The sequence below is a fragment of the Nyctereutes procyonoides genome, unplaced genomic scaffold (assembly GCF_905146905.1).
Source record: "Nyctereutes procyonoides isolate TBG_1078 unplaced genomic scaffold, NYPRO_anot_genome, whole genome shotgun sequence".
NCBI lineage: Eukaryota > Metazoa > Chordata > Mammalia > Carnivora > Canidae > Nyctereutes > Nyctereutes procyonoides.
Genome location: NW_026575040.1, coordinates 13,050,987 through 13,627,702, shown reverse-complemented (window position 1 = coordinate 13,627,702; position 576,716 = coordinate 13,050,987). Strand labels below are relative to the sequence as shown.

Here is a 576,716-nt window from a genome sequence, read left to right as displayed (position 1 = left end):
TCATTACAAGGCATAAGGACTGAAACAAAGGTTTTGGCCTCAAAGAATTCCCTGTCCGGTGGAGCAACTAACTTTACTCTCTAATAGGGTAAGGGATTTTGGCCTTAGAGTTCACCTGTGGAGCCCGTTCCTTGATCTTTAGGGGGGAAGAAAGGAAACTTTGTTAGTCCTTCTAGGAGCTGGCCGTCAAAAGCACACTCACACTCCGTACAGTGCCCAGACTGAACAGACCCTTAGGGATCTAAGGAAAGGTCAGGAAAAGTTTCAGACCCAGCCAACTTGAAAGGAGCTATTAACCGATCAGAAAAGAGCCCCATGTGCAGCCCGGCCCCAGTGTCTCCCCTTGCTCTGGGGTTCAGGGCCAAAGAGCATAATGACTGAAGACTATTGGAGTCTCTTCAAAATAGAAGCAACTATGAAGAGGATGGAAATGCAGAAGGCGCTGAAATTCCAATAACAAATGACAAGAGCTAAGCCACAAGAGTCTGGGAGTGGAAACTGAAGAGATAGTTGCGTCATTCCACCCTATGTCTGTGGGTGCTGTGGGACCCCCCTGCAAGTCAGTAGAACCAATGTGTGACAATGTAAACAACAGTGCGAGAAGTAAACCCACAAACATCATTTCAGTTGGAAACAAAGCTACTCAGATGTCTCCTTAAGAGCTGGGAAAATGCTGAACTGTCAACTCTTTTCATGGGGTTAGAGCCTGAGCAGCAAGAGTCATGGGCTGAGGGTAAATAATATCAGGTAGGTGGTGACTCTTGGTGGCATTTTTCCTATCTGTTGAGATCCTCTTCCCAGGTACACATCCAGGGTTCTGAAAGGGAAAAAGACCTCTTTGTGCACCTTCCTCCACGTCATTGGAACCCAGACTCATAGGTGTCACCGGCGACCACTGATGGCAGTCTGAAAATCTGTCATTGGAGCCTCTAGATAAAGCCATGCCTTTACCTCCATCTGGGACTAGTAGCCACTGTCCCTGCCTTCCCCTACCTCATTCTGTATTATAATGCTTCAGAAAATGAACTTTAAATGTTAATACCTTTTGGGAAATTGTATTATTATTCTTAGAGAATTTAGCGTGGCGAGGAACTCCCCAGTGAGGCTGGGATTCAAAGATGAACAAGACATAGCCATTACTCGTCTGGGGTCTTCCAAGCCAGTGTTGCTATCTCAGGGGGAAGCTGGACTTGGAAGCTGGAACTCAGAGTCACCCCCTGGGGGTAGGTAGCCTCTGCGCAAGTCTGACAAAGTTGCCTAGAAACTTCTGAACCAAACAAAGTTAGACGTGGGGATGTGAAGTTCTCAGATGTCAGTTTCTGGGGAAGAAGACTGGAAAAAACAGGGAGCTCTCTTGGCTTTTGTGGGATATGGGTCCTCGCGCTGCTCAGAAACAGGGCAAGGGGCTGCCTCCCCGAGGCGGTGCAGCAGAAGCCGGAAGGCCAGGTTGTTGTGGCTGGAAGGGTTAGCTCCCTGTTGATGGTAACTGGTGGATCCCAAGGGCAGCCACACAGAGCCCAGACGGAGATGGAGGTGGGACAAGCCTTGAATGGTCCTTTCTGATTCAACAGGACGAGACAGGGGGAGAAGGATGAACTGGCTTTGCATCTTTGGGAAATGATTAGATGATGCCCTTTCTCTGAGCCTTTCTTTTCCCCTCCTTCACTCTCCTGGGACCCTGCCGCTGCTATTTAAAAGAGAGGGGGGAAAAAGTCACCAGATGATAAGGTAAAAGCTCAAAGAGAAAAAAATTCAGAGAAACAGACAAGATATGTGGAGAATAAAAAAGAGCAAAGTAGGGATCCCTGGGTGGCTCAGCGGTTTAGCACCTGCCTTTAACCCAGGGCGCCACGAGTCCCACATCGGCCTCCTGCATGGAGCCTGCTTCTCCCTCTGCCTGTGTCTCTGCCTCTCTCTCTCTCTCTCTCTCTCTCTCTCTCTCTCGTAAATAAATACAATCTTAAAAAAAAGTAGAACTATCTAGAATGCAAATAGGGGTAGAAATAAAGCAAACACAGGAAGAGATTAAGCAACATGGAAAGTTAAGAGAATTTGTCACTGGAAGAAGGATAAGGGTGAGAAAGAAAGAAAAAGGAGGCACCGAGTCAAAGAGGGGAAGAGAAGGGGAAAGCACACTTAGCTGAACCCTCCCTCCCTTTGTCATTTAGATGTCTCTGTCTGTCCTCTGCCCTCCCAGCTCTTCCTTCTTCCCTTTATTCCTTAATAAATATCAGAGCCCAAATATGCCCTGCTAGAAACAAGGGAGGGAAAGATGATGAAACCATCTCCTTGTTCTTAAATTCCCCGCTAGGGAATTACATGGTACCCTGCAAAAGGCAGGGGATAACGCTGGTGTACTTGGAGTTGCACTGGCTGAGGAGCGGGGGGCAAGGCTTGGTGGGAGCAGGGCATTCTGTGTGTATATTAGAGAGAGATTGATTTTGATCACCCCAAACTGCCTTGTTGGTTGAGACTGTGCTGCAGACTGGGGAACCCAGTGATGTGGGTGGTAGCTAAAGATTCAGACCCTTCAGACCCTTCAAGTTTCCAGCTCCCCTCAAAGTGTTAGGTTAATTGAGTATTTTAGGAGCACTGGGCAGGTAGCTGTGGCCTCCTCACAAACATAACGTTGTGGGAGAAATTAAGAGATTTCCTCCACTTCTCCTGAATCAGTATCTAGTAAGAGGAGTAACCCCCCCCCCACACACACACACAGCCCTGTGTGCTGTCACTGTCATTTGATAGGACATTTCAACACCAAATTGTGGTGTACACCCCCATGTTCTTTGGAGCTCGCCTGCTCTGCTCTGCTCTGAGTGGGTTCCCTAGGGCGTACATTGGAAGCTTTTCCCAGAGGGCCCTGGTGTCTATGAGGTTGGGTGTTGCATTCCAGCTCCTGCTCTGCCTCTGTTATGCAGTCGGCATTCTCTTCTCCACAGCAGGCCCCTCTGTGGAGCCCTTTCCTTGATCTTTATAGAATCCCTCCTACCTCTCCTTGGCCAGAGGCCACATAACTCACAGTAAATGAGATTTTTAAAAAAAAAACCAACCCCAAAACCCTTCCTTGTTGCTGCCTTTTCAAGCCACTGTCCCATGGGAGCGCAGGGCCAAAGATGGAGGTGTAGGCCTCACAAGGACGCGGCTTCCCCTGCTCAGGAGACGGGCAGCTAACGTCACTTTGAATCACTGTCTTATGAAGTGTTCACATTCTGCCTGCGTTTGGATGTGCCGCCTCCTGCTGTTGACATCTTGGGGCCAGTTACGCATATAGAGGGTCTTTTTGTCTTGAGCTTGTGCGAAGTGTGGCTGGTTATTACTTGCTAGTTCTCTCGGGTAGCTTTTGAATGCTGGAACGTTCTTCAAGTCTTCCTTTTAGTCAGCAAGTGCCTTCACAGTCTGTCTCCTGCTCCCCTATCAAAGCCAAAGGTCGGGTATCTTTTGCAAGGGACCGGGTACATCATCACACCAAGGGGAAGAAGACCTACAGTCACTCCTCTGACATTGAGCCTAGGGCCCGAAGGACGGCTCTGTGGCCAGGAGGAATGTTGCCTGGGTTTATAGGGATCCACACATTTCCCCTTCCCGGAGAGACGGGACAGAAGCATTTTTGAAATCTCTGAAACACAGATGGACTGTTCTTATCACGCCTGCTTTGTGATATGCGGTCTCATATCCATAGAGTATGGTTAGATCTTTCCCCCAGGACTTTCCCTAAATCTCTTTCAGGAATGTGCAAGGCTGTTTTCTTGCTCTTTCTCCTTCCCTCTGACCTCTCTTTTCCATCTTCTTAGCAGCTTCCTCCTTCACGCCCAGTGTCTCGATGTCCTCCAGAGCTCCAAATTGTCAAAATCTACTGTACACCTTTTCAGTAAGAGGCTAGATAATTAGCACGAGGGTCAGAGAGACCCACCAGGCTTCCATTTTTGCTCACAACCTGTTTCCCAGGGGAAGAGTTCCCTGGGAATTAGGAATGTCACCAGACGTTTATGGGGATCCCCATGTTTTCCCTTTTCCTAGAGAGGAGTAACTGTCACTTCCAAAACCATTGACTTATGGGTGGATTATGGGTTCTCATCCTTTCTGCTTTGACCCCTGTCCTCTGTGGCAGATGGCACCTCTCACGGCTATGTCTGGAGCATTTCCCAGGGTCAGCTGTAGACCTCCATGAAGTTTGGGTGTTTGTCTTCTGGCTTCTCCTCTCCCTGCCCCTCAGAGGATCTTGCTGAGATCCTCTCAGGTGTCCAGAGCTTTTGTGTTCTGTCTCTGCCCTTACTCACACCAGCCCTTGGTCATCCTCTGGGATGCAGTCATATCACTCTTAGAAAAAAAGTTAAAAAAAAAAAAAAAAGGAATACAGCTTCCTTTTCTTCTTCTTTTGTTATTTTTTTGTTTGTTTTTTGACCAAGATTGTGGCTGGATGCCCACCCCACCCCCCATCTCAGGAAAGGGGCAATGTATTATTTCTGTAATCTTTGGCTTTTGGATGGCTTCAGGCTAAATTGAGAATAAGAATGTGGTAGAGGGAGGGGCCTCTTCCAAGATGGCCTCTTTTGTGTGTGTGCGTCAGAGGTGGAAGAAGGACTACGGGTTAACCACATACTAGAATGAAGCCTGTGTTTATCTTCTTAGGTGATAGAAGAGTATGGGCAGGATGGCAAGTGATATAGGTGTTAGTTGAAAGGTCAGACCTCTAAAGGTGTTGATGTTCCCCTTGGGGTGACTTTTCAGGCTGTTGTGTTAGGGGCCTGTGTGGGGGACAGGGTGATGGTTGTCTCCTGCTCTCACTTCCAAATCTAAAGACTGAGATGGAGGCCGGAGGGTGCTATGCTGTTTCAACTGTATTTCTTTCCTAGGGGGCCTGCAAAGCTCTACTTCTCCTCTGGTCCTTTCTCTTTTGGCCATTCTACTGTCTGGTCTTTCCTGAATGAAGGAGAATAGGGGAGGGAAATTTTGGAAAACCTGGTGAATACAAAAAAAAAAAAAGAAGAAAATAAAGATTAGTTGAACCCAAAGTCATAGAAAGTAGTACTCTAAAGATAAAAAGAAGAAACTACGGATTTATACTTGGAGCCCTATTCCCAGGCCCCTAACCTAATATATGGACCCTTGTTCAAGAATCTTTGCTCTCACAGGGTCTTGTATGGGGTTACAAATACTCTTATTAGGGTGAAACATGTGGTGGGCAGGCAGTTATCCTTGATTTCACCCCTCCAAGAGAAGGATTTGGGGGTATGGGAATGTTATTGTGAGTCTCCCTTGTAGACATCCATGCAATTTCATGGATGGGTTGGGACTCTGTGAAGGTGTTCAAACAAGTCAGTCTCCTGAGAGATTCAAATTTTGTGTTACATTTTGGCTTGAAGCAGATACAGACCACAGTCAGGGACTGGGGTTGGGGGGGGCGGTGCCTAAAGAGGCACTTTTGAGAAATAAAGTTGTAAAGTCAGGCAGTCACATCAGTAACTCCTTCCTTAGCAAACTCTTGATGTTATCTGCTCCCATTGACAGTATTTGAAGGCACCTCAATGCTCTGAGCCTGGCCTGCACCCCAGCACAGCTGGATGTAGTTCACTCTCTGGATGAGCCCTTCAAACCCGGGGAGCAAGTCCAGGGAGGGAAGGAATGGGCTCCACAAGGCATCAGGGAACTATTCTTGCAGGTAGTTGGTGCTTCTCCTCCCTTTGGTTCCTGTTTCTTTTTATCTCAATCTCCAAATTGTCCCATTGTCCCTGTGAAAAGAGAAAAAATATTAAGCAGCATCCATCTACATATGAACTGTAGAGAGAGCAATGACGACAGGGCAGGTTCAGGAGAATAATTTGGAAACGCAGTACAGTTTGTTGTGGCAAGGGAGGGGAGGGGTGGGGTGAGTCCATGCCTGGGTGGCACCCCGGGTGTCTGAAGGACCAGCAGACACTTCCAAACCAGTCCTGGGCTCACGAACCCATTCCCTACAGAAGGGGAAAAACAAAGGGAACGGCAGACGCATGTTGATATGGGAGAAGTTGTCAAATGTTCCCTGATCCCCACAACCCTTGTCCTGATGTGATGTTAAAATTCCGCTGAAAATGCTGTGAATTAGCTCAGTTGGTCTCAGAGTTCGTGGACAAACAAAACATAAAAAAAAAAAAAAATAGAACGACTGTGGGCCTGACAACTTTTTATCCAGGAAGAAAACTGTAACAAAAATTGATGAGGCAAAGCCACTTTGCCTTATCGGGTCATTTGGTTTACAAAAAAAAAAAAAAGTTTGATAATAAAAAAAAAAGAGGAAGGCCTGTCCAAATTCAGGAAAAGCCTTCTTTTCTCCTTTGCTTGCACCAAGGGAAAATGCTTTCCTGGGTCCTCTTCACTCTTTGGATGGGGATGGCCTCCGCTCCACTCATCCAGCTCTAGCCCCTGGGAGCCACCTGGGTGTCACACAGCTCTCTCTGCCTCCCGCCAGAGAAATCCACGTTCAAGTTCACAATAGGCTTACACAGATCCAGGGTTTCTCCTCTGTGGGTGCAAGGTAGGGGGCACCCCTTCAAAAAACCTGACTGACATAACAGATGTCCTGTGTCCCCCTCCCCACCTGCTTTGGAACACACCACCCTCTCCCCTGTGGGAGGTATTTCTGGGGTGCTGGAATCTTCGGTCCCATGACTCTCTCTGGACTTTGCTAGGAAACACAGGAGCCTAGCCGCTTGCTCTCCCAGCTACTGCCTACGCGCCCCCTGCCACCTTCTTGGCAGTCACCCCCTCGGTGTAGTCATCCAGTCCCTTGATATTCTCTCTCTCCTACCTGTGCAAAATCAACTCCCCAGTTGTTTTTTCTAAGAGGCCAGAGGATTCACTAAGGTGAAGACTGTAACTCCCTCCCTGACCACTCATGATTTGTTGAGCTGGTTCCCAACGGAGAGATGGATGGATGGATGACAAGCATATAGCCTGAGGCTCTTGAGGGGGTCTGCGTTTAATCCCATTCTTGAGGAGGGGGTCATTTTTGAGACAACCTGACTTATTCATGGATTATAGGATCCTGTCCTGCAAACTTAACGCTTTGCCATATTCTTTGTAGGGGGCATTTCTAGAATTCTGGGTGGGGCCTTCCTGTGGCCTGCCCTAGACCTATTGAGGAGGTTTGACTAATGGCTTTCCAGCTTCTCCACCTCCCATTTTGATGCTGCATTACTCTTCACAGCCCTCTTCCGGGGGCCCAGAGCCTTCACGTCTGCCTCCTCCGCCCCTATAAAAACCAATTCTCGTCCCTTTTCAGAGAAGGGACAAGATAACTAAAGTGAAAAACACTGTCAAAGTCCCCCCATCCCTGTTCTTTCTCCCTTTCCAGGCTGTTGCCAATGGAGAGTGCAATCACCGAGAATCCCGCCTGAAGTATACAGGCATCTGTGCTTTCCCCCTTTACCGGATACAACCAATGTATCACTTCTGAAATTGCTCACTCTGGGTAAACTTTCTGGGTCCTCGCCCTCTCTACTTTGGGACTTGCCACCCTGTGCAGGAAGGGGAATCTCTAAGCACAGAATCTTTATTGAGGCACCACCCTTGATCTCTTTCCCAAATAAGGAAGCTTTGCATCTTCCACCTCCCCATAGAGTGCTGCTTTCCATTCTCCTAACAAGAGCTTTACAGTAATTTAGTCTGCTGGCTTCTTCCTGATAAAACTCTCAGCTGTCCTTTGGCATAAGGCCAGAATAATTCACACTAAGGTGAAAAAGGCATATAGCTCCCCATTTTGTCTATTCAAGTTATTGTACAAGTGATAGGTCCAATGATTATAACTTGGACAAACCTTTGAGACCTGAACTTTACAAAGGACTTGAACTTTCCCCACTTGCCTGGGGTGGGTGAGCAGTATTCTAGAAAAGGTCATTGGTACCACTTTTGAAATCTCTGACTTAATACATGGACTTCTATGTTGTCCCACTATCCTATTTTAGACTCCTTTCCCTCTATGAAATAATTCAAATTTATATTCTTGTTCTCCTGCCTCACCTTCTCTAAGATTGTGGTAGGTGTTCTATCTCCTCTCCACTTTTAAGCCCATCTCTCATTTTTCCTTTGGAGAAAAGAATGAGATAACTCAGAATATGATAGAAAAGTTCTGACTTTTTTCTTTCGAAGCAATGACAGTTCTTTGGACCACAGTAACAAAGTTCTAATGATTGCCTGTCAGACACCACTGCTTGGGATAACTCTTGAGGAAGTGTAATTGTGAGTTGGATCCTCAGTCACTCTCCTTGGTGGAATCTGCCCTGGTGATCATGAGAACTCATCCTGAGTCATAGACAATCTGTTCTGGGAACTGCCCCAGCGTCTTAGAGAAAGATAGCCCAGAGGGTAGCCACAGGTTTATTGTCTGTGGGTTGTTTTATAAGCCTCTTTCTGATACTGCTCTTCCAAGGATTTTTAAAATAAGACTCTAAAGAGATCTGTATCTAAAAACAGTTGGTATACAATTGTTCAGGAAGGGACTGGAGACAAAACTGCAAGTAGTATAGCTGAGAAAGTGCTAGATTGGGACAAAGATCTGTTTTGTTTCTGGTTCTGCCATTTTCCAGCAAAAGGGAACAGTTCCCTGAACTTTTTGATCCTCTTTCCTCATAGACAAAATTGGTATACTACTACCCACCACACGGTGGTGGGAGGTTAGAAGTTAAAAGGCTCATTGTGGGGTGGGAAGCAAGTAAGGTTACTTGTTGGTGTAGTACATACGGCTTGAGTGCTGCCAGCTGCCGCTTGCACACCCTTGTCTCTTCCATTCTTCCCAATCATTAGCTCAATGTCTACTTGTAGGATCAGACGTTCTGAACCTGTACTTTGTAGACTGGCATATAAAACCCTTGAAATTGTATGCAAAAGTGCATTTGCATGTGTGAGTAGGATTTTTCTAGGAAGAAGATTCATAGGTGTATTCAGATTCCCCATGAGATTCTAACATCTACAAAGTTTCAGATTATGAATTTGAGAGTTAAGCCTTTGACTTCATCATCACCCTCGTATAGTGGGTCTAAGGTTCTAGCAAATTTAACAGTGTTGGGGCTGATGGTAAGATAGAGTTTTTGAAAATGAAAACATTAGAGAAAATCAGTGACGTGCTCACTGGCAAAAATTAACTGGTTGCCTACAAGGTGAAGGAAGACAGAGCGGCAGCTCGGCCAAAATTATATTATTGTCAGCTGTTTGACACTGAGAAAGCCCCTTCCCCTCACTGACCTTCAGTGACCTCATCTGTAAAATGAGAAGATGAACTATGGTTTCCCAAAGTTCCTCAACAACGCTAACATAATTCTCTTAGGAAGCAAGATGACGGTAGATCTAGATCTCTTGAGTAAATGAAAAAGGATTGGAAGAAAAAGGTTCTTTGTGCCTATGACTTCTAGATTCCAGGGACTTCATCCCTGATAATGTTCTGAGAGTGAGTCTGCTGCTCAGAAAGTTCCAAAGGGAAGGAAATAGAAGAACTGCTCCAAGAAACTCCACTAAACCAGACTGGACTGCCCTCCATTCCGAGGTCCACGATCAAATTGTCAGGATTACATCTCTACAAGGCATGGCCTTTCATGCCCTGACTCTCCTCATACATCACCATGCAATTGGTGCCAGAACCACAAGAGATGCCTGCTTGTGTCCTCAGACTCACACGAACAGTAGAGCAGCTGTGGAGCATCAGTAAAACCCTGCAAACACTTCAATACTCATGTAAGTCTACATCCAAGAGCACTACTCAACATAGCGGGATGAGAGACTGGGGAAAGAAAGCAGAGCTTGTGCCTTTGCAGGATCTGCCACGCATCTTAACTCCCCAGGCTGGAGTAAAAGGGATGCAGAAACCTCTGAGAAATGTTCATTCATACTGAGTTGGGTCAGTTGAATTTTCTAAGAGTAGCAATAAGTTACCTAGCTTATTTCATTATTTACCTTTTCACAAAATATTCATGGATTATTACTATTTCTGAAAAGCTTCAAGGTAGTCTTTGGTATATATTAGTACCTATCATTACTTAATAAGACATAAATTTTAGGGGAATAGAATAAGGGAGGATAAACTCTACTAGAAGAGGTAGTGGTGGATCTTACCCTCACTAATAGGACATCAAAATCAATGATTTTTGGATGCCAAAGACAATTGAGAAGAGTAGTATGTTGGCCACAACTTTTCTGAAAGGGAATAATATGCAAAAGAAGTTGGAAGGTCTTTTGAAGAAAGGAGAAAGGAGAATGTCTACTCCATATTGTTGCCATATGTGCTATACCTAGAGGTAGGAAACACCTTTATCCTCCACTTTTGAAGGCCTGGCCATTTTTTTAAATAACAAAGAACAGTATTTGTGTGGTTTCATATAAACATCCAAGAAAATAGGAAGGATTTAGAGTAGCAAAATGTCCCATTTATCACCCACCTGTCTTTTCGAAGTAGCAATTGCCAAAACCTTTTGTTCATCTTTCAATTCTTTTGTCTTTACATACATGCATGAATGTACACGTTTCATTTTCACTCATATTTTTGGGATGACTATGTTTGTATATATGGGTCTTTCTCCTTCTTTCTTGGGAGATGCATGCTATTCCATAAGCATGCTGATGGTTTGTTAGGTTGTCACTCTATTACAATCAACACAATGGCCATCCTCCTATGTAGTCTATTTTTTTTTGCACATGTACAAGTCTATTATGTCTTAAGAAGGAGTGGGAAGCTATGTGAGTTTTATTTTTTTTAAGATTTTATTTATGTGAGCTAGAGAATGCATGAGCTGAGGGAGAAGGGCGGAAGGAAAGGGAGAAGCAGACTCCTCACTGAGCAGAAAGCCTAACATGGAGCTTGATCCCAGGACCCCAGGATAATGACCTAAGCCAAAGGCAAACACTTAACCTCTGAGCCACCCAGGCACCCGAGATGCTCTGTGAATTTAAACCAACTGCTCAATACATACTTTTCCCTTATAAAGGAAGAACTCTATAAACTATTCCACTCAACACGTGCCCTTTGAATTAAGAACATAGAACTTTCCTTATTTTCAGTCGTTGAAATAATTTTAAAAATAGAATTAATTTTCTGGGGATCCCTCAGTGGCTTGGCAGTTTAGCGCCTACCTTCGGCCCAGGGCGTGATCCTGGAGTCCCGGGATCAAGTCCCACATCAGGCTCCCTGCACGGAGCCTGCTTCTCCCTCCACCTATGTCTCTGCCCACCCCTTCTCTCTGTGTCTCTCATGAATAAATAAATAAAATATTTAATAAAAACATAGAATTAATTTTCTTATTTCACATAAGGTGGACAGAAGATAAATGAGAGAGGAAAACAGTCAAGTGGGGGAAAAACAGATAAGACCTTTCTAGATTTCTAAAGATCTGTGAGGCAAAAGTCTAGTATTACTACTAATCACAAAAATATCTTCTCAACTTTTAAATTTAAAGATAGGTAGATTTTAATAGATATACAGTAACTCTGTTCATTGAAAAACGAGAGAGACCACACCACTTTGTCCTTGAAACACTAACAAAATTGACCATCTATAATACCATAAAGAAAACCTCAGTAAATTGGGACGCCTGGGTGGCTCAATGGTTAAGAGTATGCCTTTGGGCTCAGGGTGTAATCCCCGGGTCCTGGGATCAAGTTCCACATCAGGCTCCCTGCAGGAGCCTGCTTCTCCCTCTGCCTATGTCTCTACCTATTTCTCTGTCTCTAATGAATAAATAAATAAAATCTTAAAAAAAAAAGAAAATCTCAATAAATTCCCAAAAGTAGAAATGTTATATTGAAAATTTTATAGACAGTATTCACTGGGTGTGATTAACAAAACTAAAACTTAAGAGACTAAAAAAGACTATTGGAATAAAATTGAACTTTCTTACCTCTTGAGCACAACAGGAAATGAATACTAAAATTGCAGCATATCCATAAAATAATAATCATGAAAACATCAAATATCATAACTTATGGGGTTCAGCAAAAACCTTTTTCAGAATAAAATTCCTAGCCTTAAATTTTTCTATTAAATAAAAATAAAATTATCTAGTGCATTCAGCTCAAAAATCTGGAAAGCAGAAAGAGATAACTCATTAATAAAGATTAAAATGGGAAAGCATTGGGCCTTGCTGGCTAAATTGGTGGAGCATGTGACTCTTGATCTTAGGGCTATGGGTTTTAGTCCTATGTTGAGCATAGAGCCTACTAAAATAAGGCCACCTGGGGGGCTCAGTCAGTGAAGGGTGTGTCTGCCTTGGGCTCAGGTCATGGTCTCAGGGTCCTGGGATTGAGCCCCACGTTGGGCTCTGCTGAGCATAGAGTCTGCTTCTTCTAAAATAAATATGGTCTTTAAAAAATAAAAACAGGGCAGCCCAGGTGGCTCAGCAGTTTAGCAGTGCCTTCAGCCCAGGGCGTGATCCTGGAGACCCGGGATCCAGTCTGGCATGGGGCTCCCTGCATGGAGCCTGCTTCTCCCTCTGCCTGTGTCTCTGCCTCTCTCTCTCTCTGTGTGTGTCTCTCATGAATAAATAAATAAAATCTTAAAAATAAATAAATAAATACAATAAAAAAGCATTATATTAAAACAGGAAAAGGATAAATATAAAAGCTGGTTATTTGAAAAGTAGAGTAACTCTTAGAAAATTAAATTCTATAACCTGGTCAAGAAAAAGGAGGGGCACAAATATCCAAAATAATAAAATCAACCACCAATGTAAAAAAATGATAATAACTAGAATTACAAGTGATTCTTCTTGCCTGTAGGCAAACATATTTGAAAATGTGGGCAAAATGAACAATTTTCCAGGAAATTGTCAGAAAGCAACTACTATCTTCCAAAATCACACTGGGTCTAGAAGGTTTCATGGAGAAATTCTGTGCAAACTGTAGAAAACTGTTTTAATAGGTCCACAACTTAGAAAAAGAACAGTTACCATTTTTTTAAAAGAAGCATCATTTTAATGGCAGAGAATCTAGGATGGCTAAAATTATTTTTCAAATGAAGGATAAAATTGGAGGACTTCCTCTGCTGGATTTCAAGATCTAGTGTAAAGTATAGTGATCAAGACAGTGTGGTACTTACAGATCAATGGAATACAAAAAAAAAATATTGACGTAGTTTCACATATATGTGGCTGTTTGTCAACAGATTTCCCAAGGTAGTCTAATAGGGAAAGGAAAATGTTTTCAACAAACGGTGCTGAAACAACTAGACATCTATGTGGATAAAGAAAAAAAACCTCTTATATCACATCATACACAAAAATTAATTCCAAATATATCACAAAACTCTAAGAGCTAAAACTGTAACACTTCTGAAACCCACAAGAAAACATAGGAAAAATTTCTTGTGACCTTGGACTAGGCAAAGATTCCTTAGATACGTCACAAAGAATACTAACAATACATGAACATTCTTGACAAACTAGACTTCATCAAAATTTCAAACTTGAACTTCTCCAAAGATACCACTAACAAAGCAAAGGTAAGTCACCAACTGGGAAATATTATTAGGGAAATCTAACATCCAACAAAGGACTTGTGTATAGAATACATAACATACTTTTACAACTCGATAAGACAACCCGATTTTAAAAGTGGGCAAAAGATAGTGATATATGGAAGTGTTGAATCCCCATATTGTACACCTGAAACTAATATAACACTTATGTTAACTAGCTGGAATTAAAACTTAAAAAAATAAAATAAAAGCAGGCAAAAGATATAAGCAGACACTTCATCAAAGAAGATACATAAGTGGTAAATAAGCATAGGGGAGCAGCTGCTTGGCCATGGCATCTTGCTAACCCCACAGAGGCTTGAACCACAACCTGAATCTTGACAAAATGCCTCATGGTCCTCCCAGAAAAGGAGAGGGTGAGAGGCTTGCGAGGGGCTCAAGGCAGTCTCCCCTGAGAGGCTTTCATGAGATGGCTTCTCCTCTCCTCCTGGGATCTGATCTGGCTCTCTTCCCCCCACCCCACCCCGAACCCCCCAGGATAGAGCTGCAGAATATAAAGCTTCCTAGCTGGAGTCTGGACTTGGCTCCTCAGCAAGGTTTCCCACAACTCGCGTTGTAGTCATCTGGCCCCTTTTGTTTCCATGTTATCCTTTCTGCTGTGTGGGGCAAGAACCATAGGGAGCTAGTGTCTTTGGCTTATTTTTGTATTCATTGTATGAGAACTGGTCTAAACTGAAAAGTGGCTCATTGTATCTTTATAAGCTGAATCATCCAGGTCTGGGCTTTGTCGCCTGTGTGTGAGCTTGACAATAGCACATGCAAAGATGCTCAACACCATTAGTTATCAGGAAAATGCAAATTAAGACCAGAGGTGAGATACCACTACCTAGCTATTAGTAAGTCTAGAATGAAAAAGATTGGCCATACTATACTCACTGCTGGGGAACAGATGGAGCAACTGAAAAGCTCAGACACTTCTGGTGGGAAGGTAAAATAGTACAACTAGTTGGGGGAAATATTTTGGTAATTCTTTAAATTTAAACATATACCAACAATATGACCCTGCCATTCATTCCACTGTCCAGTATTTACTGAAAAGATATAAAAGCACATGCCCACACAGGTCTTCTACATGAGTGCTATAGCAGTTTTGTGTGTAGTAGCTAAGAACTGGAAATAACCCAAATGTCTGTCAAAAAATAAATGAATAAACACAGTGTGGTATGTCCATATAAAGGGACACTAATCAGCAATTAAAAGGAGCAACTATTGATAGCAGAATGATATTGTTAAACCCTACCAGATAGTACATATTATGCGATTTCCCTAGAATTTTATGTAATTAAATTTTATGTAATAAAATTCTAGAAAATGCAAACAAGTCTATTAGCCACAGAAAGCAGATTAGGGATTACCTGCACATGGGACGTGAGGGAAGTTTAGAGTGCAAAGGGTCATGAGGCAATTTTGGGAGGATATTATATGTTCATTATCTTCATCATAGTGATGGCTTTCTGAGTAGGTCCATAGGTCAATACTCATCAAAGTTTACACTTGAAAATGTGCAGTTTATTGTATGCCAACTGTAATCCAATAAAGACATATAAAAATGCAACCCGATCTAATTTCATGTGTTTTTCTTGTGCAGTCTAGCTGCTGTGAGAAGGGACTGGGGGGGGGATAAGAGGAGAAAGGGGGGGTCATTAGGATCCTGAGGCAGTCATCTGGGTAAGAGATGCTGGTGGCTGTGGTGACAGTGGAAATAGAAAGGAGTGGATAGATTTGAGATATATTTTATGACCTAAACAATAATAGTTGCTGGCAGTTTCAGGTCTCCTCTTGAGGAAATTCTTCCTTGGGTCTCTGGTCTAGGTCATACAAATGTGTGATATAATTTCTCTGGCTCCCTGTACACATCAATGTTCACAATTGTGTACTTATTTGTAATATTCTCTTAGTATTTATCTTCACCACTAGACCTAAGTACCACCAGGGCAGGGTCTGTGGGACTCCGCATTCTGTCCCAAGTGCCTTGTCCAGTGCCTGGCATGCAGAAGGGTTATATGGTAGTTTTAAAAACATGCCTGCATATTTTTTTCATTTTCTGCCCTCAAGAAGTGTCATGTATCTTCCAAAGCCAGGTCTTCAGAGGTAATAGAACTTCTACCCAGCTTTGTTTCCTGGGATACTCAACTTCCTAAACCAGTCACCTGGCTGCGAGGAGCCCTTTGCTACGTGAGTGGTTCGAGCTAACAACCCCAGCCAAGGTTCTAGCTGATGATATCAGCCGCTGGCCATCAATCACATCACGCTAGGTCTTCGAGACAACTCCAGCCACTGTGTGACTGCAACCACAAGAAAAATCCTAGGTGAAAACCATCTAGCTAAGCCCTGTCACCAGCAGAACCACGAGAGATAAAAATAATTGTTCTGGTTTTAAGTGATTATGTTTGGGGGCAGTTTGCTATGCAGCAAGTTTAGTAAATAATAATTAGAACAATTTTAGCAAAAATTTTTTTAATGAGCAACAAGCTCTGTTTTGCTTCAGCTCTGTGTGAGTCTTTAGCCAGCAAACCTGTTTTCCATTCTCTATCAGGTCTTAAAGATCCTGGAAGTTCTGATCCAGAAACAAAAGTCTGTGCTCTTCAGACCTATCAAAAGGAGATGTGAAAACTCTCTGCGCTCACCCCACAGAGAACACGGCAAGGCTGTGGAAAGGTGGCCCTGGCAGGCATCTCCGAGAACAGCTGGCTCCTGAGTTCTTAACCTTGAATCAAGGGAACACATGTGCACACGCTGTATGGGGGGAGTGGGGGGTGCATATTTTCCTGGAAGGAGAGTCAATCCCAGACCCAACTTCTTTCAAATTTTCAAGAGTCTATCCCCAAAACGTTAGGAACTTCTTTTCCAGTCCATGGACCTCAACTTCTAGATAAGAAGCTGAGCATACCAGGTACCCTGAATAAGCTTCCTTCTGAAAACAAATTCTGAATAAAATTTTTAAATTCTCTTAAATACACTGATGAGCTGGGAAGAAAAGAAGAAAGACTCCGGCCCCAAACCCAAGAATCTGGAGACACAAGCTAAGCCTCGAAATTGCTTTTAAGGATTTTATCAAGTCAGCCAAACGGTGATAGAGCTCCCAGTCTTGAAGGTGAACTTGAACTTCAGTCTTCACAGCTTCATGGAGATGAGGTGGTAGGAAAGAAACCAGGGCACTCAAGGTGGAAAGTCTAACATGAAACCCCAACCCCTCCCCTCATAAGATAGGAACCCAAATGGACTATACCTACCCTCGGCAAGTGGATGAACTGCCCAGAAGCACTGCTCTTCCCAAAAAGACGGCAAAGGAAAGGACGTACCTTAAATTGTCTATTTCTAAGGGGAAATAAAATATCCCTTGGGGGTTCATAACCACAAGGTTGGAAGCCCCTCCTAAGAGTCGGGAGCTCCTACTCAACGCCCCCCATCTGCCTCCTCCCCCCCCCCCAGGCCGGAGCCGGGCACACCAGGCCGCGAGTGCCCCCCAGAAGTACCGCTCCTCGGGGTGGGGGGTGCCTGAGGTGAGGCCGCCGCTGCTCCCCGGGGACTCAGGGTCCCCCCCCCCCCCGCGCCAGGCCCGGTGCAGAGCATCCGGCCTGGGGCGCTCAGGGCTCTGGCCTCCGCGGGGGGCCTGGCGGGGCTGCGCTGCGGGCTGGAGGGAACCGGTCCGCCCCTCGATGGGGCCTGGGCGGCGGGGGAGCCCGGGGCACGGCGAGGGGGCGCCCTGCCCAGCGCCCGGCTCTCGGGGCGCCCTCCCCGGGCCTCGGGAGGGAAGCAGGGGCGCCCTCCGCCCCCGCCATCGGCCCTGCCCGACTCGCGGAGGGGGGCTCCGGCTCGCTGCCCGCCCTCGGGGTCGGGGTCGGGGTCGGGGTCGGGGTCGGGTCGGGGCCCGGGCCGGGCGGGGAGGCCGCCGATGCACCGCCAGGGGGCCCCGGGAGGACCGAGGGCGGGGCGGGCAGCCCGGGGCGCACCTGCCTTTTCAGCGCGCTCCCCCGCACCTGGCCGGGGGGGGGGGGGGGTCCTGGTGCGCGCCCCGGCCTGTCGGGGAGCAGGTGCAGCGGCGCCGGGAGCCGCTGCCCGGGGCTTGGAAACGCGGACCCCGCGCGCCGGGTCACGGCGGCGTCTGGGACCCCCGCGGGGCGCACCCAGGCCCCGCCAGCGCCCCGGCAGACGGCGGCGTCCTCCCCTGCCGAGGGCCGCGCCCGTGGGAGGTCACGGCAGGTGCCCCTGCTCGGCGGAGGCCGGTCCCTCGGCCGGGAACTCGCTCCTCCCACCTCGGAGCCCAGGCCGCGCGGCCACCCCGCTCCCAGCCCCGTCCCCTCCCTGCAAAGGCGCGCCCTTCGGGGAGGGCAGGATGCATTTTTGAGGTGCAACGTCGTAGGACGGCCAGGAGTGGAAAATATTAAAAGCCCACTGGCGCCAACAAGGTTCACTCGAGGGCCAGAAAGTCCAGAAAAGAGGAAGTGTACCGTCAGTGGAGGCCCCGGGGGGCCCCCCTGCCCTGCGTCCCGGGCTGTCCCCCATCTTCAGGGTTACCGAGAGCCTGGCCTGGGCCAGGGGAAGGCCCCGGCCCGTGGCCCCAAGGGAGGGCTGCCGGATGTCCTGAATATGAAGATATTTCCCTGTATTTAATGATTTCATCTCCTATGTTGACCTTGTCATAATGCCCTAAATGTCTTGTATTCAGTTTTTTCAATTAATTATAAAATTTCAGCAAAGCTTTTTTTCTCTGCCAGTTATTGTTGCATACAACCCCCAAGTGGTAACACTAGCTGAAATCATAACCCCCTCACCCCCAAATGAGCATATGGACAATACCCTACAGTTCTCCGGCAACTTTGGCGAAAGGAAGACCAAAAGAGGAGAACAATGAGTAAAGAACTTATTTTTCATATTCACAAGTGGGAAAAACTATTCTTTTTATTAAAATGCTTTTTTAAATGTTAGTATAGTTGACACACGCTGTTACTACATTAGCTTCAGGTGTACAGCATAGTGATTCGACTTCTCTATACGTGCGCTGTGTTCGCAAGTGTAGTCACCCTCTATCACTGTACATACAATGCTATTATAATATCATTGACTGTATTCTCTGTGTGGTGCCTTTTATTCTCATAACTTATTCATTGGGGAAACTATCCTTTAACCAAACTCCGAGGTCTAGAAAGTAATCGCTAATTAGAAATGACTCCGGATCAATAGGCAAGGAAAGTCTGAAAGGACACTTTCAGTTAAGAAGGGCTATAGAGATGGAGACATGACAGCTAAATGTAATGCATCTTGGATGAGATCCTTGAACAGAAAAGGGACATTATTTAAAAATTAAGGTAAATTTGAATAAAGTATATGTTAATAAGAGTGTGCCAGGCGCAGCCCGGTGGTTCAGCGGTTTAGCTCCACCTTTGGCCCAGGGCATAGTCCTGGAGTCCCAGGATAGAGTCCCCATATTGGGCTCCCTGCACGGAGCCTGCTTCTCCCTTTGCCTGTGTCTCTGCCTCTCTCTCTCTGTCTGTGTTTCTTATGAATAAATAAATAAATAAAATATTTAAAAAAAAGAGTGTGTCAGTATTGGTTCATTAATTGTGACAAATTTACCAACCTAGGGTAAGATGTTAATAAAGAATAGGTATGTGGAGAGTCTCTATTATCTTCATAATTTTTCTGTAAATCTAAAGTTATTCTAAAATTTAAAATTTACTTAAAAAAAAAGAAACCCATTGTGCACTGGGACACCAATGGCCTTCCCTGGACAAAGATGTTGCATTTGTGTAGGTAGGGGAAGGGTATATACTCTGTGTGGCCCTCAAAAAAGGAAGAGAGGCTAAGGAAGTCTGTGTGTGGATCCTTCCAGCCTCTATTGGTGTCTTTTTTGCCGTATGATCTGGCTATGTCTCCTCCGTATGTCACTATATGTCTTAGTAATGAATACAACTGTATGTGGAGTCCCAGGAGTTCTGTGAGCAAGTTTCTGAGAGTAGGGGTGGTCTTGCATACCCCTGACACACTTGTCATTCAGTGTTCTTCAGTTGTCCAGGATTCAAAACCCCATTGACTCTCCTAAAAAATGTAGTTGTGAAGACACCAGTTTATTTAAAGCACTGAAATAATAGTTAAGTGCTAAAGAAAAGGCTCCAAAAATCCCGAGCCTACTTTTTTCTTGCTCATAATTTTCAATATCTCTTTAGCAATAGAATTATGCATGTTGAAAGAAGAGCAAACAGCTTTATTATAAAACTCCATTGCTGAATGCATTGTTGAATGCATTGAATAAAATATTGGCAAAATATCAATCCGTTTAAATGTCAGTGCTGCTCTCAGAAGGAACAAAAGTGTATATGAATAGGTAAAGAAATTCCTACTCGAAGCGGATAATTATGTGAGTTGCCACAACTCTTTTAAAAAATGATTTCATCTCTTGAAAAATTGTATTCTTTTTCATAGAGCCACTGAATACTCTTTCAGTATGGGAGCAAGTAAAATTTTCATGTGTAGTGTTGAAGAAGAATGGAATACAATTTGATGACAATGCTCTTTTTTTTGGTCAGTGAACATTTTTGTTTAAGTCTTATTTATTTGAGAGAGAGAAACAGCAGAGTGAGACAGCACGAGGTGAGGGGGAGCAGTAGAGTGAGAGGGAGAAGCAGACTTCCCACTGAGCAGGGAGTCCGACATGGGGCTCAATCCCAGGACCCCGGGATTATGACCTGAGCCGAAGGCAGACATTTAACTAACTGAGCCACCCAGGTGCCCCTGGGTCACAGATCAAAAGGTGTGATGCAATCCTGAAGAATGGAAAAGCAATTTATGGCAGAAAGGATGGTATTATGTGTTTCACCAAAATAAATTTGGAGGGCAGTTCACAGTTATTAGTAACTCTATATGCTAATATCTGCTCAGTAAACTGGCTCATAACACATACAGAGTGGATTTGCTCTTTAATGTTCAGTAATGTTCAGAAGACAAAAGAATGACAGGAGTTAACTGTGACCACTGAGGAAGCTATGTTATAATGCAGTGGACTTAGACTGTGCTTGTAAGGAATTTTTTTAAGATTTTATTTATATATTTGAGACAGTACAAGTTGGGGGAAGAGCAGAGGGAGAGGGAGAAGCAGGCTCCCCACCAAGCCAGAGCAGGGAGCTCAAGGCAGAGCTTGATTCCAGGACTCCAGGATCACCACGTGACCTTGAAGGCAGCTGCTTACCAACTGAGCCACCCAGGTATCCCCCTGTAAGGAATCTTATAAGCAAATTCTACAAAAAAAAAAAAAAAAAAAAAGAAAAGAAAAGAAAGAAAGAAAGAAAAAAGAAAAAAAAAAAAAGATCCACCAGAGAACAGTCAAATCATCAGGAAAATATAAAGAGGTATATAATTCAGATACTTCATATACTTCAGGTAGATTAAAAAATTTTTGAGTTTCAATATGCTCCGTGCAATATTTTTCTTTTATCTGAGTATACACTGCATAGGCAATTAGAAATGATTTACATGTAACTAGGCATCCTGCATTTTTATTTGTTAAATCTTGGAACCTTTGACACATGGTGTTCTCGTCTAGAGACACAGCTGATTAATGACTGAGCCAGGATTTGAACCTTGAAAATCTCACTTCAGAGTCTGTCTGAACTACTACACTCTACTGATGAAAATTTTCAGCCTAGAATTATAGAGCTGACTAAACTCTCGTTAAAGTTTGAGAATAAAATAAAGATGACTTTAGACGTGCAATGAATCCTTTGGCTACAATTTACAGAGACACTGATTCAGGCTAGATTAATCAAAAATCACTTTTCAAAAAGATTATCCTGTATAAAGAAAGTGTAGAAGTAAGGTTGGCTCCAGCATTCATGAATTCACTAGTTCAACATGACATCAGGGACACAGGTTCTTTCCATCTCTCCGCTCATATCCTTGTTATTGATTTTATCTTCCATCTAGAAGCAAGATAAACACAGGTGCTCCAGGCACATTAGTATCCAGAGGAAGTTGGTACTCTGTCTCTTCTTGTGATTCTCTATTAGAAGCAAGAAAACTTTCACCAGAATCACCCCGGAAGACTTCTCATTACATCTTATTTACCTAGCTTGGGTCCCATGTTCATTTTTGACCCAGTCACTGACACAAGGGTAGAATTTGCACTACTGGCTTGGACTAATTATCCAGAGTAGAATGGATGTTTGTCTAGTCAACCGCAATATCCATAACGCCTAAAAATTTTTATTTCTCACACTCCCACTTTTTCTCAGGAAGCTACTCATGTAAAGTTCCACCAGATGAGGGTGTGAGCCAATGAAGCACTCAGGATCCAGGCAGGAGGCAGACTGTACACTCACACCAAGCAATTTGAATAGAATTTAATGAACTACTTGCAAACGTGATTGCTGAGTTTAAAGAAATTTGCAAGGTACAGTGCTGTAGCCCTGGAGAGTTATTACTCTTGGATCTGAAAGAACAAAGCAAAGGAACAGGTCTTGGGATCTTGAGAGAGAATCGTTATGGAGAGGGCCACCGGATAGGAGCCGCGACCTTGGTGGAGAGATGCAGCCAGTCCACAGCAATCCATACCCTACTTCACTCTCCTCCTGCCTACAGTCTCCTACCAGAGCTTCCCACTGGCTGAATCCAACTAGAATCTGGAGGTTGAGGAGGCATGTAGTCACCATTCTATTTCCTGTATTGATGAGTGTGACTACCTTACCTACCTCATGTTAGTGGGATCTTTCTGTAACTAGTTTATTCCACTTAGCATAATGCCCTCAAAATTCATTCATGGTGGGGCACCTGGGTGACTCAGTTCATTAAACATCTGCCTTGGGCTCAGGTCTTGATTCTACGATGCTTGGTCCCTGGGTCCTGGCTCCTTGTTCAGCAGGGAGCCTGCTTCTCCCTCTCCTTCTGCTGCTCCCCCTGCTTGTGCTCTCTCTCTCCCCGCATTAAGTAAATAAATAAAATCTCTAAAAAAAAACTCATCCATGTTATACCACATGACAAAATTTCTTCCTTTAAAAAGCTAAACACATTTCATTGTGTGTGTGTGTGTGTGTGTGTGTGTGTGCGCGCATTACGTTCTGTTTATCCATTCATCCACTGATAGACATTTGGGTTGCTTCCACTGTTTAGCCATGGTGAATAATGCCGCTATAAACATCTATAAATATCTCCTTAAGATTCCACTTTAAATTCAGAATAAGATTCCACTTTAAATCTAGATTGCTAGATCATCATGGTTCTACTTATTTTTATTTTTTGAGGAACTGCAGTAGTTTATTATCTTTTATTGCTGAATAATACTCCATTGTCTGGGTATACCAAATTTTGTTTATCCACCCATCAGTTGATGGACATTTGGGTTCTACTTTTTGACCATTATGTGTAATGCAGCAGTGAACAATCTTTGTGTGGACCTGTGCTTTATTTCTCTTGAGTAGATACTTAGGACTAGAATTTCTGGGTTATATGTGTGTTTATGCTTAACACTTTAAGAAACAAACTGTTTTCCAAAGTGGCACCATTTTACAAACCCCGCAGCAATGTATCAGGGTTTCCCTTTCTCCACATCCTTGCCAACACTTGCTGTTTTGTCTTTTCCATTAGTGGCTAAAAAGTCTTTAAGGTGTAGCAAAATCCCAGACTCCCTTTGCTAACCAGACAGAAGACGGAAGGACCAAAGATGAATGCTCCAGAAAATGTAAGCCAGAGAGAATACATGCAGAGCCACCTTTACACCTAACTTTGAAATTTCTAGGAAATAGGGATCCCTGGGTGGCGCAGCGGTTTGGCGCCTGCCTTTGGCCCAGGGCGCGATCCTGGAGACCCGGGATTGAATCCCACATCGGGCTCCCGGTGCATGGAGCCTGCTTCTCCCTCTGCCTATGTCTCTGCGCCTCTCTCTCTCTCTCTCTCTGTGACTATCATAAATAAATAAAAAAAATTTAAAAAAAAAAAAAAAGAAATTTCTAGGAAATACAGGAAAACAGTGGAGCAAGTCTTAGAACATCAACAGGATACCATAAGATGAATCTAGAAGTCAGGACATTCCTAATCTGTAAAACAACTGGTGTGTTCTCTTCAAAAACTCATTTGTTGTTGTTGTTGTTGTTGTTGTTAAAAAGGGAGACTCTCCTTGCTTAAAAGAGACTAAAGGGACATAAGCAAATGCAATGCATGAGATTTAATTGGATCCTAGTTTGATGGGAAGCATCTTTAAAAGACATTTTGGAAATATACACAGAGATAAAGCTAATATGGTAAAATGTTAGCAAATGTTGGAGCTTGGTATTGAGATACATATTCATTGTACTATTCTTATATGTTTAAAAAAATTTTGCTAACAAAAACTGGAATGAAAATGCCATTTGGAAAAAGGCAACATATTTCTATATCAAACATCCTGTCCTGCTGGACAATAATACCAAGAAAACGTCTCTGATCAACCAAAATAGCAGCCTACACTTCTGTCACTTACATTTGCTAAGTCCTCTTGTAGATATTATTAGCTTTTTGTCAGTAATATCCTTCTTGGAACCCTGAGGATCTACAGTGACACAAGCCCTGATCCTCCTGTCCCTCTCTATTTGAGAACTTGTAGACAATGTAAAAAGGTAAATGGTGACTGAGCACAAATAATCCTGTGGGAGTGGATTTTAGAGAAATCTCTTCCACATCAGGATGCAGGATTCTAGTTTAGAATTTATAGGCTGAAAGTTCCATATTCAGCATCTATGTTCTGTCCTCTTGGACCTTCAGCTCATAACTTGCTCCCTCTTACCTATCTCACCCCTCCCAGCCTCCATGTCAAGGGACTTCATCTTCAAATATCCTATAGCACTTAGTGTATGTGCTGCACAAGGAGTATGGGCTAAATATTTTGAATAAATGAATGAATGCAATCCTGAAAGTAAGAGAGGACTTGAAAGAAAGGACAGAGTGGGCAACACAGAAAAAAAAAAACTGATACGAAAAGATAGATTTTTCTGGAGCTATGTGAGGTTATCATTCACAAACACAAGACCTTAGAATTAGCAACCACAGGATACTGAGAGCCCTTGAAAATCATTCACCCTTCTTGCCCACCAACAGCACAGCCCACAGAGGATCTTTCAACCCAGTGAGAAATATCCCTTTCTTAGCCTTGAGGACAATTATTTCTTCCATTCATTAGAAATGCATACACCTGCAAAAATCAATTCTTCAAAAACGGTGCAATCAGGATCGGAGCACCATTCATTTGCTCCTGCTGCTGCTAATTAAAATGAATTCATCAGGATGGAGAGTTAAGCCGGAGGTTATGATGCAAAAGAGCTCAGTGCCAACAGCTCTGGCTTCCTGCTTCAACATCTCTTTGTTCTCAAATATCTGAAGGGAAATGAAAATATGCTTAGTTGGAAACAGTTATTTTCTCAGGAAAAATCTCTTGCCAGATTGCAGGTGCTTCGCTGTTCACTGACCTAGAAGAAGAGTCCCATTAGTGAACTCCATGGAAATTTATCCTCAAAACAAAAACTAGGACAGAGAATTCCAGCTCTTACGACATTCTTCTGCAAACTACCCATCTGAGTCGGATGTCGATATTTCTAACTTAACCTGCGTATGCAACTAACACCCCAATTTTCTGGGTCTCAGCCCCCTTTGTAGTTCAGACTCAAACCCTTCCAATACAAGACCCTTGCGTGGCAGAGGCTGGGAAGTTGCTTGCAGGCTTCTTTTTGTAAGACAAGCAGAGACACCTTGTGGTTGGTTTAGAAAATTATGTTTGCGGCTGCAGTCTCCACGTTAAATGAGAATGACCCCCACAGGAGGAGACAGAAAAACAAGGAAAGCAGGCAGCATGATCAAGGAAGATGAGATACTTATTTGGCTAAAAAATGTAGTGTTCCATTAGCAAATAAGTTTAGGAAATTCTGAATTCAAGTTAAAACAACTTTCTTCTCACATCCTCTAATATGTTCTGTATGATTGTGAATTTCTCAGAGTACTTATATGAGGCAATATTTTAGAAATTAATTTGATCAGGGATCCCTTTTTACATAAGCATCTTAAGGATTGGCATTCTGTGATCTAGATTTTTTTTTTTTTAGATTTTATTTATTCATTAGAGACACAGAGAGAGAGAGAGGCAGAGACACAGGCAGAGGGAGAAGCAGGCTCCATGCAGGGAACCTGACACGGGACTCGATCCTGGGACTCCAGGATCAGGCCCTGGGCTGAAAGCGGTGCTAAACCGCTGAGCCACCCAGGGATCCCTGTGATCTAGATTTGATACAGAGTTGAGAGCCACAAAGTGACATGGTTACACATAGTGACACCTATCGATATTGGAAATATTCCTCCAATCTTAGAGGAATCTAATGATTACAAAACACCAATAATAATCTTTAATGATGACACTGACTCAGAGGATCAGGGTATGGAATCTTTTAGATGGACAGTTCCTTCAAGCACATTTGTAATAACTCAAAGCAGGGCATGCCCCGCTAGCTTTCCTAAAAGATAATCACAGCCAGTGTTGGGTGATGTCCTGGACCTCACCATCTTTGCACCTCACAAATTTGAGAGAACTCATTCCCTTCCTGTTCAAGCCTATAAGAAAGTGCTTTTTTAAAGTGGGCTAAAGTGAGCCTCTATACCTTCCATGAACTGGTGTTAGTTCTGCTCTTTGGAAGTCCTCAGAGTGACTCAGCTTTTTCCTCCAAGTCTTTCACAAATTTGATGAGTTGTTATTTCATCTTAAAATCTTCTCCAGTAACTTCCACCACCTTGTACCGTGATATGGTTTTCAGACCCTTCAGGCTCATCATGGTCATCCTCCTAAAAACCCTTCCTTTGTATCAATGTCCTGTTTTAAAAGTGTGTCACTTAGAATTGCATCTAGCACTTACGGATCAGCTGGCCAGGGCAATGGGCATCGGGACTATCTGGATATTGTACAAGTATAACAAGGTCTAAAAATTTATCAGGGTGGGGCCCCTGGCTGGCTCAGCGGTTGAGCCAGCAGTCTTTGGCTCAGGGTATGATCCTGGGGTCTTGGGATCAAGTCCCATATCAGGTTCCCCCGCAGGGAGCCTGCTTCTCCCTCTCCCTATGTCTCTGCCTCTCTCTGTGTCTCTCGTGAATAAACAAATAAAATCTTTTTAAAAAAATTTATCAGGGTTTTGAGCTTTTTTGAGCATTAATAGCCTCAGGCTGTTTACATTGCTGTTAAGCCAGGAATCCCATATTCTACACATTTGTACATGTGTTGTTTTTCTCTTGTAAAACATAAGTATCACACTTCATTCAGTCCTAATAAATTTAAATTATTTGGAGCAAGCACATTATTTTAGTTTGTTGAGATAGTCTTTCCTTCTACTCAGCTGTTTGTTCATCTCTCCATTCATATGGCAAAAATTTACTGAACAACTTTTATGTGTCTATCATTTGTTAGGTTCTGGGAATTCAGAGACATTGTCCATGTTCCAAAGAAGTTTACCATTTAATGAGAGGGAACTGATAACTATTTTCATAATGTCACAGGGTCCTATGGTTGTCACTAGAAACCTTCCTCTAAAATTACATTAACCCAGATACCAGGTTGGCTCAGTGGTTGAGCGTCTGCCTTTGGCCCAGGGTGTGATCCTGGAGTCTCCAGATCGAGTCCCACATCAGGCTTCCGGCATGGAGCCTACTTCTCCCTCTGTCTAGGTCTCTGCCTCTCTTTCTCTCAATCTCTCATGAATAAATAAAAATATTTTAAAAATAAAATAAAATTACATTAACCTACACTCCAACATTATTTGGTTGCAATGGCCCTATAGATGAAACTTTCTCTGGGGCACCTGGGTGGCTCATATGGTTAAGTGGCTGCCTTAGGTTCAGGTCAGGATCTTGGGTCCTGGGACTAAGCCCTGCTTCTATCAGACTCCCTGCTCAGCGGGGAGTCTGTTTCTCCTCTGCCCTTCCCCCTCCTCTTGCTCCTGCAGGCACATGTGCTCTCCCTCTCTCTCAAATAAATGAATAAAATCTTTACAAAAAATTGTCTCTGAAGTTATCAAGAAAAATTTAGCAGCTGTTATATTGAAAACAAGGCCTATATTATTAAACCAAGACAATGTCTTTCCACATTCAAAAATAAAATTTAAAAGAACAAACGAATCAAACTCTAAAATTAAATTTAGACACAAATCAATTTAACTGTATATCAAATTGCTAGCATAATGCTAGAGAAAAAGTAATTCAAATGATTTTTGAAAACAATATAATCTGACTGAGTTGAAAACATCCTGAGGGCAACAGAATTGCAAAAAAAAAAAAAAAAGAAAGTCACGAATTTACTTAATAACTTTGTTGTTAGTGAAACAATCAGTGTGAGAATTGTGAAACTATTTTGTGTATAACTGTAGGATAGAAAAATAAGTAAATCTGTTGATATTTTTGGGAACCATAATTCTCACTGTGGGAGAATTAGAAATGCAAGAACGTGAAAAAAGACCCCTATGGTATTAGATTTGAATTAGAGGTATCAATGTATACTCAATATTATTACTATTTATAAAGGTTTTATTTATTTATTTATTTATTTATTTATTTATTTATTTATTTATTTAAGAGAGAGAGGGAGAAAAAAAAAAGAGAGAGAGAGGGAGAGAGAAAGTGAGGAGAGGGCCAGAGGGAGAGAATCCCAAGCAGACTCTGTGCTGAGCATGGAGTCAGACATGGGGCTCCATCTCAGGACTCCAAGATCATGACTTGAGCTGAAATCAGAGTCCAGTGCTTACCTGACTGAATCACCTGGGTGGCCCTGTTTTTTAAAATACAGTATATATTCCACAGACCTGTCCACTGAACAGCCTTAGAAACAATGATACTTCCATAACTAGGATATCCAGAATTTTTTTAAATAGGATTCCTCACTAAAAGAAACCAGGGCTCCTTAGAGAAATAGCTAGTTCCAGGAAAGAAGATGAGTCTGGAAGGCTTATTGTTCTAGAAAGGAAGGGCATGCTCAAAAATTGGATGGAGACATGTCAAAAGGACACAGGAGCCAATCTGAAGAGGCTCTTATGGTCAAATCCAGGACAATGTGGGCATCAAAATAGCATCAGTAATGAATTAAAATGGACTACATAACAAAGAATCTGTGTGTAGATACTGAAACTTAAGGGGTGGGAGGAAAAGGGGTGAAAATCTTTCTTCCAAAGAGGGTCAGCTAATATAGAAAAACAATAAATTTTTAAGTCATTATTTTGCAATTACCATCGTAAAATTTATTCAAGAAAATTTTATCACTAGATGCCAAAACAATCGAAGGAAAGAAAATACATGCAAGAACTCAAAGCATCATGTAAAAATCACGTATTCATGACAGAGAAACCAAAAAGAATATTTACAATGGACAGATGTGATGGGCGCTGTCTTACTACATAATTACACCTAGAGTCACCCTATCATGAGATTTTACTATACATCGACTAGAACAGCTAAAATTACAAAGACTGACAATATTAAGTGCTTCCCATATGTAATGCAACTAGAATTCTTATACATTGTTGGCAGACGTACAAAATGATATAGTCACTTTGGAAAACAATTTGAGAGATTCATATAAAGTTAAGCATATACTTAACCATATAATCCAGCAGTCCCATTCCTGGGTATTTACTGGAGAGAATTATAAACAAGTCCACAAGAATGTTCACAGCAGCTTTATGCATAATGGCTAAAAGCTAGAAATAACCTAATGTCCATAACAGCTTTTGTTATATCCATACAATGAAAAGCTAATCAACAATAAAAAGAAATGAACTATTGATACATGCAACAACAGGGTTAAGGGGATCCCTGGGTAGCTCAGCAGTTTAGAGCCTGCCCAGGATCAAGTCCCATATCGGGCTCCCTGCATGGAGCCTGCTTCTCCCTCTGCCTGTGTCTCTGCCCCTCTTTCTCTCTCTCTCTCTCTCTCTCTCTCTCTCTCTCTCTCTGTGTGTGTGTCTCATGAATAAATAAATAAAACCTTTTAAAAAATTATTTTAAAAAACAGGGTTAAACCCTAAAAGCATTACACTAAATGAATGAGGCCAAACACAAAAGGCTATAGAGTGTATGATTCCATTTCTATTACATTAATGAAAAGGCAAAACTATAGGAACAGAAATCAGATCTGTGGCTCCCAGGATTTTGGGGGTAGGGAAAGAGACGGAGGACAAAAAGGCATAAGGCAACTTTGGAAAATGATGGAAATATTCTATCTAGATTGAAATGGTGATTATATAACTGTACACATTTATCCAGAACTCTTGTAACTATGTACACTAAGATGTAAATTTACCTTAATAAGCCTAATCAAAGAATTAGCATCGCCAATAATGGCAGAAAAAGACATCATGTGCTCCCAAATATCAAATATGGGAAGTATTACCTCTGTGGTATTCTTGCTAAAAATATCCTACATCTAGCATGGAGAAACATTCTGACAAATCCAGCCAATAGGACATGCTATAAGATTCTTAAAATATTGGGATCCCTGGGTGGTGCAGCGGTTTGGCACCTGCCTTTAGCCCAGGGCACGATCCTGGAGACCCGGGATCGAATCCCTTGTCGGGCTCCCGGTGCATGGATCCTGCTTCTCCCTCTGCCTATGTCTCTGCCTCTCTCTCTCTCTCTGTGTGTGACTATCATAAATAAATTTTAAAAAAGATTCTTAAAATGTTGATGTCTTGAAAGACCAAAAAGAGGGTTGGAGAAGGGAGCTGTCTTAATCAGAGGAGACCAAGGAAATATGGCAACCAAATGCATTGAGGACTTTAACTAAATACTCAGGTTTTCAAAATAAAAACTAAGTACAAATGTCATTTGGGGGTTTAATTTGAGAAATGTGAATATGACTATATATTAGATGATTCAATTGATTATATTAAAATTTTAGATGTCATATGGTATTGTGGTTCTTTAGGAGAATATCTTTGTTCTTGGGAGACACATGCAAAATATATAGAGGTGAAGAGTTATGAGGTCTGCAATTTAATTTCTAATGGCTCAACTCAAAGAATAAATGTGGGGTGAGGGGGAGGCAGATATGACAAAACATTAATAACTGGTGAATTTAGAAGAAGGGTGTACATGCTTTATGTGCTTTCATTATGCTGGGTTTTCAAATTTACATAGATTTGAAATTTTTCAAGATGAAAAGATGGGGAGGGAAAATAATGAATTTTTCAGGAGGTTTAGACATTTAATTGGCCCGAACTTCAGTTCTGTGGAAACTCCAGATATTCATATAGAACAACTTATTACAGACAAATGAAGTTTTCCTTACCTGTTCACCCATTACTTTCTTTAAAAAGAAGTAGCTCATCAGAAAGGATAACCTATCATTTGCATCAATGTGGATGAAACTGGAAGGTATTATGCTGAGTGAAACAAGTCAGGAAAGACAATTATCATATGGCTTCACTCATATGTGGAATATAAGAAACAGTACAGAGGATCATAGGGGAAGAGAGGGAAAATTGAATGGGAAGTCAGCAGAGAGGGAGAAAAATCATGAGAGACTCTTAACTACAGGAAACAAACTGAGGGTTGCTGGAGGGGAGGGGCGTGGGGATGGGGTAACTGGGTGATGGGCATTAAGGAGGGCATGCGATGTGATGAACACTGGGTGTGATATGCAACTGATAAATTGTTGAACACTAAACAAAACAAAACAAAACAAAAAAAAACCAACTAGCTCAGCCAGGTTTACCCTGTTCTGTCCTGTTCAAACAGCCTAGGAGAATTTGAAAATCCGAAGCAGTCATTTTCTTGACCTCCACTACATTCTTTAGACCTGACTAATCTTTCCTGACTGTATAAAGCAAAAATACATATAGCAAAAATTTGCTGCCCAAGAAAAAATGACAAACTTGCCACTATAGTAGGAGACATTAACATCCTTCTCCCCTAATTGAAAGAATAGCCATACAGAAAAACCATCAGCAAGTATACAGAAGATTTAGAAAGAACAATAACATAGAACACTGAAAAAACGAAACTGAAGAAATGGTTTTAAGTACCAGTGAAACACTTATAAAAATTAACCCCGCAGTGAGCCATAAAGCAAGTCTCAATAAACTTCAAAGAATCAATGTCTAACAGAATAGTTCCGTTAAAACACAATGTGCCTAAGCTAGAGATTAATAACAAAAAGATAACTTTTTAAACTGTACAACTGAAAATATAAAGACACGTTTATAAATAATTCACAGGTCAATGACAAAATCATAGTGAAAACTGGGGAAGTCTTAGAATTCCCTTGTTCATCTGAAAAAGATCTGCATATTAAAATATGTTGAAGGGCACCTGGGTAGTTCAGTAGGTTAAGTGCCCGACTCTTGGTTTCCACTCAGGGCAGATCTCAGGGTGACAAGGGGCTCTGCAATCACAGGCAGAGTCTGCTAGGGATCCTCCCTCCCCCTCTGTTCCTCCCTTAGCATAAGTGTGTCCTCTCTTTCTCCCTCTATCTCTCAAAAAAAAAAAAAAAAAACCCAAAAGACAAAAAACCCCAAAACATGTTGAGATCCAACTAATGAAGGTACTCAGAAGAAAATTTATAGCTGTAAAAGTTTATAGTGGAATAAAAGTGTCTTAGCCTGGGTTTCCCAGAGAATACGGGTTGCTTAAACAAAGCATTCAATGGAGAGGGTGGTGGGGGTTGGGGAGGGGGAGAGGGAGGGGGGGTAAAGGAAGCAGGAAAGGAGTTAGAATGGGTAAGGATACATTCTCTGGGTGCTCTGGGTCCTCACTGGAAAAGCCGTATGAAATGTATCTCTGATTATATAGGTGAAGAGAAAGGAGGAAGCATTTTTCCATTGGCTTCAGCCACCAGCAGAAGTCGGATGGCTTGCCCCAGAAGGTGGTGCCTCCCCCACATTTCCAAGGGAAGCATCCAAGATAGGAGGTAAGAGGTAGTGCCACAGTCCTGAGGCTCACACTGTCTGTTTCACTCGTCATAAGCTGGCTGGAACCCACATATCGTCTATAAAGATGTACACACCTGGGACCCAGTATTTCTACTCCTATGTGTCCCTAGAGAAGCTAAAAGTGTGCACCAGGAAAATTCATAAGAGCCAATTTTACGATTTCACTAAATTGGAAACAATGAAAATCTGTCAAGAGTAGGATGAATTAAAATTGATGGTATAATCACAATGGAATAAAAGAATGCACTACAATGAAAATGAATGAACTGCAGCTAACATATCTCAAAGGCAACGAGGAAAGAAAACAAAAGCTGGTAACAGGAAAACACTGTGATGCCATTTATAATGAAGGTCTACAACATGCAAAGCTTAACGTATTATTGAAGTTTCCATGCCTATTTGTAAAGCTGTAAAGGAAAACAAAGGAATGACTGATACAAATTTTAGGATGCCTATTATGTCTTAAAGGAAAAGATGCAGTGGAGGAGAGGGGAGGATTCACGGAGTCTTCGAAAGTGTTAGTACATCCCATCGCTAACGCTGAAGGCAGTGTACACAGTGCACACAGGGTGTACGGGTCATTAATTCTTCGCACTGAACACATGCATCACCTTCTCTGCTCTACTATACTTCACAACGACAATTGTAGAATATAGTTTCTACAAAGATTTCACATACTGTTAACACCCATGTTCTTTCCCAGCCTCCTATTAAGCAAAAAAGTGTGAGTAATCATGTACCTTTAGGACTTTCAGATAAACTGAGGCTAGATTTCCTCATATTAAAAAAAAAAAAAAAAAAAAAAAAACCCGGGCAGCCCAGGTGGCTCAGCGGTTTATCACTGCCTTCAGCCAAGGACCTGATCCTGGGGACCCAGGGTCGAGTTCCACGTCGGGCTCCCTGCGTGGAGCCTGCTTCTCTCCCTCTGCCTATCTCTCTCTCTCTCTCTCTCTCTCTCTCTCTCTCTCTGTGTGTGTTTCTCATGAATAAATAAATTTTTAAAAAATTTTTTTAAAAAAAAAAACCTATATTTTCAGCCCTAAGAACTTAATGCCACGTTCTTGGTGCATTGGTCCCAGATTATTTAACATAAATGTAAATTGATTCCATTTATTTAAACTTTTCAATTCTATCATATTTTCTCATTTATGCCTGAAGGTACATATTGTTTACATTTCCTGTCCTGCTCCGTCAAATTGTTCCTCTCTATATCCAGTAAATCGTATCTGTGTACACATAGCTTTTCAATATATGTAATGCAGCAATATATATAGTTAAGAACTGAGTACCTGTATGGCTAGAGGAAAAGATCATTTGAAAGGATTTTTTGAAAGATTTTTAAAAATTTATTTAGTCATGAGAGACACAGAGAGAGAGGTAGAGACAGAGGCAGAGGGAGAAGCAGGATCCCTGCAGGGAGCCCAATGCGGGATTCGATCCCAGGACCCTGGGATCATGACCTGAGCCAAAGGCAGACGCTCAACCACTGAGCCACCCAGGTGCACCTGAAAGGAATTTTTTCATTATTGCTATAGGCTATGCTTTTCAGATAATGGAAAACATTGCTAAAATCATTAATACAGCCTCGATTTTTTCTCCTAATCTGCCTTCTCATTAGATAGAGAATTGGAGTACTGCTAAAAAGTTGCCAGAAATATAGGTAGCAAATGTTGCTTTGAAATCCTAGCCTATGGGGCAGCCCGGGTGGCTGAGCGGTTTAGTGCTGCCTTCGGCCCAAGGCCTGATCCTGGAGACCCGGGATCGAGTCCCACGTCGGGCTCCGTACCTGGAGCCTGCTTCTCCCTCTGCCTGTGTCTCTGCCTCTCTCTCTCTCTCTGTTTCTCATGAATAAATAAATAAAATCTTAAAAAGAAAGAAAGAAAGATATCCTAGCCTAGAAGCCTGACTGGCCAGCCTAGTTATCCCCAGATTGCTGCTGAGCCCCTCCCCTGCGTCAGGACCCCTGCACAGAGTTCAACACCCCCCTGGGCAGAGGCAGCCCTAGGCAAAGGTCTTCTTTTGGCCTCCAATCGACAAACGCAGGAGAGCCATTGGCTATTCCTGGACTATCCCCCTACCCTAAGACTTTTTCCAGAGGGTGAAAGAAAGCTGCAACTTAACTGTGTCAAGCTCAGTTTTGCCAAAGGCAGCTCTTCAGTGGGACTGCTCTTACTAAACCACCAGAGCCAGCCCACTCAGGCCTTAAAACCACTACTCCTCAAAGCACTCCTCCTCTCGGGAACGCCTGGATTTTACACAGTGCGTGGTTTGAGTTGGTTTCTCCAGAAGCAGACACGGAGAGGAGACATCGGGTGCAGACGAATTAGTAACAAAGTGCCTCCAGGGGGTACTGGGAAGAAGAGGGGGAGGCAGGTAGAGAAAGGTGTGATGAAGTTCAGAACACGTACCCCAAATATGGCACTTCGGCATCCTGCGTATCTTAAGCAGGAGTTGGAGAAACTGGCAGAAACAGGAAAATGCTTCTGCCCTTGCACCCCTGGGAGCAGGAGATAAATCTCTGATGCGAAAGGCATCCCCCTGGGCCAAGAGGGAGGGAGACTTCGCTATTACCAGAGACAGGAAATTTAGGCCCAAAAGATTATACAAACTAACCTTGTTTTTTTTTACCCCGTTACTATCCCTGCCCTAAACCCCCTTTGCCTTGTCAATTGTTCACAAATGTATTGTTCTACCCACTAGAAGGTACAAGTTTCCTGCTCTGGTCATTTCTTTGAGTCTCACATCTTTGAGGGCCTCCCGGAAATATACACGTGGATACCCAACTAAAATTGCTCTTTTCCTGATCTGCCGTTTATCACAGGGGGTCCCCGCCAAGAATCTAGAATGATAGAGGGGAAATTACTCTTGGCCCCCACCCCCCACCCCCACAGGAGTGATCTCAGTTCGCTTCGATCTGATACCGACTGCAGGACAGCCCTGGAGGGTAAGTTGTGCCTCTGAGTCTGGCCTGAGCGTGGCAAGGGAACCGGGGCCCCGAGGCTGGCTAAGGGCACGGGAACCTCCCAGGCCTTCTGGGCTCTCTGCGCAGGTAGCCGAGCGTGTCCAGTAGCCCAGGGCAGTCCCCCCAAGAGGAGTCCCACATCCCTGAAGTGCCAGCTCACCCGAGCTGGGCTGCGTGGTGGCAGGTGGCATAAACTGATCACGGTGAGCTCCAGAGTGTTCCATCCTGCCTGGCGCTTCGGGAACCAGAGTCTGCTGGGACTGTCCCTTACTTCTGCCGCCCCGGCTCTCGGGGTCCCCCCACCCCCAGGAGGCCCAGAGCCTGCTGGGCGGTTGGGCCTTCTGCACACGGTGCCCAGAGGGAGCTCGCCCCGAGCCGGGCAGTGCCTTGCTGTCTGCCTCTTGCTGGAGTCCGCAGAGCTGACGGGTTCAAACTCCGCTCTGGACTGCGGGAGCAGAGGATTCAACAAAACTGCCTCGCTGGCCTTATTTTTCGACGAGAATTGTTGATTCACAGATGCTAAGTGATGCCAGCAAATCCCCGGGGGCAGCCAAGCCCTGAACACCGACGCCTCTAACCCCTCCAGCTCTGTGCCCCCTCCCCTCATCCCCGGGTTTGCCTTTTGGCCCCACTGCCCTTCTCCTGACCCGGTGGCCAGTTGTGGGAGCTGGCACCACTCTTCCGGTGGGGCCACCTGTCCCTGCCAGGCCTTCCTGCCCTCTGGCAGCTGTCACTCAGCGGGCATCTCGGAGGCCAAGCAAACGGAGGGACGCAGGACCCGAGAGAGCGGGCTTTGCCAGGCCAGGCCTGAGTGCTGGCCAGCAGCCGTCGTTGGCCTGTCCTGGACACCAGCAGCAGCTGTCGTTGGCCTGTCCTGGACAACCAAATTGGGAATTCTCAGCCCAATCCACATCACGGATCTTATTAGGAACCATCCAGATTTAAATCCTAACTTGTGTTTACATCTCTGGAGCCACAGGACGTACTGAAGTTTGTTTGTACGTGAGCACATTTGAAAAATCTACTTTCCAACACTTGATTTACTTTAACATAAAAAGAAGACCCCTTTGCCCTGTGGTTGGTGCTGCTGCAGTGGTTCTGTACCTTGACCTGGAAACCTGACAGCTTCCCGCAATCTGAACGGGATCTGGTTCAGGTTTGCTCCAAACATGGGAGGCCAGTTGGCACACAGGATGTTGTACTACTCTGATTATTATCCTGCAGCTTAAAGCACAAAGATGTTAAGCTGTGCTTTTCTCTTATTCCCTTGAGGACTTTATTTTTATTTATCACGTTAAGAAGAGTGTTACATTTAAACAGGAATGTGGAAACCACCAAAGAAATCTTTATGCCTACATCATTCTCTGACTAAATCCCAGGATATTTTGTGAAGAAATCGTCAATCATATTATGCTGCCAGCTTTGACTAAAGGAAATAATATATTTGCTATGTGTGCAATTTATATTGAACAAGACAATGTTTATAATTAAAATACCAAGAAGTCAAATTCACTATGAAGTAAAATATATAAGGAGATAAGCATAATATGTGATGAAATCTTTATCTTTTAACCTAACATTTCCTTTGATCTAAGAACCATCAACAGATTATTCAGAGACCGTGACAAAATTGTGTGTGTGCACACACATACAGTCAACTAATATTTGGCCAGGGAGCCAGGAAACCTCAGTAGAGAAAGGATAGTCTCTTCAATAAATGGCATCAGGAAAACTGGATGATCACCTGCAAAATAATGGAATTGGACCCCTACCTTACACTACTCACAAAAATGAACTCAAAATTGGCTAGACTTAAATGTAAGACCTAAAACTGTCTTGGAATAAGAAAACATAGGGGTAAGCTTCCTTGACTTAGATATTTACAATGATTTTTTTAAAATATGGCACCAGAGCACAAGCAACAAAAGCAAAACTACAAGAGTGAGGCTGTGTCAAACTGGAAAGCTTCTGTACAGAAAAAGAAACAATTAACAGAATGAGAAGGCATTCGACAGAGCAGGGGGGAAAGTATTGGCAAACCTGATATACAAGGAGCTCATACAACTCAAGAACAACAGCAACAAAACAATAATCTGATTCACAAATAAATGGTCCGAAGACCTGAATAGACATTTTTTCAAAAGAAGACATCCAAATGGTGAGCAGGTAGTTGCTCAACATCACTCATCATCAGAAAAATGCAAATCAAGGGCAGCCTGGGTGGCTCAGCGGTTTAGCGCCACCTTCGACCCAGGGCCTGATCCTGCAGACCTGGGATCGAGTCCCACATCGGGCTTCCTGCAGGGAGCCTGCTTCTCCCTCTGCCTGCGTCTCTGCCTCTCTCTCTCTCTCTCTCTCTCTCTCTGTCTCTCATGAATAAATAAGTAAAATCTTAAAAAAAAAAGAAAAATGCAAATCAAAACCATGAGGAGATATCACCTCACACCAATTAGAATGACGATTATCAAAAAAGGCAAGACATAACTACTGATGTTGGTAAGGATGTGCAGAAAAGAGAACCCCGTACACTGTTGATGGGAACGTAAATTAGTGCAGCCACTGTGGAAGACAATAGACAGGTTCCTCAAAAAAACTAGACATAGAACTACCATATAAATCCACAGTAGGGCAGCCCCGGTGGCGCAGCGGTTTAACGCCGCCTGCAGCCTGGGGTGTGATCCTGGAGACCCGGGATCGAGTCCCATGTTGGGCTCTCTGCATGGAGCTTGCTTCTCCCTCTGCCTGTGTCTCTGCCTCTCTCTCTCCCTCTCTCTCTGAATAAATAAATAAATAAATCTTTAAAAAAAATAAATAAATCCAGCAGTATCACTTTTGGGTATTTATCCAAAGGAAATGAAATCCTTATCTCAAAGAGGTATCTGTACTCCCATGTTCAGGGCACCATAATTCACAATAGCCAAGACATGGAAACAGCCTAAGTGTCCATAAGTGGATGAATGGATAAAGAAAATGTATTATATGTATGCAAGGGGATATTATTTGGCCATGAGAAAGAAGGAAATCCTGCCATTTGCGACAACGCAAATGAAACTTGAAGGCATTATGCTAAGTAAAATTAGTCAGACAGTGAAAGACAAATATGATCTCACTTGTACATGAAGTCTAAAAAAATGGAAATCAGAGTAGAACGATGGTTGCTGAGGACTGGGAGGTGGGGATGTGGGAAAGAGTTGGTCAAAGGGTACAAACTTTTAAAGATGAATGAATTCTGGGGATCTGATGGACAGCATGGTGATTTTAACAATACTGTATTATATGCTTGAAAGTTGCTAAGAGAGTAAATCTTAAATGCACTTGCCACTAAAAGAGAAAAAAGATAATTACATGTGGTGATGGAGATGTTAACTAAGCCTACTGTGGTAATCATTTTGTAATATAGATCAAATCTTCATGTCGTACACCTTAAACAATGTTATATGTCAATTATATTTCAATTTTTAAAAATTGTGCATGGTGTATGCATGTGTGCATGCATGTATGTGTGTATGTGTGTGTTTGAAGCAGTGGAAGAATTATTAAAATAATTTTTATTTGATTTTGTTTGAGAGAAAAAGAGAGAGAGTGGGGGAGGAGCAGAGGAAGAGGAACAAGCAGACTCTGTGCTGAGGATGAAGCCAGATGCAGGGCTTGATCTCAGGACCCTGAGATCATGACTCCAGACAAAATCAAGAGTTGGACACTTGACTGACTGAGTCACCCAGGCTCCCCTAAAGAAAATAATTCTTGCAAAATGCCTGGCCCATCGTAAGTTCTAAAATATGGTAGTTTACTATTGATAAATAGAAAAAACTGCCATGGTCAATTAAACTTTGAAAAATTTTATGGAAACAAACCTAAGCAAGTATTTTTTTTAAGATTTTTTTAAAATTTATTTATTCATGAGAGACACAGAGTGAGAGAGAGAGAGAGAGAGAGAGAGAGAGGCAGACAGGCAGAGAGAGAAGCAGGCTCCATGCATGGAGCCTGTCCCCGGGCCTCCAGGATCACTCTCTGGACTGAAGGCGGCGCTAACCCACTGAGCCACCTGAGCTGCCCTAAGCAAGCATTTTTATTGCAGGATGTCTCAGAGCTATTTATACATGAATTGCTATGGTCTGAATGTCTGTATCCTCCCCAAATGCACATGCTGGAATCCTAGTGCCCGATGTGATAATGTTAGGAGATGGGGTCTTCGGGAGGTGATTGGGTCATGAGGTTGCTGCCCTCATGCATGAGATTAGTGTTCTTACAAAAGAAGCCCAGCAGAGCTCCCTAGCCCTTTCTGCCCAGTGAGGACACATTGAGAAGTTGGCAGGCTGCGACCCAGCAGGGGGCCTTAGCCAGAATGCAACCCTGCTGGCACCTTCCTATTGGACTTCCAGCCTCCAGAACTGTGAAAGGGAATTTCTACTGTTTATAAACTAGCCAGTGATACTTTATATAGCATCCCAGAGAGATTAAAGCACTAATACACATTGCAAATCTTGGAAAGGAGAAGTTTAATATGCTCTCAATCCCAGACTTACATTAACCTAGAATGCCTTCTTTTTTCTACATAAAGACCAGGAAACTATTATCCAACCCATTCAGAACTGAAACTATAGGGAAAGATATTAAGTAATATATTTTAAAAGTTAATATCTGTTGGGACGCCTGGATGGCTTAGCATTTGAGCATCTGCCTCCGGCTCAGGGCGTGATCCTGGGGTGCAAGAGTCCCACATCAGGGTCTTGGCAGGGAGCCTGCCTATGTCTCTCTGTCTCTCATAAATAAATAATCTTTTTTTTAAGTTAGTATCTGTTCTATACATTCTATGAAATTCAGATTTTCACTCCCATTCAATATTAGCTATCTTTATTCTATCTATTTCATTAGTTTATCATCAACTGCAGTTTTGTACAATTTTTGGTAGAGGGATTTTAAGATATATTTTCAAGGACAGTCTATTGGATAATTAAACATAATATGTGTGTATATATAGATAATGCATTATACTGTTTAATTATTATACATATGTATACATTTATATGTATATATACACACTCTGTATCCATATGTAAATAGGGTGCCAATATCATCTGTTCTTTATAATGGTTTTCTGATGAGCAACTTGCTAGATATTTCAGAGACGATTTAATAAGGGCAACTGGTTGCTAAATGCTTGAAAGTGCTGAACAGGGAATCCCTGGGTGACTCAGCGGTTTAGCACCTGCCTTTGGCCCAGGGCGCGATCCTGGAGTCCCGGGATCGAGTCCCGCGTGGGGCTCCCGGTTCATGGAGCCTGCTTCTCCCTCTGCCTGTGTCTCTGTCTCTCTCTCTCTCTCTCTCTCTCTCTCTCTCTGTCTATCATAAATAAATAATCTTTTTTAAAAAGTGCTGAACAACTAAGGAAAGGGAAAGACGACATAGGGCAAGTGTCAGGAGCTCCGTGTGCAGGGGAATCAAAGCCCCAGGAGGGATTATCAGCGGTGCTGGGGGGTAGGGGGGCTGGAGCGTGGGGGCCACCAGGGAGGGATCCAGGGGGGAAAACGGAACTGCCAAGTCCAGGATGCTCCGGGCAGGTGCTAAAAGCTTACAGGACGTGGCCCGAGGGCTGAGCTTGAGGGTCGGGGTCCCCGCCGCAGAAACCAGGGCCCAGGACCAGAAGCCCGGGAGGGGGGAGCGGCTCCCCTCGCCCTCTGGCCTCCGGGCCTCTCTTCGGGGGACAGGGCCCTACCGAGAGCCACCCGAGGGGACAGTTTGGGAAATGAACCTCCCCAGAGGCACAGCAGTAACCGCAGAGGACTGGAGCTGGAGACTGCGAAGGACCAGCCCACTGACCGAGGCATTTAGAAAGCAATCATGTGGGTGTATTTTTAAATAAAGCCCTTCCTTCTCCTCATGATCAACAGAGAAACTGGGTTCTTTTAACTCTGCAAATTTGAATTAATAATGAAGAGATGAAATTAGCACTAAAGTCAGGTGATGTGGGAGGAAATAAGGACTTTTTTTTTAAGATTTTATTTATTATTCATGAGAGAGACAGAGAGAGGCAGAGACAGAGGCAGAGGGAGAAGCAGGCTACCTGCAGGGAGCCCGACGTGGGATTCGATCCTGGCACCCCAGGATCACGCCCTAGGCCGAAGGCAGACCGAAGGCAGACACTCAGCCGCTGAGCCGCCCAGGCGTCCCTTATGGACGTTTTTTTTGTTTTGTTTTGTTTTTGTTTTGTTTTTTTATGATAAACACACACAGAGAGAAAGAGGCAGAGACACAGGAGGAGGGAGAAGCAGGCTCCACGCAGGGAGCCCGACGTGGGACTCGATACTGGGACTCCAGGATCATGCCCTGGGCCAAAGGCAGGCGCTGAACCGCTGAGCCACCCAGGGATCCCAAGGACACACACACACACACACACACAGAGAGAGAGAGAGAGAGAGAGAGAGAGAGAGAGAGAGAGAGAGAGAGGCAGAGACACAGGCAGAGGGAGAAGCAGGCTCCATGCAGGGAGCCCGACGTGGGATTCGATCCCGGGTCTCCAGGATCGCGCCCTGGGCCAAAGGCAGGCGCCAAACCGCTGCGCCACCCAGGGATCCCCCAAGGACGTTTTTAAAAAAGAAAATCCTTTCGACTCAGATTTAAAGGAATGATAAATAAAAATTTCATAACTTATATTACAATCTTAAATTTCTTTAAAATATGAGTACTCGATTTGACTAAGCATGAAATTTTAATTGGCACTAAGTACTTCACGTTTCTCTTTTTCGAAGTGTTTTTGCTTTCTTTTTTCTTCTTTTTTTTTTTTTTTTTTTTTTTGCAAATTTTCTCTGTTGTTCATGCTGTCAGAGACTGTCTCTGACATTAGTATGCACCAGAGGCTGGCTCTTCACACAGCAAACACTTAGCCTGGTTGCCTGTGTGGTGTATGTGTTAGGAATTGAGGTTACAACTCAACTGTACATAACAGTAAAAATTGTTGATCTGGATAAGGAATTTGAGATGCTCGAAATCCTGAAGTGCTTTTGAAATGATTAAAGATCGAATTAGGTCTGGTTAAATTTTTGCATAACATTTCTCAAAATACACTGTGCAAGGGGTGCATGGGTAGTTCAGTTAACTAGCTGCCTTCTGCTCAGGTCATGATCTCAGGGTCCTGGGATCTAGCCCCATGTCAGGCTCCCCGCTCACAGGGAACCTGCTTTTCCCTCTCCCTCCCTGCTTGTGCTCTCTCTCTCTCAAATACATACATAAATAAATAAATAAATAAATAAATAAATAAATAAATAAATAAATAAATAAATTTTAAAAACTTACAGTGTGCAAAACTCTAATTCTTTAAGCTATTTAACAGGGTAGCCTATATTAGGGTTTCTTTGGTCAAATAGATCTAGAAGAATTAATGAAAGTCAAGGCTTCTCAAACTCTCCGTGATGAAGGACCAATTTTTCTTTGATTTCCAATTTGTCTCAGACCATTTTTTTAATAAAATACAAGAAAAACAAATTACCAAGTAAATGAAATAAAAAGGCACACAAAAAGACACTCTTTAATAATTAGAGTCAACAAGTATTACATTACTCTGTCAAATTTCTCTAAAGTTTCTAAATGCTTACTCGGTTCATTTCAGTATTTATTATAGGCCAGTAAGAAAACAACCCAACAAGCAGCAGACCAACTCTATAGACCCTGTTCAAGTTTAAACAAAATTTAAAGTTTTGTTACTGAAGTACTTCTCAGAGATTTTAATATATTAATGAGCATTGTCAATATCTAAGAGGTAGATTCCAAGTGCAACATTTAGGACATTTCCCCCCATTAAATAAGAGTGTAGAACTTCTTCCTTTAAAAAAAAAAAAAAAGAACTTCTTCCTTTGGTTAGTGGTTTTACCAGTCTATTCTATGAAAGCAGTGTTCCATGGGACATACTTTGAGAAAAGCTGTTTTGTTAAATTTTAATCCTTAGAGCACCTGGGTGGCCCAGTCGATTAAGTGTCTGACTCTTGATTTCGGCTCAGGTCATGATCTCAGGGCTGTGAGATGGAGCCCGGGGTCAGGCTCTGGGCTCAGTGTGGAGTCTGTGTGAGATTCTCCCTCTCCATCTGCCCCTCCAGCTTAGGGGTTCTCTCTCTCTCAATTAAACAAATCTTTTTTTTTTTTTTTCAAATAAACAAATCTTTAAAAAAAATTCTGAGTCTCTAAAAATTATAGCGCCATGCAAGTTATATAGGTTAATGTTCACTATATAGCATAGTTGTATTTCCAGACAATTCCAAATTTCCTAGAGATAGACAGATGGGTGGATGGGTAGATGGGAAAGAAGGAAGAAAGGAAGGAAGGCATGGTATTTATCTTGTATACTGTAGTTGCTTAATTATGTAACTGATAGTAACAGCGTAAGGGCTAAAAAATTTTTGGAGGTTGCTTCTATCTTAAGGCAATTTGCTTTCATCTTCTTGTGACTTCGAAAACCAGCAAGGACTCCTTTCATAAAATAAAATGATATTGCACAATTGTTTGCTGAGGCCTCAAGCTCCTTTCCCAGAGCACAGTGCTCTCATCTCACAGAGCTCAGGATGGAGCTGACGATATGGTGAAATGCCTGAAATACAGTGTTCCTAAGGTTTTGTTGTAGGACCTAGCTCAGAAAAGTTAACACAGTATTCATCTAAACTCAGCACTCAGTAGGTCAACCAAGAACCAACAGCATCAGCCTCTCCTGGGAGCTTGGGGGAAATGCAGACTGTCAGGCCCCACCCCAGACTTACTACTGACTCAGGCTCCACTTTCACCAGATTCATGGGAGATTTTTTTGCACCTTAAAGTTCAAAGAGCCTGGATCTAACTGTGTGCTTTGCACATACAATTGTGAATAAATATTCATTACTCAGTCTTAAGGGATTCTGTTAAATCAAATTGAGGCTGGTTAGGGTGCAAGCCAGTGAATTTAGAGAGGGGGAGGGAAATGCAGAAAGAGACCCTGAGGGTGAGCAGAGATAATTCATCTGTTCCTTCTATGCAGAATTGGATTACTCTTTATGATTTTTCTTCAATTTGATTTTTAAATGGAACCATTATGACTCTGATCTAAGGGGCTCCGAGTCATCAACCAAAGTGTGCTAAGAACTAAGAAGGCACCTCTCCTTTAACATTTTTCTTGGGGTTTTTTTTGGGGGGAAGAGGGAGATGGACAAAGAAATTTCCAAATTTCCCAGGTCAGGGGTCCTCAGCTGGTGGTCTGTGACCTGGATGTGGTGTATCAGGAGATGTCAGGTCTTCAGCATCCAAGTAGCCTGGGTTCTATTCTAGATTCTGCAGTTTCCAGCTGTGTGGTTTTAGACACGTAATGGTTTTAATCTCTGAAAGTCCTCATTTCCTCTTTCATAAAATGAGAGCACTGATACTTATAATATCCTCTGGAGTAGTTGAGAGACATTAAGACTTGAAAGCACCTCCTTTGGGGGAGCCAATGTGATTACCTTTCTCAGGCCTAGTGTTCCAGGGAGTCTCAGCCCAATCAGTCCTCCACATCCCCGCGATCCTACCCTATTCCCTCCCTACCTCCCCAGCTTGGTGACCAGCAGCTTGACAAATATACATTGAGCACCTTGGGTAAGCCAGGCAAATAAATGAGTGACAGAGCCTTCCCTGGGATGGCTTCATCCAATAAGAGATTCCTACTGAGTTCAGTGATTCTGAGAGTTCTAGATTTCACAGGTCATTAAAATTTCAAAAATAATTTAGGACATTGATAAAGGATTGCCAACTTTTTTTTTTTTTGCTATTTTTAAGAAAATGACTCTCTCCGTTTCCTAAAAAAAAAAAATCTATTTTAATACCATAAAGTAGGACATTATGAAAGATAATCCTTTTATATTGAATAAATTTGACTCTTTGAAAATATTGCAGTGTCTTTTTTTTTTTTTTTTTTTTACTTCAGTATGACTAGATAAAACCTCTTCACAGACCTGTGCTATTTGGTAACCACTCTCTCTCAAAACCCTAGAAGGCTAAGGAAATAGGTTTTGTCTAGAAGTTGCTTAAAGTTGCCAGAAAGTCCTGAGGTTTACTGACCAGACCCAAAGCCCCACCTCCATTCCCTGACCTCCTCTGGCTGATGGAAATGTTAGTTGAGAAGCTGTAATAGGATATGACAGCAGAAAGGTTGGATTTACTACCCCAGGCGTCCCCAATGCAAATATTGTTTTATTTGTGTGAAACAAAGCCTTCTTGGGCCTTGGCTACTGCTGGGCTTTAAGAGGAGGCTGAAGGGGCTAGCAGATGGGAATAGAAATGCAATTAGTTAATGCAATTGTGTTATTTAATGCACTTAGCAAATATATGTGTTTTTAAAAGAACTGAAAGGAGCTACATCCAAATGTAGGCAGATGTTATCGCTAGTTGGCTGGGATTATGGTTTATTTTTGTACGCTTTGGATTTTTCAATATTTTCCACACTTTCCCTAAGAAGATACATCATTTATATAATAAGAAAAAAGTTTATCTTGAAAATATAAATATATACAAATTTTGAACCATGAGAATGGGGTTTCATACCCAGATGTAATGTGCCTGAATGAAATAAACTAAACACCACTGTATACCCTTTTGTACCTTTTGAATTTTGTGTCTCAAGCACGTGTTATCTATTAAAATAATAATTGATTTAGAAAGAGTTCAGAAGGCTGGAGGAGTTCCTACACATAAGGCTTACATAATTTTCTATGCTTTCCACCTTAATGCAACCCCATCCCACCCCCATCCCATCTTTGGCCTTGGGGGTGGGGGCTTCTCCTATGGCCACCCGACTGGTTAGCAGATGCTATCTAATTAGGTATGAAAGAAGATGTGGTCATTGCCCGGCTTGATTGCTACAATAAGGATCGCAAATCATGAATCCAAACAAAGACCACTTCATAAATCCAGTGCCTACCAAAAACATGGTGCCATATGAGAAACTGAGATGAAAAAGAAAAAAATAAAGATGAGCTGTGTGAAATCAGACTTTGGGTGGACAGAATTCTGTGGTCTTCTGGGACCTGTCTCAGGTCTTTGAGGTAGGATGAACATCTTACTCATTAGTAAATATTTGAGATGAAAGCCTTTTTCACTCACCTCCTAATTATCATTTTTCCAAAGCATCTGCTTCTGGGAGAAGATTAATTAGTTGGCTATTCCTAAAGGATGGATTTGGCGAGATCAAAGGACCTCAAAATGTAATGGAGAGAGAACTAAACTGTGGAAATTTTCTCTTTGGAGGAATGAAGATCAAAATTCATTTGGGGAGTGTCACAGTGAACAAGATTTGCTCTGTTCTTCTTTCTTTTCTTTCAGAAAATAAAAGCTCCTGCCAGGATGCAAATATTTAACTTATACTACATTTTATTAGCCTTCTCTTTGTAGGGCTGCCACTTAAAATTTTTCTCTTTCCCTCATTGGGTAAACACATCAAAGAGGTGTTTATCTAAGACTATGTACAGAGACCTATGAAGTACTCTGCATGGAAAATGAAGGAAAAAACTCAAGGATGGTTTCCTTATGTTCACTCAGACATCTCCCCATTTGATTTTTTTCTTGTAGATTTAAACAAGTCAACCAACAAATTGATGTTGATAAATTGTACAAATTTATGTCTGTACAAAGACACCTTGGCTTGCCAATATCCTTGTCTCTCACCTGCCATGAAACTCTACTTCTCTACAGTTTTTCACTTCTTTTTAGAAAGGTCACTGCTCTAGGCTGTGCCATCCCATATATGCCTGAATATCTCTGCCATCCCCAGAATTCATACAGCAAAACCTAGTCCCCAAAGGTAGTGGTGTTAGGAGGTGGAAGTTGATGAGATCATAAAGACAGAGCCCTCAGAAAGGAAGCGTCCTCATAAAACAGACTCCAGAGAGTTCCCTTACCCCTTCCACTGTGTGAGGACACGGTGAGAAGACAGCCATCTATGAACCAGAAAGCTGACTCTCAACAGGCACCGAATCTTCCAGCACCTTGATTTTGGACTTCCTGGCCTCAAGAACCATGAAAAATAAACGTCTGTTGTTTATAAGCCATGCAGGCTGCAGTATTGTTACAGTGCTCCAATAGGACTAAGACAGTCCTTGTACCTTTGAGTTTTAATTTGATGACTAAATATATTTGGTAGAAACTTTAGAAAATGTAGATTAGCAAAGAGGAAATTTTAAATTATTCATAAGTCTCACACTCAAAGAAACTGCTATCAGCATTTCATTATTTAATCTACCCTTCCAGCCTTTTCCTTGCCACATACTTTTCTACACAGTCAACTCTTACAGTTCGCACTCTTTTCTATTTTGTTTCTTCCCCCTCTTTGCTTTTCCACAACACCGCTCTGTAGGATGAGAAGAAAACAACTCTGTTCTGACTGAGGTGGGTGTTGAGATGGTTCTGATAACACTTGCCAATCATATTTCATCCAAGAATTGCTCTACACTTAGCTATGTGTGTTCATAGACGTTGCCTTTCGAAAAGGCTAATGGCTAATGGTTGCTCTGCTCTACACCCCAGACATGTACCTAGAGGTGATCTGGACGCTGCAGACGGGCCTCTGCCTGGGCCCCTGGGACCAACTAATGGATCTGCAGCAGCTTCTGGCCTTGGAATTGGCCCTGATTTCGTTCACCGGCTCACTTCAGGAAACACTGCTTTTCATACCATCCCCCCAGCAGTGAATAAAGACACATGGGATATTGGCCTCTTGGACTCAGAATCAAAGGGCAAGGGCTACCTCATCCTTCCCCTCCTCAGCCTTACCTCCCTGGCTCCCCCTCCACACACCCACACTGGGTCATTTCCAAGACTGCACTGTTGATTGTTCAACTTACCAGCACTTGCAGTTGGGGAGAAATTGGGTCCCCCAGGGGCTGAAATCTGCCCTAACTGCTTCAGCCTCAGGTTATGGGGGGAAAAGCCACCACAGAAATGTTTCCCTTAGTGAAGTGTGCAGAGCCTGCAATGGCAAAAAGTCAGAGGGACATTGGGACAGCCCGGGAACGATGTGCTACAAAGACGCAGGGTGTGTAGAGATGTATTCGAATGAAGCCCGAATGCAACACCACGATCCGTTAAGCCAAGACTGATACTAATATCAAGAGGAATGTTTAAAAAGTTAGGAACTGTGCTTTCCCTGCAACGTTTCCCACTCTGGCTGACCACCAGAATCACCTGACGTACTTTTTTAAAACTCCAGCCATATTGTTAAGATTCTACAGACCTGGGAATAGATTTGGGAAAGGGCATTTAGTATTTACTTTTTCTCATTTTGAACTGCTTTAGGGAGGTGTTGCATGCTTTTTCTTCCATTTTTCTTTCTTTTTCTTAAGTTAAGCAAAACTGACCATTACCAATGATTTCTTTATTAAACTGACCATTTTTTAAAAATTGGGTATTAACTCAGACAACACCAGTTCAAATTGATTTGTTTGCTTAGAGCAGCAGTTCTCAGACCTGGTTGCACCTCAGAATCACCTGGAAGGCTTTTAGAAATCCTGACGCCCGGCTCTACCTACCTCCCTTCAATTCTATCAGAATTTCTGGGGCAGGTGCTGGGGCTGAGTGTCAGCTTCTCAAAGGTCCCTGGACAATTCCAAGGTCAGACCAGGCTGAGGATCGCTGGGTGAGACCCAGCTGAAAGGATGCTGGCCCACCAGTGTGCTAGGTGTGCTCACTGCCAAGCTCTTGGGGTACGCTGGAGATCCAAACACTGATACCCCTAGTCAGCCCACTCAAAGAAGAAAGCCCACGCATGGCCTCTGCTCACCGCCAGGTAATCAGTGTACCCAAAGTAGGCACATGGGGAAGCATCACTGCTTCCAGACTTCTGGCAGGTTTTCCTGCTCTCCTCTCCCCTCCCATCACTCCTCACCCTACAACTGACTACCAACCACCTCCCACATGTGAGTAAACAATCTGCATGCAAGAGGAATGCCTCTCAGCTATTCTCTGACACGGGTTTCACTGGCATATGTCTTGACCTTCATGTGATTTACCAACAGTACGCCACCAAAAATGGAGTGCTTTAGAGTAATTATCTCTTTGTCTTCCCACAAGTTTTTGAGGTAAGTACTCTAATCATTTCTAATCTATTGGGGTTTTTTAAAAAGATTTTATTTTATTTATTCATGAGAGACACACACAGAGAGAGGCAGAGGGAGAAGCAGGCTCCATGCAGGGAGACCAACGCGGGACTCGATCCCGGGTCTCCAGGATCACACCTCCGGCTGAAGGTGGTGCTAAACCGCGGAGCCACCTGGGCTGCCCAAGTTTCTAATCTATTGTTGAGGAAGCAGAAGCTTAGAGAAGGTGCAGGCCACATGCCCATCCTTTGCCCCGCTTCCTTGACTCTGGGGCTAGGACCCTGCAAAGTTCATTTCTGCTTTGCCCTGACAGGCTCTGCCTGGGGGTGCCTGGAGGAGGGAGAAGGCACTCACCCCTTCTTGTTGCCTCCAGCCTTGTCAGCATCCTCCAGGCAATGGCCCTTCACTTCAGGAATCTGGGTTCCTGCTCTGCGAGTTCCTTCCTTCCAGCTTCTAGATCCTGAGAACTGCAGCTCCCTCTCTCCCTAGCCCAATGCAAAGGTGGGGATGGGGGTGAGGAGAGGGGGTGTGGGGGGAAGTAGCTGCCCTTGCACTTCTACTCTGGGGTTATTCTGCATTGCCTTCTGGCATTTACCATCCTCCCACACTGATGCAGCCAATTCCCTGTCTTAAATTCTCTCTGCTAAGATAGCCAGTGGGTTTCTATTTTCCTGACAGATAAATTAAATAATTACTCAAGGACATGCCGCAGGAAGTGGCAGACTTGGGACCCAAACCTAACTCCGTCTGACTCTGGAAGGCCCACTTTCCCTACCTCCTAAGAGCTTCGTGGTAGCAGGTATAGGCCTCTGAGAGAAGAGAGACTTACCTGGCCTGAATTTTAAGAACTCCTCTTTCAAAAAGTGAAAAATGTCTTTGTACCCATGAAAAACAAATAACTTTAAGGACAAAATGACTACTGGTGTGTGAAATGGAAAAATTTATGGTACATTCCAAAAGTGCCTGAGGGTGATTACTTTTAGTGCTAATTAAAGTCCTGGATCCTTGAAATAAGAGTACTTTATCTAGGCTAGCACCATCAACAGAATGAAGTTGAATTTCCATATTTTAAGGGATAATTCATAATTTCATATGAACGAATGTATCTGTAGAATATTCCAGGTTGTAATTAGTAGTCTACAGGGGAAATATCTTTGTGAAATATGTAATGCATATCATGCAGCTTATCTAGTCCACACCCAGTTCATATAGTCTAGAATATGGGGAATCTGGTAGAGCTCAAGCTTTGTATCATCTGGATCCGGCCTGGGAGCTCAATTCCATCCTCCCAGAGAGTGTTTCTTCCTTTATAAACACTTCATAGTATTACAAGTGAGACCTATGAATAAACAGTGGCTAACACAGAGAAGTCACTGGATGTATTTAATCACACACACACACACACACACACACACACACACACACACACCAGGATAACCAAATGCTAGTGGAAAGTACAAAAAGGAACATTGAATAGATGAAGCATTCTGTGTACAGGAAGAGGAGATAAATTATTCTAGAGATGACAACTCTTGATCAAATTAATGTAGACATTTAATGCAACCCGAATCAAAATTTCAAGGGGTTCCTACAGTATGCGGTAATACCGTATTTTTTATGATTAAAAGCAGTGTAAGAATTTTAAAAAGCATTAGCCAAGATGGAAATATACAAAGTAGAAAGAAAAAGTCCTCTCTAATTCCATGTGCCAGAGGTAACCACTGTTAAGAGAATGGCACATGCTCTTTTAGACTTTTTTCTGTCTATACAAATATGCCCATAAACTCCGTCTTGTGACTAGTATCGTGAGAGGGGTTTGTTTAGTCTGTAGCCATAGGCTTAGTGCTGGGCATTAAGCACATATGCAGCATCCAGAACTATGTGTGAGAGCCCTGGGTGTGAGGAGGGAACCCATAAACCTAGGAGACTCTGCACACACATACACACATATCACACACACACCATGTCTGGCAAGTGAGCATGCCTGGATACTGGGAGGAAAGCCATCAGTCACCAACGTGGGGCCAGGTTTGGGCTTTCCTGTTCCACTAATAAAAGCCAATGCTCACTAAATATACAGGTTCATTTGTCTGCAGAGTCCCAAGGAGGAAGTTTGGGGATAATATTTTCCTCTAAATATATTGGGTGCCAGTGTCACATATGCTCCCAATAAGTCTTACCACTGTCTAGATCAAGGTCCTGGTGAGGAAGAAAAGGCATGTGCCACAGGTAAATAAATGTGTTTAGCGAAAGAGCTGTCTTCAAAGGTGTGGCCAGGCTACAGGGAGAATGGTGAGGGTATTGGTGGTGGTGCAGGACTTTATTTTATTTTTCTTTCATACTGCTTCTTGCTCTCATTCTCCTTTCTTTCTACTCCTCTTTCTCCCTCAGCCCTCTCCTGCAGCCTTTTGCACAGGGACTGAATTTGTTGAGTCAAATACTTACCTGATGTAACTCCAAGGCACCTTAGAGGTACCTTATTGGTATCCTTTTCAACTCTCCCTCTACTCCTTGGTTCTGGAGAAGCTCTGGATTTTAAGCTGTGTAGACCTGATTCTCTGACTCCTCCCTACCAGGTTTGTTGGAGATCTGAAGCTGCCTGTCTGAGCCTCCTGGAGCCTAGTGCACAAGCACGCCTGACTCAGGTTATGAATGTTATGCGATAGTGCTCTCGGGCTGCTGGATCCAGTGACAAGCTAACACTTGGGTAACCTTGCACGCTTGGCTGCGGGGGAGAGCCCAGAGCTGCCTCTCAGGGTTTGAACCTACTGGTGCCTGTGGACCCCAGACTCTTTCCCCACCAGTGCCCTGCAGACCTGCATCTCCCCCAGCACCACAGAGGCTTTTATCGGAAGGCAGCCATGGACTGTCACCTGCTTATCCTGCTCACATTCACACAGAAGGTTAAAGAAGCCTGTGAGTTTGGCCTGGATCTTCATGAGCCCTGCTGCCTTAGCATATGGCCAATACTTTGTCTGATTACAGCTTCTTCTGCTTGGCTTTAGGTATGTGATTCAGGTCCAAGAGCAGCTAGAATGAATTTTATCATCCTCCATCTTAACTAGCTGCCTTGACAAAGAAGATTCCATTGGAAGGGATGCCACTGAGTTACTGGACAGGCCTCCTGCCAATGCTGTGTACACCACAACCAGTTTCCACTCTAAGATCCCCTTGTTCCTTGATTGTTCAAATCTCATTAAATGAGTAGAAATTGCTTCACCCACTACTCGTCAACTGGTCAAGAACTTGGGACACTGTTTCTCTCTTTATGCTCTGAAAAATGCCATCCAAAGTCAACCCCAGACACACACTAAGTCAATGAACTCACTCACCATTTCAGCAGAATCCTGTGAATTTTCCAGAGTCCTCAGACACATTCTGTCTCTGTAACTTTTCCTTAAATGAATCTAACTCCTGCCACATCCTCACTCCACTCCCCATGCCACCTCTGCATCCCACAAAAGCTTCTCTTTCCTGGAAGCATCTGATGTGCCCATCACCTGCTCTGACTCTCATCTTAGCACCTCAGAAGTGGCTGCCACTGTAGCTTTTGTCCATTTTGGTTCTCCTATCGGTTCCATCACCTTGCTTGTGGATCTGCCTCCCCCGCTAAAACTAATCCAACTTTCCCATATGCCCTTTGCCTAGAGTCACCAATTGCTAAAATTTTGTCTCATTCTGCTTTCTACATGTATATAAACATTTTGCTGAACCACTTGAGAGTCAAAGACATCTTACACTTTTACTTTGTAATACACCAGAGAGTATCTTAACAAGGATGTTTTCTTATTATAAGCATAATATAATTAACAAATTGAAGAAATTTATTATCAATATAAATACCATTGCTTAACATATGGAGGATATTCAAATGTTATTGTCTCAGTAATGTCCTTTGTAGCATTTTTTCCTGATCCTGGTTGATTCCAATTTAACGTCCTCATCACATTTATATGTTGTGCCTTTCTGAGTCTTCTATATTCCAGAGCAGTTCTTGGTCTTTTTCTTTCATGACAGTAACATTTTTTGAAGAGCACAGGCAGTTGTTTTGTAGACTGCTCAATTTGTGTTTGTCTGATTCTTTACGGTTAGATTCAGCTTAGGGCAAGTTGGCAGGAATTCTCCAGAAGTGACGGAGCTTCTCAACGTGCTTAACACTGACAGGAGTAGTTTTGGAGAAATTATATTTTCTTCCTATAGTTCCTCTTCCCCCATTTGAACAGGTAGGAGACTCTGAGCCTTACTGCAGGGAGATGTGAGGCAGGGCAGGAAGTGGTAGTAATCTCTAGGCACCCCTTCCCACTTTTTATTTCCAAAATCATGTGTTTATTGAGAAGAAATGGGGAAATTTGAAGGAAGAGGCAAAAAAGACAGAAGGACTTGCCTTAGACTCTTAGAAAACTCAGGATAGAAGGGTTTGAGATTCCCAATAAAGAGATAGGACCAGTGTCCCACTCCCTGGAAGATTCTAGAGCATGGCAGGAGCTCAGAGGGAAGCATTGCATGGTGCCCAAGGAGGCTGACTCCCAGGCCTGTGCCCTGGGCTTGTCAAGGACTCCCCACATCCAAGTAGGGTAGGGACCGGCAGGGCAGACAGACCTGAAGACATGATACAGACTAGAACAGCAGGAGCCTGCTGACTATACCTGGTGGAGGCGGAGTGGGGAGGACCTCACCCCAAGAATGACCCAGAACCTTCGTCCTACCCTGGAAAAATGGCACAGCCCTAGGAACGACTGGCCAGCAGGAAGTAGACTTTGAAGTAGAAGTAAGTTTATTTAAGAAAAGCAAAGGATTTTAATATTTCTCCTACGCCTGAGTTTGTAGCTGAGATTCAGGCCTGGTGAACACTCACTCCCTACCCCAGCTCCTCTAACAGATGTGAGCCTAGCTCTCTGCTCTCAAGGACCTTTTCTCTTGAAACCACTCCCCTACCTTCTCCTCCCTCCCCTACAGCTTCCTCTTGGTTTATTTATCTCCTGTGCTCCTCCTCCTTTCAAAGAATCCTGCTTCTCCTTAGGGTCAGTCTCTGGGTGGGTCATTGGTCGTCTATCTCTGTCCATCCATTGCTGAATGGAGCCCATGATCTGGATCTGCAGACAAAGTAGAAGGGGAAAGAAGCCCTCAAGGTGTCTGTATTGGCTATCTATGCTGTGTAACAAATTACCCCCAAACTCAGAGGCTTACAATACCTATTATTTCACAGTTTGTATATACATCAGGAATTCAAGTGTGCCTTAGCTCGGTCTTCTATAATCAAGGGATCAACCAAAGCAGCAGATGTCTCAAAACTCAGCTGGGAAGGTGTCTGCTCCAAAGCTCACTCATAATAAGGCTGTTGGCAAGATTCAGTTACTCGTGAGCTATTGGCCAGTGGCCAGATTTAGTTTCCTGCCACACAGACCATAGGGCAGATCACAAATGGTAGCTAGTGTCATCATAGCCAGCAAGTGAGATGAGCCAGACAGAGAGGGCACTAGCAAGACGGAAGTCATCGCCTTTTGTAACCTATCCTTGGAAGAGGCATCTTTATAGCATGCTAGTTGTGAGAAGTAAGCCCAGCTTCATGACAAAAATAAAGAAAGTAATTTCTATTCAGGTAACACCAAACTTCTAGTCCAAACAAAATTTGAATTTTTAAAACTTATCAAATTCATCTTATCAAGTTAGAGTGCATTATCGAATCTACCTCGACTCCAGTGTGTGTTCTCTTAAGCTATAGCATGAAATCCGATTTTCTCATGACTGTGCTACAAGGCCAGTCCTATGCCATGGAGTGAAATGGCAAATGTGTTTGATAATCCGGCCACCACTTTTCTTCCTTAGCTGGCCTCTCTCTTCCACTCCTTGCCTCTGTATCCCATCCATGCCTCCGTTCTCCTTCTGAAAGTCTTCTTGAGATAGGCTCTGAGGTGCACTGGGGTGACCTGACACCCAGCTGGGCCCCTCGTTGGCCCTCAGGCCCTCACCCATTGGTCTGTGAACAGCAGAGGAAGCTTCCCACAGGTGGCCATCCTCCTGGCCTGATATTTCTTCCACCCTGCACTTCCTCACTTTGCTGCCCAGGTTGATGCTATACCTGGGCCCTCTGTCCTACCCACAGCATCCAGCTTTTGGACAGTTTAACTTGCATCCATGTTAGTAGAGTCCAGTCAAGAAGTCAGCACCTCGTCCACATGTTTTGTGCAGAGAGGAATTTCATGCAGCCATCCGATGGCGACGGTCTTGAGGGGAATGGGGGATACCAGGGAAAGGGGATGGCCCAGCCGTCAGGATGCTGGAGCCCACATGCCCTGGCTGCTGGACTGCTGGAAGCTTCGCTGCTGCCGCTGACAGGGCTGCAGGTCATGCAGCCTACACTCCTGCAGCTGCTGTTGCTTCCAGAGGCCCTCGCATGGGCAGGAGACGGTGTGGGCTGCTTGCTTCTGCTCTGGGCTCCACTGTGACTCTCAGAGACAGACTCTCACCAGAAGCAGCTTGCAGGAGAGTCTGGGAAATGTAGTCTGGACACTAGCCTCCCCATCCGGATGGCTGGCGTCCCCAGCTCTGCCAGGCGGGGGGCTCCAGGAAGGGCAGGACTGGAGCTGAGGGCCCCACGCAGAGCCACGCTGGACCCCTCCAGATGTAGGACCTGCCATCTGGGCCCCGGCCTCTTGCCTGGGCGGCTAAGAGAACAGTCAGGCAGCCTGCCACCTGCAGAGGGTGTAAATGTTAACAGAAGCCACACCTGCAGGTTAACAGAGCCTGCACAATGTGGGCAGGCTCTGGCCCCGTCGGTGCTCTGCACATGGAAAGGCTGGCCTTGCTCTGGACGTGTCATCTGTAGGCATCCACAGCCGGGAAAAGCTAGGCTTTCGTTTCATTTCTGTAGCAGCCATTCAGTGTGGCTTCCTTCCATTTTTTTTTCTTCCTTTTTGCTTCCTTCCATTTTTTCAATTTTGAGTCACTCTATATTTCCTAGGAGATATGGTAGAAATGTTTCACTCTGGCATTACATAAAACAGGAAATTGCATTTCACAGCGTTTTATTATCTCTGGTTCCCATTTGCTCCTGGTGCTCTTCTAAGTCAAATGTGTGTCTTCGAACAAGTGGCAAATTTAGCAATGATTCAGAGATATTTATTGGAAGTCTGCTACTGGCCTGACACTGGATAAGGAATTAAAGAATCAAGAATTTAAAAAGAAAAGGAAAGAAAAAATGACCTCATGTTTAGTTGTATTACAGTTTTGTTAAAACATGAGGCTACGTACCTACAACTTCAGAAAACAAATAGATGGGGGGAAAAAGAAAGAAAGCAAATTGATGGAGTCTATTCCACAGTGTGATACTCTGTGGTCCACACTGAGGATCCCAGGTCAGGAAAGTTTCTCTCTAAAGAAGGGATGGTATTATGGAAGGCAAGGAAGAGGAAGAGGTGAGTGCTGAGAGCTGTGAAAGCAAAGGAAAGAAAGGCACAGACACACTGGTGGGTGGGCAGTGAGATTGCTTCACTGCAGCGGAAAATACAAGTCCTATTACTGAGGATCTTGAACATCAGCTTGAGGAAATTGAACTTGATTCTAGAGTTGCCAAAACGTGGCCGTGGAAACAACGAAGATTATAAATCATATCATCATTCTGATTTTATAGAACAAAACATACAAGCAGCCTGAAAGTTGTAATATTTCAATAAATGCAGCTCTAAAGTACTAATTGTAGTCCTATAAGCCTAATAATTACATCTCTATAAAATGAGGTATTCGATTAGAAGTATTTTGGGTGCCTGGGTGGCTCATTGGGTAAACGTCTGCCTTTGGCTCAGGTCATGATCTCAGAGCTGTTTGATCAAGCCCCACATCAGGCTCCCTGCTCAGCGAGGAGCCTGCTTCTCTCTCTCCCTCTGCCTGCTGCTCCCCCTGCCTATGCTCACTCTCTCATATAAATAAAGAAGATCTTTAAAAACTATATTTTATCTTACATCTCAATATGTTTTTTCCTTCTAAAATATAAGGTATAACTACCCCTACATTCTCATCCATTTGATCCCTGAGTCTGAATGTGAGTTTAGATGGAGAGGCATGCTATGATAGCTAAATCTATTTAATTCCTGCATTTCTGAGTTAGAATAGCAAAGAATTTGAGCCCAATGCAAAAGATAAGCCTAGTCAGTCCCTGAATTTATACAGAGTGTTAGGAGAGCAAGGGAGCTCTGGACCAGATTTTCCAGAGTTCCCTCTTCCATTTCCACCCCTATTCTCCTGCTGTTTCCGCAGGCCTGATCCAAGCTGCCTGAATAAACACCCAAGGCCGCAATCCAGGTCAGCATCTCCTACCACCTGCTCTCTGCTCATCAAGCCTTGAAACCTCCTCCCACCCTCGTTCTAGTATTTAACTTTGAGAACGCATCCTCTAGTGGCTGACCTCTGCAGTACCCCGAGTGCAAACAGGATGCCCCTGGAAGGCTGACTTTTGGAGGCACCTTGCCACGGCTGCACTTGGTTTTCTGAGAGAGGTAGGAGATGAAATGAAGAAGTTGGCTTCAGCCACATTGCAAAGGAGTTTGTGGCTAGTCTAAGGACATTGATCTTTGTTGCTCAGATCAGATATTTGTTCGGTTAACAAATATTTTCGAGTAGTGGAGGAAATGACCAGTTCTCAATTTTATAGACAAGGCTCGCCTTCAGTATTTGGGTAACTATTGTAAGATAAATGATGCTGATAATGCAAGTAGCTAGCTTAAGAAATAAAAATAAAAAACCAGTGAAAACTTCTCCATATGTGCCAGGCTCAGGGCGAAACTGAAGGAAGGTATTGCATCATTCTTGGCCAAGCTGAGGGACACAAGACCAGAAACTGCATGCCTGTGCTCCTCGCAGTCCGCTCAGCACACAGCTTCCCCCACACGTTGATACAGGGAAAATCTATTAAAGTGAAGGTCAAGGACAACCAGAAAGGAAAGAAAACAGGAAGTTATCACTGAAACACATCTCCAGAAGAGAAGTGTATTGGTTAGGATTAAGTCTGGCTTAGAATGAGAATTCCAACACAACAGTGGCTTCAACTGACAGAAGGGTTTCCTGTGTTTGTTTTCTTTTTTCTTTTTTTTTTTAAGATTTTATTTATTTATTCATGAGAGACGCAGAGAGAGGCAGAAACATAGGCAGAGGGAGAAGCAGACTCCCTGCGGGGGGCCTAATGCGGGACTTGATCCCAGGACCCCAGGATCATGACCTGAGCCAGAGGCAGATGTTCAGGCGCCCCCTGTTTTTTCTTTCTTACACTAATGTCCGGAGGTAAGCAATTTAGGCCAAGAGTGGTGGCTCCTTTCCTCAAAGTCCTAGGGATCCAGCCTACTTGCAGATCACTGTTTGCCAACCCTAGGAAGTGGTTCATATCTTCATGATCCAAAATAGGTTCTAGAACTCCAGCTATCTCCCAGGCACAGGGGAGAGTAGAGAGCCAAGGCGGGGTGAAGAACACCTGCTACGTGTTTTTAAGGAAGCATTCTGGAAGCTGGTCCTGCTCTTTGGCTTATAGGTCCTTGTCCAGGACTTAATGACATCATCTCATTAGATGGAAGGCAGGCTGGGAAGTTTTGGAATGAAGTGATGAAGTGTGTTTGCTGGGAGAAGATGGCGGGTCTCTTGGAGTCCCAGCTGATAACTTTATCTTATTTTTTCTGCCCCAACTCCCTCCGTCAGCTGCTTCATTGTGTCCAAAAGCTACATTGTCCAATACTCCGCAACCTACCCCTTCCATTGTGGTCTGCAGCTCCATGGAAGCCTTGCCAGTCTTCATGTACTGTCAGGGGCTCAGGGTCAGAGGGTTCCTCCTTACTGACAGCCCTGGCCCTTATGCTCCGCCCCCCAACAAGGATTGGCAAACATGTCCTGTAAAGGATCAGATAGTAAATATTTTTGGTTTTGCTGCCATATATTCTCCATTACAGCTGTAAGTCTGCACTGTAGAGCGAAAGTAACCACAGGCCGTATGTAAACGAGTGAGCATGGTACATTTCAATAAGACCTTGTTTTTGGACACTGAAATTTATTTTTTAGTTATTTTTTTAAAAAGATTTACTTATTTATTTTAGAGAGAGCAAGAGCATGGGAGCCAGGGGATAGGCAGAGGGAGAGGGAGTGGGAGAGAATCTCAAGCTGAGTCCCCGTTGAATATGAAGCCAGATGCAGAACCCAGGACTCTGAGATCATGACCTGAGATGAAATCAAGAGTCAGCCGCTTAACCAACTGAGCCACCCAGGTGCCCTGACACTGAAATTTAAATTACATAATGTTGTCACATGTCATGAAACATTATTATTCTTTTTTTTTTTTTTTAAATCATGAGAGACACCCAGAGAGAGAGGGAGGCAGAGACATAGGCAGAGGGAGAAGCAGGCTCCATGCAGGGAGCCCGATGCAGGACTCGATCCCAGGTCTCCTGGATCACGCCCTGGGCTAAAGGCGGCACTAAACCACAGACCCACCCGGGCCCTCCACATTATTATTCTTTTGATTGTTTTTCAACCATTTAAAAATGTGAAAACTGTTCCTATCTCACAGGCCATAATGCAAACATGAGGGGTTCAATTTGGCCCACTGACTGTGGTTTATCAACCTCTGCCTTAAAAGATGAAGATGTAGGATAGTTATAAATGACTACACATATAAGTGATATTATTTATACCTAGTGCTGGCACGGAGCTAAACCAGATACACAATCCTCATGGTAGCCCCATGATAACCTGTCTTATGAATCTGATTTTATAGAGGAAGAAACTGAGGCCCAGAGAGGCTAACTAACTTGCCCAAGGTCACCCAGCTAGCAAGAGATTCAGGCCCACCCAGAGGCTGTGTCAAACCATGGTGCTTTGTGTAACCGACAAGCCTGTGGTGCCTCTGTGAGGTGACGGGAAAGGATGGAAAGTACAAGCAAGGGGACCCCCGGGTGGCTCATCTGGCGTGATCCCCAGATGTGGGATCAGGTCCCGCATCAGGCTCCCTCTGAAGAGCCTGCATCTCTTCTGCCTGTGTCTCTGCCTCTCTCTCTGTCTGTCTCTCATGAATAAGTAAATAAATAAATATTTTTAAAAAAAGAAAGTACAAGCAGGGAACATCCTGCAGCATCGCTCATTGGCCACATGCTGCAAGGGGACACAGAGGCAAATGCCTGCCAGGCAGACTGTAGTGGGTAAGAGTAGATTCTAGGGTCAGAGACCTGGGTTCAAATCCTCCCCCAACCTCTGTTAGCTGTGTGGACTTAGGCAAAAGGGACAGGACTTCACAAAACCTTAGTTCTCTTGGCTAAAAAACAGGCATAATGACATTACCTGTTTCGTGGAGTTGCTGGGTAAGTCATATATGAAGGGCTTAGCCTGTTGTAGGCACAGGGTCACCACCATATGGTCAAACACAGGTCTGGGGAGTTTACTGTAGGATAAAGCAAGCACAAGCTGTGTCTCCACCAGGAGGAGGTAGGAGCACAGGAGCTTTGGGGTTGGTGTTGCTATTTCAGGAAGTATTCAAATTCCAGGGGAGGCATGTTTTGGCCTGAGCTGGCTGGGAGGAGAAGGCCAGGGCTACTGAGCTAGCTCTCTTATGTTCCATCATTCTCCTGTGTCCTCTGCTAGGGGTCAAAGGGCTGGACAGGAGCAGAGCAAGACCCTGCCAGGGGGGCTGCCCATGGGTGGGAAGAAAAAATATGTAGTTTTGAAAACTTAAAGATACAGGTAAAGCAGGATTTTTCACCACCTTCTGTTTCCAGCCCAGCTCAGCCACAATCACAAAGACCCTGTTCGAGGAAATGAAACCCCCTAATCACAGCCGGCAGGACCCTGAGAGCTCCCACTTTACCAGCTGAGGCCTTGAGAATTACTTTATAAAGCATCTGTTGCCTAAAGGCAGTGTTTTAGGAGAGATTTGCACACATTTCTTTGTTCATTCCTTACAACAATCCCTCGCAGAAGTTCTATCAGCCCCAATTTAAGATGAGAAAACTGGAGCACAGAGTGGTTAAGTAACTCTCCCAAAGTCACTCAGCAAAGGCAGGCCCACAGCCTCAGCCTCTCACCCAGAGCCCACGTTCTATTATAGGTCACTGGTTTGAGCTTGTTTGTTTGTTTGTTTTTTAAGATTTTATTTATTTATTCATGAGAGACACAGAGAAAGAGAGAGGCAGAGACACAGAGAGGGAGAAGCAGGCTCCATGCAGGGAGCCCGATGTAGGACTGGATCCCAGGATCCCGGGATCATGACCTGAACCAAAGGCAGACACTCAACCACTGAGCCACCCAGGTGCCCTTGAGCTTGTTTTACAACAGAACCCCCTGGGCAGCTTGTTAAAAATATATATATATACCCACTTCCTACCCGGAGATTTTGATTCAGTAGGTGTGGGGAGCAGCCCAGGTATACACATGTTCAATAAATACCCCGGGTGATTCTGGTGCCTGCCAAAGAAAACACTGGGGTGGCGGAGACCCTATAACTGTGCTGCAAATGGGAGCCAGCTGCAGAGGCTTATACCGTGAGCGGGCTTCAGAAAAATCACAAAACAGATGGTGACTTTGTTTTTAAATATCCAATCCTCGGTTAAATTCAACAAAACTGAGAACAAAAGTGTTTCTAACAGAAAGAAAACCTGGCCTAAACAGGCTGGTGAGGAGGGAACAAGGAGGGGACGCAGCAGGACAGCTGTTTGGGCTGGAAGAGGTGCTATTCAATCCCTGCTGGGGCTGCCCTGAAGCTCTGAGCTGTCAACTGTCCTACCAGCAGGGGAGAGGGGGAGCCAGGGGTGAGGCGGGCCCTGGCAGCCCTGCCTCTGCAGGTGGGGAGTAAACCTGAGCCTGGGGAAGTCTCCTCACCCCCTGCTGTGAAGACCTGGGATTTCTCTACACCCGCGCATCTGGCCACAGATGTGCTCACCGCAGGAATGGAACTCTAAAGGGTCACCAAGGATTCCACTGGATTCTTTGCCTCCCTCAGAAACAGCCCCTTGCACCTCCAGAGTGGGCTCTGGGTCCAGGCTGAGAGAATGAAATTTTGCTCCAACCCACCTGCCTCATTTCTTAGCATCATCCTCCACCCCCTATTCTTTACTTCGTTTGCGCTTAGAGATTTTTTTTTTTTTTGCGCTTAGAGATTTTTTTAAAGACTTTTTAAAATTTGTTTTTATTTTTTATTGATTTTTTATTTTATGATAGTCACAGAGAGAGAGAGAGAGAGAGGCAGAGACATAGGGAGAGAGAGAAGCAGGCTCCATGCACTGGGAGCCCGATGTGGGATTCGATCCCGGGTCTCCAGGATCGCGCCCTGGGCCAAAGGCAGGCGCCAAACCGCTGCGCCACCCAGGGATCCCCGTGCTTAGAGATGTTTTAAGAAAAAAAACATTTTATAAAGTTAGCACCGGGGAACCTGGGTGGCTCATTCGGTTAAGTGTCTGCTTTTGGCTCAGGCTGATCCCCATGGTCCTGGGATCGAGGCCCATGTCGGGCTCCCTGCTCGGCAGGATATCTGCTTGTCCCTCTCCCTCTGCCCCTCTCTCTGCTCATGCTCTCTCAAATAAATAAATAAGATCTTAAAAAAAAAAGCACCATAAAGAAAGTCAGCTTCCTTCTGAAAAAGATCAGAGTGAAGCCAGCTATCAGGGTACCCCATTGTCCAGTGAGAAGGGGTGCGGAGGGCTGGGGCCATCCTTATATTCTTGGGAACAGAGTGGGGATGGAGAAAGGGGTGTGCTGGCTGAGGGGCCCCAAAGAGTCGATGGTCCAGGACAGAGGTCCTTCTGGCTGGTTTCAGGAGCGGGACAGAGCTGCCTCAGGAAAACGGGGAGAGCAGGGATTCAGGTGATGTCCCTCTGGGGTGAGGAGGAAGACTCCTGAGGACGAAGGGGAATGGCGAGCCTGAGGACTGGCAGACGCAGCTCTAGGGGGGAGCACTGCTTGCTTCTCCCAAGACAGACAAGGACAAGTAGCAGGTGTCATCTGCCTGCAGTGGAGGACCTGATGGTGACCTTCGCCTCCTGCCTCTTCTCTGGGACCCCAAGGAAGCAAGGGGGCACTCAGATGTGCCCCCGAGAAGAGGAACAGAGACACAAATGGGAAAAGATGGAGGAAGAAAGACTGTAAAGCAGAGATGCCAGGAAATAGGAGCAGAAGAGGGGAGGGGAGCCCAAAGAAAGGGAGGAGCAAACAGATACAGAGAAAGACAAGAGAGGAGGCTAGCCAGGGCCACAGTCCCAGAGAGACCCGGGATCACAATGTGACTTCCCAGTCAGTGTGGCCTTGCCCTGGGCTCTCTGACCTTGCAGGGGCTTCCTCAGGTCCCAGAGGTGGGAGGTGGGCTTGCAGCGAGGCAGTGTTCCACACAAGGTTGGGGGATGTGGGAAGGCCTTGGGAGTGTAGGAAAGAGAAAGCAAGGAGAGGGAGTCCTGGGGGGGCAATGGAGAGGGGGGCTGGGGAATTCATCCTGTCTCACGGTGGGGTGGGAACTGGGGAGCACAGGTTCACTCGGGATAACAGCACCGACCGACCCCTATGGGCACTGCAGTAGATCTCTCCACAGCGGTGCCCAGGGACTGCGGCATCAGGGGAGCCACAGGGACTATAAGGAGGAGCCCATCCTGGGGGCATTTATGAGGTGCAATCCTTGCCACTTGTTTGACCAGCTGTAGAGGGAAGGGGAAGAACCAAAGTCTGTTCCTAGGTTGCTGTTTTGAGTAATTGGTGAATGATCATGCCATCAACTTGCAGGCAATAAAGGAAATGCAGATTTTTGTCAGAGAAATCAGTTCTGTTTTGTACTACTGTTGTTTATATCTGCGTGGAAAACTGTAACTGGCCAATGAACATGAGATTATGCACAAACTCACCATTAACGAAAGACTAGAAGTTAAAACAAGATCACTTACTTAATCAAAAGGACAAAGATACTGGATTAAAAATTTCACTATTGGCAAGGACACCGGCCAACAGGTGCTCTCACACATCACTGATGGGGGTGTAATTTGTACAATCATTTTTGTAGGTAATTTGGAAAAAGTTATTAAAATGTTTAATGCGCTTTCTTTTTTTCCCCTTTATATTACTTATTTTATCCCAGTGATTTTTTTTGTATCTCTTTATAGATGAAGATTATGAACAGTTTGGTAGTAATATATGTGGCAACATTTGTTTTCAGTTTCTTATTCTGTCTGACCCCATCATTCATTCCACTTCAAAGAATTTATTCAACAGCTTGCAAAAATAAAAGCACAAGGCTGTGCGCTGGAGCATTGTTGGTATTCACAAGAACACCCAATTTCCTCCACTTTCCAACTATGTGATTTGGGGCAAATTACTTCATGGGCTGTGCATGTTTCCTCCCTTGTAAAAGTGGTAATACTGGCACTGACGTTATTAGTTTATTAGGAGGATTAAATGAGATAACTGAAGCCAAGCATTTAGCATGGTGCCGGAGCTATGGTCAGTGCCCAGCTAACGTTAGCAAGCGTACTCCTGACAGGGAGGCTTCTGATGGCATGTTAGGGGAAGGTCTCCTGGCATGGAAGGGAGTGTCTGGGCATTGGGAGGACACTGCTAGATGAAGCTGAAAGTTGGGGCAGACAGGAAAGAAGATGAACCTGTTGTCAAGTGTATACTTTCAGTTCACATGAGGAAAGGAAGCAGGAGGCTCAGACCTAATCTGGAAAGACACATAGTAGTGGTTGGTGGAGAGGAAATGGGGTCTGGGGACTTAGTTTTGTGCTTAGGGGAATATGTAAACCAATGAGATCCAAGATTCCTGCTGAGAAGTTAGAAGCCTGGCAGGAGCCCCAGAGTCTCAGAGCAGATCCTCTAGTGCTACCTTGCTGCAGAAGAGTTGCTGGGTTTCCAGAACAAGCAGGGCAAGGGAGTGAGGGCAACAGAGGACAGGAGCGGAGCCTCACCATCTTGGTTGGCACAGTGCTAGGAATGTGGTCGAATGGTTCTAGAATGACTCAGACGTGTACAGAGCCTCAGCCCAGCAGTTGGACCCAGTGCCATGCACTTGACTTTGGTGTCAGCAGCTGGGGCTCGCACGTCAATTCGTTGTCCACACTTGCATTGGATATAGATCTTTTGCATCCTATCTACTTCCAGGGTTGTCATTGCTCATGGGCTCAGAACTTAAATGATGTCCTGGCCCGAAGAATCTCTTCTTTCCAGGTCCAACCAGGCATTCATGTGGTGGGGTGTCCAGAATGGAGTTTAAGAGGTAAGCAGACACCTTACAATGTATTCTGTGTGCCCAGAAATAGCTCTTGAAATTCTGCCCTTTGAGACGCTTATTATGGTTGGGGATTCCAAAGTATCTCTGACAAGTACATTAAATAATGATTTATTAATTCATATCTATCGACAAATGCATTTCATCCCTTTGCTTTCTCCTTGGAGTGGTGATCTGTTTCAAAAGTCAGGGGGATTTGATTAGGTGGAGGGAGAAGAGGGCAATTTCAGAACTTGGGCCTTTCGGTACGGGAAGATGGGTTTTAGCTTGATGACCAGGTCAGGGTTTCCTGGCTGACTGTTGAAGTGTACTGGATCACCAAAAGGGAGGAGAGCGTCTCGGAGCCAACTCTACAGGGTGGTCTATAGATGACAAAACCCAGAGATCACAGGGCCTGATGCCAGGAGATCTGCATTCCTGTCTCAACTTTGCAACTTAATAGCTCCACTAAATGGGCTTCCATCCCTGACCCTCCCTTCTCTCTGCCATAAAGGAGGGCCAGTCATATAAAATCTTAAAATAAATAAATAAATAAAAATGGGCAGCCTGGCTGGCTCAGTGGTTTAGCACTGTCTTCAGCCCAGGGCCTGGTCCTAGAGACCCGGGATCGAGTCCCACGTCAGGCTCCCTGCATGGGGCCTGCTTCCTTCTGCCTGTGCCTCTCTCTCTCTCTCTCTCTCTCTCATGAATAAATAAATAAAATCTATAAAAAAAAAAAAGGGAGGGCCAGTCATGCCAGCCCCAACCCCTTCCATTCGGCTGAGTGTGGCTTGACTTTGGAGAATATGCCCACCACCATAATAAAATAAATAAATGCAACAGCACATAATATTATTATTACTATTGGAAATGTCCCGAGGGGACTGGCCTCAGCTCGGTCACTATAGAGCTCATCTCAGACAACCGAGGTGACAAGCTGGCCCTGCAGGCCCCCCCCCCCGTCACCCCCGCTGCATGCCTTTCAGAACCATACACAGAAGCACATGAAATGCCCCATTCAGCTTTGCTGAGATCAAAACCTTAAAGAGAACAAGTTCAGCTGATAACAAGTCTTCTTCAGGGAGTTTCAATGGAACAGTTCAGGGTCTGCTGATGCTGGGATAAGATGGACAAAGCATCTGCTTCCGGCCTGGGGAAGAGAGCCACCAGGGCAGGTGCCAGGGCCTCAGGGAACAGGAGAGCAGGAGCATGTTTTCACTGCTTACTCTTAGGCCTGTCCAGAGACCTCTGATCATCCAAGAGCAGCCCTGCGGGCCAGCCAATCCTATGTGGGACATGGCCTGTCCCGGAGCGGCCCAGGTGTCTGCTGCATGTGGACAGGGTGTTGTGGGTACAATAAAGCAAACTCAAAGGACTGGCCCTGCCCACGCGGGAAGGAGGAAAGCCTCAGATGCTTAGCAGGGACAGCATGCAATCGCCTTGCATAAGTGCAGTGGTGGTGTGAGCAGATAGAGTCACCTGGGGTCACACCGGGTTTCAGTCCCTGTTCTACAGGTACAGCTTTTATACCTGTGAAAATAGAAATGAGATTAGCAGTGCTCTCGGACCTACTGTTGTGTGACGAGTTCTTGTATTTTGGAGCCCTGTATAAGTAGCACATCATAATTCATGATACCTTGTTAGTATTAGAGATACATTGCTAATGATTCAAGTGTGGGAGGGAGCATCTTTGAGGGGATGGAGCTTATGCAGCCATTCCATCATCAGGAAGGCCACTGATGATCTCTGAAGAGTTTCTGGTTGCAAATTACTGCCTGGTTTTACTTCAACATCACAGGAATCACAGAACTCAGAGCTTGAAAAAGATGGATTAACCATCTAGTTCAAGCACCTTATTTTAGAGACAAGCTACGATGCAGAAACTCCATCTGACTTCTCTTTGCTTTGTGCAAGGCTCCTGGCACAGACTAGGTGATCCGTAAGTACATGTGAGACAGAACTGAGTTCATTTCCCTGCTGAAAATTTAGTCAGTGCAAGGCAGGGACCCTATTGCACTGCATTGTGAGATGGAAGGAGAAAAACAAAGGACCTGGGATTAAAGTGTGCAGGGGCTTTGCAGCAGTGCCTTTTAGATAGCATAGTTCAATTGCATTATTCTACATGTAAAATAATACATATTTGTATATGTGTGTGTGTGAAGTATGAGTGTGTGTGTGTATTTTAGCAAGAGGTTAGTGGTGAGGAACAAATAAGGCAGTCCTAATTCTTGCTGGTTACGCATCCTAACTGTGACTTTTCAGCTATTTTGGTTTAGAGGCACAGTAATTCTTTAAAAAAAAAATCCCTCAGTTGAAAGTTAAATAATTTTTTACCGAAATATGACATTATATGTATTATGTATGCATGCATGCATATATATATCTATCCCATATAATTTGCATTTTTATGGTAAAAGACTGGCCTCACTAGCTGCAAAATTAACATTGAATTTTATTCCAGTGCTTCAACATCCTCTTGCCTAGCTACTTCCTCAAATGACCTAGATACATTTTGATCCCTGGATGGGGATAGCATGCTGCCCTGGGGAGGATTCGGTATTAGAAATTATTCAGGAGGTCTGGGCTGCTTGTCAAGAGTCTGCTGTTCTTTACTTATGCACTTTGGTTTTCTCATTGGCGTTGGGGCAGGCAGGAGATATGTGCACTAGAGTTATTTTATAAATACATATGTAGGTCTTGTTATCTGGCAAAAACTTTTCTAAGTGCTTGTGAATATTAACGTATTTAATCCTCACAACCACCCTATGAGTTACTAGTACTATCCCTATTTTATAGATGAAGCTAAATAATTTGTTCAAATTCTACAGCACTTGAGGAACTCCTAGAAGAGCCCTCTGCCAAGATCAGAATCACTCTGAAACAAAATAAAACTTACCTGGTGGCCTTTCTCTGTTGGTGGGTGCTCTTAACTTTTAGGGGTCATACATTCCTTTCAGAATTTGATGACGGCTATAGATCCTTTCCTTGGAAAATAAACATGTGTTGATGAATTAATCTACATCCCAAAGTCATCCATGGAACCCAGGTTAAAAACACCTAATATAGGGGCCCCTGTGTGGCTCAATTGGTTAAGTGCCTGGCTCTTGATTTTGGCTTGGATCATGATCTCAGGGTGGTGAGATAGAACCCCATATGGGGCTCTGTGCTCAGCAGGGAGCCTGCTCAAGATTCTCCCTCTGCCCCTTCCTCTGCTCGTGCGCTCTCTCTCTCTCTCTCAAATAAATAAATAAAAAAGATTTTTTTAAAGCCTTAATATAGTAGAGGAATGCATCAGCACTTTCTTCGGCAACTTATTTCCCATGGGAGCCCCAAACCATAGAGACATATGTTCCAGAATCTACTATCTACTTTTTGTGCCACATGTCCCGTCTTTTTCAATGACTCTAGATTAGAAATCATCTAGGCAGAGGTAATCTAGTGGTTATTTATGGAGGCCGGGATTCTTGGGTACTTTCACATTCTGCATGATGTATTTCTGCAATATTTAAATATTTCCCTAGAAGCATGTATCACTTTTATAATCAGAAATGGTATGAAATATTTTTAAATTTTTATTTATTTATTTATGATAGTCACAGAGAGAGAGAGAGAGACACAGGCAGAGGGAGAAGCAGGCTCCATGCACCGGGAGCCCGATGTGGGACTTGATCCCGGGTCTCCAGGATCGCGCCCTGGGCCAAAGGCAGGCGCCAAACCACTGCGCCACCCAGGGATCCCGTATGAAATATTTTTAATAAAAAATCACAAAATTTTCATTATGGATATAATAAAAATATGCAAAATTGTGTACATAGAAGAATATTCATCACTGTGTTGCCTACAATCCTCCTAAAGGAGAGACTAAATAAACAATGGGGCTTTCTTCAATGCATTGCTGTGTGGCTTCCAAAAAAATCCTGTAAGGTAGCTCTAAATGTACTGTATGAACCTCAAGACCTACCATCTGGAGAATAAAGCAAGATGTAGAATGGTGTACAGTGTGCTACAATTTCATGGAGGCAAGAGAAAGGAATGCTGTTCGATGCATCTAATGCTTCCGGAAGGATCAGAAAAACCTGGTGAATTCACTGTCTCTGGAAAGTCAGAGCAGAAATGAAGACTTCCTTTCACTCCATGCCCTTTCCTGGTTTTTAACTTTGTTCCATTTATGTATTACCCATTCAGTAAAATACTGTAAAAAAGAATGTGAAAGGTCATGGAGATGCCACTACCTAAGAGGTGTCTTCCCACCATAGGACATGGCACTGTCTGTCATTCTGCCTGGAATGACCCTTTCTATTCCCTCTCCCCCTTTGGATGTGAGTTTAGTTGAAAGTTTCTCATTAAAGTCTTCCCTGACCTTCCCAACAAGGTCAAACATCCATCTGTCTGCTTTTGTAATACCATGTGCCTTTCTATCCAAACACTTCTCGGTTGCAGTTTTCCATATATTTCTGTGATTATTTGATCCATGTTTGTCTCTTCCTTCTAGGCTTAAGCTCCTTAAGAGAAGCGTTTTGGGTTTTTCTCGCCAGTATATCCATAAAATTTGGGACATAGTAGTGGACCTGATGTACTGGTACATAGTAGGGTAAATAGTGAATGAGTAGGTGAGCATACATCCCCATCACCAAGTCCACCACCCCTACTTTCCTGTCAAGAGGTCAAAGGTCTTCTTAAACACCTAAGAATCTGGACCTCACAATTTCTTCAAGCTGTTCATTATACATTTAGATACCTCTCACTCTTGGAAATTTCAATCCCATTTGTTCATATTGAGCTAAAATGAATCTTTGTGGCTTCTACCCACTGTATTTAATTCTACCCTTAGCAACACATAGAATGGAACTAATTCCTCTATATGATGATTTTTCAAATATTTGAGCACTTACAGTCTTCTTCTTACCTAAACTACACATTTTCAGATTTTTAAAAGATTTTATTTATTTATTCATGAGAGACCCATAGAGAGAGGCAGAGACACAGATAGAGGGAGAAGCAGACTCCTTGCAGGGAGCCCGACGTGGAACTCAATCCCGCACTCCAGGATCATGCCCTGGGCCCAAGGCAGGTGCCAAACTGCTGAGCCACCCAGGGATCCCCAACTGTCACTTTTTTTCAGCCATTCCTAGCTATAAATTCCTTGAGGGCAGGGAGGGTTTCATATTCATCTCTGTATCTCTAGCCCTCAGCTCAGCTATGTTATTTTAACAGAGTCAATTTTTTTTATAAGCATCGCTTACATTACTCACCTCTGAACATGCTGTACTTTGCCTATGTCCCTCTTACGGTACTGACCAAAATTCTGGACAAATATCGCAGCTTTGGTCTTGCTAGCATACTTCCTTTCTTTAATGGTTTATATCTCTAGTAATGCTGAGATCCCATAAGTTTTGGGGGCAGCCATTGATGACACATAATGAGTCCTGTTTATGAGGGTTTCTTTTTTCCTTCTTTGCAGAGCTCCTGTCTGTACCTTAGAGCATTGCTGTGTGTGTGACCTTATGTATTAAAACACTGTACTCGAGCTCAGGCGACAGCTGGACTATGCAGCGGCCCAGGCGCTCGGCATGGCTCGCCTGGTGCTGGAAATTTACCGTCGAGCTATTCAAAAAAGTTCCATTTGGAATCTTCCAGATACTATCTACAAAACATGTAAATGTGACTGTGATGATGCACACACACTGCCTTAGAACACAGGGCAGTTTCACAGTTTATTGTATCGATAGATAAAAAGAAATACGATCATCTTCGTAGATGCTAAAAAGGAAGTAACAGGTCTCATGAGCTGCACCTTCTTCTGAGCAGCAAACAGTCTTTAGTCCTCCAGTGACGATGTGATTGAACTAACACCATCAAATTTCAAACGGGAAGTTACTAGTAGAATTCTAGGCTCCGGGGGGGATCCCTGGGTGGCGCAGCGGTTTGGCGCCTGCCTTTGGCCCAGGGCGCGATTCTGGCGACCCGGGATCGAATCCCACGTCGGGCTCCCGATGCATGGAGCCTGCTTCTCTCTCTGTCTCTCTCTCTCTCTCTCTGACTATCATAAATAAATTTAAAAAATTAAAAAAAAAAGAAAGAATTCTAGGCTCCGTGGTGGCCACTGCCAGAGGTTGACACCAGAATGGAAGTAGCAACGGCATTAAAAGATGTTGTCAAAGTCGGTGCAGTGGAGGCAGATAAACGCCAGTCTCTGGGAGGTCAATATGGCATTCAGGGATTTCCTGCCATTAAGATTTTTGGATCCAAGGAAAACAGACCAGAAAATCTTCTGGGGAGCAGACCTGGAGAAGCCGCTGTCGAAGCTGCTCTTGGGCTCTGCGCCAGCTGGTGAGGGACCGCCTTGCAGGGAGGGGTGGGGGGTGCAGCTCTGGAAAACCAGGTAGGAGTGAAAGTTCTAATAAGAAGGATGTGATCGAGCTGCAGTAAGAACGTCCTCGATAATGACGATGTTTGGATGGTTGAATTCTACGCTCCTTGGGGTGGACACTGCAGAAGCCTCGGCCCGAATGGGCTGCTGCAGCCACAGAGGTGAAGAGCAGATTGGGGGGGTGGGGGGGCTCGCCGCTGCGGAGGCCACGGCGGGTAACCAGCCTCCAGCCAGCCGATGCGGGCTCAGGGCATTCCCTACAATCGAGATATTTCAGAAGGGACAGTCTCCCGTGGACTATGATGGGGGACCCACACGATCCGACCTCACGTCCCCCGCCCCGGATTCGTTGTCTGAGACCACCTGAGATACGCTGCCTGAGATGTCAATGAGAACATCTCTGAGACCCGCAAGGAGCATCAGGGTGTCGTGGCCGTGGGGCCCCACATTCTGGACACCCGAGCTGCTGGCAGAAATTCTTACTTAGAAGTTCTTTTGAAGCTGGCAGGCAAATACAAAAAGAAAATGTGGGGGTGGCTGTGGGCAGAAGCTGGAGCCCAGGAGGAACTTGAAAATGCACTGGGGATCGGAGGGCTTGGATACCCTGCCACGGAGTCATTAATGCCCGCAAGATGAAAGTTGCTCTTCTAAAAGGATCTTTCAGCGAGCAAGGCACTAACGAGTTTCTCTTTTGGGTGTGGATCTACAGCTCCCGTCGGAAGTGGGGCTTTCACCTGCCATCAGCACCCAGAGCCTTGGGACTGCAAGGATGGAGAGCTTCCCGTGGAAGACCACACTGACCTCAGGGACGTGGAGCTGGACAATCTGGAAAGAGATGAGCTGTGAGAGGCTTGGCACAGACTTCAGTTTTCTTTTCTTGGGAGCGGATCTCCCCAGCGATGAAGGAACATTCTTCACACTCAGATAAGTCTACCAGTGGCCTTTTGAACCAAGAAGTAGCATTTGATTGGTCCTGTGAAAACACTGCAACAGTGAACTTTGCAGCTCAAGAAAACAATGAAAAATTCTATGAATTGTTGTAGCCGGCGAATTGGGTTGTATTCTATCAAGTAATATTTTGAGGAAAACTCGTGGGCTGTTGACATACTTTTCCCTCCCTCTGACTGCAGCTTGAATGTTCTTGGAGGATGTTTCTTATATTATTAAGTTTTTTAGTGTGATTCTTTCATTTGAATATTAATGCCTTTTTTTTCATTAAAAAATAAAATAATATTTTGGATAATGAAAAAAAAAAACCACTGCACTCAACTGTTAATATTATATTGTTGGTTTGTTTCTCAGACTTTCCAAAGCCAGACCAGCAGCTTGGTGAAACACTATGAGTTCCACGCCAAGAAGGGTAATGCACTTTGAAAATATATCTGCTTGGTGTACCTGGGTGGCAAAGTTGGTCAAGCGCCTAACTCTTGATTTCAGCTCAAGTCTTGATCTCAGGGTCATGAGCTTAAGCCCCACACTAGTGGAGTCTACTTAAAAAAAAAAAAAAAAAGATACTTCCACCTGGCGTGGCAAATACTACCCGAGGCTGACTCATGATATTTCCCTCTACCCCATCTTTACCCAATGAGAAGAAAGAGAGTGTGTTTGAGTTGCAAGTGAGAATTTTTTAAAAGGCCAACCTCTTTAATTCTTAACTGTCACTAGATCCACTCTCGAGGGCTCTCATAATGCTGAATCTAAGCTCTTAGAACTAGAGGCTCCTGGGTAAATGTGAGCATGGGCACATCATTGCTAATGTGCACAATGTTTGGCAGAATGCCATCAGGCCAATACATTGAATGTAGCTTCTCTGTCTTTTAGCCAAGAACAAGAGGAGAACCAGTCAATCTCCAACATCATAATAATTCCTCTATGGGGAACATGTCCTGACCTGGTAAAGGGATGCATGCAATGATTTAGTTTCTTTTTCCCATATTCAGCTTTCATGAGCTATATGACAAATGGGTAAAGGATCAGAGCATGCTGAGAACTAATGAACCAGAGGGAGAAATTCATTTAATGACTTAAGTGTGCTTTATCTAATGTGAAATGTAGGTCAATTCACTGTAAATTTATTCATGGGGATTATTTGTCCTTAGCCTGATTACATGGCATGTATTATAAGATTTTGGCCTTGTGTGAAACAGAACAGACCCTGCTTGTCCCTCCCCATCCTTCTCCACCCTTCCCCCTCCCACCCTTTCTCCCTCCCCACAGGTGGCAGGCATCTAGCCACATCCGTCAGTCAGTGCTTGTCTCAGGAGAAAAGACTGCATTTCAAACTATTCAAAAAATTGATTTGGGGCTCTTTATTACATTTTTTGAGACACTGGAAAAATATAAAGCCTGAACACCTACACAGAAATTCAGATCTATTGCTGAGTTAGCAGCCAATATAAAGATCAAGCAAAAAGAGGGGTATTTCAGCACTATGTGGGGCTAGCTGGCTATGTGTTACAGACAAATTCATCAAACACAGCAATCAGGGAACACATTTTATGAAGTTTAGCTAGCAACTCTTTCTTAATTCTAGTTTTAGAAAGCCAAGACAGCAATCTTATGGGGCTTATTGTCATTATCATCACCAGCATCATCATCATCATTATTTTATAAACTGAAAATTAGTAACTTGAACAGGCCAGTTTGTATTAGTGTGCCGTTAGCTTCACTAGTTCCTTTACCTCTGAGAATCAAAAAGAATGTTCAGCCCTTGGTCCTAAAAGACAGTCCAGTAAAGCAATTTCATTAAAGATTTGAACAAAGGCTTAAGACATTTATTCGTTCAAAATAGATGTCCACAAGATCCACCTTTTGAAAGGAAGAAATTTGTGGGGCTTAGTTCACATTAATATAATTTGTGGTTTAGTGCAGCAATGTGAAAATCCCGTAGCTGTCAAAAAAAGAATCACTTTTCCGCCTTGAGAAAGAGAAAAATGGAATTTAAACTTTTTTTCCTTTTCTAATTTAAGCTTAGGGTTAATTTGACAAGGATGATGCAGGGAAATACTAAGAAACGTTAACTTGGCATTGTGCACTTAGCAAGTAAAGCCAAAAATTTCATACTTTTCCCCAAACCAATTTCATCTCCAAGATAAAGAGTGATGCCTTTTTATGATTCCATAAATTTCAATGAGTTTTACAGAAAAGAATATTACTTTTTTTTTGTCTCTCTAGTAAAAGAATAAAACTGTGAACTGAGGTTAAATGAGCTCTCCTTGTCTTCCCTGTGGAGTATTTGTATAAAGCCATGGAGAACTCTAGCAAAGTCTCCAAAGTTACGCCTTAAGTCCCATAAAAAGATGATACCAAATCGGATTGTTCCTGGAAGACTTGGCCTTGGAATATAAGTAATAGTAATGCCCTATATTTGTTTGAAACTTCACAGTTCATAAGGTACTCTCACTCATACTGTTTCATCTGATCCTCATACTCTTGTGGTGATTTTCAGCAGCGTTTTGTCTTCTAAGGGGGTTAAAGTTCTGTAACCACCTGGAAAGATCAAATCACACACATCTACTTGACATTTCCTGACTATAAAATACAGAACGAGTGGTTTGGGGTCTATGTAAATAAGTTAACTTATCTTTAGAGAGCTGGGTATAACAAAACATTCCCTGACTTTAAGCCCAATAATGGGTACTAAGCCTGGGGGTCTCGTGTCTCCCACCCCACCTCACTTGGGGGCATGGATTTATGGAGCGGAATGGTTAGCAAAGTTGCCAACCATGTTCAGATGCTTATTCTTTCCCTCTCCATTCCACCAAGCATCTGTTGCAGCAGGCAGGGTCCAGGCAGGAAAACAGAAACCACGCTAGGTATTTAAATAGAGGGGCTTCAGTATAGGAAATTGTTTACATAAGTGATAGAAATGTTTAGAAGAAGAAAGTTGAGAAGCCAAACAAAAGATAGTGAAGCGAACTAGAGGTTCCCAATTTCTGGAAGCCTCTACCACTCCTTGACTAAAGGAAAACAGAAACCGGAGGTATCACCAGAACCCAGGGGCTGGGATCATTGGAGTTAAACTGGGATGAGGTGGGCCAGTTCATCAGGAAATGGAGCCATAAAGATGCCACCCAAGAGAAAAAGGAGAGGAAGAAATACCCTACCCTGTCCTTCCTGCCCTCTGGTCTCCAGTAGCACCTCACATTGGTGGAACACACTTGAAAGATGCAGCCTGTGGGGTTCGGCCCCACTGCCCAAGGCAGAGAGCCCAAGGTTGAGGGGTGAGAAATGGAGCTGAGGGCAAACAGAATCAGGGCCAATGTAATAACAAAATTTCTCTTTGTGCCAAGTGTAGCCTTGAATTCCTGTTAAATGTGCATATGTTGTGACATCATTGTATGTATTACCATGATTCAAGTCAAATAATTTGCCCAAGATCACACAAGTCAAGTGTTGCAGCCAGATCTTTTGATTCTTAGGTCCAGTGCTTTTGCCACTACCCCTGCCTGTTTCCTTCTATATAACTATACTGGAAGGGGCTAGGATAATCCGAGGGTTTAAAAACACTTTCATAGGGACGCTTAGTGGCTCAGTGGTTGAGTGTCTGCCCCTGCCTTTGGCTCAGGTCATGATCCCAGGGTCCTGGGGTAGAGTTCCATATCAGGTTCCTGGCAGGGAGCCTGCCTCTCTCTGCCTGTGTCTCTGCCTCTTTCTTTGTGTCTCTCATGAATAAATAAATAAAATCTTTAAAAAATAATTAAAAAATAAAAACACTTTCATAGACTCTTAGGTTGGAACTAGCTCAGGGCATTTCAAACTATGTGCTCCAGAGCTCGGAGCTCCACAGAAGCCCAAACTTCACCCCTCACTTCAAACTGTTTATCAATTTAATGTTATGCATGAGGGTTCCACTAAGATTTTTTTAAGATTTATTTATTTATTTATTTATTTATTTATTTATTTATTTATTTATTTATTTATTAGAGAGAGAGAGAGAGAGAAGGCAGAGACACTGGAGGAGGGAGAAGCAGGCTCCATGCTGGGAGCCCGATGTGGGACTCAATCCTGGGACTCCAGGATCGTGCCCTGGGCCAAAGGCAGGCACTAAACCACTGAGCCACCCAGGGATCCCCAATTCCTCTAAGATTTAAAGAAAGTGATACTGCCCAAAGAAAAACATAAAATTGTTCTAGCCTATCTCCCTCAAATGAAGTAACTGAGGGAGTTAAATGAAATCACAGAGGGTCTTGCTAACAGTAGACTTGAACCCAAACTTACACACAGGTTTTCTGGCTTGTCACTTATCATTCTTGTCAGTGAACCATGCTGGGTGTGCTATAACCAGCTGCTAAGAGAGAGTGACAGTGGAGTGAGGGAAAAGGGAGGAGTGATAGGGAAAGGAGAAGAAATATAGAGACTACTCAGAAGAAGATGATCCAAGGCAAAAACAAAATGAAATCCACTTGAGAATGATGCTTAAAGGATTTAAAGCCATTGTGTTTTGCACATGGGGCAAAACCAAGGATATTCTGTTGAAAATGAGATCCGTTCACAGAAGGGCTAAGAGAAATCAAGGATAGTTGCCAGAAAGTGGAAACAATCCAAATGTGCATCAGCTGGGGTGAATGGCTAACTTGAAGAATACCCATACAATAGAATACCAATCAGCAGTAAAGGTGCAGGTGCATATTGCGACATGGATGCATCTCATCTACATTACGCCTAGTGAAGGAAGCCAGACATGAACGACCACATATTGTTGATTCCGTTTACATGAAATGTCCAAAACACACAAATCTATCAAGACAGAAAACAGATTAGTTGTTGTCTGGGAGTGGGGGTGAGTACAGGGAATGGCTGCAAATGCGCATGAGGTTTCTTTCAGGGGTGAATGGAAAATGTTCTCAAACTAGATTGTGGTGACGGTTGCACAACTTCGTAAATCTACTAAAAAATCATTGAATTGCACATTTAAAATGAGTGAATTTTATGGTATGCTAATTTTACTTCAATAAACTGTTATTGTTTTTTAAAAAGATAAAGCAAGGGCTGACTCTAATCTGTTGTCTTGAAGGTACAAAAACTAACCTCCAAAAATCTCATAAGGAAAGAAAAAAATTTTTTGCAGATTTTATTTATTTATTCACGGGAGACACACAGAGAGAGGCAGAGGGCAAAGCAGGCTCCCCGCTGAGCAGGGAGCCCTTATGTGGGACTCCATTCCAGGACCCCAGGATCACGACCTGAGCGAAAAGCAGACGCTCAACCACTAAGCCACCCAGGCACCCAAGGGAAGAAAAGCTTTCATCAGCTGCTCAGGTAAATGAGGCATGGCTGTTCTTACATTCCTGGGTTGGGTCATAGAGGGCACCAACCATTATTCTGAGCCTCAGAATGGCTCTGTCAGGTAGCACAGTCCTTCCCTGAGATTGCCCAGCACTGCCATTTCCTGGGCTTACAGGTTCTCAGAGCCACATCGCTGCAGATTTGGGGTGAATACAACATGAGCAGTAAAAAAAATTCTTCTCACACCAGAGCACTTGGCACCCCTCATTGTAACGATCTGATTAGGAGCCTATGTTCCTCTCGAGACTGTCAACTTCATGAGAAAAAGGACAGCAAGCATCTTGTTCACTACTTTCTCCCACCACAGAACACGGGCTTCTCATGGTTCGTTCTAAATAACTATTTGTGAAAAGAATTTAAAAAGTATTGGGAACGCTCTAAATAAATAGAGAAACTGGTTCAATGGCCATGGATTAATCCAACAAACATGTAATGGGAACACGACTATATTTAATTCCCACAATATCCCTGTTAGGTAGGTGTTAGGACACCATTCCTTACTGAGGAGCTGAAGTTCAGGAAAGTTAGGTTACTGGTTCAAGGTGGCCAAGAGTGATTTCAAACCAAAGTCTCCTGAAGCTAGATGCAGGGCAGTTTCTTTACACTTGAGTTTCATAAGAGCAGAATTAGGCTCCTGTTTTTCCATCATATAATGCTTTACATTTCTTTGATGATTTGTATCAGATGTACCCAAAAGGACCATTTGTTTAAAGTTTGATACTTTTTTTTATAAAATATTTTATTTATTTATTCATGAGAGACACAGAGAGAGGCAGAGACACAGGCAGAGGGAGAAGCAGGCTCCACGCAGGGAGCCCGATGTGGGACTCAATCCGGGGTCTCCAGGATCAGGCCCTGGGCTGAAGGCTAAACACTACACAGTGCTAAACCACTGAGCCAACCCGGGCTACCCTAAAGTTTGATACTTTTAATCAAGATATGCCCATAGCTGCTCAGTGATTTAAAAAAAAAGTATTTATAAATAGAACCAAAAGGTGGACTGTACCACAAAGGTATCAGTTAAGACTCAATGAAAGAGTTTTTATATGTCAGTAATATGTCCCAGAAATGGGTTGAACTAAAAATGACTGCATATGAAAGCCTGAGCTTTGCTTAATACCTCTAAAAATTTATTAAATTCTCCAATGGGAAGAAAATTATCTACTCTGGATACTTGACTGACCAACTTTTAGTAAAAGTATATGACAAACCTTACACAGATCACAGACATGGGTGAATAAATTCAGGCTTCCAAAGGGAGTTATTACAACTTTGGAGATTATTCCTTCTGACTGTCCCCTCTTGGTGCATGGTCATCAGCATGCTGCAGAGGGGAATCATTCTCTCCTTGACTCCATATTCTCACCTCCCAGGGTTAGCTGCTTACTCACAGGTAGTGACTGATATATTTCTAGAATCTTCTCTTACTCTCCTCCCTTCTACCTCCTTCTCTTTATCTGTTGATTATCTCCAGAGCCCATTCTTTAGTCTTTAGGTAAGTTGTCCAGGAATAATGAGACTCTTTGATATTACTACTCTTACTTGATACAGAAGACGAAAAGCATAATCAACCATGTATTCCTACAGGAAGAATGAGGCCCCCGGTGTCACATATAGTGTCAGAGGCCACACCAGAGTTGGTCCCTAGTCTTCAGAGTGCTGGTTCCAGCTTTCCTTTCCTCCTATGCTCTTTCTTAGCAAAAGTAAATAGTTGATTAAAGGCCTAAATGCCAGGGTGCTTGGGTGGCTCATTTGGTTAAGCGTCTGCCTTCAGCTCAGGTCCTGATCCCAGGGTCCTGGGATCAAGCCCCACATCAGGCTCCCTCCTCAGTGGGGAGCCTGCTTCTCCCTCTTCCTCTGCCTCTCCCCACCACTCGTTTTTTCTCTGTGTAAAAGAAATAAATATGATATTAAAAACAAGGAAAAATGCCTAGCTGCTCAGGGCTCAGGAAGACTTATAAATATAGTTCTGACCCATTTCAAAATGTATTTCCAATAAGATTATCCCTATTTTTTGTGTCTCCAAAAAAAAAAAAAGACCAGAAAAAATGGTCTTATGACCAGTCCACTTTGGACCTCAAAACATTTAGGCAAGCCTAGATTATTAATCCAAACCCAGATATATCATATTGCGTTTTTATATGTAATCCATGTTTCTTTGGAGAATTCAAAAATTGTACTTTCCTTCTTCACCATCAGTCTTGTCACAAGGGCCAACATTTTTTTTTAAATATTCCCAATCATTTTTCTAGTGTGATCATTGGTAAAAGGTTTTAAAAATCACCATAAATGATCTCAGACCTAGAAATGGAAAGTAAGGGTCTGAGAAAACCTCCCAAAGCCATTCCATGTCTCTGATGCTCCTGTGGTCCTTCTCTGAATGGCTCTTCCACCTTGCCACCTGTCCCAGCACTAACCCCACACAACAAAGGAGTCTTTCCCTTCTGATTCTTTGATTTCTGGCATTCATATCCTTTCCATGCTAAAGAGGGAATTGCAAGAATGATGGGGGTCTGCCTTCGAAGGCAATGTTCTTAAAAGGCACTGTGGCTTCTGTCTTACTCTCTTGCATGGCTTCCTCTGGGGGAAGACTGCTGCCACATTGCGAGGACACTCAAGCAGTCCTGTGGAGAGGTCCACATGGCAAGGAACTAAGGCTTCCTGCCAACAACCAGCACTAACCTGTCAGGCACGTGAAGGAGCCCCTTTGGAAGTTGCATCAAGCCCTCAGAAGACTCAGCTCTGGCAGACCTCTTGACTGCCACCTCATGAAAGCCCCTGAGCCAGACCACCCAGCTAAGCTTCTCTGGATTCCTGACCCACAGAAACTGTGAGATAATAGCTATTTACTGTTTTAAGCCACAAGTCATCTGAATATGTGACTAATAATATGATAGATTTTTTCAGAAAATTAACCACTAGATTCTACTGTCTGAACATGCTCTCAGGTTAGGGAGATGGGAGGTTGCCGTGAGAAAGACAAGACCAGTACATTTTATGTCGCTGATCAGCTTTTTAAGAGTGTAAATCTGTTCTTTCATTTTAGGGGCTTAGTCTTTGCTCTCTTCTACTTTCTTTCCATGAGCAGGATCTAAGCAGGCTGATGTTCTTTGAGGGGGGGCACACCTTACCCGGATGTAGAGCTACTCAAGTATCACTGGAAAAGTACTTGAGTGGGAATGAGGGGCAGAGTCATTTTCTTTCTTTTGCTAAAAAAAAAAAAAAGACTCTAATTCCAGAACCTACCATAAAATAAAATCAACTTTGTCTTCATTAAGGACCCTAGTGTCTAAAAAAAAAAAATAGGTCCAAATAGTAACAGTGGTGAGAAATGAGATCCTGTCATGGGATCTTTGTGGATAAAACTAGACGTACACACAAACACACTCAGGAAATTAATAGCCAATTTTCCAAGAGGAAAGGTTAATTGTGGAGACTATTTCAAGGACCAGTCCTGGGAATTGTGATATATTGGACAAAAGGAAAATGGGATTGCAAGTGAGCAGATAAAATATTTGAGTGTAGCTAATTTTAATTATAAAATTAAAAAGTTCAAGGATTTCCAAGTTTTAGTGCGCATAAGAATCACTTGGCAGGTGCAGGGGGCAGGGAGGCTTGTGTACAATTCAGACCATAGTTCCTCATCCACAGAGATTCTGATTTAGATTCTGAATCTCCACAGAGATTCTGATTTAGTAGAGATTCTGATTTAGATTCTGATTGAGTCCAGGAATCTGTGATTTTTTTTAATAGGTTCTACGCTGGGTCTGAGATCAAGAACTGAGCTGAGATCAAGAATTGGAAGCTTAACCAACTGACCCACCCAGGCACCCCCAGGTAGGTGGTTTTAATAGGCATAGTGAGCTGTCTCTACTTGTGAAAGATCTGCAGACTAAACATTTAGAAAAATTGAGGTAATATACCTAAAATGCTACAATCAAATATTGTATTGGTTAAGACCACGAAAGTTCAAGAAGTCAGAAATACTAGGCAAGGGTTGGAGAGCAAATAAGCCAGTGAAATGTCACACAGACAAGTGCCCATCAGACATTTCCAGCAGATATTTCAATTGTTTTCAACTCCTAGGTCCTATCTTCTAAAATGGAACCATGTTTGATTTTTATTTTTTTATTTATTTTTATTTTTTTTTGCCCCTCCGCCCCCCTCCCCCATGTTTGATTTTTAAAGTCTAATCATTGTACAGTGACAATCAGAAAGGGTGTTTTAAAATAAGTTTACCTTAAGGGAAGTTAATAAATGTTTCCATAGATTTCAATGAAATAGCTTTTATTTTGAAATAGCATTTGACTTGCTAGTTCTAAAATAAAAAGGAGAAATTTTATTTATTTTTTTTAAAAAGGAGAAATTTTAAAACCTACTTTAAGTAGAAAATTAACTTTATAAGTAAACATCTTTAATAGGAAGAGGATGTGGAATATAATTACAAAAATCCTGTTTTGCATGTGATTGGCAGAAATAGCTTTACTAGTTATTAGTAACACATGCAGTTTGGAGAAGAAAACCCCAAGGACATACGGGTATGGCACAGCTTCACTGTTCTCAGCATGGGCAATCAAGTATTTCCAGTCATTTCCACAGGTGACACATTGACAATTGGATTTGTGGAGCAGTGACCCAATTCAGTCATTCAGAGAGTTAAAAAACACAAACATGCCACAACACAGGCAAAAAATAGAAAAATGACAGTCTGTGGGATACAAGCATGAGAAAAGGAATAAGTTTTAGGACTGAAGGGAATCACAGGGGACCCTATAATCAGCTTGGGAGCCCCAAGTCCAGCACCTTCATTTTATGGTGGGAAATGGAGTCATGAACAGATGGAAGCTTGTCTTTGACCTCATGATGTCCTAGTGGAACTCAGACCTCCCAGCTTCCAGCTCAGTGGTCCAAGGATTACTTGGTTTATAATGATGATGGAGTCAGCTCTCACCTGCCCAAGTAGGCAGCCTCTGGGCATCATTATTGCCTCCCAGGGTGCAACTGCTGCTCTGTTGACGGGGTGCTGCCTAGAGTAGTTATTTATAAAAATCATATCTGTTATTTTATACTTATAGGAACACCTTTGCTATTTTTTGATTTTTTGAGTGACTTTCTATGATTATAAATCTAAAAATAAAATATTATATTTTGTAATTATACTACTTTTTAGCAATCATCATATTATGAGGGTTCTCAATGCACCAGGTCCATTGGTTCACTGTTTTCCAGGATGAGATATTGCCTATTTTGATCCTCTTTATGTCCCCAGCCTTTAGCACTGTGCAGCAGGAACTAAATAAGTTTGTGTTGAGGGATCCCTGGGTGGTTCAGCGATTTAGTGCCTGCCTTTGGCCCAGGGTGTGATCCTGGAGTCCTAGGATCAAGTCCCACATTGGGCTCCCTACATGGAGCCTGCTTCTCTCTCTGTCTCTCATGAATAAATAAATAAAATCTTTAAAAAAAAACAATAAATTTGTGTTGAATAAATTAATTAGTAAAATATATCATAGTTCTACTTATTCTTCATTGTGGCACATTGAGACTGAGTCCAGTTTTTTTTGCAATTATAAATAATGCTGCAGTGAACGTTCTTTGATGGATCTTTGCATCTACTCCTTGTTATTACCTTATGATAAATTCCTGGAGGTGGAACTACTAGATCAAAGGCTTTGGATATGTATTACCAAATTGCCCTTCAGAAAAATGGGTCATTCCTCCATCCTGCCATCAACTTCTTCTTTTCTTTTTTTAACAATGAAAATTTTTCTTCTATTTCACACATTTTTAAACATTTTAATTCCAGTATAGTTAACACATAGTGTTATATTAGTTTCAGATGTACAATACAGTGATTCAACAATTCTGTGCATTACTCAGTGCTGGTCAAGCTGAGTGTATTCTTAATCCCCTTCACCTGTTTCACCTACTCCCACCCCCACATAACCATCTGTTTGTTTGTTATAGTTAAGAGTCCGTTTCTTAGTTTGTCTTTCTCTTTTTTAGTCTGTTTTTTCTCTTATTTTTATTAATTAAATTCCACATATGAGTGAAATCACAAGGTATTTGTCTTTCTCCAATTGGCTTATTTTGCTTAGCATAATACTTTTTAGATTTATCCATGTTGTTGTGAATGGCAAGATTTCATTCTTTTTGTGGCTGAATAATATTCATAAATACATGTATATATATATACACACACATATATATCATATCTTCTTTATCCATTCATCTATCAGTGGACACCTAGGTTGCTTCCATAATTCAGCTGTTTTAAATAATGCTGCAATAAACATAGGGGTGCATGTATCCCTTTGAGTTAGTGTTTTTGTATTGAGTAAATATTCAGTAGTGTGATCACTGGATCATAGGGCAGTTCCATTTAAAAAATGTTTTAAAGATTTATTTATTTATTTATCTGAGGGAGGGAGGAGCAGAAGGAGAGAGAAAATCTCAAGCAAACTCCCTGCTGAGTGCAGAGCCAGATGCAGGAGCCTAATCTCACAACCCATGAGATCATGACCTGAGGTGAAATCACAAGTCAGATGTTTAACTGCTGAGCCATGCAGGCATCCCTATTTTTAATTTTTTAAGGAACCTCCATATTGTCTTCCATAATGGCTGAATCAGTTTGCATTCTCACCAACAATGCACAGGGTTCCCTTTTCTCCACGTCCTCTCCAACACTTGTTGTTTCTTGTGTATTTTGGTTTTCGCCATTCTGACAGGTGTGAGGTGATATTTCATTGTAGTTTTGATTTGCATTTCCCTGATGCGAGTGATGTTGAGCATCTTTTCATGCATCTGTTGGCTGGCCATCTGGTTGTCTTCTTTGGAGAACTGTCTTGTCTTCTGCCCATTTTTAAATTGGATTATTTGTGTTTTTTGGTGTTGATTTGTGTAAGTTCTTTATATGTTTTGGATACTAATCCTTTATCAGTTATGTCACTTAAAAGTATCTTTTCCTGTTGAGTAGCTTGCCTTTTAGTTTTTTTGAGTGTTTCCTTTGCTGTGCAGAAGCTTTTTATTTTGATGTAGTCTCATTAGATTATTTTTGCTTTTGTTTCCCTTGCCTCAGGAGACTTATTTAGGAAAATGTTGGTAGGACTGATGTTGGAAAAATTACTGTCTGTGCTCTCTTCTAGAATTTTTAAGGTTTCAGATCTCACATTTAGTCCTTACTCCATTTTGAGTTTATTTTGTGTATGGTATAGGAAAGGGGTCAAGTTTCATTCTTTTGCATGTAGCTCTCCAGTTTTCCCAGCACCATTTACTGAAGAGACTGTCTTTTTTCCATTGTTATGTTTTTGCCTCCTTTGTTAAAGATTAATTAGCCATAAATATTGTGGGTTTGTTTCTGGACTTTCTATTTGGTTTTTATTGATCTATGGGTCTATTTTTCTGCCAGTACCGTACTATTTTACTTATTACAGGTATGTAATATAACTTGAAATCTGGAATTCTGATACTTCCAGCTTTGTTTTTCTTTTTTCAAGATTGCATTGGGTATTTGGGGTCCTTTTTGCCTCCATACAAATTTAGGATTGCTTGTTCTAGTTCTGTGAAAAATCCTGTTGGTATTTTCGGTGGGATTGCTTTAAATCTGTAGATTGCTTTGGATAATATAGTATAGTAGAGTAGATATTTTGTATAGTATAGTATAGACAGTATAGACATTTTGTATAGACATTTTGAAAGTATAGACATTTTGACGATATTTTTCCTTCTAATCCATAAGTATGGAATGTTTTTCCATTTCTTTGTGTCATCTTCAATATTTTTTATTAGTTTTTAGTTTTCAGAGTATAGGTCTTTCACCTTCTTGGTTAAGTTTATTCCTAGGTATTTTATTATTTTTGGTGCAATTGTAAATGGGATTATTTTTTAATTTCTCTTTTTGCTCCTTCATTATTAATATATAGAAGTGCAATGGACTTCTGTACATTGATTTTTGTATCCTGTGAGCTTACTGAATTCATTTATCAATTCTAGCAGTTTTTTGGTGGACTCTTTAGGGTTTTCTGCATATAGTACCACGTTGTATGCAAATAGTTAAAGTTTTATTTCTTTCCTATCAACTTGGATACCTTTTATTTCTTTTTGTTGTCTGATTACTGTGGCTAGCACGTCTAATATTATGTTGAATAAAAGTGGGAAGAGTGAGCATCTTTGTCTTGTTCCTGAGCATAGGGGAAACTCTCAGTTTTTCCCCATTGAATATGATGTTAGCCGTGGGTTTTTCATATATGGCCTTTATTATGTTGAGGTGTGTTCTCTCTAAGCCTACTTTGTTGAGGTTTTTTTTTTTTTTTAACATGAATGGATGTTTTACTTTGTCAAATGCTTTTTCTGCATCAATTGAAATGATCATATGGTTTTTATCTTTTCTCTTATTGAGTGATGTATCATGTTGATTGATTTGTGAATATTGAACCACCCTTGCATCCCAGGAATAAATCCCACTTGATTATGGTTAATGATTTTTTTAATGTATTGTTGGATTCAGTTTGCTAGTATTTTGTTGAAGATTTTTGCATCTATGTTCATCAGAGATATGAAAAAAGGTAGTTACCTTTTTTGTAGTGCCTTTATCTGGTTTTAGTATCATGGCCTCATAGAATGAATTTGGAAGCTCTCCTTCCTTTTCTATTTTTTGGAGTAGTTGAGAAAGACTAGGTATTAATTCCACCAATGAAGATTTTTTTTCTTAAGAATCAAAGTTAGTGATGGCAAAACACTTTTAAGCACTCTGCTCATTGTGATCGAATAAAAATAGTTTTTGAACACTTTCTGTCTGTAATGTATTAAATCATACCAGAAATTTATCTAGAGGTGAAAGTGTGCTGAAGGCATTGCTAAATTGCTTATATTCCTTGGATTTGTTCTGCCTTGTAAGTTTAATAAGGGGGAAAATGTGGTTTTTGCTAGAGAGAGAGCAAGTAAGTCAACATTGGCTATTGCAGACCACTGTAGGATGAAGTGATGCAAGACGGGAGGCTTGGGGGGGAAAGCTGTGGCCTGGGAGAACTCTGCAGTGGTCCCATGTACATACATGTATCAACATGGGACGATCTTGAAGTATAATATCAAGATGGGGAGGGGGAAATATCTATTTTTTGAGATGCATAAAAATGGAAACAATGCACATTAAGCACATCAGAATGGTTGCCTAAATGGAAGGAAGGAAGTTGTCCACGGGATCAAATGTGAGAGGAACCATGCCCAGACCAACAACGCTGCTAACATGTCACAAACTGAGTTCATGCAGAGAGAAGTAAGAAAGAAGGTAGGATGATGAATCACTAAATTCTACACCTGAAACTAATATCACACTGTACATTACCTAACTGGAATTTCAATAAAAACTTGAAAAACACAGAAAAAGAAAGATGGAAGGAAGTGGAGGGAGGGAGGGAGAGAGAGAGGGAATGAGGGCTGTGATACCCTCTGAGCTCTGATTCTGTCAGTAACTCAGGATGAACTGCCCTCAAGTTCCCCACCCCTTCTGGGCCTCTGATGTGCCATTCTGTGGAAGGAGTAGATGTTTACCAAGGTTTTGGCCATATCATGCTGTGGTTCAAAGCCCATGCAGGACACCGAAGCTGTGGCCTAGACTGTCACAGGTAAATGCAGGTGTAGCGTTTTCCTATACATCCTGACAAATCCTACAAACAGAAAGCATTGATTGATTTGTAAAATAAACCATGTGCTTTACATAATACTTCTAGCACAGACTTCCATAATATTATAAGCAGATGTGAGCCGTTTATTAAATTTACAAACAGCAAAGTCCCATAATGACGGACCTCCCCAAGACGGCCAGCTCTGCCTTGGCAGAGTTCCAGCAGGAAATTTTCTGGTGTCGACCGTTCTTCTTTCCTCTTGGAGCCACACAGTATCAGACAATGTTTGAATTATTTAAATATGCTCGAAGTCTGCAGTTCATTGTCTTATCATTTCAAAGGACTATGCTTCTATAAATCATATATTGAATGTCTGAGATTCTAACAAAAAAAATGAAGGAAAATTAGGCACACATATTTCTGGCTATCCAAGGATAGTGTATAGCAGAAAGGAAATGGTATTGCATAACAAATGCAAGTATTTGTTTGAAAGGTTTATGTGAATGCAAGATGATATAATGCAGTCAGTTGGCTCCAAAGGTAAAGCTGTGTGTGTGGCTGTGTGTGTGTAGATTCTAAATTAATCTAGTTAAAATGATACAACATCCTCATAAGAGCAAGGACAAAGTAAATGTATTAGAACATGTGGGAAACCAGGGGTTGCCTAAAGCAATTTTCCCCTTTATTATAGAAGGGAACAGCAAGCTTTACTGAGAGCCTTGACACCATCTATGCTGATGGATCCCAGACCATCACTGTGTGATCACTCTCCTCCTGGTTTCCATTTGAAAGAGGAAGCAGTTTGAAATCCAAGGTTTTTTTCTCTGGCTTTAGAAACACCAGGAGACCAGCCAACTTTTAAATTTTCTGTTAGTCTTAGTCAAGTTATGTAGGACCCAGTCTCTCCACTGTGGCGCTGCCAGGAATTAGGCATTCATATGAAAAGAGATGAGCAGGAACAAAACACTCCTGGTGCCTGACCGATGGAGAACATTTTCTCTGTTCTTGGCATTGCCAGTGGAGATTTGGAACCCAGAAGAAACACTGTCAGTTTCAGTATTTGTGGAGACAAAGAACAGGGCTTCTCCTGGAATGGGCTTCTCTCCCACCTTGGTTGCTGTGGGCCCTGTGGACTTCAGTTTATTTCAGCCCACCTTGCATGGGGGTGTTATGGGTACATGAGGCTGAATAGAACATAGTTATGACCCCCAGAAAGACTCCAAGACTCTGAGATTCACATGCAGGAGGTTCTGGAGGATGGTGTCAGGCACCACACCTGTGAAGGAGTGGGGAAAGCAGGATACACAGAGGAAGAAGCTCATCTGTGATGTAGTGACAAAAGGACCTTGGATATCCCAAGGGAAGCTCTGCTGCTGGGGCAGTACTTCAGAGTTGTCCCCCCTTGGCCTTTATCACACACCCCCCATCAACCATCTAGTCATCAGATACTAGCTGTGTCCATCTCCTTGAGTCACATACTTCCTTCAAACCAGGAGGGGTGGAGAGAGACTCAGATGAGAGGCCTCAGTCACCAAAGCTCTCAGCAGCTGGGAGAAGTGCCTCCGTGGATCCACCGCAGCAATCACTACAAAGTACAGGATGCATTTCAGCCATTAAGATGCTCATGCTCTAGTTGAGGGAACAAGGATATGTGTGTTAACTACAGTACAAGGCAGCGAATTATAAGTGTCACATGTATGTCACTCATACATTTTACAGATGCATAGAGAAATGATAGGAAGCCAGAAGTGGAATTATGGATTATTTGACTCAAAGTGCTCAATTTGTAAATGAGAGTACTCCGATATTAAAAGCAAAAGGACATGTCCAAGGTCATGTTTCTACTGGGAAGTCACTGGGCTTCCTGATTCCCATTTCAATCTTCACTGTCCTCCTCAGTAAACAGTTCCTTTTGGAACCTAGTTACTTTTAACAGGGCTTATCTGTGTAATCTTGAATAGAACCAGGTAAGGTAGAAAACAGAACCCTTGAAATAGGTCCTCTGATGCACTAAGAATTGAATTCAAACAAATATCTTTGATTATAATCTGAAAAAATGGCCAGTCAAGACACAGGCCTAGAAAGATTCCCCTCAGATTATAAGTAATTTCACATTTCATCACTTTTCTGTCCATTTGTGGTGATGTGGGAGGCCACTATCATTCCTGAAGGAAAGACCAGTCCTGGCTATGCTTATTTTGTGGAAATTAGACATGGTTTCTGAGTCTTTTCCCTCAAAATACCAAAGAGCATATGGGTAAGAAACCACCAGAGTCAACACCAGACCACACTGGTGATATTTTGCCTCTGTTAGGGTAAACCATAACTGCAGTCTTTTATAGTGTTCACTGTTTTCCTAAGACAGCATGGCCTGCTAAAGGTCTCCTTTTATTCTAGAACCTTCCAGTTCTTACCTCTTCATATAATCATCAGACATGTAGAGTGCATTGTGGGGTGGAGAGGACAGAAGGGCAGCTTAGATAACACTGAACTGGGTTAATTTTAAAGATCTGGGTTCCTTCATAAGTGACTAGTTGTTCATTTCTTTGGATCATTCCTTCAATAGCTCAGCACCTACTTTGTACTAAGTATGATTGTAAGAACTGAAGACTTGGAGTTGAGGAAGACATGATTTCTCAGGAACCAAGCCACCAGGAAGCTTGATCTGGTGGACAAGACATCTATAAAAATGAACCAAGAACAAATGCGATGATTTCAAACACAGTGGAAGCATCACTAGTGGGATGGCGCTAGAGATGTCTGTGTTGCAAAGGGTTCCAGTCGTTTATTTTGCTTAGTGTAACATATCTTGTAGTTTGGACTCCACCCATTATTTGTTTATTCATGCTGGAAATTTACTGGAAGCTTTCCATGTGCTTCACACAGTGCTAGACACTAAAAATATAACTACTAGGAATGACCCAGCACTATTTGCTAGGAAGTTCTTAACATTGAAGAGTTTTTTTTTTTATTATTTATGATAGTCACAGAGAGAGAGAGAGAGGCAGAGACACAGGCAGAGGGAGAAGCAGGCTCCATGCACCAGGAGCCCGACATGGGATTCGATCCCGGGTCTCCAGGATCACGCCCTGGGCCAAAGGGAGGCGCCAAACTGCTGCGCCACCCAGGGATCCCCCATTGAAGAGTTTTAATTAATTAAAACATTAATCTGGTTTGTCTTGCTTTGTTTTCTGAAGCACACACATGTCAAGGGAACCCAAGCGTCCCATCCATTTCATACTACGTCCCAGTCCAGTCACTTGGGTAGATCAGAGCTTGGCTTCTCCCTAATTCCAAGTTCCTGCATCTCTTGTTCCAACATCTCATCTACTTTTGACTCTACTGACTTGGGACATGCTCCCAGTTCTTTGCTACTGAGTCATTCTAGTGGTCATTCTAGTCTTCTTACTTCCCTAGAATCTGAGTTCCTCAATACAGTGTGGAAATAAACAAAAATATTCCATTCCTAGACAGTTTTTCCCTCTAGCCCTCTTCCATGGTTTAGTCACAAGTCTCCTTTCCCTAACCCATCCTGGGGGAAACTCCTGGTCCCAGCCCCCTTCAGTGTCTCTGCCTCTTTCCTGGTCCCCACCAAGAGCATGGAGGGAGCATACCCAAACTCACCTTTAATACTTTGGAGCTTTTCCCTTCATAAATGGCTCATTATCCAGCCTAAAGCCAATGCAGTAATTTTGTGAGGCCTTGAGGGTGAACTGGGGTAAAGCTGCCACCCTGACTTAGACTGTGGTTGTTATCCAGGTGTGCCTGTGGAGGTAGATGTTCCCAGCTGCATGTGCTGGTGGCCCTCCTCACTTCCCTTCCAATCTCCTCTTGGTGCCTTGGGGCTCCCTTCCTATTTCTTGTTGGGTCATCCACACTGCTGCTACACCCCTCAATACGGTTCATCCTCTGGAAAGTCTCTCTCCACCAATCGATTATTGCCCATTGCTACTTACCCTTTTCCTCAGCCACTTCTCAGGAGGCCTAGAGCCCTGTACAACATGCATTCTCTCTCCCACACTGGCTCTGCTTTTGCTCCTGCATGATGGATCGCACTCTCACTGGCACATCTTGTCAGCCATCATGGGTCACAACTTTGCCAGAACACAAAAAGAATGGCTGAAGCAGGGCATGGTGGGGTATAAGGCAGTTGTAGCTGGACACACTCGACTCAACAGCAAGTAGAGTGCTGTTTGGCAAGGACAGCCCCTCCTGCAAAGTGTGCTGATGCTCATTGTCAAGAGGGCGAGGGCTCTCCCTGTGATTTGCAAGCCAAGTATGGAGAGATGCGTACGTCCTCATAGTATAGTGTAATGGACTGCAGTTCTTAAGGAAGCACTTCAGAGACAAACTGCTATAATGAAGCAGCTCTGCTAGACCATGTTCAATGGGCACAGATGTGAGACTCAGAATCCTCCATACTTAGGATAGGGGTTCCCCAAATGTGGTCTCTGGACCAACTGCATCATTATCATCTGGGATACTTTTAAAGGAAAAGACTTAACATATCTGAATCTCTCAGAGCAGGGCATTTGAATGAGCTGCCTGGTGAGTCTAAGTTTGAGACTTAGAGGCACACTTCCTTTTTGAGAAATACCCAATATTTAGAAAGCCACACAGTGGTTCTCTGCTTGATCTCATCTGCAATTCTGAGGATTTTCATCTCCCTGGAGATTTCCTCTCCAGAGCGGACTGTTTCTATCTTTCTAACATTCTATAAATGGAATAATTCTATATTTAATTTCAGATTGGGTGAGAATATTTCTTCCTGAAGATATGAATGGGCCTATCATGCAAATGAGGAAAGTTCCCAATACATTATATTTAGGACATTGTATAACTGTAGAACTGCCTTCCTCCAAGTGACAGTATTAGCTGCTCGTAAATGGACCTAGACTTTTAAAATCGTTTTTTAAAAGATCTTATTTATTTATTTATTTGAGAAAGAGAAAGAGAGAGAGAGAGAGAGAGCTCGAGTGGGGAGACGGGCAGAGGGAGAGGAAGAAGCAGACTCCCCATTGAGCTAGAGTGCCCAACCCAGGGCTTGAGCCTAGGACCCTGAGATCATGACCTGAGCAGAAGGCAGACACTTAACCATGCTGCTTAAGGGACTGACCACCTAGGCGCCCCTAGACTTTTTAAATCTTAAAAAGAAACAAGCAAAAACCTTTTGAAAGAATGGGCTTTCAATTTTCATATGAAAGGAACTTAGAGTGATTTGGAACCTTTTTAATGCTGATTCTTGTGATGATGTTATTTCCATGAGCTTCATTGGAAATATCCCAGTTCAGTGAATTCTAAGATCTCATGAACTTTTCCACGGAAAGAAGGTATTTCTCACCAAGTGTATAGTTTCACACAGTAATGCTAGAACTAGAAAATCCCCATTTGGTAGTGCTTAATGAGTCATTGATCCAGGCAACATTCATCAGTAAAGGAAACAATTGATAAAAGGCTGACGGGAACTTCATGACATTGGAATCAGGTTGGCACCATTGGTCAATTTCAGCTTCACTGAAATGTGGGCAACCTGACATTATGTGCCCCTTGATGTAATGTAGTAGGAGACACACAGTACTAGCTATGAAGTATGCTTCTCCAAAAGTTAAACCAGAGTCTCATTTAGTTGATAGAAATAATTTCCAGGAAACATCTTCCAAGTTTACAAGAAATAGGGGATAGAGGACCAAGTTAAATAATGCCACAACGGAGCAACAGATAGATCCAGAGTATAGAACATTCCAAAGGACAATTGAGCAGTTTTCTTCAAGTCAGTGCCATGGAAAACATAAAGATGGGGCAACTCTAAAAGTCTACATGAAATGAAACATGGGGGGAAAAATCTGATGTTTGGCATTTTTAAGACATTAGAGAAATCTGAGTATAGAGTGGGCACTAGATGGTACCATGGAATTATTATTATCGCTAATTCTATTAGGCATTATTGTTAATTCTTTTAGGCATCTATCAGGCTATTATTAACTCTATAATTGCAGTGTGCTTATATAAGAAAATGTCCATAAGATTTAAAGAGTAGAATGTTTTCAGTGGTTAGGGATGAAATGACATGATGTCTGAAATTTGTTTTACAATACGCAAAAAAAAAAAAAAGGATAGCTAAAGCAAGCAGTAATATTTTGGGATTGTTGAAAAGGGGATATCGGGTACATGGGGTTCATTATGCAATTCTACTTTTGCTATATTTTTAAATATTTTCATGATAGCATATTAGAATAAAAAACTCCACCACCCAAGAACAAAGAAAGTAAGCAGCAGTATGCCACTATTTGTGGACAGAAGTGAACATATGTCTGTGCTATAGACATAGAATACCTTGGAAGGATACCCAGGAAACTGGCAAAAGTGATTGCCTCTGGAGAGAACTGGGTGACTGAGGACAGGGATGGAAGAGAGACTATTCAAATAACTTTTTGAAGAGAGGATGGAGAATTACATACAGAGAGAAACTGGTTTTATGAACTTGGCCCTTGTAAGTCTGGTTTTATTCCTCCTAACATCCTAGTCATCTATTGGTTGTAAACTGGGCATTTATACTCTGTGGGCCATATTCTCCTTAAAAAGTTAATTTATGTCAATGACGGAGAAATTTATTTAATAAACATTTGTTCAGTGCCTGCTGCATTGGGTGCTGGGTCCTAGGGGACAAAAAGATGAGTCAGACACGGACGGCATCATCAAAATGATAGGGTTTAACATCAATTCACTAATGCTTTTTTATTTTAGGCATAAAAAGAAGGAACCTCAGAACAGCCAATTCTTTTATTTTGACAGTCTTTCTGACTCATTAAGAAATCTATTTAGCTGTGCCAAGTTCTAAGGATAATGAAGAAAGATTTGCATCAGTCAGTAATGTGGCTGAAATCCAGTGAAATGCAGAAAGTTGATGTGTTGGGTACTCTGTATTTAGGTACTATAGTAATAAGGGTCATTAAACAAAAGTTAGAATGTCATGGAGTAGAATTAGAAAGTTAAGTGATATTAAAATACTCCTTTATCCCACTGATTATGTAGAGTCCTTTTTTTCCATAGTAGCCTGTGGTTCTGAACTACACATGAATAGATTAAAAAAGATAAAAACCCTTTAATTTCATAGGAGGCCAAAACGATCTTTTTGCAAATAATCTTTGTGATATTAGGGAAGATGTTATTCCCTTGTTCCTATTTTATCTTTAGGTAGAAAAATTAAGCTAATTGAGTTGGTGCTGGAGGTTTTTGTTTTTTTAAATTTTATTCAAATTGTACTGGGGCAAATATTTAAAGAATAGTCCTAAGTGCTGATGTATTACAAATCATCTGAATGGTTATTTCCTTCCTTTTCCATCTCTTCCAGTTCCCTTCCAACTTAGTTACCTCTTGCATGGCTCTGTACCATGCCAGCTTTACAGTTTTGGTAATTATGGTTCTGACTATGCTGAAAAATCTGAGTTTATTAATATAAAAATAGAAAAATGTGATAGTGCCAAAAGTCTGACAAATCTCAATAGAATCACCTTTTGGGGCAAAGTGAGGACAATAAATCTTCCTAACCTGAAGGAGATAGATCCAGCAGGAAGTAAAAGTATATTCAAAATAGTGAGACAAATAATGTATAAGCCAGTTCACCAGAACTCCTGCTTTGTAGTTGACCTTATAAAGGTTTAGTTGGCTACCAGATGATCCCAGCTTGACATCCTAAGACATCTGCTTCAGGCTGCTCTGGGCAACAGAACATAGGACTACAGGATCACAGCTACTTCTCGGTGCCTAGGACTGGTCTCGTCAGGAAAAAAACATCTTTTTGGGGTATATTCTAAATGTCTGGAACTTTATTTCTGAGGAAAGTGACTGGATGAAAGAAGACCTTTAAAGACCTCTTATCAACAGAATCAGTTTGAATATCTTGTGTACCCTGTCTCATCATTCCAACCCTTCTGAAAGGCAAGGGTTGTATTTTATTCAGGTGGATTCTGCACAGCTGAGAAGAGTGTTTTGGTCATAATGGGTCCAGACCCTAGTTCAAGGAATATTTGTTAAATTGATTTAAAGAAATAAGCAAGGGCAGCCCTGGTGGCGCAGTGGTTTAGCGCCGCCTGCAGCCCAGGGTGTAATCCCTGGAGACCTGGGATCGAGTCCCACATCGGGCTCCCTGCATGGAGCCTGCTTCTCCCTCTGCCTGTGTCTCTGCCTCTCTCTCTCTCTGTGTCTTTCAGGAATAAATAAATAAAATCTTTAAAAAAAATAAAGAAATAAGCAAGTAAAAATTGTGGTGTATTTATTTTTTTTAAATTTATTTATCTTTGATGTAGACACAAAGTCATTGCTTATCTCTCTGAAGTCACATTAAAATTATGTAAGTTATTTCTATGTGTACTCACTATATTTCAATACATTCAATTCTGTAATAAAAAACAATGACTTAGATACAATTTAATCATTTTATTTGTTTAAAGCAAGCCTATTCCATTTGATTTAGGATGATATCCTAAATGTAGGAACATGATGATAAATATGTTATTTTTATTTAAAAAATGCTTTAGGTAAACTCTACACCAAAGTAGAGCTTGAACTTAGCACCCCAAGATCAAGAGTCGTGTGCTGTACTGACTGAGATGGCCAAGTGCCCCAATATATTATTTTTAAATTAACACTGGTCTGATGCCTAAACAAAATATTTTGAAAGAGTTATACTAATACATCTGCAGAGACAAGGAAGCCAATTTTATTGAACATGTTTCAGTGGTAGAGGGGCAATTTGTTATGAACACAGATTAAATTTTTTTAATTTAAAAGTCTATAATACCTTGATATTGTGGAATATTTCATGAAAACATGTTTATATAACTTTTTAAAAAACCCCAAATGGCCAGAGACCTAAAAGTTATATATTTACCAAAAAGTCTTGATGATCCACAATAAAAATATTGTTAACCACAGCATAACCTTAAACATGTTTTCTCCAATCTATGAGCAAGCAAGCAAAAGAGAAACATCCTGCCTCACATGTTTATACTATTTTATTTAAAGGTAAATCCAAGTTAGTACAATAATAATAATTATTGGTATTCTTCTAAATAGTGCATTTCTTCAGGGACATTAAAAAAAATTTTATCTATCCAGTCTAGAAAAAGAGAGCTAGAGCAGGAGGATGGGCAGAGGGAGAGGAGAGAGAGAGAGAGAGAGAGAGAGAGAGAGAGAGAGAGAGAGAGAGAGAATCACTAAGCAGACTCTCTGCTAAGCACAGAACCCATCCCAAAACCCCAAGACAACGAGCCCAGCTGAAACCAAGAGTCGATCGCTCAAATGATTGTGCAGGCGCCCCTTCAGGGACATTTAAAGAACCTTTCATAGAGTGTTCTATATACCATGGGAAAAGAAAAGTTATTATCAAGCATATCCTAATGGGTATACTAATAACAATATTTTCCTGAGTCTATGTAAGCAAATTCCTCTAAAAAAAAAAAAAGAGTTTTGGGGAATGCCTGAGTGGCTCAGTCAGTTAAGCATCTCCCTTGGCTCAGATCATGATTCAAGATCCTGAGATCGAGCCCCACATTGGGCTCCCTGCTCAGGAGTCTGCTCTTCCTCTGCCCTCCTCCCATCCACCACCCCCAGCTTATGCTCTCTCTCTCTCAAATAAATAAAATCTTTTTTTAAAAAAAGATATTTAGAAAAATGGAAAAAAGGAAGAAAAAATAAAAAGAAGAAAAAGAGAGGGAAAAAGGACATTTGAATCTGCATTTTATCACTCCATACTGAATAGTGAAGAATGAGGTGAGACCCTATGCTTACAGGTAACTAAAAAATGGAAACATGAATTCTTGCAAAGGGTCAAACATCTGCCTCTCAAATAAAATGAAAATAACTTTATTGATTATATGCTATATTGAAACTGAGATAATATTCCCTGAATTATTATTGGGTAATAGACTATCCTAGAACTTATAATAAGAAAAGAAATGGAGAGATTTCTGTAAACCTGAAGATGTCAAATGAGAATAGAAGCTTGAGTGTCTTGTTTTCATCTCTGATTCTGAGTAACAGGCAATTTTTAGAAAATATAGTTCCCATACCCACCTTGCTCCTGAGAATGGATACAATTTTGAGAAAGGGAAAAATTTTGTGAACTGTTGATGTATGTATGTATCAAGAATGCCCTAGAAGATATCTTAACATAGCACAAATTTTGATCATATAAACAACAGTGGAAAACAATATTAAGTGAAATTTCTTTTAGCTCTTCAATATAGACACAGTTGGTATGCACATGTGCAGATAGGTTGTCAGGAGGTTAAGGCAAATTGTGCAATGAGAGGAGGGTAATAATTTCTTAGCGTTTGGCTCTGTAGCTCCGAGTGATGCTTGGTTTGGGATTTACGGTTCTAGCTTTGGGAAAAAATGGATTTTAGTTCCAGATGTATTTGTAAGTCAGTTGGAAGCTTTCTCTTTGATTTACTTTCCCAAATGCTGAACTCTATTCACAGAAAATGAATATTTTTTCAGTTCCTAATTATTTGCTTGGCAGAAAGTGGGACATTATGAAGGCTTGGTAAATTGCATAGATGGAATGAGTTTTACCTTGGGTCCTAGATAACTCTAAGATAACTGCCACCATGTTTCCCTCTGCTGGGTGGAGACAAAGCCCGAGAATGCAAACTCGTTAAAAGAAGTATTAGTCTTCTCTATACTGAACTATGATCGCTGTGACTGGTATAGACAGAGACTACTAGTAGCTGACTCTAAATTTAGAAATAACTGTCTTTTCAGGTCTAGGGTGGGGGAGTCTCAATTTTAAAGCACTTACTGTAGGTTACTGGTAAAGTAAATTTTACCTCTACTGGGGAATCTGTTGAAAAACAATGCTAGGCAATAGACTGGTTAGAGTTGGTTTTTCTAAAGAAATAGTACATGGCTTTGAGATCATAAGAGAGGCTAGAGAAAATGAGAAATTATAGAGATAAGTGAAGTATCCAAAGTCATTTGGTTAGAAGCCAGGACTAACTAAGGCAAAGAATTCTAGGATTGATGTTCCTTCTCACTGGGAGATGGGGTTTCAGTGATCTTAGCCACAAATTAGTACTAATTGGATTAGTAATGACAGATATTCAGACACCTGCACCTCACTGCTTGAAATGTAGATTTGGCTGTCATTTTGAAGAGTAAGATTACTGAATTAAACCAGGGTTATGACTCTACAAGCTCTTAGCATCCCAGGATTATCCTGGCAGTCTAATAGCAGAGATAACTTTTCAAACATCTTAGGAACTAGCTAAGTAGACACTGAACAAACATGCCATTTTCATAAAATGAGAATTTATTGAGCACCCACTCTGAGCCAGGCCCTCTTTTAGGCACAGAGATGCAGGTAAGCTCTGCATCTGATGGAACTTAACTTCTAATATTAAATGGCATTTCATTTGCAGGCAGTGGAAGGACACAGGATACTCTGAGAAGGATGAATTGAGCCATGTAAAAAATTCAAATCTAAGTTGGGGGAAGAAGACTGATTTTGAGACGCTTGATGGCATACCATTGGGTGCTATCACCAAGGACTAAGTGGACGGGAAACGTAACTTTAGTTGCAAACAATTTTCCTTTCAGTGTTGATGAGCTTGTGCAAACCTGGCCTTTGAACTATAAAAATCTGGTTGCTTCTTGTCAGTGAACCAAGGGACAATTTAGGTGGCATTAACTCAATGAGCTTATTATTGCTAATCTCTTGCAGGAATCAATAAACATTTACTTTTTAGCCATCCCGAGTGACTTGCTATTATCACCAGTTATTGCTAGACTGGTGACCATTGAGAAGGTGTGAACAGAAACATTTTACCTGCGTGATTAGAAAGTCTGGGCCCTGCAACTTTTAGGGCTTTCTCAAGTTGCCAAGTCAGTGGTTCTGATTGTGCTTTTTGATTTTAAAGTTTGTTCTCTGCAAGACGTTACAAAGCTGTACTCTGATAATACATAATCAGCATATTATGTGTTATTCTCTGTGGTCATAATAAAACCAAACTCCTCAGCCCAGACAAGAACACACTGTTGTTCTTATGGGATATCCAGCCTTATCCAATGTCCCAACAGACTTCCGTACGATAGTTTCAATTTACAAAATCAACTCGCTTTCCAGTTCATAGCAACACCAGTTTCATGCTCTGAGAAAACGTTCAGAAGTGGCTGTAGTTTCATTTGTGACTAATCTGGAGAAACTTGCTAGCTATTTCTCGGGCAGAGGGGACCATCCTAGTTATTTTGTATTGAGCTGGAAAAAACTTCAAGGTCTTTTACTTAAAAAATTTTTTTTTTAAAAAACTACAAAAATCCTGTGTTCCTGACAGAAAAATCAGAAACTACAACTAAGCAGGAAAAGAAAAATCACCCACACTGCCACCCATCAGAGAGATCTAGTTACCATCTGTCCAGTCTTTTCACCTGTCTCCATCACAGTTTAAAAGATGAGGTCGTAGGGCACACAGTACTCTGTGATTTGTCACCTTGTCCCCCAAATAGCCATCATGTTGTTCAACGTCAACGTCATCCTACATGTCCTAACGCCTGCATATATGCAACAGGCGTGTAATTGACTTTATTCAAGGGCAAGGTAAGCAGGAGAAAATTTTTCCTTATTGATTGAATAATTAATTAATTAATTGAATAGAGGGCCCCCGCTGCCCTTTCCTTAGTGACCCCAAAACCCTAAGTGACCTCTGACCACCAATTTCAGGGTCGCGGGGCAACGCGCGCGGAGCGGGGCAGGGGGCGATGGCACCGCCGCTCGAGCGCACGGCCCCCCACGGTCCTCGAGCTACGCCGCTCGCTTCGGGGTGGCCAGGGGTCTGCGGGCGGCGCGCTGCGGCTCCGGGGACCCCAATCCAGGGACGCCGCGCCCCCCCCTCCACTCTCCCTCGCATCTGAGCCCGAGTTCGGGGGAGCCGCGGTCACTCGGCGCCCCCTCGCCCCCACGACAGCGCGGCCGGCGGGTCGCCTGCCCCCGCGGACCCTCTCGGCTCAGGGCCGCGGGACAGAGACCCAGAGGGGCCCGGGCAGGCGCAGCCCGGGTGCCGCACGGCGCCGCTGCTGGACCGGAGCCGCGCGGGGCCGCGCCGTCCCCGAGTGATGACGCGCTTCCTGCCCTCCCGGCGCTCGCGGGCCGTGCGCTCGCGCTCGCCCTCGGCTCTTGTTCCGCGCCCGGAGCCAGCGGCGGCGGCAGCGGCTGAGGCGGCTGCGGGAGCGGAGCGGTCGCCGGGCGCGCGGGGGGACGCCGGCTGCACTCCGGGGCAGGCGCTCTGCAATGAGACAGTAAATGCATCCCCCGGTAAGGCGCACGGCTCACTCGGGTTTCCCTCTTCCTCCAGCTGCATGCACGTTGCATGAATTTCTCGTGTCTTTTCCCTCCCCTGTACAGAAGGAAAATGTGGGTGGTTTTTTTTCCCTCCCTTTTGCATCTCGTGAGTGATGCCAATGCAGAAAAAAACCCGCAAAGCTCCCAGATTTGATATCCTAGGAGGGCTTTTTGCAAAAAAAAAAAAAAATAATAATAATGCTAATAAAAATAAAATAAAATTAATGCACCTGTCTATTGCACATGTATGTTTCACTGCACTCGACCTGGGCGCAGCGGTTTGCAAGCAGGCTGGCAGCCGGCGCCCGAGAGCGGATTCCTGGCGGCGGGCAGCCCGTCCCCTCCGGGGCTCCCGCCGGGTTTCCGGTAACTGGGCTTTGAAAAGCGGCCCCGCCTGCACGGAGTGTCCCCTCGGCCCCGGCCGGGCCCCCGCGCCGGCACAGTTGGCGCGGGCGGAGCGGCTTCATTCCAACACTGGCCGCCCCGACTCCAGCGCCACTTTGCAAACAAGTCTCCGGCCGCGGCTCGCGGCGACGACAGCCCGCGGGTGCGGGGCTCGTGCGGCCGCGGACCCTCGGACCTGCCGACTCCGCGACTCCCCCTCGGCGGCCTCGCCACCGGCAAAGCTGCTGGCTGCTGAGGGGCCCGGGCAGCGCCCGCCCCAGAGCGGAGCAGGCTTCGGCTTCAGCGGCGCTGGCCTCGCGCTGGGCGAGCGCTGCCCTTTCCTTCCTCGGCTCCGCCAGCTCCAGTTCCGCGCCCCCGGGGAGCCGGGGCGCCCGGACGCCGAGCGTTTCGGGGTTCCCCGAGGGGCCCGAGGAGCGACGTTGGAGGGCGCCATATTTTCCGTGGGTCTTGGCTGCCGGGGCTCCGGGCACAGCGCGGGGGCCCCGGCCGCGGAGGCGGAGGGGGCTCGGCCGGGAAAGTTTGCGCGCCGAGGAGGCGCGGAGGCGGCCGCGCAGGGCGCACGCGGAGCCGGCCCCGGAGGGGCGCGCGGCGGCAGCGCGTGGCAGGTCGGCGCGGCCCGCGGCGGGGGGGGGGGGGGCGAGCCGCCGTCAGGGGCTCCGGGTCCCGCCGGGACGCAGCGCGCGGGCTCCCGGGCGCACGGAACACGCCCCTCGCCCGCTCCGCCCGGGCCGTGCGCTCGGCGGCGGCGTCCCCGGGCCGGCTCCGCCCGCGCGCCCCGCCGGAGCCGATCCCCGCGGGAGGGGAGGCGGGAGCGGCCCGAGGCTCCCGCCGCCGCCTCTGCTGTCGCCGCGACGCCCGCTCGTGGAGGCCAGGTAAGGGGCGGCGGGCGGGGGCGTTTCCCGAAGTTGGGGCTCGGGTGAGGCGTGGGGAAACTTGACCTGCTGCCGTCCGCGACGAGTCGAGGGGACGAGGGGCACGGAGGCCGGGCCCCTGCGCCTCGAGGTGGCGGCTAGCCGCCGAGGATGCCCGGGGAGCGGGCGCGCGAGCGCCTGGCGGGGCCGAGACGCAGGGGCAGGAGGGAGCAGCGGGCCCCGAGCGCGCGGACACGCGGGCGCCCCGCCCCCTGCTCGGCTCTCACGGCGGCCGCGCGTGCCGGGCTGAGGCGTTCGTCCGGCTGCTGCGCGCCCTCCCCGCGGCGGGCGGCTCCCCGGGACGCGGCTGCGGGCTTGCTCTTGCGACTTACGGTAGCTGGGAGCTCGCGGTCTCTGCCCGGTGAGGGGGCCGAGGAAGGGCGTGTTTGCCGACCCACCACCCCCCGAGCGCGGAGACCTGCCGGCCTGGCTCCTTGGCGTCTCGCTGAGGCGATGCCGCCCTGTCGAGGTCACGTCAGCACCGGGGGCTTCGTCGCCGGAGAGGCTGCGGGGATCACAGGGAGAGGGGGGCTCGGAGGCCTTCCTCTGAGGGGCGCCCTGTGAGGTCCGGGACCGGGCCGCTCCTTCGCCAGCCGCCTTCAGCAGGTGCCTCCGGGGCCGGGGCCGAGGTCCCCCACTGCGCGTCGGAGGTTTGTCTTCCGTGATTGCTGATTGGGGTGTCGGCGCCACCCCTGGGGGTGCAGGTGGATGTCCCAAGGGGCCTTGGCGGTTACCTGCGTGAATGCTAGTTCTTTTTTCTTTTCTTTTCCCATTGAGCCCTGGAATAGTGGAAAACACCCCAGAGCCCAAGGTGACATTTATCCAGAATTAACATAACTAATTTAGGAGAGAATCAAATCAGTTGCAGAAAAGCATTTATTTTATAAAGTTCCTAGTCTTTAGCGGTGGTGGTACCTTGAATCGCAAGAAACACCGGGTTCTTCAGATTGGGGAAGTCACTGAATTTTCTCTGCCTTGGTACTTGGTACCCACTTAGGTTATTAAGGATATACAAAATAGTGTTAATTAAAGTGTCTCCTTTTGACATTAATGTTGTGCTTCTACTTCAAACAGCAGATTTTTAAGACTTAACTCTGTTAAATGAGTTAGGCGAATAGGTGTGCCTTGAATTCACTAGTGCTGAACCTATTGTTTAGGGTTTTTCAAACCAAACACTGTTTCTTTTCCTAAAGTATTTTTGTGGGAAGTTGGGTTTTACAAAGAGTGTGTGTGTGTGTGTGTGTGTGTGTGTGTGAGAGAGAGAGAGAGAGAGAGAGAGAGAGAGAGAGAGAGAGAGACTGACTGTGATGGGTAGAGATAGAGATTTCTAATCCAGGTTCTGTGTTTTGTACCTCAGAATTACACTGATTCCCATCTTCCTGCACCCCTCACTCACAGCAGATAATTAGTTCCCAAGAGCAGTTAAGGGAGGTTACAGATGGTGAACCATCTAAATTTTTACCAACTATACTCAGAAAAAAAAAGTCTATACATCTAAAAATGTATTTATTCGTTTAGCATTATGCTTTGTGTGCATGTACTACATGTTGTATGATAAAAATTAAATTAAAAAAATCGCTGTCTTAATAAATCTGAAATTAAAACTTAAGAGAAGTTGCAGACCCTTCAACCTTCATTCCCAAGTTTACAGCTTTCATATTTATGATTTCTTATGCCTCTCTTAACAAGGTGTTACAAATTGTGCTTTGTGGACTCTTGCCTGATTCATATTACAACTTCGTGACTTGATCAAAGGTCTTGCATTTTTGTTGTTGTTGTTGTTAAGAAGGTTTTATAACTTCAAAAGATTAGGAAAGGTTGGTGCTTTTTGGAGAGAGTTGCCTGTCAGTTTACCCCACTGTGTGGTGTGTATGTTGTGGTGTGTGTGTGGCCTGTCCAAACTCTTGGGACAGTGTCTGAAACTTATGATCCATGACAGACATTATTGATTCAGAACTTTTGAGTCATGATGTTTTCTAGGAGATTTTAGGTGGAGTTTGGCCAATACAGGAAGTACTAAAAAAGAGTTAAATAATTCAAAGTCAGTTTTATTGGGTACAAAAAATTTTAAAGACAAGAAGGAAAACTTAATAAGCAGGGCCAGAATTACAGCTTAACTTACGAAACTGGTGCCTTTTTAATTACAGTACTTTCCCCCAGAACTTCTTAATCCTATTATTTTTATATTTAATAAGGAGACTAGTTAAAACATAAGCCAAACAGAACTATTACAAATAATGGGGATAAGTGGTGGGTTCAACCAGATGTTTTGCCTGAAGTTAAAAGAGTTAAGGAATCTGAACTGTCAAACTCCCCCTGCAAGCCCTCTCTACAGGCCCCTCCTCAGTAAGCAGGGGATTTTAAGGAGCAAAAAATCTTGAAGGGGGTGGAGACAAAACCAAAAAAGAAATGACGAGATGGCTTAAGGTAGGCTTCTCCTGACATCACCATCCTGACAACCTTTGGCTCTGTGGCAGGTGCCATTTGAATGACAACTGGTAAACAAGGCTGGGTACAAAATGCTTTGGTTGTAAGAGCCTTTCTTTATTGTCAGCCGGAACTCTGAATTAAGACTGGGCTCATTTGCCACCCATTTCACAGTGGATTTTCAGAGTCAATGCCAAGAACATGATTTTTTCCCTTAACCAACAATGTAATTTCAGCTAAAGTGATGCCTTTCTGAATATGTAGGAAAAATAATGAATATTTGTATTTCCTTTTTACTCTTCTAGCTTCAATCTTTTTTTTTTTTTTAAGATTTTTATTTATTTATTCATGAGAGACACACAGAGAGAGGTAGAGATATAGGCAGAGAGAGAAACCGGCTCCCCAGCTGGGAACCTGATGTGGGACTCCATCCCGGGAACCCGGGATCATACCCTGAGCTGAAGGCAGACGCTCAACCTCAACCGCTGAGCCACCCAGGTGTCCCAACTTCTAGTTTCAATCTTAACAAAATTCTCTAAGTCTCCTATTCACTTAGCAATTGTTTTGAGGACTTACCATGCACTTCATGCTAAGAAGACATCCCCTGTCCTAACCTCACATGCTGAGTTCCTAGGGGGTGATATTCATTTGTACTTTACATATCTAATAGATGGGGGGGGGGTGGTATGTGATTAAATAGTATTTGAAGGACAACATAATAAGCAAAGGATATGAACAGTCAGTTCCCAAAAGAAGAGAGATAAATGGTCAATAAACATGTGAAAAGTTTCTTAACCTCCACAATGGTCAGGGTAATGCAAATTTAAAACACATTACTTTTCTGTCCATTCAGTTAACCCACTTTTTAAAAAATCGGTAACATCTTCTGTTAGATGTGTATGGGGGCAACTCATAGACTCTGGGGAGTTTGAATTGCTATAAAACTTAGGGAAAGCAGACAATTTCTCTTTAAGTTTGGAATGAACTATATACCCCAGCAATCCCATATTTGGAGGCCTGGTTTACAGAAAGAAAAACATCAACATACAAAGATCTGTGTGTAAAGATGTTTATTGTGGGGTCATTCAAGTAAATAAGCAATACGAAATGTCCATCAGTAGGATAAATAAATAGGGTTTATTTTGGATTATTTTGCAGAGGATATCCATGATGTATTAAATGTAAATAAAATCAAGTTATAGAGTATCAGATGTAGTATGATCCTATTTCTGATTTGAAAAAAAAAAGCCCTATTATAGAACACTGGAGAAAGATATGGAAGGACACGACACATAAAGCTTGAGATTGTTTAAAATTGGCAGTGGGAAAGGGGGAAGGGTGATTCATGTGTTTCATATACACCTTGATTGGTTTACTTAAACACAAAAACTTTTCTATATGGAAACACTTTAAAATAGTATTTGGTTCATGGATATGAAACTTTATTGAGACCCTTTTGGAAACAACACCACACCTGCTTTCTCTGAGGCTTTCTGCAGCAATCTTTAATCTCTTTGGAAACTTTCAGTTAATTATCTTTTGACATTCTGAGATTTCTCAGTTTTGAGTCAGTGCTTTCATTGTAAAGGATGGCTTTAGAAAAAGTTGTTTACCTTTATCCCCCAGGAGAGAAGTGAGAATAAGAGATCAAGAAAGCTCTTAGCAAGCACTTTCCTTTTCCTTGACTTTCTCTGATTCCGGCTCAGGGAAGGTCTGGCCAATGGCACAGTCTTCTCAAATAGCAGCAGCCTCTCCTCAAGCTTGGTTTTCCTGTCTGAGGCTCAGAGAGGTACTGTCTAACGGCTCTGCTGGCATTTGAACTCCCGTCTCCTTCTACAAGATCCCTAGCTTGCTGACTGCTCTGTACCATTTATAATCTTACCTTCTAGTGTGATTTTTGAAACTTGATAGAATTTATGAATTCTTGGCAGTTAGCACTAAAATCAAACTTCGAAAAACAGTGGAAACTCCATCCACGTTTTAGGAAGTCCGTGCTACGTGACCTTGTGAGTCCTAGTGGGAGACTCAGAGTCTCAACCCACTGCAAGCCAGGGCTCTGCTGCACAATTTGAAAATCATGGTTTTAGATACCACCAGTGGTTCCCCAGCTAGAATGCATCAGAATCACTTCCAGGGCTTGTTAAAAGCCAGATTGTTGGGCCAGGGTTTTAGACTCTGTAAGTCTTGGGTGGAGTTTGATAATTTGCATTTTTAATAAGTTCCTGGGTAATGCTGATCTTGGTGATCATGGACCATACTTTGAGAATTGCTGGTTTTGAGAAACCAGCTTCCTGTTCTACAGATCTTGTGTTCTTGTCCAGCCAGGGGATTAAAGTTAGAATGCCAGTTAGGGCAAGTTAACTCACTCTTATCAATTTTACCAAGCAGAGAGAAATAAATATTTGGGGTATGTTATTTGAATGTTGTCTACATCTCTTGTACGTGTTTGGGGATTTAATGATGGATAGATGCATGTTTACGCCACAGTGAAAGTCAGAGTTCATTAGTATTGTTTTAATATTCTGTAATGGAGTCTCAAGCGAGAATGAAGAGGACTGTTAGCGATTGTTTCATTTTTGGGTTTTGGTTTTCAGCATGCATGCATGCATATGGAAGATTTGAAGTCATTGATTTCTTTTGACAAAAGTTGGCTACATGTCAAGGGCATTGTGAAGAAAATGGTGACCAGATGATAAATGTTGCTTAAATTGCATTGTAATCTGGTCATTAGTGCATTTTTTTTTTTTGGAGGAAATTAAGTGCAGTAGCCATTAATTTCAACAAGTGTTTATTTCACTGTTTCCAGAGGGGACATATTTCTAACAGTGGTTATCAGTGGCACATACATACTGTGCTGTCCTCAGGGACCCTTACTTTTGTATAAGTTCTTAGAGGCTCAGATGACCCAAAGCTCAAGAAGAAGTTTCACTGAAAGGCTCCCTTCTCCACCCATCCCCTAATTCTAAAATTCTTTAGCAGATAAACATTTGTTCTGTTTTTAGCCCCTTAATTTTAATGCTTTTTATTCTCTAATGATTTCACATGTAAGTTATAATAAGCAAAGCAAAATTGGTAGTAGAGTGTATGAAAAAAAGTGAAATGAGAGGGAACTTTTCATGAAACAGACCTTGACCTTAAGCTTATAGAATGAATCTCTTTTGTAGGATTTTCCACCCTGACTCTGCGTTGGGATCCCTTGGGGATTCTGATGCTTTGGTTTGGGTGGGGAGTTGGCATTTATGGGTGAGTTCTCCAGGTAATTCTGATATGTAGCTAAGGTAGAGAGCCTGTATCTATAGTCCTCTGCCTCATGTTGCTTCATTTTTTGAAGACTGTTCATCTGGCCCACCTAGTTCTTCCTCCCTTTGACTGTCTGTCCTTCCTTCCCTCCCTTTTTCTCTGTCTGCATTCCCTGAATGGAACAAACCAAATGACTTTTTCTGGGTGGTGGGATTATAAATGTTTAAAATTCCTAAAAATTACTTTTTTTTGGTATTTTCCAAATTTTCTCTATATTTCTTTTATAATCAGAAAACTTTAATTAAAATCGTATTAGTGGTTGGATTTGGGTTTTATACATATGAATTTACATTCCTCTATAATGATCAAATAACAAAGCTGTAACATCTCCGTATATACAGCAGTGAATGCAGTGTGCTTCCCCTTCTGTAATCCTTAGCTTGCTTTTGTTCAGATATTTTGGGATTATAGGTTTGACTTAATTCAGTTTTATATTATATAGCTTAATTTACAGGAAAGACTTAGAATTGAATTTTATAAGCCTGTTTTAAAACATTTTTTTTGCTTAATTTTAGATGCTTTATTAGTTTTTCTGATAATCAGAATTTTTAAACAGTGAGTCCTGTGGTACCATCAGCATTTTGGGTGACTTGAAATCTATACAGATTGTCCACTCAACTCAGTCCCTTGGCCACCTCTCATTGTTACCTTTTCCTCTACCCTACGTCAGCCATCTCTTCCATGGTTATTTCTAGACAGAGGGTATTTAGCATCTTCTAGAGACATTTTTGTGTAGCATAGGTTGAAGGGAGGAAGGGGCGCTACTGGCATTTAATGGGTAGAGGCCAAGGATGCTGCTATATGTCTTACAATGTATAGGACTGCCCCCACAACAAATAATTCTCCAGCCTAGAAGATCAGCCATGCCAGTGTTAAGAAACCCTTAGTGTCCTTGTTTTTTTGTTTTTGTTTTTGTTTGTATTTTAAAACACCTGTCCACGAGGGAGAGAGATTTGGTGTGATGATCCAGCATGAAAATATGCACACACAGCTGGAACAAGTTTCCTCAAACATTATTTACCCTTACTAGGTATAATGTACTCTTAGACTTTTTATTTTGTTCAATTAAAAAATGCTCATCATAACCCACTAAATTGATTTCACTTCCCACTAGCCCTTGGTTTGAAAAACACGGTTTTAGACTTTGTCATTACCAGTAACTGTACCTCCAGCAAAATCTTCACAGGCAGTCCAGTGTGACCCTCCCTTGTTTTTCATCTTACTCCCTTTAGTACCCAGTTCCACCTAGCCTTCACCCTACAAGGGCCTCTGACCTGGTGACCCTTCCACTTTTCATTGACCATATCCCTCTCTCCTCCCCTGAGGCCCCCCCCCCCACAGCTCAGGTGCTCTAATACACCCTCAACTCCCTTGACCCTTTCTCCTTTAATCTAACTCTCTTGGGAAAACCCCTCCGTCCACCTATCATGCTCCTGCCTGAGGCCTAGGAACCGGCTAGAGAAAACACCTGGCCATCTGTGTCGTATCTCTCTTTTGATTTATAACTATAGATCTCAACGGGGACTGTTGGTACACTGGAATGCACTATTGTACCCCACCATATTTCTGTCCCCACCCCCCCCCCCCTTTCAGCTGATGACTTGGCTTATTTCAGGGAGAAAAACAAGCAATTACGAGTTTCATCCTCCTCCTTCCTATTAAATCTGCTAGCCTATCTAGCAGACTGTAGCCACACAGCATTGTATCCACAGAGCTTTTTAACCACATGTGCAATGGATCCTGTACTCATGCATGTATCTCCTTTCCCTTCTGCATAATCGTCTTTCCTTCTCGGATGGATAATCCCTCCTGAGAGAGATGCTGTAGTAGTAGTCCTCATGTTAAGGAAAAAAGCAACAACACAGCACACTCATGACCCCGTCTCCCCAATCAGCGACTCTTGCAGCTGCGGAGGTGACATTGGAGTCAACTGGTAAATGAAATGCACCCTACTCTCCTTAATAGTAAACCTTTCTGAAAGAATTGGCATACATTCTGCCCCATTTCCTCCCTGCTCATTCTGTCTTGAACCCACTCCAATTTGGCTTTTGCCCCATCCTTCACTGAAGCCACGCTTCTTCAGGTACCAGTGGTATCTGGTGGCCAGCTCTTCCCTATCACCTTCTGCAGCCTCTCAGCAGCGGTTAACCAGCTGATTGCTCTCTAGGACCTTTCTTCACCTGGCTTCCGTGCCACCATCCTCATCAGGTTCTCCTGATGCCCTGGCTGCTCCACCTCCAGCTCTCCTGCTGGATCTCCTCATCCTGGCTCCTGAAAGTTGGGGGCACTCCCTCACACTTCATTTCATTTACCAGTTGGCTCCAATGTCACCTCCGCAGAGGTCTCCCTGGCATCTCCTAGCCCCTGCTCTCAAGCCTCGTCCTTTTTTGGTTTTCATATCATTTATCATTCCCTGATATTACATACGTGATTCATTTGTTGTCTACCCTGCGGCTCTAGAATATAAGCCCCATGAGAGAAACTATCTGGCACCGTGTCCCCATGTGTCTGAAGCAATGGCTGGCACGTAGGAGTTACAAAAAAAATGTTAATGAGTAATTGATGAAGAAAACTTGCTGGTTATGGAGGTTAGCCTTAGATGAGGAAAAAGAAATCTCTTTCAGATTTGAGCTAAGGAAGAGAGTAATATAGATGTGGAAAAACAGTGTCTCTTGGGACCAGTATTTTTTTTTTAGGTCAAGTGTTAAGAGTTAGAGGTTCCAGGAATGAGTGAATGCAGCCCATCCTTGCTAACTACTTGTTGAGTGATAGAAGGCGAGGATAGCTAGCTGCAGACAAATGGTTGCCTCTCATTTTTATCTCTGAAGGAGGGGCACTTAAGCAGTCAGCTTGGTAACTTTTGTCACTGAGTTGGACACAGCAAATTCACTTGTCTCAAGTACTTATTGACCTCGATGTTCTGGTGGATTGCTTTGGTGCATCACTCATCCCCAGAGTCCACTTGACTGCATGGAGAGAGGTCTCCTTTCTCTCCTGCTGTGTTTGAGCCCCTGGCAGACTGAATTTTCCTGCAGATCGGTGGCGATATTCCCTGGTTCCCTCAATGCTGCTCTCTCAAGCACCCAGTTTAGGGAGTCCCAAAGCTTCGTGTGCTTAAATGACAATCCCTGTCTTCTCTATTTGCATTGCTGCAAGACCACCCATAATTATGTCATACTTGGGCTAGGACCTAGGTTGTTGTAAGTAAAGATACTTCCTGAGTATGGCCCGAGGTCATGCCTGGCAAATCTTCCCAGAGGAGTGTGGATTATTCCTGGGTTTGAGAGATTACATCAAGGGCACTTTAAGAGGCTTAATTTTCTCCTTGAAGGGTTTTCTGTGGGACTCCGCACCTGTCATTCCCGGGCCCTCCCCAGCAGGGTTAAAGGGTAAGGCATCAGCCAGGGCAGCCTGAAGAGCAAGCACAAAGCAGGTGGGTTTAGTACATCCAAGAAGGAAGGGCAGATGACTTCATGGGAGATCTTAGAGTCATTCCAGAGAAGTTAATTGCTTAAAAACTGGGAGGCCTGAATGGTTCTAGGTCAGCCTCTCCCTTTGACATGGAAAGAACTGAAGCCCAGAAGGATGAGAATTACTGGGGCCGCTTTGCAAAGCTGGCACTGAAATCCCATGTTCCTGACCACCACCAGGTGCTTTTCCTTTTCTTGGGATATCTGGTGGGACCCTGACCATAATTGGTGGCTGTGGTTCTCAGTCGTGTGTGTGCTTCCAAATCACCAGGGAAGCTCTTAAAAATGCTATTCCTTAAAAGGTATAATGCTAAGTGAAGCCAGTCATTCAGAGAAAAACCAATGCCATATGATTTCGCTCACATGTGGAATTTAAGAAACAAAACAGACAACAAAGAGGCCAACAAAAAACTCTACTCTTAACTCTAGAGATTGGTCTGGTGGTGACCAGCGGGACAGATGGGTGGGGGTAGAGGATGGGTGAACTAGGTGATGGGCATTAAGAGCACACTTATCCTGACCGAGCACCGAGTAATGTATAAAATTTTTGAATTGCTATATTGTACACCTGAAACTAATATAACTCTGTGTTCATTATACTAGAATTAACACTATTCCTAAACCCACCCAACTCACTGAATTGGAATCCCTGAGAGCGAGACCTAGGGGGACCTATGGTTTTTTAAAAATTACTCTAGGGAGGCACCTACCTAAGAGAGGTTGCCCAAGAGGGTGTGTAGGAGGTAGTCCCCCCGTAGGCCTTGCACACTGGATAGACACAGCTCCCTTTTGGTGCAGGACAACCATCCCAACAGGATCAGGCTGCTGCTAACTCTCCCACACCCCCTCTGGTTACTGGGAAAGACCCTTTCGGGTTCCAGGTTTTTTTTTTTTTTTTTAAGATATTATTTATTAATGAGACACACACAGGCAGAGACCTAGGAAGAGAGAGAGAAGCAGGCTTCCTGCGGGGAGCCCGATGTGAGACTCCATCCCAGGACTGTAGGATCATGAGCTGAGCTGAAGGCAGACAGATGCTCAACCACTGAGCCACCCAGGCGCCCCTAGGGTTCCAGTTTTAATGCACATAAAAAAGGTCTTTTATTTTCTTTGAGGGCATCTCTGCAATGCGTTAGGTCCTACTAACAGGGAGAAAGAAAGATGCATTCAGTTTGAGGAACTCACCTCCTTGAGGGCCATTAGGGTCCTCTTGATCCGGATCCCCAGGTGCCTGAGTGCCAAGGGCGGCTTGCCAGCTCTCAGACCAGCTGGTGCCTGATGCGGACGGTGGGTGCCCCTCTGACAGAAGGAAGAGGGGAGTATGAGTCTGCTGAGCAGGGATGGGTTTGGACAGTTTTACGAGGATGTTAAATGATTTGCTGGTTCTTGCTGGTAAACTTGCAGATGTTTTGGAGCTCTAATTTTGTGAGGGTTGCTACAGGCTCAAGACTCCACAGCAGAGCCTGCACTGATTGCCACCTCCCACCCTCCCCACCCCCCCACCCCCACCCCTGAGCTGGCTCTCTCACTAAGTTGACAAGTAGTTCACATGGAACTTTATGAATGTACTTGGTGATACTAGAGCAAATCCTGTGGAATCTGAAACGATACATCGGGGGCCTGAGTGTCCCCCACAGAAGGAACAGCAGAAGGGCACTTTCCTCTTGAATTGCAAGCTGACAGATTGAGTTTGTTGGGGCTGCTGTAACGCAGTACCACAGATCCGCAGCTTCTACAACAGAAATTTATTGTCTCAGTTCTGGAAGCTAGAAGTCCAAGATCCAGATGTGGGCAGGGTTGGTTTCTTTCGAGGGCTATCAAGGAAGCTCATCTGTGCCAGGCCTTTATCCTTGGCTCGTGGATGTCTTCTTCTTGTGCCTGTTTTCTGTGTCCATGTTTCTCCTTCTTAGAAGGACATCAGTCATAACGGATTAGGCACTGCCCCCCCCCCCCTTTTAATGTCTTCATTTTAACTCAACTACCTCTGTAAAGGTACTGTTTCTACAGAAGATCACATTCGGAGGTCCTGGGGAGTTAGGACTCCAACATATCATTTTTGAGGGGACACGAGTCCATGCACATCACAGGTTGTCAAACTGACCTGTGTCTTAATTCAAATCTGATGTGGAATGCTTCTTATTGAAGCTACCTTTTTAGGTGAAGGGGACCCTTGTTGGTAATCGTTGTAGAAGTCTGTATCTACCAGTTTTACTGGGTAGTAAAACTTGTTTGTGTGGTCCAAGGTAACAGCCCTGTGAAGTGGGTGCTGTTTCTACTTTGAGGAAGCTGAGGTGTTCCAAGGTTTACATGCCAAATACTGGGTAAGTTTGACTTAAGCTCAGATTTTCTACTGAGGATAGGTTTCTCCCATAACATCTGTGATTCTCAAACCTTGCTCTGTATGAGACTCTTCTGGGAAGCTTGCTAAAAATACAGGGTTAGGAGACCCTCTGAAACACTACTGAATCAGAAGCTGAGGTTGCAACCAAGAAATCTCTATTTTTATTAAGTTTCCCGTGGAGATTTTGATGCATTCCAAAATGGGAGAATGAGTGCTACCCTACAATAGACATAATATTTTAGGGAGGAATAACCCACCGTCACCATCAAGTGCCCATTTGAGTTTTCGGCAGCTGACTTTCATGGGAGACCCTAGGAGGCATCATGGAAAGGTACTCCTTGGACCAGGGGACGCTGAGAGCCCCAGAGGATGTCCTTTCATAATTACCCCTGCCACCATACGGATGTGTATGGTTGGAGCACTTTGGTTGTCTAGGCCATGCTAGTTGTCCCTCAGCTAATGGGAAATAAAGCTAGCTCAGAACTTTCCGTGCCACATAAACCACAGTGGGGAAAGGGTGGGAGATAAGTTGAGAACATGCATCCCTTTAGCAGAGCAAATATAAAACTGGCAGTAGGACAAGGCAAGAAAAAGTTGTGATTATTAAGTATTTGTGATTATAAAACGTATTCGTGTTAACTAAAAACATGCTGGAGCATGTGGGTGAATCACCTGAAGAGATGTTAAAACATGGATTCCTAGACCTCAGCCCCAGAGATTTGTTTCTAATTCTGAACTGCTGGTCTGTGGACCACACTTAGAGCAGGCAACTGCTCATTAATGAAAGACTGTCACTGTGTGGTTTCATCTGCTGCTACTACAATGACCAGCCTCTCTGCATAGTGAGAACATTTAGAAGCCTGGGCCATTGCCTGCATATTATAACCCATACTCAGGATCAATGTCCAAGTTACGTTACCATCTTAACTTCATTTTAGTGATTACACAACAAGACACACGCTCCCTTTGCTAGGGCTATATCTCTTAGGATATCCTTAGCCACCACCCTCAGAATTACCTGGGACTAAGTTTAAACACTTAGTCCCCAGAGATTCTAATTTGGTAGGTTCGTGTGGTGTCCAAGAATGTGGAGTTTTTATAATCAGAAGGTTGTTAGACATACTGAAGTTTTGAGTGCCATTGAGCTAAGGCTTGGAAATCAGCTCTGCTTTATACCAGCCCAGCAGTAAAGGTGTAAACACTGTTTGATTGCATTGTTCCCATTTTCTGGCTGGGAATGCTGTTGTTTGGTCTCAAGTTACAAGGACCTAATTCTGCAGTGGAGATGTAATTTGAATAGATTGTTAGAGTTCTGTTTGAATAATCACCCCCTCCCTTTTTGACATAAGCTCACGCAGTTCATTTTAAGGTAAGTCTTAAAACAAAAGTCGTGTTCTTTGTCCAGGTAAATTCCTTTGGAACATTGATAGTATGTGAAATTTATTACAGATTTTTGGAGTTAATTCAAGGGGGCTTTGTGGTTTTAAACTGCTCAGTTAAGGATGACCTTTGGTAGAAATAGGTTTATGTTCTTAGGCTCTGTGTGCATATTAAAAATTTTTTTTGGTACACTTGAAGGCGAGAGTTGGGAGAAGGAAAACTCTTTTATTAGTAAAGGAGATTCAATTGCATGGACTAATAGATCTTGGTACTCGATGCTCCCTGCAAATTGATCCACCCCCCCCCAACAAGATTCTCAATTCTTCTTTCTGGAAGAATGGCAACCTTGATTGACTTTTAGAAAGAGGAGCTAAAATTAATTTTGTTTCATTGGACCATGCATGCTAGTCACTTTCTGTAATGTATTCTTGAAAAGTTAGAAATAAACTGTTTTGAAAACCACAGCAGGAATTGCATGTATTTGTTAAAATCAATACAGCTGTACACCTAAAAAGGATGACATTGACTATGGGTAACCTGACTCAAAAAATGTACCAGGGGAACTTGTCATGCTAGCCTCCTTTTTGTGAATTAGTTTGCTAAGTAAAGATTTCTTTTGTGATGCAAATGATTCCCGTAGGACCCTCCTTTGTTTCTTAGTTGTTTGAAAACTATTCTGTGTGCTTTCTCTCTGTTGGTGTTCAGTGGGGTGGGAGGAGTTGAATTGGCGCAGGGCTGCTGAGGAATGGATTTGGTCTCTCATTCATTCCTCCAGATTGTTTTCTTCTTAGCTCCACAGCCAGTACGTGGTAGGAGTTCACAGAAGTTTGGGGGATGGATTAAACCATCACGTTGATGGAGAAACTGAAGTGCAGAGAGAATGGGGTCAAGTGGCTTGTCCACATTGGAGAGCAAGGTGGCAGGAACCGAAGAATCCTTCATGCCTTCTGTGATCCCCTTTTCACTATCTTTAATCCAACTTATGTCTTTTTTTTATAAATTAATTTTTATTGGTGTTCAATTTACCAACATACAGAATAACACCCAGTGCTCATCCCGTCAAGTGTACCCCTCAGTGCCCGTCACCCATTCACCCCCACCCCCCACCCTCTTCCCCCTCCACCACCCCTAGTTCATTTCCCAGAGTTAGAAGTCTTTATGTTCTGTCTCCCTTTCTGATATTTCTCACACATTTCTTCTCCCTTCCCTTATATTCCCTTTCGCTATTATTCATATTCCCCAAATGAATGAGAACATACACTGTTTGTCCTTCTCCGGTTACTGTGGCCAAGTTCAAAAAGGGTGTTGCCTGAGTTCTTCTCTGGGATTTTGATGGAATCTTGTCTCACATTTAGATCTTTCATCTATTTTGAGTTTATCTTTGTGTATGGTGCAAGAGAGTGGTCCAGTTTCATTCTCCTGCATGTGGATGTCCAATTTTCCCAGCACCATTTATTGAAGAGACTGTCTTTCTTCTAGTGGATCGTCTTTCCTCCTTTATCGTATATTAGTTGAGCATAAAGTTCAGGGTCCACTTCTGGGTTCTCTGTTCTGTTCCATTGATCTATATGTCTGTTTTTGTGCCAGTACCACACTGTCTTGATGAACACTAATCCAACTTATGTCTTAAAAATTCATAATTTATTAGTTGAGAGTCTTTTAAACCAGGGAGCGCCTGCTTGTTACGGTTTTGGAGGCAGCCTGTTATCAAGGATAAGCCCTGGCTTTGAAGACATTCATCAACTTGGCAAATGTTTTTCTGAGTGTCTATGAGCTGCATGGTTGATACAGCCTGGAACAAAACAGACCTGGGCCCTGTCCTCACGGAAAGCAGGATCTGGCAGGGTATATATGTCAGCAGGAGGCATTAAAACAAACCAGAACGGGGTTGAGTGTTGCGAAGGGTCATTGATAGTGTGACCTTGGGCAAGTCACCCAATCTGTGTAAACGTTGGTGTCCTCAGTAAAACAAACAAATCAAGGATTTGGTGCAAGGATTCAGTGAGCTGATGAGTGTAAAGCAGACTGTGTGTTTCTGGTCCCATGGTAATTATCTGTCATTTAAATTGTTAAAGAGGTTGAGTACGGATGTACGGATGTACGTTTTTTTTTTTTTTTTTTGCCTCTCTGCCGCATTGGCCCTTATAGACGACCTCAAGACAGGAATTGGATGTATTTATTTTTCTTTCTGTTTTGGATCATCTTCACAACAACGGGGAGATGTATTGGAGGGCTGTGCTGGTTGGTTTTGCCCATTGACTGATAAAGTTGAGGTCCAACCAGGGAGCTGAGTTATGATTTAGAGGTGTGCTGCTAGTGTGCCCTCAGGCTTTCTTTGGTCCCTGGGGGGCCTTACAAAGTCCTTTTCTAAGTGTACCAGGACTTGGGAGAGTTTGGGAGAACTGTCACCTCTCTCAGTGTATCTATAGGACCCCCAGAAGCAGGAGTTAGTTTAGTGGATTTTAAGGAGCCTTAACAGAACAAAGGAAAAGGAAGCAAGGGCTCCAACAGGCTGTGAAAGCTTTAAATGAGAGATGCAGATGAGCTAGACCAGGCTCCCCCGAATTTCTCTGATAATAAAACTCACCGGAATGCTTGTTACATTTCCAGTTCACCAGGCCTGCACTCATCTGGGCTGGGGCTCTGGAATCTGTGCATTTAATAGTTACCCATCTGATTCTTAGCGGGGATGTTTGGGAAACACCCGCTTAGATCGTAAATTTCCTTGTGCTTGCTATTTAAAGTTGGTTCATGGACCAGCAACATCCGTTCCACCTGGGAACTTGATACTCTCCGGCTCTACCCAGATCTGCTGACTCAGAATCGGCATATTAATAAGACCCCAGGGTGAGTGTGCACACACAATAAATTTGAGGAAAATAAGGGCTTGTGTAGAAGGGCAGGGACACCTGTTAACATTTTAAACCAGAGAGGTGGTGGTGGGCCAGAGATTTGAGTTCGTTTTCTGATTCCAGTTTGAATGCTCACCCCACAGCCTCTGGACTCAGTTCTTACTGACTCAGGGCCTGTCTCCAGCCTGCTGTCAGGAGCCCTCACTGTCCTGCTAATATTGCATCTGGGAAGAATGATGCCTGGGGACAGGAGAGCACTGCTGGGACTTCCCAAGTGTGTCATAATTCTTGGCATCCATTAACTCTGTCAGGATACCTTCTTAGGGCCCCAGGGAGAAGACTGAGGTCCAAATGTAAAAGTCCGTGATTTTAAGTTTGGAGACCTGTCGGGTTTTGCATCATACCAGTGGTGGGTGCCTGCAAAAGTTGTTTTATCTCCATCCAAGGAAGGATCAGCTGGAGTGCAATTTTTCTAATGCTCCTCCAGACTCTTAAATCCTCCCTCTCCAAGCACAATGTCAGAGCAAATACCCTCCGAGGCACTTGCCAAATGGCTTGAAATAAGCGTCCACGCACATTTCCGAAAAGACAATTAGAAGCTTATTTGAGGAACTAAAGTCCTGCTGTGCTAGACATTATAGTCAGAGAAAGCTCAGTGCCAGTTGGGGAAACTCTCCTGGGGGCTCTTTCTCATCCCAGCCCTGCTCTGAGAAGCTGAGTTTGGGAATTGGACAGGACTCCAGGCTTGGGAGAGGAGGATAGGGAGGAGGCAAAGGAGGATGGACAGGCCCCATAGAGGAACAGTGGCCGTGTCTCCTCCCTGGAGAATTGGAATTCTTACATATACAATGGAGTGGAAAAGTGAAGGTCGTCATGAATTCATCCACACTTGAATCCTATTACTAGTTAGTACTGGTGTTGTGGCCTGGAAGACTCTTTAGGAAACTGAGCTCTGGAGAGATCAGGAACTCTGCCCAAATTCACACATTGGGCTTGTGGCAAAGCCTGGGTCAGGATCCAGGGATCTTGGTTTGTCCTCTACGCTGTCTCTGTGCTCTGCTGCCTTCCCTCTGGGAGGGAAGATGGGAAGGCTATGAAACTTTACAATAATTGGATCCAGATGTGGTGGCCCTGCCCCTCCTTTAAAACTAGCATAATGCGGGTAGCCCGGGTGGCTCATTGGCTTAGCACTGCAGTCAGCCCAGGGCATGATCCTGGAGACCTGGAATCGAGTCTCATGTCGGGCTCCCTGCATGGAGCCTGCTTCTCCTTCTGCCTGTGTCTCTGCCTCTCTGTGTGTGTCTCTCATGAATAAATAAATAAAAAGATTTTTAAAAACCTAGCATAATGCTTGTTTTGTTTTTTAATGGAATAGTCTATTTTAATCTGCTGGTTTCACTTGCTAGCCTACCTTCCTCATAAAGGTCAGGAAAGAAGAATCACAAGCTGGTAAATATCCCCGTCGTCAGGGATGCTACACCAGGTCGTTTCTCTTGGCATGAGGCATCAGCTCACATGATTTACAGCACCCAGGATGAGGGAAACCTCCTTACTGGACATGGGTAGAATGTTTCTGTTCAAAGTCGGGGCATGGATTTATATGCTCTTGTCAACGTCCACAGGGACAGATGCATACTAAATTTTTAAAATTAAATTGTGAGAAGTCTGAAACTTTACCAGGACTTTTTAGCTTGAGTCAGGGACCCTAAATGGTCTCAGTGCAGAGGCAGGGGGAGGATGTAGCTGTTTCTGTGATGCCTCACTGCTTGTGTGGAAAAATCTGAAGCCTGTAATCATTTATGCCACATGGTATAGCAATCCATTACACATTGCCTTGGTTTAAGATAGTTTAATGTGTGTGCCCATTTTATTTTGTCCAGTAGATTGAGTTTTGAGGTCAACCCAGCCATTTTTTGGTCCACCAGCCCAGGAGCACGTTATTAGGTGATCAGGGCATCTGGGTGTAGTGGTCAAAGGAGGTGCCTTGTGAAGGTCAGACTTGATGTAGAGGCTGAGGGCTCTGAATTTTGGCGTTCCTCCATGTTGTGTTGGCTGTGTCAGCCAGGCCATTACAAGTGCTTCTTACTAATATGTCATATTGGTTGAGCTCAGTGAAGTCTTAACAAAAGACATAATTTGTCGAGAAATTAAATACTTTTGGATTATAATAGAAGCAAGCAGTCAGTGGTGTCAGAGGTTTAATTTGCCTTGAAAACTGGAGAGAAATCCCATGCTTTAATATCAGTGATAGAATAACAGTGTTTCACGGGAATTGGGTTTGAGAACCATTGGGCTTGGCCTTGCCACAGTCAGTCCAATAAGAAGCCAGGGCCTGGCTCTCTTCTTCAACTGGTGGCTAAGGTGCTGTCTTCATCAGGTTACCCAAAGTGTTCTCGGGACCAGCAGCCTCAGCATCACCTGAGAACTTAAAAGAAAGGCAGCCCCATCTTCCACTCACTGAATCATAACTCTGGGGTAAGGGAATACAGAATCGAGCAAGTTCTCCAGAGTATTCTAATGTACACCAAAGTTTGAGAACCAGTACTGTACAGTTCATAAGCACCAAAAGCTGTGCATTCTGGTGGGTCATTTCCCAAAGTATTTCATGTTGGGTTGGCTTCTTGTTCTGGTGACTCAGGCCAAGTGGATGGGGTAAATAAAGTTGGATTTCCATTAGTGCTCAGTAATAATTAACAACAGCCAGCCCTACTGTCTGGTTGGATAGGACAGTCCAGCTCACCTCAGACTGGGCTCTGCAAAAAGCACTTTCTGGTTGTGACTTGAGAAGGAGTCCATTTAAGAACACTTACTCTCCAAAAAAAAAAAAAAAAAAAAAAAAAGAAAATTTTCTCAAGGATGCCTTTGACAGTCACGTTCCTGTCAGGGATAGACAGAGATGGACAGATCTCAGGGAGGAAAAGGTGGAAGAGATGCCAAAACTGGCTGAGGGCCTTGCAAAGAGGCGGGTTTCCTGCTGAGGGAATATCATAGCAAAGTGGCAGGGCTAAAACAGCCGATGTTTTTCACCTGTGTTTCTGTTGGCTGTGTGATAGCAGAAATGTTTGATGAGCATTCTCTTGAAAGGACTTTTTTATCCTAACAGTTGAAACACAGCTCTTTGAGAAACATTTCCTCCATTAGGAAATGTTTCCACCTGAAACAAAATGAATGTGGAGATAGTACTGACTTTGAGGTAGAAGAGCAGAGCTAAAGGTTTCCATTCATTCATGCCTTGCTCTGTGCTAGGGAATGTACAGAGCAGAGTAAGACAGGATTCCACTCCGATGGGGGTCACGCAGAGGGAGAAGGAGGGGTGGCTGCTAGGCTTTCCTGGCAGAGGGCACAGTAGGTACTGAGGGCTAGAGCCAGCCAGTTAAGGGGCTCTGTGACCTGCTGGGAGTGTGTCCCTGGAATTTGTGGTACTTGGGGATGTGTGGAGGCTGATCTAAGAGACTGTCCCCAGGCCACATTCAGAGGACCAAGTTCCATCTTTTCTTTTAGTATCTTAGTGAGTTGTGGGCGCCCCTTCCCTGCCCATAGGATAAATCACATCCTAAAACCATAATTATACCCCTTTTAGTTGAAAACAGCTTAAAAATAACTTTAGGGAGGTCAGGTCTGCATGGAGGTTGGGGTGATTCTTTGAGGAATATTGGGGAAATATAATTAAAAGCAAAATCTTTTCCCAGCCCAGAACACTTCTCCACAAAGACAAAAGAAAAAGAAAACAATTTATTATTGAATACGCATTAAACCAGAATCTGATGAATATCACAGGCAGCCTGCTGCAAGGATTGCAAAGCTATAGATTGTAAAGATGGAAAGAAATCTCATTCTTTTATATAGCTCAGTGGATAACAGTGCATTATATTCATGTCTTGGAGATCAAATTGCTAAATTTATCCTGTTTTTACTAACTGGAGGTAGGGCTTGCAATTTAGAATAATGTGACTGCTGAAGCTAGGCCCTGGCCCTCGCAGGAAACTGGGGGATAGAGCCTTATCTTCCTTGATGATTGCATTTCAAAGAGGTGCTTCTTAGGTAGTTGCAAAAGAGGCTTATTTGATTTGCATTTGACCTTCCAGCAACAGCCCTGTTCCTGTGCCCTAGTGAGAGTGGCTTAATTATCCTGGAATCTGAGTTTGCCCTTAGCTGGTAGGGGTTCCTAGCTTTGGCTGTAGACATAGCCCTTAGACCATTGTCGTTCCCCTCTGGCCTCAAAATTCTCATCTGAAAATAGAAGTTGTTGGACTCTGATGACGTGACTTGGAGGCTTTGCCTCTCTTCCCGTTTCCCAAGCTACCATTTCTTCTGTCCCCATGCCCAGAGCATCCTGGCCAGGCAGCAGCTGCAGCCTGGCTCAGAAATCTAACCAGCCTCTCTATATGCTAATTATCAAGTTACAAAACGACTTTTGGAGCTCAGGGTGGGGAATGAATTGGAGATGGCATCAGGTCTAGGGGTGTCTGTTGGCAAGGCCACCTGCTTCTCCTCCCAGGCGGGAAGGTCTCAGGATAATTCTGCACCTGACAGTTGCTATCTGATTTCTCGCTCTTTGTATTGGACTCACCCTTGCCTCTATGAATTAAACTCGCTCACTTTGTCTCCCTCCCTCCCACCTGCCCTACTAGCTTCCTTCCACACCTTTGTCTCTTCTCTCCATCTCCAATCAGAATCAGGAAGAACTTTTGTTTCTCATCAGTTTAGTGCATGGGCTTTCTGTAAAGTGGCAAAGCTTTATATGCTTTGCACACCAGGCATGTTATACTTCCTCTAATGTCTGAAGAAGCTTAGAAAATTGCTTTAGCATGGCCTTAATAAGGGCTCTCCAAGAAACTGAGTTAAATGACAATATTCGTGTATAGAAATTTCCTCTTGGATGTTGTTAAAGTTACTTGATAACTCTTCAATTTCTGGATCAGAAAATTGTTTTCCCTGTTTATTCAGCCCTACTGTGGGAACCTCAGACTTGGCATCTGGGTTGTGGAAGAACTGAATCCAGTCTAGATGGACATTTGTGAATTTAGAACTAAGGAAAGCTTCTGCGTTGGCCAAAGAAACTGAGTCTTGGCCACAACGGTGCCAGTGGGCAGTGAGGTGGCACCACTGTTTAATGGGACAAAAATATAAAAACTAGGATTATCAGACTTTTCCATCTACTTTCATTTTCAGACCAATGTGTGGTGGTTCTTGTGCCTTGGCTTTGTCATCTCTGGTTACCTACATTCTGGCCTTCTTGGATTCTACTTGGTATTCAGCATAGAGAGGACACAGCATGACTACCGTTCTATCCTTGGATCTTGATGATATGGTCTGGTGAGAAAGGAATGGTCTCCCAAGAAGTTGCGAGGCCTTGGAGCAAGTTCCCCATGGTGGCCAATCTTGAATTCTTTAGATTTTAAGTCCACTTAATGTTATGTCCCCCTCAAGATGATGGCAACCAAATGAGACAGTGGCTATTCTATATTCAGTGTAGTGCCTGGCCTCAGTAGGTGCTCTGCAAATTTGCTACCGTACCCTTTTTCTTGGAGAGCCCACCCCTATCCTGGTTGTACCTGGCAGACTCATTCATCTTTGAGAAAGGACATTACAGTGATACGCTCTTCTAGAATCAGCCCATCAGCATTCACAGCAGCAGCAGGAACAGATCCCTCATGCTTTTGTCCTTTGAAAGCCTTCATATCTCCTGATGATTAAGGAAAGAAAGATTTTGGTGTTGGAGTAGTTTGGAAAGACGTATTAAATCTGATTGTCGTAGCCACTGGCCGCAAAGGGGTGTTGAACACTTGAAATGTGGCTATTACAGCTAAGGAACTGCATCTCTGATTTTTAAAAATTCATTTAAATTTAAATTTAAAACCAGGTTTGGTTATTGGGAAACTTTTAAGTGTGTTTGAAATAACTTGGGTACAGCTTTTTCAGCTGTAAATGTTATGAAATCGAAATACAGCTCAAGCATTTCCAGTGAAGATTAAACATCCAAATTGAGATGTGTGCTGTAAATATAAGAGGCAAACCAGATTTCAAAGCCTTGCCATAAGAAGAATGTGAAATACTTCACTAATGACTTTATTTTTTAGTTTTTTTTTACTTCACTAATGACTTTAAAAATTTTTTAAAATATGTATTTTTAAAGATTTCTTTATTTCAGTTTGTGTGTGTGTGTGTGTGTGTGTGTGTGTGTGTGTGTCACGCACGCGTGCACAGGGGAAGGAGTAGAGGAGGGGGGGGGAAGTAGACTCTTCATTGTACCCGGAGTCTCCATGCAGTGCTCTATCTCCCCACCTGGAGATCATGACCTGAGCTGAAAACAAGAATCAGACACTTAACTGACTGAGCCATCCAGGTGCCCCTCATTAATAATTTTTATACAGATTCAATTTCATTTGAAATGATATTTTGAACATATTGGATCAAATAATATATATTTCTAAAAAGCAAGATCACTTTTTTCCTAAGAAGTAAAAGAATGTGGCTACTAGAAAATTTTAAATTGCCTATATGAGTCATGTTATGTTTGTATTGGATGGTGCTATCTTAGGTTTTAGCATATCTGAAATTGGCTTGAAGGGCCCCAGGAAGCTGCTGTGTCTCAAGTTCCTGGAGAGAGTGATGCTTTCTGGAGCCTTCTTCCGTGGCTTGCTTACATAAGGAGCAGAGCTGGCCACTTACAGATACAGACCGTTGGACATCCTCCCCATCTTAATTTAGTGCCCTCCTGGGGCCAAGTTGAAGAGAACATTCTTTTCTATAAAGGTTGGACCATTCTAGGAGGAAGCCTAAATTCTTTATTTCCTCACAGTTCCAGGGGCTCCTCTTTTCCCATCAGCTCTCTTTCCCAAAAGATGGGCCTACATCAGGGCTCTTTGAGGTCCTTGTTGATCTAATTTAGTTTCATTTTGTTTTTTTGTTAGGCCCTCAGTTGAGGAACAACAGTAAAAGCGATGAGCTTGATAAAAGTGGGAAATTTAAATGCTGACTCACTCTATGCCAGACATGCTCAAAGTCATGTGGTCCAGACTTCCACCCATTCACAGGGAAGTCATGGGCCAGGGGAGGTATTCTGGCAACTAGCTGAATTGTATTTAAAAGGTTTTTAAATGCTTATTTTAAAAGGTCCTGAAGTTTGAATTGATTAATATTTTCTTTTCTCTTTTTTTAAAGATTTATTTATGACAGGCACATAGAGGCAGAGACACAGGCAGAGGGAGAAGCAGGCTCCCTGCAGGGAGCCTGATATACGGTACTCGATCCCAGGACCCTGGGATCACAACCTGAGCTGAAGGGAGACACTCAACTGCTGAGCCACCCAGGTGCCCTTGATTACATATTTTCAATCGAATTTCGTATCACTTCTGATGAAATTGGTTAACCAGTCTTGATTTTTAAAAATTAGTTGTCATTCAGACACATTCTTTGAGCACCCTGTGTAGGGGGTGGAGAAGGGTGTAAAATGCCATTTCCTGGAGGGGGAGATTACAACTATACCTATACCTGCATATGGAGGAAAACAAGTTAAGCTTGCATGTGAAACTGACAGTGAATGTTAGTCATTCTAAAGATTAGAAGAAGGAGTGATTGCCGTCTGTGATCAGGGAAGGTTTTGGGGATTCATTCTTTGCATCAGACTTAGCTATTAGGGGTTTTCTGAAAGTAGAGTCCATGCATCACCTGCATTAGAGATAATTGTTAAAAGTGTAGATGTCTGAGATGGAGGTGAGGCCTATGGTTGTGAATTTTAACTCCTCCCCAGTTGGATGCACTTACAGGAGCATGGTTCAGATTATTTCTAGTCCAAAAGATTAAAAGCAGTTAGTTGCTATTAATTTAAAATGGTAGTTTTGAGGGTGCCTGCATGACTCAGTGGGTTAAGTGGCGTCTGACTCTTGATTTCAGTTCAGGTCAGAGGTCTCAGGGTCATGAGATCAAGTGTGCCTGCATAGTTGGGCTCTGTGCTCAGCAGGGAGTCTGCTTGAGATTCTCTTTCCCTCTGCTCCTCCCCCCTTCAAATAAATAAATAAATAAATAAATAAATAAATAAATAAATAAATAAATAAATAAATAAATAAATAAATAAAATATTAAAAAAAAAAAGCAATGTTTGTCTTCTCTCAAATGATCTGAGCAGTAGGTCATTGACCCTGCAGCTTTTCAGAGCATGATAATGAGTTAGGAGGCATCTTGGAGGTCTCCAAATGGAAGGTACCAGGAATTCCTTCTCTTGAGAGTTGTTGTCGTCTTCTTACTATTGTCTGTCCTTGGCGATCCTGTCCCTGCTACCTCACAGCAATAGAGAAATGCCTGCCACAGAGAAGCCCCATGTCCCACTCCCATCCTCCATGCCATCTTTCATCCAGGCTACATACAGATAGTTGCTTTTATTCAATCGTCTTCAACAACTCGTGGTTTCTGGACGTTTTTCCTTTTTATCTGTGGGCCACTGGTTTTCAACCCTGGCTGAGAAAGCAGTTCTCAAGTCAGCTGTAGAAACTTGTAAACTGGCAGTGCCTGGACCCACTCCTAGAGACTGATTTAGAGGGTCCAGAGTAGAGTGTGGGCACTGTTCTCAAAACCAGTATCAAATCACCACCCAGCCAGTCATACAAGCCCACAGTCAGCTGTCCTCAGAGGGCTTCTGGTTGTCTGCCCAGTGCAGAGCAGCATGGGCTGGACCTCTTTCACCAGCAAGAGGAGGAGGTTGTCCTAAGGCAGCCCAGGGTCACATTAGCTCTTAGAAAGTCACCCAGAGGGAATGGCTTATATCTCCTTGTCACCAGCACCCAGTCCAGCTCCTGACCTGTACTAGGTGCCCTGCAAATGTGTATGAGTACATAGATGGTCCCTGAAACCGCAAATCTTCTCCACATGAACTGTTAGTAAAAATCAGGTTTTTCTTCATATACACTGTAAAATTGATTTTTCTAAGACCTCAAACTCAGACCTTTCGCTTGGTAATGGTCCCCCTCTGTCACAGCTGAACTTGCTGTTAATTATAACAAGATGTTATCTTAGTAGCAGAATGGGTAGAAAAAAAGAGAGCACTACCAGCTGGATCTGAGTCCCGGTTCTACTGACGCTATTTTGAGACGTTGGATAAAATTCTTAACTGGCCATGCCTGGCTTTGCTCATCTGTAAAATGGGGATAACAGCTGTAACAGCCTCAGTGGGTTATGGTGGGATTAAAGGAGATGATGCATGCAAGGCGCTCAGCTTGGCCTAGAGTACATGCTCAAGGACTGTTTCCCATAAGCCTAAAGATGGTGGAGACTGGGAGTTGTGGGAGCCCACTTATGGGCTTCTGTCCTGGTTTGCTCTGCCCTCCTCACTTCCCTCCTGATGGCCTGGATCAGGCTTCTTCTCGGAGGTGGCTGGAATTGTGTGTGTGGCTCTAGGGAGGGGAGATGGGTGGGAAGTTGGGGGTTGAAGGCCTTAGATGGGCTTAGTCCTGTCCTTGAGTGAGGCCTGTAGGGTGTGGACTCATGCTGGCAGCAGATGACAGGGGACTGCCCCTGAACCAGCCACACTGGTGGTCGTGATCCACCCCTGTGCTTCTCTAGCTGTATAGCTGGCTTCTTCCTGAGGACCAGCCACTGAGTCTCAGCTGTGACTGTGTATTAGGCTCACCTGGGACCTTCTAAACCACATCAGTACCCAGCCCTGCCTGAGGCCAATTAATCAGTAACTTCTGCAGCCCAGACATCCCTATTTATCTTAAAAGATGCCGTGGTCATTTCTAATGTGCAGGTGGGGACATGGCGCTGTAGGGCAGAGTGAATGCTAAAGACTCCTGGCGGTCTTGAGCCTTTGGGTGGGATGTGTGTCTGCTGGGGCGCTGGTGAGTCCCCTCACAGCGGTGGTAAGTGGCATTGACTTTAGTCTCATTCCCGTCACGAGACAAACCCTTCTATGCATCCCTGGGACTGAGTGGATATTCATAGGGAAGGGTTGGATTTCACAGGGGATGTTCCCCAGGAGAACTGGGGGAGACCAGCATACAGGTCTCTCAGCCCATTAGTGGTTTAGGAAGGAAAGGTGTTTAATTTGATATGTGTCTTCTTCCATGGATAGGACAACATACTCGTGCTTTGTTGCAAAAGGGTGGGAGTTTTGCACAGGATATGTCCCCTTTTGGGCTTAATTAAGCCTCACGAAAATGCTCCATGCACCAGGGTCAGGTGCTCCGCCAGCTTTCCTTGTGCTGCTCTCACTTAGTATGTAGCATTTGCATCATTGTTTGTAGTAACAGCTGTTGGAGTTAATTTGGCCTCACAGTTTTGGGGAGAACTTACTCATCACCCCCATCTGATAAAGTATAGTTTGTGGAGAGCCTTCAGCCCCGATGGGTGTTAGAACTCTGGGGAGGTCTGAGCAACCCCCAGCCTTTTGTTTGTATCTTCGGGTTCCCCTCAGGTCTCTTGACCTGTTAACTACCTCTTCCCTGGGTGAGGGTGGGGAGGATTTGTTACAGGAACTGGTTTTCTCCAGCGCTTGGAAAGGCTTTATAAAAACACAGTCCAGCAATGCACATTTATATGGATATGCCTGTTGTAGTAGGACCCTGCTTGGTGAAGGCTCTGGAGACACTGTGCTGTGGTGTCTTACAAGTGCCTCCTGCTGTCACTTGCATGCTCTTTCATGCTTTCTATGGGGCTGCCAAAGACCCATGCCTGCATGATGGCTTCAAGTGGGGAAAAGGTACAACCTGAAATGGTTCACATTTCCTTCTCCACCCACCCTACCCCATTTCATTTTACTTTTTAGTAAACACTAACTTATTAGGTCCTGAGGTAGATAGCTTGGGAGGTATAGAGGAATAAAGCTTTTGCTACCTTCCTGGGGCCCTGAGCTCATCTGGGAGCTGGGCATGGACCTCAGCACTGGAGCTTTGGAAGGGGAGGTGAGTCAGGTCTGGGAGAGCGAGGGACACGAGCTGTGGGCTGGGATTGGGATGGAAGGAGACGAGGGAATGTGGACAATAACCTTTAAGACCTGGATACACCAAAAAAAAAAAAAAAAAAAAAAAAAAACCAAACCTGGATACACCTCAGACAGGCTGGAGAATTTTGTGATAATGGGGACTAAGCCTCAAATGTAGAAATTTGCCTAAAGTCACTGCTAGTGAGATTGTTGGCATTACTGGTCAGTGGACGCTAGAGGCAAGCTGGCCATTCAGTTCTTTCTTCTGTGATTTCCAGTTGGTATACAGCTTCATGTTGGTGTTTGTTAGTTCCCCCCGCCCCGGCACCCCCGTACTAGCAAATGCTTTTCTGGAAGGCCCTGCGTTGGGGTGAGGGTTGGGGACACAGAACTGACCACAGTGCCAACTATCTAGGGGCTGGGAATCCAAAGTTTGCTGGGCCCACTGGGGTCTGGGAGCATGTGGGTCAGAACCATTTTGTGTGCTTGGTAAAATGGCAGATTCTTTACCTCACCCTGAGCTACTAAATCTGTTTTTGCATCAAGCCTCTCAGACACTGCCTCTTTGTAGCTTAGCATGAATGCTTGAAAAGCGTTGCTCTGGAGGTGTTGCCACCACATTGGTGAGAAATGGCAGGGACTCAGATTATCAGTAGCAAAAAGGCTAGAAGGGGGTGTGGGGGCTGGTTTGTAGGTTTTTTTATGAGGCAGGGTCCAGAGCACTTGTGAGTGGAGGTGGTCCTCAAGCCACAGCTGTTGGCTTAGATACTTCCGAGGGCAGAACCTGGAAAGACAGGGGAAAGGTCTGTGTCTGCTAGCCTGCTGTAGTCCGTGAGTGCCAGGAATTAGAGGTCTGAAGAGAAAGGCTGGGATAATGTGTCTCCTTGGAACTGTGAGGGTGGAAGCCATTTGTAGGCTCTGCTAGGTTTATGACCAAGCTCATCAAGAAGCTCTGGCCAAGGATGCTTGAGTGGCTCAGTGGTTGAGCATCTGCCTTCAGCTCAGGGCATGATCCTGGGGTCCTGGGATTGAGTCCTGCATCGAGCTCCCTGTGAGGAGCCTGCTTCTCCCTCTGCCTATGTCTCTGCCTTTCTGTATTTCTCATGAATAAATACTTAAAAAAAAGTTCTGTCCATATGCAGTTCCCTTGCTTTCATCCTCCTTGTTCAAGCTTCTGCTACCTTGACCTTGCTGTAGTCCCCATTCTGAGATACCACTTATTGAATGACTTCGGGTGTGCCTCTCAAGTGGGAGTTGATGGTGGCAGGAAGAGGTTGCAGAAGGGAAAGTCGGGGTCGGAGTTGGACAGATCTTGGACAGGAGGTCAGGGCACAGGTAGGTGCGATCAGCCTGACATTCTTGCCTCCCTCCCGTTGGCAGTGGGTCCAGTCCTACGGGTGCCAAGACTGTGTTCCTCATTTGTCCAGAAGTGTCTGTCCCATTGCTCACTGAGCTAGCTGCTGCCACTGTTATTAAATTGATTTAACTTGGGGTTTCTCAACCTTGGTACAATTGTCATCTTGTGTTGATAAATTTCATCTGGTGGAGAGTCAAGTCCTGTGCACTTGTGAGATGTTGAGCAGCATCCACATCTGGCCTCCACTCACTAGTAGGTAGTAGCACCCTCCACCATATGAGGCAATCATGTGACTTCAGGCTTTGCAAAACCACCTCAGTTGAGAACTTTCTTTTCTTTCTTAATTTTTTTTTTAAGATTTTATTTATACATGAGAGAGACACAGATAGAGGCACAGACACAGGCAGAGGGAGAAGCAGACTCCATCCAGGGAGCCTGATGTGAGACTCGATCCGGGGTCTCCAGGGTCAGGCCCTCGGCTGAAGGTGGCGTTAAACCGCTGAGCCACCCGGGCTGCCCTAGTTGAAAACTTTGAATTAAATTAACCATGACTGTCCTTTATCTGTTCTGAGCACAGTGAACATACTCAGCCCCACTCCCTTTCTAGTAGAAACTGCAAGTCTGGTCTGCAGAGACATGTCAGCAAGGTAAATCGTACACTTCTTGGAGAGCTGTAATAGTTTGGGGAATCTTGGTATAACAGGTGTGAGTCTGGCAACAGGTGTTCACTCTACTCCTTATCCTGGAATCCGATTCATGGTGTTGCTGTTGAACTTGAGTTTTATTATTGCTTATGCTAACTGTTCAGAGGACAACATCCTGCTGCATCTAGAAAACAAGTCTTAAGTCTTGCTTCCCTTCCTCACTTTTGCGTCTTACATGGTTTCTTTTTTTTTTTTTTTTTGTAATGTAATACCAAATTAAAAGTGCACCAAGCATTTGGAGCTCTTTTCCAGTAGGAGCTCTCCATCGTTGCTCCCTTAGCACAGTATTCATGTACCTCAGAAACCCTGCCTCTTCCCTCGGCCACCCTGCTTTATTCTCCGGGCCAAAGTCAGGAGGACTTGCTCGGACTTGCAGGTCAAGTCAGACTGGCCCTTCGAGATTTCTGGCCTTTCCTTTGCTTCCGGACAACACCCTTGGGATCCGGATCCCTGGTGAGCCCTGCCCTGCCTCTGTGCCCACACTCTGGCAACTTCCTTTCCCCGCCCACTGGAACTGGCCAGATATTGTGTAGATCAGATCTTGGCTTTGGGGCTTCTTCCTTGGAAAGTCTCCCTGGCTCCCTGTAATGTTGCCCCCCCCCATCTGCATTCATTGTCCTTCCAACAATTAAAATGGCCAGTTCCTTGCCTTTGAAGCTCCCTAATGGTTTTTTCTAGACCCTCGCCCTGTGGTGGATTCTTGGGAGGTAATAATGAACCTCTGTAGGAGGACTGACAGGTGTTGTCTCTCACTGCAGCATGAGCTTGCCTTTTGGAAGAGAGGACCCACAGGACCCAGAAGTGGGAGAGCTATCAGGACCCTCAGCCTCCTTTTCTTGTGTATTCATCTCCGCCCCTCCCTTTTGCTCCAGTTCCATTCTAATGGTCTCTAGTTTCTTCAGAGTATTTTCACAGCCTGTTACCAAGAAAGGATGGGGCATTCATTGCTTACTTAAAAGACAAAGTTTAATTCATCAATGTTACCCTTCCTGGGTGGATGGGCATTTTTATAGATTTCAGGAATTAGGTGGAGGGGAATGGATGGAATCCCATTAGACCATGGTGGCTTTAACTCCAGACAATTTGCAACTCAAATATGATTAATGGGCACAATGAAGTGTTATAGCCAGAAAATGCCTTCTGTTTGTTTGTCTTCATGGTTGCAAAGACCTTTCCTTCTTTACTTGGTTTCTGTGGTCTGTGTTTAGTGTGGGCCTAATGTTTGTGCTTTAGAATTGAGGAACAGGAGAAGCAGAATTGTAAACACGGTTCAAGGAAGAAAAAGCACAAGAGGCCAACCTCCCTTGGCTGCTGGCCATTTCAAGGGCAGTTGCACCCCTTGCCCTCTATACTGGAGTAGTTAAGCTTGGCTTTCCATATTCACAGGAGAATCTCTTGAGGTTCTTTCCAACTTCTGAATATGGGAATACTTTTGAGAAGAGTTAAAACTCTATTAAAAAGTCAACGTGTACTCATTCCTCTAAAAGGATAGCATTTGAAACCTGGCAAGTACCTCTGGGAAAGGTGGTGATCTATTGATGAATGTGCCAGGTGTCCTATGTCCTGTGTTAAGCTGCAAGTATAAGAGTTCTGAGTGCACCTGTCCTGGAGGTAATGTTCTAATGTGTCCTTTGAATTATTAGTAATAGGAATTTGGTATGCATGGATTCCTGATCCTGGCTAATCTTCAAGAATCACCTTGGAGAGCTCCGAAAATGCAGACTTCTGAAACACACCTGGAGTCACTGAACCAAAGCCTTTGGAGTGTGATCTGGAACCCTGTTTTTATTTTTACCTCCTAAATGTATTAAGTTTTTTCTTTTTATACCCCTAACTACTTCCTGGGATACTTGAGACTCCCTAGCATGATTCTTAAATAATGTGAAATTGGATGCCAGTCTTTTTTATTTTTTTATTTTTTTAAACTTGAAGTATAATTGACATAACATGATTAGTTTCAGGGATAAAACCTAATGATTCGATATTTGTATTGTGAAATGAACACAAGTAGTTAACATCTATTGCTATAGTATTTTTTTCTCTTACCAAAACTTTTAAGATCTATTCTTAGCAACTGTCGAATATATAATAAGGATTATTAACTATAGTCACCATACTGTATGTTCCATCCCCATGACTTAATTATAGTTAGAGGTTTGTACTTTTTGACTTTCACCCATTTCACTCACCTCCTCACACTTTTGCCTCTGGCAATGGAAATCTGTTTTCTGTATCTGAGTTCTATGGGGGGCGTTGTGTGTGTTTAAGATTCCACATATAAGTGAGATCATACAGTATTTGTCTTTCTCTGACTTAGTTCACTTGGCATGATGCCCTCAAAGGTCCATCCCTGTAGTGAAAATTGGCAAGGTTTCCTTTTTGATGAATAATATTCCTCTATGTATAGTATTTTATTTATTCCTTCTTTCACAGGACCCTCCTCTTTTATTTATTTTTTTGAGAATCTGTGCATGCAAGTGGGGTGGGAATGGGGGCACCAGGAGCAGAGGGAGAGAGAAAATCTTAAGCGGGCCCCACAGTCAGTGTAGAGCTTAACACAGGGCTGAGTCACCTGACCCTGAGATCATGACCTGCGCCGAAATTGAGTTGGATGCTTAACCCTCTGAGCCACCCAGGCACCACCTCCCTTTTTTTCCCCTTAAAGCTTCTCAGCGGAGACTTGTGTCTTATGGTTGGCACTGTGATAGCTTGTTAATTTTTGACAGGTTGCCAGTCTGCCCTTGATACTCTGACCTGGGGATTGAGGTAGTCCTAAGCATCTATTCTGGGGCCTGGTGATCTGTGATGGGACTGTTTTAGGGATGGGGTGGAGAAGGTGCCTGATAGTGGCGAACGGGGGAGGGCTGTGTGGGCATGATAGTCTCACGTGGCGTATCTGAACGGACTGTACTAGGCAGCCAGGAAGCCAGACTAATCCACTGGTTTGTGAAAATGCCTGAACCCTTCCCTTTAGGTGCTTGAAAGATCAAAAGTCTTAAAGTTTATAAGAACCACATGTGTTATGACAGCTTATAGCTAATGTTGTGTTGTGGTTTCTGGCAAGTGTGACTTAATTAAGAATGCCACTCCCCACCCCCACCCCACATCATACTCAAGAACTATCTGGACTGTCTAGTGTTCAGTTAATTTTTTTGGCTATGCCAGATCCCTAGTTCATTGGGGGAACTGCTTTGTGGCTAGTATCTTTACACTAACCACAAACCCAGAGAAAGAAAGTAACTTCATTTGTATTTTAACTGTGAATTCCTAAATTCTTGCACACAGCAATATCAAAAATACCAAAAACATTCTAGAAGCAAATATAACTAGATGGTGGAGTGTTTGCCCCTATGTTCAACTTCCTTGGCAGGATGATTCCAGCCCATAATTTGGATATTTCTCCTGAGAAATAGTTTATTTTACAAGTGAATCATTTAAGGTTATGGTTAAGATTTTTACAAAATTAATATAAATGCAGAAATTTCCTGAAACCTGGCACCAACTGATAAGAAAAAATAGGTTTTGATTTTAGGATTACTTAAACTTAATGATTCTGAAAAGCTAACTTGCTCTAGCTATGTTTGAGCTCTTTAGAAGGATGCAGGTTAAACAGGTCTTAGGGACTATGTTTACATATTCTGAACACTTTCATTAGACTTGTAGTATAAGCACAGATTTATACTGTTGGTGTGTTTCAAAGAGAATCCTGTTACAGTTGGAATTTGGAAGTTTAAACAACTATTATTTCTTCCATTTCTTAAATGGAAAGCAAATTTCTAAGAGTCTGAATATACTATATTGTTTTATATCTATTTTACTGGGTCATTCACAGTTCATTTTTGAATTTTATTTATCTATCATTTATTTATGATAGTCAGAGAGAGAGAGAGAGAGAGAGAGAGAGAGAGAGGCAGAGACACAGGCAGAGGGAGAAGCAGGCTCCATGCACCGGGAGCCCGACGTGGGACTCGATCCCGGGACTCCAGGATCGTGCCCTGGGCCAAAGGCAGGCGCCAAACCGCTGCGCCACCCAGGGATCCCCACAGTTCAATTCAAAGCATAGAAAGTAACTAGCAAAACCAACTCAGCTGCTGTTTCCTATATCCAAACTCTCCCTACTTAGAGAATGTTAGCCCCAATATAGTACTTTAGCTGTTATTTCTTTCCTAATACATCTGTCTTTTAAATGGCACTTAATCGGGATTACTTGGAAGTAGCAATCTGTATGGGGAAGTAAGTTTGAGTTAATGATTTACACCCACATTTTAGGACATGATGGCTTTACTTCTGCAGGAATTTCTATGTATACAAAAGAGTACCCATCCTCATTGTTTGAGATATAGCTGAACTAGGAGGGATCTATTGAGCATCTCCCGGTGCCCTGTGTTATATTTAATCCTAAGTGGATCCTGAACAAAATAGAAAACATGGCTCTATACTTAAAGTCAACCAGTGAGACTGTTAGAAGGAACAATTTTGAGATCATGTAGGAGCATGAATAATTCAGGTTAAGTTGCTTGGAACAGTTAGTGAGTGATAATCCATTTTAATCATTGGAGAACTCAGTTTGGTCTGGAAGTCTCAAAGGCTTCCTGGAAGAGACCAAGTTGTAAAGCAGGGGGAACCAAAAAAATTTTTTTAACAACAATGATTTGGATAATCATGAAGGAGGAACTGAGAGATTGGATACCTTTCTCTTGGATTTTGTGGAGAAGTAGTACCTTAAGCAGCATGTTGACCCTGAAGGCCCATGGAGTAAGGCCTGAGGGAAAACCGATCCTTCCTCTGTGGGGTTACTTGGGTTTAGCAGAGGACAGTGTCTACCCAGAGTCTCCTGGATTCCTGTTCACAAGCCTGAGGGGGACACAGGGCAGTGTATGTGCAGCTTTCTCCCTTGGAAGAGGGAAGTTGGCTTACGTGTGTGTGTGTGTGTGTGTGTGTGTGTGTGTGTATGTATATATACATACATACATATATATGTGTGTGTGTGTGTGTGTGTGTGTATAAGACCTAGTTCAATAGCATTAGGGTATGCATCTGAGATCAGAATAGCACAGCCCTAGGGGTAAACACCTAATTAAGCCCAACACTCTCCTCTACATATTTGTGGATATAATTTGACTGCACACTGATGACATATTAAACCCGAAGCTAGATAATTACATAATTAGACAATTGAAACATGTGACTTATCCCCAGGATACCAGAATAACCCCTCTGGGGTTGAATAACCATGATTCTGACTATACTGCTCGTGTTTGGCTTCCCAGTGTTTGTGCCCAGAAGGACCCCATGTGGTCTCAGACTCTGGAATTTTGAAACCAAACATTGACAAGTGGCTGGAGTCTGGTTTAAGGTTGGATGCTGAAGGAGTGTATAGAAGTCGGCAAATGCAGATTTATGCAGCTTTTTAAAGCTTTCCCTGTTGGGGAAATGTTCCAAGGGGAGAACAGGAAAATTGCATCAGATGGTCCTTAAATATATAAGTAAATTATTTGACCTGAAAGACCTGAAGCTTAAGCATATGCAGTTCTATGGCTCCTTGGTTGTTTTAATGTTACTGTTTGCTAGATTTCATCTCCGATGAACAAAATGTCAGAGATAAAAGTGCACAGTAGGTAAACTCCCCTGGGCATTGGTTCTTGGGTGTGACCCCAGACCCATCCCTTGCTATGGGGGGACACTTAGGGAACACACACAGGAGGCGACACAACATAATCACTTGTTGATTTTTTTTTTTTAATTTTTAAAATTTATTCATGAAAGACACAGGCAGAGACATAGGCAGAGGGAGAAACAGGCTCCCTCTGGGGAGGCTGATGTAGGACTCAATCTGAGGACCTGGGATCACGACATGAGCTAAAGGTAGACACAACCACTGAGCCACCCAGGTATCCCTCACTAATTGATTCTGAATACTGGCAGGTCTCCTTCTGGTGTTCTGTCAGCTGGGCCATGTGCATTCAATGTTTACGTACAGTTAAATTTTTTTAATAGTGTCATTACTTTTTAATAGTGTCATTAATAACTTACCATAAGACAATATTTGGAAAAGTACAATCAGCATGATGGGGAAGATTATCCTCCATTTGAAGAGAAAATGACTCAGTGTGACGGGAGGGGGGGAAAACCCTAAAGGACTCTTAGGAGCTGTGGAAGGCTACAATCCACTGTGAAACTGAGTGCATTTTATAAATTGAACCATCCTGCACAAAAATGGGAATGAGCTACTTGTCTTCTGTCTCCTATTTCTGGAAAACTGGTGTTTTCTACAGAGATCAACTAGTTTGTCTCCTTTCCCCACCATTTACTGAGCACCTACTATGTACCATGTACCACCGTGCTTCAGTCACACTTCTTTTGGGCTGGAAGTCTGAATCTCACATATGTACACTATATATACATGTGTGAGAGCACTTTGAAAACAGTCCTGCTGATGTGTGTTACAAGTCTTTGTTTTACTTTCAAATATCTTGTGGCTTAGGTTCTAAGAGGCTGGGAGAGTGCAGGAGGTGTTCTAGTGAGCTTTTACTATGTTGCTGGCAACTTACTAGACATAGTTTAGTGCCTTCAAATACTTGTATTTAAAACTAGTACTTGGCTAATGTAACGAAATGAGTAAGTTCCTTTGGCTTGTTCATTAGAATGTGTATCTCGAACTCTTGGACTCCTTAGGAGACATGCTGACTCCAGGAATCACTCGCACAACTGGCCGGGGGAGGAAAGTGTCTGGGTTCTGTTTTACTCAGAACCAAGGAGAAGCTTTGCTGGGCAGGCATTTGGGAGTTCTCGTCCAGATGTGTGTGACATAATTTCTGAAATAGACCACAGCTTATGTCACTTGGTTTCTATTTTCAGATTGTTATGTCGAAAGAGGCATGGGGAAACAGGCCCCAAATAAATTAGAGGGACAGAAGTGGTGAGCTGTGTACTCCTAGGCTGAGGAACTCTGTGTCCCCACCTGGTCCTGTAGGTTTAAACTTCAGAGATTGAATGGTGTTTTTTGGAGAAAAAGACTTCAGTTCTCACAAGGCTGTGGCCTGGACAGTTTGTTCAGAGGCTGTCACCTGTAGCTGTCGGCCACAGAGACCCAGGGGGTAATCTTGACACAGAAGCCAAAGGCTTTTTGCTATGTAACTTCTTGTTATATATCTTTATTAAATTGACTCCAAGGCTGTAATAACTCTTGGGACTGATTTTTCTCTGTGCTCCAGGAGGACTGACTCCTCCCAAGTCTAGAACTTAAAAGGGCCTGAGTACCAAAGGACAAATGTTCTGTGCCAGTGACTGTCACCTATGCAGTTCTCTGGGGGCACAGCCTCCTTTTCTAGTCTTGATATTACCAACCTGAACTATTTTTTGGAATTTATGCTCAAGCTCTCTTGTTTAGAGACTCCGTGTTAGCTGCTTGCTTGAGGGTCCACTCCCAGGGTGAGTTGTGTGTTCTGCTTTTGAGTCAAAGTTGCCATTTGCTCAGCAATGGCCTCTGTACCTGAGGGCCCCAGGTCTGGTAGGAGGGATATTTTCTCTTCCTCATAGCTCTAGCCCTGGTTACTTGAAGCTTGAGTGACGCTGGTCTCCTGGTATCTCTTCCCTCCTCAATAACTTGTACTTCAGGTTCATCTGTCCTTCCCAGTTCTTAATACAACTTTAATTTTTGCATAGGTAAATTATGCATGGGGTGAAAACTTTAAACAGTAGAAAGGGGTATGCAGTGGGAAGTCTCTGTCCAACCTCTGTCTCTTAGAAATCAAGGTTTCTTCCTGAAGACTATCTGTGTTAGCAGTGTCTTAGACTGCTTCTGAAAAAATATCATGAATATTCCCTCCCCTTTACCTTCACTACCTTTTTCCATCCTCAACATGAGTGAGGTGCTCATTATACTCTAATAAAATTCTTTTAAACTTGTAAAGTTTTTGTATTGGTATAGATCAAATTCATTCTTGAACTGCAGTGTTAGATTCCATTGGATTTCTTAACCAGCTTCCTTCCTATCAACTGACCTTGACTTCTTGGTCTCTCATTTTGCTCAGTGCTGTAGATAGAAATGCATGTATTTGTTCATAAGTGTGTCTATACCTGTGGGATAAATTCCTGGAATTGCCATGGTTGAGTCTGAGGTTACATTCGTCCTTAATTTGATATTGCCAAACTTCCTCCAAAGAAGTATCAATTGTCTCATCAGCAGGGTGTGAGATTACTGGTTTCCTGACTTCTTACCAGTGTGTTTTATTAGCACACTTTTTAATATTGGCTCATCTGCTAGATAATGATGATTCCTCAAGTGACTGTGCATGAGGTTGAACCTATTTTCACATGATTAAAGTCCTTTTGTATTTTTTCCTAATCTCTCAGTTGTTTGCCCATTTGTCAGTGTTGTTGGGTCTGTCTTGCTGGTTTCCATTTGCTTTTTTATATTGTTTGGAAGTCAGTGTTCTGTTACATGTGTAAAGACTTCCTCCATTTGACTGTTAGCCTTTTCCCTGCAGAAAACTTAATTTTTATATGTAGCTAAGTTTACTTTATGGCATTGGGGTTTTGTATCCTACTTCATGGTATTTTTGTCTGCCTTCTCCACTCTGTGAGGATGTTTCTTGTGCCTAATGGCTTCAACTTATAGATACACATCTCTTCTGACTTCCCAGCATGCTTTACATCACAAATCTGCCAAACTCTTTGACCTTCAGTTCTAATTAAATTGTCTGCCTCATCAATAGATGAATAAATGATCTTTGAATTTATTGAATCGGTGTTCCCTGCAGGTTCCAGGCACTGTGATACGTGTTGAATACTCGGTGAACACACTGGACATCTGAAAGCCTAGTGAAGATGTGAGATTCACTCTAAGTCCTTGCAAAACCGGGATGAAGGATGACAGTCCTATAGGACTGGGAGTCCTACTTTGATCTGAGATGGTCACGAAAGTGATCAGGGAAGGCTTTCTTGAGAGAAGGCATCTAAATGGTAAACCTACAGCTTAAGTGGGAGTTGTCCAGAATTTAGGGGTAGGTAACAGAGTGTCCATGAAGAGGAACCAGAGAGCCTTCCATGTTGAGGGAGCTGCGAAATAAGGCTCTGGGGTAGATGATGGAGTGGCAAGGAGCTTACAGTGTTAGAGAAACCTGCAAAAGTCAGTTTTGCTGGATCAGATCCCTGGGAGGAGGCTCGAGGGACTTCAAGGAGTCAGGTTATTGGCGGGGAGGGTGTTTTAGGTTGTATGTGGATTTGGTCATTTGCTCCACAATTCTTAGACTCTGTGACATCTCTTTCATGTAATATTCTCTAACATTTCGATAGAATCCTCAACACATTTGTTCAATGAACTTGTATCAAGTTGGCTTTTTAATGTTTGCATGGTTCTGTTTCATCTTTTATTGATCATAAATTGCTAAGAAAAATGCTATAATTTTTCCATCATATTCCTAACAGAACATCTCCTCTTAGATGTAGTAGTATTTTCTGGTGAGCAAGTTCATCAACAGCAGCATTAGGAATTAAGCAGATACTTGAGTGGGTTTCATTTGGAGTTTTACTACCTAGCCATCAGATTGGCTGTTGAGAGCCCTGAGGTGAGCAGCTGAGGCCAAATCCCAGGTGGGCTTATGTGCTCAGGGGTAGAGTGATGATTAGTAATGTACCAGGAGGGAAGGTTCTTGTCATGGTGCTATTTGATCTAGAACAGTGTAAAGAAAGGTGCTCTTCTGTCTTGCTCCTAGATGTGTTGGTACAGTACCCATGGGTGAGGGTCATAGACTTAGACTGTTGGCTTGGGAGCATGGGAGCCATCTACTTATTGACATGTGCTTTTAATCCCAGTCTCTGCCTAAGGATACTAAAGCCTCTGTTTTAGGTCAGGTTTACTCACCCCGCCCTCCCCGTATAACTACATATTTTGAAAAAGTATGAGGATTTGTGTGTGTTTGGGTCCAACAGCTTGACACAGTAACTGCCCCCCACCCCCACCCCCAGGCATCCTAAACTATAATTTCTTCTTGAAGTTATCAGAGTTAATAGCATCTGCAAACGTGTCGATTAACACAGTTAAATCATTTATGCTACAGCTGGCAGTGCTGGCATTGACTTATAGGTGTGCTGGTGTAAGAGGAGCACCAGACCTCTGTAGTTTACCTGCTTTGCCACCCCTGTCTCTGGTGGGAGCTGCCTGGGTGCCAATAGCTAATGAGGAAGGCAGGCATAGGAGAGGATGTAGTAGGATGAGCTCAGGGCCAGAAAGGATTCTGAGAACCATTGCAGGCCAGTCTTGGTCAGAAAGTCAAACTTAGTTCCAGGATGTTGGCAGTGAGCCATTGTTGGCTACTCTAGAATTAATCAACTACATGACTTAATCTAGTACTAGTTATAATTAATTCATGGAAAAAAGGGGGCTCTGGTGGGAGGCAACCAGACCTCCTTGCTTTTTATACATTGAGCAGGATATTTAAATGAAAGTTATCCCATTTTACCCTCTGGAATTGTGTATGTTCTTAGAGGTGAAAGACCACCTTTTTCTGTAAAGCAAAGTCTAAGAGCTCTTCCTATAATAATTTCCTTTGGCCTTACTTCTGTCCGGAGAGAGAAGCATAGTTTTATGTACTAAAGTTTGGCTCTAAACTCATACCATATTTTGAAACATTGATCTCCTCACTTCTGGGCCCTTGCATTTATTATTTGTTCTACACAGTTTGGTACATAATTGATCAGCCCTGTTTTACCATATAGTGGGAACAGGAGAGAAATGGGTAGGGAGCCAGCTTTCACCTTCTTTAGTTCCAAGCCTGGGAGTGGGGATGATTGCAAGGGTAGTAAGACCTTTTATAAAGCCATAAGAACAGTGCCTTGAGGAGTACATGGAAGTTTCACAAGGTATAGTTGTACTGTTCTTGAGTTCCCCTGTGAAAGGTACTCACTCCAGTGATCCCAAGAGCTTCAGAAAGAGTGTGCCTCCCTGGAGAATCTCTTCTTCATAATGGGACTTCCCCCTCTGGGGAGGGAGGATCCCCTGAGTGGTCAGGCCTGAATAGTCAAGTTCTCCCAACAGCTGTGCCAGCACATGTTGGATGTGGTTGAAGTCCTGCTTGCTACTCTAAATTTTTCTTTTGTGTTGAGAGGACTTAAAACAGCATGGTTGCAATTTAGATGAGGCTGTTTATAATACAGCTTTTATTTTTTAAAGTTAATCAGAAATCATATATGGTATGTATTAGATATGTGTATTTATGTATAACATATATAATCTATTTAAGTTAGGATCAGGGATCGTAAATCCTCTGGCCATGTGGTGTCACTTTGTCTTGTGCCCGCACTCAACAGTGCTAGAAGATGAGGACCCTTTGCTACTGATCCAAGTGACAGGCAGCCATTGCCAGTCAATGGGAGTTACTGTGTGTGACAAAAACATTTTTCATCCTGGATCCAGATTGATCTTGAGGCGCAGGATACTTGACCTGTTACCCAGTTTTTACTGGTTGGATACACATGCCACCAGCCTTTGGAAGCCTCAGTAGGAACACAAAGATACATTTCTGGTGAATGACCAAAGTCCATGAAATCTCATTGTAAAAACAGAAACCTCTTGCTCATGTTGGTCTTTTACCCTTTGGGAGTAAGTTGTCCTGTAGAAACACTGAGATATTTTGGCTTTCATTCCAGTGAACTTGGAATCAAGAAAAGTTGCCTTTGAGATGAAGTCAGAGGCCATTAGTTAGGGGACAGTGAGGTGTTTTGTCTGTTTCTCTTCCAGCTCTCTGAAGGCTAACCATGATCAAGGCTCTTCTAGGGATGGGAGCTCCTTGTGCTACAGTGGGAGCTCTGAAACCATGCAAGGCAGGACTCTTAGGTGCAGGACTTCTGGATTTGAAATCTGGGCAGGATAACCTTGTTGGTCCCTTCATTTACCTAGTTCTGACAAGTTCATGTGACTTTCGCAATAGAAAATCCTAAAGAACCCACCATGTGCCAGACATTGTGCTGTCTGTCCTAGGTTGATTCTTGATGTTATGCCTTTTTCTCACCTATCTCCTTCATCTCCGGGCCTTCCTGTTCTGCACGTCTCCATTTAGGCCCCTCATGAGCTTGATTTTCCTGGTCTGTGAGTGGTAGTATGTATCTTAGGCTTTAGCATCTAATGCTGAAACAAAACATTACATTTATGGTACATTTTGCAGTTAAACTTGAGATAGGGACCAAGTTGTCCCTGATTCTTTAGTATTTTCCCTTCTGGCTTCTCAGAGGCCTGACCATATGGGTAGGTTGTGCTCCTTGGGTGAAGTGCACCTTGAACTTGGTAAGAGCAGCATTCTGTCCATAGGTCCATAAATACAACTGATAGGCAAGCATTTTTTCTGTAAGTAGACCCTTAGCCTAGGGTCTAGTAGACTGGCCCTAATGCCCAAGAATGAGAACGACAGTGCTGGCTATCCTTCTCTGAGGAGTGTTTCCACGGTAACTTCTAGTTTCTCCCAGACCCCATCCCCTCCGCCATCCCTGGCTTGCCCTTGGTTATGGCCTCCTGGATCACCATGTCAAGAATTATTGACCACCTTGCTTCTACTTATGTTGATCCTTCCCTTCTAAAATGGAGCTGTCCTGCAAAGCAGTGTATGATATTGGAGGACGTCTCCTAGTCCTTCATCAGTTCAGCTTCTTGAGGCTGTTTAAATCCTTTCTAGATTCTCCCCATGTGGTGCTCAGCAAATGTTGAAAGCACAAATGAATGACTCTTAGAGCAAATAAAGCAGTCTATGAAACAAGGCTATTTCTATCTTCTGGAAAATGGCCCATGGAAACAAAGCCAGGTTCTGACTGTAGTCACGTTGGTGTATAATAGGTAGCTTGTTAGAGTACTTTCTCTTATCCTGTCCATTTCATATTCATGCTCTGTGACCATGTTTCCTGATGTATGCTCTGTTGGACTAGTCATGTGTCAGACGTTGGTAAGTACAAAAGGGTTCTAATACAAGCAGGAATGGATGTGTCACAAGCTTTGAAGTTGAAGCCTCATGGACCTCTCTTATGAAGTCTACTTCCAGTGACCTCCACCTTTTTTTTTTTTTTTTTTTTTTTTTTTGCATAGAGCTTTCTTGTAGACACACTGTTGTTGAGTTTCAAGTAGACACACTTATGAATACAAGTATTAAACACTGAGCTAAATTATAATTAGGCTTTAAAAAACGCTGCAGAGCTTGTTGTCACTCTTAATGTGTGAATATCTGAGGACTATACAGTTTCCTGAACTTGGATTTATAGAATTCTTTTTTTGCAGGACTCCTAGTGTTCCCTCACTTCTCAGAATGAGGCATATATTAAGTACTCTGTGAATCAGAAAATTAGGGAATTAACTTCTCAGCTGACTCATACCAGCTCATGTGAGCTGACTGTATCTATTCTAAACTGGGTATTTAGTGACATGATTTTTGATACCTTGAGTTGGTACGGTGAAAGCTTTTATACCACAGAAATTTGTCAACTTGCCTATAGTCAGGAGCTGACTTTGAGGTGAATTTTTTTTTTTTTCTGGTCCTTGGGCCAGTTCATCAAGAGGTGATACATGTTCACACTAGGAACATGTGTGACTTTAGAAATCTTTAAACAACTATTTGTGTGAAAGGCTGCTAAGATAGAATCGACCTACTGAAGTACTTCTGTTCTTCTGAAAAATGGGTATGAGATTTCTTACTTTACAGAAACAAAGTGTTCCTCATTGAAAATGAGCTTAGGGGCAGCCCCTGTGGCACAGCGGTTTAGTGCTGCATTCAGCACAGGGCCTGATCCTGGAGACCTGGGATTGAGTCCTATGTCTGGCTCCTTGCAGGGAGCCTGTTTCTCCCTCTGCCTGTGTCTCTGCCTCTGTGTCTCTCATGAATAAAATCTTAAAAAAAAAAAAAGAGCTTAAATATTTGAAAGACATGTACGTAAGCTTTGAGATCAAAATAAAACCTTTGCTACTAAAAAATTACCATGGACTCAAGGAGCTTAAAGTAACACATTTATTTTCTTAAGGTTCTGGAGGTCCAAAGTCTTGAAATCAAGGTGTCCATATGGCTGTGCTCCTTCTGGAGACTTGAGGAAATTCTTCTGGAGGTCCAAAGTCTTGAAATCAAGGTGTCCAGATGGCTGTGCTCCTTCTGGAGACTGGAGGAAATTCTATTTCCTCACCCTAAGTAGCTTTCAGGAATGCCACTGGCATTCCTTGGCTTGTGGCTCCATCTTCTGAGCTAGCAGCATAGCGTTCTCTGAGCTTACTCTGACCTCTGCTTGCAGTGTCACATGCCCCTCCTTCTGACCTTGACTTTTCTTTCAAGGCCCTTAATTCTACAGAGTCCCTTTTGACACGTAAGGTAAAATATTCAGTGGTTCCATTGGGTGGTGGGGCTGATATCTTTGAGGGGCTGAAACTCAGCCTATCACAGTTAATTAATAACAAATTTTTTATATTCTCTAAAAAGCCAGTTTAATAAATGCCTTCTAGAGTGGGGGGTGGGGGTAACTGGGTGAAGGGCACTGAGGGGGGCACTTGATGGGATGAGCACTGAGTGTTAGTCTATATGTTGGCAAATTGAACACCAATAAAAAAATAAATTTATTAAAAAAATAATAATAAATAAATAAATAAATAAATAAATAAATAAATAAATAAATAAGTGCCTTCTAGTATTTCTTCTGCTTGCAGTGTTGGGTTTCTTTCCATGCCCTTCCTGCTTCTTTAACTGGTTCTACTATTTTGTCATTAAAATTTCTGTTGGAAAGTGACTTTATTAGTAAAAGTTTCACATCCTTTGTCAAAATGTTAAAACTTAGGCAAAGGAAGATATGTTGGGCTAGGAACGAGCTTTAACAGAGGGTTTTTTTGTTCAGTCTTTATTCTCCCCTACCTCAAAAGATATCTGAACAGAATCCACTAACATTCCTAACTCCCAAACCCCAAAGTTATGGGGCGTTGGGAAGAAAAGATACTTGGGTTTGATTGCACTGTCCTCATTTTTCCTAGATTCATTTGCTGGTTGGAGAGTCTGGGGATCAGTTTATAGGGTGCCTGTAAAGTGGGAATCCAGTCTCTAGCAGTTTATCTATAGGTGTCAACAAAGCTCACCATTCACTTAAGAAACCTTTGAGAGGCTATTGATGTGAGTCTTGGATCTTAATAGCGAATGGTGTGATGGAGCAAGATGAAGGAGAGACTGAGCTGGCATGGCCAAAGAGGGATGAGGATGAAGGTGGGGGGTGGGGGTACATGGAGAAGTGGATGAGGTTAGAAAAATTGTAGGTGCTACTGAGACGAGAAGATGAGGTAGTCTGAGAAGTGGCCTTTGCCTTGAATGACAGAAGGTCTTGGATTCCCTTGCTGTGTCTGAACCTAAAACAGAAAAAAACCGCACATGAACCACGTCTTCAGATGGCCTTGCCCCATGGATGGTATGGTTCTTGGGAAAGGTTAAGTTTCATAAAGACATAGTAATAGTAGTCTTTTTTTTAAAAGATTTTATTTATTCATGAGAGACAGAAAGAGAGGCAGAGACACAGGCAGAGGGAGAAGCAAGCTCCATGCAAGGAGCCCAACATGGGACCCGATCCCAGGTCCCTAGGATTACACCCTGGGCCGAAGGCGGGCACTAAACCACTGAGCCACCCAGACTGCCCAGTCTTCTGGTTTTATAAGGCCTTTTTCTAGGAGCTTTTGTCAGTTCTCAAATTTCTGAACATACCAATCATAATTTACTCCATAAAATGCAGTAATGCAGACTTGGGAGATTTTTATTCCATTGATACTTCTACTTGACAAAGGACCATCATTTCTTAATCACCTTTATTTTGTATCCATTACCAACACCAGCATAAGGCTATCAGTAACTAGTTAAGTCAACAGTTCTTAACAGCGGTGTCCTGACTAATGTGGCACAACCAATTGTGCAGTGATTTGCTACTAATGACTGATTAAAGAGACTAAACTTATTGATGACCTACTGGAAAATCGGAAGCAAGGTGATTGCTATGAGATTGTCTTTCTCTAGTATGGCTTTGGATATGCTTTGAGTGGGGCAGAAGGTGTAGAATCAGAACTAGCTGCTGCTCGGAGTGTACTTGGTGCCAGATCTGTGCATGGGGACAGGGACAGGGGGCTGTGCATCGTTGCCTGGCATCTGCAGTGTATGTGTTTTGGTGTGTGGGCTGAGAACACACTGGGGCTAAGTGAGGAACTACAAAGTACAAGGAACTGTAGTTTGGGCTTCAACAAATTTCTAGTTACCAGTGTCATGTCAGTGGTCACAGTTACCAGGAGAATGCTTGGTGTTGGCTGTATAGGTCAACAGCTGAAGGAGTTCTGGGATGGAGAGTGCATGCCAGGCTTAGGGAAGCCAGGGTCAGGGAGGCCTTATTGGAGAAACTGACCTTTAGCAGTAAAACTAGATGTGTTAAAATGCACAGGAGGCAGTGCCTGCCAGTGGGACTTAGCTGATGACCCTGGCAAACAGTTCTCATCCCCACCCTGTGGATTGGAACCACCTGTGAGCTTTCCAAAAGCGCAGAGACCTACAGCTCTACCTTTTGGAGGTCTTGATTGTGCATCGGCAAATAACTTCTTCTTTTCCCACTGCAGGTGATTCTGGTGTTTATGCTGGAGTTGATTCCATGTTACTTTGAGGCTAGGGGAGGAATAGAAAGTGATCACAGTTTGATCACTGGACTTCCTGTGGAACAAGCAGAATTTGTCATGTACATGCACATGTGCACAGACACACACCCTTATGTAGCATTTGTTTGAATATAATCAGGTCTTACACATATAAATGTAGCCCTCTAAGAAGTAAATGCTCAGATATTTAATGTAATAGTTGAGTGGTCAAGTGTCTTATTGAGTTCTGCAAACAACAGGTGTCCTGGTCTTTACCTGTTCAGGATGCTTAGCTGTGAAGCCTGAAACTCTTAATAGGCACTGGGGAGTCTTTTAAAGAGTGCTTAACTTGTCTCCAGCAGGCTCAGGTATTTCTTGGATCTTCTTGTGTTTCTTTTTTTTTTTTTTTTTGTGCTTTGATGAATACCTTGTATTCTTGAACCTGCTGGAAAACCAGCTGGAGCTTGGAAGGAAAAACCTTGCTTAATCTATAGAAGGAACACTAACTGAGGAGTAGCAAGAGCTGGGTTCTAATCACGGTTGATAATACATTTTACATTTCTGGGCTTCATTTTTCCTGATGATCCCTAAGATTTTTAAAGCTATATTTTCAGACCCATGAGTTTATATCATTAGATCTAACCACTGTCCAATTATTCTCTCTATTACATAGAAGTTGCACTAGGGGCTATTGAGCCTTCAAAGACTTATAAGACCTCCTAGTTTCAAAGGATATTCTACAGAAGATAATAAGCCAGTGATAGTTAAATAACTTAAGACTAGCCCTTAAAGTCCATTAAAGAGCAAACTAAAATAATTAGATGAATGGGGTTGATTAGGGTTTCTCAGATTCTTCTCTCCATTCTGCAAGATGGTAATAGGTTTTTCTTCACAAACTGTTCTAGATCAGTTGAGTCCAGAAAATGTTGAGTAAAGCAAAATTAAACAGTTTACTGAATACCTTCTCAGAATCTTTAGTCTCTATAATGAATGCACATCTGCATAATCTTTGGTTTCCTAGACTTTTTGTACAAGAACCGCTTAATTTTTTTTTTTTTAAATATCCTAGACTACTCACTTATTCAGTTGAATGCAATTTGGGAAGTTGGTATCAATGATAAGTGTCTTAGGAATTTAAAGTGGGGAGAGGTGGCTTCAAGCTGGATAGCCAGGGAGGGTTTTAAGGAGATGGGGAGATTTGGGCAGAGTCTGGAGCACTGGGCTGGATTTGCATAGCTGCTGAGGATGGATGCATATCTGGCAACAGCCAGTGGCGGTGTTGGCCAGACAAGTAAGTGCATGGACACCTGAGACTTTCTCTTCAGTGGATCAGTCTCTCTTCTCAGAAGTGTTCCTCTGGCAGATTCTCCAGTTCTCTAGTGCCAGATCCCCTGAGGGCTTTAGGGGAACTTGGTTCCTACTACCTCTCATTACAATGCTTTTCTACTTTTGCCTCTGCTGTATCCAATAGAAATGAGCTGATTTCTAGCCTCACAATTTTCTAACATGCTACCATGAGGGGCTCATGGCCCCAGTATAGAACTTGGCTACTCCTTACAGTGGGCCAGGGCTGAGCTGCTAAGGCTGGCCCAGGCACAAGCTGCCCCAAGTTGCCTGGGGGTGCTCTTCCCCAGAGCCACTAAAGCAGAAAACCTTGGAGAGGGGCCCGAGGAATCTGTATTTTTAATAAGCCCCAAGACTGTGGATTTAGGACATGAAACTGCAGCTAACCCAGCCTCGCTCTGCTTGGGTCCAGGAAGCCTGCATAGACTCTCGCACTGTACGTTATTAGATTCCATCAGACCCCTTGAATCTAGGGTTACCCTGGGGAAAGCTTGGAAAATCAGGGTGCTGTGGACTCTAGGCCCTCAGCAGTGTAAGCTAGAGTTCCCATTAGGCCCAAATTTCTTGAAACGACTATATCCCCTCTTTGTAGAATTAGCTAGCAGTTACTGAATTGAATCACCAATTGAATCACAAATGGGATTCTAGAAATGCATGATCTTGATAGAGCCATCTGGGGAGGGAAAAATCAGGCTTGCACAGGGCAGAGTCCAAGGGGCCTGGTCTCCTCATTCGGTTTATTCTGTGGGTGTTCGTTCTTCCCTTCAGTTCCCTTCAGTTTCCTCAATCACGTAGTTCTTACAAAACCCAGGTGGAAAAATGCCTTCCAGAGAGCTGACAGGTTGATTATTCATGATGAAGGGCTAGAGCACTTGAAATGCATGGCAGGAAAAGACATTTGTTTCAGTCACGTGGTACAGGTTATTTTTAATCAGAGATGCTTTTTATTTTTTAAAGGAAAGCATGGGTATTTAATGGAGAGAAAAATAATAGTTATTTCTGTTATTTGCTTTGGTTGTTAGGAAGAATAATTCAGGAAGAGGTCTTGAGACTTACCACTCCTGTATCCCAAATCTGAAACAAGGAAGTACTTTAAAAGCCCAACACCAGAACCCAGTTTCTGACCTCACTTAAAATATCAAAATGCAGTGTGTCCTATTAGCAGATGAGAAAGAGAATGCTCCATCTTACAATTCTTTTTATTTGTCTATGGGGCTGCTTTTTCCCCCCAGGGGGAAAGGGCATTCTTCATCTAGTTTTACAGGGCAACTGGCTTCTTATTCTTTTTATATTCCTTGGTGGTATCTCAGCTTTGCAGTTTTAGGGGAAATTGGCTTTTGATGTGTAGCAAAAATGATAACCAATTTTAATATAAAATACTGAATGCTGGGTATTAAACTGTATGGCAATAGGAAAAAGAGTGTCACAGAGCATTAGTTTTCAAGGCTTGAAATGAAGTGGCTTACCTTATCAAGAGAAGCCTTAGAGGGATGCCTGAGTGGCTCAGCAATTGAGCCTCTTCCTTCAGCTCAAGGTGTGATCCTGGAGTCCCGGTATAGAGTCCCACATGGGGCTCCCTGTGGGGAGCCTACTTCTCCCTCTGCCTATGACTCTACCTCTCTGTCTCTCATCAGTAAATAAATTCTTTTTTTTTTTTTTTAAATAAAGAAGCCTGAGAGAGAGACCACCTCTTAAAGGAGGGGCCCAGATAGATGGTGGGAGATGAATGCAGAGGTGCCTGGTGCAGTGGTTTCTCATAAGGAATCTAAGGAAGTCTTACCTATAATTGAATCCTTTGCTTCTGAAAGATGGTCTGCGCCAGCCTTCTCCTTGCTGCCACCCCTGCCAGGAGCCTAGAACTTGAAGGAGGTGCTTGATCAGCCAGAAGGAAGGTGAGCTGGCCAGAGGCAAGGGAGTTGATAAATCACAGCACCTGCTGTATCGGGACCAGTCCAGTGCCAAAAGCCACTGACTCTGGAGTACCAAATTTTCTTTAAAAACAAAAACAACAGAACCTTGGCCCAAACTGTGCATAGAAAGGACAAGAGAAAGTAATAAAGTGGCTGTATTTTCTAGGTTTAGTATTCACAATCCAGTGTGTGTTGTTCCTTAAATTTCTGTCTTTATTTTCTTTTTCTTTCTCTTTTCTTTTCTCTTTTTTAAAAGACTTTATTTATTCATGAGAAACAGAGAGAGAGGCAGATACACAGGCAGAGGGAGAAGCAGGCTCCATGCAAGGAGCCCGATGTGGGACTCGATCCCAGGACCCCATGATCATGCCCTGAGTTGAAGGCAGACGCTCAACCACTGAGCGACCCAGGTGTCCCTGTCTTTATTTTCTTTACACAACACTCGCACCTTGGCTTCTTACTTGCAGTTTCGTCTTTCCTGATGGTAAAAAGGTTGGGGTTCCCTGTCAAGGTCTGCCACACAGTTACATTGTGTGCTGCTGCTCATGAACCTTTCAGTGGCCCCAGCTACTTCTGTAACTGGATCTCGAGTCCCCTTGCTAACTGTCGTCTTCCATTGTGTCTAGTAGAATCTTTGCTCAGGCCAGCCCAGCTGACCTCCCATTGTATCTTGGGAGTCCTTGCCTTTCGGATTTTACTCTGAAAACTCCCCTTGACTGGAATGTTCTTCTTACCAACCAGATTCTACTCTCAGCCAGAGTGGAGACAGGTAACTGGCATCACTTGGGTATACCACAGCTGATGGAACAGGCCATCCAGAAGCTGGTAGTATGCAAATCACTGTGTATGCAAGACAGGTTTCATGGTGAACTTGGGAGCAAGTTCAATTTGTGTATAAATAGCATAGATAGATCCCTACAGAATATGTAGTTGGGAATTCAGCTTTTGCTCCACCTAACCTTATTTTGTGAGCAATCCCCTACATCATTATAAAGTCTTCATGACACTTGATATTTTTAGGCTCAAATCTTGCTTCTCACTGTTGTATGTGGTGTGAGGATCCCTTCCTTGAGCATGGCCTGGGATTCTTGCCAAACCCAAGGATGGCTGCACCCCAATGCAGGCCAAGAGTAGAATCAGGATAGGAATGGGAATCCCTGGTACGATAATGAGGCACTGAAGGTTAGAAGTCTTTCAGACTATCCTTTTTGATACCCCAAGCCTGCTGCACCCCACTCTGCATCTGCCCACTGGCTGTGAGGGGCAACTGTGCTCATTTAGCCATCTGGTCAGGCCAGGGGCAGGGTGGGCAAATAAGAGCTGAGGAGAATCTGGGTTCTTGTTTGTTGGTTTGTTTCTAAAGATTTTATTTCTTCATTTGAGAGCGAGCACAAGAGCTGCCATGTGAGCACAAGCTATGGGGAGAGGGAGAGGGAAAGGGAAAAGCAGGCTCCCTGCTGAGAGCAAGGCTGGATCCTAGGATGTAGACATGATGACCTGAGCTGAAGGCAGATGCTTAACCAACTGAACCACTCAGGTGCCCTAGATTCTGGGTTCTCTTTTTTTTTTTTTAATTTTTATTTATTTATGATAGAGAGAGAGAGAGAGAGAGAGAGAGAGAGAGAGAGAGAGAGGCAGAGACACAGGCAGAGGGAGAAGCAGGCTCCGTGCACCGGGAGCCCGCCGTGGGACCCGATTCCGGGTCTCCAGGATCGCGCCCTGGGCCAAAGGCAGGCGCCAAACCGCTGCGCCACCCAGGGATCCCCCAGATTCTGGGTTCTTAAGAGGAATGGTCTACACAGTGCTGATAGTCCAGGGACTGACCAATGCTGAGCCAGGGAATCTTTGCTGCTGCCTCCAGCCAGTCCTAGAACCCTTTCAAAGGTTCGTGGGCTTCCACAATACTTTCTAGCCTTTGATGCTGCCTGTATTTCTCTTTCTACTTGGACATGCCAGAACAATATACGAAGTTCTCAAGTCTTGTTTTGGATCAACACCTTCCCCCAACCCCCTGGCCAAGGCTGGTGACCGGCAACTTGAGGTCTGATATCTATATGACGTGATCCCTGGTCTGGGTTCCCCAGAGTCACTGTGTGTGTGTGTGTGCTTGCACGTGCGCGCATGTGCCCAGGGGTCTCTGTGGGAATGAGTGAGGAAGAGCTCAATCTTGGTTTCGGAGACCTTAAACTTTTTTCTCTTTGTCTTTCATTCTTTCATCCATGGTTGTGCTTTTTTTTCTTTGAAGGCCACTTCTGGGTCCTAAGGCCTGGTCGCTGTTTTGTTCCAATGTAAAAAGATGGTGTGGGGCTGCGAGCCTTAGCCTCTACCAGTCCCAGAGACCTCCCTGAGGCCTGTGGAGGTGAGCTCTCTGTGCTCTTTGGGCTCTGTTCCGGGAAGATTTCGAGGGGATGTTGAAGCCTGGGCCTAGGATGGTGACAAGTCCTTAGAACACACAGGGGGAGAAGGAAAAGTGTGGAAAGGGGGGTGCTTCTGCAGGACACCCTGAGGCCTGGGTGGGTAGGACCGGGTGGGCACAAGAACCAGCCTCCAAGCAGCAAGTGTGCTTCTTCCTGGTCTGTCTTTTCATCTGTGTCTTGCTGATCTGCTTTCCTCAGAAACAGGGAGATTGTTAGCAGCAGGTACCTCCTCCATGAAGGTAGAGATGAATCAGATCTGTGAGAAGGAAAAACCTAGCTAAACTGCAAATGGGAAGAAAATTGGCTAGTGGGGAAAAGAAGAAAAAAGGTGGTAAAATACACATAACCTAAAACATAGCTCTTGAGCCATCAAGTACATTCCCCAGGTTGGGCACCACTATCCATCTCAAGAACTTTCTCCTCCCAAACTGAAACACCGTACCTGGTACATGCTAAGTCCTTATTCCCACTGTCCCTTTGCCCCTGGCAACCACCATTCTACTCTCCGTTGCTATGAATTTGTGTATTTATTCTGTACCTCATTAGGAGGAATTATAAAATATTTGTCCTTTTTGTGTCTGTTAAGTTGACATTTTTCTTGGTATTTTAAGTAAGCACTCCCGAGTAGAGGAGAGGAGAATGGGCTTTTCTCTCCTGTGGAGCCAGTCCTCCCCCTCCCTCTTGCCCATCCTTGTCCAAAGTGGCAAGGCCAGTGTTCTTCCTTAGCTAATCCTCTGTGTGGAATGAGCTGACAGCTGGGGGCTCCCAAAATTTGCTTCCAGCTGTTCTCAGGCTTCAGCGTTTTCTCTAGAATGTTGAACTGAGGTTGCCAGATTAAATACAGTCTTCTCGGCTGAATTTAAATCTGGATAACAGCACACACAAAAAAATTCAGTATAAATATGTCCCATATATTGCATGGAGCATACTTAGAAATTACTTGTGGCTTCTCTGCAATTGAAATTGAACTGGATATCTTGTATTTTTATCTGTCCCAATCTGGGCAACCCAGTGAACACAAAATAGAATGACTCATCAGTGAAAGGCCATATCGTTGGCTACAAAGATCTCAGAAGATGGGTGGATTTGATGGCAGGTTAAGAGATAAAGATGATTTGATCTGTGATAGAATGTAAAGAAAAAAACTAGGATCCCAAAAGTTGTATTTTAAACTCTATAGACTTTATCAGTTACATCTGCAGACAGGCACTACTTACCTGCTGGTCAAAATATGGTCTGTATCTGGTGGTACCAGAAGTAGGAGCCTTCATGTAAGGGCAGTTATTCCTGGGCAGATGCCAGGATACCTGCTAGCATGGATCCAGGGGGAGTATTTGAAGGGTTCCCCAGAGCCAAGCTGTGTGTCTGCCCTGGCCATGGTTTCTCTTGCTGACTGATGGAGCCAGCTGTTTTATGTTGTGTGAAAAATCGAAACTTGATGCCTAGTTTCCCTCTTGTCCTTTGCTGTTCAGCAGCGAAGGGTCCTCAGATTTATTCTTGTGGTACTTTGAATCAGCTTTCCAAGTGTGGATTCAACAAAAATGCAACTGATGATGAGTGTTTGCCTTGAGTAAGTCAGGCTGACGCTGAATCATTCCTTTTCTGTTTTCTGCATGGCTGTTTTTGCTTGCCCTCCCCCTCGGATTTGGGTTCCTGGGGCTGGATGGCTTTTTTCCTTGGTGTTTTGGAGCAGAGAAAATAATCGTCTTCAGGGTTTGCAAACAGTGTGAGACCTTCCTGTAGTTGCTGGTGGGGAGGTGGAGAAAATCAGCGTTTGGCTCTGTTCTCCAGAGGCCAGGCCCATCTGCAGATGGGGGGGTCCCTGGTCCCTGGCAGTTGGCAGCCTGTGGGCAGGTGGAGGGGGCTGCCAGCTGAAGAGGTCTCCTGAGGCTCAAGGGATGCGGGTGTACCCTTACTGGGTTCACAGCAAAGACCTACATGATTTATTTTGGGGTTTTGAAGCCCTAGCAGTTTGTGGCTCATTTTGGCCTCTTTCTTCCCCCAAGGGACTACGTGATATTTAATGACTCAACTCTGATTGTACTCCGGACGTTTCCTTTCCACTGAGGTCAGTTTATAGAGCTGTCCTCAAGCAAACATTTGTGCAAGGGGAGGCAGAAATAGAAGAAAGAAGAGAAGCTCTGGGGCCCCAAAAGTGGGCTTCAACTGCTGACCCCATGTGCTGGGGATGCCCTGACATTTTAATATACAGTGTACTGCCAGCTTCAGGCTTCCTGGAGGAATCTGGTTGGCAATGCTGACTGGTACTTGGGGGCCTGCTGTCTTCAGGGCTGCTTGTTCTCTGGCTAGGTGCCCCAGCAAGGACTTGGGGACCCCGCTGGGGGACACCTTCATATAGGGTATGGGATCATTCTTAGGTCTGGTTAGGGGTGAGGTGTCAGGCAGGAGCCTCAGAGTGAATATTTTAGAAGTTGCTGGGTCTGTACCACTACCTCCATTGATCTCCTCCTGCTTTCCCTCTGTAGGGCTTGAGCTTGACACTGGGAGACCAGGGCTGGGGTAGGAGCACATGTTGAGTTCTGAGCACTGAGGCCCAGCTCCTTAGTTTGGCTCAGATCCTGGAAGGCTGATTTCCTTTATTCAGCACTTTAGAGGAACAAGTAGCCTAGTAAAGACCAAATTCCTTGGGATAAAGGTGTGAGGAGATGGCTTGTAGAGCATTCTTCCCAGGGCCCTGCCTTCCTCTGACCATGTGAGATGGAGGTGGGGGGCGGGGGGGAGAAGAGATGGGTGCTAGCATCTTGTTTTCTCCCTCTCCCCCCCAGACAGATTGATTTGCTGCCTCTGCTCTTCCTGAGGGGCTGACAGCATCAAACATGCTGGGAAATTGTTGACATTGGGGGTAATGTGTAGGCAGTTAAGTCTGTTACTAAGCACAAAGAATTTGAGCAAAGGAGAGAGACAAATAACTGGTATTAAAGAAAACAGTCGTATTTGCTGCTTTTCTTTGAGGGTCTGTCATGGGCAAAGGGATGTGGCACCTGCTGAGAGAAATAGGGAAGCATTGAGACGGTGAGTCTGCCCGCAGGAGTCTGTGAGGAGATGAGGAAACCAAATCCCTGCAATTTGCAGGTCAGGGAAGAGTCCCCAGCAGGGAGGGGGAGTGAGAGAGGCCTGAGGAGCTCAGAGGGGTTCATGGAAGTGTGGCTTCAACTGAGCCTGGAGTTGTGTCAAATGTCTGAAAGCAGATGAGGGCATTCCTGGGGTGCCTGGGTGGCTCAGTTGGTTAAGCGTCTGCCTGCAGCTCAGGTCAGGATCCTGGGATTGAGCACTGCATTGTGCTCCGTGCTTGGTGGGGAAGTCAGCTGCTCCCTCTACCCCTCTTCCTGCTTATGCTCTCTCTCCCCCAATCCCCTCCCTTTCTCTCCAATAAATACATAAAAAAATCTTAAAAGGATGTTCTGGGTGGCAGAGACTGAAGGAACAAGGGCCAGAAGGTGGGAGGGCACAGGGGTAGAACACTGGGTAGCCCAGAGGTTGTTAAAGGACTGGGACCCACTGTGAACTGATGGTGTGGGATTTTTTTATTTCACTTGTACGACTTGACTAATGCCAGGTTGGATGTTGGTTGGTAACTTCAAAAAAGGTAAATCTCTACCTCTTACTTCTTGCCTCCACTCTTCAACCTCTGCAGTTAACACTGCAGGAGAATACCTGCCCGGAAGGCCTCCAGCAACCCTTTAGTGGCCAAATCTCACTACTTAATCTCCGGCTGCCCTGCAGGTTTTGCTGTTCATCCTTTTAACACCCTCTCCTTTTTGCCTCTAGAACACCTAACTCCTGTGACCTGCCTTTTTCTGGGACCTTTCCTTCTTGGCCATCATGCCTGTCTCCTGCATGTGTCTGCAGTTCCCCAGGCTCTGTCCTCCAAGCCACCTCTCTACCTCTCCCTGCTCCCTGCACCGAGGGCTTTACCCCACATCCAGGTTCATGGGGGATCCTTGTTGACTGACTGCTCTTTGGCAAGCTCCCGGAGCCATACCAGTGTCACCAACCCAGCTCCTGGAAGTTAGGGTTCTGCAGTTGTGAACCTCTGAGATGCAAAGAACTGAAGATAGTTCCACAAATATCTAAGTAAACACCCTCTGGATATAAGCTCCAAGGGAGACCAGTAACAGCCTGGGATCATCTATTCCATCTATCTGCTTCCCCTCCAGCCTTCTGTTTCCAAGAGCCTCTTCCCTTGAAAACTCTGAATGAGCTCTAAATATCCAGGAAGGCTGACACCCTACTGTCCTTTTTGGTAACTTGAAATTGACAACATTCTAGAGCATCATACTTCCTAGCCATGTGATGAGAGGCCAATGAGCATCTGCTGGATTTCCAGAGCTGCAGTGGGAGCAGCCTCTACCACACAGGAGGCAGATGTGCTCCTGAGTGGATCCTCCCCACGGCTTAGAATGTGGGGCTGGGCCCCAGGGATTTGAGTGTTCTCTGGGTCCACATTTTGCATAGGCGACTTTGAATTTGACACCTCTGTCACATAGCCAGTGCCTGGAAACCCTGAAACTATTCCTGGTATTCATAATTCACATCGGGTAGGCTTAGGTGGTATTTATAGCACTCCCCAAGACAAGTTACTGCCAGAGGAGGTAGTGACACTTATCAGGTGCAGCGTAGGAGACACAAGGCTGAATACATGCTTTTTCTGGCTAATTTTAGATTCCCAGTGGTTGGGGATGGGAACAAGGGCTTATCGCATAGTCCGTATGCTTTGAGGCTCTGATTGCCCTGAGAGACTGGAGGTCCAGATACTTGTGGCCATTTCTGTTCCTAGGGCTAGCTGTCTTTTCTGTGTGTGCCTCCCTGTTCAGGTTCTCCCTGGCTCTGCCCTTTCTTGCTCTGCTACAGGGAAGTATGTGTACGGGGCTTGAAGGGCTAGCATTAGGCCACAAAACTGTGGGATGGGGACTCAGAGTGGGACAGAACTTTAACCAGTAGGACATTGTGCCTTATAAACTGTTGTACAACCTGTGAATGTTGGATAAACTATTGAGCTTGCCTATGTACCGTAGTAAAGGGGATCTCCTTGTTTCCTGGAGATTTTTGAGCTGCCTATACTTTTAAGGCAGAAGCGAGTGGCTGCAGAGGTGCTGGACCCCGTCTTCCTTGGGGGTCAGCCCTTGATGGCAGAAGAGCCTCTTCAAATGAACTGCCTCTATGGGGGGTGTGGCTCCAACAGAGGGAGAGATTTTGCTGCGAGCAGGGTGTACCAGAATATGGAGGGTCAGGAGGCCGCCTGGTGTGTGTTGGTGCTTTCTACCATCCGTCCCTCTGTTACAAAGTCCTGACAAGCTGAGGTCCTCCACTGGCCAAGTGCTTTCGTGAATGTTTGTGTGGACCAGCTGCCAGGTGGAGGAACCCAGGGAGAGTGGCCAAGTTTTGTTTTGCCTCCTCCCCTGCTTTCTATAGGTGGGCCTCTCGTTTGCCATCTCCCGCTTTGGGCACCCAGGACAGATTTTCTGGGGTAGTTTTCTTTTGTGTGGCTTGTAATGACTTGAACTACCTGTCTTGGTATAAATAGCCATAACTTGGAAGCAGGTCTGTGAGAAAAAGCTGGGGGGGAAAAAACCCTCTCCTCAAAGGATGGCGATGGGACAGTCAGATCTGATTCACTCTTCCTCACCAACAGTTGTTGGGCCTTGGCTTTCCCTCCTTGGGATTTGGAGAGATTCAGAGGAGGGAACAATGGAACCTTTATTGGCTGCCGGCTCCCAGAGCAGCCCCTGCTGTGGCCGTGCTGGCATCGCCCTTGGAGCAAGGGCTTGCGTAGGGATGGTGAGTGGGGACAAAGCTTGCTTTTGTGCCTGGGCCTTTCTCCGGTTTCTCTGCGCTCTGAGAATCAGGCAGTGTCCTCTTCCCGCCTCTCCCCTGATTCCTTGAGATGGGTGTTGGAAACGGTAAGTTCGCAGTCTTTCAGGTCGGGGTCCTTCTGTGCTTGTTATTTCTCCTTGTGGGTTGGGTATAATGAGAAGGGACACATTGGTCATCAAGAGACGTGTCTGGTTGGTCCTGGTTTTTCTCTACCACTTGTGGGATGCCTCTGAAACTTCTGGTGGGGAAGGGTTGTACACGGGTAAGTGTGGAGTTGAGGGGCGCCTGGGTAGCTCAGTTGGTTAAGCATCTGACTCTTGATTTTTGGCTCAGCTTATAATCTCAGGGCCCTGGGATCGAGCCCCATGTTGGGCTCTGTGATCAGTGGGAAGTCTAATGAAGGTTCTCCCTCTCTCTCTGCCAAATGCCCCTTCTGTGCCCCCCCTGCCTGTGTTCTCTCTCTCCAATCTTAAAAAAAAAAAAAAAAAAAAAAAGAGACATGGGATTGATGGAGAGTCGATTGGTCCTCTCAGGCATCCAGACCTGCTCAGCCTGGGGCATTTCTTCTTTCTTGTTCTCTTCTCTCCTGCCCCCTTGCCTGGTGACAGGGGATGTGATGAGAGGCTATGGTGGCTAAACCACCGAAGAAGAGTCTAACTCAAATGGTCACCTGGCACAGCTACTTTGGCAAGCAGTGGGTCTGGCTTCAAAAAAACAAAACAGTTTAATTGCTCTTTCTACCTTACAGGGCAGAAAAATAATAGGATAACAAAATACGAATGTGTGCTATTCAAAAAAGGCGAAGTATTTTTTTTTTAAATCAGTAACTTGACCTTCCCACTATTCCTTAAGCCTTGACTCTTGTTTGAAATTGATTTACCACAGAGGGACCTCTTCTAGAGTTTGTTAGAAGCTCTGGTGGAGATTGCTGGCCCACGAGTGGCCTGGTCAGCACAGAAAAGGGAAAATACAAGTGTTGGCTAGACCCTCTCTGGGTTAATGAAGTAAGGGTATAGGATACCTTGCTTGGTAGGAGTCAGGAAGGAGAGTTGATGCGTATTGTTAAGACTAAATCACGGAAGGAGCACTGTTGAGTATGGTTTCACAGAAGCCCTCGGGAGAGAGCCAGGTGGCAGGTACTGCTGGTAGGCTCTGTGCCGTCCACAGCAGATCCTCCCTTGGCTTCTCTCTCCTGAGAGGCCTGTGGGCGGTCCAGTTAAGGGAAGCCATGGAGTTGGCTGGTTGCTCCATGTGTTAGGGGTGTCTGCTTTAGAATCTACCCCTGCCAGTGTCTTCCAGGTGTTGAGCCAGTGACTCTCCTTCCTGGGACCCTGTGGGTGGAGCTTCCTAGTCTGGGCTTTTGCAGGCATGGATGTTGGAGAGGTATCACACCTTAGGGATACAGGGAAGTCTGCTGAGCCACAGGGGCTGCTGTTTTTTAGGAGGAGGGTGGGGTAGTGCTGTAGGCTGAATAATGAGAGAGTGGGAGGGAATGGCCCTGAGCTGGGGGTGTGGCCCCTGCCAGCTGGTCTTGGCCTCCCTGGTAGGACTGTAAAACACAAAGCTAGCTTGGTGCAAGGCTTCGGTGGGAATGGGAACCACATGGAGGCTGCAGGCTGGACTGCATCCTCTGGTTTCTCTTTCCCCTTTGCATTGCTTTGTGTCTCATCTTTAATTGAAATGCCCTTGTTAGGAAATCTAGCTCTGGTAAAAAGCTATCCTGACCGCAGAGCAGCCACCCCCATAGTAAGGAGGAGGATGTGGAAGGAGACACTAAAACAACTTGAGACTCCCAAGAATTGCCTTTTTGTTGTATAGTTGGGCTGTTGGCTATGGCCATGGGCTCTGTGGCTGGTTGGGAGTATTTATTCCCCTTCAGAATAGGGGTGCCTCTTGCCTCTCCCCCAGCCCCGTAGCTCTGGTAACCCTTTTCTGTATTTCCATTGATGTTTTTGTATCCTCTTAACACCCTCCAATGTTAAGTGAGTAAAAAAGATAAAAGACTCTGCTAATATTTAATAAACTACTTAAAACTGTCCCTCTTAGAAAGCGGGCTAAAGCCAACTATTGACTTCCCTTCTTTCTCACCCCGCCTCTGGTGGCTGAGGGATAATGAGATGCTCACTGGCGTATCCCTCTGAATCCTTTCTTTCCTTCATCTCCTCTTTCCTTCCGAACAAATTACAGCTCTCTTTTTTCAGATATGGATGCTGAGAACTAGTGCTAGTGATTTACCAATCCTGTGAGTATAGGCAGTGGCCTTCCTGGGATTTTCCTGCCATCGCGTTCTAGCACCCAGTGCTTCTCCTGGTTGACACGCAACCCGTAGTGGCTAAACAAGAAGTGTTGAACATCTCAATAGCTGTCTTCTGAGTTCTTAGAACAATTCTTCATTTCCTGATACTACTTTCCTTGTAAATGTGTAACTATACATAAAGTTAACTTCATGGAGAGTTTTGTGATCAGGAAGTTAGTTACATTTCATCCTTACTTTGGTCAGTGTGATTGGACTTAAGTTCTCTCTGACTTGAAAGATGTGTTTAGCTGCAAGCGTTCCTCAGTCTATGAGGGAACCCAGATATTTGGCTGTGAGTAAATAATTAGAAACTGGGTATTGTGGAGGATTACTTTTATTCTTGTTAGCAGCCAAATATCAGGCATTCTTGGAAGGTCTGATGAAATGCTCATTTTAAATGCAAATTGTTTGCACAGTTAGAAGGAAAATGGAATCATTCTGGCTCCCAGCCCTCAGCATTTTTGCCATTCCTTCTGATGGCTGAGGGCAGGGCTTGTGACTAAGTCCTTCAGCATTTTTATTATGATTTCGGATTTGTGCTTGCTGAGAGGAAGCCTTGCTCTGGAACATTAACCTTCTTTTGCCATCGTGGTGTTTGTACTGGTCTCTCTCTCCCCCTCCACGATCTCTGGATTACCTTTCTCATTTGGTTTATGGATGAATGTTGGATGTACTAGGAAATTCATAGTGGTGTTTGTTCTTTTGTTCGAGGTGAATGAAATGTGTTCAATACTTTAGCTCCTGGGCTGTGTGCCTTTTAGTCTTACAAGTTTGGCTTCCCTCTTGTTTCTTCTTCTGGATGCCTTCTCCCATTTTTCCGGTTAGCCCACTACTCTGTCCTCACTTGAGATCTGGAGAACCCTTGGCCTTGTGCATATTGGAGGCAGGAGGATGCCTATGCAGCATGGCTGGGTGGATGGTTCATTGTTCTGGACTGTGTGAGGAACACATGCACAGTGCTGAGCTTTGAGAGTCCATTAAAGATGTTAATCCTCTCCCCACATCAGACAGGTTAAATTCCTTTTTCTGAAAGGGAAACTTTTACTTGGAAAACAACTTCTGTGTTCTTGAGTTCTAGAAGCCATTGGGCTTCTATATGGAGAGGCCCAGCCTCTGAGATAATTCCATGGGAGGTGTGTGCCTTCAGCTAGAGCCAGTGGACAGGTTTTGGGAATGGCAAGGTAGTAGCATGTTTTCTCCATCCATAAAACAGTGACTTGATACTGAGTCTACTTCTTAAGCTGGGGTGGCAGGCTGATTTGTGGTTGCTAAGAATTATGAAAATGCAAAAACCATATACATCATTGAATGCAGTTGCACCCCATGTGATTTCTTTTTAATTTTATTGTAAAACTGTCTCACTTTGTTGCTCACACATTTTTGCAAAGCAGAAGATAGAATGTGAAATGCAGTTTCCATATTAGTCCTCAGTTTGTTGACTGCAACGAATCATTTTAGAATTAGAAGGAGCTCTTCAGGTCCAGGAGCTCTCTGCTTTTCATTTCTGTGAACTGGGAGATCACCAGAGACTTTTTTTGGTGGGTGGTGATAAAGAGAAGCCAGTTGTTTTAAACAGCATTGCTCCTCCTCTCAGTGGAAGTGAGATAGGGCTGAGAGAAGACTGGTGGGGAAATGTCCCTGATCAAAGGTTATACAGTAAGAGACAGTGAATAGCTCCAGGCTTGAACTGCCATACTTACTGGAAGGCTTTGAGAAGTAATAGTTGAATCCAGTTTAGAAGTTGCAAAATCTGGGATCCCTGGGTGGCTCAGCGATTTGGTGCCTGCCTTTGGCCCAGGGCACTTCTCCCTCCTCCTGTGTCTCTGCCTCTCTCTCTCTCTCTATCATAAATAAATAAATAAATCTTTAAAAAAAAAAAGTTGCAAAATCTCTGCAATGGGCCAACATTGTCATTGTTGAGTCACCATGAGCTGGAGACCTAGGAATTCAGGTGCTATGTCCAGACCAAGCAGCCTACTAGGGGAAGAATTAGGACTTAGGACTTTGCCCAAGTATTTTTCCTGCTTCCTGTATTTGAATAAGGGTTCTGAGCTTCCATGCCATTGGCATTTGGGTTGGGTGATTCTGTTATGGAGGCTGCCTTGTGTGTCCTAGAACGTTTAGCACCATGGCCTCTACCCACTAGATGCCAGTAGCATACATTGCTGCCTTCCCCTCCGTGGCCCCCCGATTCGGTTGTGACAGCCAAAAATGTCTCCAGACATTGCCAAATATCCCCCATTGATGGAGAATTCTTCCTGGTTGAAAGCAGTGTTTTAGTTGTAGATGATGACCCTGGGAATTCATAAACACAACTCTTAGATAGCTTGAACCCCATCGTTTTTTGCTTGGAAATGTGAAATATACAGCTAAAATACTGTTTACTAGGGCTCTTACAGTAGATAAAACTGACTCAAAGGCCATTTACAGGAAAGTGGTAAACAGTTCTGAACTGAAATGCATTGTGTTTGGGATGACTGCTTTCCCTCAAGCAGATTTGATTGTGGTTTTCTCTTCAGGTTTTGGATTTGAAGGACTTGTCTTTACTAAGCAGCCTGTACTTTTGATTGGAGCTAATGGTTGTGCTTAGGAAAATGTGTATAGTGAGTAGGGGAGAAAGCAAAATGCTTTGAGGCCAAGAAGATTTTGGCAATCTGAAGATGGTGATGGATTGGTCTCCCACTTTGCAGACCTTGGGGGTAAGCTTGGAAGAGTGCCCTTAACAACCTTAACCTCTCTAAATATAGAGCAGGTGTGAGGGGCAGATGTTGAAGTAGACCATGACTTTATGAAGTTAGGAGTTGCTGTGAATCAATAGATGCAAAGAGCTAGAGAGCCCATTGAGAGCCCAGAGACTTGGGTACTATACCTGGGGCCTACCTTCCGCTTTTTTGGTCAAGATACCGAACAATTGGGCAGTAGGTTCCTCAGCCTTAAAAGGAATGGCAGAGTCAAGATTCCTGCTTCCTGGAGTGCCTGGGTGGCTCAGTTCATTAGGCATCTGCCTTCAGCTCAGGTCATGACCCAGAGTCCTGGAATCAAGTCCTTCATTGGACTCCCTGTTAAGTGAGAAACCTGCTTCTCCCTCTATCACTCTCCCTGGTTGTGTGTGTGTGTGTGTGTGTGTGTGTGTGTGCGTGCGCGTGCGCGCGCATGCTTACAGGCTTGCAGGCAGCCTGCGCACGGGCAGGCTTGCTCTCTGTCAAATCTTTAAAAAAAAGAGAGATTGCTGCTTCCTGGATGGGGGTGAACTTCTGAATGGTGAAGCAGAGTATAGGAGACCACAGAATAAACCTAATACTCTACTAGAGCCCTTGTTTTGCTCAGGAAACTTGGAAGAAGCAAGAAACAAGGTTACTTTTGAATGAAAGCAAGCATACACTATTGAATGAGTGCAAAATTTTCACAATCTGAATTTAAGCTGGATCATTGAACTTAATAAATGAAGGCAATTTCATGCTTATTGTGAGTCCCTTCTCAATGCCAGGTGATCCCCCTTCCCCTCCTGTTTTGGTGAAATTCTGGCAGAGTTTGCTAAGTCATGGGCCCAGGAATCTCCAAGATTACTTTTGCATCTAAAATTTCTAGAGGGAACAAAAGAAATCTTTGGTGAAGAATCCGGGATAAATTCACATGCTCAACAACAGAGGACTTTAGGGAAAAGGGACCATGATAATAAAAGTTGTCTAACCTTTAAGAATTCAGGTACTTCAAAGTTGTTGACTTTCCTATGTTTTGGCTTAATGGAAAAGCTTTTTGGCTTGCATTTTGGAGTGTGAACCTGTAACCAACACAGCAAAGGGGATGGACCTAGTGCTGTTGTGGGACGCTGAGGATTTAAACACACTACTTGAAAGTTGACCTAATCTACAAAATGTGCCGGAAGAGATAGCCTGCTGTTATAAGCATATTTGAAATGCCTCAAACTGAATGGTGACAACAAGTTTGGCCTGTGGAGTCAATGTCAAAAGTTAAAACTACTGACTGGGGGAATTACCTAGCTAGGGGAAGTTAGAAGAGTAAGACACTCCATTCAGTCAATTTTTGTTTCTGAAGTTATTTAATGTTACAAAGGAGGCTTTTTCTTTTTTCTTTTTTTTTTATGTTGATGTTCGAGACCATTCTTTAGAAATTTAATGTCAAAGGCTTCACACACAGCCCACATCCCCAAGCTGTTGGGTTTCTGGAGAGCAATAAGGCGGCTGCCTGGCAGACACCAAGGAATGAAGAACACCTACGAATAAAGCAGTTGTTGAGTAAAACTGCTCCTGTAACCATTTGTCAGCATTACCTTATGTGAGGCAACTCTACTTATATGACGTAATAATGATAATTTATAATGTCTTCATGAAGGCAGGAGTGGGTGGTAGTGGGGTTTTTCTTTGTCTTGTCTTGGCATGTAATTGAAACAGCCTGGACCAAATGAGAAACACTTGTGTTCGGCGGGGGAAAAGATTCCAGAGGCTTCTTGACCGGGATCCTACATTGCTTCCTTATTTTACTTGGAGCATGTGAGCAGACTTCTCATCTGGGATGACAATGAACAACATTGCCATTTCTGTCTGTTCATAACTAAATGCATTTTAGGACCAAGGGAACGGTCTAAATTCGAGACCCATGTGACACACCCAGTGAATCAGAAAAACTGTGGAGGTTGAGCTGTCTCAAGAAATCCATGGCTACGGAGGGAATTTATAAATGCCATTGGTTTAACAATGCTACTTACCCAGGAGCTGGGTCCTTCATAAAGAAGTGTGCCTGTGCATTCCAAAGTCACATGCTTTCTCAGTATGTCCCAGAGGAACACGGGGACAGGGTTTGCAGAAGTGCTGTTCAGCCCGTGGGGAAATAGAGCCTGAACAGGATGGACTGATGGGATTGAATACTTGTGTTGGTGTAGAGGGGGGTAGGGGGAGAGGAATCTAAACAAACAAATATCCTCTTGTTCAGATTGTCAGCGTGCTTGGTTTGATTCTAAAATTGGCTCCCTGAGATCCACCCATAAGAACCCTTGAAACACTAAGGCATAGTCATTTAATAAGCATCTGAGTCCTCATTGTTGGCCAAGATTTATGTTGGATGCTTTTAGAGTACAGAGGTAAAGGTGGTGGCATCCTGACCTGCCAGGAACTCACTCAGGGAGGTGAAAGGCACACAGAAGCTAGCTGTCCAGTGTAAGATCTCCCACAGTGAGACAGAAGCCTAGGACATGTAGGGGAAGGAAAGACTAATTTTGATGGGGAGCATCAGAGGGGTTCTTGTAGAGGCTAGGGGTGGGGAATGTGAGCTGGATTTTGGGGGGGAAGGTAGATTTATATCCAGTGATTCTGGTTGGGCTTTCCTGGACAGAGGGACTTGGGCCTACCCCCCAAAATGGGTGAGTGGAAGGAGGACATGGTCAGATGGGGAGGATTCCAGATATACTCTAGAGACTGTTTTGTGGTTCATGGAGGTGTGTCTGTGTGTGTCTATGGGAAGGGCCTGAGTCCAGGGAAATCAGGTAGGGGTTTGATTGTGCAGGATCTTCTATCCTAGGGTGAGAAAATTGAACTGTATCCTGAATGTGGTGGGGAACATACTCAGGGGAGAAGGGAGAAAGGAGGTCGAAAAGGCAGTGCTACAGGCAGACCGAAGGTACAGGAAAGAAGAAAATGAACACCTTCGAGTATACATTTGGGTCTTCTGCTGTCAGACTGATTTTGGGGAAAGCCAGGCTGCTCACATAGGCTGGACCTTTGGGAAGACGGACTGTTGGATTTTTTTTTTTCTTGTATCTTTATTATAGTTGTAAGTTTTCAAACCTGAATGTGGAATCACCCAAGTTAAACTGTACTCAGAAGAGGTCCAGTCCTATTCTTCTTCCTCCCAAACTCTTTCTCTTCTTGTCTGTGAAGTCCTCCATACAGAATCCTTGCTCCCTCTTTTTACTATTCCCTCGCTCTGAGCTTGACTGGGTGCACCATGTAAGGTGCTAGGGATGCTTCTAGGAAAGGGCAGTCCTTATTCTATGGGAGCTCCAGGTGAGACAGGAAAGAAGCAGGGGTTCTGGAACAGTATGAAGGGTGCCCTGGTGGGGATTTCCCAAAACCTGCACAAGAAATTACAGGAGAGTATATGAGGGGGTGATGGTTGGGATGGGGTGCTGGAGAAGACCACCAGCTGTGGGAGATGATGCAGATTGTGGCTTATTTAAAAAATCTTTTTTACTTTTACATGGGGCCTAAAGTTTCCTTCTAATAGCTTAGCCTTGGAGTATGGCCAGTGTTTTGGGGCTTTTGGGGGGTCATTTTTTTAATCCCTCAACTACTACCCCAGCCCTAGATTGGGGCAGAACATAGGCTATTGTGTTGTGGGAGTTATTCTAAGGATCATAATCCATATATGTCAAGTATTGCCTATGGAATAAAATTGTCCTGGAATTGCTTTGCTATTTTAAAAATGTATGTAGGAGATAGTGGGATTAATTAAAAATTTATTTTAGAGCATTTTTGCCTTACTCTTCTATCTCCAAGGATACCAGAAGTACAGCTTCGTGTGTGTGTGTGTGTGTGTGTGTGTGTGTGTACACGCACGCGTGTGTGTGCATTTGCAAGGAAGAATCTTCAAAACTTTTTAACCTTAAAAGGAACTACTGCCTTCTAGCACTGAGCACAGTGCCTGTCCTCTGGGTGGGTCATAAAAGGGACAAACACGAGGGCTATAGGAACAGAGCTACGTTCATGCATCCTGCCCACCCTTTGGGGACTCTGTACCATCCCATCAGCTGGGGCATGTAGGGAGAGGCAACATGTGGCCTTTTCCTGCTTGTGTTCTTGAAGGCATTTGGAAATCACTAGGAATAACAGTTGATCCCAGTCCGATGCCCTTGCAGAAATGCAGGGCTGTCATTGGAGGGTCTACTTGCAGTCCTGGCCCAGGCCTTGATTTAAAGGAACTAGCTGTTAGATGTAGTGACTAACCCCAGGGTCATGCTTCTTACCGTGAATGTCGGCCCCCCTCTTGGCTGAGGAGGCTTGTTCTGCAGATTGTCTGGGTTAAACATCAAAAAGCTACCTCTGGATCTGTTTCCTGGTTTGGCTATACTCCCACATGGATCCCATTGGGTGGAAACAGTGACTGTGCCTGTAAGTGAGCCCTCTGAATTTGAGAAAGATCCCACTTTATAGTCTCAGTGGGAAAGGGCCATGAGATCATTTTGTTCCCTTGTTAGTTGCTGAAACCCTTTGTCCTTCTGGAATTGGCAGGCCTTTACTTTTCCTGAACTCTCAGCAATGGTTTCCCTGGAAGCTATTGTTTTGAATCCATCAAGAAGAATGTTGGGCTTGTATGGATGTGTGTCCACACACACATATACAGATTCGCATCTATGCATATGCATACACAGGAAAGCCATGCCTGTCTTGTGTTCGAGAGATGGCAGGTACCAGTGGAATGTTTTACTTTGAAGAAAGTGACCTATTAAAGAGTGAGTTCTGTAGTCTTTGGCTTTTGCTTTGCTTTTTAAAACTACAGATGTGAGGGATCCCTGGGTGGCTCAGTCGTTTAACGCTTGCCTTCGGCCCAGGGCATGATCCTGGAACCTGAGACTGAGTCCCACACCGGGCCCCCTGCATTGGAGCCTGCTTCTCCCTCTGCCTGTATCTCTGTCCCACCCCCCTCTCTGTCTCTCATGAATAAGTAAATAAAATCTTAAAAAAAAAAACAAACTACAGATGTGAGCGAGAAGAGACTCCTAATGGGGGTGAGAGACTACAGCACTTCCTTTATTAAATGCAAGCTACAGTGCCATCTGCCCAGGGTATATGTTCAAGTGGTCCAAAACTAGTTAAAATGTTGGATGTCACAATGCCAATGTTTGGCTATTTTTATTTTTTTAAGATTTTATTTATTCATGAGAGACACAGAGAGAGAGAGAGAGAGAGAGAGAGAGAGAGAGAGAGGCAGAGACACAGGCAGAGGGAGAAGCAGGCTTCACGCAGGGAGCCCAATGTGGGACTCGATCCCGCACTCCAGGATCATGCCCAGGGCCCAAGGCAGGTGCTAAACCTCTGAGCCACCCAGGGATCCCCAATGTTTGGCTATTATAACCAAAAAATAAAAGTGACAGCTTTATCTGCTGGGGAGATGACAAAACAGGGCTCGTTTTTGAATTGCATGCTCTCCTTATTTGGCCAAGATGATATTGGTGTGTCGAAAGGGCTAAGATTTGAGACCCTGCTGTTCATGTCTCCAAACCCTTCATCTATTTTTGTAATGAGTGGGTGACTTGACCACTTCTTGAATGAGCAGAATTCTCCCGAGGAAGGTAATATATTGATGAGACACCTGGAGGAGAACACGTAAGAACCCTGGCCTTTGTATCCAGCTGAGGAGGGAGTAGTCAAGTGTTCCTCTAAACTTGCCCATGCCTCTGGGCCTTCACTCCCTTCTCAGCTGGAGCTGGTTCATGGTGACAGAATGTGCCACGGGAAATTGGCTTGCAGAGCCTAAAAGAGGAAAGACCACTGGGCTTGCAGAAACCCAACACCAGCTTTTCCCAGAGTGACAGGCAGCACTGGAGGTCAGCGTGGCCTCAGCCCCAGAACTCAGGACTGTCCCAGGGCGTGGACATTTAAAAATGAAAATGTATTTATAGACGGTGTCCCCGGGGCCAGAATTTTAACTGTTCCTGTGTGAGCCCCACCCTTTCACAAGAACAGACCTCATTTCACAGGCCTAGTGGCCTGTCTCAAATGGGGGTTGGAAGTCCTTGTCATTGACCTGACCCCAACTCCCCTACCCCCCAAAAAGAAAAAAGGAAGAATTGCTTTGTGACCTACACATAGAAGAGCACATAAAATGTCGAGGTACAACTTGAAGAGTAAAATGAAATGAACATCTGTGAAGCCAACAACCGGGTTAAGAAATCAATGTTACAAATACAGCCCAGGATCCCCTATCACCTCAGATGTGACAAGTGTCTTAACTTTTTATTTTGACCTATTTGCTTTCTTTACTGTTAGTACCTATATATGTATTCCTAAATAATGTGTATTTTTGTTCCCTGATGTTCATTCTTGGTTTTGAAAACTCAACCACCAAATCAATCAGGAACATAGCTTTGGAAGCTTCCAGGTGAAACTGCTCGGCAAAGCATCCCTAGAGGAGCAGAGCCTCTGAGTGTTGTGAGCATTGCTCGCTGTGGGTCTTTCTCCACGAAAGTGCTACTAGAAACCAACTTCCTCAGTTGTCCCTGCTCTTGTGTATTTCTTTGTAAATGGGGTTGTCATTCACACCCCGGTTTACAAAGGAGTGGTAGAAAGTTCGGAGAGAATTACAAAACATTTTAATTCAGCAGGGGTCCTCAGCTAGATGTACATAGAGAAACTTATGAACTCCTTGAAACTGTATGCATTATCCTCCCTTGGGTGAAAGAGTCCGTGGTCCTACTAGAGAAGTTTGTGGATTCTTCTCCTCTGTAAGGATAAGGAATAACGTAGCAATTGCGTTAAGTTTGTGTTTTTTGTTTTTTAAATGGATGCTGGAGCTGTTGAAGATTCTTGAAATATATTGGGTTGGCTTGTGTGTCTGCATTGACTTTTTACATCTGAGCGTGCCTGAGTGTTGAAAGGAAAATGAGCGGTTCGTTATACCGTGGATTGTCCGGGGTGGAATTCTTAACCATGCTGCCGGTGGCCTCGCAGGCTTTACATTCTCTCTGAAACCTGCATCTCTTTTTCTTGACCCAGAGTAACTAACTAGAATGCCAAAATGGGGGAAAAATTGGGATGGTTGCTGTAGTTTCAAAACAAATGACCTCACTGCCTAAGTTCCAATTGATGCAAGAGAAACCCTAACTTTTGCCTTATAAATAATGGACTCTGGGGAAATACATCCAAAATACCCATTTAGTGAGGGTGGGGGCACATGTGTCACTGCTCAAGCTCACTCCCTAGAAACAGAATACAACTATTGTTATTACCAACTTCCTAGTTATTTCCTTAAGAGATACGGCAATTTAAACTTACAATGACTGACATTCACGTCTTCAAAGTAGGGGGGTAATTAGGCTTTGTGTGAGCTAACTTGTGTGAGGTACTTTCAGCTTTGTTTCAGCACTTCAGCTGAGGGACACAGGAGTTTTACTCCATTCATTTTCTTTTTTATGGACGAGTTGACTGCTGGTCTGCAAAGTTAGGTGTGATGTGTCCATGTATACATTGACTTGTCAGGGTCTGCTGGAACTAAAACCCCAGGGAAAGAGCTATTTAGATGATTACGGTTTAATATATAATTAGATGAAGGTTGATTTTTAAAAATGTAATCAGGAGACTCATTTCCTAGAGAATTAGCAGTTTGATCATATTTTAACAAAATGACCATTGGCAACAGTCTTAGCCCACCCATTTTTGAAATGCCCTGCTTAGGGCAGTCTGGGTGGCTCAGTGTTTTAAGCGCCTGCCTTTGGTCCAGGGCGTGATCCTGGAGTCCTGGGATGGAGTCCCATGTTGGGCTCCCTGCATGGAGCCTGCTTCTCCCTCTGCCTGTGTCTCTGTCTCTGTCTCTCTCTATCATGAATAAATAAATAAAATCTTAAAAAAAAAATCTGCTTAGAGTCTCAGCATTTCCTGGGTGGTTTCTGGTCTCTTGGGTCTGTAAACCTGATGTATGGGAAAGGAGCTTTGGTTTTGGCCTTGTGTTCCTTATGTCTCATAAATTGAGACTTTTTAGGTGTTAAGTTTTTTGTTTTTTTTTAAACCCAAGTTTTTAGACTTCTCATACTCCAGTGTGAAAGCTTTTAAGTTTTGTTTTTGAAGAAAACCAGGAGTTTCACTTTGGCTGTTGGAAATCTTTGGGGAGTATGGGGGGAGAATTTAGGGGAGGGGTTAACATTTGGAAATGCAGGCTGCTCTGTCTGGTTTCATCCATTAAGAGCCAGACAGAGTAAGAGTAACATTTAGAAACTGAGTTTTATTAAGGAAAGTAATTTACAGGTAAATTTAAGCTTTATAGACTTGGGTCTGCAATTCCATTCCTAGGGTTGCCATTACTTGCTGCTAATTTTGGGCAAGGCAGCTCCTCTCTGAGTCTTGATTTTTTTCCTCCTCTGTAAAGACAGGAAAGGTCCAGTGACCTCCAAGGACTCTGGACAGTCGTCTGCCAGGGCCCCCCATATTGGGGGGATTTGCAGAGAGGCTGCTGTAGAGCTGCTGGAAGTAGAATGGTGCCCCTCCCCAGACTGAGGGCAGAGCAGTTACCAGCTGTACAACTGCACAGTGCCTGGAGACCACTTGCCTCAGGTTTTCCTTTTCTAACCACTTTCTCATCTGAACCCCACTGGTGTCCTTCAGTGTTGGGAGAATATTGCGCACCCACTAATGTGGCCATCTGCATTGACACATGTCCTTTGTCTCCTCTTTGCCAGCGCACTGCTGTAGGGTAACACCTGGATTGGGTTCCCAGACCCTTGGATGTCTTGCTGCCCACAAATTCCTGGATCAACTTGTTGAAAACTGTAAGTAATCTGCATGTTTCTACTTTGCAAGCAACTGTAGATGTGTGGATCTGAGGGCTGGAGGGCTGTGGTCAGTAATCCCAACATCCAGCCAGATCCGCCTGAGGGACTGCCTTTTTCCCATCCAGCTCCAGGAGCCTTCGAAATGGCAGCTGTGACCACAGACATGACCTTTCTGCCCCCAGCAGTCATAAAGGTAGAGGGGCCTTCTGATTCTGCCTCCTTGGAGCTGTTTTGTTTTACCACCAGCACCAAATATTGATTCTCCGTCTTTACTAACCTACAGGAACAGATTCTTTATGGGGGCAAATGCAGGTGCTGTTTCTCTGCCTGACCTCTTCTCCCCTGTGTTCTTCCTCATTCATGTCTTATTCTCGTATTACCCTCCCTTTTAGAGAGGCCGTAGCTGACTCATTTAAAGACAACTCCTCCCCACTATTCTCTCTCTCTTTCTTTCTTTTTTTTTTTTTTTTTCTCTCTTTCTTTCTTTTAGATCCTTGCCTACGTTTGTCTTGGCACTTAAAAGAGGATTGGTCTCTTCAGTTATTTGATAGACTATACATTCATTCTTGAAACGAATCTTCAGTTATTTGATAGACTATACATTCATTCTTGAAACGAATATTTGAGTTTCTCATATGGGCACCAGTGATAAGTTTCTTCTGTTTTCTGCATTTGTTTCCTCAACAGCAAAAGGAGGGAGAGGACTGTCACCTAGCACACGGAGTGGTTGTGGATACGATGCCCATGGAGTATGATGTGCACATCCCAGCTGCTCGTTGGAGGGCTATCTGAAGTGTCCTTTTCTACCTGTTTCTGGCTGCATCCCCTCTAGCTGGGCTCTTTTCTTTTGTTTGAGGCCAATTTCTTTGTAGAAATGAACCTCTCGAGGACAGGGATTATGCTTCATCTATCTTTGTATTCCCAGGGTGCAGCTCTCAGCTTTGAGCTCAAAAAACATTTGTTAAATGAACCTCACAAAGTAATTTTTTCTTCCATTTGCTTATCTAGAGTAACCTATCTGAAGAGCCATGAATTGATAGGCACTGCTGACAAATCCCAGAGCAAACACTAGAGTGGTAACAGTGGTCATATTGGTCTCTGGTAATTAGAAGCCTTCACAAGTAAATACAATGGTAGGCGTTTCCTGGCCTTTTGTGGACTTGAGAAGATCTTCTCTCTGGGGTCTGCAATTATTTGTGGTAATGGGAGAGAGCAAATGGGGGCGGAAGATGTTGGATAAGTATCTTAAAAAAACATTCTTTGCTCCAACAGGTTTTTATTTCTTAAAATATTTTTTTACTTGACAAAGTTCTAATAGTAATTTACAATCTGTTATTTTACTAGAAGAGGAGGGGGCAGCCCTGGTGGCGCAGCGGTTTAGTGCCGCCTGCAGCCTAGGGCGTGATCCTGGAGACCTGGCATCGAGTCCCACATCGGGCTCCCTGCATGGAGCCTGCTTCTCCCTCTGTGTCTCTGCCCCGCACCGCCCCCCCAAATAAATAAATAAATCTTTAAAAAAAAATAAAAGAAGAGGAGGAAGGGGAAGATACCTAAACAGGGACCTGCTGATCCTTTGTTTTGATAGTCCTCATATTGGCCACATCTGCCATGGACTGTAGCCTTCTGCGCCTGTGTTGTATTCCAGATTTGAGCCGTGTCCCCCTCTTTGTACCAGACTGTACTTTTTTTTTAAAATCACAATGTGACAAATCTTAGGATGCTAGGGGACAGAGCTACAGCTTTTTCCTCCCTTCAAATGTAGTATTAAACAGTACTCGGGTATTTACTTGCCATCCTTCCTGCCTCAAGACACAGGATCCTGTCATGTCTGCCATTCAGAATTTCCCAACCCTAAAGCCAACAGGGCAGTTGGGGTTTGGGGGCGAGCAATTATTTTCCCTGCAGCCTATGGTTGAGTGCCCGTAGGTACTCTTATTCTAGCAAACAGATTTTATTTTCTAAATGGAATTTAGAAAAATACCATTTTATTACCTTGTCTGAAATTGTGGATCCATGATGACATCCGATCACAATTCTTGTTTACATTTGGGATCCTCCAAGGCATATTTTTTTATTAAAAAAAAATTAAAGGAATGACTAATTAGGAATCTGCCAGCTTTTACTTCTTTCTCCTTTCTCTTTACTGGCTTAAAAAACAAATGATATTGTTAGCCCTCTTTGCTCCTTGAGAGAAGAAAAACATTTTTCAAGGTGGTATCAGGAATCTACATAAAATCCTCATTGTGCTCCTTTGTGGGAAAGCAGTTTAGTTAACAAAAACAATGTTCTGCACAATGCTTTAAAAATGAATGTATTATAGACATTGATTCCATGCTAATAAAAATCTATCCTGTATTTAACAAGTGAATGTTTCTTTGTTAACATCTTATCTTTAAAAAAAAAATTTTTTTTTAAAGATTTTTGACATAGAGCACCAATGGGGAAGCTAGAGGGAAAAGGGAGGAGGAGACTCCTCGGTGAGCAGGCAGCCCAATGTGGGGCTCAATCCCAGGACCCCAAGATCACGACCTGAGCCAAAGACAGGTGCTTAACTGACTAAGCCACTCAGGTTCCCCTTGTAAAAAGAATTTTTATGTGACCTTTCATTCTCCAGTTGCTGGCTGGGCTTCTTGCCCTCTGTCTCCCCATTTAATTTTTTACTTGGTAATATTGCAATGAGCATTTTTATAATACATCCTTGAAGACCAGAGAGGAGGCATTGTTACAGGATTTCAAGGTCAAAAGATAGACACCTTTTTCTTTTTTTTTTTTTAATTTATATTCCTAATGATTGTGTAGAGGTCCTCATGAACACAGAATGTGGATCCTAAACAATTTTGTCATTTTGAAAGCTAAATAAATACAAAAAGCCTTCCAAAATATGCCCATGCCAGATCTGGGCATTCATAGGGCTTTGAACAAAGTCTCTAACCAGCTGGGATTTATCAAGATGTCTTTGCTGATTCTGCAGTTCAGCCTTCAAGGGCTTATTACAGAGGCCCTCTAAGCTTGCCTGGTGTCCCCTCTGATGGTTCCTTTTCTCTGCATCCTACCTGTTCTTGTTTATACCCATTGGTGCTGAGTATTGATAAATGGTCAGGGGTGACTACTTACGCTCCCACATGTTTGAGAGGGAAAATATGGCTCAGGCTGGAGGTTGCTCCTTGCTGCCCACAATGACCTTGGCCGATTCCTTCCCCTCTGACTTTGCTCCAGAGGGAAATTCCTTGACATGTTTGCTGTGGCCACCCTGGGAAGCCTCTGTCTGGGGTCTCCTGAGACCCAGAATTACTGACATTTGTCAAAAGCACAGTTTTCCATGGCAAAGTCATGGTCCCGCTTTGTCAGGCAGCAGGCATCCATGGTAGATCTCTTTAACACAGGTGGATGATGACAAGGAGAGAAGGCTGAGACAATTCCCTGGGGGATGGGTTTTGCTGACTGGGCCACCCTAAAACAGGCTTTTTCCCTCTGTATAGCAGCCGGTTCCCTGTCCATTCCTGCACTTAGACCTCTTTGGGGCCAGCACCACTTCTTGTGTGCAAGTCCCCGATGTATATATACTCTTGCCTTTAAAAAGTGTTATTCTCTATCTCTAGATGAATCTTCTGGGAGGCTTACTTGGTGGGCTTCTGTTTTGAGTAGATGCAGTGAAGATCATCAAAAGCAATTCTTTGCTCCTGGATCTGCCTTGACCTTGTTCCCTGGGAACTGCTCTCCCTGAGGGTATACCTTCTGCAGCTGATAGTAAGAATGAAGAAGTGGAAGCTCAGTCTGTGCTCTAAGAAAACCATCTTGACAATGGCCACAAGGCTTGGCACCAGCCTTACTAATGAGACTTCATTGTTGTCAGGACAGTAGCTGCCTCCCCCAGATGTTTTGCTCAATAGAAATATTTCCATGATAACAAATGCCCTCAAACGCCCTTTTGAGAGTAGAGTCAATCAGTTAAGTAGCTGCGGCTCTGTAGCCAGAGCACATCACTGCACCCATGGATTACATTTGGCAGCATGTCGTTTGGCCAGCTGCATGGCTCCCACGAGACGAACGGGTGGTTGAATGGAGAAGATGTTAGGGAAAGTAATGAGGTGGGAGGACAGAGGGCCGGTGACCTCTGTGCTGCAGCTGAATTTCCAGGGCTGGGTTTGAGCTTTGCTGTTTTGAGTTTGCAGGCCAGCTGCTGCTGCTTGGACCTGCAGTGGTGAGGATGACTCAGAAATCTGGAAGGAGGCCATGGTGATTTCACTACAGGATCAGAGGCAGCCCTATAGCCCTCCGGGGTGGGCGTGGTTGCTGGGGGGAAAGCTTCTGACCGAGGAGTAATTTGGATGCTAGTGCTCTAGGTCACTGGGATCTGTCAATTAGTAACTTGGGACATACTCTATTTTTATTACGGAAAAAAGAACTCTGGTGGCAAAATATTATATAAAACAATAGCAGATGATATCGAGTAAGTTCATTCATTTGGTGAATTAATTACCTTTAGAAATCCTTTGTTTAAAGGGCCAAGTTTTCCCGCAGGGGTGCCTTGGGGCTTCTGGGAAGTCAAGAGGTAGTTTTTAGGCTACACTAGTTACATTTCTGAGAAAAGATGAAAACTCGCTCATGTCCAGATGAGGGAATAAGGTCTGGATCAGTTTTCCACTGCTGCTGTCAGAGGACCACACAGACTTAGTGATTTAAGACATCACTGATAAATTACCAGATTTCTAATCTGCAGAATTATGTGTCTCACTGGGCTAAAATTAAGATGTGGGCACAGCTGTCCTTCTGGAGGCTGTAGGGGAGAATCCATTCCTTTGCCTCTTCTAGCTTCTGCAGGCCACATGCTTTACTTGGCTGGTGACCTCCTTGCTCCAACTTCAAATCCAGCTATGTAATATCTCCCTCTGACCACAGCTGAGAGATGTTCTCTGGAATTTACTGATTCCATTGAGACCACCTGGATAATCCAGGAAACTCACCAGCTCCAGGTCCTCAAGCATATCTGTGAAGTCCATTTTGCCATGGAATGTAACATTGTTACAGGCCCTGCAGATGAGGGTATAGACATCTTTGGGGGGCCTTTCTGTCTTCCACAGGTATCTGTCACAGGGTCAAACAAATGTGGTTTCTTGGGCTTGCCGGGGAGGTTAGTGGCAGAGGTCGGTTCAAAGACATAGGTGTTCTGATGGGGATCAGGGTCCAAGTCTTGTCCTTCCTGCTGTTTGCTGCACTGTGTGATGCCCTGTGGAGGTGGAATGGTTTCTCTCACAGGCTGTACTGTTCATTACAGCATTTTGTCCCTAGGTAAGAGGCTGTGGGGCTGAGGAGAACAAAAAGAGCCATCCTTTCCTAATGAGGATAAAAAGGGTAGAAGCATGAGAGTTGGAGGTGGGGGGCTACCGTTTGAGTTCTGCACCGCTTACAGAAGAGAGTAGGGTGTTGCATTGATGGAACAGACACAAATGAGCTGTCTTAAATGAAACGGGTGGGGTTTGTGGGGTTCAGTGTAGTTGCTTATTGCAGCTAACCTTTATTGAGTGTTGTATACCTGGGAGAGCATACCAGGGACCCCCCAGGCCGTGCTCACTTGTGCTTCCTCTTCGAAAAGCAGCTCTGGGGGATATTTCTTTATGGTTCCAGCACTTCTCTGCGTATCAAAACCGGACCAGCTCTTTGCTTACACTTTCTGTGGAGACCTCACACTGGAAGCTCTGGTTTGCTCACAGCCCCACAGCTTCCTGGCTCAGTCCTTATATCTCAATTTCTAATTCCTAGGAGGTGACTCTAAATGGCTGAGCTTGAGCCAGTTGGCTTGGAGGGTGGAAGAGGAGCACAGTCATTTGGTTCTGTTGATGAGTAAATAGTGATAGAAAAGTGTAGTATGGGGAAGGGTCCTTGCCTTATTTGATAGATGTTACCGTAGAAACACTTTGTGATATGAATGTGTTGTTTTGAAGGATTTGCTTTTGAAATAACTTCAAACTGAGAGAAAAGTTGCAAGAATACAGAGAATTCTCATGTAGCCTAAACATAGATGATCAATTACAAATATTTTGCTGCATTTATCATTCCTTTATCACTTGTATTTCCTGAGTCATTTGAAAGTTACATCATCCTACTTCATTCCTAAATACTTCATGTTTTCCCTGTTAACAAGAACCTTTCTTTTTATTACCAGTTCAGTTTGTAAAAACAGGACTTTAACATTGATCTACTGTTACCAGATATACAGTCCATATCTAAATTTTGCCAGTTAACACAATAATGTCCCCTACAGCAATTATTCCCCTCAACCTAGGGTTCAACCCAGGATTCTGCAAACTGTGTGCAGTTGTAATCTCTCTTTGTCTGTTCACTGGGAAGTTCCTCTGCCTTTTTTTTTTTTCCTTTCATGACATTGACATTTTTGAAGATTGTGGGCAGATTATTTTATAGCTGTTTGGATTTGTATAATTCCTCACTTGATTTCTCATGATGAAATGTATTTTTGTCAGGAGGGCTGTGTAAATCACACTTTGCCTCTTAGTACATCACATTGGGAGGCATGTAATATCCTTTTGTCCCGATATTGGTCACATTAGCTTTGCTCCTGTGGTTAATGTGGTATTGAACTTGTGTAATTCAGTCTGTGTTCTAGAGCAGTTGAGCGTTTGAATCTGGGCATTTAAAGAGGACCTTCTTTAAATACATCTAGTTTGCAAGTGCTTTTAGTTCTTTAGTGGGGTTTTCCTGCAGTGGGGAACCTTTTTCCTTGTAAGGTGTGCACTTGAATATAGTTAGAAGAGCTGATGTCTTCAGAGCCCACAGCTTGTTGTGAGGAAACAATTGCCCGAGGTTATAACATTATCTATGCTCCTGTGGCAAGAGTGAGGTCCATCGCAGAAGTAGAAGCACAATTGTGGTGCTTCTCTTTTGACTGCATCTGACTGTCTTGGCTGTCTCTGAATTACCTAGGAGCAGAAGAACGATTTGGACACAGAACTCTTCCTCTTGCATACTTGACAGGCCTATATTGCTAAAGATGACGGTCCAGGTGCTGCCACTCTTTCTTTCCTGTAGATCTCTTACCTTGAAATGCTGATGGCAGGCTGGCCTAATGTGGTTTGATCAGCTTGCATGTTGCTCCCATTTCAGCCGGTAAGACCCATGATGGTTGCTTTTACACTGATGATGCGTTCCCTTTATGAATGTGACTTCTCAGGACTCTGGAAGCTGCTGTGTGGGAAGGATGTGTGCTTCTCAGAGCTCTGAAAACTTTGTTTGATTTTGGAAAGTTTTATCCTGGATCGGTGCTTCTCAAACTTCTTCCAGTTTCACTGTTTGATGTTGGACATTTATTGGACCAACATCTGTTGGACATTCAACCTTGTTGACCTCTAGAGCTGTTGTTTCCACTTGTTGCTATAGAAACAAACAAAATGACTTGCATGCAATCCACTTTAAGATTAATAGGGAAAATGGTACTTTTTATAAATAAAGGATCAAAAATACTCAAGAGCCACAGTGTATTCATGTACTACTAAAAAAAAAAAAAAAGGAAAAAAGAACATAGGGGAGTAGGACTTGAGCAATATCCTTGAGGTCAGGGCTTTAAATTAAAGGGACAATTACTAAGGGACCATTACTAAGATTTAATGGATTTGTGGGTTCATTTGTTTCTCAAGTTTTGTTTTGTTTTGTTTTGTTTTTTGCTTTGTTTTTTAGATATGAACAGTTTTAATGCCTGTAGTTTTTCATGGGGGTTATCTCTGCGTGACTTGGGGCTGGTTTGTCAGTGTCCTCAGCAGAATCAGTGGTGACAGCGGGCCTTCAGCACATACCAAAGACAGCTGCTTGGAGAATTAAAGAGGCCTGGGCATATATTCCCAGAGTTTGTGCTTGTGCTTGAATTGGAGTAAGAATTACAGGCAGCCTTAGAAAAACTGGATGTGGAAGCATTCTATCTTCCCCAAAAAGATGTTAATAATTTAATTCCTTATCTTGTGCCTTGGTATCTACAAGTGCTTCTCATACACAGCAAGGGCTGTTTATGTTCTTAATTATTAAAGATGCTGGTATGTCATCTGCTTTTCTACCTTTGGAGTTTTTGCATGAGGAGGGGACCTAGGTCAAGTGTGTATTACTTTATAAATTTTTTTTAATGTTAAGTCTTCTGTGTGGAATACAGAAATACTGAATAGAGTTTGGTGCTGGTACTGGATGAGGGGGAGTGGCTGTTCGGGAGGATGTGGGGAGGGAAGTGGAGGTTGATGGAATATGAGTAAGATGTTCAGGAAATGCAAAAAAAAAAAAAAAGAATTGAGAGGAGCTAGGCTAAACAAAAAGTAACCTGATGATAATGGAGTGGTACCTCTTTTACTTCAGTGTCTTCTGACAAGGAGGAATTCAGAATTGAGTGAATGTTCCAAATAATTGAGGTTTCCCCCGATATAGGCAAAACCATTTTTCTTATAAAATGTCTGAAATCTGTTCTATATTTTCCCACCTTGAAAAGTAGGAGATAAGTATGATTTACCTTTTCCTTATGACTCAGAATTCTCTGCCTGGCCAAAATAGTAGCTATCTCTCAGACACTGGGCATGGGTTGCTGCCCTCTGATGTGTCCTATCTCGTTTGACCATCTGAGTCTGCTTTTTGGAAGCCTTATAGTTGTGCTGTTCAGAGAGGACCATGGTTTCAGGCAGGATATAAAGTTGCCAGGATATATCTGATAACCAAGTTGATTCTGCACTCAGAGAGATTGCCCTCTTGTGACTTCACACACATAGGGCTAGTATTGGGTGTTGACTTAGTGCTTAAGATTGTTTTCTGGTTGCTCAGGGCTGGTGGCTTTTATTTGCCCTGGTCATAAACCATAGAAAAATGACAAAACGGAGAGGCCCATTCATTGAAGGATGCTTATTACTTACATCCCCAAGAATGGGGATAAGCACACCATTTAGGAAGCATTAGCATGGTCAGGAGGCAGAAGAAAAGAGTGCGGAGAAAGCAGTGCCTTTACTGGGGTTTCCATAAGAAAGGCAGGGCAGGGGACTTTCTGGGTGGCTCAGTTGGTTAAGCATCTGCCTAATGCTCAGGTCTGGTCCTAGGGTTCCTGGGATCAAGCTCCACATCAGGCTCCCTGCTCATTGGGAAGTCTGCTTCTCCCTCTGCCCCTCCCCCCAGGCTTGTGCTCTCTTGCTCTCTCACTCACTCTCTCAAATAAATAATAATAAAATAAATAAATAATATCTATCTAAAAAGAAAAAGGCAGGGCAAGGGAAGAATTTAAAGATTGGCTAGTTTGAATAATCCTAGTGGGGTTTGGGCTAAATAGGGGTTGTGTCTTGGTGCCTTATGCCTGGTCCTGGACAACTTAGGACAGGGGAAGTGGGGCTTGGTGCCTGAGAGTTGGATAAAGGGGATGCCAGGGATTGGGGACTAGACTCTGGAATGGTTGCTTTTTTTCTGGCTAAGCCCTTTGCTGTCTCTAAGAATTGCTTTGCCCTGGGAGGGACAGGCCTTCCCTGAGTCTAGAAGGCGGTGTCCAAATGCCAGAGTATTAAGAATATAGAAAAGAGAGTTAATATAATTGGCTCTATAATGAATGGATGCCACATTCCTGAATCCAGGAGGTAAGGAAGCATGGTGAGAGAACAGTGAGTGGCCTTGTAACAGATGGGTTGAGGTTGATGACTGTCTTAACTTGCAGATTGTCAGATTCCTTAGGGGGCCTTAACATCCTCTGATCTAACTCTGTGGTGCTTGGAGGCTTAAGGACAGTGGGAACCACACTTCGCTACTCCTTTCTGATAGAAAGAAGTATTTTCATCAGTGAAGGGATTTCCTCCATTCTTTGCCTTATTGAGTAATGAATTTGAGTTGAATGAAGCCTCATTTCGTTAAAGAAAAGTAAGCAAATAACTGGTCTTTGAGTATTGAGGGAAAAGGGAGGCTGTGCTGGTGGGGAATTTGTTTTTCCTCTCAATTGTTAGGTATGTGTATGTTTCAGTAACGTACCAAATGTCTAGGTCATTTTATGAGTAGGCTATTATTCAGATGTACCTTACAACTTTTGTTTAACATGTAATACATGGTATTACAGATAAAATAGAAAATTCATATTGATAAAAGAAAATAAAACTATCCCATAATCCTACCATCTGGAGAGATCTTCTGTTTTAAAAATAATTCCTCAATATGTACGTTCTTTTTGTGATTTTTTTAAGAACCTCCCCCTCCCAGCCCCCACCTTATAGCTTAAAACTTTCCAAACACTGAGGTTATTTTATTTTACATTAATTTAAATAATTGCCTTCTGTTACGGTGGAATTCTTATAATTAGGGAACTTTATAGATGCTGACAGCTCTAATGACCTAAGGGAAGGTGTTTGAGGTGGTGCTTTGAAACAAGTGTAAGAGTCGAAGACGAAGTCCTGGCCACCTTCCCACTATATTATGGTGGAGAACTTGGGATGTTCGTGAGGCCTTCTTGTAAGGGATTGGGAGGATTGGAAATCTGGAAATAACTTACTAGCATTTGATTTGTGCTCCCTTCTGCCTTCTTTGGGACGTGGAGTAGGATGTTGTAGTTTATAGCTTAAAGGGCAGATAATGGGTATAAATCATGATCTGGGAAGTATAGTCCACGAGCAGCTGTTGGCCAGCTGCTGCACTGGTAACTCAGCAAACAGTAAACTTTCATCTTAGAACCTTAAATTGTGTCAGAAGCCATGCTGCCACACAGTTGTCATGCAGATCTGGGTTCACATCTTTCCTATATCCTCTAATGGCTTTGTGAGGACAGGCCAGTTACAAAACTCCTGAATTTGTTTCCTCACCTATAAAATGCTGGTAACTTACCTACCTTATAGGATTGTTGTGAGAAGGGCATTATACAAAATAATGCAAGTGAAACACCTCGTACCATACCTAGCTCCTAATACTCATGTAGTAAGTTACTGTCTTCCCCTCTCCCACACCTTCCCTTACTGATTTTTAGGATGGTAGCAGGGTTCGAGCAGGTTATTGTCAGGAGTGAATTTCTTCTAGGCATGCCTTACAAAAAGGTAACCCAAATCTACACAACCACTGCCCCTTTTATTTTCCATACAATAAGCTGGTCCAACACAGGCCAGGCAAAAAAGTCTAAGTAAACACTGAACCTCCATGTCTAAAAGAAGGGGAGGACCCTGGTGAAGAAGGTAGTTTTCTCTCTATCTGAATCAGGGATGCAGCCTTTCTGCTCTCTGGGTGATACTGGGATTCCTTTATTTCAAAGAAAAAATGAGGCCAAAGGACAGGAGACGTACCAAGAGGTTTCATGTGCCGTTTCATATTTAGTGCTTTTAGCATCTTGAATTGTTCCAAGGATTCCAAGTGCCCTGAGCTGGTATGTTCCCTTGGAGTGGGCACCGCCAAGGGGGCACTGTAGTCTTTTGCTCCCGTCTGACTTTGCCCCGGGCTGAGGTCCTGCGTGGCCCTTGGTGAAATTCAGTTACACCGTCTGCTTGAAGCTGGACCTCAGCTGGCAGGGTCTTGGGGGGGTTTAAACAAAAGCACGAGCCCCTCCAGAAGTAGATTAGGTAGGTGTCCATTCGAGCAGGGGATTTGTGCATGTTAATTCTCAGAGCAGATATCTGGCTGAGAAAGGACTGGGTGACCTTATTTAGGAAAAAGGCTACACTTTGCTAACCTTTATTCCCTGGAAAAGGAAAAAAATCATTACATGGCAGAGGTTCAGGCCCCATGGGGGATTTTATGGACGATTCTCCATTTCAAGAGTCTTATTTCCATAGATGTGATAAAATTATCAGGAACTTCTGCTTGTCCCCACTGTATACGCTTTCAGTCAGAAAAAAGAAAACTCTTCATATTTCTTGCATAGTCTAGGCTTTTGTCCCTTTCCAGCTGTAGCACTTAAGGATATTTTTTGTAAAAGGAAGAGGGAAAAAAAGACAATTATTTGAAAAGACCTTGCCCTGTACGCCCTTCCCACTCCCACGCTTAATACCGGTAAGTGGGGAGTAGCTTCTAAGCAGATGCTCTTAGACAGCTGCACAAGTGACACAGGGCCCCTTAGAGCCTGTCAGTTCAGCTCCTCCTCCAAGTGTGGCTCTGATGCTGCCCCCTCCTGATGCTGCTGTCCCAGGCCACCCCACCCCCAGCTTAGCCCTGTCTCTCTCTATTCCCGTAAGCTGTTCACTTCTAATGCCAAGAAGCAAGCAGAGTAAGGGAGAGCGTGCTCTTGTGGACTCAGAAGACCTTAGTCCAAAGGCCGGCTTTACCACCTTCCAGCTGTGCAACTGGGCTGAGCTGAATTTCTTTCACTGAATTTGGGATTATGCTTTGTGATGCCTTCTCCATCTCGTCTCGCAGCTAGACAACTAAACTGGAAGACAGGATGTTGTTCATCCTGTTATTTCCAGTCATTTATCTAGTCATTCATTTCTTTATACGATTACCCTCCTAGGACCTAAGAATAGAGATGAACATGATACGTTGTGGCACGTGGTAGGAATTACAAGCTATTCCTTTTTTTTCCCCCCTATATCTCCTGCTATACAAATAGGTAGTTAAGAAAGCTTTGGATATTTCTCCCCAGACATTCAGAAACAAGGAGCAGTGCATGGCTCTGGCTGTTGACTTGAAGTGTAACACTTCTGAAACCAGTGTTAGGAAAGCATTTTACTGGGAAAAGGTTATTTCCAAGTTTAGGGGTCAAGAGAGAACTCTCTGTTTAAAATTTTCCTGCCCTCTGCTAGCTAAGACCAGGATAAACAAGGACTAGAAGGGCATCGGGGCATATAACTTTTAGTAAGATGGGTAGAAACTGAGAGCAAGAGTCTGAATACGTGGAAAAGTACTTGAAATACTTTGATAAATGGAAAGTGGATATAGACAATTTCAGAGTGATGGTATTTCAAATGGGCTCAGTTTTATCACCTTATTCCACCTGGAGAGGGTAAACTGTTATTACTCTTCATTTTCCAGAAGAAACTTTGTGTGGGAAAGCCCTGAAGGACCACATTCCACTTGATCCCTTTTATTAACAAAATTGTATTTCGCAGTCAGGTGGGGTGTGGCTGGGGAGCCCTTTCAAGATTGGAGCCTGGAGGCTTTGGGCTGGTTAATTGCATGTTTGCTTTTTGGCTTCTTTCCAGTCTTTCATCATAGATAACCCCTTATCTATAATTTTTAGACAAAAAAACAAAACAAAACAAAAAAAAACCACCCAAATCTGCCTTTCCTCTTTGTGTTTTATGAAGCTAAACGGATGGTGATAATAATCTAAGCACTGGGTTTGGGAAGTAATTATGGTGGATGAAAAGGGTCAGGATGGATTCTCCTACAGAGGTCAGCCTGTGGAGGCTGCATCCAGGCATCACCATGGTTGAGCAGTCTGGCCAGCTTAGCTGGCTGTCCACATCCTGACTCCTCTCCCCCCAGATATCTTCCAAGGCTGCTGGCTTTACCTGTCTACAGAGAGGATAGGCCTGTTTGTTGGAATTGGAGATATGCTGGGTGGCCTAATCTGAGAATGCCGGATTGACTATGGCTCATCACACCTGGATGCACCTTGCGACCACCTATATATAGCTGAAATGAAATGACAAGGATGAAAAAAAAATGACAAGGATGGCGTTTAAGAGGAGTATTGGAATTTGTGTCACTCAGAGCCCCGTGCATGACTAGGGTGGTCATTCCGGACTGAGCACTAGTGGCTCCTGACCCTCACTACTCAGAGTGGAGGCCCTGGGTCCAGCAGCATGTGTATCACCTGGGAGCTCATTTAAAATGCAGGCTTTTGGGGCAGCCCTGGTGGCTCAGCGGTTTAGCGCTGCCTTCAGCCCAGGGCTCCATCCTGGAGACCCAGGATCGAGTCCCACGTCGGGCTCCCTGCATGGAGTCTGCAGTCCCTCTGCTGGTATCTCTGCCTCTCTCTCTCCTCTCTGTTTCTGTCATAAATAAATAAATAAAAATCTTTTTTAAAAAAAATGCAGGCTTTCTGGCTCCACCCGAGCTTCCTACATTAGAACCTGCCATTTAACAGGGCTGCAGGGGATGTGTGTGTACATTAAGGTTTGATAACCTCTGCTCCCATACGGTATTGTGGTAGGATTAGTGTTTGATTGTTCCTGGAAGCGTGGTGCTGACTATATGCACTTTGCTCTTCTACCACTACTTTCCCTCCTAAGGATTGGGCTGTAATTTGCATAGGTCAGTTTTAAAAAATTAACATTAGTGAATCCTCTCTTCTGGATTAGGACTTTTAGTTGCTTTGCCTTCTATTTTCTGGCACATGCACATAATGTGTTTCAGTTAAACATACGTAAGCTGTAAAACAAACTGTGTTCTACAGCCAAATAGAGAGGATTGTACTCTATCTTCATGATCTCTTTGAGATGGCCTTTGGCTGTGTCTCCCTCTCCCCAGATGATGATTTGCCCTTTTTTTGGGGGAGAGGGAGTTAGGAGTCCCCTCACGTGTGTGTGTGTCACTGCATTTGCCTCAGTGTGTTGAAATTCTTGTTTACATTTCTGACCTCTCTGGAGATGAGGCTCTTCTATTATTTACAATACCTTGTGTCTAGGGCATCCTTGAAGCATAGTAGGGATTTAACTAAATGTTTACTAGTGAAATGAGTGGCATCAATGATTAAGATCTCCCCATATACTTTTTTTTTTTTTTTTTTTTTTTTTAAGAGAGAAGGGGAGAGAGGCAGTGAAGAGAGGATCTCAGGCCGATTCCCCACTGAGCAAGGAGCCATGACATGGGCCTTGATCCCACAGTGCTGATATCATGACCCGAGCCTAAACCAAGAGTCAGATGCTTAACCAATTGAGACATCCGGGTGCCCCTAAGGCTTCCCAGTATGGGAGTGTAGATTATATCTGTGTATTTGCATATTCTCTATTGTTCCCTCCCGCAAGAAATCTAGGGGTAGAGAGTGAGGGTTACTTTCTGTTGGAAACTGTAGTACTTGATTCAAGAAGTTTAAATTTATGAAGGGGAAACAAGATTAGGCTAAATGGATGGATTTTCTGTTAGATGGTAAAAATGGCTATTTAAGACCTCTCTGGGTGACTTGCATGCCTGTTGATATTTTTCTCCACGACCTGTGGAACTTGCCATCTTATGGATGCAGAGTTCCTGCTTCCCTTAAAATGAAAGCAGTTTCCAGGTCCAGCAGTTTCTCTGATTGATGACCTTAGGAAAAGGTTCCTTAGAGTTCTGTTCTTATGTTGCAGTCACTCAAAACTCAGCTAGCTATGGGTCATTCAGAGATAACTAGAGTTCCATGATAATGATTTTTTTTTTCCTGAGCATGATTTTATGTGAAGAGATTCCACTCTGTTTAATATAACGTTAAGCAATTTATAATTGAAAATACTGATTTATCGAAAATTGTAAAACAAAACCAAATAAACGTGTTCCATTGCCTGAAAGTTCTTTCCTTGGTGATGGGGTTGTGGGTACATTTCTGTGTTAGACAGCATTCTGGCTCCTCAGTGCTGATCTCTGAGCACTGAAGGTCTTTTACAACTGTTTGAGGACTAAGGAAAGGCCCAAGTTCCTGTCTTGAGAGCTCCATCTAGAATTACATGGCAGTTATATTTAAGAATGAAATTTCGGTTTTTAAGGTAAATGTTCTGATACTTCAGTCTAACCTGAATGGGTTTTTCTAAATATCTGTTTTTAGGCTTAGGATATGTTTGCATTTCTTGTGCACAGTGGGGGCAGCCCCTAGCATCACCCACTGACGCAGTCTGTGAGGTTGTTAAGACTTGGTGTCTTTGAGGTCATGAAAAGGCTCATAGGCCTTTTTATACTTGGAGTAACTATTTGAAATGGCTTAGAAGCTTATAAACCCTGTGTGGTGGAAGTGAAAGGCCTCTTTGGGTTTCCAAGGTGCTGGGATACTGTGAAGCAGTATCAGTGATAGCAAATAAGACTATGGTGGAGAATGAGAAGTTGAAACCACAAAGCTGCCAGTATCATTGTGGAGTGAGATGTTTCACATTGACCGAACTTTCTAAATAACAGGTTCTTAACGTTGAAAGCTCTTAAACTAATTTTATTTAAAAGCTTTAGAGGGGATCCCTGGGTGGTGCAGCGGTTTGGCGCCTGCCTTTGGCCCAGGGCGGGATCCTGGAGACCCAGGATCGAGTCCCACGTCGGGCTCCCGGTGCATGGAGCCTGCTTCTCCCTCTGCCTGTGTCTCTGCCTCTCTCTCTCTCCTCTCTGTGTATTCTCATGAATAAATAAATAAAATCTTTAAAAAAAAAATAAAAGCTTTAGAAATCTATCTAAATATTTCTTGAGCTTCTTTGAAAAATTGTGCTAGACAGTGCTTTTCCTGATGATTCAGAATCCTTATCACTTCATGCTAATGTGATGTACCCAGTAAGTGATTGGAGTACAATTCTTTGATCCTACAAAGCATGCCCCCCGAGCCTTTTACGTAGTTGGAGTGCTAACTCTTGGAGCTCTCTTAAGCTCCCTGGTTGTTACTGGTCTGTTCACCCACTGTCAACTTGTCTTTCTTTTCTTGTCTTCTTAGTGACTACTTGTTTGGCAGTCAGGCCACTTGGCAGGTTTGTGGGAATTAGGCATATGTAATGATCAAAAGTTATGAATTTAGCCAAGAGGGACAGGTTTACATTAGAAAGTGTAGGGCTGTCAGGTGATCTCTTCATATGCCAGAAGAAATTTTTAAAACCAGGTTCTGGGTTGGTGAATGTGTCCCAGAGAACTGGGATAGCCACCATTCTCACCTATATTCAAGCATCTATCACCTGGAGTGTGAAGTAATCTGGGTGTCAGATGACCCTTAAAATAGATGACATGTTGTCCACAAAACCTTCTGACTAGTAGGATTTTTTTCCCCTTAAATATGAGTTCTTTTTATGGATAAATATTACTCCTCAGGGATGCCTGAGTGACTTAGTGGTTGAAAGTCTGCCTTTGGCCCAGGTCATGATCCTGGGGTCCTGGGATTGAGTCCTGCATCAGGCCCTGCTTCCCCCTCTGCCTATGTCTCTGCCACTGTGTGTCTCTCATGCATAAATAAAATCTTAAGAAAAATTACTAATCCATTACATTTTAGGAAGGGTGGGGAGGGCAGTATACAGAGGGCATGAAAAATTGTTAAAAGAAGTTTGGCAAAACTTTGAAAGGAATGGATCTACTCAGGAGAGCTGTGTAAGGGTTATTGTTAAGCAGAGCAGAGATCTGTTGATGGGATGTAGTGGAGTCTGAAGCCATTAATGATTAAGTGACCAGCGTAAGACAGAGGATTTGATTTTTGCCATTTGAAACATTGTAGAAATAACTTGACCAGTTTTTTGTTTTTTGTTTTTTTTTTTTCCCCTCCTGGGCCTGCAATCTGTCTTTATGCTTCCTGGGACATTATTTTACTTACTACCAAAAAAAGGGAAGAGAAATAGCCTGGATAGGACTTGAAACCAGGGCTCCTTTAAGCAAACATATTTTGCAATTGAGAAGAAGGTGGTACAAAAATGTCAACTAATTAGGTGTAGTTGGCCAGAATTTGCCATTCCTTACACATTCTTTCTCAAATTTTTTTGGAAATGACAATTCCAGTGAGAATCAGAAGGAATGTTCAAAATGGATGGTGGCCATTGGTGGGTTGTTTTCGTTTTTGTTCTTTAATGTCTAAAATGAATGCAACAGAATCTTCCTGGCCAAAATGGCTCTACAGACCACATGGGGGAACAAGTATTCATTGTCTCTCATGTGCTCAGTGTATAGGCACTGAGCCTATATGAGGTATGTCCTCCATACCATAAAACAAGGAGACCCTGTTGTCAAGGATTAAGCAGGGGTCCAGTTGGGCAGGGCAGTATGATGTACCTTTGGACTGGTGGTGCTCAAACAGGCAGGCTCATAGTGGTAAACCCTAAAGTGAGGCAAGAAGAAAAAGGTTTTTGTTGACTAAAATGCCCTTGAAATGGCCAGGAAAGACCAGGGATGTCTGCTCTGCCCATCTGAAGCCCCATCAGTACTGACTTGGAGTTTGAGGCACAACATGAAATTCCTTATTGAGGAAGTACTTTTAGTAAAGAGTTTGTGAGTTAAAAATAGACCTGCCCTACGACCCAGCAATTACACTGCTGGGGATTTACCCCAAAGATACAGATGCAATGAAATGCCGGGACACCTGCACCCCGATGTTTCTAGCAGCAATGTCCACAGTGGCCAAACTGTGGAAGGAGCCTCGGTGTCCATCGAAAGATGAATGGATAAAGAAGATGTGGTTTATGCATACAATGGAATATTACTTAGCCATTGGAAACGACAAATACCCACCATTTGCTTCGACGTGGATGGAACTGGAGGGTATTAAGCTGAGTGAAGTAAGTCAATCGGAGAAGGACGAACATTATATGGTCTCATTCATTTGGGGAATATAAATAATAGTGAAAGGGAATAGAGAGGAAGGGAGAAGAAATGAGTAGGAAATATCAGAAAGGGAGACAGAACATGGAAGACTCCTAACTCTGGGAAACGAACTAGGGGTGGTGGAAGGGGAGGAGGGCGGGGGGTCGGGGTGACTGGGTGGCAGGCACTGAGGGGGGTACTTGATGGGATGAGCACTGGGTGTTCTGTATGTTGGCAAATTGAACACCAATAAAAAATAAATTTATTATTAAAAAAATAATAAAGGAGTTTGTGCCTCAATGGAGTACCTTTCCCCTGCTATTTAATATGCATGCTCTTCTTGAGCAGTTAAAGATGCAGAAGATAGACACCATTTTTTAAAAATTTTTTCACAGGCTGCTCTTGGCCATCTTTTCTGAACACATAGGCCCTGCCACAATCCATATGTCAGCACGATTTTGATGGTGAGATTTTTGGTTACCTGAGGGGGCTTGCAGGCTTGCCAGAGCACTTCTATCCCTGACTAACCAGTGTCACTGAAAAAGGGAGGTCATGCAAGTTTGGAGGTTAGAAATAGTCTGCTTAAAGGTGCAGTATGCTGTGGGGCATGTTATAGACCCTTCCAATGAGCATAAGACAAATGACCTTGTTGAAAAGGCTAAATGAGGTTGGGACAGGTAAGCCTCCCTCAGTGCACTGTTTAAATAACGGAGGAGGTTTTGTCTCTGCTCCTTGCTTTGATTTGGCTGAAGGAAATGGGTTGGGCCATCTGGGCACAATCAGAGTTTATATATACATCCCTTCTGTTCTCCTTTGTCCTGAGCAAGTTGCATGTGTCACTCTTGGCCTGGGTTTGTCAAGCCTCCCCTGAAGACTTGGGTGGATGGACACCCATGACTGACCATTGGGAACTTCCATGAATTACGTCCCTGCTGGGCCTGTACTGAAGGGGCTACCCTCCCACGAGGTTGCTGGATACCACCCTTAGTTTGGTTGGCTGTTGCAGAAATGAAGCTTGTACTTCCATTGCCCCAGAAAAGCCTTAATTATTGATCGGAGCTTTTCATGATTCAGGATCGTAAGGCCACCTGCTATGGCAGAAGTGACTTTAAGTGATTCCTGGGAAGGTAAAAACAGTTTAGAGGGATACATTTACACTGATGGGAGTGAACCTCTGGAAAGTGGTTGTTTCTTTAATTGGATGTAGTTAAACCAGCAGGATTTTACAGTAGAAATGATTTTATGCTATACCTAATGAAGGCTCACTGATCTTTAAATATTTTTGATTTTGAAGGTCTGTTTTGAAGGAATTTTTTTTTGAGTCTCATAAAGGTTTATGACTGGATTTTTTTTTTTTTGAGATTATTTCTCAGAGGGCTTATGAGTGGGCATTATTTTCGTAGAGGGTCAAGTATTAAGACACTAACAGAAAACCAACTAAGCATAGTTTGGGCATAATAGGGCCAGTTGAAACAGCATGACACAGGGCATGCCTTTGTGATCTTTATTGCTTGGTTTTGTCCTCTGCCTACAGTGGGCCTGGCCCAGGGACAGGTTCTTAAAGAAAATGCTTGTCTAATGCATGAATTAAAGACCTTGCCACCACTTTCTTCAGCTGAATGAAGCTTTACAGAATCTGGGGACCTTACTCCTGATGACCAAGTGGCTACTTCCTTCTTACTTTTTAAAACAAAATAGGCATTGTTTTTCTAGGAAAAGGCATTATAGCTTGAAGTTACCAAATTTGACAGCTTTTCTTAAATTCCTTCAAAACACGGAGTTGCCAAAACAAATGCTTCCTCTTCTGAGGATATGGATTTAATTTTTAGGCTTTGAAGTTTCTGAGGAGGAAGGCTGTCTTTGACAGTAAGGGAAAAGCCATGGTTAAGGAGTTAGCTAGGATGGCAATCTTGTGCCAGCACCTCGTGTCTGACCTTGAACGAGTTGCTCTAGGCTCTGACCTTTGGGTTCATTGCCAGATGTACCAGGCTTGGGGAGATACAGGTTTACCTTAAACCATGGATTTCAAGAAGGAATCCACTGTACTTAGGACTCTAAAATTGGTTACCACTACTGTATCAAACTATAAAGACTTAAGTTGCACATATGTTGCTTGGCTTCTGGCCCGTCTGGAGGAGGAGAGAGGGATGTGGCTGTGGATCTAGTTTGGAGATGGAATTTGGAGACATGAACACACAGGCACATAGGCATGCCATGAGAACTGCCACTTGAACAAATGCAAGTCAGTGTGAAATATAGAAGCTGGGTGATAAATGGTCTTGGACTTCTGTTTGCATGTCATCTCTGTCTCCCTTCTTACTTTTGAATATTTGGTAACAATTTTGAGACTAATTCTTTCATTTTAGTTGTCATGGAGTTCAGAGATGGGCCAAAGGAAAATAATTTTGTCAAGTCCAGAAGGTTTTGACTTTACAGCTCTGTTGGCTGTGTTACTAAATACGACTTAATGAGCTGGACACTTGGATCTGTACTGCCTCGATTTGTGTGGCCAGTTTTTGAACTCTGCTGCAGTAGAGTTAACAAACACCCTCCATTGTAATTTTTTTAAAAAATGTTACTTTTTAAATTTCAGAAGTAATGGGTATTTACTAAAGATATAATTTATGAGATGGACATAAAAATCCCCCCCTAAGAGTGAAACAGGATGGCCCTCCTCAGAATTGACCCTGAATTCTAATCTCTAGCACTAAGATCTGAGCTAACCATCCAGACACCTGACCTCAACAAGGTCTTACCACATATCTTGATGTGGTTTATAGTTGTTCCACACTGAGCTTGAATCTTGCACTTAATGAAACTTGTGGCACTGACTTCCCTATTTAATCCAAATGTGCTTTTTATACATTGAGAGGCTTCTTAAGTGATTAGTGGATTCACTCAATACTGCCGCCTTCTAAAGCTCCTTAGGAAAGTGATTTTCTTTCTGTGGGGTGAAAAGGAAATTACAATGGCCACCCTCCTATTTAGCCTTTCCCTTCTTGGAAATTCCCAAGCACCCTGGTGGCCATGAGTGTACTCTTGGCTGCATTCTGTGGAGTTCCCGTGGTATGCCTTGCTCTGTTTCCTCTCCTGGCTCTTCTCCAGCTGAGGCCTTTCTAGAAAGATTTTTTTTCCCTTTCTTTGAGTTTATTTTCATCTCCTTTTATTGGTTCCTTCACTGTCTTGTGAGCTTGTCCAAGAACAAGGAAGAATAAGGAAGACTTCTAGGAGCCAAATGGTCCTCCTGTAGCAGAGCTGACACTGTTTTCCCAGTTATTCTTGTCTCTTGACAACCTCCTTCTGATTAATGGTTTTCAGTAAGCTATATGTATCAAAGATATCAAAGACTGCAGAATCCAGGGATGCCTGGATGGCTCAGTGGTTAGGCTCTGCTTTCGGCTCAGGGCCTAATCCTGGAGTTCAGGGATCGAGTCCCACATCGGGCTCCCTGAGGGTAGTCTGCTTCTCCCTCTGCCTGTGTCTCTGCCTCTCTCTCTTTCTGTGTCTCATCAATGAATAAATGAATGAATAAATAAATAAAACAAACCCAGGATCTGAACTGGGGAAAAGAATACCTGGTTTGGGTTCCACATTTGCCTATTTCTTAATGTTCTTTTTTTTTTTGGAGGGAGTCAATGGTGGGACTGGGCGGGGGGGAGACAGAATCTCAAGCAGACCTTGTACCGAGCATGGACCCTGACCTGGGGCTCAATCTCACAACCCTGAGATCATGACCTGAGCTGAAACCAAGAGTTGAATGCTTGACTGACTGAGTCACCCAGGCACCCCTTGATCTATTGTTCATTTTTGAACCTTTTATCCATCAGTAGAATCCACTGTATGTATATATAACTCATGAGATAACTGTACGTTGTAAATTAATTTGCAGAGATTTAGTGCTTACCAATTTTTCTTTGTTGGCATATAAGGTAGTAGCTCTAGTTTCATTTGTTATATTCTGATAGGTCCTTCAAGTAAATGGAGTTAGATATTTGTGGATTGGAAGACTTAAGATTGTCAAGATATCCTTCATCCAAAGTGACCTAAAGGGTCAGTGCACTCTAAATCAAAATCCCAAAGGGGATTTTAAAATTTTTACTGAGACTTCAATGAGCTGATGCTAAAATTTACAGGGAAAAGCAAAGGACTCAAAGTAGCAAAAATAAATTTAGAAAGAAAACCTAGCTGGAGAGCTTATTCTACCTTATTTCAAGGTTTGCTCTAAAGCAACAGGAATCAGGACTGTGGCATGGTATCAGGGCAGATATCTTAGATTCGTGGAACAGGCCAGAGAGGTCCAGAAATGGATCCACACATACAAGGTCACAGATTTAAATTAAAGGGGCCACAGTAATTAAGTGGCGAATGGTTGCGCTTTTGAACATGTGATGCTGGAACACTTGGGCATCCATATGGAAGAAAGGCGCCTTGATCCTTAGATTATAGGATATTAAAAAATTAACTCCAGATAGATCGTAGACTTAAAAATTATGATAGTTCTTCCTCGCTATTTGATGTAATCATCATGAGGAAGGAATAGTGTGCTAAGTGCTGAGAGGTTAATGAAGGAAGGCATGTTTTTCTTTTTCTCTTCTCCTCTCTCTTCTCCTCTTCTCCTCCTCTCCTCCTCTCCTCCTCTCCTCCTCTCCTCCTCTCCTCCTCTCCTCCTCTCCTCCTCTCCTCCTCTCCTCCTTTCCTCCTCCTCCTCTCCTCCTCTTCTTTTTCTCTGGACCATTGTTAACCCGGCCCTCTTTTGATCAATAACCTAACAAAACCAAAAAGCCATGTTTCTTGGTGACCCCTTCAGAAGATAGATTTTCCTTTTCCCACTTCTTTGTCTCTTCCTCTTATTTTGCTGGTGAATCTTACTTTAGCTTATGCATAATGTTCAGGAAAATGCTAATGTGCTAATGTCATTTTATCACATAAGTGAAATGAATGACTCCTTTTATTACTTTTTTTTTAAGTAGGCTCCATGCCTAGCACAGAGTCAATCCTGGGGCTTGAACTCATAACCGTGAGATTGAGACCTGAGCTGAGAACACGAGGCAGATGCTTAACCAACTGAGCCACCCAGGTGCCCCTCAGGAAAAGTTATCTTAAACCTGTATTAAAATGAACTAGGAAATCCTGTCATTTAAACAATCCTGTGGCATCATGTTAATAAGCAAGGAATCCTTTTGTTTAGCCAGTGTTTTTCCAGCTGTTCTGTCCCAAGGTTGTACTTGCTGGAACCCTCCTGCCCTCTAACTATGGAACAGGGAGCATGTTGGTGGGCAAGTCTTGACTTAGATCTCAGTTTCTCTGGTCAGTTTCCCTGGTGGCCTTAAGCTGCAGCACTTCCTGGACTTCTGATGACTACAGTGTAAATGGTAGCTGAAACTTCACACCTGTATCTGTCTTCCACGTGCTGAGTTAGAGATTGCTTTGTGACATCAGTAGGGAGCCAAAGTAAGGAATTCATGACCATTAGCTGAGGAAGGGTGAAAGAATCCCCCCCCCCCAAATCCAGTCTGGTCTGTGCCCTGCAGTGTGGAGCACCATCTGCCTCTGGAGTGGGGGAGAGCTCAATGCTTTGGGTAGTCTGAACTCGGTTCTGAGGTTAACTAAAGGTCATTGAATGCCTTGAAGCCAATTACATGATAGCTAAGTCAGTGACAGACCAAGGATCATTATTTTGTTCTTCTAATTGAACATATATCCAGAGAACATTTCTTTTTTGCCAGACATTGTTCTAGGCTTGGAGAAAGCACTGTTTCAAGCAAGACCTGTGAAGATTGGACTCTAATGGAGTCCACGTTCCAGGAGTAAAAAGGCTTCCTGGTACTCTCCTCACTTGTTTCTTGAAGCACTCAGCTCAAATCCAATCAAACATGGTCTCTCCAGGAGGAAGGGACCTCTCTGTCCTCTGAAGTCATTTGTGTTTACTGTAGGTGCTAAGAGTATGAAAATTGTTAAAGCACCTCTTCTAGTGGCCACCTGCAAAAGGGCTTATGATACCCTCCAGGAAACTGGACGTGTCATACTGCTTTTTAAGGGTGTTAGAAGTACAGGCCTCCCCAGGGGTGCCATATGACTTAGGAAATATCCCACAAATATTGGGTAAAGGTACATTTGCATGGTATAATCACATGAATCCCACTACAAACATCCAGCCGATATACCCAGCTCTTCAGAGTAACGTTGAATTCCTAATAACTGTGCTGAACCTAAGTAAAATGAGGGCCCTCCTGCCAGCAGACCTTTTTGTTTATTTCTGGAGTGTTTTTTTTTTTTTTTTAAGATTTTATTTATTTATTCATGAGAGAGACAGAGAGGGAGAAAGACAGAGACACAGGCAGAGGGAGGAGCAGGCTCCATGCAGGGAGCCTAACGTGGGACTCGATGATTTCCGGGTCTCCAGGATCAGGCCCTGGGCTGAAGGCGGCGCTAAACTGCTGAGCCGCCTGGCTGCCCCTCTGGAGTGTTTTTAATGAGAAAGCTCTCCCAAAGATTGGGGGAATTTTATATTGGCAATGTATTTGAAACAGGTGACATTGTCTCCTGAGCTCTCTCTGGGGTCTTGGATGCTTTGATAGGCAGAAGCAGACCTTTCTCTATAGTTGTAAATACTTACCTACATAGCTTGGGGTGACAGTCTGGAGCTCCCAGTTAAAGAAGCTGATTCTACTCCCATTGTAGAACAGAAAAACATCCTTTGGAAATCCTGTGTGAGTAGAATGGCATTTCAGTTAGGATATTAATCTTCCTAGAAATTATACCGGGAAAGTAGAATGCTTCCTCTTAGGCTTCTCCCTCTCTCGTCCCTGGCTTTTGGCTTGTGTAAGGATCTGTCATTTTAGCACATAAGTGAAACGTTTGAACTACAAATTATTTTTTGTATTTACTGATGACAAATGCTTAAATCTTGCCACTTGTTTTTAGCTTAAAAATACTTGCTGAGCTGTGCTTAAGTGACTTAAGGGTTAGGAGGGAACTTAAAACTGTTGAATTCAGTGTTTCCTAAGTAACTGATGCATGAATTGGTCTAAAAGTCAACCTGGGAAAAAAATACATTTTCTTTTAAGATAAATTTATTCAAATAATTGCCCTTTATTGAAAAATGTTATCCTTCCTATTCTTTAGGTTTTAAAATGGCTGTTTTTGATGAAATGGTGGCATAAGGTGGTTTTTTCAGGGAAGGACCTCAAAGACAAAATTCAATCAGTCCAGTTTGGGAAGGAGTGGGGATTTCCTGCCCTGGAATACCAAAGTCTGGTAATCACTCATCGAGTTGAAAACCTTATTTGACCTTTGAGTTGTCCTCTTATTACCAAGTCCCCATTGAATAGGGATGTTGGCCACCCCAAGGCTGGTCCTCCTCTCCCCAGCTATAGCTTCGGTTGTAGAATTGGTGTTCTGTGGAACTTTCATAATCTTAACTCAGGCAAATTCTTGGGAGCCAGAGCACAGGCAGGTGAGGAAATGCAGGGTGGGCTTTGGGTCAGCTGTTTGATTCCCATGGCCAAAGCACAAATCGCCCGTGAGCTTGAGTTAGTGCCACCACTTAATTGCATGGTAATTAAATGCTAACATGGTTGATCAGAGGAACTGTGTAATTGAAGCATAATGAAATGTGGCACGCTTAGTAAGCAATTGAGTTGTCTTCCTAAGGATGTAGCCTGCACTAGGCAAGAGAAGCACGGATGTCTTTAATAAGTTGTGTGTTTTTTTGTTTTAATTTTTTTTTGGAGTTCTGCCCTTTTGTCTCCTAAGGAAGATAAATAAGGTATTTGTTTAAAGTAAGGAACTCAAACCTTTATCTATCATACCTGAAAACCAGATTAATAATTTTTTTAAATTTTTTAAAGGATTTTTTCTACTTATTCATGAGAGACCCTGAGAGAGGCAGAGACATAGGCAGAGGGAGAAGCAGGCTCCATGCAGGGAGCCCGATGTGGGACTTGATCAGGACTCTAGGATCACGCCCTGAGCTGAAGGCAGGTGCCCAACCGCTGAGCCACCCAGGCATCCCCAGATTCATAATTTTATATGAAATTTATGTTTCATAAAAAATTGAGGCCTTTCCCATGCATCATTGACCATAGGACCCCTGGCATGTGTGGGGGTGTTGGGGGATTGGGTTGCTGGGCCTGGGATACCCTCCCTCTACTCTGCCTTTAATTGCTTGAGGTCCCTTGAGAGAGAGAGAGAGAGAGAGAGAGAGAGAGAGAGAGAGAGAGAGAGAGACCAGTGGCTTTGGATGGATTGTCCACATCCTGTTGTTCCTTAACCAGAAAAGGAAATGTTAAGGCTAGGGTTTGATTAGAGGCATTAGTTTCAAATTAATTCTGTGTTTAAAAATCTTATTTTTGTAAGCCATGTGAAAAAAACTATTCTTAACACATAGGAAAAAATTTTAAGATTGGAATCCTCCCAGTAGTCTATACTTCCATTCTTCTTGATATAGTCACTGGCAGCTTTAGTTGAGCAATGTCCAAAATGAGCTGGTAAGATGTGGTCCTAGAGCCCCATATGGCCTGTTTGAGTGTCCTGCTCTTGGATAGGTGCAGCCTGTTTGTTGGGGTCAACCCTCGAGATCCACCAGAGCACGTTCTCTACTGAGGATCTCTGGGGAGTGGGTTCAGAAGTACCGGCCCCAGAGCTTCAGGTTCAGTTAGATTTGGGTGCTCCTTAGTGGCTTTGTCTTTGGGCAAATCAGGTTTGATTTCTTAAGCTGTAAAATGGGTATTAATGCTTTCCTTAGGCAAGAGTTGAGATAATTAAGTTAATGAGATGATCTGAAAAGGAGTCTGTGATGATTACATAGGGATAATATATGGCTCTTGCCTGTCACATAGTGAGACACTTTGCATTGGGCCCAGGACCTAGCATTTCACTTAAGTTGTAAATTTTGCTTGTTGTAATCTGGGGTTCCACTTGAAACCTCTGTTCCTTTTTCTCCTTAACCTGTGCCTGGTGGTCATTTGCTTATTCTAGACTGATGCTGTGGAATGGTGACTTGCAGCTTGCTGCTGTAAAGGTAGACCATGAGTACTAGGGGTCACCAAGAAAGGCCTCTCTCTCCTCCACTGGATGCCTCCAGGCCCTTGAACAACAATAGAATGTATATTCTGGACACAAAAGAAAATATATATAGAATCCAAGTACATGGTATAAAGTGACACCATGTGCTCTGTGTAAGTCCTGAAAAAGATAAGGGGTAAAAGTCAAAAGTGCATGGCTTGTCCCTGGGCTTCTTGGCTCCAGATACATTGTATTTACAATTGTATTTACATTGTATTTACAAGTATGTGATAAATGCCAGTTCTTTGCCTAGTGCCCAATCTAAATAGGACTTAGAAGAAACTCTGTGAAATTGGTGCTCAGTAAATACTGAGGAGCAAACCCTCCTAGAGCCTCGATGGTGTTTTGCACCTACAGATTCAAGTGGCATAGAAGCCTGTATCTAGCCTGTTGGAACTATGACTGGCTCTCTTTCCCTGATGTTTGTCTTTCCAGATCTCTCACATGTTAAATCCGCCACCCCCCCACCACCACAACTGAAGCAAAAGAAAGAAGGACAACCCCTTCTTAGAGAGTGGGCAGAAATTCCAATTTCAATTTACCTGTGATTTGGAGAATGTAACTTTCCATTTTCTAATTCAGTCTATATGCACAGCACACGCAATGACTTGCCCCTGTTCCTCTTGTCATAAGTCTCTTGAAGGGTATTAGCCTACTATGTACACAGCTCCAACTTTTTCTCACTTCGTTTAAGTAATTCATTCCCCAGAGGCTCTTTTGAGAGCAAAACTTTTTGAATAGATGGAGTGAGGTTTTGCCCCATTCCATTATTTAGGTAGTGTTAGGAAAAAAATAACTAAAACTTCATCCATTGTGTCAGTGAAATATAATTCTTTTAAAACGGTCAAAGGTGTGATGCCTTCAAGAAAGCTTCCCCGTGATCTCTCTTGGGAAATACATATATGTTTGGAACAAAGTTTTAAGGTGGCATTTCTTTTTCTCAAAGATCTTTGATAACTTGTGTTAGATGAAGTTAAGAGTGCTAGTGAAGGGCACCTGGGTGGCTCAGTGGTTGAGTGTCTGCCTTTGGCTCAGGGCAGGATCCCAGGGTCCTGGAATTGAGCCCCACATCAGGCCCCCAGCGGGGAACCTGCTTCTTCCTTTGTCTATGTCTGCCTCTCTCTCTCTATCTCTCATGAATAAATACATCTTAAAAAATAAAAAGTGGTAATGAATTCAGGGTAGTCACTAGCCTGTAAATGCAATCTGACCTTGAGGTACTTTGAAGAGATTGTAGTGGTTCCTAGGCATTTGTCAGAAGGAAGAAGACTGAGATTGTACCAGTCGTCTTGGTGGATTACTTTAAATCAGGGAAGTAAATTTTGTGTCAGGTTGTGATTATCACTGAAGTGTTAAAGACTTGGAGAGGAGTATGTTGTCTTTAATCTATCAGCAGCCCCTAAAGTGAGTATTTGACAGATACCGTCACTAAATAACTGGCATAACTACTGAGTAGAGTTAAGTCAGTTGCTATCTTTATCCTGTTGGGATACAGAATTACCAAACTGGGGAGGCACCAACTTTACCTAAAGAAAGTGAATCAGCAATGTGCATTTTTCTTAAAGACCTCATTTTCTGGGGAACAGAAAAAAGTAAGGTTGGAATGTTGTGCTATTGTGCAGGTTGGAGCTGGTGTGGTGCACAGGTGTGGATCTGGTAATGTAATAGCATGTGTGGTTTTTGAAACTCCACCCCCCCACCCCCACCACGTGTTGCCTCATCTGCCCAATGAAATGAACTCCAGGTCTGAGGCCCATCCTAATGCTAATATTTTATCATGGGGGGCTTCTCTGATTTTTGTGACCTTCTATTTAAATCAGTATGGTAGATGGCTGTTCCCAGCCATGTCCTCCAATATAATTTTAATCCCTGACAAAAGGGAATTGATTGCATTAGTTAGCTGTTGCAAACTTTAGTTGAGCAATGTCTTTGAGATTCATCCATGTCTATGTTACTATCAAAAGTTTGTTCATCTTTGTTGCAGGAGAGCAGTTCATTGTGTGCATATGCTGCGATCGATGCATTTTACTGCGGGTGGAAATTCTTGTAGTTATCAGATTGCATACCTGTGTACATGAATTTGTTCTTTTCCCTTTTCTTGGAGAGGTGACTACTGCAAAGGTCCTATTTGTCCAGTTTAGTTTACTTTCTGATAAATAATCTCACTTAAAGAAGGGATGCTGGAGGTTTGTAAGATTGTTAAGTATGTAGACGTTATACTTAGGCCTACTACCTGTGTAGACATGCTACCAATGACTAATCAATATTACAGAGAAAACAGCCATATGGTTTCTGTTTTTTAATTTTATCTAATTTTAACTGCCTTGTATACACATCTGTGTTCTTCTATCAGGCTCTGAATTCTTTGGCAGTGGATAGATGGTAAAAGAGAAGCAAATCCAGGAGGACACAGCTGCATTCCACCTGCAGGCCCTCTTTGCCTTTTCTTCATGTGTGTTGGTTCTGCCTCATACCAGCTACACTTGCCCTCTGTCCGTCCCATGCAGTGCCTGCCTGAAACCCTTGCTGGTAACCTGCAAGGGTCCTGAGCTGGGGAACAGAGCTCTGCCATGACAGGACTGTGGCTCAGAGGTCACCGACAGTCGAATAGGAGAATCCCCAAACTGAAGACATATGAATTCAACTATGGAAACAGAGGTTTAGAAAGGTAAAGTGACTTACCCAAGGAGAGCCCATGTCTTAGTCTGTTTCACTTGTACCTGTCTTTTATTACTTATTGACTAAAGATAAGGCTGTATTGAAAGAGGGCTTTAAAAAGAAAAAAAGGGCTTTATGTGCTCATAATTGATTCTTGGTTTTACCAAATGAAAGCTTTTATTGTTGTCTTGCTGAAAAATCTACTTTAACTGTATAGCTAACATATGGTATTATATTAGTTTCAGGTGTCCAGTATAGTGATTCAACAATTCTGTACCTTAGTGCTCATCATAAGTGTATTCTTAATCCCTTTCACCTGTTTCACACCCCACCCACCTTCCCTGTGGTACCCATCAGGTCTCTGGAGTTAGTCTGTTTCTAGGTTTCTCTCTCTCTCTCTGTTTTCCTTTGCTCATTTGTTTCTAAAATTCCACATATGAGTGAAGTCATATGGTATTTGTCTTTCTCTGATTGGCATATTTCGCTTAGCATAATACTCTAGCTCTGTGCATGTCTCTGCAAATGACAAGATTTCCTTCTTTTTTATGGCTAATACTCCTGTGTGTATGTGTGTGCACGCGTGTGTGTATACCACATTTTCATTATCCAGTCATCTTTTAATGAACACTTAGGTTGTTTCCATATCTTGGCTGTTGTAAATAATGCTGCAATAAACATAGGGGGTGTACCTATCCCTTTGAATTCGTTTTCTTGTATTCTTTAGGTAAATAACCCAGTAGTGCAATTACTGGATCAAAGGGTAGTTCCATTTTTTTCTTGAGGAACCTCCATACTGTGAAGAGAACCTCCACAGTGCCTACACCAGTTTACATTCCCACCAACAGTGCATGAGGGTTCTTTTTTCACCGTATCCTCGCCAACACCTGTTGGTTTTTGTTTTTGTTTTTAACCATTCTGACAGGTGTGATACCTCTTTGTAGTTTTGATGTATATTTCCCTGACAATGAGTGATGCTGAGACGCTTTTCATGGTCTGTTGACCATCTGTAATGAGAGCTTTTAAATTGGGTTTGGAATAATGAGTGATTTTTCTGTTTTCTCCTCTGGGCAAATGACACACAGCATCCTGCCCTCTTGGGTTTATGTTCTCAGTGTTTTCCTGTGGGCTGTCCATTTATTTTGATCTTGCTCACATAATATGAACATCTAGTGAGGAGTTGTGCTGCTCTTCCTGAAGAATTCTAAATTTCACTTGAGATTGGCTTTGACTCCCAACAAGGTAAAATTTGCCTGTTGGAGGAGGGAAGATGTTCACTGAACAGAGCTGTTGATGACCTATGGTTCTCTCTGTTCCTTTGATTTCAACTTTGAGTGCTTGCTTGCTTGTAGACAGCTGCCCCAGTCTGCCTTTCTCTTTTTGCCTCTTATTTCTTGCTCTGATTGAAGGCTGGGTGTCCTTCTGCCTTTCATGCCATCAGTCCCTGCCTGCCTGGCTAATTGGACAGGAGCTGTGGCAGGCAGGTGATCAATCCTGTTACTACTCATTTGCCTTACACTATGCATTCATTCTGATCAGCTTGCCTAACATCCTTTTGATAGAAAGTTTTTGAGCTTTTTGTTTGGAATTGAAGATAGGTGAGGTAAGCAATTAGTGATAATGAAGAAGAATTTTATTTCCAGAAACTTGGTCCTGAGTTGTATTGCAAAGATGTGGAATAAAGAGGAAGGGTACTGTGGGTTTCATGTAGACCATCAAGTGATGGTATTGCTCTGGGATGCTGGAGTTTGGAAGATAGTGTGAAACCACCCTTCCCATTCACCATGTGGATAGCTTCTCACTGGTACTATTTCACTAGAGATCGGTGACGGCGGATGAGTGAACTAGTCAGATTTTGATGGAGGGGGATGTTTCTGCAGCCAAGAGCATCTAGAAGTTATGTTACCAATTTGGAGTATAGTGACCTCCCTCTTTCTCAGATTCTTTACCTTCAGTGTCTCCCATCCCCCACCCCCATTGTTGTGTCTGTGCCTAAACCGCTTCAAATTTGTTTAGCTTTACTGCTCAGAAAGCTCAGCCCTCTCCATTTGTCCTGTTTTTGTTTTGTTTTTAACATCCTGAGCTGTGCTCAGTGGGAAATGATGGTAAAATTTGAAGTATTCTATTTGAAATAAAAGGTTCATGTTTTTATTTGAAAGATGATTGTTGAGTCCATATAGAAACAAAGCTACCGCAAACAAAAATATTGTTTCCCTTTGTCAATTTGTAGGGGTTTTGGTTGTTTACCCCTACCCCCTTTCATAGGGCGGGAGAAAAATGAGAAAAATGAGGTGGTTGTGGGTGTTTTGTAATGAATCTAATTATTCCCTACTCCAACATTTTAATTTGGGGCCTATTTACTTTTTAGCAAAAAACAACTCTGCCCTGGAGGTTGTTGGGATATTCTACTTACATTCTAATTTGGTTGGAAAGTCAAACATATTGTTAGTGTTATTATGAGAAAAGTAAGAGCTTCCTGTCTTAGTAAATTTCCCACTGTGAAAAACAAACACACATGTTAACTCTTCTTTGGGACCTACTGATTTGATGGTAAAAAGATTGACTGGATATGTTGAGCAAATTGCTGAAACCATTACAAGAGACTCCACAGCCTTCTCCCTGGTCTCCTACATATGTACTTCATTTTCCTGCACATAGTACTTGAGCTTGAGCCATTGAAGCTTCTGTTTCCAGCCTCATCTGGAAAATGGGAGTGATGATTTTCCCTCTTGATGAGGTTGCTGTGTAAGTGAGAGTGGTACACAGAACACTTAAATTGGTCCAGAACATAGTGAATATTCATTGTCTTCTGAGTTGCTTGTACCTGAGGCACGAGGTTGGATATAGGGCTGGGGAGGTAGGAAGAGCATGGCTTTTGAAGACAAACGTACTTGTGTTCAGATTTCAGGTCACTAGCTAACATGTTGAGTAAGATATTGAGTAAGAGCTGAAGCTTGTTTGAGCCTCAGGTTCTTAACATTATTACATTCCTATCTACCTCATGAGAGTGTTCTGAGGACCAGTTGGGATAATTCAGGCAGAAGTATAGTGCACAGTGCAGAGGTGCTGTGAGTGTTGCCTTTTTAGTGTGGGATAGAAGTATAGGGATAAAAGAATAAATACTGGTTAAGATTTATTGAGCACTTTTGCCACACAAAGTTCTAAGTGGGGTTAGAAATATTAAGTTTCATAGAGATTTTCAGAGGTATTTTTCCTAGTAATCCCATCTTACAGATAAACTGAGACATTAAATGGTGAAGCAACTTGGCCAAGTTCATAGAGCTGTTAGTGTCCAGGCCTGGTGAGCTCAGCCTGCAGGCTCCAGAGCCCCCAGTATTGACCACAGCCTGTATAACCCTGTTAAACCCTAGTCTCCTGACTTTGCTTTTTATATAAACAGAAGACATCACTGCAACACTTGAGTTAGCTGGCCTAGCACCCTTGGGTGGGGGGAAAGTATTTCTCACTTAAATTTGTAAATATCTCATAAATATTAACAGGAACCAAGTGAAGGAGGTCTTGGTCTGACCCCGGTTGGTTTTTCTCTTATTGCTCACACCCTTAGTTTAAGCTCCTTTCCCTAGTGGCTCATTAAGTGAGACACTGAGGGAATTTGCTTCTTGTGCTTTTTCAATTTAAATCATTAGCAAGAGATGATGATAGCATATGAAATAAGCTTAACCTTGGAAGTTCTGCCTCTCTGCAAATCAAGGAAAATTGGAAATCGAGGACTCCAGCATTCTTCTATCGTCATAGGCTGACTGATGGATGGTACACCAGCTGCTAGTATCAGGCCAGAAAGCAAAAGTGATGGGGAGAAAAAGGAAAAGTGGGTCCAGTCGGACTATAATTTATTGCAGCTAATTTGTTTGATGGTTGAAAACTATAAAACTGGCTATATAATTTTTAATAAAGTATTTCTGGAAGAGAATGTATTATGCATATGTGAAATTAAAATAGTACTTCCAAGAAAATATTCCTAAAGTTCCTAAAGTCTTTTAGTTACTCTCTAAAAAAGGAGGAAACAAAGTTTGAGCTGAGAACTGAGGAATATATGCCATCTTTTTTGGGGCGGGGGGGGGGGAATCTGAAATCTTTACCATAGTAGAGTTGTAGGTCTCCCAAAATTATGTTCATTAATGGTCCCTTCTGGAGAGGAATGGGAATGTCTAGCTCCTGGCTTTTTGGAAGAACCTGAAATTTCCCTCTGAAGTTTGTTGAAGGCACAAGACCTGAGTAGGTAATGTGTGTACAAGTGTTATGTGTATATATAGCACTCACACCAACTTACTGAAGTGGCTAAAAAAAAAACAAAAAAAAAAAACCCTCAAAGCTTCCACCTTGAATAAAAAGGGAACAGAATTGTGTATCGCTTTAGTCCTATCCCTTTGTTGGCAGTGGGATAATAAAATCTTTCTCTGAAACATGAATGAATTATAGCCATAGTGCAGGGACCAAGGGGGTAGATGGAAAGCTGACCATATATGTTAAGTGGGAAAAGGAACATTTAAGAAGTTTGGTATTTAGTAGTTTATTTAAAAGTCCATCAATTTTAGAAGTTGCTCTTACTAGTGGATATGTGGCATGGAATTGGACGACATCACAGCCTGCCATTCTGAGCCTGTCTTTGTTCATAACAAAATTGTTAGAAATACCCACCTCATAGAGAAGGTGTGCAGAAGCCGCTGGGTTGATACGGGAGAAGAGTTCAAATTGTACCTGACATACACAGGTATTCAGTTAGTAGCAGTAGCCATTGTCATGGAAAATGCTTGAAGTCACGTTGGTCAGATTGTTTACTGGAGTTGCTTTGATAGAGGTGGGGAGCAGGAGCAGGATTCTGTTTGAATTTTTTTCACCAGCAAATTATACCTAAATTAGCTGGAAAATTAGAAAGATTAAAAAGAATCTGAGGGGGGCGGGTAGAGGGTGATGGCTTTTTTTCACTCCTGCTAGGTGAATTTGTTGTCAAACTGTCTGACCTCTGTGCTCCGGAGCCAAAATACATTACATGATGATCATGTAAAGTTTGGGATAAAGAGGAACTGTGGCTTTATTGCTTTGCTGGGCAAAGGAGGCTGGGCCAGGCTAAGGCCTTCAGAACAAGCCCACCCCAGGAAGGGGCTGGGGCTGGGGGGTGATTAGAGGGAAAAACAGGATTTGGCTGATTTTGACATCAATTGTGTATGTTCTGTCAACCTTGTTTGTCATGTTTTCAGGATGGTACTAGGTTCCTTTAAAACAAAACAGTAAAAAACTGAGAGGAGGGGGGAGGTTGGCAGAAGAGCAGAAAAAGGTCTAAAATTGAGCTTTGCTGAAGCATTAGTGCAGCCATTTTGATTTTTTTGTTTGGCTTTATATGCTTTTAAGCAGTTTCAATTTTGCTGGAGGAGATTTTAATTTTGTATGGAGTTGATTCTTGAGAGCAGTGTATGTGTTTAATTCTTTACCTACTTTGTCCTCACCAGGTTGAAGGATTAAATTAGATTCCTTGCCTTGGTGGCCTGGTTGGGAGGAAGGAGAGAGAGCATTGCTCTTGAAGTCCTCACCTTCTTTTTGCTGTCATTCCTTTGTGCCTGACACAAGTTGAGAGTGAAGTATGTCTGGTTCTTTGAAATCTGGGCCAAGGGTGTAGGAACAGCACACCTGAAGCTCAAAGGGAGAGGTGGCCATAAGTGGTTTTTCTGTGCCCTGTAGATGATATCCCACCTTTGTTTCCCTGTGGCCGACTTTTTCATGTCTGTACAGGAGATTTGAGGAGAGTAAAGAACTGGGGCCCCAGGAGCGAGGTAAGTGTGGCCCCTTATGGACATGTCACTCACGGGTTGACATTGGGCTCTAAGCCAAATGGTGAGACTCTTATGGATTAAAGAAAGGGCATCTGAGTGTCTGACTTCTCTGTTTTATGAGAAGAAAGATATCAAGAATTAGAGAACCTATGTCGGTAAATCCTGGGAGAAAATTTTTTGGGGGAGACAAACTATACACCTGGTTGGTTTCTGTATTTCATCAAGAGGTTAGTTACCTAATAAAGTTTTAGGTTGTGGTGGTTGCTTACCAACTTCTCATAAATGAGAAATGGGGTCAGCATGCCATGGAGTTGCCCAGCCAGTTGTGTGGTCAGGTCTGTACCGATTCCTAGCAGCTAGACCCAGCACCCTCCTTCATGCTCCATGGGCTTCCTGTAGTTATCTGTTTCTGATGCAACTGGGGGTGAAAAGCTTTTTTGCAGTTTTGTTTTGCAGGAGTGGGATTTTTTTTTTCCTTTTTAAAATTACTTATTTTAAAGCAAATCATGACTTGTTAACCTCTGGGGCTTTCTAAGAATGTTCTTCTGTTTGGCAGGTTTTCTTGCTAGTTTATTCTGCCTTTTTTTGTTGTTGTATTTTCCTGCAGCTGACATTTTCAGGACAGAATGCCTCCCCAACGTCAATTTCAGAGTTCAAAAGCCAGAGAAGAAAATTGCATCTTCTTCCTCTGATGTGCAATTAACTTTGACTTTGACAAAGATTCCCTCCACCCTGCTGGGATGTGGGAGAATGTTATAAAGGATTTGGAAACTGTTAACAAAATGAATGGTCGCCCTGAAATTGCTTTCACACACACATAATCCCTGCCCACCCGCCTCCAAAAAACACACACAGACACACAATTCCATGGATCCCAGGGCTGGGATAAGCCTTCAGAAGTTATCTACAGTTTAGGTCTTACCTTCTTTATGCCAGTTTCTCAGAACCAGAAATTTATAAAGTGTATCATTGTGCAGCTGTTTCAGTAGAGCCCTCAAGCCAGCAACAAGGGGCAGTCTGTCTCAGAATAAACTAGACTGGTCCATTGCAATGCAGTTGGGAGAGATTGAGTGTTCAGCTGACACGTGTCTTAACATTCTCAGTGAGGTATGGACAAGGGTATATGTTATCCTGTACTTCTGTAACTATGAAGCCCTGAAATAAACATTTTAGATACCTCTGCCTCTTCCCACACCTTATCCTGCCACCTGATGGAGAGGTTAGAGTGTTCTACTTCCATACTGGCAAATAGCTGCATGATCTTAAGTCATAGTCTGTTTTATTAGCAGCCAGCATTTTGAGACCAGGGTGCTATGCTAAGTGTACTACATGAACTGTCTCAGTGGATACTCAAGAACTCTGAGGTTCAAGGTTATACCTTGTTTTTAGGGATGAGCAAACTGGGACTTAGAGCAGGTTATGGCATTGGAACCTCACACCCCAGTCTACAGATTCTGAAGCTGTTTGTAAAATAGAAATCTGCAACACTGTTAATGTGGGACATGTAATAATTCTAAACTTGGTTGCCCTTAATAATTTCTCAGATATAGAGAAAGTAACTGAATGTCAGAGGGAGAAATGGACAACACTATGGCATGATGGGAGAATTTCACACACCTTTCTTAGTAATTGAAGTATCAGACGAAATAGTAAAGACATAGAAACTTAAGTAGCAGCATGTGTAGAACACACCTCCTATAAATGGAGCATACTTCTTAAAGCACACATGGAAAGCGACCATGTGTACCCTAAAATTAATTTTAAAGAGTATATATAGACTTTAAAAAATTAAAACCAGTTACAAATTAAAGATAAAAGGCAAGTTATCTAGTGCTCTAGGATTGTGAGATAACCTTCAGTTCCTTTGCCATATTGAGCATAGCTGCAGATCTCAGCTGGGAAGAGCTCACAGTCTTGGGGGGTGACCTGGAGGCATAGCAGTAGGTGAGTGAGACCACCATGCAAACCCCAACCCCTGCCATCCATGGTTACTGGGGATTAGACGCTGTTCCTATTTCCTTTCTGATGGTGTAGGGTTGTTTGACACAGAGACCACTCTTTGCTTCCCAGTTAGGCATTTTGTAAATATATATCCTACCTTGGCAGTCCCTTAAGAGGGAAAGTCCTTAAAACCACTTGAGACACCTTATTAGAATTTGGGGCGATTCCAGCATTCCTGTGCCCTGATAACATAGCCTTTTCAATGTGGGGGGATTAAAGTGTCTTATTGGTACATAAATTAAAATCCTTGCCTTAAAAAAAAAAACTGAATAGGAGCTTTGTAAATGGAGGATTTTATACTTCACAAATTTTTAACATAAAAGTTCTCACCCTCACAGGGATGCGTGTAGGAAGTGGTTTTGACTTCCTCACTGGATCTCAGTGGTGATGAAGCAGAGTGGCATAGAGGCGACCCCAGGCTAGAGAGCCAAGGAGAGCTGTTCTTCTGGGATAAAAGCCAGTTGATTTTCTCTGAACCTCAGACAGGACTTAAGACACATACCTCAAAATAAACTCATAAGAATAGATAAAATGATGTAACTTAGCTCCGTGCCTGGCATAAAGTGTCAAGCTGATACCTGTTGACATTATAGTCCCCTATGCTTTTATTCAGACTTCCGGCTTTAGAACTGGCAATCTGTTGGGTTGCTTTCATACATGTGTTCTTTGTTTGCTTTTATCCATTTTTACATATGTTTGAAACTCTGATAAGATTTGGAAATTCTAGTCCATTTCCACTGCTCAGGAGTCTCCAAGCAGGTGAATAGAGTGGAGTTTAGAATCAAAATGTGTTAAGTTAGAAAGGGTTTTTCATTTTGTACTCAAGGAGGAAAAGAGGCCCTCAATGCAAATGATTGACCTCAAGTCATAAAGTTAGCTAATAAAGAGTAATGATGTTGTAGCCCTCACTCTTGTTGCCACTGGTATTTGTGTGCATTAGTTCAAGCAGATCTTTACAAGATTGCTGTTGCTCTTTCAGTTTTACATGTAAGGCAGCTGAGGCTTAGGGAATGTAAGGCGCTTCCTCAAGGTAGTATGGCTCTGTTCAGTCTGGCTGTAGATCTTGCCCTCTTAGCCAGAGCCGTGTACTGCCCTGCATACCAAAGGATATGTTTGATTTGCTTCTTGAAACTAAATTGCTGAAGCCAGCCCTGGTGACAGATCTTCTGGCGCAAAATGAGGGTGATGTGTAAAACGTTCTGAGGACTTCCTGAAATGTTTACCAGTCTTTTAGAGGTGATTTAAAAGCAGCATGGGATTAGCTTGTGCATATGAATTAATGTGACTTGGTTCTACTAGAATTGATGGAATATATCCCCATGTTCACTTCGGTAATGGTAGTGGGGTCATTGACTAGATGCTTAGGGATGTCCCCAGCCTCCCTCCCTAGTGATATTTTCTCAGGTCATTGCAAGGTTAGTACCATTTCTTTGCTGTGGTAATATCAGAGTTCAGTTTGATCTTTTACTCGGGTATCTGAAATCTGAAAATTGGCTGCAATCAGCTTTCTCTTGTCAGTTTTAACTTGCTGTACTTTGCTTGTATTATACATTTAGTAACAGTGTTTCACTTGTGCCCGTGGAATTGGTTTGCAGCAGAACGGAGACTGACTGGATGCCCCCCTCCTGCATTAGCTCCCCACGCCGCTCCCTCTAGTTCTGGCCACCTTTGTCAGTATCCTTCCCCTGCCATCCTGCTTCTCCTTCTCACTCTGCCTACTTGTGTGCATGCATTCACTTTCTCTCTGCTAATAAATAAATTAAATCTTAAAAAGAAAAAAAACATTGGCTTGTATTGTGGGTGCTAAAACAAACCTTACTTAATGAAAAGCCCACCTGGCTTATCACCTGTTCTAAGTACAGGTGTTTGAGCACAGCAGGAGGGTCACTGGACTCTTATATTAGTAAAAACAACATATCCATCACTGACAAAAATGACCTCACATCCTTGGGGAAAGAGTGGTGAGTCAGTCCCAAAGATGAACACATAGTTTGGGAACTTTGCAGAAAACTTCTTCCATCTTATTCCCACAGTTGAGATAGGAAGATTCTAACAGATTTTATTTTCACCTGGAGTTCATGGAGATTTATAGCTGAATACAGTAAGGCTTTAACTCAGTTTCTGGGCTGATTTTTAGGTGGTGGTTTTTAACCACTGCCAGCCTCTTTTTCTCAAAGAGAAATACATGGTTTTTGTTAGGTTTGTCTTTGTAAAAGTAGAAGATTATTATTACTAAAGTAATATGAAAGTGGAAGAATAAAATAATTACTCCAAAACCCACAGTGGTTTGCCATTTTGACAGATCTCCTTCTAGTCTTTTTCTCTGCAATTTAAAAAATTTATAATTTTTCTAGATTATAAGAGCGTGTATAAGATATAACATATTTTAGACATGATGTGTGTATTTACTTTGGAGTAATACATGCTTCTAATGCTTTTCATTAAGTTATTTTTTTAAAGGTTTATTTATTCATTTATTTATGATAGAGAGGGAGAGGAAGGAGACACAGGAGGAAGGAGAAGCAGGCTCCATGCCGGGAGCCCAACGTGGGACTCGATCCCAGGACTCCAGGATACGCCCTGGGCCAAAGGCAGGCACTAAACCGCTGAGCCACCCAGGGATCCCTCCTTAAGTTATTTTTATTTTATTTTTTATTTTTATCTTTTTTAAGTTTAATCTGTATACCCAGTGGGCTTGAACTCATGACCCTGAGATCAGGAGTCGCATTCTAACTTGATTGAGCCAGCCAGGAGCCCTCCTGAGTTTTTTTTTTTTTTTTTTTTTAAGTAGATATTTGTATACTTGGAGTAAAATTGTAAATTTAAAATATAGTTTACGTTTTTATATTTTATTTTACAAATAGTATTGGCAATGCTTATGTTACTTCAAATCCTGTAAATGTGGTTTAAATTGATACATAATTTAAATGGATATATCAAAATTGACCTCATCTTTTCTATATTTGTAGTAGTGGGAAATTATCTTGATGCTGTGGTAGCTTTCAAAGATAATATCCTAGAAGTAAAAAACTGGCCCTCAAACCAGATTAAGGTGTTTAAATTATTCAGGTTGAGTCCATTTAAATAGATAGTAAGAAGCAAGGGGAAGGATTAGGTTAATATACATAGGTCCAGCAGAAGAGGTAGGCCACATTATTTGTATCCTGGCTTGGCAGTGTTCATATATCCTGTTTATTGGCCACCATACCTTTCTCTGCTGATGATGTAATTATAAGGATGAGATCTCAGAATAAGGGGACCCAGGAGACAGAAGGTATCTGGAGCCTATACACTTGATCTGTTTCAGAAATGCAGCAGCGGGCGCAGCCCTGGTGGCTCAACGGTTTAGCACCGCCTTCAGCCCAGGGCGGAATCCTGGAGTCCTGGGATGGAGTCCCATGTCGGGCTCCCTGCATGGAGCCTGCTTCTACCTCTGCCAATGTCTCTGCGCGGCCCAACCCCCCCCCCCCATGAATAAATAAAATCTTAAAAAAAAATGCAGGAGCAAATGTTCTGGCCACAGGTGTCTCTTATCAAAGCTCCTCTTGAACATTAAAGAGCTTTTCTTTTTCGTAATGGATGATTTGGGCCAGAATGGGTATCAACAGTGGGTGGCCAACTTTGGGTGCTAATGAGTACTGGGTGACCAATTGCTTATTCTGTGCCTTTATAGCTACCTCCTTTATAGCTACCATGTGTCACAAGCTTTGTGCTGGTTTAGGCTCAGTAAGTTATGTATCTTGTAAGTTTCATCCATTCATTCTCTTCTGCTTAGCAGAACTGAAAAGCCTGGCCAACACACATTGTACTTGTTTCCATTTTTTTCATGATTATAGATAATACTTCGACAGACCCCTTTGTACATAAAATTTTTTCAGTGTTCTGGGACAGATAACTAAAAGTGGAATTACGTGGGCTGAAGGAATATTTTTAGGCCTTTTAATAGGTACTGTCAGATTACTACTGGAGAGAGATGTAAGGGAGAATGGGCTACAATTTAACACATAAATTGGTTTCTTTATGTCATCCCATCTCCAATCTCTGCTTTTCTCGTTATTTTGTAATTTTATACTTTTAGAGGAAATGCTAGAGGGGTGGGACGGTGAGGGGAGGGCAGAGAAGGGGCAGGGAGAGAGAGAATCTTAAGCAGACTCTGTGCCCAGTGCAGAGCCCGAGGCTGGGCTCCATCTCACAACTCTGAGATCATGATCTGAGCCAGATTCAAGGGTCTGACGCTTAACTGACTGAGCTACCCAGGTGCCTCTCTCTTGGTTGTTGTTAAGTTTTTTTTTATCTGAATAAGCAAGCAGTACGTGCATGGAGGGGGAGATATTTGGGGCCAGTAATTATCCTTCCTACCTCTGTCAGGCACCTTATGTGTCCCTCTAGAGACCATCTATGTGTAGACAATCATGCATGTGTGTATATGTGTATATATACAACTGTATGTATTTTAAAGCACAAGTGATAGCATTTTCTGCTTACTTTTTAGTGTTTTGCTCTGTATTTTGTGGCTCTTTGCATAGAAGTACTTGTGGAACTGTTAGGTGTTGCTGTAGTTGTTTTATGGTTGCTTATTCTTTTTCTTGGATGCATCATAACTTCCCTCATTCCCTGTTGATACATTTTAAGGTCTCTAATATTTATTTTGTGATTCTTAATATCCATGAACAAGTAGGATTTGGCATACCTGAGAACTTTTCTATACAATAAAATCCTTAAAGTAGGATTGTAAATTTTACAGCTTGATAGACACTGCCAAATTTCTCTCCTTGGAGGAAAGATGTAAGAGAAGTCTGATTTCCCCAATCCTGTATCCATAGTGTTGGACATTTTGATCTTTGTCTTTTCAACAGATTAAAAAATTAAAAATAATAAAACTACAGCAAGACACTTTTTCAAGATTTTATTTATTTGATAGAGAGGCAGAGACACAGGTGGAGGGAGGAGCAGGCTCCATGCAGGGAGCCCGATGTGAGACTCTATCCCAGGTCTCTAGGATCATGCCCTGGGCTGAAGGCAGCGCTAAACCTTTAAGCCACCAGGGCTGCCCTTGCTGTAGTTTTAATTTGAATTTCTCTCATAAATGGGGTTGACTATCTTTTTATTTCTTGAAGAACTCCTTTTCTGACCTTTCTTGTTCATACTTCTGTGCCTTTTTTTTGTTAGGTAGTTGGTCTATTTCTTGTCCGTTTGTTAGAGGTCTTAATAAAAAAGTCCTTTTTTAGAGTAGCAAGTAACTTTTTCTAGTTTATCATTGGTCTTTGAACTAATGTATATTGTGTATTGCCATGCATATTTTTTGGACATACTTATTAGAGCAGGAGCCAGGGGGAGGGGCAGAGGGAGAAGCAGACTCCCCACTGAGCAGGGAGCCTGATGCAGGGCTTGTTCCAGGAACCCTGTGATCATGACCTAAGCCAAAGGCAGATGCTTAACTGACTCAGCCACCCAGGCCCCCCAACCATGTATATTTTTTTAAATAAGAGATTCAGCTGAATTTATCCATCTTATATGGCTTCTGGTTTTTGTATTTTACTGGGCCTTCCCCACTTACTTGTAAGCATGAGAGGTCCCCCAGTGCTATTATGGATTTGCTTTTCATCACTGAATCATTATCTCCACCAGCTTGAAGGGGTTCAGGAGTCTATTTTGGGTGGAGCTTCAGAGGAGTTCCCTGAAGCCAGTCCATTTGGGTATCTGTTGTCTGAGAGTAAGTGTGGATGTTTCCCAGATGATGAATGACCCAACTTATATAATAGAAAGAAGGATCTAAGCTACTTAGAATAGTATTTACTGGTAATAGTTTGAATTTGAAGCTAAATGAACTATAATCAGGCTATTGGGATGATAGATGGTGGTCATGCACAGCTCCAGCAGCTCAACACAGCCCTTACAATGTGATATGTGATTGTCCCTATTGGCAGGTGTGGTCTGATCCTGGGAAGTAAGACACAGAACAGCCCCTGAAATACGCTACAAAAAAGGACCAAATCTTTTCTTTTCTCTTCTTTTCTTTTCTTTCTTTCTTTCTTTCTTTTCGTTCTTTCGTTTTTTTCTTTTTTTGAAAAATATTACTCTTGGGCAGCCCCAGTGGCGCAGTGGTTTGGCGCCGCCTGCAGCCCTGGGTGTGATCCTGGAGACCCTGGATCGAGTCTCAGGTCAGGCTCTCTGCATGGTGCCTGCTTCTCCCTCTGCCTGTGTCTCTGCCTCTCTCTCTCTTTGTGTCTCTATGAATAAATAAAATAATAATAATAAAACAAACTTCTTAAAAAAAAGAAAAGAAAAATATTACTCTTGCTTCACATAACAAATAGTGATTTGGCAACAGGACCATGCTTCCCTCTTCTTTGGTTTGTGTGAATTTGATGCCTTGATTGAGTTGAAGAAGCCTAAATATGAAGTCATCGTTGCTTACCTGCTGTATGACCTTGGGCAAACACACTCCACTTCCCTGATGGGTTCTTCCTCAGAAAATTGGAAATTTTGATGTTTCATTGTTGTGAAGATAAGATTAATGAGTCTGATGGTTCTCCTTAAACTGTACCTGGGCCAGGTGGGCAGTTGGCCTCAAATATTTATGTGTGCGGAGACCCATAGGGAAGGGATTATTAACCATGTGACTTGAGCCCAGGAACGTGCATTTTTAATATTGGTGTGATTCTGAAGCAGATGATCTGTGACCCACACTTTGAGAAATTCCAGATTTGAGTCAGGGAAAGCTGATGGGGTTGTATTCCTTTGGTGATATCTGCTATCCCTTCCCTTGTTCCTGACAGTGATCTATTTGGAGCCAGCTTTCACGTAATTATAGGAGCCCTAATTCAAATTTCTAGACTCTAAGGATCATTTTATTATATATATATATATATATATATATATATATATATATATAATTTTATATATATAATGCATATATATATTTAGAGAGACTAAGATAATTATCTGATTTTTTTTCTGAGAATATTCTTCTCTCTCCCCTTATTATTTTACAAAAAAGTTTGCCTCCTGTGGGCAATGCTTGGAGGATTTGTATCATGACCGTATTTGTTTTTATGGGTGTTTGCTGGTACTAGCACCAGGATTATCGACTATCCTGGCACTCTGCCCAGGGAGCGAAGTTGGTCTTTATGTCCTGCAATCTGTGGTCAGTGGTTAAGAAAGACCCCATCAGCAAGACCTGTGAATTACTACGAGTTAGTGATAGGACAAACATCCCATTCTGGTGGCTTTGGGGCTTAGGTGATTGACTCCTGTCTGCTCATGTCATGAACCAAAGAGGTTTGCTGTTGGTTTTAATTAATAGGAGCTGGGTCATTTGGCTTTGGGATAGTGGATGCAGGGCTTCCCAGATGTTAGTGTGGACATTAATCACCAGGGATTAAAATGCAGGCTTTGATTTAGCAGGTCCAGGCTAAATCAGGGGTCTGCATTTCTAAGCTGCTCCAGCTCCAGGTGGGAGATCCAAGGACCTCACTTTGAATAATAGGAATTAGGAGTCAGAGCTAGACTTAAAGCCTGGCTCTGCCTACTTGGCTGTGCTACCTATATGCTTTTTTTCCCCCCTTCCTTGTATGTTAGGAACAATGAAATTAAGTAGGATAATCTATATAAAACAGGTAGACAAATGTTAGTGCTCCTCCAACTGGACAATAGTTTAGGGAGAAAAAAACACTAATAATTGGGTCATTACTGAAATGTATCACAGCATTACATTTTAGGAAGATGATTAGGAAGAAGTAAGAAAGACCAATAATTGGGTCATTACCAAAAGGTATCATAACAGTAAATTTTGACATAACAGTCGAATCGGGAAGTAAACTCTCTGAATAGATTTAAATAACCACAAGAAATATCTTGAGTATTAGGTGATGCCTGTGGTCAAGATATTTTTCCACTTAACACCTGTTTGTTTATCCTGTTCTGAGATCTGAGAAAAAATTAGCTGCATAAATAAAAACACCCTGAATCGGCCAGTGTAATCTAGCCATGCTTGTTTGGTCAGAGTAGACATTAATGAGGATTAGGAATATGAGATATCCTGACTTGGTATGAAGAAACTGACTTGTGATTTATTTTTTGATACCCTCTTTTCTTGGAATTGTTTGCAATTTTGATAGAGTCAATCTTTTCTACTACTATACAGGGTTTAGGAGACATGAGTTCTAAACCTATCTCTACCACATTGGCTCTGTGGCCTTGGCAAGTCCCACAGCTCTGGGCTTCAGTTTTATCTTTTACTCCATAGATGCTCCAGGAAGGCAGAAGCTTGTTGGCTGGCCGATTTGGTTGGTATTGTGCAGAGTGGGAACTCAGCAACTGTCTGTGGTGTGAGTGAGGGAATTGGTCAAACCAATTTAATGTGCATTTAATCCCCCTGGAATCCTATTCAGTGTCTGAACCAGTAAGGTTTGGGGTAAGGCCTTAGATGCTGCATTTGTAACCAGTACTAGGTGATGCCAATGTTGGTTTGTGCATCACCCTTTGAGTAGCAAGTTGTTTCTAGCTGAAATAATCTATTCTGTGGTACATGCAGATCTTCATAATGTCTTCCTGAAAGTCAGTATCTAAATACAACTTGTTCACTGAAACTGACCAATAAGTTGTGCTCTCTGGCTGTCCTGGCTGGAGAACTGTCTGGTTCAGCTTCAGCCCTGGCTTTCATGTCTCTGACCATTTTTTTTAGTTCATATTTCTTTAGAACATGGTGCTCCCAACAGCAGCACCTGGAAACTTGTTAGAGATGCAGATTCTCTGACCCTACCCCAACCTTACCGAATCAGAAAACTCAGAGTGGGGTCAGCAATCGGTATATTGGAACCTCCTTTCCAGGGGATTTTAATGTTTGAGAACTACTTTCTTGCCTAAAAACCTATCAGCAAGTTTTGTGGCACTGTCGTGTGCTAATATTGGGTATCAAGGCACTTCTTTTGTTTGGCTTGTTGGGGCATGGCAGTATTTTGAAACCCAACAAAAGTTGATAGAAAAAAAGATTTTAGTTAGTGAACTTCCCTGGATGAGTGGAAGGTACCCAAATATGTACCCAAAGATGGCTCTTAGAAGCCACACAGCTATGCATACATTGTTAACATGACTTTGGCCTGATTTTCCCTGCCATTCTGGGAATTAGGAAACATGGCTGCCCATTGGAATCACCTGTGGAGTTTTTAAAAGGATGCTCAGGTCCTACCAGAGGTTCTGGGGTGCAGCCCAGGCAGCAGAATTTTTAAAAGCTTGCTGGGTGATTCTAATATTTAGCAAAGATTGAGGATTACTGGAATAAATGAGTACATCACTTGACTCCCCCCCCCCCGTAGGCTTTTAATTTATTTTTAATTTACACACAATAAATCTGTTGTGTATATGTATGGGTTTTGACAAATATATAAAGTCATGAAACCACCACCATGATCGATTCCTAGTATTTGGTTTTTGTAAATGTGCTTATGGACTTTTCCTCCTTAAAATGACAAACTGAATACACATGACCTTCCCTTGGTTTCTATTATTGTTACTGTTTTCTTGTTGTTGATTGCTGTTTCTTTGGGGAATCCCGCATCTTAAAATTCATGTTAAGTTTCAAAACTTTCTTTCTTTTCTTTCTTTTTTTTTTTTAAGATTTTTATTTATTTATTCATGAGACATAGAGAGAGGCAGAGACACAGGCAGAGGGAGAAGCAGGCTCCATGCAGGGAGCCCGATGTGGGACTCAATCCCAAGTCTCCAGGACCATGCCCTGGGCCGAAGGCGGCACTAAACCGCTGAGCCACCCGGGCTGCCCGTTTCAAAACTTTCTTAATGCTCATTTGCTCTGTAGTTTGAAGACCCTCTTTTTTTTTTTTTAATTATTTATGAGAGAGAGAGAGAGAGAGAGAGAGAGAGAGAGGCAGGCAGGCAGAGACACAGGTAAAGGGAGAAACAGGCTCCCTGTGGGGAGCCTGATGTGAGGAGCAATCGTGGACCCTGGGATCATGCCCTGAGCCGAAGGCAGATGCTCAACCACTTGCTGAGCCACCCAGGTGTCCCCCCCCCCCCAAAAGATTTTATTTGACAGAGCATAAGTGGAGACAGAAGGAGAGGGAGAAGCAGGTTCCCCACTAAGCAGGGAGGCCCATTGTGGGGCTTAATTCCAGGATCCTGGGATCATGATCTGACCCCAAGACACATGCTTTACCAACTGAGCCCTCCCAGACGTCCCTTGAGAATACTCTTAATTAGTGGTTTGCAGTGTTGGGAAGCATGTATAACTACAAGTGCCCAGGCAACAATCCATACCAGTTAAACCACAATATGTAGGGTGGGGCCCAGGCATTGGCCTTTTTAAAGTTGCCCAGGTGTTGCTAATGGACAGGAGGCCTGGAACCACTTTTCTGTGATTCTCCCTTAAAATACCTATGTGTCAAAGATCATGGGTTCTTGTTAAGATAGCCTTTTCTCAGCCATGGGTGCTTCTGATACTTCATTTTTATTCTTATGGGGCACCCTATTTGGGTGCCTTTTAGAAAAGAATTCAAGGAAAATGACTTACTGATTATAGAGGCTACTTGAATACTCAAAAATTTTGTATTTTTGCCTCCTTGTGGTGAATGACCATTGGCCTGTACGGTACATTTGTTATCTTCCGTCTGGGCCATCTGAGCAGTGTAACAGTCATGTGGATGTCTGAGCAGCAGTGGTATGGAGGTGGCCTCAGTGCTGTCATTATGGGGGAGGAGGGAAGTGATGGATGGATACTCTCTTGCTAGCGCTTTATCAAGTCTGTAGAATGCTTTCCTGACCAATCTATTTCCAATAATAGATGCCTGTGATGTTGCTTTTAAAAGATATTTTCTAAATAAGCAGTATTGAAGGAACCCCCTTCATCTCTAGGACTGACAGCTCCTTGATTTTCAAGGGGTGGGGGGTTCATCTTCATACAATGCTTACTTAATCAATCCATAGGTTGAACTAGTTTACCTGAGTTGAGAAGGCCTCAACTCCTGGAAGGTAGAGTAATAATGCCATGCTTTATATAAACTTCTGAAAGATTATCATCTCACTGGAGGCTTGAAACTAACCCATTTCCTAGATGAAGCAACTGAGCCTCAAAAAAACTGAGCTGATTGACTTGCTCAGTCCCTCAGCTGGGCCTCACTCCTAGCCCACAGTCCTGGATGGTTTACCCGGTGGTGAGGCTCATCCAAGTGGCTAGCTGCTGCAACAGAAGGGCCCAAAGGGGAGTTTTAAAGGGGTAGTTCTAACCACTTCAAGCCTGATAGATGGCCCGGCTCTTGTGCTTTGGGGATTTTTTTGGTCTTAAGAACCCAGTTCAGATGTTCAATCAGGGCACCCTTTCCTTAGAATGGTGTTCGGGAGGCTACTTAAATGTCTTCACTTTCTCTCTCTACTGCAACTCTGCTTTTCCCAGGCCTTGAAGAACACCAGCCTTGTTTTGGTTGTTACCCTTTGAAGACTACCTCCCTACTTTTACCAAGAGTTTAAGGATAACAATAATGAGTGGCCTTGTGGTATTGAGCAGTGATAACATTTCTACTCCACTAGCCTTAACTATTTGTAGTTTCCCACTGCAAGGTATCATTTTCTGTATTTTGCATTAGATGTAACAATTCATCCAGAGCCTCAGAAGTGTGAGATTGGAGTTCGTCTTTGTCAGAAGAATAAACTGGTGGCAAATTTTGCAATAGAAAAGTCTCTTCAGGAACATGAACATCCAGAAGCAAATTCTGTCTCTTGTGGCTTGAGGGGCCTTGAGAAGGTCCTTCCTCCTTGGTTTTAGATTTGGGGTCTTAGTTTGTACATGTGGAACTGTGTAGATGTAGAAATCAATCTCTAAGAGACAAAGAGAGCTGAGTTGTACCTGTAAATGAAAAGATTAAATCCTACCCTCTGACCCCTGTGTGAAGTAAAATATCCCTACTTGACAGACTTAGGCCATTTGTGAATCAATAAACCTAGGGCTGTCACTCTAAGAGATATTAGAACTTCTGAGAACTAATGGAATGCTTAAAAAAAATCTAGGGAAGATCTCTCTGGTTTGATTTACTCTGGAGAGAAGGTGAGTGCTTTGTAACGTGCTGATTACCATAATAAAACATTTTTATTTTTTAGGAGAACATAAATGACAATAGGCCTTAAAGTACAGCATCCTGTCACTTGCCTCCAGTGGGGAATTAAGGATGGTTTAGTCATGATTTGCAAAGAGAATGCCAGTGGAATCTAAATTTTAAGGCTAACCTCATAGTAGAAACTATAGCTTACTTGCAGGGAAAGATTGGATTTCCTCTTCGTGGTACCCTGCCACTCCTCCACCACAACCTGAGTCAAATGGCAAGTAGACTACTTCCCAGGCAGTACTGGCAGACGAACTTTCTCATTTGCATGTTTCTACAGGTGTAGGATTTTGAACATGAACAGGGTTGTCCTTTTCTATATGTGCCAAGAATTGGTGGGATTTGTACCTGGACCAGCACACTGTGCTTTGAATAATCGTGGTAACAGTGGTGTTTCTACCACATGTACTGCTGAGTCAGTGCAGGTGTGGAAAAGGACTGTGCATGTGTGTGGGCTGATAGTTCACCTTTAGTAGGGAGGGACAGCTGGAGGGGTTAGAAGTCTGCAGTTCATTTCAGACAAGGCCTTGGCGGACAATGTGATAAAAGTCAGCATTTCACGGTGGAAGGCAGGAGCAGGGTGAGTACAAGCCTGTCTATCAATCCTGTGAACCACCTGTGGAACTGGAAGGAGGGAGATCTAGTGGATCTCCAGGGGTTCCTTCTCTCAGTGGGTGACATCTCAGCACCGACTGGCCATGAAACTGTTCGGAGATTTTTAAAAGTTGAAGGTATGCTCCCTGCTATCCATCTGGCCATCATCTCAACGTTTCACTGGCTTGTTTTTATTCCATAAACCTTACATGAAGACCTATGTGTCAGGCCCATTGTTAGACATGGGACACTAAAAAAAATGAGCAAAAGTAAATATTCAGACTTAACTACTAGACCTTCAACTGCTTACTGTGCAGATACATACCAATGGGCATGCTCACACTCAGTCCAAATGAACTTATAGTGCCCTGGATTTCCACTAAATGTAAACAACAGCAAAAAATTAAAAAGTGAGTAAATGTTTCTCAAGGATCACTCTATAATGGTGGGAGTGGGGTACCTAAGAACCAACGACTATAAAATGATGTGGTGAGTGTGAGAGAAAGATACATACAAGGCATCATGGGACTGCAAAGGCATGGTATCTGACCCTTTCTAGGATGGGATAGGTTATCACAAGGGTTTTCAGAGTGAGATAAGGAAAGGAATGTTAGCCAGGCTGCTTGGGATGCTGGCGGGTGGTGGTAAGGAGGGAAGACCTTTCAGTCAAAGGATAGGAGGTAGGAGAACATGTGCAGAAGGCTGAGAGGTAACTGTAGAACCTCAAGATGTTCCATGTCCATGGAGAGTTAGGATGCTGACAAACCAGAGAGCTAAGCAAAACCCAGAGTGTGGCAGGCCTTTCTGCCTGGGGGAAGCACTTTGGATTTGATCGTGAAAGGGTTTAGACAGTGACTTCACAGGGGCACAGTGCATGATCTAGTTGGACAGACAAAATTCACATACCCCTAGGGAAAATCGCCAGTGAGTTCAATACCAAGATACATTCGCTTGTCCCTAATGGGATGTATGGAGGAAGAGAGGGATTCAGAGATCTTTCGGTGATCTCTGGGATGTGGAAACTCTGGATGTTTGCTGTGGTCACTGTTGATGATGGAGACAGATGCTGTTCTTATTCAGGTGAGGGGAGATTGGCAGGTTTCAGGAACCAAGCCATAAACTGATGAAGTCAGAATTATTAGGTTGACTCACATTTTTGCCCAAGCTTGTTGACATAATTTGATGATACTTTTTTAGTGCTGGAGGCCAGGGGCACCAGTGAGAAGTAGGTAGAGAGAGTACAGATACATTAAGAATCTACCTGCACAGAAGACTTTCATAGCTATGTTATAGTGATGTTTTATTGAATTGTTATCCATGCTTTTGTGGATGTTTAAAATTTTCCATAATTGAAAAAATGGGAAAAATAATAGCTTCACTGGTTTTGGTGAGGATTCGGTAAGAGCTAATGGGAGTGAAGGTCTGGCATAGTGCTGTGCTTGCAAAGTGTTGACCGTTGCTATTACTGGCCACTATCTTGGCCAAATTCCACTTTTCCTTCCCCACTCTGTTATTTCTTGCTCTTGACTTTCTTGGCCCTTTCTCTTGTTTCTGGCCTGGAATTTGCCCCATGGATTTTAGACAGTTGGGCTTTTTTGGTTTTGTCGTGGATGGTTCTCGCAAGGACATGCTTGTATCTCTTTTTCTCTGCCTCATCTTGCTCAGGGAGACATGTCTGCGGACCACCCCAGTGCTAGGGTCCACCCAGGGGGCCTGCTTGACTGGTACCTTGCCCAGATACCTCCTTGTGTATCATGTGCGTGAGGAGTGGGGGAGGGGCCGTGCTGGGAAGAGAATGAGCCAGACACAGCACAACAGATAATACCCCCCTTTATACATTGGTTGTCATCTTGAAATGTTGGGTTAAAAATGAGACTTTATTATAGTGTCATGTTTTTGTTTATACATGTCTATAAAGTCTGTGACTCTGTGGCTGTAGACATGATTATATAAATATTTCTTGTAACTTAAGGGATGCTTGTTTCCATTTTGTATTGAACCTTTATCAGTGACTTTCAACCTTCTTAAGCCTTTACTGCTGGCTATTCTAACTGCTTTGATAAGTCGCAGATTATTCATAAACAATTTGTTTACTACACTAAGTGAAAAGATTATTTAGAGGAACTGGGTGATGAATTTTTCCATAACAAACAGAATACTTAAGACTTGTGAAGTACCAGACATTGTGGTAGGCTCTTTTCACTCGTTGATCTGTAAGATCCTTTGGGGTTTAAAAAATTATTTTATTTTTTAGAGAGCAAGAGTGTGTGGGGAAAGGGGCAGAGGGAGAATCCTATGCAGGCTTCCTTCTCCACTCGGGGCTTGATGCAGGCTCGATCTCATGACTCTGAGATCATGACCTGAGCTGAAATCAAGAGTTGGGTGCTCAACTGACTGAGCCATCCAGGCACTCCTGTAAGATGTCCTTTTGAAGTAAATGTTCTGTTTTTACTTTTTCAGTGTCATGCATCAAACATATTCTAGGATTCTTTTGGTTGTCAGAAAAAGAAAACCTACCCCAAACTGGTTTAAACAATAAAGGGAATTTAGTGGTTCTCGTGATTAAGAAACCCAGCTGTGGGATGGGCTTCAGGTATGGTTTGATCCAGAGATGCATGTTAGTATTATATCTAGTTCCATGTCTCTAGCATTTTCTTGGCTCTACTTTCTGCTATATTTTGGCCTCACCTGCAAACAAGCTGTCTACAACTCATGGAAGCAAAAATACCCTCAAGAGTTCTAGGTCTTAGGAATGAATGCTACATCAGCCCTGGAAGAGCCCACCAACTTTGAAACAGTAGAAGTCTTGAAATGTATTAAACTTGGATGTTGAAGTTGTGTGTTTGCCCTCTACCAACTATTGTGCCGAGGGGAATGGACGTCACTGCTGGGCTTGACCCTAGGATGTGTATTCTGAAGCTGAGGAAGTAAAGTCAGCATTCTGAAGAAGCACAAATATAAGCAGGGACTGTGAAGAGGAAATGAGTACTTGGAGACCATTCATAGGTGTCCACTGCTTTCCCCAAAGCAGTATTTGATAAACTTCACCCTCAATGTTCCTGAGGAAGCTTTGGGTTGTGGTCTTTTGCACGTTACTGTCTAGGAGCATGACTTTGTCCCCATCATCTCGTTGTTCAGGAACTCCCTATACTCTGTAGTAACGTGGTTGGACTATATTTATCCAATATTTATCAAATGCCTCTTCTTTCTGGCTTTATATCAGGGGCTGTGGTTATCATTCTATACAGTATGGACATGGCCTCTGCCCTTATGGGGCCTATTGACTAGTGGGATGGTCAGGCATTAGTTACATGATGGAAAATGGAACCTCTGATACATGCCTGGACCTTAGGAAATAGTTACTGAACCAATGAAGCAGTTATACAAATGCATAATGTTCAGTGCTTCTATGAGCAACCATGAGGACCGTACTGAATGAGAAGAGAACCCAGGATGGGGTTTTGGGAATGTGTGTGTGCAGAGGCTGGGGCTGATATAAAGGGCAGTGTGGACTTTGAGTTTGTCTAGCCCTGAAGGACTCTGATGTCCTGCCAGCCCTAACATTCTCAGAGTAATGAGGGATCATTTCAGGCCCCTCTATGATCCTTGTCTCTTAAAAAAAAAAAAATCAAACCCTGAGGGGAAGTTACCTGTAGTGTTCTGTGTAGTTGTTAGAGTTGATTATGCCCCACTTGAACCCTCTCTTAATTCCTTAAATACTCTAGGTTTTAAATTCCTTAACAATGTTTCTTGAAGAGTGGATAAAGATGCGGTGTGGATATGTATACACTGGCACATTATTTTAGTCATGAGAAAGAAGGAAATCTTGCTCTTAGTGCTAATATGGATGAGTCTTGGGGGCATTATGCTAAGTAAAATAAGTCAGAGAAAGACACATACTGTGCAATCTCACTTATGTGCAGAATCTAATAAAGGTGAACTAGAAACAAAGTAGAATGGTGGTCACCAGGGACTGGGAGGTAGAAGAAGTGGGGAGATGTTGGTCATAGGATACCTTATAAGAGGAATGAGTTTTGGACATCTAACGTACAACATAGTGATTAGAGATAACACTGCTATAATGAATTTTGAAAAAATATTCTTGTTTTTCTAGATCATCTAAAAATATGGAAAAGTTGTAGAAGGTGGAAAGTTCTGCCCAGGGAAGGTATGTACTAGGTGCCCCAAGCCCAGCTTGGTGTGGCTTCTCTAGTCCCCACTTCTCTAGTCCCCACTGTGTCCTTGAGCTTATGGCACCTTGTGCTTCCTGCCTTCCCTGGGGCATCTGTGTTCTAAGCATCTTTCATGGTCTGTCCACCTATTGTAAGCAGTGAGAACTGGGAAAGAAGACTTCTGGTTTACCATGTAAGTCCCATAGCCTTACAAGTATTCTAGGCTCTTACATGCTTTGGGACATTTTTCATTTCCTGGAGCCATCTTTCCTAAGTTAACCTTCCACCCTCTGCTCGTAGATTTTTTTGGGGGACAAAAACCTTTAAAAAGCAAGTTTCAGTAGAGTTACCAAAAAACCAAACCAAAACAAAACAAAAAACCTCAGTGGAGATTTAGAGGTGACTGTAGGGAGTGGCTCACTATGCGTGTTATGGCTTTTCTTTTATTGGCTGATGCATATGGGAAAATTGTGGGGTAAAGAACAGTATAGTACATTTCTTTACCCTTCCTTCCATAAATTGCTTGCTGAAATAATGATTGAGGTACTGGAAAAAGTCCACATTCTTGTGTGGAGGAGGAAAAGGGGAAAAAGGCAGATGAACAGAGTTAGAGATATTTCTAGTGGAGCAACGTCTTTGTAACCTTGTATTGGCATAGCAGAGGTTGCAAATATTTGGCAAATTGGCAATTTTTTTTTCAAGTAACTCAATAAGGGATGGTGGTGTGGTCTATTCCTGGACGTTGGCCTTCATGAAATCCATATTGCTGTGTGCACCTCACCTGGTTTGGTGTATTGACAGTGCCTTGTTTTGACTAGGTGCTCAAATACTTGTTGGAGTTACCCAGAATATCAGCTTGAAGCTATGAGTGTTTGTGCCCTAGATTGATCCTGTAGCTCTCAACATGCTTTGGAAAGAACACTCCAGAGGCATGACTGTATCTGTGAATTCCAGGTCTGTGGATTTTGTTTCCTTTCTATATTCTGCTGATCCTGTGAAGTAACAGAGCCAGATATGCAGGACATTGGGTGGGGTGGAACATACTGGAAGCTTGATGAAGGGGTTTGTAGGGGGAAGGAGGGTAGCTGGGCAGCTGTTTCTGCTTTTGGCGGAAGAGCAAGTCCCCTGATAGGTGTGGCCAGTCTGACTGGCAGACAGTGTGAGGAGACAGGTAGGCACTGAGTTCAGTCCTCACCAGCATTGAAGGGAGTGCTTGTCTGACCTTTCGTGGCCAAAAGAAGCAGTTGCTGCAAACCACATGGCTTTATTGAAATATTCTTACTGGAGACTGCTCTTACAGTTGACCTACCTCTGTCATGGAATGGATTGGAGTCATGGAATGGATTTCAAAATGTGGACAGCTTTAGGGGTGGTTGATATGTGTTTCCCTTGATGGAATAGAGTTCACCCCTCTGCTTTTGTCCTATTAATTTTGGTTCTTTGCTGTCTCCCCGGCTCACGTCTGTAGGACAAGAAATTTTTGAAAGGAGAAATAGGGAGGTAGTGGCTAGACTGTTTTGTCAGGAGACAGTCTTTCTGACATCACTTTGTCCTAAGGTTTGCTCTTTCCGTCCAAGCACAAGGATAGGATAGAGAGCCCCTCGGCACTCAGCTAGGGAGAGTTGGAGCCAGAGATGGCCAGTGTGGATGGAAGAGCAAAGCCAGGTCCCTGGCACAGGGCCAGGGCAGAGTCCCTTAGAGCAGGGGCGGTACTTTGGCAGCCGTCTCTCATGGCCACATGGCTAACAACAAAGCACAATTTTTAGAGCATTTACAGACATGAGCATCTAGAACTAAATTCCTTGTAGTAATATATGCAGAGATCATGAGAAGACCTACAACACTTCAATGGACAAGCTTTTGATCTGTTGTATCACAATTCCTTTACCAGCCCCTGCAGACAGTCTGTGAACCTCTTCAGAATTTATTTAGGGCCTAGGAAGAGGACAGTGTTATCCAGGAAGAGAGAAGATAAAGAAACAGTTATAGAAAGAATGACTCTGGCTCTTTATCACAGAAACCACGGGTTGCTCAGGGGACCACTGACAAAGTCTCAATCATTGTAGATATGTGTACTTATAAGGTAAGGCTTTACAGATCATAGTCATCCAAATTTTGTTAGGTAGCCCTTCCATTTCTATAACCTGTTGAAAAATATGTTCGGATGCTATTAATATAGCTCCCAACTGGGACGTCAGAACCTGTGTACAGGTAGAGCTGTCATGCCACACACAGCAGGGTTGGACTTTGAATGGCCAGAGTAACATCAATTCTGCGGCTGTATTGACATCTTTGTTGTTTGTGTGTGAAGACCCACACACATACCCCAATGCTCCCACTAACTTGACCTTTTCCCATATTCCTTTTGTCATCCTCAATGAAAATGGCACTTGGTCCTGACATCATTTTTCAATTTACTCATTGTCTCCTAACCATTTTTGTGATGGGGATAAATCTCAATCTGTTTATTTCATGTTCCTCATTTGAATCTTATTGATGTATCCTGAGGCCCTATAAAGGGACCTGCAGTACAAATATTAAAAGGGGACATAAAGACTTGAGATGATCAGAGCCTGTTGTTTGTCAGTGCCTTGGGTTGTGTCTCCATGTCTCTTACTCTGATGTTGCCCCTAAAATGATTTTATACACATTCTGAAAGGTACAAGACTCTATTTCTTAAAACTCAGAGTCAGTCTGCAGCTTCTTTGGAAGGACTTCAGTTATCTGTAGATGGGAATACTGCCTGATAAATTTCTGATCTTCATCCAGCTGTTACTGCCAGTCTGGTTGTGAAATGTGACAGGACCATGGCCAACTGTGTAATGTTGAAATATGTTCCATTTGAAATTCCTTTCTATCCTCTGCATTGCTATGTGAATTAAGAGAGTATGACTGGCAGTGATCAGAGGCTTAAATCACATTTTGAATTTGCCTAAAGAGGATTTGTTGGGTTTTTCTACTAGTCACAAGACATTGGGCGAAGGGCCATTTACAAGGGATTGCAACTGTATGGAGAGCTTACAATCCAGTGCAAGACTTTGTGAAAGGATACTTAAAGTATAAGGTAGAATGTGGATGACAACTAGTATCGATAATGTACTCTACATGGTAACTCAGAGGAGACAAGAAAGCTATGGTCCTCAGTGTCTGCCTTCAGAGAGACTAAGGATTCCCGCCTGGATCTAGAACCAGATAAAATATGAGCAGCACAGTGCAAGGGAAGAACATTTTAGGCAGGATAAATGACACATGTAGTGTGGAGGTGGGAGTGGTTGAGGTATGTTTGGGGACCCTGTATAGACTCTTGAAACAGTGGATTTATGTGATAAGAGAAAAGGGGAAGATGAATTTGAAAGGTAGAAGTGGGCATGTATCCTGCTGCTTGGGACAATAGAAAACCCAGTTTAGCTTAAACAGTGAGAGAGAACATGTTGGTTCATTAACAGAGAAATGGCTCTCTTTTCAGGTTGCAGGCATGGTTGTCTGAGGTCTGTTTTCCTCTCCGTAGGTGCCTGGATGTTCATAAGCTGGCTGCCAGCAGCAACCAAGGTGATATGCTTCTTTGTTCACATCCATAACAATCAAAAGACCTGAGCTTTGCTCTGGCTGGTCCAGTCTTAACCATCATGGCAGCCAGGGAATGCTATGTACTTAGGTCTGGGTTTCTGCTTATCCCACAATGAGGTTGTGCTGATTGGTTTATGCCAGGAAGGGTCAACCTCTAGAGCTCAGTTTTGGGCCAACACCACCAAGGACTGACTGCAAGTCAGTCCTATGGCTGCAATGTAGTGATTTCTCAAAAGACAATCTGGAAAGGAAGAAGAGGCTGGAGGAAAGGTTGACAATGAAAAAAATGTCAATTCCAGCTTTAAATTATGGGCAACTTTGAATTCTAGGATAAATGATCTCTAGTTGAATCTAGGCTTTATTCTATACACAGATCCTCTTGGGCTGATGCCAGTATTTGTCTTGGTTCTTGATGAGTAGAATGTTTAATTATAATCTGCTCATGCCCAGAAAATTTGGTAACCAATTTTTCTTCTTGTTCCCATCATCTGTTTTTGCTCCTCGCAAGGACTGTGGGTGCTCAGTGAGCTGACTTGTTTGTTTGAAACTCTATAGAGTGCCAGACTTAAAGGTCTCTGCAGAAGTATGTCTCTCTATAGTAGGCTCTCTAAGAGAGCTACTCCACTCACTTAAGATGGCTCTTTTGGAAGTTATTCAGTTGAGTCTATCTGTTCACTTTAACATGAATCACAAATTAGGTAGAATTGCTGAAGTTTACAAGTGCCCTTCAGAACTGAGTATACCTATTATGTGTCAGGAATGTGCAGGTCACTGGGAGTGAACCCAGGTATGGCACATAGTCCCTACCCTTAATCTTCCAATCTGGTTGGTTAAACCAGTAAATCCAGAATTCTCATTTTATATGGTGCATGTCCAATGCAGCATGCTATGGAAGTTGAGAGAAAGAATGTTTCTCTCATTTGGAGGCAAAGCAGATGACATTTCCTAGCTTAACTAGGATGTTTAAAATGGGTTTCAAAGTTAGGGTTAGGCAATGGTTAGGTGTTTAGAACAGAGGGAGGGGATTATGATAGATAAAGGATATGTTGATGTATTGTCAGAGAGTCCTAGGTGGTGTGTTTGGTGGCTGGGGATATAATTCTTAAAAAAACAAAAAAACAACCAGGAGGAGGAAAGAAAATGCAGACTCTCGACTCCTCCATCCAAGATTCTAATCTGCAAGTCAGGAAGTGGTCTGGGAATCCCGTTTTCATTTCCAACTCCTTGGGTGGTTCTGATCCTGGTGGTCTGAAGAGTACTGGTCTAGAGTGTATTGTGGGGGTGCAGGGCTGCAAATGTAGGCTGGGGAAGGGGAAGAGCAGGAGTCCCAAGTGGACAGAGAGAATGGAGGAGAATTTCTAGGTCTGAGTGTTTAATAGGATCCTGGAGGAAGTTGAAGGCATTTGGGAATAGAGCATATTTAGAGCAGGAAATAATATCTTGGGCATATCTTTGCACAATTGAGCTAAAACATCTTGCCAGAATGAAGACTAGTGAAATAATTATTTGGCTGTAAAATGCCACTGAGAATTCAGGTTCCAAATTTTAAGTGCAAATTCTTGGTCTGCTATAGCAGTCTGTGTCCCAGTTGGGAATTACTTATCCTTGTTCTGTTAGCACAATGATTTTGTAATGCTCTTGAGTAACCTTGGAGGCCATTCTACAGATTATTTGATTTATTACTTAAAAATAAGATTGACTCAAGACTGAGTAAATGTGTGGTACTGATTCCACATGGGGGGAAGCAGTTGAGGGAGATGTGTAGCATTTATATAGTTAAAGTGTTTGCAGTCCACATAAATTGGGTGAATCTCTTCTTAGAATCATTGAGACTTAGTAAGACATTTATTTTTTTTAGGACTTATTTGGGAGAGAAGAGAGAGCTTGAGCATGCTGGGGGAGGGGCAGAGAGAGGAGGAGAGAAAATCTCAAGCAGACTCCCTGTAGAGTGGGAAGCCTGACATGGAGCTCATAGAGGGGAAGTCCTATGACCCTGAGATCATGACCTGAGCTGAAATCAAGAGTAGGACACTCAATCAACTGAGCCACCCCTTAGTAAGATGTTTTACTTGTCTTTCTCGGTAGCTTCAAGAACCTTCTCATGGGTTCCTGACTTACCCTGAAAGCTTGCAGGGAGTGAGCTGGGTCCTTCATCTCTTGGGCACTGGATTTCTAGATGGCTTATTTCCTGTGCCATGATGATTTTTACTTGGCGTTAAAACAGAAACAAGATTTTAGACTGGCTCTGTGCTTTACATTATTGTTGGAATTAACCCAGTTCCCATTCTAAGCTCCGTGGGAATGGAAGTCCCACTTCTCAGTATAACTTAAAACTATTTGGTTTCCTCAGTTGTGTTTAATAAGAATTCATTAGTTAAATTGGAACTTAAAGGCCACCAAGAAACAAAGTATGAGGTACTCCCTCCTTGGCAATTATTTGTCTTAAGCATGAAAGTATACCTTGAGAGAAGGTGGAGGAAGTTATATGTAAAAACATGTATGTTGATAGCAGTTCCTCACAGGACTTCTCAATGCTGGCACTGTTGACACTTGGGGCGAGATCATTCTTTGTGGTTAGAGGCTGTCTTGTATATTATTGGGTGTTTTGCAGCATCTCTGGCCTCAACCCACTAGACCCAGTTGTGACAGTCCACATTTGTCTGCAGATATTGCTAAATGTGCCCCGGAAGCAAAATCGCTGCTGGTCAAGAACCACCAAGTTAACAGACAAGAAAACTTTCCTGGATATCTCTCTACTTGGCTCTTAATCAAATTTTTGAGAATTTTGTTGTAACTATTAAGCCATATATAGTTGATTATCAATATACACAGATTCTATACTTGCAGATTTGTATACTTGCTAAAATTGATCGGTAAGCATAAAATCATTACTCCAGGCACTTTTACAGCCTTGGACACACATGTGTGCAGAGAAGCAAAAAATATAGAGTCAGCTCATGCACCTATTCCCAGCTGAAGTCAAACAAAGTGATGCTTCTTATTGCAGCTGTCTTGACTGTTCTTTCCATGGCCTATTGAGTGCCACATTTTTCAGATTTTTTGTGCTTTTTATTAGTGGTTTTGCTTTTAAAAATGGCCCCCTAGTATACTGCTGTGTAGTGTTCATAAGTGTAAGAAACTATTACATGCTTTGCAGAGAAAATACATGTGTTGGATAACTTCCTTCAGGCCTGAGTTATAGTGCTGTTGGCCATGAGTTCCATATTAATGATAGATCTTTCTAGCTGTCTTTAAACAGAAATACACACCAGACGACAAGACTGTTTCTTAATCAGTATTTTGCCTTGAAGGAACCTGACCCTATATTTCGCCTTGAAGGAACAGTCCAGTATTCGCCAATTTAGTTAGTGGTAACTCCGTAAGAATGTAACTAACCACCGCAAATAACGATAGTCGAACCTATCCTAGTATTTACCTACCCTACATTGCCAAAGCCTACATTTTAAGGATGAAATGTGTGAACGTATTAAGCTGTGTTGCTTTTTTTTTTTTTTTTTGTAAAACTGACAGCTGCATTATGAAAAACTTACAAAATAAATAATTGCTAAGCCAGTGGCTATCAGTATTTTTAAAACTATTGCATACCTTGTGGAAAAAGGTTGTACCAATTTATTGTGCCACAAGAAATTTACTTTTCTATCCAATGTCCTTTTCAGTACATCTTTTCCAGCGTTATTTCTGCATTTGTCTTATTTTAAAAATGACAGAATTGTTGAAAACTCAAATCCTACAGATACTTTAAAAAAGAAAGTAAAAGTCTCATTGTTACTTTTCCCACTTTTTCCTCAAGAATGTTAAGAATTTGGTAAGTCATTTCAAGCCTTTTAAGAAAATTCTCATAAAAAGAAATACTTATATATCCATAATTTAACATGGAAGAGGCTGAGTATTTGCTTTCTGTATACTGTTTACATTATGCTTTGGTTAACTTCATATAATTTAGGCACAAAAATATTTTCTTGCTATTTTTAACACTTAAGTTGTCGGCAGGAAAAACAGCACAAATGATGCTTCCCAATAGCTGTTGTTTAATTTTTGAGCTAAGTGACTATTAGCTTGTGATAAATATCTTTTACTCTAATTTTTGTTTTTGCCCATAACCTAAGTGACAGAACACAAACCAGATGCCATCTTGCAATTTTATTTTCTCTCACTAGGCTTGACAGAGGATTTAAAAGAATTCAGCTTCCTGATAGAAAAGTGGTTAATATAATGAATGCATACAGGTAAACATTATCCACGATCAGTCAAGATGCTTAGTAAAATTTACTGCAGCAGATGTTCCTGGAATGATTTCAGTGTGAAGAACACATTTGTGATAGTGAGTCTGGAACCCTTGTCCTCACCAGGGCTGGAGGACATGTGAGAGATGTGCTGTTGATCCCTCTTGTGTCAGTCACAAAGGGACTGTTTGGAGTGAGGAAGGATCCTATGGATGAGTTGATCTGGGGTGGGGAAGTGAGACCTCCTTGTGCCAGCTTTTGATAGTAGATAGAGGATTTTGTGGGAATTTCTTTGTTTTTGTTTTTAAAAGATTTTGTTTATTCGTGAGAGAGAGAGAGAGGCAGAGACACAGGCAGAGGGAGAGCAGGCTCCCTCTGGGGAGCCTGATGTGGGACTAGATCCCAGGACCTCTGGGATCACGACCTGAGCCCATGGCAGATGCTCCACCACTGAGCCACCCAGGCGCCCCTAGATAGGGAATTTTGATTGCATTTTAAAACCCTGTTTCTGTTAGAAAGACATAGTTCTCACTTAGGATGATTTAAAGAGGTACACAGTAAAAATGCTCCTGGAAAAGAAAGACTAAAACATGAGTAGCTTTGATTGATGGAAAAACTCAGCAAAATTGCAGACCTTCGAAATCGGAGGCATATTCTATTTCCAGGATGGTGGGACATAAGAAATTGTACAGTTTTTGGGTTACTTGTTAAATATTTAGAAAAAAAAAGATAAAATAAGACGTATGACTTTACTAAGTTCGGGAAGGATTATTTTCTGGGAAGAAAGGAAAAGATGTCGATTATACCTGAGTGTCAGTTTCTTAACCTAACAGTGAGACACGCCTAGGTCCATAGGATTCTTTTCCAATAAGGAAGTATCCCTTACGTGATAATTTTGCATCTCAATTCCAAATTCCACACTCCAGCAAGATTACAGTAGGTCTCCTTAGAAATACGGAAAAAGCTTAAGGGTTTAGCAGACGTGGATTTTTTTTAAAAAACTCTTTCATAAAGCATTAGTGATGAAAAATTCACAGAATTTAAATGCTGTTCCCATTTAAAAGAAAAAAAAACAAAAAAACAAAAACAAACCCCCAAAAGCCCTTCCTATATATTGGAAATTACAAGGTCTTTTCCCTGTGAGATTCTTAGTTTACCCTTGGGATGATATTTTTTGTTGACTGTTGCAGGCATTCAGATAATCATCAAAAGCCTAGAGGCACACCCTTTGAAGTGCATAGTTTCTCTTTCAGAATGTCTATGGGAGAGCCACTAAGAATGTTTAAAGTAAAATATTTCAGATAATTATCCACATTGCTCAGACTTTTATTCCTGAAAAATAGCAAGTAAACTTTATTGCTTAACTCTAATTTGAATGTTTATGGAAGGACTGAGTTGAAGTGTTCTTTTTAAATTAACCTTTCTTGGGTAAACTTCTATAAAAAATGTCATTAACAATATTTGGATTAACTTGTGATGACAAATTTAAATATTATACAAAACTTTAGAGTAAAAAGTAGTGAAGTTAATCGAATTCCCCCCTCAAAAAACCCTTTGTAAATAGTGTCTCTGTAGCCTGTCTTTGTGTTTAGAAAACCGAAGGTGTGACTTCGGTGTTGCTCTATCTGTGAACTTGTGTCTTCTGGGCTTTGTAAATATAAATTATCTTTTTCATATTTTCTGGTTTAATAGTTTGTTGTTTTAACTTTTCTCTCTCTTATCCACCTGACATTTGTTTTTGTGTCTCACAGAGGTAAAGCGGTAACTTCATTTTTGTTTTTTGTGGATATTCACTTTTGTGCATACTTACTTTTCCTATTATAATGGATCAAATAGTTGGCTCTTTCCGTACTGATTTAAAATCTAGGCGCAGCCTGGATGGCTCAGCGGTTTAGTGCTGCCTTCAGCCCAGGGTGCGATCCTGGAGACCCCACGTCCAGCTCCCTGAATGGAGCCTGCTTCTCCCTCTGCCTGTGTCTCTGCCTCTCTCTCTCTCTGTGCGTCTCTCATAAATAAATAAAATCTTAAAAAAATAAAAATACTGTTTGCTCTACAGTAGTCTAAATGATACATTGATTGTATCCTAAATATCTATATGTTCGTTACTGCACTCTTTATCCTATTAAATGATCTATTTCTGTGATGACAACAGTTTTTCGTTACTGTAGCTTTACAATATTTAGCCTTGTTTGGATAGATTTCCCTTAATTGTTCTTCTTTATTTTTTATTTATTTATTTTTTGGTTTTTAAAAGATTTTATTTACTCAGAGACACAGAGAGAGGCAGAGACATAGGCAGAGGAGAAGCAGGCTCCTTTCAGGGAGCCTGAGGGTGGGACTCGATTCCAGGACCCTGGGGTCACGACTTGAGCCAAAGGCAGACATTCAACCACTGAGCCACCCAGGTGCCCCTCATTGTTCTTTTTTAAAAACATTTTTCAGTCATGTTGAAGCTTTCTCTTCCAGCTCAACTTTAGAATCAGATTTGTAAGTTCTACAGAATATCCTGTTGCAACGTGGGTTGCGTTGTGTTGATTTTATAAACTGTAATGGAAGAATTGCCATCTTAAAATGTTGTGTCTTCCTGTCTGGGCAATGGTAGTGCTGTTACTTGGATCTTCTGTGTTCTTCAGTAAAACTTAAGACTGATTTGACATATTTATGTTTAGGTTTATTTCTAGATATTACTTTTTCTCCATCACCCCCTTCCTTACCCCTTTTTGGGATTTTTAGATTTTTAAGTAATCTCTATACCTAACATGGGGCTCTAACTCCCAACCCTGAGATCAGGAGTAACGTGGTCTATGGACTGAGCCAGCCAGGTGCCTCTGGAATTTTTTTTTAATGACATTTTTGAGCATTTTCCAGTTTACTCTTTCTGACCATCTGCAATCCACTGAAATTCTAGACAAATTGACATTTCCTTTTCCAAAAAAAAAAAAAAAAAAAGGAAAAATTATACTGCCTTTTCCTAACATTTTAACATTTTCTTAGATTTCCCTGGGTTAGAGGATGAAGTAAAATGTTCAATAGTAATAGGCATCCTTGTTACCATCCTGACTTTAATGGAACTTATAATTCGCTATTTATTCATTCATACATTCCTGATTTACTTTTCTATGTAAGAAAATATTTGCTTTTTATAAGAAAGTGTTAAATATAATGGGGGGGGTCATATACAAAAGTGTTAATGATTCCTTAAGGTTCTACTTGTTTTTTTTCCTCACCTTTATGAGGTAGGAGTATGTTGAGGCATTTGGGGACTCCCTAGAACACAGGACCTCTGCAGAAATCCTAGGAGTACACTTTGGACAAGACTTACTTACTTACTTACTTACTTATTTATTATATTAATTTATTTTTTATTGGTGTTCAATTTGCCAACATACAGAATAACACCCAGTGCTCATCCCGTCAAGTGCCCCCCCTCAGTGACCGTCACCCAGTCACCCCCCCCCACCTCCCCTTCCACCACCCCTAGTTCGTTTCCCAGAGTTAGGAGTCTCTCATGTTCTGTCTCCGTTTCTGATATTTCCCACTCATTTTTTTTTCCTTTCCCCTTTATTCCCTTTCACTATTTTTTATATTCCCCAAATGAATGAGACCATATAATGTTTGTCCTCCGATTGACTTATTTCACTCAGCTTAATACCCTCCAGTTCCATCCATGTCGAAGCAAATGGTGGGTATTTGTCGTTTCCAATGGCTGAGTAATATTCCATTGTATACATAAACCACATCTTCTTTATCCATTCATCTTTTGATGGACACCGAGGCTCCTTCCACAGTTTGGCTATTGTGGACATTGCTGCTATGAACATCAGGGTGCAGGTGTCCCAGCGTTTCATTGCATCTGTATCTTTGGGGTAAATCCCTAACAGTGCAATTGCTGGGTCGTAGGGCAGGTCTATTTTTAACTCTTTGAGGAACCTCCACACAGTTTTCCAGAGTGACTGCACCAGTTCACATTCCCACCAACAGTGTAAGAGGGCTTCCCTTTCTCCACATCCTCTCCAACATTTGTTGGTTCCTGTCTTGTTAATTTTCCCCATTCTCACTGATTTAAATGAACCTGTTGGCCTGCTGAAGCAGACTGTGGGTGGAATACAGTGATTTAGCCAGTGGTGATAACCCAGATTGGGATGGAGTCTTGGGCTCTGGAAGTTCTGTTTTCCTTAGGGCAGATGGAGTCACATTCTAGATGTGCTCTGAGAACACATTAGTAGGGTTGGAATTCAGAAAACTCTCACTTAGTAGTCAGATGTAAAAGGACTTTGGGGGTTTCTCAGGAGCAGGGTATATAGAGATGGAAAAGGAGAAAAGAATAGCATACAAGGTGTGAGATGTGATGCCCCAGGGCTCTGACACTTTCAGGTGGTGGTGGAAGGGGGGCAGAGGAGTCCATATCTTTGTTGCCTGGAGATCCGCTGGCAGAGTTAAAGCTCATAATGTAAGCTCTGGCCCTTTCTTGTTAGTAGAGTCTACCTGTAAATACTTCCATTAGGTACACTTCAAATTACCCTGTGTGCCTGAAAGCCATAAGTCCTTAATAAATTTAAAAGAAGGGTTTTCCAGCTGTGATTCCTGGAGCTTTTTGTGTGTTGGGCGGAGGCCCCTCAGGAGCCGGCAGGACCCTGGGATTCCCCTTCCCCCCATTTAAACCAGAGCAGCTCTGCTTTCATGATCCTGCATGGTTTATCAGGTTTCTGAGTAAAATAACATTAGAAGACAACACTTAGCTGCTTAAAAAAATAATAATAATAAATTGAAAGCCATCATTATAATTCATCTTAGTAATTAAAACCATGTTTGTATACTACTTTTGATCTTGCCTATGTTAACTACTGGCCTTTTATGTTTTCAATTGCATTTTCTTTTTTTTTATAACTTATTTTTATTGGTGTTCATTTACACGTACAGAATAACACCCAGTGCTCATCCCGTTCAAGTGTCCCCCTCGTGCCCGTCACCCATTCACCCCCTCTCCCGCCCTCTCCCCTTCCACCACCCTAGTTCATTTCCCAGAGTTAGACAGTCTTTTGTTCTGTTCCCTTCTGATATCTCCACACATTTCTTCTCCTTCCCTTATATTCCCCTTCACTATTATTTCATATTCCCCAAATGAATAGAGAAATACACTGTTTGTCTTCTCAGATTGACTTACTTCACTCAGACATAATACCTCCAGTTCCATCCACGATTGAAGCAAATGGTGGCGTATTTGTCGTTTTATAAATTGGTTGAGTAATATTCCATTGTTTAAATAAACCACATCTTCTTTATCATTATCTTTCGATGGGCACCGTGGCTCCTTCCACAGTTGGCTATTGTGGACATGCTGCTAGAAACAATCGGGGTGCAGTGCCCCGGCGTTTCATTGCATCTGAATATTTGGGGTAAATCCCTAACAGTTGCAATTGATGGTCTGGCAGGTTATTTTAATTCTTTGAGGAACCTCCACACAGTTTTCCAGAGTGGCTGCACCAGTTCACAATTCCCACCAACAGTGTAAGAGGGTTCCCTTTTCTCACATCCTCTCATCATTTGTTGTTCTGCCTTATTAATTTTCCCCATTCTCACTGGTGTGAGGTGGTATCTCATTGTGGTTTTGATTGTATTTCCCTGACTGGCAAGTGATGCAGTGCATTTTCTCATGTGCAATGTTGCCATGTCTTGTCTTCCTTGTGAGATTTCTCTTCATGTCTTTTGCCATTTCATTTGATTGGATTGTTTGTTTCTTTGGTGTAGAGTTTAGACAGTTTCCATTATATTCTAATTGGCAAAGAAGAAGTCAGACTCTCCTCTTGCGCCGATCGACATGATACTCTACATAGAAAACCCAAAAGCCTCCACCCAGATTGCTAGAACTATACAGCAATTGGTTTAGCGTGGGCAGGATACAAAATCATGCCCAGAAAATCAATGGCAATTCCTATACCTAACAAAGAGACTGGAAGAAAGAGAAATTAAGGAGTCAGTCCCATTTACCATTTGCACCCAAAAGCATAAGATACCTAGGAATAACCTAACCAAAGGAGGTTAAAGGATCTATACCCTCAAAAAAACTATTAGAACAATTCTGAAAGAAATTGAGGAAGACACAAAGAGATGAAAAATATTCATGCTCATGGATTGGCAGATTAACTTTGTGAAAATGTCAATGCTACCCAGGGCAATTTAACGTTCAATGCAATCCCTATCAAAATACCATGGACTTACTTCAGAGACTTAGAAAAATTATTTTAAGCTTTGTGTGGAATCAGAAAAGACCCCGAATAGCCAGGGGGAATTTAAAAGAAAAACCATAGCTGGGGGCATCACAATGCCAGATTGCAGGTTGTACTACAAAGCCTGGTGGTCATCAAGGACAGTGTGGTACTGGAACAAACAAACAGACATATAGACCAATGGAACAGAATAGAGAACCCAGAAATGGACCTGAACTTTATGGTCAAACTAATATTCGACAAAGGAGGAAAGACGATCCACTGGAAGGAAGACAGTATCTTCAATAAATGGTGCTGGGAAAATTGGTCATCCCATGCAGAGAATTGAACTAGAACTTCTTGCACCATACACACGGATAAAACTCAAAATGGATGAAAGATTTAAATGTGAGACACGACTCCATCAAAATTACTAGAGGAGAAACAGGCAACACCCTTTTTGAACTTGGCACAGTAACTTCTGACAAGATACTTTCCCACGAAAACAAAAGAAACAAAAGCAAAAATGAATATTGGGACTTTCCTCAAGATAAGAAGCTTATGCACAGGCAAAGGATACCAGTCAACAAAACTCCAAAGACACCTACAGAATGGGAGAGTTATTTGCAAATAACATATCAGATGTAAAAGGGCTGTTTCCAAAATCAATTGCATTTCTTAAGGAAGATTTCCTTGCAGATGCAATTTAGAAATGATTTCTCTTTACATGGACTTCATAGTGATTAGGATGTGCAGGTGTGATTGGGTCAGTTGTGTACATGTCATATTTCCTCTGATAATGGTAAACTTCTTAAGGACCTGCTTATATTGTATTTATGTTTTTCATCCCACCCATCCCACCCCAGTCTCTGACAGCCTATCATACTGGTTCAGGATGTAGCTCCGGATTGCATGCAGACTGTTGTGGGTAGACAATTCCCTTTCTCTTCTACTAATGATGTGAGAGCAACAAGGAGACTAGGAGAAGCTCAGAGGCAGGACTTTTCCAGCAGCCTGATTTGGCTCTTGTCTTTGAGAGTGCAGGCAAGTTAAGAGAGCTCTAAGCAGCCTCCTTTGGGGATTGCTGTATTTTACTCGGATCACCAAAAATCGAAACAGGCTGGCTTGCCAGCAGAGCCTCTCCCAGTTTTGCGTGGGCTAGAGTTGAAGGAATTGAGGCCAGCGGATATGGACTGAGCCCAGAGGAATTGTGGTAATGAAGCCTGGCTTCACAGGGAGATTAGTAATGTGGTCCTCACTGTTGACCTACGCCCTTCCTGCTCCTCGTGGGCAAAGTGGAGGCCTTTCTCTTCTAAGGAGCTCTCTCTGGCAAATCTGGTCCAAAGCGAGCTTTGCTGTCTGTTCTTCAGAAAGACCGTGTGTATTCTTTCATGAGCAGTCATGCTACCATATTTTGCAGTTACCCACCAAGGATTTTTACCTGTTATACCAGCTCTGAGAAGGCACTATTACCACAGTGCCAGACCTATATCAGGTGCTTATTTTAGGCAAGGAGGTTTGGTTGTGATAGAAACCTATTCACCAATTTGATAAACAGGGAAGGTGTTAGTATGTCTTGAAGATCTCCCAGGATGGGAAATGAAGAGCACAAGGGTTCATGGGAATTGGGCTGGGAGACCATCAAGGTGCTCTCCTGGGCTCCTGCATCCCTGGTTCCTGTGTTGAGGTATCCTTCATCTCCTTGACACCCATATGAACTTGTGGGGTCATGATGGTCGGTTTGCCCCCTATGGTTCCCCAGCCCCAGGCTTTCTGACATCATCATCTTCCATCCTCCCAGCTAGAGTTCCCACCACCTAGAGTGGCTTAGAGTTACTGGAGAATCCCATTGGCCAAAATTGGCCCCTTTGAACCAAGCCACAAGAGCATGAGGTCCCTGTCCTGACCAAAATTGCTTCCTTAGGGTCAGAGCTCCAGCCCTGCCCAGACAGCTTTGGTGGAGGCAAGATGAGAGGTGGGTCCCATAGCACCTACGGCTTCCCCTTCAAGTTACACACATCACAAAACAGGTTTCATTCTACTTGCTAAATAATAAGTGATTCATTCTTTTTCCCAATTCTAATCTCACTACTTTGAGATGAAATTTTCCTGTACCTGTCTCTCATTGTGTGAGTGAATCATTCTGGATTATGTTTACCAGCAGTCTGGCAGGTGACCCCTACTCTGCTCCTCAGCCCTTCTTTGGGGTTGGTGGACTGTATAACAAAGGCCAAATAGCATCACAATGTTGCCATTCCTGCTGGGAGGCAGAGTAAGGAGCAGCAGTCCCACCAGGAGCAGCATTTTCAAAGATCGGAGGGATGGGGATTGGAGGCCTCCTTCACCCCTTCCAGCTAGCTGAGTGTGTGGAGCTGCAGCCTGGACCTCAGGGCCAGGAGGCAGTGAGATGCTGTGTGCACAGCCTGGGGAGCAGTCCCTTGGGCTTGCATGGCTCTTTCAGAGAGTAAATATGATTTGCTTTTCCATTTATATAAAATGTCCCTGCTTCCCACTCTTCTATAGAGCAGGAAATGAAAAAATCATTCTAAAACGAGAGAAGAAAAGAACTAGCAAGCCTGATTCACAAAACTCTGTTTCTCACTGTGCCGTGCACTGTAGCTTCAGCAGACCCATGTGTTATTTTTGAGTGGCGGGAATAATAGGGCTTACACCTAATCAAGGAAGAGAATTCCAAACAAAAGCTTGGGTGGGGTTTCCTGGGCAGGAGTATGATATTGTAATAAATGGGCCACAGTTGTGCAGTCCAATCTCTGGTCTGATTATACAAATTATAGCAGGGGCCCTGTTTTCAAAGGAATGTAACACACCCCATGGAGGCCCCTCCTCAGTGGGTGTGTCCACATTTCCTCAAGGGCTCTCCTTCACAGTAATGCTTTCACCAGAGGAGCCCAGAGCCTCTTGTGGAATAATTAGGATGCCTTCATTAGGGTCTCTGCCATGGGACCATTTTACAGGTGAGTTTGCCTTATGTTAAAGTCCTTTAGGGAGTCCTGTGGCCAAATTCTCCACTCCTGTCTTACTGAACAAAAAGTGCATACAGGGCTCTGACATTCCAGGAACAATTGCCAACATTTCCAAGCGCTAATGAGCCAGGCACTTGATACGGGGTAGAAGAAAATGTTGAGATCAAAAGTCTCTTTTCTTGCAAAAGGGGGTATCCATTTCTGTGACTGTGTCCGGAGGCCTGCTGCTGTCCTCTGTCTTCAGATCGCCACTCCTGGCTCATGTTCTGGAATATTCCTGACCCCCTGGGCTGGCTCAGCCTTGGTGAGCTGCTTTGAGAGTTCCCTCAAGTGCCAAGTTCCTGTTCCTTCAGGAACCCTGTCCTGGTTGATCTCCCTGGCAGCCCTTCCCCCTTTTCTCTTGCCTCTCAGTCTTCAGAAAGAAACATTCTTTCCCTTGAGAAAGCTTTCCTGGCTGTCCCTCCTCTCCTGAGTCCTAGTCTGTTAGATGCCCCAGGTTTACCTTTCTTTTTTTTTTTTAAAAAGATTTTATTTTTTTGATAGCACAAGCAGGGGGGAGCAGCAGGCAGAGGGAGAGGGAGAAGCAGACTTCCTGCTGAGCAAGGAGCTAAATGTGGGGCTCCATCCCAGGACCCCAGGTACATGACCTGAGCCAAAGGCAGACACCGGTGGGTTTATCTTTTTTAGCTCTTACCACTCACTGTTGGATGAAGGCTTTGCTACTTTTTCTTCTTGAATTTCAACCCTCCTGGAGGCCAAGGCCGTGTCTTACTCTGATGCAAATTCATGATACCTGGCATATAGTAGGTACACCTGAATGGTTTGAAGTTGTCTTTTCTTAAACTAGCTGTGTGCTCTAATTTTATTTTTATCTATAGCCAATTTATGCCTCCTATCATGTAAATACCTTGCCATTACAGGCTTGTCTACTTAGAATCTTAAATCGTTTTACTCTAAACCATTTTGGTTTGCTCTTTCTTACCCATGTGTCTTCCTGCCTTATCTGATTAACTTCATGCTGGGAGCAGAGTGATTATGCTGCAAGGCATGGCTGAGATTGGCCTCTCTGTCTAGGTTGTAGCCCTCTTTTTTAACATGGGAATTCTTAGGGTCACAGAAGAATAGTGAGGGCAAAATGCAATTAACCCAGGTGGTGGTGCTTGCCCCCGAGTGCCATGCTGACTGCGCCTTCACGCCACCTCTTGCACATCATGCCCCATTTCCGTTGACCCTCTGCTGAGTTAGGCATCTGTCATCCTTTCAGAGTCCAGCCCTCCTGGCCTCCTATGGGAAGCCTTCTGTGGTTCCTTCAGGGTACCCCACCAGTGTCCCGGCCAGGATCCCTGCAGAGGAACACTTTGGATGAACACTGCAATGTGCATCACATCTTATTGACCTCATTTGTTGGTGGGTCTCCCCTCTCCTGTCACTGAGAGACTTGTTCTATGGCAAAGCCCTAGGCTTACTCCTTTTTTTTTTTTTTTTTAGATTTTATTTATTTATTCATGATAGACACAGAGAAAGAGAGAGAGGCAAAGACACAGGCAGAGAGAGAAGCAGGCTCCGTGCTGGGAGCCCGATGTGGGACTCAATCCCGGGACTCCAGGATCGCGCCCTGGGCCAAAGGCAGGTGCCAAACCGCTGAGCCACCCAGGGATCCCCCCTAGGCTTACTCTTTTTCTTATTTTCCAGTGCCTAGCTGATGCCATACATGTAATTCCTGCTTGCCCAGCCATTGTAAGAGTCCCTAAGCAGCTTTTAATTAAAAACGAACAAACAAAGAAAAATGCATCGCCTCATTGGTGGTGTTTCAACTTTCAGAATTATTGCCCATGTCCCCATGGGGCTTTAAACAATGTGTGTCAGATTTTACAGGTGAGGGATGGAGACTAAGGGCTCAGAAGCTGGAGCTACATGTTTTGTATGAGGCAAGATGATGACAGACTTGGTCCTTCAGAGGCCTTGTCTGGGCTTTTCTCTGTATAAGATGGACCTCTGGATACTTGCTGTGTCATAGAGTGGTAGGGGTCAGCCAGCTCAGGCTTTTGGTTTCCACATGGGGTTGGGGTGCTGGTCTTGCAGGCAGTGGGAGGGACCCTCAGAACCTTCTTTGGGAAGGGCCGAATGGGCCTTTGCCTGTGGTGGCAGCAATGCTCATTTCAGTCTGGAAACCAAGATTTTATACGTGGATAAAGAAGTTCTGCACGTTAGCCCCTGCTGCACTCTATACCTTATACCTTTCCTTACAAATCATTCTTCTGGGTGGTTTTTCCTGACCACATTAGATTTATCATGCTGTGGAAGATGCTACATGCCTCCCCATCGACGCACATGTTCTCCAAAACGCTTACGATACTTGTTTGTTGCCTGTGCAAATAGCCCCAAGGAGGGGAGAGGTGCAGCCAGGGCTCTACGAACATGTGTGTCTACTTGCTGGAGACTGGCTAGCAGTGATCTCAGACAAGCTGTTAATAAGCGTGGAAACCCTGCAGGGCCACATGCTGCCCTGCTAACCACTCAGGTGCACACTTTCCCTTGACTTGCCAGGGTGAGCAAAGTTCATGACTAATTTGAGAAGCATTAACAATACTCACTTGGATAGTGAAAGATTAGTTTGGAATAATGGAAAGTTCACCTGATTTAGAGAATTCTAGGGAAAGTGTGAAAACATTGAAGCATTTACATAATGAATTGCATCAGATGACAGATGATGTGCCTAAAAGAGCTTTTTGAAATACAGTCTGTGACAGAAATTTGACATTATTGCCCGATAGTGGGTTTTGGGGGGATCTATGTTAATGGATATTTGAGAACAATTAACATAGCACTTCTAAATAGTGCTTCTGATAGTACTTCTGATTGATTGTTTGGGGTGAGGGGCACTGTCTGGCAACAGTTGCACCCTTAAATTCTTCCCATAGCCATGTGTTAATCTGAATGAATTTGAACTTGTTTTTATTACTCTTGTTTGCCAGGCAGACCACACCAGACTTGGTGTGGCTGCTGCTGCTAATGTGGCAAAGAGATGACTAAACGTTGAATACCCTCACATATTCATATTCACATAATGAATCAGCCCACACTAAAACTGCCTTGCGGCTCAAAGCTGCGAGAATTGGAATGTCTATGTGCAGCAATATCAGCCACCTTTCAAGAACAGCAACATGTAGTTCCTGCCCACAAGAAGTTGACAGTCCACTGCAGAGGACAAAAACACTGATTTTTGGGCTCAGCAGAGCATCGTCAAGTCCTGGGCTTCACAGTGAGACAGACTTATTTTTTCCTGCTGTGGGAGTGAGGTTGCTACTTGACATACTTAAGCCTCAGTTTCCTTGGTGAAAGATTGATGATGACTGGAGCCACCACCTCTGGGTTATTGTGAGGGAAGGGGAGATGACATTTACAAACTCTCAGATGTAAGTGGTCATTGTTGACTTGGTGTGGCTGCTGCTGCCTGTGTGACAAAGAGATGACTAAAATAGAGCACAGCAGATGTTTGAGGAGGCCAGGTAAGTGTTCCATGAAAAGAGAGGTGGGAACCCATAGCTCCTGGTAGGGCGTTAAGAGCCAAGAAGGCCAGGCCACCAGGGAAAGGGTTAGCAAGGAGCCTCCAGGTAGTGAGGTGCTCAAGGCTTCTCTATTCATGCCTTCTGCAGACACTGATGGAACCCCAGGATGTGCCAGAAACTTTGTTAGGCTCTGGGGTTACAGTAGTGACTCATGAAGAGATGAAATCCCATGCCCTCTTGGAACCCACATTGTAGTGGGAGAGAGAAGTGAAACACACACCCAGTGTATGTAGAAGCACTGACGGGAAGGGTGTAAGGCAGATGCTGGGAGCATGATGGAATTATATGGGCCAGAAGGGTAGTACATGGGGGATGGGGAAGTAGCCATGGAGGCAGAGGAGGGAAGTCAATGAACTTTGGCCAAGGGCTCAATGCCAGTCATTCTGGACAAGTCAGCAGCCATAGGAATTTTTTTTTTTCCCCTAAGTTCATTTTGTTCTCAACTCTAATTGTGATGCATATTCATTACAGAAGATGCATGAAAGAATTCAAAGTAAAAGAGAGAAAAACCCTTGGCTCCACCATTCAGATTTGTATTTTGATTAACTTCCTGTCCTGTTTTTCCTGGTGAGAGAGGTTGGTTGGTTTATTTCTTGGGTTGACATAGCCAGGATCATGCTGTAAGTACAATTTTGCTTTCTGTTTTCTCCACTTATTATGGAGTAAGCAGTTTCTCAAGTTCTCATAAACAGTATTTTTCTGGCCATGTAATACCCAGTCAAGAAAATAAAACACCATTAACTTATTAGCTCTTTCTTTGGATCATGAAATTGTTTTCAAGTTCTTAGTAGCATAAAGAGTGAATGTTTAGCATCTTTGTATTTGAAAACATTTCTGCATCTAAGGTGATTGTGTGAGGATAGATCTCCGACCTTGTTCTTACTGGTTCAGTGGACTTGGCATTTTTAAGATGTTTGAAACACATTGTCAAAGTATTTTCCTTAAAGGTAGCCCTTAGGGGAAAGGTTCTAAATCTTTGTCCTAGAGACTCAATGGAACTGTGGAGGGGAGGGTGGATTTGGGCTGGAAGAGGTTGGAGTCCTAGTGGTTAGCAGATAATGCCTCCCCTGGGGTGGTGGTATTTCTGACAAAGAGTGTCAGGACCTTTCTTGAATACTCTGTGACTTTATAGGGGGATCATAAACTCTGGCAAGAGTCTGAGCTGGTTTGTAGCTGAAGAGGACACGTTTGCTTTAAGACTTCTGGAACTCCCTCTTGTCCCATGTAGTTCTTATGATGTGACTACACAGTTGTCACTGTTGTCTATTGACTTGAGTTCTCTGAGACCTTGATCTAGGACGTGAGCATTTATATATACCTAGTTACTGTTTAATTAAACTCTGTAAGGTATAGGGGCCAAGGGAAAGGGGGCTGGCAGTGCCTAAGGCACGGGGCCCTTGCTGTTGTGGGGCTGGGGCAGGCCTGGTAGCGCTGCGTGGTGGTAAGGAGTGGGCTGGAGGGGAAGGGACATCCTTCATGGCCCATAGGGAGGCAGAGTAGAGTGTGGGCATGGGGCTGAAGACCTGGGCTTCAGAGTTAGCTTAGTTAATGGTACTGGCTCTTCCACTTACTGGCCAAGTGACTTGGTGCAAATAACGCAAGCTACTCTATGCCCCAGTTTCCTCAGGAGCCATACCAACCAGAGCATTTTCTTCTTAGGAGCTACACTGAGCAAGTGTTTTCAGGCCTATCTATGTAAGAGGTGGCAATTTATTTATTTATTTTTTAATTTTTATTTATTTATTTATGATAGTCACAGAGAGAGGAAGAGGCAGAGACACAGGCAGAGGGAGAAGCAGGCTCCATGCACCGGGAGCCCGACGTGGGATTCGATCCCAGGTCTCCAGGATCGTGCCCTGGGCCAAAGGCAGGCGCCAAACCGCTGCGCCACCCAGGGATCCCCAGAGGTGGCAATTTAAAGAAAATGCAGAGAATGATGAAATCAAAACTCAGACCAAGTAGTTACTTCCTAATGGTGTTGAAAGCATTTAATGAAGCCCATGGGAGATCCGTAGTAAATGACAGGAAAGGTGGTTGATGATGACTGTCTCTTATCAGAGAACCCACAAGGTGTTGGGGTTGTTCTCACAGACCCTTTGAGAAGAGTTGTTTCTTTGGGTGGTGGTTCTGCCCTATGAAAGACCAAAACACTCTCTATACCATGCCCCAGAGCTAGTTGTCTGGAAAAAATCCATGGCCTTCAAGGCTGAACACCTGTCCCCAGCTCCATCTTCCTCAGCTCTTCAGGGACAAGGAAGACCTAGCCATTCTGAGATGCTGGGGCTGGATAAGCCCAGTGTTAGACCATGTAATAGTTCCCTACAGTTGACTTAACAAGTTACCACAAACTGGATGACTCGTGTGTGTGGGATAGTATTTTTTCCTCTGCCCTTGTGATTTGTTAGTGGAGACCCCCTGTAATAAAAGATTAAAAAGAGAAAAACAAGTTTATTAGCCTGTATACCTCATTTATATGTGAGAGATACATAAGGGGTAAAATTGAATAAACTATAAGAGGTAGTTTAGAATTCAGGCTTAAACATCATGTTAATAAGGAAAGGGAGGGGGATGTAGGCCTTTTAGAAGAATAAGTGATTTTTAGGAAAGAGGAATGGGCCCTTTGAAGAATAGATGGGACTTTTTGTCAGAATTTGGGTGTGGTGTTGACTTCTAGTCTCTTTTCTTGAGTAAGCCAACCTTCCCTGGTTGATAAAACTCCTGGGGAGGGGATTTATATAATTGAATTTCTTTAGGATAATTTGTTTATTTAGGGAGATAAGAGGAGTTGACAGAAAGCTTCTCCTTGTATTTACTGTTTTTCACTTGCCTATTGCCCAAGTGCATATTTTGGGGTGGCATATTTTGCTACATTTCAGTTACAACAACAGAAATTTATTCTCTCACAGTTCTGGGGAGTCAGAAGTCCAAAATCAGGGTATTGGCAGAGCCATGCTCCCGCCAAAGGCTCTAGTGGAGAATCATTCCTGATTTCTCCTCTAACTTCTTGTGGGCCCCTCGATCCAAAACTATACCTCTGTCTTCATATGGACTGACCTTCACCTTGTCTTTTGTAGTTCTTGCAAGGACACTTCTCATTGGATTTCAGACTTACTCATGTAATCTAGGATGATCTATTCTCATATCTTCAATATCAAGATGTAAATGTACAAACTTTTTCCAAATCTGGTCACATTCATAGGTTTCAGAGATTATGACATGGCCATATCTTTTGGCGGCAGTGGGTGTGTGTGTGTGGGGGGGCACTATTCAACCATTACAGGCTAGAGATTGAGTCTGTGTCCTTATGGGAGGACCAGAAAGTCTGCTCTAACATTGTCCTGTGTATCCCAAAGTCATGGACACTTGGAGCCAGGCACCTCTGGCCTGAGCTTTTTGGTTCTAGAGCCTCAACTCCTTTCTAGGAGAAGCCAGGAGATTGAGAAAGTTTTCTCTAGAGGCAGGAACATTTGTCCAAGCATTTGGTCCCCAGGATTGCTAGGACATTAGGATTGTTGTCTCAGGCACACTATAGTGCCTAGACTTTCTTGAAGGGATAGCATCTGGAGTTGATATGTGAAGTTGGTACAGTCTTTAGAAATCATTGCTACTTATGGAAGCAGGTGAACTTCATGGTAGTTACTGTAGCTACAGTTCAATTTTTATGGTAAAGGGCAATGACTGTGAATTACAAAGTCTGTGGCACATGAGAAATCCGGTGATTATGAGGGTTAGGTACAGCTGAATTTCTGTTACCACAATTCCTTAGGTAAACACACTACATAAGTAGATGTAAACAGTAGAATTCAAATGAGAAGGTGTTATTGGTCATTGTGGAGGTCAGTTTTGGGTTATATCTCAGAGTTAACAAGCTAAAGCTAGTCCTCCTGGCTTTAAAGTTACAGTGGATGGAATGATAATTGTGACTTTTCCTTTCTGCTTTCTTCAGGTCAAAACACTGTTAAATTCTTCGGTGATAATTGTTCTTTCTTTCTTCTTCCCCACATTCCTTCTTCCTGTGGTCTCCCCCTTGTCTTTCCTCTTTTCAAGACTCCAGAGCTATTGAAAATGTTAACAGGATTCCACTCTTGATAGGAGGTTGTTTCCAGAGTGATTTCAGGGTGGTTCATCTAAAACCTTAGGTGGTTTTTCCAGATTGATCTTCTTGGACCACACTCCTCCTTTGCCTCCCATGGGGAAGGGTGCCAGACTATTCCCTGGCTCTTTACCAAGTGTGTCAACAGTTGGTTTCTAGTTCACCAAGAACAGAATAATCTTGGGTAAACATGGCTGTTGGAAAAAAGCAAATATTAGTCTTGGCAATTGTAGTCTCTCGAGTGTTTGTCCCCTCATGTTAGTGGACAAAAGAGAGTTATACTAGAGAATGTGGCATCAAATATCACATCTGTTTAAAGGATATTGGTAGAAATATATAAAAGACTTGAAAAAGACCATGTCAGTTCTTTATCTTTTTCTCTTTCATTGTCTCTCCTTGTCTCCCTTTCTTCCCTTCCCTCCCTCTCTACAATATTTGAAAATACCTTTAACACTTAATTCTACTTGCTTAAACCAGGCCTTCTACTTTAACTTACTGACATTGTTTTAGGCCAGATAATTCTTTATTGTGTGGTGCTCTTCTTATATTGCAGCCTATTGAACAATGGCCTTGATCTCTAACCATCTGACGCCAGTTAGCACCCCTCCCTAGATGTGACCACCAAAATTTTTTCCGAACAATGGCAGCAATTTTCCCCAGAGCCTAATTACTCAAGGGTGAAAAACACTGGCCTACAACCATTCTCCCCAGAGCGGTAGCATAAGATGCCCTGAGTTTGGGGACAGAGGGTGTCTGTCTGTCTGGAGGGGTGTTGTTTGGGTCCATTGCTGTTACTTCTTGAGAGTTTACCTTCTAACCCAGCTCAATGGGTCATGATGTGGGTCTCAAAAGTGAGGGCTATTGGTGATTAGCAAGTCAACATTGTTTGCTATTAACTTTTAGAGTAGATAGTCTGTATTTTTTCCCCTGGATTATTGCCATTTTTCTGGTGGTTTTAAAATGGGGATGCCAATCACAGTGGTAGTGCTCCAGAGATGGGCCTGACACTTGGCACCTTTCTATTGCTTGATTCCTTAACTGAACATCAAAGCATGACAAGTTTATTGTCCATCATGCCTGCGAATCAGTCAAACTTAGTTCGTGTCATCAGAGGGGAAGGTGCCAAATTTTGATGTCAAGGTGACACCCTGTTTGGGAAGGTGTAATCCCTGGACCTTCTCAAGTATGACTGCATGTACGTACAGTCAGCAAGTCTTGCTTCTTGAGAAAACTTGAAATACTTTATCCCAGTGCAACTCTTAGAAGAACTGCCTTTAAAGCCTGAAGCATCTTCATCAGACTTTCAGAGTTAGGAGTTTGTGCAGAAATGTCATTGTCCTAACACAATTAGGTTAAAAACAATGTGTTCACATGTTGAACACATGTTTGCTCATGTGTTGCTTCCAATTTGTTTTCTAATTGGAAATGGTGGTCATCTGCAGAAGTAGGAAAAACAGCAGGCACCCCCATGTGCCCATCATCTAGCTCCTGTGGTTAATACAGGATCCATTTTGTTTTGTTGAGAACCCCTCCTTCTCCACTCAATTATCTTTTAAAATATTTATTTGAGAGAGATATCGAGAGGGAGAGAGATCACAGAGGCAGAGGGAGAAGCAGACTTAGCACTGAGCAGGGAGCTTGATGTAGGGCATGATCCCAGGAACCTGGGATGGTGACCTGAGCCTAAGGTAGCTGTTTAACTGACTGAGCCACCCAGGCGCCCCATCCACTGGATTATTTATTTTTTTAAAAGATTTTATTTATTTATTCACGAGAGACATAGAGGCAGGGACATAGGCAGAGGGGAGGAGCAGGCTCCACGCAGGGAGCCCGACGCAGGACTCGATCCCGGGTTTCCAGGGTCACCCCCTGGGCTGAAGACGGTGCCAAACCGCTGAGCCACCCGGGCTGCCCTCCACTGGATTATTTTGAAGTAAATCCTCAACCTAGCATTTTGTCTGTGTGTGCATGTATATATGTTTCAGTATGCAGCTCTAAGAGGTTGAGGTTCTTTTCTAAAGTGTAATTATGATCCTTAAAAATAAATGAACCAGTATTAAGCCTAACAAATGCTTCATACTAAATCTCTCTTCCACTTGGTTGATAAGTTGCTCAGCTCTCTCTTAGTCTACTCTCTCTCTCTCTCTCCATTGAGTCACAATATCCCAGGGTGGGACAGACTGGGCTGCCTTTCATTCTTTTTGTGTCCTCATCTACTAAGGTGTGTGGTTGCTGCTTCTGTTGCCTAGCACTTGATAGGAACATAACAGGTACCTGTTTTTCTTCTAGTTCTGTAAGTTCAGTTCCTCTTCCTGGGTTCTCAGGCACAGCCCTTTTCTCAAAGGAAATACTCAGGTGGCAGGTGCCTTCTATTGCCTGGAAGCTTATCCCCACATATGTGCCCTTAGCTGGGCTACTGACAGCCCCCTCCCCTCCCGAAAATGAAGCCTTTGTAACCCACTCTCTGCCAGACTTTTCATGCCAGTCTATGTGGTACCAGTCATAGGTCTGGGAAGTCCCTGAAAAGTTAGTATCTGATGACTGCATTCTCTCAGTGACAAAGTTGTGCCCAAATGCTGCTTGCCAGTGCTTTCATTGCAAGCTCCTTTGACAGCCCCAGGCTTTCCTGCCCTGTGGCCCCCCGACTCCCCAGTGTCACCTCACAGCTGCCCTCCTGTTGTGTCCATCTATTCCTTCTAGCTACGTGTGTCTCTCCTGGCCAGCCCTGGCTTCACCAAGAAGCTGCTCTGTGCCCTCCTCAGTCTCTTTCTCTCTCTTTCCTCAAAGCTATTGTTCATTCTGTACAAGATTCCACTGTACATTAGACATTCTTCTCCTCCTGCTTATACCGTCAACAAGTGCACACCAGCCTTTGGCTCGAGTTCACAGGGCTTTCTGTGCCCCAGTGTGTCTTTTTTGGATGCCTCCTCCTGGGAATATTGGCAAGCTTCACATCTCGGCCCAGCTGGGCAGATGCATAGGGCTCTGGTGCCTTGCTGCTGGAACAGCTTTACTCTCTGGGACAGCACAGAGTTTTGTCCACCTGCTCAAGGGCAAAATCATGCCCATGGGCAAGAATCCTACAGCTGAGGCAGGATATCCCCAGACACCCAGGCTGCAGTAGTGCTCTTGCCCCTGTACCCATTAACATCCCAGCTCCTAAAGTGACTCTTGACTGGCTCTCTGTTCCTGCCTTACCTTCCAGTTTTCACAGCCCCTCCCCCCAATGAGGTGTGGTTTGTCCAGAAATTGTGCCCCTTGATGTGGTTTCTCAACCTGATGGTACCCCAGTTTACATGTCCCTTGCCTATTCTTGGACCTCACTGTAACCTCCTTATTGAAACTCCATCTGCCTTGTCTTTGGACTCTGTTAGGCTCTCCTGCTTTCACTTCTTTCTCTACTAGGCCTGTGAGGAGCTCAAGCTCCCTGATGCCCTGAGCCTTGGAGAATGAAGGCTGCACGGCCACCTCTGGGGACCCACAGAGATGCACATGCTATGACCACCACCTCTGCTCCACCCTCTTGCCATGTGGTGTCCTTTCAGGGGCCTCTGGTTCATGGATGCTTGGGGGCTTCCAGGATGTTTGCAGACTTATCTCTTTGCTTTAAGCCCCTTTATGCTAACCCCTCCCATCTCTCCTGGAAAATATAGGTCCCCTGGTTGCCACCTGTTAGGTTTCCCTCCTCTGTCGCTGCCAATGTCCAGGCTTGGGGAAGTGGTCTCAGGTGTGAGTGTCTCCCCCTTACCATCTCTATAAGGTTCCCTTTCTCCAAGAATCCCCCTTCTCTTCTGGGCTGTGGTTTCCTGGCCTTTCAGTCTACAGCTTGCTGGAATTCCCACATCTTATAACAACAAAACTGTCCCTAAACTCCGAGGGGTATTCATTACTCACCTTGTGTCCAGATGAGGAGGCTTTGAGGGGAAGTAGCTGCCCAGGCTCCTAGACTGCTGGTTAGTGCCGGCACTGGGGATGGAGCGCAGCTGCCTACCTGCCTGGCTCCCTGCTCAGGTCCTCAGCTTCCAGTCAGAGCTACCAGAAGGACACAGTCTTGCTAGGATCTTCTGTTGGCTGGAGCCAGGGCTAAGGAGCGAGTGTTGAGACCAAATGTAACTTAAGTGACTGCCTGTCTGAGAGTGATTCCACACTTAAGCTCTTGACTCCCTGGTACTTCGGGGCTCCACTGTGACTTCTTCAGAGGCTGCCTCTCCATTTTTCTGTCGCTCAGAACACTCTATATGTGGTTGGTGCCTACTGATCGGCTCCTTACCTAGGAATTTTTAGCTTCTAACTTCCACTTGGCTTTTGAAAAACACTTTGATTTCCATCCATGGATAATGAACACTTGACATTTGTGCTTCGTTGAGGTGTAATCATTCCACATATGAACTTGACTTTGTATATAATTTAGTATTTTTGAAATTAGGACCTATCACCACTGGATTATAGAACCATGTAGTATATCATCCATGGCATTATATATTTGCAGAAAGAGGGTATTATAATTGTAGTTGTACAAATATGACTATATTATGGATCCTCATCCTAGCTATGTCATGGAAATTGTTTTAATCCCCTCTTTTTTTTTAAGATTTTATTTATTCATGAAAGACACAGGCAGAGGGAGAAACAACAGGCTCCCTGTGGGGAGCTTGATGTAGGATTTGATCCCAGGACCCCAGGATCACGAGCTGAGCTGAAGACAGACGCTCAACCACTGAGCCACCCAGGCATCCCTCACCCTCTTCTAACTGGTAGTTTTCTTTCCTAAAAACACAGTCCTAGCTCCCTTTCTACATGTGTTCCCTTCTGCCCCCAACTCTTAAAATTATAGAATGATATGACCAGAAAATTGAGGATTCAGGTGAGTTGGTTTAGTGTTTCTGAAATGAAGGGTCATCCAGTGTATAATTTGTGTTGGGCTGGCTTACTTCTGTAAAACTCAAAAATATTTGAGAAAAACATATGAAATAAAAGCATTGTTATTTTTATTACATTCAGCCAACATAAATTGTTAAATTGCTATAAAAGTTCCCAAATGTGTATTTTCCATTTCTGTACTTCAGACCAGTCACATACTGGTGGGCAGACCATCCTTTGGGTACCACTGGGCTAAATAATGGAGGTTTTGCTTTAGTTCATCTATTTCCATGGAGTCACGGAGAAAAGAAAAAAGATCCAACTTACTTTGATCACTGCTGACAATTAGGGAAACATAGTTGGGAGGCACTGTAAATTCTGACCTTCAGAGGTGAGGCATAATGTTTGATTTTTCATAAAAAAAAAAAAATCAGAGGTGGCCCAGGTGGTGTAGTCAGTTAAGCATTCAACTCTTGGTCTCAGCTCAGGGGTCCTGGGATCAAGCTCAAATCAGGCTCTGTGCTCAATGTGGAGTCTACTTGGGATTCTCTATCCCTCTTCCTCTGTCCTCACACTCATGCATGCATGCTCTCTCTCAGATAAGTAAAACTTAAAAAAAAGTTCAATCCTCAGGTAAGTCAGATGTTCATGATTTTATCCACTGGAAATCAGTAGAAGGCAGGTGAGTGGCTCTCCTCCTGATTGATGAAGAATGCCCAGCCCACCCATGTCTTAAAGTAGAAATGTGGGTCTGTATAGAGTGTAATTCTAATACCCAATGTCTTAACAGCCAAAAGAAATGTTATCATATTCTGATTGTGAGATAAAAAATAGGGACTAGGAATTACTTTTTTAAATAGCACAGCATTTAAATGTTTTGATTCACATTTTGAAGGGGTCTATATGATGATTACATGGTGTTTTATGCTCAAGGTAGCCGGAACGGTCTTACTGGAATACTTAAATATTTAAATCTTAATAGGAATTGGTAAGAACCATTAGGAGAAGTATACAAGATAATTAAAAACAAGTCTAAGTGAATTAAACTTAGCTTTAGGGCTATGTTCAAACACTAGTTGTGCTAGGTTAACCTGAAACATATTTACACCATTATGGAAAGAAATTAGAGCCTAGAGAAACACTCTATTAGAAAGGTGACTTAAAATTTTAAATTTTCTAATAGCCACATTTTAAAAAGGTGAAATTAAATTTATTTTACCCATTACATCAAAATGTTAAGATTTCAGAAGACCTAAAAATTATTAATGAAGTATTTTACTTCTTTGTACTAAGACTTAAGAATCTCTGGATTTTTTTTTTTTTAAGATTACTTACTCATGAGAGACACAGAGTGAGAGAGAGGCAGACACACAGGCAGAGGGAGGGAGAAGCAGGCTCCATGCAGGGAGCCCGATGAGGGACTCGATCCTGGGACTCCAGGATCACACCCTAGGCCAAAGGCAGGCACCAAACCGCTGAGCCACCCAGGGATCCCCAAATCCCTGGACTTTATACTCACTGCACATACTGATATGGAGTAGGTATACTGCCAGTACTCTTCAGCTTTGTGTGTCTAATAGCTATAATACTGGGTAGTACAGATACAGAGAATGAGAGTCCACAGTGAGGTAGACCAGAGGTACAATGCCCTGAGTAGTTTTATATTTGAATTATGAGTTGGTTCCAAGTAACTTTATTAAATATTTTTATTCATGAGAGACACAGAGAGAGAGGCAGAGACATAGGCAGAGAGAGAAGCAGGCTCCCTGTAAGGAGCCTGATGCAGGATTCGATCCCAGGACCTGGGGATCACAACCTGAGCCAAAGACAGACGCTCAACCCCTGAGCTACCCAGGTGTCCCCAAAGTAATTTTTTTAATGAGTTTAGTTACCTTAGAGGGGGATGTCAGTGGACCCCTCTGGGGAGTCATCCTTCCACAGAGGCCTTGTTCTTTCACCCCAGGGAAGGAGAGAGAGCATGAGAATTGCTTTTACTGATTCTGTAAGAACAGAGACAAGAGACTCAAGCAGGATTCTACTTTGTTTTTTTTTTTCCCCCAAGAGATTGAGGAAGAATAAGGAGGTTTGTTTTTTTGTTTTAAATATAAGGGTAATATGGAAGAAACCTGGACTTTGTGAAAAAGAACAAATATATATTCTAGTAGCAAAGAGCAAGGAAAGGCTAAGTTACTCTGGTTAATGAAGCCAGTCCTGGGAATGACAGAGAAACACGTAAGAGTAGAAAGTCCTAGTTGTGTCCATGCAGATGATGTGGAAACGGCAGAGGCCTCATGTCCTGGTTTCCTCCTTGGGAGCAGTGATCTCTGGGCAGAGAGGGGTGGGGCATGATGTCCTGCCCACACTCAGCCAGCCAGCTCCTGTGCTGCCAGCAATCCTAACTCAGGCCAGCTGAGTCCCTATTAGGTCATCTGTGTCTTGCTATGTGCAACTGGGAATGAGGTGGCCTGTAACTTCCATAGGCATAACTGGAATTTTTTTCTAAGTGACAATAGCTTTATTCATTTTCTGTTTAAAAGTACTAGTTTTATAAAACCAAGAAGTTGAAATGGTATGGTGCTTGGTATTTGCTTCAAATGATTGGCCAGTGAGGGTGATTGGCACAGAGAGGGGAAAGGCTCTGAATGAAATGAGTGCCTTTCAGTTACTGTGGAATCAGGGGGATGTGTTCTTAGAGATTTGTTATAATACTCTGTATTTCGTGGGTGTTCAGACTTTTTAGCAGGAAGTTTTCAGTATTTAGATGGTGTGTGAAGTTGGAAAGAAAAGATCTGAAACTCCATTACTCAAAAATCACCACATTTAATTTGAAGGCATTATTTTAAAACCACATACTATAATTCTGAATGGTGAAAATGTCCTGAGAGGAATACAGGAAGGCTATGAGTCTTTGTTTTCTTTTATTTTATGTTTTTAAGAGTTTATTTATTTATTCATGAGAGAGAGATTGAGGGGGGGGGGCAGACACAGGCAGAGGGAGAAGCAGGCCCCATGCAGGGAGCCCAATGCAGGACTCGATCCTGGGTCTTCAGGATCACTCCCTGGACTGAAGGTGATGCTAAACCACTGAGCCACCCGGGATTCCCTCTTGATTTTATTTTTAAATAATCTCTACACTCAGTGGAGGGCTTGAATTTACAACTCGAGGTCAAGAGTTGCATGCTACATCAACTGAGCCAGTCAGATACCCCCTGAGCCTTGATTCTTGATCTCCGAGATTTTATGCCAGTTAGAGAGCCAGGAGGTGTCACGGGAAGGCAAAGAAAGTTGGCATTTACTGCAGGAATGTCTGTCCCCAGCCTTATGCGTCTCTTGGCTTGTGAGGGAAGTTCTCCACTCTGCCTTTTGCACAGGAGTGAGGTAAGGCTCAGAGGATGCACACTGCCCATGTTCATGCCACATGAGTATAAGGGAACTGGGACGCCACTGGCCGTGGGTGACCCAGCACCAGGCTCTGTACTGAGCATTGGAGTATACCTTATCTTTCACAGTGGTAGAACCCTGTAGAACCTGTAGAACCCTGTATTAGAGTGAATCCAACCTGACATAATGAATTCCCAAATGACACAGAGAAATCTACAAGATTCATGGAAATTGAGAGGAAAAGCAAGAGTAGGGGGAGGCTCTGGGGAAGGAAGGTCTTTTGGGACAGGAAGGAGACCTGGCTAAGGAGAATTTGGATACGTTCTGAGAAGAGGAGGAAATTTAAATGACCAAAGAACTGTTTGTTGGGGGGAAGGGAGAGTGTTTGGGTTTTGAATGAAATGTACCATAACGAATATGTAAAGAATCTCTGGCCAGATGAGGAATGATAAGGATTTAATTTTTTGAAAAATAGGTCAGGTGGCAATTCATGGAGACCCGAGTGCACGTAGTAAGAGATGTTAGGGGAGCAGAAGTGCTTTTGAAAGATGAAGTTTGAGGGCTACAACAGCTACTAATCAGAGGCAAGTGATGATAGGTTCTTACTTATTTAAAAAAAAAGTGTCTCTGATTTTCACATTGTGTATACCTGAGTAGCTAATTTGCTCTTGATGAACCAAAACATCCACCCAAATGACCTGATGTTCTTCTTTGTGGTCCTTATTTTATGTTGCCCAGAGGCTGATGAAATTTCACAGCGCACCTTGATTCTTGCCATTGCTTTTATGTTGTCATATGTTGGCTCACAGCACCCAGGCAACCAGGCTTTGAGGGCTGGAGGAATGAGCCATTCTGCATGTTCATAGGAGTTCAGCATGTCTCCTAAATAGGATGCCTATTCCTTCTCCTGGCTACAGCCTTGGGATATTCTATTACACTTGATGGGTTTTCCACTGCAGAGGAAAACCAGATGGCTTAGGGAAGTCACATTTTCTCTTTGTGTCCTTTAGTTGATTGTTACGCTATAGAAGCAGTCCTTAAGGTGCTAGTATGATGAAATAACCCTCAAATTACAGACTGAGGTGGCAGTGGTAATAAAAGGAGGGAGAATCCAACTTCTTAGGATCAGTTCTTACAGGTTAGAACGCTACATAGGCAGCCCCTGCTCAACCTCACTACTCTGATACCTACAAGTAATGTATAGGTGACCTCAGGTTCTTTATCACTGTTTCTAACACCTGACCCCCCTTTGTCCCACCCTGAGTCTGTCCCTGGGCTCTTCCCTAAAGTGTTGAGGGCCTCTGTAGGGATTTCCCTGGCTTTGGTGCTGGATTGGGGGAGGGGGAGGTGCAGGTGGTGTATAGAGAACCAACACTCACCTTCTGTCTTGCCTTTAAAAAAATTTTTTTTAATTTGTTTTTTCATAAACTTTTTTTTTTCTAGAGCCCTTTTAGGTTCATAGCAAAATGGAGCAGAAAGTATGCAGTTCCCATATATCTACCCTCCACACACATAACACAGCCTCCCCAACTACCAGGATCCCTTACCAAAGGGTACATCTGTCAGAATCAGTGAACCTGCATGGATACATCCTAAAGTCCGTACTTCACATTAGGGTTCACTGTTGTACATTGAACATGTATTGTACATTCTGTGAGCTCTGACAAATGTATAATCACATGTATCCACTATTAGAGTATCATACAGAGGAATTTCACTGCCCTAAAAACTCTGTGCTCCATCTGTTCATCCCTCCCTATTTCCCAGTCTCTGGCAACCACAGGTCTTTTTACTGTCTCCATAGTTGTACCTTTTCTAGAATGTCCTATGGTTGGAATCCTATAGTATGTAGCTTATTCACATTGGCTTTCCACTTGGTAATATGCATTTAAGTTTCCTCCGAGTCTTTTTCATGGCTTGATAGCCCATTTCTCTTTAATGTGGAATAATATTCCACTGTATGGTTTCCTCTTCTTGATATCTTCACTATAGCTTTTTGCCCCACCCTTCTAAGAAATGTTCAGATAGCTGATTACTTTGGCCTCTTGTACATCTGGTTCTGCTGTTGGTACTCTGCATGGTTTCATGCTCTCCTACAGGGTCCAAGTTGGAGTGACTGAGAAAACAAATTTGTTTTAGGGGTTAGGGATGGGATTGTAGCTTGTAGAGGGTTATCCTCATTCTCTGATTGTTAAACCTCATAATTGTTAAATTATTGTTAAATTCTCTGATTGTTAAACCTTACCTTTGTTTGGTTTTGGGATAGGAAAAAGGGAATAACTACAAAATGGTACAGTTCCCTGATTGACACCAGGTCAAACAGGAGAGAGGCTTACTCAAAGGTTTGTGGCATAAGAGTGAGTCCTCGGCCAATCTCTGGTATTAAAAAAAGGAAAAAGGGTCTTTATCTGGGACCTTGACTTTGAGGTGTAGGCATGGAGGGTGATCCCAGAACAAGGCAGCCCCTTCTCTTCTGTACATGTATGAATATACACATATACAGGCACACACATGTGCAGACCCCTGACTCTACCCTGACTGCATGGATGTACCTCAGCCTTTTAAAGCCCAGTGTCTTGGGGTTATTAATCCTATAAGATGTATTTGTTGATTCAGGTGTTAGGAGCTCTGCTGTAGCCAAAGTCAGGACCATGGGGGAAGCCACAGTTCTTGCCTCTAAGAGGTCACAATATAATGATTTCAGTATAACATGGATAAGTACAGAGGGAGAGAGAGTTGTGGTTGATGAAGTCTCCCCAGAGTAGGTGGAACTTGAGGGGCAGCCAGGTGAGTAGCGGGTGTAGAGAGCACATTTTAGGCTTGGGATACTAGAGGTCAAAGGCCACTTGAGGGGAAGCAGCTCAGAGGGTGCAGGCTTCTAGAAGGAGCGCTTACTTTTAGGACAGGTGAGGTAGGAGGTGAGGAAGTGGGCCCTGAAGGTTTCTGCAGCCTGAGAGCTGAGGATACAACTCTAGGGCTTGTCCCAGCTGGTTTACTTTGGGGCAGGGAGAGAGCTGGCATACGGGGGTAGGGGCAGTCGGGGAGACACTGGGCAGGCCCCCTACAAAAGCATAGCCCAGCTGAGATGAAGAACTGCCAGAACAACACCTGGCCATGTAGCAGAAGTGGGAGTAGGGAAGGGTCCAATCAGTTTGACTTTTAACAGTGACCGAGGAGGAATTAGGTCAGTATTTCCCTATTCTTTTTTTCTTCCCTCTTCCTTAAAGAGAAAACACAGTTGTTAGACATTTTTCTAAAGTACCTTGACCGATTTTGTCATAGTGCATTGAGCTTGGCAAAAACATTGAAGTATTTATTTGTTCATTTGAAGATACTGTAACATCTCTGGATTATTTTCAATCACATTCAGACCCTTGAAATTCATAACATAGGATATTTCTTGATGTCTGTATTCCATGCTCAGTTGCTTTTTTCCAGCAAATTGGTGATAAAAGCTTTTTGGTGTGTGGTTGCAGCCTTCTGGAAGATAAATGTGTTTGTTCTTCCTTTCCCCAAAGGAGACTCTCTTCATAGCTTTGATTAATTGGAATTTGTAGTCATTTGAATGTTAGTTAATTGGGCTTTTATTGAAAACAATTGGCTGTAACCATATACTGAATGAGGTAGTCTAGAGACAAAAATTTCCTTCTAATCCAAAAGTCATTTGGAAAAATACATTTTTGGGGGGTGAGGTGGGGTGCAGGAGATGATGGTGGAAATGAAATGGGGGAAAATAAAACTTTCTGAGAAAAAGAAATAGGAAGTTTGAGCATTTTAAAGTCAATCTCAAGTGGAAAACTGTACAGTGCATATCTTGGCCAGTTGATAAAATGGTGAGTTCATGGTACACTTACATAAGCTCTCTTACTCCTCTCTTCACATAGTCCAATATTGGTGGGACACCTTTGTACTCAACCTGCTTACTACATTCTAGTTACTCATATTATTCATTTTGTCTGATTCTAAGTGTCTTTAAATTTTTGAGAGAAGAACAGTGAATGATAGAACAAGAAGGAATTCATGGCATCAGGTTTTTCTATGTGTGATAAACGTATAGACGGAGTGAGGCAACGTAGTATAATCCTAGCACTTCTCCGGCCCTTATAGTAAACGCATGTTTTCCTGTGCTTTGCGTTAACACCATTTGCATCAATAACTGATCTTTTAAGGGCATCATGCTTAGTCATGCAATTGTGAATGTAGTAGAGCAGAGTAAGCCTTCAATAATCATTTGCATAAAAATCTAATTATAACATTTTCCTAACTGTTGTGTGAGGTACTTATCCCAGGACACACAGACCGTGGGAGTAAAGGAATCTGTACAGATAAGGTTGAAGCTACTTATTCACAGTCAATATTAACACATCGAAGGGTCCCAAATGTTCTGCATTGGAGAAACTAATGTTTAAACCAACCTTTCTCATATTTATATTGAGAAGCTCTTTTTGCATGTAACATCCCTGACTTCCTACTTTGCTGGAATACTGCTTTGGGAGGAATACAAAGAGATTTCTGGAGCTTTTCTCTTTGCACAGAGCAAGGTAGCTTATCATTTCTCATCTCTGAATGCCTTGGGCATTGATGCTTTGAGCTTGTGCTTTGTTGAGTGTCTTTTGATGCCAGCACCCAGCCTCTGCTGGAAAGTCAGCAGGGAGGAGGCCAGGAAAACAGAATTGGACACTTCCCTTTAGAGTCACATACCTCCTGACAGAGATGACTCTAACATGGAGATGTACTTAGACTGGAAAAGTTCTCATGGTTTCAGAAAAAAGGCAGGACTAATCCTTGGCAAGTGGTAGGTGTTGTAGGAAATGGGGAGAATTTTGTTTTCAGAATTTCTCTTTACTTGTTTTTTTCTTGTCTGTATTTTAGGGCTCCTGAAGAACTTTTTGTTTTATTTGCTTCTTGGATTTTGATTTGAGGAATTACTAATCAATGTGTCCAGTGTTAGTATAACTTCAAGCTAAAAGTAATACAGTTACCTTATGAACAGTACCTGGGTTAGGGTTGCCACCCCTACCTCCAGTCAAAAATCTGCATGTGATTTTTGCCTCCCCCCAGATTTAACCATGGACAGCCTACTGTTGACTAGAGGCGTCACTGATATCATAAACAGTCAATTGATACATAGTCTATATGTTACATGTATTACATACTACATCCTTACAATAAAGTGAGAGAAAAAAATCATAAGAGCAAATATATTTAGAGTACTGTATTGCATCTATAAAAAAGAAAATACACATATGTGGACCCACATAGTTCAAACCCATGTTCTTCAAGGGTCAACTGTATACTTTTCTCATAGCACTTTTATTAACTTTGAGATGTGTTCATATGAACCTATTTCCTGATTTTCATGCTCATGTAGATGGTGTTAAGGGAAAGCTTAGGTTGTTACACTATTCCCTGTCTTTGTTGTTGTTGTTTTAAGATTTAATTATTTGAGAAAGAGAGCATGAGCAGTAGGGGGAGAGGAAGAGAATATTCAAGCAGACTCCATGCTGAATGCAGAACTGGATGTGGGACTCACTCTCAGGACCCTGAGATCTCAACCTGAACTGAAACTGAGAGTTGGATGCTCAATCAACTGAGCCACCCAGGCACCCCCCTATTCTCTGTCTTTTAATGAAATGTTAGGATGGGAATTATCTTAGCTGCTTCAGATCTATACCACATAGTAAGATTTCAGCCATAAGCTTTGTGAGGGCTCTTCACAGGAGGCAGCTTTGCCTCGGCAGATCCCCTTCACCTCAACCCTACATTCCTGTGTACATTATGCTGAGTAAAATGTGGAAAACAAGTGGTCCTAAAACCCTCATAGTGAAAAAAGTACCTTGAATGGGCTCGATTAGATTACTTAATATACGTTTTATTTCTTTAATGCTGTTAAGAGGGTAATCAATATTGGATATACCATTTTTGGGGCACTTTGCTCTAGGCACTGAGTTAAGAACTTTATCTGTACATGCTCATTTCATTTCTACATTTGAAATATCTAAGAAGTAGTATCTCTGCTCTGGTGATGAGTGACCAAGGACTCCCAAGAGGTGTGTTTAAGCTTCTTGGAGCAAGTAGCAAGTGGTCTGTGATACAGAATCAGTTAAGTCCAGCCCTAGAGTCCTGCTGTTGGTGACAAGTCAGTAGCTTTTGCTGCCTTTTGGTCGCATCTACTTACGCCCCTCTCAGAATACTCAGAAAAGGTACAATGTGGGAGCTGCCATATGATGTATCAGATGATGATTCAAAGACTATTTTAAGGCAGAGGTCCTTAAATAATATGCTTCTGCTACCTTTAAAATAAGTTTCTATTTAATTTGAAGGGTCTTATTCATGTTAAAAATCACTTTAATAGGTAAGTATCCTATGTAGATACATATTATGTTTCCAAGTTCTTTTAGGCACCTTATTGTGATCAGGCAACAGACAATGAGTTTCTTCTTTTTTTTTTATATAAATTAATTTTTATTGGTGTTCAATTTACCAACATACAGAATAACACCCAGTGCTCATCCCGTCAAGTGTCCCCCTCCATGCCCGTCACCCATTCACCCCCACCCCCCGCCCTCCTCCCCTTCCACCACCCCTAGTTCATTTCCCAGAGTTAGAAGTCTTTATGTTCTGTGTCCCTTTCTGATATCTCCCACACATTTCTTCTCCCAGACAATGAGTTTCTACCATGGACCATTCCCATTACTGCTCCCACTGAATTGGAGCTCAAGCAAGCAAGACTATGTTTTATTCTTGAGCATTGTTGGATTGCTTTAGATACACTATCTTTAATCCTCGCAATGGCTCTTGTGCTGGGCATTATTACAGAGCAGGAAATGGAGGCACAGAGAGGTTAAGGCACATCAAAGCCAAATGACTAGTAAATGACAGATCCAGAATCACTCACCCAAGCCATTGTGCTCCTTTATTTTTTTTTTAAAGATTTTATTTATTTATTCATGAGAGACACAGAGAGAGGCAGAGACACAGACAGAGGGAGAAGCAGGCCCCATGCAGGGACTCGATCTCGGGTCTCTAAGATCACACCCTGGGCTGAAGGTGGCGCTAAACCGCTGAGCCACCAGAGCTGCCCACATTGTGCTCCTTTAAATGCAGGAGGAGGAGCACAAATTTTGTCTCAAATCCTGATGTGTCTCAGCCTCAGATGTGAACTTGTCTGGCTCCCCACCCCCCTGCCCCCAACCATCCTTTTAGAAAGATGCCCTGGGACTGAGGAGGGGGTAAGGAGAGTGGATGGCACTGTGTGGCTTGTATGTTTGTCTGAGTTATGCCCTGGAGACACAAATACTTAAGTATCATGATAACTCATTTCTGAGATTGGATAGAGATTCTTGTCCTTTTGTGTACTTTCTAGGGACATTGTTTTTGGGAGAGAGGGAGCCTCTAGGAGATGGAGGAGGATTAATTAGATTTGTACTTTACATCCAATGCACCTGTAAAGGGATTTGTATGTCTACAAGGGATTATAGCTTTTTAACCAGGTTTATAATTATGGTATTAGGAGGATTCATGCATTATATGGAACTTCTCAACCTTTAAAAATAGGGCAATGAGAAGAATAAATTTGTTTGCTGAAGATAAATTGAACATAATGGTTCCATAATGGGAAGACATTACTGTATTTTATAGTCTAAATAGAAAAGAAGGCTTTTCATAGATAAACTAATCCAATAAAAATAAATCAATGATATGGTTAAAACATTATAGTGGAGCATAGTTTAACCATAGATATGGCCCATCTGGACAAGCATGTCCCATTTGTTTTTATTCTTATTCAAATATTCTTTTCATCAGTTCTCTTATTAGGAATGAATCTGCCTGTCTCTTGAAATAGTTTTTTGCCTTTGTTATACTAGCTTTGAGTCTGTTGCTTCAGTTACTTCAGCTGTAGGTCATAAACATTACATGACATTGTGTGTGATAAATCATCATTCATGTGATTACAGGGTTTACTCTTCTGTTTTCAAATGGAATGGGATGATTGAAAAGATAAAAAATAAAAAGCAGCACTGTATTATGTGGAACTAGTTTGGTCACAAGAAACCAACTGAATTGAGTTGCGACCTTAAAGCTGGTGTGTGTGTGCGCGCGGGGCGGGGGGGGGGGGAGCATTTATAATAAAGATGCAGGTGTGTCTTAGAACACAAATGCAAGGTCAAAATGGCTCTAGGAAATGAACAGGAGCTGGAGATGAAGAAGGGAACTCTCATCAGTGTTCATTACAAGCACATTTGTGATACAAATGTCAGTAAGATGAGAGGAAAGCTGGCAAAAGGGAAGTAGAAACTGTAATACTTGAGCATGGGATTAGAATACAGCTCCATTCTTTGGAAAAATCATGCTCTTTATAAGAAATTGAACAGTATAAGAAGTCAAAATCTTTTAAAATTCTGATAATCAGGGGTGATCATAATTATTTTGATAAACATCCCTCTGAGTCTTAGGACATCTGGGAAAACACACACACAAATGAAATCATACTGTGCATGGTCCTTTACCTATTTTATTCTTGTGGCATCTTATCAGTAAGTACAAATCTCCATCAGTATTTCCAGTGTCTGTATTGTTTATTTCACGTCTCAATTTGTGAACTTTGAGGGCACTGATTCATTTTCCCCTCATAATTACAAATACTATGAAAAAAAATTACAAATACTATGTATGTCCATTTTTCTGCTTACACAATTAACTATGTAGGGTAAATTCTTAGAGTTATTAGCATTGCTGTATCAAAGAATGTGTCATTTTACATGTAGACAAAGTAACATAAGTGGTATGCTACATCATGAGCTACATCTGAAATATTGGTTATTGTCAGTCTTTGACATCTTTATCAGTCTGATAGGTTAAAAAAATCTCCATTTTCTAAAGGTGTTCTTTAAGTTGTATTTTTTGTTAGTGTAGTTGATTATCTTTTCATATGTTTATTGCTATTATAATTCTTAAATTTGTTTTTTAAAGATTTTATTTATTTATTCATGAGAGACACACAGAGAGAAGCAGAGACACAGGCAAAGGGAGAAGCAGGCTCCTTGCAGGGAGCCCGATGTGGGACTCGATCCCGGGTCTCCAGGATCACGCCCTGGGCCAAAGGCAGGTGCTCAACCGCTGAGCCACCCAGGGATCCCCTGCTATTAAAATTCTTATGGAAGTTTTATTGACTGTCCGTCTCAAGGAGAGTATTTTCTTACTGCTTGATTTTTTTTGGCTAAATAAGGATAATAACCTTTATGTCTGCTGTACAAATATTTTACCTAATTTCTTATTTCACCTTTTATTGGAGCTGTCACCTTTTGTTCTTTTATTTTTGACTTAATTTTGCCATTCATAAATTTGAGATTTTTTTTTCATAATTTGGAGATTTTAAAAAGGTAGCCAAAGGGACACCTGGGTGGCTCAGTGGTTGAGCATCTGCCTGTGGCTCAGGGTGTGATCCTGGAGTCCCGGGATTGAGTCCCACATTGGGCTCTTTGCATGGAGCCTGTTTCTCCTCTCTCTGCCTGTGTCTCTTTCTGTGTCTCTCATGAATAAATAAATAAAATCTTTAAAAAAAAAAAAAGGTAGCCAAATGTCTCAGTCCTTCATGGTTTCAGAGTTTTGTTTTGTTTTTAAGATTGTATTTATTTGAGATAGAGAGTGAGAAGAGAGCACAAGAAGGGGGCAGAGGGAGAGAGGGAAGCAGACTGCCCACTGAGCAGGGAGCCCAACGTGGGGGCTTGATCCCAGGACCCTGGGATCATGACCCGAGCTGAAGGCAGAAGCTCAACTGACTGAGCCACCCAGGTGCCCCATGGTTTCAGTTTTTGATGTCCAGTTCATTTTTTATTTATTCTTTAAAAGATTTTATTTTTAAGCAATTTCTATGCCCAATGTGGGGCTTGAACAACCCCAAGATTAAGAATCATGAAACTTTACCGACTAAACCAGCATGTTTAGAAAGCCTTTTTCTGTGTATTATAAAATTAATGGTATATTCTTTTAGTACTCATCTGATTCTATTCTGAGTTTATTTTTTCATAGGTAGAGATCTAGATTTTTCCTTCCTCATTAGCTAAACATTTATGAACCGGTCTCACACACTTACCCAGACAGAGGATTCCATGTCCTTGGTCTATTCATGTGAATACTTGGTTCTATATATGGGTATTCTGTTTCATGGATATGTATGTTGTCACTGAGATATCTGTTAACTGTGGCTGAGACATTTTTGCGGTTGATGGTGGTGCTTCTGTTTTAAATTGGGTTTCCAAGTGCTAATAATAATGGTCAGTTGTGAATGGCTCAGAGAACTGGGAATGAGATGAGATCAGTTGAAGCAAGAAGGGGCTGCTTCGCAGACACATTAGAGGAACTAAGTAGGAAAAGGGTGAATGAGATAAGAAGAGCTCATATAAGCTAATTTATAAAGACTGAGAGTGCCTTGTTTTTGTTTTAAACACTGGGGGGTGGGGGCAAGTGGGTGGGGAAATGTATCTTTGTTTAAATTCTAAGCCATTAAGCATTTCTACCACAGGGAAGGGAAAAAATGTGTTGCCTCTTTGCCAAAAGTAACATAATTTTGGTCTTTGAAATAACTGTCTTGGGACCTCAATTCCCTGTTGGTAAAGAGAATTCCCAGCCCATGTGTTGTAGCGGAAATTCATTGTTTCCTGAGTTACTTCCTTTCATGCTTAGTATGGAGGGAAATGGCCAAATGTATAGATGAACATTTTTTATTCTCCTAAAACTGACATCTATAACATTACTTGATCCTGATAATTTTTATTATTGTTTTAGGTATTGCTGCTGAAGGCTTCTCAGATGCTTTAGGATATCTTCAGGGAAATCAACTCTTTAAGTGAACTGAGAATTCAGGTGAGTCCTTGAAAAAAATGTATCTTAGCAATTAGCCACTCCCTGCATTGATAAAATGTAAGTGTTGAAACATTGTCACTTATACTGTCTCATCTGACATATTCTGAGGCAGGCATGTAGCCACCTAGTCTTGCCACTTACATTGCTACTTATTTTTTCCACCTAGTCATTGGGTGGGTGAATACAGGGGCCAGCAAGACAGGATGAGAAGCTGTCTTTTAGCCTTACTGCATAAATTCATATTTAGTCACACTATTTTATTTATAAACTTTTCATTTTTGAGGTGTTGGATAAGGAATTAATGTAGAAAATTTTAGTAGTCTTTGCCTCGTGAAACTGCTTGGTGGTTCTTGGAGACCTCCATGGATGGCACACAATTGCTCTACCATGAGATAAACTTTGGTTTATAGGTTTGGGTTTCTCCCTTTGATTGTCCTGGGTGGGGCTGCATGATGCCAAGTAGCGTGTGTGACGTACTGTCGGCAGGGAACAGAGGTGATCTTCTGCAGGTCCTTAGTATGCCTGGATTGACATTTGACAGGTTAAGGGTTGGTTTATGCCGCTATACTCAACAACTCTATTGTGGCTCACCAGGCTTCCCATTTCTGTTCCTGACCAGCTGCACAACTGGGGACAGGTTGATCTTTGCCAATTTTGTACAGTCATCTGTGAAACGTATGCTGACCCAACCTACTCGTTTCCTTTTAGATTTTATAAAACAGGAAAAAAATGTCACGATCAATTTTTAATACATAATTTTGGCTATGTGTATGCAAAGTTGATGATTACTCAAGCTGGATGAGTGCATGAAACTTCACTATATTTATATCCTATTCTTTCTATTTTGTGTTTAGAATTTTTCATAATTAAAGATTTAAAAAAATAACTATCATCTAACATTTCATGAAAGAAGTATTTTAATACTGGAAGAGTAGGAATGTCATAAATTTAGATTACACGTTTTTAGCATTATGAAAATGCTCTTCCTTTGCCACCTCTTTCTCATTTCTCTGCTGACCAGGGACTGTTGGCCATGAACTAGCCAGACTGGCCTGATGACTGACATTTGGGACAGATTGGCATGTATGACTGACTGCTAAGGGTTCCTCTGCCTCTGAAATTGTATCATTCCTTTGCAGCAGGATAGAAATGTACTCTGGTTATACATCAGCTATCTCTAGAAAATGCTGACAACTAGTCTAGTTGAAATGAGAGGTCAGAGGTCGAACAGATGAGAAGGAATTGTTCTGTTGGGAAACCCCCCAAAAAGTGGCTTATTTACGTGAACAGGAGATTGAACTGTGAGCCACCTTGTAGCCAATGTAGAAATAAACATGATAGTGTTTTAAGATGTTGAGTAAAAGGGTATAGAATCCTCCCTTCACACCAGTATGGGCAGTCTCTGGCCAGGTGGTATTTTTTTTTTTTTTTAGGTGGTATCTAATAGATAAGCATGCACCTGCGATGTGAAGACACTGGGAGCTAAGGATGGGGTGGGTGGATGCCTGACTCCAGGGAGGCCCGTGTAAACATTGTGTGTGAGGAGCATAGAGCTGGGTGGGAGTGGAGGGGTATGGCTGAAAGTTCTGAGCTGAGAGCAAGGGGATGACATGTACACAGGGTAGGGAAGAGGAAGGGATCTGTCTGGCCCAGGAACCATTTGGTTGTCTTGGTGTGCCTATTATCCTATGAGGAATTACAGGGGGCACTAGGTGGTCCTGTTTGACTAAAGGGCCTGGGCACAGTGGGCAGGAAGCATTTCAGATCCAAAAACAGTGTGCCAAGTGCATTCTTATGCCATGGGTCCATACAGAATGGGAAACTATACTTTGCACTTATATCTCCATGGGGTGTAGGGATGTGTATGGGGGCAGCACGGGTGGAAGACTGAATTACTAGGACAGGAAAATAATGTGGGGAAGGAGCAACAATAACGCCTATGTCAAGAGGCCCACATAATCCTGGCTGCTTTGGAAAGTTCTGTGAAATTATACTGTGGCTTACATTGTTTGGAACACGGTGGTTCAGTCCTTTGGAATTGCTCCTCCAGTGATTTCTGGCTTTCCTTTAACGTTCCTATTTTCTGAAAACTTGAATGAAATTTGACAGACTTACCTTGTATTCCCTTCTGTCAACCCCACTTTCGGTTTACTGCTTGATTTGTATGGTTTAATTGGGTTGCTTCCTGGGGATATTTACTTCACTGCCCTTTTTAGGAAAAAATTAAAACAACAACAAAAGAAACATTTGTCTTATATGTATAATAATATGAAAAATTACGTGAAATCTTGACACTTCTGCAAGTGTCTACAGTCAATGAATAAATGCAAGCAGGATCTTTTATTTTGATATAAGCCAGAGAGAAGAGAATTGCTTTAAGGGACACGAGCCTGGCTGAGTCTAAATACAACTTAATGAATCAAAAATACAATCAATCAATCATGTTCTGAGTATTTCAGAAGGCCAGGCACTGCTGGTTGAGATCTTGTAGGAATGAACAATTAAGAATTGTTTCATAGGAATAAACATGTGCTTTTTTAGAGGGTTGTTTGCACAAGAGAGAAGAGATTGATAAAGTATAGAGAAAGAGGGACATATATGATAAATGAGTTGTTGAATGTGTTACTTAATGACTTGTGATATATTCCGGATTTAAGAATAAGTATAATACTCTGAATTTACCTCCATTTTCCCTTCAGGCTTGTAAGAAAAATATTTAAAAACTATTTTTAAATGAAAAACATTGTCTTTTACTCTCTGAGAATTTTGAATTCCCAGTGCTGTTTTAGGGGGATGGCCTTGAATCTATAAAATTCAAAGCAGGATCTATCTATATAGCTATTTGTCATTCTGTATCAGTTCCTTAAAAGCTATGACATAAGGGAAGGTGCGTTCTTATGCTTATTTTTCTTCATTAAAAATGTAATCTGTTAGGCACTTGTGTCTTCCTGCCATCCTCCATTAGCCAGATTCTCTGCTTGTTTTTTTTTTATATATATTAAAACAGCATTTATTTGTTAATGTAACATAGGAAATTAAAGCAAGTTACACTACCTTTAAAAACACAGCTAATGCGTTTTAAGAGAAACCCATCCCTCCCACCCCCCAGCCCCACATGAATTAAGAATCTAAGAGAAGGAATAACCATAAAACAAAGTGTTGTGGAATCCTTCATTCAAGAATGCATAATGATTAGGTTAATATTGCCTTCTTGCAAAATTTCTCTTTTCTATTAAAATGTTTTTGTAGCCTTGACTGTTTATTACAAAAAAATTTCAGTACAAAAGTTGGTGCTATGAGGGGATTACTCTGCTTGTTGATGGAAGGTACAGGCACTTGCTCTCCCCCCATGGGGCCCCTGAGTGGCTGGGAGTCCTAATTAGCATCATCCTAATTAGCATCACATCCTTGATCAGGATTCCCTGACATGTACTAGGCTCCTCATTCTACTGTCTGTGCTTAGTAAATGTTTCAGAACAACAACAATTTCCAGATTGTTTTTCATAATTAAACTTAGGAATACATGGGTATAATAGAATGAGCTGTTTCCTTACACTTTTTGGCTAATTATGCTCATCAGTTAATTTCTTTCAAAGTTAGCCCTGTGGAGAGCTCAAGATTTGAGCCCTTTCTCAGAATTGATTGGATTTCATGGACTTAAGGGCTCTGGAATATTTGTGTCTGTATTTAAATACTCTCCTATAGAACACAAACCTTTAAAAATTCCGTATTTTTGCTGCAACGTCTCATATTCTGAAGACCTATAATGATCATCAAAGCTGCTGTTTACAACAAATTAGAATTAGACAGCTTTCAAGAACCATAAAATGACTAGTTGACTTGCAGAGTTTACACATGACTTTAAAACAAAGCAAGCACACTGTAAGGCCAGCTGCCATGGTCTGAACACAGCATAGTAAGGCCTGGTATGAACAGAGAAAAACCCTACTGCTGTGATCTAAGTAATAGTCTTAGGATCTTTCATTTAAAACAATGTAAGTGGGCAGCCCGGGTGGCTCAGTGGTTTAGCGCCGCCTTCAGCCCAGGACCTGATCCTGGAGTCCTGGGATCGAGTCCCACGTCAGGCTCCCTGCATGGAGCCTGCTTCTCCCTCTGCCTGTGTCTCTGCCTCTCTCTCTCTCTCTCTCTCTCATTCTGTGTCTCTCATGAATAAATAAATCTTTTTAAAAAAAAAAAAACAATGTAAGTCAAAGTAATGCATGCAAAGAGTTAAAAAATAGAAAATACTACAGAACAGCTCCAAATGAAAAGCAGCAAGGGTTTTACCCCACCTCTTCCTTCATTTAGTCTTTCTTTTCAGAGGCAACCACCTCCTCCCTTAGATCATTTTCACCTTTGTGACTTGCACATGTATGAATATTAGGCTTGCAGTGCCATTTCCCATGTTATCAGTTTTAAGAGCTGTTTATGGTGTCTTGTTGTGATTGCTGATGAGCTCACCCTGACCGGCCCGTTTCCCTTCCTCCCTGTAGCCGATTCACATTTTCAGTCCTAAAGCTGCTGCTTCTCTGCACCTCAGTTGGCCTCCTTCGTTGTTGTTCTGTCTCTTACATAGGCTGTTTCTTGTTTACCCCCCACACCTCTCAAAGGCAGCTGTACCTTTGATTTTCTTATTTTTTTTAAAGATCCATTTACTTGCTTTAGAGGGAGAGAGAGCATGCAAGCAAAAGGGAGGGGCAGAGGGAGAGTGAGAGAGAGGGGCAGAAATGCAGACTCTGTGCTGAGTGTAGAGCCTGAAGTGGGGCTCCATCCCACCACCTCCATCGTGACCTGAGCAGACACCAAGAGACTGAGGCTTAACCTGACTGAACCACCCAGGCTCCCATGTACCTTTTGATTTTCTAATGCTCAGGGTTGGTAATACTTAGTATTCTGTTGTTAAGTGAGGGCTTCTGTAATTTACCTATGACTTGATTCTGAATGTGAAATTCAAGAAGCAGCATTTATGCTCTTGCAATCAGGGTAGTGCTGTTGCCGTCACAACCCAGTATGTGGTGAGATTATAGCTTTTCCTCTCTAAGCCTAATGACCCGCACCTCAGCACCTCTGTGGAGCGTGTTTGAATGGATTCTCCATTTTATGTGGTGGCATTGGCTGTCTTGGGCTCAGCCTCAACTTTTCCTAGCCTCTCGGTCTTCCCATTCTTCCTGGAAACCTGCTTTAGGTTTGGAGGTCTTAGGCCCACAGCCCCCTGCCTTCCAATTTCCATCAGAACCATCTGATCTCAAGGTATGCTTCCTGCTTCTAAGCAAATGTTCATGGCCCAGGGAAGCTTACCACTGTTAATTAATACTGTTGGAAAAATAGCTTCAGGCTCTGATGTCTTTGAAGGGTCAGTAACCTGGTGTTTAAAATTAGCCATCCTTAAAAAAAATAAAAAAAAATATAAAATTAAATAAAATAAAATTAGCCATCCTTTATGGAGGACCTGATATGTTAGACACCTAACAGGTATCAGAGGCCTGGAGTCTGATGAAATCCTCACACCAGCCCTGTGGGAGAGATAGGGCTGTTGACAGGGCCTCTATAAAGAAGTTGAAATCTGGATCAGAGACTCCTTGAAGGCCTCCACTGGGAAGTGGTTCTTAGATCCTGGGGTGAGTTGGGGGCATGGTACCAGCTGTGGTTTCATCGATGAGAAAAACCTTGTCCTTTTCTGCAACCTCTTCCACTTTCCCCTGACCCCCCTCTGGAGACCATTGCTGCTGCTCTAAGGAAAATCAGCTCTGCTTAATTCTGACCAAGAACTCATTAGCAGAATTCTGGAATTAGAAATGGGGCTATCCTTACCTACTCAGGTGTTCTGTTTGTGACTCTGAAATGAGAAATGGGGCTTCATACTCAACTCTGTTGTTAGGAAGGGAAAAGGAGCTTTGATCCTTTGAGTTGGTCATCTGCTTTCTAGGCAGATAGCCCTTGAATGAGTTGGGTGGAGTTACTCTTTGTTACCTCTGTTAGGTCCTGGTGGTGACGTTAACGCCCGCTGCCTAAGTGCAAATAGTGCTTATTTTCCAAACCATCTTGACCTATGAAGTTAATGCTCCCAAGTAAGTAGTGAATGTAAGGAAAATCTTTAGAGTGGTGGTGCCTAGTTTACTTATGGACGAGATAGTTGGCCTTAATGAAGCCGAATCTTAATGTATAGATTGGAGTCAACATGGACTTTGTGACTGTGGTTACCAGGATCAATTTCCTACATTAAAAGTTAGTAGTGATAAGCAGTCCAGGGTTACCCTGCTGAGGACTTGGAACAACCTAATTCTGTGTTCGATATTTGTAATTTTTATATTTATTGATTATTAGAACTGTGATGTGGGTAATCAAGCAAGGTTGTAATAAGTAGGAGACATTTTGGTTCCCTTAAACAAAGATCACTAATCTTCAGTTGTATCGGTCCTGTGACACTTGTGTAAAAATGATTTGGCGGGGCAGGGGCACCGGGGTGGCTCACTTGGTTAAGCATCTGCCTTTGACTCAGGATCCTGAGAATGAGCCCTGTATTGGGCTCCCTGCTCAGCTGGGAGGCTGCTTTTCCCTCTCCCTCTGCAGCTACCCTCTCTTTTGTGTTCTCGCTCTCTCTCAAATGAATAAATAAAATATCTTTTTTTAAAAGAAGTGATTTAGGGGGCTAAATCTGCTTGGGCAATTTAAATCTTGATCAAAATTTTCTCCCATGGTTAGGAATGCAGCTTCTAGAACAGTGGGACAGAACCCAACCCTTTAGTAAGAGAAGGGAATAAGATTTAAAATGCTTTTTAAAATTACTTGATGCCAAATATTCCCCAGACTAGTTGCATATTCTTCCATTTACTTACCTCTAAGTAGTGAAAATGACTCCCACCTCCCCTATAGAAGAACTTTGGCTCCAGGCACTGGGGTCATGCAGGATGCTCAATTCATTTTGCTGGCTCTTTGGAAAGTTTGATGCAGGCCAGGGCATGAACTGTGTGAAAGTGAGGCCCTGGTCCCCTCCACTGGCCACTCTTCTCAGAAGTTTGTATTCAGAGGAAGCATATTTAATACTTTGAACTAGGAAGGACAGAAATACAAATCAGCACCAGAGCATATATAATGAGGCCTTGTTGTGTTGGGTCTACACATTTCATGGATGCAGCATCTGACCTATGAGCAGAAGAAGAGTAAGTTTAGAGGACGGAGATATTTCTAAGGGGGTAGAATAGATTTCCAAGAGAAAGTAGCATTTATTTCTGGGTTAATTGGTTTTAGCTTTGCTACTTCTAACAGAATAGACTATTAACCACAGTGGGTTATATAAGATAGAAGTTGGTGTTTTCTTGCTTAGAATGAGGTCCTAAGGTGGGGTTTGTGTGAACTTGGACTCCTTGCAGGGTGAGTAAAATTTCACATTTCACTTGGGGTAAACTTTGTTTTTTTTTTTTGTTTTGTTTTGTTTTTCATTTTAACAATACGAAAAGTAAGGGCAAACTTTTAAAATCAGTGCTTAAAGCAAAAATCCCTTATAGACAAAATTGATCTGAAACATCCCTTGGGAAGATGTCACATGAGGGACTAGTATTCTCTCTCCTAGTTATTCCAACAGAATGGGCTTCTCTCTCTCTGTAAGAGCTTGCTGCTAAGTAGTTGGCACCTGTATTTAAGGGCCATGTTAAAAACTATAGAATGACCTTCAGTATCCAGATAGGACCCTTCTTCCCCAGGCTTACTCAGTTTCTGAAAAATTCTTATGCCCCTCCCATGGTCTTTCTGGGGCTTGCTTGCTCACTGAGAAGAGTGGGAGTGGAACTGCCTGCCAGATTGATTATTCATACCTTTTCTCATGGAAGCTTTCAAAACACATTCAGAGGTGAAGAGAATTTGATAGTCAAATATGTGTCCACCACCAAAGTTCAACAAGGATTAATCTTAGTTTTGTTTCGTCTCTGCCCTTCTTTCTTCCCACTCATTTTGAAGCATATCTTTGCTATTTTTTCTTCTATCAGTATTTTAGTATAGGATTTAAAAGATAGGACTTACTCTGTATCACTATAAAAATATAAGAATTGTCAGTATTTCCTTAATATAATTAAATAGCAAATTACTGTTTGTGTTTTCACAGATGTCCTACATACTTTTGTTTCTTTGAATCATGATTCAAATACGGCTTATACATAGCAACTGACAGGTCTTTAATCTCCTTTTAATCTGTACTGACCCCTCCCCCCTCTCCATGATTTGTTTCTTTAAGAAACTGGATTATTTGTCCTTTAGAGCAGAGAATCTCAAATGGGAGTCATCTCCCTCCCCTATCTAGGGACATTTGACAATGTTGGGAAATACTTTAAGTTGTTACAACATAGAGAGTTGGCATCTAGTGGGTAGAAGGTGAGAATGCTGCTAAAATCCTACCATATGCAGGTCAGGCTCCCCACAGCAAAGAAATAACTGGTCTAAAATGTTGATAGTGCTGAGATTGAGAAACTATGCCGTAGAATTTCCCATAGTGTGAATTTTAATGATTTCTTCCCCCTGGTGCCATTAAACGTGTTTCTCTGTTAACTTTCATTTTCTATGATGTGTTAAAAGCTTGAGTTTTGGTCAGATTCAGATCTGGATTTTTTTTTTTTTCTTTTTAGTCAAGGCTACTTCATATGCAGGCAGTGTCTTTCCATTAAATACAAAATCACTGCTGGTCTCTCTTTTTGTGATATTGGTCTTTGATCATTGCCTATATCTTTTTGTTCGTTAGTGATTGTAGAGTAGTGATTGGCAGTTCTGTTATTCCTTCCTTTTCTTTCTTTCTTTCTTTCTTTCTTTCTTTCTTTCTTTCTTTCTTTCTTTCTTTCTTTCCTTCCTTCCTTCCTTCCTTCCTTCCTTCCTTCCTTCCTTCCTTCCTTCCTTCCTTCCTTCCTTCCTTCCTTCCTTCAAGATTTTTATTTATTTTTTTATGAGAGACACACAGAGGCAGAGACACAGGCAGAAGGAGAAGCAGGCTCCATGCAGGGAGTCTGACATGGGACTCGATCCCGGGTCTCCAGTATCAACGCCCTGGGCTGAAGGGGGTGCTAAACTGCTGAGCCACCCGGGCTGCCCCTCCTTCCTCATTTCTATATGAGAATACTTAAATAAACAGAAGTTTAATGTTAATTATTTGTTAACCTTGAGGTTCATATAGGAAAGGATAAATACTTGATGTTTTTCCTGTTTTCAAAACAATGGGTTCCCTGGTGGGAACTTTCCCATTGAAAGTGATCACTGAAGTTTTATTTTTTTGTTTTTTCTTTTTTTTGTGTGTAAATACAATTGGTGCATTTCAAATCTTATTGGTACTCAAATTGTTCCATATTTGGTCAATAGAAACTAATTCAAGATGGCTCCCAAGTCCTTTGGACAAGATGTTTTTGGAGGAGGTGGGTATTCTTTTTGTTGTGACACAATGTCACAGACTTGTCTTAACCCATTTCTTATTTCAGACTTAGATCTACTACTTCTCCAGGGAACCCTGGTTCCTTTGAGTATTTAGAAGGCTCAGTGCGAAACTAGGAATGTTTATTGTCATTGGATTCATCATTGTTTCTAGATCTTTTCAGTGGACCAAACTAGGGAATATGTGTGTGTGTGTGTGTGTGTATATATATATATATATATATATAATATATATATATATATATACACGCATTTGTGTTTATGTGTATGTTATATATAAAGACAAAACCAATTATTAGTGCATATGGATACTTCTAAGTAACATTCAGATATATAGGGTTTTACTTAATCAATTTTATAGCAGTGTTCTTTGTTTCACCCCAGTTCTCACTGATATCATATTTTTTCATTTGCTTTATCTCATGCTGTATACACAATAGACCTAGTTGTAAAGATGTATAGAATAGTTATGTGTGATTGTGCCACCAACTAGATATATAAGTTAGGCTCATTGGTTTTAGTTTTGGTTTTTAGAGATTCCCTTTTTCAGTTGAATATTGTGCAATATTGTCATGGTTTCTAAGTCTCATCTATAATATGAGGCATATTCAGAGGTGTTTTGTTTTACCCCTGTTGTCTTGCCATCCCATTTTCTCTCTTCCCATATGTAGCATTTGAAAAAAAAATCTGGTTTATCCTTGTATTGGTTTTTGATATCAGGAAATATGTGTGTGCTTTCATATTTACATATCCCTCCCTTTTCTAGTACACCATAGTATTATGTACACTTTTATTTACTTTTTTTTTCCACTTAATCTTCCCTGGTTCTTGTCCATGGTGATGCACAAAGATCATGGATTCACACTCCTTTGCACAGCTGCATAGCCTGCCATTGTGTGGGTTTACTCTGACATACTCAGCCTGCCCTATTGGTGGACATGCTTTTTTTCATCTTTTACTTATTACTAGGAATAGTGCTGTGTGGAATAGCTTTGGGAACTCTTTTTCTTTTCTTTTTTCTTTCTTTCAGATGTTATTAATTTATTAGAGAAAGAGAGCATGAGCAAGCAGAGCAGCAGGCAGAGGGAGAGGGAGAAGCAGGCTCCTCGTGGAGCAGGGAGCCCAATGTGGGGCTAGATCCCAGGACCCTGGGATCATGACCTGAGATGAAGGCAGACATTTAACCAACTGATCCACCTAGACACCCCACCTCAAGCACTCTTAAAAATCATTTGTCTTTTCCAATGTTATGGAAGTTAAATGGATGTATAGTATGACTCTTCTAATGAAGAAAATAAAGGATGTCTGCAACCGTTGGGATGAGCTGAGCTTTGGGATAGGAAAGGGAAGTTAGGTTTGGGACAAATGGAGAAGAACTTTTGAGTGGAGTAGACTTTCTGTTTTCATATAGAAGAAAATCAGTCTTAGGAAGGTTGATGGAATGCAGATTTCCACACATTGCATTGCCAGGCCAAGGACTTTCAATCTTCTACTTCAGGGCAGGAGTTGGCAATCTTTTCCAGCAAAGGACCCGGGCTATAAATATTTTAAGTTACCATCGATGTTGCAACTACTGAAGTCTGCTGTTGGAGTGTGAAAAACAGACATAGACAATTCATAAATAAATGAGTGTGACTGTGTTCCAATCAAACTAGATTTATGGGCACTGAAATTTGGATTTTATGCTGTTAATCATATATTATGAAGTAGAATTCTTAATCTTTCCCCTCAACTATTTAAACATGTAAAAATCAATCAGAACTTATTGGCCATGATTTGTCAAGCTTTGCTCTGGGCATTGGGGAGCCATAGAACATTCTTGAGCACAAGAAGGACCTACTCAAAAGGATTATTACCAGTGGATTAAAGAGGGCTCCATCAGAGGCAACGAGTCCAGGCTGCTCAGGGAGGCTGTAGTTGTTCTCAATGTGTATGTAATTGGAATGTGTCTATGGGAGCAGATTTCTTTTCTATTACCTGAAATTAAAGAGTTATTGAGAAGTGATGATCTCATTATATGGTTTGATAGGAAACTTGCATTTATTTATAAAATCTGTATTCTCCAATCTTCCATTGGTTATATACAAATAGAGTACCAAACTCACCATTCCACATTGTGAGGGCTTAGGGCAGAATTGTCTCATTCCTATCCCCATTTTCCACCCTCACTCTGTTGAGAAACCTGATTCAGCCCATTTACCAACGAGCCTTTTGTGTCAGCTGTCTTGCACCTCTCGTTTCCTACGACATTTGGCAGCTAACTATTGAGAAAACAGCCTTTAGTTTGTGGGAGGAAAATCAAAGATGATATAAATGAAAAAATGCATTTTCATATAATGGAAATTATTAGAGCAACTTTTAAAATGTCACTGAAGATTAATGCAGACAAGAAGGAGCTGAATATATTAGAAAGTAGGTCAAGTTATCTCATGTTTATGAATGAGGTGAATTAGAGTGCAGGTTTAGGTTTATAAAATTGTGTGATACTATGGTTTATATGAATTACCCTAGCCCAAATGATATTATAGCAAAATATTAAAATAAATTGAGTTTGTTTCTTTATCCTTTGTGGCTAAGTATTTTATACCTAATATTTTATGAATTTAATAAACTAGTAAAAGTGATGAGCTTCTTGTTATTGCTCACATTTCCTGTACTAGACACAGAGTCTACTCTAGGGAGTTACTGCTGAAGTAGATGTAATCCAGGGGATGAGTGCTTCCAGAATCACTGGAAGGTGTGGAGGAAGAATGGCTCTAGGGTAAGCCTCTAGGATACCCATACCCAGAACCATTTTCTCTTACCAGAATCGAGAAAACTGCCATGGCTGCTGTTGTAGGAAACTGTTGAATTAGAAACCCACTATTTGAGCTACTAGCTCCTGCACTATGCCTCCTCTGCCAAGAGACCTTGCTTTTTTTGTGGATACCCTTACATTCTACCTTTTTGCCCCGTGACTCAGTTCCAAATCAAGGTTCCCATGAGCCCATCTCATCAGTGGAGAGTCTGTCCCATTGGATTCCATAGCAGCAAAGGAGTCTGGGCAATATGTAGTATTTAGCTGTCCAGCCTCTCCATGCTACAGGCCAGCCAATCTCCTGTATTTGCCTCGATTTTCAGTTTCAGAAAATGTCACTTCAGATCGGCATGCTACCACACTTAGTAATTTGAAGGACAGAATATCAGAATCTCCCTTACTTGGATACATAGGACACATTTCGATAGACTTGCATAGTGATAATAATAATGGGAATCACAAGTGCCACACCAGTGTTACTAGATCTTTAATTTGTATCCTTTAACAGTGTTAATGATGACAGAGAATTTGGTAAGGAGACATTTGCTGAGTTGGAAAGATCTTCTGGGGGGTTGGAATTACTGTAATACTGGGAAGGGAGAACCTGTGGATTACCAGTAAAAAATTCAGTGATGGTGGAATCCAGGCCTAGAACACATATTGTCTCCATGAATGATAAGTAAGTAGGTCAAAATAGTATCCTGATCATCCCTTACTTGAGCGTTGGTTGCACTAACCCAAGCATGAAGTCAGTGGTTAGGCTTTTTTTGACCACAGTGTTGGCCAGTGTTGGATGCTGAGCTGTGGCTCGGTGTGAAGGCATCACCACACTGCCCTCTGCTACCTTCTCATCTCCTGTTGCATTTTCCATGTGGTTAGGCTACCTCTGTTTCCGCACAGCTATAATTTTGTCATCCTTGTCTGAGTGTCCTTTGGATGTTGCTTTTCTTTTTGTGTTTGTAGGGTTTCTTCTGCCCTTTGAGCACCCTGGGATTTCTCTCAAGATTCTCTTTTCTCTGGGGACTAGATCTTTCTTAGTGCTTGATAGTCATCAGAGCCATTGTGGGGTCACAGAAGTCTTGGTGGCTTTTTATTTGTCACTCAGACATCTAGGGCTCCTCCTGAGACTTGAAAGGCTGATGGCAGGGCAGCCCATCTGCGTGACTCCTCCTCCTTAATGAGATTACCTTAATGAGATGCTATTTCAGTGATGGTTTTCCCCTAAGTGGCCTTAATTCCATTGCCTGCGCATGTTTTTTTTCTTGACTCTATCTCTCCTTTGACTTCTCCATAGGACCTAATGTAAAGTGGGTAGCAGTAATTGGGAGCATATTGGCCTCATCCAGCAAGCCTCCAGAGCGGTCACATATTAGTGGAGTTTTAGGAAAACATGGGGAATAATAAAAGGTACAAAAATATCCTTCTACACCATTGTGTACTAAGTGAGTGTCCATAAGTGTTTCTCATTTGATTTTTTTACCTCTAATTTGGTTTTCATGCCTTTGGATTTATTTGACCTGTTGGTGGAACTAACCTGACTCCCTCTGGGCCCTGAGTGCACGAGTGTGCATATGTCTCTCCCTGTCCCTGGGTGGGCCCACTGCCCCTTCTTCCTGAGTTTACTATCAGCACTCCATAGGCACTGGTCCTTAAATAGTAAGTAAAGTGGAATTGCATCTTGCTATGACATGTGACCACAAGAACCACTATCTGAACAGCTGTGAGCAAGTATGCTTTCTTCTTCCTCTGTAAAGTCTAGCCTCAAGGACCTTGATCTTGAGCTGCTCATAATTTTGTGCAAACCCTGTCTGACATTTTTGTTGAGCCCTAGCCCAGGATTTGAGTGACCTGTAATACTTTTATATATTTGAAGATTGGTGGTTTCTTAAAAAAATATATTTTATTGATTTGAGAGAGAGAGAGAGAACGTAAATGGTGGTGTGGGGGTGCAGAAGGATGAGGGAGAAGCAGGCTCCCCATTGAGCAGGGAGCCTGATGTGAGACTCAATTCCAGGACTCCAGGATCATGACCTGAGCCAAAAGCAGATGCTCAACCCAGTGAACCACCCAGGTGCCCCATGAAAATTGGTGTTTTGTGTTAAAAATTAGTTTGAGCTATCCTCCCCCCATCTAACCAACTCATCCAACAAGCATTTATTGAACCTCTACAAAATGCCAGGCATTCTGCTGAATGTTGGGGCATTGTTGCCAGAAGGTAGAGATGGAAAATACTGAATATAGTTGGTGCAGAGGGTTTAAGATAGAGTTGAAAGTAGATCTTGTAATACCTTGTAAGGGATGTGGACTTTTTCTAAGGACAGTCCGAATCCTTTAAATGGCCATAGCTGAGTAGGATATTGTCTGATAACTTTAGGAAAGGCTGCCAAGTGAGATGTGGAATGTGTATTCAAGAGCAGTAAGAGGAAAAGTGGGGGGCCCAGTGGGAAGCTATTGCAGTAATTTGAGCAGGAATGATGGTATTCTGGGGTGTAGGAGACGAGGACAGATTTGAGAGATTCTTAGAAGGTAGTGATCAGGAATTGGTGATTGTCCATTGTGGGAGTGTAGGAGAGGCTCATGTCAAGCATGACTCTTCTTTGCTGTGGCTTTGGCAGTTGGATGGATGTTGGTTCTGTTGAGATCGGGAACACAGGAAGGAGGAGCAAGTTTGGGAGGGGTGGTGGCAGGGAAGAAGAGATGAGTTGATTTTTGAATAAGATGAAATTAATATATGCTCGTGAAAGGGCTTGAAGACATGATAGACTTGAATAAAGAGCACAGGAAGCAGATCTGTAGATCTGGTGGATGCAAGTCCTAGAGCAGATGAGATCCACCAGGTGAGGGTGCACAGGAGAAGGGGCTAGGAGAGAACTCACAGGCCATGAGATTAAAGCAAGGATGAGAGCTTGTGGAGGACACTGAGCCAGGAGTGAGTCAGACAGATTGGGAGAATCTGCTAGAGTGGCCACTGTTGTCCAGGGTGGTGCACTCAGATAAGAACCGGAGAAGGAATGCCTGAAGCCCCGTGGCAGGGCTCAGCAGAAGTCAGATGAGGAATGCAGTGAGTAATTAGAGGTCTGTCAGTGTAGAGAACTCTTGCAGGAAGGGTGGCTGTGTGGGAGAGGATGAGGCAGTGCAGTAAGCCTGCAGGGCTTGAGGGCATGTGGCTTTAGGAGTGAATAGTTAAAGAAGAATGCCCCTCATGTGCTTCATTCTTGTCATGCTTACTGCTCTGTTACATATCTTTTTCTTTTTAATACTTGGAAAGCTCCTTTAAATAGTCCCAAAGTTGCAGAAATGCTGGAAGTACAGCACAAAGAATAGTCCCTCGAACCATCCGATTGGAAGTTACTGACCTAATGCACCATCACTTCCAATTATTTTTACTATAAAAGGACATCTTTGAACCTGACCATAGTACAATCATCAAAATTGCTACCATGTAATCTTGGGCACCCTTCACTTTTCCCAAACATCCCTTGCACATTCCTTATAGCTGGAGGATCACATTCAGAATCATTTGCTGCAGTTACTTGTCTCACGTCTTTTGTCTTCATTAGTCAGGACAGTCCATGAGTCTTTTCTTGGTTTTCATGACCTAGATCCTTTTGAAGATGAAAGCCCAGTTATTTTGTAGTGTATCCCTACATTTGGGTTGTGTCTTGACTCATGATTAAATTCATGTTTTAACTCTTTGGCAAGAGAATCATAACAATGAGGCTGTATGGTTTTTGCATCCTCTCATGTGTGCAATCTAGATGTGTCTCATGATGGATTATGATCACATCACCCCATGATTCAGGTGCTGTTGGCCAGGTTTCCTCTCTGAAGAGGTTTATCCCCCCTGTTTTCAGGAGATACTTTGGAACTAACAATGTAGCTTTCTCATTCCTTATCTAACTTTGATTTTATTTATGCATGGATTTATATTGGTATGGGCTCATGTTTTCATATTGCATTCATCAAATCATGACTATCATTTTGGTGTTTAAATTTTTCTTGATTTAGCCAATAGGAGCCCCCTCAAACTGGTTTCTGTGTCCTTCTGACCCATCCCCATCATTCTTTGGGCAATTCTGGACTTAATAGGAGGTGCCACACTTATCTTTCCTCATCACTGTATTCAGGCCTTTCTTGATGGAACCTGAGTAGTTTTTATTAGAGAAGGGTACTTTGAAGCCAAGATCTAGGCTCTAAGTGTGTTCCTTGATATTGGGATATCCTCAATCCCAGGCCACCTCAGTGGATAGAGCTATAGAATGCATTAGGTTCTTGTTATTCACAGTAATTATGTCCTACAGTGTCTCATGGAACCCTGAATTAGCGAGCATGGACCCATTGCTCCTAGGGGAAATACAGGCTTGCCAGCCTCTGGTCACAATATTACCTTGTTTTAGATGTGTTTTCTTTCTTTCTTTCTTTCTTTCTTTCTTTCTTTCTTTCTTTCTTTCTTTCTTTCTTTCTTTCTTTCTTTCGTCTTTCTTGTCTTTCTTGTCTTTCTTTCTTTCCTTTCTTTCTTTCAAGATTTATTTATTTATTCATGGTAGAAAAAGAGAGGGGTGGGGAGACACAGGCAGAGGGAGAGGAGAAGCAGGCTCCATGTTGGGAGCCCAACATGGGACTCGATCTCGGGACTCCAGGATTGTGCCCTGGGCTGAAGGCAGGCGCCAAACCGCTGAGCCACCGAGGGATCCCCAGATGTGTTTCCTTTTAAAGATACCATATTTAGTATATATTGGTGATTCACTAACATTGAACTCAGTGGTCAACAGCACCTAGGCCTGAATGAAGCTTATCTAACATACACATTTTTTCCAGAAGGCACATCATAGCCTCTCTGGGTTTAGGAACACTACAAGACAGTGCTCCACTATGTTTGGGCCATTTTAAACAGCTAAGTCATCAACAAGACTGCAAAAGTCATGACATTAAATACACTGCAAAAAAAGGATATTTGTTAGGCTGACAGCCGAAATGGCAATAATGTCCTCTTATTAGACCTCAGCTGGAACTTGTACACAAGATGACTTCATTTTTGCCACTTTCTTGTGTCCACAAATAACCAGGAGAGTGCTGTTGGGATTACAAATAGACTTTAGCAAGTAGGTGAATTTGCAGATACAGAATCTGCAAATAATGGGGATTCACTGTGTACCTGTCTTTGCATGCACCACTAACCACACACAGCTATGTCTCTGTGTCGTCTGCATGTGTGTCTGTTCGTCTGTTTGTCTTGAAAACCATGAATTCACGCCAATACTTGAAATCCCAGTATAACTCCATGGGTTCCCTTGAAGTTTTTCTCTGTTCTAGGCTACCATGGCACCCCCATCCCCACACCCCCACAAGCTCCTTTGCTGCCACCTACCTTATTCTTTCCCACATAATGACTTTAAAGCTGATTTCTTCTGGACAGGAAGGCTGGGAGCAAGAAGGGGAGTGGATGTAATTATATCTTATTATTTCCATTTATAGTCTACATGCCAATTTAAGGTAGGCTGATATTAAAATATTTATGAGGCCTCCTTTTCATCTTCCAAGTAGAAATAATGCAAATAACAGCAAATTTAGGGGAAAATTATTTTAAAGCTAATGAGTGGTAAAAGAACCCAAAACTGACTTTATGTATTGACTTAAAGCAGTGCCATCTCCTCTGGTGCAGAGAAACACCTCTTGACATTCTAGGCTCAGGTATGAATGGTGGGGGTAGCTACTCCAGAGCTTCAGGAGTATGTCCTGCCTGAGAGATCCACTCTCTCAAGCCACTTGGAGGTGTCTGCCTCCCTCAAAATACCATGAGTCCCTGGAGGGCAGGGACCATATGTGAGTTATTGCTGTGTCACTAAAGCCTGGCATACAAAATGAGTGGTATATGTTGGTGACATTGTTTGCCTACATCCCACCAAGTGGTTGCCCAGTCTTTGAAGGCCTCTCCTTGTCTTACAATGTTCTTGATTCTTTCCCTTGAGTTTTTCTCGAAGCTCATCTCCCTCCTCCCTGTGGGAGCCTTCCAGGCTCTCACTAACCACAGAGGGATCATTCTTGAAAGAGCATCTGAAGGGTTGGTAGAGTCTTTGTAATTTAGTACCTAGCATCAACTTTGGAGCTGAATAAAGTGGCTTTGGATTTCCAGCTATACCACTTTCTGGCTGCATGGTCAGGAACAATTCTTGGACCTTATCCCAGTTTAATTGTGAAATGGAAATAAGCAATGCCTATCTCACATGATTTTGGGAGGATTAAATGAGGTGTGTTTTGAAAGAACTTAGCACAGGGGCTGTACTTAGTCAACGTTAGCAAAGATGTTGATGGTGGATCATTATTGTTCTGGTACTGGGTATGTCATCATCTTTTCTGGAGTATAGGCCTTTTCTCCAGCTTGGTGATGAACTCCTCATTGGGTTAGCAATCTGGTCTCCTACTTAGTGCATATATCTAACCATCTGCCCCGTGTGTCACCTACTCCCCTCCAATCTAGCACAGTGCTATGCACCTGGTAGGCTGTAGCTAACTTTTGATTGGTCATTGAACAATCCTTCTTCATGCTCAAAGCTCTCTACCTGACCTAGTCTTGCTAGTAGAGCAATTTGCTTCCCTTTTATCAGAGTGCTGGGAGATGCTGATTATTTTTTCCAACCTTCTTTTTTTTTTTTTTTTTTTATTAAGAATCAATACTTTGTATGATGTGGTCAATGTCATGGTCTGCTGCTGGCAAGAAGTGGTGTTTTCCAGGCTTTCTCTTTAACATAAGCGCTGTCTTCATCCCTGTTGGACTCTCAGGCTCTATTTACACAAAGAAGTAGCTGCACAATTACTGTCTGTTTTTACCCTTGAGAAACGATGGCAACCAATGCCAAGAAGTTCTTAACCAGGTCAGCAGTGTGTTGTGTTTTATCTTCCAGCCCTGGGTCTTTATGGCAAATCTGGATTGGGTTTTGTAAAACTGCAGCAGCCTGAGATGTAGTGGGCAATGAATCTCCCTGCTCCTGAGACTTTTCCCCCCTCCTTTCCACCGGAAAAAGCACTTTGTTAAAAATAAGTATGCTCTTTGAAACGTCTTCTCACTCTTTAGGACAGACTTACATGCTTAATAGGTGGTATCTACTGGGTTGATTTTTTTTTTTTAATCAATATCTATTCTGTCTTGCTGGGATGATTTTCTATTATGTAGAAATGTCGGTAGAGGAAGGAGCCAGCATCTGCTTTGATTGTTTAGCTCAAAATGATATTGTAAGGCTTATTACCCACTTTCTTTCTTGAAGATTTGAAATCTATTGTCTGAGGTAGAACTGGAAAGAAATGTATAGCTTTGGAAGAGAAATGACCAGTATTCAGGACTGTGTAGGTGGTAGCAGGGAATACAGATAATAGTAAAGAGCCAAAGCTCAGGGCTCAGATTTCTGAGTTTATGTCCTGCCTCTGCCAATTCATTAGTTCTATGACCCTGGGTAATGAATTTGTTCTCTCTTTCCCTCAGTTTATTCACATATAAAATGGATTTGATGGTTTTATTTTAGTACTTCATAGGGTTGTTGTAGGAAAATTATATGATGAAACACATAAAATGAAGAATATGATAATAAATATATATCATTGTTCCTATCAACGTACTTTGGTGCTTTTCCTTATGGTCTGTGCTACAAGGAAAGGGCAGAAATTAAAATTTCACCTTCATGAATATTTATAATGGTCAACTTATGCTCCAGTTCTTTTAAAGTAAGGAAAGTAAGTGTGGTATGGACAAGGGGTCCTGTGTCCTACAAAACTACTTGGAGCTGACATGGAATTCACACATTGCTGGCAGGAATGTAAAATGGTACAATCTATTGGGAAAAGGGGTGAGCAGTTTTTTCTGTTATTCATGTCCTGTACTCAGATTTTAAAAATCTCTTAATTTATGACTTTCATCATAAATGTGATGGTATGAGGTGTGATATAACTTAATTGCTTTTCAGAGGAACAATTTGCCCAGCACCACTTTTGAAGAAACCTAACACCTATCTTATGTCCCAGATATTCAACCCTTGGTATTTACCCAAGAGAAATGTAAGCTATGTCCTTACAAAAGACTGGTATGCAGATTTCAAAGGCAAGACATTGGGCACATGCACCTGTTACTATGAACTTTATTGATAATAGTCCCAAATTGGAAACCTCAAATGTTCATCTACATGTGACAGGATCAGTAAATTGTGCTATATCCCTTCAAGGAAATATGATTCCATGACAAAAAGAAATGAACTATTGACATGGATGGCTGAAAATAATGACGCTGTGTGAATAAAGTCAGACCAAAAAAGTACATGCTACATTCATGTAAGATCCTAGTTACTGCAAGCTAATGTATGATGAGAGAAAACAGATTCCTAGTTGCCGGAGTATAGCAGAAAGGGACAGTTGGGACTGAGGGCTTACCAGGGGGGTACAGGAAAACTTTGTAAAAGTTATGGATATATTCATTATCTTGATTGTCCCGATCATCTCATAAGTGTATACCTCCATAAAAATTCATATCCTTTAAATATGTATGTTTTATTGCCAATAATGCTTTAATAAAAATGTTTTTAAGAATTGGGCCTAATATATGGAATAACCAATACATTTGCTCAGCTCCCATAGCATGACATTTATTGGCTAGCTTAAAGAAAATTTGCTAAATTGGGGCATGTGGCTGGCTCAGTTGGTGGAGCATGTGACTCTTGATCTCAGGGTGTTGAGTTTGAACCCCATGTTGGGTGTGGAAAGTAAAAAAAAAGGGGGGAATGCCTGGGTTTAGTTGGTTAAGTATCTGACTCTTGATTTTGATTTTAGCTCAGGTCATGATCTCAGGGTCATAAGATTAAGCCCCAAGTCAGGCTTTATGCTTGGGCAGGGAGCCTCCTTGACGTTTTCCCTTTCTCTCTGCCCTCTTTGTTTTTTCTCTCTACAAAAACAAAATAAAACAAACAAAACAAAAAAAAAAAACAAAACAAAACAGAGGTTTAAAAAAAGATCATTTGCTAAATTGTTCATAAGCTGTTTTGTTTTCTTTGGAATTTATAATGCTTTATTAGAATTTTTTGGAACAATATGCCAAAAAATTTGAATTGATAATTTTGCTGTCTTTTGATCAAATCCCGTGCCAGGTAAAAACATTTGCATTACTGCATTGACCTTATAATTAGCCATTACAGCATCTAAATGTTGTAAAATTTCTGCACAGGCTTTTGGTTTTGCTGCTTAGAATTCTAAAATACCTTCTCTTTCTGGCTTTTTTTTTTTTCCTCTTCTCTCCACCCCACCACCCTATCACCTTGCTACTCAAATTGAAGAGCATTTCCTCCTCCAATGTACAAAGGGATGCAAAGGAAACCACCTTATTTACTTCATATGACCAGACTTAAAATTTAGCTTGTCAAAATTAGTTTAATTACACTTGTAATTAAGTTGGCAAAAGTCTGTTGTTAAAGGTGAGGATCATAAAATGTTTTAACGTTTAAATGTGGTTTTAAAAAAATACGTGTCTTTTTTCTTTTTTTTTAAGATTTTATTTATTCATGAGAGACACAGAGAAAGAGGCAGAGACCTAGGCAGAGAGAGAAGTGGGCTCCATGAAGGGAGCCCGATGTGGGACTCCATCCTGGGACTCCAGGATCACGCCCTGAGCCATGCAGATGGTCAACCACTGAGCCACCCAGGCCTCCCACAAATACATGTCTTTAAGAAACTTCTCGGGACACTTGGGTGGCTCAGCAGTTGAGTGTCTGCCTTTGGCTCAGGGCGTGATCCCGGGTTCGGGGATCGAGTCCCCACATCGGGCTCCCTGCAAGGAGCCTGCTTTTCCCTCTATGTCTCTGTCTCTCTGTGTCTGTCTCTGTCTCTCTCTCAAATAAATAAATAAATAAATCTTAAAAATAAAACTTTTCTGATGTGTGTATAACTGGAGTTCTGTAGCATCTTTCCATCATGAGCCACTCCCACACTATGGAGTTCATCATCTGCAATTTGGGATTCTTTATTATTATTTTGTTATTGGAGAATGATTGACCTACAATGTTAGTTTCAAGTGTACAGCATATTATGTCTATCTCCTAATTCACTTTATTTATTTTGCCCATCCCCAAACTCACTTCCCCTCTGGCTGTCATTAGTTTGTTGGTCTCTGTATTTAAGTCTGTTGGATTTTTTGCCGCCTTGTCTTTGTTTTTAGATTCCACATGTAAGTGAAGTCCTGTGGTATTTGTCTTTCTATGACTTACTTCACTTAGCATAATAATCCTATAGGTCCATCCATGTTGTATATGGCAAGATTTCTTTATATTTTGGCTGAGTAATATTCTTTGTGTGTGTGTGTGTGTGTGTGTGTGTGCATATATATAAGGATTCTTTTTTTAAAAAAGAGAGTGATTGAGAATTGTTAGAGATGTAAGAAGAGTATAGATTGCTTTTGTATTTGAGAACATTCTCTCAATTTGTTGAGAATTGTCTGGCGCTCGCCTCCTCTGGCAGCATTGGTCTTTTTTAGCAATTCACCAAACATTTTATTGAATTTTTATTCAAACAGCAATTCTTTCCTTTAGTGCTCATATTTCATTGGTCCATATAATATTTAGATTATAAATAAATAATAAAAATTGGCTTGAACATATTTAAAAACATTCTGTATAGGCCTACCCCTCAATGATAGATAAAGCATACCCCTCTTAGAGCTGCTTTAATTTGGCATGTTTTTTAAATTGACCGGGAGACTGTCCACTGCATATACACATGATAGCAAACTGTAGATCACTTCTAAAGCCAGAATTTAAAGACAGTAAAATTCTATAACATTTCGGTGGATTTTCTTTCAGTTTCTTATGCATATGTGCATCTTTGTATGCAGCTTATTACATTATTTTGTTTAGTTCCTGAAATCAGTGATGAATGTCCTAAAAATAAATACTTGTCTTATCTCTATTTCATTTCAGTAGACTCCTAGAAATGAAAGTATCAGTTTAAACAGTGTGACCATATTGAAAACCCTTAAAGAAGCTCGTCATACTGACTGCCAAACAAAACAAAACAAAACAAAACTATATATATATATATATATATATATATATATACACACACACATACATATACCTCCTATGGAAGGAAATGTGTATTTCACTGTTTCTTTCCAAAATGATGAGTGTTCATATCCTGGCTAACATGGTAGAGAATATTTTGTTTGGATGTATATTTTGAAGCTATTATTGAAGATGAATCCCCCCGCTTTATTTTCTTGCCACTTGTGGTCTTCTGTGAAAAATCTGTCAGTGTCCTTTAACCGTTTTATATTAGGATATTTCATTTTCTGAGCTTTTTAAAGGCTCTAGCCAATATCTCTCTGGTAGATAGTAACTTTTTGTCAAGCTATAGATATGTTTTCAAAGTTCATTGTCTCTCTTTGTACTTAGCAATGTTTTTACTTTTTATATTGTATAAAATAATTTTGTGATTTCTTCTCTTGCATTATTTTTAATGTTTAGACCTTTCCTAGTCTGACTCAGGTAAATGATGTAAATCTTACTGTTTTATGCTTTTATTTTTGAAAATACAGCTCTCAATTCATATAAATCTTTATTGTAGTGTAAAATATGAAGCATGATTTAACTTTTTTTTCCAGATCAATTTGCCCAGCACCACTTTTTGATGATCCTCATTTCTTGATAGGGTTCTGATGAAGGTTTTTTTCACCTAGGAACATAGTATATGCAGTAGACATTGTGTCTGTTTTATTTATCTATTTGTCTTATACCAGCACAAGAATGTATTCAATTTATGTTTTTATTTTATTTCTTGAGGATGTAATAATTTTAGGTTTATTGTTGGTATTACTATTGGGTGACCAAGGTAACATTTTTTTTGCAACATTTTTGTTACTATTTTCAGTATAGTTTCTTTGGAAGTAACTATTTCTAGATAGGTAGTAGCCCAGACTTTGGGTGATTTGTAGGTTTTTCCCACATTTTCATCTCCTTGGGTAATATCACTGGGAATCTTGTGTAAGTTTGAGGGCCTTTGCTGTCCCATCTCCCACCTGAACTTCTGTCGATTATGTTCTTAACATCCTTAAACTCAACCTTTACTCAAAAAGATGCTTTTTGCTATTGCTCTTTGGTCTAGCCTGAGTTGCCTCATTAATCTTATTTTCATAGAAAGCACTTGATGAATAATAATTACTTTGTCAGAAGACAGTGTTGAGATTGCAGGTTCCTATGGCCTTGCCATCTGGACTAGTTGTGGCAGAGTAGAATTGTCACTCAACTGGGTGTCTTCACATGGTATTTGTAACTTCTCAGAAAAGGAGACTTGACCATGTAGTACACTATATGCCTGTAAAATGTCTCTGTCGAGGGGCAGAGTTGAAAGTAAGGCTTCATGAAGCTCTGATTGTTTAGACTATCGATTTATAAATCACATTGCACAGGTATTATCAGGAGCGGGGTCAGCTGCTTTCTTTCCAGACTGTCAGCGTCATGCATTTGGAGAAAATTGTACAGGAGCTGAAATATGTCAGAGTAGAAGGCAGAAGTTAGCCAGGACAAGTGCTTTTGCCACCTCTGTGTTATGGGTGAGATTGGAGGATCTGCCTGAAGGTGACTCCAGTAACTTGCAGCCCATCCTTGGCATGTTCTCCCTCTGGAACATCCCCTGAATTCCTTTTGGGGATCACTTCCAGGTTTTGACTTCTCAGTCTACCCTCTCCAACAGTTAAATGATACAGAAATTTCACCTCCCTAATCCATTATGTAGAGGTACCCACTTATCATTGACTTCACGTTTATAGAGAGCTGATGGAAGGCTTGAAGAAAGAAGAAATAGAACTCTACCACAAGCAGGGAGATGCACTGGCTTCTCTCCCCTTCGTCATGCCTCTGCGAGCAGCCCTGTGTGGGCTGTCACACCTGGATCAGAGAGGCCGCCTGCCATAGCCACAGCCCTGGCTGCCACGTGGCACCTCTGACTGCTGAACTGCCTGCCTGTTTGAAGTGTCTGTCACACTGAGCGGCTCTCCATTGGGGTTTCCTTTCATTTTAGTTTGCTAGAACTTGGAAATCAAATGCGTCGGGGGAGTGGAGTAGATTTTAGTGCTGAAGATATAAAGGAAGAAACTGATTCCTTCTATTTAGAGGAAGCATACTCTAGCATTTCCATACGACACTAGGAACAGAGTTGGTAGTCTTACGGATAAAAAATCTTCTCTGAAAAGGCAGGAGAAACTTTGAGGAGGTCAGCTAATCCAGGCTGATTGTCTCCAGTGATTCTTCTTCAGATAGGCATCTCCCTCTTCAGTAACAACAAAATGGATCATAGTTGCCCAATACTTTGAGAAACATTTTTGCAGACTTATATTTAACTTGAAACTTAACTTGAAAGATTCCTCTCCACATTTTGTTTAGATATTCTGACTTAATCCAACCTCACGGACTACTTTCTGGTACAAGATTTGAAAAATGCTTACAGTTCATTCATTTCTCTTCCCACTCCCTAGCCTTCCCCACTGCCCCCATGGCCTAAAGACAGGCCCGTGGACACGGGCACCTTTTACTGTGAGTTTTTGATGGAGACCGTGGATCCCCAGCATTGAGAGAAGACTCAGTAGGAGCCTCCTGTTCAGAGGGCTGGGATGTGACCTTTGTGAACTGGTTCTGTGTTACAGTGCTGTGTATGCATATTGAGGGGCAGGGTTCTCATGGAGGCAGAAACTTCCCCTGAAGTCTAGGGTGCTGGTGCTGCTTATGTTGAGGGGGTTTGAGTCTCCACCTGCCACTGGAGGAACAGCAGAGTGCAGTGAGGTGGGTGAGTGAGACATTGAGCAGTTCCCTTCTTGCAAACACTGTATGTAACGATCAAGGTGGTGGTTGGTTAAGCCCAGAGAACTTGCAGATGTGAAAGGGTTTTCTGAAACTTTTTGGTTGATTATTCTCCTGATGTGTTTAGTTTTCAGAGTGAAACATCATGCTGAAGACACTGAAAACCTTTCCCAGCTTTTTATGTGTAGAGAAGGAAGGTTTCAGTTAGAAAATGTGCATGAAAATGGCTTCCCTGGACTTGCTATGAAATCTGAGTTAAACCCTCAGCATATAAACTAGTTGACAGTATTAAACAGTCGAACTTTTAATTTTTGCAGAAGAACCCAGAAAAGCAAATGAGCTGTGGCTTATACTATGACCTGCTCCCTGTTCTCAGTTTGGATTGTAATGTTGCCTGAATGCTGAAATGTTTGATTTTTAAACTGCACAGCATAGCAACGAGTCTAGGTAAACATGTAGTATGTGTTGCCAGTGAATCTTCGTTGGGTTAAAGGTGTGAGGAGGGAGGCGGTGCTGTGTGTTTTTCCTGATATCATTTAATTTCCATATTTGGCTCCAGCAACACACCTCTGTTACGTTAGAGAAGAGTGAGAGAGAAATGGACACCGCTGGTGTTGCTTTACTCATAGTTGTGGCTTTTCTTAGCTCATCCTTAGTTTTCTTAAGATGAGGTCACTCACATGCCACACTATTCATTTATCATGGATATGTATATAATATTTTGTATTTTCATATTTCTGCCAAAAGTATTTTTATATCAAAATGGGAGTTGTCCTAAGACTTCAACTTGACTGTTCATTAATTACTGTAGTGGGTTGAATAGTGTCCCCTCCAAATTCATATCTACCTGAAAACACAAAATGTAACCTTAATGGCAAACATTCTTTGTAGATGGAGTTACTTAAGGTTGGAGATGAGGTCATACTCGATTAATCCAGTGATTGGTGTCCTTATAAAAAGAGGCAGGACACAGAAGAATGCCACGTGAAGATAGCTCAGAGACAAGGAGTGGTTCTCCTTAGAGTCTTCAGGACACCCCCACCCGACCCCAGCAGCTCTTGATTCCAGATCTAGCTTCTGTAGTTATGGAAGAATAAACTATTGTTTTAAAATACACATTAAGTGGTAATTTTTTTTTTTTATGGCAGCTCTAGGGAACTAATACAGCAACCAATGCAGAATGACTGAGACTGAAGACCCTGCCACTTACTGAGCTTTTAGCTAAAGGTGCTCTGATTTGAGCAAGGTTTTAAACTACAGTGTGTATAATCAAGGCAGGAAAATTTTCCATATGCTAGAAGCTCGTTTGGTGTACCTTCCATTTTCATGTGGTCAACATAGTATAAAAGGTAATTTACTGGAATCTCTGTTGAAGGAACTTCCATGGTCTTGTTAATCATGACCTTTGGAATTTGTGGGGAGGGATGCCTGTTACCAGTGTTCTATCAAAATGAATTTTCAGTTCCTTAAACCTGCTTCATGGAGCACCGTAGGATTTCAGGAATTGATTGGGTCTCTATGAAGTACTGGTTTATTCACATGATCAGTGCTTGAGGACTCTGGTTAGAGGGTCAACAAATTGCAAACCCTGCAAAAGGTGCAGGTTGATGCTGTGGAGTGATGTCCTTTTTGAGTCTTCAGTGAGAAAGACAACATCTGAGGCACAGTTTGCTGCCCCACACTAGTAGGCGAGGAAAAAGGAAAGTCAATACGCAGTTACTGAGAGCAAGGGTAACAGTGTCTTTAAAAGAAGAAAGGACTCATCTGGTCAGTAGAGATAAAAATGCGGTATCTTGCTGACACTGATTCAACCACCCTGTATGCCCCCAGCCCCATATTCTCAAATGTATTTTGGAAGCTTAAATTGTCATAGGTTAGGTTCTTCTGCTGTGAAACTCAGCTACGCAGCTGCTGTATGTTCACCTGAAGTGGTTGTGGAGGTACTTAAATAATGGCAAAGTGTTAGTGAGATGATGCAGTCTTGTACTTCAACATGATCTACTTTGGTTGCATTCATTGGGACAATAGCCTTCTTATTTTCTGTGAAGATCACCCTGACCACAGAGGAATTGGCTCAATATAACAAAACCTCATGCTTCCATTATTAGGCGTTCGAAAGGAATGACTACATCTGGAAACTTCAGCACATAAAATTTCTAGCTAATTCTATAAGGCAGCCTCTCACCAATGAGAGAATGTAAAGCCAGTTTGGAATGGAGAATTGCTCTCTGCTTAGTTTCATATAGCATGTCTGCACGTTCAGGAAAAGCTTACTGTTGTCTAGAATAAAACCTCCTCTGTCATCCTTCCTAGGAGGCACCACATATGAGCCAGGCTTTTCTTGGTCTGTTTAGGGTAACCTCTGGAGTGTTAATGTCCTTCCTCTGCTCCCCTCTGTCCTTTAGATGTAAACCCTACCAGGCATTAATGACTTTATTTAATCTAGTGTCCTGGGTGTTCCCGTGATTTGAAGGTATTAGTATTCTGAATTCAGAAATGATGATTAGTCTTAATTTGGAAACTGAGAATCAGAAAGTTAAAAAAAATTACTTCAGCTTATACAATTAAAATGAATAAGGACTTATTAAGCAGCACAGAAGGAAAGAAATAGAAGAGTGTGTGAGTGAATGTGTGTATGTGTGTGTGTGTGTGTGTCTGTAAATATAGGGGAATTTTTCTCTGACGGTTTCTGATTTCAACCATTGGCAACTTTTAGAGGACTCTTCTAGGTCCAGAGGGATTGGGGTTAGGAGATAGCTAGCAGCCAGTCTCCGTTCATTCTGGCCTGTCAGGATGAGGGCTGAAGAGTGATATGTTTTTCCTTCTCTGTTAAACAGGTGCGCCTTCATATGCACAAAGGGAATGCAGAGAAAGTCATGGCTCCTTTCTTCTTTTCAGCAATATAATTAATAAAAAACACAGATTAAATAGTGTAAAATTAGGTAATTTGTTTACTCACGAATTTTATGTATTTTGTTCTTAAAGTGCAGACAAGTAGTGTTTTGTAATCCCCATCTAACACATACACTCACTGAGTTGTCTTATTTAATATATACATTGATTTTTTTTCTGCATGTCAGTGATAAAAGAGACAAAAGCTTCCTTAGTTCTGCACTGTATCATGACTAATCTAACTTTATCTTAATAAAACGAGATGTAGTTTGGGTTTCTCTTGGGCCAGTTCTGTATCCTTAATAACCCCATAAGCTGTCCACATAGCATCCATCACTGCCCAGACCAATTCCTGGGAGACCTTCGATGTTGCCCATTGCCTCTGTGTACCCTGCACAGCTGGCCCTGAGTGCCAGCAAGCCTTCTTCCAGCTGACAGGGCTAATCAGGATGATCAATACGGCCTTACCTCCTCATGGCACAATCACTAAGTGGATTTGCTTTACTTAGTATCCATATGGAGTGACTGTTTGAATGGGCATTGGAGATTTTAACTGAGCCCTCTGCTGATAAACCCATGCCAGGATGGGAAAGAATGAAACATTACCATGCCAATGGAAGCACAGCTCTTGGAGACAGAGTATCCCAAATCAGGTGAGTGTAGGTAAATAGTACAGCGCTGTAGAATGTTTTCCAGAGAGTTTTTCATGACTACAGATGAAGGGGGCTATTGGTTTGAACACATGGGGAAAATAATTTGTTTTCATTGAAAATCTCATAGCTTGTAAACCCAAAGAAAGCCTCTTTTCCATGGTTCACCCAGTGATTGACTAATAGTCCCATTTACCAAAACCAAGTGTAAATTTGTAAATGAATTTTTGCTGGCTGTGTTGTTTTAAGAAAGTGGTTGTAAGTCCACTCTGTGGTTCATACATGAAATACTAGATGTGGAATGTAAATGTATCTTAAGTGTAAGTCATAGCCAATCCACACCAATACCGTTAAGTTTAGACAGTTAGCTGTGAGGTTACTGCTAATACTGATGTGGAAAAAAATTCAGAATACATTTTCTTCTAGTCCTTTGTTGCTTAAAAAGTTGACTGTCATCATTAGGTAGCTTTTCATTAGATTTAGAACCTTTAGTTTTTGCTTTTGAGTTCATATGTTTCATTTGGGGGTGAGAAGATAGCTGGTAAGAGAGTAAAATAGGGAAGGGAAATATGGACTCTAATTTTTGGAAGTACTGTTGATTTGTCATTCCCTCAAAGAGTTGACCCATTAAGTTCATTGCTAATGTTAGATCTGCCCTTAGTTCATCTTTATTGGGGATATTATTATAATTTTCCTGTCAACTGTATAATGGCTGAGATTCTGGATTTCCACTGTTGCCCTAACCACAGCAGCGAGTAAGGAATATGATATCTCAACAGGAGCCTGAGGATATATCTTAAGGGCCCTACTCCAAGTGGTTTTATAATAGAACTACATGAGAATTTTGTATTCTACTTGGATATAATATATTGGTGTTGGTTTTAAATGGCTAGTTTAACCTTCCTTAGATCCAGGAAGATTGACCCTGTTGGGCCTACAATTTTGTATACTCTTTGCAAAGGGTTTTATGTTTATTTATTTGTTCCCAGATATGAAAAAAGTAGTCTTCGATGGCTTGCAATATTACTTCTCTGATGTATTTAAAAGTTACTGTGGCGGGATCCCTGGGTGGTTCAGTGGTTTGGCTCCTGCCTTCGGCCCAGGGTGTGATCCTGGAGTCCGGGGATCGAGCCCCATATTGGGCTCCCTGCATGGAGCCTGCTTCTTCCTCTACCTGTGTCTCTGCTTCTCTCTCTATGTGTCATTCATAATAAATAAATAAAATCTTAAAAAAAAAAAAGGTACTGTGACGCTATAGGAAGTTTGTTGCTTCTCACCTCATAAAATAAGCTATCTTGAATGAATTGTCCTTTTTGTGCACAGAAGGATGGAATGTTTTGGCCTGGGAAGGGCTAGAAGTAGGAAGGTCTCAAATGTGGTAGGCTATGTCAGGGTGGTGTTGTGTTGCTTTGTCTCAGACGCTGGTCTCTTGAAAAGCATAAGGTTTTTCTCTTGGGGGGTGGTGAGAGAGGAGATAAAATACCACAGTTAAGAAGGAAGAACAGAAATGGAAGAAATGAGTAAGCTTTGACAGTTTCCCTCTGCTGCTTTGTCAAGCTGTCTTAGAGCACCAGAGTGCTGACAATTCCTCAGCAGTCCTATGTGTAATGTCAAAAGTGTGTGTGTGCATGGGCAGTTATATACATAAACACGTGATGAGAGGAAAGGCAAGAAGAGGACTGACTTCAAAAAAAAAGTTGGAGACTAGAAATATACCACGTTAATGTGACATGTACTGACCAAATAGGATAAAAACAAAAACAAAAAACAAAAACCACACAGCACAGCTAAGAAAGATGAAGCCCATTTCAGAGGCTGTTGCCTTGAACTGCTGGAGCAGTGACCAGAAAGTTCCTGGTTCCAATAACACTCCAGATTTCCCCTTTTTTGGCTGCCTAAGGGGGATTATTGTCAGGTTTGGGGAATAATTAGAAAATGCAGGGGTGTGTATTGTCCTTGTGCTGGTAGTCAAGGTTGATGTGGGGGTACCAGTGAGGCAATATTGGGAAAACCCATCTGCAGATGTCATTGCTTACATCTTGCAAACCATGTAAAGCCCCTGGGACTTAGCTTTTGACTAGCAGATGTGCATATTGGCCTTCAGACTGACTCAGGCCCCTGACCTACTTTTCTGGTTACACAGGCCTAAATGAACGTGTTAGGAAAGCTTTTCCAAGTTGGAGTCATCCTAATCACAACTGGAACTCTTCAAAGTGCTGACTGTGGTGGCGCCCCTTTCAGTGAGGTATGGCCGGGCTTTGGTGGCTGCCTTGTAAGCTGAGGACTTCTCACTATGAGAGACCTAATTATACATTATTCATCCGTGTAATTGAATTAAAGGTGAAGAGGGCATAGGCTGTGGTTAGGACAAGGACTGGGAGGAAATGCCTTTTGCCATGAGCTGATTTTAGAGATTTCAGCATCCATTCCATTAGAGTGCAGTGTGCTGGAGAGCCAGGAGGAAGCCGAGCAGCTACGCTCCTGTGCCCTGGCAAGGGCAGGGAGAGGACAGGAACTCCCACAGCATATGTTTTAGGGGTGGTTGGGAGGAACTTGGGCTAAAGCTGATGGGCAGGGAGGAATTTTAAATACAGCCACCTGTCTTCTCAAAGCTTAGGACTCTTTCAATTCTAGCCAATCTGGGTTTCCGTGTCACCAGCCTGGCTTTCAGGCTGTGCTCTGCTGAAGTCATTTTGCTGGAAAGATGCAGAGATCCAAGTGTGTGCAGATGGGAATGGATGCTGGAGGAAAGATGGTAGGCCACTCATCTATGAATGTACAATAGAGGGAGGCCAAGGACATGGAAGCTATAGGGAGGGTAGACCTGCATCCCCCATGAAATCCATTTACATTTGGTGCTGGACAATGGGCAGATACCATATTTTTTTCACAGCCAGAGGGTGAGTTTGAGAGTACATGTCATCCTACAGCCCTTGCCTTCAAATCATTCATTCTCATGGTCTTCAAGCATTTGGAATAATAGTTTATATAAATGTACAAGGGAGGCAATTAGCACATAAAAGACCTTTTAACAGGAGCTGGTCAAGCATTGTGTCAGTTATTCGATACACATAGTTTTTCAGAGTAACAATTCAGTGTAATATCTGATAGAATTGTGTCTTCTGTGGCTTAGGAAAATACAATTAATTTTGTTACTTTTCATCCATTTGAATGGACAATTTAAAAAAGGGTGCTTAAAGTCCACTTTGCTGGGATGATAATATAGTTTGACATTTACCAACACCTCCCCTATGGAAGTTAACAGTCAAAAGCCTGGGCAGGCCAAAGCACTGTGGACTGCAGTGTGGAAAATACATGAACATAATCACGACTACCCTTTTTTATTTTCTTCTCTAATTCTAAAATCTGAGTCCTTTGAGACAACTGAACACAAGTACCTGAGGCCAAAGTCCACTTTCTCCCTGCTACTAGCAAGCTTGACAGCAAGGTTTTGTACCTCCACGTAAGCACTGGGTGTTGGCAGTCCATTCTGAGATCACCTTGTCCTTACACAGGAGGAGAGGGATACTTGGATGATAAATGTCTTGTCCAAGGACACACAGTTCTTAGCGGCGCATGTCCTGCGAAGTCAGATGAGAGCTTTTAGTTGGATCAGGTATCTGTGACTACTGGCATGAAGTTGGCATAGAGAGGAAACTAAAGATGTCATGAATTGTGTTTGGTACTGAATGGCAGACACATAGGGGAAAGGCTTCAGGAGTGTGGGATTTAGTTTCAGCACAAGGACAAATACCAATGTTTTTCTTCTTGGCAGATACTCAATTTTATTAAAAGTATTTTAAACTCTGCCCTACTAAAATAAGATTGCGGGCTTGTTTTTTGAGGGTTGAAAGGAAGGACTAAGGTGAGTGCTGGTGGTAAAAGAAGCAAAGAATGTCTCATTTTATGAGATGCTTATGCCAGCCACGCCTTTAATACACATGCCTTTTAAAATTTCATTATCACCAAAGGCTAATGCAGTTCTGGTAGTTAGATCATTTTGTTTCTTGGCAAAAGAGAATTCTTAAGGGGATGATCCATCGTCTGGATGTGCAAGAAGAAAGGTTATATGTTAAACTCTCTATATCATTCTGCCCTTTGGTAGGATGCAGTTGTACGCCAGATACTTCAGTTGCTCTCATCATGAGAATTTATAGGTATGCCATTTCTGTCTGGATTTCTCTTTGTCCCTCCTGATAGAGGGAGTTGATGAATTTTGGGAGCCAGCCAAGCAGGGAGTTAGGTAAGCAAAGTCTTTATTTCTGCTTTTACCTTTTATTCATAGAATAGTAACGTTTGATAGTTGCAATTATACTTGAGATAAGTGAAGAGGCTTGCCACATACAGAATCATATTGTAAAACATTGATTTTGCTGTTTAGAGGGTAGCAGAAATTGAACTGCTGTTGCACCAGAGACCTTATTTTATCTTATTATTATTTTTTTAGAGACCTTATTTTAAAAATAGAGCCATACTGAACACATGCAAAGGGTTTTGTCTCTTAGCTATGTCAGAATTACCTCTGTTTATTTGAATTTTAAAAATGGGTTATTTTGCCACTGTAGTATCGCCAAGTACATTAATTTTCTTTGCCTTTTCCAATTTCTCTAAGGTTTTATTTATTTACTTTTAAGAAAGCATCTTGTTAAAACTTCCAGAATGAATTATTTTTATTAGGCAGTTTTCGGCTTGCTTATTTGCCCCTCTCAATTCTCTCCATGTAGAGATGGCATTTTTTTCTGTGGCTTATGTCCAGTGAAGCTTGGAAGTGTTTAGCAATGGATTTAATCCATTAAGATTCTGACTGTATTGTGACTTTAGTTTTCCATAGAGTAAATTACAAAAAGGATGAAATCATACATGAGCTATCAACATGGAAAGTGAGCATTCTTCTTTTCTATAGTCCTGATGTAGAAGTCAGCATTTCACATTTGTTCCATAATACTAAGTCTCTTTCTACTGAGAAATTTAACAAAGATGCTAATTGATAGTCATTGTTCTATTTAAGTCTCATGTTGCAGATACTTAGTCTTGGTAACAAGGTGAGAACTGTAATTTTTCACGCTTATACTGATAATTCACTGTATACTTCTGGGGTAAGAGGAAAATGATTGTAGTTTTCAAACTGTTCACATACCCACTGAGGCATCCTTGGCCTTTGAAAGCAACACATTGGGGTTTGACTGCATTGTCATTCTGGAGTAGCTTATATAAGTAAAATACCAAATAGACAATGCTGTTGAAACAGGAACAAAAGTTGAAATAATACTTAGCATATCATGTACAGTAAGCTTTCAATAAGTATTTGTTGAATTAAATGTAATTATTATAAGTATGTACGAATTATTGTAGAGGTCATATGCTGTCTCCAAGTCTGTCCTGAAAGATTTTTCTAAGAAAGTTCTGGATATTAAGTAAAGTCTTGCTGTTTATTGTAGTTAAGATCCAGGATTAGAAGAAGGGTTGGATGTTTCTGTGCTCTAAATATGAGGAAAGAGCAAATGGGAAATTGACCTCCCACTCATAAACCCTTGTTCAGTGAGGCTAAGTAGACATTAAGTGACCCGGGTATAAGAGGTGTTTGGTATTTTAGAGCTCTTCAGAGGAGTTTTTATTTGGTAACCTCTTAGAGGGCCAGTCAACTGGTAAGACCAAAGTTCTTATAGAATCAGAGCAGAGGGGATCCCTGGGTGGCGCAGCGGTTTGGCGCCTGCCTTTGGCCCAGGGCGCGATCCTGGAGACCCGGGATCGAATCCCACGTCGGGCTCCCGGTGCATGGAGCCTGATTCTCCCTCTGCCTGTGTCTCTGCCTCTCTCTCTCTCTCTGTGACTATCATAAATAAAAAATAAAAAATTAAAAAAAAAAAGAATCAGAGCAGAGTCCTGGGTGTCCTAAGGAGAATTAGTCATAAAATAATCGGATTCCATGGTACCATCTTCTCTCTGGAATTCCATGTCTTGATGACCTGCATAGTTTCCTCCAGACGATCCTGGTTACCTAACTCTAGTATTATGTAACCTTCAGTTTTACATTTTCCAGATTTGATAGTGGACCAAAATTTAGGTAGACTTCATCTAGACTCTACTGCTTCCTTGGCGTCACCAACTGTTTGTGGTCCCTGGATGGCATAAATGAGATAAACATTATATGCCCAACACATCATGGATGATTAGTACATAGTGTTTCTCTCTCTGTGTGAGATGGTGCTTCTCCTTGACCACATGTGACTCTTGCTGAGATTATACCAATTTTAAGGGCTGGCTTCTTCTTAGAAAAGAACCCCGAACCTGAGCTTCAGGACTGGTGTTACCAGTCATGACTTTTGTTTTTAAAGTTTCCTTTTTTTTTTTTTTTTGGCCTGTCTTCCTATATTGATATCTACTAGTTTTGTGGAGTTTCTATTTTTCCCAAACGAGGCATTTTCTGAAGTTTTCCTGAAATTCTGAGAGATCAGCATGAGGCTAAGCTATAAGCTGAGGGCCACAGTTTTATTTGGATTGCAAGATCGTGGCTCAGAGCAGATCTTCTCAAAATGTTGTTTCCCCTAAGAATAAGGGATATATTGATTTTGTATATTTTCTGCTCACCCTCTCACATCTTTCCAAATATGTTTTTGAGTACATTGTGCTTTCCTTCACTTTCGTAGTGTTTGGAGAACACAATAAAAGGTAAATATTAAGCTATTAAAAAATAAAGATCCAGGCAGCTGATAAAACAGAGTTCTAACCCATGGAAGCCTTGGAAAAGTCCCTTAGAAAACACATGAACATTCCTACTGAGGATGCATAGGCCGTTTTAACACCTCCTTATTCTTAATTCAGAGATCTCTTCTTTCTGTATCTTTGAGGAAATTTACTATTTATTTGGTGAGGTGATAGTCCTTTGTATGACACACATGAAGATTTGTCAGGATGGTCAAAATTAAATCTAGTGTCACAGAAGTGGCCCTGTTGGAATATTTTATTAGCTCTGTTGGCTCCAGCATATTTGACTTTTTTTTTTTTTTAAAGGACTTATGTCATTGAACTGCTTAACTCCTAGAGATTGAAACACTTTCTGGGAAACCATCCTTACTTCTAAGCTAGTTGATTAGCTCTTAGGGTTAGGTATTTATATATTAGGGTTAGCAGAGTGCAGGCTGTATTACTGGTATTCAGTACTGTTTATTTCATTGATGTTGATAGTTTTAAGGTGGTATTCCTTAATAGCTGAAATCTTCTTTCTACTTGGCAAGTCATTTGAAAATCCCAGAGCACTGAACTCCATCCCAGTGCTCAAAACACTGAATTTCTGTAATTACTGAAGGGAATTTCAGATGCATCAAGGAAAGTTCAGTTGCTGTCCTCTCTTCTTGTGTATATAAATTAAACTTAGATATGGAATTCTCTGGCTTTTCCCTCACCTCCACCATTCAGTGAAAATGAAGAGAAAGCTCTTTCTTAGGTTTGAAAGCTGATAGTGAAGTGCATGGCTTGCTCAGTCCCTAGAGCATGTAACTCTTGATTTATGGTTTGTGAGTTTGAACCCCACTTTGATGTAAAGCCTACTAAAATAAATAAATAAATAAAAATAAATAAATAAAGCTGATAAAAGACTAAATTTGGATCCTATCCTCAAACTATACATAAAAAATTTCAAATGGATCAAATATTCTAAGTTGTAGGAGCTATAAGACTACAAAACTCTTAGAAGGAAATATAGGTGTAAATCTTTATGACCTTGAATCGGGCAATGATTTCTTCATTATGACACCAAAAGTATAAGCAATGAAAGGAAAAAATGGACTTGATCAAAACTGAAAGAACATTAGGGCATGAAAGGACAGTCAAGTAAGTGAAGAGACCATGTATAGAATGGGAGAAAATGTTTGCAAATTATAGATCTGGTAATGCTCCTACTCTCAGAAACATGGAAAAAACTCTGATGATGTAACAACAAAAAGGGAAATAATCTTTAAGATGAATAAAGAATTAGAATAACTTTTTCCAAAGAAGATATTCAAATGATCAATAAGCACATTAAAGAATGTTCAAAATCATTAGTCTCGGGGAAATGCAAATCAAAACCATAATAAGAAACCACCTCACCTTATAGAGTGGTCATAATAAAAATGACAATGATAAGTGTTGGGGAGAATTTGGAGAAACTGGAATCCTACATATGTCTGGAGGAAATGTAAAAGGTGCAGCTGCTTTGGAAAAAGAGGCAGTTTCTCAAAAGATGAAACAAAGAATTACCATATGACCCAGCATTTCCACTCTGGTATATGCTCAAAAGAAGAGAACTTTGAGAATTGCATCTCATGAAAAAATTTTTTGAAGATTTAATTTTTTAGAAAAATTTGAGATTTACAATAAAATTGAGAGGAAGGTACAGAGATTTTCCATGTACTCCCTGTTCCCACACGTGCACAACCCCCCTCAGTTACCAACATCACCTAACAAAATAGTATGTGTATAGCCTTTTTTACTACAGATAAACTACATCATAATCATCCAAAATCCATAGTTTAAAGAGTCACTTTGGTGTACATTAAATCAGTTTAGATAAATATATAATGACATATATCCATCACTATAATATACAGAATAGTTTCACTGCCCTAAAAGCTCTTTGCTTTACCTACTTAACTCCACCCTTGCAACCACTGATCTTTTTATTGTATCCTTAGTATTATGTTTTCCAGAATGTCATATAGTTGGAATCACATGATATGTAGCATTTTCAGTTTGGCTTTTTTTCACTTAGTAATATGCATTTAAAGTTCTTCCATGTCTTTTCATGGCTTGATAGCTTATTTCTTTTTAGTGTTAGATGATAATTCATTGTCTAGATGTACTGCAGTTTACTAATATATTCATCTACGGAAGGCACATCTTGGTTGTTTCCACGTTTTGGCAATTATGAATAAAGCTTTTAACAGGTTTTTTATGTGGATATAAGTTTTCAACTCCTGTGGGTAAGTGTGCAGGTTCGTATGTGTACATAAGTTTTCAAGTCCTTTGGGTAAATACCAAGGAGTGTGATTGCTACATCGAATGATAAAAGTATATTTAATTTTGGAAGAAACCACCAAACTGTCTTCCAAATTGGCTGTACCATTTTGCATTCTCTCCAGTGTGGGGATAAGAGTTGTTTTTCCACATGCTCACAAGTTTTGTCAGTGTTCTAGTTATTGGCTAACCTAATATGTATGTAGATATGTATCTTGTTTCAACTTAGATTTCCCTGATGACCTATACTGTGGAGCGTCTTCTTTCTTTCTTTCTTTCTTTCTTTCTTTCTTTCTTTCTTTCTTTCTTTCTTTCTTTCTTTCTTTCTTTCTTTCTTTTTTAAGATTTATTTATTTTTGAGGGGTTGGGGAAGGGGGGGCAAAGGGAGAGGGAGAGAATCCTTAAGCAGACTCCCTGCTGCACACACAGCCTGATGCAGGGCTTGATCATGCTGAAATGGAAAGTTGGACACTTAACCAACTGAGCTACCTGGACATCCCTGTAGAGTGTCTTTTCATGTGTTTATTTGCCATCTATAGATCTTCTGAGATGTCTGTTAAGGGCTTTGACCTATTTTTAAATGAAGCTGTTTGTTACTGAGTTTTGAGAGTTACTTGTATATTTTGGATAATAGTCTTTATCAGATGAGTTTTTGGCCAGTATTTTCTCCCAATCTGTGGTTAGTCTTCTTAGTCTCTTGATACTGTCTTTGAACAGAAGTTAGGAAATTTTATGAAATCTAGCTTTTCAATAATTTTTTTCATATGTCATGTCCTTGATGTACCTAAAAAGGCATCACCATATTCAAGGTCATCTAGGTTTTCTCCTATGTGCTAGGAGTAGTTTAGTTTTATTTTAGATTTAGGTCTGTGATAATATTTTGAGTGAAGTCTTGTTAAGGTTATATTGTCTATTATCTAGATTTTTTTTTAATGTGGTTATCTAGCTGTACCAAAACCATTTGTTAAGGAACTATCTTTACTTCATTGTATTGCTTTTGGTCCTTTGTCCAAAGATCAGTAGATTATATCCATGGAGGTCTATTTTGGGGTTCCTTCTGTTCCACTGGTCTATGTGTGTATATACTGTGAAAGGATCCTGGGTTAATTAGATAAATATATAATGATATATATCCATCATTATAATATACAGAATAGTTTCACTGCCCTAAAAGCTCTTTGCTCTACCTACTTAACCTCCACCCTTGCAACACCTCGGTCACTTCACATATTTACCTTTTTTTCCTTTTCTTCTTTTTCTTTTTTTTTTCTTTTCTTTTTTTTGGTAAGGACATTTAAGTTCTACTCCCTAAGCAAATTTCAATTAAGCAGTACAGTGTTATCAACTATAGCCACACTTAGACTCTAAGACAGTATTCTTCTTTAACAGAATATTTGTACCTTTTTTACCAGCCTCTCCCTAATTGCCCTGCCCCCAGCCCCTGGCAGCTACTTTTCTACTGTGTTTGTAAAGTTTGACTTTTTCCCCCCTTATTCTATGTGTAAGTGAGATCATGTGATATTTGTCTTTATCTGTCTGGTTTATTTCACTTAGCATAATGTTCTTTTGGTTCATCTATGCTTTCACAAATGACAGGATTTCCTTCTTTTTAAAGGTCAAATAATATTCCATTCTATACATAGATACACCGTATTTTCTCTATCCCTTTATGAACACTGGAGTTGTTTCCATGCCATGGCTATTGTGAATAATGGTGCAATGAACATGGGGATGCTATAGTCAGTCTTAAAGTCAAATGTTTCTTTAATAGTGTAGTGGCTATTCTGGGTCCTTTGCCACTCCACAGGACTTTAGAATCACTTTATTGATATCCATAAAGTAATTTGATGGAGCTTTGATTGAGATTGCTTTGAACCTATAGACCAGGTGGGACAGAACTGACACCTTGATAATATTGAGTCTTTTGGGGCAGCCCGAGTGGCTCAGTGGTTTAGTGCTGCCTTCAGCCCAGGGCCTGATCCTGGAGACCTGGGATCGAGTCCCATGTTAGGCTCCCTGCATAGAGCCTGCTTCTCCCTCTCCCTTGTGTCTCTGCCTCTCTCTCTTTCTCTGTCTCTCATGAATAAATAAATAAAATCTTTGAAAAAAGAAAAAAAATGTTGAGTCTTACTATCCAGGAACATTGATTATCTCTTCATCTATTTACTTCTTTGATTTCCTTCATCTGAGTTTTGTACTTCTTTTCCTACAGATCTTTGTTAGATTTATACCTGAGTATTTCATTTAGGGGAGGTGCTAATGTCTATGGTATTGTGTTTTTAGTATTAGTTTCCACTTGTTCTTTGTTGGTATACAGGCAAGCAGTTGACTTTTTATATTAGCCTTGTATCCTACAACCTTGCTGTAATTATGAGTTCCAGGTTTTTTCTGTCAGCTCTTTTGGATTTCCTACATAGTGGATTATGTCATCTGCAAACAGTTTTATTTCTTCCTTCCCAGTCTGTATACTTTCTGTTTCCTTCTCTTGCCTTATTTATTGCATTAGCAAGAGCTTTCAGTGAAGTGTTGAAAACGAGTGGTCAAAGACGATATCCTTGTCTTTTACGTGATCTTAGTAGGAAAGCTTCAAGTTTCTCACCATTAAGTATGATGTTAGCTGTAGGTTTTTTTGTAGATAATCTTTATCCAGTTGAGGAAGTTCTAGTACTACTGACTGACAGTTTCTATTGTGAATGGGTATTGGAGTTTGTCAAATGCTTTTTCTGCATGTATTAGCATAATCAGGTGATTTTCCTTTTTTGGTCTGTGTAAGTGAACTAGCCTAATAGAAAGCAAGACAGTTGAGGAGGGCCAACCAAGCATTTTGAGAGCTCAGTGAGGTCTTGACAGCGCCCTCCCTGGATTTTGGTTTTATAATCATCTCACCAGAGTTTCACTCTTTCCCACCAACCCAGTCAGGTTGGTAGAACTTAGCCTTAAGAGCATCTATCTCAGAGGAAGAGTTCCACAGACTTAAAGGCTCTGATCACAGATGAAGGTACTCAAACAGCCACTCTTTAGTCATCTGAGCCTGAGTTTGTTTCGACAGGAATTTTTTGTTTTTCTTACTGCTCTCTGTGGATGTATCTCAAAGCAACTTAATATTTGTTGGGGTGGGGGTGGGAATCTGCATTTAGTTGATGTGTGACCTGGTGATTTGCGTTCTACCGTTAACCTTTTTTTGCCTTCTGATTTTTATGTACCATATAACTAAATCAATAAAGAGAATGGAAAAATAGCTCTGTTTAACATTTCAGGGGTGATGGAGTAATGTTGTCTATAAATATTTATATATTCCTGAGAAGATGCCTTTTTCTTCTGACATTTAGACTGACTCATGGAGAGATTCAGCACTGGGGAGGAAAGAGAATAAAGAAACTTTTTTTTTTCCTCAGTAAATTTATACGTGTCTTTCAAAGGTAAACAGAAGAAAATTCAAAAGGATTTTTCATTATAATAGGTTTGTTTTTTTTTTCTGGAGCATTGAAATATTTAGCCAGTCTTTTCTCATCTAGGATAGTAACTGGGGAGACATGAATGTGTAATTGAATGCTTCCCCAAATCCAAATAGATGAGTTTGGCTTCTAGCTTCCTGTGTGTCCCACAGCTTCCCTTCTATCCAGCTTCCCCTCTCTCTCTCTGCACCTGGTCTCTCCTGCTTTCCTTATGCCTCCTTTCTCCTGGTCTTGGCTTCATTCCTGTCTGCCTGAGTCACTGCCTCCTACATTACTGGTTTGTCAGCCTCAGTAATGGATAGAGACCCTCTGGGCAGCCCAAAACCCAGCCCCAGGCTCACCTGCCTTTCCTGGGGAGGGTAGAAGCCTGGTCAGGGAGCTTGGATGCAAAGCTGTGCTTCCTTGCTTGGAAGCTCCTTGAGCATGCTTTCTGCATTTCAGAAATCTGTCAGGCAAAGAGAAAGCTATGCTCCTTTATTTGGCTTGAGTTTCTGCAGCCTGGTATGGAGAAGGTGGTTATATACCTTCTCATCAGAGATAGGTCTTCAGTGACTAGAAACTAGGAGGTTGATTTTTACAAACATACAAAGTTTGGGGAGTAAAAATCTTTTCGAAATGTGGGGCCATAATATTTTAAAATTGAGACCAACCCTGAGAAAGTTGACATCCACTGAAATAATGGAGCAGACTGAGCACTCTTCTGCTGGGGGGGTTCTCATGACCTTCTTTAGTGCAGGGGACCCAGAGTTAAAATGTAGTAGTCCTCTGAGGACTTTATGACAAAAAGTGGGACCCACCATGTGAAATTTTAAGAGGGCTTGCTCAATGAATTCTTACTAAGTCTTATTTAAGCCTTCTATAGCATAAATAATCATCTATCATCTTTTCAAGTTGAGAATTTTATAGTGAAGTATCTTTAGTAGTTAAGTATATGTATATGTGTGTGTATATATGTGCATACATATATGCACACATGACGGTAATGATAAAATCTGTCCACTCTAGGTGGTGATGTGAGGACCCACAAGATTATAGCAAATGCTGCCGTTAACCACCAGTAACAAGTGGTTAATGGTTAGAAATCCTGGTTAGAAGTTACTTGTACTTTCTTCTTCTTGCATATGAATTTAAATTTATTCTCACAGCTTTCAGGACAACCCCAGCAGCTGTTTTGAGGCTTTCAGTTGTTATAGGCAAATAATTAACATAGGTCATAGCAGTGTCATGCAGATGACTTGTTGCCACCATGTTGGGTGGCACTAAAGTTGGACAGCTCTTGCTTGTGCTGTGGTTTGTTCTTATTCTGATGGTATCTTACCCATTTAGATGTTGCCTAGGAATGTTCAGAAGGATCCAGACTAATCCTGGAGCCATTCAGAAGCCTTAGGGATTCCCAGCCACACAAATTCTTAGAGCCCTGACATCATCCTGGAATCACTAAGGTACTAGAAAAACTTTTGTGATCAGGGTGACATTGGCCCTTATTATAGATTCATTCCCCTATTTTGTTTGTTGGGGTCCTCCCTGTACAAGGAATAGCATCTGGTCTAGTGAATGGTAACTCAATGAGTATATATGGGTGAATAAATGAATGATTGCATTCTATAAGAAACAAGCATTTTGTACACTATTTCAGTTTAAGTAGTTGGCTTCCTGCCGTCCTGAGAAGCAGTCAGGACTGAAACCTATGGCCTCTTTTTTTAAATCAGTTCTACGGAAGATTTTAGAACTAGAGTACCCACAATATCTCTCTGGTTTAAAGTTTTTGCACATCTAAAACCTGAGTCATAAATTATCCCACTGACCTCCTTTTAAGCAAAGAAGAAGAATAGCATAAGCAGGACATGTTAGGCTTGTTTTCGGGAAGAGCCATGACATTACCCTTCCTACTCTCTCTGCTGGCTTGACAACTGTCAGTTACTTGATTTTCTATCATCTTGGGGTAAAGAAAAACCTTTCAGATTCTGTATTTTAGTTTTTTCCAAACAGGTCGTGAAGCATTAACAATAATGGTAGCAGCATATACTGTGGTTTGGCTTTGCTAATAATAATATCTTTGCTATATGTTAAGTGAGTTTTGCAAGGACTGAGACATAGTGTGTTTATGCATAACTCTGGAATCATCAGGTCACACAGGCCCTATGTTATGGTACTGCTGTTCAGACAGTGGCCTCCCAATCCAAATTTGTGTTCTGACTCCCAGTCCAAAAGTGTTGTTGGGGTTTTGTTTTTGTTTTTTAACAGAGCTATAATTTCTTTTAGATACTTGTTCCTCTGTAATAAAAAGGAAAGAAATCAGGTGGAGGAATTGCATCCACCTGTTTATCAAATAATTGCTGAAAATCTGTGCAGTGTTGAAAAAAGTAAATAATTGTGGGCTCTGGGGATGCCTGGGTGGCTCAGCAGTTAAGCATCAGCTTTCAGCTCAGGGTGTGATCCTGGAGTTCCAGGATCAAGTCCCACATCAAGCTCCCTGCATGGAGCCTGCTTTTCCCTCTGCCTGTGTCTCTGCCTCTGTGTCTCTCTCTCTGTCTCTAATGAATAAATAAATAAAATCTTTTAAAAAAATAATTGTGGGCTCTCAAGAAGCTTGCCATTACATAAGGAAAGTAGGCTCAGAAACAGTTACTCAGTTTTGAGATTTTATGGAATACCTACTCATCTGGCAGGCCCTGTACTAGGCCCTGGGGTCACCAAGTCCTGGGTGGTGAGTACTATCTGTGAGGGAGTAGAAGGATGTGACAAACTGAGACATGAACAAAGGGTAGAACTCCCCCCAGGTGGAAGGGTAAGTTTTTCTGAAGCCATCTGGAATGCTGCCCTTCTCCTTCATCTATCCAGTCCTGTCCATTGTGTAAGACTGAACTTCTATCTCCTCTTCAGCCTGATGTTATTCTTACCTGACTCGACCCAAAGTTTGACTCTTCCTCCCGTGGATTCTTTTGGTTCTCTTGCCATTGAGTCTACATTCCCTGCCATCCCCCCTCCCCTGGTAATTTCTGCATGCAATGTGGGGCTCAAACTCATGACCCTGAGATCAAGAGTCCTATACTCTCCTGACTGAGCCAGCCAGGTACCCCGCTACATTCTTTTTTTTGTTTTGTTTTGTTTTAACTTCTTGGTTACCTCTTAAGACTCTTCTCTCTCGGTATGAGTAAATGTGTGCTGTGAGAATTGAAGCCCATTGAATGCAGCACCAGCCTTATTCCATCTCGTATATTCCCTGAGGCACTCAAGACTGTGTGTTGTATGTTGTCAATGATTGGTAAATAGTTACTGATTAACAGCCCTCTCTCTTGCTTTCATTATAGCCCTGGGATCTGAATCTTGTCCATGAGATACATGTGCTCTAGATATACTAGATCTACAACTTAGGTTATTTGTGTTGAATGTGAGAGAAGATTCCACAGATGGTCATGAAAATGACTAAGTTGAGGAATGGAATATTGTGAATTTCCTGGCATCAAAAGGCCCAGGGAGCTTCCTGTTTCTTTATACAAGGGAAAGGATGATCTTGTAAGATCATCCTTGTAAGGATGATCCTTCCTTCCTTGTAAGGAAGAGAACCATTCCGTTTCATTAGAATTAGAGTAACTGAAAGTTGTCTTGTTGTAGTTGGATTTATTTATTTTTTTTTGAAGATTTTATTTATTCATGAGAGACACAAAGAGGCAGAGACATAGGCAGAGGGAGAAACAGGCTCCCTGCGGGGAGCCCTATGTGGAACTTGACTCCAGGACCCCGGGATCACAACCTGAGCCAAAGGCAGACACTCAACCACTGAGCCACCCAGGTGCCCCCAAAGTGGATTTATTTAATTCAAAGAAAAGTGTGTATTATGACTAAAACTGAAATCAGTCAAACTCAAAGATGTTTCACCATGCCAATAAAATGCTTATAGAGTCTCATCCATGCCTGCCTCTCAGGATGCTAGGTACTACACATTTTCTGTCATACCATCCTACAATGACCAGCGTTCTCTACACTGCAGTCTTGTTTTGTTTGGTAGTAATGAAGCAAGGCCCTGAACCCTGGACATAGATATACCCAGATTAGAGCCCTCCACAGCCCCTCCATGGCTTAGTACTATTTTAACTGTGGACAGAAAGTATCCATATGCATATGCCTGTGTGTTTTGCCTACACCAATATCTGCATCTATGCCTACATGTACATGTTAATAAGCACAGCATATATATAATCTCCCTGCAGATAATAACACATATTTGACTACACTGTTAGTTTGTGTCAAAATTGTACTGAGTTCCTATAGTTAAGAAAATTATACTAATTAAAATCTGAATTGAACCATAATTAGCCTGATGTATTAGTTTACTGAGGCAGCCATAACAAAGAACTGCGAACTGGTGGCTTAACCAACGAAAATGTATTGCCTCTCAGTTGTGGAGGCTGGAGGTCCCCGATCAAGGCATCCTTCTGAGGGCTATGAGGGGAGGGTCTGTTCCAGGCCCCTCTCCTTGGCTTGACCACCATCTTGTACCTGTGTCTGCTCCCATTGCCTTTCTTCTATGCGTGTCTGTGGGTACACATTTCCCCTCTATAAGGACACCAGTCGTTTTGAATTAGAACCCATCCTAATGGCCTTATTTTATCTTGATTATCTACCCTAAATACCCTGTGCCAGCAAGGTCCCCTTCTGAGGTTCTAGAGGTTAAGACTTTGACATATGAATATTAAGAGGGTGGGGGGAAGGAAACAGTGCCAGCAATAACACTATGTTAGGTACCATATTTGATGAGTATCAATTTTACAAGCCATTGCTGGCATGACAAAATATTGTGGCATAATCCCTGTAGATAAACACTTTCAAAGTCAGAATATTATTTCATCTTGCCATTTCTTTAAGGATCCTTATCCTTTATTATTATTATTTCTTCTTCTTCTTCTTCTTCTTCTTCTTATTATTATTATTATTATTATTATTATTTTGGTCTCTGCATTTCTTTTATTTTTCCAGGCTATATCTTAAATTTTATATGTTTTCCAAGAATTAGTCCAGGTTGTAGAGACAGATAATAAGTGGAATGCTATCTCAAAATAGTACTTGAAAATATTTTGTTACATTCAACTGTGCTGTTAAGAGTTGACCATTCAGTGTCCTCTCCCATGGGATATGTTTGTTTCTTCCCCATGCTCTTTTTTTTTTTTTTAAAAGATTTTATTTATTTATTCATGATAGTCACACACAGAGAGAGAGAGGCAGAGACATAGGCAGAGGGAGAAGCAGGCTCCATGCAGGGAGCCCGATGTGGGATTCGATCCCGGGTCTCCAGGATAGCGCCCTGGGCCAAAGGCAGGCGCTAAACCACTGCGCCACCCAGGGATCCCCTGATGAAGTACTATTTATGGATACAGACCTAAATTGGATTTGGTTTTATTATTTGGAAATGTAAGTCTTCTCCATAACTCACTGATAAAATTGGCCAAGACTTTTGATTTGGGTTTAGTAAGTATAGGAAAATGGTACCCTGTTAGAGTACTTGAATTTACTTAATATCTTCTTTGTAATTCTGATTTGATCCACTAAGCAGTTCTAAAAACTTGACTTTACAGAAAACAGAGCATTGATATTTACTATATGTGTATGTCTACTATTTTCTTTCGTAGAGTCTAGTCCAATAATTTCTTCTGTCATTTCTGTTAGCAATGTATTTTAAAATTTATGTTAAGCATCTATCTTTCCTCTGCCTCTTTTCTGTAAATCTGGTTTATTGCCCATGCCAAATGTTTTTCCCCTATTCATGCCTGTTGTCAATTCTGTCTTTTGATATGGTCCCTTGCAGCCTGAGCCCTTGCTAGCAGAATCATTCTGTAGGCTACACTGAACTATAAAATATAGATTCATTATTGGCTTTCTTGGTTGTTAATGCATATTCATTTAACCCATAAATCAAACTGCTAATATCTGTAGATTCAGATTTTTTTTTATTAGCGTAATATCTTTTGGGTTGCTCCTTAAAAATACTGATGATTCCTTTAAAAAAAAAAACGAGCTTAAAGTCTGAAAGAATAAAAGTTTTTAAATAGAAAAATCATACTGCAGTCTTACTTTCTAATGGTGAAAACTTACAAGTCGCTGATATATACAAAATCAAAGATACAGCTGAGTAAATTATGACTTGCATTGCAATATTATGTATCTATTTTAAAAAGTTTCTAAATATTGTACAATCCTGTGGGAAAAAATTATAATGTAATTACAATGAGGGAAACATCAGAATACAGAATTACATAGAGCATGTCATCTCAACTACATGAAATAATGCATAAACAGTGGAAGATGTGTCAAAGTGTTAGCAATGCTTATGTTTGGGTAGGGTAGGATCATTCAATGAAGCCTGGATAAGACAAATTTGAATTTAAACCTCCCCTTCTCATGGAGGTGCCTGTTACTTAGGAGACATAACCTTCTAAGCTGGATTGAGTGACTTGTCAGAATGGGACACATGAAAATTCAATTAATAAAAACCTTACAATATATATATTTCACCCATTTTACTGTTCTCTTAACACAAGTACTATGTTCATTTTTTCCATGTTTCTTCCTGTTTAAACACAGTAGGAGACAGAGCCCCCAGTTCAGTGTCCTGGTCACCTTATCTGGGTGAAGTCTTTGCTCCTTAGCATAGTGTGATGTTGAAAATTCAGTGACTTGACACACAGAAAGGGTTTTTTATTATTATTATTTTAAATATTGGAGTTCAATTTGCCAACATATAGCATAACACCCAGTACTCATCCTGTCAAGTGCACAGAAAGGGTTTAGAATACATGCAGGCACATAATTGGTTTTATATGTTTGCTGCTGCTAATTAATAAATTGAAAAATAGATGTTTTAACTCCTACACTGAGAAGGGAAAGCCACAGTAAAGATTTACATACCCTGCAGATGGCTGGACTTGATGACTTTTGTGTCTGAGATCAGGGATACCACAGGCTAGATTTAGTTTAACGGAGATGTTGCAATTTTCAGATATAAAATGGAGGTGATCTTGGAATGAGAGGCCACAGAAAATAAGGCTACTCTGGAAAATCTAATCTAGTGTGTGAATGCTGGATTGGTACTGTGGTGGACTCTGAATCTCCAGAAATATACATTTCAATGAAGTTCCTTGCTTTGCTTCAGTTCTCCGGGCAAGTGCTAGATTTTTAGGTCTGGACTCTAACAGAAATGCCCTTCTGATTTATAGCTAATGGATTAACATAGATAAGCCTCAAGAATATGTTCTTTTAAAAAAGATTTTATTTATTCATGAGAGACACAGAGAGGCAGAGACACAGGCAGAGGGAGAAGCAGGCTCCATGCAGGTTGCTGACATCGGACTTGATCCGGGGTCTCCAGGATCAGGCCCTGGGCTGAAGCAGTGCTAACCCGCTGAGCCACCCAGGCTGCCCCAATAATATGTTCTTAATATTAATTTTTCTCCTTAGCATTCGCCCTTGCCAAAAACCATACACTGTTGCCTCTTTCAGTGATGTATGATGCTGTGAGTTTGCAGTCTTGAATTCACTGGTCAGAGGTGGATGCTGAAAACCTTTGTAATGAAAGGGATTTGAAAATAGGAAGTAGGAAATTTCTCCATTTCTTAACTAAAACCAAATATGACAGTGACCCTGTTGCTGCACAGCCCAAGCCCACAAGGCTTTGGCAGATAGTCCTCAGTCCAGTGGATGCTTTCTTAGCATTAAAAAACAGAAGCAAGGTATGCCTGGGTGACTCAGTGGTTGGGCGCCTGCCTTTGACTCAGGTCGTGATCCCAGGATCTGGGGTCGAGTCCCGCATCGGGCTCCCTGCGAGGAGCCTGCTTCTCCCTTTGCATGTGTCTCTCATGAATAAATAAATAAATCTTTTTTAAAAAAACAAAAACAAAACAGAAGCAGGAGGAAGGTGACCTGAGAAGGAACTTGAAGTTCTTTTCACTCATTCTTCCAGGGTCAGTTTACAAAATACTGAATATTGTTTTTCCAGATCATTGTAGAACAAAGCTCTTTATTTTTTCCCAAGTAAAATCCAGTTCTTCTGTACCCATCCCCATGGCATGTGCCATATAGTGACCATGCTTATGTTTATCAGCATCAGCAGTAGTAGCCTGGAGAATCTGCTTTTATGGGATTTTTATAGGCTTGTCACCAGGGGTCAAGAAAAGCAAATAATGGGAGGAGTTTATTCCCAGTTATCCAAAGAGTAAATAATTCACAGTTCTTCTGGTCTTAACCTTCACTTTCATTTTTCTTCTGTTTTTCCTTGGACTTGACCTTTTATTTTTCTGCCCTCTGTATTTTTGTGAATAGCCTCAAATCATTTGAATGAGTTAAACTTCAAAATAAAAAATTTGAAATCAGAATTCAATTTGCAACCTACTTCTTTAACTTGTGAGAGGAAGCAAATAACAGGGCTGCAAGGTGGACTCCAGAGGGACTAAGATGTGGGGAAGATTTATTCTGCTGTCTCAGCAACCACAGGGGAAAAGTGTGACATTGCCAGAAAGCAGGCACACCTTCTTAGTGGTCTGAGGGAAACCAAGATATATATTCCACAGGAAAACTCCTCCCAGATTTTCTGTGAAATGGGGATGCAAAAAAAAAAAAAAATCTGTTTTACTTTGTAAACTGTTGTGTACATCAAGTGAGAAAGATGTCTGTGGAAGGGCCTCCATCAATGCCAGATAAACACTAGATGTAGCATCTCTTGTCATTTCAGGGGGGACTTGAGCCCTGGAGGGTGGGCACTGGAGCCGGGTTACAGGTGAGTGTTCCATGGAGTTTAGGAGAAGAGAGGGATCCTGCACTGGGGGAGAGGGGTTAGAAAGACTAGTTTCAGAAAACCAAGCTTGATGCAGGGCTTGCAGGGTGGGTAACTGGGAAGACCAAGATGGGTGGTGCATTTCAGACAGAGGTAGCCACAAAGGCTCAAATAATGGAGGCAATTTTGCAGAAGTTGAAACCACACTGTTCCATTAAAATGGTGAGTTCTTACAGCATGAATGAGGGAAGGCAAGTGGGTGGATGGGAGGCCATGACCCTGGGGTTGAGCGATTTGAACCTGATTACCTGTACATTTCAAAATTTGGTGTCTATTAAAATCATCTCTTGGCACAATTATAACACTACACATGCGTAGGTGTCTGCTCCCCTTCCTTTTAGCAGGTTTTCTTCCCAATTCTTTGCTCACTGCTCTTTATCAGAGCTCTGAATTAGTCTGCAGGAACTCTCTACCTCCTCAGAATTTCCTGAGGAAAATGAGGCATCATATCATCTTTAATAAGGGTCAGCTCTCAATTTGTCTGGAAGTTCTGAAATGCAACATTGTAAGACAGTGATAAGTGATAAATCTGAATGTCCGCTTATATAGCAAGGTGTAACCGTCAGTGTATCCTTATGACCAATGATAGACCTAATGATGGAATTTCATGTGCCTGTGCCGAGAGCTGAGTAGGGGTGGAGGGTGAGTTGGAGGGATCCCTGGTGGGCTCTAGTCATATCACATATGTAGCCAACTATTGTGGCAGCATGGGAAGGTCAGATTATGGTTTCTAGCAGTGTGACCTTGGGAAGGTCACTTAATCTCAAGATTATAGTTTCTTCATCTGACAGTGGGAAAACAGTGTCAAAGATCTTTTCCCATCATTCATGTTGTGGGCACTGCCTTCAGCTTTGTTCTTGGAGGTAGAACTGCTGACTTGCTTCTCCATCCATGCATTAAACACATCCTGAGGCCCTCTCTGCAGCAGCAGGTACTTTACAGTGAGCAATGCACATGGTCCGACCCTGCCCTCAGGGCTTCATTTCATAAGCCATGAGTTTAAGGTGCTGTGATCTATGAAACAGATTGTTGATGAGTAGAAATAATAGGGCCTGCTGGATGTTTGCCTTCCATTCATCTTTTTTTTTTTTTTTTAATTATTCATAAGAGACCCTGAGAGAGAGGCAGGGACATAGGCAGAGCGAGGGAGCCTGCTCAGGACTCAGTCCCGGGACCCTGGGATCACGACCTGAGCCAAAGGCAGGAGCTCAACCATTGAGCTACCATTAGTCATGCTATTTGTGTGGGTAATTGCTAATGACTAATTTAGGAAAAAATCTGTTTAAGTCTTACCCTGCAGTACAGGGTACTGCAATTCCACAAACATTGACGAAGCATCCGCTTTGTGGTGGGCATTATACTTGGGCTTTGAGATTCAAAGTTGGCTGTGATGATACAGTCCTTACCTTAGGAGGACAGGGAAGGAGACCTGTCACCACAAATGTACTCCTGATACCGTTGTATTTGTGTCTTGAGGTGAGTGTCCTGAGGACAGGTGAGAACACTGCAGTAGCCCTGGGTTAAAGGGCAAATGGGGTGTTGGCAAAGCAGCTCTGGGAGCCGACAGCTTGGCTGGAATTTTTATTGACTTGCCGGACCTGCTGCTGAGTTCACACCTGTGTGGGTGGTTAATCATTTCCCCTGTTCCTGTATCACCTGACCTTTTAACGGTTATTTCTAGTTGAAGTATGCAAAGTCAAGTGATTGTCCTGGCTTTCCATGCCTCCGTGAGGGAGAACTGAAGAGAGATCCTTGTGTGAATGTTCTCTCTGCTTTTCTCCCCGTTCTGGCTGCAAAGGGGGAGCATACTCATTCTGGTCTTTTTCTATGTGGGCGGTTACCATGTGAGGAAATCCCATCAGCTGTGTTCGTGTACTATTTTCCCTGAGCTCAGGATTAGCTGGAGTTTTCTCTCTTAAGTTGTGAATGTGGGGGGTTAGGGGAGTAGCCCCTCTAATCAGACTCTGCCTTCTGAGCTCTCACTACTTGGGAAGAGGGAGGCGTGAGGGGCCCAGTGAGAGGAGAGGCAGATTATTAAGGAAGGCCTGTGGCTCCCTGATAAAGCTGGATGCAGGGCAGCCCTGGTGGCTCAGCAGTTTAGCACCACCTTCAGCCCGGGGCCTGATCCTAGAGATCCAGGATCGAGTCCCACATCGGGCTCCCTGCATGGAGCCTGCTTCTCCCTCTGCCTGTTTCTCTGCCTCTCTCTCTCTCTCTATCATGAATAAATAAATAAAATCTTTAAACAAAAAAAAAAAAAGCTGGATGCAGGTGAGATGACAATAGGAAGGCAGCTCTGCCCTCTCTCCTCCTCATTCCTCCCTAAATGATTCCTCCCTAAATGATTCCTCCCTAAATGTTGCTCCCAGAGAACAGTTGATTTGACTCACACTTCTAGATGGTCACACATAGACACCTGGATGTGCGTGGTGGGCTCAGCATTATATACGGAAAGTTCTGTATGTGTGAGCTGAGCCCCAGTGTACCTGAGTACAGACAGCCCAGGAAAGCAAGATGAAGGGCTTTTGAGGCACCTTTGGATAGCTATGACCCCTTCATGTGATGGGTTTTACTTGTTGGCTGAGCTGTTTACCTTCCTCCCTTGCATAAGAGCAGGTAAGGAGTGGAGAGAAGGAAAGCTCTTCACTGGGCATTTCTCCAGGAGAGCAAAATTGTTTACTGGAGATTGAGGTGAATAATAGGCCCGTGTTTTATACTGACTTTTGGTTATAAAATGTGTTCTGTTACCACGGCTATATTTTGCCTACTGAGGGGAGAACAGATGTAAAGAAGCAGGGGGCAGGTATAACCATCGTTATTGGATGCAGAGGTCTTCCAATGGGTGAGAATGGAGCCAGTGGATGGAGGTAGAGAGGGGAGAGGGATGATGGGCAGTTCTTACTCTTCAAGGTCTGGGGTCCCAGTGATGCATGGTAGTCTGGCCCTCTTGTCCTGTCAGCTAAACACGATACCTCTGCTCTGTAGGGGAGTGTGCAGGGTCCCTATGGCCCCTCTCCTGGGATGCTCCAGGGCAGGGGTCTACTTTGATGCTAGCCCTGACCCATACCATAGGGTACAATTCTCTCTGTTAGGCTTTTGAATTAGGGGAATCGGACTGATGTCCAGAAGGACAGCCTGAGTGCAGGAGTTCTTGTCCCACAAACACATTTGGCTTCATGGCTCTTCCTTGGATACTTCTGCTTCTACAAAAAAAAAAAAAAAAAATGAGTGACTTGAATAAGGATGAACACAGGAACTGTACAGGGAACAGGGTTACCAGAAGGGGTGTGCTGTTTAGACAGGAATCTTGACCATCTTTGCTCCCTAATGTCTGTGATAATGTCTACTACATAGTAGATGTAGAATAAACAGTAAATTGAATTTTGCAGCTTAGATGGTGGCTAAATAGAATATGTTGCTTCCAGTGTATCTCCAACCCCTGTGGCTAAGATGAAAAATAACAAACTCTTACCTGGCACTTTCTTTGTGCTTTGGCATGTGTCAATAGATTTCTTTGGTAACCTTACTACAGGTTAGGTCTATTACTATCTCCCATTTCACGGAGGAAGAAACTGAGGCAGACTGCAGTTAAGGAACCAGTACAGAGCCATGAACTAGTAAGGCAGGAGTAGAGTTGGAGCACCTCACAGACCTCACTGGTCAGGGCAGAGATCCGAGGGTTGGTTGCTCATCTTAACCAATAGTGGACATTTCTTGGGCAAGGAGGAGGCCTTGGCTGAGCTGGGCTAGTTTGTTCCAGGGTGGAGTGGCCTGAGCTTAGGCAGCCTGCACTGCTGCCACCATCTTGAGCTGTTTACAGCTCCTTGGGACCAAAAAGTATTGACTTTAAAAGGAAAAATGTCTGGGTTTTACCACCGGTTCCATTGGCTCATCTGCCACAACGGATGGCACAGGCAGATTTTGTGTTGGCCCCAGGTGACCTTCACACATAAAATCTGGACCAGAATGGTTAGAATGAGAAGAAATTATGAAAAGGAAGATGTTGTATGTTTTATGAATTTTATACCCTTTTACCCTTTCCTCTTTAGGAAACCAAAACCACAACGAAAAAGGACTTAAGATCCATCAAGATAGCATGCATTCAGATTGGGGTAAAAGAAAAACAAGGATAGGATCATAAAATAGAGAAAAGGGTTAGACTATAAAACAGTCGGCTTAAGCCTTCTTGCAGCCAGACCAAAAAAGGAAACCTATTCCTCTGTCCTAGGCTCCCTGCCTGTAGAGGCAGCAGTTAGCCAAAAAGGTTTAGGATACGGGGAAGTAGAAGTAAGGCTCAGTTTGCCACCTACACCACTGCCCTGAGAACATCTTGCTGGAGAGGGAGTGGGGTGTTAGTCTTTATCATGGCGTGTCGTCTGAGCTACATGATTTTCTCAGGGCTTTTGTGGATATAAAGTGAGACTTCTCGTAAGAGCTGAAAACACTCATTTTTATTCGACGTATGTAGGTTCCTATATGCTTTGATCCTATGATCTTTTTGCCATTAGTTTAGGACTGTTAATTTCAGCACGTGTCTGTTTTGCAAGTATCTCACTGTGTTGTGTGTGGAGGTAGAAACAGCTCAGTGCCGTGTTGTGTTCCCTGTGGAATAAGGTTAAATCACCATGTATTTTGATTTCAGACCTCATTGACAGTTGCCTGTATGGATGATGATCTTGCATAATACAAATAAAAAAACCTCGTCTTTTGCATACACACAAATAGATAACCTGAGAGTTGGTAAGGCATTTTTTATGTACCTTATTTACATGTTTCTGACATTCCCACAAAGGAAATCATTGGTCTTATTTCGTGTTCCATATTGGGAACACTGGGAGCCAGGAGTAAGAAGAAGAAACTGGAGCTGGAGCCTTTTAGTCTTTGACCACCAAGCAGATGCTGGATGCTATGAGAGTGATTTTGGTTGGTTGGTTTTGCTGTATAACATGTACCATGTTGTAACATTTGAGGTGGTAGAAAAGTTGAGAATATGAGTCTCACAGTGAATCTCCTGTGTCCCTCCTTATGTTGAATGTCTACCTTGAGCTAAGGATAGTTGTCTCCGTGGCTTCACCTGTGAGAGGTTGGGATGAGAGCAGAAGGGAATCCTGTGGGAATAGTTGGCTAAGCATCAGTGTCCACTGGGAAACTCCTTTCATGGGAGCCAGTTGTCCCCTGCTCTTTGAAGAGCAAAAAGAGGAGAGATAACAGGCCTGAAGGTCCATGGCATCGGCAGGTCTGGGAATGAACCTGAACTGCAGACTCCTTCCTAGTCCAGTGCCCTTCCCTTGAACTGAGACTTGCCTGCTCCTCTTCTCTCTCACGGGCCGAGAATGGAGATAATGCATGCTGGGCACCTGCCTCCAGGAAGGGCACTTAGCTGTCTTGGGACTGCCTTTTGGGCCCTCATCTGGTGGAAGCCGTGTCTGTACAGATGCTATGTAGATAAGGAATTTGTAGCAACCACGTGATAAATACTTCTGGATAAAGAGCCTTAAGGGCATAATTCAGAGCTGCTGCCTTTTCCTCCGCTCCTTCCAGTAGGCCTCCCCCAGAGACAGAGAGACAAGTCTGTACTTGCTATGCTGGCCCTCTCCTCCTCTCTCTCCTAAACTTGCTACTCTGGCTTCCCCCCTCTGCTAGCTGCTTCTTAACTGAGCTACCAGAGACCTCTGTGCCAGATTTAGTGATATCTCTATCCTCATCTTCCTTGAGCTGTGATCAGCACTTGGCACACCTTCTTCTGGGCCCATGGTCTCTTGGTTCTGTTTCTTCACCTACCAATGGGCCTCCTTGCCAGTCCCTTTTGTCCTGAATTTAGAACATTGTTACAGGACTCTGTCCTCAGGTCTCTGTCTTGAGCACATCCCTAGGTGATCTTTCTAGTCCCAAGGAGTTAGATAGGATGAGCTCCCCCTACCCATTATGTGTCCTGCTTAGTCTTTGGCCCTGTTCTACCTCTCCACCGAACATATCCTAAAGAAACTCATTAGAGAATTTTCACCCCAAACCTGCATCTCCAGCAGCTTCCTGCACATCAGTCAGTGGCTTCTTCATTTTTCCAGTTGTTTTGGATAGAGATTTTACTTCACGGCTTCTCCAGGCTTTTCTCCTATGTTCTTTGTTGACCCTAGGTTTTGTCCAGTCTTGCTTGTGTCTGCTCCCTGCTGCTCTATCTGCCTCTTTCTCCTCACTCCCCGTGTGTCTTCTGTTTCCTTCTGAGCTCTAATGTTTACTGTCCTGCTGTTATAGTCTCCTTTCAGCCCGTCATGGCTCCGTATTTCCCTTTGATGGAATCCTGCTTGGCTTGGGCTTGAAAGACCATTAATTTGCTCTGCAGAAAGCCCAGTTATTAGCCTGGGAAGGGCAGCCTTCATGCAGGGACACTTAAATACTTCCCCTTCCCAAGGAATGGAGGAGATGCAGCACCCTGTTCTCTCTGGTGCATTCCATAAATGGCACCCATGACAGAGTTCCAGGACCTTTATCACTGTTACTAGCAGCCATGCTCATGAATCTCAGTGGTTCAGGAAACCCTACAGCTGTCACCAGCCCCAGGGGGACAAACTATTCCACGCAGTGATCTCTACATTAAACTTGTCAATTTATATCTAGAGTTTAAATTTTTTTCCCAAATTGGGGAGTTAGTTGGTTAAGCATGCCAAAAATAGAGTGGGGTAGACCCTTTCCTATATGGCTGTAAGAGTCCTTGATGTTGTAGGTGGAAAATGACTGGATATTTTGAGCTCTTCTGCTAGGTCAGCAATCTAGCCACTACCCAGGCCGTAGTAAATTGATTCAGTGTGGGGAAGATTCCCAGCGAACACTGCTGTTGTTTATTGAGAACTGTATCTTGATGTTTTTCAAGCAGTATTTTCACAGGCTAGTCATTCAAACATAAGTAGAGGTCAAAATGACTTTATAGTTGGACGGCCTAAATGATTGCTCTGCGTGTCTTTATGTATAGCAGCCTGCCTGGGGACACCAGAATATCTGTTTTAAAATGTCCTCTGTATGGGATCCCTGGGTGGCGCAGCGGTTTGGCGCCTGCCTTTGGCCCAGGGCGCGATCCTGGAGACCCGGGATCGAATCCCACGTCGGGCTCCCGGTGCATGGAGCCTGCTTCTCCCTCTGCCTGTGTCTCTGCCTCTCTCTCTCTCTCTGTGACTATCATAAATAAATTAAAAAAAAAAAAAACCTTTCTTTAAAAAAAAAAATAAATAAAAAAATAAAATAAAATGTCCTCTGTATCCAGTGGACCGGCAATCAATCAAGCATATGAAGAAGTGATGCCCAGAGGCACCCGCTCCCTGGGCTGGTCAGCCTGTGGCCCTCTCTGCCTCTTAGCTAGCTCATTGCTTCTTCACATTTATGTTCTTAAGTGGGAAGGGACTATAAAGGCAGCTGGAGTTCATGTTCACTTCTTGTGGGTTCTCTAAGAAAAGTTAAAGGATGAGAACTTGAAATTCCTGTGGATTTGTGTTCTCTGTGTAGTCCTGGGGTTCTAATAGGCGCTGACTGTGAAGTGCATTATTCTGTTTGCCACAATGACAGTCAGCCGGGTGAGTCTGTGACTGTGAGTTTCTCAGATGCAGAGAAGAATCCTTCCTCTTGCCTTGTGCCTGAGGAACATGCATTTGATTGAGGCTGGCTTGGGTTGAGGGCAGGCAAAGATTCTGGCTACAAAATAAGTCAAAATAAGCCATTAGCCACCAACTCAAAGGAAATGGACTAAATTTTTGGACTTAGGTTTTAAAAAGAAGTCATTTATGAAATAAAACCTAGGCTAGACCTGTGTACTTTCTAAATTAGGATGTTGGGCTCCTATTGATAACCCTTTAGGGTTTGATTCTTTTAGGGGTTATACAGGGCTTTTACCATTGGGGCTTCTTTACTTGTGGGGAAACTAAAGAAGAGTGGCCAGAGGGCCTTGCTTGGATTTACATAGGGTCCTGGTGTTGGAGTTGGGGCCAGATGCCAAGTCTTCTGATACGAGGAGTAGTGGAACACTTTTACCCTGAGGAGCATCTATCTGTCCCTGTCCCCAGGAGTTGTGGGGAGAGAAACAGGGCATTGAGGCTGCTAAAAGAAGCATCTTTAGGGGGTAGCTGTGGTACCCAAGTCTCTCTGCTTCTCACACTGAGGACACCTTGTTGGAAACCCAAAGTAGGTAGGCACCATTGAGAAGGGGTCTTTTTTTTTTTTAATTTTTTATTTATTTATGATAGTCACACAGAGAGAGAGAGAGGCAGAGACACAGGCAGAGGGAGAAGCAGGCTCCATGCACCGGGAGCCCGACGTGGGATTCAATCCCGGGTCTCCAGGATCATGCCCTGGGCCAAAGGCAGGCGCTAAACCGCTGTGCCACCCAGGGATCCTGAGAAGGGGTCTTGGTGAACTTCCACAGATCCTTTTTCCCTAGAGACTCGACTTGCTACTCTGTGATAGTGTCAACCCTGAGACTAGATGCTCTTGTCTTATTTTAAAATTTTTGAAATCATTTAATTTGTGCTTCTATCCAAAGCATTCTCTTTAATAGCTAGCTTATTCTTTGAATTATTTAAAGCTGATTTAGAATCTAGCGGTTTTTTTCAGACTATTATGAATATCATGGTTAGTCTCTTTGTGTTTTCCAGACATTCTAAGTGAGAATCTTCAAACCATTTAGGAAAATGGTGGCCCTGTCCTTAAAGATTTGTGTCCGCCACTGCAATGTGGTGAAGACCATGCAGTTTGAACCATCTACGGCTGTGTATGATGCATGTCGAGTCATTCGAGAACGGGTACCTGAGGCACAAACTGGCCAAGGTAGGCCAAGGTTATTCACTGGCTTATTGAAAAGTGTTTGTATGTTCTTTGCTTAGTAGCTAAAGAAATGGCTGCTCTTAGTGGTACTCAGGGCCACTAGTATATATGTTTCAAATGAAGTGTCTTCTTAGCCTAAGCAGTACATACTTCCTGAGTGAGTCTTGTGATGTCAATGGCCACAGCTGCCACTGAATCATCGTTGTCACACCCCTCATCATGACCCTTCCATACATCAGCATTGATCTCTATAGTTTACAAGACACTTTTTTGATAAGTCATTTCATTTGCCCTATAACATACAAATGAAGCTACTCTCAACAGTTATTGTGTTTGTCTCTCCTTTGCTCTGTTTTCCGCATATGCAGCCTGTAGAAGGCTGGAACTGACATCAGGGCTCAGGGCAAGCCTTACATTTCAATTACTTTGAAGGGGCTATTTTATAAACTTGATCTCAAACCTGAAAGGGAGTGGGGAGCATCTATGTTTTGTTTCTTATTTCTTTAAACCACTGGGCACTTTTAATCTGAATTTGAAGAAAAGCCATGCATACAATTTTTATTTCTCAATTCCTTCTCTCTACATTTCCTTCCTTTATTTAGTGTTTGGTGCTTGAGAAATTGGGTTACTCCGAAATTAATAAGCCTTTATTATGAAAATGGGGTAAAACTTAAAAATTGGAAGCATGAAAATCAAATATTCAAAGAGATAAACATTGATCTTCTCAAAGATGTCACAAAACTGCCAAACTTGTGGCCTAAAAGCATTGTTTATGTTATTTAAAAACATTGTTATTTCTAGATTACCCAAAAATAAAAATAAACTCACCCCACATTCCCAACCTTTCTTCAAATTCTGGTTCTCCAGTCATTTCTGGTGCCTTTTCTTTTACTGTTTTTCTCCCAGATTAAGAAATTTTTTTTTTTCTCCAAAGCGGATTGCTTTTTTAGCTCTGGTGAAGATCAAAACCTTTACAGATCTTGAAGTTGTTTTTCTAAGAAACAACAGGAGCTCAGACCATCATCTGGGCCTCTGAGGTTACCTTGAATCACATTCAGAAAGACAGAAGTCTTTATTTTACTGATTTAATTACAATCTTTGAAGACCTATTTATTTAAGTAGTCTCAGCACCCATCTTGGGGCTCAAACTCATGACCCCGAGATCAAGAGTTGCATGCTCTATTAACTGAGCCAGCCAGGAGCCCCAAAATAGAAATCTTTAGACAGGAAATGGTACTGGTTTCCTCTTGCCACCATGCTCTTGTACTTCCTGATCAGATTAAGGGATTTCTATGGAGAACAGAGTTCTATTTTCCAACTATATTCATAATTTAGTGGGATGGGGGACAGAGGCTTCATCTCACTGGGCCCTCCTGCTTACCTTTAGTAATGCTGTGTTAGGATGATGATGGAATTATTCAAAGTGTAAAGGCTCCATTGGCCTTCTTTGGCTGAGTGGCATTGGGCTTAATTGGTTACTTCCTTAGTTTCTCCATGGTCGTCTTGTCCTCCTTCACAGGTTCTCTGCCAGGTTTTTATATAGCAAGTGAAAGGGAACAAAGCTCAATTCAGAAATTAGAAATTTGGACCATTCTGTACTTGATGTTTCTCTAAACTGTAGACACAGCTGCTGCCCACTGGTTTTAAGAATCACGAACCTTCTCTGTGGGTGTTGATGTTGCAGCTCAGGCTTCATTCCTCCTCTTGTGCTTTAGCCCCTTGGCTTGTTCATGTTGTCAAAACGAAACCTGTCTGATGCAGAAGAATACCGACAGCCTGCCAAGTCAGCAGACTCAGGGTTTGAAGCTGGCGATGGCATCAGCAGCACTCTGTCTTTTATCCTCTCTTCTCTTTATCTTCCAGCTTCTGATTATGGGCTGTTTCTTTCCGATGAAGACCCTAGGAAAGGGATTTGGCTGGAAGCCGGCAGAACACTGGATTATTACATGTTGCGAAATGGGGTATGTTGTAGATTTTTTTCTTTTTTTTGGTCACTTGGTCTGTGGGCCTTCTATAGAAGCCAACATAGTAGTATTATACCTCAGAGAAAAAGGGAGACCCAACAGTCTATTCTGCATCAAGGGTCCCTTATTCATAGTTTTGACATGGTTGACTTTGTAAGGGCTGTTCAGGTAGTAATAGAAACTATCAGTAGTCCAAATTCTTGAAGCCCCACAGAGTAATTAAAGCAGCTTGGGGTTGGCTCTTCGTACATGCCTTGGTTGGGCTTGGTAGTTAGGAAATAAGATAGTGTCCTTCTGTAAGGATATAGGAAGTATCCTGGAGACTAATGATAAAAAGAAAGGGTAGATTAGAGGGAAAACAAAGAATTCCTAAAGGTAGTCAGAGAATAAATATTCATCAGTTTTGTTTTTGTAAAAGAAGGTCCATATTAGATGTAAGCTTGATAACAATCAGCTAGTGACAACAACAAAAAAAAAGGTTGTGTTTGGAATTTAGGGGTAGTGAGTAAAAAAGTGTTGTATATTCTGTTCAGCTTAACCTCAAAAATACTGGCTTTTAGTATATGGAATGCATGTATCAGATGGGTCACTATTCCATAAAGTGAGAATAAATTATGTGGTACCAATTAATTTTCCATTCATAAATCTATTGTTAGATGTAATTAAAAAGTCTCCTCTTTAAAAGTAACTTCCAACCTACTACCCCCATTTGATCTTGCCATTACTATAAAAACCACTTTTGTGGCAAATCCCCACTCTAAAGAATTACAGGGGGTATTATTTATTCCTCCATGACATAGATATTAAAGATTGCTTCTAACAGTGAGATAACTTGGAGGAGCACACCACTGTCTTCTTCAGTGGCAAGTAAGAATTTTCCTCTGCTAGTCCTCATCAAAGCAGATCATCTACAGTCTTTTAGGAAGGCATAAGCTACTTTAAGCTTACAGAGATTAGTTTTCAAGAATTGTAAGCTATAAACCGTACTTCTTTGGGGGCAATGTCACCATCATATTTTAGGAGAGCTTGTTGGAGGCAGTTATTTAGCACTGGAGTTTATATATTAGTGACAAAAATCTCACGAGAACTTGGAGGAATTCAGAGTGTGCTAGGGAAAATTCATTCTTTAAAGAACAGTGTCCAGATTAATGACCTGGTTTCCTAAGTCATGTGAAAAGTTTCTGTGGTTTTGCCCTAGGATATTTTGGAATATAAAAAGAAACAGAGACCTCAGAAAATCCGGATGCTGGATGGATCTGTGAAAACAGTGATGGTGGATGACTCCAAGACTGTTGGGGAACTCCTGGTTACTATTTGCAGCAGAATAGGTGAGTGTTCACATGCAGAAGTTCTGGTTCTGGTTTTGTCGTTAATTCCATGCCTGATCTTTTTTTCACCCCATTTGACGATTGCCAATCCTGAATGTGTCCTAGTTATTGATTTCTATCCAGTCCTAAGACAGTGTTGCTATTCCTTAGATAATGCAAACCCACTAACTGGTGTTGTAAACACTTGAACATCTCGCTGAGTTGAAATTGAGAATTTTATTTCCCTTTCAAAAACAAAAGTAATTTTAAAAAATATTTATTTACTTTAGAGAGAGCATGTATGTGCATGCACACAAGAGTAGGCATGAATGGATAGAGGGGAAAGGGAGTGAGAGAATATCTCAACAGACTCCCCACTGAGTTCAGCGCCTGATACAGGGCTGGATCTCAGGATCCTGAGATTATGACCTGACCCAAAATCAAGAGTTAGACACTTAGCCAACTGAGCCACCCAGGCACCCCCCAAGAGGAATTTTTTAATTAAAAATAATATGATTTGAATTATATAATTCTAGTTTCCCTTCCATGGCTGAGATTCTCTATAAGCATCAATGACATCCAGTATTTCCTTGAAGACTGATAGGGATAGCCTGTACAGTTTTGATTGCTACACAACTTTTCTTCTCGTAGCTTCTATTAATATCCTCAAAAGAATAAGTCTGTCTCCTTTCTGCATGAAGCCTTTCAAATATTTGGAGAAAGTATCCTGCCCTGTCTTAGTCTTCTCTCTACCCAAAGGAAGACCAGTTGCTTCAGCCACTTGATTGACACAGTCTTGCCTTGTTCTGCATGGTCTAGACTGCTTATTTCTTGAAAATTAGAATTGAATGTGACATTTTCAATGTGGCTTCATTAGCTGAAAAACCTTCTTTTTGGCCAGAGTTATTTAATGTATACTCTGTGGATGGCCCCCTGACCCTGAGCTTAGTAAAGCCTCTTTCTGTCCTTCACTACCAGGTACTCCGAGGAGGAGTCCCCACAGGCACCCAATGGGAAGGAGTGACAGCAGCATAATCGCTGTCCTAAATCCTAAATTACAAATTTATAAATTATCCTAAATTTTTATTTTTAGGAATAACAAACTATGAAGAGTACTCTTTAATCCAAGAAACGATTGAAGAAAAGAAGGAGGAAGGGACGGGTACGCTAAAGAAAGACCGGACACTGTTGCGAGATGAGAGGAAAATGGAGAAGTTGAAGGCCAAGCTCCACACAGATGACGACCGTGAGTGTCTGTGAAGGGAGCGTCGGCCCGGTGTGGGCGTGGTCAAGCCTCACTGCCCTTCCTTCACCTACATGACTCTGGGTGGGATTTTTCCCTTTGCTGTTGCTTTGTTCCATCTGTAAATACTTTAGTCTGTGACATGGATGGGCTTTTAAGGGAGGGAAGTGACCAGAGTGTCATTTCACACCTAAGAAAGTTATCTCTTAATGTGAAATATAAAAATTATGTTCACAATGTCTTTTACAAAAGCTAATAATTCATTTAAACTGGGGTCCAAAAAAGACTGGACAGTGTAACAATTATTTTCATCTCAAACTTCTCCATCTCTCCCCCCACGCCTTGGAATTTCTGGGAAGAAGAAAACAGATTGTTATTTATATCAAGTTTTCTACAGTCTGGATTTTATTGATTGTGGTATCCTCTGACATGGACTTCTGTCTCTCTTAATTCCTGAGATCTGAAAACTTGATCAGATTCATATGTATGTGTATACTTTTCAAGTGAAGACTCCTCCTTATGTGGTGGTGTGTACTTCCATCAGAGAGTTGTACTTGGTTGTTTCCTTTTTTGTGATATTAACAGCTATTAATGACCATTGCCTGGATCCATAATTTCCTTAGAGATTACAAAATGGTAATATCATTATAGGAGAGTCCTCTTCTGTGACTACACAGTTAATATTTGGAAAAGCCAGTATGTACACCCTGTGTATCCCCCAAGTATGCTATGTGCACCTGATTGCCCCACATCTCCTTCCTCCCTTCCTCCTCCCCCAGTCAAGGATCTTACTTCATGCACAGTTCCTATAGACCTTCCCAGGCTCGCTTGCTCGCTCTTTATTCTTGCTGCTGCATTGGGAAGATGTCATCATTGTCATTATGTTTATTGATCTTCAGCGCGGCTTTCATTTCCTCTGACCCTTTCTCCATTCTTTTTTTTTTTCTGCCTCATTTGATTTCGAGTTACGTACTTCTTTCCAAGTGAGACAATGGTAGACAAATCCCAAGGATTTTTATAATGTGCATAATACTCTCCCAGGTACCGTGGGAGATGAGATCACTCCCACACATTCCCTGTGCTAAAGTTGCTTAGAATCCAGTGAGGCTTATAATACTTATTCACAATGTGTGTGTGCTAAGCTCGGGGATGGGAATGAGAGCTGTGGAAAGTGTAGAGGGGTGGTCCATTTCTGTATGCCCAGATAACAGGTGAGCGTTTTCTGAATGAGATCCAAGCAGGGCCACGGGTAGGGTTCTTCCTCCCCTGATCCCTTAGCTCCTGTTTATATATCCACCTCACCCCCACTGCCATCATCCCTATCCAGTTACTTTTATTTTCCTTCCTTTTCCTTTTACAGGTGGTGGCAACTCAATATGCTCAGTTTATAAATTATTTCACCTAATGAGACTGAAGTATCCACTGTTGCCTTAAAGGAAAATGCTAACTTAGTTGTCTTGGCATAAAGCATTGATTTTCTTATCCCCCCGCCCCCATGTTACAAATTGACTGTGGGGCTTTAACAAACCTTTAGGAATGGCTGGAAATTTTCTCTCAGTTGTTTTGTTTGTTTTGTTTGGTTTTGTTTTGGTGTATCATATGGTACACGATAGTATATGTGAAAGTATTTTGCAGAATTAAAAAGCACAGTTCTAACATAAGTAACTAACTGAATATCAGTGTTCCAGAAATCCACTTCTCTTTTGATAAATCCCTTCAAACCAAGAGGAAGAATAAATAGAGTTCTTTCATCTGCCTTATTGTGTTGCAGTAAATTGGCTGGATCACAGCCGAACATTCAGAGAACAAGGAGTAGATGAACATGAAACATTGCTGCTTAGACGGAAGTTCTTCTACTCCGATCAGAATGTGGACTCGAGAGACCCCGTGCAGCTGAACTTGCTTTATGTTCAGGTACAGCATTTAATGCTCAGTGAGGGTGGAGAGAGTTCAGGAAGCTCCTGGCTGTGGCTTGTGGTGAGCTGGAGCTCAGCTCCAGCTTCTGTGGTGTTTGTGATCTACAGTTAGCTTCCAGGGGACGCTGTTGAGGGATTCCTCAAGTGTTTGGTTGTGGTACACATTGATGCTCCACAGAGAAAGAGAACCTTTCTCTGGCCTCCCAGATTGGGACCTGGTGGCCAATACTAACTCTTTGCCTGACTTGGAGACATTTGACTGGCTCACCACTGCAGTAAAGCTTTCTTAACTAATATCTTAGGATACGAGTGAATATTGGTCAGAAAATCCATATTTCTCATTACCTGAAAGATAGTCTCTTCATAACCTTTTATGTCTTCACCATTAGCCTACTGTTGAGACTCAGACAAGTCATTTAACTTCCCAGATTTCGCAGTTTCCCAATATGTAAGATGTTGACTTCATATCAGACTGTCCTCAGTCTTTTCTTTGGCTCGAGGAAAACCTGATCTTTTTTCATTGTTTTCTTCCCTCCTTCCCTTTCCTCTCCTTCCATTTACCTAGTTATCTACCCATAGAAATAATGCAGGAGGTCACTAAAATGTTATGGCATCATCTGTGTTTGTAAATAAAGTTTTATTGAAACAGAGCTCATTCGTTTGTGTTACACATTGGTAAACCCCTTCCATATCATGTAACTGCTTACATATTGTCCGTGGCTCTTTTCCTGTTTCAGTGGCAGAGTTGAGTAGTTGTGACAGAGACCATATGACCCACAAGGTCTAATAAGTTTATATTGTCTGGCCTTTCACAGGACAAATTAGCTAACCTCTGAGTCCGTGGGTACCAGAATGCCATGGAGGGAGGGGCCTGGGAGGCAGAAAGGAGGAGAACAAGGCACCAAGAAAATGCTTGTTGGTTTAAGACTCAGAGCCATAGCTTAGAGTATCTGCTGGTGAGTGGTCTGGGAATCATTTAACTAGAGAAAGAAAAGACAAGAATAAAATAGCAACAGCAGTGCTGGATCAGGAACTGAGAGAAGAACTTCAGACACGGTGAGTTCCTGATTCTAGGACTATGCATTTTGTCTATTTTGCTTAAATGGCTGTAGTGTTGAGTTACTATCTCTCTCCCCCTGCCACCACATTACATTACATTGGCCTTTATCTTGGGATGGGGATTGGATTGATTTTACCTCTAGGTAATTTTTCTGTTAGCTTTAATGATTTAGGGCCATAAAAAGTATATTGTGAATCACAAGGATTTCCCTTTGCCTCTTTATTTTTCATGATCACTTCTACCTTCCTTGATGATATTAAAGCTTTAGTTTTCTCTGGATACTGCTGATGTTTTCTATCTATAGGCAGTTTGAGGAAAGGACTTGTTTTCCCTTTGCCTCATTCCTCATGTGCCACAATCACCCGCAGTGTCCTGGCTGTGTCCTATGTGGCTGGCTCCCTTGCCACACAGAGAGGATACACTCAGATGCAGGAATGTGTCCCTGGAGAGTATGCATGGCTCCCCCAAGCTCCTGATGCTTTTTGCTTCCTCTTGTCTTTCAGGCTCGGGATGACATCCTGAATGGCTCCCACCCCGTCTCCTTCGAGAAAGCTTGTGAGTTTGGAGGATTTCAAGCCCAGATACAATTTGGACCTCACGTGGAACATAAACACAAACCTGGATTCTTAGAGTAAATAACCTCTTGGTTTTTTTTTTCCTCTTTTCTCCTCACTATTTATTTTTGAGCCAGCTACATAAAATACATACCCTAGCTTCAGTCAGTTGTGGGGTTGTTAACTTTGCCTCAGTTGAGTAGATGATCACATCTGTGGATGTTGGAGAAAGCAAAGAGGCCTGGAAATTCAATGCTGGAATGACTGTGATGATTACTCCTCCAAGTTCTGGCAGAGGGTGATTCCATGGAGACCACAATCTTTAGCATCCTGCTAAGACATTGTCTCTCTGTCCTGGGATATCTCTGGAGTTGAAGAACTCAGGACCTCCGTCTTGTGAAATCTCTTCCCATTAGAACATTCCTTCTTCATATGGGGCCAGATTTTCTCATCTTTAATTTCTTTTCAATATTCTCCTATATTAGAACATCAGAGCATAAAAGAGCTTCACCTTCTTTATTACGATCTTAAGACTTCTTCATTGCTCCGAAAGTGCATCTGGTCTTTGGTTCTCTTGCATACATCTGGTCTTTGGTTCTCTTGCATAAAATGATGGGGTGTTTTGGTAGAGAGCTCAGTATTTGGAGATTTGAGAGAAAGCAAACCTACAGATAAATCATGGCCTCACAGAACATGGACCTTAGGGCTGGATTTCCTAGAAATACATAGCAGACAGGCCAAACCACACATAGACTGCTTTTGTTTAAAGTCCTCTTGCCTTCTGTTTTGTTCAGCTTCTCCAAGAGTTTGATGTATTTCTTCCTCTGGTAACATTCCTTTACCTGCTCCCCACCCCACCCCCCCTACCCCTGGCACTTTTTTCTCTTCTGCTTCCTCTTAGAGCAGATGAAACATTTGGCTAAGCCCCCTCCACCACTCCTCACAAATACTCAGTGTCTTGACATGATCAGTATCCTGCTATCACTTAAAGTACAACTTGTAGAAGCTTTGATAGTGGGACCTGACCTGAAGGCCAGTTAGAAGCCAACATCACTTTTCTATAGGATATGCCAACATAGGATGTGTTGAGTAGGGCATCCATTGCATTGTGTCCAAGTGTATTGAAGGGAGAGGATCACATAAGTGCTTCCATGGTCCTTGGCCCCACTTTTACTCTGGTGGGAAGTAATTGGGACCAGCATATGTCCTAGAGTAAGAAGAAAATCTGACTTCTTTCCTGGTAGTAGAGATGCTTGGCCAACATGGTGTTGGTTCTAAACTGAATTGTGACCAAAAATGCTCTACCCTGTGGCTAATGAATCCCAAGGAGACTTTCCAAAGTGATGCTTTGGTCTACAGTATACTGTGCAGTGACCTTGTGTCTGAGAATGACTCTACACATGTCCTGTCACTGACTTTGTTTATATCCTCCAAATAAATCATGTGGCCAAATGTTCCTCAGGACCCATTTCTACCCAGTCTGGTTTCCTTCCTTCAGGAATCATGGGAAGTTGGCCTTTCTCTTTTCTGTGATACCCCAGATGACTTACTTGTGTGGGGATTACAAACGGTATCATAGCATTGATATTACAGTATCTTCTGCAGTTTGGGGCCTATGGAATGCTGCACACCTACACTCCACTAAAGATGCCCCTTGTTTTAACTCTGGTAGGCAAGATTACATAATCGTATTCAGTCAGTTTACTTTTTTTCTGAGATTATAATATGAATCTCGTGCCTCTAGTGGTATGTGTATCCTTATGCAGGTTCCAAATTAAAACAAGCTTATGCCTAGTGGCAATTATTATTCCTTATGAATATGATTTACTTTTTAATTAGACCAAATCTAGTCTAGGTAATGAGGCATTTTCATTTTATGTAGATGTTTAATTGTATACATTATTGCATGTATTGTACAGGTAAAATTTCCTGAGGATATTCATCTCCTCTTAATTAAAACAAAACGACGGGGTCACATTTCCCTGACTACATATTGGAAATTCAGAATCTGTTCAGGGATAATAAGCCGGAGCCGTCCCTGGTGACTGGCTGGGCCATGTTTGCCAGCCCTCGTTTTCCTCCAGCTAGCTTTCATATGTGCTATCCACTTGAATGAATTCAGAATTAAAAAAAAAAAAAAGTAGAGAGGTTAGACTTGTCACAGAACCAGGTTGAAGATACAGCCAGGCCACAATATCATTTGCATAGCTTCTGGATGAGGTGCATTCGTGAGTACGCGTCTTACTTGTTTGAAAATTTGTATAGCACTTTTGCTCAAGTCTGCCTTTTGTGGACATTTCTGTAAGGCCTTCCACATCCTTCTACAGACCCTTTAATGGTTTCTGGACTCAGTACCACCGAGGTGAAAGTATTTATTTAGAACAATGAAAATCAAAGACTATATAAGATTTTCAGAGTTTTCAGAGATTTAAGGATTATTGACTGTGCCTTGTCTACTCTATATGGGGAAAATAGGTGTGAGAGACAGAGATGGAAATAAGGTACAGAACCAGAAGAAAGAGCTAGGAGCCAGAAAACAGCCAGTTCTCCCAAATCTAGTCTGATGTACTTGATCTGCATGACACTTTCCTTCAAGTCCTCTGTGAAGAGTTTCAGAAAGGAATATATATTTCATCAGAGCATGAAATATGCACAACACAATCCAATAATTATGTATATACTTCCTGCTTTTCTAAGTTCAGAAAATGATTGCAGAAAGCCTGCTGCATGGTGTTCTTTAACTCTGTGAGGACTTCATGTATATGGAGATGGAGAGGTGGAGTAGGAAGGACAGAGAGAGAGAAGCAGAGTCCCTGCTGAGCAAAGGAGCCTGATGCCAGGGCTCCATCCCAGGACCCTGAAATTATGACCTCCTTTGAAGGCAAATGCTTAACCAACTGAGCCCCCCAGGCAGGCACCCTTAAATCCAACTATTAATAAGGATTCTTGTATTGTCTAGCTCTATAGTATTTCTAAAAGACATACTTTTATTTTAAGGACACAGGAAACTTTAAAGACACATAGAAAATGATGTCCCAGGAAACTGGTTAAAACTGGAGAGGCTGTATTTAATGTCACACAAAGTAGACTGTAAGACGAAGAAAACCTAAGTAAAAACATTACAAAGATAGACTAATTTGCCGGGATGATAAATTGTGAACCTGTGTGCACCTGACATTACTTTAGAATATTTAAAGGAAAGATAGAGTATAAGGAGAACTTCAGATATGAAATTTCAGTGGAATAATTTAACATATTTTCCTCAATGATGAGAAGAACAAGATGAAAACAAAGAAATTGTTTTAGTCAAAAGAAAGTAATGAAATTGAAATCATAAAATAATTAACACAACCCAAAGCTGCTGTTTGGAAAAATAAATCTGTAAATCTCTGGTAAGTTTGATCAAGAAAAAGAAACAGAAGCAGAAAAAGGCAAAGAGTAATAAGCATTATTGGTAATGAAAATGGGGCAGAACTTCAGATAAAGAGATTTTAAAAATCGTAAGAGAATGAAATGAAAGCTTGAAGCCAAAAAAATTGAAAATTAAAAATGGGTGATGAGAAAATCTGAGTAGATCTCTAATCTTGAAAGAAATTGCCTTATCAGTTTAAAATAAACCGCACAAAACAACAAATGAAAACTTAGGTCCAAGTTATTTTAGAGAATAGAAAGAAAATTTTGAAACCCCTCCTCAACTTAATTTGGAACTAGTAGAATCAAATACCAAAATTGAATATAGATGTGGAAAACTTTTAAACTGGATAGAGATGCCCTCCCCCAAATCAATAAAACATTAACAGAATCCAACATGACATGTATTTAGATGTAGCTGCAAGTTAGAACTAGTATCTTCTAAGGATATAACATTTATTGAACAATTTATGGCATGCCTTCTAGGCACTAGAGTTGGAATAATGTAAAAATACAATTATTTCTGCCCTTGTGAAACCTACATTCTAGTACAGAGGAGCAGATAATAAGTAAATATAAAGAAAAAGATGAATAATTTCAGAATTAGAAAAATGGAACTGTCATTATTTAAAGATGATAGGATTATCTGCATATGTAATCCACTCAATCTACAGAGAAAGTTCTTAGAGCTAATAAGAGTAAAGTCCCTGGAAAAAAGGTAAATATATAACTGCTTATCACTACCTAGGTCCAAACAATAGTATTCGTACTCACCTACAGGACTGTAGAACAAAATTACATGTACATATACTATTTTAAAGTTATATATAAAATCATATATAATATTTTAAGTTTAAAAAGGGAGACCTTTTGTAACCAAAAGTATGATTTATCTATGAATAGAGGTATCTAAAAAAACTCTAGGATCTAACCAATGAAATGATAAAATTCATTGAAGAGAATAAATGAAGTGGTTTGTTATATTAATGTATAGGAAGGCTGGATGTCATAAAAGCAATTCAAATTTGTTTATCAATTCAGTTCAATTCTAATCAAAATCCCACATAGCAAGTAATGAGAAAAACTAATCTTAAAATATATATGGACCTCTTAACTGCCTTGACTTTTTTTTTTTTTTTTGCCTACCCCCCCAATCCCTCCCCTCTGGTAAACAACAGTTTGTTTCCTGTATTTATGAGTCTGTTTTGTTTTATGTATGCATTTGGTTTTTTTTGTTGTTGTTTGCATTTGTTTTTTAAATTCCACATGTAAGTGAAATTATAAGGTATTTGTCTTTCTCTGACTTAGTTATCATAATGCCTTCTAGCTCTATCCATGTTGTTGGAAACAGCAGAAGTTCATTTTATTTTTTTGGCTACATACATACAACATTCCATTGTATACATATACACCACATCTTCTTGAACCATTCATCCATCAATGGACACTTGGGTTTCTTCTGTGTCTTGGCTATTATAAATACTGCAATCACATGTAGGTAAATATATCTCTTTAAATTGATATTTTTGTTTTCTTCCATTAAATACCTAGAAGTGGGATTGTTGAATTGGAATAGGTGAAGGGGATTCAAGGTAAACAAACTTTGTTACAAAGTAAATAGGTCATGGGAATAAAATGTATAGCATAGGGAAATATAGTCAATGATATTGTAATAACTTTGGTGACAGATGATCTTATTGCAGGGGTCATTTTGTAATGTATAAAAATATCAAATCACTATGATGTATATCTGAAACTAATAGGATATTGTATGTTATACTTCAGTAAGTAAAAACTTATGTATATTTCAATAAAACTGCTAAAAAAATTAATATGCATTAGGACTCAAGAATGACCCAGGTTAATTGAAGGACTCACCCAAATACCCCATTTCTTACAAAGCTATAGTAATTAAAATACTCTATTACTGATACTGGGTGATAAGAGTTCTAAAGGTTGATAAACATCTTTATTAAAATTAAAATAATAGGCAAAATATATTACCAAATTGAGTGAAGCTCCAGAGTGTGGGAAGAAGAAATTTGCATGTTTGCAATATATACTATGAAGAACTAATATCCAGAAATAATTAAAAAGAAAAAAAAGGGGAAGGGCCTGGGTACCTCAGTCGGTTAAGTGGCTGACTCTTGTTTTTGGCTCAGGTTGTCATCTTAGTATCATCGTGGGATCAAATTCTGCACCAGGCATGGAGCCTCCTTAAGACTCTCCCTCTGGAAAAATATAAAAATAAAAGATTCTCCCTCTGGCACTCCCTACCGCCTGCCCCTGTGCACGTGTGCAGGTTGCACACGCTCTCAGAAAAACAAAACTAAGAAAATGACCACCCAGGATAGCAACAGGTACTTACGAGGAAATTCAACTGGCTTATGAAGATATGGAAAAATATTCAGCCTCATAAGTAAACCAAATGCAAAATCAATAAGAATGTAGCATTTCATGTCTATTAGATGGGCAAAAATTTAAATATATGAAAACATCAAAGTACTTTACAGAGGAAACAAGACATTTCAGAGAATGAATTCGGTAAATTTAAAAATACAAAGAAATAATAGATTTATAGGTACAAGGAGAAGTAGGGCCATAATCAAACTTGCATGGACACTATAAGAAAGTGCAGTTAAGGAGAGAAAGAAGGATGGTATGTGACTTCAGCTAAATCTCTAATCTCTATTTCTTTAAAAATAGGTAGCAATCATGAAGCAAATATGACAATATGTATTTCCAAGGTTTTTCTACAATTAACAATTTTTTAGAAACCGTCACAAAGAGTACATGTGAGGTGAGAAAGCTTATTTGTATTCACTGAATCTGGATCTCTGACATCTGGCAAAGGCAAAATTACCAGGCCTTGAGGTTCAGACAGCAAGAGTTCATGGCTCTGCTGCAGGGGAGGAGACCCAGTGGTTGGATTCAGGCAGATGGGGAGCAGGCTAGGACCTCTCTCAGCCTTGATGACCATAGCCCCTGGTCCTTTCGGCATGTGCCTGGGATGTACCTACTGAAAAGAACATCAGCTCCTGTTCCTCACCCCTACCACCACCTCCACCACCCCCACCCCATGGGGCTCCTGTCAGTTTGAGGAGGTCATGGCCATCCAGTGGTACCTTCACTTTACCTGCTAGCAGCAGCCTCCTTATGTTGGTGCCTACCTCCCTAGTTATTTTCAGACTCCAGAACTTTCAAACCAGGTACCACTGAACTGATCTCATTCCATGTGCCTCTTAAGCCCTTCGATGGGTTCCTGTCTTTAGATAAAAGGGCACTGGGATTGGTTCTGGAGCACAGAACTGCTGTGTGGGTGAGGTTAGGTCCTCAAACCATTTCCTGAGCTTCTCCCATGCTGTTGTCTTTACTCTCCACCTCTTCCCCCCACTAAGTGCTTCCCAGCTCAACAGATGCTTCCTTTCTCCCACTTGTTCATCACAGTTAGCCAGGTCTTAACCTGTACCCTCAGTCATGCAGGTATGTTCATCTTTGCATCTGGCTTCTAATTCAAGTGTGTCTAACCCATCATTCGAGCTTTCACCCCAGTGTTGCTAGTGGTTCTCCAACGTAAGCATACATCAGAGTCATCCGGAGAGCTTGATAATACTGCAGTGCCTCATCTCCAGAGCCTCTCATTCAGCTGGTCTAGGACAAAGACTAAAGCTTGGCACTTCTGACACATTCCCAGGTGGTACTAATGCTGCTGAGCCTTGGAGCCACATTTTAAGAACCTTACGTAACACAAAATTTGAGATGTTATTGTTGGTCATTTGGTGACTGTTCATGAAGGCTGGACTAAGGAAATCTGGGTGTTCCAGTGTCCTGTGGCTGATACTGTCCCTGCTGTACCTCACTACCTACCTCCCTTCTAAGCTTCCACCCTTGCTGGATAAACACCTGATTCCTTTGTTGCTCCATTTATGAGCAATAACACTCCTAGGAAGGAGGCCTATGTTCTTTTTTTTTTCTTTTTAACTTTTTTTTTTTTTTTTAAGATTGTATTTATTCATGAGAGACACAGGCAGAGGGAGAAGCAGGCTCCATGCAGGGAGCCTGACGTGGGACTCGATCCCAGGTTTCCAGGATCACACCCTGGGCTGAAGGCGGAGCTAAACCCCCGAGCCACACGGGCTGCCCCTTATGTTCTTTTTAGACTCTCGCACCAGCTCAGAGAAGTGGTGACTTGCCTGTGGACATGTACTTGTGGCAATTCTGGGATGGACGAGAAGTAGTTCACATTTCCCCAAATCACAGCTGACTCTCATGTGCTTGTATACTTCTTGCCAGAGTATAGAACATCTATAGGACCCTCTTAAAAAAAAGATTTTATTTATTTATTCATGCGAGACACAGAGAGAGAGGCAGAGACACAGGCAGAGGGAGAAGCAGGCTCCATGCAAGAAGCCCGATGTGGGACTCGATCCCAGGACTCCAGGATCATGCCCTGGGCCGAAGGTGGCGCTAAACTGCTGAGCCACCCGGGCTGCCCTATAGGACCCTTCTTTTGGAATTACTTGAACAAACAGCTTTAATTTTATAAAAGAAAATGAGGTTTTGTGAACATCTAGATTTGAATCAAAACCCTGAACCCCCAAACATGTTAAGTTCCCTTTCTCTCATTTAATGGCTTCTGGGTATTTTTTAAAAATTGCCACTCTTTAATTTTTACCATTATCTGATTGGATATTTCTCTTGTCCTAATCTTTGTTCCAAGGTTCTGAAATACTGATCACATATTATGTCTTTTGACTAAAGGGTAGTTCGGAGGGACCAGAGTGTTGAATAGGTAGGAGCATGGTCTCTGGAGACCATAGATGAGGCTTAAGTTGATGGTTGTGATTGTGGGCAATATAGTGTCACTGAACCTCATGTTCTTTGTATAAAATGGGATATTTTCTTGCATGGGCTTTTGTCAGAATTTAATTGACTTATACATGTAAAGCACCCGAAAGAGTGTTTGACTTTCAATAAACAGCTGTTGATAGCGGAAAGTCTCTATCAACATGGTTTAGACTGTCAATAATCCAAAAAGACATTTAAAGCACAGAATCCATGGGGCACCTGGGTGGCTCAGTCAGATGAGTGGTTCAGGTCATTTTAGGGTCCTGGGATAAAGCCCTGTGTTGGGCTCCATGCTCAGCAGAGAGTCTGCTTCAGGATTCTCTCTTCGTCCCTCTGACCCTCCCTCTGCTTGCACACACTCACGCGCTTTCAATTCTTAGACATCATGGATTCTGTATTTTTTTTTTATCTCTGTTGAAACACTATAATTAAACTTTCAACTTTACATTTACTTACTCATCTTTTGATGAAACACCAAAGTTTTTTCTTGGTGTAGATCCCCTGGTTGGGGTTCTGTATTCTTTTCCTTGTATGAACCACATTATCTAGGAGAGAATTTAAAGATCATCCTGGAGCAATCTGAGGGTGAGCTATTTTTAGATTTTCATGATTTTTTTTCTTTTTAGTATTTTATAGTTGTCTCACATCTAATAACTTTTGGAAATATTTATCTTAAGCATTCAGTAGCTTTCTTTTTGTACTCTGTTAGCAGTTTATGGGCTCTGTTGGTTTATTACATTATCATGTGATGCATGGCCAACAGCAGAAGTGGAGAACAAATACAGCTGACTTGGCGAGAACAGAAGTGGGGCTCGTGAGAGAAGAATTTACTGGCTGTAAATTTTCAACTTCCCAAGGATCTTCGGGTATAAGAAGAGCTTGGACTCGCCTGCCCTTTTAGTGAAGAGGGAGATCTGTTCTTACACTGCTCAGAAAAGGTGCTATTAAAAGGCTGGTGGTAGCCTTTGGTGGAGGAGACTCCTTCCCTTTTTAAGTGGGAATACTGAAGGAGGCAATGGGAGGGACTTTGCTTGGCCAGAGCTTGCTTAATTAAGAGAGAAATTTCCAATCAGGTTTGACATTCTGACCCATTTTCTCAAAGAAGGCTGACAGATTTCACTTGTATGCCTGTCCCAGATGCTTAAGAGCTTTCCAGGCTTGGGGTTGGTAATCCAAACAACAAGTGAGCTGGAACTGCTGCATTGCTGGCTGACAGGCAGTGATGACAGGCTGCATGCTCCTTCCAGCTTCAAGCTGACACTGTGCACTTTGCTGATTTATTGGGGAAAAATACATGCCACACATGGACACACATACACTTCATATTTTAAAATACTGTACGATAAACGCCCGAATCAACTCCTGTGACATCAAGAGTAACACCTCTAGTGCAAGCTTTGGGAAGTTGTTTTTTGTACCTGCTGAAGAATGGGAGGGTTAGTTTGCAGAGTTGGGATAGAAGGCAGCTTGTTGCCACACAGAACGTTCTTGCCATTAATGCCCAGCATATTCTAACCCTGCCTGGCCCCTAGATCCTGTCATCTGGCATTCTTCTAGTAACAGTCATTATTTTGAGGAGTTTGGCATGGATCCCTTTTTGGATGCTCTGGTTCCTTAGCCAGGTCCCCCTTGGTTGGTAGCCTAGCACCTACTGTCCAGTGGCCCACTTGTGATGCTTTTTCACTATCATTCTCAGTGTGCTTTGGGGGAAAACTTCTGAAACATCTGGGCTGTCAGGTGGGTCTGCTCTTGTTCTGGGAGGTCAGAGGCTCCGGGTACTAACAAGTCCCGTGACCTCAGCTAGGTTACTTATTTCTCTGTGACTTTGTTTGTTTGTTTTTTTGTTGTGACATTGGTGCCTTCCAGTGACCAATTCCATTTTTGTCCATGGAGTCACTTAATCATAGAAATCCACTGTGCTGCTGCTAGATATTTCTTTTTTTTTAATTTATTTATTTATGATAGTTGAGAGAGAGAGAGAGAGGCAGAGACACAGACAGAGGGAGAAGCAGGCTCTGTGCACCGGGAGCCCGATGTGGGACTCGATCCCGGGTCTCCAGGATCGCGCCCTGGGCCAAAGGCAGGCGCCAAACTGCTGCGCCACCCAGGGATCCCCAGCTTAGATATTTCTTAGACCCTACCCCTGCTGCCTCTTGAGAAATCCAGATTGTTCTGCTGCTAGACCCCTGAAATTCCAGAAAATGTACTTACAACTTTTGTTAATAGAAATAGTTTGCAAGTTGACCAGACTCCATTTTTCAAGTGTTAATGTAGTCAGAATCTGGCCTTACCCTACCTCTCCTCTACTTTTTTGCTGGGGTATTTTAAAACAAATTCCAGGCAGTGTATTATTTCATCTATAGATACTTCAGTATGTTTTCCTGACAAATAAAAAAAATTTTTTTTAACTTTCTAACCGTATGCAACCACAAATCTGTCCTAACACCTAACAATATTAACAGTAAATCTGTAATACCAGCTAATATCCGGTCTGTTAAATTCCTCCCCCACCCCCACTGGTCTCTCAAAAATACCAGTTTTACTTAATATCAGGATTTAAGCAAGGCCTACAAATTTTTTTTTGGTTGACACTTTTTTTTAAAGAAAAGTCTTATTGAGATGCAGTGCACATACCTTATAATTTACCCATTTATGATGTATGATTCCTTTTTTTAGTGTATTCACAAGATTGAGCAGCCATCACACAATCTAATTTGATTTATTTATTTGTTTGTTTATTTATTTATTTATTTCAATCTAATTTTAGAGCACTTTTTTACCTCCTGATATAAGCCTTGTGTCTGTTAGCAGCCACTCCTCAGTAACCCCACACCCATCCCCAGCCTGTGCAAGCACTGATCCTAGCTATCTCTATAGATTTGCTTATTTTGTACTTTTTGTATAAGTGGAGTCACACAATTTATGGTCTCTTTTGATGAGTTTCTTTCACTTAGCAGTGTTTCCATGTTGGAGTTTGTATCATACTTCATTCCTTTTTATTGCTGAGTAATGCTCTATTGTATGGATCAACTACATTTTATATACCCATTCATCAGTTGACTGGACATTTGTGCTGTCTATCTTTTGGCTATTAGGAATACTATTATAAACATTCATGTACAAATGTTTGGACATGTTTTCCTTTTTCCTGGATATGAGCCCAGGAGTAGAATTGCTGTTTAGTATTTTGAGGAACTATCAGGTTGTTTTCCATGGCAGCTGCACCATTTTCCATTCCCACCAGCAATGTATGACAATTCCAATTCTTCCATATCCTCACCAGCACTTGTTGTGCATCTTTTGTATTGTAGCCACCTTAGTGGGTGTGTGGTATCATATTGTAACTTTTCTTTGAATTGCTCTGTTGATTAATAAAGTTATATTTTCATGTGCTTTTGGCCAATTGTATTTCTTTAGAAAAAGGTTTCTATAGATAACCCCAACCCCCTTTTAAAATTTTGTATTGTCTTTTCATTGCTAACTTGTAAGTACATATTCAGAATATAGATTCCTTATCAGATACTTAATTTGCCACATTTTCTCCCATTCTCTGGGCTGCTTCTTCACTTTCTTGGTGATATCACTTGGAGTTCCAAATTTTTCATTCTGATAGAGTCCTACTTATTTTTTCTTTTGCTGCATGTACTTTGGTATTATATCTAAAGTGTTGGCCTGACTCCAGGTCATAAAGATTTACTCCTGTATTCTAAGAGTTTTACAGTTTTAGCTTAAATATAGGTCTCTAATACATTTTGAGTTAATTTTTGTGTTTGGTGTGAAGTAGAGGATCCAATTTCATTGTTTTGCTCGTGGATATCCAGTTGTCTCAGCATCATTTGTTAAAAGGACTATTCTTTTCCCATTGAAAATCAACTCATTGTTAAGTTAGAGGTTAATTTCTAGACTCTTGATTCTATTCCACTAAACTGTCTATCTTATGTCAGTATTCCACTGTCTTTATTACTGTAGTTTTGTAGTAAATACATTTTTTTTAAACTCGATTAACCTGTTACTGTTTCCTCTTTTTCACATCTAACACCAAGCCATTTATTTGTGAGGAACTTGGGCTATTTTTATAGAAATGCCCTAGCTAACGTTGGACTCATTGTATCCTGATGGTGTCACTTAACATGTTCTTCTCTCTCTTTATAAACTAATATTTAGATCTAGCATCTTAATTAAATTCAGGTTAAATTATATATTTTTGCCAAGAATACTTCCTGGAGAGTGCTCTATACTTTCTATTGCATCAGTTAGGAGGCATATGTTGTCCGGGTTATCCCACTTTTGTTAATAGTAAAATTGATTAAGTGGGTTTGAATCAGACTGAACTATTACTATAAAGTTCTCCATTAACTTGTCACTTAATTGGTTTTAGCAGCTACTCAGGCATATTTTGATCTATTGCTTATTTCATTAGGAGCTATAAAATGATGACTTTGGACTCCTTTTATTCCTTCTTTTTATTTTTTTTTAATTTTTTTTAAAAAATTTTATTTATTTATGATAGTCACACACACAGAGAGAGAGAGGCAGAGACACAGGCAGAGGGAGAAGCAGGCTCCATGCACCGGGAGCCCGACGTGGGATTCGATCCTGGGTCTCCAGGATCATGCCCTGGGCCAAAGGCAGGCGCTAAACCGCTGCGCCACCCAGGGATCCCCTTTTATTCCTTCTGTATTTGTTAACTTTGTTAGTTTCCATTTATCAGTTTCCAGTTGGGATTGGTGGCTTAGCCACCTGCTAAGGTGGCCCATGATTACTTTAAAGGACTTTTATGGGATTTTATATGTCTGTGTTTTTACCCATTGCAGTCGTCATTCTTTCTGATACTCTAATTACCCCATCACAAGAAATTAACTGTATGATGTGTAGGATTTTCTTGGAAATAATACAGTGCAGGGGATAGGGTGAAGGAGTAGATGAGTCAGGAATGGCCGTGAATTAAAATTGTTGGAGCTGGATGGTGGGTTCATTATATTGTTCTCTCTTCCTTTGTATAAGGTTTTAAAAAAAAATCATCCTGTTATTGGCCAGTGATTACCCCCTTGATGCCAGTCCAGTGTCATTTTGATAGCTTCTTTGATCTCAGGCATAAGAAGCCCCAAGAACATTTGATACATTTCCTGCCCCAGAGTTAGAATCAATCACTTCTCCAGGGATCCCTGATTCCTTTTTAGTGGGAAATGGTATTCAGAGGCTGACTGAGGCCCTGACAATGCCACCAGATGGTCCTTGCCCTTAGCTTCCTTAGTAGACACGCTAAAAAATGTGTTCCAGGAAAAGAATGAATCAGACATTCAGGTCAGTATTTCCAATTCAAATGAAAGACTACAAGGTTTTCTTTCTTTCTTTTTTTTTTTTGCTTTATTTTAATCTATTTCATGCTAAAAAGTTTGATTTCTAATAGCTAAAATTATTACTCATTTATCTTTATTTATGACATCCTACTTCTATATAATGTAATAACCTAATTTTATAGTATGTGTGTATTTATATGTTTAGAGAGAAGAGGGTATAGTTTTAAAATAATGTTATCAATATTTGATATGTCTTCTCTGGTTTATTTTATCTTTAAGACATATCTCACTAGGGATGTACAGTGAAAAGACTTTTTCAAAGTTATTTGAAATCATTTTTCTTCTGTGGTTATGCAATCAACTTGATACACTGCTAAGTTCATTTGTTTCAGTTTGCTTTAGATTTTTAGGTGATGAGTTTTTCCCATCTTTGTGATTTCAGAGTGGCTCTAAAGTGATAACTGTAACACAGGGGATATCCAGAGGTTTTGTTTCTGTCCTTGTTCCCTTCTTTCTTTTTCCCAAAAAGAATCATTTAAATTAGTACTAGATGTATATTTGTATTGTTTTAAAAATGCATATATATTTTTAAAGATTTATGTATTTTAGAAAGAGCCTGCACACATGCGTGTGCAAGATTAGGGGGAAGAGCAAAGGGAGACAGTCTTCAGACTCCTCTCTGAGCATGGAATCTGACATGGGGCCCCATCTCATGATCCATGAGATCATGACCTGAGCTGAAACCAAGAATCAGATGCTTAAGTGACTGAGCCACCCTTGCACCCCTAAAAATGTGTATTAGCCATATAAAATGAAAAACACTTTCCTCCCTTTATCACAAAGGATAGCATACTGTACACTCTTTTATCTTTTGCTTTGGTACTTTACAGCATATCATGGAAATTCCTTCTTCTTTGTTAGTTTGATCCTTTTTGTCAGACTGGTTTTATATTTGTGTCCTATTTTTTAAGTGTATGGTGGGATGTGGCAGTCCGTTTTTAATTGTTCCATAAAATACTGGGAGAGTTAGTGACTTCACTGAGTTGTACAAAAAGTCTCTTCTTTCCTCCTCATCATAGAGTAAATGGCTTTTCTTTTTTATTTTCTCTCTCAGTCTAAAGGAATTCCTGCCCAAAGAATACATCAAGCAGAGAGGAGCTGAAAAGAGAATATTTCAGGTATTGGAAATGTACAGAACTTTACTATTCTCCTCACTCTCTAGCCTCATCTATTAGTATGAGAAGGGCCTCAGCACATGATAGTTTCATATCCCATGCATGTACTCTGCTTATATAATAAATGATTAGTGACTCAAGAGTAAAGAAGCTGACAGTTCTACTTTGGGCAGATTTATTATCTTAATCCATACCTTCTTGCTAAAGGTTACTTAGTCTTCTGAGAAAAATGTGCATACATTTAATTTCAAAGGCATTATATCTTGGTAGTGTCGAAACAAGGTGATTTGCTATTAAAATGCCCTGTAAAAGCAGCTACAAGTAGCTTCTTTGTCCTGATATTTGTTTTTTTGAAGCTTAGAATTTGGAAACTGGTGTCTTTTTTTAAAATTCAGGGGTTTTTCCCTAAAAGGCAGAGAGTTTTCTCTTCCAGGCAAACAGTAAGAAAAGCCCATCATCAACTTTGCCATAAAATTATCACTCCTGTGAATCCAAAATATTAAAGTCTTCTTTGTTATTGAAATGTAAATATAAGTTGAAGTAGAAATTTCATGTGTTTAAAATGCACACAGTCTTTTTTCTAAGCACTCTGACATGTGGGCATTTATATATCCTGCTCTTTGAAAAGCCATATATTTTGGATGGATGTTAGAATGATGCCTCTCCTGGAGAACATTGTTTTAGATCTCATTGAAAGCATTGGTCCTGAACCTTTAGGGATATGGAGTTCTTCCGAAAGTGAATTGCCCTTTGGACTCTGGTCTACCATGCTGCACAGCAGGAATTGTTGCATATGGTGTAAAATCTCTAGGGAGTTTGGACTCCTGTTTTAGTTAAGAAGCCCTGCATTCGAGGTTCTCTTACATCGACTGCCTAAGAGTCGCGCTATAAGAAGCAACAACCTCTCCTCTTCTCCGCCATCCTCCCGGCAGCCGCCAAGCAGCAACCATGCGTGAGTGTATCTCGATCCACGTTGGCCAGGCAGGTGTCCAGATCGGCAATGCCTGCTGGGAGCTCTATTGCCTGGAACACGGCATTCAGCCCGATGGCCAGATGCCAAGTGACAAGACCATTGGGGGAGGAGGTGACTCCTTCAACACCTTCTTCAGTGAGACGGGCGCTGGCAAGCATGTGCCCAGGGCAGTGTTTGTAGACCTGGAGCCCACAGTCATTGATGAAGTTCGCACTGGCACCTACCGCCAGCTCTTCCACCCTGAGCAGCTCATCACAGGCAAGGAAGATGCTGCCAATAACTATGCCCGAGGGCACTACACCATTGGCAAGGAGATCATTGACCTTGTCTTGGACCGAATTCGGAAACTGGCTAACCAGTGCACGGGTCTTCAGGGCTTCTTGGTTTTCCACAGCTTTGGAGGGGGAACCGGTTCTGGGTTCACCTCCCTGCTGATGGAACGTCTCTCTGTCGATTATGGCAAGAAGTCCAAGCTAGAGTTTTCCATCTACCCTGCCCCCCAGGTGTCCACAGCTGTAGTAGAGCCCTACAACTCCATCCTCACTACCCACACCACCCTGGAGCACTCTGATTGTGCCTTCATGGTAGACAACGAGGCCATCTATGACATCTGTCGTAGAAACCTCGATATTGAGCGCCCAACCTACACTAATCTAAACAGGTTGATAGGTCAAATTGTGTCCTCCATCACTGCTTCCCTCAGATTTGATGGAGCCCTGAATGTGGATCTGACGGAATTCCAGACCAACCTGGTGCCCTATCCCCGCATCCACTTCCCTCTGGCCACATATGCCCCTGTCATCTCTGCTGAGAAAGCCTACCATGAACAGCTTTCTGTAGCAGAGATCACCAATGCATGCTTTGAGCCAGCCAACCAGATGGTGAAATGTGACCCTCGCCATGGTAAATACATGGCTTGCTGCCTGTTGTACCGTGGTGATGTGGTTCCCAAAGATGTCAATGCTGCCATTGCCACCATCAAGACCAAGCGTACCATCCAGTTTGTGGACTGGTGCCCCACTGGCTTCAAAGTGGGCATTAACTACCAGCCTCCCACTGTGGTACCCGGTGGAGACCTGGCCAAAGTACAGCGAGCTGTGTGCATGCTGAGCAACACCACAGCCATTGCTGAGGCCTGGGCTCGCCTGGACCACAAGTTTGACCTGATGTATGCCAAGCGTGCCTTTGTTCACTGGTATGTGGATGAGGGCATGGAGGAAGGAGAGTTTTCTGAGGCCCGTGAGGACATGGCTGCCCTGGAGAAGGATTATAAAGAGGTTGGTGTGGATTCTGTTGAAGGAGAGGGTGAAGAAGAAGGAGAGGAATACTAAAGTTAAAAATGTCACAAAGGTGCTGCTTTTACAGGGAAGCTTATTCTGTTTTGAAAATTGAAAAGTTGTGCTCTGATCAGTTAATTTGTATGTAGCAGTGTATACTCTCATATACAATTACTGACCTATGCTTTAAAACACGACGCTTTGTTACAGACCCAAGCTGTCCATTTCTCTGATGGGTTTGAATAAAGTATTCCCTGTCTTTAAAAAAAAAAAAAAAAGCCCTGCATTCAACCTTTCTCTATGCTCTGATCCTTGGTCAGCTGGTACGTATGTCACAGAGGGGTCTCTCCAACACAAGCATTGATGATTGATCATTCATAGCAACTGTACGTGCCATGTATCATAACCACCTTTGCCAAGTCCACCTGCTGGCAGAACTTCAATAACTGGTCCTTGCTGCTGTCACTTGTAGGAGCATAAGAACTGTGGAGAGATGAGTGAAATAGAAGCCAAGGTCAAGTATGTCAAACTCGCCAGATCCCTCCGGACATATGGTGTGTCCTTTTTCCTGGTGAAGGTAAGTTGGGCAGGGTGCAGAGGGTGTTTGCCTCTGCCACCTCTTCTATTAAAGTGTTTGCTGTCAAGCTTGCTCTGTTGTCCCGAGACCCCTAGCATTTGCAGAGGCAGCATCTGGCCAGTGGTCACTTGAGTTTAGCCATGGGACAGACATGAAGCATGTAAGCTATAAGGCTGGTGAGTGAGCCTGGCCACCCGTTGGGCCTCCAGGCACTTGTGTCTTGTCTTGGCACACTGTCGCTGCTATAAAGTCACTGAAGGACTGCATTTATGTCTACTTGTTATCACTTTACTCTGAAAATGTTTCACTTAAGATTAATGAGAGTGCTCTGGACTAAGTGAAGGCTGTTGATCACTGCATACCGAATTGAATTGATGTAGTAAATGCAGCACGCACTTTGTATACTTTTAGGTGGGCTTTGGGATTTTCTGTGGCCTTCAGATCTGATTTCATGGGAATTGTTTGCCTTCCTACTAGAGGGAAAGAGCTGGGTCTTTGAAATTCAAGACCAAGGCCCTTGATGGGTGTGTTCTTAGGTGGACTGATAAGTACTCTCATTAGCTTCATTTGTACACCTTGACCTCACACACTCTATTTTAGTCATCTCACTAATAGGTTTCATTGATTTCCACTTGTTTTGCTGTGACTCTTGGCTCCTTGCCTCTTGCCCTTGGCCCTGAAAGAAAACTCCACCATGTGGTGAAGTTTCTCATGTTACTTAAGGCAGAGGAGAGTGTTACCAACTGTGCTCTAGGGACAGAAGTCCCAAGGCCAGAGTTCGGGTGGTTTAAGAAGATTACTTTCCTCACTGCTAAAGAGAACTAGAGAAGAAGAAAGTTATACTGTCCCCTAGGATGTTTATGGGGGAAGAGATGCTTTTCTTGACTCTACTCCTCATTGGAAAAAGCTGCTTCTTTTGGGATGAGGAGCAACAAAGATATTACACTGAAGAAGTGGACACACTTCATGCTGATGAGTTACTTAAGCCAGGTAGCTCTTAGTTTTACACCCAGAAATGCTGGGACCCTTGCAAATGATGAAAGCATAGGTGAATCACTTTGTTACTCAGAAAAATCTTTTGGAAGTTGAATTTTTCACATTTAATGTGAGTCTTAAAGTATCAGTGAATTTTTGAATGGGGCTGATGTCTTGTAGGTACAATGACTCCATTTCTCTGGAATGACTCTGCTGCCTTAGCTGAAGTGAGCCCATCTAAACTGTAGTCACCTGCTTTCATCATCCTAGTTTACCCACCCTCACCATGAGCCGATGGCGAGATCTGCTTGTTTTAGAAGAAAAAAACTGCTTTCCATTTATTATTATTCCAAAGAACAGTAGATGGCAGATGAATTGCAGTACCTATAGGGACAAAGATTAAACAAATTCTGAGCATGTCCAATGCTTTGGTCTCAGTTTCCATGCTTTCTTGAGTTTTTCTGTAGTCCTTTATGTATGAAATTCATCTCTTGTATTCATATTGTTTTCCATTAATACCATCACACATGATACAGTCAGTTTCAGTGATGTGCATATAGGTCAATAAATTTATAGAGCACAGATCTTCTGGTTATTGCAGAGTTTTGTAGATTTGGTTAAATGAAAACTTCTTTTACAAAAGTATTTAAGGCAAAATAAAGTAATGAAAATTTCCTTTCTTCCTCCCTCTCTCTTTTCTTTTTTCCATCTCTCTTTCTCTCTCTCTCTCTCTCTCTCTCTCTCTCTCTCTCTCTCTCTCTCTCTTTCTCTTTTTAACTTGCATGCCTTTGAAGAAAAGCCAGGATCAACTTTCATATATGTATTAGATGTATAAGTTTTGGTTTTCCTTAGTTTTTTTTTTTTTGGTCACTTGATGAAAGTGAGCACCCTGCTCACTTTAATTTTTTTGCTCAGTGGTCTTATATACATTTTATTTTAACGTTGATTTTGATAGGAGCACCTGGGTGGCTCAGTTGGTTGAGCATCTCTTGATCTCAGTTCAGGTTATAATCTTGGGATCTTGAGATCAAGCTCTGCTGGTCTGGAGCCTACTGAGGATTCTCTCTCCCTCTCCTTTTTCCCCTTACATCTCCCACATGCATGCTCGCTATCTCAGAACAAACAAACAAAGTTGATTTTGATAGTTTGCATGACTGCAGATTGCGGTTTTGAAAGTAGTTCAACCAAGAATTCAGGATTAATTTAATACTATGGATTAATGAACATCATAAATCAGATCAATAGGTCAAATAAAATGACCTCATATACAGTGAACTGTCTGGAAAAGAAATACAGAAAATTACACTTACAATAGTATCAAAAATAATAAATTACTTAAGAATGAATTTAACCAAGGAAATGAAAGATCTGTACACTGAAAACTTTAAGATGCTGGTGAAAGAAATTAAACACAATACAGGGATCCCTGGGTGGCGCAGCGGTTTAGCGCCTGCCTTTGGCCCAGGGCGCGATCCTGGAGACCCGGGATCGAATCCCACGTCAGGCTCCCGGTGCATGGAGCCTGCCTCTCCCTCTGCCTATGTCTCTGCCTCTCTCTCTCTCTCTATCATAAATAAATAAAAAAGTTTAAAAAAAAAAAAAAAAAAAAAAAAAAACACAATACAAATATATGGAGAGATATCCCATGTTCATGGATTGGAAGAGTTAATACTATTAAATAGTCCATTCACTTAGAATAATTTTCAACCCACTGATCTCTGTACATGCTATAACAATATATAGTCTTTAACTTTTACATTTATTTTTAAATTCAGCAAAATGTATGGCTAAGGGATAGTAAGTTTTTTAAAAGCATAAGTAACAGATTTCTCTAGAACCCCAACCTAAACATACCATTAAATGGCATAATATAGGAAGTTAAAAGTGAGTGATTCTAGCGTCTCATTCACTACTTGTATAGGCTATTAGAAATTTAAGTCAATGAAATTATAACTTATGAAACATTTAGATATTGATGTTGAACACACTTAATCATACCACATGACCTTGAGGTTAATCATAGATATTCTCAGAGTAGTTAGATATATTTACAGGATACTTCTATCATACTTTCTTCTATATCCATGAACACGTTAACCTAATATTCAGAGCATTATACTTTATTGTTATAAAAAAAAAGTACTTGGGTATTGGAGTTAGAAGATGGGCCTGGAATCCAGGATAGCAACATACATCTATGTGGGAAATAGCAGAAACTTGTATGACTTTGAGAGACATCCATAAACTCCCTCAGCCTCAGTTTCTTCATCTGAAAAATGGGAGTAATAATGCCTTACAGAGTGCTAGTGAAGATTAAGTGAGGTGATGTATGTAAAGAAATGTAGTGCCTGGAAAGTTAAGGATATTTGATAAATTTTAGATTATCCTTAACCCTTCCCACATCTCCCTAATCCCTGGCTCCTGAATCTTCCAATTTGTAATTTGCTTATAGCAGCCACAATGTAGAGCAAGAGTTGCAAACTTTGCTAGTAAAGAGTCAAATGGTATCCTAGGCTTTGTGGGGCATACTGTTCATCTCTGCCCATGTGGCCTGAAAATAACTGTATGCGATACGTAAACGAATGAGCATGGTTAGGTGTCTATAATGCTTTATTTATGGGCTCTGGAATTTCAATTTCATATAATTTTCACATGTCACATAGTTATTATTCCTCTTGTTTTTTTTTTTTTGTTTTTTTTTTTTTGTCAACCACTTAAAAATGGAAAATTCAGTCTTAGCTCTCAGGCCGTAAAAAAGCAGGCAAAAAGCTGGGGTTAGCACTTGCTGTAGTTTGCTGACTCTGATGTAGAGAATGTCTATAAGCCATATAATGAGTCCACAGGGAACAGCTTTATGTGGCAGTATTCTCGGTGGCTAAGAACATAAGCTTTGAAAAGAAACACCTAGATTTGGATTCTGGCTTTGCCACTTAGTTTTACCTTAGAAAAGTTACTTTACCTTCTATCTATAAGCATGCTTGCTCACGTATAAAATTGTGCCTTTTTAAGAGGTTTAAATGAAATAGTATTGAAAAGGGGATTGTGCCATAGAAGATCTCTGAATGGAAGCTATAAATGTCTAGTTTTCCTCTTATATTGACTTGTTTTGCATTTTATCTTGATAACACTAATCAAAACCCCATAAGCAATGGTAAGCCATTTCCCATGACCTGCAGAGGACCTTGTTTCATTCCAGGAAATTCCTGTGTAAACCTTTCTCATTTATAAGCTTGTCTTTTAACTTTCCCTGTAGCCACAGCCAGAACCTTGAGGTGTGAGATATGTGGGGAGCTGACCCTTTTCTCCCCTTAACCATAAAAGCATCACAGAGGGTATTTGGAGCTTCTCAGAATCCTGAGTAAAGCTGGGTAGATGACAAGTTGTTAGAGAAAAATGGCTAATGGAAAGGATCTTTAATACCATTTTGTTCTTTTTTTAAAAAAGTTTTATTTATTTAAGTAATCTCTACACCCAGGGTGGAGCTTGAACTCACTACCCTGAAATCAAGAGTTGCATGCTCTTCAAACTGAGCCAACCAGGCACCCCTAACTAACACCATTTTGCTCTTGATCAGCCTTTTCTTTCTGCCATGCCCCTAAAAGAGATAAGTACCTTGATAAGACAGCAAAGCACACAAGCCAGCCCTTTGACGCCAAGCCAGGGTTGGCGAATTCTAGTGAGCACAGCTGGGTCACAGGTTTAGGCCACATCGAATTTAAAGATTTTATTTATTTATTCATGAGAAACGCAGAGATAGAGACAGAGGCACAGGCAGAGGGAGAAGCAGGCTCCACGCAGAGCCCAACATGGAACGCGATCCTGGGTCTCCAGGGTCAGGCCTTGGGCCAAAGGCGGCACTAAACCGCTGAGCCACCCGGGCTGCCCCACATTGAATTTAGAGCCAGAACATGCCAAAGCGTAACCCACTTGCATCTCTTCACTCAATTCTAAATCTCCCATGTAAGAAGCAGCCAGTCTCCATTCCAGTGAGAAGAGCTGAAAGAAAAGCAGGCTTGACCATAGCCAGTCACTGGTTTTGAAGCCACTGTAATGATGGAGATGTGTTTGAAAGAGGAGGGGCAGGGCTTGTTAATGAATCATGCCTCTTCTTAGTAAAATACATACATTCTCCTGCCTCTAAGTTATGCAAGCTCAAGACATCTTCCAAACAAAACCAACCTAATGAGGACCACCTGGAGAGAAATTTCGGCATAATAGCAGCTACAGCTGCTATAGCGCTCCTGCTTGGGAGACGGGACTTGGGCCTGCCTAGCCTGCTTTCTATTCTGCAGATAAAAGAGCGCTGATCTCTGTAGCTGAAGTTGGCAAGGCCAGGTGTAGGGTGGACTGGGGTGTGTGGGATATGGAGAGGAAGAGGAAGCCCCTCCCAGTATGCAGGCTCTACCACTGTGGGTCTAAGGGCTTCATGGGGAAGAACCAGTGTAGCTAGCACTGAGCTGAGCCTTTTGCTCTCTTAACTTTCTCCAGCTGCTCTGTGTTTTATGGGTAGGCTGAAATAATATGATCCCTTGACAGTGGTCTCTGTTGCTGGGTTTCAGCATTTTCTGAGTTTCTTCTGTCCCCTTCTCCCTAATCCTGATCTGATGGAATGCCCACTGTAAGTTATTAGCATGTTCCCTGTGGCTTTCTCTCCTGTCCCGAAAACTCACAATTCTGTGTTCCCTCACCCCAAAGCCTCTTGCCTGCTGGGAGGTGCAGATGGAAAAGGCTGAAGGCAACAGCTGCAAACCATATTTTATTTCAGATCCCCTTCAGGGTCCCAGCATCTGGGCTCGTGCCAACCCTGTGTGACTAACTGCCTAGAACCTCTTTGCCTAAATTTCTGTGTGGCTCCTGACACCAGATTGGACTAGCTGGCATCATCCATGCTGCATTGCCTATTATCCCTTGTGGAACCAGCATCTCTTTACAAAAAAATCTTACTCTTCTCAGTATTTTCTTAAGGACTGGGAAGTTCTTCCACTGCCAATAATATTCCCCTGTTGGACACTCACTCAGATTCCTGGTCCTGTTCTCTTCTTCTCCTGGGAGGATGCTGGAGGTGTGCTGTGACCTTAACCAACAGATGGCTTATGAACTGCCCATGGGGCTTAGTGGGGATTTTTGTCTTCTCTGATTGCTTTTTTTTTTTTAAGATTTTATTTATTCATGAGAGACACACACACACACAGAGAGAGAGAGAGAGAGAGAGGCAGAGACACAGGCAGAGGGAGAAGCAAGCTCCATGCAGGGAGCCCAACATGGGACTTGATCCCGGGTCTCCAGGATCAGGCCGTGGGCTGAAGGCGGCGCTAAACCGCTGAGCCACCCGGGCTGCCCTCTGATTGCTTTTACCACAGTAGAGTACACAGTGGTAGACTGTGCTTTTGAAGTCAGAAACATTTTTGAGCTATTTAAATTTGTGTTCAAATCATGGCCGTACCAGTCTCTAGTGCTTGCCTTGGATGGTTTGCAGATCTCTTCATTTGCAAATTGAGGATGATGAGACCAACATTTGAGGGATGCTCTGAAAATTAGTAGATAGTATTAAGTACCTAGCACATTTCTGTTATTTTAAAATTGCTTATCCCTTTGTATACATAATTTGTGTGTGCTGATTGGTATGTATATTCCTCTGAGAATAGTGATTTAGACATTGCTAAGTTTCAGGAAATATTTGGGAAGGTTTATTTTTTCTCCTGATAACAATAGAAATAGATTTTTTTTTTTTTTTTTGAGAGGGAGAGAGAAAGAAAAAAAGAGTGACAGAAGGAAAAGGAGAGGGGCAGCCGGGTGGCTCAGCGGTTTAGCGCCACCTTCAGCCCAGAGCCTGATCCTGGAGACCCGGGATCAAGTCCCATGTTGGGTTCCCTGCATGGAGCCGGCTTCTCCCTCTGCCTGTGTCTCTGCCTCTCTCTCTCTCTCTCTCTCTCTCTCTCTCTCTCTCTCTCTCTCTCTGTCTCTCATGAATAAATAAATAAAATCTTTAAAAAAAAAAAGAAGAAGAAGGAAAGGCAGAGAGAATCTTAAGTACCACACCCAGCACAGAGCTGGATGCAGGGCTTGATCTCACAACCCTGAGATCATGACCTGAGCCAAAATCAAGTTGGATGCTTTGACTGAACTACCCAGACAGATTTGTTTTAAGTGAAATTTGGAGAATAAGGAAAAGAACAAGAAAATAATACAAATCACTTGAGATGATCACTGCCATTTTATCATGTTTGAAATTTTTATTTAAAAAAATCTGTTACGAATTCTATTTAAAAATTTTATTTTTAAAATTTTGTTTCATGTAGGGTTACACTGTACAAATGGTTTTTATTTTAGACCATATTGAGAATTTGTTGCCATGAATCTAGTTGTTTTCCAATCATATGGTTTTTACCCTAATTTACTTAAAAATTCCCCTGTTGAAAATTTTGGTTATTTCCAGTTTTTCACTATGATAGACTAGTTACACATAGTCTTTTCACACATTTAGAACTTCGTTTTGAGTAGCTTTCTAAAAGCAAGCTGTGTCAAAAGGGGGAGCATTGTTATAGCTTTGGATTAATATTGATGCATTTTCTTCCATAAAGATTTTGCCACTTTAAATTCCCATCCATAGTGATCCTTTTTCATACCTTCTTCAATTTCAGTATTTAATTTTTTAAAAAGCTCTCCATTTTACTAAGTGAAAACCTAACTTATTAATTGCTTGGTTTTTACTTTTTGTTTTAATCTTTTTCTTAAGTTTTTATTTTAATTACCTGGTATTAATTACAGTTAAGTGCACTCCTTCATCCTCATCATCTATTTCACCCATATTCCCACCCATCTCCCCTCTGATAACCATCAATTTGTTTTCTATAGTTAAGAGTCTGTTGCTTAGTTTGTCTCGTTTAACCCCCTTTGTTCATTTGTTTTGTTAAATTCTTAAATTCCACATAGGAGTGAAATCATACAGTATTTGTCTTTCTCTGACTGACTTATTTCCTTATTGTGCTCTCTAGTTCCATCCTTGTCAATGCAAATGGCAAGATTTTGTTGCTTTTATGGCTGAATAATATTCCATTGTGTGTATACGTGTGTTTGTGTATGTATATATACGTACTACCATTATATATATATACATACATACATATATATATACACACACATATATATTGGTAGTATGTGTGTGTGTGTAAAACACTTCTGTATCCATTCATCAGTTGGTGGACGGTTGGGCTGTTGCTGTATCTAGGCTATTGTAAATAATGCAGCTATAAACATAGGTGTGTATGTTCCCTTTGAATTAGTGTTTTTGTATTCTCTGAGTAAATACACAGTAGTGCAATTGCTTAGGGTAGTTCTACTTTTGAATTTTTGATGAATCTCCATACCGTTTTCCATAGTGACTGTACCAGTTTGCATTTTTACCAATAATGCAAGAGGATTATTTTTTCTGCACATCCTCACCAGCATTGTCATTTCTTATGTTTTTGATTTCAGCCATTCTGACTGGTGTGAGGTGATATCTCATTGTAGCTTGGATTTGCATTTCCCTGATGATCAGTGATAATGAGCATCTTTTCATGTGTCTGTTGGCCATCTGTATGCCTTCTTTGGAGAATCGTTCATGTCTTCTGCCCATTTTTAAACTAGATTATTTGTTTTATTGGGTGTTGAGTTTTAGAAGTTCTTTCTGTATTTTGGATACTAACCCTTTATCAGATATGTCATTTGCAAATATCTTCTCTCATTCCATGGATTTTCTTTTAGTTTTGTTGATAGTTTCCTTTACTGTGCAGAAGCTTTCTATTTTGCTATAGTCCCAGTAGTTTATTGTTGCTTTGTTTCCCTTGCCTCAGTGGGCATATCTAGAAAAAATTACTATGGCTAATGTCAGATAAAATTTCTAGAAAAATTCTTTTAGAATTTTTATGGTTTCAGGTCTCACATTTAGGTCTTTATTGTGAATTGGTTTTTGTATGTGGTATAGGAAAGTGGTTTGGTTTCATTCTTAGGCATGTTGCTGTCTAATTTTCCCAACACTATTTGTTGAAAAGACTGTCTTTTTCTGATTGGATATTCTTCCCTTCTTTGACAAAGATTAGTTGACCATATAATTGTGGGTTCATTTGTGGATTTTCTATTCTATTCCATTTATGTGTCTGTTTTTATGCCAGTACCATATTGTTTTAGTTACTACAGCTTTTTAATATAACTTGAAGTTCAGAATTGTGATTCCTCCAGCTTTGCTTTTCTTTTTCAAGATTGTTTGGCTTTTCAGGATCTTTTGTGGTTTTATACAAATTTTAGAATTTTTTATTTTAGCTCTAAAAAATGCTCTATTTGGATAGGGATTGCATTAAATGTGTAGATAGCTTTGGGTAGTATAGACATTTTAACAATATTTGTTCTTCCAATCCATGAGCATGGAATGTCTTTCCATTTCTTTGTGTCTTCAATTTCTTTCATTGATATTTTCTAGGTTTCAAAGTACAGGTCTTTAACCTCTTTGGTTAGGTTTATTCCTAGGTATTTTATTACTTTTGGTGCAATTGTAAATAAGATTGTTTTCTTAATTTCTCTTGTACTGTTCATTATTGGTATATATAAATGCAATGGATTTCTATACATTGATTTTGTATCCTGTGACTTTAATTAGTTTAACAGTTCTAGCCGTCTTTTGGTGGAGTCTTTCAGGTTTTCTATAGAGTATCATGCTATCCGCAAATAGTGAGTTTTGCTTCTTCCTTACCAGCAAAAAGTCTAGGTGTCTTTTATTTATTTTTGTTGTCTGATTGCTGTGGCTAGGACTTCTAGTACATGTTGAATAAAAGTGATGAGGGTGGACATCCTTATCTTTTCCTGATCTTAGGGGAAAGTCTTCTAATCTTTTCCCATTGAGGATAACATTCGTTGTTGGTTTTCCATGTATGGCCTTTATTATGTTGAGCTATGTTACCTCTAAACCTATTTTTTTGAGGATTTTTATCACGAATGGGTGTTTTACTTTATCAAATGATTTTTCTGCATCTATTAAAATGATCATGTGGTTTTTACCCTTTCTTTATTGACATATCATGTTGATTTGTGAATACTGAAACATCCTTGCAGTCCCAGAATAAATCCCACTTGATTGCAGGGAATTTTTTTGATGTATTGTTGATTTTGGTTTGCTAACATTTTGTTGGAGGATTTTTGCATCAGAGATACTGGTCTGCTGTACTCTTGTTTTCTGGTGTCTTTATCTGACTTTGGTATCAGGATAATGCTGGCCTCACAAAATTAATTTTGAAGCTTTCCTTCTTTTTCTATTTCTTAGAATAGTTTGAGGAGAATAGGTATTACTATTCTTTAAATATTTGGTAGTATTCACTTGTGAAGCCGTCTGGTCCTTGACTTTTGTTTGTTGGGAGTTATTTGATTACTGACCCAGTTTCTTTGGTGGTTATCAGTCTGTTCAAATTATCTGTTTCTTCTTTCAGTTTTAGGTGTTTATATGTTTCTGAGAATTTATCCATTTGTTCTAGGTTGTCCAATTTGTTGGCATATGGTTTTTTGTAATATTCTTTCTTTTTTAAAGATTGTATTTATTTATTTGAGAGAGAGACAGAATGAGTGAAGAGAGGGGCAGAGGGAGAAGCAGACTCCCCACTGAGCAGAGCCCGATGCAGGGCTCAATCCCAAGACCCTGAGATTATGACCTGAGCTCAAGTCAAATAATTAACTGATTTAGCCATTCAAGTGTCTTGTGTAATATTATCTTTCAACTGTTTGTATTTCTATCACATTGGTTGTTTCTCCTCTCTCATTTGTAATTTTATTTGAGTACTTTCTCCTTTTTTTTTTTTTTTGATAAATTCGGTTAGACGTTAATCAGTTTTATTGATTTTTTTTTTCAAAGAACCAGCTCCTGGTTTCATTTTTCTGTTCATTTTTGTTGTTGTTGTTGTTTCTTGTGCTTTTTCTAGCTCCTTCAGGTATAAGGGTTAGGTTGTTTGAGACTTTTCTTGCTTCCGAAGGTACGCCTATATTCCTGTATACTTCCCTCTTAGAACCACTTTTGCCGCATACCAAAGATTTTGAACCATGTATTTTCCTTTTCATTTGCTTCCATGTACATTTTTATTTCTTCTTTTATTTCCTGGCTGATCTATTCATTGTTTATTAGCATGTCCTTTAACCTCTATATATTTGTGATCTTTCCAGAGTTTTTCTTGTGGTTGACTTCAAGTTTCACAGCATTATGATCAGAAAAGATACATGATATGACTTTGATCTCCTTGAACTTGTTGAGGCTTGTTTTGTGGCAAATATGTGATCTATTCTGGAGAATGTTCCATGTACACTTGAAAAGAATGTGTATTCTGCTATTGTAGGGTGGAATGTTATGAATTTATCTGTTAATCTGGTTCAATGTGTCATTCACAGGCATTGTTTTTCTTACTGATTTTCTGTTTTGATGATCTGTCCACTGATGTAAGTGGGGTGTTAAAGTCCCCTGCAATTATTGTGTTATTATCAGTCTTTAGGTCTAAAGTGAGGCTTTTGTAGTAAGTCTATAGATAGGTCTTGCTCTTTATTCATTCTGTCACCCTTTGTCTTTTGATTAGTGTATTTGGTCCATTTACATTCAAGGTAATATGTATTTATTGCCATTTTATTACTTGTTTTTGGTTGTTTCTGAAGATTTTCTTGGATCTATTCTTGTCTTTAATGGTTTTCTTTGGTGATATATTTGGGTTTCTTTCTCTTTATTCTTTGCATATTAGCAGGTTTTGATTTATGGTTACAGTTAGATTTGTATATAACCTTTTCTGCTTAAAGCAGTCTATTAACTTGATGATCATTTAAATTTGAACCCATTCTTTACTCTTTTCCTTCCCATGTCCTTAGGTATATGGTGTCCTATTTTTACACACTTTTATTTTGTAAGTTCCTTGACTGATTTTTTTTTAACAGAAATACTCATTTTTTTCTGTTTTGTGTTTCCTACCTTCATGTTGTCATTTTTGGTCATTCATTTCTACTCAGACAATCCTCTTTAATATTTCTTGCTGGGCTGGTTTAGTGATCATGAACTCCTTTTTTTGTTTGGGAAACTATTCTCCAATTCTAAATGATAGTCTTGATGGATAGAGCATTCCTGGATGTAGGTTTTTCCCATTCAGCACTTTGAACATATCATGTCATTCCTTTCTGGCTTGGAAAGTTTCTACTGAAAACCCTGCAGGTTTCCTTTGTATGTAACTGTCTTCTTTTGTCTTGTTGCTTTTAATATTTTTTCTTTTTCATTATATTTTACCATTCTAATTATGAAATGTCTCGCTGTGGATCTGCTTTTGTTGATTTTGTTGGGGATTCCCTGTTCCTCCTAGATCTGGGTGTCTGTTTCCTTCCCCCAGAGTAGGGAAGTTTTCAGCTATTATTTCTTCAAATAAATTCTCTGCCTTCTTTTCTCTTTTCTTCTGGACTCCTATAATATGAATGTTATTGTGTTTGCTGGAATCACTGAGTTCCCTAAGTCTGTTCTCATTTTGTGGAATTCTTCTTTCTCTATTTTGTTTAGCCTGATTACCTTCCATTACTCTGTCTCTTAGGTCATTAATTCATTCCCCTTCTTCTTCCAGCCTGCAGTTCATTCCATCAAGAGTATTTCTCCTTTTATTTATTGAGCCCTTGATCTCTGCTATGTTATTCCTCATCTCTGTGTTAACGGTCTCACTGATACTGTCCACTCTTTTCTCATGTTTACTGAGTATCCTTATGCTCATTGCTTTAAATTCTCTATCAGGCATATTACTTATATCTGTTTACCATAGATCTCTGGTTATGGCCTTTTCCTATGCTAATGCTGCACTGGTTCCACATTTGGCACTGTGCTTGTGCTGAGCAGCATGGGAGGGAAATGTTACCAGCCAGCTCTTTTGTTCCCATAGGAGTCTCTCTTTGAATGCTGCCTCTCTGCTATGTGCTCCAAGATGATTAACTAACTTCCCCCACTGTGTACTCCATCTATCTCCATACTGTATGTCCATGGGCTTTTTGCTCTGTCCTTTTCTCCAAGATCAGTCCCAATCCCCTTGAGACTCTTCCATTATGTCCATTGATCTTTAAAGCTCCAGGTTTTGGGGATCCCTGGGTGGCTCAGCAGTTTAGCACCTGCCTTCGGCCCGGGACATGATCCTGGAGTCCCAGGATCGAGTCTCACATCAGGGTCCCTGCGTGGAGCCTGCTTCTTCCTCTGCCTCTCTCTCTCTCTGTGTGTCTCTCGTGAATAAATAAATAAAAATCTTTAAAAAAAAACAAAACACTCCAGGCTTTAAGCTCCACTGGTTGCAAAAACTCATGAGTTTTCGCCCCTTTCTCTTTTCAAGGCAATTGCTATGGGGATTCCTTTTCCCTGTGTGGTCCCCTATGTGCTAGTCTGTCTCTAACCCTTCTCTGAGATCACCTATCCCTCCCCAGCACAGTGGCCGTGATTCACTTCTCTCAAGCTGCATCCCCACACTTCCTATGTTCTTTATTGTGGCCTCTTCTCTACCTTTAGTTACAGAGTTTGTTCTACCAGTCTTCAGTCACTTGGGGGTATTTATGATGATCTGATAGTTACTATGTGTATTTGTGGGATTAGGAGAGCCTAGGGTCCTCCTAGTCCACTGCCATCTTCTCCTTCCTCCCCCCTCAAATGAAAGTCTGCTTTATTATTTTGAATGTATTTTGTTGTGTTCTTTGCCAGTTATTTTTGTTGATCTATGATAACCTTTCACATATACAGTATATAAAATCTTTCACTATCATAATTATTGTAAGTATTTATCCGTAATCATTTGCTTTTTAATTTTGCTTACGGTGAGGTTTCTTTCTTTTTCTATATTTACCCTCTATTTTTTAGATGTATCAAAGTCTGTCTGTTTATAGTTAAAGATGTTGATCTTTCCCTTTATGAATTTCCTTTGTTTTGGTGCTTGTGCTTAAAAGTCATTTCCATCCCAGGAATCACAAAAATATCCACCTATATATTCTTCCTCAATTATTAATCTCAATTTTTTTTGCCATTAGTATGAGGTAGGGGTCCATTATTTTAATAGGCATGATTACTATTAAATTATTAAAGCTAATTATAAAAGGCTTTTTCAGAGTCAGTAGATGTACATACAAACACCAAAACAAAGAATTCAAATAGAAGTATATTTAGGAGATTTACAAGAAAAGGTTTCTGTATCTTTTAGTGAGAAGATTCTACTTTGGCAGAGTTTTAATTCTAAATAGCTAATATGCCATGTTATAATTCTACATTAAATCTTTTTTGTTATTTGCTGAGTTGGCTATTAGAAGTGATAATATTTGGAATTTATATTAACTTCTATTTCTCTGGATATCTACTCAGTTCTGTCCCTTCTATCTGTCACAGATTGGTTTTGGAACAACCTGCCCTCCTAAACAGCATCTCTTTTTGGGAAGCGTGCCTCTGGGCAGCCCGAGTGGCTCAGCGGTTTAGCGCTGCCTTCAGCCCAGGGCGTGATCCTAGAGACCCGGGATCGAGTCCCATGTCGGGCTCCCTGCGTGGAGCCTGCTTCTCCCTCTGCCTCTGCCTGTTCCACCCTCCCCCAACTGTGTCTCTCATGAATAAATAAATAAAATCTTAAAAAAAAAAAAAAAGGGAAGTGCGCCTTTGTGGATTTTTCTAGTCTTCTCATGTCACTGTTTTAACTTCCATATCGTTAGTGAGTCATTCACCTAGTCCCAAAACCCTGGTTTTCTAGTAGCCCTGCCTATTTTGAAACATAGTTATGTAGGCAACCTCAGATAAAACACCATGACTTGGCAAAATCATATGTATTCAGGGAGAGCACTAACCCTTGGTATTTCCTGTTTCAGGAAAAGATGAAAGGCAAGAACAAGTTGGTGCCTCGCCTGTTGGGCATCACCAAGGATTCAGTGATGCGTGTGGATGAGAAGACCAAGGAGGTGCTGCAGGAGTGGCCGCTCACCACGGTTAAGCGCTGGGCGGCCTCACCCAAGAGCTTCACCCTGGTATGGACTGGCTAACAGGGAAGATCAACATGGCCTTGGGCAATATTGTGGGGTGGGAAGGCGAATACAAGTTCATTGGGCTTCCCTTGCCTTAGAGAGCAATGTGGAGAGGGACAGATGGTGGGAGTCCAGAGGACCAGGACTGTTCCAGTCTTCTGTGTTCCCGATGCTGTTCCTAGCATGCCCTAAGAGGAAACTGTCTAATGCTCAGAGGCTAGTCAAAGGCTCCTTCATCTCTAGTTGTTTTAGAAGTTCCCAAGCATTATGACATCTTGCTGAAGTGTTTTTTCCCAGCCTGCCTGGAAATAGCATACTGTATAGGGAAATGGCATAGACTTTGGGGTAGTATTCAAAACCAGCTTGTCATCTCCCATTTCTTAGAGTTATATTTCCTCTCTAAGCCTTAATGTCATTAGCTTTAAGATGGGAATCATAATACCTATTTTACAGAGGTACTAAGATCAAACAAGATGATGTTGATAAAATTCTCAGTGTGAAGTAAATGGGAAATAGAAATAGGGAGGATGTAGTCATCTCAACCCTACAGATCTCTGAATTCCTCCTCCCAACCTTAATAGTTGCTCTTAGTGGACTCTATGTGTGTTGTTATCTTAACTATAGCCACACTGACACATGGGAATCAATAGCGTTGTTATTTTGTAGGGCAAGTTGAGCAATAAGAGAAATCAGTGTTGAAATTTCTGTATCTCCTAGCACTCCTGAAGTGTGCTATTCTAGTCTAGTGAGTACTTCAAATATCAGCTTGTATCTAGGTAGATCTCATAATAGGGCATCAGAAAAAAAGCATAAGGAAGGAGATTTGGAGGGAGTCTTTAGTTATCTAGTTTGATCATTAGTGGATAGACTCTTGCCAGTTGGAAGGAATCATCAGAAAACAGACCATCTTCCCTCCTATAGTCAAGATGGAGGGAAGATTGAGCTCTATCTACATGGCTCTTAAGGAGGGGTGTTTTTAGAGAATGATGTCCTCATCTTCCATGGTAGGAAGTTGTGGATAATTCTTAAAAGAGAAAAATCAAGAAATTAATATAAACATGTTTTTGGAAATACTAGAATAAACTGCTGAAAGGATTCAAAGTAGTTGTCTTTGTGGATGGGAGAGATGGAAAGTAAATATAGGAACGACCAGGGCAAGGGCCCGTTGTGTTTTGTTATGTATCTTTTAGTGCTATTGGTCTTTTAAAACTAGGTCCAAGTCCTGTTTTGTTGAAAATAAAAAGTTGTTTTAAAGATAAATAAGAAATAGTTATGGGTCACAGTAAGTACCTCAAGCACAAGAGAGAATGAATATCAATGCTGTTTATTAAAGTTGGATTTAAAGTTTGTAACATGTCATATTTCTTTGCTTTCCACTCCGAGCCTTAATTTAATTTCCCAGTGTCTGGAGATTTTCCTATTGTCTTCCCCTTACTGATTTTTTTTAGTTCAATTCTGCTATGGTCAAAGGACAGACTCTGCATATTTCAAGTCTCAGAATTTTAAGATTTGTTTTTATATCACAGGATATGGTCATTCTGGGAAAATGTTCCAGGAATACTTCATTAGATTATTCTGTAAATGTCGGTTAGATCCTGTTAGTTGGTGGTGGTGTTCCAGTCTTCTCTATCCCTACAACAGTTGCAGATTTTTCTATTTCTTCTTTCAGTTTTCACTGCATGTATTTTGAAGCTCTGTTTGGTGCTTACATGTACATTTAAGATCCCTTGGTCATCTTCATGGAGAAATTGTTTTAGTAAATTTGTTTGCTCTGAAATCTGCTTTATCTTAATATACCCACTCATGCTTTTTCAAATTAATGTTTGCATGATATATTTTTCATTCTTTTACTTTCAACCTACTCATATTTGAGACCAGTTTCTTACAGAGTGCATAAAGTTGGGTTGTGCTTTTTTTTTTAATCCACTTAGTCTCTTTTAATTGACCTTGTTAGACCATTTACATTTCGATTTAATTATTGATATGGTAGGGCTTAAGTCTACCTTTTTTTTTAAGTCTACCATTTTATAATATTTTTCTATTTATCCCCTCCATTTCTTCGTCCTCTGTTTTTCTTGCCTATTTTTGGGTTACTTAAACATTCTTAGAGTTCCATTTTGATTCATTTATAATGTTTTATATTATCTCTTTACTTGGTATTCTTAGTGATCTAGATGTTACCATATATGTAAGAAATTAATTATAAGTTTTTAGGTGTGGATGTTTATTATTTCAAGAGAATTGTAGAAACTTCACTTCTGTTTAGGTCTCTTTACACTCCCCACTTTTTAAATATAACTGTTCAAAGAAATACATACATTGAACACCACATGAGATGGTGTTACACCTTTGGTACAACTATAGAATATGATTAAATAAAACTCATGAGGTGAAGGAAAAATTACTACATTTCCTTCTATTTTTTATCTGTCCCACTGTTGTTTTCTTCTTAACCATCCCAGGCTCCTGTTACCATTTTCTTTGTGTTTGAAGGACTTCCTTTAGCCATTCTTTAAAGGTAGGTAGATCTGCTAAAAAGAGATTCTCTTAGCTTTCTTTTTTCTGAGAATGTTCTTATTTCCCCTTCTTTCATAAAGGATCATTTTGTCAGGTATAGGATTGGACATTGACAGCTCTTTCTTTTAGCACTTGAGAAATGTGCCACTTCTTTTTGGCCTTCAGGATTTCAGATTAGAAATTGTTATTCAAGTTGGTGTTCATTTGTAGATAATAGGTCACTTTCTAAAGTTCTTGTTGTGTGTTTCTCCAGATTTATTACATTTGGAATATGCTCAGCTTCTTGAGTTTGTAGGTATGTATCTTTAATTTGGGGATATTTTCAGCCATTATTTCTTTTAATACTTTTTTCTTAAAGATGTATCTATTTGTTAGAGCATGAAAGAGTAGGGGAGGGAGAGAATCTCAAGTAGACTCCCCACTGAGCACAGAGCCTGTCATGGAGCTCAATCTCACAACCCTGAGATCATGACGTGAGCCAAAATCAAGAGTCGTCGGGTACTTAACTGACTGGGCCACCCAGTCACCCCTTGAATACTTTTTTTTGTCCCACATTCTGTCACTGTAGGATTCGGATAATATGAATTTTACATCTTTTGTCATTGTCCCACAGATCCCTGGAGGTCTGGTTTGTGGGTTTTTTGTTTTTTGTCTTTGGTTGAATTTGTATTCTTTCTAGTCTTGAGATTGACTTATTTTATTAATCCATTTTCAAGCCTACTGATTCTATGCTCTGTCATCTCCACACTACTTTATCATGTGAGTTTTAAAATTTTGGTTATTGCATTATTCAGTACTATAATTTTTGTGTAGTTCTTTCTACTGGCTTCTCTGTTGAAACCTCCTGTTTGTTTCAGAAGAATTTGTAATGGATTGTTGAAACATATTTTATGATGGCTGCTTTAAAATATTTATCAGATAATTCCAAAATCTGATTCATTTCAGTATTGGCATCAGTTGATTATCTTTTATTATTACTATTTTGTCTTACTCATATCATAGTTGTTTTGTCCTTGATATGAGTAGTGATTTTTTAAATTACATCTAGACATTTTGATTTTAAGTTAGGAAACTCTTGATATTACTTAAATCTTTTGTTTTATCAGTCACCTTGTTTGGATTTAATGTTGTGTTCTGGTCTCCTTTTGTGGGCTTTGGTTACAGTGACAGTTTTCGGAACCCTTGCAGTGCTGTTCTGGATTGTTTTGACACTGCCAGGGTTCTTGCTCAAAACTTGATGGTGCTGTTTGTGAAGGTACTTCCTTGGACCACCTGCTATTGCTGGGTGACCTTTGTTGGGATAAGCAGAAGCTACGGGCCAGTCTCTGTTCATGCCATTGGGTGGAGTTCAGGAGGACATAGGTTTCATGTGACCACTGTTGCAGAAGAACAAGGTCACTTGCCTGTCTGTGGAGCAGGGACTGGGATGGGCTGGGCTTTCATTGCTCTGCAGCTGCTGGTGAGTGCCAGCCAGCCCAGGTTGTGGAGCTGGTTGAAGACTCCCAGATAGATCTTCACTGGGCTTCTCCTCTCCTGGTCCTTTGGCGGAAAAGGACAGGCTTTTGAAATCCTGGCTGTTAAAGGTTCTGGGTTTCAGTTACTCACCTGGGGGTAATCGGATATAAGAGAAAACCTAAGAATTCACCATAGAGTGGTTTTTCAAGTACTGCATTCCCCAGTCTACCTTTCCAACTTTCAGAGCCTTTTACTATTGTTTGCTGAATAAATTTTAGGATATTCAGTTGTGTTTGGGGGAACAGAAGGGGAAAGTGAGTCTGTGCCATCTTGTTCTAGGACTAGACCTCTATCTTTACCTTTAAAACTGCAGATATATAATTATATTCCTTCTGATGTTGTTTTTTCAGGATTTTGGGGAGTATCAGGAAAGCTACTATTCAGTACAAACCACTGAAGGAGAGCAAATATCCCAGCTGATTGCAGGCTACATTGACATCATCCTCAAAAAGGTATTTCATACTGATGCAACTTGGAAAAGCTGCTTTTCTTTCTTTCTTTCTTTCTTTCTTTCTTTCTTTCTTTCTTTCTTTCTTTCTTCTTCTTTCTTTCTTCTTTCTTTCTTTCTTCTTCTTTCTTTCTTTCTTTCTTTCTCTTTTCTTTTCTTTTCTTTTCATTTTTTTCTTTCTTTTTGAAACATTGACTTAAATGATGCTGTTACCTGGAAACACACACACACACACACACACACACACAAAACAACCCTAATTTGAAGTACTTGATTCACTAATTTAATCTTAAGATTGCTTGAGTGTGCAGTCTTTAATCTCAAGATCCTACAAGAGTTTCCATTTTAACTGCAGTTCATATTTATATTATTACTGCCAGGTAATGAGCACTAGTGGTTCACTTAGCTAATGAATGAGACTAGCAAATCCCTCAGCATCTTCCTCTCTAGGTAGTTATGTTATGCTTTCCAGCCTCTTTAAAAACCTAGGTTGAGGGTCTGAAAATGTTCTTCATGTTTTTTGTGAAATTTTTGTTTTTAAGTAGGCTCCATGCCCAGTGTGGAGCCCAACCTGGAGCCTGAACTCATGACCCTAAGACCAAGACCTGAGCGGAGAATAAGAGTTAGATGCCCAACAAACTGAGCCACCCAGGCATTCCTCATGAATGTTTACCAAATTACCAAATTTTACGAATTTTTACCGAATTTAGTGGGGTTATATACCATCATGATATACAGACAGATTGCCTAAGACTTCAAGATACAGCTCACTGAAATAACCAAGTTCTCTTAGAACATCAGTATCTGTGTCTTGATTTTAACTGTATGAAATTGAGTCAATGCAGTAATAAACACAAAAGGCATATATCTCTATACTGTATATTTTTTATTGTTGCTTTTGTTTTTGTTCACCTATCACTTACTCCAGTACAGGGAATTTTGGGTAAACCTCAAAAAGGTTTAGCTCCTTTTAAAAGGTATCTTAGAGGTTCTTGCATCAAGACTTGCTGAATTTTCTTTTTGTTTCATTTTACCTCAGAAACAAAGTAAAGATAGATTTGGATTAGAGGGGGATGAGGAGTCGACTATGCTGGAAGAGTCGGTTTCCCCGAAAAAGTAAGTATTTTTAAAAGCATTGGAGAACCCAACTTCTCCCTAAATGGGCAGGTTTCCTTATGCCAACTCTGGTCTGTTGCTCTGAAGTCCATCAGAAAGGGAGACAACAGTGGGTAATATAAATGAATCTTGCTTCTCGAAGTGTGATCTCCAGACCATCATTATCAGTGTTGAGTGTGTCTTGTGGGGAGAGGAGGCTGTGGATTGTAGGGAGACAGAGCAAGATGTGGTCTTTAACTCCGTCTTCAGACACAGTGAGTGTTCATGAACCCTGTTCTGCAGTTGCTCGTTTAAATCTCCTAACCTGCGTCATTTTGGTTAAAGGCTGGAGAGTGGGCTTCTGTTTAATTCTGTGCCTTTTGGGACAGGCATCTACCTAGTGGAGGAGTTATTGTTTATAGAGCGCTTGCTTCATGCCACATGTGTCATGAGGCAGTAGAGACAAGTGGTTAAAACCTGGACTTTGGACCTACTGGGTTCAATTCTCCAGTGTTCTCTCACTTTTTTTTTTAAGAGGGAGAGAATGTGGGGAGAAGGAGGGAGAGGGAGAGAGAGTCTCAGGCAAGCTCCACACCCAGCACAGAGCCCGATGACAGGGATGCCCAGGGCTCAGTCTCATGACCCTGAGATCATGACCTGAGTGGAAATCAAGAGTCAGACGCTTAACCAACTGAGCCACCTAGGCACACCTGGGGTCTCTTTTTTAATGTGTGGCCTTGGGGACGTTACAAATTTCCTCTATCCCTTTACTCAGCTCTAAAATGAGAATAACGATAGTACTACCTTATACATTCTATCTTGATGATTGAATTATTAGTAAAGCACATAAAACAATGCCTGGCACATCATATGTATATACTATTCTTATCATCTTCATCATCATTTTCAATACAGAACAGTCTCAAGTTAACTCCATTTTACAGGTAAGGAAACTGAGATTTACTAAAATTAACATCTAATAAGTGGTACTTTGGGGAAATCTGAGCAGCTGCTCCCCTTATGTTATGTAGAGCAGTGTGATAATAAGTTTTCTTGCCCACACTTTACTCTGTATGTCTAGCATGCGGTCTCATTTCATCGTAATAACAACCCCCAGTATAAGAGCTAGACTGGTTACCACCTGTTCATGACTGAGGAAACCAAAGCTCATGGAAGTGACTTTAGACACACATATGAGGCAGAGCCAGGAGTCAGTTCAGATCTTGTGATGTTTCTTACAGTACCCTGCCAGAAATTTCTAGCATGTTCTCCAGCATATTGAACTTACTAAGTCATAGTAATTGCTTCTCGAACATTTCCATAAGCTATCATTTTGCCCCGATGTGCTTCATAATCACCTCAGAGGTGCTTTTCCATTTGCCCCCTATTTTGGTAGACAATTTGGAACCGAACCTCATGTGATGTGTTTCACATACGTGGTTTCCTCTTGAAGAGTACCTTAAGTCCTTGGAATTAGTTAACGACCCTTAGATGGAAATCAGTAAGGTAGTGCTTTCTGGCAGGGCAAATTGTTCCCCTTTAGAGGACTCTGCTGCTCTTGAACTTCTAAGAGCAGCTGAGTGTCTGAGTCCAGAGCACAAAAACTCTTCACTGCCTTTTACCTCTGTAGTCCCTTCCCACTGCCTAGAGCATCATGGTGGAGTCTGATCAAGGCAAGCAGGAAGAATGGCCCACCTGCCACTTCTCCCTGCATTAGACATTGGCTGAGATCACAGAATGCAGCTGACTTCCTCCTGGAGCCCCCAGATGTACCCTCCCTAGTGCCAACTCCTCCACAGACATTACTCTTCCTCCATGGATGCCTGCTGTCTGGTATCTAACAGGGCTCATGAGCTTTGTCTTGGGCAATAGGGAGTGATCTGTGATGGTTGGAAAACCCTGGGACAGAGGCCTGGCCACAAAATGCAGCTGCTCACCGAATCTGCCCTTACACACACACACACACACACACACACACACACACACACCTCCCTCAGACTCTCCCAGTGTGGGTTCTTTCCTCTGGGCTCCTGTGTAGATATACCACCCTTATATGCACAACGTCCCCACCACTCATCCTAAGAAAATCTCAGAAGTGAGAAATTTTCTTTTGTTTTTTTACTAGATGTCTTAAGAATCTTCCTAGAGTTTTGTTGAAATCATCTGGAGGAGGTACCAAAGTCTGTCCTATCATCAAGGTGCCAAAGGTGTTTAAATGCCCTCTGTGGTCAGTGGCCTTGGGCCTACGGGAGGAGAAATGAGCTGTGGGAGATTTTCTTTTAGTTCCTTTCTATACTTCTCCCTTCAGTGCAAGACTAAATGACCTGTGTCCCCAAAGCCTAGATCAAACCTGGCCCACAGTGGATATTTGTTGAATGAATGCTATTTCAGGTGGGATTTACCAGCTCATAGATCAGTGTATCCAAAACTCTTCCTTATACCTGCAGCATCATTGTTAGAGAAACATTAACAGTGTTGTGGAGGGGAACTAATTACACAATATCCTGAACCGATTAGTAATGGTTATTTATATTCATCCTTATAAAAAGATTGATCTCAGGGTTCTTCTGAGTATTTTAGTGGGACCTGATTCATAGCTGGGTCTGTATATGCCTCTCTTGAATTGGCCTCCACAGCAGAAAGCCACCAACAGTTGTGCCACGTGTGGCATATCATTACATCATATGCTAGTGGCCACCCCACAGTGACCAGGCCCCTGTACCCTACAGGTCCACCATCTTGCAGCAGCAGTTCAATCGGACTGGGAAAGTGGAGCACGGCTCAGTGGCGCTGCCTGCTGTGATGCGCTCAGGCTCCAGTGGACCCGAGACCTTCAACGTGGGCAGCATGCCTTCACCGCAGCAGCAGGTCACGGTGGGGCAGATGCACCGAGGACACATGGCCCCACTGGTGAGGCTTCCCCGATGCCGGCCCTGGGTGTCAGTGCTGCCTCTGATGTGCAGGGAGAGACACTAGCCTGGCACATGCTCCCTCATTCCCATCTGAGCCATGGCTCTTCATGCATGGTCCCAGTACCTGACTCCCCAGTGCTCTCCCTAAATGGGGTGTCTTAGGAACTCCCTGTGTAGGCTCACAGGTATCCCCTGGGGCTGGAGGGCAACTGTGACCTGTCCACGTGACTAGTGATACAGAGGTACAGAGCCCTGCTTCCCCGCTTTAACAGCAACAAGCTGCTCATTAGCCCAGGGCACCCCTCCGAGGGTCTTAGAAATAGAGCAGGTCTGTAGTGATGCGTAGTTTCCCCTGAGTGGATGGTTACTGCTTTGCACTGCTGGTCTGCCTGGAATCGTGTGCTGCCAGGGAAGAATTTGATAAAAGCTGAAAAGCCTGAAAGCTTTGAAGTAATTTGACCCTGAAGAAGCATGTTGACTGTAGGTTTGGGTGGAATCCTTTCTTATTTACTAAGAATAGTTCTGGGATATAACACAGTTCCTATACCTGAGATCTTTTGTCCTAAGTACTGAAAGAGTGGAGTAGCTCCCCTGCAAGGACTCTTTCTGAGTCGTCTTGTCAGCTAATTAAGCTCTCCACACTCTCTTGATTATAACTTCTCTATTGCAAACACCCATCCTGAGCATTCTATTAATACAGTCTCTATTTCCAGCTCCCTGCTTAAAATGGGAGGTGCTTGGGGTTGTTGAGACACACCATGAGCCTGGAGTTCGACTTTGGCCTTGTTTCTTATAGAGAGAGGTGTTGGTTCCAGGAGGGGGGTTATGACTGCCTTGTGGTCATCTGCCTTTGCAGACCTCAGCCCAGCAGGCCCTCATGGGGACCATCAACACAAGCATGCATGCTGTCCAGCAGGCCCAGGACGACCTCAGCGAGCTGGATTCATTGCCACCTCTCGGCCAGGATATGGTAAATATTGTTCATGGTTGTCATTCAGTGTTTTGGCCTGGCACAAAGGAAGGCTTTGCATTCTGTCTGCGTTCAGCTGGGTGAAATCTTTATCCAACTAGGGTTTTTTTATTTTGTTTTATTTTGTTTTGTTTTCAGTATATTGAGTCTTTGTAGTGAGGTGTACCCACTGGAAGAGAATTGTGGGGTGCTACTAGGCATGAGCAGTACCTCTCAAGGGCCAAGAACTTGGACTGTGAAGTCATATGATTTAGATTCAAATCCCAGTTCCACTGCTAGTATCTGTGTGAATCCAGGCAACTTACTCTCTCTAAGCTCCCATTTTGTCATGCATGCCTGGGGTCCTAATGAAGACTTGTAATCCAGTCGTGTGCAGAGTTGTTAGCACACTACCTAACCTAACCCAACTCAATGAGTATTAGCTGTTATTATCAGTGCTTTTCAGACGTTAGCATACATCAATCTCCTGGAAGGCTTGTTAAAACAGATCGCTAGGCTCTGCCCCCTTTTTTCTCAGTAGATCTGGGGTAGAGCCTGAGATTTTGCATTTGCAACAGATTCTCAGGTGTTCTCCTGCTCTCTAGGGACCATGCTTTAAGAACCACTTCCTTACTGGTCAGTTCTTCAGCAGGGCACAGGTAATTAGCTGCCTTCCTGTAGGTGCTTCTGCATGAAATTATCTAACCCCTCCCTGCTCAGATTGTGGCCCATGGGCCAGCAGCATTGGCAATACACAAGATCTCTTGAGATGTGGAATTTTAGGCCTTACCCCAACCTTCTGAATCAGAATCTGCATTTCTTTGGCGTTCCCAACTGTTTGGTGTGCACATTACAGTTCATGGAACACTGGCTGGCACTGCCAACCTCAGCCCAGCTTTCCATGTTAGAAGTAGCTGTGAAGTTAAAAGAACCATGCCCAAGTCTCAGCTCAGACCAAATAAATCCTGTCTTTGTGGGTGGGGCCTGCTTTTTTTCATCTCCCCAGGTGGTTCTATAGACAAATAGGACTGAACACCACTCCATTAGGACAGACGGGTCCATCTTAGGCCAGGGCCAAGATGCAGTATGTAGTCTCATCTTGCCCAGCCACGATAACTGTCCTCTGAGTCCTCCCTACATGCTGTGTTTTCCATTTGTGTACTTGTATACTTGCAGGTGCTGTTTTACTCAGTGCTTTGTCTTCCAAGAACCTGAACTCATGAAACATGTTTCATGGGGGACCTTCAGAGTAGAAATACATAAGGCAGACACCTTCCCCTATCCAGCACTATTGTTTTGGGCTTAACACTCCTGCTTTACTAATTTTTAAAGCATTAGTATACCAAGAAAAAAATATTAGTGCTGGATGTATCCTAAATCTCAGTGAATATTTTGGGGATGTTTTGGGAAGTAAATCAGCATCATATATTACCATAGGGTCATCACTATGAATGTAAATGATCACTTACTGGCTAAGTCCAGAAATGCCAGGAAATAGAGAATTTGCTATTTATAGGTTCCAGTGAACATAAAGTATAAGATCTGGAAAAGTTTTTAAGGACCACTGAATTCCTGCAGTAGAAGAAATGTAAGGCACAGGACCTAGATGTAATTTGCTCGAGGTCATGTTGCTTGTCAGTGGTAGAGCTAAATCTAGAACAGAGGTCTTGACCCATCCCTCCTAGTCCTTCTGGGAAAGGTGCCACATCTATACCACATTCATGGTGTTTAACAAAAGTCTTTGTGCTGACACAGAGCACTCGTGAGCTGAAATGCTGTCATTCTAACCCTGCTCTCTATAAACAAGGTGGAAAAAAAAAATAAGGTGGAAATTCACAACACTTGTTGGTGCTGATATGTAACATTATTATGAGACATTAATTCTTCTCATTTTTTATTGAATTTACTTAAAGAGAGCCATATAGAATTTGTCTAAGATCCTAAAGAAAAAGCCATGGGGGGAGTATGGAGAATTTATATGCCATTCAGCATCAGTGAATGAGCCAGAAGCCTGTTAATGACATTGCTTAAGATGACTTAAAGGCTTTGTTGGTGCCAGCCCAGTAACAAGAGTACAGACAAAATGCTGGTCTCATTTTATGGCACGACCTCTCTGGTGTCCTGGGCAATCCCACGCAGTGACTGTGTCTTGCTCTTGTCTGGTTTTGCAGGCGTCACGGGTGTGGGTTCAGAATAAAGTTGATGAATCCAAACACGAAATCCACTCTCAGGTTGATGCGATCACAGCTGGAACAGCTTCAGTAGTTAACCTCACTGCTGGTGAGTCTCTGAGGGCTTTGTGCCGTGTTGTGGTTTTGCTTTAGAAACAATTACTGTGCCTTGATTGAAACAACAGATTTTCGTGGGACGAGAGGCTAGTCTATTTTTAGGTACTCTGAGTGCTTCAGGCACTTTTTCACGCTGACCCAGGAGAAAGGTGGGGAACATCTCATTCCTTTCTGTTGATATCATGCATCCTTCACCAAGCACTTTGTAGCTCTCCTTATTGTTCACTGGTCTGCTAGATGTACTTCGAAGTGTATGGGAGCTAGTTTCTCCCTTTTGAGAGCTTGCAGTCTAAAACTGGGTTTAGAGGAATAGATCTATCCTGTGGGCTTCTTTAGTCTTATCCCACAGTACCCTCATGGCACAGCATGACTCCCACCTTGCACTGTTGGGTGAGAGCCCATGTATGTCTCGGCTTCACTGTGCAGTATTTCAGTGCTTCAGGAGCAGAGCTGACCTGCCTCAGCTGCTCCCTTTGGAACTGTACAGGTGTGGGTGCTCAGTATTTCAGCATAGGAGGCCTCCAGGGAAAAGGACTTTGGGAGGAGCAGCACCTTGGAGCCAGGGAGTCAGGCATCTCTCCGTGCATGGGCAGCTTTGTAGTCTGATCCCACAGTGTGAAGGCTCATGCCATCACCCATCTGGGCTTTCCTCACCTTTCACTGCCTTCCTTTGATGGTGACAGCCCTTCTGTGTCCCAGGTGACCCTGCAGACACTGACTACACAGCAGTGGGATGTGCAATCACCACCATTTCTTCCAACCTGACGGAGATGTCCAAGGGTGTGAAGCTGTTGGCCGCTCTGATGGACGACGAGGTGGGCAGTGGGGAGGACTTGCTCCGAGCTGCGAGGACCCTTGCAGGGGCAGTGTCAGACTTGCTGAAAGCTGTGCAGCCTACTTCTGGAGAGGTGAGCTGTGGGGGCAAGCAGTCACTCAGGTTCTGATGAGGCAGGTGCAGCCTGGAGCACTACTGGGCTCTTGCTCCCAAAGCTGTTCTTCCCATATTATATATTATCATATTATTATATGGGACATATTATCATACTGTGGGGTTTGGATTTGGAGAACTGGACACAGAATCTATGGTTTGACTTTTGGGACCAGTTGAGCTGTTAGTAAGAAACCTGCCCTACCCCCTCACCCCAGGGTACTTGATTAGATTCAGCCTCATAAACTAACACACATGGTCAGTACACATTTGAAGGGGATACATGTTGGTCCCCAAATTCCCATAAAGTGTATATCACCTTCCTACCAGCTGAGCAAGACTCATTGGCTGAACATTTCAAATCGATCTACCCATTACTGGTTTGTGAACCATCAGGCATTTCTTTGCACAGGTTTTATCAGGATATTTAGGTCTCCCATCTGGCAGATAGTATGAGATTCTAGGTGCAGGAGAGCCAGTCCCTCATGATTCCTCTCCCTGCACTGCTGTCTGATGGCACTGTGAGGAAATACATTTTCTTTCCAACCAATGTGTGTTTTTCAGCCTCGACAGACAGTTTTGACTGCTGCTGGAAGCATTGGACAAGCCAGTGGGGATCTTCTGAGACAGATCGGAGAGAATGAGACCGATGAGCGATTCCAGGTAAGATATTTGCAGCCCATAATTTTGGAAAGGAGTCTAAGTGATGGTCTAGACTCAAACAGGAAGAATGTATGAGAAACTAAATCTTGGTTGGGCTCTCAAGAATAAGACCAAGGAGGATTTTTAGGGGGGTGGGGTCTTTGTTAATTTTTTACTTAATTTTCAATTAAAAAACTCACTTCATTTACATATCATGCATCATTGTTGTGAAACGCTTATGTAGCTATTCTCACTGGTCAGTATGTTGGACATTCATTAAACACAAAAGTGGAGGAAATAATGACATGAACTCCCTTGTATCTACCGTCCAGGCTCTATACTTATCAACTCATGGCCGGTCTTGTTTCATCTTCTGGGGGCATTTTTTAACCTCATTATTCTGAAGTCCACAAAAAAGAGAAAAAATGTGCACTCCCATAGCAGAGGTTCTCCTTTGTATTCAGAGATGGGTCTATTGTCTGTGTCTTATCCAAAGCCAGCATGGTGGGGACATTTTTTTCTTTCTGTCACTCTTCTTGTTCTGTACCAAGGATATATGCCATTTGTCCTCTGGTGCACAGCTGTAGCCATTGCTTGCAGCTGGTTTAGTGGGCTGTCAACTCAGAGAGGAGCTCAGCTTGTCTGCCTCTTTTCCCAGCCACCACAGATGAGAGGAGCTCCAGGCTGCAATGAACCTGTCTTCTCACGTACTTGTGGGCAGATGCCCTTCCTGCCTTTCTCCAACTCGTAAGACCTGATTTTAAGTAGCATAGAACTACATTCTAATGAAACTTACAGTTTGAGCCCAGGTTCTCCGGAACACGGCCTTTTCCAAATCCTATGTCAGGGAATTGGGGAATTTCATAGCATTCAGAATAAAAAGATCGTTCAAGGTCATTCAGCTTTACTTGTAGAATTCAAGTTTCTTGCTTCATGAGTGGCAGTTTTGTGTGCTATTTTAATCTGGAAATACCAAGCTCCATCTATACAAGATGTGTCAGTTACATTAAGACATGGTTATATATACTGTGATACATGGACCTTGTATCTCCTCTACTTTCTACACACCTGTGATGCTGGGGCCCGAGGGCTCATTAATATCCTGTAATGCACTAAGACGGTCAGTGCTGTAACATTCATGTCAGGATGGAGGGTGAACCCCGTATTGGGTGGTAGTAGTATTCCTGGAAGCCATTTCTATGCTGGGATGGCCAGCAGTCACTTAACTTGAAAGAGAATTTACAGCAGACCACATAAATAGATTCCACTAAATTCAAGCTAACTGTGACCCAGTCCTGAGGTCCCCTTAGCCAGATCCCCAAACTGCATTTATACTGGCAATTGCTTTTTGTATTAGAGCAGGTAATTCTTTGTAGGCAGGCACCTACTTAGGAAAGTAAATGTGAGATTCAGCTTTTGGCTTACTAGGCTTAATTAACTTGAAGTAGTCAGCTTGCTTTCCTCAAAAATATTACTGCTTTCCCCAGAGTGTTTGGAAAGTTTGAAAAGAAAGTCACAGTTCTTCCTGAAGACATTGCATGCGTCCTTGTATTGCTGAAGACTTTTTGTTTTCTTTTTCTCTTTGACAGACTGTTACCATCACATAAAAATGCAAACTCTGTGCTTCCTGTTGTTTCTATTTAGACATGCTAGGAGAACAGGTTCAGGTTCATGGTATGGTCCTAAAGAGGCTTTCTTACCAGAGAAAGGCCTGGCTTGAATGCATAACATTTCTGTAAGATCTCTGGGCAAACATCAGTACAGTAGGGTAAATCCTGCACCCTCCTCCTGTTAGGAACAGCCCCTAGCTGACTGACACTGTGCTTCTTATGCACTATTTTTCTGATTCTTGAGATCTTATCTCAGAGCTTTTCTTGGGTTCTCAATGTACTGCATGTTCCCAGAGTTAACAAAGATTTATTTTACACAGGCTACATAATAGTGGTCTTGTTGAAAGGTTTGACAAAGGCCTTGTCAGTGACTATGGCTGTAGTATCACATTCTTTTTCTAACTGTATTTTTTTTGGACAATATTAATAGGAGGGACAGGATTTCTTTAAATTGGCCTAACAAAGCCCTTTAGAACAATCGTGAGTCTACACGACCAAATCTTGGTCCCTCTGTGAAAAGATGAATTCATATCACCTGAAAGAATACAATGACCCACTTTGGAAAGATATTTTTAAAAGTCTTGTAAATAATTTGTGACATTCAAGTTGAGAGTGTTCACTGAGCATTGAGATAGGTGTTTGAGAACTGAAACTCTGCAGGCCGTGATTGGAGCACTTTCTAAAAGTTATGTGGCCACTCAGATCCCAAAGGGCATCTTCAGCTTTTGACACCTCAGGCTTTGCTTTTTCCTTGGACATTGAATAAACATCAGAAACCTAAAATAAAGACTGGACTAAGCTGTTCCTTTCAGACTGCTTGGTTTTTGTCCATTTTAAAATCTGCCTATGTGGTAGTTTATGGGTTTCTGATTTGCCTGGATAGCATATAGTTTCTGCTCTGTGTAACGCTGTGCAGGCTGAGCACTCCAGTCTATCTTCTCATAAAATATCTCCTTGTAAAGACTCTGTGGGTGCCCTTTGCATTCAGAATCAAAAGTGCTTTTCATTATCTGATGAATTAATAAAGACTTCTGACCACATTTCCTCTGGGAGAAAGCCTTGACATGTTTGTTCAAAATAAAAATGGCTCGTATGTTTGGGATTTGTTTGGGAAGGCATTTCCAAACCAAATAAACTACCTTCAATACTAAAAGCAAAGAAGCAAATTAAATGTTAACAGTGGTTATATTTCAGGTCACACAGACGGGTGACAAATCTGGTGGGCTAAATCAAAGGATTCTCCATCCTGCAGACAGAATGCCTTTTTGTTGAGTTGAAGCATAAACTGATCTATAAAGGCTCAAAGCTCCTTGCATCTTCAGTGAGGTCGTAGCTTGTAGCTAGTTTATTTATGCAGGCTCCCTTTCCGCTTCTCATAATAATTTAATCCCCATCCAGAATACTACAGAACACTGAGAATAACTTATGTTCAGAGCACTGCTCGCTCAGCTCTTGAGCTGTAGGTATTTTCTGTGCGTGTCCAACATTGCCCTCTGGAGGCAGAAATGTGGCTGAATTTCTGATGGTAACTTGGATCCTTGTGCAAAACAGAAATCCTAATGAGAAATTTTCAAGTGGCGGAGCATGATGACTTGTAGGGCATGAATTCTATCCTTCCTGCAGCATGCTGTATTTATGGCATCTGGATATATTTCCAGCTTTTCTTGATCTACTGCATTGACCACATATTCAAGAGACTTAATCGAAACTCTCTATATTGGAGAAGTACATGAATGTGAATCAGTGGTTAAAAATAAAAACCCTCCCCTGAAATCACCCTATTTTAGATTTAAACCTTATGCTTGGGACGACTGAGTGGCTCAGAGGTTGAGCGGCTATCTTTGGCTCAGGGCGTGATCCCGGGGTCGGGAATCAAGTCCCACATCAGGCTCCTTGCAGGGAGCCTGCTGCTCCCTCTGCCTGTGTCTCTGCCTCTCGGTGTATGTGTGTCTCTCATGAATAAATAAATAAAATCTTAAAAAAAAAAACCTTATGCTACTTAATGTATAGGAGACTATATAATTAGGACACAAGTCTCTTTATGTTTAAGAAAAAGTTGACATTTTAGAAAAATAAGTGCAAAGAATATCCTTATGAAGCACTGGAAAGAAAAGTTCAAATGGGATTTTAATAAAATGTTTAAGTGGATACCACATTTATTTCTAGGCTGTGAAAAGTGATAAAAAAAAAAAGTAAATAACCTGCTTTTTGTTCCCTATCTTAGGATGTTTTAATGAGTTTGGCCAAAGCTGTTGCCAATGCTGCTGCCATGTTGGTATTAAAGGCGAAGAATGTTGCCCAAGTAGCTGAAGACACAGTCCTACAGAACAGGGTGATTGCTGCTGCTACCCAGTGTGCGCTCTCTACATCCCAACTTGTAGCATGTGCCAAGGTAAGCTGGCTGGCAATCTGGGCTCTTTCTTCAAAGTGTCACATGCTCTGATTGGCCGCCAGTCCCTGGGGGAAAACAGAGGCAAAATTTGTTAAAATTGTCTGAGATTTAGAGCTTGCTTCAAGTGTTGTCTTTTAGATGACGCGATAGGATTTTGGCATTAACGGCCCCATTGTGCGTTTATCATTTGCCATTTCTACTTGCAGATTACCATGTCTCCCCCTTGGACTCCTCACTGTGTGTTAGTTACACCTGCACACAAGGTGTTCTTGCACTGTACAAAAATGCAGTACAGCATCATGAATAGGTTCATAGGTAATCTGCCGATTTGGGAGAGCGCCTTTTGCGCTGTGTGGTGTTAGAGTGAGGGTAATCAGGATTAAGTTCATGGTTGCCAGTTAGGCTGTGCGTGCTCTGAGTGTCAAACTTTATCTTGTTAAGCACCTCATCCCCAGTTTGCTAAAGAGGGAACCGCTGTCCCCTACATGTTCGTAAGTAGCTTGCAGCCAAACTCACAAGTGGCAGAGCCACAACCAGGGTAGTCTCAGGCCTGTCTGGTTTCACATACTCTTTTCTCACCACCATGTATGTATTCACACATCAGAAGATGGGAGGTGTCTGTTTTCTCAACTTGATGATGTAACATGTACTATAGATCCGGGACTGGCTTAACCTGGCATTTCCTATCCCGTGGTGGGATTTGCAGTGTCAGGTGGAGGTGTCCTGAGTTACTATTCCTGCTTTCCTCATGTACCCTCCAAGGACCCACAGATAACGACAGAATCACTGTGTCCTTTAAAGTACCAAGAGGTGCAGAATTCCAGATGTCTCTGGAAAAGAAATACAATTCCCTTAGGTAGTCTTATTATTCCTGGCTCAGGGAGCTCAACTTAGAGGTTCCTAAAGGAAGAGGCATGACATAAATACCAGAAATTTCTCCCTAGGGAAGAAGTCAGGAGTATAGTTACGTATCACTAATGAAGATAAAAATTAGTGGGCATCGAAAGTCACCAAGATAGAGTGAAGTCGTGAAGTATGAGAAACCGCAGTGATGGTTGAGTTTATTTAATCCCTGGTCCTCTAAGTAAGGAACCGCAACACAGAGCAGGAAAGGAGTTGGTGGAAATGTTCTTGCTCAGTGGGGACCAAGGGTTGACCCTCATGCCCAAAACCTGCTTCTCTGTCACTTTAGGTGGTAAGCCCCACCATCAGCTCCCCTGTGTGCCAGGAGCAGCTGATCGAAGCAGGGAAGCTGGTGGACCGCTCAGTGGAGAACTGTGTCCGCGCCTGCCAGGCAGCCACTGATGACAGCGAGCTCCTGAAGCAGGTCAGCGCAGCAGCCAGTGTGGTCAGCCAGGCCCTGCACGACCTCCTGCAGCATGTACGACAGTTTGCCAGCCGAGGCGAGCCCATCGGCCGCTACGACCAGGCCACCGACACCATCATGTGTGTCACCGAGAGCATCTTCAGCTCCATGGGCGATGCTGGTGAGGGGACGATGCTGTGGGTGCACGGGTCAGCTTGGGGTTTCACTGTGGTGACAATTGTAAGGAAGGCTGCCTGGCGAAAGCGAGTTGTCATCAGCCCCTGTCAGAGATTTCCTCACTGAGGCAGTGGAAGACTCTGAATGGGCCCATCTGTATCCTCCTTACATGATTTAAGAAGATACAAATACTCTGCACACTTGGATTTTTGTTGGTTTTGTTTTTTAACAAACCTTTTATATTGGAATACTTTCACACTTGAAGAAAAATTACAGAGGTGTTAGAGAGTTCTTATATACTCTTCCCATTTTCCCTCATGTTTTGCATCTTGTCTAATCCACAGCACACTTGTCAGAAATAAGAAATTAACCTTGGTGCTTAACTGTTCACTACTGACATGATTCAGATATCACCAGTTTTTCCACTTATGTCCTTTTAACATCCTAGGATCCAATCCATGATATCTTGAATTTAGTACATTTTGATTTTTAAATCAAAAGATTTAAGATTTAATCAAGAGATTTTAAAGCTTTTTTCCCCCCTTAATGTCAGAATGTTTTGGCATCCTTCTCAAATGGTCTTTGGGAGAGGAAAAATCCCCTTACATTTGAGTAGCTTTATTTTAAATGTTTACTTTTATACCCCTCCTACTTCTAAAAGAAAATTGAAATAGATATCAGTAAAATCACAGGAACAGTAAAACCAAACACTTACTAATAATAAGATCAAGACCAGTACTGGGAAGAAAAGGGTGAGCAAACAGAAAACTGAGAGGGAAAGCTGGGCCAAGGCAAATCTTAGTAATTGAGCATGAAACTGGGGTCTGTGCTTCCTATTAGTGAGAGCCAAATGACACAAATACAGTGGATCATGCAATATTATTCGTCTGGAGTTAGGTAACATACAAATGTTTCCAGATTTTAAAGATAATTTTATGCCATTATACAGAGTTTATTATAAGGGCTTTTATGTAAGTGGTTCTTGAAGTGAGATAAATAATATTTTCTAAATAAATATTTATTGAATCACATGGTAAATCCACATAATTTTGTTCCCTGCCTTCCCTTTCAAAATAATTTATCTTTGCTTAGTTGTGTCCCATTTATTAGTTCAAGATGGAACTTGGATGTTTTGGGAGTCAATAGTCTTGGTAGCCAGTAGGAGTTATTTTCTGTCCTGGGTCTAAATGGACTGCATTGCTTAGGACCAGAGCTTGGGGGCTCCCTTCTCTCTTCCTCTTGCCAGAGTGGAGACTTGGCTGTGCTGGTTTTGAGCTTCAGAAAGCAGACAAACAGATGGCATTCTCAATCCCGTCCCATAGGTGAAATGGTACGCCAGGCCCGGGTCCTGGCGCAGGCTACCTCAGACCTCGTCAATGCCATGAGATCAGATGCAGAAGCTGAAATAGATATGGAAAATTCAAAGAAGCTCCTGGCAGCAGCAAAACTCCTGGCTGACTCCACCGCTCGCATGGTGGAAGCTGCAAAGGTATGACATTGGATTTGTTGAGTTGAAAATGGACATTATTAAGAGCTGGGATTTGGAAGGTACCCTGAAGATAAAGAATGGTCAGCTGAGTGTGCGTTTTTGTTGCTTAAAACCTATATGGTTTTGTGACCTTGATCCTTGTTGCATTGGGAAACAATGGAGAAGGGCATGGAACATGAGAATAATACTTTTTGAAGGGAGTGGTACTGACTCAGCAATAGACAACAGAGTCTCTGCTTAGTGAGCCTTCTCTCTGTCCATTGGGTTATCACCATCAGCTTATTGCAAATGGTGATTAAACTTGAGATTTTCAACAGCGGATTCACTTAGGCCTGTTCTTTTGCCTGAAACCTTAATATTACTTTGTCCTCCATTTGACTTCTCAACTGAACTCCTATCAAGATTTTACATAGTGGAGTGCTTCCGGCCTCACTGTTCTTCAAATCCCAGTAGCAGTTTTAAATATTATATAACAGCTTGAATGAATAGTTAAGAGTCAGCTTTCTGCTTTTTGACAGCTAGGCTTCAGCGTGCTGCTTCTAAAAGCCAGTGATTCTTATCCCAGGGCTCTGTTTCAGAGCCCCCCCCCCCCCGGCCCCTCCTCCCAAACCTTGAAATGCACGTGTCTCAGTTCTGCCCCCAAAGATCCTGATTCACAAGGTCACTGGTAAGGCTGTGTGTGTATATGCAAGTCAGTTCCACAGGAGATTCTGAGGCCTATCTCTAGGTGAGAACTGTATTAAATGGAGAAGGCTGTATTTTCCTATGTTTTTCTTTTTCTTATTATGCACCTAACATGTTTTGGTAGAATTAATAGAAAATGCAGATAAATTTAAATAAAATAAAAATCACCTTCAACTTCATATGCCTAAGATCACACGTGTAATGTATTTCTAGGCATTTAAGATGCATTAAAAGCCCACACATCTCCCTGACCTCCAACAGAATACCAGTGCCTCTCAAGCTACCTAGCGTGTGAATTCTTGCATTTAAAATGTGTTATGACATGCGGCAAATCATATAGACCTTCCATGACTGACTCACTATTATAGTCCCTTTGGTACTGTGGTTTCTTGGAGATATTTCATGAATGGGATGAAGAAAAACCCAAGGAGGGGTGGACAGGGTCTGAACTTCCTTCCTTTATGCCCCAAGCCCTATTTCATCTGAGAAGCTCTGCCCTTAACCATCCCTTTCAGCCAAAAATATATACTAGGGTTTTGTGCAGTAGTTAATTTCTTTATGGTTTTTACGAATTCTGCCCCCAGCCCTTCTAAGTCTAAGCATAGCCATTTTAAGCAAAATTTCATGTGCACAAAAATTAATTGGCAGATTAGAAAGAACCTTAGTGTAAAATCTGATCAGTCCCTATTTAACAAATAGGCAAATTAAAACTCAAGAAGACTAAGCCTACTCTCACATAATCAAGATTGAGCCAGGGCCAGTGTGTATATTTGTTTCTAGATATGCAGCGTTCACCAGACCTTATTGAATGTATCAAGTTACCAGAAACTTGTTTTTTGTTTTTGTTTTTAGAAATTTATTTTTTTTAATTTCTTTTTTTTTATGATAGTCACAGAGAGAGAGAAGAGAGAGAGAGAGAGAGAGGCAGAGACACAGGCAGAGGGAGAAGCAGGCTCCATGCACCGGGAGCCCAATGTTGGATTCGATCCTGGGTCTCCAGGATCGTGCCCTGGGCCAAAGGCAGGCGCCAAACCGCTGCGCCACCCAGGGATCCCCAGAAACTTGTTTAAGTATTTATTTTTGATTATTTATATCAGATGGGACAATGGTTAAGTGTTTCATAAATTCTTTTAGTTAAAATTTGTCACTTGGACTTCATGACAGTATTTTAATTTGCTGGATTTTGTTGAAAGTTGAAGAGCCTATGATGGTTAGAGCTCAAAAAATAGATTTAATGTGCAGGAAAAAAATACATTTCATAATCAGTAACTAAGATTCCAGGCCAGGATTAGTACCGCCTATCTAATGTACAGAAAGAGACGTTGCTAAGGAAGGATTCAGATGCCCACTTCAGAGTCAAGTGCAGGAATGGTTGTTCTGTGCTGCCCAAAATACCAAAGGAGGGTAAATTAGGAGTAGTTTAAATACCTGATGACCAAGAAAATAAAATGGTTTTCCTAAACTCCTGAAATAACACAAAAGTCTCCCAATCTTTTACATATGAGATACAAAACCAGAATTTTTTTAGTTGCTAGAAACACAAAATCAAGAGTACTTAAAGTGGTTACAGTTTGATTTTTTTTTTTTTTTGAGGAATGAACAGTATTTATTAGGTTACAGTTTGAAAGAACGGAAGATTCCCTTCAAAAGGATTGCCAAAACACTTTTGTCACAGATGTTAAAACCATTCCAGCCAGGATGAATTCCTATAACTTTTATAAATAGTTCAAAGAAATAGGTTCTTGTAAATGGTCAATTTGGCAAGTTGGGCATTTGGGAAGTGGAGACATTGGAAAACTGATTTTCGATAATTGGCGTGTGTGTTTCTGCTTCGTCTCCGCCTTGCAAGCAAATATTATCACCTTAAAGTGTTCGTGAAAAGAAACTCATTCATCTGTTTACACTAAGAATGAGTCTTACAACATCCAGACTCTGAGAGAAAAATCTCGATCTCTGTTTCTATTGCAGGTGGGAGTGGATGACTGGATGTGCTTTTAAGTCTTTGTTAATTATTGTGCCGTAAAATTATATCCTCTTCCTACATTACTGTTAGCCTTTTCCCTACTTCCATCCATCTATATAAAATCCATTTGCATTCCTAAGACACTTGCATTCTTTTTTTTTTTTTTAAGATTTTATTTATTCATGAGAGACACACAGAGAGAGGCAGAGACACAGGCAGAAGGAGAAGCAGGCTCCATGCAGGGAGCCTGACATCATACTCGATCCTGGGTCTCCAGGATCATGTCCTAGACTGAAGGCGGTGCTAAACCGCTGAGCCACTTGGGCTGCCCGACACTTGCATTCCTAAAACACTTGAACAGCAACACGGTGTGGCCATGGGCTGTGCATGGTGCCTTTCTCTTTCCCTGCCAAAATAAGGGGCGTGAGATATCTCTTGTTAGTTCGGTACAGTGGAATACCAGCTCTACTTTGCTCTACTCTCCAACTCAGGTTTTCCAGGAAAACAGTTTCTAAGCATGGTCTTTCTTGAATAAGACTTCCTTGTAGTATTTTGGATGGAGTTCCCAGTCCACCTGCTCACTGCACCCATGCCCCTGTTTATGCTACATTCTTAGCCCATTCACATTAACCTGCACTGCAAGACAGGAGAATCTTTCTGCAGTGATGTGTGTCTGTCATGCCAATTAAAATAAAATTCTCCCTGAGAGATTTGGGCAGGGGTGAAATTTATCTTAACATCCTTTACACCACGGATATCTGACGGCAAGTTAATTTACAAGGTGATGATCTCAGGTGTTTATTACCATTGGATTTCTCCTGTTTACTGGTGCAGTTTTGAAACACCTCCTGGTAGATTTTTATGATGTTGGGAGATGAAACATCTTTATGATGTAAAGATCCTGCTTGAAGCATTTGCACTCTCCCAGATATTGTGTATTACCAGAAAAAAAGTAAAGCTGAAGGTATGAGCTCTGCATCTGTGGCATGCTATTCCTTGAACCTCTCAGAATCTTTCTTTTCTGCTTTCCAAGGGGGCTGCAGCCAATCCAGAGAATGAGGACCAGCAGCAGAGACTGAGGGAAGCTGCAGAAGGTCTTCGAGTGGCAACCAATGCCGCTGCCCAGAATGCCATCAAGAAAAAAATTGTCAACCGCTTGGAGGTGGGTAAAGAGGCTGGTTTTCTCAGATGTCTGTTTTAGATTGCGAGGAATTATTTGAAAGAACAACCAAATTAATAAGGTAATGCCCTTACAGAGGAAGCAAAATCAAGATTAACGATACTGTTGAACGGTTAAGGTACTTCAACAATCTGAAACGTTCCTTTAGGTACATTGTACATTTAGGTCCAGTGGCACATTGACACTTTGAAAAATAACTTCAGCTCATGATTTCAGTAAGCAGAATCTTTCCTGAGTTTAGCATTCTTGAATGGAATTCGTTTTCCCCCTGACATTAAGGGATGCCCATGTTCAGAAAGGACCTTTAGCTGAAAATGTGTATATTTTGTCAGAGGCAGTGACTCTTTCAGGACCCCCAGTAGAAAATACGGACTTGGAAATACTGCAGAACGGGAATCACGCTTTGGTTAAAGGTGCGGGAATAAGAACACATTCGTCGTTTTTCAGAACCTGTATTTATTCTGGGGCAAAAAAAAGGGGGAGGAATAGCAATAGGCACAAACTCTAGGAAAATAAAGTTCTGTCACAAAGATATACGAGAGACTCTCACACTAAAATTTGGGAGGTTGGAGGCTGAGAATGTACCTGTCTGATGAATCCCTCCATGTGAGTCTGTGGGATTCTGGAACAAAACTGGCCTCCTTGTTCTTGAAGGATGTGAGAGAACACACACAGTTGAGTACTCCGGTGGTGAAGTCTGGGCCTTTCTGAAGCAAGGCTTCCCACGGGTGGCAAGAGGAGAGCCGTGAGCATACCAGCGTTTGTGCTTCTTGTGGGGGGAAAAAAAATCCCCTAAATCATTTAGACTTGATACCACTTATCAGTGCCATCGTGGTCTTGGAATTAATTGTCTCTTATCTTTTTGAGAGAGACAAATGAACACTTGAGCTCTCAAGCGTGCCTGTCTTTATCGCTTGTCCTAGGGATTGTAAACCAGAAGGAGATAACAGGACATAGTTAGATGAGGCTCATCAGTGGCCTTCAAAAGGCAGAGAGTCTGGGCCCGGAGTGCCCTTTCCTCCTCATGCAACTCTTCTGTGCCAACCCTGCGGTGGGAGGGGCTTGTAGAGATGTGTGTGTGTGAGGGCACACTGAAAGCCTGGCTCACCTCCTGTCCCTTTCCTCTCCAGGTGGCAGCTAAGCAGGCTGCAGCCGCGGCCACGCAGACCATTGCCGCCTCCCAAAACGCAGCAGTGTCCAACAAGAACCCTGCCGCCCAGCAGCAGCTGGTGCAGAGCTGCAAGGTGAGCCTCTGGCTGCCGGAGAGCCAGGTCTGCTGTAGATGACACTGATAGCATTAGAAGGCCAAGTGCTGGCATAATTCAGTTAAGGCTGATCATCTGGGCCCCTGATGCAGTTTGTTGAGGCTCCAGTGTTCCAGGTGTACACACACACACACACGCATGCACGCACACACACATCTAGTTTTTCTTTCATAAGTGGATGGCCTGCGTTTGAAGGGAGAGTATAGTACTTTTTCCAGCCTCGCTTTTCCTTTGTCTGGATTCTTTACTTTCTGTTCAGGAGACCAAATCAAGGAGGATCATTAACAAGGCCATTTTAGGGCTCTGAAATAGTAATGAAGCATTGAATTTCCAGAGTGCCTTTCTCCCTGTGAAAGGTGGGCCTTTGCCTTCCATGTGTGCTCATGGGAAGGTTGATTCCCTGCTTTGTGCTGATTGCACCCGGAGGGTTTATTTCATCCTGTCTGGCCCAGTGACAGTGTGCGCTGGAGCTTTCTGTTGTTGTGCATTTGTTCTTCTAAGGGCCAGGCTTAGGTAGCGTGTTGAAGCCAACATGCTATAAAGGGCACAGTGAACATCGTTGTTGTTGCTTCCAGGGAGTTCACTCTCCCGGGACACCCCTGAATGGTGCCAGTCACAACTGATAATTGCATAACCGTTGCCCGCGTGTTGGCAGTATGTCTGGAGTCTTCCGAAGATCTTTGCAGTGAGCACTGGGGACTGAGTGGAGAGCTGTATCTGTGCCAAGGTTCTAAGAGTTTACTGCAATCTCTCCTTTTTCACATCTGCTCTGTGATATGGTTCCCATGTGAGTGGTGTTGTTCTTCTACCTCAGAGATGGCTTTACTTCTGAGGAACACCACCCAGAGCCCCCCAGGTCCTGATTCTGGATTCTCTGAGGCCAGCCCCCCCAGTGAGTGTGCTCAGGAAAGTCTCAACGATGCAGTAAGGCTCTGTTCTCAGGACTGTTTGTAGAACGACAGGGTTTTTCTGTGAGCCAGGCCCCTGTAGGGTGTGTGTTATTGGTGCCTCAAGTCTGCTGCCAGTATGGGTCAGAAAACCCTTCTCAGAGAGTACTTGCTACTTGTGTCCAGGATAATACTACAGGGTGAAGTACCCACCCACCCCCCTTTTTTTAAGATTTTATTTATTTATTTATTTGACAGCACAAGCAGGTAAAGTGGCAGGCAGAGGGAAAAGGAGAAGCAGGCTCCCTGCTGAGCAGGAAGCCTGATGCAAGGCTCAGTCCCAGGGCTCTGGGATCATGACCTGAGCCAAGGCAGGCACTTAACCAACTGAGCCACCCAAGTGCCCCCACCACCTCCCCTTTTTGCAGAGCCTGAAGATACTCAGTGTCTGGGTGTCACTGTCAGGAAATGAGAGCTTTACAATTTATCAGATTACAGTGGAGAGAGGAAAGTGAACCACATTACTGGAGCCAGTCCTGAGGAAAATCTCATGGAAATATTTTTTTTAACCCTTGCTGGTATGGGTTCCAAAAAAAAATAGGTCACCATGCTGGGATACTCTTAGGACCTTCATCAGCAGTGGAGGCCACAGCGCTGTGACCATTGAGAACCTGGTCAGTTAGGTGTGGAGTGGCCACAGAGGGGAAAACACAGAGAAGGTAGTAGGCTGGTCTCCTAAGGCATTGTGGGAGACTGACCCTTGAAGTGGCCTCGCCTCAGAAATGCTGCTGCTCCCTCCTCTACCCTGGGCATTGGAATTGTGAGTTTGAGAAATGAGGAGGGCTACTCAGAGAACGAAGACCCATAGAGATAGGAAAGGTGATGGACAGAACACATACCTGCAAAGTGAGAACTCGAAGCACTGACAGATGCTAGCAGTTAAGTATTTTTCTTTTTTCTCCATCATTGGACTGTATGACTTGAGTTTATCTGGTGGTAAATTGTATAGGTTCTTTAATGGTTTGTGTTGAAGCTCTAAACCATAATCAGCCAGGGTGGTATTAGTTGCAAGTGGGCAAATGCATGTAAGACCTCCTTACAGAGACTTGTACTGTGCTTTAAAATGTGGGGACCTTCAGGAGCAGAGGGTGGAGCATGTGTGGGCAACGGCTACCCAGAGGTACTGTCTTAAGATTCACCAACTGGCTTGAAAGTGGTGGATAAATCTCAGGTTTGGGACAAGCATTGCCCAGGTGGAAGAGCACAGCCCAAAAACATCCATCACTGGGGTCATTTCCACCCTGTTTTGGTAATTCACCATGCTGGGTGTACTCTGTTTTAATTTTCATTGCTTCCTGTAGGCGGTGGCTGATCACATCCCCCAGTTGGTCCAGGGAGTGAGAGGGAGCCAAGCCCAAGCAGAAGACCTTAGTGCCCAGCTGGCTCTCATCATCTCCAGCCAGAACTTCCTCCAGGTAACAGAAGCATTCACCTTGGTTGTGCCCAGAGTCCTGTGCCATGGGGTAGAGGGTGCCCTTTATCCTCAAGAAAAAGAATTCCTGGTTGTATAGCCACAGCAAAGTCTTTGCAGTAAGCAGATCTTTGAAGGCCTTCCCATTATATTTCCATGTTCAGGAGAGGTGAATTTAGCTTGGCAAGCAAAATGCTAATATGCTGGGAAATTGCCCTGGGAGACAGCCCATAATAATTTTTTTCTTGGGAGTCTCATCTTTATTTCTCCTATGTGAGGGAAAATGTATAATATGTTGCAAGTTTTGTTGAACAGCCTGGTACTAGGTATTGCTCTACATTTGCCAGTTTCCAGAGAGTCTAATGCTATTATTCACCAACTGGGGAAAAAAGAAGTGGTAAGTATATCTTCTCCAAAGGTGTGATCTTTTTTTGTGGCAGTTGTATAATTAGTATTTGTATTAGTATTAGCCAGTCTTTGTGAGTTAAGGGATAGATTCATTTTAAGAAAAATAAAATGAGACAATTAAGTGGTGGAAAACTCCCTTTTTACATACTACTTGTATTCAAATCCCGTGGCACTTCCTGTCTACTTGTATCTCCTGAACAGTTCATGTGATGGAGTGATACTCCTCCTCATCCTTTTCTAGTTGAATCTATGGTTACAGGACTCACTGATACATCTGTTGGGCTAATTGTCCAAGTGCTGTAGCTCCAGCATGCAGACATAGGACATGAACATTTTAATGTTATTTCCTCACATTATAACTACATGCACACATACATGTATATGTATAGATTTTTCTAAATTGGGATTTGTTGTGTGTAGGCTCTGTTTCTCATGTTAATGTTTTGTATAAGGAGCATTTATTATTTTGAATAATCTATCATATGGGTACAGCTGTACTCTGGCTATTCCCTCACCAGTAGACATACAAGTTGTTTTCGATTATTTACCATCATAAACAACCTGTGATAGGATAAAACTCCTTATGTGTGCTCAAATGTTCATACGCCTTTTGAATTATTAGGATAAATTCCTAGAAATAGGATTGCGAGTGGCTTATTTTTATCTTTGGGACATTGAGAATTGTGGCTTAGACAGGTGTTTCTCTTTTAATTTAGGTGGTTAGAAGGCCTGGAGCTGCTTTGTTGTCCCCATCACTGGCAGGCTTCGGGGGTATTATGATAGAGTCATGCAGACATGTACATGTTCCAGAGTCCACTCTGTCCCTACTCTTACTTATCCTTTTCTTTCATCCTATTAATTTTGCTATCACAGACATATCAGATAATTATAAGACAGAGTTAGAAATAAGTAGAAATGGAATTGGCCAAAAAAACTGGTAGGTTTTAAGCTTCATTCTTGCAAAATTGCTCTTCTGGAAGGCTGAACGAATCTAAATTTACATGCAGCAATGCTTGGAGCACATTTTCTAATACATCTTTTCCAAGTTAGGGAATCAAGCTTTTAAAAAATAGGTTGTTGGCAATTTCTCAGTGAAGTTCTTATTGTTTGATGTTGCATTTCCTTGATTATCACAATGTTAAATATTTTCATGTTTCAGTTGTTTTTATGCAGTGAGGTTATCTACTCACATTTCAGGCTGTTTTTTTTTTTTAATGAATTCTCATGTATTATTTAAATATTAAAAATATTAACTTGTGTCATTAATGTTTATTTTCTGACACTTAAGTTGTTTCAACTTTACTAAGAGCAGTTTTATAACATCTATATTAAAACTCCTAAAAATGTATATTCTTTGGTCCAGACGTTGTACTTTTAAAGTTTTATATAAAGAAAATAATGAATGAGAATTTTAGCTACAAAGCTGTTTATCATACTATTTAATGCACTGAAAAGGGAATAGCCCAACAAAACAGGATTGAGAAATATTAAGAGGTGCATACGATATTGGTTCATGCAATATTAAGAGGTGTGAATACTACACAGCTATTAAAAATATAGAATATGTGAGACAGGAAGTTTGAAAAATAGAATAAATAATATGATCTTATTTTTGGAAATAATGCACACAGACATCCATGCATGCATGGTGAGATTATCCTGAGTAGTGAGATGTGATGTGACAGGTCATTTTCTTTCATTTTGTCTGCCCATGTTTTTTAAAGTAGTCTGTTGGATATATCTGAGACACATTAAAGAGCTATTCTAAGAAACACAAGAAATATATTTAATAAACTTTTTGAAAAAAAAATAAACTTTTTTAAATCTCTTTTTTATTTTTTAAAGATTTTATTTATTTATTCATGAGAGGCAGAGAGAGAGGCAGAGACACAGGTAGAGGAAGAAACAGGCTCCAGGCAGGGAGCCCGACGTGGGACTGGATCCCGGGTCTCTAGGATCATGCCCTGGGCCGAAGGCGGCACCAAACCGCTGAGCCACCTGGGCTGCCCATTTGAAATCTGTTTTAAATGAGAATTTCAAGCCCCTATCCTAATTTTGCCCCTCTCAATGACACACATCTTTTTTTTTTTTTTCCTTAACATTTCTAGAAAATACTGCCCTAGAGTATTTGATCTGGGGTAGTGATTTTCAAGGGTGGTCTAGATGGTTTTAATATTCCTTGTTTCAGGGCAAAGTAAGTTCTGGCTGATTTGCAGCATTGCTGTTTGCATCTCTACTCTCTGACTTCTGCTGCTCAGGAGCCATTCACTTTCCACTCATCTCTTTACAGCCTGGAAGCAAGATGGTGTCCTCTGCTAAAGCAGCAGTGCCCACTGTGAGTGACCAGGCTGCAGCCATGCAGCTGAGCCAATGTGCCAAGAACCTTGCCACCAGCTTGGCGGAGCTGCGTACTGCCTCGCAGAAGGCAAGTGAACCCTTATCACAGCATTTAGCTCATTCGGAACAGAGCTTTGGAAGCCTTACTACTGGGTATGACCTGGGATGGGTATTACCCAGGACCTGAATACTGCCAGGCTTATTTCTGGGCAGAGTTGTCTGTTCCATTTCCTTGATCAGTAAAAGATTCCCATATATAAGATTAGCTTTTACCATTTTAAGCCACTATCTCCCAGACTTAGTTTATCACCTTCCAGTTACACATGACTTTTGTTAAACTATTTTAGGTTACGTGCTCCCCTTCAATACCCCAGGACAAGGAATGGTCTGTTTTTCACAGTCTTAGGGGAGACAGTCATCAGTTCCTTGATGCCAGGTAAATTGTAGGCCAAAGTAAGTGATCGTATCTTCCAGGTATTATTTTGTGAATTTAATAAATTATTTAGGCAGCAGATTTATTCAGGGGAGGGATCATTTATATTATCTTTCTCACCCTGAAAACTTTTCCCATCCTACATGGAAGCATTCACCTTAACGAGATCCTCAATAGAACAGAATTCAGGATTAATGAGTTTCTGCCTCTAGCACTTATTAATTACCAATGGACCTCATTACTGTACTGTTTGATATGTTATTAGCATGAAGTTCTGGCATGAATTCATTTCTCCTCATTGTAGTGATCCCTTTATTTATTTTTTTTTTTTTAGTGATCCCTTTATTGAAACAAGAGGCCTCATACATGAGGAAGGGAAGAAGGTTAGAAGCTGATTTGAATTCTTAATATGAACAGTGTACTATATCACCAAAGAACAATATCCAGAGCTTTAGGATTATATTCAATTTAAAAAAAAAAAATCTTGAGCCGTGTTTCTCAGTAAGAGGTCCAAGGACCATCTACACTGGAATCACCTGGGAGCATTCAGAATGCAGGTTCCCAGGTCTCCCCACTGAGCAACTAAGAGTGCCTGGTCATAGAGCCTGAACATCTGCATTTTACAAGTTTTGTCAAATGAGTCCTAGAGACATGCACCCTTCAATTGCTCTGAAGCAATGAGCCTCAAAGTGGGACTCAAGCTAGACTGTCCACTGGGTGTAAGAAGATACTGAGAGCTTTTAAATATGTTGTTTTATATGGTAGAAGGGTTAAGAGTAGAGGCTCTGCAATCAAACTACCTGCATTCAAATTCTAGCCTTGCTATTGACTAATTTTTTGTGATCTCAGCAAGTTAATTAACTCTATGCCTCAGTTTCTTCACTGTGTAATATTGGCACATAGCAATGAGTCAGTATTTGCTGCTGCTGTTGTCACTGCCACCTAAAAAGAAGAAATCAAGATTTACCAATATTTGACAATACTGATCAATAATTATACACATATAATTTATTAACATGTATATCAGGGTATGTGATCAAAGCATTTGGAGGCCAATATTTTTTTTAATTTTATTTATTTATTCATGAGAGACACAGAGAGAGGGAGAGAAAGAGAGAGAGAGAGAGAGAGAGAGAGGCAGAGACACAGGCAGAGGGAGAAGCAGGCTCCATGCAGGGAGCCCAATGTGGGACTTGATCCCAGGACTCCAGGATCACACCCTGGGCCGAAGGCAGGCGCCAAACCGCTGAGCCACCCAGGGATCCCCGAGGTCAATATTTTAAATGATCAAGAGAATTGCAATCGTTTTCTGAAAACAATTGCTAAGGGAAGAAAATCTTTTGTAAATTTCAGTATTAGGGGAGACAATGGTTTATAGTCTAGAAATTTGTAGAAAATCAATAAGATTGAGAAAGACTTGTTCCCATAGTCCTGGGTTCGTTCATTCATTCCTTCTTCAACCATTCACCATGTGCTTCTCAAGCTTCTATGTGCCCACACAGTGAAGAAGGATCCTCTTAGTCTGAGCAACAAGTGCATTTTGGATAAAAATAGCTTCAAGGAGACGTTAAGTATATGTACTTATGAATCCTACATAATTGATTATTTAGAGAAGTTAGGACTGGCTGAGGTTGGTTTTGCTCTCTCAGGAAATGCTCGCTCCACTTGCTTTCTGTTGCCAGGGTTGAAGAATCACTGGGGACATCCAGAAAGACATTTTGTACATTGCAAAGTCCTAGGAACACTTTTCCCAGGCAGACTGTACACATATTCCCAACTCTATTGACAGGCCCACGAAGCCTGTGGTCCTATGGAAATTGATTCTGCCCTGAGCACCGTGCAGACACTCAAGAATGAACTGCAGGATGCCAAGATGGCTGCTGTGGAGAGTCAGCTGAAACCACTTCCAGGGGAAACGGTAAGAGATATTAGAGCCCACTGCAGGGTGGAACTCTGCCTCATGTTAAGATCATGGTGAGGCATTTTTTAGAAGCTGAAGTTGATATGCCTGAATCTCACACATTTTGAAGGCAAAACCCTAGAATAGCCCCATTTTTAAGAACTGTGTTGAGATAAAGATGTCCTGGAAGGGGCCCCTAGTAATAGTTCTGTGTCTTGCTTTCCTGAAGCTTGGCTGGGGTGAACAAGTGTCTGTCACTCTTTTTCATAAACAAAACACATCCTAGTGTTTGAGGCCAGTTCTGATCCCACAGCCATTTTTTGAAAAGAATGTCTGGTGTGGCTGGAGGAGCTAGTTTTAAAAGTAGGAGTTCTAGAGTCTAGCTCTAGCTTGTATCCTCAACTAGCTGTAGACAAGTCTTGGATCTCCTCTGTGTCTCAGATATTTTATCTGTTAAATAGATAGCAATAAGGTTATAAAGGTAGACATAGATAATATTTTCAATAGTCATGTTTCGAAAAAACATTTAGTGCAAGACAACTAGGAAGGACAAAAGGAAGGTACTTTAATACAGTACAACCACCATAGCCAGTGGAATGGTGGTAACAAGCTCGCTCTAATCTGATCATGTTATAGTGCCTCTTGATGCCTATGCCAGGGTTTTCTTGGCTAAAATTTTATCAATTCTTCTCATTCGTGTGTACCACCTTTTCCACATTATTGAACATTGCTAATAAATACCACCACTTGGTAAGTATCTCATAAGCACTGTCAAGGCACATCAGTGTAATTTATCCTGATGGTACCTTGATGAGCGAGTTTTGTTAATCCCATTTTACAGCTGAGAATACAGAGGTGAAGAGGTAGTATCTGTCAGCTGATAGTAGAGCCAGGGTTTAAAGCCAAACCAACAGGACTTCACAACCCATGCTCTTGATCCTTCACATTGAGAGCTTCTACTTTGACTACTGCTGCCCTTTGGATGAACTGCAAACTTGTAGGATATAAAGAGACTTATGGAGTACCTAATTTACCATGGAACAAGTGTTCATAGGAAGCCCTCAGAAAATATTTGTGAAATCAAGCTACTGCTAATTGTAAAGATGAAACTCAGGCTCCGAGAAGCCAAGTCACCTAAGGTCACCCAGTAATGATAAAGTCAGGACTGGCTGCAGGGCCAGCAGCTTTGTAATGCAGTCCACGTGTCCATTGGCAAACTCCTGTACTCCAGGGACCCCAAGACAGGCTGACAGGACACGAATTCTGCCTTCACAGAAACCCGCTGGTCCATTAGAATACAAGAAAGCCCGTGTAATTTCTAAGGAAATTGTTTGCCCCAAAAGAATGTATGTGCTATGTTAGAACAGATTGTTGGCTTGAACATGCTGTTGGCTACAGGTTCTTTCTTATTGGAAGGCACTGCCTGTCTTGGGAAGCATGTTGTAGAGTTAAAAAATGAACACATTCTCTGATGCCTTTCTGCCTCTCACGGTATGCCTGGAGGTTCTGTTCCAAAATGTTGCCCTCATCTAGTAATCAAATAATTATTCTTACCCCGGGCTTTCAGTAACTTTGTTCTCTGAATTATTTATTCAGTTTATAAAGCAAGATGACGTGCTGTTCATGGGAAGCAAGCACTTTGCCCATTTTCATAATCTCATTTACCACGGCAAACCTCTCTTTCTATTGCATTTCCTTCTGGTTAGAACTCCTCGAAGTATAAAGATCGAAATGAACAATGTTAATGGTCCCACATGCCAGGAAGGCGGTACCGCTGGATGTCTGCCCACTTCCTGCCAAGGCATAATTAATTCTCACTAAGGATTTGTTGCAGACTTTCTAAATTAGCTTCTAAAGACATGATGCTAATAGCTACCATTTGCTGAGTACTGTCATTGATTCTCAGAACTTTCTGAGCTGAAGTATTAGGATCTCCTCAGGAAACTGAGGCATGGAGAGATTCAGCAACCTGCCCAGTCTCTGACAGCTAGCATTTGGGAGCAAGAAGCAGAGGGCAGGGGCATGAACCCAGATTTGTTTATTATGAAGGATGGGCTCTTTCCCCTCTGTCACACTATTTACTCTTAGGTGGGAAAGAACTAAGAGCCACGGTCTGACGTGCATTGTTTGTGTGCTAAGACTTCAGTGTATGTTGCCATTCTTCTAAACTGTCTTCCGCCTTGAAAACTCTTCTAGCTGGAAAAATGCGCTCAAGACCTAGGAAGTACATCCAAGGCAGTGGGCTCCTCCATGGCACAGCTCCTGACCTGTGCTGCCCAAGGCAATGAGCACTACACAGGTGAGACTCACACCTTTTGTGCTGCCCTGTGGTCAGATATAGACTGCTGGGGTGGGTGTTGGGGGTCAGCAGCTAGAGTTCATTGGTTTGACCATGAACCTGACTTTGTCTTTCAACAGCAATTTATAGATTTTTTCAAGCACTTTCATGTGCTTCATTATTGGGCTTGATACTAAGCATACAAAGAGGAATAAAATATGAATGCCCCAAATTATTTGTGGGTCACCCCTTCTAGACTCTAAGAGACTGTAATTATAGACTTCTAGGACTATCTCTGTATAACTCTTGAAATCTCACTAAATTAAAGGAATTTTTTTTTTTTAAAAGTCAAAAAGAAAAAGATGGCAACAAATAAGATGCCAGTGAAATTTGTGAAGATGGGAGGAAACATGAGTGGTAGCTGATAGAGCCAGGGAACAAAAACTAAAGATCTCCAGGGATAAGACAGTCACAAGAAACAATCTAGTATGTGCTGCAAAACCCTGAGGGATTTGAGTATTGGAGACATGAGCTATCCGTATGGACAGGAAACACCCCTAAACATGAGGCTATAAAAGATACAGATCGTATAATTATCAACTCTAGGAAAAACACCAGGTTATATAGGGAAATGTCTTCCTAGTAGGAAATAGGTATAATAGGAAGACTCTAGCTACCTAAAATGGAATCATTGAGAAGTTTCATTACAGGCCCATTACTTGGAAATAGGAAATGTGTCAGAAGAAAGCTCAAAGAGCGGAGTGGCTCTAGGAGGGGAATGGGATGGGAAGGAGTGGTTCTAGATTGTTGCTTTTGTTATACAGTAGTACTGTTTGACTTCTTAAAATATATGTTGTTACTGAAGTAAGCATCTAAAAGAGAGCTGTTAAAGTCCTAAATGTATACCTTCATGAGTTATCATACCTTGAATGCACACAAAAAAAACACCACCAAGATCAAGCAGTGGAACATTTTCAGCACCCAGATATGCTCTGTGCTCCCTGCCAATCATTATATTTCCTCCTGTCCCCCAGAGGTAAACACCCATGACTTGTAACAGCACAAGTTGACTTGCCTATTTGTAACTATGAATGGAATTGTGTAAGGTGTGTCTGTGTGTTTTCACTGCTTTCTCTGGCATTCTGATGTGCGATGCATGTGATGTAGGAAACAATTCTTTCCTTTGTGTTGCTTACTGTAATATTTCATTATGTATATATACCTGTTGGTGACTCTTTATACCATCGATGGATAAAGCTATGAGTTGTTCTAGTACATGCTATCTAGTGAACATAGATAAGCATTTTCTAAATAGATACCTAGAATGGAATTGTTGGGTCCCAGACTATGCTAATGTCCACCCATGTCCTGCCAGCCATGTGTGAACATTACAGGGTTTTTTTTTAAGAATTTTATTTTTATTTATCCATGAGAGACACACAGTGAGAGAGAAAGAGAGAGAGGCAGAGACACAGACAGAGGGAGAAGCAGGCTCCACACAGGGAACCCGATGTGGGACTCGATCCCGGGTCTCCAGGATCACACCCTGGGCTGAAGGAGGCGCTAAACCGCTGAGCCACCTGGGACTGCCCAACATTACAATTATTCACATTCTTGTCTTCACTTTTTGTTGTCAGCCAATGTTGTTAGCCGTTCTGCTGAGTGTGTAGTAGTATCGTATTTTGGCTCTAATTTGTATTGTCCTGATGAGCAATGCAATTGAGGAGTTTTTCACATATTAATTGGCCATTTGGACATTTTGTGAAGTGTCTGTTCCTGCCTTTTGCTTTTTTTTCTTTTAAAAAACAACCACCTTGAGTTACCTTTGTCTTAGTTATAGGAATTCTTCACTTATGTGTATTTTTTTTGTCTTGGGGCTTACCTTTCACTCTCAAAGCTTTTTCTTGATGAACAGATTTTTTAGAATTTTAATATAGTTCAATTTATAATGCTTTTCCTTTGTGGTTACTAACTTTGTCTTTTAAAAAAAAAATTTGCCTCTCCAAAATCATTAAGGTAATCTCTTCTATTACAGTCTAGAAGCTTTGTTGTTTTACTTCTTATACTTAGAACTGCAATTCATCTGCAGTTGGGTTTTGTATATGAGCAAAGAGGGTCCTTACTGCTTTTTCCCTTGGATATCTGTTTGACCCAGCGCCACTCACTGAAGAAATCTTCACTTTCCCAGTGGTCTTCAATGCTGCTTTGTTGCTAAGTGAAATCTACATGAAAATTGGTTTTTAATCTTTTGCTGCTTTTCCAGTAACTTAATTGCTTGTCCCTCCCTTAGTAGCACATTTTCCTAATTACTGCAATTTTTCACTATTAATATCTGGCTATGTAAGTCCTCTGACTTTGTTATTTCTCAAGTAGTGCTAACTATTCTTAGCCCTTTGTGTTTCCACATAAATTCTACAATCAGCCTGTTAGTTTCTACTCTCCTGTTTTTCTTTTTTTTTTTTTAACTGGATTTACACTGAATTAATTTGGGAGTAAGTGGCATTTTCACATTCTTGAGGTTTCTTATCTGCAAATATGGCATGTCCCTCCACGTACTTAGATTTTTCTTATAATATTTTATAGTTTTTTGCATATAGTTTGCACATTTGTTTTCATTGTAATGTACATGATATATCTCATCATTTTCAGTTTTTCTATATGCTTTTATTTAACTTGTATCTTGTGGGCATCATGTAGTTCTTTTGCAGAGGGAGAGGTTGATACAACAATCTCTTTAAAAAATTTTTTTAAAGATCTTATTTATCTGAAAGAGAGAGGGCATATGCAGGAGTGGGGGGTGCGGGTGGCAGAGGAAGAGGGAGAAGCAGACTTCCCACTGAGGAGGGAGCCCAACATGGGCCTCAGTCCCAGGATCCAGGATCATGACTGCAGCTGAAGGCAGATGCTTATCTGACTGAGCCACTGAGGCTCTTCAGTCTCTTTTCAATTGGAATATTTGTTCCATTTACCTGTAATGTAATTACTGATACATTGGAGTTTGAATCTATCCTTTTACCCTTTGTTTTCTGAATGCCTTATCTATCCTGGGCTCCTTTCTTGCCTTTCTTCAGATTCATATGTATCTGTTAGGTTCTGTTTCTCTCTCCTTGATTAGCTTGTTAGTTTTATATTCATTGACTATTCTATGATTTTTAGAAGTCTAATATAAGTTAGTATGTGTATACTTCCTGGACAGTGTAAAAGTCTTGGGACACTTGAACTCCCTTTACCTTTCTTCCAGCTCATTCTGTGTTGTCACTGTTGTGTACTATAATACAGATGTTTTAATCGTCTCCATACAGTCTCCATATTGTTTCATACAGTCAGTATCCCTTTAGATTTGCCTCCACATTTACCGTTTTCAGTGTTCTTTAATTAAGCTTACTCTCTTACCATGTGCCCCCAGCAAGGATTATTTCCTTTCTGCCTGAAGAAGTCCCCTCACTTCCTTCGTTGTGACTTTAACAGTAACAAAGTCTGTCCATTTTTGTTTGTCTAAAACTGCCTTTGTTTAGCCTTTATCTTTGGTAGAGAATTTCACTTATAAAATTTAAGGTGGTAGTTCTTTTCTGCCAGAACTTTGATGATGTTATTCCATCGTCTTCTGGCTTCCTTTATTTCTGTTGTGAAGTCAGGTGTCAGTCTCCTTTTGTGATGGTAATATGGTTTTATTTTTCCCCTCTACTAGCTTTTTAAATTTTTCAGTCTGTTTTAAAGCACTGTGCATTTAGAAGTTTTATTGGGTGTTTATTCTGCTTTGGTTTGTAGTACTGCTTGAAAATGGGATTTGTTGTCTTAGGTCAGTTTTAGAAAACTCTCATGCTCTGAATTATCAAATAGTGTTTCCACCCCAGTTTTTTTCTCTTCTCTGTAGATTCCAGTTACCATATATGTTGGGCATTTCCACTGTTTTGTGTGTCTCTTAATCTTTCTTGTACTTGCTGTGATTTTTTCTTCTCCATACTTTATCCTCCATATTCTCATTTGATCAGTCTGAAGCTCACTGTTCCTCTCTTTAGCCTCTTTAGCCATGTCTATTCTGCTTTTAACCTCTTCTTCTTTTTTTTTTTAAGATTTCATTTATTTATTCATGAGAGACCCAGAGAGAGAGGCAAAGACATAGGCAGAGGGAGAAGCAGGCTCCCCACAGGGGAACCCAATGCAGGACTCCATCCCAGGACCCCAGGACCCAGGACCCCAGGATCATGACCTGAGCTGAAGGCAGATGCTCAACCACTGAACCACCCAGGTGCCCCTTTTCTGAGGTTCTAATTTAAAATGTCCTATTTTTCAGTTTGAGAATAGCCATTTGATAGTTTTCTTAAATCCTCCTTTTTTCTGCTGATTTTCTATCTTGCCATCTAATTTCTTCAACATAGTTACCATGAGTTATTGAAAGTCCTGGTTCAATAATTCTGATGTCGGGATCACCTGTGGGCCTGAATTCCTGGTTTGTCATTTCTCTCCTCTTAGTTTTCAGCTGCTGGTCTTCCTCCTGGTGTTTCTGATATTTTTTAATTTAATGCTAGACAGTGGTATTTTAAACTAAAGAGATAGTTTGAAGCTCTGGATTGTGTTTCTTTCCCTGTGGAGGATTATTCTTTGTTTCTGGCATGTAGTGAACACCTAGGCAGATCAACATAATATGAGCAGGGACTGTGCTGGTTGGAAATTGTGCTATTTCCATTTGGTTTTACAGAGCATAGCCCTTTGTGTATCCCATAAGAACATCTGTGATGATTACCAGGGCTGTTCTCTTCCATGGGCTTATTAGAAGGGTGACTTTTAATCCTCCTATCCCCATGAGACTGCAGGAGGTTTTGCTCAGCTTCTGGGCAACAGTGTACAAATGAAGGAATGCTTTTAGGGGAAAAAGCAACCCTGTATCTGCTCCCCAACCCTGTGCTTTCTTCTTCTTCTTCTTCTTTTTTTTTTAAATCTTATCCCTCTGTGTATATTTATTACATTCAGAATAGGGACAATAGGAGCACAAAAAGGGTTCTTTAGAGTATAATACTTGCAGTAATAAGAATTTTATCCTAATAGGAGAGTAAGGGAAAGTGTAAAGAGTAAACTGGCCATCTGATCAGGGTTTTAAGAACTGCTTAGTGTTCGTTTAGCATTCAAGGAAAAGGAAAAGTATTTATAAATTCCTACAAAACAGAGGGCACATGAGAGGTACGAGTTTCAAAAATTTCTACACATTTTTGGAATCTTGCCAGATTTGGTGTAGCTGATGAAGTGACTCTTTAGCAGAAGGAAGGCTGCTTTACAGGTTGCATCATCTCATACTGATAACATCCAGGATGACAGACTGTCTAGTCTGTGTGTGAAAAGCAGCCTAGAAATAGTCCCATTTAGTTTTGGCAGGTACTGAATTGAATGGGTGGTTGGGAAAGTGGAACAGTGGTAAGTTCCAAAGGTAAAAGAAGGCTGACAAAGTGATCTGAAGAGGATTCATGTAAAAGGCAAGACATTAAGCCTGGAAAGGGCAGCTAGATCAGATAAACCAACTTAAAATCATTGAAAACTTAATCTACGAGCATGTGAAAACATAGAAGAGTTTTCATCCATGGACATGGTTTAGATTGTCTTTTAAATAGGTTGCCCTTCCTCGTGTATGCAGATAAATTGGAGGGAAACAAAGTTGAAGGCAGTGAGACCAGTGTGAAGGCTGCTGCCTTCATCCACGTGAGAGATGAGCGTGACCTGTAGCAGGAATGAAGGGATGGATTAAAAGAGAGACCTAAAAGCTGTTAGAGACTGGTCAGGAACTGGCCAGAATGGGAGTAGGGAAAGCAACGTGGACAGCTCTAAGTGTTTGGCCTGGGCCAAATGAAGATGTGTGTTTATTACCATGATGAAAACATCAGGCCATGGGCAGGTGTGGCATGGGTTAGAGTCTAGGGATGCTAGGTTCACCTGTAAATGCATTCAGTTTGAAGCATCTGTAGGATCTCCCAAGTCCAGGTGCCCATTAGGCAGCTAGGAATTTGCCTCTGGAACTCAATAGAGAAAGCTGGGCTGGAGATAACGATTTTTAATGTTAATACAATGATAATAATTGAAACTGTGGAAGAGTAGATAAGTTTGCCTGGGGGAATAGTAGAGTAAGAAGAAGGTTGTCAGATGTAACCCTGCAGAACCCAAATATTTAAGAAGAAGAAATCTAAGCAGCATTAGAAATCTTTGAAAGAAGTGAAAACATATAGAACCTTGGAGAAGAGCGAGGAAACTGGGAAAGAGATATCTCTAGAGTCAGAGAGATGGTTGCTACCCAGAAGGTCGTCTGAGAGACTTAGGAAGAAGCATCCATTGATTTTGAGGAAAACAGAGTCACTCTTCTTGTTGAAGGCAAGTGAAGCAAGTTGGCGAATAGATTGGAAGCAAGGAGAGAGCGCACATGTGGACATCTTCTCCCCAGGGCCTCAGCTCTCCTTGCATCCTCAAGGGAGGTATGCGGGATATTCAGGAGTTACATGTGAGCTGCCGACTGGCTGGATTCTAACATAGATGTGTTTTTGTTTGGCCAGGGCAGTATTCAAACTACATTTCTGCTTGGCTGAATACAGTTGTGTATAGACCCCTTTTCAGATTCTGTGTAACAGATTAAAAACCTATGTCATACCAGGTTTTTACCTTGTAAGTTTGCCAGGTGGTCTAGTGCTGTCTGTACACAACCTACATGAATGCTAATCAACAATAAGCACCATTACAGAGCATTTCACTACATCGCATATCACTGATCTATCTTCCTAAGGCTCTGTTCCTAAACATAATTTAAGGTCCAGAAGACTGAAAGTAATCTGTGTCTTCAAAGAATTGTGGTTATTCACTGGTTATTGCCACAGTGATCTGCTTTTGTATTTCCCACTGGTATTTCTGGCTTTATAATGTACCATGGACTCTAGGAACATTTTCATTTGGTGTTTGCCTGGAGACCTGACCCATATGAGTATCATCACTACCATTGAGAAGTTGCTCTGAACTGAGCTGTGTGTACAGCCATAGATGTTCATTGGGCTCCCTGGCCTCTAGTCATCTTGTTTCATTCTTTGATGGTGTAGCTTCCTCTTTTTGGAAACCTGATCCCTCCAAAGAGGATCCTTGAGGTGCCTTGAGATTTCCTAGTGAGTCCTCAGTGGAAAACACATGGGATAAATCAGCCTAAGCTTTGGCATTCAGTTCCTCTGGTTTCTGCCTTTTAAAAAATTGTCTGGCTCTATAAAAGGTTTTTCAGTAAATGATTTTTGCATAAACATGAATTTTCTAATTGTGTATGATAAATGTTTTATTCTTTCAAAGTCATATACAGCTCAAATAGAAATGGCCCCAGGAGACTGTATAATAAATGGAAAGGCAAGAGATGTCTAGAAATCACACCCAGAATTTTCAACAGAGCAGTGATCTCAGCCTCTCCTAAAGCCTGTGGGAACCGGAGGCCCCGAGGGAAAAGGCAGCAGTCTAGGCCACACAGCTAATCAGCAGCAGAGCCAGAGCTAGATGAGGTCTTAACCACATCTGGTGCCTTTCTGAGCAAGGGCATCTTTCAACTCTGTGCCAGAAGCTCAGACATAAAAAGGAATTGACTGTTCTGCTCAGCTTGTTTCTCTCCTTCACCTTCACTTTATTTATCTTTGTGTTTTCTCTCCTGAGCTTCCCCTTTGCCATAAAAAAGAAAAAAAAACCACTTTGTTTAAAATTCTTCCATCCCACATGTTCCATTCAGAAGTGCCGTGTGATAAATGGTAGATTGGCAGCTTTGTAATTTGCCCTGATTAGATTATAGAGTTACGTCCCAGCTGTGTGACTTACTAAATATTTACAGATTAGCAATCTGCAGCACTGCAGAGTTGTCTTGTTTTATGGATGGGGGGGCCTTTCACATAATTGTATTATGGTGCCTTGTCCTCAGTAAGGAGAGGACCACCTGCTGTGTCTCTGCTGACACAGCAGAAGCAACAGCTGGTGAAAGGTGGTCTCACTGGCGCCCAGAGACCATCCAGCTGAAGCCTTTGGACAAGTCACCTCAAAGCTGAGAGAGAAATAATGTGTCATTTTCATATGGTATATGTTCTAACAAAAATCCCTCATAGTGGGGCACCTGGGTAGCTCAGTGGTTAAGCGTCTGCCTTTGGCTGGGGTCATGATCCCTGGGCCCTCTGCCTCTCTTTCTGTGTCTCTCATGAATAAATAAATAAAATTAAAAAAAAAAGAATCTGTCATAATTCTCTACCCCGAAGAGCACTGTGCAGAGTCTGATCCAGAAGTTAAGGATCCTCAGATCCTAGCTCTGACACTGCCTCTGAAAGTGTGTCATGGACAAGATACCTCTCAGTGCTGGACCTCATCTAGGAAGCAGTTTGGTGAGATACGCCTTAAGGTGGGCTCTTCTGTGTTTCTCAGGGTGTTCAGATTCTCTTGTTATGAAATGCTCTGGCATTTCTAGCCTTCATCTTCTTGGGTATGCCAAGCACTGGGTACCATGTCGGGAAGATTGTGTTCATTCTGTGGGGGGTGGTGCTATAGTTTTTGAGAACTAGTTTATGTTCATAGTTTATCACCAAATCCCACCATCCTTAGAAGTGAATTTAAGGATGAATGGGCACTTCACAAAGGAGGCTATCCAGATGGCCACTAAGTGTATAAAAAAGTGCTCAATGTCATAATTCCTTAGGGATATAAGAGTTAAACCTCAGTAAGCTATAATTGCACACCCACCAGAATGGCTAAAACAAGAAGTCTGACAATAGCTAGTTTTGGCTAGGATGTAGAACAACTGGGACGCTCATACGTTGTGGTGGAGTGTATAATAGTAAAACCATTCTGAAAACTTTTTAGAGTGTCCTTTAAAGCTAAACCTGCTCTATGACAGCAGTTCAGTTCCAAGAGAAATGATTCCATCTGTCCACCTAGATGTATATATTGGAACTTTCTTGGTAGCTTTATTCATAATAGCACCAAACACAAAACAGTCCAAATGTCCATCAGCAGAGGAGTGGATAAACAAATAGTGCATTTGTGTAATGAAATACTACATAGCAAGAAAAAAGAATGAATATAACAACATGGGTGAATCTCCTAGCATTCTGGTAGCAAAAGAAACAAGACACAGAAGAATACATGCTTGAGGTCCCATCATCAAGGCATTGGAGAACTGGTAAAACTAGTCAATGGTGATAAAAAGCTACTTCTGGTATGAGAGGTTCTTGACTGAGGATGGGCACAGGTGATGGAACTCCTCTGTCTTCCATCTGGATGGTAGCTATGTGATTGTAAATGTGTAAAAATTCACTGAACTGCACATGTGGACTGTTCACATTATTGTATGTAAGTCCTGCCCCAATAAAAACAGTTGGGAAGAAAAGTGCATCTGAATAATCCCTCGGTGTACTTGATCCCCTGCACATGGTGTTTTAGGTCTGCAGACCTGCAGGGCAGAGTGTATGAGGGGAGCCAGAGCAAAGTCATTTTTAGCAAGGCACTTGTTTAGCATGTCTTAGATTGGACCAGAGCCAGTGGTATAGGCTGCTACTTTGAGAAGCATAGCAATTCAAATTTTATGAAAAGTAAGATGTCTCAGAAGGTTCTCTCCTTTCTAAGAAGCTGTGTTCTAGAGGCTTATTTTCAAGTACAGTATGACTTTTAGATGGAATCTAATAGAAAGTGTGGTGGACTTTTATCCCCAGGAGTGGCCGCAAGAGAAACAGCCCAAGCTCTAAAAACACTGGCCCAGGCTGCGCGTGGAGTGGCCGCATCCACAAATGATCCTGCAGCTGCCCATGCCATGTTAGATTCTGCTCGAGACGTGATGGAAGGCTCAGCCATGCTCATCCAAGAAGCCAAGCAGGCCCTGATTGCCCCTGGGGATGCTGAGAGTCAGCAGAGACTAGCCCAGGTGAGGCCCAGAATTGGCAATTATGATCGTCAGTAAGGTGGTCATGTTCACAGGCTGTCGTCCCCTGGGCATTCTTTCTCTGGTGTGAACATTTTTCAATCAGTGGGTATTTTCAAAACCTCCCAAAGTGCTATGCCGATGCTGGCCATACACAATACCCACTTCTATAAATCTTGCTTGGTACTCCCCATAATAGATCTGCTTAATTGAGTCAACAAAGAGTATGGGGGGGGGGGGGCTCTGTTGAAATTTGTCCTTGGAACTTTGGGAGCCAGGACACAGCAAGTTTGTTTGGGATCCGTATATGCTTAAGTATATTCCTCTTCCTAGTTTGGGAGGGGAGGTAGATATACTTAGTCTGGTCAAAGTTTTATACTCGCTCTACTGCCTCTTTGAATGAGTCTTTGCCAGCCTAATGAAACTAGCGGGCTAGAGACCATCTAGGCAAAGTTCTAGACCAGAAGCTGGGAACATGGTTTAGGTTAAAGGAAATGACACAGCCCACTTCCAAAGATCTTACCCTTTACCTGAGGACTCTGAAGAGTGCAAATGGTGAGCCCTCATACGTCCTAAAGAGGCAGCATGTGGGCAACTCCCAGGTTGGTCTGGAAGCCACCTGCTCTTGGGTGGGGTATGGTATGAGTGTGATGGCACCAGAGTGTCACAGAGAGAATCATACCTAACTCTGACCTGAGGAACTCAGGGTCTCCTTCCATTTCTGTGTCCCCAACAGGGCTCTCAAGAAGGGAGCCCTTTCTATCCTCTTGGTGGTGGCTATCTTTGTTGTAGAACCTGATGTAATATTGGAGACTTTTGTGTTTGAGTCACATAGTTGTGCTTAGCCCGATGCTGGGGTGCATGTAAGGTGTACCGTATCACTGTGCCTGACCCTTTGCCAAGACAGAATGTTAACCCCAGTGAGAGGCCCTGATGAGGTGATTTAATGGTAAATGGTGTCAGCTGGATGCTGGCAGATAATTTCCCCATCCTTTCCAGCTCTGCATACTGTCACTGCTGGTTCCACACACATCTGCAACACTGTTTGCACCGAAACTGCTCTCTTACTGAGCTTTTCTCCCTCTGTGTATTCAGGTGGCCAAAGCCGTCTCACACTCCTTGAATAACTGCGTGAATTGTCTCCCTGGACAGAAGGATGTGGACGTGGCCTTGAAGAGCATTGGCGAGTCCAGCAAGAAGCTGCTTGTGGACTCGGTGAGAGGTTTTGCAGTGAGAAGGGGCATCTGGGGGACTGGGCTCACTTGAGGTGTGAGAGGGAATCTTCTCCCTTCTGTGGGATCTCTGAAGAGCGAACCTGTTTCAGGAATCCTGTTTTGTCTCCCAGTTTCCCTTTCCTTATTTTGCTTTGCCATCAGCAAAGTTCCTAGGTGTTTACTTTTTCTTTGAGTCCTTGTTGCTGTTGGCGCTCTGGTCATCCCAGTGAAAACAGGAAAGGTGGGTATGCAATCATGTGACTTAATACCAGGACATCTCTGGTGATGACAGTCAGCTGGTGGAGGGACATGTGTTTCCAAGACGTTAGAGTGAATAGCCTAAGGAATCTACTTGCTCTTGGAGCTTGTTCCATGTTCTGTGAGCCCCTTTCAGCGGCAGGCTCGGACTCATTTCTTCTCTGCCTGGTGCCAGGAACATACCAGGTATGCAAGCAGAGTACATGATATGACTAATAGAGCTTAGCTTCACTCTCTGGAACTCCCACCAATGACACTTCTGATCCACCCAAAAGCTATGTTAGCAAAGGTTACTAAAAATTGATGGCTCTTAGTTTGGAAGAATAGGATTTGACATTTAAAGGCATCTGTCTTTTTATTTCTAGAAAGCTAAACCTTTGAGAGGTTCCATCCAAAATGGAGTGGTAGCTCAGAGCATGGATCCTGGAGTCAGACTGCCCAGGTGTGAATCCTGGCTCTGCTACTGAGGGGCCTGTAGCCCCCTCAGGTGGATTTTTAAATCCACCATGTCTAGCACTGAATAGGTGTTGAGTAAATTTAAGTGAATGAAATAATGTCTGTATGTTAAAGGTCAGACTTAACAGAAGTGGGCTCAGACCACCCAGAGTCTTTGAATCAAGATGATTCAGCAGTGCATCCCTGGAGTTTTTCCCTCCACAGGACCTTCCTTCATTTCCCTGATTCGAAGTAAAATGTCTTAAGGGGTTTGCCTTTTCTCTCCGTTGCAGTTACCTCCCAGCACGAAACCTTTCCAGGAAGCCCAGAGTGAACTAAACCAAGCAGCGGCTGATCTGAACCAGTCTGCTGGGGAAGTGGTCCATGCCACCCGGGGCCAGAGCGGAGAGCTGGCCGCAGCCTCTGGAAAGTTTAGTGACGATTTTGATGAATTCCTTGATGCTGGCATTGAGATGGCAGGCCAAGCTCAGGTGAGTGTGGCGATAGCTGACTAGAGTTGACGCTTGCCTGTCTATTCTGGTAGACCATCTGCCCTCAAGGCCAAACAAATAGGAACTGGGCAAACAAATAGGAAACCTGTCAGCAGGTCACACTGTTGTGTTTCCTTTGCTGCTTAGAAAGCTCTGACCTCACAGGACTGGCATTCCTAAAGATGTGTGAAATGCTTCTTAGAGATGAGGGATAACTTTTCCCACGATCACCCAGCAGGATTCATGGTTTCCTTAAGCTTTTTGGAGGGAGGGCAGCTCTGTGTCCTCTACTTCATATGTGGTATAATATAGTAAAAAAAAAAAAAAAAAAAAACCCGTGGTTTTGGGGTTCATTGGGCCCATTTGAGGGAACCATGTCTAATACCAAGTGTCAAATGATTAAAAATTACCTCCTTGAGATGAACAGATAAACCCATTATTCAGAACAAGGGGACATGACTGGTCTGGTGTCAGCTCGCAGAGCTGTTTTTTCTTAGCTCCTGTGAACTCCCTAAAGGAGACTCCCACAGTGTGTCTTGCTGTGTTATCTACACATGGTTGTTTCTCAGACAGGAAGTAAGCCAAGTGAGAAATGTGTCTTTCCCTGAGTCAGGAACTTCTGGCGGGGGGGTGGGGGGGGGTGGTGCGTGGCAGCAATCAGCTCTGAATATCTAGACAGTGCCGGTCATTTGTGCCAGGCTGAGATGTGTGAGCTTCTTGACAACTCCAGCATTGTTAGGCAAGATGCTGGAATCCTGGCCTGGTCTGTGCACTGGGGCACTTGTGATCTCCTTCCCTCCCCCACGTTTAATGCTTGCACTTGTGAGACTGCACAGCTCTTGGCTGACCCACTTGGGGATGGATTTCTGTCCTGTTGTGTGCATCTTGGTCTGGATATCTGTTTGGGGAAGGGTAGTTGCTGGGCGGTGTCTCTACCAGTTAGGCATCTGCAGACGAATTGGGCTTTAATGCAGTCTCTATAGATAACTTGCTTCCATTTCAAGATGCTTCTCCTAGCTCTCTGAATGCTGCCCTAATTACTCTGCCTCCTTTTGACTTTCCAGACGAAAGAAGACCAGATCCAAGTGATAGGAAACCTCAAGAATATCTCTATGGCATCCAGCAAGCTGTTGTTAGCTGCCAAGTCTCTATCTGTAGATCCAGGAGCCCCCAATGCAAAAAATCTCCTGGCAGCTGCTGCAAGGTAAGAGTGGAACAAAACGTGCTTTCATGTGTGGTTAAAGAATGTCAGCGTGTGAGAAATAGGCCTGACATCCTGCTGCTTTTGCTGAGCAAAGATGTGCTGTTTTTATGTTGTCAGAGGCAGAGTCGCAACTCTGACATTTGATTAAACTGGCTCATCTTCATGTGATTTCCCCCACTAAATATGTTTTCTGTCTTCTCTTATAGCCTTTCAGCTTGCTTACACTTAAGGCTGCTATTGATTTATAAACAGGATGGCACAAATGGATGTTTTTAAAGGAGTGTTGTATCTTTCAGATGATGAAAGTAATATGTGCTCACTGAAAGAAATCAGAAAATCCAGAAAAGTATTAAAAAAAAATTCATGACACCCAACGAGCCATTCAACATTTCTGGAGCACTTACTGTGTGCCTGGCCTCAAGGTTAATTAGAGGAATTTAAATGTATCCTATTTGTCACATGTAGAAAGGTTCCAGTTTAGGATGAATGGGGTAGTGGTGGGAATAAATTGTTTTGGGAAATATATTAAAACATGAATCCAAGCTTTGGGTGGTACCAGTGTCCTCCTTTCCTGTTGTTTTCACCTGAGGAGGCAGTTAATACAATACAATGTCTGCTCCGGGGCCACTCAGGCAATTAAGTTCAATAAGTAGTGATTGAATGCTGGTATGTGGAGAAACTGCAATGACAGCCTGGGAAGATTTTGTATTAGCAATCCCACATTCGTTTTCCTGAACCAAGAGGGCGTAGGATGTTTTATGTTTCTCTGGTGCTGTAGGCATGTTTTCTTAGCACTACTTGACATCACTCTATATATAGGAAAGCTAACAGCAGTCAGAGATGAAGTGTGGGTAATAAGGATATATAGCGCATTTGGAAACCTTTTCAAAATGATCAGTGATTTTTAAAATGCATAGCTTGAATTCTACTTTTCAGGTTTTTTTTTTTTTTAACTTGATTTTGCTTGTTTGCTTGCTTTTTTTTTTTCCTGTCTTTCTCTCCCCTGGGTGCTCAATGGCTGTCTTTTTGAGTTAAGTTCAGAGTCAGGAGACCTGAATTCTAGTCCAGGCTTTAATGTTTGACATACTTGAGATACATTGATTGGATTTCTCAACCTGTCTCAACTTTCCCATCTGCAAAATGGGTATGGGTGCTACATCATCTTTAAGTTCTAAGTTCTTGTTAGTTCTCAGTACACAAGATATCTTTGTGCTTATGGTTAAAACTGGTCTGTGGTCCCCTTTTGCCTGGAGTGCTATTTTATGTATGTATATAAGTATGTATGTATTTATTTGCAAGTGGTAGGGGGTGGAATTAGATCATTTTAGAGCAGGTCCCTTGGAAACAATTGAGTTTCTGTAGCTATTCCTAGGTGTGTATACTTAAGCTTTGAACAATAGCAAGAGCCACTAGGAGATTGGAAAAATCTCCCATCCCCCTGCCCCCATCTTATGCTTTGTGACTGTGCCAGTGTGTGCCCTCCGAGGGGTGGGGGCTGAGGAAGGAGGGGTGATGGCTTGTCTATTGAGCAGCTGTTTCTCATATAAAACCCTTCCTCGATTCCTCTTTTTCCTACAAACAGCCTTTGGATAAGGCAATTGATGTTTCCAGGTATCTAAACTCAGATGTTTTTCATTATCTTCAATTTTGTGCATCATTTCAAAATTACAGTTGCCAACTTAGAACTCACTGTTCACTCTCTGAAATCATGGAAGAAGGGGAAAGTGTAAACTGGCCTTTCGAAAGCCAGGTAAGGGAGGAAACACAAGCCCTGACAGAAAATGGCTGGTAGCACAGCTCTGTGAGTGTCTGAAGGCCCCCTGGTGGTGACATTGAGGAAGGGGCCTGGAGACAGGTGACGCTTCCTGTGCCTCTGTCCTGGCTTTCAGCAATTGACTGGCAGTTCCAGCCTGATGATTTCACAGCCAAGTACGTCCTTAAAAATTATCACATGAAATGCTTGTCTCAGGACAGAACTGTTGCCAGAAGATCCTGGCACATTCTCCTTCGTTTCTTGGCCCATGTTGGGAAGCTCTGCTCCTTGAGGTGGTTTCCCAGTGGAAGCTCCAAACAGGTCCAGTGAGTCAGGCAAGCTGCTCTTCAGAGGTGAAGCTCTCTGCACAGCTAGGATGCATTCATTCATTCATCTGGCAGATTTTTATCACATGCCCGAAATAGGCTAGGCCCATCACTGGGTACTGGGCAGGCCCACACTGTGATGAGACAGAGATGGCTCTGTGGTGTTAGGGCAGGGGAAGCGCATACATTCACACAGCATGCTCCCCTCATTTCATCTGGACACCGCGGCAGCCCTGCACATGAGCACCCTTGGAGTGGCAGGGATCTGACTGCCATTGACTCTCATCTACAGTCCCACTGCCCTCTATTCCTGAGACAGCCAAGCCCTGCCTGTGCTTCCTGTGGATGGCCCCCAGAGGCCCCGGGATGCCATTGTCGGGACCTGGACCAGTATAGCCCATCATTGTCTCCTATGTCAGCAGATTTGAATCCTTTGTTCTTGACAGTCGCCATGTTCTTCCTGCTCTGAAGCAGCTGAGTATCCCCTTTCCCTCTGCTGTTCATTCTGTATCAGAGCCCAGGTACATTTAAGGAGTGCAGTCCTTTGGTTTCTGGTACTTAGTGAGGACGAAGCATATTGAGTGCCCAGCTTGTTTGTCTTCTTCCTGTGTAATTGTTGAGCTCTGGCTCTCTTCTGATGAGTTACGTAGAGCTGGAGACTCCTTGCCAGCTATTCCTCAGCTTTTTCCCTGGCCAGGGGCTGGCCTGATTCTCCCTAAACTTAGTCAAAGAAATAGAAAACCAAGGTGCAGTTGCAAAAAGGAGGGAGTGGCCTACCCCTGAGCACCTCCTCTGCATCACTGCTCACACAACAGTCACGCTGGCCCAGAAGGCCTCCCTGGCTGAGAAGTCTTCATGCCCATGGCTGCCAGCGTTGGGACCCAGACAGTTTTTGAGCTACTTTGTCTCCTGAGGGTTCCCTAGAATTTTGCAGGTGATTCCTCTTCCTGGGCTGCCCTTCGTTTTGAGGTTCCTACCAAGAAGATTTCCTCCTGTCTCCTAAGATGGTGAAAAAGAATGACCCAGCAAGCAGCACTTCCACACTACAGAACAGAAAAATATAAACTAGGTTGTCTCTTGGTCTCCTCTAGAATGTTGTCTTCCTTTTATCCAAATCAGTCCCTCACTGGCTTTTCCTATTGTTGCGGTGCACATTGAGCTCTCCCATGCTGAACCTGTGCCCTCTGTCTGTGCTCCCAGCAAGCCCAGAATGTATCTGTCAGGCATCTTGGAAGTTCGGGATCCCGTCTGACAACCTACCGCCTTCACTGCTTCCTTTGGCTTACCTTCTTTGTGCCTTATCTGTTCATTATCCTGCCTCTCCAACCAACCAGATTGTAATCACCTTGCTTTCCTAGAGAGACAAACTATATTATTTTTTAATTCCCATACCGTGTACAGAGTAGGACCCAGGGAATACACGTGGGTAGAATTTGGGGTGCTGTTTTTTTTTTTTTTTTTGCCTGCATAAGGAGGCTCTCCCTTGAGGAAGGGAAATGTCTGATATCAATGTTTTCCCCACCAAGCTCCTTAACAGATGATTTATACTTAACAGATCATCAAAAGCACAAATTAGTTGACCTTCTTCTCTCACCCCTCATCCATTTCCATATCTATTGAGAATTTCCCTCCAGAGCTCCCAAACTAGTTGAGTCAATTCAGTCAGAATCTTTGAACGCTAAACAATTTGTACGTTAGAAAGCCCTTTTTAAGATCTAAGGCCGATTTAAAAAAAAAAAAAACAAGAGAGTGGCTGGATATGCCTAGATAGATAACAAAACACAAGAAAACACTACTTCTGGATGGGGGAATTACTTTTAACTTTTTTGTATTAAAAAAAAAACTTGTGTAGCTTTAATCATTTAAAAAAAAACTGTGGAAAAATATTTTAAAACTGCTGTTCAGGCTTATTTAGATTCATATAGAACTGAGGAGGATACTCTCTTTGGGTCTCTCTTTGTGACAATGTAAGTTGACCAAATCATAATTTTTATTCGATTTACCTAAATTTTTCTATTTATTTTTTTAAAGATTTTATTTATTCATGAGAGAGAGAGAGAGAGGTAGAGACACACAGGCAGAGGGAGAAGCAGGCTCCATTCAGGGACTTGATCCTGGGTCTCCAGGATTAGGCCCTGGGCTGAAGGTGGCGCTAAACTGCTGAGCCACTCTGGCTGCCCTAAATTTTTCTATTTAAAAATAAAATTACTTTAAAAATATTATAAATCTCACATTTGGTATGTTGTTCTGTCATTTTTTTTTCCTGAGTATATATGTTTGTAAATTTTGTTTTACTTAACTGTGAACCATGAGTATTCTTCTGTGGTAGGAATATACTATGCATTATGACTTTTAATGGGCACCCAGAATAGCATTGTAGGCTATGTATTTATTTAATCAGTCCTTTGTCATTGCATATTTGGGTCGCCTCTAATCCTTTGATTTTACAACCAACTGCTATAGTTTGAAACATAAAAACACTATTTTTCATTGTCAAATCTACGTAACCTCTTGCCTCTGGGCCACTTATTTTATTATTGTCTATCTCATCCAGACTCTAAAATGAGTTATGAGGATAAATAATACCTAAATCATGCTCCCTAGTCATGGATCACTATTACCCAAGTGACTCATTCAGACATCAGTGCTGTGCTGGCACTTTTATGGATTGTCTAACCACAAACTGCTAGTCTTTTGAGGTTTTTTTACTCCCAAGTTTTTATTTGAAAATTTTTCACATCTAAAAAATAGTTTAAAAATGACGACAATAAGCAGCTATAAAGTCTCTGGATTCTCCAGTTATAAACAGTTTTTAATGGAAAAATCCTTATGTAAAAACTAGATTTTAAAAAATGCAGATACACAGGAAACATTGAAAGAAATAAACTAAATGGAACACTGGTGTGATACGTGGAAATATCCTTATGTGTTGTGTCATCACTGTTGAGGGCATTTGGCTCCCTTCGTACATGAACATCACATATGCCAGCCTGCCCCCTCGGAGGTGTGTCTTGAAGCCTATCACATGGAACAAGGCCCTGGACTCTCTGAGGGACCCCTCTAGAGAATATATCAGGGACTACACCCTCCAAGATACCCAGAATTGTCCTGCTATCTCAGTTGTTACTGTTTTGCTTTCCACCACAAAGAATCCAGTGCTGCTCTGACACCTTAATTAAGCACTTTGCTCCAAATAAATGAATTGCTAGAGTGAATCTTACAAAAACTATTTTGGGATTCTTTCTTGAGTTCAGGAATGTTTTTCTTCTTCCCATCCTCCTTAGCTAAATTTAAAATTCAAAGCAGTATCTCCTCATCAAATAATTAAGCTGATTGCCTTTGTACATTGGCAACATCATTTTCCATCTAATTTGATATTCTGTGGGAAGCTGCAAAGCCAATTTAATAAAATGAGGCCTCTTTTATATCAGGCAGCGCTAATGATTAACAGCAAGTGTGCTCGATCTTGTTTTTGTTTGTTTTATTTGAAGTTGCAGGTTAGCTGCAGTGGTTAGGATCTATGAATAGAGGTGAGGGCCCTGCCGGAATATAGACAAGTTATGATCGTGCTGAAAAATGGTTACAGGTCTGGCTTTGGAGTCGGAGAGTCATGGGTTCAAGTGTGGTTTTTGCTTCTTATTTGTAGCATCCCCTTAGAAAATTCTCTCCTATCTCTTGGTTTGTTGTGTTTTTTTTTTTTCCATTTCTAAAACACAAGAGTATTCAATTTTAAGAATATAAAAAAACCTGTGGTATTGGCAAAGGATTAGACGCATAGGTCAATGTAACAGAGTCCAGAAGTAGACCCACATAAACATGGCCCAGGGATTGTCAACAAAGTTACAAAAGCAATGCAATGTAGAAAGAATAGCCTTTTAAATGAAGGGTGCTGGAATAAGTGGACTTACATAAGCCACCCCATACCCACAGAAAAAGAACCTGGGCCCATATTTCACACCTTATACAAGAATTAACTCAGAATGGACCATGACTTTCTAAATGATCTGTAGTCTAACCTAAGCAGGAGTTAAGCAGAGGCTGCTTAGGAGAGGTGGAATCCTTGCCAATAGAGAAAAAACTCTGAGCTGCCTCCCAAGTTCTAAGAAGAATAGACACATATATAAAATCATGAGTCTCTAATTCCTATTAATGTTAAAAGAGCTGTTTTAAAGATAATTTGGGGATAGCTTCTAGGAACTAGCAAATCATGTAGAATTTCATGGAAAGAAGAGATTTTAAAATCATGAGCAGTTTATTGTATGTATGCCTGCTATGTTTTAAAATATATAAAACATTCCAAGCTATACAAAAGCTATCCAAAATAGCCTCAGATCATCTTATTCCTTATGGGTTGCTAATGAAGGATATTTAAAAACAGTGTTAATAGGATCTCTTTGCTATTTGCAACTTTGTTGTGAATTCTTTCCTAAGAATATATTAAAAGATAGTCATACTTTCCTAAAAGAACCATTAGTACCCTTTAAAGGGAAACCAAATGAGTAATCACAGGCAAAGTGGGGACACTCATTCTGTCTTTGCTGGTTGTGGTTTATTTTTGGTTGTTCAGAGCCGGGTCGAAGAGCTCCTATGGGGACCTCAGCCTTTATAGTGAATTCCTTGTATTTCTGGTGATCTTACAAAACATTGTTTGGGAAATTACTGTTGATCTTTACAAAATAAAATAAAACAAAAACTCTTTATCTGTTTCTGTTACAGAGCTGTGACAGAGAGTATCAATCAGCTCATTACTCTGTGCACCCAGCAAGCTCCAGGCCAGAAAGAATGTGATAATGCTCTGCGGGAGCTCGAGGTAGGTTCCTAGAAAGGTCACTGGGATTTAAGAGGGTTTGACTCTATCCTTCCCAAAAGGGTCAGTTTCTTCTCCTCTGTTTTTGCCTTATATCCTTACTGGAAAACTACTGGGAACCAAAGTTTTAATCCTAGTGGAAAGATATTAAAGATTTGGTGGAATTGTCTTATCATCTCTGCTTCCCCTTTTACCACTAGGATGAGAGTTATTTTGTTAAAGGCCTCTATTTCAAATAGGAAGAGGCCTGGGTGTAGGCTGAAGATGAGCAATTTCTACCTAAAAAGTTTTGGAGTCATTGTGTTGGGGCAGTTGGGAGAAGCCAGGATAGATGTTCTTTTTGAATAAAATGATTTTCCCATATGTTTTATTTTAGTCACTGTAGGGGGCACATTAGTGGAAACCTAGGAATAACACTTAACTACACAATCAAGGTGACTATGCGACCTGTAGTGGCCCAGAACACAGTGTGCATGCTTTTCAATTTACATTCATACTTAAGGTTTATTTATAATGGAAAATTCGTCTGTGCCCACAGGATGTATGCGGTAAACAGAAAATCAGTGTACCCACTTGTATGCAAAGCAGTCGTAACCAGTACAGGTTGTATTGAAATAGCCAAATAGATATCTCAGTAGATACAGATTGGTTGTGCCTGGCTTACCTTTAGTTTTCTGGATGATTAGCACGGGAATACCCACCATGCCAGAGGGGGTCTGATTGCAGCTTTTGAAGGGCTTGATTGAGGCCCTGTCTGCTGGTGGCTATCGGCCAGTGTGCACAGCTGGAGGCAACAAGAGGCTTGTTACCACAGGACTCAAGCATTCTGAAAACAGTGGAGGCTGTTTCCTATGTTGGGCTAATTACTATCCTGTCCTGGTCTGTTCACATTCACAAGCATGATATGTGGGCTTTTGGTCTAAATCAAATCTATAGGCCCAGATACAAAAACTCTGTCCTTCAATGGTACCCTTGGTTGCCAAAATCATGACTCTTTCAGGACTGTTACTAAAACCATTTTGATTGTGGGAAGGGTGGGAGGAGGTTCTTCAGTGAAATGAACTCCTTTATGCTGCCTTCTTTCCTGAGATCCTTAACTTCTTAACTCAGCAGTTTCCACCATGACCTCCCCCAATCCTTGGTAACTCAAATGACTGTGTCTTTTTGTTGACTGTGCCCCAAAAGCTGCTGGGTCCTGGTGGACACACTCACTCACTGGGGAGAAGGTTGGATGGCTCCCCTGGCAAATTCCCTCATACATGACTGTTAGAGATGTTGCAACATATGACCCAGAGAGATTTTTGGTGGACTAGAGACGATGGGGCAAGCCCCATACCCTGCTACTCCTAAAGAGGACTGAATATTTTCTGTACTTTTTAAATTAAAAACAAATGAACCATCCCAGTGGGCAATTTGGGGGTGTTACCTTCTTTCATGCCCATGCATTAAAAGATTCCAGAATTGAAAACTGAGGGGTCTCTTCACGTAGAAATAAGTTAACATATCCTTGAAAGGTAAACTCCTCAGAGTTACCCAGCAGAGAAATCATGCTAGTTGACCATTGCCTTGCATTAGCTTTTAGATTTTCTTAAGGAAAAAAAAAAATCTCTCCCTTTTGTGGATACCATGCTTCTCCTTCACATTTGTAAACAGGAGATTCTCTGTCGAAGCTAACCTGAGACATCCTCCTCCCTGCCATCAATGTTAATGTTGGTAGGAGGAAATCTGAAGTCACACATAAAACCCTCTAAATTCCTCTCAAGGATGTGGATAAATGAATGATCATGACCAGGATGCTATATGTAGAGTGCAAGCGAATAGTTAGTATTTTACATTGAATTTCTCTTGTTCTGTAACACTTGCTTGCTCTTTAAGTTGTGTTTTCCTTCTGTAGACTGTCAAGGGGATGTTGGACAATCCTAATGAACCTGTCAGTGACCTCTCTTACTTTGATTGCATTGAGAGTGTGATGGAAAACTCCAAGGTAAGCCTGTCTATGCTATTAATGTTCTCCTCATTGTGGGGAAAAATCTAGACCTGCTCCACGTGCATCTGCCTATGGCGAGTCTGTGTGGCTGCATCTATTACAAAGCCTGACTCTGGCGCCCTTTGCTTAGATGTTTCTCAAACTTGACTGTGCATCAGAATCACTTAGAAGTCTTGTTAAACGCAGACTGCTGGACCTTACCACTGAGTTTCTGATCCAGTAGATCTTAAGTGGGGCTGAGATTGAACATTTCTGACAAGTCCCCAGATCCCTGCCATGCCATCCAGAAGTAACACCTCGAGATTCAGTGCTTATACCATGTCATAGATGAGTCTTACTGTAAATCAAGTCATAGATTTATTTCTCTTGGGACTGAATTCCAAGGGAAAGCTCATCAGTGGCGTTGGCTTTTATAAGACCCTCTCATGTATTCTTTCTGCCATCTATTAATGGCATCATTCTCAAGGGAATTGAAAAATTGGGGGTTCTTCTGGGAGGTGGGAAGAATGAGAAGATGTAAATATTGCAATGGTTTGTGTCCTGCCAAATCTTAACCTTGCTCAATAATATCTTATTTCTTCATGTTTACTTTGATGTGGGTAGCAATTGAGGGTGGTGAGACTAAAAAGATTCCTTAATGGAGCAATAATGATTTATTTTTTAAGTCAAGAAACACCTATGATGGCAATACCCAAGTTTTTTTTTTTAATTTTATTTATTTATTTATTTATTTATTTATTTATTTATTTATTTATTTATTTATTTATGAGAGAGAGAGAGAGGCAGAGACACAGGCAGAGGGAGAAGCAGGCTCCATGCACCGGGAGCCCGATGTGGGATTTGATCTCGGGTCTCCAGGATCGCGCCCTGGGCCAAAGGCAGGCGCTAAACCACTGCGCCACCCAGAGATCCCAATACCCAAGTTTTTGAGAATGATTCAAAACCAAATTAATATTAAATACAAGTGAGATGAGTGGATATTGAGCAATTGCCAATACCAAGTTTGTACTTGGAGCACATGTGCATGTTTGTGCACATCACTCTGATGTTAGCTTTGGGGGCACATCTGTGTTGATGATGTCAGGCAGAGTATGCTTTGCATCGGGCTAAGATAGAGTTTGCTCTGTCTAGGATCCTTTGTGGAATTCTGGGTTGCCTTAGGGAAGGGTGTACGTGTCTTACATACTGAGATCCAAAGGAACTCTTCCTTCTTAAAGAGGGACACAGGGTAATAGGAAGGACAATACTGTGCATACAGATATCTTCTAACTTCCCCACTTTGCAAGTTTTCGTGTATGCTGGACTATTTTGTATTATCTAAGCAACTTCAGGGAATTTTTTTCTCTATCCAGAATGGCTTATTAAAAAAGAATTAGGTATTGGCAATGCCCTAGTCTCTCTAAAGGATTGTGTTCAACATCTTCCATTCCACCATCTGTGACGCTGGGAAGTAGACTAAGACCTGTGCTTTTGGGGCATAGAAGACAGAGCACCAGCTATGGGGCAGGTGTCCTGCCTCTGCCCATGTGACCTTCTGCTTGACTTCTCTGGGTTGAATTCTAAATATTAAAAATCCCTTTCTGCTGTTATTTTTTTAAAGATTTATTTATTTATTCATGATAGACCTAGAGAGACAGAGAGAGAAAGGCAGAGACACAGGCAGAGGGAGAAGTGGGCTCCATGCAAGGAGCCCGATGCGGCACTCGATCCCAGGACCCCAGGATCGTGCCCTGGGCCAAAGGCAGGCGCCAAACCGCTGAGCCACCCAGGGATCCCCCCCTTTCTACTGTTATTTTAAAGCCCTCCGGGGAAAAAAAGGACATCAATGATTTTCAAAATAAGGGGAATACTTGTAAAATTTAGGAAATAGGTTTAGGGTTCAGATCACTTATCTGTTTCTATCTATCTATCTATCTATATATATATATATATATATACACACACACACTGTTTAACAAAGACATATTTAAATTTTACTATCAAGTAAATGAATAACATCAGCTAAGGTATGTCTTCTGCTTTCTGAGGTGTGACTATCCGCAGTTCAGTGTACATGTCTAATTTTTATATTCTGAGATCTGACAGGTCTCACTTGAGACCATTTCACCTGTGGGATGCCCTGTATAGGTTTTACTTTATTCATCTGTGTATATTAACTGTACCTCTTTGAGATAAAGATAACCGTTTTCCTTTTTTTAAGAGAGAGCCATGGGATCCCTGGGTGGCTCAGTGGTTTAGTGCCTGCCTTTGGGCCCAGGGCATGATCCTGGAGTCCCGGAATCCAGTCCCACATTGGGCTTCCTGCATGGAGCCTGCTTCTCTCTCTGCCTGTATCTCTGCCTCTCTCTCTCTCCTCTCTCTCTCTCTGGGTCTCTCATGAATAAATAAAATCTTTAAAAAAAAAAAAAGAGAGAGAGATCGAGCAAGCAGGACAGTGGTGGGAGTTAAGAGAGATGAGGCAGAGAGAGGGAGAAAATCCTCAGCAGACTCCACACTGACCGTGGAGCTGCCCAGTGCAGGGCTCAGTCGCATGACCCTGAGATCATGACCTGAACCAAAGTCAAGAATTGGACACTTAACAGACTGAGCCACCCAGGTGCCCCAAGATAGAGATAACTTTTGAATGAAAGGTTCATACTTTCATTATGCATTTCTCTTTCTGGAGCAGAAATGTTATAATTCTCTTAAATATCCTCTTAATGCAAATAAAGAAAAATAATGGCAAATATCGTATATTAAGTGGCCTTGAATGTTAAAGTTGGAAGCATGGCTCCCTTTTCCCCTTTTCCAACATGGCTGGAAGAAATTGGGGTTTAATAGTGTCACTGCTTGGTTGTTTTGCAGGTTCTGGGCGAGTCGATGGCAGGGATTTCGCAGAACGCCAAGACTGGGGACCTCCCTGCCTTTGGGGAGTGTGTGGGGATTGCGTCCAAAGCCCTCTGTGGGCTGACAGAGGCTGCAGCCCAGGTAAGGGCCAGGCCCCCATGGCCCCTGATGTAGGCCTTCCAGCCTCTGTCCTATGCTAGAGTGAGGATACCAGGAATACCACACCCCGGTGAGAGGCATGTGTGAGCTCCAACTGAAGCTTCTTCCCCAGCCACCATCATAGAAACCATAGTAAAGCAGAGGTTCCTGTGCTGGTTGGGGCATTTAGACAAGGCAACAGCCAGTTACCCCCCAGGAGCAGAACAGCCTGATAAGGACAGTGAGATTCTGAACATTGTGGGCCCATCATAAGGGTTCAGAGACCAGATTAGGGTTTGTTTTTCTTTTAAGACCACTTTTACAGAGGAGAAAAATGAATATTACATAATTCCCATTCTCTCTGAGGCTTTAAAATTGCAAAAATCTTCGTCATGCTCTTTTTAGGATCAGAGGGAGAAAAATTTTGATACCATCCTGCAGAGACATAATCGGGCATGTTCCTTGCTTTGGTGCCACTGTCCTCTGCATCTCTAATAATAATTCTTGGGGTCATGTGACTGAAGCTTCAAAAATTGTCGGCATTTACCTTGAAGGATTTACCATTTGACAGTCACCCCGAGGCTGAGAGATTTTACTGAACCAAAGGGAAACGTCCCTAGTTTGGGGGATGAAATTGTTCTTATCCTGCCCCTCAAATCTCTCGGGAATGACTTAAGGTTAAAATTCCCATTAACAGTTTCGTTCTTTCCCTCTGATTTGACTAACACATCCACAGGGCTTAAAAGAGAAGACCTTCTCTTACAGCCTCTTGTCCTCTTCGAGACCAAATAGTACCTTCCCCCCCCCCCCACCCGAGCCATCATACTCATTCTCCTTACTTACTATTGGATATACTGGCCTCAACAATAAGGAAGCAGTTGGCTATGAGATGAGAAACTTTCATGCATGGCAGGCTCCAGGGTTGGCCAACCCAGCAGCTCTATGCCATTGGTCTCCACTCACATTTTTCTGTCTCTGCCAGCCAGAGAGTCAGCCTCACACTGAGCCTGGGTACCCTCATGGTCCCAAGATGGCTGCCAGCAGCACACAGGGCTGCTTTCATCCTTATTCAGGCCCCATTGGAAAGCTGCTTGAGGCTTTCTTAAGAACAGAGAGACTTTGTTCTCACAAGCCTGCAGGAGACTCTGCTGCCATCAGCTCGTCTGTCCTTAAACCCTTACTGATGAGATTACCCTGACCAAACCTACACCAAGGAGCTCCTGATTATGCTGCAGGCGCATTGCCAGGCCCTCGTCCCCTACAGGCTCATCTGGGTCTAAGCTGTGCTTTCCTCCTCCCTTTTCAGGCTGCATACCTGGTGGGCATCTCCGATCCAAATAGCCAGGCGGGCCACCAGGGCCTCGTGGACCCCATCCAGTTCGCCAGGGCTAACCAGGCTATCCAGATGGCATGCCAGAACCTGGTGGACCCTGGCAGCAGCCCGTCACAGGTAACCACGGGGTAAGAGTGTGAGGTCTGTGAGTCCTTAAGCTCCTGGAAGTGGTTTGTGGGAGACTGTGAGAAATGAGTAAGGAATACTGTTCTTTCAGAGCTTGCAAAGCCAGCTAAATGCAGTGCTGTGGATAACAACTTGAGGGGGGAATATTACAAAATGTGGTAAGCGTGGCAGTGTGTCAGGGCTTTCAGATGAGGTGCTGCTAGGCAGTAGGAGTAGAGTAATTACTGTGAGATTCATCGGGAGTCTCATGATTTCATTCAGGTCAGAGAACATGGGTGGAGGGCTTGTTCTGTGCTCAGCAGTAAGGGTCAACACAAGTAACCTGATCATGTAGGCCCTGGCTCTAACTCTGTTGGAGAAAGCTTGGAAGATGGGGGTTGCCAGGATGTGATAGAGCACCAGGGATGCACAGAGAACATATGAGGAGCTATCAAGGTGCACATCACAGAGATGGTGGCACTGAGCCAGGCCTCAAAGTCTAGTTAGAATCCAAAGTGCCTAAAGGACCCACAGAGGCGTTTTAAGACTAAACAGTATGTGCAACGCTCCATATCCAAGTAGCAGGGAGCCTTGTTTAAGCAGCTTGTGCTAAAAGGAACAAGAACTGGCCCGTAGGGTTACCAGAGGCAGCCCGTGAGTGCCATGTCCACTGTGAACCCCAAGACCAGCATTCTTTAGGCAGGAGGAGGAGCCAAGTTAAGGAGGCACTAGAGGGACCCTCTGACCTGCCTTCCAGCCTGAGAGCTGATGTGGAAGATGTCAGGGCACCTGACACTCGTCTCTGTCCAGTTAAAGACAATGGGGTGTTACCAGCCTCAGTAAAGTGGGTTAGGTGGGTTCAAGAGAGTTGTTGGGGTTAAGGGTGGGGCCCGGGAGATGCTGGACCCAGACCCCTTACTAGGGCCTGCAGTCCCCCTGTGAGTGAGGAAGGAACTGATGCACGTTGGTGTTTATTTTCCTCATCTAGACCTGGACTCCAGTGTGGTGGCCATGAGCTGCACATGGCCATTAAGCCCTTGAAATGTAGCTGGTCCAAACTGTGATGGGCTGTAAGTGTAAAATACACACTGGATTTTGAAGACTTGATATGATAAGAAAAGATAATGAGATCTCAGTATTCTTAAATTGATTACCTGGTGAAATGGAATATTTTGGATCTATCAATTTAAATAAAAGAAGTTATTGGAATTACTTTCTCTTGTTTCTCTACTTATTTTAATGTGGCTACTAGCAAATTTAAAATTTCATATGTCGTCCACATTATACTTCCGTCAGGCAGCACTGGCCCAGACCCTCGACCATGTGCCTCCTGGCCAGGGATCCTGAAGCAGAGCTGATCCCCTCTCCTTTCAGACTATCTGGAGTCCAGCCCTCTCCCACTCCAGCAGCACCTCCTTTCCTTTTGTTTATTCTCTCTTACTTAGCCTCTCTTGGCATGGTTTTGGGGCAGCAGAGCTAGACATGCATGTTGTAATCACATGGGCCCTAGATATGTGAGCTGAAGAGGAACACGGGGCTCGGGACCAGGGTGGACTCCTCTGACCTGCACCCCTCTGCACTGACTATGGGGTGCTGCAACCCAGCTCCATGCTTTGTAGGTTCTGTCAGCGGCCACCATTGTCGCCAAGCACACCTCGGCCCTGTGCAACGCCTGCCGCATTGCCTCGTCCAAGACGGCCAACCCAGTGGCCAAGAGACACTTTGTCCAGTCAGCCAAGGAAGTTGCCAATAGCACTGCCAACCTAGTGAAGACCATCAAGGTAGGTCACGGAACAGAGGTCTTAGGTGATCCCTGTGTCACCTGTTACAGTGGGGAAGGAAGTATGCAGGATTTCAGTTTTGCTCTCCTCAGGTTTGTGTCTCGTGAAGCCTAACACCTGATAGAAATCATTGAGATATTTATCATGAAAAACCAACAGCCTTGGTTGGTCTCCACTAACCTTCTTAAACTGGAGGGAGCAGGGTTGCCAAATTCTGTACTTGAGAAGCTTGGGGGCAGAAATGTGAAAGAGGTTGGCTATGAGGCATTGCTTGGCACTGTGTTTGGATAGCAGACACCCTGTGTTTATCGTAGCTGCTGCTACGGAGTGATTTTGAGCTCATTGGCTCCAGGGAGTTGCTGGTAGGGGGTCTGCCATTGTTGCTAGATATATCTGGATCTAGAGAAAAGGTGAAGGGGAGAAGGGAATGGGAAGCTTTGGGGAAATCACTTGAAAAAAATCAATTTAATCTACCCTGTGATTTCTATTCTGTTTATAGCTGCTTGAATGTTTGAAACAGAGCATCAGATTTTTAAAACAGAGCATTCCATGTTCATACCAAGTTCATCTTTGTGTTACAGGCCGTGGACTGATTGGGGGAGGGAAGTGGCAGGTACCCTGTGAGGAAGGAATTGCAGCAGCTGGCCTGGAGTAGGTATAGGTGGGTGATAAAGCCACAAACCCAGTCTGCCCCAAGCAGGGATCAGGCAGCTGCTGGCAGCTAACCTCAAAAGGAAACAGCCACACCTGGGAGAGCAGGCCACAGGCAAGGAACCCAGAACCCCCTTCCAAGCCTCCAAAGCAGTGTGTCACGGAAGGCAGGCTACCAACTCTGTGTAAACCCAGATCTGAGAGGGGAAGGCCAATGGAGGGTTAACGCGTATTTAGGGATTGTCACACACGTTGAGGTGGGGCGATCTGCTTTGTTACTGGGCAGGCCCTCGTGTAGTGCTACTCTGTCCTCTCCGGAGATAGCATGTGACACGCATCATTTTCCTTGCATGATGCTAAAGCACTTGAGTCATGTGGAGAAATCAGTCCAGAGGCGGAAGCTAGGGGAGAGCACGTAGTCCAGCAGCAGTTAGGAGCTGGTGGGTGAAAGCACAGGACGGTTAGCCCTGTCAGCAGTTTCTTACCGTTTAAACAAAGAGCCTTAAAAGAGTAAAGCCCGCCTATTTGAAGACCATAATAAGATAGGTTGGAAATAAATTAAAGCCAGTGAGCAGGTGCCCCTGGGATCGTGGTGGCTGCTCACCTTAATTACCATCATCGTTCATAGTATTCAAAATTAACAAAGTTTACATTTTTAACTCTTTGGTTTGTACAAAGCTCGTTTCCAAATGTTTGGTGTAGATTACTCATCCCAGTTCACAATACCACCCTGTGCTTGTCATCCTTGTTTTACAGTCTGGATACTAGGCGCTGGCAGGTTAAGTAACTTTCCCAAGGAGACCCAGCCAGTCAGTAACACATAGGAATTCAAACCCAGCTTCCAGAACCCCCACCCTTTCTACTCTTGATCCTGCTCTCACCCTGCCATGCTATCCAAATCCAGACTAACTTAGGACCAAACACCTTGGTGTGTTTGCACTCCTTGTGTGCAAACTGGGGGAGGCCAGGATGAAAGACAACAACAGTTGAAGGGAATGACATCACACATGGGTGGTTGCTGTATAATTAACCGACTTCAGTCACACTTGGCCATTTTCTGGTCGTTAGGAAACAGACTATATTTAGATGGAGCAAGGGAGGGGGAAAAAAAAAGAAAAAAAACCTGTTCTATAGAAACTCCTGGGAACCTTTCTTTTGTGCCTCCTCCTGCTCTAAGTCCTGACCTATCTCTGTATAAAGCATCTCTGCTACGATCTCCTCTCCTTTTCAGATTCTCCTCACGGTGTCAAACCCTCTTTGCAATTCCCGGCGGCAAATGAGCTCTTGTGATGGCCTGAACGATAGGCCTGTGCAGGAACATCAGAGGAGGGGTGCGGGTGATTGTTAGGTGGGGAAGATGAAGGCGTCGTCTCTATGAGCTCCCTGGGAAACAGCAGCTATGCACAAGGAACAGAAATGAACCTATTGCCCCTCGACTGGTTGAAGTGTGCTTGGTTTTTCAATTCTCACTGGGTGGCAGGGTTTGCCAGGGACAATGAGCCTTGTTCTTAATTTACTAATAGGAGACAGTAATAGTCCTTTCCCTGTAGCTCACCATACTGTATACTGAATAGACTTCCTATTTCAATGAATTGGTTAAAAATCCTATCATAGAACAAAACAAATGAATATTTAATTCTTTCAATGTTTAAGACTACTGCCCTCATAGCTGCATTTTGCTCTAAGTTTTAGGCTGCTTAGTCCTTTTTTTTTTTTTTTTTTTTTGCTTTTAACCATGAGGATGTGCCCACGCTGCCTAAATCCCAGCTGCCACACCTTTATAGACACACAAAAAAAAGGAGGGACCCCAGCCAGAGGAACATTGAAGACCAGGGAACAGACCTTCACAGTAGGTTATCAGGACCATTAGAATATGTGCCCCCAAGAATCTTAAACTTCGGGGCACCTGGGTGGCTCAGTGTTTGAGTATCTGCCCTTGGTTCAGGTCGTGATCCTGGGATTGAATTCCACATTGGGCTCCCCACAGGTAGCCTGCTTCTCCCTCTGCCTATGTCTCTGCCTCTCTGTGTCTCTTGTGAATAAACAAATAAAACCTTAAAAAAAAAAAAAAAGATTCTTAAACCTCTACCGATAGCAGTCTTCAAAATCCCGAAGCTTGGCTCAGCAGGAATAAATATCCTCACCTTCCTCCCTGGCTGACAGATTGCCCTAAATGCCAGCTGTAGTAGAAGCACACGACCCCTACCCACAACTGCTGTCTTTCCGCCGGTCACTCCACACAGGGTCACCTGCTTCTCTTTTTTCAGTCAGCTCATTACTAATCTCGAATCACATGTGTGGAATGGAATGCTATTTCAAATGTGCGCTCATTCAGGTTTGGGTACCAAGTAGAAATTGTACAACAGCTTTTCTTTTTGTGAGGAGTTGAAGCATGGCCTTGCCTCTAACAGCAGATGAAGCTCAAGTTTTAGGATTAAGCATACCCATGGTATACCAAAGATACCAGATCTAGCTCTTGTTAATTGAAGTTGACTTGACTATAGGTATGTCATCTTGGTCATCCTTAGATGACCAATGAGCAGATTTGCATATTCAGTTTACCTGGGTGGCTCCACCATCCCCAGAGTGGAAGCAGCATTCAGAAATGACATAATATCTGTGTAAACCATCCTCTCTGATGCCACCTCTAGTGGAAATAGCTTTTCCTTTTTGAAAATGAAAAAAAAAAGTGGTTGATAATAGCTTTGGTGTTGTGTTCCACATTCAAGATCCTGTCCCATAAATAGCAATGGGCTGCATGATACGTGATTTGAGTGCCCAGGCTCAAAAAATATATATATATCCTTTCTTCATCTATTGGCACTGTCTATGAAACTGCACAATTAGAAAACCATTCCTTGGGATGTACCTTGACCAATCATCTTTTCATTTTGATAACGTTCAAGTAAAGGTTGGTGGCTTGACCAGATGCCTGCCTTCCTAATAGGCCAAGAGGGCTGTATAAGGTAGAAAAAGGGGACAGGAAGAGTGTAAGGAGATAAGAACAGGAGGAAGGAGTGGTATGAAAGGGAGGCTTGTCATCTTCCATTGAGCTAGAAGTCTCATCATCCCTGCTGGAGGGAGTGTGATTGGCCACTGGTGCAACTGGGATTTGAGTTCCTTTGACACCGAAGTCCATTTCTGCCATCCGTCTGCTACTGGTGTGCCCATGTCAGGGCCACTCATGTCAGGTTTCTGCTGCATAGTACCCACCCTGCCTCCCAGCATATTTCAGGTTGCTCTGAAGCCTCACCTCAAGGAATCCATGATGTTCATAGTGCAATAAGATTAGACTAACAAGATGCCATGTGGGTGACATGTGCTAACTCCCCATTTACTGAGCACAAAAGTGACGGTCAAAATGGAGGCCATGTGTGAGCAAGAAATAGCACATAGGGTTGCCACTGGGTCTGGAAAAATGGCAGAATTGGTGAGGTTAGAATAGAGGTCAGTGCCTACAGAGGAGTAGAGGCAAGCCATGCATGGTATTAGTGAAGATGATAAATTAGCCAGGCTCATGGGAATTCCTCTGAAAATATGAGCATGGTGGGATGTATAATTATTGTACTAAGCTGCCACAGCTTGATTGGAATGTAGTTGTTATTCAGAAATAGCCGTTAGAGCACATGTGCCAGCCTACTCTTGGCTTAACTGAAAAATAACGCTCTCATCTCAGATCTGGTTTGTTTCATAATGCTGGCGCCCTGGTTTTTTGTTCACTAATTGTCTAAATTGGCTTTTATATATTGCTCACAACAGTTGAATTAAAAGTTTAATTGGTCATTTAATGGGGAAATTTATATTCTTCTACAGATATAACTGCCTTCTCAAATGTAACCCTTTGCCGAGAGGAAGGGACCCTGTCGTTGTAGTGTGTCCCCTCCCCACACAGTCTGCAGGTTCTAACAGTCTTCTTCAGAAGGTGGGGTCAGGTGTTGGGGAACCACAAGTCCAAGGGTTAACCCTTTGTTAAGCAGCCTTTCATGAATTACAGGATGTCTTCCTGGATTCTTCTCATCTAGGCCATTAGTCAACAGAGTGATCACTCAGTGCCACCTGCTATTTAAAAAAAAAAATACTGAAGCATAAGATGCATAGACAAAAACGTACATCATATAAGTAGAGCTCTGTGAACTTAAGTTGAATACACCTAGGTAACTATAGCTAGATCAAGATCTAGGGCATGATCAGCCCCCAGAAGCCCCGTTTGTGCCCCTTCATCTTATTTGCTCTGAAGGATGACCTGACTGCCAACACCCTAAATTAGTTTCACCTCTTTTTGTACTTGGCACACATGGAATCATACAGTAGGTACATTTTTGTTTCTGGCCTCTAAAATACTATGTGAGATTTGTCCATATTACTGGGGGTAGTTCTCGTCCATTCATTCCCTTTGGATTCATTCCACTTTTCTCATTTCAGAATGGTGGATATGGACACTTTACCTCCATAATTCATGCAGGGATATCCAAGTAAAAGAAAAATTGGAAGTGCTATGCAATGTAAAGTATTTTTATAATTTGGGAGGGAATAAACTTAAAGTGAAAATGGATGGGGAAGAGCCCAAGGATTATGGTGTGAAAAGTGGGGAAGAAAATGGTTCAGCTGCAAGGTCATATGAGCAGGAAGTTGGTGGACTTTGAGGTCAGCTGCCCTGTGAACCACATATTAAACTTTATTTCTTATAATTGCTGAGGCGCTCTGCTTAATGGCTTGATCTCTCCAATTATTTTTTATGAATTCAACAAACATTTTCAGTATTCGCATTAAACCACATACTTCCACTAGGAGATGATTACCTTGGCCAGGAGTGGTTTGTGCATTTCAATGGGATCATGTCTCTGTGTTTTCTTCCATCAGGCCCTGGATGGGGATTTCTCCGAAGACAATCGCAATAAGTGTCGCATTGCCACCGCACCCTTGATCGAAGCTGTGGAGAACCTGACAGCATTCGCATCCAACCCTGAGTTTGTCAGCATTCCTGCCCAGATTAGCTCTGAGGTAGGGAGTCTTTGCAGCAAAGATAATACTGGGGTCTTTGGCTAGTTCGTGTGGCACCAAATCCACATGAACAGTTAAGAACTCCAAAAGTTCTGTCTCGTAGAACGTTGTTGTCAGTGACAATACATGCACAGAGTTAATGAAACTCAAGATATACACGTATCTTAAGTGCTAATGCCTTAGCTTTATGTGTTGAACACAAGCTCTGTACTTAAGTTTGGGGCTGATTCTTTTCTTATTTGAAAATGATATTTGAAAATGATTCTTAAGAGTGAACATGGACCCACGTCCTTGCTATCCAGGCTCTATGTGAACCAGCCTCCATGGTTTCCTAACCTCTATGTCTCTTTCTGAAGAACACAGGTAGCGACTTGGCAAAGAATAGAACCTTCTAGAGCCCAACTCATTCACTTAATCTGTGCACCCTGCCCTTGACTCTTCTGCTGTTTGCTCCCAGGGTTCTCAGGCACAGGAACCGATCCTGGTCTCAGCTAAGACCATGCTGGAGAGTTCATCATACCTCATTCGTACTGCACGCTCACTGGCCATCAACCCCAAAGATCCGCCCACCTGGTCTGTGCTAGCTGGACACTCCCACACTGTGTCTGACTCTATCAAGAGTCTCATCACCTCTATCAGGTTAGTTTCTCCTCCAGAAATTGCTGGAGCCTACATCTAATCAGGGTGGAAGGAGGATAAGCCCAATAGGACTTTGATTTGATAGATGTAGCTGATCATTATCATCTTTTTGTTTGGCTTTTTGGGACCAGTGGTAGTTCTGGACACAATAACTAACCTAAACATTCACTCTATGTCAGAAACTGTTCTGAACATTTACCTATATTACTTTATTTCATCATCACAACAGCCTTGTAAACACTGCCATGGTCACCATTTAACTGATGAGAGAATTCATTCAGAAAGGACTTAGGTAGTATTCTCATGATCATCCCCAGGCCTGATGGCCTAGTCCCACTCCTAACCATTGTCTAGACCTAGGAGCTTAGGCAGAGAACACCAGTGTTTATTTAGCAGGATTTGAAGTTACTTTATCTTGTTAATAAGGCAAAAAGAATATTCTAGGTCCCACAGTAACTCTGGGCATCTCTGAACTCCCTGGCAATAACATGAACCTGAAAAATCTCCAGAGTTAGTGTAACATCTCTAAAGTTGACCAGTTAGTACTCCACAACGTGGAATACATCCTTTTCCTTAGCCATACTTTGGTTTTTTATTGCTTTTGAAACTCAGCCCCCCCCCCCCCAAAAAAAAGAAACTCAGCCCCACCGTTCTCTCACCTAATGCCTTACAAGGAAAAATCCACTAGATATTTTAACTCCTACCATAGGACTTTGTGAATAATATGTAATGTCGAGAGTATAGTATGTTTGTATAGGAAATAGCTCTGACCTTTTAAGAAAATAATAAGGGTCCTATGTTGAAGTCAGTGAAGTCTAAATAGTTTGATGAGTGGTTGTCTATCATCAGCCTGAGATGAGGAACAGCATCATGTCTTTCTCACTCAAAATAAATAGAGTTCACACGAGTGTTAAATTAAGAAATGTATGGGCTCTGCAGAGAGACATTCCTAAGCAAGGCTCAGGGGTTCACTCCTTAAATAAGCAATCAGACAGGTAGAAAGTAGATAGGGGCTCCTGGCCCACCATTGCTGCAGCAAGTTGTGAGACCTGAACCCTGAGGAATCTGTTTGACTTGCCCTGTCCTTCCAGGGACAAGGCCCCTGGGCAGAGAGAGTGTGACTACTCCATCGATGGCATCAACCGGTGCATCCGGGACATTGAGCAGGCCTCTCTGGCAGCTGTCAGCCAGAGTTTGGCCACGAGGGATGACATCTCTGTGGAGGTAGGCCGGGGCTCGGTGTCTGAATCAGAGGCCTCTGAAAGTACTTAAGAATCACAGCTTTGGGGAATGGGGCCAAACACATTTTTGATGCTGGCATTTCATCATAGAATTACCTTTATCCCTGGAACCCACCTGGGAAGTTTGTGGAGGGAATAAGGCAGATGCTGAGTAGAAAGGCTTTGGTGAAGGAACACATGTACTGCTGGAGTGGAAATTACAAACATGGCTGAAATTTGGGGGGAAATGATCGCTGTCAGATGAGAGTGTGTCAGTAAAGTGAGGTTACCGTATTCAGTCTAACATCAGTAGAGCGACCAAGACATGTAAATTTTGGAATATTTCCTTGTCATGTTTTATCAGTGCATTTTTTGACTAATGGGCATATTTAGCATTAAAGTCTACACATTTGGTCTACTCAGAGGTAAAGGATTTTGCACTAAGTTGCCCGATATCCAGTGCTGGGAACCTTTTGCACTATATTTTTAATTCAGAGCCATGGCCCTCTTTTGCCAATTTTTTCAATTAACCTGTCCAAAGGCCCTTGATTCATACTTCCTTCTTTCTGTTGAAAGAACTTGACACTCAGGAGGTGCTTAATAAATACGGATGGTCTGTTTACTGACATGTCCCTTACCACCAACGAATTCATCCACAGTGAACTTTGCCGCGGTCTCTAAGCAATAGGCCCAGAGTTGGTCTTGCTCATTTTTATTAATAGAGCTGCCAATTTTACTCCAGCTCTGCTCCCTTCCCCCACTGTCAAGAAAAGAAAGAAGAAGGGCACCTGGTTGAGCATCTGCCTTCCGCTCAGGTTGTGAATCTAGGGTTCCTGGACTTGAGTCCCACATCGGGCTCCCTGCATGGAGCCTGCTTCTCCCTCTGCCTATGTGTCTGCCTCTCTCTCTCTCTCTCTCTCTCTCTCTCTCTCTCTCTCTCTCACACACACACACACACACACACACACACACAAACACACACAAATAAATAAAACCTTAAAAAAAAAAGAAAGAAGAAATATTCTCATCCTATGCAGAATGTTAGAATTATTGTCAACTTTTTATTAAAGTCAGGACATGCATACAGAAAAGTGTGCATATCCTAAGTGCAGAGCTTGATGAATTATCACCAACCAAACACAGCTTTTAGTTAGTGCCCAGATCAAGAAGCAAAGATGACCAGCACCTCGGAACACCTGCTCAGGCCCCCACTCTTTCACCTGCCCTCCCAAAACATCCTCTGTCTTCACTTCCTCCCTAGGAAGAAAATCTCTCCCTTTGAGGAGTTCCCTTTGAACTATGTGTGCTTCCTCCTTATACCATGTTCATTTTAATAAGCCATCTGTAATAACATTGCTGAAATATTCTTGCATTCTTGACTATAATCACCTCGAGCAGATAGACAATAGTGAACTAAATGAGATCCTTCGAAGTGTGGATGTTTCTGCTTTCCTCCATCTTTCTATTTCTGTCTCTCTTTTTCCTTTTTATCCACAGAATTTTGTTTTCCATTTGGCATGTTAGATTGCTCTTCTCATTAACTTCTCATTAAGTCACCTCTGCTCAGAAACCCCAGCTTGGATACAGCATTGTTCAGAGGGAAAGCAGCACGGGCCAGAGTCTCATTACTGACAAGCAGAACAGTGTCACTTTGTCAGAAACTACCCTGTTCCTTGCTAGTCTATGGTGGTGATCTATTAATCCTGAATCCATCAAGCACATTTCCTAGGGCGAGTCCCACAAAGGATCTGGCCTGTTCTGCTATTAGCCACTAATGTCCACCTTGGAATTCTCCATCTCCCTCATGCACCAGTGTCACCCAGATAGTTGGCCTCTTCACAGCATGAGTACAGTTCTTCTCTCAAATCTGAGAAAGAAATACCTTGGGGGGGTGCAGTTTTTAATATTTGCATCCACATCGCTGAATACAATACAATGCGCTTAGAACCTGAGTTGAGTTCAGGGCATTTTCACAGTGTGCTTGTCTGGGAAATGGTCCTACTTTCCAAAAGCTTATCTCATTTTTTATATCAGCCTTTTCTCTCCTCCCCCACCCCACCTCCCCTTTCTTAAGGGTTCTTAGTTCTGAGGACACAGGCACCTGGATGTTCCCCCAGACCCCACATTAGTTCTCCCTGTTTGAACAAAGTTTTCTTCCCTCCTTGGAAGGGAAATGTTCCTTACTTCCAGTAGTTATGCTGAATAACTCAAAGTAAGGATATTGGTGACATCACTGAACACTGTGGTTGGTGTGAGTGAGGAGACAGGAGGAAGAGTATTCTTCAGACCTGCCTTTTGTCACTCATGGGTGGAAGTGTGGGGCCTCTAGTCCAGGGGAACTCCGGGACCCTGGGAAAGGCAGGGTGGAGTGGTAGCTACGTGGCTCACCCAAGAGAGGGATTATCCATTAAGGATATAGTAGATATTTTGGTATCCATTTCTCATGGCCTACTTGTCTTCTGCGTGGGCCTTTTTATTTTTAAATCAATGTGGCTACATGGTGAATTGCCGTAGGAAGAATTTGACAGCTCTCTCTCCTTATCAGGCCCTGCAAGAGCAGCTAACTTCAGTGGTCCAAGAAATCGGGCACCTTATCGATCCCATCGCCACAGCAGCTCGGGGAGAAGCAGCTCAGCTGGGACATAAGGTAATGTGCCCCAAGGGGATCCTGCTGAGGATCTGTGTGAACAATGTGGGGTGAGTGATATTGATCACTGACCACTTCAGGATCAGTTTTCACCCAGAGTTCAAACAGAAACTGGAATGAGATCTTTCTGGTTATAGTCAGATTTTCCAAGACAAGACATCTGCTGCCCTTGACCTTCACTGAATAAGCCAGAGATGAACGTTGACATTGCTAGTCTGCTGTCTTCCATCTTTTGTCCCTGGCTGGCTGGCCTCATTCTCGCATGTTTAGGGGTACATTGTTCTTCCATGGTTTCTAACAGTGACTGTTTTCACATATAAAGGAGCAAAGCAAACTTGCAAACTGCACTCTGGATAACCAGACCTCCTGGGCCACTCCAGAGGAACCCTTCAACTGTGAGCTCATACCCACATTGTAGAAGTACTGAATAATATTTTACCTGTTTTGGGGTTCACTTTACAAATCCTTCAAGGCTAGTTGACTTGTCTAGCAGCCTGTGCCTCAGTAGAGGGAGGGCAAAAAATTGGATTTTTAACCGCCTTCAGAGTTTCCTAACATTTATCAGTGCAGACATCAGTATTGATGTGCATATCAAGAAAACCGAGTGGCCAAAATCTTTTCAGCAGGTATTGATTTTAGAAAATCAATGTTCTTGCTTTTTCACATTGTGGAACAGCTGAAGGGCCTACTAAGCTTCCTGCTGGTTCAAAGGAGAGGTTTTTGAGATGTAAAATGACCAGTGTATCTGTATGCTTTCAAGTGTGGCAAATTTCATTTCTCAGCTGAGTTCCTTTATAATGAGAGAGGAGGGCTTGTCCACCTGTTCGAAGAGGTTTAGAGAATGTGGGGGCTGGCCTGAAGGTCAGAGCTCTCCCAGCAGGTGGGCTGGAGCATTGCCCATGTGCCTGCTGTGGGGAACTGAGTCTGCCAGAGTAGCCAGACTTCATTTCAGCAGTTACTTTTGTTTCCAGTAAGCATTTTGTAAGAAAATATATCTAGATTTCTAGAGCAACAATCCTTGTCCCTGTCCATATGGAGTTAGTATGGAAGATTAATTCCTATGTCAATGGGTGGCATCAAAAGAAAAATAAGATATTTGTGTCACGTGAGTTACAAATTTACTCTTGGCCCTTTGGCTAAACCAGTCTCACTTTCTAAAAGAGAGTTCTGGACAAAGGAAGCCTCTGCCCCTCCATCCAGAAGAACCCTGGACTGAGAGTTGATACCTACCTGGTCCATTTCTTATTACAACACTCAGGTGGGGGCCCAGAGATCACCTGGAACTGATAAATGCAAATTCTCAGACCACATGTATTAGTTATTTAGAGTGGCTATAACAAGTTTTACTATAAACTGGGTGCCTTGCACCAACAGAAATGGAATCTCTCTCAGAAGTCTAAAAACAGGGTGTTGGCAGAGCCCGACTCTTTCTGTAGGCTCTATGGGAGAATCCATTCTTTGCTCTTCTAGCTTCTGGTGGCCCTTACTGTTCTTTCACTATTATCATGCCAGTCTCTGCCTCTGTGGTCACATTGTCTCCTGCTTTTCTGTTTGTCTTCCCTTCCTCTGTCTCTTACTAGGATACTTCTTAACAGATTTAGGGCCCACCCAAGTAATCCAAGATGATCTCATTTTGAGAGCCTTAACTACATTGCAAAGATCTTTTTTTCCCAATAGGATCATATTCACAGGTTCCAGGGATTTGGACGCAGACAAATCTTTTTAGGGGGGCTACCACTCAACCCTTTCTGCCACCCTAGGCCTAGGGAAACAAGATCAGGTACCACTTACTCAAAATTCTTTGTTAAACTTCTGTGCTAACCCAGGTAAGGATATTTCCTATTCTTTTATGTCTAGGAAATAGAAGTTGTTATAGTCTTTGCTAAGCCCCCTAAATAGAGGAAAAAGCACATCCTCTCAAAAACTTTTGCCCATAATACATGAAGAATAGTAACACCTGGCATTTATTGAGTGCCTACTTCATGGCAGGCATTGTGCCAACTACTCTTATGTATGCTAATTTAATCCTTCTGACAATCTTATGGATCTTAGTGCTATTATTAATCCCCATTTTGTGGAGAAGAAAACTGAAGTTTGGTAATAGGAAGCAGATTGCCTAAGACTTCTCATTAAGGAATTGGCAGATGGGATTCAAATCCAGTGGCTCTGAAACTAGAGCTTTCCCTCTCCATCACCCAGCCATAATGTCTCCATGAGGGCACCAGCTTAGCTGTGTTTGATTATTCTCAGCGCACAGCAGCCCTTGACATTTTATGGTTGCATTGGTGAAATGTACTTTTAAAATTAAAAAATGAATCCAGAGGGGCTCCTGAGTGGCTCATTCGGTTAAGCATCTGACCCTAGATTTCAGCTCGGGTCATGATCTCAGGGTCATGAGATTGAGCCCCACGTCAGGTGCCATGCTCAGTGCAGAATCTGTTTAAGATTCTCTCTCTCCCTCTCACTTCTCCCCCACTTGTGCACACTCTCTCTCTCTAAATTAATTAATTAAACCTTTGGGAGAAAAAACAAATCTAGAAAATATGTAAGGTTCTAGTACATTAAATGTCTTAACTCCTTTAATACATACAGTACCCATCCTGAGCCCTGAGCCCTTATAACCCGTCAGTACCCATCCTGAGCCCTGAGCCCTTATAACCCGTCAGTGCACTGTGGTTCCCTTTGGTGGCGACACTAATACCCTTCCAGGGAAACAGGGTGAGATCCAAGGCAGATGTGTAAGGGCTGATACCTGGAGTTGTGCAGGCTGGGTCTTACACAAAGGTGTTTGGCCAAAGCAGAGACTGAGGCCAAAATCCAGCCAAGTCATGTGCTTTGACATCAATCATGTCTGCCCCAGGGATAGGGAGCCCCTTTAAAATTCATACAAAGTGGGCAGCCTGGGTGGCTCAGTGGTTTAGCGCCTGCTTTCGACCCAGGACATGATCCTGGAGACCTGGGATCGAGTCCTACGTCGGGCTCCTGGCATGGAGCCTGCTTCTCTCTCTGCCTCTCTCTCTCTCTCTCTCTCTCTCTCTCTCTCTCATGAATAAATAAAAAAATAAAATCTTTAAAAACTAAAATAAATTTCATACAAAGCACCGTAAAGGCCACCAATAGCTCTGCTCAAGTGCTTTGAAACCATCTGTAAGAAAACTGTATTCGAGGATAAAAGAGTAAACGTACGTTTTTTGCTGGCTGATGGTCTGTCTCATTGTTAGCTCTAATGAACTTTAATATTTTGGACTCCCACCTTGTCCCAACCACCACCAGCCCCACAGATTCCTGCCCCCTGCTTCATTTCTGACCCACTGACTGCACAGCTCATGTGAAGTGGCCTTCCTACCTATGGCCCCATCACATTCATTCTTCCTCCACACGATGAGAAGCATTAAGGGGAATTGCTGGCCAAAGGCTTGAACTTAAATACACTTGATGGAAATAATTAAGCAATTAGTAATTGGCACACATAGGAGTAGAATAGAAAAGTGTGATCAGGGTCATTGTGTCTTAGTGGGATTGGATGGTGGTATCTGAAGCAAGTATAGCAAAACGTTAAAATCTGACATTCTAGATGCTAGGTAAATGGGTATTATTGTATTATTCTTGGACTTTATTTTGAATACTTTACAGAACAACAGACAAACAACCAAATAATAAACGTTTGTAAAACCCAATATTATAACCATAGTGGAGCTGGACTGAAAATGAGAAGTAGTGGCCAGTGGAAGAGAAGGCAGGAGCCTGGGCTGTGGATGAGGACACCTGCTTCTTGTCACCGCTCCACATCTTGGCTGCTTGGGGTTGAAAAAGTTCTTTCACCCACCTAAGCCTCAGGCTCTTCATTTGTATGTACCTCTTAGAATTGTGGGGATTAGATGAAGCATGGTAAGCTTCTAGCAGAAAGCCTGGTGTGTGAGATGTACCCAGTATATGTGTGTGACATGTGGCCCCAGCTGGTGGGCTCTGGTGAGCACAGAGGTAACCATGTTGTCACCTGCTGGGGAGGCCTAAGTGAGAAACTGTGGTGAGCCATCTGGATAGACTTGTTTCTTCTCCTGGGCTGGACCAGTCATGAATGGAACATCTAGACTGATGTGAAATCATTTTTGTTTTTATTGCAAATCCGTGTCAGGTCAACATGCTCAGGGCAGAAGGCAGTTGGATTGGCTTTCTTGAAAGCCTCTATTCTCAGGCTTCTTCTCTGTACTGCCCTGTTCCCCTGCCCATCCCCATCCCCCTTCCTTCTACATTCATAAGATGCTTATCTTTGTTTCTTTCAAAAGCTTTACTGTTTTTATGAAGTTAAAATTTGTAGAGCTCTCACACCCAACTCTGGATCACAGAACAAATTTTGTAACACTTCTGCCATGATGAGAGGTGAGACAAAGATCTCCCCAGAGGAAGTAAAATCCGAGCAAGAGTTCATTAATGAGCAAGTACTTCTAAAAGTAAGATTGAGGGCAGCCAGGGTGGCTCAGCGGTTTAGTGCCACCTTCGGCCCAAGGTGTGATCCTGGAGACCCGGGATCGAGTTCCACGTCAGGCTCCCTGCAGGGAGCCTGTTTCTCCCTCTGCCTGTGTCTCTGATGAATAAATAAATAAAATCTTTAAAAATAAATTAAATAAATAAAGTAAGATTGAGTGATGAATAAGGTCTGAGGGTCTCATGTATAACATGATGGCAATAACTCATGATTGTGGATTAAATAATTGAAAAAAACAAAAGTAAATTTTAGCCAGTGAGTAAAGCAGAGTAAACTTTAGCAGGTCTGCCTCTCCGTTGTGTGTCATTCCATTCCTTTCTCAGTCCCCTCCCCACCGGTGTGGCTCCTAAAGGAGATACATGTATTTACATGATACATCTGTGGCTTTTTTGTCTTGAAAGGTGACACAGCTGGCGAGCTACTTTGAGCCCCTGATCTTAGCAGCCGTTGGAGTCGCCTCCAAGATCCTGGATCATCAGCAGCAGATGACAGTGCTGGACCAGACCAAGACGTTGGCAGAATCTGCCCTGCAGATGTTGTACGCAGCCAAAGAAGGTGGTGGAAACCCCAAGGTACAGTTGAGAATCCCAGGGACTCACCGAGGGCCACCGAGGGGTCATCAAATATTGAGTTTCCTCCAAGGAAAATCCTCTAGTTCTTGTTGACCTTATGTAACTTCCCACTCAAAAGGTGGGAAATAATATTTGGCCTTCCTGGGGATCTCTAAGAAGAAAGTCAAGACATAGACATAATGAAGTCTTTTTGTAATCTTTTCCATGACAGAATCTGGAGGCAAGCGTCCTTGGGAAAGAAAAACATTGTGTAGTTATTGCAGGAATGAAAATTCATACCTGCCAGGCACCTTGCTCAGCATTGACACCCAGCCTGTGCAGAGCAAAGCTCAGTTGTTTTCCAGTGAATATCATTTCCTTTCCTGGTACCCAAGTTCAAAGCAAAACATGGTGTAAGGCCACCCATGGCATGTGTTTCTCTTGTCTTGGATCAGTAGTTTAATATGAAAATCTCCCTTCCTAGTTTGCAGGTAGAACATTTCCTCAGCCTGATGTGTCACCCAGCTACTTGAAGTGGCCGAAGATGGTGACAGCATGCCATTTTCTCTTGGGGATGATACTTGTGTCAGAGTGATGGTTTCCCTTATTGAAGCCCTCTGTGCTTTAAGTTCCCCCAGGGTTCTGATACCTTGAGAGGAGGTTTGAGGCTCCTCCTGCTATTTATACCTTCTAGCAAGTGCCTCCACATAGTCCATCTAAACTCCCTGGGTCCTCACCTAAGCAGACTACATTGCGGGAACACGGACTGGAACAATCTGTGCAGGATACTTGCCTATAAGCAATAGGAATCCCTATTATGTACGTATTCTTTTTAGCATGCTTTGTTGCAGCTCTCAGGTCTACACATCAATAACATGGTACAGCAGAGAAGACTCTAGATTAAGAACCAGAATCACAAGATAGTAATTTGAGAGCTCAAAGTTACTGAGTCCTGGTTCTGCACCACCTCTCATACCTTATATCCTCTTGATATTTAATCTCCTAAAACTCCCATGGTATAAGGAGGTTCCCAGTGCACAGATGTGAGAAATGCGACTGCTTAGGTAAGTTGTTGCACATCGCAGGACAAGTGGATGTGGAGTCAGGACTGAACCTGCACCCTATGGAAACACTGGCCCAGTGCCCGAAGCAAGGGCTGGAGGGAGGTCAAGCAAAGTTACAGGGAAGAGGTGACCTGTGACTAGTCAGTCTCAGAAAAGGAAGTTACTTGGCACATTAAGGGTAGATTGAGGCATGCCAGCAAGGAGGAATAACATATACAGAGGTATACATGGGGTTGTAAGAGGATTGCAGTATCTTTAGAGAACAGCGCACCATCCAATGTGTGTGGAGCATGCAGAGTGGGGACAGCAGGTGGGGGGATAGATAGGGCTGTGTTGTGACAGATCTCCTCTCCCACACTCTTAAGGAGCTTGGGCTTTACTGTCAGCAGTGCGGCAACCCATCCAGGGCTGAGAAACAACCATTCTGGTAGCGGCATGAATGATGTCTTAGACTTGGATTTTCTGTGTTCAGTTTTTCCAGCCAAGTATCTGGCAGCTCTTAAGAGCCTAACTCTTGGAATGCTAAAAATATTGAGAGCCAGCCAGTGCCCTCAGGTTGTTCTCAGTGTCCCGGAAAGAAAGAAGCCTTGTTGCTGAAATGGGGAGGTTGATCAGCAAGAACGAGAGTGGCCTTTTGGCTGACAGCTGAGAGATAGGTGCCCAAGTAGGCCCAGCCCACTTTGCACCTGCCCCACACTTGGGGAGCCAGGACTTGCCTTCTGGATCCAGTTCAAGGGTCTCTTTTTTTCTGAGAATCAGTGCCAGATAGCTCCTCTACCCTGACCCAAGAGAATTTCATTCCCTGCAGAATAATCCAGATTAGGAGTTCCCTGGGTTTTTTGTTTGTCTTGTTTTGTTTTGTTTAGCTATTAGCACATCTGCTTAGACCACAAGGTCAGAGCTCCTTGTGGAGCTCTATTTTATACCACGAAACTCGTGGTTTGGGAACATGTGCAGCCCGCACTATAAGCTTTAGAGGACATCCTCTGCTTGGAAGTGGGGACAGAACACGAGAGTGGGCCAGTTGTCCATGACTGACCTGACGCATTGGGGACAGGCTGAGACATGATGAGGGAAGGCAGGACGGGTATGTGTGTGTCTCCCCTCCCTGGCATCCTGCATTCCACCTGCACTCTGTCCGCAGACCCTGACAGGCTCCTCACAAGGGATGCCTGGGACACTACAAGCAGGTTTTTAGGTCCTTTCCTAAGAGGCTTATTGCATAGACTCCATCACCATGGGTACTATTCTTTGGGCAAACATTTCCTAGGGGTTACTTGCTAGGTCTTAGGTGTATGTATGTGTTAGATGCTGTGTGTCACTGTTTGCAAAGAAAATGCAGTTAAATGATCATCGCTGGCTCTGATGTGGTAGAAAAGAGGATAAGCTTTGGAATCCATGTAATTGGACTCAAATCCCAGTTCTGTCTCTTGCTAGCAAATTACTTCATTTCGTTGCTTCCTCATCTAAACAGTGGGGTTAATAATGAATACCTCTCAGGGGTCGTTATAGAGATTGACTGAGATAATGTGCCTGACACAGTAGGTATTTTTTAAAAAAAGAAAAAAGTGACAGCCCCAGAGTCTGGTGTTAATGAGTCCAATGATTACAAGGCATTTGCTGCGTAGCCTAACCCTCACCCCACTGAGCCCCCTTCTATGCTCATTCTATACCCCCCGAGACCTCCCTTCCACACTCAGCCCTATCCCACTCAGTTCCTTCTTACATCCTCCTTAAAGGACCCCTCCTTCTTCTCCTGCAGCAGATATACAGCCCTGTGCGCTGTTGGGCAGTTCTAATTATTGGTTGCCTTTGTTTCCCTTCTGCTCACATTGACGTGTGTCCCCCAGCCCCCTGTAGCCTTCTCCCATTTTCCAAATTGCTGTGATGTCTGTGTCTGCTCTACTGGGCTTTGTAGTTGAAGCACTATAATCCAGAAATAAGGCTCCCTTGGAGGTAGACTTCAGACATGTTTCCAAAAAAGAACCGAGTTTGATTTTTCTCCTGGGTTGTGCTGTGAGGAGCAGTAACAAGGAGCCCCTCCAGAATCTAAAATAATGACCTCATTGTTGAGCCTTCTGAGTCTACTTCCCAGATGGCTGTTGGGCTTTTAAGCAGGACTTAATTGAGCGCCTACTGTGTCTTTGGGTGTCTGAAACTAGTGTGCTCAGGTGGCCGGCATGTGTGATTTGGATGCGGCTGTGGGGTAGAGGTGAGGTTTGCCATTGGAGTTGGAGGAAGTGGCCCTGGGAGAGGCTTGGGGTTATGGGAGGAGGCTTCACAGACTCTCAGCTGACCCTTTAAGGATCTGTGACTTAAATATGCAGAGGGAAGGGAGAGCAGGTTACACAAGCAGATGGGCAGGTCATTGTTTCTGGGACAGCCAAGAGCAAGGATGTGTTTTTTGTAGGTTTGGATTGCCCCGATGTGGAGAAAGTGTCCTTTACATTTTCCAGGGAGTCAAGAGAGCAGTGTTGTGGTTTAATGCTGCCACCCCCAGAACTTGCCTCTTGTACCTTCCTCAGCCCATATAGAATAGCAGCTCAGCCCATATAGGATAGCAGACACTTGGCAAGCAGCACTCACTTCTCTCCGGAAATGTGCACTTGGCTTTAATATGGATGTATAGAATTGCTGACATTTTTGTGCCACCAGTGATCATCTTATTGAAGTGGAATTTAGAGAAATACACACCTTCCAATTTTACCTTTCTCATCAATATTTGTATGAGGTGCTCTCTCTAGAGGGTAATGTGCAGGAAATGTCACCTTTCAGACTTCCATCATCAAAATAAAGCAATCTGCACATTTTATGTTTTACCTTCTCTGTACCATGAAATCAGCAATCAACCTAAATTACCAGTTTCCTCCATCACATCCCTGAGAGCGTGAGCTGTGCCTTCCTGACACACTCAAGACAACCACCCAAGATCTGACCAATGCACATCTCATCAGAGGTTGTATGGAAGGCCTTTTCTTGATTCCCATGGCTCTTCAGTGCCACAGACTGAGTCAGTTCATGTGGCTCACACAGCCTCCCCCTTAGAATTCTTTTTTTTCAGCTAGTCAGTGAAAAGAGTTGCCATTTACCTTCCCTCAGTGGCCTCCTTACCTTCTATCTACCAAAGTGAAGGTGTAATTTCGCAGGACTTTGGAAGGGTCATCTCCCCGGAGGAGTGTCAGGACAGCTGTGGCCACTGCGAGGGGGGTGGGAGGGGAGCAGTACCTGGGGCAGTGCAATTCTGGCGTTAGGTTAGATTTCCCAGGTTAAAGGTATTGCCCTCACTTCAGGCACCAATCATAAGCTCCAGAGTTCCCAGGCCATCCTCGCTCTGACCAGGTGACTCCAAATTCAAGAGGTTCTCTCTACCCCCTCAGGTTCAATGATGTGCTAGAATGACTCCCAGAACTTGAGAAATTGCACTCCTTTCACCATGTTATTGTAAAGGCTACAAACCAGCCAAAAGAAGAGACATGCAGAAGGCAAGGTCTATGAGAGTCCTAAACATGTCCCAAGGATGTGTCACCGTCTCCGCTTAATGCTATGCATCACCAACTGAGGAAGCTCACTGCAACTTTGCCGCCCAGAATTTTATTTGGATTTCATTATGTAGGCATGATTGATTGGATTTAGTCTCATGATCAGTGATTCAGTTTACAGCCCCGTGAGGTCCCCTGAGGTCCCCAGAGGTCAGGCTGATACTATTGCTCAAAGCCACAACCCTCTAATCACATGGTTGGTCTGTCCAGCATGGCCAGCTCCCGTCCTGAAACTGCCCATAAGCCACCAGGAGTCACTTTCTTAGCCTAAACTAATGTGTGGTTCAGGGCACCCACCGTGAATAATAGCAGAGGCAGTCCTTGATCACTTGGGAAATGCTAAGCATTTAAAGGCTCCCTCCTAGGAACCTACAACAAAGATCATCCAAATATTTCACTATTCCAACCTGGGTGAGCTTCCAGGGTTGGGCTCATGTGGCAGCAAGCTACCAGGTGCTGGAAGTCATATACAGGCTAGGTCCTGAGCAGATTTGGGACCATGGCTGGCAACAAGTTCACGGGTGAGAATGGAGCGCACAATGGCAGATGGAGCCAAGAAAAGAGATAGAGGCTGGGTTGATGGCTGAGAGGCAGAGGAAGGCACTGAATGAGGGGGGCGCAGCCAACTTTGGGAGTGGTAGCTAGTCCTGCGGCCCCTTTTGCTTTTGCCACATGGCATGCAGGTGCCATCACTCTGTTTAGAAGTACCCCCATTTTGGGGGGAAAGGCTGAAACTTCCCTTGGTAGATGCCATATTCCCTATGTTGAGGTTTGCTTCTTCAGTAGTGCTGATAAATTTGGCCTGATCGGACCATCTGCTCAGTTTCCCTTTGACCAGTGGCATCAGTTCAGCAGATGGCCAGCCAGTCAGTGGCATTGGTTGTCCACCAGATCCAAAAGCTTTAGTGCTTAAGCTCCCATTTTCAGACTGTGATCATCAGAGGGGTCCCTGGCAGAGCTGTTAGCCGACTCTCGCCTTCTGGTGGGCTGTGAGGATGAAGAGGATGTGCACAACAGTGATGAACACAGTACCTGACGCAGAGGAGGCCCTTGGGAAGAGTAGCAGCTGTCTGTCCTTCCTGCTATTCCTGGCTCTGATATTTATTGTTGTTCCTGGTTCCCTGCCTGTCACTCAGGAGGAAGCATTGTCAGTCAAATGCTAAAATACTTGACCCAAGACATAAGAACATAGATTTTGCAACTGGATTGACAGTCACATTGGGCCCACAGCTGACTCTTGCAATGTATAAAGTACACACTAGCCCTGGGCCTCTATTGCCTGCATTCACCTGGATATGGTCAAGGATTCTTGGTCTAGTCCGAAGAGCTGGAGCAGGTCACTACAGCCTGAGTGAGGCCAGCTGAGGGCTTGAAGGCAGGGAGGGAGGCCCAGGCCCTGTTCTGACTTCCCCACAAGCCCTGTCTCTGCCCTCAGCTCTTGTGATCCATGCCTGTTTGGCAGCATCAAAACAGATGGTTCCATTTATTTCTACACAACCTCTCCAGAGGAGAATTTTGCACCAACAGCCCGTGAAGGTTATCCATCCTTGTAAAAAAAAAAAAAAAAAAAAGAAGAAGAAGAAGAAGAAGAAAGAAAAATTACCTGTGAATACCTGTGAAAAGGGAATGTTTCACCCTTTACATGAGCCCCACCTGGTGACTTGATCAAACCCTTCATTTCCTGTGAACACTGCTTCTGGAGGGAAGGAAAGCCCACTGGTGGCAAGGAGCATGCAGTCTTGTTGGAGAGGAGGCTGGCTTCATTGAGAGATAATGCAAGGGGGCAGGAGCTGTGTGCCAGGCACCATGCCCAACACTTTGCACACAGTACGTTTCTCAGCTAATCGTCACAGTCCGCATCCTTTCTGCCTCTGGACCTTTGTACAGGCTGTGTCCTCTGCCCAGCACCCTCTCCCTTTCCTCCTCTCTTCACCCTGCCAACTCTACCAGATGCTGGATTCTTCCTCCAGGTCTCCTCTTCAGCCAGGACACCTCCTCTGAGGAGTCTTCTCTGACCCCAAGGCTGGCTTAGGAGCCCTTCTTAGGGGCTATCACAGTTAGCTGTTGCTGCAAACAAGCCATCCTAAAACTTAGTGACGTAAAACAACACCATCTTAGAATGATCTCTGGTGGATCTACAGACCCACTGAGCCCAGCGAGGTGGTTCTCCCTCAGAGTCCCTCCTGCCATTGCTGCCAGGTGATAGCTGGGGCTTGAGTGACCTGACGTTCACTCACTCCCAGGTCCGTGTCTGACTTAAAATCACTGAGGTGTTCAGGACCTGGGGCTCCATGAGCAGCCCTTTGTACCTCTCTGTGGTCTTACTGTGTGGTCTGCCCAGCACACAGCCTCGAGACAGCCAGCCTCCTTACACAGAGGCCAAGGACTTCACATGCAGCTGTCCTGAGAGAGAGCCAAGCAGAAGCTATATCGTGTTCCAGAACTGAACCTCACTTTCCCCGCATCCTTCTGAGGCCTTCACCTCTGATGACTCTTTGACTCTAGAGTTGGTTCTCAGGGCTGTAGGAATACAAAGGAAGGCCAGTGACAGCATGAGGACACAGTCATCCGAGGAGGTGGTGTTTAGGCCAGGCCTTGAAAGAGGGCTAGGATTTGCATGGGGCAAACAGAGAAGGCGAATAGAATAGACCCAGCTACTGCAGGCCGAGGGTGAGAGGTCAGAGCCATGAGGAAGCCACTGGATGGAAGCCTGGACTGTGCCGGGGAAGGGGGTGGAGGAAAGAGGTCCAATGAGGGACTTCCCATCATAGGTAAGAAAAGAGTCAAGGGATCTTTCTTCCTCAAGGCTATGTGTCACTGTTAACTTCTCAATTAATTTTAGTTGTAATGGTCAATAATTAGCATTTGCATCCTGACACAGTTGCCTCGAGGTCACCATCCACGATCTGCATATTTCATGTCTCATCAGATGTCATTTTGAAAGACCTCTGGTTTGCCATGGATTTCAGTTCCACACAGGGCCCGTTCTTGTGGCTCACATGGCCTCTTCAGGACAGCCATGGCCATTGCGTGGGGGTCCCCAGAGCCTGGAGCAGTGTGATCCTGATGCTAACTAACTGGCATTAGGTCCAGCTTCCCTAGGCTCAAGCACCTACTCCTAGACTGCTCAGATTATAAATATACCATACATTCATCCATAGCATCTCAGAATTCTGCTACAAGCACAGTTATGATAATTCCCATTGTGCTGAGGAAACCACACTCAGGACCACTTAGCTAGTAAGAGGTGGATCCAGAGCTAGAACCCAACTTTTCTGGTGCCAGGACTTTGGCTCCTTCTCCTGTATCTTGCTACCACTGGAGATGTTTTTCAGGGATCCTGGCACCTTCACTGTTTCATCTTTTCATTCATTCATTTACCCAGCACTTCTCCTGTGCTTGACACACATGTGGAATTCCAGCAGGTGTTGGAACTTGTCCAAGTTATAGTCAGGGATAGCTTGCGAGCACTCGTGAGACTGCCTGCAGAACATCTGACCCTGGAGAACTTTGCTCACTTGTCCCTCCAACCTCATGGCAGTGTAACCTGTGATATAATTCCAAAGCCCGTTCATTTTTCTGCAGATTTCTTCTCTATGTCGCTGCATTTACATAATCCAACCTAATTTGTGGGAAGAAATCTGTTAGGCAGCTTTGACAAGAAGTACATTTGTTGTGAATATGTTTTTCCTTTATATTAGGATTTTTTTAAATTAAACCTGTAAGCTCGTGTTATTGGGAATCAGTGGCATTCTCTTCCTACCATCCTGAGCAGACTGACATAAAACTGGCCCTGCAGAAGATGCTGTTTGATACTACAATTTTATTTTTCCTTTTGACTATAAAAAGATGCCCTTTTTCTCCCTTTCTGTTTTGTAGTGATTTTGCAAACAAATGTACCAACAGAAAAGGAAAATTCTAGAATCATTATTGTGCTCCATAATGGGGATATAGTTTTATATGATACTTTTTATGGTTATACTTAAAAGAAATGCAGTTATCTCTGAGGAGAGTGAGCACCATTTTCTTCAGCTTATGGAAACCTCTCACTGTCCTTTTTCTCCTTTACCTTCTTAGGCTCAGCACACCCATGATGCCATCACAGAGGCTGCCCAGCTCATGAAGGAGGCTGTAGATGACATCATGGTGACACTGAATGAAGCCGCCAGTGAAGTGGGGCTGGTGGGAGGCATGGTCGATGCCATTGCAGAGGCCATGAGCAAGGTAGGCCTGGGTGCCCAGATGCTTGCCTTCACCTCTTGGCCCCAATTCCTCCTCGGTTTCCCTCACACGTGCTCCCCAGGTGCTTTTCTCTCAGGAATGATCAGTCAAAGCAGATGCTAGTGACCCTCCTCTTTTCCTGAGGTTCCAATCATTTTACACACATCCTGTCCTCCGTCCAACATGTTATTCATTCTTGATTATTCATTCATTACTTTTGTAAACCACTCTCACCCTGCCTTCGTTTTACATGGGGGGAAAATACTGGAGATGGAGAAGGTATCATGGGTTCCTTCCCTTATAAAATGAAGATAGGTATTTACCTCCCCTCTTTTTTTTCACAAAAACAGATTACAAAGAGGAAATAATGAAGGGATTCCCAAGGACTGGTCTTTGGAATGGCTACTTTGGAATCTTGCTGTTCCTAGGCCCTACCCCAGGCCAATAAATTGACATTTCTGTGGAGTTGAGCCTAGGAATCTCTAGATCTTTTAAATTTCCACATGGTTTTGGGAGCCAGATGTAGAAAGCACTGAAGGTAGTACATGTGAAAGCCCATTGTGAACTCTTGCCAGCAATGGGCATAGGAGATAGCATGAGAATCATTTCTCCTCTAATGACTGCTCAGTTGAGTTGGAGGAGTAGAGAAGTGTGACTAGAGAATATCTCCTGCTCTTTCCCCCAAGGAATCCTTTGCTAGTCATGTCAGTTTGATAGTCATTAGAATTAACAATTGTTCATCAACATCTAATTTCCATTCTGTGATAGCACAGCCAAGAATTTCAGATTTTTGTGTTTTGAAATGTCCATTGTCAGATTGTGAATGCATTATTATGGCTTTCAGGATAATAAGTGGTCTTTAATTGCTAATTTAGAGTAGATTGGTTGGTTCATATCTCCATAAAGAGGTGATAGCCTGAAACTATAATTAGGATAATTTCCCTTAAACATTACGCAGTCATTTTCAGACTGAGAGTCACAAGCTGGGCGGGGATGCCAGGGGTTCCTTTAGAGACCCCAGGCATGCCTTGTCAAATCACTCTAGTAATTCCTGCTGTGGGCTTCTTGTGCCTCAAATATGGACAGTTTGGCAGAAAAAGAGTGAAATTTCCCACTTTCTAAAGGCCTTTGGGTAAGTTTCAGTAGGTTTGTTTGGTTTTCAGAATACCAGCGCTTTGAAAGTTAAGCCATATGTCTACCAAGGATATTAAATTAATGGAGCTCAAGTTTTCTCAACGCAAATTAGAAATTCAAATGACAACTTTTCTTCCTAGGAGAAGGTATTTTTCCAAATGACTAATGATAGGGAAGAGTTCCATAAATCTCTGGAATATGGAAGTCAGATTCTTGAAGTCTTTTTTTTGATAGTCGCTGAACCTTGCATATCAAGAGGGATTTTCAGTAAAGAAAGCAGCTCTTGTACTGTCTGATGTCAGTGGTGTGACAGCTGCGCTCTGACTCAGCCCAGGACACACGTGATTCTTTTGGAAAGGCTGGGAGAGAAGTCTGGCATTACCTGAGAGCAATAATTAGGAACTGCCAATGACAGGAGCCACAGAGGCCAGGAACAAAGGAAAGATCCTGCATTCTGCAGAGCATACAGAATGCCAGGGTTTTATTGGTACCCCTAAACTCCTGTCTACCCAGACCTACACTTAAGTTTCTACTCAGTCCCTCTTCCCCATTCTCCCTTCGTTGAGCCTACCCCAACCTGCCCATTGCTGCATATTCTGTATTAAGTGATATTCCAGGGCCTTTGAGCCCCTAAGCAGTGACATGTTAGAAATTGGGCATTTCCTGAGTTTGGGTTAATTTGTTTCAACATTGATAGACTGTTAGCATCATTGTCAGAAATTCTCAAAGGCATAGAGTGACTGGCAGAAAAAATGAGTGTACCCAAAGTTGACTCTAAGTTGGACATAATATATGCCACTTTTGGTGCTCCAGCTGGGGGGTTCTTCCTGGAATTCTCTCTGTGTTTAGGCACCAGGAAGTTTGGGAAGTGATAGGTTAATATGAAGTAATCAGGTTTCCGGGTGACCTTGGACAAAGCTTTCTGAAGCTTGGTTTCCCTATTCAGTGATGTTAGTGGTTCTCAGTCTTGGGGATTTTGTGACCCACTACCTTTTCTTTGTTTGCTTCTTTGGGTTGTTTGGTGTTGGTGGTGATGGTAGTTTTTTCTTCTTTTTTGACCAGAGAAGGAGGTTAAAGAAACAAAAAATCCTGCTGTGTGCATCACTACTATTTCATATAAGAAAGGTCATGTTAACATCCCCCCTCAAAAAAAAAAAAGTAGGAAGGCTATAATCCCAGAATAAAGGCAAGTTCTTTGAACTAACTAAATTTGAAATCCACAAAAATTGACCCCTTTGTTCTTAATCTTTCTCATTGTCTTCAGACTGGCAGGTGGTGTCCTATGCTGCCCTCCAGTTCTGGCATCCTGGTGTGTTTGCAGTTAGGCCACAGCTCATATGAAATCTCCCTTCACATTATTGGACACTTAGAAGATGCCCAGTCAGGGTAGCCCGATTGGCTCAGCGATTTAGCGCTGCCTTCAGTCCAGGGTGTGATCCTGGAGACCCGGGATCAAGTCCCACGTCGAGCTCCCTGTGTGGAGCCTGCTTCTCCCTCTGCCTGTGTCTCTGCCTCCCTCTCTCTCTCTCTCTCTCTCTGAATAAATAAATAAATAAATAAATAAATAAATAAATAAATAAATAAGAAGATTCAGTCAGTTTACACTGAATGAGCTCATAGCTCAGTCCTCATTTGACTATCAGAGCCCCCATAGTATGATGGAGATATTTGGCAGCAGCTATATCCCTAATAAAGAAACCTAGAAAAATCTAGCCTGGAGTCTATGTTGATACTTTGACGGAAATTATAGTCCCAAACTAAGCAACTACATCACACACAGGCTACAGTGATACGTTCCCTCAACTCATATTGTAGTTAGCATCTGCTTGCAACACGGAGCTCTGATTGAAGACTGCATCTAATATTTCCTAATTGCCCCTGTGGCCTCTAGTCTCTGCCCCAACTGCAAACTATCTCTCAGAGATCTCCCAGGACAATCTTCTCACATATGTCATTGTATACTCTGCATCCCACCATTTTCCTCGTGATTTCAAGTTTCTTCATAGGACAGCTCAGCTTCATTCCCACTGCTCTCAACAGCCCCCTCTTCTGTTCACTATACTCACCCTTCCTGTATTCACTTCTCCTTATTTTGTCTCCTCAACTGGAATACCTCTCAGCAATCAACAGTGATGGTAACGATGATGATGGTGGTGAAGATGGGTTGCATTTTTCTTCATCATAGTCATCATTGACCTTATCATCATCTTTATCATCCTGGTCATCATCTCCTCTTTTGTGGAGCTCTTGGCCAGGTATGGTCTCAGTTGATGTATATACTAGAACCTTCTGATGCTATCAAGTTTCCAGTAAAGGACCTGAAACTCAGAATTTAAGCAATCAGCTTGAGGGCTTTTCACAAGCCCTGGAACCAGGTGTCAAATACAGGTCTTCTGAACCAATATGTCCTTAGCTCTTCAAGGGACAGAGCCACTGTCCCACTAGCTCCAACTCTCCCCAACTCTACCCCCGCTGCCCCCTGCACAGTGACCTCTCCCACCTCTCTAAATTCTTATTGCTCTCACAGTCAGATGAGCAACAGATTATTCCTACTTCTTCCAGTCTCTTGTCTTCCCCAATTTAGATCAGAAGCGAGGGCTCTAGGGTATAGGCCTCTATGGACTACACCATTCCTAGAGAAGCCCTTCATGATATAGGTTCGGCCTCCTCTCCTGGCTCATCTTCTGCCATTCTGTGCTTCTCTAGAAGTGTCCGGCTCAGGCCCACCACCTTTTTTTTTTTTTAAGATTTTATTTATTTATTCATGAGAGACACCGAGAGAGAGAGAGAGAGAGAGAGAGAGAGAGAGAGAGAGGCAGAGACACAGGCAGAGAGAGAAGCAGGCTCCATGAAGGGAGCCTGATGTGGGACTTGATCCCGGGACTCCAGGATCATGCCCTGGGCCAAAAGCAGGTGCTAAACCACTGAGCCACCCAGGGATCCCTGGCCCACCACCTTATGCTTAGACTCTATTCCACTTCTTGTAACCCCTTCCCTACCTTTTGTATGTAGCAGACTCCTCTGGTAAGACTTGACAGAAATGTCATTCCTCTGGAATGCCCTCCCTCTCCTCTCAGACAAGGCTTGGGGTCTCCTTGCCTATGTACCCCAAGTCCCATCTTTGCAGACTGTTAAAGTCCTTATCACCAAAACTGGGTTATACTTTTGACTCTCAACCAAAGAAATTCTGTGGGCATCTCCATTTTTCAAAGTTCCCGATTCTAATAAATATAGCCCACACTTCAACTGTCCTCTCCTGACTTGTGGGTTCATTTTCTCTCTTCTGTAGCTGGATGAAGGCACTCCTCCAGAACCAAAGGGAACATTTGTCGACTATCAGACGACTGTGGTTAAATACTCCAAAGCCATTGCGGTGACAGCTCAGGAAATGGTAAGAGGAAAAGAGTGGCCCCACCCACTGTCGGTTGCCCTGGTGTCCAATAGTACCACCACTGAGTCTTCAATTTGGGGTCTGTGTTGGAGAGAGTCTACCCCGTGTTTCTAGTTCCTTCTGGACCCCAGCTCTGTCCTTTATCTGTGGTCTCTCTGGCTGCCTGTGGCCCAGACAGCCCTGTCTACTGGAGCTCCCATTTCATGGAAAAGCTGCAAGAGGGAATTACAGATAATTATAATTTGGTCATGAGAATAGGCGAACAAAGGAAGGAGAGAAAATGAGAAGGAAGTTGGAGGTAAGGGGAAAGAAAAAATCCTATTCACCTCACAAAGGATTTGAGGTGTTTCTATAAAGTTATAATACAAGAGAAGTCGTAGAGGTAGAACAGAGATTGTCTAATGGAATCAAGTTACAGTACTTGGACAGTAAGGTTGTCTTTTAGGCAAAATGAAACAGCATGATTACATAAAGATAATATCTCTGACTACAGAAGACATGAAACCTTTGGAGGCAATTTTCAACATCCTTCTTTTTTTTTTGGCTAAAATATATTGCCATTAGAATTGTATCATATGCATCTTAGGTACAGATGGCATTGAGAGAGAATGCTATCTGATGTGTTAAAAAGTTGTACAAAAGGTGTCCTCAAAGAATAAATAGGAGTACATAGTAAGAAAGTTCCTCATGACCTTCCAAGGCTCAGATGTCATGGAATAAAATTTTGGAAGCTGCCTCTCTGCTGCTGCCACGTGAGCCTGAGTTGAGAGATTCAGTAGCCTCCCAGCTGGAGGGACCACCAGACTAAGCTGTGGCGTGTTTCCTGCCCCACCCGGCCAGCACCTCGGGATGATTTTGTCATGTAGTCATGTGTCCACTAGAGGTTGAGCTTGGACTACAAAGGCTTCCCTGGCTGCTGCTACTCCTCCTTAGAAACTCTGTGATCATGCCAAGCTCATTGTTGCTTAATAGGATTTGGGCTGGGAAGAGGAATAGGAGCAGTGCCCATCTCAGTGACTCAAAGAGCTGGAATCAGGCCCAAGCTGGTACTGCTCAGGGGGCTCCGGGACAAGGGACAGGTCAAATCAGGCAGACCTGCAGTGCCAAGTCTTCTGAGCAGGGAGCACAGCATAGCAGGAGATGAAAATATTTTGAGTGGCCTCATCCTGTTTCTGGAACATCTCCTGGGCTAGGTTCTCAGCAGGTCCATTCTCTTTAGTAGCCCCACTGGGGGCTACATGGCTGCTCTTAGGTTAGCTGGCCCAGACCCTGAGTTGTCAAGGATCCCCATCGCCACTTCAGGTTGCCCCAGAATCGCTGTGCTCCCCATGGCAGGGTGCAAATGATGCAGCTCTAAGGTGCAGCCTCTCTGTCTCTTGGGGTTCAGCATGTGTTCCTTGGGAACCCACACCTAAGCCTGAAAGCCTGTGACATTTCCTGGCAAACATGCCTTAGACTGCTACCCATCCTCGTCCAGCCTCAGTGGATATGGAGCCATTTAAAATATTTTTTTTAAGCCCTTTAAAGTCAAGGTCTTCTAATACCACCAGGAGAGAGAAGAAGTACAGCAGGGGAGAAGTCTTTTACTCAGAAGGGACGAGGACACCTTTCTGGTGACAGTTAAAACTGCTGTTGGGAGCACTGAGAGGCATTCTGTCAGAGGACAAAGAAAAACTAAAAAATGGTGTGTTAGTTAGGTAGAACAAATTTAGGTAAGTTTTTCTATGAAGCAGGTGGAAAAAACTGAACTTCCTAAGAATGAAAAGAGCTGGACCGTTTAGGCTACAGTGTACTCTTAACCAATTTGTGGCTGAACCCTTGTCATCCTTTGGTATAAACTTACTACGAAGCTGTATTCTCAGAATATCTTCCACCCAGACATTGGGCTCACCCCTTACTTCTCAGTCATGATTTCCTTAAAGGCCTTATCCTCATGCTGTCTTGCCCATGTGGGATCTGCTTCTGGGTTCCCAGAGACCAGGTCAGCTCTCTGCAGAAGCATATGACCAGGGATGTGCCCTGCACGGGGCTCATGCCCCCTGCACTTCCCTAGGGGAGTCTCCTGGTAACCCTCGGGGCCAGATGGGCTGGGGCTGCCACACTTATCCCCAAGGGTGGACCATTGTTGGGGGGAGCTCTACACAGCCTGAGCCTAGCATGTCACCCACTGGCCCCTCCAGGACCTGCTGGCCCGAGAGGGGCCCTGGCCTGTTGTGCACGTTGCAGCATGGGCTTTGCTTGAATTGCCCTCTCCCGTGTCCAGCCCCAGATGCAAGCCCAGAGCTTAAAAGTGAATGAAACCCTTTGGCTTCCAGTGGTATTAACACATGGTTCTCATGCTTTTTTCTGTGTGTGTGTGTGTGTGTGTGTGTGTGTGTTGTGTGTGTCTTGCTTGTTTTCTTTTTCCAGATGACTAAGTCGGTTACTAACCCGGAGGAGTTGGGAGGACTGGCTTCACAAATGACCAGTGACTATGGGCACCTGGCCCTCCAGGGCCAGATGGCGGCAGCCACGGCGGAACCAGAGGAGGTCTGCCACCATAAGCCCCTGTCTTGAGAAGCACATGCACACTGGTACCCACTCCCGGGGGATTCTTCATAGCTTAGCTCCACCCTAGAAGATTCCGGCCTGATAGCTAAAACCAGGTTCAGACCCAGTAGCCCCAGGCTGTGCTCAGGGCTCACTGTCCTTTCTGAGGCCAACAGGTCCATCTGGGGAAGCGGGTTTTCAGACAGACACCCTCTGTTCAGAGCAGTCAGCCCGGTTACCTGTCTCCCAGCCCATCGCCTGACTCCCAGGGCAGAACACACGCTGCCATCTTCTTTTTGCTTAGCACATCCTCCTCCTCAGTGATTTTCCTGGTTTCCAAAGGCTCACAGCAGTATTGGAAGAGCCAAGTAAGAAATTTCACTGCCCCATCTGAGAAAGAGCTGGATTGCCTACTTTTGAGACACAAAATCTTGCCTGACTACTGTTGGTGGCTTTTTACAAACTGTCCCCCTCCCCTACATCTCCTATGGACTCCTCTTTATCACCTACCTGCCTTCCCTAAACTCGCTTTCCTTAGCAGCCAAACATAGACTTTGCTTAGAATGCCTACACCCATAAGAGTCATTTGGCAAAAGTTTAATCCCAGAGGCCACTTTCTAAGAGCCCCCTTTCACATCCGATATGCCTGAGTAATCAAGTGGTCCACTGGGAAGCAAACAGGCTGGCTGGAGCTGTGCGTGGCCAATCACACCCGTGCCAGTGTTAGCACGCAGAAGGTGTCCATGCTGAGCTACCGTATGACTCCTTAGAGACACAGAGCTCAGTCTGTAATAAAGAATAGTGTAGTAGATGGCAGGGACACTGGGAAGATGAAGGTAATTGCATTCTGTGACATTCAGGGAGCCTTTTATTAAGCACAAATCCTGTTTATGATACTCCCAAATGAAGTAGACAGCTGTGACAGTCTGTGTTCCCAGGTCACTTAGTGCTCTGTCTGCCAGGAGTCCATGCTAAGCATGTCTTCACAAAGACCCCCAGAGATAATGCAGAAATGACCCAAAACAAAATCACTTGCTAACACATGTCATAACAACGCATGTAAACAGGAGTTTCATATGTATGTACTTGCATACATATATATCTAGCATGGGATGACGTAGGTTTCTAACAGTGCCTGCACTTACAGATTTTAGTTCCATTGAGTATTTAGGCTGCAGCATGAAAAATTGTGTTTGTAATGAGTCTGTTAAGTCACTACCCCAAAAGAAAAATCACACACCCCCTCCACACATATCAGGATTCTGTGTAATTTTGAATTTCCTAAACAAGCCTAAGGGAACTTACATTACAGGAAGGAACAGTTTGAACAAAAGGAAGAAGTGTTAGGCTTGTGGGACTGAAACGAAGAGGCTGTTGGCAAAATTTAGATCTGTTTCCAGAAATCTTTAAGAATGGAATCTATGGCCGTCTGGTGGGTTCAGATGTTGCCCGACCTGAGTTACTGAGTGAGGAGGCCCCTGATCCATGGAGACCTTTCCACATCTGAGTTCTTCAGAGCTCCCTAGCCTGTGTGTGAAACAAGCAGATTTTCTTACTGCAACCCAGACCATGAAGCATAATACAAAATATTGCCAGGGCAGCCAGGAAAGAAAAAGTATCACTGAAAGCACAGCACAAAATTACTTTAGTTCCTGGCCCGGTGTTTGTAGCAGCTGACGTTTTCATTAAGATTCTCCCTTTACACCATTGTGTCCTGAGTTATATTTTACATTCCAGACACAAGAGTAGTGTGACCTGGAGCAAAAAAGGGGCAGAGAGAATATAAAATTACCAGTGGCTTGCTAAGGAAAATTCTTTGTGTGCATTTGCCAGACAGATATTTAGGAGAAAACTGAGAAGGTTGGGGAGATCCCTAAAGCAATGTAGTTTTTTATTCCAAGACTGTGGAATTAGTTTTCTATCCAAGAGGGCCCCACATCACAGCATGTGAAAGTATTTCTGTCCAGGGCAAATAAGAAGCTGCTCCCTTGCTGCAGTCCTGCAGGCTGTTCTACCGAGTCAGCATTCTGGTCTTTTCCAGAATGTGACAATTACAGGAGAGGCACTAGCTCTGCCCTCTGAACATCAAGCAGGAGCTTTATCTGCTGCTTTTGCCATGGAGAACTCAAACCCCCGTTAACATCATTGTGAAAACTACTTTCTTCAGAAAAGTTTAAAACCCTTAGGCAACTGCACAATCTAAGATCACTGTTCTTCTTTAAAAAAGAGGGAAATGTATATCCTGTGAGCCATAAGGGCTAAATATAAATGCTGGGGGGAAAGATCTAGTGACTACAGCTTTGTGTCCAAGGGAACTCTACTGTGACCACTTGTAATACTCATGTCTTCAAAGCTGGCAGGACTATTTGTCAAGAGCCTGTGGCAAAAACCACAGCCTTTTCCCAAAAATGAGATGGGTGTCTACACTAGAATTCTCTAAAACTTTCCGCTCCAAGACACACTTTTTGTAGGTGGCAAGTGACGCCCTGTTTTTGTTGTGCACTCATGGTTCTTTCCTTTTTTTTTTTTTTTTTTTCCAAAGGAGAAACGTAAAGCCTGTCAGCCAGCGTCCACTATTGCCTGTTCAGTATTCACAAACTCTCCAGGCAAATGATATTTGACCAGGTTTCAGATGTGATTGTTTTGAGAGCCTGAGAAAAATTTGTACGTTTTGTTTAGTTTGCAGCAGTAAAGACAATCTGAATTTCTGAGACCTCCTCCAATTGAAACTTGATGCAAAACTTCATAAAGGCCAGACCTGCAATTTCCCCCCCAAGGCATAAAACCAGGAGACGATGCCCATTTTACTTTTATTTGGGCAAGAAGGGAGTTGAGGGTTTTTCTTGATGCTCGAGTCATGCTTTGCTGCAGTCACCAATTTAAAACCCCAAGTCGAATATCTCTGACTTTATAATACACACTGACGGTAAGTCCAGTCACCCTGGGGCTGGTCAGATTTGCTGAGAAACTTAGTGTCACTTTGAGAAGTTCTTGTTTTTAAAGCCTTTACCTTTTCATTGGCAGACTTAAAAATGCATTCCCTTTCTCAGATGTTCCTCCAGCAGTATAGAATGTTCTGGGAAGTTGCAGTAGAGTGTGTTGCTTGTGTTGTCCCCTTTAAGTGCCTCCCCTTAGCTATAGCCCATGTACCCATGATAAAGAATAATAGAGATGTTCAAGTCCATACAACGCATCAGGTCCGTGCTGGGTGCTAGCCCATTACCCTCACAGCTGCACGATCCTTTTTCTTCCCCATTTCCCAGGTTAGCAAACTGAGGCTCAGGAAGTTTAAATTGTCCAAGGCCACCCAGCTACAAGAGTCAGTGTGGAAGCCACTTGAAATAACTTTCTGGAATAAGTGAAGTTTCGAGTGAGTAAATAAGGAAACATAGCAACATCAGGATTCAAACCCAGGGCATCACAGACTGTGCTGCTTTTCCCTCAGCAGGCTGCCTCTCGTCACAGCAGTGAACATTCACCTGGTGCTTTCTACTTTGAGATGTGTTCACATATAACCTTTGACTTGGTCCATCAGCCCTGGGTCGTAGGGCAGGTTCTGTCCTGTTTCATAGATGAAGGAACAGAGGAGGTTAGCCAGCTCACCCAGGGAGTTGGTGGCCAGGAAGGGGGCTGGGCCAGCAGTAGGACCCATGGGCCTTTCTGCTGTTGGTGCTGCCCATGTGGGTGAAGGGCTGAGAGCAGAGGTGGGGCTGGCATCCTGAGATCCCGCCCCTGCCTGTTGTGTTCACCCCTCTTAGTGTGTGAAAATAAGTGAAGCCTGTTTCAACATGCCCTTCATGATGCCCTCCCATGTGGCTGTCCTAATAGGACTGCACAACCAAGCACATAGGAGGGTTGCATAGCCAAACCACATGGAGGTAATTGTGTGATTACCTTCTGGCACAGGCTCGACACCAGGACCAAGCCCTGGGTTGGCCAAGAACCCCAAAGGCTTTGTACAACTGTTGCTTTATCTTAGGCTTATACCCTTGTTTGCTGGTGCTAATCTTTGTCCTTCCTAATTGGAATCTCCTCCATAATGACCACTGTCCCAGCTCCACAAGCATTTATAGGATCCTTTGCTGCGTGCATGGTGTCCCCTCCAAGGAAGGGGCTGAGCACCAGGATGTTGAGGTGTTTTTCATAGCAAGGCCTCTTGCAAGGGGGCTGAGAAGTGTGAGGATGTCATGGAGGATGTCCTGTCTGCCCATAGGTTTCAGGCTTGAGACCTGGCGGCAGCAGGTCCCTTCTCCCTTGCACCTCCAGGTGGGAGTGATCTAAGAGGCCTGTGCTTACCCCAGTGCCCACCATTCTGCAGACAGGAAGTCCAGGCATGGTTCCGAGCAGGGAGTAGAAGTGGGACACAGAGAATGTTCTCAGCCTGGTCCTTCCTGGCACAGGGGTTTCCCACCTTATTCTTCAGAGCCCTGACCCAGGGAGGCACTTTGGAAGTTCTGCACATTTGACTCAAGGCTCACTTTTTAAACAACTCTTTCTGAAACTATTAGGGAAATCTGTGTGTGTTTTTTAATAAACTCTGGGCTGAGCCACATAGTAAGCCATTGGGAGCCTACTGGCACCTTACCATGAACCCCTGGGTCGTTTTATGTAGACCCCAGGCTGATAAGCTGCTCTCTGCTACAGTCAGAGGGCTACAGGAAAGCTGCTCTTGTTTGCTTTATACACAGAACAGGATTTTCTCAACACTGCAGCCAAACCAAAATACAGAAATGAGTCAGTGGCTAAGGCTCTATAAATCTTGTGAACCCAACTTTTAAACTTTGATTCACTTAGTCTCATTGACTGTTTATGGAGCCAATGATGTAAATTTTAGCTCATAGAAGAAGGGTATACTAATAACAAATTATATCAATTTTACATGTTGCATTTCCATGAGAGATTTGGTGATGGGAGAGTAGAGGGTGGTACTGATGCTAAGTGGTGAAAAAATGAAGTTAGTAAACACTGATCTGATGGGTGGAACGCTGTGCTGGTAGGAGCAACCTGGGTTCTCATCTGGCTTTGCCAGGCACTGGCTGTGTGACCAATCACATCACTTCTCTGAGCCTGCACCATTTCTTCATCTATCAATGAGGAGGTTGAACTAGTGAGGTCACGTTTATTTTGAAATTCTGTTTCTTCCTCTCAGTGCCCCGTACCTGGCTTTCCCAGCAATGCCTGCCATTTAGAGACCTATCTATGGTCATCTTGACATGCAACCCTTACCTGTGGATTAGCTCTGACCCTCAAGTGTGTGGAGTTAAAGTACATGGATCGGAAAAGCCTTAATAGCCAGGTTTAGTTTTCAACCTTCATGGAGCATCACCCTGCTTCAACCAAGCCTTGTGTTTAAGCCAGCAGACATGCCCAACAAATAGCTACATTTTGTGCTGATGGGTGGCTGAACTGGAGTGCCTTTCCCCTCCTCAGTGGTGGGCCGGTTTGCAGAGCTGCCAGCTTGTATGATCCTCGTGTTGTATTCCACATGGAGGTGGTCCACAAGCAGTCCTCCCTGATTGTGAAGCTTGGGCAGCACCCCAAAAGAGGCAAAGCTCCACCTTCTGAGCCAGGAAAATTTTCTTTTAAGTGAATTTAAGCATCCTTTGGGCCTTAGGGAATTACTTTTTTTCACTAAAGTATTAGGTGTTTCAATAACAGAGTTAACATTTGCAGCGCCCTTCACTACCCCAAGACTGCCCTGCCTTGAACTCAAATCAGATGATGCTGGAAGATAGCACCTAAGCAATTTAGATCTCCCAGCTTTTATTCAACATACCTGAGATCTTAGTAGCTGTTCTTGGTATTTACTGGAAGGAGAAGCCACAGCTTCTTGCTATCATGGAGTCTTAGGAAATAACACTAACTTAAAGTTTAAGGTGTTTTGTTTTTAGTTGCTTACCTGGGCTGGAGGGCAGATTATTTATGGCAGCCGTAGTGATCAAACCAAAATGAAAATTAATGTGAAACAGCAAAAGGAATGCAAACTTTGGGAAGGTGGAATTTATTATGCCTTAAAGAGACAGCTGGCAGCCTATCCATAGTGGAGCTCATTTGGGTTCTTTTAGGCAAAATACCTTTTATAATCACACACCCCAGGGGTCATTAAAAGAATGCGTGCCTGCTGAGCCTTTAGCTCTAAAAATGTAGCTTTTTAAGGAAAACTTAACCTGGCCTGATAGGAAGGCTGGGCCCAGCATGCTGGCCCTCACCACGGGACACAGCTGAAGAAGGGGGTGTTATTATAAACATACCAATTTTGCAAGAACCTGAATGTTTTATGCTGCTTACAAAAGCTTTATGTTTTCAACTTCTAATTACTCTAGGACTGGGTGCAGAAAAAAATGAAAGTAAATGCAATCCCTGCTTCGAAGAGGCCCTGACACACAGTAGGGACTCAATAAATGCAGGAATGAATAATAATTATCCCTCCCCCCCCCCCCCCCCCCCCCCGAGTTCATCTAACTACCATTTCTGTCAGGTGGCTCCGGATACAAGTAAACAATATACCAGGAAAAGTAACAAATATCAGAAAGGCATTAGTCTAGGATGATGAGACACAGGCTTGCTTCCTGGGGACTCTGGGCATTTTACAGGCTCTAAAAAGGGAAGTCAAATCAACCAAATTCCATACTCCAGCAAGCACAGACTCCCAAGAGCAGTGGGATTTTCCTAGCCAGGCTCCCATAGGACGTGGAGAAAATTTTCCACACAGGGGAGACCTCAATGGTAAGAATCCATCATGCTTCTCCCTCCCCACCCTGGGCTTGCCTCCACAGATCGGCTTCCAGATTCGCACTCGTGTGCAAGACCTGGGCCACGGCTGTATATTCCTGGTGCAGAAGGCGGGGGCGCTCCAGGTGTGCCCCACAGACAGCTACACCAAAAGGGAGCTCATCGAGTGTGCCCGCGCAGTCACAGAGAAGGTAAGGAGAAGCCCCAGGGCAGGGACAGAAGCAGGAAGCCAAGCCCAAATGGATCCAGTCGGGTCTGGTGGTCTCCTCCCTCACGCAGGGATTCCCCAGGGAGGGGGCACCTCAGGGGGCTGGGGTAATTCAGAACATGAGAGGGACCATCCCATGAAAGTCAGGGCCCTGGTTTGTGGTACACCTCCTTGGTGGGCTTTCCTGCAGACAGACTGGACAGGACTGGAATCAAAGTCACATGAGCACCAGGAGCCCCTCCTTGCTACCCCTTATGACACTTGTCCCCTGAGCTTCCTTCTCAGGGAAGCTCCCAGTTGCTGGGAACTAAGAAGGGCCTGAAGTTCTCTTGGTGTAGCAACCTTCCTCCCAGAACAGACTATGAAGTGGGGGGAAGCATTGAGGACCCTGCCCGAAGTCACACGGCACCTTGGTTAAAAGAGCAGGGACAGGCTGGAGGTTGCTGATCTCTAGCAACAGCTGTTGGAGAGAATCCCACAGTGTTGTGCGTGGGGTCTAGGGGCTCAACTGACTTCACCTTTCCTAGCCTCAATGCCCTCATCTGCAGAATGAGCACAGAGAAATACAATGCCTGGCCCCTGGGGTGTGAGAATGAAATGCGGTGATGTGTGTAAAAGTGCTTGGCACAGTGCCAGACTGTGTATTATATAGATCCTAGCTGCTGTTCTCTGTAAACCATCTCTGACACTCTTCTCCCACGGGGTTCCCTGCTGGAGAAAGCCAGTTCTCATCGCCTCTTGATTCCCATGGCTGCCTTACACTCCCCAACCTCACCCCCTGAAGTGTACTCCTCTCCTGCTTTGCTTAGTTCCCCAAGTCCTTTTTCAGGACCACTGTTGTGCAGGCAGCTCGGAGTGCAGGCTGAAGCCTCTGTGCTTTGCTGGCTTTTCCCTCCCTTCACTCAGGTTCCCAGGACATAGAGCTCTTCCCTGTTTAGAAGCTGGCAACAGGGGTCCTCTCACCTAGCAGCTGCCGTTACAGACGCTGCTCTATATGTGATCCCTCGCTAAAGCCAAGCGACCTCTGGCCGTCTCTGCGGCCCACAGGACAGCCCAGGCCTCCTTGGGACAGCACAGAAGGACGAAATCAATCTCTCTGCTGGAGGAATCTCTCTCTCCTTTCAAAGCCCTTCCTTGTTGTTGAAGTTACCCTGGCCAAGTTCCCCTGAGGAAGACCTCGGAGCTGGCACCTGAAGGAGGGGAGGCGGGGGGTCCAGGCTGCATGGTGTTGGCCAGTGGGGCCAAGCAACATGATCCCCCTGAGCTGTTCTCAGTCTTCCTGCCTGTCCCAGCAGATGGCCCTGACATAGGACACCTGGTGTGACGTAGGACACCTGGTGGCTCACAGGCAGGGAATCGGGCTGGCCAGACTCAACCTTTTCAGTGTTTTCTTGCTACGTGCTCCAGTCCTCTCATCTCTACCTGGTGTGTCTTACATGGCTTGGTTGTGTCTATAACTTCCCACCATCCGTGATCCCCTTGACATGTTCACCTTTGTGTCCTCATCCCCTAGGGCCTAGTCGCTGCTCAATACACTGACTTGCATGCCTTTTGTAGCAGGCGGGACACTGTTTCTGAATTAATTCTCTTTCTTCCAGTCTGGCTGAGAACGTTCCTCCCAGATTCATGATTACTTGTCTTGGCCTTTGTCACCTGTCCTCTGGGAATTCTTTCCAGAAACTGGATACTTCGTTCCCAGGCCAGCTCTGTACCATCCCAACTCTTCCTGGTGGGACATAGTGGCATTTAACTCTGGGAAGGAGGATCAGGCAAATGAGGAAGAGGAACCAATCCTTGTGGGCTAGTCTTGGGACATAGCAGGTGCTCAGGAGGTGGGCGCTCTGCCCTGCCTGCTAGGCTGTGTCCACCACCTCTGCTGAGATCTGAGCAACACAGGAAGAAGAGAATATACAAACCATGTGCCTCTCACTGAGGCTGTAACTCCTCATCCTGGTCAGTGTGTTTTTAAACAGTGCATTCAAGAAGTATTTTCAGACTCTTCTTTGGGCTAGCCATAGTCAAGAATGGTGGGTGTGTGCACACAGAGATGAATATGACAGCTCCAGACTGTCTCCAGACTCAGTCTCCAGTCACTAGCCAGAAGCATGCTGTTTTAACCCATGCTAAATGGGCTGTCCTGAGGGCAGGGACAGTGCTGTGGAACCCTCAGGAAGCACAGCTGTGTTTCTGGATGAGGACAGTGGAGACTTTGAGCTGGCTTTTGCAGGATGAGCAGGTTGGTGGCTGGGGAACAGGCAGGGGCAGACCCACTGCAAGAGAGGTGGGGGATATTTGGGGAAGTAAGGAGTTGGTTGATGTGGCAAGAATGTGGTGGGAGGCCAGAGAAGTTGAACTGGTTGTGCAGGGAGCTCATTTTCCCTTGACAGCAGGGGAAAATTGTACCCACACGTATGGTGGAGTTAGCTTTGTGTTATAGGGAAGTGTCTCTAGGAACAGTGAGGGTGTTCTGGAGGAGGTGATGGGTGGCAGGTGGCAGGAAAGGGTTTCTAGGGGATCCCTGGGTGGCTCAGCGGTTTAGCGCCTGCCTTTGGCCCAGGGCGCATGGAGCCTGCTTCTCCCTCCTCCTGTGTCTCTGCCCCCCTCTCTCTCTCTATCATGAATAAATAAATAATTTAAAAAAAAAAAGGAAAGGGTTTCTAGTGTGGAAGTCACTGAAGTGAATACAGTCAACTTGCTGGACTCTCAGGTCACTCAAATTATTATTTAGTGCCTGGTGATAGCTCAAGGGAGTGTTAGGGTAGAGATGTGACATACACAGGAATACTCTGGGCTCTAGCCATGATAGGGTCCACCCTGAAGAATTTCCAGTCAAGAAGCAATCAAGGGCAGGAATGATGAGTATTCACAGAAGGCTGTTCTAGAGAAAATCTGATTGGAGGGGGCAGAGATGGCCACGCCTTTCACAGAAGCCTAAACCTCTCTGTGATCTCAGGAACATAATCCTATTAAAAGTATCTGCTCTTGGGGATCTCTGGGTGGCTCAGCAGTTTAGCACCTGCCTTTGGCTCAGGGCATGATCCTGGAATCCCAGGATCGAGTCCCACATTGGGCTCCCTGTGGGAAGCCTGCTTCTCTCTCTCTCTCTCTCTGCCTGTGTCTCTGCCTCTCTCTCTCAGTCTCTCATGAATAAATAAAATCTTAAAAAAAAAAATAAAAAAGTATCTGCTCTCTACTGATCACTTACTTTATGCAGTGCTAGAGAGCTGATAAACATCCCTCCCCCCCTTATTCCTCCCAACAACCCTGATAGGCAAGAAATAATATCCCCATATTATAGATGAGAAAACTAAGGTCAAACAGCTTGCCCAAAGTTGTTTAGCCAGCAAATGATAATGCTGGTACTCAGCCTGACATATTGACACCAAAATATGTGTTAACCCATCAGCTGTATTGAGTCCCTGAGAGAAAATTCACTTTTGGTTAGCTTTTCACTTTTTTGCCCTGGTTTTGAGATCTAATGGACAAACTGTATTAAGTTTAGCATCTACTGCGTGATAATTTCCTTTCGTGTTACTACACCTGGTTACCACAATAAGTTAACATCCATCATCTCCCGTAGATACAAAATATATATATATATGTATATATATATATATATATACATATATATATATATATTCTGATGATGAGCTCTTAGGATTTACTCTTAACACTGCTGTGTGACATATATGAAAGTTAATTGTAGTCACCATGTTGTACACTATATCCCTAGTACTTATTTTGTAATAAAGTTTATGTTTTAAACTTTGATCCATACCTTCCCTTCCACCAGAAAACTGATCCCTTTTTCTATGAGGTTAGTTGGTTAAGTTTTGTTTTCTCCTGTTTTGTTTTTAATTTTTGTTCGATGCACTCAAATAGAAAAGTTCAGACATTTCTCCTAACTCCCATCCTCTGCCTCTGGCAACTGCCAGTCTGTTCTCTGTATCCATGAGCTTGTTTTTTTGTTTTTGTTTTTGTTTTGTTTTGTTTTGTTTTTTTAGGATCCACATATGACAGAGATCACGTAGCATTTCTTTCTCTGACTTCCTTCACTTAGCATAATGGCCTCCAGCTCCATCCATGTTGCTGCAAATGGCAAAATTTCATTCTTCTTAAGGCTGAATAATATCCTACTGGATAATACATACCATATTTTCTTTTATCTGTTCATTTATCATTGGACATTTAGGTTGCTTCTACTGATTAGTTTTTGTAAGTGATGCTGCAGTGAACAGAGAGGTACATATCTTTTTGAGTTAGAATTTGTCTTCAAATAAGTACCCAATACTACAATTGGGTAGTTCTATTGGTAATTTTTTGAGGAACCCCCATGTTGTTTTCCCTAGTGGCCATGCCAGTTTACATTCCCACCGATAGCACATGAGGGCTCCCTTTCCACTGCATCCTTGCCACACTTGTTATTACTTGTCTTTTTGATGATAGCCATGCCAGCAGGTGTGAGACGATACCTCATTGTGGTTTTGATTTGCGTTTTCTTGATATTTAATGACGTTGAGCATCTTTTCATGTTCCTGTTGACCATCTATTTGTCTTCTTTGGAAAAATGTCTATTCAGATCTTCTGCCCAGTTTTAATTGGATTGTTGTGTTTTGTTTTGTTTTTACATATAGCTGTGTTATTTTCCCAACATCATTTATTCAAGAGACTGCCCTTTCTCCTGTGTCCATGGCTCTTTTGTCATAAATTAATTGACTCCATATGCTTGGGTTTATTTCTGAGCTCTCTGTTCTGTTGATCTATGTGTCTGTTTTTAGGCCAGTACCATACTGTTTTGATTACTCTAGCTTTGTAATAGAGTTTTAAATCAGGGAACGTGAGACCACCAACTTTTTCTTTCTCAAGAATGTTTTGGCTCATCAGGGTCTTTAGTAGTTTTATAGAAATTTCAATATTGTTGTACTTCTATGAAAAATGCCATTGGAATTTTGATGGGGATTGTGTTGAATATGTAGCTAGCTTTCTGTAGTATGGACTTTTAACAATATTGATCCTTCCTGTCTGTGAGCGTGGAATATCTTTCCATTTATTTGTGCCTTCCTCAACTTCTTTCTTTAATGTCTTATAGTCATCCATTTGGAATCTCTCCCCCCACCCCCACCTTGGTTAAGTGTATTCCCAGGTGTTTTATTCTTCTTGAAGCAATTGTATAAATGGGATTGTCTTCATTTCTCTTTCTGATAATTCAGTATTCATTATAGAAACACAACAGATTTTTGTGTATTGATTTTGTATTCCTCAACTTTACAGAAGTGATTATTTCCTGACAGTTTTTGATGGAGTATTCAGGGGATCCCTGGGTGGCGCAGCGGTTTAGCACCTGCCTTTGGCCCAGGGCGCGATCCTGGGGACCCAGGATCGAATCCCTCGTCGGACTCCCGGTGCATGGAGCCTGCTTCTCCCTCTGCCTGTGTCTCTGTCTCTCTCTCTTTCTCTCTCTCTCGCTCTGCTCTCTCTGTGACTATCATAAATAAATTTTAAAAATTAAAAAAATTTAAAAATAAATTTAAAAAAGGAGGTCTTAAATCAGGAAAGCCTTTTAAAAAATTATGGAGTATTCAGGGTTTTCTGTATACATTATGTCATCTGCAAAGAGTGACGGTTTTACTTCTTTTCTAATTTGGATGCATTTTCTTTCTTTTAACTGCCTGATTGCTCTGACTAGAGCTTCCAATATTCTATTGAAAAAGGTGGCAAGGGTGGGGATCTTTGTCTTGTTCCTAATCCCAGAGCAAAGGCTTTGAGCTTTTTACCATTGAGTATGGTGGTAGCTGCAGGTTTGTCATATGGAGCCTTAATTACATTGAGACATGTTCCCTCTTTACCCACTTTGTTGAAAGCTTTTATTATCAGTGGGTATTGAATTTTGTCAAATGCTTTTTCTATATCTTGTTGAAATGACCATAAGATTTTTATTCTTTATTAATGTATCACACTGGCTGATATGTGCATGTGGAATCATCCTTGCATCCCTGGTGTGTTGTGTATGATCCTTTTAAATGTATTCTTGAATTCAGCCCACTAATATTTTGTTGAGGATTTTTGTACTATGTTCATCAAGCATACTGGCCTATAATTTTCTTTTCTTGTGGCATCCTTGTCTGGTTTTGGTATCAGTGTAATTTTGGCTTTATAAATGAATTTAGAAGAACTCCCTCTTTTTCTATTTTTTGAGTGGCTCCCCCCCCCCCCCAGTGATATATGAATCTGAAAACCTTTGGGTTACATGTTCTCCATTCCCCCATTCACCCTGACATTCCCTCTCTATCTATAGGTGTCCTTGGTGCTATCAGCTCTCCAGGCTGGGAACAAGGGGACTCAGGCATGTATCACAGCCGCCACTGCTGTGTCTGGGATTATTGCCGACCTGGACACCACCATCATGTTTGCAACCGCGGGGACCCTGAATGCAGAGAATAACGAGACCTTTGCAGACCACAGGTATGGGAGTGGAGGTCACCCTGGGGGCCTCTGGATGAGGAGAGATTCAGGCTGGCCTTATGGGACTTTGGAGTCTACCCAGGAGCCAGAAATGTGGTTAACCATTTTGATTTCAATAAGATGCTCAAGGGGAGAAAGTGAACCACATAATCAAAACAAGCCCCTTTGCCAACTGTAAACACATAGTTATGTTCCAGCTTTGTGCCTTTGGCAGCCTGAATCCAGCTTGCTCCGGCAGAGGACAGCTTTTTGATCTTCTACTTTCCAAGCTAGAGAGATGTGGCTCTGATTTGCTCCCAGCCCCTGTGGGAGTGGGAGTGGCCAGTACAGGCCCATTTAGCTTTGACATAAATGGAGAGTGGGGTTCTGAGCCTGCTGGCTCTTCAGGCCCTGCTCCTGGAGGCTGGTGCTGGAGAGCCCTCCCCATAGCCTTGCCGTGTGTCTGGTACCTTTCTTTCTTTCTCTTCAGTCCCAGGGCTGGGCTAGGGAGGAGATTGCTAATGCTGTCACCCATTCTAGGATGCGGACCCTTGGGTGCGCACCCAAGGTGATGACCCACAGGCCCTCACAGCTGCCCATAACTGTGAAGTATTTGGGGGGAACCACAGGAAAGGAGTTGACGTCTCACTGAGTTCTGCAGGGTTGGGAGGAGAGGGCCAGAATGATGGGCCTGAATCTTTCACTGAAGTTTTATTGTTAATTACCTATGTGGGTATGGGGCTGACTTTCCTTGCCTCTTCCCACTTTCCTACACAGTGAGCACGCTGATAAGGAAGGGGAAATCTGTCCTCTCTGTTCTTCAAAGCCCTTTAACAAAAAATCCCATAGGAAGGATTTCTTTGCTTCCTAACTACCAGTAGACAAGCTCTGCCCTTTGTCTCCCTCCCTGCCTTCTCAGGGAGAACATCCTGAAGACAGCCAAAGCCTTGGTGGAAGATACGAAGCTGCTGGTGTCAGGGGCTGCGTCCACACCAGACAAGCTGGCCCAGGCAGCCCAGTCATCAGCAGCCACCATCACCCAGCTCGCTGAGGTGGTCAAGCTGGGGGCTGCCAGCCTGGGCTCTGATGACCCCGAGACACAGGTATGGGTGGGCCTAGGGACATAGATCACCCTCACATTCCTGTAGACAGACACTGTGCTGCAGCAGGCCTCAGAAGAGGCCAAAGGCATAATAGAAACCCCAGAAATAAACAGTAGGTGCGGGGGTGGCCTGGGGTCTGGAGTCTGGTAGGAAACAGTTATCCGGGCAGGACAGTGGCACAGACTGTGGTGCCAGCCATGGCGGTAGAAATGACTGGTGGACAATTAAGCATAGTGAGTGAGCATTTAGGTATAAGGGAGAGGGAGAGGGCCAGGGTGATTCTACATCCCAAGCAAAGTCAGTGAGTAGATAGTGGCTCCCTGGCAGGAGAATGGGCTTGGCCGGGAAGGTGAGGGTGAGCTCAGCACAGAGCAGTGCCAGAGAGCCATTCAGATAGAACTAGAGAGGGGACATAAGCCTGCACAGGCATGGGGATACGGATGCAGGGGTAGTGGCCATACAGACAGTGACTGCAGCCACAGAAGAGGAAGAGTATGGGTTGAGAGGAAAAGGAGGTTCAAAGCAGAACTGAGGAAGCCACCATTTAAAACCATAGTAAAGAGAAAGAGGTGCCTCGGGAGATTGAGAAGCAGCAGCAGCTGGTAGGAGGAAAGCCAGGAGTCCTGATATTTTAAGAGAGGGGAGAGAAAAAGCTACTTGTCAAGAAACTGAAGGTCTGAGAGCTGGCCACTGGCCACCCTAGCAAGCGCTCTTCATGTGGAGTGGCCAGATGAGGGTAAAGGAAGGAAGCCAGCGTGTGTAGACACCCTTTGAGAAGTCTGGCTCTCAAGGGGAAGGGAGAGACGAGCGGGGGTAGGGTAGGGCTCTGTGCTCCTGACCTGGCTTTGGGTTTAGCGGTTTCACCGATGTTACCTTCCCACTCCTTTATCCTCGGCCTGGGCCACCAGCTCCTCAGGGACAGCACCCACAGGTCACTGATTTTTGAACGCTAAGCATCCAGTGCAGCTCCAGCACCTAGTGGATGCTCAACAAGTATGTGTCAGCTCCTTTTGAACATAGAGCCAGCCAGGGCCCCCGGTAATAGGCTCTACTCATTCCCAGGGGCAGAACTGAAAAGCCGTCTGCTCTGTCTATCCTAGCACCATCAGATGGCAAAACCTGTTGTCACTGCTTAAACCACACTCGGTTAACTTGTCCATTTGGCCCATGTGGACAAAACCGGACAGGAAACCGCCTACCATCCAGTGCCCAGGTTGACGACAGCTATTGTTATAGTTAACACAAGGCCACCAGGTTGGCTCCCATGTGGCCATGACCCTTCCCTGCCCAGCGTCATCCAGTGGAGTAGAGCTCCATAAGGAAATGTTCCACATGTGGCCATTCTACTCCTACTAGATTTCTCCCTGATAACATCCAGGCTCAGATTGGCTGCCCCCTGGAATTCGAAGCATTCACAGAAATCCCTCCCTGCCCACAATATTGTTCTTACCCCCGTGGAGAAAGGCAAAGCTTGAAAATGCTCAGTGAGATTGGAATCCATACTCTGGGAGCCTGGTTCCACTTTAGGAAGAGTGAGCAGGCTGGGGGAGGATTTAAATATTTGAACACGAAGAAATGTTTCAAATTATTTAGAGTCTTGACTCCCAGATGCTCTGTTATGTCCTAGAGCCCCAGCTTCTAATGAGACCTCTAGTGGAAAATATCCCCTCACAAAAATGTACCTACTCTCCAGTCACATCCTAGTGACCAGGGACAGGACTGTGCACGTTGGGTGTTGGCAGTAGCCTGGGCTTGCCATCCCCTGCCCTCCACTTGCTGTACCTCCCTGCTGCTGTGATGGCCAGAATCGGGCAGTGTGAAGTGCACACCCATCAGCCCTTCCTCACGAGCCCCATCATGCCCTGCCCTGCCCTGTGGGTTCAGAGGTTGCCAGAGGATCCATGTGCCCTGGGCGTGAGAAGGCACAGGACAGAGCTGGAGAAGGTGGGAGGGCCAGAGGCACAGCGTCACTCTGCTGCTCAGATGTCTGGGACGTAGGAGTTTCTAATGTGGTTTCATGTACATTATGTAGTCACCCTCACAGCAGTGTGGTGAGATAGGGTTGGTGCTACTAATGCCATTTGTACATGAGGAGCCTGAGCCCTAGTGCATAAGCTAATATGAAGGTTAAAATCATGACCCTTGGGCTCATGCTGACTAGAGTCTGAATCTCAGCCCTGCTGCTCCCAGACCCTGGGAATGTGGACAGGAGCATCGTAGCTCCCACCTGGCAGGGCAGTGGTGAGGATAAAGCAAAGTCACGGGAGGCATGCATGGCTCAGGACTGAAACACTGCCCTCAGTAAGAGAAAATTGTTGCTGCTCCAGAAGTAGGGGTTCAGAAGACTTAAACGTGTAAGGTATGTCATGTCATGTCATTCCTAAGTATGCCTAGTGCTTCAGACCCCAGGTCCTGCACACCATAAGGATGGCCTGTGGCCTCTGCTCAATTACTAGAGTGTAGCTACCATATTATCTCTATTGTCATTAAGGTGTGCACTTGTCCAGTCATTCTGTGACTTATCGTGAGTGCCTGCGACATGCCAGGCCCTGTCCTGAGTACAAAACACAACAGACAGAAATCCAGGCTGGCCCTCCTAGAGCTTACACCCACATTGGGGGAGAAGATAGTAATTCCACATACTAATAAGTCCTATCCATAAAACAATACTCGCTGCTGGAATTTCAGGCGGGGGGTGGTCAGGAAAGGTCTCTGAGCACCTGCATTTGTGAGCAGAGACCTGAATGATGAGAAGAGCTGGGTTCCAGGCAGAGAGAGGAGCAAACGCAGAGGTCCTGAAGTAGCGATGAGTGGGATTTTCACTGGACACAGACAAGACCCATCTGCCCATCTCATGTGGAGTGAGTCAGAATCCTACAAGCCAGAGCTGGAGGTGCAGGCGGGCTGCCACAGAGGCTCTGCAGGCCAGGGTATGAGGCTAGCATTTGCTTCTCCATGTTTTTGGTTACCAGCTCAGGGTATAGGTGAGCGGTGCCGGCTCCCAGATGTCTGCTTAGCTGCCTACATCCTTTCTTAGGCGGCTTGTCATCAGAGCTGCCAGCTGGAGCTGTTTGAGCATGCTGAGTATACGTGGGGTCTGTATTCTGGCTCAGTGTCAGTCCTACTTGAGGAGTCTCCTGCATCAGCATCTTCAGGGGTGGCTCCTGGAGAATCTTCCTTGCTGCAGGCTTGAGAGCTGCAGAGATAGAGACCTTGCCTCCCAGATACCCCCACCTGACCCTCTGGCCATATGCTCTCCGGGAGGCCAGTAGGTGACTGCTGGGGCTGCTCACCTGGACTCTCTGCTTTCTTTCAGGTGGTATTGATCAATGCCATCAAAGATGTAGCCAAGGCCCTTTCGGATCTGATTGGCGCTACCAAAGGAGCTGCCAGCAAGCCTGCTGATGACCCCTCCATGTACCAGCTCAAGGGGGCGGCCAAGGTAGAGTGGGGCCCCAAGTCAGGGGCAGGTGTGGAAGGGGGAGTGCATAGTGAGAGAAGCATATACAAGAATAACAGAAGCATATGCATCTGAGCTCCTTCCTTACTTAGCAATAGTTTTGCTCATGGAATCAGATCCAGAACAAAAAGGATGGAGCGGACCTCAGTGTGCTCCTCATTTTCTCTCTGCCTCTCCTTCCTATGCAGGTGATGGTGACCAATGTCACCTCCCTCCTCAAGACCGTAAAGGCAGTGGAAGACGAGGCCACCCGAGGTACACGGGCACTTGAGGCCACAATCGAGTACATGAAACAGGAGCTCACGGTAAGGAGCCAGCAGTCACCTCCCTCAGGCCCCCTGTGCAAGAGTCGACACCCAAAACAGATTGCTCTAAGATTCATAGCATCAAGCTCCAGTTTTACCTGGAGCACCTGAGCTAGGGAGGCCCACTCACCTACCTGCTGGTAGCTTTGTATAATTGAGGCCCCAGGCATAACTCACCACATCAGGGTTTGGCTATGATTGATGTGTAATTAAGAAATTAATTAAAATGTGTCACTTAGGACTATTTAGGTTTAATCCCACCAAAATCAGAGCATGAAACAAAAGCATTACAGAAGATGCCTGGGAAAGAGAAAGTGACTATTTGCTCTCACCTTGAGCTTAAATGTTGTGCATACCACGTGGAGCCACACATGGCACCTCTTGATTCCCTTTGCTGTCAGGAACAGCTCACACTGCTGCACCCATACAGATTCTGGAGTTGGAGGTTCCCTATTAGAAAAACCTGGATGCCTTTGCCTGAGATACTTCCCTTTCAAATTCAGCATTCTTCTGTTGGTGATCCTTGTGATCTCAGAGAGATCAACCATACGTTCTTTCCTGCCTTGTTCCATGGTTATAGAGTGAGAGTGTCCTGGTGTTCCTGAGATATGGATACTATCCCTGTTCTTTTGATCCCATAGTGGTTATGGATTGACTTATCCTAATCCCTAGAAATAGAAGTATGCTGAAAATGAGTGGTTTCAAATGGAGTTTTCTTTCCAATAGGAGGTCTAATCACATATTCAGTTTCTCTTTTGGGGTGGGGAGTGGAAGTCCTGCCTCGCTGCCAGTTATTCTGCATCTTTAGAGGGTCACCTATGAAGGCCAAAAGCCCATGTGGATCAGCCACAGAAACCAGCGGTTCTGTTGGGTTTTGGTGTTGGGGACTTAGGTTCTCTTGTCCTGTTTTTAACGAACCCAGTCTTGGTCGGTGTTATATTGGGTTCTCACACAAAGAAGGAACTAAAAATTGCAGGTGATGTCCTTAAGCCCTGCCGCCTGACGTAAGGCTTACCCACCTGCGTTGGCTCAATGGTTCCTATCAAAAGTCAGAGCCCACATTCTGGTAGGCATGGGTGGGGCTCATGGTGGCAGTGGAGGAATTTGAAATTCAGAGCTCTCCTGGGAAGTTACACATGGTCAACCTAAATAGACCAATGTGGTCTGGCGCTGACACAGGTTATGCATTATTTCCACCGATATAGGAAGTTTCCAAAGGAGCATGGGCCACGTGGGCCATATTAGTGTGAAGGGCCCTGTACAGGTCGCCCTCATTCCAGGTTAGCATTCAGGCGTGGCCCTGGGCAGTTTGATTGGAGCTGCCCATTTTTAGGGGGGTGGTAATGTTTGACGCTCCTTAACACATGACAGGGATAGGGACACTGGCTGGATTCTTTCCTTTGCCTCAGGAAAAACTAGCTGGCTGAAAGGTGGTTGCCTAGGGCTAAAAACAGAGTGGCCCCAACCAGTTTAGGAGTCCTCCTTGCAGGGGACAGCCTCACAGTGAACATACAGCCCTGGCACCAGTCACTCATATTAGAGAGACAAGACAGATGGGCTTGAAGCAGAAATGGCTGCCTTGACTCACAGGTGGAATTTTAAAGTGGGATATTCACTTACCATGGTTAATTTATTTCAGCTTCTCTAAAGGGGTGTGTGTGTGTGTGTGTGTGTGTGTGTGTGTGTGTGGTTTTAAATAATTCACAGTGTCACTGTGGTGCGCTTGACACGAACGCCTCTGCACAATTATGCAGTTATATTTGTAAGACAGGCTAAGAATAGAAGAAACCAAATGCTCCGTTTCCCCCCAACCCCACACCTTCTTAAAGAGGAAGAAAGAGGTGAGTCCACAGGGATGCATCCAGGTCCATCCAGCGCAGGAACCAGCCTCAGAACTGCAGACTTTCTTGGACCTGCTAAAGCACCAGCAGGGAAGGGCAAGAACTGGGAAGCCACCCCACCACCTTCCCCAGGATGGTTTACAAATGCTGAGTGTCTGTCTGCAGATGAACGGTTAGTGCTGTAGACATGTCTCCCTCCCTCTCCCTGGATTGTTAACCATGAACGCTGAGTACAGGTGTACAAAGCTTCTCCGTGCTAGAATCTTGAAAGCAAGAATAATATTACTCAAATTAAATTTATAATTTCCTGCCTTTTGATGGTTTCTTCCTGTTACTGGCTCAGTTTTCACACTGTGAGCAGCAGCCCAGTCGGAGAAGATAAATTATTTTTGTCCTTCCTTTTTTTGTTGTTTGTTTGTTTTTCACCTGTTGTATTTCGAACTTTCAGGTGTTCCAGTCCAAAGAAGTACCTGAAAAGACCTCCTCACCTGAAGAATCCATAAGGATGACAAAAGGCATCACCATGGCGACAGCCAAAGCCGTGGCCGCTGGGAACTCATGCAGGCAGGAGGATGTGATTGCCACCGCCAACCTGAGCCGGAAAGCCGTGTCAGATATGTTGACAGCTTGTAAGGTAAAGGCCTTGGAGTTGTTTCGGATGGAGAGAGAAGGCGATGTTGTGCCTGAGTATTTGGTTTGGTGTGGAGGAAGGGAGAGGCCGGCCACATGGAGAAGGGAGCAGCTCGGTACTCTAACTCTGTAATGAAACACATGCTGGAAGGGTACACACACCAGCCCATGGGAAGTGACTCTCTAGAATAGTTTCGTGTTTCAGAGGGAATGGCCTTGGCATGGCCTGCTGACTAACTCTTCTACTTTCCCTCTTCCTAAGTAGACAGGATGCCTTCTCAGGGAGGGTGTAGGGGAGCCACTCTGACAGAGGCAAGGAGGGACCGTAGCATTCTGTGCCTGGCCCTCTGAACAAAAATCGCCTCCCATTCTTGCCTGTCTCCAGTCCTGCCTCCGTGGGTCAGCATTCTGTGCTGGGAGAGATGCTGCTATAACTGGGTGAGAAAGTGAGTTGGGAGAACAAAACAGAGTGTTGGGAAACTGCCTTTTTCCTATCTGTGCCAGACATTTTGCAGAAACCCTTCTGATCCTTGGCTAAGCAAGCAGGGTAGCTGCCTCAGCTGAGCCCAACCTTTGTGAAGGAGCGGGCAGGACCTGAGTTGTTATTTCCTTGTCTGTTAAGAAAGTGAGCCGAAAGAGGCCCCCCGCCATTGAGCACCCCAAACCAGACCTTCAGCCTTCTAGGGACATCTGTGTCCCAGGGACCCCAGCTTCCACTCAGTGATGGTTTGATAACTCCCTACCATGGTGAACAGGTGGAGAGGAGTCACAGAAGTTGAAAAAACAGCTCTTGCAGCTTTGGGGTCTGAGGAGACAGGGCCATTTTTGTGGCAAAATCGCTTGGGTGGGAGAGCAGGGCAAGGTCCAACTGATGGCTTCTCGGGTTCCTCAGAGCAGGTGGGATGGAATAGAGGTACCTGGGTTGCAGGAGGGCGAGACAGCCAGCCTGAAGGAATGGGCGTGGAGGGCTGGGCAGGGGAGACAGCACTGCATTTACTGGCCTCCTGGGTATGATGGAGGCCAGAGCATGGGGGGTGTGCGGGGAGGGGAAGAGGGTGATAAGGTGGTAGGGACACTTTCATGGGGCCCGTGTGTGCCACAGGGCCAGGGAGTTTAGACTCTCCTGAGGCCACAAGTACTTGCAATTATGGTGTGCTTCATGGAATCTGCCCTGTCAGAAGTGACAACTCCCAGAGGGGTTACAGCCTCACCCAGAGAATAGTACTTACCTAGCAGGATGGAGCCCGAATGCCACCTATGGTGTTCCATAGGGCACCTCACAGTTGTGGAAGGGCTGTCATGCATATTCGGGCATTTGATCCTGGCTGTGAAGGGCAAGGGGAATTATCCCAACTTGATGGATGATGAAGCAGGCCTGGAGAGATTAAGTGGCACGACCATGGTCACACAGCTGTTTACTCTTAGAATTAGAACTGAAACCGGGTCCTCTAATTTCACGGCTACTCTGTTCCTATTGCCCATGGCCTCCCAGCTATTAATGGTTAGGGCCACTGAGGGTGATGAGTGACCAGTGCTTTGTCTCCTTGTTACAGACAAGAAATGAAAAGGGGAAATTAAACAGATTAAGGTGGCAGTGGAAGGCAGCTTAGATTTTCAAGTCTCTTGATAATGCACATACCCCTGTGTTTAGGGGAGGAGGACAAGGATCCAGGTACAGGCACGATTTGCCCTGCCTCTGCTCCTCCCTGTTGTCCTGCCCCCAGATCAGACCATCCTGACTTTACAGGGTGAAATAACAGTCAGAATTTTACACCTCAAAGCCAGACTTTGATGACAAGAGCTAGCGCTGAGCCCTGAGACTCCTGTTAGGATAGGACTTATGTAACAGACTTATTGACTTTTGCATTTCCTTTGGTCCTGTCTCTTTTGCAGAAAGAAAATGAAGCAGCTTGCCAGAAAGGGCGTGCAATAAGGAATATATAGAAAATCAGGGACACCGAGTGGTAGACCAGGAAGAAACCCTTATATCCAGGCAGAGGGCCAAGTTGCCATATTGGAGCACTGCCTTTGGGGCTGAGCAGGGTGGCAAGGGCAAAAATGCAAGTGCAGTAAGTTACATCCTGGCCCATTTTATCAGAAGGAAAGGATTACACTAATTATTCAGGTGGAGACAAGGGCTTCCCTACACCCTAAGTTAGTTCTCCTGTGTGTCTTGTCTTACTTGCATGTGTATATATATCTACTTTAGATACATGACAACCAACTATTACAACTAATGTCATATGGCTGTTTCTATGTTGCTGTGAGTCGTTATAAGTGACTCTTTCATGACCACAAATACTTTGTTAATGAATACAATCTTACCCTATTATCAGATATTACCCTATAGTCTGCACTTTTTATCTGTACTTTAAACTCTACTGCCATGAACATCTTTGGGCATACCTGTACTTTCTTTGCTTTGGATGATTTCCTCATGCAGGACTCCCAGGAGTACAATTAGTCAGATGGTATGACATTTTGATTCTTACCAGATGGCTATCCTGAAGAGTTCTGCAAAGTTAGAGCCACCGGCAGTGGACAAGAGTGTCTACCCTCAGTCTCCACATGACTCTAAATGGGGGTTGTACGCGCTGCCTATTAGAGGTAACATTTGGTAGCATTATAGCCTACATCTTCCCCCAGATGTGGGTTCCATCCTCACCTTTAGAGACAAAAGGGAGCAAGGACAAGTAAAAAAAAAAAAAAAAAAAAAAGGTGGTAGTGATAGGCATGGCCCATTAGTCCTCAGATGGGCAAAACTGAGCTCATAAATGATAGATGCTGGCCACTCAGATTGTCCCCACTCATTCTGGGGTGTGTTGGGGGAGCAGGTGAGGGGAGAGCCCTCAGGTGTTCCCACCAGTACTCCCCAGTCCTAGACAGTGTGGCTTGTGTAGAACAAACATGAAGGCTAGCCACTCTTCCCCTCCACTTTGACTTTTTATCCTAATATGTGATTCATATGTGTCTTGATTTGGGATTTATTTGTAGTTTTCTCTTTTATGTGTTCTGAGAAGCCCCACGTTCTTTCCAGAGTAAGGCCGTAGAAGGAAGAAAGGCTGGGTAGTGTTGACAGATTGAGCAAATAAAAAATAGAGTTTCTCAAACTTACGTTAAAAATTTTTTATTGTTTATTCAAAATTCAGTTGTAACTGGGTTATCTGTACTTAATCTGGTAACCCCATGAATGGGTGTGCCATCGGATATATCAGAAGTGAATGAAACCAACAGGTCATAAGTGCAAAAAATAAATAAATAAAGCACAGATGGCTGTATTAACCATATGTCCTTGTTTGCTTATCTCACCGTGTATAATGTGAGATGAGTTCTTTATGGCACCTCTGAGGGTAGTGGGGAACTTACGGTCTGAAGTTTCCCAGGAGCCACAGGACCCTGGCTGGGAAACACTGTGAGTACAGGTGGTCAGGTCGCAGAATGAGGATCTGAGTGTGATCAGCCTGTGAACACAGAGGGGCTTCGGGACGCCTCATGCTACTGAAGAAAGGCAGGCAGACCCTGGGAGAGTACATCTGCTGTAAGCACCTCATCCATGAATTTTTCCTGGGTTTTTTAGTGCATGTGGAGTTTCTTATATTTCAGTGAAAGAGGGCAGGGAGAAAGGAAGGAATGAAGAACCTGATTCATGTGCTTTTGTCTGGCTCCAGGGCAAGACCCAAAACATTGTCAGAGAACCTACTGTGTAGACAGGTGGGAGGTAGCAAGAGAAAGTGGAGGAGGGCCACCTTCTCTATCCAGGGAATCAGCAAACGTTTCTCAGGGAGGTCATGGAGGGCAAGGCAGAAGGTATTCCAGAATGGAGGTCTCCTACCTGTGGGTGCAGGGCTTCTCTGCACTCCTGGTCAGGTAACTGCTTCCACCCCTTGGTCCGCTCACCAACTGGCTTTTCCTGTTTTAAGATATCAACATTCCTTTCTCTCTGCAGCAAGCCTCTTTCCACCCTGATGTCAGCGAGGAGGTGCGCACCAGAGCTTTGCGGTACGGGACGGAGTGCACCCTTGGCTACCTAGACCTTCTCGAGCACGTCTTGGTGGTGAGGAGAGGGGCATGGGCCGGGCCAGGGCTGGGAAGAGCTAAGTCAGATACAGACCATCCTTTCATCAGGAAAATACCTCGGAGAGCACTGTGCAGGCTCCACTTGTGAGTCTGGGGCTGGATTGAGCTGAAATGTGTCCAATATCGCACTGCTCCAGCATGCTGATGTCAAAGGGTCTAAAAGAAGTTGTTAGCATCCAGGAGAGCCAAGTTTCTCTTTACACCAGAGAGGCAAGAATAGCATGCAAGAGGGTGGGATAGGCAAAGCCCCCTCTGAAATAATGTTAAGAGGTCCTGTTAGAAAGAGCCCAGTCCTTCAAGGACAGGGAAGCCTCCAGAAAGAGCCACACCAGGCTCCATGACAAGGAAAAAAATCACCAGTGCTCCAGGTGACCTACCAGCCTCTTGGGATATCCCCTTGTCCTTGAGTGAATACTGTGGATCATGCTGAGAATGCTTCCCTCCCTCCGATGACTTTCCTCCAGCCTGGAATATCCACATGGAGCTGGGAAAGAGGGCTGATAGGGAAGAGGCCAGTGCGGGGGTTCAGTGATCATGGCTAGGAAGACTGTCCGCCTGAGAGCCCCAGGCTTGCACTGACAGTCCCAGCTCATAGAGTGGCTTGGCTTCCTGCAGCCTGAAGGGCCAAACCATACACAGCTGAGAAATATATTTGCTGTATGTCTCTGTCACTTCATGGGAACTACATTCAGAACCGTGGGAGATCTGGGGCAGTCCCCAAGAGAATTTGTCCAGGAATGAGACAACCCCAGAAGAGAATTGATGGTGTCCCACATTCCATCACTGTTTGCTCCTTCCCAAACCTTAAAAAGAAAAAAAAAATCAACAGGCCACAGAGAACTGTAAGTCTTTCATTTGTGGAGCACTGAAAATTTTCATTTTGTCCTTGCACTACCATGAGGCTAGCAGAGCAAAGGAACGATCCAGAGAAGTTTGGCCCCTTGGTTGAGGTCACCCAGCCACCAGGACAGATCCGGAACCAAGTCACAATTCTTATTATGTCCAGCCATGTGCTTGTTCTAGCATTTCACTGCCACCTTAAAATTAAATTACCTTTTAAGAGAAGGAAATATAAAGACAAAAACAGAAGGAGGCAAACTATAAGAGATTCTTAACTATAGAAAACAAACTGAGGGTTGCTGGAGGGAGGGGCGTGGGGGGTTAGAGTAACTGGGTGATGGGCATTAAGGAGGGCACGTGATAGAATGAGCACTGGGTGTTCTATGCAACTAATGAATCACTAAATTCTACCTCTGAAACTAACATTACACTTTATGTTAATTAAATAGAATTTAAATTAAAAATTTTTAATTAAATTACCTTATGATATTAAGCATTTTAGGTCTCTTAAGGGAGCAATATTTTTATTCTTCACCCACGTTAAGTGTGGTCCATGTGAAAGTGTACCTTCTGTGAGAAGGGGCAGGCTGGCATTCCTAACATTGAGTTCGAAAGCCTGAACCCTTGCAAACAGACAGCAGCGTATTGCATGAGGGCCAGGGAAAGAACATCTTGGCCAGTCAACGTTCACTGGCACGAGCCACTCTAGCCAAACCCACTTTCTGTGTTAGAACATAGTTAAAGTGGTCAGTTTATGAGCATGCTTAGCAGGAAATTCAGGGTCAGGAGAATGAAGCCAGCAAGGCCTCCAACAGGTGTTTTTTCTTTCTTGGTGGGACAATAGTCTTAGTCACATAGAACCTTGTTCTAGATGAAAATTAGAAAGTTATGGCAGAAACAGTGGTAGGCTTAGGTTTAGAAGCTCTGAGTTCAGATCCCAGCTTGGCCACATAAATAGCCCTCAGGTTGTCACATTCCACCTTGGCTCTTGATGAGCCGTGTAAGAGGAGTGTTATCACAGAGGGGTTTACCTCCAGCTGTGCACCTGACAAATCCACAAACCTGAATAAAAAGAGGCAACAGCCTTTAAGGGTGTTCATTGGAGGGCAGGTCTCCCATTTCACTCTCCAGCAACAAGACACCTTCTGTCTGGGAGAGGAGTTTGCCCTCATGAGGGTGAGCAGAGGCCAGTGCGAGGAGTTAACCCCAGTGGGGAGGAAAAGCAGAGCCCCCTCAGGTCCCCTCCCTGACCTCAGGACAACTTTGGACCCTTTTCCAGTATCTGGGAACTAGGTGCTGCATCACCAAGGCACCTCCTCTCCCCCTGACCTCTCCTCTCCATGCCCACCTTGTTTGGTTGAACAAAAGAAGACAGGGCCTCCGGGGGGTGGGAGGATGGTGGACCTCTTTGTCTAAGAAGAGGCCTAGAGATCTGGCGCCTCCGTAAACATTAGGGAAGGTGTAGGAGCCATTCCCACCCAGCACACACATTCGGAGACCCCAGCTTTATGGCCACTTGATTACTATGTCAGGCTTCAGCCCTAATGATAATCATAAGGTTTTTCTGGAACAGAAGGTAGGACACCTGCTCCATGGGAAGCCCCCACATCATGTGTGATTGGTGAGGCTTAACTTCAGGGGCCAGAGGCTGGCAAGACAGGGGAGCAACCACCTCCTCCTTTTTCTGGGCCTGGCAAGAACAATTACACTTTATAGCTGATGTGCTTCTCCTCTGGCTGCTCATATTAGTTGATTGATTTTCTGTTATGAATTCTCCCTTGTGTTTATTAGGGAAACAGGACTCTTAAGCCTATGTGTTGCAGACTCAGATGGTTACGTTAAAAGCCTACCATCTGAGTTTCTTTTCATCTTTCTAAACAGTCATATCATTGTGACCCATAATCCTGGTAGAAAGAGAAATGCCCTGTTTCCCCATAGCTGTTTTGAGGTACATGGTGTAAAAGTAGCTAGTGCGCAAATGGAACCGTTAATAGAAAGGAAAGCTGAATGGCATTGGAAATTACATTAAAACATGCAGAATTTATCTCCTCTTTTCCAAGGATATTTTTGCCTCTTGATGACATGTGTTGATGGTTCTGACTTTCAGAGAAATATGAGTGAATTAGCATCATACATTTATTTGTTCATATATTTACTTTTGTCTCTTTAGAAAGCAAGTCATACTCTTTGGAGGTTATTTTTCTCACAAAAAATAAAGCAAGAATGCAAGCCTTCCGAGGAGATTATCGTAACCATAGGAAAAATACTCATTCATCACTGGAAATTGCAGAAGCCTCGTGACAGCATTCTTTCACCCACGCTGTGGACATTTGTGGTTTTCTTGGGCCTGCAGCTGAGAATAAGTCCATGTCTTGCATTGTTAGCCCTAATTCTTCCTCCCAGACAGACTTGGAAGAAATCTGGGCTAACATGAGGCCAAGAGGAAGGAAGATTGCACAGCAGTGAGAAGCTCAGGAGCCACAAGACTGTTGAGGCCAGAGCTGGTGGAGAACCCAGCAAGAGATAGGGGAAACAGAGACACACAAACAGGGAAACTAGCATTCATTTCAGATATTAAGATTTGCTATTTGAGGGTGATGAATAAACAAGCAGTTAAAAAACTAGAGACTTTCATATGAACAAACACATGCACAGCATCCTGTTCACTCCTTCATTTCTCTGGTCTTCATGGGAAGGCCATGAGTACTAGGATGGCTACAGCATCTCTGTTATGAAAAAAAAAAAAAAAAGTCAACCTAAGTCGAAACTGTAGCAGGAGATCTTAGGTTAGTCCTCTTGGATCTCTTGTAAAGGTGACCTCTTGGTTTAATTGATCAAAGAGAACTGATAAGATTCCTGAAAGCTGAAGTGAGGCTAGATCCTTGTCCAGTTTTTACCAAAAGAGAGAGAAGTTAGAAATTAAGGTTCGGAGATGGTGTCCAGCAACTTACGGAAATAAGTTCAAGTCACTTTCAGGTGATACAGGGACGTGCAGGGATCTTCAGTGAGCTGCTTTTCTTAAATTTAGGCACATAAAAATGTGGAAGAGATTACACTGCTTTAGCCTTGTTCAGTTTCAACATGTTAGAGCCAAGAATTCTTAACTTTTTTTTGCTGGTTTGTATATTTCAGGTTTACTTTAGAAAAGGCTTAAAAATAGAGAAAACCATATCAACATCCATGTGCCCATCATGTATAATTAATTAACTTTGTTTATGTTTGTCCTAAAGATTTTATTTATTCATGAGAGACAGAAAGAGAGAGAGAGAGAGGAGAGAGAGAGGCAGAGACACAGGCAGAGGGAGAAGCAGACTCCATGCAGGGAGCCAGATGCAGGACCCAATCCCAGGACTCCAGGACCACGCCCTGGGCAGAAGGCAGGCGCTAAACCGCTGAGCCACCCAGGGATCCCCTGGATCTTTGTTTTTTTAAGAATATATATACACATATTTTTAAATTTTGTGTCATTTATCACTCCCATTCTGCTTTTTTTCTCTATCTAGGTGCAAGTAACGCTCATGATTTTAGCATCCTTAGACCCTTTGGAGCTGAATGTCCATTTCCTACCTCTCATTACCATCATCAAAGAAACAGCAGCACAAGCACACAAAATGTTCCTTAAACTATTAAGAGGGTCCCAATGCCCAGCTGGGTCCTTTGGGAATTGAGAGACCAAATCAAGAACCCCTGCTTGGGTGATCTTTAGAGAATCCAGTTAGTGATCTATAAATAATAGGATCCAATTTAGGCAGAGCCCTGACCTGCTACCCAAGGAGCTTTCTGAAGCTTTAGATGTGGCCATTCAAGCAGTGTTGGCCTCCTGTATTTGCCGTTTGCTAGTTTGTCCTGGAGGATTTTGCAGGGCAAGAGTCAGCCTCATTGCTTCTGCAGCATTCAGTTCAATATTGCATCTAAACCACAATGTGAGATCTTTGACAGGCTTAAAATTACCCTCGCTTCCACTAGCAGAACTTTAATTTGGTTCTGTCTCTTGTCTGCTATTAGGAATCATGTTGACTTAATGGCAGAATAAAAATAGAACTCCTTTCCACCTGCTATATTTGAATCCGATACTTTACTATAGGGCTTGTCCCTTTCTCAGAGCCGGAGTATATGCAGGAGTGGTTCTCTCTGTCTCTCCATCCTGCTCTTCTTTTAAAGACAGAAGTCTTTAATCACTCCATTTTGACGATATAAGTGAATTTACCCACCACACCCTTAGCATTTCCTAGCCTTATTGAAACCTAACAAACATACAATAAACAGATATTTAGAGTGTACAGTCTGAATACTGATCTCTGAATACATCTGTGACAGCATCACCACAATCAAAATAACAAATGTGTGCATTACTCCTCAGGATTTCTAGGCAACTGCTGATCTTTTTGTTACTACAGATTTGTTTGCATTTTTCTAGACTTTTATACAAATGGAGTATGTAGCATGTACTCCTTTTTGTCTGGCTTTTACTCAGCATCAACATTTTTCAGTCCCATCCAGGTTATTATGTGTATCAATAATTTGTTCTGTTTTATTGCTAAGTAGAATTCCATCAAATGGATGTGCCATACTTATTTATCTCTTTACCTGATGGTGGACATTTAGGGTGTTTCCAGATTTTGATTATTACAATTAAAGCTGCCAAGATCATTCTCCATGCAGGGAGTCTGATGTGGGACTTGATCCCGGGACTCCAGGATCACGCCCTGTGCGGAAGGCAGGCGCTAAACCGCTGAGCCACCGGGGCTGCCCCCCTTCCAAGTTTTAGCTCAGATGACATTGCTCATTGATTTGATCTGACAATAATACTTCACACTTATACAGTGACTTGCAGTTTAAAAAACTTTTATATCCATTATTTACTGGAAAGCCACTAGAGCCTGTGGACTGTGCTGGCAAGGTATAAATATCCGAATTTCACAGATGAAAAGACCAAAGTTCAAAGAGGGGACTGCTGTATTTACAGTGTGATACACCTATCATAATATAATAGAACATTTCATCACCCCAAAAAGACCTCTCATACCCTTAAGCAGTCATTCATTGCCCTCATCCCCACTCCAAGTCCTACACAAACACTAATCTCTTTTCTGCCTCTGTAGATGTGCCTGTTCTAGACTTTTCATATAAATGGAATCACACAGTATGTGATCTTTTGTGCCTGGTTCTTAAACTTAGAATGTTTTTAAAGTTCTAAAGCATAAACTTCCAAATTCATGGTTTTTGAAATTTTTAAGCATAATTTATGTTTTGTCTTCTGAGAATCCTTACCAAATCTAAGATCACTAAGATTATTTTCCTGTTTTCTTCTATATAGTTTTAATTTTTATATTTGTTTATATTCCATTTCTAATTAATTTATGCATATGGTGTGGGTTAAGAGTCAAAGTTCATGCTATTACATATTATTCCAATTATTGCTATACCCAATTATTCCATCACCATTCATTGAAAAAATTATTGTGTCCCCATTGAAATAAAAATGTTTTAGCATCTTTAATGAAAATCAGTTGACCATTGATCTATATATCAGTGTATACCAATTTCATATCCTGATTCTCATTACAATTTTATATGAGTCTTAAAATCAATTAGTTTAAAACTTCAACAGCTTTCAGTAGTCTTAGATATTCTGTGTGCTTTGTATTTCATATACATTTTAGGATAATCTTGTCAATATCTAAAAAAACTTGGAGTTTTGACTGGGATTGTGAGGGAGATTTGAGGATAATTGATATCTGAAGAGTGTTCTAATCCATGAACATGGTATATATCTCCATTTACTTAGGTCTTTAATAATCTCAACAGTTTTTATAGTTTTTAGCACTCAGGTCTTACACATCTATTGTCACATTAAATACTAGGTATTTTTTTTTAAGATTTTATTTATTTATTCATGAGACACACAGAGAATGATTGAGAAAGAGAGGCAGAGGGAGAAGCAGGCTTCATGCAGGGAGCCCGACATGGGACTTAATCTTGGGTCTCCAGGACCATGCCCTGGGCTGAAACCACTGAGCCATCTAGGCTGCCCAACACTAGGTATTTCATAATTTTTTATGCTATTATAAATGATACTGCCTTTTTCAAATTCCCAATTTTTTATTATTATATATAAAAATATAATTGCTTGTATATTGACCTTATAGCCTGTAACCTTGCTATACTCACTTATTAGTTCTAGAAACTTTTTTTTTTTTACAGATGCCTCAGAATTTTCTACATGGACATTCATGTTACTTATGAATAGACTATTTTACTTCTTTTCTGTGTGTCATGTATTTTTTTTCTTGCCTTACTGCACTGTCCAGGAATTTTAGTATAATATTGACAGGAGTGTGAGACCAAATATCCTTACCATATTCTTGATCTTCAGGGGAGAACATTCAGTCCATCATTTACTATGAGTCTCCCCATCATACCTTTAATACTTGACTTATTTGTGTTGTATTGACCACTATGGATAAACCAATTAACCAATGAACAAGGCCTGTGGACCACTTAGCTCTTCAAACCCTGAGCCAATAACTATAATTCACTTGGTGGCCTTACAACATGCATTGTTTCAGAAAAAAACTAGTACAAGCCTTTTATACTTAAGTAGTGCCAAATGCCACTATTTAAGTTTAGAGTGCTTCACAACTCATATATAGGTTCACAACTATATATGAGAATCACATGGGGGACTTCTAAAATCCTGATGCCCAGGCTATACATCAGTCCCAATTCTGTCAATAGCCCTGATGAGATTATATATTAAATTACATATTAATTTATATGATCTTACCACCACTCTGTAACAAAAGGACTGTTACTATACCTATTTAATAGGCAATTTACTTAAACTGAGGCTTAGTGAGAAGATAAATAACCTGTACCTCTCCATGGTTCTAGTGTTGTTTTGGAAGTGTTCCATGAAGCAATCATTTTAGAACTTGTCCCAATAGTATGTTGTTTTGTTTTAATTCATCCATTCATGTTTGCTTATTCACATGTTTATACTGATTTCTTTTTTTATTCCTAAAGGATTTTAGCTTTATGTAATCTCTACACCTAACTTGAGGCTTGAACCCACAACCCTGAGATCAAGAGTCCACTGACTGAGCCAGCCAGACACCCCTATACTGAGTTCTTAATATCTGCATAGTGAAACATCTAAGTCCAAGGGTGAGAACAATAAGAGCAGAGCAGCTAAATTCATAGAATAATTGAAAATATAAAAGAAGTGTAAAAGATCACAAGAGGAAGAAGGATGGGGATAGATGCATGTAAAGTGGTGCTCAAAAATCTATGACTAATCAGTTTGAGCATTTAATATAATGTCTTCTATGCCCTGGTGTGCCTGGGGCTGGTCTAAGTATAATCCCATTAACTACCCCAACCCCAGATTTTTTTTTTATTTTTTATTTTTTTTTTTGCCAAGCTTCTCTTAGAGTCTTCTTTTAGCTCTGGGGTCCAAAAGACCTCTTTTCCAGACTCCTAAGAAAAGAGTATGCTGCCTAGCCCAAGTGAAAAAGGTATGGGACACCAAGAAGGGAATTAACATTGGATGAATGCCTGTTGTGTTGCAGGCATTGTGCAGGATGCTTCTCGTGTGTTATTCCATTTGATCTTTATGCCAGTCCTGAGGGATAGGCATTATCCCAGTTTTACAGATGAGAAATAAGTCCTGAGGGGTTCAGTAATCCGCCTAGTATCTTAAACAGAGAGCAAGTGAAGCCAGGTGTGATCACAGGTTTGTCCAGCTTCAAAGCCTATGCTTTGTCCCTGGGTCAGAGGCCTGAAAATTGTCCATAGAGACACAGCACTTGTGCTTTCTTCCTGAATGGTCTTGCATTCCTAAATCTGAAGATTACCACTGTGAAGCATAGGAAAGAGGTGGAGAAAAAGAATGTTGGAAGAAGAATTTCAAAATTAAGAAGGAGCAAGATGATTTAAGTCAGAATGTAAATTCATTTCTTAGTTTCATTCTTGAGTGATTTGAGAAGAAATCCACACAGGATAGCCAACATCTTTTTTAATACCATAAAAATAACCAAAAAGCAAAAAAAATTTTAAAAACCTTGAACTAGTTTGAAAGATGCAAAATCCTCAAGACCTCCCCCTAGGAGAGCTTGTAGTCAAAACTGTGACGATGGATTATTCCTTCAGGAACAGCCCTCTGATCAGTTGGTTGCTCTCTTGGGGACTTTGTCTCTAAGACCCCACCAGAGTCACATACTCCTGGTCCCACTGTTATGTTGTCACAAGTACCAGATGACCTGTAACTTCAGACTTTCATGTTCTCTCAGAATGTTCTTACACTGTGGGTAGTTTTTGTGTGCAGGTGTTTGTTTTATGTACACATGAAAGTAGAAATAAAAGACGAGTAAGGATCTCATCTCACTTATGATCTTAGCGGAAATGTGTCAGAAAGAACCTTAAAGAAACTCCTGGATCCCAGCTTTTCATTTGTCATGTGAGGCAACTGAAGGCCAGTGAATCTTATGTGATTTCCCCCAAGTTTCTGAAGTCACTTGGTGACAACCGAGTTGCAACTTAACACCGGAATGGCCAACTCTTCATCTACCAGGAAGAGTGTGTTTTCTATCAGAACGGCTACCATCTCTCTCATGCATTTGTCTTCATCCATAGATCCTTCAGAAGCCAAGCCCAGAACTCAAGCACCAACTGGCTGCTTTCTCCAAGCGCGTTGCTGGCGCCGTGACTGAGCTGATCCAGGCCGCAGAAGCCATGAAAGGTAGGCCGCATTCTCTTGTGTCCAGACAGCACTAGCACAATGAACTGAGCAGAGAAACTGCAGGGCCAACCCGGGCCTTTTCTTGGCAAATGCAATCAGAAGGAATACAGTGAGGTACTATTTTTTTTTTTTAAAGCAAATGGGAATAGAGTTAGATTTTCAAAGTTATACCCTCCCAAAGCAAAGCTTTTTTTTCCAGTCTTTGTTAAGTACTTAAATGATATAATCCTTCTAGAACTGCTCACTTCTCTAAAGAGTCTTGCTATTTATTTTTATCTGTATTTTCATTCCTCAGAATATTTATCCTTGTTCAAATGACACACTTCATGTTTAGGAAACGATGTTCTCTGGGTACATTGATTAAACACCCCTTCGCAGTAACATTAGAAGCAGTCCCCTCATCAGAGAAAGGTGTTCTCACCAATTTCCTTCCTTTGAGCTGAGGTGAATGGCTATTCTTTTGAGTCCTGAGAGAAGAGAATGGCAAATCTGAGTGGTCCGCATAGTCTCAAGTCTTTTGAAAATGGTTATTTGCATTTATGAGCTTTAAGTTAGAAATCAGAATAAGGCTCGAGCTGGCCTTGGACCATGAGATCTGGATTTTTGAAACTATCACTGATGACTACTCCTGTGGTAGAGCTGTATCCACAGCTGACTTAGAAAAATAGGAGCTGACAGGAGCTCCCCTGTACCCAGCTGATCTCTGTGAGAGCTAGAGAAGACCCCTTAGGACCATGCAGCAAGTAGGCTTATGGAGCTTCCCTACATGTCAATCCAGATAGTGTTTGTAATGAAGCCAGTGCCCTGCAGTCACAGCTACCAAGAATGACCCTCTTTGGACTGATTTTAGGAACAGAGTGGGTGGATCCAGAAGACCCAACCGTCATTGCAGAAACAGAATTACTGGGGGCCGCAGCATCCATTGAGGCTGCTGCTAAGAAGTTAGAGCAACTGAAGCCAAGAGCAAAACCAAAAGTGAGTGTCCATGTGTGGCTGCTTGTCTGATGTCACTAGGTCTTCCTGTGGATGGCTGTGAAATGGAGCTCTGTGTGCCACAGGAAGCTTATCTCCTCTGTAGTTAGACTAGCAAGCTACAAACCTGCTCTACTGGCCTAGCACTTTTTTACAGGGTATAGAAAAAAACCCACGTGTGGATCCTTCAGGTTAACCACCAGAAAAATACCTTTGGGTATCCAGAGGAAGAACCCAGGCATTTACAATCTGAGTTTAGTTTCATTATATATAATAAAGCAGGTGTTGGATGCTTACTATGGAAAATTCCTGTCACTGAACGTGATATCATCACCCTCCAATTTTCTGGTTTCCATAATGTAATGCAAATAGCAATGCTGGGTCTCTCCTTCTCTTAAAATCATTGGAGGACAATGTGTACCTCAAAAGTGGACCCCGTGACATGCTGGAGGCTGTGGTGGGCTGTATGTTTCCTTCATCTGTGTTTGTCATCTAGATAAATGTTTGAAACTTAAGATCATGAGTAGATACTAAGATTAACAGCCATTTAAAGAAATATTTTAAGATTGGGCAGTAGAGAGGACAATTATTACATAAAAGGACAGTGAGCTAGTGCTGTCCAGGGGCAAAGCCCAACCTGTTAGGACACTCTTTCCTGTCACTCCACCCTCTGTGGCTGTCTTCAGTCAGCAGATGGTGGGACTAGAGGAGGCCTCTTTTTCTTTCTATTCAAGCAAGTCACTGCAGGTACCTAAAACCTCACTTCCCTTCCAAGGACCCACATACATTTGGAAGTAAAATCTGGGTTTTTCGCTACAAAAAAGTTGGATCAGATTAGGTATACCTAAAAATTCTACCTATTTTATAAGACCAAAGGATGGAGCACTAGAATACACTCAAAAGCAGCGCCTGGGTTCATGTAGTATGTAAAATAGACATTAGCTTGAGTACATGTATTAAGCTTGGAAACCTTCTCAAAACCATGAAATTCTTAGAGCCAATCTCCAATCTCCTAATAGTTGCCCTGGACTTGGTACAGACATTCTTTAAATTTCTCATTAAAATGTAATTTAAGAGTAATGGTTTCTGATTTGGGGGTTTACCAGGGTTCTCTCCACTAGCTTCTAACCTGAGGGCTTTATGTGATCTGAGATTGTCCAAGTTGTTCTGAACAAGCTTAAGAACTGAGTGTGTATATAGCGGCAACTCCCATTTTCTGTGTCTTTATTTCTGCTTTATAAACCAAGTTAATTGCGAATGGAAAATTACTTTCAGCTAAGAAGCAAGCAACCATTGACTAAGATTTAGAGGCTTTGTGCGCAATTGGTTTTTCCTCTTCCTCTCATCTGATTTAGCACAAGTAGCCTCTCCTGGAAAGCTTTCGTCTGCTAATGCTGAAGTCATGTCAGTTGGCGCTCTTCTGGAGAATTAGCCTGGTGCTCATGTAACATTAGCACTTCACCAGGTTCTGAGAGTCCTATTTCAATTCCTCTCCCTTTGTCCTTTTGCAGGATCCCTTGGAGCTCTGTCTCTGAATCCTAGTTGCCCTTTGTCCAGCCATTATTTATCTTACAATTCTTGAGCTGAAAAAAATAATTAAGGCCCTACCCCATAGGATTGTTGTTACAACAATAAAATGAGATAACTTAAGAACACAGTGCCTAACTTAATAAGCAGTAACTGTGTCGCCATCACTGAAAATATACTTCAGAGACTTTTATCTACTACCTCCTAGGAGAATGCCTGCAATAAAAATTACTCCATAGATGGACCAGCTGATGGCTTGGTGGGGGGTGGGGGGGTACAGAAAACAAACAAAAAAAGACTCCTATTGATTGAGTACCTAAGCATGTGCCAGCAGTCTTCTAGGTGCTTTGCATGGAGTAACTCATCTGGGCCTTGCATCAAGTCCACAAAGCAACATGTATTACCATCCCTGCTCTATCCATGCAAAATACCTTGGCAGAATCAGATGGCTTGACTGATCTCGAAGCAGCGTATGTGGGCTCTGGGTGGCAGATCTTTGGGTCTAGTCAGTGTCAGGTTGGTGTAGCCCCACAGGGGAAGTTTTGGTTTTGCCTGTACTCTTTGAGCTGTTAATGCTACTTCTGGGAATCTGTGCTGAGGAGTAAATCCAGAGATAAAAAAAGCTCTATGTGGGGGAAAGAGCTGTTCCTTATAGCTTAGTTTGTAGTAGGAAGAAGTTAGATGTGACCTGAGTGTCTCCTTGAAGAAAAAGTATATGGCTATTGAAAATAATGCTTGATAGAACTGTGTAGTATGAAGAAGGTGCTCAGGGATAAATGTAAAGTAAAAAACAACAGGATACAGAATTATGTGCTCATTACAACTCTGTAAACAACACTTGCATATGAAGGAGGCAGGTAGGGAATGTACAAGTGTGACTGTAGAATTAGGGGAGCCCTGTGTTTTAAAATTTTATAAAACAATGTTTTAAAAATAACAGCACTTAAAAAATGAGTGATGGCTACTGAGATGGACCAGTGAGCATTCCCTGCATTTCCTTGATCATCTAGTCTTTGTATTTGCACTGTGGGTCTTTATACAAAGCCAAGGAATCCTTTGGTTAAGGTCAAAGTAGACATAACTCTTGATTCAAGTCCCTTCCTTGGGGATGCCTACTTTAGATCCCTCCCCTCTTCATACTGGGAAGGGTGCTTGGTATCTCTTGAGTGCCTTACAATGATGTGAGGTCCCATTCCACCCAATGGCCAGAGGTTCCTGCCACATGGATTATATTTCTATAAAACTGTTTTAAAGAAACCATCAACCCAAACCATGGTTTTTGCCTGTGTCAGAGTACCATCTGCTTTGTGGAAATAACTACATGAACTAAAATATCTTCCTTGCCTTTATAAAGGAATTTATTTCCCCGGTTAAAAAAAAGAATCTCCAATCTTAACACCAAAATTGACCAGTCTTTGTGGTTAACTGGTTCTCTCCATCCCCCTTCCATAACTGAAATAAATAAGGAATCCTCAGGATACTATGAATAAGCATTTGCTATCACATCCCTACCCCTATAACTACATACAACCACACCAGCTCTCAGCATAGAGTAAATAATGCTTTCCTTTGTAACCAAGGAGCATTTATACTGCTTTGAAGAACAGTGTTGGGGAAGGGCCGTGGTTTTGTTGCTTTGTTGGTTCAGATTATTTTGCTCACCGCATTCTCAGGTCGCCTGTCTTAAAAGTAGAATGCTCCATGGTTTATGAAGATGATTCCTGGTATATTCCCAGCTCAGGCCCTTAAAATTTAAGCACCTCTTTTTGCCTAGAATCTCCCACATATGAATAACAAACTCGCACTGTTGAATACACTGTTTGCTTGGGAAGATGGCTTAAAGGCAAAAGGGGAAGGTCGGTGAGCTCTGGTGCATGTGCCTCTGATGTTGCTAATGGCGCCGCTTCCACACTTCCAGACGGCCAGTGCTCCACAGACAGGTGATGAAGTTCCTGCAGTGGTGACCGCCCCCTGCATCTGTAGCCTGCAGTACGGTGCCTATTCTCGAGCCCAGTCAAACCTGGATGCCTTTTCTGCAGGCCTCTGTGTGATATGTTTGATATATTAGGTTGTTATTTAATCCAACTATATATCAAACATATTCCTACAGTGTCTTGCCCTGTCTCCGGGGGTTCCTAATATAGTCGATAAGGCAACAGGAAAGAATATGTTAAAATCACAAGCAGATTTAGAAGATGGAGTGCTCATTCCATTTCATGATGTTATATTCCATTTTTTTTTCTAGTGTTTCAGACCTGTGTCAGTATTGCTAGATTCCTTCGTTTGTTGTAGAAGCAAATCATGACTATGGATGTTTTCATAAGAGCTTGAGATATCATGTATAGCTTAGTTTTGTGCAGTAATGAATCCTTAAGGGATATATGCTCAGTGGAAAAAAAAATGGGATTTTCTAGACCATGTGTGCAACGTGTGATAAACGTCAGGATTATAACCCCCAAACACATCTAGACTTGGCATTTCATCTTCGCTTTTACTCTGATCTTCAACTTAGAAATTAGTAATTTTCATAATCAAGTTTTCAGCAAAAATTCAAGCACAAATCCACTCTAACTTTCCCTTCAACCAATAGCATCAAATTGTATAAACCGAATCAGCCATACCAACTGTAGGAATGGTGAGTCACTGGGCTTTATATAAACCTTGGTTAGGACTAAATGTATCTAATAAAGATAATGTAATGCAGACTGTACTCTGTCTGTTGAATTTCCTGTAATTGGTTAACTGGTCAGTAGAGGTTGATAATATTTAGAATAAGCTGACAATCAGAAAGTAATTCCATAACCTAATTGGGTGCAACAGGAAGTTTAGGATTATGAAACATTTTTTTTTCTGGCACACAGCAGCCGCCTTTGCTTGGCTTTGACCTCCTCCTCCTAGAAGAGCCTGCAAAGCATGTGTGAGTTCATTCTGATCTGTTTCAACAAAAGACTGTGAACACTGCTTTCTGGAAAGAGAACTATTGTGCCGGTAGCTCAGTCCTTTGGAGCAGAGAAGAAGCACTCTTTTAAGAGCACTTTTGTGTATATGCATGTAAGCAATGCCCCCACACAGTTGGTGAGACAGTGGTTTGAACAAATGGGTCAGGAAAGCTTCCCCTGGTTATGTCTAGAAGCCATCTCCAAGTTGCTTGCCACAGTGAATGCATAGTGACAGGTCACAGCAGCAGCAAAGTGATGGCACAGGGGAGGGAAATACAGAGTTGGAGTCCCAGCCACTAGAGCGATAAAGTGGAACCTGTCCCTGGGATCCTTCTCCACTTGAGAACAGATCAGTAAGTGTATGTCAGCAGGAGCTCTTTCAGATGGTTTGTAAGATGCTGCCAAAATCAATGCCACCTTCGACACAGCCGGAGAACAGTGTTTGGGGGTTTGAGTCCAGTTAAAGTGGCTAGACCAAAATAACAAATTGTCATGGACGAGAGACAGCATGTTATTATGAATAAAGGAAAACACAGTTCAGAGGGCCTTAAGGTGAAACCCATTTGTTAAAACTGATAGGATTTTCTTGTTTCTTTCGGTAATCTTGCTATTGGCCAGTATGCTGTGTTGCTTAGCTGAGGGGATGAGAAAAGGCAACCAGATATCCAGGGAGGGTTAGGAGCAGATACAGCATTTCTGTATGGCTAAAGTGTGGGCTTTGAGTTCATCCGCCACTAGTTGCTTCCAGTTCAAGAGATGTAAAGGGTGTGAAAAGCAAAGGTGTGTGGGGAACTCAGCCAGTTCATGCTCCCGGGTGACTCCTGTCAGTGTAGAACAGGAGGTCTTGTTGTCAGACCCTCCTCAAGTACGTAGAGGATTCATATCAAAGGAGCTTATGATGTAATGAATGTATCCAATCAAATACATGAAAGCATTCCATTATCTTTTTTGTCCATGCTTCCTAAGTAAACATCCATGTGGCTTTTTTGAAAGCATGATTATCTTTAAGAATTTTTCTGCCAAACAGAAGTAGCAATTAAAAGATCATTTCAGTGGTATTACTTCTCACCCCCAAAAAGAAATCTAATAAAACAATAGCTACTATGAGAAAACCACACCTGAGAAACTGCAAGCTCAGACCTTTTCCAAAGGATGCTGCGTGAATATGCATTCATTTTTTTATCTGGGTACAAAGGGTGGTCTCTCCCCAGGTTGCAGGCAAAACCATTTGGCACTGTTCTCTCTGTCATCCACTTTGACTGTTCATTGTTTCTCTATAACTTTCAAGAAGACGAGGCCAGCTGTCCAGGTTTGTCCTCTTGGAAGATCTTCCCATTTATAAATTCCCATTTATAGTAAGGGTGGTGGTCCTAAAGACAACCCACCCATGGGGCCTCTAAAAGAAAAGTTGATTTGACTTCTACACAGTTGAGTCTTCGAGTACAGGCTAAGATCTACCCCCAAGGCACCTCTCAATTCAATACCAGAAGCAAACTGGTAGCAGCCAAACTCACTACAAAAAAAAAAAGAGAGAAACATGGCTGCCTTTCCACTCAGGCTTCCAACTGGCAAGAAAATGCTTCACTGGTGTGGTGGGAGTGCTTGGTGCTGGCCTTCTTTTTTCCCTCAAGGACGTTTAAATTATATGCAAAATGTCCACACTTTTAAGAAATATATCTAAAAGGCTTTTTTTTTTTTTAAGTTTCTAGTGTGATATGACCTTGTTTTGAGTAGCAAGTATTCTGCAGGACTTCCAATAACACAAAGCGCAGCTTCTAACTGGAAAGATGGTACCATTGAGTTGTGATGTGGTCCTTGTAGCCAGTTGTGAGAGGAATGACCACTGTGTTGAGTAACTCACAGCAAGGCAGTCCCTCAAAGGAAGATTTTAGGGAGGGAGACAGACATCAGGGCAGCAACCTTCAGGCCATCTCCTATTTGTGCCTTCTGCGCCACACCTTCAAACTCATTGGGGAAGGTGCTATGGGGATGTAATTCACAAATGGCCGAGTAAAAGGATCATGGACAAAAACATCCTTCCTCTGTACGCCATATGCCCCAGACCTGTGAGGGAGGAGGTTGGCAAAGATGCTGCAAGGGGAAGGCAGAGCTTCTCCATGAAGGAGGAAAAGAAAGAAGAGAAAATAGTGCCTGCTTATTTTAGTGAGCACCTTCTTAACAAGTAAATGTTTAATTTGGAACTGTAACATATCTGGGATAAAGGACCCAGAGGCTTGAGGTTCCTCCTTCGGTTACTGACAGGAAACTGATGGATACCTGGAGAAAGACAATGAATGCTCGAAGTCACGTGGTAAGAAAGGGTGGGACACTCTGGTTCTGGAGAACCCAGATGGCCCATCTCCTCCTGCTCAGGTGTTGAGGGAGAAGCTGGAAGCAATGCCAGTCTGTGGTCTGTATCATGTGTTACCTGACACTTCATTCATCTTCGGTTTATGGTTTTTATTTCTCATTATTTTAGGCTATCATCAGAAATGATGGTTAGAACCTTTCTCCAAATTATGAATACAAAATGGTCCAGAGAGAAAAAAACAGACTAGCTTAGCCCAAAGTCTGAAAAACAGTTTTTAAAAACACAAGAAAAATATGTATAGTAAGAGAAGTAATAGTGAAATTCATTGCTAGGAGTCATTAAGCATCTACTATGAGTCAATATTGCTCTAGTATATTTATACTTTACTTATAGCACCCCTATCAGAGAGGTAGGAGGGAAGGCGGGTTCAGAAAATGAATGAGTTACTGCAAAGATGATGTCCGCAGAATCCCTAAAAGGCAAAACACAAATAAGGAAAGGCCTCCCCTTTCCCTTCCCTCTGTCTCTGCTCCTACCAGACTCCTACCCCAGCGGAAGTCAAGCTCCTGAGACATTAAACCGATGAGAGCAAGACAGGAGCCTCATGTGCTCTCCCGAGCATACAAAGCCAGCAGCAAGGGAGCCAGCCCAAAATGTCCCTTCCCCAGAGGGACCTCAGGAGACCTCTCACTTTAAAAAAAAAAAAAAAAAAGAGGAGCTCTGCAGGAGATCACTGGAGAGGAAAAATAGCAGAAGGGTACCTGGACCTTTCTTCAAAGGTACCAGAAAGCCAAAGTGAGACTAAGTCCATCCTCTGCTGAAGCTTAGGAGGCAGTCCAGAAGAGACCACTGCGGAAAGTTGATGGTGAGCTGGCCAGGGGCCTTCTGACAGCAGAGGGGAATAAGGAAGGGGGCAGTGAACAGAGGACGAGAGGACAGATTCAGCGCTCAGAGGCTGTAGCTGATGTGTTCATGGAGCAGAGCAGATTCTTGGTTGGCACACTCGGTACTCTTCCCCAGCGCTGCTTTGCTAAGAGAGCCTCTTTGCAAAATGCTGGAAATGCTGTTTACTTCTGTATATGCATATGGAAATGAACCCCTCAACGGACTGTAATGCAGGTTAAGGGGTGCAGGCAGAGTGGACTAGTGACAACCCATAGCCTTACACGGGGCAGGAGCCAGCACATAGATGTGTGCGCCTTCCTCCCCAAGGACCACAGAATAGACAGTTACTGATGGGGACGCTTCCTCGATGCGTTTCTCCCTCTGCAACCATGTCAGTTGTCCTCTGGCTGAACTCTAAGACTTGGGAGACTCATTGTGAATGGATACATTCATTCGGCAAACATTTATCATGTAGTCTACACTGCCTGATTGTGTGCTCGAGAGACCACATCAGTTGAATAAAACACAGTCCTTGCCCTGGAAGAGTTGACAGGCTGGTAGGCCTCAGTTCACAGGGCTCTGTTTTCCTTTACCCAAGCCAGCATTTCCCATGGAGTAGTCTGCCTCCATTAGAAATGAAGATTCCCAGCCCCCCTGCAGACCTGTTGAGACACAGTCTGCAGCTTTAACCACATCCTCAGGTGATTCTGAGCCAGGGCATTTTCTTCAGTTCACAGGGCCCTGGGTCTCAGCATCCTGCAGGGTCTCCTTATGGCAGCTCCGTATTACTGCCCTCATTATTCTCCGTCTCCCAGCTACCGTGGGGCTTAGTCTGTTGATAAATCCTGCAGTTTCATTGTGATCCTTTTCTGGAAGAAGGTCCTTTGAAGACCAAACCCATTCTGTTTCCCTCTTCTTCAATGTGGTTGAGCATGAGCCTTCTTCTCGGTAGCTCTAACTGCCCTCCTCCCTGATGCCATCACACGTGCTGGTGAGAGCCAAGCAGACCGGTAGCACTGACAGGGACACTTCAACATTTCCAAGTCTCCTTAGCTTGGGGAGAATCCCATCTTGTAGATGAGAAGTTGTGTATGGCATGAGAGACACCCAGTGATGATGTTTATTTCCAGAAGGAGAGAGAGGTGGGCATTTAGTCTTAGGGATAAACCTGGTATACAGTGTCTAAACATTAGCCCTCCGGGGACGCCTGGGTGGCTCAGCAGTTGAGTGTCTACCTTGGGCTCAGAGCGTGATCCCAGGTCCTGGGATTGAGTCCCTCGTCAGGCTCCCCATAGGGAGCCTGCTTCTGCCTCTGCCTGTGTCTCTGCCTACCCCCCCCCCCATAAATAAATATTTTTTTTTTAAATTAGCCCTCCACTGTTGTAGTCATCCCACTCAGCCTTTCTTGGGAAGCTCTCTAGTACTTTTTAGTCAGAGCAAATGTCTCCCAGAGATGAGGCTTTGTGCCATGTCCATTTTAAAGCATAGAGATGTTATAGAAAGAAAACAAAAATTCATCAGCAGGCATTTATAATAGTTGCCATTGCAAGAAAAATCTGTGGGTGTCAAAAATATTTCGAAACCAAATATCTCTTTCAAGTATGTGTTCTACAAAACTTCAGGGCAGTGGAAGACGTGGGACAAGCCTATAAAGTTGGGTGGAACAAGATGATTCTATCAGATTTATCCATGCTGAGAGCACTCAATTTTAAGAAAATCACATTTTTGTGGACCCTAAAATTTGGGAAATCAGAAATCTGATGGGGTACTCCACCCTGTCATGTGGACTCACCCCGGAGCCCACCAGAAAACAAGGATGTGAGACACAGTAAGAAGCCACCATGGGCTTCCGTTTCCTCTGCCCCAGTAGAAGGGGCTCCCTTTGGGCTCAGAATTTACATGATCTCCCTGGTGCCTTAATCTGTTACATCCTTGAGTTTCTTTTGTAGAATAAGTTTCCAAAAAAGCTCTTAATTCAAGGTCACTGAATAAATATCCATAGGTATCAGAGCCTAATGCAATTTCTTTGGAGCCTATCTATTAATAGTACCTCTTATGCCAGAGTGCCTTGTAATTGTTTTTCCATTTCAATAAATCTTACACTCCACCAGTACTATAAACTCCCCTACTCCAAAATGAATCCACTGCAACTGAATCCATTTCTGTCCTGAATGCTCCCAGAGCAAGACTTTGTCAGATAAGAATATGTGCCTTCTGTCCAAGAACTTCTAAAATGCTGGCATCATTCATCAGATTCACTAGATGTGCACCGAAATGTTATTTTGATAACATGAGTTGTAAAAATAAAAATGAGTTCGGGATCTCTCCTAGTTCAAGGTGCAGCCATAATGAATAGGAACTGGGGAAAAAAAAAAGTTGTATCCATCCTCCGTGATGTTTCATATGGGACGGTTAGTGGCCAATTCTGAGCCTCTGACGCAAGGTGAGGCCTCACTGATGCCCCAGGGGGTGGCCAAGCTAGTAAAAATATGTCCTTACAGAGTCAGAGAGATTGAGGTTTAGATCTGGTTTAGAGTCTTCATGTAGCCACATGACTTTGTCCCAACACTCTACCTCCCTAAGCCTCAATTTTCTCACTGTGAATATAAGAACGAATATATAGTTTAAGATTTGTTTTTCTCTTGCTTGGTGAGAATTAAACAAGTAACCTACATGGAAATGCCTAACAAGAGACTTGGCACATAGTAGGTGCTCTTAAAAACATATTGCTATTGTACAATATTACAGATGTACTTAATGATGCTGAATTATTCACTTAAAATTGGTTCAAGGGGTAAATTATATATTTTAACACATGAAGAAAACTATTGCTATCCCTGACCATCATTGCAATGCCTGAAAGGTACCAGCCACATCTTCAACCTTCAATAATCAAAGGGGAACTTAACCTTACTTAGATTCACAGAACGTGAGTGCTAAGGGGACCTGGAGGGCATCTACTCTGATCCCCCCAGAATGATGCTCCATCCAAGCCGGCTCAGGACCAAGGTCCTTACACTTGTCACACTTACCAGAGCTTCTCCAGCTTCCCAGATTGTTCTGGCAGCATGGGGCACGGTACTGGTGAACTTAGAGTAGAGCCCTCGTGGCCTGACAACACCTGCACAGGGGTGGCCGGTTCTCTTCCCCAGGTGGAACCAGACCCCAGCTTTTCGATGTCATGCTGCCTCACTGTTTTTCCCACCCCTGGTGATCTGTGGTTGGTACATAAGTCTCCCTGCCCAGCCACAGAAAGTGCAGATGCTATTTTGCTTTTGTTTTCACCCAAGAAAAATGAGGCTTTTCACAACTCATAGCCACTTTTTTCTTTCTTCAACCCATTTTGGAGTTAAGCTCTTGGAAGAGTGTATCACCACCCACTCTTTGGATTTTAATTATTGATTATTTAAATTTTGGTTATTGATGTTAATGGGACATATTTGAGCATATTTTATTCACAGTGAATTTAAATTGTCTGTGTAAAGATTCTGCTTTGGAAAAATAGTCTGTCTTAGAATTTCCTGATTTGAAATTTGTGTAGAATTGTCATTGCTAGCAGCTTGTACCTTTTAGAATCGAGGTAGTGGGAGGCAGCAGATGGAGAATCATTTTGCCAGCTTAGGCCTCTCTACCCTGGGTGTGGTTTGTCAGCATAAAAGTCATAACGGATGAAGAGCCAGGTGACCAAGCAGTAAGTAGTTTGGCAAAAGCACCCTTCGTGGATGTGAATGGCATGTGACATCATTTTCTTCTGTTATAGCAAGCAGATGAGACCCTGGATTTTGAAGAACAGATTTTGGAAGCTGCTAAATCCATTGCTGCTGCCACAAGTGCCCTGGTCAAATCGGCCTCGGCAGCCCAGAGGGAGCTGGTGGCCCAAGGAAAGGTGGGTAAACCTCGCGGGCCAGGTGCTGGAATGTTCACACAGTGAGAGCCTCTGAGGGCCGAGGAAAAGATGTGGAGGCTTGTGGCCTGACCTGCGGAAACCAGTGCTGGGCCTTCCCTCACTGACTTGCCCATTGCTGCCCCATCTGACTGAAAACTCTGTTAGCTTAAACCTGACAGCCAAAATGAAGGGTTTGGCTTCTGGGACTCTGATCTGCTTCTTGTTAAGGAAAGCATCCTGTTCCAGGCAGTGATCAGGGCCTGAACAAGACATTTCTATTCCCGCTGTATGTTAAGCTATTTAGAGATGTAAACTGTCATATTTTCCTAGTGGATGACTACATGACTACAGAAGCACCATTGTCAAGGGCTTCATGGTACAGTTTTCCAACTCCAATGGCTCGATCCGTTTGTTAGGACTGTTGAGCAAAATGCCATCTAACTCTGCAGTTAGCATTTTCCTGAGCCCATTGATCAGAAGGCCAGTCGGGTTTTAAATCTGAGATCTCTGATCTGCCTCCTCCCCAGTCACCTATTCCATCTGCATTAGCATGAAAGCATAGTTCTTTTTCAGTGACCCAAAGGATTCATTAGTATATTAAACTAATACTGCATACGGAAGGGTCTTGCGGTCTAAAATATTCCACGTGTTGTTCCCATATGCCACAGAAGGACCCCATCCATATTGCCTCTTGCAGAGAGACTATCAGATTGAGAGGCACTGCAGAAATCTGTGGGTCTGGGGAGTTGGGTCACCATAATTGTCAGTCACTTCTGTTTGATATTAAAAGGCCTTTGCTGTCAGTATACAGGTGGACAAATAGGATCGTGCCTTGACCTAAGAACTTGTAATACAGACAGTTCTGCCCAACGAGTGGCCATGTATATTCCTCTGTGAAGTCTCTTGTGAGCTAAACCTTGTCTTGATCCAACCCACATACTTGGGCTCCTCCTTCTAAACCATCATGTATTATATTGTTCATTATTAACATATGTATTCCTGTCTCTCCGCTGACGTGCAGTCCGTCCCTTTGTGCTTTTCACTTACGCCCTATGGATGTAGCAGAGCATGGAGCTTATTATTTAAGTACTTGTCGACTCATCAATATGTAAAGCCTAAAAATGGATCCTTAAGAAGAATATCCTACCTAAAAATTTCAGTCTCTTGATAAAGGGCCGACTCTGTGCCAAATTGCTAGGTACTGAGATAATTTAATTTGGTCAAGCATGTGTGGAATATATTCAAGCATTGAAGAGTGCCTGGGGGGCTCAGTCGGTTGAGCAGTCTACCTTTGGCTCAGGTCATGATCTCGGGGTCCTGGGGTCTCATCCCACATCATCTCCGTGCTCAACGGGGGAGTCTGCTTCTCCCACTCCCTCTGTCCTTCCCATACTTGTGCTCGCTTTCTCTCTCTCAGATAAATAAGTAAAAATCTTTTAAAAATATATATGTAAGAGGTAATAATTGCTGACACCTAATTTCATAGTCAAGTTGAAGTACTCCTCTCTGATCTCTCCAGGCACCTCCCACCATGTTAAAAAAAAAAAAAAAAAAGGTTTTCCCTCCCAAAGCCATTCCCTCTTGCATCTGGACAGAAAATGTTTCACTTGTTGCTATAATTTCTAGACAGAAACAGAGCTCATCTTACACCCAGCTTCCTACTTCTCTCCCCACCCCCTGGCCAAATAGTCTGTTATTTTCTTAAGGCAAGGGTCGGCCATCACTTGCACTGAAGGAAAGGCACCAGCTTTCCTTTTTTTTTTTTTTTTTTTTTTTCCTCATCTGCCATGAAGTCACAGCATGGCTTTAGGATCAGTAATCTGCAGAGATGCAAGTTTCCCTTGGCCCTTGAAAGCAGAAGCCTCTATGGCTCCTGTGTTTGAACCAGAGAAAGGTCGGCAGAGGAAATAAGCATGGGAGGACAGCCCCACTCCATCATTCCTGAGCAGTTTTCCCAGAAACACAATACCTAGCAACTAAATGGAGACCATTCTGAGCGTTTCAGATTAAGTCCCCTGGGCCCAGAGGGAGCCCAGCCAGGATGTGCTGGCACAGTCTCGGAGTGGCAGCATCCTGTGCAAGAAAGCTGTTCCATTCTCATGCTGGTGGTGCTGCGTGTCTGATGAGGTGTTTTTCTCTCTAGTTCCAGAGTGAGGTAGAGGCTGAGGGGCTGCAGGTCCACCCTCTGCACCTTCCAGCTCTCAATTTAGATTTCTACACTCCACTCTCTAGGTGGGTTCCATCCCTGCCAATGCTGCGGATGACGGACAGTGGTCCCAGGGACTGATTTCTGCCGTAAGTCACCTCTTCCTCTATCCTTCCCGTTTGGGTTTTGGATCCCCTGAGGGAAGTGTGGGCCTGGGGTCACTTCTCCATCAACTGTTTGCAGGCCCGGATGGTGGCAGCTGCAACCAGCAATCTCTGCGAGGCGGCTAATGCCTCAGTGCAGGGACATGCCAGTGAGGAGAAGCTCATCTCATCCGCCAAGCAGGTCGCTGCCTCCACGGCTCAGCTGCTCGTGGCCTGCAAGGTGAAGGCCGACCAGGATTCAGAGGCCATGAGGCGGCTACAGGTAATGGTCACTGATGCTGGTGGGAAAATACTCCTGTTGGAGCGGGTAAGTGTCGCCAAAGGGGACAGTCTCACTTCCTTGGCATGACCCACCAGGCCTTCCATCAGCCCACTCTGTCCCACTTTTCTCATCTTCTACCCCATACAGCTGTGCATCTCACACCTGCTGCCCCAGCAACCGAACATTCTCCATGTCTGCCTTCTGGTCTCATGCCTTGGGGCCCTCACTCACCCCAGAATGTCCTGGCCCTCACCACCAGCCCCACCTGGTGATCTACTCATTCTTTGGGACTCATCTCCAGAGTCCCCTCTTCTGGGAAGCCCTCCCAGACTCCTACAGAGTACCACTCCACTCTTATGGCTACTTTCACCTGGTACCACCACATTTATTTTTAGATCAGTCTTTGACAAGACTGTGAACCTCTCAGGTACAAGCACCACATCTTTATCTGCGTATCTCTCACACTGAGATGGTCCCTCATCCACTGTTTGCAAAAGAGAGGAGAGGAAAGGAAGGACTGAGGAATTCCTATAAGACTAAGACGTTTCCCAGAGCCCAAAGAACATGATCATGACGAAGGTTATAATCAAATCCCTCCCAGCACATATGTTTTCCTGATTGTTTTAATTATAGAAGCATTTTAAACACATTGAAGGAAAGGTTTGTATGAAAAAAATCACATAGCCTCAACCTCCTCAACGTGTCAAATGGTACCATTTTTTTCTCTTCCTGTTTTTATTTCTACACAAAATAACTGTCTACTTGGCATCATAGCAAGAGACATCTGCTTTTTTTCCCACTTAACATTTTATCATACACACCTTTTTACTTGAATAAAAGGCTTCATAATTTCTCTATGCAAAGCTAACTGGTCCATTCTTCATGAGTCTCATTTTGAATGATTGCATGATATTACATCACATGATTATGCCAGAATTTTCTTATACATTGGATAATTTGTTTCCAATTTTCTAGATTTCTTAGATATTATGAGTGTTAGAATGCAGACTGTTTATGTGACTGAAAAAAATGTTTAAATGCCATGAATAAAATCATAAATGACAGAGATATTTGAACAATTTCATCAACACTTGGAACTTCTGTTTCATTTTGAAAGTCCTAAAGTGTGTTTCTCTTTCTCGGTCCTCCTGAGTCACTCTCACCCACTGCCCTTACCTTCATTTGACTCTGGGATAGACCCGGGGGGAAACGGGGCTGCATGTTGGTGAATATAGGATTTGAGGAACACTTCTGGGGGAAACATCCTGAGTTAAAAGAGACCCAGGTTCAAGTCCTGCCCCTGCCATATATTAAGTGAATGATCTTAACACAGATTATTCAAAAATTTCCAGGCCTTCACTTGCCTTGGCTATAGAATAAGGATAGAGATATCCACATAGCTCTTATCAAAGTCAAGAGATATGATCATGCTTGTACGAACTCTAAGGACTTACATGGTCATAGCACAGCATCACTCTCTTTGTGATCATTCCTGATGTAACTAGATGCTGCAGTATCGCGTCTGAGTCCCTTGCAATGACCCAGAGGTTCTCTGGGGCTAGCTCAATCTGTGTTCAAATCCCAGCTCTGTAACGTACGAGCTACAGGGTCTCAAAGAAGTTACTCAGCCCTGATTTCTGCATTAGGAAAGTGCAGTGGTGACCCCTGACCTCATAAAGCTATTTTGAGAATGAACTTGTCATATAATAATTGGCATTCCCTTCCCATGCAAGCCCTCATAGTTCCCATTAGTCACTTTAGATCACCCACCAGATGAACTAGTCACTTTGAGAAAAACTCAACTTTCTGATGGCTAATCCCCATGCACAAGTCCTTGACTCTGAGGGGGCCTGGGGAAGTAATATGGGAGGCTTCATGAAGCCTTGACCACCAGTAGAAGAAAATGCCAGATGTCAGGGGGCCGAGGACAGGTCCCCAGCCTGTGCTTCCTGAGCATTAAGTCAGTGTGGGCAATAGCCCTTATGAAAGATCTCGACTTGACATTGAAAAGCTTTTCTTCTTCCTTTTTTTAAAAAAAAAAAAAGAAAAAGTTTTATTTATTCGAGAGAGAGAGAGAGAGAGAGGCAGAGACACAGGCAGAGGGAGAAGCAGGCTCCATGCAGGGAGCCCGATGCAGGACTCAATCCTGAGACTCCAGGATCATGCCCTGAGCCGAAGGCAGGCGCTCAGCCACCGAGCCACCCAGGCGTTCCCGAAAAGCTTTTCTTTTCCCGTCTCTAGCAATTTCCCCTCCTTAAGCATTTGGCATCAAGTTCAGCTGTGACTCAGAAAATACACCTGTAGAGGCCCAAGTTACTGTGGGGCTCCCCACCTTCCCATGCAGAGTGTGGTTGTGCTTTCTTACCCTTAATTCCCTCAAGAAGCATTCAGCGAGCACCAGGCCTGGGCACCCACTGCACCAGGTGCTAGAGATAGAAGGACAAAAGTCACAGCCACTGCATCCTACTTACTCACTGTCCAGAAGGAAGAAGGACAACCACAAGTGTGGGAGGGGCCACAGTGAAGGCAGCGCAGAGCATTGTGGGGAGGTGTGGGTAAGGCCAAGGCAGAAGGACAGAGTGCTGTGTGAGCCAGTGAGTTTGTCTAAATTGGATGGGGCTGAGGGTGGGGAGTAGTGTTGTAGACCAAAGAGACAAGCCCTGGCCGTGCTTCTGTTAACAGGCATTTCACATTGCTATAGTCATTTGTTTACATAAGTATAATTCCCCCTCAGAAGTATGTGTTCCTTGGGAGCCGGGAACTCTGTCTCATTTCTGTGTGAATGACCGAAGGTTAGGTAGTGCCAGTGTTGGTACAGTCGATGGACCGCTGGAAAGACAGATACCGGATACTAATGAAAGAGAAATGCTGTGTTATAATTGGATGACAAATCGATTCAGAGTTCCATGAACTGTGCTTTCGTGTCTATTCCTGCTGAATCCAAGTTGGCTGTTTCTAATGATATAATGTATGTTTTTCCCCCCTCTCCAGGCAGCAGGAAATGCTGTGAAAAGAGCTTCAGATAATCTCGTTCGTGCAGCCCAGAAGGCAGCATTTGGCAAAGCCGATGATGACGATGTTGTAGTGAAAACAAAGTTTGTAGGGGGCATTGCTCAGGTTTGTGAAGAAATCCAGACAGTGTTACTCCGGACATGGGAATTGTTATAACAGAGACACAAAGTAACAATGACTGTGACAGGATGGAAGTGTATTTCTCTTTGGTGAAACAGCCGGGGTGTGAGCAGCCTGTGGCTGATGTGTTGGTTCCTTTGTTTCTGAGCCCCAGGCTCCCATCTGCCTTATTGCCCCACCATCCCCAAGATACTGATTTGGCCAGTTGGTCCAAGATGGCTCAATATCCACCTTTGCTTCCTCTCACAGACCGTTCGTCAGGCCTTCATCACGTGGCCAACCAACCCAGCTGCAAAAGATGCTGGGAAATATAGTTTTCTTTCCTGAGGAGCCCTGTACCTTGCCCAAATCAGGGATTCTGTTATAGAAAAAGGAAGAAGAGAAATTAGAAGGCAGTAGTATTATCATTTAAATAAAATGATAATTGGCCCTATAGAGAGAATGAATAGTAACCCCTTAACAGAACTTAATAGAAGAGGAGACAGGCTTCTGACTTATGCAGGATTCCATTCTTGTGCACGGCAGTGAAGAGCAAACTTCAGGGGATCAGGGCTGCAGTTTGGGATATGTGTTGTTATAAATCCGTTATACAAGATTGGTTTTCTTACCAGTGCCAGGAAGTTACTCATCCCCTGCCTTCCTTAGCTCTTCCTGAGCCATTCCCTGTGTTTGGAAATTTACTGGATACATTTTTACTGGGATCTATTTCTTGATACAGTAGCTCCATAAGAAGTTCTATGACAAGGGTCACTGATCAAATAAGTGTGAGAGATCCTGCCCTCTATACCTCCACCTCAGACTATCACAGTGATAGCCTAGTGAAGGCTCTGAAAGGTTCCACAAGAAAGAAATCCATTTGGCTTTCTTGAGCACAAACTTATCTTTTTCACCTGATATCTATTCACTAATATTCCTCAGCTTATATCTTAGAAGCATGAAACAAAAACATGAAAGCTATCAAGTGGCTAAGGACTCCAACTCTAGCTTCAAGAACACTTGGACAGGTCCTGCTCCACTAAGTGGATGTTCAGGGAAGTAGACCCACCTCTCTCAGCTCCAGGGTCCTCATTGGCAAAATAGGACATGCAATAGGAACAACTTCACTGTGCTGCTACAAAGATGATGGAACACTCCACGCAGAGCGCTTACACCAGCGCCTGGGGCATAGTAGGGATGCAGTAGATGTTTGCTGTTAAATCAGTGGCCAGAAGTCAGCTTATTTTCATGGGTCAACTGGGTCATTGGTCTCAAAACCCAGAGTATGGCCCAAATGCTGGTCTCCAGAGCTAGGATACTTAGTCCCGGTGTATGGCTGTGATGTCCTATCACAGAGGCACTGGGTGTTCATGAGACAAGCAGTGGAGTTGGAGAGGGTGGTTTCCTGAAAGTTTTTAGATCCATCCAACTTGTTGCTTTCCTTCTAGATCATTGCTGCCCAGGAGGAAATGTTGAAAAAAGAACGAGAACTGGAAGAAGCAAGGAAAAAACTGGCCCAGATCCGCCAACAGCAGTATAAATTCCTACCCACTGAGCTGAGGGAGGATGAAGGCTAAGGCCAGAGCCAAGATGGTGTGCCCTAGGGGATGGCTCTGCGAGAACTGGCCAAACAGTGTTCCTGAGACACTGGGCACTTACCTGGAAACTGCCCGCCTCCCCCTGGGGCCAACCCAGAGCCCTGCGTGCTCACTCACGTCTCTGTCCTGTAGGGCACCGGCTGCATGATCGTGATGTCACACGGTACAGTGTCCCACCCACAGCTCCTTCGCCACCTCCCCTCATGCCTCACTGGATCTCAGGAGAGAGGGGCGCACGTTTCGTGAACTGTTACCAAAAAAGAGAAGTCAGTATTACGTCGTTCTCAGACACTTTTGTTTTTGTTGGTCTTTCTCTAGGCCCCCCCTCCTGGGCCTTCTGGGAAATTATAAGAGGAAAAAAATAATGGCTTTGGGAAAATTGTTGACATCCTAGATATTATCCTCCCTCTCAGGAGAAGATGGAAGCTGGAGTTGGACACGGTTAATAAAAGCCAGAAGCATAAACCAGTGTGGACTCCAGGAGGACAACTCGGGTCCTTCTGTGTCTCTAGCACTGGCTCACCCAGAGGGTAGAGAATTCCTACTCCCATTTGCACGCTTTCTTGCCTCCGTGTGTAAGCTCCTTGTACAATCTAGACCCATCTTGTATTCTGTGGCCCAAAAAAAACGAACATTTATTTTTTCCTCCATAATCCAAAGGGCAGAAGTATGGGGGACTGCCAGGGCTTGGTAAGCAGGGGTGGTAATAAAATGTGTGGGCTCCTTACTCTGCAGAGCTGTTTCAGTTCATACAAATTCACCCACACAAACCCACATCCTCCAGGTGACCCTTTGCACAACACCCCCCTTCTAAGCATTCGAGGTGGGGACTCAACTAGAATAAAGCAATTCCCTGGTGTCTCCACCTTCCTGGTCCTACATTGGCTCCTCTGCTCTCAAAATGGTTAGCTTTCAAGGCATCTGTTTCAAAATCTGTCACCTGTCCTGCATCCCAAGATGGACATTTTTTTCTGTGTCTTGATACTCTTAAAATCTAGATGCATCCTACAATCAATATGAATCTTTAACAAGATAGTTTTGCTGACTCTTGTGTTTTATGAGTAAAGGCACGTGGTGTTTCCAGAGTCTGTCTTCTGGATGCCACACTTCCTAGATTTAATTTTTCCTTTCAGAGCCCCTCCCCCTTTTTAAGGGCATGGTAAGACCTTGAATTTACCTTTAATCTGAGCCTTTAATCAAGACAGTACATGAAGGATGAATGACTGGTGGAATAGGTCCTAATGCCAGGTAGCCAGTGATTTGGAAAGAATTCATGAGGGGAAGACAGTGGTAATGGAGGTACATGGGTTTTGAAGACAGCCATCCTCCTCCTGCTCTGCAGTGACGTGGTGTCACATCTCCTTTCTCATCCACAGAATGGCTTCAGGATTCCACCCAGGGTAAAAGTGGATGCTTTGGTCCTCAAAAGGCACCACTTCTTTTAGGCCTCGCCCCATGGTGCTGCTGTGGGAGACTCTAGCCCATGTTGTAGTTTTAAAATCTCATTAAACTTAGTACAGCATCCCATATTTATGAGAGACTTGTAACTGCTACACATAGAGATGTTTTTCCAGATAAACAGGCAGTTAGAGGATATATAGTGCAAATAAAAAGCAAGTGGGAAGAGTATGTAGGGGATGGTGGGGGGAGGTGGAGGCACCAACTCTGAAGAGGAGGGAGCCACAGAGCCCTGGCCTCTTGGAAATGCCAGCACACTCTCGGCTCTCCCCGAGGGTAGCTAGTACAACTCTTCATACCTGCCCTGAGATAAAAACTGAGGGCTCCATGGATGGACGGGCACAGGGTGCCTTCTGAGGCTGTTTATCAGACCTGAAGGCTCAGAGTCAAGTTGTGCTAATAGCCTCATGTAGCAGCACCTGGGGAGCCCCCCTTCCCTGTGGCCCACCCTCACTGTGTATTCTCTTCCAGACTATGAGGTTGCTTCTCCCCTTGCCCATGTCCCCTGTCCCATCCTGGCATCCCGGGAGCCGGGCAGGTTCAGGCAATGAGTTCTCTCTCCCTGCCTCGGAGTGGTTGAAAACTCCTACCGCACTTGACACAGCAAAACCTACCAAGACAGGCCAGAGGAGAGGCCTGTCCTTGATGACTTGAGAGAGCAGGCATAGAACAAAGTTTATTTTTGTAGGACCTATGTACATATGCTCCTGTCTCGAGTGTTCTGCTGCTAGGAGCTGGGGGAAGTCGGTTCCCAGTTCTCACTGGGCATGAGGCTGGTTTTTTCTCTATTCCTTTCCTTGTCCACACTGCATACATGTATGTGAATGGCCTCGTGGCTGCCTTGGTCTTTTCTCATGTCATAAATTGGTTGAGAACTGTACTTTGAGCGTTATTTAATAGGCATGTGACCCCAGATGGCATCAAGGGGGCTGCTGGCTCTTCTTCAAAGGGAGATCATGCAGATAGGAGTTGCATTTGGGGTGTGAGCTTTCATTCAGCGTCTAACGAGGAGATGGTTTCAGGTAAAAATGATCCCAGGCCTGGAGCATAGTAACGCTTCTCTCCATGTGAAGGAAAAGCAGGTGTGGGCTGCCTGAGGGGAACCATCACTGGGCTTCAAAGCCTTCAGCTGATCTTCGTGCTTAGAAGCTTCTCTCTTGAAAGGTCAAGAAAGGAACCTGAACTGACTTCAGAACCGCTCTCAGTGATGTGGGAGCCTAGGTTTTGCTTGGTGCTGCCCTTTAAAGAGCTTTGGGTAAGGATGCTTAAAGCCACATTCAGTTAAGGACCAGCCCTTGTTCAAACTCTGCCGGTGTCCCAGCAGGTGTGGCGATGGTGGTTGGCGTGAGCGGTGTCCTGAGTCCTGGGCAGCTATGTAGTCGGGTGTCAGGGACCCTCAGGCCACCTGCAGAGAAGCCACCTGAACCACAGCAAATGCTTTATCACGGCAAACTCTTTGGGCTCCTCCGGGATCTCCCAGTGTGCTGCTTGGGTGTTTCATCGGTCCGTGAGTTTCTAGTAACCAAAGCCCGTTCCTAATTTATCAATGTGTTAATACCAAAATTCACCACCCCCCAAGAGAGTGAACCCCACCACCAAAGTGATCCCTGGGCAGGGCAATGGTGGTGAGCCGGCTCTGGTCTCTACTCCTGGGGGACTAGGGGTTCTCCTCAACAGTGAGCCCCTACAACTCCCCCAGCTCTGAGGTTCTGGACTGTGGCAGGGCCTTTGGGGGTTCTGGCCTTGAGACCCCAGCACAGACTATGAGCACATTCAGCTCTCAGATTCCTGGAGGAAGTGTCCCCTCTGCTGACCAAGGGAGTAGCCACCTCTGAGACTCTTCGGGGTACCAAGGAGCTGAGGGTAAACACATCCTTCAAGCTAAGAGGCAGTAGCATTCAGAAACCCAGAGATCCTGACAGCTGTGCCAGGGGCTCAGTTCCAACTCCCCAAGGTCTCTTCAGGGTGGTGGCCTCGGGGGGAAGGTGTCTTTCACCCACAGGGCCCCCCCAAGTATGACATTTAAAAGTCCCTGAGACTACAGCTCCATCTTTCTGAGCATCTTCTTGGTATGTTTATGGTCATTGGGAACGGGCATGTGACAGAGCTTCTGTTGACTCATTTTTAAAAACGTGATAAAGAGACATTTCTGTAAAAGAGTTTGGGTGGGCCGTGGCCTTCCAGCACCCCCGTAAGCCACCAGTGTCTCAGTCACCCTGTCAGCGTTGGCATCTCCTGGGTCCACAGAGCACGAGGCTGGGTTTCCCTCGGCCACCTTCTCACCTGGCTACAAAATGTAGAAGCAAACAGGAAAGTTAAGCTCTGCCCCATGTCATAATGTCTTTATTGATCTGATCGCATAAATTATTTTTTTTTAATTCACCAGAAATAAACTTTTAAAGGAATGAACCTGTGTGAAAGTCTCATGGTAGTGGGAGGAAGGCAGGGAGGGGGGAGGAGGCAGCAGAATGTGTTTTTGTCACGGGAAAGAAACCCCACCTTGAGCTTAACCTGACTGGTGCCAGAGGAAGTGTGTGCGGGCGCACGTTACCGAAGTGAAGCCGCAAGGACCGCTGTATTCCTTATAGCTTTGCTGACTCCAGAGAAAATCAGAGAAATAGGCCATAAGTAGGAAGAAAGGCTTCCATGGCACGGAGAGGAGAGCGGCCAGGAGCACAGCACGGCAGTCCCTGTGTCAGGCTGGAGTGGAGCTCTTGGAATTGTCATCAGGAGTTTGGGGCTTGTTGACCATGGGCGTTACCTAGCTGGAAGGTTGCACAGCTAAGCACAGGGTTCGTATGCTGCTCTCCGGCCCTGTCGGGGCCTGACCCCACCTCTGACAGCCAAGGCAGAAATGCAACCTGCAGGGATTACGCTTTCTCCTTCCTGTAGAGAGGGGGTGCAGACTGGCCAGCATCCTGGTTTGGGGAAGCCAGGCTCAGAAAACTGCAAGGCATTTCTCATCTGCAAGAGGGCCATGTCAAAGAATCACCATGGCGACGGGGAGTGTCACTGGTGTGTGTCACAACTAAGGATTATTTTCTCTTAAAATGGTGATGTAGGATCTCAAAGCAAATTAGTGATTTTTTTTTTCTCTCTTGACAAAAATGGGAATGGGACTGCTTCCTGCCAACATGAAGGTGGGAAGGCTGAGGTGCAGTCTAGGAGGGAGGGGAGTGAGCGTTCATTCGTGGGGGCCCCCTGGGCCTGCAGGGGCTGAGCGCACAGCTTCCTCAAGGGCCACAGGGAAGGTGGCATGGCCATTTTGCAGAGGGGCAAACCAGGCTACAGCAAGGCATGGAAGGGGCAGGTGAGGGACTGGAATCTGTCTCTGGGATTTCATGTCCTCTGTGCAGCTAAATCAGATGGACCCACAAAGTACCCATCACCTGCCTTGTGCAGGACACTGGGGACCTTGGAGAAGGTCGCAAACACTTGAGCCAGGGCCCTGAGCAAAGAGGGCAGAGCCCTGGCGTTGGAACAAGCCCTCGTCAAGAGGGGATTTGGCCCAACTCCTAACGGCCAGGAGTACAGGAGTGTTTCCGGCAGAGAAGACACGGGAGTTAGCATGTCAGCCCAAGGGGCCACCCCGTGCAGAGGCCTGGCTTATGAAGAGTGGATTGCTTAGGGGAACGGAGGAAGGCAGTGTGGTCAGGGCTTGGGGTGTATGGCACAGAGAGAAAGGCGGCCCGGAGTGTGCCCAAGGGGCCCTGTGTCAGGCTGGAGCCCTTAGAATCGTCATCAGGTGGGAGCACCTGGGTGACTGGTTGCACGCCTGTCTTTGGCCCAGGCATGATCCCAGGGTCCCGGCATCGAGTCCAACATCGGGCTCCCTGCATGGAGCCGGCTTCTCCCTCTGCCTGTGCCTCTGCCTCTCTGTGTGTGTCTCTCATGAATAAATAAGTAAAATCTTAAAAAAGAATTGTCATCAGATGAATCGCTCTGCAGGAAGATGAGAAGAGAGTTTCTGACCCCCGAGAACGCATGATCAAAGTGGGGAGTGCGCTCACGGAAGTCGGCACCTCAGGAGCGAATCCGGGCCCTGCCGTCTGTGCCGGAAAAGCTTGGAGCAAGGAGAGGATGGGACCCAGCTGCTCCAGTGGGAGGTGGCGCAGCAGGAGGGACTGCCCCTGGAAGGCAGTGCCGGGAGCGGGTGTGTCCCCTCTACCTAGCTGATGTGTGTTAGACACTTGCCACCTGCCGGGACCTGACCTTTATTACCCCGTGGAATCCCCACCACATCCGTGTAAAGCATGACACATAAAGCACTCTTTTATCTTGCAGATGACAAGGCCGAGGCACAGAGAGGTTAGGTGGCGTGGCCACGGCCACACAGCTAGCCAGAGCCGGGCTCTCCCAACCGCCGTGGCGGATCGTGCAGCTAGAGAGGGGCCGAGTGGAGACGCCAACTCCAGTTTGCATCCAGAGCTCCTGTTTTGTTTTTTGTTTTTTTTTTTTTAAGATTTTATTTATTTATGAGAGACCCAGAGAGAGAGAGAGAGAGAGAGAGAGAGAGAGAGGCAGAGACACAGGCAGAGGGAGAAGCAGGCTCCATGCCCGGAGCCCGACGTGGGACTCGATCCCAGGCCTCCAGGATCATACCCTGGGCGGAAGTCAGCACCAAACCGCTCAGCCACCCAGGGATCCCCCTCAGAGCTCCTGTTTTTAACCAACTTACGGAGAACCTGCCCGCGTGGCAGAGGGGACAGACATTAGGCGGGCAGAGGCAGGGAGGGCCTGGACCTGCTAGAGGGGCTGCTGGGCTGGGACAAGGTGGGGGGGACAGGCCGGGAGCCTGCAGGGTAGCGGGCGGGGGCAGCCCTGGGCCACCGACCAAGCGCCCGAGGGCGCCTCCTCCACCGCCAGGTTCCCGAGAATCCCCCTTGGCCTTGTTTCCACCTGGTGCCTCCAAACTCCTGGTCGGGGTCCTTTTCTCTGAAACCACAGGCCCCCCAGTCTAACCCCCCAGTGTGGAGAGGGACTCCCGCTGCGAGCCGAGCCACGGCGCCTGCCATCGACCGAGTGGCAGCAGGTGTGCTGAGGAGCCTCCCCGCCGCGGGCCTCTCTGGGCTCTGGGGTCTGATCCCCTTTAGCACAGAAGCGCACGTCGAAGGCGGTTTCTGTGCTCCCGGGAGGGCGAGCGGCCGGGCCTCAGGGCAGCCGGGGCAGCAGGCTCCCCTCTGTGTTCTGGGCACCCCACTAGTGCAGGGCGTGCAGGGGGAGCAGGGAGAGGCGGCCGGGCTCGGGCCTCGGAAGGTGGACAGTGTCCTGGAGGGGGTGCAGGCCCCGGGTCTAGGGAGGCCTGGGAGGCCTGGAGGCCTGGGGGCCGCAGGGCCTGAGAGGGGTGGGTGGGAAGCCGTCGGCCTAAGCATGCAGGAACGGAGAGGGGTGGGCAGGGGGCCACGAGGACGGCTGACACCGGAGGGTAAGTCGAGGCGGGGCCTCCGGGCGCACTGACTGTTCCAGGGGTTACAGGGAGGCAGGCCCTTTGCACACCCTCGGCCCTGGCTTGTTAGGCGTCCTGGCCGGTTTTGGCCGCAGGGGGCAGTGTGGCTCCATGGGACACTAATAGGGCCGCCTTCTCCCTGCGCAGGAAAAGGGGCCTTTCCCAGGCAAAGACATCTAAGCACAGGGAGTGCCTTAAGCAGTGTCTAGGAGGTGTCCTGAGGGCCGGTAAGGTCCTCTCCGAAGGACCCTATGATATGTGATGTTGCCAGAATTTTTCTGGCCTTAAACTAAGCCCTTTCTGTGTTCCAGGATACCGTGAGGACACGGGTTCCAAGCAGGGAGGCTGGGGAAGCTCTGCTCTGAAGTCCCATTGGGATGACCACCTCCCTAACCCCCTTCGCACGCATGGCACACCCTGGGTACCGTTACCGTTACCAGGGAACATTTGTGCAGAAGCCTCATCTAGGTCACAGGAATCACATCTTGTCACATGGATCTGCCCCAGCTGTGGACGTATGAGATATGTCATAAAGACTGATGCACCGGGCGTAAACTTGAGACCATGTAGTGGCACCAGCGTTTATGACCTGGGGATCAGCTCTTTTGGACTCTGGCTGATTTGAACTCAAATAGGATAAAAAAAAAGAGAGGGGGATTTGTTCCCAAACAGTTCCTACAGCCCCCAGCAGCCCCCCTCCTTCCCCACTGCTTCCCATGGCCCCACCATGCCACAGGGCAACACTATTGCTCACACAGGGTCTCTGCAAATAGCTTTCCTAGGATTCCCTTCCTCACCGAGCAACAGGAAGCAACTTGATCCCAAATATCCTGAAACCTCCTGGTAACACTCGCCATTGTTCAGCAAAATCCAGAAGATGTGCTCCGGCCAGAAGGGAGTTGTTAATGAAACACTGAAAGGACCTCGGGATGCTGTGAGCTGATCCCTACAAAATGAGGCCCGGGGCCCAAATCCCAGTGGAATGCAGAGGCCATCTGGAAGAAAAGGGAAAGGCTGGGGGACATGAGAGGCAGGTTCTTAAATAAACCAGAGTTTCCTCCGGCAGCTCCATCACCTCAAAGGGGCACCTGAAATCCAACTCCCAACCTTTCCTTCCCTTGTCTTGCCTCAGAAGGCAGCACGGTGAAGTGAAAAGAGCATCCACTCTGGACTTCAGATAGACCTGGTTGTGAGCAAGTCCTTTCCCCTCCAAGCCCGTGGAGATGGACAGTGGACATTACACTGCACACCCCAGCATCTTTCCTCTATGGAGCTGCCGCAGCATTTGGGGGCAGTTGAGGGGGTGTAGGAACTGTTAGGTGTAGGAACGTAGTCAAGGTCGGGCCCAGCTGGTCTAAGGACACCATTCCCCTGATTGGCAATTGGCGTAGAACTTGGTCTGGCCAAGAAGCTGGAAGGAAATGTCTGCTGAAGGCGTTAGCCTCCCCCTGCCACATCAGTTGTGAAGAAAGAAGCTGCTTCTGACCACAGCAGAGCCAGCCTCAGGATGGAGCCCATCCCAAGCATGGACAGAGCGAGAAGAATCCACGTCTTTGGTGACACTGTGAGTCGGCTTGTCTAACCCTAATTCTTCCAGAATTCCCAGTCCCTACCCAGGGCAATCCTGCCGCGTCTAAACCAGCAGAGTTGGACTTTGCTGCCAACGCACTGTCACTGGTCCCCAGGCCGCAGTCATATCCAAAAAGGCCCACAAGCATCTGGCCACACATTAGGCGCTTGGCAAAATCTTGCTTCCCCTTTCCCTCACATCTACATGAAAGAAACCCCCTTTCAGGAATTAACTCAAGTGCTCCCTTGAGCCTTGTGGGCCTAACAGGGTGCCAGGCTCATAGTAGGTCTTCGGTAAGTTTTTGGATGACTCTTACCCCCCCCCCCTCCAGAGTATGATGTCCGTAATGCCTGGATTTGGGTTTCTGGCTTGCTGGATGGGGGTGGAAATGGTAACAGACAAATTTGTTGCAGAGGTCCGAGTCCTGTCTCCAGACTCTGAGAGAAGCAACTGGAACACAGGCCTACCCCCACCCCACCCCTGCCCCCAGGCCCCCCTCTCACACTTCCTACACCCCCAGTCTCCATCCCTGTGCTCTCAGATAGACATCTGCCCTTGGTAAGCTCCAGAGTCTGGCCAATCACCTACAAAGCAAACCATCTGAGGAATGTCTGGTATGCAGGGTATGCAGTTTGGTGTAGGTTTGTTTTTTCTGTTCATCACTTGGCAAGGAAATCCTTCACTATTTTGTCTGGAAGCATTAGCATGGAGGACCCAGGGAGCTGGAGGTAGGGGGAAGCAGCAGGACAGTCCTCCCTCTTCTTCTGCTTCTAGGACTGCATCCTTAACCTGCTTCCCTCCACCCCCTACTCTCCCCGCCCTCTCCCACCCCCCAGGTGCCCCCATAGAAGACAAAGTGAAACAGAAGTAGGGGTGGCAGCAGGGGAAGACCTTTCCCTGGGGAGGAGAATAACCAGCAGCTACAGGGGAGGACGGCGCAGGCAGGAGGCTGAGCCATTGCAGGACGCAGAGCAGTGTCCTTCACCTTCAGTGTCTAGCTCCTTAGCTTTGTACAGGGGACCAAATCTGGGCTGGGAGTCATGAGACCAGGTTCGAGTTCTGGCTGGGCAACCTTGGGCGCATTTCTTGACTTCATGGAATGTCTTTATTTTCATCAGTGAACGGCAGTCCGCCTTCCGCCACGACTCCAACTGGGTCTGGATAGCGGACGTCCCTGATGTTTGACAGCTAGCAACATTTTTGAGTATTAATTATATACGAAGAGCTCTTCTAGGTACTTTATAAGCATAATCCTTTCCTTAGTCAGACCTAACACTCACCAAGTACTTATAACATGCCGGTCACAGTTCTAAGAACTTTGTGTTGCCTCATGTAGTCCTCACTACAAACCTATAAGATAGATACCCCATTTTATAGATAGTATTTGTCTTTTTTGTGCCTCAATTTCCCTTTCTCCAAGCTCACACAGCTAAAGAAGAGCACATCCAAGTGAACCCAGGTTGCCTGGCTCAGAAATGTATCGTCAAACACTGTGCTCTATTGTTATTCATTACTCCTCTTTCATTTAAAAAAAATATATATATATCTCCATTTTATGGATAACAAAAATGAGAGTGAGAGAATCATACAATTTGTCCACGGGCTTTACATGGTAGAACCAAGAGCCAAATCTCGATGTGTCGTTCAAAGCTTTTCCAGTTTTTCCACCACCATGGACTACCTCTCACTAGACACACTCAAAATTCTTCAGACTCCCAGGGAGATTTCTGCAGCTGTAGGTTTGATCTTGGAAGTCCCATTTGTAACCGTGATGAGAGTGTCCTAATATGATTTGCAACAAAGTCAAAAACATATCTCCTATAAACATGTGGTCAATGTGAGTCAAAGATTTATTTCACTTATTAATGAAGGGATCAGTAGAATGGCAAAATTCATTCAAAAGTCATAGAAAACCACGAAGCATCCCTGAAAGAATGCTGGAATAAGATTGCCAAACTGCTTACGAGATTGATTACCTGGAAGGCAATCAAAGGCTGGCCTCTGGGTTGTAATCTATTGTGCCAGACAAAATCATGGCACCTAAGACAAGAATCACGTGCATGACTATTGGTCTCCTACAATCTCACATAATAAATGGCCCAAATGCTAGTAAATAGGTCAAAATAAAGGAATATATCACCAGAGAAGGAGAAAAACTCCAAATGGCTCTGTTAGATTATCCCCCAGACAGTCGTTCTTTTGCCCAACTCCAAGTTTTGGATACTTTGTCTAAACACAGGGCAGTGAGATGATGACCACCCAAAGCTGTTGTAGCATGATGTTGTAAAGCACAGTATTTAGGATTAGGAGACCCCTGGGTTCAAGGGGTGCCTCACCATTCTGCGTGCCTGTGCAAATCTCTATACCCTGAGCCATAGTTTCATCATCATCTGTAAAGATTTTTTTTTTTTAAATTAGGATAACGATACTCTCTCTTCAACCTCACAGAATTTTGGGGAGGATCACATAAGAGTGACTATAGCATGACTGGGTCAGTTATTGTTCTGGCTTCTGATTTAAAGGGACCACCACTGGAGGTCCCTGATGGAGAACCTCTAATGTGGCAGGATACATTGCCAAGCGCCTAGCTCTCCGTGATGTGCCGGCAAACACAGGTGCACCCAATGAGCATGTGGCACCTGCAGACTGAGCCAGCAAAACCAGTATTGCGGAAGACTCTGGAGACCTGAGTCACGTTAAGGAGTCAGAGCTACTACAAGGGCGCTTTTGACAATGAGGCTTTGGAGAGAGACGCAATGATCCTGAATCACTTCACCGACCGTTCCAGAGTGAGCTCAGAAGCAGACATATGTCACAGTCTTAACCAGGGTTTGGCAAACTTTCCCCCCAGATGGTAGATATTGTAGGCTTGGCAGGCCACAAACAGCCTCTGTTGTTGTATGTTCTTTGTTTTCATTTTTATTTTTGTTTTTCACAACCTTTTTTTTTCTCTCCCTTTTTTATAACCTTTTTAAGATGTAGAAGCTATTCTTGGTTTCCTGGCTGTACTAAAATAAGCAGCGGCCTGAATCTGGCCCACGGGCCAGGGATTGCCAACCCAGATGTTAGTGGCTTTGGAGTGGCGAGAACTGCCCCTGAATCCTACACTCTCTTCATTTTCCAGCTGTGCGAGTCGGGGCAAGCAGCCTCGCCCCTCTGAGCCTCAGTGTCCTCGGTGATGAAATTCTTTCACAAAATACATGCTGCTCCTCAACTCCCTTCACGAGCACAAAAGAGTGTCCTTGAGGCTGAAACAAAATGAAGAGGCCCTGGTACGTGAAAGGCATGCGGCATAAGGCACAGCTATTGCTTGAACCCTAAGGTAGCCAGGGGGGCCCCAGGCAGGAGCCAGGAGAGCCATCCACGCTCCATGACCACAGAACTTCCATGACAGTGGCCTGGCTTCAGGCAGGGCTATGTGACAACACTCCGAGGACTTTATTCAGTGTGTCCACAGGGGTCCCAAGGACCCATATCTGTTGAAGGCCTTGCCTGTGGGTCTGACCTGAAGCCAAAGCTGAGCAGCCCCCAGAGCAGCGTCCCAGTCCTAGGGGTCTGAGAACCTGCCCGTGTCCTGGCGCCCAGGGAGCCTGGCACCCTTCAACGCAAAGCCAACTCCCCAGTCCGCTAAGGGTGAACTCGTGCCCGAGGCCCCAGCTCGGAAGACTGCTCCACATCAAAACCAGTAACAAGGGTTTCTCCGGGAGCCCAGGAAAGGGAACCTGCATGGTGGCCGGTCTGCTGTGACTGTCACAGGAAAGGAACCTGGCATTTCGGAGCAAGGCCTGATGCGGCCCGTCTGCCGTGTGCCCTAGCGCCTGCCCCTTTTACGGAGCCGGAGCCCGAGGCCCTGGAGGTCCCGCTGGCCCAGGCCACAGGCTTCCGCAGCAGTTTTGATAGAGAGAGAAGTGCCGTAGCCTCCGACGAGGCTGGTTTCTCCTGCTGTTACCCTCCTGTGCTCCTACCAACACCTCCCTTTATGGCATTTTCCTGTGGCCATAAGATCAGAACCATGTGGGGCGCCCGGGGGGCTCAGCCGTTGAGCATCCACCTTCGACTCAGGTCTCGATCCCGGGGTCCTGGGATCGAGGCCCACATGGGGTTCCCCAAGGGGAGCCCACTTCTCCCTCCGCCTGTGTCTCTGCCTCTCTCTGTGTCTCTCATGAATAAATAAAGACAATCTTTAAAAAGTAAAAAAAAAAAAAAGTGACCAGAACCATGGAACATTTAGGCTAAAAATTCCAAGGGGATTTTTTTGTTTTTACTCTCAAAGGTTGATGATTCACTCTTATTAAGAAATAAATTCCTCCTCCCACCATGGAGATTCAGACTTGCGGCAGTTCTGAGCTGGAGACATCCAGCTTGTCACTAATTCTCTGCTATGTCCCCAGTTTGTTCCTGAAAAGACTGGATTTTTAAAAAAATCATTATGTGATTTAACATCATTTGAAGGAAATTTCTGTGTGTGTGGCAGGTTTTTTGGTTGGTTTGGATTTTTTTGTAAACAGGAGAATTCCTCTGCAAAGAGAATAATGTGGTTTGCAAATTTGAATATTGACGTATTTGGTTTTCTTAATTATGTCAGTAACTTCAGCTACTGTTTCTTTAGTGACAGTTCCTGAGTTCCCACAGATGGGGAGTTTGTTCTGTGTGAAAAAGACTCTAGTACATAGGATGAAAGCAGAAAATCGGGACGCCCAGGTGGCTCAGCGGTGGGTGCCTGCCTTCAGCCCAGGGCGTGATCCTGGAGTCCCAGGATCGAGTCCCACATCGGGCTCCCTGCATGGAGCCTGCTTCTCCCTCTGCCTGTGTCTCTGCCTCTCTCTCTCTCTCTCAGTCTGAGTCTCTCATGAATAAATAAATAAATCTTTAAAAGAAGAAAGCAGAAAATCTTCACTGCTGGCCAGCCACTGTTAGACCAGATCACATATGCTTTCTCATTTGCTACTCTCAAAAAATCTGCAACGTACTGTCCCCATTTTGTAGATAAAGAGCCTGAGGTGCAAGCAAAGTGGTAGAAATGGCCCAGTTTTGTCTGACTCCAGGGTAAATGCACTTTCCAAGTCAAAAACCATGAGATTTTTTTCATCATTAAAAAAAACCAAGACAGAAGAACTCCATCCTCCACCCCTGCATTCCCTCACCCAAATGCCTTCAGTAAATCCAAATTCTAGGTTGACATGAGAGCAGTTTACGTTAACCCTGTACTCCTCTTGTGCTTTGAGAGAAAGAGCTGGGTTGAGCGCACAGAGAACACCAGTGTGGCTGGCTTCCCCCGAGTCGGTCAGGTCCTCACCAAGCCACAAGAAGGAGCGGGTGTGGTTCAGATGCGTCCAGACTTCGCCCCGAGCCCTGGCACTGTCTCTGCAGGACGAGTCTCTTGCTCTGCTACCCGCACTGCCCAGCGGCCAGGAGGGGCAGAGCTGTCCTTGCCTGTAAGAGCCCCCTCGTAACCCTGATGTCCTGACCGATGGATGCTCTCCCAGGCCACCCCGCTTCGCCCTCCCCACCAGGCACACCCTGCAAATCTGGAAGGACATTTTTTAATTTTTATTTTTTTAAGATTTTATTTATTTATTCATGAGAGAGAGAGGGAGAGAGAGAGAGAGGCAGAGACACAGGAGGAGGGAGAAGCAGGCTCCACACAGGGAGCCCGACGTGGGACTCGATCCCGGGTCTCCAGGATCACACCCTGGGCTGAAGGCGGCGCTAAACCGCTGAGCCACCCAGGCTGCCCCAAGGAAGGACATTTTTTAAATGAAATTTCAGATCCAGCCTCTGACCTGAACATCTGGGCAGGTCTCAGCTGAGTTTCCCTTGCTCACCACCAAGGCAGTCCCGAGGAACGATGTGCTTACCGCAGAGCCTTGCCGCTGTGACTGTCATCAATACGGTCTTCGTCTGTTTCCCTGGAGCCAGTGCAGTGCTTTGTGCAGGGTAGGTGGTTGCAAAGGTGACCAAACTGGCCAGCAAGGGGGCTTTGAAGGCAGCCTGTAGCTCTGCTGCCCCGTGATTACCAGTGTCATAGCCCCGTTCCAGGCTTGCTGTTAAATGTAGTCCTGGTGGGGTACCAGAGGGCCTGATGAGCAGACCATGGGGACGCGAAGGACAATGACTGTGGTGATGGGCTGCATGCCATGTGCTTGGAATCAATCCAGGAATCAGCAAGCCTCTCAAGAGGAAGGAAGTTTGCTCAGGTCAGGGAAATCATGGAAGACTTTCCAGGAAGGTTGCCACAGTCCTCTAACAAACACTTCCTGAAAGAGCAAACCCACTGGCGAGAGCAGAGACCCGTCTTCCCGACCTCGGCCGACACCCTCGCAAAGTCCTCTCGGGGTCTTGGCCTCCCCAGCTACAAGGTGGGGGATTTGGACTAGATTGGCAGTTCTCACACTGACTTTTCTTGGAGCCCAAGGTTTTCAGGAGTCTCCCCAGGCAGGCGGATGTGAAGACCTTTGAAAGAGCTGCTTGTACCTGCTGTTTATACCGAAACTCCATGGGTAATTCCGCTTGCGAAAGGGTCTGCTGCTGGAGGAAGGCTTAAAATCCAGGCAATCTGCAGGTCCCAGCAGCCCTGTCCACCGGGGCAAATGTGTGCCAGGCATTGTATTCTCTGCGGAGCAGGTGCCCAGCTGGGGTCCCTGCCCTCTGAGCACACGAAAGCAGATTGGTAGGCCGGGGGAGAGGTTTCCTGGCTCTTCCTTCCCAGGGAACCTCTCCGGGCCCACACTTGCCTGGCCAGAGGGCATGTCCCTTGGCGGGGGTGGGGGTGGGAGGTGGCAGGAGAGCGGTGGTGTAGGACCCTAAGAAAGAGTAGCTGTGGGCCAGGAGTCAGGAGTCCTGACTTCTAGTCTGATCCTGGCTCTGTCCCTTCCTCCCTATGACTGGCGTTGGCCTTTAAACCCCACTGAGTGTCATTCTCTTGAGTCAAGGGCTCCTTCTGAAAATGAAATTGAAGGTAGACACAAGACTGGACACTCAGACATCAGTGTCATCGCAGGAGGAAAATCAAGATGGAAGACTTCATTTTGAAGCCACCTAACTCCAAGCTGCAGATCTGCACTCTGGGCTCCGCCGAGAGACACCGTCTGCTGAGGCAAGGGCTGCCGGGGTACCCCAACCCAAAGTGCTTTCTAAGCATGCTACCTTTCCTTCCTCCAGAGGGGTGCCGTGACTGGTGATGCCCCTGGCAAACTCTAAGCACCCCACCCCTACCACAGCCGCTTCCGCATGTATTCGGGGGTAGTAGGAAAATGGCTAGGAACCAGGCTGCCTCTTCAAATCCTTCCCTGCCCCTTAATAGCCGTTATGCCTCCGTTTCCCCACTTGCAAGAGAGGAATCAAACTAGTACCTATGTCAGGGGGTGTTGGTGAGATTTAAGCGCACAAGTCCACATAAAAGGCCTAGAACAGAGTGCCTGGGTGGCTTCAGCGGTTGAGCATCTGTCTTTGGCTCGGGGTGTGATCCCAGGGTCCCAGGATCGAGTCCCACATCGGGCTCCCTGCAGGGAGGCTGCTTCTCCCTCTGCCTGTGTCTCTGCCTCTCTCTGTGTGTCTCTCATGAATAAATAAATAAAATCTTTTTTAAAAAATTTCTTTAAAGGCCTAGAACAGTACCTGGCCCTTAGAAAGGCCTTGCTATGGGCGAAACCACCATCACACTATTGTATGATGTCCACCTGTCTGTCTAGAGCAGTACATTCAGGAGCTGAGAAATATCATCCCAACACGTGAACAGCAGCTAACGTTTTCTTATGTCTATAGGAAGCATTTTACATATATTAACTCACACAATCCTCACACAAGCCCGTGAGATAAACCTTACCATTCCCAATTTCCACATGAGGAGGCTGAGGCCCGGAGAGGTTTGGGGCGTCCCCCAAAGGCACAGAGCTACAAAGTGGCAGAGTCAGGATTGGAGCCCACGCAGTCTGAGTCTGTAACCCTTACTCTTTCTGCTGGCAATATTTTATTTCTCGGAATATTTACAGGCTTATGCGACTAATATATACTCAGGGTAAAATATTTAAAACTACAAGAAAGCATAATAAAAAAAAAATCAGTTTACATTCTGCTCCCCAGAGATGAACGGTTGGCCAACCACCCTTTTCTGCACGTGCTGGGGCTGTGTTTGTGCGTATGCCTAGTGCTTGCATAGTGAGATCATGACGTTGATGCATTTTTTCTTTATCGTAAGCGCTGTTACGGGTTGCGTTGTGCCCTCCCCTCAACATTTATATGTTAGAGTTCTAACCCCCACACCCCAGAATATGACCTTATTTGGAAATGGGGTACTTAACAGTGGCCATCAAGCTGAAGTAAAATCATTTGAGTCGTAATATTACAAGGGGAACTGCGGACGCAGAGAGACACAGAGGGAAGACCATGTGAGGAAGCATCTTCTCCAAGCCAAGGAGAGAGGCCTGGCACAAATCCTTCCCTCTCAGCCCTCAGAAGCAACCAACCCCACTTTGGTCTCCGGACCTCTGGCCTCCGGAACTGTGAGCAAATACATTTCTTTGTTAAGTCACCCAATCTGTGGCATTTTTGTCACAGCAGCCCTAGAAAGCGAACACAAGCACCTTCAGTACTTTTTTGATCTCTGCTTACTTGCTTGTACCTTATCTCCAGCACCTCCCCTACACCTGGATTCTACTCCATTGGATCCAACATGGTCGCAGGGCCCCTGAAATTTTTCTATAGGATCCATTTTTTTTTCTCTAATTTCTATCATGTCCTGCTCTGGGCGATGGGACCAGAAAGGCCTTTAGAAAATTCCTCCGGAGTATCTCGATGTGGTCTACCTCTGGCCCCTTCCTGAGGCCTCTATTTTCCTAAAAGAAAGTCAGGAGTATGAGGGCGCTGATAAGGAGGTGTTCCCAGCTGTGGAGTAGCGGAGGAGAAGGGATGTCCACAAGCCCTTGTCAGCATTTCAGAAAAGCCTAATAGAAATCATAGCTTTAATTCCAAACAGAACCAAATGAAGTACTGGAACAGCTACCCGGGTTGCCAACCTACGAAGGCTCCAGAACATCACTGAACTAATGTAGAAAGACGGCGCCACTTAACTCCGCTCTCCAAGGGAAGAGTCTGCCTCATGCCATCCCAGAAGACACCAGAAGTCCCGAGCCCTGCAGGGCCTGTGTCAGTTGGCTAGGCATGAGACACCAGTGACGCCCTCATGGTGCCAACCACTGGAATGGGGTTAGCCAGGGTTTAAGTCCCTTTTAGGTGCCTTCCAAGAAGTTATCAGCTCAGAACATCAGAAGAGATGACAAAAGAGCAAATGAAATCTATGAAGGTCAGCTTATAAAAGAGAAAACATTTAAAGCCGCACAAATAGACTCTGTAACCACAGCATGTTAATGCCTCTGCCCTCGGCGAGCACGTGAGACCCAGGCCATCCACTTGTGAATGACAGAAAAATGGGCTGGCCTGGGGGGCATTGATATGTGCAGCTGTGGGCGACGAGAGAGAAATAACATTACCAAGGCATCAGGCTGAGTACTTAGAAGCTTTCAAGATGTGAAGGCTCATGTTGAGGCTGGGAAGAGATGACTAAAAAAGATGCATCCTTGATGGTGCAAAAGATGGAACCCGCCAGATGGGGACCCAAGGGGTGGTGGATAACCCAAACGCAATAAATAGAAAACCTCCTATGACCTGGTGTCATGCTTGGCCAGCAGTTCTCAGACTATGTGGTCTTTCGGACCCCTTTACTCTCTTAAAAATTATTGATGATCCCCTAGAACTTTCTGTGTGGGTGGGTTCCATTGACATTTACCACTTTATAAATCAAAACTGAGGAAAATTTAAAAGCAAGAATACCCAGCACACATTCTACTAGCAATCAGAGCCAGCAGCCTTTGGAAAACTCTACTGTGCCCTTGTGAGAGTTAAAAAGGCAAATAACATCTTAGAATTTCCTTTTTTTTTTTAAAGATTATTTATTATTTATGATAGACATAGAGAGAGAGAGAGGCAGAGACACAGGAGGAGGGAGAAGCAGACTCCATGCCGGGAGCCCAACGTGGGACCTGATCCCGGGTCTCCAGGATCACGCCCTGAGCCAAACGCAGGCGCTAAACCGCTGAGCCACCCAGGGATCCCTCCCCCCCTTTTTAAGTAAACTCTATGCCCAATGTGGGACTCAAACTCACTACCCTGAGATCAAGAGTCACATGTTCCACCGACTGAACCAGCAGGGCACCCTGATATCTTAGAATTTTCAAGAAGATAGCTGTGACCTCACAGCCCTCCAAGGGCCTGGGGGACTCTCTAGGGCGCCTGGGTCACACTTTGGGAGCTCCTGGGCTAGGCCATTTAGAGGAGCTCATTGAAATCTCTTACCCGGAAATGTGGAGATTACTATTCTCATTTTCCACGTGAGAAAACTGAGCACTGGAAAGGTCTAGGAGCCTGCCCTGGCTGGTGAGGGCCACCAAACAGCAGTGGTACCAGGCTTCAGCCCCGCTCTGACTCCAGAGCCCGCGTGTGAATCAGACTTGACCAGTGGCAGGGCCAGGCCCAGGAGGGGAGCAGCTGGACAGTCCTCGGGCATCCACGAGGGACCACGCGGTGGGAAATCCAGGCCTCCCCGTCAGGGAGCTGACTGGCCATGAGTTGCCACTGGGGTGTCCAGGCTGAACCCCACCCCTCGTGCATGCCACAGGGGCACCAACCTCTGACCGTCTGTGGTCCGGGGTGGAGGTCATAGAAGGAACCGGCCAGTGGAGACCGGGCTGCCAGGCCGGGCTTGGCCATCGGGTGGTGGAGGGCTGGGCGGCGTGCACCCCAGGGGGCTGGGCCGGATGGGGCCTTAGGGTAAATCACTGGGGACTCCCTCCCCAGGCCCGAGGCCTGTCCCAGATGGTGGGGAGGGGGCAGGAATGTAAGGGTCACAGTCAGCCAGGGCGAGGACAGCCCTGCTGCAACCGCACGGGTGAAGGATCAGCCCAGAGAATCTGGGGCCTCTTCCAGGACCATAATAGGTGATTTCGTTCCAAACCCTGACATCGGGAGTATCGCTGAAGTCCGGGGAGAGGAGAGCGAGAGTTTTATACTGGAACAGCATTCCAGAGCTACTGTGCCCCGGAGCTGTTTCCAATCTCAGAGCTGTCAAACAGTTAAAGGCACAGGAGCTCCGTCCCCCCCCCCCCCCCCCGCAAGGCCGCGGAGCGTCGGTGGGTGCCCAGGCACTTGGCCAGGCCGCACCCCACCCCAGCCCATCTCAAGGCGGCACCACAGCCCCGCAGCCCCACCCCGCCCAGACCTTGGACTCTGGCCCCTCTGGCCCCAGCCCCCCGGGGGTGCGGTGGGGGAGGCTGGGGAACTTCCAGTCTGGAATTGGCTACCCATTCAGACCCTTCAGGGGAGGGGGTGTCCACACCTTCAGGCTTGCCCACTTACCCACTGAGCCCCTGGGCACACTGTTTGGGATCCCCGGCCCCAGCCGGTCTGCGGCCCCCACCCCTGCAGCAACCCCAACACTAGCAACAGCTCGAAGCGTGTGTGCTGCGCTTCACCCTTTGCACCTGGCCCCGCACCTGTCTCCCGGGGTTTCGGGGTTTCGGGTTTCAGGTTACACAGTTGCCCCCCTCCAGAGAAGAGGAGGCTGAGGCTTGGGGGCAGAATGAGTGCTCAAGGTCGCCCTGGGGAGAGAGGCACCAGGCCCTGATCTCTCCCTCTAGGCCCTGGGTTCTCCCTGCTGCACAGGGTGGTGTTTGGGGGCAGTGTAGGGAGCAGGAGAGGCACAGGGCATCAGACCCCATACCTGGGGGGAGCTGGGGGCCCCCTCCTCACCTCTCTGGTTTGATCTCTGGTGGCCCACCTGCCTTGAGTCCTGGGAGAATCACTCTTTGGGGTTAGAAAGGTACCAGTTCCGAGTGTCAAGCAGCTGAACAGTCTGATTGGAGTTCTCTCTCCTAAAGAGCCACCCCCTGCAATCCCACTTGGTCCCTGTGCTCTCTGGTTTCTGGGAGCAAGGAGCCTCCCCGTGATGATCTCAGGGGCTTCAGTGGGCAAGGCTAGCCTTGGAAATCCTTCCTGGGACGTGATCATGACCCCTCAGCAGGTTATTTAATAACGTGCCTTATGGGAAGGAGACCCTCTGACCTTTTAGCCACCGCTTGGTAGCCCTTGCATCTACCTTTCATGACAAGAGAGGAGCTGACCTCACCATGGGGCCTAAAGGGAACGCTTTCCCTGGCAAAGCCACCTCTGGGAAACAGCTCTCTGCCCAGACCAGGGATGGGGGAACTTCGGGGAGCCCTGCCAGGTACAGGCCTGGAAGACCTCTGGGGGCCCCTCTAATCGTGCAGCCATGGGAGGCGAGCCCAGGAATATCCTGAACCTTTGCACTGAATGGGCCTTCAGGTGCGCAGGTGAATGAGGCCCAGGGCAAGGCAGGCAGGCCTGGGAAGCCTCGGGAGGGGGGCCCAGGTATGATGTGGACGCTGCCATCCCCGACGCTTTACTCAGATCACATGCAGGTAAAGCAGCTCACCTGCGGCCTGGCCGGGGACTCTGGTCCCCGTGTTGAGAGAGAGTTGTCAGAAAAGACCTGATAGGGGAGGGTCGTGGAGCAGCAGAGAGAAACCTCGAAATAATCTCGTTGTCGCTCCCACTGGGCTTGCCAGGTTCCTCCAGCAGTTACAGGATTCTGGGGTAGACTGAGGCATGGAGATGCACTCACATGGGCTTTTTGCCTCTAGGAAAAAATGTTACACTCCACCCAGAAGTTAGCTAGGTCCTGAGCTCCCGGTAAGGGGCCCCTGGAGCCACTCTCTTGTGCTAGACATAAAGCTGGTGGACAAGTCCAACCTCCGAGCTACCCTGCCGGGGACAATCTCTGAGAACCTAAGGAAAGACGCTTTACCAAACAAACCCTACACTTTATTCCAGGAAAGCCAACCTTGCCCTTCTGAAGTCCCTCCTCTTTGTAGAACTGTGTTCTTCAGCCCTTGGCTCCACGCGGCCGTGTGAGAAGACCATGTCTGGGCACCTGGGGGACTCCGTGGTTGAGCATCTGCCTTCAGCTCAGGGTGTTACCCTGGGGTCCTGGGATCGAGTCCCGCATCGGGCTCCCCAGGGAGTCTGCTTCTCTGCCTCTGTGTCTCATAGATAAATAAATAAAATCTTAAAAAAGATAGAAAGAGAGAGAGAGAGAGAGAAGACCACATCTGTCCTTCAGACTTGGGCATGTTTGTGTTAGGGTCAGCTAGAGTGTAAACTGCTTCCTGGATCACCACCCATGAGTCAGTCCCTGGTGGCCCAGAGCCCTGAGGAGAGTTGGAGGGAGGCAGGACAGAGAATGGATTAAAAAAAAACAGCAGCAAGGAAAACATGATTTGCATGCTGTTGGGGGTGAACACAAGTCCGAGAGAGTGGAGGTGTCGCAACTAAGGCCTGTGGGATCAAAGGAGGCTCAGCAGATGCGCCCTGCACTGTGGGGCACGGCCTGGTGAGGAGGCTGTCCGTGGGCCCGGCCAGGCCCAGAGCAGCTAGGGGGGAGGTGGGGCTGAATATAGGAGTGAAAGCTGACCCCAACATGCTGGTGGCCCCCGAGATGCCCCTGGGTGGGATGCCTGGCCTCTACATGCTCCCGAGAGAGGATCATTAGAACAGGCTTCTGCTGAAGGCGTGGGAGTGAAGCAGGGTCATGGGGTACAAGTAACAGAAACTCACAGGCCACCTGGAGCAACGAAGAAATCTGTAGGGAGACCACTGGGGTGCCCACAGAATCAGCAGGACACCTGGAGAGACCAGGCTTGGGAAACAGACAGGAGCCAGGAGAGGCAGGGCAGCAGCCCCCAGATGAAGGGCGTGTCACAGAACCACTCCTGCCCAGGAAGGATCTCCCAATTGTCCCTGCACCTTGGCATCTTTCCTTCAAAGGTCTAAGTCCCAAATGGTGGAGACATGAATCCCTTCTCTGCATCCCAGCTGCCAGGGGACAGAGAGCAGGACCCTCTGGCTCCTGGAGTCTGGGGACGGGAGGCTCAAAGTTCTCTAGGGACAGCCATCAGCCGCTCTCCCGGTGTCCTTTTGTCAGGCACAGAGCTGCTTCCTGTGGGGAATGGGCAGCAGGTCTTTCTGGTGTTTTATCCCAGGTCCTTAGCTATGCAAGTTCCTCAACGTCCTGGGGGACCAGGAGGAAGGGAAGGAGAGGTTAATTTTCAGGTTTCTTTCTACCTTTTCTAATGAACTAATTCATTTCTTTCTATGGCCTTTTGCAAAAAATGTCACGATCATCAGTAGGCATCGAGAGCCTACTCTGACTTACATGGTGTAAGGTAGGGGAACCTAAACAAAAAGGAAGGAGGACATCTCTGTAAAATACTTATGATCATAGTTTATTCAATGTCTACTGTATGTCAGGCTCTGGGCTAAGTACATTTGTTAATGTAGCAGAGAGAAAAACGTATTTAAAAAACTTGCTACACGCTATGTGTAACAGCCTCAAACTGCAACTACCTCAAAGTTCACCAACATTAGAATAAATAAATTGCTATACGTTCATCTAGAAGAACACATTCTAGCAGCGTTCTTAGGGGTGGTCTGCCCCTGTACCTGCCCCAGACCCTTTCAGGAAATCTGCAAGGTCAAAAGTATTTTCATAATAATTCTAAGGCATTATTTGCCTTTTCCACTTTATTGACATTTGCACCGATGGTGCAAAAGCAAAGGTGGGTAAAACTGCAAATGACTTAGTGCACATCGAGGCAAAGACACTCAACTGGAGTAGTCACTGTGTTCTTCATTATCATACGTTTTCAGAAAAAAAAATGTGGCAGTTTCACTTAAGATTGTATCTTGTTGAAACAGTAAAAATTATGAATTCTATTAAACCTTAATCTCTGATATGCCTCTAGTATTCTGTGTGACAAAATAGGAAGCACACATGAAGCTCTTTTGCAAAGTGAAGTACAATGATGTAGGCGAAAGGCATTCATGTGATTGAGTTGCAAGCTAAACTAGCCACTTCCTTGGGTGTGATTCTTGATGCACATGTGCAAGACACTCTTGCACTAGGAATGGAATTGCTGGATCATGGCTTATGTACACGTTCAACTTGATGAGAAAATACTAAATTGTTTCCAAAGCATAAGGAATGTATATGAGATCTTGAGTCCACATTTCAACACTTGTTATTTTCCAACTTTTACATTTTTTTGCCCAAATGAATGGCTATACAATGGTATCTTGTCATGATTTCCATTTGTGTTTTCCTAATTGTTAATGAGTTTGGAGGTGTTCATTGGACATATGTTTTGCCTGCCGCTGCTAATTTTGATTCAGCCTTGTCAGCCAACGTCCCAGAAAAATATGAGCATGTGTGGCATCAGCAAGGGATGGAGAGATGGCTTAGTATTACCATATTTAATATATTATAAGATGCCATCAATTATAAGATACGTCTTCAATTTAATACAGGTTTCTAGAAAAAAAAGAAATGTCAAACCAAATTATACCTTTTTAAAAAACTAATAATAGTATATATTATCAGTATAATCACACACCATTTTCTTTTTTAATGTCACCATCTATAATCAGTCTTTGAATTCAGGGTCTAAAAGTTCCTCCAGTTGAAGCAAACACTATCAAAGAAGTGTAGATGTATGGAATCTGTTCCCATGAATGGATGTCCTGAGAATACTTAATAAAGACAGTTAATATGCCAGGTTTTTGTTATTATTGTTAAAAATTGTATTTATTTATTTGAGAAAGAATGGGCACGCGTGCAGGATGTGCATGCACATGCTAGTAGAGGGAGGGGCAGAGAAAGAAAGGGAAAGGCAAAGAATCTCCAGCAGACTCTGCGCTGAGCATGGAGCTCAATATGGGGCTTGATCCCATGACCCTGAGAACGTGACCTGAGCCGAACCAAGAGTCAGAGCCCAAGTGACTGAGCCACGCATGCGTCCCAATACACCATGTTGCGCATGCATTTCCTATTTGGCTAAACTCATAGTTTCATTTTCTCTGTAATTGAATTACATATCATTGGAAATTTGAAAGTCAGCCAGACACTTCTGACAGATGGATGTGTAATGTCTAGTGACAATCTTCCATAAGGCACAAATTAGCCACCGCAGCCTCTCACAGTTCTCCATTCTGTGATCTGCCCAGAGATCCTGGCTAAGTTTGCACAGCCCTGCAATGACAACCATGTCAGGACTCAATCCTCTGATTGTTGCTAGAAAATTTTGGCTGACATCAATTAAAAGACACAAGCCAATCCCAGAAGCATTCAAAAGTGAAAGTATGAGTCTTATCTTTCTTAGTCACTTGTTAACTAAATTGTAAATACCTATGGATTTGTGTGTGTATATGTGGCTAAAATTTATTGAGCATCTACTAAGTGATAAATTCCATGTCAGGGACTCTCCATCCATTATCTCTAATCTTTAGTAATTTTATGACATAGGTAATATTATCCTAATTTTAAAGAAAACTGAGATCCAAAGAGACTAACTTGACCGAGATTCCTTTTTTTGCTGTTTTGTTTTGTTTCGTTTTTGTTTTTGTTTTTTTGGTTTGTTTGTTTTTTTGTTTTTGTTTTTGTTTTTTTACCAAGACTCCTAAGAGGGAGAATCAGGATTCAAATCCAGCTCTCTGGCTTCAGAGCCCATAAACCTTCTACCACCCATAAAAGGCACAAATGTTGAAGATGATGAGTCTCTTTTTTTAGGTATTGAACTCCATGGACCACTGGGTGAGATCTCAGACAAATCACTGGCCAATCTTCACCTGTGTCGTCTGATGGCTCCCTTTATGAAGGTTAGTGGCAGGGACAATGAGAGATTTACTAGAGAGTTGAACTACGTTAAAAATAACAACAAGGTATTTACTCCTAATCCTGTTAAGCTCCTCTGAGCTGCGTGCAAGCTGAGCAGCGGAGGGCATGTTCATTGGCCCCAGCACAGGTGGGTCTCATGTGGTTGCTACCACCTGCCGCATTTTCCCACCCCAGCCAGGGCTCAGTGTCACTGTTTCTAGAGTCGGTTAGCGCAAAACCCTAACCTTTTTTGTTGTGATGAATTGTCAACACATTTTTTGGTTGTCAACAAAGAGGCTCAGGTTCAGCCCTGGAAATATACTTCTTTTCCTTAGGCACGTCCCGTGCAGAGGAAGGAGGTACTCTAGACAGAGGGCTGATAGGCGGTATCAGAACCCAGGGGACTGCGTTTTTGCCAGCCTCCAGTTTACACACAGGTCGGGTTTGGAGCTCCCACAGGCCTGAGCCATCTGGGGAGGGAGCAGGAAGGGGCCGGTCTGCCTTTAAACAGAATAGCCCTGAGCTATCTTGGGCAAGTAAAAGCTTGTTTGGGTTTTCAGACTTTCCCAAAGGAGCATGTTCCTTCATCTCCCTCCAATGTGTGGCTTAGTCTGGACTTTTCACAAACTTTTCATCACCAAGAACCCATTTTATAATTTCTCCCCCATGGGCCTCTTCTTTTGAAGGACTTTTATCCACCAAGCTGTATGTTGGCTTTTAAACCACTATGAAGAAAAAACAACAACAACAACAAAAAATAAACCACTATGAAGGGCACCTGGGTGGCTCAGTCGGTTAAGCATCTGCCTTCGGCTCAAGTCATGATCACAGGGTCCTGGGATTGAGCCCCACGTCAGCCTCTCTGCTCAGTAGGAAGCCTGCTTCTCCCCCTCCCTTTGCTGCTCGCCCTGCTTGTGCTCTCTCTGTGTGTGTCAAATAAATAAATAAAATCTTTAAAACAGAAAAACACAACTTTCTATGAATTAGGTATGATCAGCAGGAAAAAAGGAGTCACAGCCTAAAGCAAAAGAACTTGAGATTCTACTCAGTACAGGTTTTCATGTGAAAGTAAGTTTCTGTTTCTCTTGGATAAATGCCTGGAAGTGAGATTACTGGGTCATACGATAAATGAGTGCTTCTTAACTTCCTAAGAAGCTACCCGATTGTTTTCCAGAGTGGTTGTACCATTTTGCCTCCCTACCCATAATGTCTGGGAATTATAGCTGCTCCTCAGCCTCACGAGGACCTAATATCATCAATTTTCCAAAAAAAAATTGTAGTCATGCTAACAGGTGTATAGCTTTAAGTTGAATTTTCCTGATTACTCATGATGTCAAGGGGTAGTGGAAGGGGAGGTGGGTGGGGGGATGGGGTGACTGGGTGATGGGCACTGGGGGGAGAACTGGATGGGAGGAGCACTGGGTGTTAAGCTATATGCTGGCAAATCGAACTCCAATAAAAAAAAAAAAACCATCTCATGATGCTGAGCATATTTACATATGCTTATTTGCCATCTATATATGTTCCTTGGTGAGCTGCCTGTCCAAACCTTTTGCGTATTTTTAAATGGGTTGTTTGTTTTCTTACTGAGTTTTGAGAGTCCTTTTTATATTCTGAATACAACAGGTCCTTTGTCAGATATGTGTTTTGCAATAACATTCTCCTAGACTGTGGTTTGTCTTTTTATTTTCTTAGCAGTGTTTTGTTTTTTGTTTTTTGTTGGGTGAGTTTTTGTTTTGTTTTGATTTGCAGAGCAGAAGTTTTTTATTTTGACAAAGTCTGATTTACATTTTCTTTTATGGATTGTATTTTTGGTGCATTTCTAAGAAATGTTGGTCTAACTCAATATTACAAAGCTTTTCTCTATATTTTCTGCTACACATTTTAGAGTTTTAGGTTTTACATTTAAGTCTATTATGCATTTTGAGTTAATTTTTGTTTAAAGTATGGAATACGGATCAAGGGTCAAGTTTCTTTTCTTTTTTCCAAATGGATGTTCAGTTTGTTCAGCACGAAGTGTTGAAAAAACCATTCTTTCTCCATGAACTGTTGATGTGACTTTATCAAAAGTCAATTAACCATATACATGTGGGTCTATTTATAGACAACCTTCCTTGTTCCATTGCTAATACCACCTGATCTGGATTACTTTAGTTCCGTAGTAAACACTGAGATAAGTAGTATGAATCCTCCAACTTTTTTTCTTTTTCAGTTGTTTATTCTAGGTTCTTGGCTTTCCATATAAATTTTAGAATCAGCTTGTTGATTTCTACAAAAAGTCCACTGGGATTTTAATTAGGATTACATTAAATCTATGAGTTTGGGGAGAATTGCTATTTTTAGCAGTATTTACTCTTCCCATCTGCATATTCTTTCCCTCACTTAGTTTTCTTTGATTTCTTTTATTAGTGGTTTGTAGTTTTCAGCATACAGGTCCTGAATATATTTTGTAAAATTTATACTAAGACATGGGTTTTGTTGCGTTGGTGCTATACGTGGTACTGTTTTTTACACCAAATTTTTAATTATTCGTTGCTAGCATATAGAAACACAACTGCTTTTTGCCTATTGACCTTGGGTCCTCCAACCTTGCCAAACTTACTAGTTCTAATTGCATTTTCTAAGATTGCTTGGGATTTCCTACGTAGACATTTGTGCCATCTGCAAATGGAGACAGTTGAGTGTGTCTGTGTGCATTTTGCAATCGACATTTTATTTCTTCTTCTTGCTCTATTACATTGGCTACATTCTAATACAATGTTAAACTGGCCTAGGATAGCACTTTGATGGGAGGAAAGGCTTTGTATACCTCAAAGATGATGGTGGAATTATTACATTCTCCTGAGGAACCCTCATTCTAAGAAAATAACAGTTGACATTTAGCTCATTAATAACAATAGTTAGCACCTCTTGATCATCTGTTCTACTCTGCAGTTTACCTGTATTATTTTAGTTGATCCTGATTTCAGCCTTATGAGATAGATATTACTAACCCCTCTTTTAAACTGAAGAAACCGAGACACTTGAATGGCTCAGTGGTTGAACATCTGCCTTGGGTTCAGGTCATGATCCCAGGATCCTGGGATGGAGTCTTGCATCAGGCTTCCCACAGGGAGCCTGTTTCGCCTTCTGCCTGTGTCTCTGCCTCTGTGTCTCTCATGAATAAATAAATAAAATCTTTTAAAAAATAAAGTGAAGAAACCAACACTTAAGAAACTTGCTTAGGGATGCCTGGGTAGCTCAGTTGTTGAGCGTCTGCCTTCAGCTCAGGTCATGATCCTGGGGTCCTGGGATCAAGTCTCGCATTGGGCTCTGTGCAGGGAGCCTGCTTCTCCCTCTGCCTGTGTCTCTGCCTCTCTCTCTGTGTCTCTCATGAAAAAATAAATTTTAAAAAATCTTAAAAAAAAAAAAAAAAAAAGAAACTTGCCTAAGAATTTCTCCTTTACGAATGGTGAATTCAGATCTCTCACTCCTCATCTCCAGAGTCTGTGTTCCTTGCACTACCCTCTACTGCTTACGGTCCAAACCATTTTGAGCAGATCTCAGGTTTGTCTACACATGACAGGCCTCTGGGGAGCTGTTAAACATTATGGCTACCTGGGTCCCACCAGAGCAACTCAGTCTGAAACTCTGGGGCTGGGGCCTGGGCCTGGGTACTTTTTCTAAAAACACCCAGTTGATGCTGAGCTACAGACAGGGCTGAGGACCCTGGACCTGTCACTCCAAAAGAGAGCGATCCTCCTGTCCTTATAACACAGTGACCTGAGGTGCTTGGCCTCTGGATCTGGAAGCCGTGGGTAATGAATGCTTAGCAGGAGGTAACTGCTATGTCTGCTTTGGGCCTGGGAGGCTCAGAGCTATAAAAGGCAAAGCTTTCTCCTTCATTTCTTAAACGCTAGTAAATCCAAGGAGTGTGTCATGGTATTTTAGCATCAACTTATCACACATGTTTGTGCTGGCTTACAGTTGAAGCCTTGATGGAAAACAGGTGGGACTCCTCAAAGCTGCTGTTAAGGACTTAATGGGTTACAAAAGGATGCTAATGAAACAGTTTGAGGAGAGGAATGTTGCTGTTTCAGAGGATGGGGGGGACCCTCTTTTCTCAGAGAGACTTGGCCTGCTGGGGCATCTTTCAAAGCAAAAGGCAAAGTTTCTTGCATCACTGTGGGAGGCAACAGCATCCCTAAAATGTGCTGCCTGGAGTAGCCATAGTTTAAGAAATGGAACCTTCTCTCTGACATGGCAGACGGAGTCTGAGGCTGAGTTATTGGCAGGATAAAATGATTTTGTGGCCAGCTATTACTAAAGCTTTAAGATGACTTTAGAAGTTTTTCCGCCCCAGATATGGCATCTAATCTGGGTAACGTGGCCTTCTTTGAAAGATCCCTATAACATGGATCATATTTTTGTTGTGATTATTTTAAACTTATTTTTTTCCCATGCTTAGGGTAAAATGCACCATCATGGAAAATTTAGAAAATGCCGAACAGTAACCAGTGTAAGGATGAGGATAATTGTTGCAAGACTAATACTGCACTAGAGCTTTCAGAAACGTCATCCCCTCTAATCCTCATGAGAAACCTTGGAGGGGATGAGCTTTACTCCTGTGTTCAGATGAGAACCCTGAGGCTCATGGATACTCAGCGGTTGGCTCTGGGCTCCCACAGGGAGGTAGGTGGCCTAGCCTGGAAGTTCCTTCTCACTCTCAAAACCATAGTACATTCTGGAATATTTTTTTCCAGCCTTTCTTAGGCAAGCATTTTTTATTTTGATGTGATGTTTGGGTCCATACTTTTGAACACATAAAAAATTCAGTTTTGCCCGTGCCTGTTTTTTTCATGTAACTTTTTCATAGAAACAGTTTTCTGGGTAGTCTTTAGCCTTGGGGCATTCATTCGGTGGACGGTACACTACAAGAACAGGCTTTGAGGGAAATTCCTCCCAGGTGAAGTTTTGTCTTGGCAAACCTGGCTGTGGATGAAACTCGTTCAAGGAAAAAAAAAAAAAAAAAGAAACTCCTTCAAGAGGTACACTGCTGTCGCAGACAGGAGCCAGGGGCTGTGGGAGTGAATGCTGGCATGGCAAGGCCCACAGGAAGTAAAGAACTGGGTTTTCCCACCACTTAGAATGATTGCACTTCAAATTATTTTTTCATAAACCACTCTCCTGATTGCCCATGAGAATGGATGCTTTTGAATAGGATTTATTTTTAAGATTTCATTTATTATTCATGAGAGACCCACACAGAGAGAGGCAGAGACACAGGCAGAGGGAGAAGCAGGCTCCACGCAGGGACATGGGACTTGATCCTGGGTCTCCAGGATCATACCCTGGGCCGAAGGCAAAGACTCAACTGCTGAGCCACTGGGCATCCCAAGATTTTTTAAATGTTTTTAAAGATTTTATTTATTTGTGAGAGACTCAGAGAGGCAGAGATGCAGGCAGTCCTGCAGTCCCTGTACAGGACTCAATCCCAGGACCTGGGATCCTGACCTGAGCCAAAGGCAGACACTCAACCACTGAGCCACCCAGGTGCCCCAGGATTTTATTTTTTGAAGAGACAGGATGACATGGAAAATAAAAACAGGGCAGCCCAGGTGGCTCAGTGGTTTAGTGCTGCCTTCGGCCCAGAGTGTGATCCTGGAAACCTGGGATCAGTCCCACATCGGGCTCCCTGCATGGAGCCTGCTTCTCCCTCTGCCTGTGTCTCTGCCTCTGTCTCTCATGAATAAATAAATAAAATCTTAAAGAAAAAGAAAAAAAAATCCGTCCACAGTTATATGCAAACCCAGAAAAGGGGAGCCAAGGGCCTGTGCAGGCTGCCTGGAGGAGGTGCCTTGGAGAGCCCCCCATGCTCCCTCTGCAGGCTGGAGCAGGCCGAGGCTGTGGGAAGCACAGCAAACAAACACGGCAGAGAGAAGGCAGAGAGAATCAGGCCCTGGGGACACAAGGGCAGGCCGTGGAGAGGAGGCAGGCCTGGATTCCTGGCCAGAAAGGCAGGGGCGAAGACCACATTCGTTTTAGAATCCTAAGCGGTAGTGAACATCCCCAAGCCAGGATGGTGGGAGTCGGCAAATCCTCTCATAACCTGTTTCAGGTGGAAAGGACAAAACCCACCTTTACGTGGTTCTGGCCAAGGCCTTGCCTTTTTCTTTACTTCGCTGTAGCTTCATTGACCTCTGCTGGCGTCTGGGGGTGGGTGCGTGGGGACTGCACCCAGGGACACTGCAATGACACAGCAACCAGCTTCCCCCCACCCCTGTGCAAACTGGGATCCCTCTGTTTTCTGTCAAGCGGTGAGCTCTTTAGCTCCCGGGGCTTCCGGTGGGTGACCAGCCCCAGCTCCCCACCCAACGTCCTGAGTTTTCTCCCTTTCATACTTTGACCCGGTGCATTTTGGCTGGAGAATAAAGAAAGGAAAAATCTGAAATGCTTTCTCTGACTCTCAGGGGCCCGATTCCTACAGGGGAGAATTGAAAACAAAGCACGCTCAGACTCCAAACCCAAGTGGCAGCAATATCTCCGCTGCGAGATCTGCAGGTGAAGGACGGAGTGAGAGCGTCTGGTTCTCATTAGAATTCTTGGCAAAGCCCGTGGAGGCGCATCTGGAAAAGAAAGGGGAGGAGCCGTGGGTGAGGTTTGTTGAAGAAACCCCTCTCCCCCATCACAGGTCTCTTGGCTTCGACCCCTCAAGGTCACCTGGGGCCAGGTTTCCGATCCCTCTGCTACTCCCTACATGTGCGGGTACATAATCTGAGTCCCTGGACTCTAAAGTGGAGAATCCAAATAAGGAAAACCCAGTTCACTCTCATTTTTCTAAATGTCAGCTGAAGTTCTCCTGCAGAGTCCCGCTTTCACAGATGCGGTGGATTCCAAGGGGAAGGGTCAGTAGTAAGGATCTCTTATATTTATTTGCGTGGGATTACCGTTTTCAGGGTGATCTCAGCCATTGCTTTCATCTGAGCATCACACCATTTGCATGAAGTAGCGGATCTCCATTTTACAGATGGAGGGAAAACCCAACAAACAGAAAAAAACTCTGAGTCCCAGAGAGAGTGGGGGACTCATACATACTAAGTTTCGCAGCCAGTGGGAGCCCTAGCTGGGGGCTAAGCATCTGATTCCTGCCCACCACAGCGTCTTACAGGTCACACCACGGGCCATCCCTCCTTGGAGTAGCCTCTCCCCAGCCCCCATGTCCTCCCCTTTCCTGAATGTCTCAGGTCTTAGCTTAAATGCCACTTCCTCTGGGAAGCTCTCCCTGATTGAGCCTCACCCTCACATTAAGTTAGTTCTCTCTGTCAGCACCCTGTGCACTTTCTCCTTAGAGCACTTATCACAAATTTTAATCAGAGATTTGTGTAATTATTTACTTAAGATCTCCTCCCTCTCTGGCAAGACAGCCCCTGAGGACAGAAAGTGTGTCCAGTCTTGCTCATCGTTGTAAGGTGAACGAGACACCACTCAGCACAGTGCCTAGGACATGATGCCCACGCCCCCCCTCCCCCACAAAATGTTTGTGAGAGAAATGGACAAAAAATTAAAAGTTGCCCAACACAGTGGTGAAGGCTGAACCCAGGCCAGCTTCCTAACTTCCTTGGTGACCTAGTCAGGAAGGGATTTTCCAGGGAAATTGCTGGAGATTCTCAACAAGGCTGTGTGAAACCCTTTGCTAAACACTGAGAGAGGTCCCGAAAGGTTAGAGGCTGGAAGACTGAATTGTGCAGGATTTCTGCTTATTGCCAGACTCGGGAGCATCAGGGATAAATAGACCAGGAGTAGAGCCCCACGGGTCATTTCTTTTCTTTTCTTTTCTTTTTTTAATTTATTTATTTATTCATGAGAGACAGAGAGAGGGGAGCCTGACGTGGGACTCGATCCCAGGACTCCAGGATCACACCCTGGGCCAAAGGCAGGCACTAAACCACTGAGCCACCCAGGGTCACTTCTAGCTCCATCCTCCTGTGTCCTGGGGGAGCCATCGCTGCTCCCTGGCTGGATGCCGGAGGACATGAGTCAGCAGAGCAGTGGGCTTGCTCTTCCGGGCCCTGCCCGCCACGACGGTGGCCTGAGAGAGTCTGGCACTTAGCTGGCCAGAATCAAAGGGTGACCAGAGCACACATCACCCAGTTCACATGGGCAAGCAGGCCAGAGAGAGGGGAAGAACCAGTCTGGTAAGTGGAAGAGCTGGAGCCAGCATCCAGGACTCCTATTTGATATTCTCTCCACCGCCGCTCAGGCCATCGGAGGCTGTGCCCTGACCCTGGGGAAACAAAGTCTTGAAAATAAAACACACAAAAAAGAAACATACAAAAAAGTGCAAGGTATGGTCCCAACTTCCAGAACTTACAATTTTGTCAGCCAGTGAAAGAAATTTCTTGAAATGGTGACCAATGAAACCTTGCAAGTTTAGGCCATTATGCTCTATGCTGTGTATAGAAGAGACTAAGTCCTGAGAGTCAAAGAGGAAACTTTACAAATGTACCCCCAACTCTACAATACTCTACCTTCGCTAATTTTTTAAAAATATTTATTCATTGATTCATGAGATACGTAGAGAGAGAGGCAGAGACACACAGAGAGAAGTAGGCTTCTCGAGGGGAGCCCAATGTGGGACTCGATCCCAGGACCCCGGGATGATGACCTGAGCCAAAGGCAGATGCTCAACCACCCAGGTGCCACCCAGGTGCCCCTGCTTTTGGTATTTTTTAAAAGTAATCTCTACACCCAATGTGGGGCTCAAACCCACACCCCCGAGATCAAGAGCCAGGTGCTCCCCCGCCAGAGCCAGCCACGCCCCCCTGCACTGCGTGCGACTACAGCACAGTGAGAAATGTGTGCACGTGGGGAAGTCCTCCACGGTGCCGTGAAGGGCGGTCTTTGGAGTCAGACATGTAGGCTCTGCTGCTCCAAGCTCCAAGACCTTAGGCCAGTCTTTGGGGCTCTCTTCGACTTGATATCCTCTTCTGTAAAATGGGTTGAGAAGATAATAAAGGTACTCCCCTCGTAGGGTTGTTGGGGGATTTGCATGATGTGACAGTTGTCAGACATAAGCAGATACTCAGTCTGATTATTAAGTAGCACTAAAGCTGTATGGAGCGAGAACGGGTTATCTCAGGGAAGCAGGGGGCTCCTGTCACAGTGGTGTTCAAACCCTGGTTCAAAGCCTCGCACGTGCAGGCTTTGTCTTTTGAAGCCACCGACAGAGGGGTCAGTCCTCCCTGCCCCACAGGGGAAGCCAGACGGAAGAGCTCATTCTATTCTCTGCTGCTCACCTGGCCCATTCTGCCCAGAGACGTGAGGCCCGCGACAAGGGTGGGCCCGCCCTGGCTCGCAGCAAGGACTGTCATTCATCGGGCGGCCCCAGCACCAAGGACAGTGCCTCCACAGTGGGCGCTCCAGAAGCTCTGGTGGTGTGGGGGGCCGCTCTGTGCACTGAGGTGGGGCCCCCGGCTGCACAAAGCTCCAGCTGGTGTTGCGGGGACCAGGGGGTAGGGAGGGTTGTTCTGGGTTATGCTCGTTCACAGAGAAGTAGGTTTACTGGGGGGTGGGGGGGGTGTCCAGGAGATGGGGGGGGCGGTGAGGGCCCTGAGAAGCACACATCCTCTCCCACAAGCTCTCCTCCCTCATCAGTGAGCAAAATCTCACTTCCTGCCGTAACTGGGAGCTGTATTATTTCATCACTCATCCTAAAAGGACAGCAGAACATTCCCTGCCTAACCCCCCAAAGGTGCAGGAAGACAAATGGCAAAGACAAGATGTCACATGGATGCTGACTTCACTGTGACGACAGGCCAGCCCCTCCCAAGCACTAGTGCGCAGGAGCTGCCTGGCATCCTCAATGACTGAGGCCGGGCCGCAGGGACCAAATGCCATCATCGGGGCCTTCATCAACAGGCACTTGCTTCTCACAGTTCTGAAGGCTGAGAAACCAGGATGAAAGTGCCGGCAGGTTTGCTCCCCTGTGAGGACTCTCTTCCTAGGATGGCCTCCTTCTCCTGTATCCTCAAACTCGGAAAGAGGAGGAGCTCTGGTCTCTTCCTCTTCTTCTAAGGGCACTAATGTCATCAAGGGCGCTAATCTCACCCTCATGATCTCACCTAAACCTTCTTACCTCCCAAAGACCCCACCTCCAAATACCATCACCCTGGGGGGGGGGAGGGCTTCAACAATGCGAGTGGGGGTGGCGAGGAAACACATTCAGTCCTGGGGGCTAGAAACCCTTCCCAGAACGAACCAGGGTATTGACTGCTGACTGGTCAGTGAAGGTAAAGGGTCCTAGGCTGTCTCTTGCCCCTCTCGTGCTCAGGCTCCTGGGGACTGAGAGCAGGCCCATCCCAGGGGGCATGAAGGAAAGCAAGTCCAAGTGTAGTCTGTTACATTCCGCACAGGTGGGCGGGCTTGAGGGGCTAGTAAGGTCAAGGACCCTCCTTACCCTCTGCCCTTTTACAGATGTATACATATGCCTGAGCAAAGAGAAGTCAACCTTGAGTACTAGATTTCATTTTTGGGGTCTTTCTCTAAATGCAAGACCCAACAAGAAAAACTCTGGGGCTCACTCGAATGTATAGACTTTAGGACTAAAGATGGAAAAGTCAAATAGGACTCATGATATTTAACTGATTATGTACAACAAACTTTGCAAACCACACGTCATATAAAATAACAGAGAAAGACTGCTTTTTTTTTTTTTTTGTCTCTTGCATCTCATGAAACAGTTTTGTTCAAACTCTTTAGGCTTATCTCAACATCACTGTCTTATCACAAGAGCCACTTTGGGTTCTCCCCCACTGTCTCCCAGAGCCCATCACCTTTAATTACTACATTGTTTGAAAGCAAGCGTTTTGTGGGTTTTTTTTAAATTTTATTTATTTATTCATGAGAGACACACACACAGAGACAGAGTCATAAGCAGAGTGGGAAGCAGGCTCCCTGCAGGGAGCCCGATGCAGAACTCGATTCCAGGACCCCGGGATCATGACCTGAGCCAAAGGCAGACATGCAACTGCTGAGCCACCCAGGTGCCCCAAATCAAGGACTTTTTTGAATTTGTATTTCTTGTCAGTGGAAATTTATTCTGAGCCACAAGTACCCTCTTGCATAACCCACTGTAAGACAAACTTTCTAAGCTACAGGTATGAGTATATACAGGACTTCTATGGCAGTGCCGTGGTGATCGATGATCTTTACAAAGTTTGCACAGAGGGGTGTCTGGGTGGCTCATTCGGTTAAGCATCTGACTCTTGATTTCAGCTCAGGCCATGGTCTCAGGGTCCTGGGCTCTAGCTCTGGGTCGGGCTCTGTGCTCGGGGAGGGGGGGGGTCTGCTTGGGAGTCTCTCTCTTCCTCTCTCCCTCTCCCCTCCCTCAAATAAATAAAGAAATCTTTAAAAAATAAAATAAAAAGTTCCCAGTACTCCAATCTGTGAAGACCTTGCCCAGCTGGGAGAAATTAGTACATTTCTATTCATTTCTTTGCTTCCTCAACAAATTCTGTCAAGTGATCTCCTTACCAATCTAAAAATAACATTGACAGAGTTCCTTTGGGGACTTTGTATATTCTCCAAATAGTATTTTGTTATTCAAAAATACCATCATTGAGAGAACACCCTGTAACTAAAAGCTTATCTCAGGCCACTCCCTCTTTTCTGAAGGATAATTTTAGGGAAGTGGTACATCAGCACGACCTTTGGAAAAAGTGATACTGTCTAATTACTTAAGTCCTTGTTTCCTTCCAAGAAGATTGATGATGGAACTCTCTCGATGCCATTAAGGTCTTTCAGAAGGCAGCTGCCATCAAGGGACCTCACTTCTTGACTGATGCATATTCCACCACTGCTGAGCTCCTGAGCCCTGCCTCTCACCCATCCAGTGGCTCAGGAATGTGTTCATGTTTAATCTAGACAGAGGACACCAACATGAGCTGGAGAATGTCTATTTCTGGAATATTATTGGACTATGCAAAACTGTGTAAGATTTAATTTCTGGAGTCAGGCACAGAAATACCTCTGCTTGGTGCTATAGTTGTAAGATTCTGACACCAACCCCAGTGTGGGTATCCCCCCACCCCCCACTGACCAATTCTCTGACACCAGCTGGGTGTCCTACAATTCACCTCAATTCTGACTCTGTCTTCTGGGAGATAGCATCAGATGCCCCCAAGTTAGGGGTTCAGCCACACAAGACTGGCATCTCCCCGACTTCAGACACCAATTGCAAATCTAGATTATCACCTGGGCCTCTGACTGACCAGCTATAGATCAGAGGTTCCCACGACTCCCTCTTTGGGTTCATTTAATTTGCTGGAGCATCTCACAGACTCAGAGGGACTTTTCATTTCCTAGATTACCAATTTATTCTAAAAGAATTAAATTCAGAAATGGCTCAGTGCTTCTGCATCTGCCTTCGGCTCAGGTTGTGATCCTGGAGCTCTGGGATCCAGTCCCTCATTGGACTCCCCGCAGGGGCCTGCTTCTCCCTCTATGTCTCTGTTTCTCTATGTCTCTCATGAATAAATAAATAAAATCTTAAAAAAAAAAAGAATAAAATTCAGAAACAGCCAGATGAAAGAAGTACATAGGGCAAGGTATGGGAAGGGAGTACAGCTTCCATGCTCTCTGAGCATGTCACTGTCCCTAAAATTTCATAAATTCACCAATCCTGAAGCTTTCTGAACTCCAACCTTTTGGGGTTTTATGGAGGCTTCATTGCATAGGTGCAATTCATTAAATCATTGGCGATTGCTGATTGAACTCAATCTCCAGCCTCTCCTCCCTCCCCACCCAGGGATGGGATCGAAAGTTCTAACCCTCTGATCACATGCTTGGCTACCCAGGCCACCAGTCCCCAACCTTAGGATACTCAGAGACTTTCCAAAAATCACCTCAATAACACAACATAACAAGAGACACCTTTCTGGCTCTCAGTGCAGGAAATCCCAAGGGTTTTAGGAGCTCTGTGCCATAAACAGGGATGAAGACCAGAGATTTCTTTTTATAAATCACCTTAGCACAAGTTACTTATGAAATTTTTACATAAACCTTGAAAGAAAAACTCTCTTAATTGGAAGATTATGGGCAGAATAAATACAAGTACAATTTCTATTTAAGTGCCTTCCTCTACTGAGTATTTACTGTAGAGTAAACATTATGCAAAGAATCCTAAATGCAGTATCTTGTTTATTTTCTTGTTCTAGCATCTTGTATTAAAGTGTCAATTCATTTATTTTCATTCTTGTTTTTCCAGTAAGGTAGTTTAAGGCTATACATTTACCGCTAGGTACTGCTTCATCTGCATCTCTCAAGTTTCGTTATGTAATCCTTCCGCAATTCTTCAGGTCTAAATATTTTGTAATTTTTATTAAGACTTTCTCCTTAATCCAAAATATATTTAGGAGTATGTTTGTTTCTAACTTAATAACATTGTGGAGAGAAAATATAATTTGTGGGATGCCTGGGTGGTTCAGTGGGTTAAGTGTCCAACTCTTGATTTTTGGTTCAGGTCGTTATCTCAGAGTTGTGAGATCGAGCCCCAAGTCGGGCTCCACACTTGGGCATGGAGCCTGCTTAAGATTTTCTGTCTCCCTCTGCCCTTCCTCACCTCAAAAAAATATATATATAATTTGTATATTATAAATAACTTAAAATTTATCAAGGCTTCCTTTGCTAAAATGGTCAACTTGCTTGAAAAGGATCTATATCCTCCATTCAAAGGCAGGCTTCCATACATACTGATCTATACCGGGTCAAGTTTACTGAATTAGCTCTTCATATCCTACATACCTTTCCTCTTTTTTGGTTGCTTGATCTATCAACTCCCGATAAAAGTATAGTAAAAATATTTTACTATAAACATGAATTAATCAACTCCCATAAAGGAACTTATAAATGTACTCATGTTAAGCACACCCAAATTCATAATTGTTATATATTCTTAATGGGATGTTGCTTTTATAATTAAGTATTATCTTGGTTTATTCTTCATAATGCTTTGATCTTAAATTTTATTTGGTCTCACATAAATATTGCTGGACATATACCTTAATTTCCTGAACTTGCCATAACAAATTATCACAAACTAGGTGGCTTAAACCAATTGAAATTTATTCTCTCACAGCTCTGGAGACGAAATGTCAGAAACCAAGGCATTGGCAGGGCAGTGCTCCCTCCAAATCCTGGAAGAGAGGCCCCTTCCTGCTTCTTCAGCTCCTGGTAACCCCCGCAATCTACGGTTGTGGCACTATCACTCCAGTCTCCGCCTTCACTGCCATGTGGCTGTCTTCCCCTGGGTCCGTGTCTCTCCCCTTGTTCTCAGGGCACCAGTCACATTGGATTAAGACTCTGACATAATAACGAATGATATCTGCAATGGCTGTCTCCGAATAAAGTCACATTCTGGGGTGCTGGCAGCTGGGACTTGTGGGGGGGGGTCACAATTCAACCATAACAATATTTTTTTGGTCTGCGCTGGCTGGATATATCTTTTGCCAATGTCTATTTTCCATATTTTTTTGTGGTTTTGCTTTAGGTATACCTCAGAAATTCGTTTACCCTAATCTAATAGTCTTTTGATGGGTAATCTATTTACATTTATTATAGTAACTAATATATTCTAATAAATTTCTGCCATATTTTCTTTCTATTTACCATCCCCCCTCTTTTTTTTTTTTTTTCTTTTTTTTGGTCTCCTTCCAGTTGTCTTAACTCAGACTCCCCCCCCCCACCTCCCAAAGCAGAGTCTGAGATAAGGGCTTGTCTGTAGCTTGTTTATTTTAGGAAATGATTCAAGGGGTAGGAGCAGAGGAGGGGGCTGGGAAGAGTGAAAGGAGGATGAAGAGAAAGCCATTCGCCATCCCCCTGGGACCTGGGGCTGGGGGGGGAGGGGCTACAGAATCCATCACAGTTGTGCCCACAGACGTGTTAATGTTGTTTTTTGAATGCAGCTGTGTCATTTTCACTTCCTCTCTCTAGGTCATAGGTGGCGGGCATGGGTCTGGAGCAGAGGGTATTCCTCACAGCAGAACCACCACCTTGGCTGTCGGCCATTTAACTTTCACACAATCCTAGGGGGCACTTTATCACCTCTGTTTTAGGAACGAACAAACTGAAGCTCAGAGAGGTGAAATCACTTGCCCCAAGTCATATGGCTAAAACCTGATGGAGCCAGGAGCCAGACTCTGGTCTATTTGGTTCCACAGCCATTTCTCTTGACCAGGAGCTCCACCGCCCTGCATGGCCCTGGGTGTGCGCTGAGGCTAGCCCTCATGTACTTGAGTTTCAGTGTCGTTTATTGCAGTCTCATCAGGGCAGATTTCCACAAAGAGAAACAACAACACAACCACACTACTACATGGTCTCTGTGTGGCTTTGAACCCATCTCTGTCCAAACAGGAGTGTTCTAGAGAGACCGGGAATGACGGAAGCCAAGAGATGTCTTAACCTCTATTCAAAGAACTTCTGTTTTTGTTTTGTTTGCTTTTGGCCCACAGCTCTATCAACTCCCCAGAGAGTATGGTTTTCTAAGTAAATCAGGTAATTATTGACTAAGGCAGGGGCTACCGTGATTGAGAAATTAGCCATGTCTGTTTTTCTTCTGCAGACTCACTGGAAAAGAATGTGAGGTATTCTCATCTCTTCCTCTCCAGGGGCCCTTGTGTTTTGCAGGGCCAGGCTTCTCTTGCCCCCAGGGGGCAAGTTAGAGGCCTTTCTTAGATTGTCTAAGCGTCTGGAGACTTAACACTAATTCTTAGAGATAGAGAGGGCTGGGGAGGGACCCAGGGCTCAGAGGTCATTGAGGGCTGGCAGGACGCATGAGTGCTGGGCCTCTACCCAGCACCCTGGGGGTGGCAGGGCTCTGGGAGTGGCTAAGATGGGGGAGGGACATGGCTAGGACTGACAAACCCCCCCCCCCCCCATGGCCTTCGATTCAGGGAGGATGCTACAAGCAGCAGTAGGATTCAACTGGCCACCAGGGCTTGGATAATGAGCAACTTAACACTGACCAGAACGGATCCGATCAAGGTTCTGCCAAGGTTCTTGGAATCCCCAAGGTTCTAGAATCCTCAAGACCTCAGAGTTCTGTGTGGCAGGAGAGCGAAGGCCCTGAAAAGTGGCTGAGATTGACTTTTCTGAGGGCCTTGTAGGTGGGTCTTAGTATGACTTAATTTAATTTACAAAATCCGCAAAATGTGTCATGGAACACATTCCCAAGTGTCGTGGACTATTTATATCAGTTGCGCTAATAATGACCAAATCCTGAAGGGAATTTTTCTAACATACTCGGTAAAAAACAGGTCTTAGTCGTTGTTGTTGTTGTTGTTTAATCCTTTGGAAATGGCTGATCAATAATTGACAGGCTATAATGATTCTAAGCCCTTCTACTGGTAAAAATATCTGCTACTCTGGTAATTTAAATTCCAAATTACCTCCAGATGAGGCTTTAAAAACACCCTGTGATTAAATCCACACCAAATGGAGTTTCTGTGGGAACCTTTGCTGACTCTGAGGATGGCCTGAGTTTGTGGAAGGCTGGGATTTGGACTGGGCTAGAAATGAAACTTGGGGCCCCGAAAACCCTCATCTACAGGACTCGGCCAGGGAGCCATTAGCCCTGGAGGCTGGCCCAGAGCTGAACAACCTTCACCTGGAAATGCCTTAGGAGGAGGCACTGGGAAACCTCTCTAGAAGCTCACAACCTGTCTCACCTGCTCTTATTAGACCATAGAGGTAGGACTCGGGGATGGGGGCCACTGGGCAGGAGGCCGGGCCCAAGGGTTGGGAGGCAGCTGCCTACATCTGTCTGTCTGTGCGTCTCTACAGCCGGTGAGTGCCAGGCAGGCTGTATATGTGTCTCTCTGACACTGCATGTGTGTCTCTGCACGTGTGTGTCTGTGGGGTCAGGGATGCATTGAATCAAGTCATAGTTTTCTAAACTAGGTGGTTCACAGGACAGGACAGGTGGCCCAACTTCTCAGTGGGGAAGCCACCTCCGGAGGCACAGACCACCTGCAGCCCAGCTGGGGGGGTGGTGGCTGTGGGCAAGGAAGACAGGGAGGAGCAGTCTGGAACTTCTGCTTGGCTGATGGGGAGGAGGAGGAAGGAGTAGGGCGGAGGGCGAGCAGTGAGCAGCACATCCTCAGCAAGGGGCTGGGGAAGCCCAGCAGCCACAGGGAGGCCAAAGGGCTCTCAAAATATGACCTCCAGTTTCTAGGAGAGGAGCTGGGCTTCAAAGGTGTCCCCTTCCCTGCATGGTCACGTCGTCCCCTCCTTCCCAGTCCTGTCACCAGGAATACGGGGGGAACATCTTTATTTTCTGGTAACTGCTTTGCTTAGGCTCGGGGCTGGGCATTTTCCACTTGCAATCTCTGTGCGCTTGCTCACTGTGACCTGTGCTTTGTTTTCCCCATCCTAAAGACCAGGAAACTGAGGCTCAGAGGGAGTAGGTGGGTTGCTCAAGGTAACAGGCTGATGGGTGTCAGCTGAGGCGAACCTGTGTATGCTGAAGGCCAGAGTAGAGGTATCACTTGACAGTCATCTACCTCTGGGCTGCCCTCTCTCTGCTGTGAGTGCCTGCACCCCCTCCCCCTCCCCTGCCCCACCCCACAACACAGCAGGCCCTTGATGGAGGGTGACAACCCAGATGGCCAGGGTATCCACATGACAGTTGTTTCTGTTTATGATATACACACAAAACAACAACAACAACACAATATTAGACCTAGTGAAAGCCATGCTTTTACACCCTTCTCTTCTTTCTGGGTATGATGAGGCAGTCGGGGGCCAGGGAGCCTCTGATTAGCATAGTGTTAAGAACATGAACTTTGGAATCAGACAGCCTGGAACCTGAATCTCCATTTATGAGCTCTGGGACACTGGATGAGTCACTCAACTTTTCCAAGCTCATTTCTTCATCTGAAAAATGGGATAATGGTATTTACCTCCTTGGCTACCGTGTGGATTAAATGAGGCAAAGCGTATGCGTGCACAGCATTTGGCAGCCAATAACCACCCAACAACTGGAAGCTCTAATTATTCCTAATAATAATATAATGGTGGTGGCAACAAAACCAACCAAAGCAGCTGGATGATCACAAAAAACAAGGTGAGCTGGGTTCTATGCAGAGACAAGGTTGTGACATCTGTGTTGTTGACAAAACCAGAGCAAAAGAGGATGTTGAGTAGCCTGCTGCCTGGCCTCAAAGAGGGAAGGGGCAGATGTCGGGGACCCCTAACCTTGAAGTGGAAAGTTCTGGCATTGATCTGGATGCATGACCTAATTTTCACCTCTTCTGCTCTCAGAGTTTTAATGGGGCACGCTGAGTGCTGGGCATTGACATAGATAGGACAAGTGTGACCCACACTATGGGCTGGAAGCCAATACTGGGAGGGAATGCAACTGGCACCAGGTGCCACAGTGTGTCTGCTCTTTGTCCCGACACCTGTCAGCTGGGAATTCTGCATGTCATCAGTGCAGTGGGGTATGACCAGCCCAGAGTTAGACCCTACTATAGACCAGCAGTGGCATCTGTCAGTACCAGTGTGTCTCAAGGGGGGATGCATTTTTAGTGGTTTATTGTCTTGACTACCAAAAAAGATTCATGAAAATTGTGAAAAAAATATATTAAAACAATGTATAGAAAGTATGAAGGTAAAAGAGTAAATGGAGATATATATATATATATATATATATATATATATATATATATATATAACTTTTTTTAATTCTGGAAGTTTTCAAAGACAGAAGTAGTATGAATGGCATAGTGAATCCGCATGAGCTCATGACTTGCCTTCGGCCACCAGAATAGTGTGTGCAAGGCAGTCCCAATTAAAGCAACGTGGCTTTAACATCTTCCCAGTGAGTTAATGAGCTCCAGTGATCCCTGTGGTGCAAATATGTTAAATTTCCTGATTATCCAAGTGCCTGAAATTACTCTCCATCTCCTTTCCCAACTGCCTTGAGCATCACAATCTGAATGAAGTAAGAAAGAGCGAAGTTAATTTACCCCAAATCATACAGGAAGCTTAAGCAGTGCCTGAAACATGGGTATTCCATAAGAATTGAAGTAAAATAATAATGCTAGGGCAAGAGCTCCTGTTTATTGAGCACTTACTATGTGCTTGCTCACTGAATTCTCACACCAGGCTGTACCATGTATCCTATCTTCATCCCTGTTTTACCAATGAGGAAGTTGGACACAAAGTTCATCCACTTACCTAACCTCACACAGAGCAGAGCAAGGACTTTGACCCAAGCACTGAGGACTCCAGATTCTGTCTTCTTAGCCAGCACACCAGGGGGGCTCCAAATCAGGTGACCCTTGCACCAAAGCCCGACATGGGCAAAATGAGTGCTGCTGGGAAAGATGAGGATAGAGAGAAAGCTGCTTGTACGGAGCACTGCTGTGGGACCAGGCGCTGTGCTAACTGCTCCCCTGTAATGTCCTCACAAACCCCTGCCACGGAGCTGGGATCGCTCAGGAGGCGATGACACTAGCACTCTTCCAGATGAGGCACCCTCCTGGTTTCCTCAGTGCCAGGCCTTGGGTGAGATCCCGTATTTTTTTTTGGGGGGGGGAACACCCTATTTGCAACTATGCATAGAAAAAAGGAAAACTATCCACCAAATATCAACAAGTGCTTACCCTCACCTGCCCACAGTAGAAGGGTAAGGGGAGGGGGGCTATAGGGTTTTTCTTTTCTTTTTTGTTAACCTCAACTTTCTAATCTCTCTATAATAAATTCTTTGTGTTACAGAGAGTAAGGGAGGAAAAAAGGGGGAAGAAAGAAAAAAAGAAAGGGAGAGAAAATGGCACTCCGAAGCCGGCAGCAGCAAGCCGGAGCTGGGGCTGGGGTGGGCATGAGGGCAGCAGGCGAAGCGGTTGGGAGCGTCGAGCAACATGAGATGGGCAGCCCCAGGGGATGGCAGGCTCAGGTTAGGCCCAGACTGGCTTTAAAGGTCATGGTGCATGGGTGCACACGTCCTCATAGGACCCGGGGGCCCCCAGAGGGCACAGCAAGTCAGCCCGTGTAAAAATACGCAGTATGGCCAGCTAAGGTTTCTGGGGGGGCCGCTGCCACGGGAAGCAGCCACCTCGCCCTCGGAGGCCTCCAGGCCCACGCTCCCTTGGCAGGTCCTCCCACAGCCCCAGAGCCGGGGCTGTTTGTTCTCAAACGCTGCATCTTTGGGATTAAAAATAACCCTTGGGCTTGGCTGCCTTCTCCCTGCCCTGGGGGCAGAGATGGGCCATGCTCCCAGTCTGGGCATTTTCAGCCGGGATGGCGCTATGACCCACCAGACTCCCCTGCCCGCTTAGCCACCCTCCGTCAGGAACGCTTGATGGAAAGAGAAAGGAAAGGACTTGCAGGGTCTACCAGGAAGGAAAGTAACCTCCCCAGGAGAGCAACACGGATGCCACCAAGATCACAACGGAGCTTTCCTAAGAGAAATGACAGGCCCCTTATGGGCCACGCGGGGCCATACGGGTGTCATTTCTGCTGCAGCATGGAGAGCATTCGAAGAGGGCACGGGCCTGGCCGGCCCCCACAGATGTGCGCCAGTTTAAACTCCAAGAGGGGTGCCTGGGGGGCTCAGTGGTGCAGCGCCTGCCTTCGGCTCAGGTCATGATCCAGAAGTCCTGGAATCAGGTCCCGCATCAGGTTCCCTGCAGGGAGCCTGCTCTCCCTCTGCCTGTGTCTCTGCCCTCCCTCTCTCTGTCTCTGTCTCTCATGAATAGATGAATACATCTTTAAAAGAAAAAAAAAAGTCCATCATGAGCAATACTCCTTTCAGATGGGGATCCCTCGGTGGCGCAGCAGTTTGGTGCCTGCCTTTGGCTCAGGGCGCGATCCTGGAGACCCGGGATCGTATCCCATATCGGGCTCCCGGTGCATGGAGCCTGCTTCTCCCTCTGCCTATGTCTCTGCCTCTCTCTCTCTCTCTCTCTGTGACTATCATAAATAAATAAATTTAAAAAAATTAAAAATACTCCTTTCAGATGAAAAAGTGGTGCGACCAAAGATCCCTGTTACAATGTCCGGGAGGGCTGGTGCTGGTGACTGCAGGTAAGGCCACCTTCGGGTGGGCGAGGTTACTGTGATTTTAAAGTCTCACACACACAGGCCTTCCTCCGTTCTGATCCTTAGTCCCATGGCTGAGGATCCCCGGGGGAGCCTAGCTCATCTGCTCTGCAGCCAGGGAGCCTCAGACAGGACAAGGCTGCTGGGGAGGCGCGGTGGCAGCGATTAGAACCCTAGCTCCCTCCCCCTCGGGGGACTCTGGGAGCTTCTTGGCTCTCCTTAGGTGGGGGCAGAGAGCCCACCTCTGGAGATCTGGAGGAGGGGGCTGCAGGGACAGCCAAGGACACACCTCGTGGCCTCACCCCACCTCACAGGTGATGGGGGAGAGCCGCTGCTGGAGCAACCCATCCCACACTCAGGGTGACCAAGAGGGCTCACCTGGAGTTCCAAGTGCAATCGTTTGTGATGCTGCCAGAAGCTCTGTGTTGAGAAATCGGGCATGATAGACTGTTGACGTGTGCCATCGGTGCCAGGTTGGGACGTGAGGAGACATGCGTTTCAAGTGTTGGCCGTCCCTGCCTTGTCCCCACCTGGAATCCCACAGCAAGGGTAATGAGGCAGTGTCCCCGTGGGGGAGGGATCAGGGGGCCAGACCACAACCAGACGCTTCGTGCCTTGATACCAAGACAGCTGCTTAGACAGCCCGATGCCTTGACGCCTCGAGTGGATGGCGCAGAACCTGAGTCCCCTTCCTATCAGAGAGATGGTGTCCCAGCTCACCCACTGCCCACTGAGACACCTAGGAGAACACCGAGGGAAAGGCCTGGGAAGGGAGGCATCACACGAGGGGAGAAAGCAGTCAGGACTCCACAGCCGTGCCTATCTTTAGCCACTGATGTTTTCTGAGAATCCATGTGGAGAAGGAATGGGGTGTGCAAGATGGCGAGCGGGTGCTCCGAGCGGTGGAGCCGCAGGAGCCCCTTGGACGAGTGGGAGGGTTCCATGTGCTCTTGGGAGGTGGCTCTCCTGGCCCCTGAGAATTTCTGGATGGGGAGAGGATAGGATTTCTTAGGTGGATAGGACAACTCCCAGAGCCCCAGCCCTTGGGGATCTCATGGGGAGAGCGGGGAGGCTGAGTAGCGTCCCTGCCTGTGCCCGAACCACCGTTTCCACGCACCCCGGCCCAGCCTGGCTTCCCTCGTCCTTCCCCAGCACGGCCGCCTGCAACTTCAGCACACTTCTTTGCCTCTCTTGCTTTCCTTTCTCAAGGCCCCAAACTCACTCCTCGTGCCTTTAACATGATGCCCTCAGCTCCTTTTTTATTGTAAGGACCACGCTAGGGCCCCTGCGGCCTTTCTCTTTCCTCCGATGCCCCACATTCACCTGCTCCCTCCCGCCACTGTGGTGGAAGGCTGTCCCCTCTGTTCCAAGGAGAGCCCCCCACCCAACTGGGTCTTCCATCCCATCAGCCCGCTGTTCCCTCCTCCAGGACTTTCCAGCTCTGTCTCTCCACAGACACCACCCTGCTTCAGAGAGCTCCCCTGACAGGCTGTCGCCTTGCACCTGGGGCCTTTGGAGCCACCTACCAACAGCTCCCTTCCCTTCATTGCCAAATACAACATGTCTCTGGCTTGATAAGTTGGTTGGCTGCTTGCTCGATTGATTAATTGCTGCCAAAGCCACCTCCGCCTTCCCGCCCCTGACTCTGCCTCGGAGCCTCAGCACAAAGGGTTCCTTATCGCCACCCCTGGGCGCTGGCCAGCCCTGGAGTCTCTTCCCTCCAGCCCACAGACGACTCACCTGCCTCTTCCCCACGGTTCCCATGCCCCGCGTGACCTCAGGCCCCCAGATGTTCCTGGAATCCTGAGTGTGACTCAGAATGGACATCTGTCACTCCACACTGAGGCTGCCTCAGCTTGTCACAAAGCCTCTGTTTCCTGAGTCAAATGGTGATAATCACACCTGCCTCACAGGGTAAAGAAGAAATAGAATAATAACTGTAAAATGCTTAGCATGGTGCCAGACAACATTAAGTGTTCAATAAATAATAATAATTGTGAATTATCTTAGCTCCTGCATACCTCTGGTTATGGGCAGCTCAGTCCCCCAGAAGGTAGCCTCTTCACTGCCGGACGTCACTCTGATTTTGAGCAAGCTTTTCCCTTATTGCTTTAACAGATATGACCTAGCACAATATTCCAAGCACTCTCCCAGTGCTTTACAAATTTTAACTATTGTGACCCTTATGACAACACTATGAGGTATCCCTAATTTATAGATAAGGTAAGAGAGGCACAGAGAGACTAAGTAACTTGCCCGAGGTCACAGAGCTGGCGAGTGGCAGAGCCAGGAACTGAACCCAGGCAGTCTGACTCCAGAATTCTTGGTTCACTCTGTACACAGCTGTCTGTTGGGTCACGTTTAATTAAAAGGACATAAACTAGCCCCTGCTCATGGGAGTGCTCTGAAGTAACACAGAACGGTTCCCAGACCAACTTCATTCAAGTCCAGGCACTGCTTTGTATTTATCTTTGTTTCTTCATTAAAAAAGCACTTATGGAAATTCTAGTACGTTCCTGGCCATATGGTGCCCTGAGGCCCCGGGGTCAGCGGGCAGGCCGTGCCTCTCGCAGCGCTCCTAGTGCCTTTTGGCAGCTGACAGTGCCTGGCACCCAGTGGAGTTCTGGGGACCAGAGTGGGCTCAGTCTCTGCATAAAAGCCCCCAGCTCTGGGGGGCCCCAGGGATTCCTTTACCCAGAGGGCTTATGGCAGGAGCACAACGTCCATGGAAAGTGCAAGTTCAGTAGAGATGCCTTGAAGCCTCCCGTGCAACCAGGGATCTTTGAAGATCAGTGTTGGTCAGGCTTGTTTAGCGATGGGGGGGATCACTTACATTCTAGAGAGGTCCCCGAGCGGAGCCAAGTTCCAGTACGCTGATGGCCTCACCAACTCACTGGGCCCTGGGGAAACCTCCTGGGAGGCACTGGACTCCCTCCCCTCTTGCTTCTGGACCAGCCAGCCCAGGGATGGCCCCTCCCTCTCCAGGCCTGCCCTCAGGGCATTCCCACCCCCACCCCCACCCCAGAATCTCTCAGCCATGCTGGGACAAAGGTGGGGTGGAAGAAACAATGGACCCCAGGCTCGGAGAAGCTTGGGATAACGGGCTAAGGTGACCCAGTATCAGTAGGACTCATTGAGCCAAACAGAAGCGGGAACAGGGCTCCATTTACACAGGAAGCTTGACTCGCAGCCTGAGGGACTTCCTTTCTTATTATGAGGACGGAGCAAATTCCTCAACATCAGTTTCAAACTGGGCCTGATCCCCTGGCATGGCTGCATGGCTCAGCAGGGTCTGACCTGGAACCTTCCAGACTTCATCTATTCCCACTCTCTCCTTTCCTGCTGCCCCAGCCACACTGTCTCCTCAAGTCCCCAGGAGCTCACCTGGCCCTTCCTGACCACTTCTCCTACCAGGAAGACTCTTCTCCCTGGTCTCAGGGTGCCCCTTCCTTCTCATCATCCTACTCAGATTTCACGCTCTCAATGATGTCTTCTCTGAACAGTCTAAACTACGACCAGCTCCAGCCGCCTCTACCTGCTTGTTCTGGTCTATGTTCTACATAGGGTTAAAGTATAATTTTTAAAAGTGAAAAACATGGCTCTCACACAAAAATAGAATAGATACATGTCAAAGATTTGTTAACTTAGGGACACCTGGGTGGTTCAGTGGTTGCGTGTCTGCCTTTGGCTCAAGACGTGATCCCAGGGTCTTGGGATCGAGTCCCGCACTGGGCTCCCCACAGGCAGCCTGCTTCTCCCTTCTGCCTCTCTCTCTGCCTCTCATTAATAAATAAAATCTTAAAAAAACTTTTTTTTGTTAACTTGTTAGTGAAGGAAACAGTAAGATCACTTAGTGCTGGTTCCAAGAGCATTTGAGGATTGTGTATGGGCATCAAAATAAACAAAAATGCTGTAGGATCTCTAGGTTAGGTACAAACACGTCTACCATTGTGCAGGATTGTACAGCCATAACCTTTGAGATAATCTTTCTATGGGCTTGCAATGTACAAGTTAACACATACCTTTGGTGTCTGAGTTTTAATCAACTAGCAAGTAGGTAAGTCAAACACAGGGGAGTCCTCTGGAGCATTAAGTGATTGTTGTGTGGTGCTGTTCATCAAAGCCCACGTATGACTTTCAAAGGACAGAGTGTACTCTCTTTTGCCTCTCTCGAAGTTCTGGATAATTTTTCTCAGCAATAGTATGCATCTCTATCTGAGGTTGTCTTGTGTGTATCATTTACTTCTCACCAACCTCAACCTACTAGCATAAAAGCTCCAAGAAGGCGTAAGCTCTGTCAACCCTGATGATCACCAAGTAGAATCTTGGTGTCCCCAGATTCTACTTCAGTCCCAGGGGCAAAGTAAGTGTTTAATAAATATTTGTTGAGCAAAGAAAATAAGATATAATCAAAAGTTGTGCTTGGAGTCAGAAAGTAGAATAGAGCCTAGAAGGCGCTGGGGGTGCCGGGAACGGGGAATTATTGTTCAGTGGGAAAGAGGTTCAGTTTGGGATGATGAAAAAATTCTGGAGATGGATGCTGGTAATGGTTGTACAACAATGTGATTGTACTTAACGCCACTGAGCTGTACCCTTAAAAATGGTTAAAATGGTAGGTTTTATGCTACATATACTTTACCACAAAAAATTACATGATTATAATGGCAGCCTCTTGTCAGTCAAAGACTTGTGCTCTGCTGACACGCCCCGAGCACCTTCTGTATATATAAATCCTGTATTCCCCCACAACTCTGTGCCTGGGTATTTTTCACTATTTTCCTACCCTAAGAAAAGGAATGAGGTAGAGAGAAGGAAAACAACTTGCCCAAAGCCACACACCTAGTTAATGGTAGAGTTGGAATTTGAGACCAGACAGACTGTGCTCCTAACCATGGGTACACTTAGGGTCCAGGTTATCCATCCTGTGTGACTCTCTAAGAAGGAGCAATCTCCTTGTCTAGAGAAGTCAAGGAAGCCTTCCTGGAGGAGCTGGAATGTCAGGCAGGAGCTATCACACAGAGGTGCCAGGTCAACTTGCCCTCTACTGTGGCTGCTCTACCTGACTCATTCCTGACTCCAGCTCACTGATGCTAGTTCGCCTCCCCAAAGCAGAGTGTTGTGGGCAGGGTCAGGAGCGGCCAGGATGCAGGCACAGCCTGTGCCTCTTCCCTTGCTTCTGGTATAGGGATAATGAGCAGAACTTGGAGAACAGAGTGGCCAGCACCTGCGTTCAAACCGTGGCTCCCCCACCCCAAGCCCGCCCCTGTTCCTCTACAGCTGCACGATGAGATTGCCCTGTGCGCTGCTGGGCCCCAAGGCCCAGGGTCAGGCAGGCAGCACTTAAATACTTTATTAGCCAGACAATACCTTGCGTCTGGTCCAACCCAGCAGCCCACCAGCGCCACACCTGCTTCTAGGCCCTGAGGGAGAAACGTAGACGTGTGCTCCAGAATGTGGGTTATCCTTCTCTTTCTGACCCAAGCCAAAGAGGCGATTTCCCTGCAGATGGTTCTAAACTGGAGCTCTCAAAATCTTGATCCTGCTACTGTAGCCATTGGACTGCATGGACCTGCCCTTGGACCCTGAATCCGACGGGTCCTGCCCATGGAGAACGCAGGCTAGTCTGAACCCCAAGCACACATTCTAGGACCAAAGGAAAGGAGCGCGGGGGCATGGCTGTGATGGCAAGGTATGTGGTGTTTCTGTGTGCACAGAGGTGCGGGATGCCCCCCATCCTAAAAGGTGGTGCCTTCTCAGCCACTCTCCCCTGCAAGGTGCAACCCACCCCACACGGCTCCCTGACCACCAACCACTAGCGGCCGGCCTGGAGCGGGGTTCTCCGGAGATTGAGGAGGAAGATCCCAGAGTTCCCACAAGAGTGATTATTTGCTTAGTCATGTAAGCACGCTCTCCCCCGGGCAGGCGAGGGGCCGAGGGGGGCATCTGTCTTCTGCAGGATCCAGGCAGGGCTCATCCCAGACCCTGAGACTCTGACCTGGGAGCCACCCGGGCGCCCTCCCACCAGCTTTTAAAGGAGAAGGGTGTTGAGCAAGCAATGTCCTGGAGGCAGAGCTGGTAAAACGAAATCTTTATGGGTCAAATCTTATTTCCCCCCGATGATACAATGGTTCTTTCTCTCAAGTATAACTAGGGAAGCTGGCAAAGACAGAGGGTATCATCTGCCAATTCTGTTTGCTTAAAAGAAGGCAGATCGGGCTTTTGGGAGCTGGGAAAGCATTTTATGGCCCCAGCAAGATGAAGCCCCTCCCTTGGGGGCCCGCTGGGGCCTGCACCCTGGGCAGACGTGGGAGCCGGGTGAGGGGACGGCCCCTGGCAGGGAGGGACAGGCCTGGTGGCCGGCACGGGTCAGGCCGACCTTCCACAGCTCTCCTCTCTCCTCTGTCCTCGCCTCAGTCTTGCAGCTGAGAAGCTGAGGTTCAGAGTCGAGGTCCTTATTGGCTTCTTTAGACCAGAAAACCAGGCCAAGTCCTCTGCACTCTCTTTTCCTTGAGGTCATAGGAGAAAGGCCTGCTTGCCCTGCCCATCGCCCGCTCCCACCCAGCTGGTTAGTGGCTCACTGGGGCTGGGTTGCTAGTAAATCCCCAGGAAGTGCCCCAGTACGCTGGAGGAATGTGTGTGTTTGGGGGGCCGGGGGATGTCTTCTGAGCACTGACGATCCCAAGGAGGCTGTGAGGCTGGGGCTCGGGGAGGGAGGAGTGTCCCTGAGCTGACAGCCATGGGCCAGTGCTCTGACACCTGGCCGCTCAGTCCACAGAGCTGGGGGTGCTCCCGGGGAGGACGGACCAAAGGGCAAGGCACCCAGCTCTGCTCCAGGCACAAGACCAAGCCCTGCAGGTGCTTAACCATCCCCGGAGAGCGATGCCGGGCCACCTGCAGGCCCGAGGACTGTGACTGTGACGTGAGCTCCTGTGGGATGGCTGCCCCCCCTCCGGCCCCCAGGCTTTCTATCTGAAGTTGGGCCAGCAGACCTGAGTTTTCCACTCAGAACAAGCATTCGGTGCCAGTCCTCTGTCTGTCCTTGGCCAGCCTCTCCTTAGATGGACACCGTGGTCCATGAGGGAATCGGTTCACTGGTCTTGTACCCCAGTCGCTGTGGCCTTACTCTCTGCATGAAGAGGTTCCCGGGTGCACACCTCTCCACCTGCTGGGCTCCCCCTCAGCCTAGGCCTCCCTCAGCTCTCAGAGCCTTGGTCACAGGCCTCAAGGGTTTCTCTCATCACACAAAATGCAAACACAACTGGGGAAGGGGCCTGTTGACTCTTGGGCTCAGGAAAGACATGTGTTCTAGAAAGCCAAGGTCAGAGGCAAGCAGGGCCCCTTTGTTGGGTTAAATGCTCTGCTGCCACTGTCCTGGCATTCTTTTTTTTTTTTTTTTTCTTTAAGATTATTTATTGGAGAGAGAACTTGAGAGCAGGGGGAGGGGCAGAGGTGGAGGGAGAAGGATAGGCAGACTCAGCTCAGTCCCGATGTGGGGCTCCATCTCACGACCCTGAGATCCTGCCCTGAGCCGAAGCTAGGAGTTGGACACTTAACCAAATGAGCCACCCCAGCACCCCCATCCTGACATTCTTAATAATCGTATCTTCCAATTTGTGTTTTGCAAGTGAAGCCCAAAGGACGTTGAGGAATGCCTGTGGGCAGAGGAGACACGCAGGCCGAGGAGCCTAGCAATGTGCACAGGCCTGTTCCTTGCTGTTCCACATGCACAGAGCATTCCAGCTGCCCTGCGAGCACTGAATTTGGGGGTACAACACATGGGAATCCAGCAAGACCCAGTGCAAGGGCAAGATAAGCATGTTGTCAAGAGGCCATGCTTTCAAATCAAATCAGAACTCGGCTCAAGTGCAGAAAGGAGGCAATGGTGGTCTAAGAAGAGGGAACCTCTAAGCAGGTGGTTCCTCTCTTTTCTCGCTCAGGTTTCTTCCCTGTAGGAACCAACCACTTAGGCTAAGAATGACCCGATGATTTGGCGATTCCACAGACCAACTAAAGACTCTTACTTGCATGTAACACTGGCATTGCACACTATAAAAACCAGTAAGATGGACACAAATAATTTATATTCTTAATTTCTCTTTACCTAGACTGGCATTAAATAGCAAAAAACAAACTCTCAAGACCATACAAGAGGTAGACACTGAAAGAAAGGAAAATCTTCATATTTTTGTTCCCTTAATGGTCTTTTTTCCTGCTTTTTGAGCAAGGGGTCCCTTGTTTTCATTTCGAAGGAGGCTTGGCAGTTTACGGAACCGACTCTGGAAGCAAAGCTGAGGTCAAAAATCTTGCCTGGTGCTGAGGCAACCTCAGGCAACTCTTCACTCATTTGAGTTCTAGTTCCACATCTGGAAAGTAGAGGAAGAACTTCAGAGCTGTGGAGGGTTACGGTGAGTGATAGGATAGCCGCACCTTGTTGACCCCTGGAGCTGGACAAGGTGCTGTGCTAAGTGCTTCACCGCTCCATCTCCTTTCTTCCCCAGAGCAACCCTGTCAGCGGGGGTATCAGCCGCTACGCTGGACTCCCATGGTGTTTGGGCCCAGCTGGCATGCGTGCTCATTGCTGCTGCTGTACCCAGCTCTGTCCTGGGGACCATCATGGTATTATTACGTGTACAGTTTGGTGGGACGGTCTCATATCCTTTCTTAGCCACAGGGCAGGTCTGTGACCCCACTAGCTCGGTCAGCAGGCCTGTGACCCCACTAGCTTGGTCAGCTCTGTCTCCCAGATCTGTGTTCATGAGAGGCCATACCCCCCACCCCCAACTGGATGCAGCCTTGGTTGGTTCTAGCTTCTAGGATCTCGGAATATACCTCAGGGGCCTGAAGTCTCTGAGACCCAATTTCTGCATCAGCTCCCCTTATTCTGTGAGCCACCTACATCCAGCCCCCAAGTCCGCCTTTGTTTAAGTGAACCAGGGTCTGTTTCTGATGCCAACTCAAAACCCCTAAATGCTTACTCCTCCTCAGTTTCCAGATAAGGATACCAGGCTCAGAGAAGTAAAGCAATCTGCTCCATGCCCCACAGTAAGTGAGTAGCAGAGCCAGCATTTGAACACAATAATGTCAGGATGCAGGATGCTCACCTTCTTCTGTCTCTAATATAAGGTGCCCCGTGCAATGCCCTGAATGGACGCTCCCTTCTACCCAATCGTGATACAGTAGCTGCTGTGCCAGGCTCATTGCCTCTCAGCAACCTCCACCTTTAGTGACCTCAGCTCACAGATCTTTGCTCTGTGGGTCCCTAACAGAAGAGGCAGGAGGGGAATAGGGCAGGAGGATCTAGGCCTGCACCAGCGTGGGAAGCTAACCCTGCCTCCAGCAGAGGAGGCTTTGTCTGAACTGTCTTAAAGTGGAATGTTACAGGCTCAAGTCATCTCTTTAGGGCACCAGGAGCTATAGAGGAAGACCGAGCCCCCACCATAACCCACCCCAGGCTGGCTTTGTGACCCCTTGGGCTCCAGTGGGAGGTCAGGCTCTGTGTGGCTAAGGAGAACTAGGCCCG

The 576,716-nt window shown here is 43.5% G+C and overlaps 2 protein-coding genes and 1 pseudogene across 12 annotated transcripts; all 3 read left to right on the top strand.

Annotated features, from left to right (window-relative positions):
- Positions 1–63,145: 63,145 nt before the first annotated feature.
- LOC129506181 (protein disulfide-isomerase A6-like) lies at positions 63,146–72,866 on the top strand (annotated as a pseudogene).
- A 28,262-nt stretch (positions 72,867–101,128) lies between these two features.
- Positions 101,129–524,730, top strand: TLN2 (talin 2). 11 transcript variants are annotated; one of them, XM_055319646.1, is made up of 61 exons: positions 101,129–101,237; positions 173,145–173,234; positions 227,936–227,989; positions 228,812–228,947; positions 271,686–271,763; positions 331,237–331,408; positions 333,269–333,366; positions 334,568–334,697; positions 335,770–335,922; positions 337,691–337,833; positions 339,399–339,526; positions 354,123–354,186; positions 356,906–357,010; positions 371,840–371,995; positions 376,375–376,476; positions 377,512–377,588; positions 380,297–380,477; positions 381,336–381,449; positions 383,600–383,708; positions 384,416–384,624; positions 385,209–385,307; positions 389,121–389,288; positions 390,481–390,775; positions 392,094–392,260; positions 395,941–396,069; positions 397,218–397,331; positions 399,601–399,714; positions 402,409–402,543; positions 404,678–404,806; positions 406,985–407,087; positions 416,756–416,964; positions 418,057–418,176; positions 419,162–419,359; positions 420,424–420,563; positions 427,359–427,452; positions 429,344–429,433; positions 432,281–432,403; positions 433,707–433,850; positions 435,458–435,619; positions 441,131–441,271; positions 441,729–441,910; positions 443,002–443,134; positions 445,676–445,777; positions 450,665–450,835; positions 459,495–459,641; positions 464,062–464,163; positions 466,573–466,692; positions 473,469–473,615; positions 479,928–480,094; positions 480,993–481,176; positions 484,493–484,618; positions 484,825–484,941; positions 487,231–487,416; positions 491,359–491,466; positions 500,964–501,069; positions 501,920–502,044; positions 513,464–513,589; positions 515,822–515,884; positions 515,979–516,161; positions 519,153–519,278; positions 520,718–524,730. In XM_055319646.1, the coding sequence occupies exons 6-61, from the start codon at positions 331,273–331,275 to the stop codon at positions 520,844–520,846; spliced, it is 7,629 nt and encodes a 2,542-aa protein (XP_055175621.1). In that variant the 5' UTR covers positions 101,129–101,237; positions 173,145–173,234; positions 227,936–227,989; positions 228,812–228,947; positions 271,686–271,763; positions 331,237–331,272; the 3' UTR covers positions 520,847–524,730. The 11 variants fall into 11 exon arrangements, with proteins under 11 accessions (XP_055175621.1, XP_055175625.1, XP_055175624.1 ...); XM_055319650.1 differs by lacking the exons at positions 227,936–227,989; positions 228,812–228,947 and adding an exon at positions 303,471–303,572; XM_055319649.1 differs by lacking the exon at positions 228,812–228,947.
- On the top strand, positions 355,044–356,711 carry LOC129506205 (tubulin alpha-1A chain-like). Its single transcript, XM_055319656.1, has one exon. The coding sequence runs from the start codon at positions 355,132–355,134 to the stop codon at positions 356,485–356,487; it is 1,356 nt and encodes a 451-aa protein (XP_055175631.1). The 5' UTR covers positions 355,044–355,131; the 3' UTR covers positions 356,488–356,711.
- Positions 524,731–576,716: the final 51,986 nt, after the last annotated feature.

What these genes read in the sequence shown, in the direction of transcription:
- TLN2 (XM_055319645.1), top strand. Translation starts at nt 331,273, where the DNA reads ATGGTGGCCCTGTCCTTAAAGATTTGTGTCCGCCACTGCAATGTGGTG. An exon ending in TGCGTACTGCCTCGCAGAAG is followed by an intron (nt 402,544 to 404,677) that starts GCAAGTGAACCC and finishes CTCTATTGACAG; the next exon opens with GCCCACGAAGCCTGTGGTCC. An exon ending in CGGTGACAGCTCAGGAAATG is followed by an intron (nt 464,164 to 466,572) that starts GTAAGAGGAAAA and finishes TTCTTTTTCCAG; the next exon opens with ATGACTAAGTCGGTTACTAA.
- LOC129506205 (XM_055319656.1), top strand. Translation starts at nt 355,132, where the DNA reads ATGCGTGAGTGTATCTCGATCCACGTTGGCCAGGCAGGTGTCCAGATC.